General features: G+C 40.1%; 1 protein-coding gene, 3 long non-coding RNA genes and 1 other non-coding gene across 8 annotated transcripts; 4 read left to right on the top strand and 1 right to left on the bottom strand.

The window, feature by feature from the left end:
• The first annotated feature begins 97,188 nt into the window (after positions 1-97,188).
• On the top strand, positions 97,189-338,136 carry LOC129531901 (uncharacterized). 3 transcript variants are annotated; one of them, XR_010134519.1, is made up of 5 exons: positions 97,189-97,362; positions 103,367-103,631; positions 243,715-243,823; positions 244,389-244,485; positions 338,067-338,136. It is a non-coding gene; the product is annotated as an uncharacterized lncRNA (long non-coding RNA). The 3 variants fall into 3 exon arrangements; XR_008677350.2 differs by lacking the exons at positions 243,715-243,823; positions 244,389-244,485; positions 338,067-338,136 and adding exons at positions 102,896-103,039; positions 150,612-151,215; XR_010134521.1 differs by lacking the exons at positions 243,715-243,823; positions 244,389-244,485; positions 338,067-338,136 and adding an exon at positions 150,612-154,084.
• Positions 190,036-195,690, bottom strand: LOC134758861 (uncharacterized). The gene is made up of 3 exons (XR_010134523.1): positions 195,460-195,690; positions 193,445-193,722; positions 190,036-190,402 (listed from the first exon to the last, which is right to left on the bottom strand). It is a non-coding gene; the product is annotated as an uncharacterized lncRNA (long non-coding RNA).
• On the top strand, positions 317,451-317,794 carry LOC134758857 (uncharacterized). Its single transcript, XR_010134516.1, has 2 exons — positions 317,451-317,612; positions 317,695-317,794. It is a non-coding gene; the product is annotated as an uncharacterized lncRNA (long non-coding RNA).
• LOC115932160 (U6 spliceosomal RNA) lies at positions 320,715-320,820 on the top strand. Its single transcript, XR_004068482.1, has one exon. It is a non-coding gene; the product is annotated as a U6 spliceosomal RNA (small nuclear RNA).
• A 73,974-nt stretch (positions 338,137-412,110) lies between the features above and the next one.
• On the top strand, positions 412,111-453,720 carry DUSP10 (dual specificity phosphatase 10). Of its 2 annotated transcripts, none has more exons than XM_031004318.3 (4): positions 412,111-413,177; positions 415,375-416,228; positions 448,662-449,033; positions 452,466-453,720. In XM_031004318.3, exons 2-4 carry the CDS (start codon positions 415,418-415,420, stop codon positions 452,729-452,731), a joined length of 1,449 nt encoding a protein of 482 aa, XP_030860178.2. In that variant the 5' UTR covers positions 412,111-413,177; positions 415,375-415,417; the 3' UTR covers positions 452,732-453,720. The 2 variants fall into 2 exon arrangements, with proteins under 2 accessions (XP_030860178.2, XP_063564362.1); XM_063708292.1 differs by lacking the exon at positions 412,111-413,177 and adding an exon at positions 413,557-413,988.
• Positions 453,721-576,716: the final 122,996 nt, after the last annotated feature.

Raw genomic sequence — 576,716 nt, 5'->3', positions numbered from 1 at the left:
CACTGTGTGTTAGGACAGTGTGTCTTAGACTAGGCCTGAACTCTGATGAGATTAAGTTTTCTGGGCAGGTCCTGGTTACAGTGGAAACTGACCCCTGTGCTAATAGCACATGTTATCCACACCACCAGAAACAGCAAGAGTATTCCAGATACAGTTTACTAGCTTCAATTTTGGCAGCCCCTGTCCTCCAATTATGTTCATATAGAGTCTGAATATGTTCATCTATCTTGACTCTAATTCCCAAGTGGAGCTTTGAAAATGGAGAAACACTGTTCATTTGATGGTGGATTTAAGATGAGTCATCCCCATTTTCGCTGGTTTTCACTTGCGAACAGGCAGTGGTTAGGGCATAATTTGATCCTCTTATGTTTCAGCATGTTCACAGTATTCATTTTACATAACAACTAAGCACTCTTTGTGGGTAATCACAAAATCCAGCCTTCTGTGCCTATATATGTTTCACACAGTGATGTTGAGAGCAATAATTAATAATGTTTATTAGGAACTCACTATGTGTCCAGCCTTGAGGTAGGTGCTTTAGGGGAATAGAGAATAAAGGTTTAGGATAAACTTTGTCTTCTTTCCTAAGGCTTTTATCATGGTATGAGCTGGGCAGATAAGGTAAGAGTCTAAACTAGTTATCAAGCATTTCTTGATGAAAAACATCAAATTGTCTAAAATATTTAAAGAGGTTTATTCTGAGCCAATATAAGTAACCATGCCCTGGAATATGGTCTCAAAATGTCCTGGAAAGTGTGCCCAAACTGGTCAGGTTACAACTTGATTTTATACATTTTAGGAAGATAGAAATTACAGGCAAAGACATATTAATAAATCAATACATGCAAGATATACATTTGTTCAGCCCACAAAGGTGGGACATCTCCAAGTGAGGCCTTACAGATCATATATAGATTCAAAGATTTTCTGATTGGCAATTGATTGAAATAGTTAAGCTTTGCCTAAAGAGTTGGAGACAGTAGAAAGAAATGCTTGAGTTAAGATAAGGGGGGTTGTGGAAGCTGAGGTTCTTGCTATATAGATGAAGCCTCTAAGTAGCAGGTTTCAGACAGATAGATGATAAGTGTCTCTTTTTGTATCTTAAAAGGTGTCAGACTGTTAGTCTGATCTCTCCTGGATCCAGAAAGACCTATAAATGGGGAGAGATTCTCTACAGATGCAAATTTTCCCCACAAGAGGTGGCTTTGCAGGACCGTTTCAAAATATGTCAAAGAAATATATTTTGGGTTAAAAAATTTTGATTTCCTTCACAGCCTGCTATCTGTCATATGATGCTATACCAGAATCATACTGAAATTTTGTATCTTATTGTCACAAAGAGTCTTTATCAGTCTTGTGATCTCTATTTTAATATTAGTTATTGTCAATTGTGCCTAAACTCCAAAAGGCAGGAGAGCATATATCAAGGTATGTCTGACCTCTCTTCTTGTCATGGATGGGAATTCAATTTTTCAGGTTTCCCATGGCCCAGAAGAAGTCTGTTCAGTCAGTTGGGGGCTTAGGATTTTATTTTAGGTTTACACATTGAATTATTCAATTATTTTTTCCAAACCTCAGCCTGGAATGCTATTTCCTTCCCTTCGATTATCCAAATTCTACATGTATTTTAAATCCTGCCTCAACTTCCATCTCCTGTGAAAAGGCTTTCCCAAAATTTCTCTATAATGGGAAACAGGAAACTCAGGAGCTGGCCTCAAATGGTCTTTCATAGGGCCACCTTGTTTTGATCTTGTCCGATGTGGGCAAATTCATGTCAGGGTCTTGGAAAACTTCCTCGGTCCAGTGGTCCAAGCATTTCCATCACATCTTATTGATTTCGAATTCAACCGTGAAGCAAAAAGACAAATGCTAAGCCTCCAAGGTTGAGGGTGCAGATGACTGGAGGATTAACATGCCATGGCCTAAGTCCACCTTGAGATGTGGGTTGCAAGCTCCAGGGTTCAGTCTTCCAGGAGAGCCAGGAGCAGAGCCAGCTAGGGTGGAGCCTCTCAACCTTCTTCGCTCCCCATGCATGTGGTGGGGCTACCCACAAAATGCAGCACCTTGGTTTTCTAACCATTTGAAATACATAACTTAGATGATTATATAATAAAGCTGTGAAAATAGAAATGAAAATATATGTGTGTGCTTATATGCACATGTTAGACAAATGGGACATCAAAGAAAACTTCTGTTGCCATTGGGGATATCTGTCTATGTAAATATAAGTTTCCCATAAGAATATGTAACAAGAATATTATTAGTGTTGGAAGCTAAAGTTATGAAGGCTCAAATAAAACAATCCTTTCCTACTTATCTGGGTCACAATAAAATAAATTCAATAAAATTTTTCACCCACCACTTTTCTCTTAAATGTATACTATTATATAAAATAAATGAGAATAATGCGGAATAACTGGAACATAAAATCCCTGGGAAATCTGTGAACTTGCCCACAGACTGATATGTGTAAATTGATGGTGCCAGAGAGCCTGCCAGTATCTATGTGATATGCTCCAGGGTCGTCTCTGGAAGGCCTCCAACCACACACTCCAGAAGGTGGTCACCACCAGGAAGAAGGAGCTGAGTCAATTAACATCTTCTGGATATCTGTGGGGATATGCTAAGTTCTTAACTATGCTAAGTTCTTTGATATATATTCTTAAAACAGCCCTGTAAAACAATATTATTCCCATCTTATAGCTGAGGAAGCTAAGGCCTAGAAAAGTTAAATAACTAGTAACAAGTAGAGACAGAATTCTGCTTGCTGTGAGGATTCCCAGAGTATAAGGGTAGAAATAGATACATAAGAAGGTGTCTCCCTTTTAGTGATGACACAAAGGTAAGTTCCTGCAAACCGAACTCTAGACACAGTCCAAATATTCAGAAAGGATGAAATTGCGGACAGTTTTCAGAAGGAAAAGCCAGTAAGAGAGAAGGAATTTCTGGTACAGAAGGAGGATCCTAAGCTCCTGGGTAAAGTGCTCAACAGTAGATGGTCGAGGATATCACACAGAACAAACAGTGACCTGGAGGTGACCCAACACTTGTATCAGCAAAGGGGGATGCTGCAGATGGGACCCAAAGGCCTATTGAGGCAGAGCCCAGTGGCCCTTGCTGATGTGTCCTACAGGGAGTACCCCCTTGAGTGCCCCCTGGCCAGTCGCAGTGAGTGGAGAATAGGCTTGGTCTGGAACTCTGGCCTGAGCCTCTTTCTTTCCCCTGGTCCTTTCACTGTCTGACTTTCACTGTCCTTGCTTTGGCACACCAAAGCCAAGGCAAGAATCAAACCCTTCTCCTCTTGCCCATTGAGCCAGAGGCCCCACAGTTTCAGGGGAAGAAATCTTTGTAGCCTCTGTGCTCAGGCCATGGTCCAGTGCACACTCCCCTGAACTGTCCTTTTTGCCTCCTATTCCCAGGTTTCCGGATCTACCAGAGGCTTCATACTCTGCAGGGCTTTCAAGGGAACATGCTGGGGAATTGTTTGGTAAAACTTCTTGCCCTATAAGATAATGGAATTCATCCTGTAGCATGTGATGGCTCTACCCTGGAGAAGGGGGACAGTGCCAGGGGCAGAGACAGCAACCCCACAGATGCCACATCTTTTACCATCCATATTCCATCCCTAGCTCCACCTTCTGTCCCCCTTCCCTTGGCCCCTTGGGAGAATAAAAAAAATGGGGGACTTTTTGAAGAAGGAAGAGAGTTACTGGAGTGGTGAATTTTTGGATATTTGGATTTTTCCTCAGGAAAAAGCAAAAGGCTTTAAGACATGGGAGAGCTGGATGTCTACACTGTATGGTTGTGAGGGCCACCAATTATAAAAATAACAAGAATCCTTTGCTTCATAGTGTACAAAGCACTGCCACTGAGTTACTTCGGATGTTAATAGCTGCTACAACAAGTAAGTTCTGTAGTCAAACTTCTGACTTTTGGGTTGAGGCAGTAACATTCAAGATTATGATGTAAAGGTGTGAAGGGGAAGAAACAATTTCTAACTTTATTCTGGGTTCTTCTATTGAATTGTTCTGTTTCCTCCTGAAACTGGGTTGATTTGGGAACAGAACAGTACATTGGACTGGGGATCCCTGAACATCCTCAACCACAATAGAGTGGCACAGGATGGAGCAGGGAATGTAAACACACAGCACCTGGCTTTGCCCCCCAAGTAGCTAGGCAGAGGCGGTGCACTCTGTAGAAGGGGGGTCCTCCTGACTCAGGTGGGAGCCACCCGTTTTTCTTCTGTGTCTTCAAGACTGACCTGAGGGCCTGGCAGGCAAAGGGAAGGCAGCATTAAAGAGCAATTATTCAGATGCTTTATAAAAATGGCAAGGAAGACTTTATGCAAGGCTATTGCAATAGGGAGAGAGATTGAACTCAACTCTGAATACAACAGGGACAAGTGGAAATTTATAGCAAAATGGTAGGATGAGGAAGTGGATGGAAAATTGCTAAGAGGAACTTGGCTAGGAATTAAGGGTTGGGGATATGTGGGAGGAAAGGAACTTGATTAGATATTAAGGATGGAGGAAGAAGAGCTTGATTGGATGTCAAGGTATCAAGGGTGAAGGAGATTCTCCATACACTGGCTTAGCGAGATTCTTTGCTACAACTTGGCTCAGCAGGCCAAGGACAAGTCCTGCCAAGGAGCTCAGATGAGCCTGACTAAAGTTTGATCAAGGAGGGAGTCCTTGTTAGTGGTTGATCTGCATTTGTGGGTGAATCAAGGAGACAAACTTTAGGGAGACTCATGGCTTTAGTGGGAAGGTGCTGTAGACACACCTTGAGTTGCTCCTCTCAAGACTTATCTTAATCCTGTTCTGATTTGTAGAATTTGAGAGCCAAGCACACACAAATGAACATGTATTTGTAATTTCAATTGGCATCAAGCCAGGAAGGCTTCCTGATGGTGGTAGTGGAGTGTTTGTGTGTGTGTGTGTGTGTGTGGAGGGGGGTGGGTGGGGTAGGGGATGGTAGTCAAGCCCTGAGAGAGGAGAGGGACAGGAGAGGGTGAGAGCCATCCTGTATCACTCCCAGTCTCCTAAGATGCCTTAAAAGCTGTGTGTCCAGGTGCTCATTATTTTATTCCCCACACCTAGCTCAGGGCCTGACACAAATTACCTAAGTTAAAAAAAATTAAAAACTTTGGCTGAATGAATAAAATAACAAATTATAAGCCTGTTCTAACATGCCTAGCTCCATGTAGGGTTTTAGAAACACAGTGAAGAAGATTCTAAGCCTTGACCTTCAGGAACTCACAAATGAGTGCCAGGCACACACCCAGGACACCAACAGTGCTATCTAACCAGGTAAGTGTGCAGAGAGACAGATACAGAAGTTCCATCCTGGGGGCACCATGGAGCAGGCAGCAGCCACCAGCCTGGCCGGCACTAATATTGTCCTGCATTTTACTGTCTCCTTTTCCGTCTTCCTCCTAAAGTTCCAAATTTTAGTCATTTGTGTTGACTGTTAAAGAGACACATTTCAAACATCAAAATTTTGCTTTCATTCAAAGTTGAGAATATTTTCTGAAGATGACTTCAGTTTGATCTTCTCCTTGGGAAAAGCTATAGTTAGCATTCATCTGAGCACTTATGAGCCAGGTACTGTTCTAAGATTCTTCTTTAATCCTTAAGACAAACTGGTAAAGGAGGTGCTGTTACTGACGCCATTTACGAGTGAAGAAAATGAGGCAAAAATAATGTGGCTAAGTTACTTGCCTAAGGCCACCAGCCAGAAAGTAGCAGGCTGGGGCTTTCAACCTGTCAATCAGGTTCGGCGCCCACCCTTTTCAGCCCGTCTGTTGGATGTGTCTGTAAGACATTCTCCTAACTCTTAAGAGACTGTTTCCCCACCTTCCTGCCATCTGGAAAAAGCTCAGAACTCTTTCAGGTCAGCATGTGGATAATTTTTGTTCTTTCCATGAACAGGCTAAACTCCAAAATTAAAAGAATGAATGCAATTTGGGACACCTGAGCATTGAGACAGTTCATACCCACAAATATATATGGAGCATCAGCAGTGTCCCAGGCACTGTGCCAGGCTTTAGGAATTCAAAAACAATAGACAGGTTTTCTCTCCCCCTGGAGCCAGCAGGAGGCGGTTTGGGAAAAGACCCTTGGGTAACATGAATTCACTCCATGTATACTACTACCTTCTTAGGTACACAGGAAGGCCCTGTCTATACCTTTTGGAGTGTGTTAAATTATTTATAAGAGCATAAGTTTTATTTTTCTCAAGGAATTTTGAAACTTGAAGGAAAGTAAAAAATATTCCCAAGTGGTTTCTTTCTTTCCAGCAGGCACAGGCATGAAGTGTTAGGATTGCAGTAAGAACCGTGGGGGTCTAGGGATGTGCCATAGCGCTCTCCTGGCACCAGACCCTATTTGACCCACTCTATAAAATGCACCCAGGACTTTTTTTTCTGAAATAAAACTTTTCCTAAACAAGAACATGATGTCTTTATTTTCCAAACAAGAAGGCAGATCTCAGAGTTTCAGGAAAGGTACAGAGATGTGAAAGGAGAGGGGATAGTGGAAAGTCAGCGGTAACCCAGGGATGACTTTGGAGCTAGACGGAGTGGCTGGAAATTCTTGCCTCCATCACCTATTAGCTTTTTGAGCATAAATTACCTTGACATTAAGTATTTTGGGAGGTGTTTGAAATAATTTTTATTGAAGTGCTAGGACATAAGAGGGGTTTAGTGAATATCCAAATGAACTCAGTCTTTGATTTGACCCCATTTCTTCTTGTTCATTCCACCACTTTGGATAGGGAACAGCGATAAATATTTTCTTCCATGAGAAACCTGGAATTGGTAGTCAACTCCCAGTGTTAAGTTATTCTGGATACATTCCCAGAAGTTCTCCCCCAGGTAGGGTTGCTGGGTAAAACACAAGATACCCTGTGGAACATACTGACAAAACAAAAATTTTTTAAAAAATTTATCTGACATTCAAGTTTATCTAGCCATCTCATATTTTTACTTGCTGAATCTGGTAACCCTACCACCAAGGCCTTAGTTTTCTAACTTCCCACTTTTAAAAGAGCTCATGGCCCATGGCTTCTCTTCTTGAGAACTTCTAATACCAAAACAATACTCTCTGGATTCCTGCCTATTTCCAGGTCTCCTTTCAGACTTCTTCCTTGGTGGATCAAAGTACCTCTGTTGACTTTGTATGTTTCTTTCCATTTCTAAGGTCAATTTTCTTTCTTTTCTCTCTCTCTGTTTTTTTTTTTTTTTTTTTTTTGAGACGGAGTCTTGCTCTGTTGTCCAAGCTGGAGTGCAGTGGCGTGATCTCGGCTCACTGCAGCCTCTTGGTTCCCAGGTTCAAGCAATTCTCCTGCTTCAGTCCCCTGAGTAGCTGGGACAAGTGCATGCCACCACACTGCCCAGCTAATTTTTGTATTTTTAGTAGAGACTGGGATTCAGCATGTTGGCCAGGTTGCTCTCGAACTCCTGACCTCAAGTGAGCCACTCACCTCAGGTTCCCAAAGTGCTGGGATTATAGGCATGAGCCACTACCCCCGGCCACTAAAATCAATTTTTAACAGCTTTGATCTCTTAGAGCTCTCAGTCGTATCCCACTTGTGCATTAGAGACATATGCTGGGATTTGTCAGCTTAAAAAGAGGGCAAATCCTTACCCCAGAATTCTTGATATGGGAATGGTTTGCTTTGGGGAAAAGAAGGCACAGACAGTGCTTATTTGATATCCTCCAGACTGCATAATATATCCGTGCATTCTTAGACTTAAAGTTGTTCCACCAACTCTTTCCTTGAGCAGTTCAGTTCATCATAATTGAGTGTAATCATATGCCAGGTACTCTGCCAATATCTGTGGAGACAAAGAGTAAGACACTGCACCACTCTCAAGGATCTCACTGAGGAGGAGAGGAGACAAAGAAGCGAACAGAGGATGCGATGCTGTGTGTGGTGCAGGCTCTGGCAGAGGAAGGCTGAGGACAGTGCAGGAGCACGGGGTGGCACCAGGCCTGACAGGGAGCGCCGTGGAGGAGCAGACTCTGTTGACTAACTGGTGAGATACCAGGTGAAAAAATGTGGTAAAGGCATTCTAGAAAAATGAAACCACATAAAGGCATGGCTACACCAACAACCAGACGTAAGCCAGGGAACTTTGTTTTTCACACTGAGATCCATGACTAGCTGCTCCGAGTCAGGTTTCCCACAAGTCGTACTATTGTTATTATTATTTTTACTTTTATTACCTGCTCCCAAAACAGAGACAAAAAGAAGAGAAGAAAAACTATTGAAATTGTATATCCTTATATCCTTTTTGTCTAGCACACCAGTTATCTTACACTATAAGTTCTTAGAAGATGAGAAACGAAGAATGTGTATTTTAAAAGTACCTGAGGGTCAGAGAGAGACCTGTTTAAGGGAAATACAGGGAACAACATGACAGATAACTAGCTTACTTAAAGTTTCCTTGGGTCACAGCATTGTGATGTCATATCAAATCAGAGTGACATAAGCATTACTATGACCAGCTCCTGCCCTTGTCACTTGCTTGAACTCTAGTTTCTTGGGAGTTGGTGGTGTTAGGCTGTTCCTCAATGTATACATCCATCCCAGGTCTGTGCCTCTTTCTCAAATATTTGAAAGAATTGAAATCTCAAACCAACACTTAGTCAATCCCCTTATATCCAGCATGGATCATCACAGAGGATTTGTAGCATCTCTCTTTTTCTCTCTAAATAGATAGTCTCACTCTGTCACCGAGGCTGGAGTGCGGCACAATCATAGCTCACTGCAGCCTCAAACTCCTGGGCTCAAGTGATCCTTTTACCTCAGCTTCTTGAGTAGCTGAGACTACAGGTGTGGACCACTACACCTGGCTAATTTTAAAGTATTTTGTGGAGACAAGATCTTGCTATATTGCCCAAACTGATCTCAAATTCCTGGGCTCCAGCAATCCTCCTGCCTTAGCACATCCCAGCACGTCTCAAAGTGCTGGGATAACATGCTTGAGCGACTGTGCTCAGCCACATCATTCTTTAAGCCTATGTGTGGAGGGCTGCTGATGTGCAGGACACAATGATCGAATGGAGTTATAGTGACAAGTGTGACATTCCAAGATCTGTGACCTTGCATGGTCTGCTTCTTAGGAAAAGAATAGATGAAGACATGGAAAAGAAGGTACTTTATGGAATGATCCAAACTCATTAGCAGAACATCCTGCAGCTGGAGTAGGCCCTGGAAGGGCAGAGTGCTGAAGTGGAGTTGTATGGGATTGGGCAAACTAACGTTTCTGAGCCTCAGTTTCCTCCTGTGTGCAATGGAGACTATAGTGCTTATCTCTGAGGAAGAGTTGTGAGGATCAAAGGGGGTAAAAATGCTTGCTCAATGCTTAGCAATATGTCTGGAACAGAGTTAGAACATAATTCATGTTAGAGTGCTTTATTAGAATAGTCTAAGGTTGCATATTCTTGAGCCTGTGGGAATCCCAGGTTCTGCACCCGTACTGAACTATCCCCTTTCTATTACTTAAGCCAGCCATCTGCCCTCCCTTTACCCCTGTCTTAGTCTGTTTTTTTGCTGCTATAACAGAATACCTGAAACTAGATAATTTATAAAGAACAGAGACTTATTTCTTACAGTTCTGGAGACTGGGAAGTCCAAGATTGAAGGATCGCATCTGATAGGATGCCCTTCTTGCTGTGTCACTCCATGGTGGAAGGTGAGAGGGCAAGAGAGAGCAAGAGTAGGCCGACCTAACTTTTATAACAAACCCATTCCCATGATAGTAGTGACATTAATCCATTCATGAGGGCTCTGCCCTCATGACCCAGTCACCTTTTAAAGGTCCTACCTCTTAACACTGTTGCACTGGGGATTAAGTTTCCTGTGAATGAACTTTGGGCACGCATTCAAACCATAGCAACCCCAAACACATGCACCCCCAATCTAATGCCGCATTCAACATGTCCTCAAAGTCTCAAACTCCGAATCAGAGTAGTCTTCTCTTGAGGCCCAGGTTATTTAATTTGACACTTCAATGTCCAGGAATAGAAGAGTGCCTCATACAAGATGTCTTTGTGGAATGTCTTCTGGAAGGTAATTCAGCTGATTGATTGCAAGCACTGTTGTACATTTCATGTCTGTCGTGTCAAAAATATAGGGTCAGAATACATTTACACTAATTAATTGCACTAATTTTTAAATATGTGAAGTTAGGGCCACTTGAATGTATTATTTAGATTTATGTGCAATAGATTAAAATGGCATAATTATCATACTTTTAATTACAATTATGTATATATTTTATACTTTAAGTTCTGGAATACATGTGCAGAAAGTGCAGGTTTGTTACATAGGTGTGAAAGTGCCATGGTGGTTTGCTGCACCCATCAACTCGTCATCTACATTAGGTATTTCTCTTAACGCTATCCGTCCCCTAGCCCCCCACCCCCCGACAGTCCCCGGTGTGTGATATTCCCCTCCCTGTGTCCATGTGTTCTCATTGATCAACTCCCACTTATGAGTGAGAACATGCAGTGTTTGGTTTTCTGTTCTTGTGTTAGTTTGCTGAGAATGATGGTTTCTAGCTTCATCCATGTTCCTGCAAAGGACATGAAATCATCCTTCTTTTCGGCTGCATAGTATTCCATGGTGCATATGTGCCACGTTTTCTTAATCCAGTCTATCATTGATGGGCATTTAGGCTGGTTCCAAGTCTTTGCTATTGTGAACAGTGCCACAATAAACATACACGTGCTTGTGTCTTTATAGCAGAATGATTTATAATCCTTTGGGTATATACCCAGTAATGGGATTGCTGGGTCAAATGGTATTTCCAGTTCTAGATCCTTGAGGAATCACCACACTGTCTTCCACAATGGTTGAACTAATTTACGCTCCCACCAACAGTGTAAAATAATTCCTATTTCCCCACATCCTCTCCATCATCTGTTTCCTGACTTTTTAATGATTGCCATTCTAACTGGTGTGAGATGGTATCTCATTGTGGTTTTGATTTGCATTTCTCTAATGACCAGTGATGATGAGCTTTTTTTATATGTTTGTTGGCTGACTAAATGTCTTTTTTTGAAGTTTCTGTTCATATCCTTCACCCACTTTTTGATGGGGTTATTTGTTTTTTTTCTTGTAAATTTGTTTAAGTTCCTTGTATATTCTGGATATTAGCCCTTTGTCAGATGGATAGATTGCAAAACTTTTCTCCCATTCTGTACATTGCCTGTTCACTCTGGTCATAGTTTCTTTTGCTGTGCAGAAGCTCTTTAGTTTAATTAAATTCCATTTGTCTATTTTGGCTTTTGTTGCCATTGCTTTTGGTGTTTTAGTCATTAAGTCTTTGCCCATGCCTATGTCCTGAATGGTAATGCCTAGGTTTTCTTCCAGGGTTTTTATGGTTTTAGGTCTTATGTTTAAATCTTTAAACCATTTTGAGTTAATTTTTGTATAAGGTTTAAGGAAGGGGTCCAGTTTCAGTTTTCTGCATATGGCTAGCCAGTTTTCTCAACACCAATTGTTAAATAGGAAATCCTTTCCCCATTGCTTGTTTTTGTTAGGTTCTTCAAAGATCAGATGGCTGTAGATGTGTGGTGTTATTTCTGAGGCCTCTGTTCTGTTCCATTGGTCTATATATCTGTTTTAATACCAGTACCATGCTGTTTTGGTTACTGTAGACTTGTATACAGTTTGAAGTCAGGTAGCGTGATGCCTCCAGCTTTGTTCTTTTTGCTTAGGATCGTCTTGGCAATATGGGCTCTTTTTTGGTTCCATATGAACTTTAAAGTAGTTTTTTTCCAATTCTTTGAAGAAAGTCATTGGTAGCTTGATGGGGATGGCATTGAATCTATAAATTACCTTAGGCAGTATGGCCATTTTCACGATATTGATTCTTCCTATCCGTGAGCCTGGAATGTTCTTCCATTTGTTTGTCTCCTCTTTTATTTTGTTGAGCAGTGGTTTGTAGTTCTCTTTGAAGAGGTCCTTCACATCCCTTGTAATTTGGATTCTTAGGTATTTTATTCTCTTTGTAGCAATTGTGAATAGAAGCTCACTCATGATTTCGCTGTTTGTCTATTATTGGTGTATAGGAATGCTTTGATTTTTGCACATTGATTTTATATCCTGAGACTTTGCTGAAGTTATTTATCAGCTTAAGGAGTTTTGGGGCTGAGACGATGGGGTTTTCTAAATATACAATCATGTCATCTGCTAACAGAGATAATTTGACTTCCTCTCTTCCTATTTGAATACACTTTATTTCTTTCTCTTGCCTGATTGCCCTGGCCAGAACTTCCAATACTATGTTGAATAGGAGTGGTGAGAGACAGCATCCTAGTCTTGTGCTGGTTTTCAAAGGGAATGCTTCCAGCTTTTGCCAATTCAGTATAATATTGGCTGTGGGTTGGTCATAAATAGCTCTTACTATTTTGAGATATGTTCCATCAATACCTAGTTTATTGAGTGTTTTTAGCATGAAGTGGTGTTGAATTTTATCGAAGGCCTTTTCTGCATCTATCGAGATAATCATCTGGTTTTTGTCATTGGTTCTGTTTATTGATTTGCGTATGTTTAACCAACTTTGCATCCCAGAGATGAAGCCGACTTGATCATGGTAGATTAGCTTTTTAATGTGCTACTGGATTCAGTTTGCCAGTATTTTATTGCGGATTTTCACATTGGTGTTCATCAGGGATATTGGCCTGAATTTTTCCTTTTTTGTCACGTCTCTGCCAGGTTTTGGTATCAGGATGATGCTGGCCTCATAAAATGAGTTAGGGAGAAGTCCCTTTTTTTCTGTTGTTTGGAGTAGTTTTAGATGGAATGATACCAGCTCCTCTTTGTACCTCTGGTAGAATTCGGCTGTGAATCCATCTGTTCCTGGTCTTTTTTGGGTTGGTGGGCTATTAGTTACTGCCTCAATTTCAGAACTTGTTATTGGTCTATTCAGGGATTTGACTTCTTCCTGGTTTAGTCTTGGGAGGGTGTATATGTCCAGGAATTTATCCATTTCTTCTAGATTTTCTAGTTGATTTGCGTAGAGGTGTTCATAGTATGCTTTGATGATAGTTTGTATATCTGTGGGATCAGTGGTGGTATTCCCTTTATCATTTTTTATTGTGTCTATTTGATTCTTCTCTCTTTTCTTCTTTATTAGTCTGGCTAGTGGTCTATGTATTTTGTTAATCTTTTCAAAAAACCAGCTCCTGGATTCAATGATTTTTTTGAAGGGTTTTTCGTGTCTCTATCTCCTTCATTTCAGCTCTAATCTTAGTTATTTGTTGTCTTCTGCTAGCTTTTGAATGTGTTTGCTCTTGCTTCTCTAGTTCTTTTAATTGTGATTTTAGGATGTCAATTTTAGATCTTTCCTGCTTCCTGCTGTGGGCATTTAGTGCTATAAATTTCCCTCTAACCGTAGCTTTAGCTGTGTCCCAGAGATTCTGGTACATTGTGTCTTTGTTCTCATTGGTTTCAAAGAACTTATTTATTTCTTCCTTAATTTCATTATTTACCCAGTAGTAATTTGGGAGCAGGTTGTTCAGTTTCCATGTAGTAGTGCAGTTTTGAGTGAGTTTTTTAATCCCAAGTTCTAATTTGATTGCACTGTGGTCTGAGAGACTGTTATGATTTCCATTCCTTTACATTTGCTGAGAAGTGTTTTACTTCCAATTATGTGGCCAATTTTAGAATAAGTGTGATGTGGTGCTGACAAGAATGTGTATTCTGTTGATTTGGGGTGGAGAGTTCTGTAGATTTCCATTAGGCTCACTCGGTGCAGAGCTGAGTTCAAGTCCTGGATATCCTTGTTAACCTTCTGTCTCGTTGATCTGTCTAATATTGACAGTGGGGTGTTAAAGGCTCCCATTATTATTGTGTGGATGTCTAAGTCTCTTTGTAGGTCCCCAAGGACTTGCTTTACGAACCTGGGTGCTCCTGTATTGGGTGCATACACATTTAAGATAGTTAGCTCTTCTTGTTGCATTGATCCCTTTACCATTATGGAATGCCCTTCTTTGTCTTTTTGGATCTTTGTTGGCTTAGTCTGTTTTATCAGAGAGTAGGATTGCAACCTATGCTTTTTTGTTTTTGGCTTTCCATTTGTTTGGTAAATATTTCTCCATCCCTTTATTTTGAGCCTATGTGTGTCTTTGCATGTGAGCTAGGTCTCCTGAATACAGCACAGTGATGGGTCTTGACTCTATCCAATTTGTCAGTCTGTGTCTTTTAATTGAGGCATTTGGCCCATTTACATTTAAGGTTAATATTTTTATGTGTGAATTTGATCCAGTCATTATGATGCTAGCTGGTTATCTTGCCCATTAGTTGATGCAGTTTCTTCATAGTGCCAATGGTCTTTACATTTTGGTAAGTTTTTGCAGTGGCTGGTACCGTTTTTTCCTTTCCATATTTAATGCTTCCTTCAGGAGCTCTTGTAAGGCAGGCCTGGTGGTGACAAAAATCTCTCAGCATTTGCTTGTCTGTAAAGGATTTTATTTCTCCTTTGCTTATGAAGCTGAGTATGGCTGGATATGAAATTCTGGGTTGAAAATTTTTTCTTTAAGAATGTTGAATAATGGCCCCCACACTCTTCTGGCTTGTAGGGTTTCTGCAGAGAGATCCACTGTTAGTCTGACGGGCTTCCCTTTGTGGGTAACCCAACCTTTCTCTCTGGCTGCCCTTAACATTTTTTCCTTCATTTCAACCATGGTGAATCTGATGATTATGTGTCTTGGGGTTGCTCTTCTCAGGGAGTATCTTTATGGTGTTCTCTGTATTTCATGAATTTGAATGCTGGCCTGTCTTGCTAGGTTGAGGTAGGTCTCCTTGATAATATCCTGAAGTGTGTTTTCCAGCTTGGTTCCATACTCCCTGTCACTTTCAGGTACACCAATCAAACGTAGGTTTGGTATTTTCACATAGTCCTACATGTCTTGGAGGGTTTGTTCATTCCTTTTCATTCTTTTTTCTTAATATTGTCTTCATGCTTTATTTCATAAGTTGATCTTCAATCTCTGGTATGCTTTCTTCTGCTCAATTAATTTAGCTATTGATACTTGCTTATGCCTCACGAAGTTCTTCTGCTATGTTTTTCAGCTCCATCAGGTCATTTATGTTCTTCTCTAAACTGGTTATTCTAGTTAGCAGTTCATGTAACCTTTTATCAAGGTTCTCAGCTTCCTTGCATTGGGTTAGAACATGCTCCTTTAGCTCAGAGTAGTTTGTTGTTACCCACCTTCTGAAGCCTACTTCTGTCAATTCATCAAACTCCTTCTCCATCCATTTTTGTTCCCTTGCTGGTGAGGAGTTGTGATCCTTTGGAGGAGAAGAGGCTTTATGGTTTTTGGAATTTTCAGCCTTTTTGCACTGGTTTTTCTCATGTTCATGGATTTATCTACCTTTGGTCTTTCATGTTGGTGACCTTCAGATGGGGTTTTTGCTTGGTCTTCCTTTTTGATGTTGATGCTATTGCTTTCTGTTTGTTAGTTTTCTTTCTAACAGTCAGGTCTCACTTCTGCAGGTCTGCTGGAGTTTGCTCGATGTCCACTCCAGACCCTTTTTCCTGGGTATCACCAGCGGAGGCTGGAGGACAGCAAATATTGCTGCCTGCTCCTTCCTCTGGAAGCTTCATCCCAGAGGGGCACCCACCAGATGCCAGCCAGAGCTCTCCTGTATGAGGTGTCTGTCAACTCCTGCTGGGAGGTGTCTTCCTGTCAGCAGGCATGGGGGTTAGGAACCCGCTTGAGAAGGCAGTCTGTACCTTAGCAGGGCTCGAGTGCTGTGCTGGGAGATCCACAGCTCTCTTCAGAGCTGGCAGGCAGGAAAGTTTAAGTCTGCTGAAGCTGCGCCCACAGCCACCCCTTTCCCAATGTGCTCTGTCCCAGGGAGATGGGAATTTTATCTATAAGCCCCTGACTGGGGGCTGCTGACTTTCCTTCAGAAATACCCTGCCTAGAGAGGAGGAATCTAGAGAGGCAGTCTGGCTACAGCGGCTATGCAGTGCTGCTGTGGGCTCTGCCCAGTTCAAACTTCCCCACAGCTTTGTTTACACTGTGAGGGGAAAATCGCCCACTCAAGCCTCAGTAATGGTGGATGCTCCTCCCTCCACTAAGCTCGAGTGTCCCAGGTCGACTTCAGACTGCTGTGCTGGCAGCAAGAATTTCAAGCTAGTGGATCTTAGTTTGTTGGGCTCTGTGGGGGTGGGATCCACTGAGCAAGACCACTTGGTTCCATGGCTTCTGCCCCCTTTCCAGGGGAGTGAATGTTTCTGTCTCGCTGGCATTCCAGGCGCCACTGGGATATGAAACTCCTGCAGCTAGCTTGGTGTCTGTCCAAATGGCCACCCAGTTTTGTGGTGGTATAGGCACCCGAGGGAATCTCCTGGTCTGCGGGTTGTGAAGATCATGGGAAAATCATATTATCTGGGCCGGATAGCACCATCCCTTATGACACAGTCCGTCATGGCTTCCCTTGGCTAGGGGAGGGAGTTCCCCAACACTTTGAGCTCCCCAGGTGAGGTGACACCCCACCCTGCTTCTGCTCACCCTCCATGGGCTGCACTCACTGTCTAACCAGTCCCAGTGAGATGAACCGGGTACCTAAGTTGGAAATGCAGAAATCACCTGCCTTCTGTGTTGGTCTCGTTGGGAGTTGCATACCGGAGCTGTTTCTATTTGGCCATCTTGCCTGGGAATTATTGCCCAGGCATTATTCAGATTTATGTAAAATAAATTAAAGTGGCATAATTATCATTCTTTTAATTACAATTATAATACTGGCTCTCACCCAAGAAATGTGGTTTGAAGACTAAATTATAATTCTCTTAAAGCTTGGCTTTTATCAACAGAGACATAGCTTAAACCTTTCCAATCATCTGTTCAACTGATTTCTATGTAGGCCTAGTATTTGAAAGGCAAGTGACAGTTTCAGTCACCTTTCTAGTAACCTTTCAGATCAAAGAGAGACACAGATGTATAACACAGCATAAGGAAGGTGAGAAGAAAGCACTAGGGTAAAGAATTAAAGTGAATATGCTTTATCCTCTGGGTATAATATTCAAATAGCTGAGAAAATCTACAGATAGGTCATGTTTTAAGCAAATATGATAAAAATTTAATGTAATAAAACAGACAGATTAGGGAACGAATAATTATATTAAAGATGAATGCTTTGCTTTACAAAACAATTCACCATAGGATACACAAATACCACTTTTCTTGGTATATTTAAAATGTGACTACTATTTAGAAAGTAATTAATACACAGATTTGCAGAAAATTATATAAAATCAAGTAAAGTAAAGAAAAATACGAACTTGGCATTGCCTAGATGGTAAGAATAGGAAGTTAGTATTGTTATTTTTGTGTCTTAAAAAATATGTGCAACAAACAAACATCACTCAATAACTGAGGAAGCTGAGATATTTGAGAGAAGCTGTTGTGATTCAGTTTGCAGAAGAAAAGACTGAGAAAACCTTTGTGAGATTCGGGTCAATGAGGGCTTAATGCAGAGAAAGGCTACCAGCTGGGCCCCTTACTATAGTGCTCCGGTAATGATGACGGTCATGGCTGGAAGTGGTGGTGACATATATCAAGAACTTACAGTGTTCTAGGAACTGCGTTGGGTATTTTAAATAAATGATTTCTTTCAGCTCCCGCAGCAACCATTGAGTTGGGATAATATTATTACCCTTTTCTACGGCTGAGGAAACTGAGGCTTAGGAAAGTTTTCCAAGACATCATCAGCAAGCCCAGATGTGTTGACTCCAAAACCTAGTGCTTTCAAACATTGTATAGAGAGTGTAGACATTTTATTGTGAGACCCAAGGAAGACTGTCCCAACAGTGAGAGATTCAAAATTCTAACACACCGCTAAATATTCATGGTAATATTTGTTGACAGACAAAGCATACTTAAAAAGAGATTGGCTCTTAGTTGCCTTGGGTAATCTAGATGAGGATCAGGGTAGACATAAAAGGATTTTGCAACCTTCACATGTGGTGATTCTGTAGCAATTAGTGGCTGCACCTCTATAGTAATTTTTTTATTCTTTATAAAATTTATTATTTTTTATTTTTGTGGATACATAGTAGATATATAGATTTATGGATTTATTCTGATACAGGGATACAGTGCATAATAATCACATTTGGGTAAATGAGGTAGCCATCACCTCAAGCATTTATCCTTTGTGTTACAAACAATCCAATTATACTCTTAGTTATTTTTAAATGTACAACAAATTATTGTTGACTATAGTCACTCTGTTGTGCTATCAAATACTAGATCTTATTCATTCTGTATAATTATTTTTTGTACCCATTAAACATCCCCACTTCACCTCTCCCCAACTACTCTTCCCAGCCTCTGGTAAACCATCCTTCCACTCCCTATCTCCATGAGTTCAATTGTTTTAGTTTTTAGCTCCCAGAAATAAATGAGAACATGCAAAGTTTGTCTTTCTGTGCCTGGCTTATTTCACTTAACATAATGATCTCCAGTTCTAGCCATATGGTTGCAAATGACAGAATCTCATTCTTCTTTTTGTGGCTGAATAGTATTCCATTGTGTACTATTTATGTATGACATTTTCCTTGTCCATTTGTCTGCTGATGGCCACATAGGTTGCTTCCAAATCTTGGTTATTGTGAATAGTGCTGCAATAAGCATGGAAGTGCAGATATCTCATTATTATATTGATTACTTTTCTTTGGGGTAGAAACCCCCCTAGTAGTAGGATTGCTGGATCTTATGGTAGCTCTATTTTTTTAGGAACTTTAAAAATATTCTCCATAGTGGTTGTACTAATTTACATTACCACCAGCAGTGTGTGAGGTTCCCTTTTCTCCACATCCTCGCCAGCATTTGCTTTTGCCTGTCTTTTGGATAAAAGCCATTTTAACTGGGGTGAGATATCTCATTGCAGTTTAAATTTGCATTTCTCTGCTGATCAATGATATTGAACACCTTTTCATATACCTATTTTCCATTTGTATGTCTTCTTTTGAGAAATGTCTATGCAGATATTTTTTCCCATTTTTAAATTGGATTATTACATTTTTTCCTATAGAGCTGTTTGAATTCCTTGTATACTCTAGTTATTAATCTCTTGTCAGATAAATTGTTTGTAAATATTTTTTCTCATTCTGTGGGTTGTCTTTTCAACTTTGTTGTTGTCAATTAACTTTGTTGATTGTTTCCTTTGAGGTGCAGATGATTTTTAACTTGATGTGATGCTGTTTGTCCATTTTTGCTTTGGCTGCTTGTGCTTGTGGGATATTATTCAATAAATCTTTGGCCAGTCCAATGTCCCGGAAAGTTTCTGTGATGGTTTCTTTTAGTAGTTTTATACTTCGAAGTCATATAGTTTAGTTTTTACTCCATTTTGATTTGATTTTTGAATGTGGTGAGAGATGGGGGTCTAGTTTTATTCTGCATGTGTATATCCAATTTTCTCAGCACCATATATTGAAGAGACTATCCTTTTCCCAATGTGTGTTCTTGTCACCTTTGTTGAAAATGAGTTTGCTGCAGATGTATGGATTTATTTCTGGGTTCTTTATTTTGTTCCTTTGGTCCATGTGTCTGTTCTTGTGCCAGTTACCATGCTGTTTTGGTTATTATAGCTCTGTAGTATAATTTGAAGTCAGGTATTGTGATTCCTCCAGTTTGTTTTATTTTTGCTCAGGATAGCTTTGGCTATTCTGGGTCTTTTGTGGTTCCGTATACATTTTTTGATTGTTTTTTCTATTTCTTTGAAGAATGTCGTTGGCTTTTGATATGGATTGTGTTGAATATGTAGATTGCTTTGGGTAGTATGAACATTTTAACAGTATTAATTGTTCCAAACCATGAATATGAAATATCTTTTCATATTTTTGTGTCTTCAGTTTCTTTTGCCAAAGTTTTATAGTTTTCATTGTAGAGATCTTTCAGTTCTTTGGTTAATTCATAGGTATTTAATTTTATTTATAGCTATTGTAAGTGGAATTACTTTTTAAATTTCTCTTTCAGATTGTTCACTGTTGGCATATAGAAATGCTGCAGATATTTGTGTGTTGACTTTGTATCCTGAAATGTTTATATTCAGTTTATTCAGTTAATAAACTCAATTTGTTCATTAGTTCTAACAGTTTTTTTGGTGAAATCTTTAGGTTTTTCCAAATATAAGTTCATATCATCTTCAGACAAGGATAACTTGACTTCTTCCTTTACAATTTGGATGCCCTTTATTTCTTTCTCTTGACTCATTGCTCTAGCTAGGACTTCTCTCTATTGAGCAACAGTGGTGAAAGTGGGCATCCTTGTTGTGTCCCAGATCTTAGAGAAAAGGCTTTCAGTTTTCCCCCATTCACTATGATACTAGCTGAGAATTCTGTCATGCATGGCTATATAGTGTTGAGGCATGTTTCTTGTATACATAGTTTTTTGAGGGGTTTTAATCATGAAGGGATGTTGAATTATTGAATGCTTTTTCAGCATCAATGCAAACGATCATATGGTTTTTGTCCTTCATTCTGGTGGTGTGATGTATCATATTGATTGATTTTCATATTTTGAACCATCCTTGCATCCCTGGGATATATCCCACTTGGTTATGATGAATGATCTTTTTAATGTGTTGTTGAATTCAGTTTGACAGTATTTTGTTGAGGATTTTTGCATCAATGTGTATCAGGGATATTGGCCTGCAGTTTCTTTTTTGTTTTTTTAATTTGTCGTTGTTTGGTTTTGGTATCAGGGTAATACTGGCCTCATAAAATGAGTTTGGAAGTATTCCTTCCTTCTCTATTTTTCAGAATGGTTTGAGTAGGGTTGGTATTAGTTCTTCATTAAATTTTTGGTAAAATTCAGTAGTGAAGCCATCAGATCCCAGGCATTTCTTTGCTGGCAGACTTTTTATTACAGGTTCAATATTGTTATTTGTTATTGATTTGTTCAGATTTTGGATTTCTTTATGGTTAAATCAGGTAGGTTTTATGTATCTAAGCATTTATCCATTTCTTCTAGGTTTTCCAATTTTTTGGCATATAGTTGTTCATAGTATCCTTTAATGATCCTTTGAATTTCTGCAGCATTGGTGGTACTGTCTCCTTTTTCATCTTTGATTTTATTTATTTGACTATTCTCTCTTTTTTCTTAATCTGGCTAAAGGTTTGTCAATTACATTTATTTTTTTAAAAAACAACTTTTTGTTTTGTTGATCATTTGTATTGTTTTCTTCATTTCAATCTTGTTCATTGATTTTTATTATTTCTTTTCTTCAACTAATTTTGGGTTTAGTGTGCTCTTGTTTTTCTAGTTCTTTAGCGTATATCATTAGTTTTCTTATTTGACATTTTTCTACTTTCTTGATGTAGGTGCTTATAGTTATAAACTTCCCTCTTAGTACTGCTTTCACTCTATCCCATAGGTTTTAGTATGTTGTGGTTCTATTATTATTTGTTCCAAGATATTTTTCAATTTATTTCTTATTTTTTTCATTGACCCACTGGTCACTCAGAAGCATATTGTTTAATTTCCATGTGTTTGAATAGTTTCCAAATTTCTTCTTTTTATTGATTAGTAGTTTTATTCCACTGTGGTCACAGAACATACCTCATATTATTGCAATTTCTTGAATGTTTTATTACTTGTTTTGTGGCCTAAGACATGATCTATCCTTGAGAATAATCCATGTGCTGAAGAGAAGAATGTGTTTTCTGCAGCTGTTGAATGAAATGTTCTGTAAATATCTATTAGGCCCATTTGTTCTGTAGTGCAGATTAAGTCTGATGTTTCTTTGTTGATTTTGTGTCTAGATGATCTGTCCAACACTGGAAGTGGGCTGTCTCCAGGTATTACTGTATTAGAGTCTGTCTTTCTCTTTCTCTTTAATAATATTTGCTTTATATATCTGGGTGTTCCAGGGTTGGGTGCACATATGCTTATGACTATTATATCCCTTTGCTGAAATGACCCCTTTATCATTATTGTCTCTTTTTATAGTTTTTGTTTTGAAATATATTTTGTCTGATGTAAGTATGCTACTCTTCATCATTTTTGCTTTCTATTTGTGTGGAATGTCTTTTTCTATGCTTTTACTTTCAGTCTTTATGTATGTGTTTCTTTACAAGTGAATTTTTTTTGCAAACAACAGATTGTTGTGTCTTGTTTTTTAATCCATGCATTCATGTCTTTTGATTAGAGAATTTAGTCAATTTATACTGACTATATTATTACTGATAAGTAAGGACTTACTCCTGCCATTTTGTTGTTTGTTTTCTCATTGTTTTGTGGCCTTCTCCTCCTTCTTTCCTTCCTTCTTGTCTTCCTATTAGTGAAGATAATTTTCCCTGCTGGTATGTTTTAATTTGCTGCTTTTTATTTTTTGTATATCTGTTTTATGTTTTCTGATTTGAGGTTACCATGAGGCTTTCCAATAACATCTTATAACCCATTATTTCAAACTGATGACAACTTAACGTTGATTGCAAAAACAATCTAACAAGCAATGAGAAAATCAGTAAAAACTACACTTTAACTTTATCCCACCATTTTTTAACTTTTTGTTGTTTTTATTTATATCTTATACTGTCTATGTCTTGAAAAGTTGTTGTAGTTATTAGTTTTGGTATGTTCATCTTTTAATCTTTCTATTCAGGATATGAATGATTTACACACTACAATTACAATGTTATAATATTCTGTGTTTTTTGTGTACTCACTATTACCAGTGAGTTTTATACCTCAGGTGATTTCATATTGCTCATTAATGTTGTTTTCTTTCAGATTGAAAAATTCCCTTTAACATTCTTATAGGACAGTTCTGGGTTGATGAAATTCTTGAGCTTTCATTTGTCTGGGAAAGTCTTATTTCTCCTTCATGTTTGAATGTTATATATTATTTATTTAAATTTATTGATTTTTATTGATTTTCTCATTGCTTGTTTATTAGATTCTCCCTGTAGCCACTTCAGCTGGGAGTGTGTTGGGTCACACCTGAAGCCAGTATGTCTGAGCCTCACCAAAGTGCCATGGCAAGACCTTCCTGGCTACTGCTGCTGCTGCTTATTTGGAGTCCAAGACTTTTTAGTCAGCAGGTGATGAATCCTGCCAGGACTATGTTCTTCCTTTCAAGGCAGTGGGTTCCTTTGTAGCCCAGGGTGTGTCTCGAAATGGCATCCATGAGTTAGGGCCTGGAATGGAGACTCTGTCTGGTGCCCTATCCTATCGTGGTTGTGTTGGTATCCACGTTGTGAGACAAAGTTCTCTTCACTCTTTCCTCTCCTCTCTTCAGATGGAGGGAAGGAATCTCCCCTGGAGCTGAAAGCTGTACTTCCTGGGGTTGGGGGAGGTGTGGTATAAGTAGTACCTTTTTATCTCACTAGGTCACACGCCTCCCCCAACCAAGTCTACTGGCTCTGAGCCCAGAAAAGCATCAGGACTTGACTAGGAATTGCAGTCCTTTTGGCTTAGTCTTTTGAGTTTATTTAGAATCCCAGAGCACTTTAGCCCATGGTGGTAAGGCATGCCAGAACTCAGGTTCCAACCACTGGGATGGGTGATTCTTCTCTGGTTAGGACTGGTCTAAATGCTGTCTCTGTGGGTGCTGGGTTAGTTTTGCCTGGTGTTGCTTCCCACTGTGACAGGGCATCACTGATTTCCAATGCAAAGTCCCCCATCACTGCATTCTCCTTCCCACAAGTGCACAGATTCTCTCTCCTCTCCACCCAGCTGCTGCTAGAGGGTAGGTGAGAGGTGGCATCAGCAATTCAAGACTTTCTTTCCTTTACTCTCTTCAGAGCCTCTTTCAGTGATATGAAGTTAAAACTAGGTCCTGTGATTGCTCACCTGATTTTTTGTTCTTGTGAAGGTGCTTTTCTTATGTGGATAGTTGCTAAATCTGGTGTTCCTGTGGGGAGGACAATCAGTGGAGGCTTCTATTCAGCCATCTTGCTCTGCCTCCTCCTCTACAGTAACATTGCCAATAATCCAAATTTTCAGATGTGTCACCATAGCTGTTTACTATGATTTAAAGTGACCACATTTTAAAATAAAATATAGATGCTGTGGTTGGCCAAAGTTTGATTTGATTTGATTTTTTCTGATTTGTGAATTTTTAAAGAAAAGGTCTCACCAAACTATAAAAATGATATCAAGTTTAGTTACATGTTCAAGGAATCTCATTTGTTTAAAATACACGTAATTCATAAATCCAGGTTGTCTGGAAATTCTCCTGGGTGTAGATGTGGGAGCTCTCTGGAAGCTCCATGTTGACTAGTGAGTGAGTGTCCCTCTGAAGCCTTTTCTAGCTGGAGTTGCCAGGCAGCACTTCTCATTTCAGATCTCACTGAACTCTCTTTTGACCATCCATCTGCCTTGAAGCTCTGCCTCTCTGTCTTTCTTATCAGTCTCATGATTGAGTGGTTTAATATAGTATTTGTGAAATGTCTTCCCACTAAACCAGTAGCTTTTGGTAATTTGTACCACATGCTGTCATCTATTTTGGAAATTTTAATTTGGTAAAATCCTCTGTGATGGAGTGCATATGAAAAAGCCATACAAAAGAAGATTATACTGTATTGATTTCTCTGGATCTAATTGTTCTCTTGAGTGCTGGTGAATATGACCTTTTCTTTTCCTCATATATACTTGTAAAAATGCATAGAATTTTTAATAACATTTTATATGTAAATAATGCTTCTTTTTGTCTGACTGAAGACATTATCAGCTTGAAATGCTAATTTTTTTGTATCACAGCAATTCAGTAACTAGAAGATTTCTTATCTGAAAGCAGTTTTTAGCCTCTCAAGAAAGAAACAGGTTAGTAGAAGAAACAGGCTATGCTTATTTTCTCCACTAGAAGAGCATTTTCCGTTTGTATTAAGATTACATAAAACTAACCATTAAAAGTAGCTTATTTAAAAAGCAATTTATCTAAAAAGACAGTTAGTGTAGTCTGTGCCAACATAAGCTCAAATAATTGATTCAGTTAACTGAGGCAAAATTTAATAGTGTTTAGCCTGAAAAACTTGTTTGGGAGTGGCCTAACTTTGGAGAAGGGGAGGAGTAATGTTAAATCCCTTTTTATGACTAGAAGTTTTAATTCATTTTGAAGTAACCTGGTTTGTAACAATGATGCTTTCTGTCTTGAAGACATTAGCTCCCCGACTTCCTTTAGGTCACAATAATCCTAATATATCTTTTTCTATCCTTTCAAATTTTCTCTGTCCTTCTGTTTTTGGTTGGTCTCTTATTTATTTTTTATACAGTTTAACAGTACAGGGTTGTCTCATTTTATTTTATGTTGATATATTGCACTTCTCAAATATTGCTTGTTTTACAAATTGAAGGTTTGTGGCAATTCTGCACTGACAAGTCTCTTGGTACCTTTTCCCCAGCAGTATGTGCTCACTTGTCTCTTGCCACATGTTGGTAGCTCTTGCAATATTCCAAACTTTTTCATTATTATTATATCTGTTATGGGTATCTGTGATCACTGATCTTAGATGTTACTATTGTCATTGTTTTAGAGCATCATGAACCTTGCCCATATAAGATGGTGAACTTAATAAATGTTGTGTGAATTCTGACTGTTCCACAACTGGCTGTTCTCTCATCTCTCTCCTTCTTCTTGGGCCTATTTCCTGAGATACAACATATTGAAATTAGTCCAATTAATAACCCTACAATGGCCTCTAAGTATTCAAATGAAAGGAAGAGTTGCACCTCAGTAACTTTAAATCAAAAGTTAGAAATGATTAAACTTAGTGAGGAAGGCATATTCAGAGTTGAGATAGGCCAAAAGCTAGGCCTCTTGTGCCAAACAGTTAGCCTAGTTGTAAATGCAAAGAAAAGATCCTTTTATATATATATATACTTTAAGTTCTAGGGTACATATGCACAATGTGCAGCTTTGTTACATATGTATACATGTGCCATGTTGGTGTGCTGCACCCATTAACTCATCATTTACATTAGGTATATCTCCTAATGCTATCCCTCCACACTCCCCCCACCCCACGACAGGCCCCAGTGTGTGATGCTCCCCACCCTGTGTCCAAGTGTTCTCGTTATTCAATTCCCACCTATGAGTGAGAACATGCAGTGTTTGGTTTTCTGTCCTTGCGATAGTTTGCTCAGAATGATGGTTTCCAGCTTCATCCATGTCCCTGCAAAGGACATGAACTCATCCTTTTTTATGGCTGCATAGTATTCCGTTGTGTATATGTGCCACATTTTCTTAACCCAGTCTATCACTGATGGACATTTGGGTTGGTTCCAAGTCTTTTCTACTGTGAATAGTGCCACAATAAACATACATGTGCATGTGTCTTTATAACAGCATGATTTATAACCCTCTGGGTATATGCCCAGTAATGGGATGGCTGGGTCAAATGGTATTTCTAGTTCTAGATCCTCGAGGAATCACCACACTGTCTTCCACAATGGTTGAACTAGTTTACAGTCCCACCAACAGTGCAAAAGTGTTCCTTTTTCTCCACATCCTCTCCAGCACCTGTTGTTTCCTGATTTTTTAATGATCACCATTCTAACTGGTGTGAGATGGTATCTCATTATGGTTTTGATTTGCATTTCTCTGATGACCAGTGATGATGAGCATTTTTTCATGTGTCTTTTGGCTGCATAAATGTCTTCTTTTGAGAAGTGTCTATCCTTTGCCCACTTTTTGATGAGGTTGTTTGATTTCTTCTTGTAAATTCTTTTAAGTTCTTTGTAGATTCTGGATATTAGCCCTTTGTCATTTGGGTAGATTGCAACTCAGGATTAAGAAACTCACTCAAAACCACTCAATTACATGGAAACTGAACAACCTGCTCCTGAATGACTACTGGGTACATAACGAAATGAAGGCAGAAATAAAGATGTTCTTTGAAACCAATGAGAACAAAGACACAACATACCAGAATCTCTGGGACACATTTAAAGCAGTGTGTAGAGGGAAATTTATAGCACTAAATGCCCACAAGAGAAAACAGGAAAGATCTAAAATTGACACTCTAACATCACAATTAAAACAACTAGAGAAGCAAGAGCAAGCACATTCAAAAGCTAGCAGAAGGCAAGAAATAACTAAGATCAAACCAGAACTGAAGGAGAGAGAGACGCAAAAACCCCTTCAAAAAAAATCAATGAATCCAGGAGCTGGTTTTTTTGAAAAGATCAACAAAATTGGAAAAGGTTCTTGAAGGAAATTGAAGTGCTACTCCAGTGAATACACAGATGATAAGAAAGTGAAGCAGCCTTATTGCTGATATGGAGAAAGTTTTAATGGTCTATAGAAGATGAAATCAGCCACAATATTCCCTTAAGCTGAAACCTACTCCAGAGCAAGGCTCTAACTTGCTTAAATTTTATGAAGGCTGAGAGAGAAGAAGTTGCAGAAGAAAAATGTGAAGCTAGCAGACGATGGTTTATGAAGTTTAAGGAAAGAAACCATCTTGATAACAAAAGTGCAAGGTAAAGCAACAAGTGCTGATGGGGAAGGTGCTGCAAGTGTGTTTCAGAAGGTCTAGATAAGATAATTGATGAAGGTGGCTACACTAAACAACAGATTTTTTTTCAATGTGGAGGAAATAGCCTTATATTGGGAGACAATGACATCCTGGACTTTTATAACTAAAGAGGAGACGCCAATGCCTGGCCTCAAAGTTTCAAAGGATAGGATGACTCTCTTGTTAGGGGCTAATGCAGCTGATGACTTCTAATGAAGTCAGTGCTCATTTACCATTCAAAAAATCGCAGGACATTTAAGAATTATGCTACATCTACTCTTCCTGTGTTCTCTAAATGGAACAACAAAGTCTAATGACAGTATATCTGTTTACGGTATGATTTACTGAATATTTTAAGCCTGCTGTTGAGACCTACTGCTCAGAAAAAAAGATTTCTTTCAAAATATTACTGCTCAACAATGCACCTCATCACCCAAGAGCTCTGATGGAGATGTACAAGGAGGTAAATATCGTTTTCATGCCCACTAACACAACATCCATTCTGCAGCCCATGGTCAAGGAGTAATTATGACTTTCAAGTCTTATTATTTAAGAAATGCATTTTGTAAGGCTATCACTGCCATAGATAATGATTCCTCTGATGCATCTGGCAAGTCAATTAAAAACATTCTGGAAAGGATTTACCATTCTAAATGCTATTAAGAACATTTTTGATTCATGGGCGGAGGTCAAATTATCAACATTAACAGGAGTTTGGAAGAAGCTGATTCCAACTGTCATGCACAAATTTGAGGAATTAAAAACTTCAGTGAATGAAGTAACTATAGACATGGTGGAAATAGCAAGAAAACTAGAATTAGAAGTGGAGTCTGAAGATGTGACTGAATTGCTGCAATCTCATGGTAAAACTTGAATGAGAAGTTTCTTCTTATGGATGAGTAAAGAAAGTGGTTTCTTGAGATAGAATCTACTCCTGGTGAAGATGCTGTGAATATTGTTGAAATGACAACAAAAGATTTGAATATTATATAAACTTAGCTGATAAAGCAGCAGCAGGGTTTGAGAGGATTGACTCCAATTGGAAAGAATTTCTACTGTAGATAAAATGCTCTCAGTCAGCATTGTCAATCAGCATTGCATGCTACAGAGAAATCTTTAGTGAAGGGAAGAATGAGCCAATGTAGCAAACTTCATCATCTTCTTTCAAGAAATTGCTACAGTCACTCCAACCTTCATCAACCACCATCCTGATCAGTCAGTAACCACTGATATCAAGGCAAGACCCTCCACCAGCAAAGAAGCTTATGACTCACTGAAGGCTCACATGATTGTTTGTAATTTTTTAATCAAAAAAGTATTCTAAAAATTAAAGATATGTACTTTGTTTACATAATGCTATTAGATACTTAGTAGACTATAGTACAGTATAAATATAACTTTTATATGTGCTAGGAAACCAAAATGTTCACGTGACTTGCTTTATTGCAATATTTGCTTTATTGTGATGGTCTGGATATAATCTGCGATATCTCTGAGGTATGCCTGTATTGTTCTTATAACTTGAGAATTTAGTTCCTTTATAATTAATGTGAGTATTAGTATATATGGATTTATATGTACCATTTTATTTTGTGCTTTCTTCTTATCCCACTTTTTTTGGTCTCTCATCACCAGCCTTCCTTCTTGCCTTTCTTTAGATCAATTGAAATCTGTCTTTAAATCGATCTAAATATTTTTTCTTACTGTTTTTCCTTCTTTATATTTTGAAGTTACATATGCCATGCTATGTTTTTTTAATGGTTACTCTAGCCATTTTAAAATATATGCTTAACAGAATCTGAGCTTATCTTTACTTACCTTGTGATACACAAGACATTTTCATGCTGATAGCTTCCTATCAATATATTTGTTTTTCTAGCTCAGTACTTTAGTTTGGTTCCTATTTTGTTAACCTTTCACATTAGACCTTATTATTTTGTTTAATATAGTTAATTTTTTGGATAAACCACTTATTTACCAATATTTTTACTTACTATCCACTTTTACATCACATAGCTTCTATATAGATAGTTTGCCTTCTATCTGAAATACATCCTTTAACATTTATTTTACTGATGTTCTATTGGTTATAAATTCTCTAATTTTTTCTCTAAATGACTTAATTTTGTGCTTCTTGAAAAATCAGTCTTCCATGAGTATGCATTTGGTTAGCAGTTATATTCTTTCAGTGCTTTGAAGCTATTGATTTTCTAAATTGCAGTTGACAAGTCTTATTAGTCTAATTGTTACTCTTTTGTAAGTGATCTGTCTTTTCTCTCAGGATACTTTTATAAATTTTTTCTTCTAATGTTCTGAAGTTTTTTTATTGTAAATTTACAGAACTCTGGGAAAGTTAGACTTCCTGAATCTAAGAATTGATATCCTTTAACAGTCTTGGTCATTATCCCTTTGAATGTTGCCTTCTACTCAGTATCTTCTGTATTCATGTCTTTGGAAACTCCAATTAGACTTTAGTAGACTTTATCACTCAGTTCTTTGTATATCTTCTTCATATTCTTCATCTTCTTTTCTCTCTGTTCTACATTATGAGGAATATTTTTCAATCTCTCTTCCAGTTCACCAATTCTGTCTTCAACTGTGAAAAATCTCAGATCTAGTCTATCTAATAGGTTTTTAGTAACAGATTAATATATTTTTATTTCTTGACACTTTTGGTTTCCTTTCAAATTTGCTTCATTGTTCTATATAGTCTCTGTTTATTGCCCCTATTTTAAAAGGACCATTTAATTAAAAATATTAAACACAATTATTTTGTACTCTATGTCTAGTTATGCCCAATTTAAAAAGTTCTGGTAGTTTGACTTTGCTGATTATTTTTCCTGTTGGGTGTCAACCCCGGGCCTTATTTACTTGTGTGTTTTGACTATACAATATTTATCTTTTTTTGGAATTTCATCTGTGGCTATTTTTTGAGGCCTGGATTAGAGGTTATTCCTCAGGAGAAAAATTACAACTGCTTTAGACATATCCCTGGACTCCCTTCTCTCCCAGGGCACTTTGAATTAAATTTCACTAGAAGTTTTTTGAATAACATATAATGCATGACTTTGGATAGAAAGACATTAAGAAATTTTTGTTTATAAATTCCTAGGTAAGACTTTTTTTTTCTTTTTCTACCCAATGCTAGTTTTAAAACAGATGTGTCTCTTATTTGCATGCCAACTTTATTGCTCATTAACCTTTACACTCAGGGATAACCGTTTGAAATTATACCCCCTGTTTTTTGGCCCTCTCATTAAACTTCCCTCTTCATCAGCCTCTAGGCTTATATTCTATTCCCACTTCTCTCTCTATAGTTCCCCAAGCAGAAGCTCAAAGGCTCTATATTTTAGCAAAGATAGTAAGGACAAGAGATGACCCTAGTGCTCACTTACCTCCTTATGTGTTTGCTCAATTTTTCTTACTAGTACTGTAAGCTTAACAATGTGTTTCTAAAGTGCATTTTTATTGTTTTTATTGAGAGAATCATTTGAGGCATCTTGTCTGCCATGCTGCCAGAAACAGACACTTCTAACTTCTCTGCCAGCATCATGAAGAGAGTAAAGGAAACATTATTATCTTAGTGATATTCCACTTAGAGTTTATCCTTCTGTTTCAGTCCATTTTGTATTGCTATAAAAGAATATCTGGAATGACACAAACTGGGGCCTATCAGAGGGTAGAGGGTGGGAGGAGAGAGATCAGGAAAGATAACTATTAAGCCCAAGTATTAACTGGGCTTAATACCTGGGTGATAAAATAATCTGTTCAACAAACCACCATGAGATAAGTTTACCTGTGTAACAAACCTTCACATGTACTCCGAACTTAAAATAAAAGTAACCAAAAAAAAAAAAAAAAAAAGAAAAAGAAAAAGAAAAAGAGATTTATTTAGATCATGGTTTTGAAGGCTGAGAAGTTCAAGGGCATGGCCCTGGCTTCTGGAGGGAGCTTTTGTGCTGGCTCACTACATAGTGGAGAATGTGAAAAAGACATGTGAAGAGAGGGAAATCTGGGGGCCGTGGCAGCTTTGTAACAATCCACACTTGCAGGAACTAATCCTTGCTTGCGAGAGCTAATCCAGTCTTGGGAGAGCAAGAACTCACTCACTACTGTGAGAAAAGCACCAGGCCATTCCTGAGGGATCTGCCATCATTACTCAAACGCCTCCCACTTGGCCCCATCTCCCATTACCACCACTATATGGTGCTCAAATTTCAACATGAGTTTTGGTGGAGACAGACAAATCATATCAAAGCCATAGCACCTTTTCCTAATCAGTTCTCCACACACTGCCAGGTCATGTCTGTGAGGGGAGGCCCAGAATGATGCTTTTCAGCTGGTGAATAAATTGTAAAATTTCAATGGTTAAGCTCTTGACTAAATAATACTTTGTGATGACTTCCGTTTTCATTAAACTTTCTTCCTGTGTGATCTCTAGGCAAAACACATTTGTCTGACATTTAGGAAACAATGAATAAATAAAAGAATGACTACCTTTTAAAAAATTATATTTGTTTTTAGTTACATATTACACTTTAGTCATTTTAACTTAACAAATAGAAATTGTATGTATTTATGGTATCAACATGTTTTGATGTGTGGATACATTTTGGAATAATTAAATGAGGCTAATTAACATGTTCATCACCTTAATACTTATCAATTTTGGGGGGTGAGAACAATTAAAATGTATTCTCTAAGGAATTTTTAAGTACCCACTACACTATCATTAGCTATAGTCACCATGCAGTACAGTATATCTCCAGAATATGTTCCTGCTATCCAACTAAAACTTTGTATCTTTTGACCAGCAAACATCTCCCATCCTGTCTCCACCCCCAACTCCTGGAAACCACCATTCTACCCTTTACTTCAATGAGTTTGACTTTTTCAACTTTTACAGATAAGTGAGATCATGCACCACTTTTCTTTCTGTGTCTGGCTCATTTCCTTCACTATCATGTCCTACTTGTCCATCCATGTTGTTGAAAATGACAGAATTTCCTCCTTTTTAAAGGCTGAAGAGTATTTCATTTTGTATATATAGAGAACCAAATTATTTTTAATCCATTCAATTGTTGATGGACATTTAAGTTGATTCCATATGTTGGCTACTGTGAATAATATTGCAGTGAACATGGGAGTGCAGACATCTTTAACATACTGATTTCATTTCCTTTGGATCTATACAAAAAGGGGAATTGCTAGATCATATGATAGTTCTATTTAGAATTTTTTGATAGACCTTCATACTGCTTTATGTAAGGGCTGTGCTAATTTGCAATCCCACCAACAATGTGTGAGGTTTTCTCTTTCTCCACATCCTTGCCAACACTTGTTATCTTTTGCCTTTTTGATGAAAGCTTTTCTAACAGATATGAGGTGACAAAACCACATCTTATTGTGGTTTAACTTGCATTTCCCTGTTGATTAGTGGTATTGGGCATTTTTTTCATATACCTATTGGCCATTGTTATCTCTTTTTTTGAGCAATGTCTATTTAGGTCCTTTGCCCATTTTTAAGTTGGATTATTGTTTTCTTGCTATTGAGTTATTTGAACTCCTTATATAGTTTGGATATTAGCCCCTTATCAGACATATAAATTGCAAATATTTTCTTCTATTCTATAAGCTATGTATTCGCTCTGTTGATTGTTTTCTTTGCTATGCAGAAGATTTTTAGTTTGGTGCTATTCCATTTGTCTATTTTCGCTTTTGTTGCTTGTGCTTTTGAGGTCATATCTAAGAAAATCTTTGCCAAGATCAGTGTCAAGAAACTTTTTAAAAGTAGAGAAAGAAATGCGAATTCCACTCCAAAGCTTTATTTGCCAAGTTTTCTTAGAATGACTTTTACCAATTTATGAATTATTGTAAACAGAATCTATAATGGAAATATTGAAAGACTTTTGCCTAAAGTGGCATTATTGAATGCTGCTGTGATGCTACTGTAATGTAATAAATTATTAAATTGTTGCAAAAAAACCCCAAAAACAAACAAAACATTTTTTTCTAGTTACAACTACCTTTTAAAAAAGCAGTTTCAAGGTGTCAGGCAGTAGACATTTAACAGGTTGCAGGTTGCCAGAGAAGTCCAGAAAACACACACACACACACACACACACACACACACGCGCACACGTGCGTATATATTTTGCTATATGGATGTGATTGCTATTACAGAAGCAAATACTTCATAGTGCATCTAAGTATAGTTGAAATCTTAATGATTAAAACTTTTTCAAACTTCTCCATTTCATTTCCACTTTTCTTTCCAAACATACTTTTCTCTAAGTGAGATTATCATAGCAGCCTCTTGATGGCTGCCAGTATGTTAGGTCTCCATTGTAATGAACAACATTGCCAAAAGTTGCTCAGTGCTTTAACTCCCTACCACCTTATGAAAAGTTTTTGCCTCTACCTGGTACCCCTGGTAGCTTTTTGACTCTTACTTATCCCTATACTGTTTAACTGCTTGCTGTCTTGACATTCCTTTATTTGTGTAGCCCGGATCCTGGCCTTGGCTCTCTGTCCAGCGCCTTTGAGTAATGCCTATTCCATCTGTGGGTCTCTTTAGTCTCTGTGCATCATCCCTGGGTGTTGCTTTTTGTCTTCCTGTCTGTGTTTTGAAAGGCCAGATCTTCCTCCAGCCTCGGTGGCTCAGCACTGGCCACCAGAACTAAGGCTGAATACATCTGCCTCCTTCCCTGTAGGATCTGGGTGATTCAGAAAAGGAGAGAGGACAGTTTGGGGAGATGAACACATTTGCCTTGTTCACTTCTCTCATTCTCATTCCTGTCTCTCCTTCTAGGAACAGCAGTCTTTCCTGGGATGTGCCAAGGGATTCCAAAATCTCAAAGCTGAGTTCCTTTCATTTCACCCTGCTGATAAAGCTTTAAAGACTCAACCAGAATTGAGGAAGCTCAAGCTTAAATAAACAGAGGATTATCTTGTCTCTACCCCCTGCCCCCTTTTTTTTTTAAGCTGGAAACCTTCTCTGACATTTTATGTCCTTATCTTAAATCTCTGAAGGTATTTTAAAAAGCTGTGCTCCATACTGACGCTTTGTGATAGACAGAGATTTTTTTTTCTATTCGTGAATTCATCAAATGTTTACTGAATGCACAACACCCTGTAGGCACTGTTCTGAGAAGAACAGTGTGAATAGAACCAAGAAAACAAGCAAACAAATAAACAATACCTTGGCTCTCCAGGAGCTCACATTCTTGTGAGACAGAAAAAAATCAATAAATACACCTATAAAGTGATTAATTATTAATTATTTGTTAATTGTTAGTAATTTTTAATTACTAATGATTGCTATGAAGAATAGAGCAGGATAATGGGCTAGAGAGTGGTGAGTGTGCATTAGTGTGTGTGCATATTGGCATATAAAGTAGCTAGAGAAAGGGTCCCTCATAAGGTGACATTGGAGGGGAGATCTGAAATAGGTGAGGGACATGCAGATGGCCGGGGAGGAGTGTCCTTGGCAGAAGGAGCAGCAAGGCTGAAGGCCCGGGGAGGAAGTGTTTGGAGTAGAACAAGCAGGCCAGTGTGGCTGCATGTGGTAAGCAAGGGGGAGAGTGGGAGGACTGTGGTGACTGAGGTAGCAAAGGGTCAGATTGCCTGGGTCTGGAGGTCCAGGAAGCCTAGGGCCATTTGTTTCACAGGATTTACATAATTTTTATATTTAATTGATAGAAACATCTGTATACTGCCAGAACATTTTGACCTCATTGTACCCATCAGAGTTAGCTGAGAAGTTCATTGAAATAAAAAGTCATGGGCTTCACTCCATGTCTTAACTAAAAATCTCCAGTGGACTTGGGAATCCATATTTTTAGCAAGCTCTTCAGGTGATTCTTAGGAAGGCGCATCAGCACTGCTCTGTAGACTGGTATTTGAAGATCACTGCAGATGATGAGAGTTTAAAAATGGCCTTTTGAGAATACCAGCTTTGAATGAAATCCATTGCAGGGAATATAAATGTATCCACATTCTGCCCTTTTAGATAATGGCTGTAATGATTTATTGTGGGGCTTGGGTTGGTATAGTAGAAGAGGTATGTGGATCAGAAGAGCACTGGAGCAAGAAGCTCAAAGTTGCAAACGTTTGAGCTAAGGTTAAGGTTTAACGGCTTCTTCCCATGATGCCAGTGGACATTATGAACTTAACAAGGTATCACAAATTTCTCTGAGCCAGAGGGCCAACCATCTTCAACATATTACCAGGGCCCCTGGGAGGCCCTGGCTATAGGGAGCTTGCCAGCAATAAAATATTTGCCATTCGTCTTTCTCATCCATTGACAGAAACGAAACAGTGCGAAGTCCAATATAGCTTAAACCAAGATAACAAAATAGAGGAAGTGAATTGTTCCTGTAGTAGGTTGAATGGTAATTCCCAAAGAGGTATTTCTATGTCCTAACCCCTGGGGCCTGTGAGTAGACCTCATTTGGAAAAAAGGCTCCTTACAGATGTAATTCAGTTAAGGATCTTGAGATGAGCTCATCCTGAATTATGCAGGTGGGCCCTAAATCCCATGACGAATGTGCTTATAAGATACAGAGAGGAGAAGGCACAGACACAGTGGAGGAGGCCAGGTGAAGAGTGAGGCAAAGATTACAGTGATGCAGCCACTGACCAAGGAATGCGTGGAGCTACCAGAAGCTGGAAGAGCCAAGGAACATGTCTCCCCTCGAGGCTTCTGAGGGAGCATGGCCCTGCTGACACCTTGATTTCAGACTCCTGGTCTCTAGAACCCTGAGAGAATACATTTCTGTTGTTTTAAGCCACCAAATTTGCAGTAATTTTTTATGGCAGTCACAGGAATCTAATACATTTTCCTCTACCTTCTAACATTAATCTCATGGCAATAGTGGTACCTTTACCCTGGCCTGTTTCAACCTTTACACAATTGTGGTCATACATTTTTTCCTTTTGTCTTTGAGCAGTCAATATCTTTTTATATGCAATTTGAATTTGTAATGTTTTCCTTCTTATATATCCAGAGTTCTTTCTTCCAGTTTCTTTCTTAGGATTTTCTTTCTTGTTTCATTTTGTCCAAAGACATGCTTCTACTAGTTTATTTCTAGAAATATACCTTTTATCAATTTCCCTCGTGGTTTTACACGGTGGCTAATGTCTCCCATAGAACCCTTAGGAAAGGGACTGGATTGCCTTTGACTATAGGGTTATGGTTCTTTAATCCCTGGAGGACTAGGGACTCCAATAGTTCTCTGAAGCCACCTACCTTTTCCTGGAAATATTGCCAAATTATCAGTGGAAGAACAGAAACATCTGCAGAAATGCAGATGGTGACAGTGTTTGGACTTGTTTGGGGCCTAGTTTGGCCATAGTTAGCACACACCTCTGTCCTAATTTCGCAGACTGACATTCAAGGTGGCCAGGTTTGGGCTGCAGCCACTCTTCCAACTTTCCAGACTCCTCTCCTGCAGCTCCCCTCTGCGGGTGCCTTGGCTCCATTGCTTCTCATATCTAGACTACCCCTTCCCTCCTGTCTACTCACCAAAGTCCTATTTATCCTAAACAGCCCATTGCAAATCTCATTTTCTCTTGGGAGATGATCTTGACTTCCCTTGGATCCAGTGATCTCTTACTGCTCTGGACTGGCTCATAACTATACAAACTTGGTTGGCATTGATATGGTCCCTTGGGTTGTTAATGTCCTTCTCACTCTAGATAGACTGAACTTTAGAGGTCAGAGCCATACCTTGCCCTTTGTATCTCTCCTGCACCATCCCACATTTAGTTGGAGCTCCTCCTTGTGGATTGAGCCAACCCCTGCAATGACTCTTTTCTCTCTTGCTTGGAAAAGGGCTAATCATAAAGACAGATGGCAGCCCCACTTTCTAGTTGGATTCCAAACCTTGGTGCTCTTCTGGGAATGCCTAATTGTTCTTCACAGGTAGTTAAAGCCTGCTTTATTTGTTTTAGCACTAAATAACATCTCTGATTTGTAGGAGTTCAGTCAGGCAGCCAGCCATCGGGTAGACTGGGTAACTGGCAGTGGCAGCTCTCCACCACAGCCTGGACCAACAGCAGCCCCATGGCCTAGACTTTCTTACCTGTCCTCCTGCCAGCAAGGGTGCTGTGGGTGCACCTACAATGACAGCTAGGTACTGACCTTCCACCAGACTGGATGCTGGGGAAATAGAAAACACCAACACATTGTCCTTGCCCTGGAAGGCTTTGCTGTGTTGTCAGTCTCAACCCAAAGATTCAGGCTGATTGCCCCTGGACCGTCCTCTGCTTGGGGAAGATTGTGGATGCTCCCTGTCAGGTGGGGGTGGGGTGGGACAGCATGGAGGCCTGAGTCACATCATGGCATGGGCTGCGGAGTTAGAGGGACTGACTTCCACACTAGCTATTTGACTTCTGTGATGTGGATGTTCCTTACCTGTAGAATATAGAATTATAATAGCTGCTTACTGTAATGATGAGGAATAAATGAGATCATGGATTTAAAGCACTGGAAAGAAATGTAGACAATGGCAAGCCTTCAATAAATGGCCACATTAAAATCATGGTGTTCTCACATCATAGCCTCTTGGTCTGTGCCTGCCCCTACTCCCATCTGTCTGGCCTTTTGTACATTTTGTCTGTTATTCTCTCTGACTCCCACCCTTCCCCACGGCTTGCCAGCTCAGATATTTGAACCCCTTCTCTCTTTCCCTCTCTCTCTCTCTTTTTTTTTTTTTTTTAAGAGACGGAGTCTTGCTATGTTGCCCATGCTGGACTCAAACTTCTGGGTTTGAGGGATCTTCTCACATCAGCCTCCTGAGTAGGTGGTACTACAGGTACATGCCACTGTGCACAGCTCTTAACCCTGTTCTTACCTCTCATAGCTGCATGCTCTTGTCCTAACTTCCGCAACTACCTTTTCCAGTTGGCATTATCTTGGTGACCCCTGCTTCTCTTCTGTCCAGAGGCCTGTCATCAAAAGGAAATTGTGACGTCTTTCTTCCATTCCACTCCTTCAAGAGTCTTGCCATTATGAGAAAGGTGCATCCACTTTAAACTGGGAGAGCTTTGACTTAGGGTTTGGATTCCTTGTCAATATTCAGCCACGTCATCTCACAGCATCCTTAGAAAGGGAACAATTTTTGTCCATTCTGCCCTAAAAAATTACAGCTTAATACAATTTATTTAATGTGTGTCAGCCAGTGATAAAAGTTCTAATCTCTGCAAAGCATGAGAAGAAGTGTTAATACAGCTTGGGAAAATACCCACACATCCTCAATTTCCTGGCACAATTCTGTCCCTTGCCAGCGCAGAGCTTATCTCCAGAAGGCAGTGGGGGCCAGAATGACACTTTTTAGACCAAGAAATGGAATATATTTTCTCTTTACCTGCAGTTTCCTTTCAGTACTTTGGGGAAGCAATGGGACTCTCAGAGGGGAGAAACTTGATTGGTTTGGCTATCTCCTCCTTCCATGTCCTTTCCTGCTTGCATTTCTTGCAGTTTTACTAGTCGTTGGCATCCTATAGGATTCTAATTTTGAGAGAAAAAAGGAAAATGCTTGAAAAGACCTTCCTGGAAGGAAACTAAAGTATGTAGCTGGTGAGCTGGACTCTTTAGTACCCAATTATTATGGTCACTCTCTACTTGTATGTCCTATTAGGTTACTTAATAGGACTTACTTATACACGGGTTCAGTAAGAGCAGGGGCCATGTCTTATTTATTTATGTGACCTCAGCACCTAGTCTATTTATTGGGGAGGCATGTTGAGAGAATGAATAAATTATTGAATTAGAAATAGGTCCAAGAACAAGCTCGTCTTTAGCTTTAATTGGCTTTCCCATGTAATTAGGTGTTTAGGTAGGTTTTTATTCACTTACTAGACAATCTTTGAGCATCTCCTGTGTGATAAACACTTTGCCAAATGCAGAGGAATCAAAGGTAAGACAAGGCCCTTGTCCTGGAAGAACTTGTTATGAATTCTCCTGCTTTCCTCAAAACTATTCCAGATCTGTAGTGTTTTCCTTTAAAATGTTTTTCTATTAAAAAAAAGAATTAAAAATTCAAAGTAATGTAAAAATCCATGTACCCTGGTAACATTTGGTCATACAGTATATGCTTTAATTTCCTAAAAATAAAGTATTATCTATAATACCGAAGTTGCCTATGTTCTCCTTAATCCAGTTTCTCTCCCTTGCAGATCAACTACTGTAATGAATTTGTGGTATATTCAGTTCACAATTTTTATGCTTTTATTACTTAGCAAGTGAGTATATAATAAATTATATCGGAGATAAATATTTTTGTAAATATTAAGCCAAGGTCTTTAATTTTCATCTTTTAAATCTTAAATACTTGAAGCTGGCTGTTGTATTCAGGGTTCACAGTTATTTCTTCTCAGCACTTTGAAAGGCTTGCTGTGTTCTTTCCATCAGCCAGCCCCTGCCTTTCTTCAGTTACGGAAAATTCTCAGCCTGTGTCTTTTTGAATATTGCTTCTCACCACTCCTCATATTCTCTCCATCTGGAATTCACATCAGGTATATTTTGAAAACTCTCATTCTAGTATCAAGGCTTATTAAGTTCCCCCTTTCCTTCACATTTTTATACTTTTATCTCTGTGTTTGATATACAGGACAAATTCCTTAGTTGTATCTTCAAATTCACTACATCTCTTTCTGACTGTATCCAGCCTAGAGTTTATACCATCTCTTGCACTTTAATTCTAATTACTACATTTTTCCAATTTCTGGATTTAAAAATTGGTTCTATTTTATACCCATTTGTTCTTGATTCATATCTCCCTCTTCAAATGTTTATTTTAAAATTATTTTGATATTGCTTTATTTTTTATTTAACTGGGCATGATTTTGTTTTCCAATTGATGAGTGAATTGATTATTTTTCTTAATACTCATTTTCTTCATGTACTTTGGAATTATTGACTGTAGGGCTCATCTTGAGTGGGAGACTCTCTTTTTCTCTGCTTATTACTCTGCTTACTTCTGCCTGTGGTGAAACTGGGCCTAGGGTCCAGATCTCAAAATATCCATCCTACCAAATGTTTACTCAGCACTAACAAATATCTGCAGGCGTTTTATTCCTTTCTGCGGTGCCTTTGGTTGATACACAACTAACATTTCCATTGATAACTCCTTCAAACATATAGCATAACAACACATTAAATTTTCTGAATAGAAGCCATCCCACCTACAGACTTGTAAACAGGTCATTTAGAAAGGATGAATAGCCCGAACTTTAAAAAAAATTTTAAAAATTTTAAAAAATCACAAAGCAAGAACTAACCTAGATGAGACAAAGGATTTATTGTTTGGCATACTTTAGGATTTAGAATCTATTAATGTTGTTGTTGATGAGGTTGAAACTAACTTCCAAAACCAGGGTGAAAGAAGCAGGACATGTGGCCCAGGCTTAGGTATTTGACTCCTGGATAGAGGTTGCCCTGGCCAGCCTGGCCTTTCCTCTCCAGTTTCTTCACTATCAAGGCAACTCTCTGGCATTCATTTGGCCAGCTTTTTTTTGTTTTGTTTTGTTATGCGTTTTATGTTACTATGTTTACTCTAATGTTACTATATATTATGCCTTAAATACAGACTGTTTAGACTAAGGCAGATACATTAAGACTAAGGCAGATACATTAAACATAACATATAGGAACAAAGCATCATAGATTGGATAGCTTATGAAGCAAATGAAATTTGTTTCCTACAGTTTTGAGTCTGGGAAGTCCAAGGTCAAGGTGCTGGCAGATTTGGTGTCCGATGAGGGCCTGTTTCCTTTGCAGATGGACCTCTTCTCAAGGTAACCACACATGGCAGCTAGCTTTCTGTGGTCTCTTTTTTTTTTGAGACGGAGTCTCACTCTGTTGCCCAGGCTGGAGTGCAGTGGTGCGATCTTGGCTCACTGCAAGCTCCACCTCCCAGGTTCACACCATTCTCCTGCCTCAGCCTCCCAACTAGCTGGGACTACAGCCGCCCGCCACCAGGCCCTCTGTGGTCTCTTTTATGAGGGCACTAATCACAACCATGAGGTCATGAGGGCAGGGTCCCATGATCTAATCATCTCCCAAAGTCCCCAGCTCCTAATACCGTCACCTTGAGGGGTTAAGATTTCAACATATGAATTTTGAGAGTCACAGACATTCAGTCCATAGCAGTATTACTTGCCCACAGTAAAATTCGCCTATGTTAAATGTATATTTGATAAATTTTGGAATTGTGTGCATTTTTGTAACCAGCAGCAAAGTCAAGATATAGACTATCTCTCTCACTCTGAAAAGTTCTTTTGAGTGTGTTAGGAATTAATCCCTCTCTCCATGCCTGGCCCCAAGAAACCACTGACTTGCCTTCTGTTACTTGAGCTTTGCCTTTTCTAGAAATTCATATAAAAGGAATCATAGCTTATATAGTTTATTGTGTTTGCTTTATATCACTTAGCATAACGGCTTGGAGATTCTTCCATGTTGTTGTGTGTGTTAATATTTTGTTCCTTTTTACTGTTAAAAAGTATTCTATAGTATAAATATACTACAATTTCAGATAATCTATTCTCCAGTGGAGAAACATTTAGGTTGCTTCCAATTTAGGGCAACTACAAACTATACTGCTATGAACATTAGCATATACATCTTTGAACACGTTTTTATTTCTCTTCTGTGAATTCCTGGGTCATACAGTAAGTGTGTGTTAAGTGTATTAAGACACTGACATTTTGTTTTCCAAGTGGCCATAGCATTTTGCATTTCCACCAGCAATGTATGAAAACTCTAATTGTTCATATCCTTGCAAATATTTGGTATTATTAGTCTTTTTAACTTTAGCCACTCTAGTGGGTTGTGGAATGGTAATTTAGAGTGGTTTTAGTTTTTGTTTTTCTGATTAGTGATGTTGAGCTTTCTTCATGTGCTTATTGGCTATTCATATATTTTCTTTGTAAAGTGTTCAAATCATATGTACATTTTAATGGGTTGCTTGTTTTCCTATTACAGAGTTGTAAAAGTTCTTTATGTATTCTGAATACAACTATTTAAAATTATGTCCTGTAAAAGTTTTCTCCTGGTCTGTAGATTGCCTTTTCATTTTTTAAACTCTGATTTGAAGAGCAAAAGGTTTTAAACTGGATGGAGTTCATTTTATCATTTTTTCATAGTTTATGTATTTGTCCTGGTTAAAAAATTTTGCTTAATCCAATGTCAAAGATCTTTTTCCTTTGTTTTATTCTAAAAGTTTAATAGTTTTAGCTATTGATTTTACAAACTTTAAAGGAGAAAATGAGAAAACAGTTTATACTCACAAGGATGGCTATAGTTGAAAAAATGCTAAATAACAAGCATTGGTGAGATATGGAAAAACTGGAACCCTCAGACATTGTTGATAGGAACGTAAAATAATTAGCTCTTATGGAAATAGCTTCGCAGCTCCTCAAGAAGTTAAACACAGAATTACCATATGATCTAGCAATTCCACCTCTAGATATATGCCCAAAGAAATGAAACCAGAGACTCAAACAGTTACTTGTGCACCAGTGTTCATTGCAGCATTATTCATAATAGCCAAAAGGTGGGAACAACCAAAGCGTCCATCAAACGATGAATGAACAAACAAAATGTGGTATATACATACAATGTAACAGTATTCAGCAGTAAAAATGAAGTTCTGATGAATGCTCTTACGTGGATGAAGTTTAAAAACATTAACCAAATGAAATAATCCAGACACAAAAAGACAAATATTATATGATCCACTTATATGAGACACCTAGAATAGTCAAATTCATAGAAACAGAAAGTAGAGTAGAATTTATCAGGGGGTGGGGGGAGGAAGGAATAGGAAGTTATTACTTAATAGTTATAGAATTTATCTTTGGGGTGATAAAAAAAGTTAGGGGAATAGATGTTGATAAAGGTTACATGACATTGTGAGTATAATTAATGCCACTGAATAGTATTCTTAAAAATGGTTAAAATGGCAAATTGTATGTTATGTATGTTTTAGCACAACTGGAAAAAAAGTAATATACCAAACAACATGAGTTTAGTACAAATTAAATGGGTATACTTTTACAATTTGGTACTTTTCAATGGATGAATTATATGGTATGTGAATATATCTCAGCAAAGCTTTTCTTTCGTTTTTTTTTCAAAGCAAACCTACCTGGGCTGTACTTTTAGACACAGAATGTATAAGCTGAGGGACAAGGTGGATCTCCTTGACCATTTACCAGGCACAACAGACTTGGGGAATTCTTCTTTCTCCAAGGCCCCTAGTTTAAGAGGAATGCTGTTAAGCTCAAGTGTGTTTGGGGGAGAGGGTCTTGGTAGAGTATCACATGACAAAGGTGAAAAGAACTAGAGATGGTTACCGTGGCTGGTAAGAGAAAGAGGAAGGGACACATGAGCTTTTCTTAAATGTCACATGGAAGAGGATTTAGAAAACTTATAGCAGAGAGAGAACCAATACACATGGGCGGGATTGTAAGGAGGCAGATTTCAATGTAATGAGAGAAAGAACACCCCTGAGAAGTGGAGGGAGGCACTAACCCTGTGGGGCAACAGGGGACGTTCTTGGGATTCCTACTAATCAGTCCACAGCTGAGCATGATTCTAGTCAGAGGTATGTCATATAGATAGAAGAGTGGAGTCTAGTCCTTCAGGGGCATTTGTTGAAAGCTGTGAGAGCCCCCATCAAACAGGCTAATGTATGGGACAGGGATCTGGTGAAGGAGGAAAACTAAGGTAGAATCCTATTTGCACTGGAGCAGCAGTGGTGGGGTTTAGAGGAAGACAGTGCCTGAAGTGTACTCCAGTCCCAGGAGGGACTTGGATTTTGCCGTAAGTCACTCCTACCCTCACAATCCACCACTTATGAAGGAGGGGCTGCTAGGAGGGGATGATGGGTCTCATCCCATCTTGTCCAACTAAATTTCCTTTTATTTACCAAAGATTCTTAGAAGATGCCCTCCCTCTGCCTTTATTCATGGCCTCAGGCAAATTACTTTCCCTTTCTGGGCCTTTCTTTCTTTCTTTCTGTAAATTTGGGCTATTATTTCTCATCACTGTTGCTTCATGCCTGATGTTCCAGACCTACCAAATGTGTTGTTGTCCTGGATTTTTCTATTAGATTCTGACCTTGAGGTCAGAGATCTTAGCCTCTTCTTTGGGAGGTCACAGTGTCCAATACATGTCATGTTCATGGAGGCTCTCAGGATCACTGATAACCTCCAACAAGCTCATTTACTCCAAGGGAGAGGAGAAAGGTCTTTGACGTCACCCAATCCTACTAGTCTTCTTGTGCCTTAGATTTCCTCATAAAGAAACATCAACAGGCTGACTATCTTCAGCTTGAACACTTCCAGTGAGAGGAAGCCCAGTCCCTCCAGAGACAGATGTTTTATATTTGAAAGCACTTCATAAGCTTAAATAAGGACACCTCAGGTTGCAATTGCACTGATATTAGGATAACCATATCATTTCTCACTAAACAGGACATTTTGATAGCCAAAGGGGATACTACTAATAATTACAGTAGGACAACAGATGTAAACTAGGGCTGTTCCAGGAAAACTGGGATATACAGTTATTCTCACCATTAGAAAAGGGAAACTTTCCTATATTCAGCCAAAGGGTTTTTTAAGAGTCAGGAAACTTTTGAAGAGGGTGATCCTTAGCCCTGGATATCCTGGATTTTCTCTTTATGTTAGTGTGTGTGGTGGGGTGGGGGCATGAGGCGCAGGAGTAATGGAAGACTGCAATTGGGGCAGGAACTGACAGCCCACAGGAATATTCCTCCCACAACCCCCAGAGCAACCAGGCAGACACCCCCATTTCCTATAATGAAAATAACCCCATCATGGTGCCCCCTTCTCTACTGTCATTGATGAAGGAGGTTCCTTCTGTAAGCAGCCAATTCTGAGCTGCCCCACGGCAGCTGTATGTCACCAGCAGAGGGATAGACAGTGGAATTATTATATCCACACAGATCTCCCGAGAACATCTGTCTCCTCCTCTGTCCACCACAGCCTTCCAACTCCCCTTTCCGTAAATTCAGGGGCTTGCAGAAACATAGAACTTTCTAGGAGGGCTGAACAGTGTTGTATAGTGCTACTGCTTTTGCTAACGCTTCTTCAAGGAATTCTTGGTTTTACATTGTTTACACTTTTCCCCTGTCATTTTTCCTGTACCCTCCTGAGAGTTGGCCTGACAACTTTGGAGAATAGAGATTTTTCCAAAAGGAAACACCTTCTGTGCATTGCTTTCCCAGGGCTCCAACTGCTGTGTATTTACTCAGCCAGATGTGAAAGCCAAGTCCTCTTTCTTTCTCTCCCACCACCTGGGTCCTTTCAGAGTTTCGGGGTGGATGGGGTGACACTCCCAAAAAGTCTTGGAAGACTTCTTTGTTGGTAGCATCAAACAAAGTTTCCTTGGGGAACTGAGAAGCTGCAGTGAGTTTACAAAGCATTCACATTACCTAATGTGGTGCGTCCCATGACCTGGAGTGAGCAGTAGGTGAAATGATATGGACCCAGCTGACAGACGAAGAAGGTCACATGAGTTTTCTAGACAGCAGTATAGAAAAGTTCACAACTAGGATTTCAACCTCTGTCTTTTGAGTCAAAGGCCACCACATCATACTAGTCTGTAAAATATTAATATCCTTTTCCATGTGTCTAGAAATTTGAAATCTCCCTAAAAGTCCTGAGTTGTAACAAAATTATACTTGTGCCCCATAAATTTATACACATAAAATAAATAAGTAGCTTTAAAAACAAAAACAAAACAAAAGAAATTGGCAATTTAAAATCTCTACATCTTTTATTCACAAATGCTCTGTGAAGCAGGCAGGGAGAACGCATATTATATGTTACTCCATCTAAGAACGATGTCTGGTGAAAATACCCATTACTTCCCGGTACATGGCCATTAACTCTAAATGAGCTTAAGTGGACACCACAGGTTGCAGTTGCACCAATATTAGGATAGCCACATCATTTGTCACTAAACAGGATGCTTGATAGAAAAAGGGGCAGTACTAATAATTACGCTAGGACAACAGGTATAAACTAGGGCTGTTCCAGGAAAATTGGGATGTACATTGTGTCTCACCATTAGAAAAGGGAAAGGAAGGGCTGGACATGGTGGCTGACACCTGTTATCCCAGCATTTTGGAAGGCTGAGGCAGGAGGATTGCTTGAGGCCCGGAGTTTGAGACCAGCCAGCGCAAAATGACGAGACCCCATCTGTACAAAAAGTAAAACTAGCTGGGTGTGGTGACAAGCACTTGTAGTCCTAGCTACTCAGGAGGCTGAGGTGGGGAGGATGGCTTGAGCCCAGGTGTTTAAGGATGCGGTGAGTCATGATTGCACCACTGCACTCCAGCCTGGGTGACAGAGCAACACCCTGTCTCAAAAAAACAAAATAAAATAAAAAGGGAAAGGAAGGAAGAAGGGGAGAAAATTAACGTATTTAATACCCTACTACGTGTTAGATGTTGTGCTGAGTATTTAACATAGTTTAGGTTATGAGATAGGTTTGGTTAGGTGTGCTGTACAGATTTGGAAAAATAAAAAAAATTCTGGCAGACAGTATAGGTTAGTGATTAAGAGCATAGTCAGAAGGAGAGTTTCTAGTACATCGTTCATCAAATAAATATTTACTGAGCACATATATTCCATGCACGGTTCTAGTTGCTGGGGATAAAGCAGCAAGAGACAAAGCCTATATTAGGGGGAGACTAAAAGCAAATAGGCAAATAAAATCTATCATCTATCTATCTATCTATCTATCTATCTATCTATCTATCTATCTATCTATCATCTATCATCTATCTATCTATCTATCTATCTATCTATCTATCTATCTATCTATCATCTATCAGCTATCATCTCTGTGATTTCATAACCAGGTGGTGATGAATGTGATTAAAAAAAAGAATAAAGCAAGATAAGGGGATAGAGAGTGAGGCAGTGCTATTTTCAGACTGACCAGGAAAGGGCATTTGAACAAGTCATTTGAACAGAGATCTGCTGGAAAGAAGAGACTGAGCCTTGTGGGCAGTTGAGGGAAGAGTGTCCAGGCAGAAGGAAAAGCAAATGCAATAGCTCTGAGACAGGAGTTTGCTTGGTGCATATGAGGGCCACAAGGAGGCCAGTGGTGGAATGAAGGAAAGAGGCAGAAGGGCGAGGGTGGCACATGCTGAGATTTGGGATGTAATGAGGGGCTTGAAGACCATTGTAGGGACTCAGGATTTTAAACTGAGATGGGAAGTCACTGGGTGTTTTTTGAGAGGAGTAATATGATCTTTTTGCATTTTTCAAAAACAACTTTGTTGCTGTGCAGAGGTTTGGAGCTGGATGATAGAGGTTGGGGTGGTGAGCAGTGGTTAGGTTTTGGATATATTTTGATTTTAGAGCCAATATGTTTTGTTAATGGATTGGGTGTTAAAGATGAGAGAGGCTGGGCACAGTGGCTCATGCCTGTAATCCCTTTGGGAGGCCGAGGCGGGCAGACCACGAGGTCAGAAGATCGAGACCATCCTGGCTAACACGGTGAAACCCCATCTCTACTGAAAATACAAAAAAAAAAAAAAAAAAAATTAGCCGGGTGTGGTGGCAGGTGCCTGTAGTCCCAGCTACTCAGGAGGCTGAGGCAGGAGAATGGCGTGGAACCCGGGAGGCAGAGCTTGCAGTGAGTGGAGATTGCGCCACTGCACTCCAGCCTCAGTGACAGAGCAAGACTCTATCTCAAAAAAAAAAAAAAAAAAAAAAAGATGAGAGAAACATAGGAATCAATGATGACTCCAAGATGTTTAACTTGAATAACTTGAAGGTTGGAATTTCTATTCCTGAGATAAGAGGAAAACTGTAGGAAGAACAGATATAGGGGCCAAAACTAAACAGTTCTGCTCTGGGCATGATAGGTCCAAGATGCATGTTAAACTCCGAAATGGAGATGTTGAGTAGTGTTTACTTCCTATTTATTTCTTAAACTGTGCTTATACAACATATTCAGTCTTCCTTATGTAAAATATAGCTCCAGTAAGACAAACAAAACTTTGGAACAAACTGAAGATGACTATAGACGGTGGTTTCAAGAGTTTTGCTATAAGGCAAAGCAGAAACTTGCATGGTTAATTGGAAGGGCTTGTAGGTGTCAAGAAGGTTTTTTTGTTGTTGTTTTCCTTTTTTTTTTTTTTTTTTTAAGATGGGAAGTGTGTTTGGGTATTGTTGGGAATTACTGAGCACACAAGGAATAACTGTTGATGCAGAAGCAGGAGAGGAAAATTGCTGGACCTGTGCCCTTGGATAGGTGAGAAGGACTGGGTCCAAAGGGCACAAAAGAAAAAATTGGCCTGTGTCAAAAAAGCTTGGGAAAGTTAATCCTTAGCAACAATGGGAAAGGGAAAGTTTATGGGCATAGATGCAGGTAGGTGAGTAGATAGTATAGGGGACACTTCCTGAAATTATATTCTGATTGCTTCAGTTGTCACAGTGAAATAAGCAAGATTATCATCTGTCTATGAAGAGCAGAGGGAAGATAGGAGTTACAGGAGAGTAGAAGGTAAGGAAGAGTAATTTAGGAGAGTAGAAAAACAAATGGACTAGGACTACATATGAGCCCAACTGACGTTAAAGCAAGACCATTCAGTATGCCTATGTATTTTTCTCTAGCTATGTGCTGACTGAAGGAACACAAAATAAAGAGTTTAATTTAACCAAACTTGAGATTTTGCCAGTTTAGAGAGAGGCCAGAGATTTGAGAGTATATGCATGTCTGTATTTTGTGTTGCCATAATATAATACCACAGACTGGGTAATTTATAAACAACAAAAGCTTTTTTTGGTTCATAGTTCTAGATGCTGGGAAGTCCAAGAGCATGGTGGCAGCATCTGGTGAGGATCTTCTTGCTGCAGCATCTCATGGAAGAAGGCTGAAGGGCAAGAGTGTGCTTGTGAGAGAGGGAGAGAGCTCTGGGGGTCAAGCTTGCTTTTGAAATATGCCTACTTTCTTGATAATAAAACCACTTCCTTAGTAATGACAATAAGGATATTAATCTACCACCTTTTGAAGGCCCTACTTCTCAACACTGTTGCATTGGGGATTAAATTTTCAGCACAGGAACTTTAGGGGACACATTCAAACCATAGCAATTCAACAGAATGATTATAATTTTAGGTTAAGGAGGGAAGCAAACACATGAGATAGGTGTGGGGTGGTGGTGGGGGTAAGAAAAATGTTATACATGTAGTGGATTAGGACTTTCAGCGAGTCACAGCACTGTTGAAGCACGGAATTCATGGGAGGGAGCAGGTATAGTGAGTGTGGGGCATGTGAAATTAAGATCATGGTAGGGCTATAGTTGCTGCTAATGACAAGGTTTATGGTGTAACCAAGAAAGCTGGTAAATGAGGTGAGGTAGAAAATAAGATAATTGGCCGGGCGTGGTGGCTCACACCTGTAATCCCAACACTTTGGGAGGCTGAGGCAGGCAGATCACCTGAAGTCAGAAGTTCAAGATCAGAGCCTTGCCAACATGGTGAAACCTCATCTCTACAAAAATACAAAACAAAACAAAAAATTAGCCAGGCATGAGGAAAAAAAAATTAGCCACATGCCTGTAATCCCAGCTTCTCAGGAGGCTGAGGCAGAATTGCTTGAACCCAGGAGGCAGAGGTTGCAGTGAGCCAAGATCATGCCACTGCACTCCAGCCTGGGCAAAAGAGCGAGACTCCATCTCAAAAAAAAAAAAAAAAAAAGAAGATAATTAAAGATAAAACCAAATTGAGAGGCCAGGGTTTTGGATGGATTGTTTATGTTTATTTTTGTTAAAATAACGAAGAATGATGACAGGAGCAGTGTTGAAAGACACTGATCACTGTTAAAGACAGTGATCCAGGTAATAAAATTATCAAGAAATGAGGAAGAGTGATTCAGAAACCTGCAGATCTTTGCTACTGGTACAATGGGAGGTCCCTGGACCAGCAGCACCTGCACCACAGGGAGCTGGTTAAACTGCAGAATCTCAGGCCTCCCCCAACATCTACTAAAGCAGAATCTGCAGTTTAACAAGCTCCCCAGGTGATTCACATGTGCATTTTTAAATTTGAAAAGCACCTCTGTAGATGAGTCCAACAATGAGAGGTAGCAGCAAGTCTGATGGCCTCAGCTTCAGAACAGCTGAAAATTTTAGGAAGGAGACAGAGACTATTGTCTAAAAGCAACAATAAGGAACAAGGACAGCTGCCCCACATCCAGAACCAGAATTTAAAGGGGTGTGGGGGCCAGGCATGGTGGCGTACACCTGTAATCCCAGCACACTGGAAGGCTGAGGTGGGCGGATCATGAGGTCAGGAGCTCGAGATCATTCTGGCCAACATGGTGAAATCCCGCCTGTACTAAAAATACAAAAATTAGCTGGTGTGGTGGCACATGCCTGTAATCCCAGCTACTTGGGAGGCTGAGGCACAAGAATCGCTTGAACCCAGGAGGCGGAGGTTGAAGTGAGCTGAGATCGCGCCACTGCACTCCACCCTGGAGACAGAGGGAGACTCCATCTCAAAAAAAGAAAAAAAAAGGGGGGGGCCTGTAGGAAAGAAAATAGCTGCTACTTTAGAGGTTTGTGGGAGAATTAGCGTCTTCAGTGGAGAGAGTTGTGTTTTAATTGGTGCAGGAGTAGATGTTGGGTCTGTGGGAGATCTTGCTAATGATTGACCATGAGTTTCAGATGGAAGGTTTAACGGTTGAAGAGAAAAGGGTAATGGGGTGAGATTTGGTGACATATAGAATATATGGGTATAGAGGCCAGGAATTAGAAACGACCTGTGGTTTTGGGCTTTGCATGGTGACTGAGGGAAGCATGAATATTGGGCAAGACTGGATTAAGCCTGATGATTTCTTAGGCAGCTGTGGGTGTTAGGGTGGAAAGGCACTTGTGAAAAGCCTTGCCAGGACAAATGTGGAGGTCAGTGGGTTCCCCCACATGTTCAGAACTTGCTCTCTCTCTCTCTCTATATATATATATATAAATTTCACACCACACACATACACACACATACACATACACAGTTGGCCCTCTATACCTGTGGGTTCCACATCCGTGGATTCAACTAACCTCAGATCAAAAATATTTTGAGAGAAAACAATAACAATAACAATACAATAGTAAAAATAATACAAGTAAAACAACTAATACAATATAACAACTATTTACACAGCATTTTCATTGTATTAGATATTGTAAGTAATTTAGAGATGAGTTAAAGTATACGAGAGGGTGTGTGTAGCTTATGTGTAAATACTACACCATTTTATAACAGGGACTTGAGCATCTGTGGATTTTGGGATCCATGGGTGTCCTGAAGCCAATCCTCTGGTGATACCAAGGGATGACTGTATTCTGTTTCTTCTTACTGCCGGGCAACTCGCCAAGTAAATACTGGAGTTGGGCTTCCAGGGCAGATGTATCTAACCAGTAAGTTGGTGCCCTACCCACCACACTGGTGGTTTTAAAACTTTAGTCTTCATCAGACACTTGATAAAACACAGATTGTTGAGCTTTGTCCCTAGAGTTTCAGATTCAGTAGGTCTGGGGCGGCATGGAGATTTGTGTTTCTAACAAGTTGCCAGGTGATGATGACACTGTTGGCTCAGGGACCATATACTGAGAACCACTGCACTTCCCCAAGCTGTTTTCCAGAATCCTTTATATTTCTTTCAAGGCAAGGCCATATCAAAGAGCAGGTGTTCACTTCCCAAAGGGGAAACTGAGGACATCAAGGTATCCATGGGTTTAGAACCTTTCTTCTGTGGAAATTCCTTCAATGTTGTTCATACGCCTGCCAGTTGGTAATTGGGCCTGTCACCACGGGACACAGTACTTAATCTATTGATAGAGGGGTAGCCCATTCAATGGCCTATTCTTCCCATCACTGCCACAACCATCATTATCCACAGTCATTTTTTAAGTACACAATTCAGATTTGCTCCTCTGTATTTGTTTCTTGTCTAAGCTAAGCTACAGGACCAGACAAGGGGGTGTGTTCCTTGGCTGTGGTCAGGTCTATTGGTGCTTCTCACTCCTGTGTCCCAGGGTTTAGAAACCTTCATATTCCTGAAAAACAGGGTCAAGACTAATGTGAGGCTATGGGCAGACCTGGGAAAGGACTGATGAGAGGAATGAGAGGAGAGGAGTCTGGAAATCACGCCAGACTTAGAAGATCTGGGTTCTAGTCTTGCCCTTTCCTTTCAATTGGCTGTATAATCTTAGGCAATGCCACTTTGCCTCACCTGGCCTCAGTTTTATCAACTTTAAAATGGTGATGATAATAATAATAAAATCATGCTATAGCAATCTTATAATTCAATAGACACTAAGTACTCACTTCATGTTAGATGTTGTGCAACATGGCAGGGATGTAACTGTGAATAGGACCTAGACCCTTTCTTTCCAAGTAAGATGGATGAGCACTGGCCTCACAGAGCTGGTAAAATATTCATATGAACATGATTTGTTTTGCACCGTGTAATTGTAAGGTGCAATAATTAATAAAAAGATTGGAACAAAGTAATGCATAGGCTGAGATTAGCAGAATGAACTGAAGAGTTGATATGTCAGCAGGAAACTACCTATCCATTATAATTACCTGGAGAGTTTTTAAAAAATAAGAATACATGGACTTAAACCCCTAACGTTCTAATTTAATTGGTGGTGGTGGGAGAAGGGTCTAGATAGTGATTTTTAAAAACACACCATGTGATTCTAATGAGTATCTAGGGTTGAGAACACTGCTTAAAGATTTGCCCACCTGAAGGGGGAGGAGGTTTTTGCTCCCGAGTACTGACACCAGATTTAACCAAGAGGTCACCTGTTCCCTGATTACCTGGGCTTAGATCTCTGCCCTCAACCTTAGGGCTCTGTGTCTCTGGGAGAGGTGAGAATTTCCATTGCACCTTTGAATTAAAAGGAAATTGCTTGAGACTGGAGGGTGATGAGAATGCCTGAGGAGCCAGCCTGTCAGTTGCCACGAATCCAAGGCAGACGGAGAGCTTCAAAGCAGTTCTTACAGGAGCTGGGTTGCCAAGAAAGGAAAGTGAGCAAAATTCATCCTCAGTAGCTAGGGAAATGATGTCCTGGAGAGGCGAAGTGGTTGGAGTCATGTTCCAGATAAAGAGATGGAGGCTCTCAGACCAGCACCGGGACAATCGAGGAGTCTGCAGCTCTGGCCAGCAGCTCTGTCTCTCACTGGGATGTGGGGAGTCCAGGAGTCCAAGAGCCTCAGCAGGCAGAGACAGAAGGCATGTCCTGAGTGATTCCCTGCAGCACCCTGCAGCAAGAGGCACTGTTGCCCTCCTAGCAGGGCCCCTCAGCTGTGTTCCAGATTACCCAGACAAGGGCAGGGAGGAGAGAGGAGAACTTTGGTGAGACCAGACCGGCCACAATGGCAGGTCACCTGGCCCATCTCCTCCTGCTCCCTGTCACCCCACTTTATAGACCCTGGTGTCTACTCTGATGTCTTTCTTGCCTACCTGTTCCCTGCTTGGACTACAGTCCTCCTCTGATGTTGGCTCTGACACTCTGCCCAGCTTATGCTTGTCCCTTCTCTGTCGGTGGGAGTGATGCACTGCCCCGTTCTCCAGACCCTGGCAGGGGAGCAGTCCCATTGACAATGTAAGATCACCCTCAACTTTGATGGCCACACCTACCTGTCCTCTCTCAGGCCAACACAACCACTTTGAATGTCCTGGGTGGTAAAATTATCTGAGCTCCCTGTTCGCTGAAGCCTAGAGAGCAAAGGTTTGAAACAGGCTGGCTAGAGGTGTCTGGGGCTAAGCCTCAGGCTCTGAGGATGTGGATCAACAAGAGGTGGGCCATATTCACTGGATCCCCACCTCCCGGAGCAGGGGCTAGACCTTGTAGCCCGGTGAGTGTCCTGTCTGGACCAAATGCCCTGTCCTACAGAGTTGCCAAGAATGTGTCCTGTGTCATTCACAGACTAAGTTATGCCGTTACTCCAGGATAACATCATCCCTGCCCAGGGCACCAGTGAGCCTCTGAATACAGATGAGATCCTGCATATGAAAGTGCTTTGTAAACAGCATAGTGCTGTGTGCATGCAAATTGTCCTTACAAATTGCACATATTTACTTAATTACAGTGAACTTTCCTCTTTGGTCCAGCCTGTCTTGAAATCCATCAACCTGATACCCAAAGTGGGATGATTCACTTGTTTGAAATATGGTAGACTGGGCAGGGGGGTGGGGGGGTGCATTGAGTTTATCTTCCTCCCGAACCCTGCCCTTTGGTTACATTTTGTCTCCCATTTCTCCTTCGTTAAGTGAGAAAACTTGGGGAGCGATTTTTACGATTTCTTTTTGCATATGCATTTATCTGACCATTTCATCCTGATTTTCTCTCAGTAGCTCTTCCTTCCCCTTCCCTGGATCTCTGTTGTAGAAACAAGGGCTGTGGATCTGGGATTGGAATTTTAGCTGTGAGACCCCAAGCCAGTCTTGGATCTTATTTTTTTTTATTTTTATTTTTTTAAACCTGTGGCTCCTGTGACTCTTTACCTAGAAGATATAAACTATGTAGAGTGCTAGTCTATAGGCTGTAATGCACTCAGTCAATGTAATGCAAGGCTCATTCATCTAATAAGCCTTATTTGTTGTGATAAACATTATTAAGCTCATCAGGACATACATCAGTATTTCTGGCTCCCCTCCCTTTCCTGGCACATGGGTGTCTACATTTCCCAGCTCCCCTGCATGAGCTGGAATGGGAAGTGACATGTGTCATTTCTGAGTGGAAGCACTTAAAAGCAGGGACACAAGTCTCTCGCTGTGCCCATCGTGGAGGCAAGTGTTGGAACAGAGGTGCTGCAAGAACACCAGGGGCGCTGAGCCACTCCATGTGACGGCTGCCTCAAGAGCTACCCAGATCCACAGTTGGCTTCGTGTGGATGAGCAAAAAGCTTTTGTTGTGTTAAGCAATTGCCTTTTGTTGGTGTTTGTTGCCACAGCTACCTAATTCATTTATTTCTTGTCTTCACTGTGACAGGAGTTTTCAGTCTACCCCAGAGCCTTCTGGGTCCCTGGGGGTGTTGTAGAGTTGCCACGAAGGAGGGAATGAGGTGGCCAAGGGAAAATGAGATGCAGGTTCTTCTCCAACCAGACTTCCACTTTTATCTCATCTATATATTGGGGTTCCCAGGAAGAATGCTTTTGAAAGCAAAGCTCAATTTCTAAAAAGTTATTTGAGAGTCACTGCTTTATTACAATAATTTCTTCTTAACTCTGCCTTTCTGAAGCCACTAGAATTTTCTTCCGTCCTTGACTTTATGACCCATGTTGCATCCATGTTCTTATTAGAAGCAAGACTTTAACCCTTTAGGCTTTAAAGCCTCCCCTTCCCCTGCTCCCGATGCCACACTGACCATCCTCATCTCATCTTCTATTCTCTGCCCTGGCTTCTTGGTCCAGTGCTTCCTGTGTAATTGCAGGGCAGTGGGACTGGAAGCAGAGAGGAGTGGAGATCAGGGATCATCAGGAGATATCTGGGATCAAGACTTGGATTTGAGGTGGGAGATCAGTGGAATGGTGTCTTTGGTATAAAGTGATAGAATTTGGGAGTTGCCTACAGAGAGTAGCACATTGAACACAGGGTGCCTGGAGGGCACTCTCATATGTCATACTTCATGCAATGAAGTGTGGCTCTGTAGGAAACCCCATGTGACAGTTCCTCTCTGGACTACACACCTTCTGCTTGGAGGTGTGGGTTTGGGAGAGTGGAAGGGAAGGGATGGGTAGTGGCTCTAACCAGCTCTGGGTCACAACAAGCCACAGCCCTGCCTCTTTTCAAGGGAACAATAACCAGAACCAGAGGACAATGGGACTTTGTCGTGTCCTGAGGTGGAGGAGGTAGCTGTGCTCTCCTTTGCTCCCTGGGTGGCGGTAATGTCATCAATGACTCAGAGCTAGCACTGTCACTGAAGGCACCTGTAATACAGCAGGAGCAGCTCTCTCCTTCCCCTAATCTTCTGTTTAGCATTTGCTGGATATCATTAGGTCCTTCAGATGAACAAAGCAAGTATTGGTAGGGGGGACAAAATGGGACAAGACTGGGTTTCTGGCATGAATCCCACAATGCAGTCTTCACACAGGCTGAGAATAACACGACATGGAGGCTTTTACGGAAGTGTCACTTGTGTATTGCACTGCAAGCTGCAACCCCACCTCCTGATCCGGCGTGGCAGCAAGTGCATTGTGTACATCTTAGAATAATCTCCCAGTGCAAGCAAAGAGTCTGGCTGCAGAAAGAAGCTATGATGAACATTAACGTAAATAATTGAGCAAAAACCTCACTGTTGGACTGTTTAAATCTTTTTTTTTTCTGCTTACAGGTCAGCTGTTGGGCCCAGCCTCACATACAGACACAGACCTTTGAGACTAAAATAGCCATGACTAGGCAATGTCACTGGTTGTCTTAATAACTGCCTTCAGTCATTAAGATGCCTGAAATGGATTTATCACCAACAATCAGATCAATTACTTGGTGCTCAACTGCAATCTAAGTCTTTAAGTCTTTCTGTACCTCCACTTCAGTTATTTCATTAAGATGGATGGGCTGGTAATGCCACCCCCGGGGGAGGTCAGGCTAGAGAGTTCTGCCTGAATGGAGCCTTAGGGATGAAAATAAACTCAACATACAGGGGCAAAGAAGCAGAGAAACACGATTCTTTGTTCACCTCCCCTGCTGCACGGGGAGCCACTTGGTCTGCAGCTGGTGGTGACAGATCACACAGAGGGGCTACAGGCACTCACGCAAGACTCCCCCTCACAGGGTGTGCATTTGCTCAGCATGAACATGGCTTCATGGAGGGCATGGAGATCTTTAGAGCTGTTTGTCCCAGACCTGGCCTTCTTAAACTTCATCTTTGTTGCAATTTGGGTCTCTGTCAGTCCTAGTAGGTCCATCTCTGCTGTGATTGGGAACAGACTTCAGTGGAGAAACTAAAATGTTCTTCAGGTCAGTGGCCTGTGCCTGTGGGTCCTGGTGGACCTCCTGGAGTAATTATAACAAAACAGTGCAGGGAATAAACAGCTCCTGACCTCTTCTGTTTTGTAATGATTGGCATCCGCCAGCCTGGTGTTCTAGCAAAGGTCCTTGCCGGCTGCTGGCCTTGCAACACTCTGACTCATCCTCAGCCCACCTACCTCTGCTGGGGCACCCTATGGACCCTTGCTGTGCAGCTAATTCATGACACTGTTGCTCCTGCCCTGTAGGATGCTGGGACCCCAAGAGGCTCCATGCTCCCCAGTCAAACACAGTCCCGCCCTTGCATGCATTTGTGTTGCATTGAGTGTCCCCTTCACTCTAACTTACTTTACGATTCCCTTTGGCAGTCTGGGGAGATAGCTTTTGGGGCCTTGGCCACCCCAAGAAGACACTACCTGTATCTCCAGGGATTTAAGTAGAACAAACATTTCCAGCTTCTTCTTTGCAGAACTGCTTCACTCAAGAGTAGCCCTGGGGTCCAGGGCTCTATTCAGGACATTTACTCCCAAATGGCTGGCCTAACCCACCCTGAGCCTTCCATGGTGACATGCTCCTGGGCACCTTTTGATGTTAGAGGTAGGCTTTTCTTCACAGTATAATTTAAAACTTTCTGTGGATATCATAGTTCTCATCGTTCCTTTACTGGAATCCATAATGGGGAAACTCTGGATGAATAACCTGCTTGGACCTGCCTGGCCCCCGGGCCCCCTCCCTCAGCACAGGGTTCTGCGGGTAGCAGACAGGCCAGGCCAGTGTGCTGGACCTTTCTTGGGAAGTAGAACCTGGCTACTCCCACCTGTGTTCCTTGTCTCATCAGTTCTTTCTATTCAGTTATAGACAGATTTCTTTTATTTTTTAAGGAAGAAAGTGTTTAATCTTTATGATTCTAATTCTTTCACTCCAGAGCCTGAAAATATTGATTGCAGAAAGCCATTTGATGCTCTTGAAACCTACGGAACTTTTTAATGAGCTGCTGAAAGTTTTTTTTTTTAAATCACATAGATTGTGTTTTATTGAATCTGAACAGCCAGCCTTCTTTGAGAAAGGTCGGAAGGTTGTTTGAACTGAGGTTTTCCTCAGGCTGAGGAGGGAGATGGTTGCTTTACATGGGAAGAAGCAGGAGAAATCCTCTGTGTCTCTGGGCCAAGGGGCTGGTAATAATTAGGGCAGATTCCTGTATCTGCTACCTGCCGACACTGGTCTAGTGTATTACGTGTATGTCATCTCATAGACCCTCCTGACACCACCACCAACCAGGACGAGGGAAAGTGTCACCAGATGGAGACTTGGCACAGTCTCTGACCCCCATACGTGCAATTTCAATTTCTCTGATTGAAGTGATATAGAAATTCAGTTCCTCTTGTCTCACTGTTCCAGTCCTATAAATAGCTACTTTTTTTTTCTAAAAAATAGTAAGTTTAGTTTTAGAGAAGGTAGGCCACAAAGAAGGCTTGTGTTTAAGTACCAGCCCTGACAGTTTCCATCCAGGTGACCTTGGACAAGGCAGTTTTTGTTTCTGAGGCTTGTTTATTTACAACACAATTCCTGAGTGTCTACCACTGTAGGAACTGTGCCGTATTCTGTACAGCCGCTTGACAATAGTGATGGTCATGACAGTTCTAATGGCAGCTACCACTTATTGAGCTTGTCATATATGTTAGGCACTGGACTGTTTTATGTGCAGCTTTTCATTTGGTTCTTCCATAAATCATTAAGATAGGCAGTATCAACATGGGAAACTAAGGCTAAGAGAATTGAATTAACTTGTTTAACAGTCACACAGCTTATAAATGACACAGCAGAGACAAACTCAGTTCTGTTAGACTTCAAAGCCCATGTTATAACCACCAAGTCACCAAGATGACTCGTGGTAATCCTTTGTTCACAGGTTTAGAGCTTAGAGGAGCGATTAAACCTCTATGTAACTATGATTGGTGTCCTTTGAAAAATATTAAGTTATCAGACAAAAGATACTAAGAGACCAAGAATTCAGACTACAGAGCAATTGTTTCCAGCTGTGGGGATCAAGGAAGACTCTGTAGAGAAGTTATTATTTAACTTGGAAACCTGGCTATGATTTGTGAATGAGATATGTGTGCAGGTAGTGGTTAGGAAGGGGCCCCTTTCTTTCTGGGTGCTCTAGCAAGTGCTATGCTAGAAATTGGTATGGGGCAGAATAGAGGTATGGGGGAAGAAGGGGTTGGTTCTGTGTGGCATCTGGCATAATACATTCTTAGTCAAGGTAAGCATATGAATTTAAACATCTATGTTTGCCATCTACATCTATCTATACCTACATTCCTGTATCTATAGCTCATTCATCTTATAGGGCTTAATTTCACCCTTGGGAATATGCCTCTCATATGAAGATATGAATATATACTGTGATGTTTCCCACAGCATTGTCTGTGTGTTTGTCAGGGGCTGGGAAGGCAGAGAGCATGATACACAGATGCACACTGTGGCTGACCATGCTGCAGATAGAAGCCCACAGAACGATATGCATGCACCTTAAAAGCATAGTGCTGAATGGGGGGAAGAAGATAAATAATTCAATACTGTCTATGTAAGTGAAAAATATATGTACCCCAAATAATAATGCATATTTTATAAGGGCATTTACAGATAAAAAGGTAAACATTAAACACATAGATATGACTGCCTATGGATGGGGCATGGGAATGAAGAATGGGAATAAAAGTGATAGCTAATTAAATCAAAGATTAACCCAAATCAAAGATGATGATATATCATGAACTAAGGCTCATAACTTATTCAACCCTCTGAGATTCATCCCTTCCACTCACACCTGGCTCGGGTGGGAGGGGCATCAGGAAAGCCTACACCCTGATGGCAGGTCAGGTGTCCACTCTGTGTGCGAAGAATTCCATGATCTTTGGACATGGCTCTGCTCCCAAGATCTAGACAATATGAGTAACAAATAGGCCCAGGATCTTAGAGACCGAATACAACAAAGAAGGGTCTGACCAGTAAGTTATCTGCATATGTGTTGAGTCAGAGAGAAAAATAAAGTCCTCACCTGAAGGAGAGGAGTGGAGGTGGGAAGTTCTCAGAGAGGGAAGGTGGGACAGGGACAGAGCCTTGGGGAGAGTCTGGAGAGCACATGCACTACACAGGAGGATGGGGGAGAAGAGAAACATGACACCAAGGGGGCTGGGTAGCAAGCTAGAGAATGTTACCTATCTACGAAGCTTCCAGCGTGTTGCTCAAGCAGAGGTGGCCCCTTAAGGAGGCTGCTCCAGGACAAACACTGCATGCACTGCCCCAGGATCCAGATAATAAAATTGTCCAGGGATCATGAATGTATCGTCATTTGGCCTGAAATTCGTTTCCATGCTTTGCTAACCTAAAGGAAGTCAAAGATTCACTGATGTCATGCAGGGTGGAAGTGTATAGTGGGGGCAGTGTTCTTTAGTCACGTCTTTCTCTGCCGTATGAATGGTCAAGTTTTCCCTCTAGGTAGTCAAGCCACCCAGCCAGCTGGGTGGTTCACCTCAAATAGCAACACCAGCTCATCGGACAGCTCCCTCAAAAAGCAGTCTGACTGGCAAGTTCTTAACTTGACTTCTGAGTTTTCTTTTTCCACAATTGAAATTATAATTGCTTTTTGCATTTCCTCATAGAGCTCATCTCTTTTCCTGAAAGAAAAATGCATTCATTAACAAAGGCAGGAGGATCCTGGCATATTCAGTATCAGCAACAGAGAGAGTAGTATGTGATGAGGTCAGTGAGGAAGGGCCGAGGAGATCAGGTGGGAGCCGGTGACCACTGCAAGGATGTTGGCTTTCGTCTGAGTGAGATGGAGCAACAATGCAGGGTTTAGATCAGAGGAGTGACATGATTTGAGCTGGGATTTAAACAAATTTTGGAAAATAGGGACCATGTCTTAGTCACTTTTGTAATGCTAGTGTCAGAAAATTCTTTGGAACCTGAGAAATGCTTAACAAATTTGAGCAGAGTTGCAGTACATTACTAAAAACAAGCAAAAAAAAAAAAAAAGGCACTGTCCCAGGTCATTGATAAGAGCACTAGTTGTGTTTGAGGTAGAAGATAAAAAGATTCGTTTGGGGCATATTGTATTTATTATTTTAAAGTCTTAATATTTACATTCTGTCTAGGACTTCAATGCCCACATGCCAATAGCTCATCCCTCAGAGGGTATCTGTCATATTGATAAAATCTCCTACAGCTCAAGAGTCTCTGTGTCTACCTTGCACCTCTACCTGGCCAGGACTGATTGGCTTTCAACAATTTAGTTTCCAATCTTCAGGTTTTGAGAAATGTGAAGCACATTCAGATGTGAATTGTATCGATAATCCAGGCCATTATTATTATAATCCCTAGGAAATCATGGAGCCAAAAGAGCTTTTTCATTCAGCAACAAAAAAGCTTTTATCCTCTATCCCCAGCTGACATACTTTCATAGAGGACTTGTTTTTGATCTGCCCTCTTTATTTTTTGTTTGTTTGAGATGGGTTTGTTTCTTCATTCATCAAGGCTGTGAGCTCACTAAAGACAAACTTCAGGAAGGAAAGCAAATGAAGTTCTGATTGTGAATTCCTGGTCTCTTATGGCAATTCCGGAACTGCCCCTTTTCAAAAGGATCCTAAGTACTTTGGTGGGAGCCTAGGTAGAGTTTGCAAGAGGGGCAGCCTGTTTTAGGGCTGTAGCTTGGAGTTTCAGGTTTAAACATTAAAGTTTCTGCCTTGTCTTTGCTATGCATAAGCTGATGACCTGGGCAAGGCAACTCATCTCTTAGCACAAAGGGAGGCAGAAGAAGCATTCACTGAATTCCATTTATGGGCTCACACTAGGCCAGGTGCTAATGATGCATGATAGTCTAACCCTTATAACAACACTATGAATTGAATATATCTCCTTCTTACAGGAAAGGCAACAGAGGCTCAAAGAGCTTCAATAAGTGGCTCAAAGACATATGGCTGATGAGTATTGAAACTAGAATCAGCATGTTTCCAAAGACCACACACTTGCCCTGCCTCCTTCTGAACCTGGGCTTATTCCTCTCTAAGATGAGTTCCTTAGTTTTCCTTCAAGGTCTTTCCAGCTTCAAAAATTTGTGATTGAGTGAGGTTGGATTCTAACAGCACAGGAATTCATTATATAGTGCTGGAACTCAATTGGGTTCATAGCAACCCTCCTCCTTCTTCTAACTAAGACTTTCCATTCATAAAGGTTGGTTCCCACCTCCAACGTGACACCCCAGTCTCACTCCTCATCACTCTTCTTTGCACTGCACTAGAAATTCTTGCTTTCATCTCCCAAACTTGCTCATTTGCCTCTTCTCCTTCTGCAGAAACCTCTTTCTCTTTTTCTCCTCACGTAGTTTTTCCCTCCTCCAACGTAGCTCTCTGAAAAACTTACCTTCTCTTTTTCCAGGCATATCTTATTTCTATCTGAAAGGTTTCCTGGTTAAATAAACAGTTCGAATGGCTTTGGAAAAGTCACTTCACTCTGCATTTAGTTCTCATTTGTGAAATGAGACTGCTGTATTACATGGTCTCTGTAGGCTCTTCCAGTGCCAAAATTCTCATTACAAATAAATCTCGAATCTCTTTCTTTCCCTAGCAGCTTTGGGCTTTGTTTCTACATTAGGTCAATGTGCAGTCTCTACCATACTTCTTTGTTTTTATTCCTGGGTTTTTGCCACATGCAGCATTTAGGTGGTTCTAACTGAACTGTAAACTCTTGAAAAGAGGGGACCTTGTGACTTCCTTCTTCCTAACCCCTCCACTCCTATCCCTGGTCCACAAGACGAATCCACAAACTCAGGGGTTATTCAAATAATGCCATCAACTGTTGGACAGATGACATTTGGCAAGTGCCATCCACAGCCTTGTTTTTCTGGTGTCCCTGTCATATTGTCGACATTCAGCTTTTTCAAAAATATCTTTAGTTACTCATTAGTCTGAGAATTAGGCCTTAGCTGTTGGCTATTCTATGAATGGCTCTTTCAGTACAAACTAACTGAATCTGTGTCTATGCCCTTAATTGGAAAGAGAAATTTAAATGGAACTGTCTCCTTGTGATGTCCTCTGAATTTCAGAAATGAAATTTGGGTCCTCTCAGTCTGATGGAATGCATAACACTTCCAGAGTTATCAGAATCATTATGGTTAGATATAAGTGTTTTTCTAAATGCTGCTATCCATGGAGTCTGACGTTTGAATTGCAGTGGTGGAAGACAGTATTTATGCAGTCATTCATTCAAACATCATTTTATTGAGCACTGACTATGTGTCAGACACTGGGGTAAAAGGATAAGTAAAACTTGGTTCTTGCCCTTAAGAGGTATTTGGCCAAAAAGGAAAGGGGTACTAAAACAGTTACTATAATGCACGGAGATACACTGTTATAAAGTATATAAGAGTATAAACAGGCAGGGAGGGTCTCCAGGGATGATAGGAATCTAATCAAGTTGAGCAGTCAGTCTGGTCAGTCTGTTTTACAGCCTCCTGCCCTGCAGCCTGTGTGGAATGCAGTCACCTTGTTGGTTTAAACCAGGTCCTGACTGATCCTGGCAACTTCTAGATGAACTCCAGTGAACTTTCCTCATTACCATGCCAAAGTCTCCACCCTGGGAGGAGCTATACCTGCATTACCATGACATGCAACCCATATGCTGGCATGATGACTCATCATGTCTGTGCAACTGGGACCCCTCCTCTACCTGCCATGATGCACCCTCTCCCTTCTCCATTGCCGCATAAAACCCTCCTGTCCCCTTCCCTCCGGGAGACACTGCTTTGGAGAACACTCCCAGTATCCTCCTTACTTGCACCAAGTAATAAAACTCTTATTGATCAAAACCTGTGTTCTTGTGGAGTTACTCACCAGCTGAACAAATCCTGTTTTATTGAGGGTAACAGAGGTCCTGAAGAGGTAGGAATTGGATATAACCAGAGGCATTACAGACGATGCCACAGAGTATGTGAATTTAGGGCTAAGCTTTAGTAAGATCTGGCAGCAAAAGGCAGAGGGCATTTCAGGGAGAGAAACACCCAAAGGCACAGGGTAAGTATGGAGAATGAGGGCATGGGTGAAGGGAATGGCGAAAATCAGATTAAAAGGTAAGCAGGGGCCAGATAGTGAAAGGCTTTAAATGCCCTACAGAGGAAGCTCTATGCCAGTGGCTCTCCTGCTGTAGTGGGCTGAAGGCTTATAAAGGGACTTGGCTGAACATGTAGATTTCTGGGACCTACTGATTTGATTCAGCTGGCTTGAAGTGGACCTGAGAAATCTGCATTGTAAGCCAGCTTCCTGGATGATTCAGATGTAGGCAGTCTGCTGGTAATCTTGTGCAGATATTGTTGTCAGCAGTGGAAAATACAAAGAGTGACATACAGCCTCATACTGGGCTTAGAAAGACAAGTCTAGCAGGTGAGTATGGCAGCTGAGTTGAGGGAGAAAAGTTCATCGTGGTGTGGTCAGTTAGCATTTCACTGTGACAGTTCACATGAGAAACGCCCAATGCCTGAACTGTGGCAGTAGGCAGTGGTAATGCAGAGACGGAGGTGAGAACTCTTGCAGAGGGAGAATCCTCAGAATTCAGCAAATGAATGAAAGTTGAGGGGAGAGAGAGATGGGAGAATCACAAGTACATTTAGTAGTTCTCACAGGAGTAATTAGGGTCTAGTGTCATTAATGCAAAGTAAAATATATTTGAGGGAGAAGATAAAAAGGTTGGGTTGGGGCATATTGAGACTTCAGTGTCAGTGGAACCTACAACTAGAGATTTAATTCAGGTCTTCTCCAGGTTTGCTTTTGGGGAATGTGAATATATGTAGGGGATAGTTGAAGCCATGGGATTCTATGAGACAAAGTGATAACTTTGGGATAGAGACCAGAGAAAGTCAAAGACAGCGTCTGAGGCACCTCTGTCTTTAAGGGAAGAGAAGATGGGGCGGGACCTATAACTAACTTAGGTGAGTGAATCTCACCTAGATTAAGAGGAGGGGAGAATTTAACTGAGGACTTTTTCAACATCAGGCTGAGACTGAGGCACAGTTTGCCCCCTAGAGGCAAGGAGGGGAATTGCGGGGAAGAGCCAGATGTGCTGAAAGGCAGAGGGGGGAAGTCCACACACACAGATGAGGGCTAAGAAGTGAGCTAATGGACGTGTCAATATATGTTTGTATGCACACGCATATACCTGTGCATGCATGTGTGCACCTGGGTGTATGTGTGGGCATGAAATTTGTGTTCATTATGTGCTACATATGTAAGAGCCTTCTTTGTGACAGGGATGGGACAATCCTGTGAGTGAGGTGGGGGAATAGTAGCCAAAGTGTGCAGGACACCAAGAGGTCAGAAATCAAAGAGCAAGGGAAAGTAAGAGCCAGGAGCTGTGGGGCAGGGCTGGAGGAACTCCAGGGAGGGGCGCTGACACATATTGGCAGGCCGGGGGAAATTGAACATTGCCAGAATGAGACTCAGCAGAAGACAACAGTGCCAAATGCAGCAGAGGGATTTACAAAACTGAGAAATGTCCTGGAGATTGCCACTTGGAAGGTCATTGTGACCTTTGACAGCGTGGTTTCTGTGGGGTCTGAATGAAGAGTGAACAGACGGTGAGAAGGTTGTTCGAGCAAAAGGAAGGAGAGAGCTAGTGACTCTGAAGTTAGAATCAGTGATGATACGAGATGAGGCAATTTTGCCCATTAAGCATATTGGTGCATCTTGGGGACTTAAAAAGATTTGTTTTGGACGACTTGCACTTCAAAAATTAGTCTTTTTCCTAAGAGGATAATGAAACTTAAAAGTACCACAACATGTTTTTCTGCAATATTTAAATAGCTTTTGATCCTGTCTGTTGTTAACAGTTGCTTCTCCAGGAATTTTAGGCCATTGGCAATAAACCAAGTAAATATTCTAACATAGAAAATAAAATGGCCCTTTACTACTGAAGTGTTGTTTATAAATAGCTCTCTCATGTTAACTCAGACTCAGTGGGCGTATGTGTGTGTGTCTGTTCACACACAAGTGTAGATGTGGGATGTCTGTGTGCTCATTTAATCAACTAATATTTTTCACCTTCTATATGTTAGGCAGTGTAGGTGCTGAGCATATACCAGTGAATAGAAAAGCCATGATTAAGCTAATTATTACAGTGAGTTGAGATATGTATGTGCATGGGCAAATCCTTTCATGTTGTGTTGGCAAGGGAAGAAGACTAATCAGGAAAATAGGGCAACTCAATGGGCCAAAAAATTTAAAAAAAATTCAAGATGCCATATATTTCTACATAAAGATGATCTTATGCAGTGGTGTGCTGGTAAACTGGCACTCTAAGAGGTGCAGGGAGAAGCCCTGATATGTAGCATTTACCAATTATCATGGTGGAAATATTTTCACTGGGGCTGATTTCAAACCTCCGACTTGATGTCACTGAATGAAGCTAAAGCAAGACATGTACACAGTTGGCTTTGGCAAGCCAGCATAAGCCAGCTCCAGCACCCCACTAACCCTTTGTGCAGGCAGAATAATAATAATGCTTTCTTTCATTTATGGAGCTGTTTGAAATTAACAAGGTGCTTTGACATATTTTCCTTTACCTGCACCTCACCCTGAGTGTGATGTTAGAGGATATGATTTGAAGAATATGGAAAATCTCTTTGGCTAGCCACAAAGCCTTACATTACCACTGAGGTAACTCTCTTTGGTATAGCATTCATGAATGAAGACCATGCCTTTTAAATAGTAAAATACAAGATATATAAATGTTGTTAATCCAGGGTAAGACAAGAAAGATCTCAATTACAGGATACCATTGGAGAAAGAATTCCCAAAAGAAGCCATGGAGAAGGAGGATGGGTAGATATGTAAGGAAAATGGTCAAAAGAGAGATCCAAGGATATTAAAGACATTTTTTCTATGTCATAATTTTGCTTAGGGTATGACCTACTCCTAGATCATAGATGTTACCAAATATAGTTCATGCTCCATTATCTGCTCTAATGGAGGAAAATTGGACAATATAATTCAAAACAATGAACAACCTTGAAAGATATATACAATTGGACTTGCAGAGAAGATAATGACTGTTTCCTGGTATCTGTAGCATCCTGTGAATGGTTTACCTATTCTACCTCTGAGCTTAAAGAATCTACTCATGACGAGGCATATTGCAAGGAATTGACAAGTGTCACATAATTAGTACCAATCTAGACTTTGTTGTACAAATGAGTGCAGGATTGGGATGGTTATACTTCCTTTTAAATGATTTAATGAAGTATCATTTTAGAGTTAGTTCTAATTAAAAGACTTTTAAAAAAACTCTTACCGTGTTGTCCTAGAAATAAAAATACCTTTTCTGACAGAAACATAATTAATTTGATTATAAGGTTTAAAGTGTATTCTGTGTGTGTGTGTGTGTCTGTGTGTGTGTGCACACATATGCATAACTTCAACTGCTGCTGAATACAAGAGAAATCAATATCTGGCCACTGGTGTTCATAGGCTGTAATCACTTGGCAACAGTTGATATATTGGTGGCCGGCAATGAGGAGAATGGTGGGTGTGCATCCTATCAATTTTAAAAGCATATTTTTCCTCTACCAGTAGCAGTGGCTCAGCATTCTATTTGTCATTTCTGGCCTTGAAAGTAGGAGTTAATAAATGACAATAACTTTTAGCACACCAAGCCACATGCTTTTTCCTGTCCTGCATTTTAGCTTCAGTGTGGAGGGAGAGAAAGAAAATTTTGAATCGATAATGGAAGTGGGGGACGGGGTATTGGAATGTAAACTTGGATATAAAATGCAAGCCAAGTGGTGGCTTCAGTGAAAAAGGCTGCCATTTGATGGCTGCAAACCATATGCTGAAGTTTCTTTCTTTTGTTTGTCATTAATGAAAAAAAATTTTTTTTATTCTTAGCTCTGTGGTCCCAGCCACCACCAATCCAATCAATGACCAACTTTGACTTTTTCTCTTCAGTGTATTTTTCCTGTTTCCTCTTGTCAATGTTTTTTTGCCTCCACTGCATTCCAGGATTTTATTACCTCACATAGGGATAAATGCAAAACCTTTCTAATGGTAATAATAATAATCACAGTAACTAGAACCTAAAATCTGGGTAATGTTCACATTTGGCTGAGGATGTCCACCTACCTTGTCTCGTTTAATCCCTATAGCACTCCTGGGATATTGGAAACTGAAGCTCAGAGTGGCTGAGTGATGTGCCTAGGCTTACAGAGGTAGCATGTGTGGGTGAACCTTTACCTTTTGACTCCAAATTAAGTGCACTAGCCCCTACTCAGACTGTCCCAGCCTCTCTTTGTGCTCTTACTTTCCCCTTGTTCTGAGAAAATATATACACAGTTGCTGGAACATTCATCCATAAACTACTTTCTGTGAGAATCCTTTTCCCAACAGATCCAGCTCAACTCCCTTTGCCTCTTTCCTGAGGTTCCCCTGAGCACTCAGCGGTGTGCTAAACAACCATTGGCCACTGGTTTCTTCCTACACTGAACATCAAACTTTTCTAGCCTATGTCGAGGCTGAGAGCAATTAAAATCCCCACATCTTTTTCATGAGAGCTTATACATCTTTTGGTCATGTAACAGTAGGTGCTGATAGTACTGATAGGAAAGTTGTTCATCAGAAAAGTCCTGTAATCTCTATTTAAAAATATTCTTCTTTCGTTCATCTCTATGATGAAAATCTACTCATCCTTCAAGGCTTATATCAAAAGCTATTTTTTTTCCCATGGGATATTTTCCTGATTCTCCAATCAAACACAATTGCCCTATCATTTGACTTCTTTCTTACTTGCTGTGTTGCAATTGTTTTCATTGTCTTATGCCCTTTAGCAATCTGTGTAATCCTTATAGTCAGGAAGAAAGTTCACAAATAGAAGATGCTCAGTAAATATTTGTTGAATTCAATTAAAATTAATTAGTTTAAAAGCACTCAAATTACAATAGATGCTCTTTTATCCAATGTTACTGTTACAGTATTTGTTAGTTAATCAAAAATGTTATGTTAACATGGACAATCATTTTACAAAAAATTAAAATTAAAAAGCCCTATATATACCATAAACCCATTTAACTTAAAACCTACATTAATTTGTCAGATTTTTGAATGCAGAGTCAAGGATCCTCTTTGAATTTGCATTCATTGACTCAAGTTCCTGGTTTCCTTTCTTGTTTCAGTCATGTCCACAATGAATAATTTGACATTTCCAATTTGAGTTTCTTTATTGTGGAAAGACAGCTTACAGACACTTGCAATGCAATCTGAGTATAGTAACTATTAAAAAGTTCTACCAGGTTAGGCAACATAGGAAAACACTGTATCTACAAAAAAAAGTATTAGTTGAGTATGGTGTCATTCACCTGTGGTTCCAGCTACTCAGGAGGCTAAGGTGGGAGGATCCCTTTAGCCTAGGAGGTTGAGGCTGCAGTGAGCCATGATTGTTCCATTGCTTTCCAGCCTCGGGGATAGAAAGAGACCTTGTCTCAAAAAAAAAAAAAAAAAAAAAAAAAAGATTCCCCCAGTTCATAATAGTTGTCTCTATTAACTAAATGGCAGTTCTGTAAAGTTGCTCTGTCCAATATAGTAGACATGTACCACATGCATTTACTGTGCATTTGAAATGGAGCTAGTCAAAAGCAAGGGATGGCAGAAATGTAAAACACCCACTGGATTTCCAAGATTTAGTACAGAAAAAGAACATAAAAGATCTCAATTTATATGATTATATGTTGAAATAATGGTTTGAATATGCTGAGTAAAATACAATAGATTATTAAAATTAATTTTATCTGGTCCTTTGTACTTTTTTTTGAGATAGGGTCTTGCTCTGTTGCCCAGACTGGAGTGCAGTGGCACAATCATAGCTTACTGTAACCTTGAATTCCTGAGCTCAAGTGATCCTCCCACCTCAGCCTCCTGAGTAGCTGGGACTACAGGCACATGTCACATGTCTGTCTCCTCTTTTTACTTTCTAAATGTGACTACTAGAGAATGTAAATTTACATAAGTGGTTTGGATTTCATTTCTCTTGGATAGCACTGCTTTAGAGAGTTATCGTTATTGATTCTTCACAAAACACCCATTGTCACTTTCACAGAGATGACTACTCCTTCCTTTTTATACTAAAATTTCTTTTTTCTTTTTTTTTTTTTGAGACGGAGTCTCTCTCTGTCGCCCAGGCTGGAGGGCAATGGCACAATCTCGGCTCACTGCAAGCTCCGCCTCCCGGGTTCACGCCATTCTCCTGCCTCAGCCTCCCGAGTAGCTGGGAATACAGGTGCCCACCACCACGCTTGGCTAATTTTTTTTTTTTTTGTATTTTTAGTAGAGACGGGGTTTCACTGTGTTAGCCAGGATGGTCTCGATCTCCTGACCTCGTGATCCGCCCGCCTTGGCCTCCCAAAGTCCTGGGATTACAGGCATGAGCCACCATGCCTGGCCCTAAAATTTCTTAATTATATTTAATATTACATTAAATTACATAATGATAGTAAGAAGAACAACTATTATAATCAGGTTTGGAAGCAAGTGCAACTGAATTTTGGCATGCTTACTTTTCAACTTATGGGAGCAGAAGTCCATGGGAATTCAGAGAGTCACATGTGCCTTTAGGTGCTTCCACCTCAGTTAGTGTGATGTTGAACAGAGCAGAAGGGGAGTGTAGTTTATTTACCGAAGCCATTAAGTGGAAATTGGTTAAGAGAGCTTCTTCTGGACTCCGTCATCCTAATATATAAAAGAGCAGCAGCTTGGAGATGTTCCCTTTTTGTTATGCTGTTTTAGAATGACAATATCACAGCTCACTTCCCTGACATGCTCAGAATTGTAGATGTGAGAAATGAATTTCAGGACTAGCCTGACTAAATTGAACACAGATTAATTCTATTATGGGAAATCAAGCAAATAATGGTTGTCTTAATGACGACATATAGCTGATATATTGAGGGTAAGAAGTTGTCCATATCCCACTAGCAAGTTAGTCCTTAAGAGGCTGTTGGGGTTTGGGTTTGCTTTCAAGCTGCAAGGATAAGGAAAGAGGCATGAGGGCGCTCAGAGAGGAATTTGCTTTTGGTCAGGATCTGGCCTGCAGCATAAAGTCACCCCTCATCCCTCTGACTCCATCGTGGTCTGCTGGAGTCATGAGGAAGCACTGACTTTCGTATAAGAAGACAGCTCTCCTCACCCACATCCTCTTCTGACTAGAAGGGGTGAATAGTTTGTCTGTTATGTTATGTCTGCAAGAAACGTGAGAGAGGATTGTGGAATCTGCTTTCACATCCCAGCTGTGACTAGGACAAGCCATGTAAGTGTCTTTACTGTACTGGCGATGTGCATGAATTGGGTGGGGGATGGAGAGCAGGGAGGTGCATATGCACTGATCCATCCGTACCTTACTTCTCTGTGTCTGGCAGCCTCTCACTGTGGTTGAGGGCCTATCCGTGAAGCATCGCAGTTCTACTGTCTCCGCAGGCTAGCATGTTAAATCTGAGTTCACCAGCAATAATGGCAAAGAAAAGACAATGGTTATTTCCTCAGCAACTCTCTTACTTTCTCCCCGAGTATCCAGTTCTATGGGAATGAATGTTTTAAAACTAGATGAGGTGGGTGTCATGCAAATCTAAACTTGATCTAAGCAAATGTCAAGCCCGAACTACTGGACTCATTCAGGCCACTAAATTGAACAGTTTTAGCAGCATGTACCCAAAACTGATTTCAGGGAAAGAACATTTGTTAGAACATGCTTTTTGTTGAGCACTGTTGGTTTGCTTGCAAATGACAACAAAGAAAATGATAACCAGAGGAGAAAAGAGTATAAATGCAGTTCTCTCTGTCCTACTCCATTTTGTAATAAATAAATGAACCAAGCATATTGAATCTCTCTGGTACTGTTTATTTTATAGTTGTTCCACTCCATAAGTTCCCTCCTGGAGGCTGTGTGAGACACCAGGCTGCATGTCAGAAACGGCTGTGCTCCAGAAGGCTACCAGGGTCATCGTGAGGGCCTTGCAGATTTCAGAAATGAAGTGACCTGCCTTGAGTCTTCCCTCAGCCTCCTCACTCCACTGTAGTCTCCAGAGAGTGAGGACAACAAAACTCTCTTCTCCCCACATTACCACTTCAGCGCTGACCTGTGGCTTGAGAATCTAATCTGTGTGCACGGTGGCAAAATCTTGGTTTTACAGGTCTCACCTGACAGCTAGTCCTGATTTTTCCATGATGTGTGGGTAAAAAGTGGGTTCTTGAAGGGAAACCTCAATGTAGCTTAGCTCTTGAGAAAACAGTATGTGCATCTGCTTCCTGGATAGAAAAAGAAAAAGGAATGAGAGAGGAAAATGAAGTCTTATAGAAAAACCTGGCCGGATGCGGTGGCTCACACCTGTAATCCCAACACTTTAGGAGGCCAAGGTGGGCAGATCATGAGGTCAAGAGATTGAGACCATCCTGGCCAACATGGTGAAACCCCGTCTCTACTAAAAATACAAAAAGTAGCTGGGTGTGGTGGCGTGCACCTGTAGTCCCAGCTACTTGGGAGGCTGAGGCAGGAGAATCACTTAAACCTGGGGGCAGAGGTTGCAGTGAGCCGAGATCACGCCACTCCACTCCAGCCTGGCGACACAGCAAGGCTCCATCTCAAAAAAAAAAAAAAAAAAAAAAAAAAAAAAGAAAAAAGAAAAACCTGCGAAACATTAAGAAGTGATCATTAATACTGAGACAAACTGCTTTCTTCTATATTAAGTATATGAGAATAATTTTGTGATTTGTGATTTGTTTCTCCATTCCAAACCTGAGAAAGGGGAGGCAAATTATTTTTATGTTGCTATTCATATATAGGCTGTTATCTGTATAAAGTTTAAATATATAATTCTGATACTGTGGTTAAATGAGATTCTAAGACCAGTGAGTAGGGGCAGGTGTTAGGAATGGTCAAATCAATAATGTAGACATTGAAATGTTCACAAATGATAGACTGTGATATTTACTCTTATACTCATGATTTTTTAGTGGCTGTGGAATTTGGGGCAGTGTTTCCAGTCCCATTCTGTCCATTTTATTCGTTAAGGTAATCATCCAAGACCATACCTGATGGGGGAAAGTGTATATGGAGGGATGTAACTTTCTAAGAGATTGTCTTAAAAGGAGGACTGATGACATTCCTTCTCCTTAATTTATATACTGTGTGTTTACTGTTCTCAACTTAGAGCTCAGGTTACTCCAGTCAAGACCACAGCAAATTTGGGAAGAGAAGACCTCTAAGAAATTGCCTAGCATGATTGTTAATAAAAGTACTGCTAGTAATTTTATTATTATTACAGACATTTCTTATGTTCCAGGACTGGCTAAACACTTTATATACAAAATTTTATCTCATTTAATCCTTACAACAGTCCAGAAAAAGGCATTGTAATCCTTGTTATACAGATGAGGAGATTAAGGTTTACAGAGGTAAGGTCATTTGCCCAAGTCACTGAGCTTGGAAATAATGAGACTAGGATTTTAATCCAAATACTTGTGTTCTTAAGAATTACACTGCTTTTACATTAAAGCTGCTAGAAACATTTTTTTTTAAACCTATATTTCAAACAAGAGTCAAAACAAAACCAGAAAAGTCCAAAGCCGATTTACAGCCTGATTTCTTCTTGGCCTTGTAATGCTGAGTGAAAATTGCTGAGCCTTTGGTTTGGAAGAAGCATTTGAAATGCAATACAGGAGAAAATCTTGATGCCAGGAGTTGCCTCATGTTTGCCTTTAAACCATAATGGCCCCGAGCTCCAGTACTAGAGTCAGATTTATTAATCACCCATTATGTGCCAGGTCTGCAGTTCCTTTGGGTGATGGAAAGTGTCGGCTTTACAGTTGACAGAGCACACTTGCCGACATAAATTCCCACACCGCGCCCTGGAGCCAATTCAGTGTACACGCCAAAGAAGGAAACTGAGGCTTGGAAAAAATAAGGTCCAGGCTTAGAAAGTGTGAAAGAAAGGACTCAAATGAGGTCATTTGCTCCCTGTCCGAGGGCTAACTGTACTGCTTCAGGCTCCATTATGAAGAACGCACACAGAGTTCACCCATACCTCATGCCCTGTCCCTCCCATTTTCAACCTGTCATCTGTGACAAACCTGCTTTTTCTTCTGTTGCTTTCTGATACTTCTTTTGAATTTGCTTTCTCAGCATCAGTAGGGTCAATGTGAACTGCTTTACTTTGTAAGTTGTGAATAAATGTTCATTTTTTTTCTAAAAAATACAGTGCAATGAGAATGATGGTCTATGCTTTTCTATTTCTTTTTGATTCTTGCTGTAGAATCTAACAGAGCTTAAAACTGTTTAACTAATTGCCTCCCGGAATATAATCTTTATCCAATTTTCCTTCTCTTTTAGACACAGTCTCTAAGAGACCAAGAAATCAGTTAGCATCCCAAGGAGCCCTGAGTTGTGTGCGTGGCTTTCTGTGTGATGCCTGTGCTTGTGTCTCTTTTCTTCCTGCTTCTTTGAAAATGTGCATCTCCCTCAATTGATGTAGCCTTCTGCCTTTTAACCTCTTTAAATATCTGTTCAGTTAGATATCTCCTTTTTATTTTTTATCATAGAAAAATTTGAACATATACAGAAATAGAGAAACTAGTATAATGAAGCCAGTGTACCTGACTTCAACAATGATCATTATTACATGGATAATATTCCGTTATCTGTATTCCCACCCATCCCCAGCACCTGCCTCATTTTGAAGTAAATCCAAAATGTCATCTCATTTCTTCTATAAATATTTCATATGCGTCTCTAGAAAATGAGGACTATTTAAAAAAGCATAACCACAATATTGTGACACCTAAGTTAATAGTAATTCTTTAGTATAATTAAGTATCCACTCATTGCTCATATTTTACTGGCTTTTTAATTGTTTTAATTTACTTGAGTTGGTATCCAACAAGGTCTCAACTGTGTCATTGGTTGATATGTATCTTTAAATGTCTTTTACTTTACAGATTTCCTCTCCATCTCATTTTTTTTCTTATGGTTGATACAGAAGAAAATGGCTGCTTTTGCTGTAGAGTTTCCACAAGGGATTGGATTCTGCCGAAATCTCTTCTAGTTAACAACTGCCCACCATGCTTCTGCTTTCCAGTGGGTACCTGTGAATGGTTTTGAGTTCTGTTTCCAGGGCTGTCTAAAGCACAGTTGCCTTCCCTCCACTCCCTCTTGCACAAGTGCTGATACTATGAGGGTTTTGTACCTATCAGTGGTTAATCTCCATGTTGACATAAATCCTTTTATTTCAGGATTTGAGGGGAACCCTTTTCACCTAGTTTTGTTGTAGCAGTTTTCAAATGTATCTCTGATTTTTTCAAATGAATCTATTCTAGTTGCTCTACTTTTTATATGTCAAATTGAACATTTTCAATAACGCATAACAATAAAACCCATTCAGGTTTAGGTGAAATGATGCCATGTCATTCAATGGAGTGATTCAAAGGTATAATATAAAGACCCTTTTGCTACTACTCAGAATGTTTGAAAAGTGCCTGCTAACATGCACTGGAACCAAACTGATCAGTACTATTCCTTTACTGTTTTATGGCATGTTTTCTGATAGACAACTTCCAGCTGTTAGGTCAACAGGCAACAGCTCAGATGTGAATGCACATATGCATGTGTGTGTTTGCATGTGTTTGTGTATTTAAGAAACTGGTGTTAATATTGGCTCTAGATTTTTCTGTGTTGTGCTCTAAGCTCATGGAACTGTTGGTTTCTGTGGCTTATGTACAGAAGATAGTAGACACTCATGCAATTGCCCCCCTTAACCTATTTATGTGCTAGTCTCTGTGTAAAGAAATTGTAAACATAATCTAGAACTGAAATGCACATTCCATAGATATTTATTGTTATGGCATAGGTTCTTTGTGCAGGTCAAAATACATATGTACAAACAGAGGCATTCTGGGAAGATGGAGGTGCCTGCAAAGTTGTTAAATGTCTTTGAATATCCTCTTTAACACAGTCAGAGAAAATAGATAGCAGAACACAAATCCCATGGATAACATTTACAATAAAACTAATAGGATAGACTCCTGAACCCCAAAATGCAAGTGGGCAGGAAGAAATTGCCAAAAGCCCCAAGACTTACATGAGAGCATTGTATCAGTGTCTGTGTAGGAGGAAGCAGAAGAAAGCAATGGAGCATTTAATGAATCAGAGAAGAGGAGAAAGCCAACAAATATTCACTGGAAAGCAGAGGTGCCCAATTGGAGAACAAGAAATAAAACTTGGACAGGTTTTATCATTCCCAAATAGTGGACTCATCATGAGGTCTCCAGGGTGTGGAACAGTTTAGGTCCTGTGACCTCTTAGAATTTACCAGCTGTTTCAGGACAGTGCCTTGTACGGAGGAGAAATTGTCAGAAGTGGAATTAAAATGAATCACCACCAAGGCAGTAGAAACAATAGGAAAAGAATTTACAGATAAAATTGTGGGAGGGAAATGGAGTGAGAAAATCTCAAAAAGCAAGCTGTCACACTGTTTAACATTACCCCAAAACAACAGAAAGGAAGGCTTTCTTAAGTTAGAAAAGCTATTTGAACCATGCCTCTTTTTACACTTCAAGAACCTAATTTCACATAAAAGTGAGTGACAGTAATGAAACACGTTAAGAAACTATCATGACAGAGCAACACAAATCAGAATTAGAGAATTCAGAAAGATGATGACAGATCTTGAAAAATAATTTGAAATAGAAGAAAAATAATTTTTTTTCAGGGCCAGACGCGGTGGCTCACGCCTGTAATCCCAGCACTTTGGGAGGCTGAGGCAGGCGGATCACGAGGTCAGGAGATCGAGACCATCCTGGCTAACACGGTGAAACCCTGTCTCTACTAAAAATACAAAAAATTAGCCAGGTGTGATGGTGGGCACCTGTAGTCCCAGCTACTTCAGAGGCTGAGGCAGGAGAATGGCATGAACCCAGGAGGCGGAGCTTGCAGTGAACCAAGATCCTGCCACTGCACTGCAGCCTGGGTGACAGAGTGAGACTCCATCTCAAAAAATAATAATAATAATTTCAGAAAAAGAGGACTAAAAGGATAAACACAAGAGAAGAAACACAGCAGATTATACCTTAAGATAAATGGAACCTTAAAAAGAGAAAAATTTTAATAATTAAAAAGAAATGGCAACTGTAATATAAAGGATTTTATGAAAGTGACAAATAATGAAGCTAGACAAAGAAGGTCCAACATTCAGAGCATCCAAAAAAATAAAAATAAAGAAAACAGCAAATATTAAACCACCAGTGGAGAAAACATGCCTGAAATTAAGAAAAAATGTTTTGGACTACATGTTGAAAAAACATATTGCATACTTAAGGATATAATCTCAGAATGACAAACACCAACACATATTCTCCTAAAATTACTTGAGGTTAAAGTGAGACAAACTAAAAATTTTCTTTAGGCATCTTAACAAAAAAAGAAAGTGATTTATAGGAAAAAATAATAGATTCTTATCATATTTTTTCAACATCAGCACTTTGTGCTAGAAGAAAATGAAATAACATAGTTAATATAATCAAAAAAGAAAATGTGAGCCCAACGCTTTGTATCTATCCAAACTTATTTTCGAGTATAAAGGGCATAGAAAAAATGTTATCAACATGCAAAAATTCAGGGAGTATTGTTCTTGTCTGGCATTCTTGGAGTACCTGCTAGAGAGCAGATTTCAGACAATCAAAATGTCTAGAAAAACATTAACATAATTAATGGTGGTGAGCATTAAATATGTATTTACTTATAGAATTTAGACTTAAGAAGGACTGAAAAGGGAGAGAGTATAATATGTAATGACTATATGCTCCTATAATGTAGAGATAGTAAAATATAAAAAATCAGGAGAAGATTGGAAGATGGTAATGTAGAAGATGTTTTGATTGTTTTAGTATTAGACTTGTTTTATTGGGACTTGTGAGTATTTAAAATGGGATGAAGCACATGAGTAACTATAGGCTAAGTTTATCACTCCATGTATTTATGAAAACCAGGAGTCTTGATCTGGAAGAAAGGAGACACAGATGTTTTATCACAGAAGGAGTTAAAACAAAAGCCTACAGATATGTGCTTGTATATAGATAAATATATACACACATGTATATATCTGTATATATTTATTAGTATATAAATATAAATATGAAATATCAGTATGGGTTCGTGAAGCACTTTATTTCTAAAAATGTAAGTATAAATGTAAACTTTCTAGCTTTGTCTACTGCAAAGGTCTAGAAACAATGACTAACCAAATGACACTGATCTCCCTTTGTGAAAGACTATAATCTTGATAGAAATCAGCGATTCTTGGAGATTCCATTTCTGGTGCAAGAAATGTACCAGATGAGCTCAAAACATCTTGTCATGCCAGATCACAGAGAAACTGTTAAAAACTAATGGAGTTTGTGTTAAAAACACATAGGAGGTAATTTTATGAAGCTTCCATTAGCTAAAATGAGAAAACTTGAATGACAGTAAGAATGATAATGTCAATTGATTAAGACTCAACAGTTATGTTTGAGTTCATGAATTCATAGTAAAAATTTAACTCGTCATTTTTGAAGGATGATATAGGACAAATTTATCATCTTGAAAACTGCAGAGAAAAGGATGAAGCATTTTTCATGCTTTCCCTGCATGAAATATAACCTACTGGGAAACCAAAGAGTAGATGACAGGAAGGGTTTTATTATTATTAGAGTGTTACAGCTAATAAATGGAAAAATTAATGATAGAATTAGGATATCACAATTTATGGATGTAGTCATTGAACATCAAAGGCTTCTAACATCAGAAAAAAAAACAACCAGAGAAAATGGGGCTTCCTGTTAAAAAACATACCACCACCACATACATATTTGCCCAGAGAATTGAACACGAGTCTGACCCATTTTCCAGATCCAGCTGCCCATTTATATAAAATACAGAAGACAAAGGAACATAGTGAACTGCACCATGGGTTATCAAAGAAAACAAGAGCTAGTCACTAGTTAAAGCAGTAAAATTGATTTATTCAGAAACTACTACAATAGGAAAACAAGACTGGTGTTGAGCTGAACTCAATTCTGAATACCAGAAGGAAAAGTGAGAATTTAAGCTCAAAGAGCAGGGTGAGGGGCCAGTGGACAAAAAATAACTAAGAGGAGTTCTCAAGAGTAGGAGGAGTCTAATGACTTCACAAGATTCTTGCTGAAGATAGGCAAGAGTGATTAGGTATTGTTACGGATTGAGTGTGTCCCCTTCAAAACTCATGATGAAATTTGATTCCCAATATGGTAGTGTTGGGAGTTGGGGCCTAGTGGAAGGTGTTTAGATGATGGAGGCCTTGCTCTCATGAGTCACAGAAGTGAGTAGTTCTCACTCTCACAGGAATGGATTAGTTCCCATGAAAGCAGGCTGTTATTAGCAAGCCCAGCCTCTCGTGCATGTCTCTTTGCACACACCCATTTGTCTTTCTGCTTCTGTGCCATATTGACACAGCATGAGGCCCTTATCAGAAGTGGAGCATATGTTAGTGTCATGCTTTTGGACTTTTCAGCCACAAGAATCAAGAGATAAAGACACGTCTTTTCTTTATAAATTATCCAGTCTCAGGTATTCTGTTATAGCAACACAAAACAGGCTTAAACAGATATCAAGGATGGGGGATATGGAATTTAATCAGATATCAAAAGTGATCAAATATCAAGGATGGGGGAATTTTTGCTAAACTGATTCATCAGGACTCTTGCTGCAATTTGGACTGGCCAGGCCAAAGACAGGGCCCACGAACAAGGCCTAGTCAAAAAGAGGGCTCAGAGGCGCCTATCTAAAGTTTGGTCAAGGAAGGAGTCTTAGCGTATGCAAGCAGCTGTATCAAGGTGGTGGGAAACTACAGGTTAAAGGGCTTAGCCCTTTTAATAAGTTGTTACAAAGCACTAATTTGTAACATGAGAGTCTTAGAACAGCTTGTTTCCTTTTCTGAATGTAATTGCTCATCTCACCTCTAGTTTTATTATTCTCTCTAGACTACCAATGTATTGCAATGAAAGTGGTTTGTAGAGACCCTTAATAAATCAATACCAACAGATTTTCTTTAATAAAGAAAAGAAAGGGATGGAGGGAGACCTGTAGGTTAAGAGAGTTAAATCATATAACACATTAAAAATAATAAATAGGCACTATTGAACTATTGAGACTAAGGATATACACATGGTCTAATGGTTGGGTAATATTTCCTAAAAAATATATCCAAGTCCTCACCCCCTAGTACCCGTAGATGTGAAATTATGTAAAAATAGGGTCTTTGCAGATGTAATTAAGTTAAAGATCTTAGGATGGTATCATCCTGGATTTAGGCTGAGCCTTTAATCCAATTATAAGAGAAAGGAGAGTGAGATTTTAGACACATAAACACAAAGGAAAAGACCATGTAAAGTCAGAGACAGAGATTGGAGGTAGAGACAGCTACACATCAAGAAATGCCAAAGATTGCCAGCACTCACCAGAGGCTGGGAAGTAGGCATGAACTGAATCTTCTCTTAGAGCCCCTAGAGGAACCAACTCTGCCAATGCCTTCATTTTGAATTTCTGGCCTCTAAAACTGAGGGGGAAAAATTTTCTGTAGTTTTAAGCCACCTACTTTATGATAAATCTGTTATTATAGCCCTAGAAAACCAACAGACATGGATATAACAAAAAATACGAGGAAGTGATTACCATGCAAATAATAATAATTCCCTGTCCAAAGAGGAGGCTGAGATTAGAATGAGGTACATGAAGGTCTTCTGCGGAGGCTGAAAATTTCTGTTCTTGACCTGGATGGTGAAGGCAATGGTGTTCACTGTATGATTCTTGAGTTCCACAATTGTTTTATGTGATTTGCTGTTTCTGGGTCTTATTTTCCATACAAATGTTTTTAAAGTCCACATATAATCCTATGGCTCCACCCCATACAAAATTCCCAGCATTTTTTTCTAGAAGAAAATTACATTTGTCTGATAATTTGTTCTTGACAAATCCATGTTAATTGCATCTTCTACCCTTTCTTTCCATTTTTGCCAATCAATATTTTGTCTTTTTAAAAATCCTCCCATTATCAAAAGCATCGTTACTGATTTTGTTTACCAGTTGTATATCCTCATCTACCTTCTTTAAAGAAGTGCCTTTTTACTGCTGGGTTTGATTGAAGCAATCAGCCTAGCAATGGGTATCATTGCTCTTTACTGATTTGAACACACTACTTTAAAAAGCAATCTTGAACCACTTCCCTCCCAAGTCCAATTTAGTTTTTTACCTTCCATCATAAATGATGCATACTCTATATCACAATTGACCTTTTAAAATACGCTATGAAAAGAGAGCCTAAAAATAGCATTAAGCATTTCCCCTTGGGTTTTTAATATTTTCTATTATTTGTTTTTCATTTTTCTACCTGTTGAGTGTGGAAAATCCCTTTTGGTCCCCCCAGTCTCTTCTTTTGGGTAAAGAAGAAAGCAAAGGTTTCTCCATTGTCTTTGTGTATCTGATTAGCTATACCGCTTATTGTTTGTCTATACCATAGCACTGAATCACAGTAAAAATCATATTCCATTTCCCAGGAACCCTACTGAACCTTTACAAGTAATTTTCCAGCTCATGACTTATTTGTTGGGCTTCTGAAATAAAAAATCTCTATGTATCATGGAGCTTCCTGTGCTTACTTACTAATATGCTGTACTTTTTTTCCCTTGGGAGGACTTTTGAGTATTGACTTAAATTGAAATGGAAAAGAGTAAGTAAAAACACAAATAATTCCAGGGCTAGATATATTACACAGGCTTGTAAACTGGCTTACCTTTGATTCCTGAAGCACCTTTCCTTGCCCACTTTCTATCCTCCTGCCCCTATCTCCTATTGCCATCAGTATTGGAGAGACACCAGATTGGGTTTGTTCTAAATTCTTGCTCTGAATTTCCTTTACTTGGCTGTGTAAAACTGAACAATTTGCTTCAACACTCTTGATCTCTGCTTTCTTGAATAAGTTTTTGTCAAAAAACTCTTTGTTCAAATTAACCTTCTTCAGAAAAGTCCTACAACTAAAATAGGTAAAAGCAGAAATATTCTCTCTCTCTCCCTCTCTCCCTCTGTGTGTGTGTGTGTGTGTGTGTGTGTGTGTGTGTGTGTGTGTGTGTGTGTTTATCATTTGAAAGTGGTGGGGAAAAGAGGCAAGGCCTGGCCAATAGCTTTTTTGGCCCATGGCCCTGGCACAGTATAGAGCCATTGCTTGGGCTGACTAATTTCTTGAGTTCCTGCTATTTGAGGACATCCATTTGTAAATTAGTTTTCAGGCTTAGTCATGGATATGAGTAGTGAAATACTAACTTAGAAAAATACTAGTGTGTTTTGGTTTTAAATATATTATTTTAGTATCTTAGAGTAATGTGTCATAAATACAGGAGCTAGGTGTATAGATAAGATGGAAGATCTTAATGTATTAAAAATATGTATCTATATATGTTCCATATAATGCCAATTTACAGACAACTTTTCAGAATGTGATGGTACAATTATGTGGTCCAAACTTCACCAGGAGGATCTCTTTGGCAGGGACACCATGCTTCATTGGCCAATCCCCAGCATTCCAGGATCAAAATTTGATTCTATCTTTGTACCCAGAACTAGGCTGAGGATTGTGAAGCCACCCTTTTAAGGGAGCACTGTAGAGCAAGAATGCAGATTTACTGATTTACAATGAGAAATATAACTTCCAGTCTAATTAGGCAGTCAAGCCAACTGGTCAACATATTCTCTTCTCTTTTGGAAAGTAATTTTTGATGAAGCCAAATTACCTTCACAAGATTGATTATCAAGCAGAGAATCTGAGTTGGATTTCTTTAAGAACTGGTGACATCAATTTATGATTGCTTGGCAAGCCCATCTCTCTATAAATGTATGTCTATAAGAGAACTGGTTCCAAACACTTTTAGTTATTAGACAAGATAGGACTGCCCATTATATAAGCAGGTAAAGACAGAGCTACTCTTGATTGAGGTTGGGGACCTGGAGTTCTGCTTGTTGGGCCCCTATCACATGAAGCATCCCCTGAGGCACCCCCAAAGAATTGCCTGAAATCTGAAGAGCCTTAGTTTGCCTTTGTTCCCTAGTCAGGGCTCTTGGGCTTTCATTTCTCACACTACATGGCGATAATCTCTTAGTTAATGCATTTTTCTTCAGATTCATTAGGTTAGTTATAAGTTGTTTAAATGTTAATATTGCTAGACTTTTCTGATCCTTTGGATTTGGGTATTATTATACAGCCTCTATCTCATATTCACTATTTTTTTAGGATTAGATTCTACTTTTTAAGGAAAGTTTCAGGTACCTAATATTATCCATTGCCTAGATATTCCTCTTCCTTACTTTGCTTTCAAAATATCATTTTGTGCTCATAAGGGTGGTACCATATTCCATCCTTATGTAATGAAATACAAGGTAGACTATACCATCTGATTTCACAAATTCTTTTTCCTGGGACCTGATATTTACAGATACCATTTGCCAATTTTTCTATTTAGTTACTGGTACCTTCCCACCCTGTTATGTAAAAGATCTGAATGATATCCCATATGAGGGATATTAAATTTTTTTTGATATGTGGGATTACGGAAATAATTGACAAAACAAAAACAGAATATAACAAAACAGTGGAATAGAAGTCAAGAAACAAAATGTTAATCCTAACTTTGCCACTATTTTTGCTTTGTATCATGACAGTCTTAGAACTGCTTGTTTCCTTTTCTGAATGTAATTGCTCATCTCACCTCCAGTTTTATTATTCTCTCTAGACTACCAGTGTATTGCAATGAAAGTGGTTTGTAGAGACCCTTAATAAATCAATACCAACAGATTATAATTTTTTTGTTAAACAAGTACTTGAATTTCTTTCTTATGCCAGGCTGTAGGCTAGGTGCTATGTTGGTACTTAATTAGTCAGCTTAATTGTAATAACAACCCCCAAATCTCAGTGGCTTCCAACAACAAGCATTTATTTCTCATTCATATTATGTGGCAGCAGCAGGAGGTTGGCTGCTGTATCTGTGCTCCATATGCGTCCTCATTCCAGGACTCAGGTTAAAGGAGCTGGCCTTATTTGCCATACTTTTGGCAGAAAAAAATGAGCAAGAGGGACAGAAAAAAGAATCCAGTGCTGGTTCAATGATGGTTAATATGAGATAAATTGAACGTCCTTGATCCAAACTATTAACCACACAATGGATGGGTTTGATCACTTGGCAGGTGACAGTCCAATGACCACAACCAAGCAGGATTTAACCAGGGGATTTTGTTACTTGCAACAATTAATAAGAGTAAAGAGGACTTAAATATTGAAAATACCTTTTAAAGCTTTGGCTTGGATGTGATATATATCATGTTATCTTATAGTCCATTGGCTAAAACTTATCACTTAGCCCACCCACCGTCACTGGAATGGGAAAATATGTCTCCTCCTTGTGGGAAGCATTGTGAATTCTATGGCAATGGCCGGGATATAAATTCCTCTTATAATGAAGGGATATAAATTCCTCTTATAATGAAGGGTAAAGGTGAATAATTGGGAAAAATAATATCATATTTCCCAACTGCAAAATTATTCAGACAGCAATCCTGTCTGCTAGGTGCTTCTAGTCTAGTAGGGGGACTATGTAGGTCATATGGGATCTCTCTCTCTCTAGGCAATTCAATGGTAACTTACTTCTATCCAGAATCTAGTGGCTGTTTTGAAAACAATTGTTTCTATGCATTTATATAACCCATGCCTTTTCCAGATGTCTTCATGCTTTTCCGATAATTTAAAAAAAATTTTAGTGCTGCTGGGCAGAGAAATAATAATTGTGACCCAATGTTGTCAGTGAGAAACAAGGTAGAGGGGATTTTGAAGTTGCTCAGAATTGCTTGAGACTGATGCTGATATGAGAAGCTTCTTCTCTAGAGGTTTGCTGCTTGATCAGATATAATCCAAGGGGATTTAAGCATTGCTACATCTCAGAAAGAATAGTGATTTTGGTGTTGAGTATATTTGGGTTGAAATTCCAACTATGCTACTTAATAGCTATGTAACCTTGAGCAAATTATTTAACCTTGTTGTGCATCAGTTTGCTTATGTATAGAATAAGAATAAGAAGGCTGGGTGCTGTGGCTCACGCCTGTAATCCCAGCACTTTGGGAGGCTGAGGCGGGCAGATCATGAGGTCAGGAGATCGAGACCATCCTGGCCAACATAGTGAAACCCCATCTCTACTAAAAATACAAAAATTAGCCAGGCATGGTGGTGCATGGCTATAATCCCAGCTACTCAGGAGGCCAAGGCAGGAGAATCCCTTGAACCTGGGAGGCGGAGGTTGCAGTGAGCCGAGATCGCGCCACAGCACTCTAGCCTGGCGACAGAGTGAGACTCCGTCTCAAAAAAAAAAAAAAAAAAAAAAAAAAAAAGAATAAGAATAAGAAATACTTCGCTATAAGATTATTGTGATGAACAGAGGAAATGATGGGAAACGATGTATATACAGTGTCTAGTTTAGTGCTTTGCTGTGGTGGACACATTTCATAATACTAATTACCTTTTCTTTTAGCAAAGACCTGCTATATGTAAGCAACTGGTTCTATGAGAGTTTCCTTCCCAGGATACAAAAAAAGGTGTTTTTCTTTCTGACTACACATTGTTTTTATGTCAGTGGAATTATTTGCTTTATAGAAACTGTGATTGATTATTCATTCCTTAAGGGCAGAGACCAATTCCGTTTTATGACACAGTTTTTAAATGCCTGTAAGTATAATCAGTTTAGTGGATCTGGGAGTAAAGATCACAAATAACTGGTTGAATGTTTTCAATATGTGGAGGCTCTCCAGTTTACAGAAGTCATATTGAGAAATAAATAGTCAATGTGGTTTCAGATCCAGGGCTGCTGCACCAAGTCTAGGGGTACCTTCATGTACACTAGAATGAGAGAGCTGCCCTCAGGAGTATGCAGCACAGGAGATCCATCCAGACCTAGCTCACTCCATACCCTAATACCTTACTGGGTCTGTTTCTTACCTGCAAACTGGCAGTAGTAATAACTCTTTTGCCTACTTCCTTGGGTGATTAATCATGATAATACAGTCCATCCTCATTGTTTGTGGATTCTGTATTTGCAAATTTGCCTACTCACTAAAATGTGTTTGTAGCCCCAAATCAAGACTCACTGTGCTTTCTTGGTTGTTCGCAGATATGTGCAGAGCTCTGAAAAATTGGAATTCCTGATGTGCACATTTCAGCTGAGGTCCCAACAAGGAGACCGTGTTTTCTTGTTTCAGCTCTCACACTATAAGCAAGTGTCCTTTCCAGGGTCTATTTAGTGCCACGATTTTCATATTTTGGTGCTTTTTTATTGGTGATTTCACTGTTAAAATAGCCTCCAAGTGTACCGCTGAAGTGTAGTCTAGCATTCCTGAGCAATAGAAGTCTGTGATGTGCCTTATGGGAAAGATATCTGTGTCAGATAAGCTACTCTTGTAGCACTCTTGGGCTGTGAGTTCAGTGTTAGTGAATGAGCAATGTTTGTAAGTGGAAAAACACATAAGATAAGGTTATGTATTGACCAATTGATGAAAATACTGTTAACAGAGGCTCACAGGAACCTACCCTGTATTTCCCCTAGGAGTGATGGTTCAGTATTCACTAATTCAGTTTTTGTGGCAACTTTCTAGAACATAAACACCTACTGTGAATAACAAGAATCAACTGTATATATACCATCTTTATTGAGCAGTGTGTTTGAGAACTTTACATACCTTTTTCTCTTTTAACTATGAAAACAACCCAATGAGGTAGGTACAATAATTATTTCCATTTTACAGGTGAGAAAACTAGTTCAAAGAGGTTAAAAATCCTGACCTAATGTTATTCAGCAGACCAGGGAGCCAGGGCAAGGACACAGGTCATTTTGTAACCCAGAGTCCCTGGGTTTTTTTAATATTTACCCTGTGAAAAATTACCCACTTGTAACTTTTGCACCTTCAGTTGTTGTTTCAAAAAGTTCCAGAAAAAAGAGATGCCAGAGCTAGAGATAAACTTTGGCAAACTCTCCTCATTACCATTGCTAAAAACCTCTTCTGGGGGAAGCTTATTCACCATTTTTTATACCTGCAACACATAGAGAAGCACGATCAGAGACTGCCCGTTCTGCCCTCACCCCACGTCTGCATATAGAAGCCTCGTGTTCACCGGTGTTCAGAGAGGCAGCACTCTGGAGAACTATCCCCAGTGTCTTCCTTACTTCTTATTAATTGTTGCAAGTAATAAAATCCCCTAGTTAAATCCTCCTTGGTTGTGGTCATTGGACTGTCACCTCCTAAGCAATCGAACCCATCCATGGTGTGGGTAACAGTTTTGCTCAAGGATGTTTAAGATATTTCATATTAACTGGCATTGAAAAAATCCCCAAACAATGCATAGTGGCTGTGAAGGTCCACCCAGCTTGGCCATCAGGATGATGGTGTTGCGATTCTATGACTAGAGTCATCTAGACCAGACAGACACTCGGGACTCAAATCATCTCTTAGTCCTTGAGTTGGAGAAGTTGAAATGCCAATGGCATGAGAGTCAGTCTGAGATCCAGTTGTAAAATGGCTGCCTTGTGAGGAAAAGGAATAAAGATAGGAAAGCACTCCTAATCCTGGCTTCAAGGGTTACTCACTTCCAGAGAATGTCCCTCCCTCCCACTTCCACCAGAGGCCTACCCATCCCAAGCTTTTCAAAAGCCACATGTTGTCAGCAATTTATAAATGTGAATAATGTGATTTATACTCCTTTGATTTAATATAATGATTAAGCTTCTTTGTACTCTGTTCCAATTCACTGAGAATGAAACAATACATTTGCTTTAAAATCCTTTGCCCTTTATTAGTAATTTTCTCCTTCCAAATTTGCTCAACTTTGGCAAATGAAAGAAAGTTAAATTTTGCTTTGATTTGGTAGCACAGAGTGCAAAGGGGAATTAAAACATTACTTTAAAACTCAAGGGAATTGAACAGGGAACAGAAATTAAGTTAGTTGAAGCAAATTACCTTATGGTTGTAAATCAACAGAGGTTCAAATAGATGCAAGGAATTTATTTCTGCTTCCAAATAATTATTTTTTCTTTTCAACGATAGTGCTCAGCTGTATTCCTATGGGCATTTAGGCGCTCCATAGACAACCTTTAATTAAATGGAGGGGCTCCTCTGACTCTAAGCATAACTTGATCAGTTTATGATGGGCTGGGATTTGGGGATAATCACAACGTTTTCCTCTTCCTCCTAACCTGTGAGTGACCCAGGATTCACCCCCTAGTGAACATCTTGTTTAAGAAAATATTAAAGCAAAATGATGTAAAGAGAGGCTTTAGAAAAGCCCAATAAAAAGACTCAAAAAGTTTTATTACAATGGATGCTTTGAAATGGAGACTGGGAGGATTTAATTGGTACCTGGAAAAGAAGACATTGGAATAGTCCTCCAGAAGTAAGGCTTCCTGTACTGTAGCTTTTTGGCTCTAGGAGAAAGGGGAATGAAAGGATGGAAGGAGAGGGAGGGATTCTTCAGGGCTTGTACACCTGTGCACAGTGAGGGTGCAGGACTGGATTTGCCCAAAGAGGTGGAACACTTCTCCTTCTCTCTGTTCATTCCAGCCAGATATACCAGAGAGAAGCTGGACACAGCTACAGAAGATCTAGGTCTAGTCCCAGTTTTGTGAATCTGGGCAAAGCATGTTAACTCTCTGACGTCCATTCCCTCACCTGCAAGATGGGATTCGTGTTTTGTGCTTTGAATCTTTCAAAGGATTTTGGTGAGGATCAATTAAGACAACATGTGTAAAATACTTTGTGAAAATGTAAGATGTTTAAAAATGCAAGAATATCAAATATCCTAGGGAATTCCTGAACCTAGCTTTGTATCAGATTCATTCAGAATGAGCTTTAAATAAAAAATACATCTCATTTCACAGACTCCAGCCTCAAATCACAAGGGAGAGGGCCTGAAATCATAAAAACAAAAACAAAACCAGAGCTATAGAAATAAAAGAATAATAACATAGATGTGTGGCATGATGATGAAGATGATGATAAATTTAACCACTAAGATGCACTTTGAGTGAGAAATAGGCAAGGTCTCATTTTTGCTAATCCAGTGGAGTATGAATGGAACCTTGTCTATCTCGGGTTCTGAGTGGCAAGAAACCGTAGGTGATGCACTTTTTTGGGGGGGGTCTGGGGGGACAGATCCTGGATATTGATGCTAGTTCTTCTTTCATGAAAGGGCAAGATGAGAAAATAAATGTTTTTAAGGACCTTCTGTGTACCAGAAATGGTGCTGGGTAATTTTCAAGCATTGAAGAGGCCCCCATGGACTCCCAGGCCACTGAACTAATGCCTGGTTGGTCCCAGAGGGTGAGAGAAGCCTGGCTGGAATAGGGAATCTTTCTTTTTGAGCAGAGCTGGAGGTTCTATTAGGCAACAGCAGCTTTTTTTTTTTAGTCAGGCCCCCTTCCCACACTTCTGTATTGAGCTGGTATGTCTGCCATCTTGCAAGGGCAGCTTAAATACTCCTCCTTCAGGGGAGTAACATGGTGCTTAATCAACTAATTCTGTTAAGAACTTGGAAGAGGAGACGAGGTATTGTATAGAAGTTTCTACAATCCCAGGAGAAAAGGAAACAGAAACGTGTGGCCTCTGCTTTAGTGTGCAGATCAATGCCGAATTAGCATGAGTGGCCTTGCCAAGCACACCATCACAGCATGCAGAGCTGTGCTTGCAAATCGGCTTCCACTTAAATCTAAAGATCACAGCAGCTTAGAAATTTTTGATTTCTACTTCTGCTCACTTATTCCTTAAGGATCACAGCTGACTGTTTCAAAGGAGCCGCAAACAACTGCCTATTCATTTGCTTATTCGGTCTGTGATAAGCTCATATTAGGCATCTCTCCAAAACCACTTCTATAGGGATCACATGGGTCACAGCAGGACACTTCAAAACAGTTCTCCAAGAACATTTAGAAACAGGTTGCAAATGCACATCGATTATTTCCAGTTGCTTTAAAAAACCAACGGGATTTTACACTCATTACCTTTTTTTTTTCCTTTTAATAAAGTAACTGCTGGTTGAAAAACATCCCTTGGTTAAAAAAAACAGACTCAAAGTAAATTGCATATCCTTTCTTCAAGTCATAAACACATAGGAAATGCACCAATTGTAATGGTCAAATTTGAAAAGCTAGGAGCTCCCGTGAGGGTATGAAAATCAAGGAACTATTTTAATGCAAAAGACAGTGATGGTATAATGAACTATAAGGTCTTGCTTTGTGTCTTTGTAATCTCCCTGAGTCTCTCATAATTACCAGTATTCAAATATATGTAAACCTTAATGATGTGTCCCTTTTTATAATCTATCATTAGGTTAACATAGTTAATGATATATGGATTATGCTATGTAGGCCAATATATTCATTTTGTGATATTCACTGTCCAATTCAATTTTCTCCATTTGCTGTTTTTTTCTAACTGCCAGATATCCTCTGAATTCATTCCTGTCCCTCCATTCCCACCAATGCCTTCAATTCTCATTTCTCACTTGGAGTGTGGTTGCAGCCTCATAACTACTTTCTCCTTGTCTATTTTGCCTTGCCTTGAATCACCTCTTCATTTCTTACTACTCTTCTGGGCCTCTCCCCGCTGCTTGTAAGACTCTGATATTTCAGCTGTGCAGACAAGGTGGTGCGTGAACAAATCACTATCTGCATCTTAATTTTCAACCCCCAATTCTCTCCTTAAACAATAAACTACTTATAATTCTTACGTTTTTCATCCCTGCATTAAAGCTCTTTTCCTAAATCATCCATTCTCTCATGTTTTCATCCAGTTTTATAGGAAGAGTTTTCAGACCTTCCCTTTAGGACAACCACTCCACCAGTGTCCTGTCCTTCCCTTAAACCTTGATAGGTTTTGCTCTTGCGCATATTTCCCTTCTCTCCAGTGGTTTGCTCTTTATGTTGACTTATTCTGTTGCCAAGTAGGCACACAGTATCCTTACTCTTGGAGGCAATGGGTATCACTTCATTTAGCTTGCTGGCCTCTCTAGCCATTGTCCTTTGGTCTTTCTTGCACAGCCATCATCTCAAATGAGCGGTGTGTAGTGGTGTAGAGCTCGCCACCTAGTGTGTCTTGGCACCCTGATGTCTTACCAGTCAAGGTTTCAGAAGTCCCAAGATATTGGCACCTTCAGCCCTCAAGGTGACTAGAGAGCCACCAGGTTTGTCACATCTGGCCACAGATGTGCTTATCTACCCTGGTGTGCCATATAAAAATGATAATCTCCTATGCGTGCCATGAATGTGAAAAACTTAGGGAAGCCCATACAAATCCTTCCTCACTACTCACTTCATTCATAACCCTATTCCCTATCCTATTGAAAGGTGTTGGAACAACCTCCTAATGGAAGAATCCAAGGAACTATTTTGTCCTTCTTGAACTTTCTTCATCATTTCCTACATTGAAGTTATTCATCTTTTCTCTTGTCTTGGTGGCTGTGACTTTCTATTAAGTAGCTCCCTCATCTTCCTCCTCGACTATTCTAGCACATTATAGTTCATTGAGTTCCCCTTTGGTTCCTCTTCTGCGAGTGTGCTGTCTTTAAGTTCTCTTGCTATCACCTTTCTGTTCACTTTATTTCAGATATTTAATCTACCTTTCCTGGCTTCCATTATTTTCTCAGGTTGGTAACTGTCAAATCTATATTTCTAGTCCTGTCCTGTCTAAACTCCTCCTGGCTCTGCAATATTCCCCTTGTATTTCCAACATGATGACCACCATCACTGCATACTCAGTATATTCAATGCTTAACCCAGTATTTAACCAGCTTCTCTTTCTGTCGCTTGCACCATGGCTTCTTAGACATTTAACATTTTCCCCCTCTTGGATTGTGTAGACTTTATAAAACATGACTGACCATAACTCTTTCCTATGGGGCCCCATGTTGGCAATAAGACATTTCAACTCTCTCCACACGGCATTTAGTCCCACCATAAAGTGATTCTAATTTGTCTCCAGGCTCCTTTTCTGCCATTCCTCAACATGTACCCTTGCCCTATCCATACTGGACCATCAAATTTCTTTGAACATTTCCCACTTCTATGCCTTTGCTCATGATTCATCCTCTTTCTGGTATGCTCTACTCATCATGCTTTTTACTTCCTTTTGTAGCTGGAGTGGGTGCTGTGATGTGTTTCCTCTCTCAGGACTCAATTACTTATTCCCCCAGCTACAGGGAGTGTTGATGGCAGAAAAGTGGGAGATAAGCCATACTGTTAATGATTGACATGGGTTACAGAGAGCTCCAAGCCTAAGGCCACACTCCCCTTCCTGGAGGTAGCCCACATCCTATGACTGGTTGATTCTGGGTTACATAAGCCTGGCCTCCCTTACCCAGTTAAAGACAACTGGGCCATTCCAGTTTCATAACTCACCCAAGGGTGAGTAGAGACCTTTATTGTGTCTGCACCTGAGCCCAAATTTCCATTCTACCAAATACTTCTTCCTTCACTCTCCTACAGGTATTGATCCTAAGAGCACTCCCCATTGAAGTTCCTGCATGCAAATGTCTATTTCAGAGTCTACTTCTTGGGAAACTCAGTCTGTAACAGCTGCCTTCCTTTAATTTTCTTGTACGTCTGACCTCAAGTAATCCACCCTCCTCGGCCTCCCAAAGTACTGGGATTACAGGCATGAGCCACTGCACCTGGCCCTTGTATTTTCTAATATGAATTATTGAGGTCTATTCTGAGCTGCTATAGTATTTTGTTTGTATGAGTAGACTAGGATTCATCCCATTAAAATAGAGTTTATTTTGGACTTCTGTCTTTGCACTTGATTACCATCTCCAGGAAGATACACCTTCCCAATATTCTCAACAATACTGGCTGAATTGGCATTTTCTCAGCAATGGACCCCTGACTGTTGTTGGCTGAGGAGAAACATCCTTTGCAACAACTCCACTTTAGAAACAGGTTGCTTCTGTGCCCTACCCATAATCTTATTTATCTCATATATTAATCTGGTAGGCTGGATTACATGGTGATGACAACTCAAAAATTCAGTGTCCTCAGACAACAAAGGTTTATTTCTGACTCATACTACGTGCCTCCTGCGATTGAGCTAGGCATTTTGTTTGCTTTAGTCTCCTTCCGGGGTCAGGTGGAGAGAAAAGTCACTGTCTAAAACATTGCTAGAGTCTGCGGCTGAGGAAGAGGAACCTCTTAAGGGTCTCACCGCATCGATTAAATGCTCTGGCTCAGAGTGGTCACTTGGCCCTTTTGTTCACAAGTCATTGTTTGGAAGTAATCACCTGGTCCCACCAAGTCATAAGAGGGCTGGAAGTGTAGTCCGTGTGCCTAGAAGATGGAGAGCTGAAATGATTCAGTTAATAGCTCCAAGACCACCTCAAGCTGCTAGAAAACTGTGCCCTCACACCAAGTGTGCTGGTTTCTGTGTCTTCCCTTGGTACTGAGAGCCTGATCATACAATGTGAGAGTTGCTACATCCACAGACATAGTTCCTGACTCCAGTCAGCCCTGGGGTCATCAAGAAGCCCAGAGCAGAAGTTCAGGAAGCAAATCCCTGGAGGAGGGTTGCTTTGCACACTTTCGAAGGGAGAATCTGCCCTGAGTATAGACGTCTTCCTCTTGAAGAAAGGTAATGAGAATAGAATGAGTAAAGTAATCTGATTCTGAATGAAAATTTTGTTTCATCAAGGGATAAACCACTCTGTGAAAAGTCAGAATTTTGATGCATGTACATATCCACACATACGCACACATACGTATACATGAAGCACTTCTAAAATAGTATTTTTGAGTACAGAGTCAACTCATAGTGACCTAAGTAATCCAGCAAGGCCCTACAGAGAGCTATGTCAATGATAGACAATTAGCACAGCAATTTTTAAAAGAATTAATTGTCCTTTTAAAGTAGTTGAAATTGGATTTTTAAAATTTTCCTCTTCAGACTAATTTATGTGTGCAAATTGCATTACTTCTAAAGAAAGGGCTTGTTAGCCAAAATTTTGTAGGGTTGCATGCTTGAGTACTAAACCTGGTGTGTGGGTTTCCTTGATTTTTTCCACGCAAAATGTAATTTGCTGTATAAAAGGAATAAGACATTTTTTTCCTTATTTCCTAAAATATTTCTAGGCTGGGTGCAGAGGAAGAACAAATCCTGTATAATTGCTTTAAATAATTGTTTGAAAACCTGAATGGGGTTTCAGTTTGGAAATAGCTCCCATAAAGAATCAGAGAATTCCTGGGCATTTATGTATATTTGTATGTTTTAGACCAGCTCCATCCAATATAACTTTTGTGATGTGGAATTGTTCTATATCTACACTGTCCAATGTGGTAGCCACTAGCTTCATGTGTTTATTGAACACTTGAAATGTGCCTAGTACAACAGAAGAGCTAAATTTTCAAATTTCATTTCATCTTAACTTATTTAAATTCAAATTTAAATGGCCACATGTGGTTAGTGACTACTGTATTGGACAGTGTATCTTCAGACACTTGACCCAGAGCAATCTTGAGCCTGAGTGATCTGACAGCCTGGGAACCTTGCTTCCTGGCCTGGCTGTGGAGATGTTTGCCTGTCTGTGGTGTAGACCTCATTCTACCCTGCTGTACCTCTCTTGCCTCTGCACACATGAAGGATCAGAAGTCCAAAAACAGCATGTGGCTTGTAAACATTTTTAGATTAGGTAACTTTGTGCAATTCCTTTAGGATTCCTTGGATTCCTAAAATTTGCTGGGCCCTGGGGTAGTGCACCTCAGTGTGAGGTGGTTTCACAGACAGAAAAGTCTTGCCAGGGATCCTAAGATCTCTCCTTGGACCTCCCTGACCCCTACTTTTCCTGCCTTCCCAGGTCACAATCTCATTTCCTTTGGCTGTGATATTAGTTCTTTGCACCCTGGGAGATCTATTTTATTTAGGTTTCTTGACTAGACATTTTGGATGTATTTTAGGAAGGCAAATGGTCTTCTCCCCCTTGTCACATTTGTTGAAAATTAAAAGAACAGAAAATCGTCAGGACTCTTAGAAAACATGAAAAGAGGTTAGATTCCATACTAACCTTAATACTCCTTAATTTGGAGTCCTTAATACTCCAAATCACCCCAACTCCAGGTAGCAAAACTGAGACTTGATGTTCTCCAATCCCCAGTGAGCTAGAGTTTAACCCACACAAATCTAGAAGACTCTTTTCCAGCAGATGGATCCTCAGCACATTTGCACCAAAGTCACTACACACAGAGTCAAAAGGTTTAAGTAATTCCAGGTGCTGGGAGAAGAAGATTAAAGACAAAGTCAGAGTTGGAAACATCCCACTCCTCACTGGCACCTCAGCACAGAGTGAATGTAATTTAATGTTGTGTTTAGTTTAATTCGGTTCATGACTTTGAAATAATGTGCCTCATATTTAAAAATAAAAGTCATTACTACATAGTAATGTTACTGACTTTTATATAACTGTGTAAGAACATAAACATCAAAATGAATTTTCCTCTTCTAAATGGACAACTCAGGAGGGGAGCTGCTTATTTCAACAATAGTGCCCTTGCTAAGCCACTCTTAGATCTATCTTCTGGGTGTATAGTAAACACATCTTTTCAATACTCTTCAAAATATTAAATCAACTTCACTATTCGATGGTGGATTCTATCTGGAGGAGTGGCAGGTGGTTATAAAGATTACATGGAATTACAAATAGATTTAACTTATTTTCTTTTTTTTATTTTTGAATACCCAAGATTCATTCAGAGTCACCTAGGTAAGAAAAGCTGGATGATAAAACTGGGTAGCACAACTTAGGCCAAAATCTTCATGTCATTTAGTCTTCCCAGCAACCACACAACATAAGTGTAAAGGTGTTTCTGAAACACAAGGGGTTCTGTCTAGGAACTGCTGCTCATTGTAAGGAAAGCCAATCACTGAGACAACAAGTATTGCCAAGGAAGAAGGCTTTAATCAGGTGCTGCAGCTGAGGAGATGGGAGATCAGTCTCAAATCCATCTCCCTGACTGACTAAATCAATGCATTTTGATGTTTATATTCTTACATGGTTATATAAATATATAAATGTTACTATGTAGCGCCTGATTGAAGCCTTCTTTAATACCTATTGCCTCAGCTTATATAGCAGGGAAGAAATGTCACCATGTGTGGGAAAACAGGAATTAGAGATGGGTAAGGAAGAGGAGTTGGTCAACAGAGAGCAAGTCCTTGGTTAGTCAACCATGACGGGTAGGAGGTCTGATGACTCATTGTCCAGATGCAGTGATCTGGTGAGTTTCAGCTCCTTAATACTGTCTGGGAACACTGATGGTTGGTTTCCTGAGAAATGAACTCAAATAAGGCAAATATAACCTCAAGTTTTAAAACTGGGAGGATCAATTTCTATGTTTATTCAAAGAAACCATAAACATCAACTCTATGGGACTGATATGGTTTGGCTGTATCCCCACCCATATCTCATCTTGAATTCCCATGTGTTGTGGGAGGCACATGACGGGAGGTAATTGAATCATGGGGGCAGGTCTTTCCTGTGCTGTGCTCATGATAGTGAGTAAGCCTCACATGGTCTGATGGCTTTATAAGGCTAAGTTTCCTAGCACAAGTTCTCTTTGCCTGCTGCAATCCATTTAAGATGTGACTTGTTCCTCCTTGCCTTCTGCCATGATTGTGAGGCCTCCACAGCCATGCGGAACTGTAAGTCCATTAAACTCTTTGTCCTGTATAATTTACCCAGTCTCATGTATGTCTTTATCAGCAGCATGAAAATGGACTAATACAGTGAATTGGTACTGGGAGTGGGGTGCTTCTGAAAAGATATCCCAAAATGTGGAAGTGACTTTGGAATTGGATAACACACAAGGTTCGAACAGTTTGGAGGGCTCAGAAGACAGGAAAATATAGAAAAGTGTGGAATTCTCTAGAGACTTGTTGAATGTCTTTGACCAAAATGCTGATAATGATATGGACAAAGAAATCCAGGCTGAGGTGGTCTTAGATGGAGATGAGAAACTTGTTGGGAACTGAAGCAATGGTGACTCTTGTTATGTTTTAGAAAAGAGGCTGGCAGCATTTTGCCCCTGCCCTGGAGAACTGTGGAACTTTGAACTTGAGAGAGATGATTTAGGGTATCTGGTGGAAGAAATTTAAGCAGCAAAACATTCAAGAGTTTACTTGGGTGCTGTTAAAGGCACTCAGTTTTAAAAGGGACATAGAGCATAAAAGTTCAGAAAATTTGCAGCCTGACAATGTGATAGAAAAGAAAATTCCATTTTCTGGGGAGAGATTCAAACAGGCTGCAGAAGTTTGCATAAGTAACGAAGAGCCAAATGTTAATCACCAAGACAATGGGGAAAATGTCTCCAGGGCATGTCAGGGACCTTTGCAGCAGCCCCTGTCATTACAGGCACAGAGGTTTAGGAGGAAGAAATGGTTTTGTTGGCTGGGCCCAGGGTCCTTCTGCTGTGTGCAGTCTAGGGACTTGATGCCCTGCATCCCAGCTGCTCCAGCTGTGACTAAAAGGGGCCAAGGTACAGCTCAGGCTGTCACTTCAGAGGGTGGAAACCCCAAGTCTTGGCAGCTTCCATGTGGTGTTGAGCCTGTGAGTGCACAGAAGTCAAGAATTGAGGTTTGGGAATGTCTGCTTAGATTTCAGAGGATGTATGGAAATGCCTGGATGCCCGGGCAGAAGTTTGCTGCAGGGGTGGGCCTTCATGGAGAACCTCTGCTAGGCAGTGCAGAAGGGAAATGTGGGGTCAGAGCCCCCACACAGAGTCCCTACTGGGGCACTGACTAGTGGGTCTGTGAGAAGAGGGCCACTGTCCTCCAGACCCCAGAATGGTAAATCCACTGGCAGCTTGCACTGTGGACCTGGAAAAGCCACATACACCCCCACTGTATCTAGGAAGTAACTAACCTGCTTTTAATTTTACAGGCTCATAGGTGGAAGGGACTTGCCTTGTCTCTGATGAGACTTTGGACTGTGGATTTTTAAATTAGTGCTGAAATGAGTTAAGACTTTGGGGGACTTTGGGGAAGGTATGATTGGTTTTGAAATGTGAGGACATGAGATTTGGGAGGGGTCAGGGGTAGAATGATATGATTTGGCTGTGTCCCCACCCAGATCTCATCTTGAATTCCCATGTGTTGTGGGAGGGACATGGTGGGAGGTAATTGAATCATGGGGGCAGGTCCCCAGCCATGTGGAGCTATAAGTCCATTAAACCCTTTTTCCTTTAAAATCACCAAGTCTCATGTATGTCTTTATCAGCAGTGTGAAAGTGGACTAATACAAGGACAACTGGGTCAGTTTTAAAGGCAGAGAATCCACTCTCCCAGGTGCTAACCTAAGCAAGCTGAATGCTGATTGGGCCATGGTGCCAGCAGATGAGTCCCTGCATATGGAAACGGTTATTAAACATAGTGGTGCTGCTCTGCTTCTCCCTATAGGTGACAGGAAGGGTAAGAGGGCCTGGCACTTTTTTGCTGAGTTGGAAGCTTGGCTGCCTTGCTTTTCTCTTGTCTCTCTCTTGCACTCATACTGCTAAACCAGTTTCTGTCTTGCTACCTTAGGGCAGGCCTAGTTCAACCTGACCTGCAGACATCCTCTTCTGTTCAGTCTCTTTTCTTCATCTGGTTGGTAGAGGGTGAACAGATCCTGGGATGTGGCTTTGGACTTGGAATAGCAGAACAGGATGGGATAGTTCCCCCCTTAGGATGCCAACCTTGACTACATGATACAACTCGCCTTATCAGATTCTTCTGGTTGAATTCAGAGGCATAGGTTGTGTTTACAGTAAAGCGTTCATTTGCTTCCCTTTGATGCTTTGTATGTGCAGCTGTCTTGGGAAGTGGGGAGAAATTATCTTCTTCTCCTGTTAATAGCCCTTTAATCATGACATTGTTTCTAGTGGCATTGTCTTTGAGATTTTATAGAAGTATAAATGGATACTTAGAAAGGCTATGTGGCTTGCCTCAAGTCTTAGATTATGAACTGGGATTAGAATAGGGTCTATTGGAAGTGGTGGGCTAGAGCTGGCTGGCATCAGCTTCTGAGAACTTATTATCATCATTTCTTACAACTCCATGTGCAGTGACGTCATATTGATTTCTTAAGATGAGCCATGATTGGAGTATCTACACTGTGGAAATGGGAAAATGCTATAAATCAGAGCTCTCTTCTCCCCACTGGAGAGCTGGTTGTTAAACATTTATCAGAAAAACAAAACAAAACAAATACTTACCAGCACACCACTGGGTCTATGTGACTCCAAAGTCCATATTATTTTCACTGTTTTGTGGTTGTTTATATGATTAACAACACTGGTATTGAAAGAGTTGGGTTTCTACCACTTAGCACATTTGGATTGCATGTGTTATTTGTGAGGTTAGGGATTTGTTCCAGGGTAGGCCAGGTAACTGACTTTGGTACAAAGACCAGGACCCAAAAGAAAAACACCTTAGTGTACACTGCCCTTTCGCACCCAGCCTCCCTGGCTCCATACACATATGCTGCCTGTGAAGGGGATTAGATAAGTGTGGATAGCTCTGTGTGAACACATCCCCAACTTGTGCTACACTAATGGAGAGGTATGGGCAGTTAGAATTGCTCATTTCACATTAGTAAAACAATAGAACTCATTGTTGTACAGGAGGCAGATAGAGAGTATGAAAAGTATGAGAAGCAATCCAAGTTCAGGCCCTGCTTGCTAGTTAACTTAACTTTTCTGAGCTTCAGTGTCTGTATCTGAAATATGAAGACATTATCATCCTAGAAGTAAAGAACTGAAGTTAGTTTTATGAATTAAAAATACCTATCACAGTGGTTTTATTAGACACATAGTAAATGTTCAATTAACAATGGCTTTTAAATGCAGACTTGTCACCAAATAAATTCTCCTGTAGCTGATGCCTGAAGTTTATATATCTTGGCAGTTTGTAATATATCTGTGTTTATCTGTTCTCCTGATTAGAAAACCCACTTCCAACAAGAACCACATCTGAGTGAAATTCTAACCCAGAACTTCATGTTATTTGTATTGGATAGCAGTAGGGTGGTGGGGACAAGGGGCTCTGGATTTCCATTCAAATTCCATCTGTGCTACAAGCTTATTATCTTTGGGTTTCTAAGTTTATTTTCTCCTATGTAAAATGGAAATAAATAACATCCTCTACCTCATAAACTACGAGGATTAGCTGAGACTTTTGTGAAAGTGCTCAGCACATTTCTTGATATATAGCTCAGTACAATGAATGTTTGCAGTTTTTGCTACCACTGTTATCACAGACTTTTAAAAGTCTGATGTGGTGATCCACACATGTGTCGAGACAGTCATATTTTAGAGGTCAGCCTGGCTGAAAGGAGAGCATTGAGAAGCGGGTCCAGGGAGGTCCTACTGCTCTGAGAACTCAAGAATTGTGCAGGTGAGCTGGTGTGAATGAAGACCCCAGCTTCCGACTTAATGACAAAGTTGGTTTATATGCAGTAATTTCATAAAATAAAGGAAGAAAAGCAAGTTTGACTCCATGTGGTGCAGGGAAGGGCTAGGATAAACAATGTGAAAATGCTGGGCCATTTGTTACTATTGATTTATGTTTTGGGTTATGGTGTGGTAATTGCTCTTGCTTTGTGTGCCTGTTTCCTAGAAGCTGTGATGCTAACAGGAGGTGGGAGAGTTCAATACGGATCAAGATAATTGAAAGCGAGTTTTGCACAGAGAGCCAAGTGGTATAGAGCAGCCTCCTTTGTGCTGTTTTCAGGGTGGGAATGTGCATTTGCTTATAATTTAATGAAAATGCCCATGAGGACAAATGATGCAGTGCCAAATTTTTAGCCTCTTTGAAGAATTTCCTAAGTGTTAGAGACTTTGAAATTAGACTGAAAGGCTTACATAATCACTAATTTGGTTGCAAGGTTCTGCCCATTCCTGTAAAGCAGGCTACTGCTTTCTTTGACCCCTCTGTGACTTTAGCTGAAGGCAGATTTATCTGAATTTTTACTGGACAACTTCGATTGTCCAGTAAAAATGCCAAATGGCCAATCCACAGATGTGACCAACCTTTCACACAGGCTTCAAACACTTCCTAAAAATAGCGATGCTATTGAGACTATACTGGAAATGAGAATATGACAGTTTAGTCAAAACTCTGCAACTATTTTATGATAAATTTACATTTATAAGTGTCCATTTCTTCATTCACAAACTGAAAGCATTGAGCACTAGGCCAATGGCAAGCCCCCTTCAAGTTCTGATTAAATATATGATTTGTCTCCCATAACAAAACACATATGCACATGTATTTAATTTCAAGGGTTCTGAGTCTTTTAGAACCTTTGGTTAAATTATCATAAGAGTTTCTTGTAATTCTGAGATCAAGGGCCAATATATTTTCTTAGGAAAAATTTAATGATTCTTTTCATTTTCCCTAAGTTAGACAATCAAACAAATTAATTTCATTTTCTTGTTCTCACATCCTGCAAAATCTATTCCAATGGATGTTTGCTTTTATCTTCGAACATTTTCTCTGAAATTATTACTACTAAAGAATGAAGCATTGTACATTCTAATAGTGTTGTAAGTCTTGCCTCATAAAACAGTGAATTTTGAGCGAAGATGACATGTTGCATAATTTTGCTATGTCTATGCAAATGAATGGTATAAAACTTTTGGCTTGGGTAGAGGGTATTGTGCAGTACAGTCTGAATTGTAAATGTTGTTTAATACAGGGAACTTTGTATCTGCTTTGGGTGTTCTCCTCAGGGGACAAAAATGTAAATTTTCCTTTTTAGAAAGGAATCATTTGGAGAAAATGATGTTTGTGAAAGTAAGATCCACTCATCACTGTCCTAGATTCATGTCCCTTTTAGACACAGATAGACCCTGGGCAGAATAACAGTGATTGGGCTGTTTCCTAATGCCCATGCTGCAGAATCCCTGTGTGATGGCTCCCCAGCACTTGGTCTCCCCGTTACTTGCAACGAAACTGCTCAGCTGTTCAGAGGATTTCTGCTGGGCCTTGTCACTCTCCTTGACCTCAGCTCACAGTAAACTGCCTTCTAAGGAGCTTGCTTCAATGCAGGGGCACTGCTAGTTTTGTCAGGTCAGGTGTTAACACCTGGGAAAGGTCAGGCTACCATGAGGCTTTGTGTTTTAGTCTGAGGGATCTTACCACATGGTGGAATGCCGTGGGTGTTGGCTTAGGTGTGACCGACTCTTCCCTCTGGCCCCAGGCAGAAGGCCACATGCTTGGAGCAGAGCAGAGGACATTTCCCACTTCTACACTCCACATGGTTTTGGCCTTGCCGGAAGAGGTCACAAAGTGGCTTTGGAATTCACTCACACAACATGAGGGCACTTTACACAGGTAGAGAATGGTAAGTATATTGCAGCTGAACTGGAACTGGAGTCAAGCCCCTAATGTCTTGTCACAACTTTATCTGGTCTTGCATTTTAGAATATTTGTGTTCGCATTGAGTCAAGGACAAAAACTGAAAATTAACAACTGCTTGAGGGTCTGGCTTCGGTTTGAGAAAGTGCAAAGCTTGGTGGCGCAGTCCTTTCAATCTCACATTTGTTAAACTGACGAACTGGTATCCTGTCTAGGATTCTATATTTTCCTACATAAGTTAGGTGTATTTTCAGAGGAATCTGGAGCCTTTGTTGAAACTAGCAGTTTTCTTTTTTGTTTGTTTGTTTTTTAGGTTGAAATATACACTACCTGAGGCTGGATAACGCATGAACTCTGTTGACAATTATATTTTTTGTCTTTTTAATTAACTCATTTGGAGACAGTGTCCTGAGGACCTAAGCCTAAGAATCTTCAAGATGGAAGAGTAGAGTGAGCAAGGAATGAGCCAGAAGGCTCTTGTCCTCTGTGTGCAGCTCTGGGCAGCCAGCAGGTGGATATGGGACTTGGCCTGCTGGAGGGGCCCTGGCAAGAGGAGCTGGCAGGAGCAGATGGCAAAGGTCAGTGACTCCACAGTCCTTTTCCCCTACTGCGTAAGAACCACACTAATATAAAAACGAGAGTAAAAAAATCAAACAAAAAAGATTTCTGGAGGATATCAGAAAAAATATACAAGACAATAATAAGTTATCAATTAAAACAAATTGAGGCAAAAAAAATTAAATATTGAAAAAGTAGGTCAGGTCCTGGGGTACAGGCTGGGGATCTTATTGCAGAAATTCAGATTATAAGGTAATTAAACCAGAGTACTATGATTGAGCCGACAGATTTGAGGACAGAAAATACAGACCTGGGCAAATGATTACCTCATTCCTTTTGCCTCTAGGGAGAAAATACACCAATTATTTAGAGGAAGCCAATCTCTTCCTGTTACTTGGCTCCTACAGAAGGTCTCCGCTGGGCTTCATGCACTGGGCATAGAGAGACGTAGTGGAAGGTGTTCCCTGTGGCATCTGCACATAAAAAAGAAGTGGGTTTATTAAGGCAATTAAAGAGTCCCTCTTGGAGGCCACAGCCCTGATGTGTTCCTGAATGACAATAAATTCTGTCAGGAGCACAGCAACATGGTCTCAGGGTGTAGGTCTCTGATGGCTTATCCAGTGCTAAAGAGAGTGTTAATGACACACTTCAGCCAATAACACTATCGTGTAAGTCTTAGAAACATTTACCTTCAAATTCAAATCTCATCTCTGCTGGCTTCTACCTTTGTGATTTGGGGGCTCTCTGTGATTGTCTAACCTCTCTGAGCCTGTTTCCTCATCTGAAAAATGGGATGATTGCCTCATGGGTTTGATTTGAAGATTACGAGAAACATGGACCCAAAGTTCTGTACATGGCGCCTGTCACATAAGACACAAGACACAAGACACACTACATCCCAATAAAAGCCTCTCATCCCACAAGAAGCCTGCTCCAGAAAAAGATGTAGCATGGTGATTTCCAACCTTGTTGAGTACAAGAAATCTTTTTGTCATCACGTTTCTCAGACTCACACATGACAGGAGTTTTACTTTCAGTACCACTCAGGGAGAAAATGCATGACTGTCACACTTCAAACTGAGTTTGTAATTGGTTAATCCTAAGAACATGCCCACGCACTTGCAAAGGCGTAACACTGTGTGAGGGAGGTGTGTGATCCTCAGGCTTCTCAGCATCACCCAGGGCCCCACCAGGGCTCTGGGGCCCATGGCTCTACCAGGACCAGATGTGGTCCTTGTGGGTCATGTTGTTGGTCTATACCCCTTGCTTCTGCACTGGCCCCACTCCTCATCCAGAGCAGAGATTGAGGAGGAGGTGGGCCACATGCTCCTGGGAGCTGAAGCTCTACTTTCAGGAATTAAGGCTTAATAGGGTCAATGGGCATCTGAATATCCCCAGGGGGGATTCATCTACTTTATAAGCATATGTACTGGATTGAATAGTGTTTCCCCATCCCCAAAATTATGTCCACCCAGAACCTCAGAATATGACCTGATTTGGAAATAGGGTCTCTGCAGATGTAAGTTAGTGAAATTCAGACGAGGTCATACTGGATTGGGGTGGGCCTTATAAGAAAACCATATAAAGACACAGAGAGACACAGAATGCCCTGTGAGGAGTGAGGCAGAGACTGGAAGGATGCATCTATCGGCCAAGAAACACCAAGGCTTGCCTGCAGCCACCACAAGTTAGAAGGGATGCACAGAATAGATTTTCTCTCAGAGGATCTAGAACAAACAACTTTGCCAATACCTTAATTTCAAACTTATGGCTCTCAGGACTGTGAGAGAAAAATGTCTGCTCTTTTAAGCCACTCTGTTTGTAGTATTTAGTTATGGCAGACCTAGCAGACTAATATACCATATATTCTCATTCTTTCGTAGTCTTTATTGGTTGCTTTCCCCCTTATGACTAAAGTAATAAATATCAATCATAGAACTTTTATAAAATACAACTATGCAAAAAATATATATATATTATCTCTTACTCCACTGCCTGAAGGTAAGTGTTCTAAACATGTTGATCTTTCTTTGCCTGGCCTTCTGTGTACAAATGTGTGTGTGAATTATCATTTTTTAAAAATTTAGATGATCAATATGTGTGCTCCTGCATTTCACTTCTGAGAAGGTAAGAGCAGAAAACACAAACACGTGTAACTCATTTCTTTTTAATATCTGCAGGTAACATTCATAACAACTTTGAATCTTTCCCTATACCAGAGAGAGTGGTCCACTTGGCAGGGAGGCCCTCGCATTTGTGATGGACGGATGCTGGCAGATGTCTAGTGAGTTTAGCACTTAGCTCTAGCTTCTGTTCAACTCCACAGTGCCCGGGAGATAAGACAAAATTGGTAGAATGTAAAATCCTTGACAGCCTCTGGGTTTTAGGACTTAGCATGTCTTTATCATCAAGTCTGTTCACAAAGAAAAGTCTTCTGAAGGTTTTCCCCATGGAACAGAGTTATTTCAAAACGGCATGTGGTGAAAAGTTACATGAGCTTCCAGCAGCCTTGTCCGCTCCTGACAGGTTACAGGGAGAAATTGTTCTTGGCAGCCCAGGTTAGCCCCTTGACGTAAGCCTGTTAGGTCCCTGGCTCTGTCGCAGTGTTAGCTGTGTCTGCCACTGATGGCAGAGACAGCAGGAGCGAGACACTGAAGCAGAGTGCAAGTCCTTGGATGATGAGACCGGCAAGGCTCAGCACCCGCCTTTCCTTGGACATGAAGGGGTCTGTGTCCTTCCCTTAACATGGAGCCAAATGTCTAGTGTTGGCCTGAAGGAGCTCAAACTAGTGCAATAAAGGGGTATAGAGTCTCCAACTGTGAACCTGAAAACCCAGACAGGTCTTAGTTAATTTAGCAAGTTTATTTTGCCAAAGTTAAGGACATACACGCCTGTGACACAGCCTCAGGAGGTCCTGATGACATGTGCCCAAGGTGGTCGGGGCACAGCTCAGTTTTATACATTGTAGGGAAACACGAGACACCAGTCAATATGTGTAAGAGGTACATTGGTTCAGTCCAAAAAGGTAGGACAACTTGAGGCAAAAGCGGGACAACTCCAAGCGGTGCAGGGGCGCCCAGGTCACAGGTAGGTAAGAGAGAAATGGTTGCATTCTTTTGAGCTTCTGATGAGCCTCTCCAAATGAAGCAATCAGATATGCATTTATCTCAGTGAGCAGAGGGGCGACTTTGAATAGAACGGGAGGCAGATTTGCCCTAAGCAGTTGGGCTTGAGTGATTTTGGGGCCTGAGATTTATTTGCCTTTAACACAACTTTCCACTACCTAAGGAGACCTCACTACCTGGTGATGTAGGAGCTGCGGACTAAACCTGTGTTTGTCTGGTAGCTAATTATCAGCACAGAGGTGGTGAGGCTGCAGTGCCTGGCCATACCCAGCAAGCAGAGGCGGTGGGCCTAGGGGTTTTCTTTCTCTCTCCCCCTACTCCCTGCTTCCCTCTTTCCCTCCCTTCCTTCTTGCTTCTGTTCAAGTAATTTGAATTATTTGCCAAAATATAAAACTCTGGAGATTTTGTGCCAAAGAAGGAGATGGATTCTTTGGTTTGTCTAGAAAAAGCAGAAAACTTGGCATCACTTGCCTGCTTTCCTGCATAGCAACTATGGGTCAAAGCTGAGTGGTGGCTCTGTCTAGCCTGGACCTGTGCTGTCCACCTCTCCATAGCCTCAGGCTCAGCCTCCCTCTTTCTATTATTGCCTGGGCCCCGGGGACATGCTGAGGGTGCCCTGCCTGCATGAACAGAACCTGCTGTGTTCCAAGTCATGTGATCACGTGCCTCCCCGGCACGCAGAGAGAGGCCTGAAGGCCCTTGCTCTGGTTTCCTTCTGTGAATGCATCTCACCCTGGGAGTCACACAAGCCGCCTGACCTCAGGTTCCTCACGTGGGCAAGAGGACTGGGCTAGATGGAGGTTTTCCGACTTTTCGTGCCCAGGGCAATGCTGAGGACACCTTACTTAGAACTGGTGGCATAGCACCTGCTGAGCACTGGCAGCCTTCTCCCCTAGATTCAGGCAAGAAGGGGGATGCATTGTCGGTAGGAAATTCAAAACTCTCCTAAAACTCACTGAAAGTCTGCCTGTTACTTTTGATCACTCAGTGACAAAATACCCTACCAAAAAATATTTTGCTGGTCTGAGTTCTCAACAATTTCTGTGGCTGCTGCTGAGTTGTCATAATATATAAACTTAAACATAGCATGGCTTATTAATTATCCTTTAAAAGACGTTATAATTTACATAGAGGTTTATTTGAAAAGCTCACAGTTAGGCAGCCACCCCGTCACATATGAATATTTCCCTGAACATGTTTGCTTGTCAATGAGTTTGTAATTGTTTAGAATCCTTCGCGTGCTCCTAGTGCAGCTCCTGTCTCCAGGTACTGCAGAACTACATTTTCCTGCACTTAAACAGTAGTTTCAAAATAAATAATAATTGCGCAATGGACAGAGAGAAGAAATAGAACTATGTTTGCATAAGTTGCCATTCTTTGTGACCACTTGGAATTTTTATTTGTTTAAAATTTTAAAACATTGAAACACTATAGACTGTAAGGTGTAATATCTATATATGTGTCTGTAACTGTCTACAGATATTCATGTGAGTTTAAACTATGAAATAACTTACTAAAATGGAATAGTATCTGCAAAACTTAAATTTATTCTTTTTAAAATATTACTGTTTTAAAACTGAAGAGCAAAGCTAGAAAACATAAACAGCATTACATCAGCAGTACAATTAGTCATCTAAATTGTGCTCTTTATAGACACTTCTGTTTTATTGAAATGTACTTATTAGTTACTAGAGAGTCATTTATATGACATATTATTATATTCCACTGCAAGCAAAGAATCACATTTCAAAACTGTTAGGTAAGTATAAAACTCTTGAATAAATAGCTGTGCTTTTTCTCCCTTTTTGTACTGTAATATTTATTTTCTGTCATATTTTAATTTTATTTTCTTATTTAAGAGCATGATTTTCTATATATGAAATTGAATGAAAGCAAATTTTCTCTGTTTCCTCCTAAGTTATTATTAGTATTCTTTTCATTCATGATTGTTACTAAAAATGATGTGGCATAGAAGGGCAGGGTGTTAACAAATGACGTGTCAACAGAGCCAAATGCATGGGGTAGGGCTGCTGGGAAGCCCCGTGGTGAGGCAGGTGAGGCTGAACTGTTTGGGTAGGAACCAGGTGCTGGTGACCCCTGGACCTTCCCTTCCACACCTCCTTTGCAGCCCCAAGCTCTTCCTAGGAGCACAGGAAAGCATCCCGGCCCTTGGAGATATTCTGCAAATATTAGAGTCCCCTTCCAGATATGACCTGACTGCATCTGAGTCTTGCTACCTCCACCCGCATCAAAACCACCATCACTCCTCTCCACAAAAATGTCCAGACTGGTTTTCTGCTTCCACTTTGTTCCCCATGGCAGTTAGAGTAATGTTAAAAGTGCGTCACATTTGTTCACCTCCTGCCTCAACACCCTCAGATGGCTGCATCCCTTCACTCTGGGAGTAAACTCTAGCATCTTATCTTGGCTGCCAGCCTTCCTGCCTGTCTTGGGCATCTCACCTCTGCCCTGGGTTCTGTACTGTCACTGTAATGCACCAAGCTCACTTCTGTCTTAGAGCATGGCACTTCTCTTCCTTCTACCTGGACTGTTTTAACCCTAAGTCACAGTGTGACCCAGTCCTCAGCCCACTCAGATTGTGCTCCAATGTTCCCCTTCCCAGAGACATTACTGGCTAAACCAACCTGCGTTCCCCAACTCTCAGCTCTTGACTCTGCTGCAGTTTGCTTCACAACCCTTAGCATTACCCAGTGCTTCATTTATTTATGATTTCTTTACTGATTTATAGATTGACTCTCTCACCCACTAGAAACTGAGCATCAGACGGCAGGGGTCAGCTTTTTTCTTGGTCGCCCCCTTAATCTCAGATCCTAGAAAAGTGTCTGGTGCATTGTGGACACTCAATAAAAACTTGTTAAACTATTGAATGAATGGATCTCAGAGGCTTCTTCTAGCTTCATGTTTCTAGAATCACCTATTAATCATCCACCATTCATGGGATATTATGTTAGGGGCTGGCAGTTTTCTGAAGTATTAAGAACGTGGTCTTCATTTCCAGGGAGCTTACAATATGAAGTGGGAGAGGCTCAGGATGGATGAGTGATCACAGCAGATTTAGCCATCATTAAATTACTAAACAGAACAACAAACCAAAGTAGCCTGAGGGTTAGGGTGAAGGAGGCCAAAAAGTGATCAACAGCTAAAGGAATAATTTGGTTGGTCCCCAGCCCAGTCCCTCTAAGGCTTACATTAATTGTCACCTGAAGTCCTGCTTATGTGTTATCTTGGTGAATGCTTTAAGGGCTCATGTCTGCTGATAGACCTTTTAATTGCTCCTTTTTTTTCTGGGATTCCTGTGTATGCCTATATAATTTGTATAAACATGAGAGTACTGGTATAAATAATAAGAGTAATACTTTCTGTTTACCCTGCTGTTATAATTTTCAAAACCTTTCATTATCTTTTTTTTGAAATCCTCATTTGGTAGTTCTTATTATCCTTATTTTACAAATGGGGACGGTGAAGTTCAGAGAGGTAAACTTGTCATACAGCAGACAATCTTGGTTTCATTGTTGTTGAGACAGGGTCTGGCTCCATTGCCCAGGATGGAGTGCAGTGGCGCTCCAGATCACAGCTCACCACAGCCTTGATCTCCTGGGCTCAAGCAATCCTCCTGCCTTAGCCTCCTGAGTAGCTGGGACTACTGGTACACACCACCATGCCTGGCTAATTTTTTATTTTACTGTTTTTGGAGAGGTGGGGTTTCACCATGTTGCCCTGGCTAGTCTCGAACTCCTGAGCTCAGTCAACCCACCTGCCTTGGCCTCCCAAAGTGCTGAGATCACAGGCATGAGCCATCATGCCTAGCTCAGAACTGACAACCTTTTGAAGGTAAGGGAACTTTATTAGTCAGGGTTCTCTAGAGGAACACAGCTAATAGGATAGATATACATATAAAGGGGAGTTTATTAAGCATTAACTCACATAATCACAAGGTCCCACAATAGGCCATCTGCAAGCTGAGGAGCAAGGAGAGCCAGTCCGAGTCCTAAAACTGAAGAATTGGAGTCTGATGTTTGAGGGCAGGAAGCATCCACCACGGGAGAAAGATGTAGGCTGGGAAACTAGGCCAGTCTAGTCTTTTCATGTTCTTCTGCCTGCTTTATATTTTAGCCATGCTGGCAGCTGATTAGATGGTGCCCACCCAGATTGAGGGTGGGTCTGCCTTTCCCAGTTCACTGACTCAAGTGTTAATCTCCTTTGGCAACACCCTCACAGACACACCCAGGAACAATACTTTGCATCCTTCAATTCAATCAAGTTGACACAATATTAACCATCACAGGATCTAATGCAAGAAAAGTGTGTCTGGAATTGGTGGGTTCTTGGTCTCACTGACTTTAAGAATGAAGCCGCCGACCCTCGCGGTGAGTGTTACAGCTCTTAAGGTGGCACGTCTGGAGTTTGTTCCTTCTGATGTTCGTATGTGTTCAGAGTTTCTTCCTTCTGGTGGGTTCGTGGTCTCGCTGGCTCAGGAGTGAAGCTGCAGATCTTCGCGGTGAGTGTTACAGCTCTTAAGGCGGCGCCTCTGGAGTTCGTTCCTCTCGGTGGGCTCGTGGTCTCACTGGCTTCAGGAGTGAAGCTGCAGACCTTCGCGGTGAGTGTTACAGCTCATAAAAGCAGTGTGGACCCAAAGAGTGAGCAGTAGCAAGATTTATTGCAAAGAGCGAAAGAACAAAACTTCCACAGTGTGGAAGGGAACCCTAGCGGGTTGCCACTGCTGGCTCCGGCAGCCTGCTTTTATTCTCTTATCTGGCCCCACCCACATCCTGCTGACTGGTAGAGCCCAGTGGTCTGTTTTGACAGGGCGCTGATTGGTGCGTTTACAATCCCTGAGCTAGACACAAAGGTTCTCCACATCCCCACCAGATTAGCTAGATACAGAGTGTCCACACAAAGGTTCTCCAAGGCCCCACCAGAGTAGCTAGATACAGAGTGTTGATTGGTGCATTCACAAACCCTGAGCTAGACATAAAGGTTCTCCACCTCCCCAGAAGACTCAGGAACCCAGCTGGCTTCACCCAGTGGATCCCGCACAGGGGCTGCAGGTGGAGCTGCCTGCCAGTCCCGTGCAGTGCGCCTGCACTCCTCAGCCCTTGGGTGGTCGATGGGACTGGGCACCATGGAGCTGGGGGCGGCGCTCATCAGGGAGGCTCCAGCCGCACGGGAGCCCACGAAGGCGGGGGAAGGCTCAGGCATGGCGGGCTGCAGGTCCCGAGCCCTGCCCCGCGGGAAGGCAGCTAAGGCCCGGCGAGAAATCGAGCGCAGCACAGGTGGGCTGGCACTGCTGGGGGACCCAGTACACCCTCCGCAGCCGCTGGCCTGGGTGCTAAGCCCCTCATTGCCTGGGCCAGCAGGGCCGGACTGCTGCTCCGAGTGCGGGGCCCGCCAAGCCTACGCCCACCCGGAACTCCAGCTGGCCCTCAAGCGCTGTGCGCAGCCCCGGTTCCCGCTCGCGCCTCTTCCTCCGCACCTCCCTGCAAGCTGAGGGAGCCGGCTCCGGTCTTGGCCAGCCCAGTAATGGGCTCCCACAATGCAGCGGTGGGCTGAAGGGCTCCTCAAGTGCCGCCAAAGTGGGAGCCCAGGCAGAGGAGGTGCCGAGAGCGAGCGAGGGCTGTGAGGACTGCCAGCACGCTGTCACCTCTCAAAAGCACCCAGAAGGCAGTCGTAGACACTCCCTTATCACTAACCACTTGCTGATCCCTGGTGAGGAATTTACTTTGTTGAATCTTACTGACCTGGACTCTGAAAGAAGGAGTTTAACTAGAATCACTGATTCTCAAATGTGGGTGACATCAGAATCACAGGGCCTTGGCCTTACCCTGCAGGTTCTGCTTCAGTAGGCCTGTGGTCAGGCACAGTAGTAAATATTTTTAGGAGATCCCGGGTGATTTGCTCAGCATCCAAGTCTATGCCTGTTGTCCTGGTGCTATCTCCGAAGAAAGCCCCCTTTCCTTCTGAAATGCTTCCGGGTTCATTTTCCTCAAGGTCCCTTTCCAATCTGACTTCTGCTCCTCTGAGAAGCCGAGAATTTCCCCAAGGTATGAGTAGTAGGAGGTGCATTTCTCTTCTCCTCCCAGGTGTGGTGGAATCTTTAGTGAATGGCAAGCAGCCAGCCACCGTCCGTTTAAGTAAAAACTCATTCTGTCACAGATAAGCCCCTCTGAGCAGGAGTTAGACTAGTAAAGAGAACCATAAAGGCTATTACAAACCTTTGGGATTCCTCACTTTCACTTAAGCTAAACAGGATAAATCACTCCCTCCCCAGTAAGAACTCTTTCAGCCACTTTCCTGGCTGAAAATCACAAAATCAACATTTCCAAGTATCCTTTAATGTACTTCATTTTTCATTATTCTTGTTAGCTTGTCTGGTAGTAATATATTTGCATGACAATTAGTCTCATTTCAATTAAACATTTGGGTAATTTTTCTGGGGCCATATGGCCACCAATATTGTTACAATTTTAAAAATAAAGGTCTCAAAATACATGAGTATACACACAACATACAGATAAACAGCATTTGACTTCACCTTTTCTCCTGCTTTTCAATATAACATTTAAAAAAAAAATGAACAACAAATTGCATTTTACCATTCAGCAGTTTCAATTAAGGCCATCACTGCAATATATTTTTCAGGAAGGAAAAAAAAATAACCTTCACTTCGACGGGCCCATAGTTCATTAGGATGAGTCAGAGAAACCACAGTACGAGCTTGTGATGGAAACGCTGCTGCTATTTGTTAATTATAACCATCACTCAATGCAGACAGTCAGGCAGAAAGACCACAGCAAATAGCCCCAGTTAGAAAATGACATGTTTGGTGAAAATTCCCCAAACAAGAGCCTTCCTCAGTGACCCAACTTCCTTATACCCCTTACTCTCTCAAAAACCAACTGGCTGGACAAAAATGTGGGAAAAAATAACAAAAGGCTTGGTTTGCTTTCCAGAAGCCCATCCAGGGACCAATTATCTTGAAGGCCCACGTTGTCCAGCAGTGGTATGTGTGCCCCACTTCTTACAAAGGAGGACCTATGTGCATCCTGGAGGGAAACACTTTGTTCAGGCTGGTCTCCTAAGTGGAGCTCAGGGAATGAGCTATTTGTGTGTGTTCCTTTGGGAAATGGGGAAGGGGAGGTGAGGTGGGTGTGAAGGAGCTTGAAAAAAGTCTTTTTCATCTCTTCTCTTTCCCCGTGACAAGCAAGGAGATAATGATCTACTTCTTGTCTTTTTCTGTTATGAAAACTATCTTCCTAGCCCCCGTGGTAGTAGGAAATGAAGCGGGATTTTTGATATCAGTTTGAGAGTGAAAGCATTAGTTATAAACTTGAGCTTCAGATATGTCAAAATCCTAGGTTTCATCAAGACAAGGAAGCTCAAGAGTACAAAAATTTCATCATCTTTCATAGAAAATCTCCGTGCTTTGGTAAAAATCAATAGTAATAAAAATAAAATTAAAATAATATAAATAACGATGATGAGGAAGAGGATGATAATATTGTCTCAGTGTTACCAGTAGGTTGAGTGGGAGGACTCACAAGCATATAATTATAAAAATAACTTTGCTTTTGTTTCTCCTAGTCCCTTTAAACTTGCTTGTTTGCAGACAGGCCTTCCCTTGTCCTCATATGAAAATGCAGAAAGACTTTCAGACCGTTCTGATCACTCTTAGGCAATTGCAAGCCCTCAAGCACTTATGTCATACACAAGCTCAATTCAGTAACTAACAATATCCAGTGCTAGCTAAAATGAACAAGACAGAAAATACCAAGCATTAACAAGGGTCTAAAGCAACTAGAACTCTCATCACTGCTGGTGGGGTTATAAATGTTACAGCCACGTTTGAAAAGTGTTGGGCAGTATTTACTAATATACACACACATGCACACACACACATATAAATAAGTGTCTATGATCCTATTAACTCCAAGGTGCCTATGAGTCTATTAATCCCAGGGCCTATATACAGAAATGTGTACACAGATTTACCACATGCCATGTATTAACATTTTCACACTATATGTGATAACTCTAAACTGCAAACGACTAAAATTTCTATCAACAGTGGAATGGATAAATAAATTTATGTACAGTCATTCAAATGAATACTATACAGAGAAAGTGTAATATACAAGAACATGCAAAAATATGGATGACTCTCATAAACATAATGTTGAAAGAAGCCAGACACGGAAGTGTACATATTATAAGATTCCATTTATATAAAAACTAAAAACAGGCAAAATGAATCTGTGCTGTTAGACAATTACTCTAGTAGTTATCACGTGGCAGAGGTGAGAGGAGAGTGACAGGAAGGGAGTGTGAAGGCAACTCGGTTGCTGGTGAGTTTCTCTTTATTGATGGTGGGGATTGTCACATGGGTGTGGTCTGCGAGCACTTGTGCTGTATGCTTGTGATATGTGTCCTTTTCTATATGTATATAATATTAAAGTAAAACATTAAAAATGTTCATTCCTATGTGATAGTCAAAGCATTCAATTTCATTCAAAGTTAAGACTTATACCCTAACTCTAGCTAGGCCTATTATAGCGTATGGGCACTGTTTCTGACCCTCAGGGAGTTGGGAAGAGTTGGGAGCAAGGAAATGTAAGGAGAACTATTTTTTTTTTTGAAACAGAGTCCTGCTCTGTCACCCAGGCTGGAGTGCAGTGGCGCGATCTCGGCTCACTGCAAGCTCTGCCTTCCGGGTTCACGCCATTCTCCTGCCTCAGCCTCCCGAGTAGCTGGGACTACAAGCGCCCACCAACATGCCCGGCTAATTTTTTGTATTTTTAGTAGAGACAGGGTTTCACCATGTTAGTCAGGATGGTCTCGATCTCCTGACCTCGTGATCTGCCCGCCTCGGCCTCCCAAAGTGCTGGGATTACAGGCATGAGCCACCATGCCCGGCCAGGAGAACTATTAATAAAAAGCTCAACAGGCATGAAGCTGTTACAGCAAATTGTTGATGTTCCTCCTAGGTCTCCACCCATTGAGTGCTATGACTATTGGCTGCTAATGGCTTATAGTTCTCCCCCTCTTGGGAGAATTTGCTTTTGACCAAATGGAAGCCACCTTTTCTAAGTCATGGCCCTTCCCCTCCCTATTTAATTCCCCAACTTTCTCCCCAGCTGCTTCCTCGCCTTCCCCCACATTGCACTCAGCAGCCAATGACAAACTGACAGGGAGGTAAAAGCCTGGCCTCATTTCTCCAGGACAGACCAGAGCTTGCTGTGGGACGAGTCAGGGGCTAGCCTTGAACAGAGACCACATCCTTATTTTGCATCTCTCCTTTTTATTCTGCTTTGCCGAGAGCACTCCCCCAGTAAACCACTTCACAAGAATCCCTATTTCAGACAATGCTCCCAGGAAGCCCAACCAAAGACAGCTGGCTCAGACCTCAACAAGCTTGGGAACAGTTACAGTCTGGTGCTTTCTCCTGGTTTTCTTATAAGGCTTCTCTGCTCCCTGGTGGCCTTTTACCTTCAGACCCTTGGATGCTGTGATGCTTTCTGCTCTAGTGGTCACATATCTTCTCGTTAGCCCCTGGAAACCTCTGCCGACCATCCCAGTGCCAGCTCCCCAACGTGGCCTGCATCTGGTCCTTGAACACTCTGAGTACATCATCTTAACAAACTCCAGGGGAGTAAGCTGCCTAACACCATCATCTCCCCCTTAGCAGGCAATCCCTCACGCTGTAAGGGTGAGAGAAGGGCACCAGTCCGCATCACTCCTCTACCTGCAAGGGGACATATCATAGACTCCTGAGTCATCCCCTGAGCCTTCTCCTAAGGGACTTGAGGGGAGGAACAGATACCCTCCCATGCCACACTCTTTGAGGGTTGTGAGGTATTCATAGTGCAGGCTTCTCCAAAGAGAGGATCATGAAATGTGAAATCATTATTGGGTGGCTTTTTGGATATTTCTGTATCTGATATTTATTAAATCATGATACTTCAATTAAAACTTCCAACTTAGAATCCTGTTACATTGAAATATTGGAAGAGTGCATTAGCGTCCACCAGAAAAGGTATGTTTCCTCTGCATTACTCATTAGTCCCTGGATTATCTTGCTATTTTGCCTCTAGGTTTGAGACGGAGTCTTGCTCTGTCTCCAGGCTGGAGTGCAGTGGTGTGATCTCGGCTTACTAAAACCTTCACCTCCCAGGTTCAAGTGATTCTCCTGCCTCAGCCTCCAGAGTAGCTGGGAGTACAGGCGCCCGCCACCATGCCCAGCTGATTTTTGTATTTTTAGTAGAGATGGGGTTTCACCGTGTTGGCCAGGATGCTCTCTATCTCTTGACCTTGTGATCTGCCCGCCTCAGCCTCCCAAAGTGCTGGGATTACAGGCGTGAGCCACCGGGCCCCATCTCCTCTATAGTTTTTTTTGTGGGGCCCATCAGAGACTGAATTCTCCACATGGTCTATGGGTGAAACAAAATCTGGAGGCTACTTCTCTAATTTGAGAGGACACCTGTAGATATGAGAGCCCACAATACTGTTCTTCCCATCTATGGCACCCGGGTTTTCCTCTCTCCCATTGTGTTACACATTTATCTGGTTCGACATGAAGCTCCTGAACCAGACTCTATTTCAAGATGCCAGGGAGCTTTCGGGTATGTGTAGTCTACTGGAAAGAGCCCTAATAATTCTGCCTTCAAGTCCCAGTCTAGCAAAGTCATTGGTCCTTACTTTCCTCAGCTTCAAATGAAGGAGTCATGCCTTGTAACTCCCAAGATCCTCTTCTATTCTGATATTCTGGCTTTCATTATCTTGAATTCCATTGTTAGATTGAATTGACCTGTCAGCTTAGAAACAATGATTGGCACAACATCCATATTCAGAGACAGCCTCAATCTGACTGTCTGGTCTTTGTCGGGACAATGTGGTAGGCAAATCTCAACCTGTGAGTCTTCTTTTAGAGACCTTAAAATAATCTTGAAAAAAAAATAGCAATGATGTAAGTCCGAGAAGTAGGGCCCCTTTACAAATAGCAACGCTGTGGGCTCGTACAAACAGATCTGATGTAGCTCCTATTTTAATTGAATCACCCACTTGGCAACTGAACAACAACAATAAACTGCTTGTTGCTGGCTTATGTCTCTGTCAGAAAAAAACAGTGTTCACTCTCAAAGGCTTCTGGGCCTTTGCTTTATTAAGAAACTTGATAAATATAGTTCAGTAAGTATGTGGTCCATCCCAGATTTATAGCCAGCTTTCTAATCTAACCAGATAGGATCTCAGGGCAGAAAACCATATGCCTGGTTTTTGTTTTGATGAGACAAAACCCCCAAAATGGGAAGTCCATGGTCTCCCGACTCAGTCTCCCAGGTCTGAGTGCCTGCCTTGCTGTAGCTGGGCTGCCACCCCAGGCCTTCCCCCTCCTGCCCAGCCTGCGGCTGCTTCTGTCCTTCCTGCAGCTGCCCAGACCTTTGCTCATGTGTGCAACCTTTTCAGAGGCCTGTTGACAGGTTTGAAAATAAAGCAGGCGATGTAAAGAACACGCTAGTCATAGATATATGAAAATCAAGCAGTTTGGCTCTACGGAGCGGGATTAGTGAGGATCAGCTGTGCAGCCAGGCTGCTCCTGGGAGGGAGGCCTCCTTCTGCCTGAGGCTAGGGCGCTGGGGCACTCTCTGCCTCAGCTGTGCAGCTGCAGCTCTGGGCCATCTCTGTCTATTCTCAGACACTCCTAAGCTGTCCCAGAATGCCAGGGCACATAGGCTGCCAAATTGCCCAGGTGGGTCCAATAGTAGTTGATAATGTGGTGCTTGGGAAGGGACCTTTCCTGTCCCCACACAGTGAGGGGCAGAGCTTCTGCTGAGGCAAGAGACCTGAGACTGGAAGCTGAAGTGGGAAGGGCAGAGAGAAGACCCATTAGGGGCAAACAACCCTCAGGGGACACTGGTAGCTTTGCACAGTGTCAGACTGTACTTGTAGATATTGGGGGAAAGAGTAAAATAACTATGATCTGAGAGTGATACTCAGGAACTCTGACGTAAACATGAGATGATGATACTCACACCCTGGAGATGGGGCATCTGCTTCTCTTTCTATTTTCCTACTTTTTTTCTGCTCTTTATTCATATTGTTTTGCAAAATAATTATTCTGCATCCAAAAGTCCATGAGACAGCAACTTCTATATCTTTATGCAAATACGTCAATACCTCTCTGGGAAAAATAAATAAAATAAAAGGTTCTGAGTATTGGGAACCATGCTCTGAAAAGTATCCCAATGATATGATAGGAACAGCGTGAGTACCCTGCAGTAACAGCTGATTCACATGGGGGACTCACAGGCATCTCATTTTAAAAATGAACTGACTCTTCTGTAGACCATGCAGCCTACCCACAACTTGGTGTCCCCACCTCCATCCCTGTCCCCATGCTGTTGAGCTTGTTCCCTCCAGGTTCAGGGTGGCTGTCTGGTCCAGTCTGACCAAGCCCCCTTCTAGAATAGGCACTGGAATTTGAGAGATTACAGAAATGAGCTTGGGACCTTTAGACTTTTCACCAGATGGAAAATTTGCAAACATGTTTTTCTCTATAACCAGGTTGAGTGATCACACTGTCATTACTAAACTGCCAACTTCATCAAAATATTAATAATTGTCTTAAAGAGCTGATGAAACCAGAATAGTCTGAAAATAGGGATGGAAGATGATTCTCATGGAAAAGAGAAGGCTGAGTGGTCTGAGTGGTTACAATGCGAGCTCCAGTCTTAGAGAGTCCAGGAACTAGAGAGAGACACGGAATGTACACTGATGGAATCAAGAAAATGTCGCAAGTGAATGCAAAGACTAACCCAGAGAGGTTACTTGAGGACCTGCCTTTTCTCCCATAATATGCGCTATGATTCAGTCAAACTAAGCCACAAGATATTCCTTTAATTATCCTGTGCATTCCTCTCTTTGCTCAAATGTTCCCTTTTCCAGGAATAAAATTCCCACAGTACCATTAACCTCCAACATTTCTTGAGGAATTTCTTTGTGACAATGTACTGAAGGCTTGTGCATCACATCAACTGTCTCATTTAATCCTCGTAACCACGTTATGAAGTAGGTGTTAACATGAGCTCTGTCTTGCAGCTGCAGAAATTATGATGTAAAAGCTTAAGTAATTTGCCCAAGGTTAGGTTGGTAATAAGAGGCAGAGCTGGGGTTCCATCTTAGGCAGCCTATTCCTAGATGGTACATCTTTAACATCTATGTGCACCAGTAGAGAGAATGCTACTGTTCTAAGGATCCTTGAAGGACCAGCTTGAATTCATGAGACTTTCTTCCCCCAGGATAAAGTGCTCCCTTGTTGGTGTCCCCACAGTCCAGGCTGGTGCTGATGCCGTCCTGCATCAGAGCCACTCATGCCCGTGTGCGCACTCTTTGTCAGGGTCTGACACTGTTGCATCGTATGTCACCTGTGTTGTCATGGTCAGTACTCAACAAATGCCCCTACTGATTCAAGTATATGAGCAAGTCAAATAAAAAAATAATATGGCCGGGCGCGGTGGCTCAAGCCTGTAATTCCAGCACTTTGTTAGGCCGAGGCGGGCGGATCACAAGGTCAGGAGATTGAGACCTTCCTGGCTAACATGGTGAAACCCTGTCTCTACTAAAAATACAAAAAATTAGCCAGGCATGTTGGCGGGCGCCTGTAGTCCCAGCTACTTGGGAGGCTGAGGCAGGAGAATGGCCTGAACCCAGGAGGCAGAGCTTGCAGTGAGCTGAGATCGTGCCACTGCACTCCAGCCTGAGCGACAGAGTGAGACTCCATCTCAAAATAAATAAATAAATAAATAATGTAATAATTTATTAGGCTTCTGCTGTAATAATTTATTAGGCTTCTGCATAAATTATTGCATCTTATCCATACAACATTTATGATTCTTATTTTTCAATGAGGAACCAGACTTAGGAAGATTAATAACTTGCCTGAAGTCACAGAGGTAGAGGGGCAGCATAAAGATTCAGTTGCCAATTTGTCAGATTCCAAAGCTCTTTTACTGCACCATCTCTCCTTCCAAGTGTGGGAGAGTGGGGAGGGAATTATGTGTAAGTGTTGGGTGAGAATGGCTTGGTAGAACTTGGAGGTGAGCTTCTCATGAACAGGGCTTCCTGGGACCTCTGATCCTGTCTTACATGAGTCACACCAAATTATTAGAAATCAAAGCATCAATTGAGGAAAACCACACCAGCCCCCAGAAAGCTAATTGAGCCCCGTAGTCTCAAAGCAAGTCTAGTCACTGCTCTTGAAAAATGCAATTTAGCCATTCCTCCTTACTCCTTACAGCTGATCTCAAACACATGAAACATCATATGTAATTAGAGTCCATGAACATTCGTGTCACTTTGCACAATTAAAACTGTGTTCTGCTATTCCTGGGAAACATATTTTTAGTTTAAGCTGGGGTGTAATGAGATCTCTAAAAATAACACCGTGAAAGGTGAGGCTAAGTGTAGGGGTTGAATTCACCCCAGTGCCGAGGCTATAAAACATTATTCATGGTCCATTTAAAGCTCTTGAGCCCTGGGCCAACTTTTTTGCTCAGACAGAAGTTTGGTTCATCCTATTTGGACCCAACTCACTTTCCATTGAAATGGCGGTGGCCTGAGTGAGAAGGACTTAGACTAGGCCATTAGAGGAATTTTACAGCAGCTGAGGCAGCTCAGGGCCACTTTCTCTCCGAGGGGCTCTGGTTACACTCAGGCTGAAAGGCTTGGATATCGAGTGTTGAGACCACCCCACAGCTCACCGGCTTGCTGCCCTCTGGCATGATGGCTCTTTTCAGAATCAAGCTCCCCAGGTTTTGGCAAGCCTATGGCTACAGAAATAACAAATGATCTCCCAGCTTGGCAGTGGGAGGGTTCTGGCATGCATGTAACCTCAGACACAGAATATGGCACCCAATAGCGTGCAGAAATGGTGATACAAGGCTCGTAACAGATGTGAGAAACTTCAAGATTTCAATAATTCAGGGCTTTGGAGGGGATATGATTTTCTTGGACAGAAAAGGGCCGTATTAAGTGCACCACCCACAGTACTTTAAACACACATACACACACACTCTCACACCACACGGAACACATCCGCGTGTGTGCCCGTTGCCAGGGCTTCTGCTCCCTTGCTTAAGGTAGACCTGACATCAGCAGCAGATGGTCATTATCAAGTTTCTTATCTCATCCTTGTTGCCCCAAAACATAATTTCTTCTGCCCTTGGGGCTGTGCTAATGAGGCTGATGTTACAGGCTGGATTCTGTGGATACTCTAGTTGATTTCACTCTCTTTCCTGATCATGAATGTTGTTTGCTTCCTTGTTCTTCTGGTTCATCTGTTTATTTACATTCAGCTTCCACCAAATACAGATTTGGGGTGAGGTCAGAGATTCCATTCTATTTGCTAATTTATAAATATCTTTCTTTCTTTCTTTCTTTCTTTCTTTCTTTCTTTCTTTCTTTCTTTCTTTCTGTCTTTGTCTCTCTCTCTTTCTTTCTTTCTTCTTTCTTTCGTGTGTGTGTGTGTGTGTGTGTGTGTGTGTTAGCTTGTTTTTGATACAGGGTCTCACTCTGTCACCCAGGCTGGAGTGCAGTGGTGCAAACATGGCTCACTGCAGCTTCTACCTCCTGGGCTCAAGCAATCCTCCTATCTCAGTCTCCTGAGTAGCTAGGACTACAGGTACATGCCACTATGCCTTGCTAATTTTTGTCTTTGTTGTTGTTGTTGTTGTTGTTTTGCCATGTTGCCCAGGCTGGTCTCGAACTCCTGGGCTCAAGCAATCCACCCACCTTGGCCTCCCACAGTGCTGGCCTTACAGGCATGAGCCACTGTGCCTGGCCACAAATATCATCTTTCTTTAAGTGTAAACATGGTCCAGTACAAGCTAGTCCACTACAGGGAGAAGTGCCCAGACCCAAGTCTTTGTTGTTGATGCTAGCAGGGTTATTTTGGGGAGGTTAGCAGCAGAGACTGAACTAATCCTAATTCTGTGTATGCAGTCTCAGGCCAAAGGACGATACTGAAGACAGGCTCTGTGACCTTTGTCATGCACAGGGCACGTGACCACACTTACAGTGCCTTGTTCAGAGGCAGGCAAGAGCCATTTTAAATTTTTGTTGTAACTTGAATAAACGTAAAAAATTATTGTTATCATTATTATTTTGCTGTGCCAAGAGAATTGGGTAGTCCTTCTTGGGACTGAAGTGACCGACCACATATTTGGAAATGTGTGACTATTTGCTTCATCTTTCATTCCTAGGCTAAAAAAGACTGTCTTCCCTTCCCTACCTAATTAGAGAAATCATTCCCTAGTCACTGAATCCTTGACTTTAAAGGCAGCAGAGCATTTTTAGATGATCAAGTACATCTTCACCAATTTTATAATTGAGATCAAAACCCTGGTTGGAGAAATGACTTACTCAACATCTCCTGAGATTCAGTTCGGATTTGGAGATACTTAAAGACACAAGTTAACATTTCTTGAACCTTTCCTTTCAATTCCATCAAATAAGACCTGCCCTATATAGACTTTCAGTAGTTTATCTCTAGTGGTTTTTTTTTTGTACCCCTTTCCTCCCTGGACAGCTCACTGAGTATACTCTACTCTCTTTCTTTCTCAACAGGCCCTTATCTAAAACAGTTATTAGGAAAGGACCAGACAAATGTACTCACATTCTGGCACAAATGACTGATCATAGTTGCTTCCTAATTTGTGTGTCTCATGGGGATTAGATTGTACTGAAAAGTGTTAAAATCTAGTGACAGAATTCAAGGCAGCCTCAGGCCAATGGTAGGCATTTTGGGGAGGCGGAAACTACAATTACACCATGGCTTGGAAATTAGAAGGTCTGACTTAGACCTGTTGAAGACTTGTGGGATGCAAGATCTGGTAGAGGCCATTAACTCGTGCAGTTTGCTAATAGATGAGGAAACTGAAATCCAGGGGAAGGAAACTGAAGTTTTCCCATGGGCAAGCAGCTAGTTAGTTAAGGGCAGGGCAGAGATGTGTCTCTAGGATTTACATTTTAAAAGTGGGCTTAACAAAATGATTTAGCATTTGGCTGTTCATTTATTCATTCTTTTAAGAAATATATTTTTGTATGCCTACTCTATGTCCAGCAGGGTTTGGCATTAAATGATGAACAAAGAGATACTGGTTCTGCCCTGTTGGGGCTTATAATCAATGGGGTGGTGACACAGAGGAAGAAAGACACACTCACCAGAAATGGATAATTACAAATTGTGATAAGCCCCTGTCTAGCTGAACTTATCAGCAACATTTGACACAGTTGATTAGTCCCTCCCTCCTGAGATGCTTTATTTAGCTCCTGTGACACCACTCTCTTGATTTTCCTCCCACAGAGCAGGCTTCTCCTTGTCCTGCTTTTTAGCTGTTTCATTCTCATATCCTTAGCTTCTAAATATTGGAATGCCCCAGAAGCCACCCCAGTCTTCTCCTGTGAACTCCTAATTTGTATATCAAGCTGTATACCTGACTTCTCTACTAGGCTGTCTAATAGATACATGTTACGTAACACATTCAAAATCACACTCCTCTTTTCCCATTCTCATCTCCAACCTTCTCCTCCCCCAGCCTGTTCATCTTAGGAAATATAAATGTACTCTTTCAGTGACTCATATCAAAATCTTGGAGTCATCTTTGATTATTTTCTTTCTCTGATACTCCATTTCCAGTACATATCTATAAGTCCTGTAGCTCTTACCTTCAAAATAGATCCTGAACACAACCATTTGTCAACCACTTTATAACCTCTATCACTCTGGTCCAAGATATCATCACTTCTCACCAGGAGTATTGGAAAAACCTGACTAATCTTCCTCTATTTGCACCAGCCTGAGTGGCCCCTTCCAAATGTTAGTTGGATTATTTTGCTGAAAACACTCATCTCACTCAGAATAGAAGCTCAAGTCCTGGCAGTGGCTGGTAAGACCCTACAAGACCCAGACCCCTGCCATCTGTTTCCAACTCCCATCACTCCCTCCCTCCCTCACTGGTCTTCCCACTTTTCCTCAACCCTGTGGAGTCCACTTAGGCTCAGGGTCTTCTCGCTCACTGCTTCTTCCACAAACGCCCACACAGCTTGTTCCCACTCTCCCTGCAGGTCTCTGCTCATCCATTATGCTCTCAGTGTGGCCTTTTGAGTCCTCCTGTGAAATGACATTCCACCCAGGAATGCCCATCTCGCCTCGCTTTATTTGCTTTATTTTTCTCTTTAGCACATTTCATCATGTAACATTGTCTGTATTTATTGGTTTGTTTCTTCCTTGTCTGCCTTACTCCCAGCCAGAATGTAGACTCCAGGTACGCAGGAATTTTTGTCTACTTCCTTCTCCTTATGCCTAGAACAGTGCTCAGTAAATATTTGTTAAATGAATGAATGAACTGAAGCTGAGATCTGAAAAGTCTCAGTTAAAAGGCTAGTGGGAGCTGTCTGTAGAGAACCACCCCAGCAGAAATTACTATAGGTATAAAGAAAATAAGGGATAAAGCTGGGTCCTGAGAACCTAAAAAGAAGGGAGACAAATGGCCTGAAAGGAAGCAGAAGTTGGCAGAGACCAGCTTGTGCGGAATCTTGGAGCCATGATGGGGACTTTGGGTTTGAGTCTGGGTGAGAAGGAAGGCTATAGACAGGCTTTAAGCAGGGAGTCCTTTTAATGTGGAGGTTCCCGTAGGTGCAACGTCGCAGTTCTTGACCTCAAGAAAATCAGTGTCTATGAGGGGAGCCCACACAAACACACAGTTAACAGCATGAAGTGCCTGGGTGACCTGGGAATATATCCCTCTTCCTTGAGGGTGAGGAGAGGAATCAGAAATATTTTCTAGAGTTTTAATATTTTTAAAGACATTATGTAAGAAAACAGTTTTAGGCTCATTGCAAAATTGTGAAGGTGGTTCAGAGAATTCTCATATACCTGCTTCCCCTACACATGCACAGTTCCCCTATTATCAACATCCTCCATGAGAATGGTGCATTTGTTACAAGTGATGAACCTACATTGATTCATCATTATTACCCAAAGTCCATAGCTTACACTGGGGTTCATGCTTGGTGTTGTACTATTTGGTGGGTTTAGACAAATGTATAATGGCATGTGTCTACCTTTATAGTATCATACAGAGTAGTTTCACTGTCCTAAGATTCCTCTGTGCTCTGCCTATTCATCCCTCCCTCCCCTATTGGCTGCCACTTATCTTTTACTGTCCCCGTAGTTTTCCCTTTTTGAGATTGTCATATAGGTGGACTCACATAATATATAATCCGTTTAGATTGACTTCTTTCATTTAGTAATATGCATTTAAATTTTCTCCATGTCTTTTCATGGCTTGAGAGCTCATTTCCTTTTAGCACTGAATAATATTCCATTTTTCTCCTATACCACAATTTATTTACTTATTCACCTGCAGAAATGGCATCTTAGTTGCTTCCAAGTTTTGTCAGTTATGAATAAAACTGTTATAAGCATCCATGTGCAGGTCCAACTTATGGGTGAATATAAGTTTTCATCTCCTTGGGGTAAATACTAAGGAGCATTATTGCTGGATCGTACAGTAAGAGTATGTAGTTTTGTAAGAAACTGACAAATTGTCTTCCAAAGTAGCTGTAGCATTTTGCATTCCCACCAGCAATAAATTAGAGTTCCTGTTGCTCCACATCCTTGTCAGCATTTGGTGTTGTCAGTGTTCTGGATTCTGGCCATTCTAATAGGTATGTAATGGTGTCTCAGTGATGTTTTAGTTTGCATTTCTCCAGTGACTTATGATGTTGAGCATCTTTTCATATCCTTGTTTGTCATCTTAATATCGTCTTTGGTGAGGTGTCTGTTCAGGTCTTTGATTCATTTTGTAATCAGTTTTTTTTTGTTTTCTTATTGTTGATTTCTTTGCATAGTTTGGAAAACAGTCCTTTATCAGATATGTCATTTGCAAATATTTTCTCCTAGTCTATGATTTCTGTTTTCATTCTGAGATTTTAATTTCCTGACCTGAATCTGTAAGGAGAAATAGAAGATCAGGCGTGTGGTGCACGAGACAGAGAGAAAGCCAGAGAGAACCATATGTACAACAGTGCAAGCGTCTGCCATCTCAGAGAGTGGTGTGAGGCTTGAACTGCTAAATAAAAATGTGCTTTTCAAGGTTGAATCTAAGTCTGGCTGACTGCCAAGTCCATGTCTTTTCACTACACCATGCTGAGAAGTGGTTTTGAGGCTAAATGGAAGGAGGCAGCCGGGGTAGGCTGGAGGACTTTCAGAGATCACAGGCTTGCTGGCTCCTGTCAGAACAGGAAAAGAGCATCCATGCTGACAGCTACATTTCACAGAAGAAGGAAATATGGCTCAGGGAGAGGAAGCCACTTGTTCAAGATCACACAGCTTGTGAGAGGCAGGCTCCTCATCCAGTTTTGCAGGGGTGGTATAAAAAAGCAAAAGAAAATGTCATTTTACATTGAACTGAATTGAGAAAATACTCATGAACTTCTTAGGGATGGAAAACATTTTGCAGTTAGTACCTATTTTTCCTACATTGTGTGTGTGTGTGTGAGTGCCCACACACATATCATGCTTTTCCAAAGGAACTCATAAATGCCTCATCTTAGTTCTGCTTCTCTGGTTTGATCAATAAGAATTTTAAAGCAATTAATGTTTAATTCTCCTAACAACTAGTTTTTATTTTATCCAAAGTAAAACTTCAAAAAAAAATCTGTTTTATTAATAATAGAAATCATAGCAATAATATTAATCACTGTTACGATGTGACAGCAGAAACCTGTCATCTTTTTATGCCCAATCCAAATGGCAACTGGAATAGAGTTAACATGAGTACTAGCACCACCCTAAATTCCCTGGTAGGTGGAATTTACTCTCCCCTGCAACCTCCACCACAGTTAAGTTGTGTTTACTGGTAGTCTGCAATGCAATTTGGGAAACTTCTGTCAGCTACATACATTTTAAATACAATTCAGGCAATGCATAGACGTAGCCAAAGCGGAGCTTGAAGTCAGCTGAAAGAAGTGTGAAGGAGGGGCTCTTCCATTAGGAATAGGCCTGTTTTGACCACCACAGAAATATACCTCTTCGGTCCTAGAGCTGAAAAGAATATTAAAGTTTCAATTAGACCATTCTGCGACTTCAGAGAGAACCATACTCAAGCCAACCCAAGCAAAATGCATCCTGATATTCTAGATCAAAGATCAACAAATATTTTCTGTAAAGCACCAGATAGTAAGTATTTTAGGCTTTCTGAGCCATAGGGTCTCTGTCATAACTACTCAATTCTATCCCTTGTAGAAGAAAGCAGGCATAGACATTAGGCAAATGAATGGGCATGACAGTTTTCCAGTAAAACTTTATTTGCAAAAACAGGTAGTAGGGCTGAATTTCACTTACAGGCAGTGGTTTGCCAACTCATGTTCTAAATCTCTAGAAGAGAAATTGCCTAAGCTTCTCTAGGAAGTGTTCAGCTTTTATGGCTGGACATTCTTCACTATGTCTAATTCATATCCCTTTGCATATCCTTTTGTATAATACAGATCCTCCTACTATAACCCGGGGAGATGGAGAACATCTGTTTGGGGCATCCTTTTGTTGGAAGGACTAACTCTGCCGTAAGGAAAAGGATGAAAGATTAGCATAAAGTTTGCTAATCAGAGGACAGGCATTCATATCCTGGCTTCACTACTTGTTGTGTGATCTTAGACAAGTTGCTAAACCATTCTCTCTGCCTCAGATTTTTCATCTGCAAAATGGTTCTACTCATGATACTAAAATCATGGTGCCATTGTGAGCATTAAGTAAGATGATGCATTGCAAAGCACTTTAACCTAGTTCTTCAATAAATGTGAGATGGAAAGAAAAGGAGAAGTAGAGAAAGATAAAAAGTTAGATTACTCTGACATTGAAAAATGCAATTATTTGAGAACAGATAAACTGGGAGACCCTATTTGGAGATTTTAGCAAAGAGAGCAAAGATAGTCATACATGTTGGGTTGAATAATAATGTATCTATCACACTATCTTTCACTACGTGTCATAGTCTATATCATTCTAAAATTATCTTGCCCATTTGTTACTTCCTTATTGCCTGTCTTTCTCCACTAGAATGTAAAATCCTAGAGGGATGGGCCGTATCTGTGTCATTCATTACTATACCCTCAGTACCTAGAAGAATCTTTGGCACATAGTAAGTATTCAATAAATAATTGTTCAATGGAAGAAAAAATGAATGGGAAGATTGTCTCTTCTGTGCAGTACCCAGCTTCAAGAAGAATCCAGTATAGTGACAAAGGAACCTGCTTCCAGCCAGCCATCATCATCAGAATGGATATCACCCTGATGGCAGACATCACCACCAGACCCTTGTTGTGTGGCTTCTGGACTTACCAAGGATTTCTGACAACTGTTACACTGAATTTTATCCCAGCTCCCTTATTTTTTGACTCAGTCCATACTCCCAGATGCATAAAAGGAGGATAAAAAGTAGATCTTCTTTACAAGAACAAGTGGTGGCTTGTTAAATATAAAAAAACAAGAAGGCATCACCTTTGTGAAATCCCCATATCCACCTAAGGGCTGGATGGAAAAACAGACAAACACCTATTTCTTTCTCTGTGGTTCATGGCTTCTCTATGTTTCCCAGACTTCTGTTTGTATCCCATTGGAGGATAATGGTCAAAAGGGAATCATGTTATTCATCTAATCTGGCCATAACCCTGTATCTACCAGCAGTGTATATTATGCATGAAATACTCCCTAAACTACCTTTCTTACTTTCTTTGCTCTTTCTTCTTCCCTCTCTACATTCCATTTTTAATGCATATTTACTGAGCAAATGATTATATACATAGCATAGTTCTAGGCATTTATCCTTCTTTAATAGGAAAAGAACAGTTATTATCTATAAGGCAATTTGAGAACATGTGTAAAGCAGCCCATCAGTAGTATAAACACTGAGAGGATGTTTGACAAATGTGGAGGGGGAGGCCACAGACAGTGTGGTCAGTTTCAGATGGGTTTCTAGCCAGTTCTTGGAAGGATGCCTTAGAAATCATTTAGTGAGAGAAGGAGGTAAGTGGGAGAAGAAGGGTGGGAGGTTAGATGAGAGGCAGCTACCAAAGTACACACAATGCAAATTGAACTCAGAGAGAAGAATAACATTCCAAAAATGTTTATTAAGTAGGGACTCTGTCTGTCAACACCATCCCAGGGCTCTAAAATAAATTAGGAGACCTGATTCCTTTCCTTAAATTGCTGATAATATGGTGTGGGTAGTTAAGCACACTTTTGCTAACAAACTTGAAACTCCACATGTTCTCCACAGTACATTTAACAAAAATGTTAGAAAGTGTTAAGATTTCTCCAGTGAACCATCATCTCCAAATTACTGACTTGAATTGCTTAAATACTAGTTTCTAATTTTGACACCTCAGCACCAAGCTTCTGATGCACAGTATTTTTCTTTAATGTGGATGGCTAATAGCAAGAGAGGGGTTGAAGGGGTTAACCTACTTCTAGCAACCCCATTAGTGAACTTGAAAAATGACAGTAGAGGATATTTTGGTTTTAGTTTATGGAGACGGTTTCCATAATGGCTTCCTAAATGCCACTCCCAGTATGTGGCCTCAGATGCATCCGGACAACTAATGAAAGGACTTGATGAGACATAAGACCTGTCACACAGCTCTTAGCATCACTCTGAGCTGGGCTATCTCCAAGCCCAGCTGCAGAGCTTGTCTGCTCAGCTTTTGGACCCCCTGCATGTGTCTAATCTTGAGCAAGATATATTTATCTCAATTGCTAAGAGATCTGGCTCAGAGACAGAGCAAAGACCCAACATGTAGAGTTCAAGTGTTAATCCAAAGAGGTCAACTTTCTCACCCATACATTCTTAGAACTGCAGAGACATGTGTCCTTTTCCTTCCATCAGGCTGAGGTTTTTCACAAGTACATCAACTTGAAATTAGTAATATAGAATAAGTGAAACATTAAAAATAAGTTTTTTTTTCTTTGACCAGATTCCAAGAGGTGGTGGTGGTAGTGGGGACAGAATAACATTTAATAAGGGCCTACTCCTCTCTGCCAGGGTATTATCCATACTATCAAACTAATTTCTCAAAGCATACATTTCAAAACAAAAAAGAAGAAAGCCCCTTCATTTTTATGTAAGAAAACAGAATCAGAAGGACTACCTTGACCAAGATCACAGCTAAAAAGAGGCAATACAAGTATCTGAAATCTTTATAAGAGAGTATGAATTCTCAAAATAAGAGAGAATATTTATAAAGAGAATAGTAAGTATGTTTTCTCTGTATAAAATTCAATCTTTTCCCACTATATCACTCTGCTTTTCATCCATATTATCGAGTTATCATTAGAACAGATATAACACTTATTTTACATTGTGCTTAACAGGTTGATTTTCCTGTTTTACTAACATTCAAGGTAATTTAAATATTATTCAAATTCTTTCAGATAATAGCAAAACAGGACACACTCCTCAACTCATTTTATAATTCCTGAACCAGACAATGATCGTACAAAAAAGAGAAGTTACCATACAATCTAAATCATGTAGATGTAGAAATTCTTGACAAAGTATTTTAGCAAATGATGTATAAGAAAATAATGTAACAAATAGCATAATTTATTATCTTATTGAATTATTCCAAAGAAAGCAAGTTTGCTCTAATATTAAGACTGTATGCTTATCTTATTAGATGAAGAAAATTCATTCAATAAAATTTAACATCCATTCATGAAAAGAAACTCTTAGCAAACTAAAAAGAAAAGGACAATTATTTTATCTCATGAAAGATAGCCAACCAAAAACCTTCTACAAACACATACTTGTGGGTTAAATATTAGAAGCATTTCCCTTAAAATCAGAAACAAGACAAGGATGCTTATGGAACAAAACTGTCATTAGTTGATAATAATATTTTTGTCCTACAAAAAATAGCCTCAGATGATCTAAAGACAAATTATTAGAATTAATAAAGGAGTGTAGCAGAGTTGCTGAATTTAAACTTGGTATTTTAAAAATTGAATTTGTAAATGCCATCAATAGCATTTAGAAAATGCAATGATAAAAAAAAGATACCATTCACATTGAAAAGCAAATAACCAAGAATAGCCAAAAAAACACTCTTGAAAAGAACAGGGTGGAGAAACATGCCCTATGTGTTATTTTTAAAGCCATGCTAATTCAGTCAGTGTACCTGCTGTACAGAGAGAAAAATAGACTGCTAGGCTAAACAACTGGGAAACCTACCCCTGCATATATGAAACGTGGTATAAGATAGAGTCTGCACATTCGAGGAGAAATGGACCATGGTGATGGGACAATTGATTATCCCTATCAAAGAAATGAAATTAGATGCCTACCTCACACCATACATAAAAAAAGTTCCACGATGACTAAGACTTAAGTGTAAGATGCTTAAATATTTAGAGGTATAGAGGCAGAAAAGGTGAAAGACAGGTTAATAAGAGAAAAATATAACAAAATTATTTAATCAAAGTTTTATGTGACACGAGCCTTCAGAATTGAAGACCCAAAGACTTAGGGAAAACTGTTTTTATGCTTAGGTTGAATGAAGAATGGACAGCTATGTAGACATCTGAACAAAAAAATATGATCTAATCTTAATAAACTGGGGGTGGGGACCCAGCAAAGCCTGTCTGTACTGATTCTTCTTGGTCTCTCTGTGCAGCATTCCTTCTTTCTGGATATGGGGCAGGAGAAGACAGAACTGGCTGCAGTGTTCACATTAGTTTCCAGGGCCATTTATACTTCCTTACACCCTTCCCTAGGAAGAGTGAGGTGTAAGTGAGGCCTGCATATCACAAATGGTATAAGAGATTGTAAGAGTTAGTTTGCAATGATGTGAAAATGAATTTTTATTTTACTAGTCTTGTTTTACTTCAATATATGTTAAAAAAATATTAGTAGCATATCAAACTACTGATTCACAATAATGATATAAATTTCTTTAAAAATCTTAGGAAATTTTGCCATTGTTCCAAAAGTTGTGGCTTTGAGGAGATAGCTAAAGATTGGGACAAAGTTTTATCCATGTTTCCATCTCTAGAGCAAGAGTGGCAAATTCAAATGCCCAAAGGGAGCAGACAAATCACTTTGGGAAGTGAGGTGGTTGGGGGAAGGACTGGACAACCTGCCCAGCCTGTGCCCTGTCTGCATGAGGTAGAGCTATTCATCTCAAGCTGGGAGTGACCCTTGGACAATTCAAGACTGGTGCCAACCAGATGAATCTCTTCCCAGAAAAGTTAAAACTCAGATTTTATGTGAAACCTCACAGTTTTGAAACACTGGCAATGAATGCAAATATTTAAATGTAAACACTGCAGATCTGCTGACCCATGTCTGCAAGCTGCTGAGGCCTGTGGCCCACGCATTTGCAGTTGCACTGTAGGGCCCAGCATGGCACCCTGCACTTCATCGTGGACACCTCATTTGTCTTTGCTGAGACAATGAATGATGTCTTCTTAATCTCTCTGCCAATATCTGAAGAGACAGTCTGGGAAATTCATTAAAAAATGGCTGCAAATTCTTTTTTGTTCTTTCCGTAGAGATACAGGGCCTATGTCCTCTCCCTTGTACTAGGTAAGCTCTGACTGCTTGACCAATTAACTGTGGCGGAAGTGACACTGTGCTGCCTAAAGAGAATGGAAGCTTCCACTTCCTGTCTTTTAGAATACTTGTTGTGAGGGGAACTAGCTCCGTGAAAAGTCCAACTTTCCTGACAATGCCTTCCTGGAAAGACCAGGTGCAGGTGCTCTAACTGGTAATCTCAGCTTAGCTCAGCCTCCCGGCTACCCCTGCCAAGGTGCCAGACATATGAATGATGCTGCCTTCGACTATCCAGAACAGCCCATCTGCCAGCTGAGGACTGCCATATGCACTTCATGCCTTGAAGAACAAAAGAATTGCCCAGCTGAGCTCTGTGTGAATTCCTGACTCACACAATTGTGAGGTATAATAAACCATTCGTTGTATTAAATGAGTGTTGAAGGGGTTTGTTATGCATTCATAGATAACTAAATACTCTAAACTTCTTCATTTAGCTTCTAATTTATCTAACTATGAATCACTATCAGCTAATGAACTTCATTATGGTTTGCTTTGAAGAAGGAAACAGAAGATGTCTTATAAATTCCGTATGCATTATCTGCAGGAAAAAGCGATCTGGATAAATGTTGAAGAAAAAAACTGTCACCCAAAGGTACAATGTTTGAGACTGAATTGAGAAACCAAAGCCCAAACCTTATATAGGATTGCTGTGTTAATAATTTGACCATGAAGAACATATTTAAGAAACTATGAGGTTATTTAATTACTTTTTAAAATTTATCCTCTCTAGAATAACCAGGGAGCTTGTCTGAACGAAAACACTTGGCTGTGGACTATAAGGTCTTCAGACACATGCATGGTCTGTGAGTGAGGAAAATCCAGATTTTGTGCAATAGGTCTAAAGTCACTATATAATCTGACTGTCATCCATCAAGAATATGGGTGTACACTGGCGGCAGAGCTGGGAATAATGCTTTAGGGGCATCACAGTTCAGGATAGGCTCTGGTCCCCCTGGAAAGGGTCAGATTCTTTATTCAAATAGAAGAGGCCATTTCTAGAAAAAGAATGTGAGAGGTTAGAAAATGGAGAAATCCCCCAGAAAGAAGAATAGGATGCCCAAGATAGATGTCTGGAGGAATCTTGTTTGTGTAAAAATCAGTGGAGCTCTGAGAAAAACAATGGTTGGCATTTTAAGGTACCAGTATTAAGAGGCCTGGAAGAATGAGGTTAAGACTTTGTACATGGTGTTTAAGCACTGGCATAAACTACAATGATAAAATCCAGCTCTATCATCTCAGTACTGTTCCAGATGGCCAGGATGGGCACTCACCTGGAAAATGAAGTAGCCAACTCCTGGACTCACTGAGGGACAAGTGTTGATCAGTGGTAAGAAGGGTTTTCTATAGGCACTGGAGGATGCCATTTACACTGTCTTTCACATCAATTTTCAGGGAACTCTTCCCAAGTCTGGACTGTAGAGAGCTGAGATTATGAGTGTAGCAAGATACTTTAAAAATATAATTAGGACTATAAGGAAGAGAAATGCAAAGTCCCTCTGGTAGGGAGCCTTGGGACAGATGTAGCAGCAGTAGAAAGAATACTTTAAAAAGCAAAAGCAACACTCAGTCACCTGCCAGGATCTACTGCCATGTTATCTACATCAGCAGGGACAGCAGCAGCTGCAGAAGAGGGCTGCCTGGAGGTGAGCAGAGACTGTGCTGTTGGTGGAGAGGGGAACTCAAAGCCTTCCAAGAACACGTTAGATGCTCTGATTTCCAAGACCGCTTTCACAGACCTGCATCATCTCCTATGTGAAAGCCGCTGTCCTCAGTACCTAAGATGTAGCATAAATGAGCAATACCGTTACCCTCAAGAGGCTGATAGTTTCATTTAAGGAAAGGTCACGTGTGTTATTTTGATGTTGCACAGTAAATATTGTGAGAAAGAAATATTCTGGAAGCTACTGGGACACAAAGGAGAGACACGTAACCCAGCTTGGGGTTTAGGTCAGGAGAGGATGGAAGGGAGAATGATCGGACTGAATTTCGAAAGACATTAGTAGGAGCTGGCTAAGCAATAGAGTCGCTAAGAGTGTTTCTGGCAGAGAACACAGTATTAGCAAAGCTACTGAGGTGTGAAATAGTGCCGCATGGGAGATGGAATACAAACTGTTTTCAGAGTGTAAAGTTCAAGGTGAGTGGAAGAAGCACAGTGGGAGAGGAGACGGTGATTCTGGGAGCATTTGGCTCCCAGGACCAGTAGGGAGTTCATTGCAGGTAGATCAGTAACATGGATGGATTTGTATTTTAGAGAAAACATTCTGATGATAACGTGCATTGATTTGTGGGTGCAGAGTAGGCAAAACTAAAAGAGAGAGACAAATAAGGAAGCTATTTTTCTGTCCCAGCAAGATTTTAAAAGACCCAAACAGGGACAAGTTAGTATGGGTAGAAAGAAAAAAAAGATTAAAAACAGAATCAGAAGGTCAAGCTGGCCAGACTCATAATGGATTCAATTTATAGGAAAGGGGGAAGTCCGGTGAGACTCTTGGGTTTCTGAACTGGGCAACTGTGTGGATTGTGGTGCCATTCTTTGAGCTTGGAGATACAGGAGGAGGAGTAGTCCTGGAGAAGCTTGGCAAAGTGTAGTTTTGTGTCAGCAATTACACTGGCGGAAGCTCAGAAATTTTTTAAAAAGATACCATTTTACATGTTATTTTTAACCTTATTCATTTTTGCTCGTTCAGGAAAGGCCTGCTAAAGCAAGGATTACACAATGTTATAATATATTTTAAAGGAGTAATAGATCTCTCTTTTAGGAACTTAGCCATACGTCCCAATGCCACGTACCTGAAACACACTAAGTTATGTGTCATATCTAGCAGAGGACCTGGAACACTACTCAGTGACAATAAATGCATTTTTTCTCTAGCCTGGGCATAACAAAATACTTCTGAAGAGTAACGCCATAAAATCCAAGTATTAGAGCTCACAGGTTTGGAAATTATGAAGTACTCATAAAATTTCCTCACTCAGTGTCTCTATTCACCTTTACTTTAGCCTAATAGGAAAAAAGAAAACATAGAAACAAAACCACAAAAAAGTATAAATTTGAAAGAAAAAGAGGCAAGCACATGCCCAGCAGTGAGAAATGACAACTAAAAGAAAGGGAACAGTTTAAATCTAGAAAAAGCCACCCAGAAATGGGAATTCCAGGGCAGGGGCTAACAGCTGGAGGCCACAGTAAGCCTTGAACACAGAACCAAAATGGACATAGTGATGACCCTGTATTATGAAGACATGGCAAATTGTGTTTCACATCCTTCTCCTGTTAAGACGGTGATTCCATCTTTACTTAAGACAGATTTTCATTAAAAACTGGGAGCTGGACACACCTATCTATCATGGCACCCAATAATCCCATCTGTGTGAAGCTGCTTCATTCAACTGCTTGGGTGGAAAGTAGGGTTGCCAGATAAAATATAGGACAGCCAGTTCATTTGAATTTCAGATAAACAAGTAATTTTTAAATAAAAAGATGTCCCAAATATTGCATCCTGCATTTTTATTTGTTGAATCTGGCAATCCTGAGGGACAGCAGCCTAATGTAAGTATTTTCTGAACCACAGGATCTTGCCCCTTTCCATCAGGAGGCAAAACACCACCAGGAAACAAAGCAAAACAAAACAGAACAATGAAAAAGCTGACTGGACTACAGTGACTTGATATAAAAAGTGATCTGGTATGAAAAACACTTAAGCAGTGACAATAGTGATTTGTTAGGTCCCTGAAATTTGACTTGGGAATCAGAAATCAGAAGGAGGTAAGAAGCAGCAAACACACACACACGTACACACACACACACACACACACACACACACAGGTCACAAAGCAGCAACAGTCACAATGGGCTCTGAGTAAGTCAAAACTATGAACAAGGCAACGTGATGATGGACTAGAAACTATGAGCATTTATTCATTTCCTTATCCATTCACTCAAAAATTTATTGAGGTAGAGAAAGAATGCTGAGTACCAGGAAAAAGCATAAAATAGATGATGAATAGAGGCAGGGACAGAAGAAGCAGCCTCAAAAGGCTGACTACTCTCAGTGAAAGGAGATTATGCAGGAACTCCTGTCAAGGGAGTGAGGGAACGGGTTCTGTTCTCTGTACTCACTAAGTTTCTTGCCTGCCTTAATATCTCTATGCCTTAATGTAAACCCTTTGCTTGAGGTGGGTGGGTTACTGTCTATTTCTTACAACAAAAGAGACTCATGGATGCCTAAGGATGAAACAAAACCAGTTTTAGTTCTGGAGGGAGCAAACCCTCCACAGTTGGAAAACAATTTCCCAGGGACAAATACAAGTCCTTCCTGAAGAGTGTGAGATAGCAAGGACTTCGATATGCTAGATTTTACGATTTGTTTGATGTTTAAAAAAATATTTGTAAGGCCAACCTTCTCCAGAAATGAGGCAAGAAACTGAAGTGCTATCTTCTTAATCAGATTCATTGAATCCACCCCCAGTGTGGGTCTTCAGATTGGCAATGTTTACTAGATGTGAGACTGGGCCCAGGGCATGCTGGAGTCCAACAGTTGGCCCAAAAGAATTCCGTGTGCTAGGGCCGGGCATGGTGGCTCACGCCTGTAATCCCAGCGCTTTGGGAGGCTGAGGCAGGCAGCTCACGAGGTCAGGAGATCGAGACTATCCTGGCTAACATGGTGAAACCCCGTCTCTACCGAAAATACAAAAAATTAGCCGGGCGTGGTGGTGGGCATCTGTAGTCCCAACTACTGGGAAGGCTGAGGCAGGAGAATGGCGTGAACCCGGGAGGCGGAGCTTGCAGTGAGCCGAGACTGCACCACTGCACTCCAGCCTGGGCGACAGAACAAGACTCCATCTCCAAAAAAAAAAAAAAGGGAATTCAGTGTGCTCGGACTTCTTTCTTATCTTCCTGCCCTCCTCCTTTGTCTGAGGGATTTTATAATTAGGAAATCGAGGCTACATTAGGATGCAGTGATGTTTTCTTTGTGCTTTCATCAGCAACATTTTAATCTCTTAAATCTTATTTTGTTAGAGACACGACTATGAGGAAGGATGTTGAACTTTCCTGTTTTGGGTCTAAAGCTATCTAAGGGGCTTCTTTCATCTCTTTCATCTCCCACCTCCCTCCAAGAACTTGGCCATTCCAACCCAGATACAGGCAGCAGTGGTGAAAAAAGATCAAGAGGTTTTGATAAAGGAAAAAGCCCATCGCCCTTCTGCTTGGAAGATATAAACACACACCCAGGGAAGTCAAGGACAGACACTGTTGTAGTATACTGGCTTCTAAACATATCCTGCAGTTGCTTAGCGTGTGAAGAATAACCTCTTGAATGCATGAAGAATGCAAAGTAACTCATGAAAACTCAAATCAGGAAAAACTTTGGGTTTGCTTCATTTATGAAAATAATCGAATCGTGGAAACCACTTCCAGGTCGTTATGCCAAGGTTGCTATTTTACAATAGCAGCTGTAGTATCCCCCTATCGTTATCATTCTTCTCCCATCCCGGATGACATGGCCACTGCCTGTGGATGCCCAGTGGGCTGAGAAGCCAAGTGTGTTTGGCTTGTCTGCACACAGAGTCCTCACAAGGGGCATCTTACCTTCATCATCATCTTTTTTTTTTTTTGAGAAGGAGTTTCACTCTTGTCACCCAGGCTGGAGTGCAATGGTGCGATCTCAGCTCACTGCAACCTCTGCCTCCCGGGTTCAAGCGATTCTCCTGCCTCAACATCCCGAGTAGCTGGGATGCAAGATCTTTGAAGGTGTTTCTGTTAAAATTTCACCATGGCAATGTAAATTGATAGCTTATCTTCAGAGGTGCAGTCACCTCCTGGCCCACCAGACACGAATGCATATCTGATTGTTCCCTTGCCCCATTTTTCCATGTTATCTTATGTAAAATTCAGGTTCCCCGCATTTTTCCTCTGCCCCATTTGTCTATGTCACCTTATGTAAAGAAATGCAGATTCACTGAGCCAGACAAAGGCATGAATGACTATTTTTCCCTACCCCACCTCTTACATAAAAATTGTGTACTTTTCAATATCCCACTCTTTCCCCTTTAAATTTGGAGCCCTCAAAATCATCTTCAGAGAAAGGCACAGGTACAAGTCCTTAACTTTGCCTCCCAGACACACATCCTTAACTTTGGCAAATATACCTCCTAAAATGATTGAGACTTGTCTTGACATTTTTCTCGATTGGCACATTTCATCCATTGATGGACTCTTAAGTTGATTCCATATGTTTGCCACTGTGAATAGTGGGCAGCCTCACTGCTGATCTTCCAGGACAGGCGAGGAGAAGGACAGCAACTCTTAGAAAAAACACAACAGACATTCACACTTAGAGAAGTTCAAAAGAAACTTTTTCCCAGGAAGGGAAAGCAGGAGAGTCTTTGGTTTATATGTTTACTTGGAATCAGAAGATACAGCTGTTCTGGCTGGGTGCGGTGGCTCATGCCTGTAATCCCAGCACTGTAGGAGGCTGAGATGGGCAGATCACCTGAGGTCAGGAGTTTGAGACCAGCCTGGCCAACATGGTGAAACCTGGTTTCTACTAAAAATACAAAAATCAGCCGGGTGTGGTGGCCCACACCTGTAGTTCCAGCTACTCGGGAGGCTGAGGCACCAGAATCGCGTGAACCTGGGAGGTGGAGGTTGCAGGGAGCCAAGATCGCACCACTACACTCCAGCCTGAGCAACAGAGTGAGATACTGTCTCAAAATAAATAAAAAAAAAAAAAAAAAGGAAGAAAGAAAGAAAAAGAAGAAAAAAGAAGAAATAGCTGTTCTTAGGGAAGAAATACTGTGCTAAGTAAACTACCAGAAAGCAGAGGAGAGCTGAGGCCTCCATTCAATCATTGTCCCTCACACGGGAACCTGTGACAGCATCATGGGCCTCTTTGTGGGTGTGACTTTCTCCATAAGTGTTTGTTATTGTTGTGGATTTTGAGCTGGAAACTCCTGCCCTTTCCCCTCAAAGTGGTTCTATGTCATTAGTCTGTCTCCTACTGATGAAAAAGCTTGCCAGTATCATAGGCGAGTTGTATTTGATTTAAACATTATTAGGCTACTTTTTTTTAATTTGGTAAAGTGACATTTTCCCATTTAGAGTGTTGGAAGTTTGAGTACTGAGTCAAGATCCCACAATTACTCAATCCTGTCTCTTCCCAGCCATTCAAATTCATTTTGGTGGTCCTGGAATCTACCACTACGGTGAAAACCACCCAGCTTCCTGACATCCTGATGGAGCTGATGTCATGAGTTTAGGAGACGGATGGAGCCAACTCTGGTCATGTCCAGTCAACCCTTTAATGACCCAATGCTGTGAACCCAAGGTACAAACTAATCCAAAAATTTTATCTAAAAAAATAGAGAGACTCTGAAAAAGAAACCAAACTAAGAAGTTTATTTGCATTGTTTTGAAGTACAAACAAAAAATATAACTTCAATGATCTTAATTAATAAAACCAAAATTCCTAATCCTGGCTATAGGAGGTTAAAGGAGGCCTGGACTGATTGTGTGAGTTGGGCAGTAGAGCTTAGAGACATCATCTCTGCTCAAGGAGGAGATTATGTCTCCTGCATCCTCCCAGACATGGAATAAGGAAAGTGAAGTCTGTTAGACAACAAACAAAAAAATGCCCTGACTCAAACTGTAATATACCCCCTCTACTAATCAAGAAATAATCTCTAGTCTCCTTGGCAAGGCCTCCAGGAGTTGAACTGAGGGAGGATGGTGTCATGAAAAGCCCCAGAACTCAGCTGGTCAGAATAGGTATGAATCCTGCCTCTTCCACTAACAGGACTTTGCCCCTGAGCAAATCACTTAACCCCTTTGTCCCTCTTTCTGTCATCTGTAAAATGAGGAGACTACTGAAAGGATTTACTTTACAGATTGTCAGAATTTAATGACCATTATACTATTGGATAAGAAAAATAAAGTCAAAACCATACTGTTTGTAAGGCAATGTGCTAAAAGCTCCATTGTTTTTCCTATTTACTACTAAAGGAATGAAAGATCAGAGAAGTTAAGTGACATTTCCAAAGTCCCACAGCTAACAAGAGGCTTCGCTGGGATTCAAACTTAGCTCTGTAGGATGAAAAGCTCTAGCTTTAACAAACCTTGCACAGAACCCAGTACAAAATAGGTGCTCACTCCAGACTAGTCCATTCATCTTTTTGTCCATTTGCTCATTCAATTTTGTTCGACACCTATTTTGTGCCAGATTCTCATATGAACTGACAATGCAATAATGAATAATGTATAGTTTGTGCCTTAAAATCATAGTCTAAGTGGGCTTCAGGCTGTGTGTTCTAGTGCAGAGAACACTGTGTTGGGGGTCAGGAATCAAGGTTATGGACATTAGTCACTAGGAGATGGAAGTGGCACAAAGGTGACCTTGCAAAACTTGGAGATAGAGATAGCTCACTGGGTTAGCAGGGAATCACTGATCTAGTCATTTGTGCCGGTGGAAGACTTGGCCAGGACTCTTGAAGGGTGCTTGCTTCTGTCCCTCTTGTTCCTTAGTCCTGGTGTGACAACAGCTGGCCAAACCTGGATAGCGATGGCAGTTTGTCTGCATCTGTTCATAAATCAACACCCTACCCCAGCCTTCAGTTTTACAAATTAAGTCTGTCTCTGGAGTCCCACCATTTGTAATATGCATTTAGATTTCCTTGGTAGTTCTCAACTAGAAGATGTTTTGGCAATGGCTGAGGATGTCTTTGATTATCGAGAGTGGTAGAAGGTAGAGAGGGTGCCACTGGCATACAGAAGGTAGACACCAGGGATGCTGCTAAACATGCTACAGTGCACAGAACAACCTCTTATAATAAATAATTATCTGTCCTCAAATATCAATGGTGTGAAGTTGAGAAAGTCTCACCTGCCTTTTCCTGTTTCTGGTCCTGGAGATCTGTAGGTGGCTTCTATGTCCATTTATCTCTGGGCTTTTTCCTTCTGCTTTGGGTCTGTTGATATGCTTGTCTTGCCATTGAGCATGCTATGTCTTTCAGATTTAGATCTAAACTGTCATACTGTGTGTTAGGCAGTAATAATGGTATTACTTGATGTGAATAAATTTACACTCTGGTTTATATTTTTTCAACCTGTGAATTTGGTTAACGTGGTCCTACCCTTTAGAGATGGATCCCCTTTCTCAAGCTGAACAATAAATAGGAGTTCCTGAGTCTGTAATGTTGAAGGCCATGCCCTGGATAATTGTGAATTCAGCAAGATCAATTCCATTCAAGAATTAACCTCCTGGAGAATCAAGCCAACTTTTTTCAAGGGACGACCTACTTTCAACTCACTGCTGAGCACCATGTGCCTTAATGTGAAAAACCGCAGCTGGTTCTAAACCATGTTTACCAACAGCCCTTCCTTTGACCTTCAACAAGTAACATGTTTTTTGAGTTTTTAAAATCTTGTTACATGCAAAATAAAGGAATTGGGGACTAGATAATATCTGAACTCTAATATTCTGAATTCCAGGTCTAAGTTGTGATTTATTTAATGCAGGTGCTAGTTATTTACAGTTTATTCCAGAATAACACAATTAATATCTAAGTATTTATGATAGAAGAACTTCCTATAGATTACTCTTGCCTTATCACGGTTTGCTTTTTAATGGACTGCGACCAAGAATAGGGTGGCAACATGGCATGTTTAATTTTGTAACCTCTAGCTCCTTATATAACTTATCTGAAAAATAGGAGTAATAAATAGCAGCCCCACTTCTTATGATTCTCTTAAGGATTGAATGAACACAAACACACAGTAAGTGGTCAACTGATGTTAGTGTGTAAGACTTCCAAAGTTATCCAGTGAATCTGTGAAAATATAGTTGGGCTGTTAGCCATCATGTAGATCAAAAAAGAATTCTGTGAATACCTTTTCGAATTTCCATTCAGTGTGGCTCACCAAAAAAAAGTCCAGAAAACAAAAACTACCCCCCCGCCCCACAACAATAACAACAACAGCAAATCTGAAAGACAAAAGGCAAAACAACCATGAAGGTTTGGGGCTAATAAATGTCCAGGAAAGCAGAACAATTACAAATAAGAATCTCCGATTTTCCACAACTGGGATATATCAACGCAAACCCTTACCTTGACTTGAAAAGAGTTTGCCATTTCTGCTTAGTGTGTGTTCCCGTGCATAAATGGGAGTGCAATGTTTTGGCTGGGTTTAAGAACAAGAGCTTTAAGTTAATTCGCAAAGGGAAGTTTTAGTCCAATCTAAATCCAAATCCAAACACACAAACCCTATTTGCAAATTGGAATCTGAGTCAAATCCCTTTGAGGCTTGCATATCTCTAATTAGCAGAGATTTAGTCCCTGTGCCCAGCTACAAACAGCCAGAGTGAAGCATGCCATTGGCACGATAAGGATTTGTCTGGAAAAAAATGAATTTTCTCTTGCAAGAAATGTATGTCTTCCCCCATTGCAGTTCAGTTACTTTGGAGAATATGGGAGGAAGAGAAGATATTTTAAATGGTGGAATAGGAATCTGAGAGAGGGGATGTGCCTTTCATTAAGAGGATAATAAAAAAAAGAGATATTAGTTTAGTCAACTGTAGCTTCTCCTAAAAATTACTGATGCAAAATTAGGTAGATTCTCACTAAAGGAGCCTAAGACAGTGAGGGAAGGAAAAGGTATTGCCCTTAAAAACAACAACAGCAACAACAACAACAACAACAAAACACACACACACTCACACACACACACACACACAAGGAAGACTGGCACTTTTAAGAAGTTAAAGATACAGGACTTTCATGTTCAATGTGGGTTAGGTTCTGGGGTAAGTTTATATCTGCAGAGAAATACCCTCTTTATACCAAATAGCCTTTGCATTATAACAAAACTCCACAAAATATAATGGCTTAAGACAATGGTTTATTATTTCTCCTGATTCTTTGAGTTGCTGGGGTTAGCTGGGTGGTTCTTCTGCTGTTGTCTGAGGTTGTCTGTGTGACTGTAATCATCTGGCATTTAATTGGGCCTGAGGGAGTTAAGATGGCCTCATTCGAATGTTTGGAGCTTAGGTACTGGTTGGCAGCTTGACTCTCTCTACATGGTTTTCATCATGTGGTAGTCTCTCTCAGGCTTCCTTACATAGTGATGGGAATTCCAAGAGGGAGAAAATGGAAGCTTCAAGGCCTCATATGTCTTATCCTCAAATGTCGTACAATATCACATCTGCCACTTTCTATTGGTCAAAGCAAGTCATAAGGTCAACCCACATTCAAAGGGTCAGAAAATCAATTTCATCTCTTGATGGGAGGAGTGACAAAAATCACAATGCAAAGACGTATGGACACAACGGGACATGATATATTGTGGGCCATTATGAAAGCAATCTGCACACTCTCAACTCCAGGGTATAAAGCCAGGGGAAATTGTGTACATATTGTGGCATTACCACAGTGGAAAATGTTAGCCACATGACCCTAGCCAAGAAGGACAGACTTGGCCATGGCAGTAACTGGCCTTTTGAAGTGTAGTAACCCCATTCCTTCTGCCAAACACCAAAGCTCTGGATTGAATGATCAGCTCTTCCTTGAGATTCACGGTTCTTTCAGACTTACCTCTAGAACTACCCATGATTCTTTGGGGTAAACAAACTTAATGATCCCTTTTTGGCTTGAAAGTACATGACACAAATGCAGAAAGAAGCTTTGCCTTCTTCTTCCCCCAGTGACATTTCTTTTATTTCTTTATTACACACAATCTTCTGAAATATAACTTAGTCTGTCTCATTTTCCCCGAGGATATACTTTTGAGTAAAAACCAAAGAGCCCCACTGAATGGCATTCAGGCTGGGTGGGGCAGGCTGCACCAAGACAAACACTTACTCAGAAAAGACATACAGAATGGAGATACTGAGACCTCCTCTTCCCAGAAGGAAAATATGGGGAGATGAGCTATGTACATACAAGTTATTCTTTGCAAATTTAACAATCAGATAGTTTAGTCTCACTCTACCAGAGAAGAATAAATAACACTGGCAGAGAGGACCAGACGTTTCACATGAGTTGCATTCCCTCCACCTGGAAGGAAACATTAAAAAAGGAGACAGATTCTTTCAAACTTTGGCTCACTGAAGCTGTCTTGGAAACTATTGAATCATGTCACTATGATTAGCTTGTTCAAAACAAGGAAACTTGAAGAAGGTGCTCTAAATCAAGGGCAGATGGCAAAGACCTTGCACACCATTTAGGATGCACTAGTAGTGCTCTTTGAAACACCATTAATAAAGATTCTGAGACCATATATTGGTTGAACATTACATTCATTTAGCAATGTCTGCCCTGGGTGCAGTAATGGGAATGGTGCCAAGTGTACCCATATTTACCAGCCATGGTACAGATTATAGAATACGTCCCCGTGTTGGCCTGGTACACTTGCCTACTAACTTTTCAAGGCTTAGCTCAACTGTTTGCCTACCCTCCAATCTAACTTTTCAGGATCACCATTCATACCTTTCCCCCCGATATCCATATACTTCATGTCTATTATACCACATTACTTACATTATGTCATTATTTGTTTAAGCTGTATTCTTACTTAGTTTGGTATCCCCAGTGCCTAGCACCATGTTGGCACAATTGAGAACACAATACCAGCTTTTTGAATTTAATTGGGCCTCTTCCACAAAATTTGCATAATTCCATTTGGCTGGTGCATTTTGCAGACAGCTCTGGCAAGGCCATGAACATTAGCTTCAGTTTTTTCTGCAACAAAGTAGGTTCTTCTGGGAAGAATCACAAGTAAAATAGGATTAGAGGGGGTTCAGTCCATAGAGTTTGATGTGATACACAGAATACCATGAGCCACAGTTCCAAAACTGAATAAAAAATAAAAACAGGATAGTTAAACCTAACCCTGAAGACCTGAGGAAGTTCCAGCTTAAACAGGAAGCAAGAAGATGTGGAGAAACTAGAACCTTGTATACTGTTGGTGGAAACGCAAAATGTTACAGCCACTTTGCTGAATTTTTTGTTGTTTTTTTCACTGGCGAGAGTCATAATGTCTCAGCAGGTGCAGCCACTTTGGAAGACAGCATGGAGGTGCCTTTAAAAACTAAAAATACAGCCAAGCGTGGTGGCTCATACCTGTAATCTCAGCACTTTGGGAGGCTGAAGTGGGAGGATTGCTTGAGCCCAATAGGTCAAGACCAGTGTGAGCAACACAGAAACACTCTGTCTGTTTAAAAAAAAAAAAAAAAAAAGAATTACCATAGGATCTATGATCCAGCAATCCCATTTCTGGTTATTTACCCAAAGGAATTAAAGTCAGAACCTTAGAAAGATATTAGCACTCATGTTCATTGCAACACTAGTCTAGTCACAATACCTAAGATGTGGAAACAACCTAAATGTCCGTTGATAGGTGAATGGATAAATACAATGTTGTACATACATTAAATGGCATATATATTCAGCCTTAAAAAAGAAGGAAATTCTGTAATATGCCACAATGCAGATGAACCTTGAGGACATGATGTTAAGTGAAATAAGCCAGTCACAGAAAAATGAATAGTGCATGATTCCACTTATAAGAGGTGTCTAAAATAGTCAAATTCATAGAATCAAAAAGTAAAATAGTGGTTGCCAGGGGCTAGGGGGAGGGAAAATGGGAGTTACTAATTGACAGGCATGAAGTTTCAGTCAAGCAAGATAAATAAGCTCTATAGATCTGCTTTATAACATTGTACCAATGATTAATCACAGTATATTGTATACAATTTGTTAAGAGGGTAGATCTCATTTTAAGTGTTCTTATCACAAAAATAAAACAAAAGAAAATGGATGGACGCATCTTTTGGGCAGTAACATAGTGATGGGGCTATATTGACTGTAGTTTCCAAACCACTATGCAATTTTATCACATGGCATAGTCTCATATGATTAGCATTCAGCAGTCTTTCAAAGTGCAAAGTGACAATTTCCTATAGTCAAACCATGTGTAGAGGAGAAAACAACGTTGTGTTGGAATCATGGAGCCTGGCTGTAGTTATAGTTTTGCCCCTTGATAGCTGTCACAATGGAAGGCTTGTCACAAAGGTGAGCAGCACAGGGCCTTTCTCCTTACCTGTAAAATGGAGAGGGTGATAATACCCCAGGTATCTCACAGGCTTTGTGGCAGTCATGGAACATTGTATAAGAAAGGAAGAGTCTCCAGGTCTACTGAGAACTATATGAAATTTGTATTTTTTTCTCATGAGCCAGTAATTATGGTGTTTTTTTTTTCAAATATTTGAGTGTTAAGAGTGTTTGCTATTTTTGGTTGTGAGCATATGACTCTGAAAGCAATTCAGTTCCAAATGGAGTATTTCGGTTTTGGAACAGCAGTATTGTCGTTTTCTCCTGTTCAGTATTGAAGCACTGGCTCTTCGCGCATATATTTGTAAGTTGTCATCCTGATCATGTATAACTCAATGAAGAGAAAGAAAGCTGAGTAAGCCCGGGAAAGCTAACAGGGCTAAATATGTGTAAATTGGGCCCCCTCTTTCTACACCTTGATTTACCTTAGACCTTGTGCATTTCCCTCCAACCAGGATTAGTCTGTGTGAATGATTTTATTTGCAAACCTCTGCTAGGAAGCCTTACCTGAACACTGGACCTGCTGGTTCTGATGGCCTGGTGAGATAGCTCAAGTTCCTGTGCACATGGAAATTAGCTACAAGGAGGTGAACATTTGGCATCCAGCAATTTTCTTCTGCAGTCTGAGTCTAGGGTGAGATTTGTAGTGTAACCGGATGAGGGGAAAACAGTGGATAGGACTAGCTTCTGTGTAAAGCTTTCTTGTTTATCCAGAATGCAAATATTTTTGGCTTGAGTTCTGCAGAGCAGTGCTTACCAAACTTAAATACACAGAGGAATCATCCAGGGGTCACCTTAAAAAGCACTGATTCTGATTCCATAGGTCTGTGACGCCACCTGAGACTTCTGTCTACATGATTCACAACCTCCATGACCATACTTGAAAGAGCAAGGCTATCTAGACAACAAGCTTTTTAAAAGAGCCTCTTCCATTCACAAAATTTTCTACCACCACACAACTCCAAACACCACAGCCTTCTTCTTCCCTGGTAGATGCTAAGTCTGCTTGTAAGTTGGGGTAGAAACCTGTCCAAAGCAAAATATGTACCAGTATCTGCAATACATTTTGTTTATTTGAATAGGAGGCAAATAAGAAGCGCAGATGGGAGAACTGTCACTCACTGCTGAAATACAGAGTTCTCTAGCTAGACAGCTCAAGAACGGATAGATAAATGGCCCCATCAAGAAACAAATGCCAGAATGCAACCTTTAAAGATGTCAGCCACGATTTACTCTGTTTTCTCATTCTTTATTTAATTAAGCACACCCAATCACTTGTTAGAATGAGAAATATTTATTTGGAAAGTTTATATACAAGCCTCTGCTTCTCTATCAGTGGAACTTAACAATATTAGGTTGGTGCAAAAGTAATTGAGGTTTTTGCAATTAAAAGTAATGGCAAAAACCGCAATTACTTTTGCACCAACCTAAATTTAATTGCAAAAACCTCAATTACTTTTGCACCAACCTAAATAGTTTGTTTCATAAGTGTAAATGTTATTGACTCTGTCAGAAAACCTTTTACATTTTGGGGGGAATGGGGAAGTTGCAATATTTGTGTGATGCTGAAATAAACTGTTGGAAATGAAAAAAATAAAATTACACAAATAAGTTGGTTATTTGCCTCTATGCCAGTAAAGTAGTCTGACTGATTTTTTACTTTTTTACTTTCAGCAAGAATTAACTTTTGGTTTTGGTATATGAATATCAAGCTTCACTCTCTCCCTTCTACCCTCAACACACAATAAAAATGGCACAATCATTGCCACTCGTTTTATTCCAAGAGTTGTTGTAAAATTTGGCAAAATCATGGAAGTACTTCCAAAAAAATTACTGTAGTCACCTAAGAATCACTTCAATTTATTTATCTTCTTTACCATCAGGTGGGTTAGAAGCATTAACATTTTCATTAGCATCTATGTTTATCATCTTTGTTTATTTAATCTTTGACTTCCTTGCATCTTCACAGCAGAGAAATTCCAAAGCCAGTTTCTTGTATACTTCAGATGTGTTCCTGAAAATCTCTATGAATTAAACCATTTTCCACATTACTTTACAAGATCATGACAGATATCTGTAATTTGTTAAGAGATATCTGTAATGTTAAGTACTCCTTCTTTCTGACATTTAGATTAAAGATCCTCTGATTCTAATCTTATTATCAAGTAATTAATGATCTGTAAACCAATACTTATGCGTGTTGTGCCACTGCTGAAGGAGTGAAGGACACGCTATCCCAAAATATGCTGAATTGGTATATTGATTATTTTGAGTTAAAAACATTGAAGAAATTGTAGTTTCAGAAAGGGCAAGCTGACCTATCTCTTCCAGCAGACAGCAAGTCACAGAGATTCCTCTGGAAGGGGCCCCCTCCCTGTACTAGGGTGACAAAATAGTCCTTATCACAGAGATTGGGAACTGGGGGCTGCAATGAACTATAATAAACATATTTACCAAGGTAGCCCTTATCTTTCACTACTTCTCCACCCCTCATATATCTCCTAGTGAACCCCGAAGAAATTTACTGCCCTTAGCCAGATCCTCTTTGTCCTCTCAAGTATATTGGTTTTTGTCTAAAAAGTATAAAAGCATCTTGCTCTGGCCACTTCTTCGATTTTCACTCTTGTGAAGATCCCCATGTACATGTAAAACTAATAAAGTTTATACGATTTTTTCTTATTAATCTACCTGATGTCAATTTGGCTCCTAGGTCAAGCCAAAGAGCCCACTAAGAGTTAAAAAGGGTTTGGAGGTGACCTCTGGCTCGCCTACACTGCAAAGCAACAAAATCCTGCAGAAAATGTTTTGACATTTGAATCGTTACCTTGCAATACTTTTTCAAAGTTTCCATTTTCAGATTCTGGGCCATCCTAAGATTTGTTGGTTTTAAAATGTGTCTGCAAATTCTTTGGTGTGTCTTCCCTAAAACATGTGGAGTCTAATTCCCTTCCCCTTAAGCATGGGTTCAGCTTTAGTGGCTCACTTCTGATAAATAGAATATACAAGGAGTGATGATGTGTGATTTATGAGACTAGGTCATCAACATCATAAGGCATCCTTCTCGTTCTCTCTCTCTCTCTCTCTGTCTCTCTCTCAGATCACTCACTCTGGGAGACACTGGCTTCCCTGTTGTGAGGACACTCAAGCAGCCCTAATCAGAGGTCCATGTGGTAAGGTACGAAGGCCTCCTGTCAATTCTAGTGAGAAACCTAGGTTTCTTGCTAACAGCTATGTGAGTGAGCCATCTTGGAAGCAGATTCTCCCACCCCAGATGAGCCTTCAGATGACTGGAGTTCCGGCTAAATGCAATCTCATCAGAGACCTCAAGCCAAAATTACCCCGCTTCCAAATTCCTGACCCTACAGAAACTGTGTGAGATAATATATGCTTATTGTTTAAGCCACTAAGTTGTTCTTTTGGTGGGGGGGATGGGTGATTTGTTATGCAACAACAGAAAACTAATACAGAAATTATACCTGCCATTATCAAACAGGCCTCCAGTGAGGGTTGATGGTATCCTTGAATATTTAGGGAAACTAAGCATGTTAAGTGTAAATACAGAAACTGTCTTTGTCAAAACTAAATAAAGCAAGGGAAATGGAACTTGAGTGGCTGAAAATAAAGATTGAATGAAAACTCTCTAATCCCTTGATCAGAAGCCACGCATAATAAATGACCCACCATGTATTTATGTCAGTGGCTCTTTCTATCACTAACTATTACACATTTTTCTGCATTTCCCAGAACTGAGTGGGAGATGAGAAGGGAAGGAGGTTTGGAGATCACGTTTAGAAGAAGAGTATGTGGGGCGGCTGTGACCACTCCTGCCATGTGGACTATAGTGCTTTTGTGATCCGTTACCGTCACAAAATAGAAATGACACTATACACTTAATCACCATCTGTTCCTCATTTATACACTCAGGTCCACTGTGGTTTGAGTACATTGCTTTATTTGATTTAGATTAGTTCACAAAGCAACAAACACGAGAAACCTGTTATGAGGACAGAGGGTTCCTGCTAAGCATTTTTTCTCTCCAGTGTCAGAAATGTCCAGTAGTGCAAATGGATCCTGCAGAGTTCAAGGAGAAGAGCTTTCATTTGGAAAGTCCTCTTGTGTACTCCATCTCTTTTCATTTGATGGGGCTCTGTGTTCCCCACGTGTACTTTTTCAGAGGGGAGGCTGAAGCCCTGGCAAAGATTCAGAAATACTAACCAGCTCCTGTTTGAGTTCATTACAGCGAAGTCAATTTTTCTTTTTTCATTATTTTCTTTTTCTCTTCTTCCAGTGATGCAACTTGGACCAATTTCCACAGAGCTAAACCTCAGGGACATATTATATAGATGGAGACATAGGGTTCTGTTTTTTTTTTTTTTTTAATATTTTCAATGTTGAATCATAGGCTATTAGAGCTAGAGAATGTCTTTGGAATCCCTTGATCTAGCAGTTTGGAAACTGAGTCCCACAGAGCCCTGGGGTTCCTTAGGATTGCTCTGGGGTCAATCCAGTTTTATCTCTTTTCATATACTTGTGTTCTATCCATATTAAACAAGAAGTTTTGAGGCCTCTGATTTAGTCTACTGCACTCACATTTAAGATGTTTGAACTGAAGTTAAGAGAGAGAAATTGATTTGTGCAGTCATATAATTTGTGATGGTTGGTTTGAGCTGAGCCTCCAGTCTGGAGTTTCAGACTGCCTGGAGGGTGGTCTTCAAACACACCATACCATTTTCCAAATAACAGGATAAATGTTACATATAGGGGTCTCAGCAGTAGAGCTGATTCTGAATGTGAAATGGAAGGATATGGCCCATTTTGGATGGCTTTCATCTCCTCCTTCTCCCCAGTGCATTGACTTACAAAATCATTGAAAAGATACTTTATCTTGGCTAGATTTTTAGTTACTAGTGCCTTCTGGCATTTTACATATCTAGTCAAATCATTTTTCTTAGAAATTATACTGCAGATAGAAAGAACCCCTTTCTTAAAGTCATGGACACATTTAATATTCTAAGAATTTTGAATTATTAAAAATATCATACCCCTAGCTCCCCCAAAAAGCCTATCTTCACCTGGGTTGGATCTGGACAATGTAAAAGTGACACAGTAGGTGGCTCCCTTGAGCAAAAGTGAAACCATTTTAATTCACTATGCTCCTGCAGTTTCTCTAGAATAGATGAGAACACCTGTGGCTTTAGGAACTGGAGATCACTCAGCTGGCCTGCAGGGGCTGCTTATCAAAGGGAAACAGCATAAGGCATTAAAATCCCTCCAGTCCTGCCTATGGGAAACTCATCTGTAGAGGTCCTTTCTCTCTTTCTTTCTTTCTTTCTTTCTTTCTTTCTTTCTTTCTTTCTTTCTTTCTTTCTTTCTTTCTTTCTTTTTTCTTTTTTTTTTTTCTTTTTTGGAGACGAAGTCTCACTCTGTCGCCCAGGCTGGAGCGCAATGGCGCGATCTCGGGTCACTGCAACCTCCGCCTCCCAGGTTCAAGCTATTCTCCTGCCTCAGCCCCCCGAGTAGCTGGGATTACAAGCACCCGCCACCATGCCCAGCTAATTTTTGTATTTTTAGTAGAGATGGGTTTCACCATGTTGGCAAGGCTGGTGTGGAACTCCTGACCTCGTGATCTGCCTGCCTCGGCCTCCCAAAGTGCTGGGATTACAGGCCTGAGCTACCGCACCCAGTTTTCTTTTTCTTTTTTTCTTTCTTTTTTTTTTTTGAGAAGGAGTCCTGCTCTGTTGCTCAGGCTGTAGAGCAGTGGTGCAATCTCAGCTCACTGCAACCTCTGCCTCCCTCCCGGGTTTAAGCCATTCTCGTGCCTCAGCCTCTGAGTAGCTGGGGCTACAGGTGCCCACCACCACGCCCGGCTATTTTTTTGTATTTTTAGTAGAGACGGGGTTTTGCCATGTTGGCCAGACTGGTCTCGAACTCCTGGCTTCGAATGATCCGCTCGTCTCGGGCTCCCAAAATGCTGGGATTATAGGCGTGAGCCACTGCACCCGGCAGAGATTTTCAATGTAAAACTTTCCACAAAGTTGTAAAGGAATCAATTTAATTACAAAGCAAACAATAATTAAAATTATTTCTAATTTTTCCATGTGAAAAAACATTTCAAACTTTGGTTGTAGCTTGGGTCGTTTATGTTGTGAACTAGACAGATAAAAGCAAGTGGTGTTTTCTGAATTTTTCTCAGTCCCCCCTGTCTCTGGTTCCCTATTTCCCTGCCAGCAGATGACAATTCATTTTGATATTTGTAACCAACTGAAAACATTCCTTCTGTGAACCTAAGTTGGATAAATATGTCCACAGTGAAAGTATTTTTCACCTGATGAAAATGAAACCAAATTCCAGATATTTTCGTCTTTCTTAGTCTGTGAAAAGACTTTATCATGAAACTCTTGAATTACTTATCAGTATGTAAAATTGAGTCAAACTTATATTTTGACTGAGTAAAACCCACAGTTCTTGAAATACTTCAGGATTCTTGTTTACTTGATCGAATTGATCGATGGCTAGCAACAGACCTGTAATCATGTATTTTAATGTGAATAAAGCTAATTAAATGTTTTTAAAAGTGGAATGGTATTTATTTAGAAATTTTATTACTAGGTACTCCAAATAAATTATTACAGATGATTTGCTTAGAAAGAAAAAGGGGCTAATCCCAACAGTTTGCAAAGCCAAGGCAGGCAGATTGCTTGAGCCCAGGAGCTTGAGACAAGACTGGGCAACATGGTGAAATCCTTTCTCTACAAAAAATACAAAAATTAGGTGGGCATGGTGGTATGCGCCTGTAGTCCCAGCAACTTGGGAGGGTGAGGTGAGAGGATCAGTTGAGCCTGGGAAACGGAGGCTGCAGTGAGCTGAGATCATGCCACTACACTCTAGCCTGAGCAACAGAGTGAGACCCCGTCTAAAAAAAAAAAAAAAAAAAAAAAAGGAGAGAAAAGAAAATGAAAAGGAATGGAAAACAGCAGATTTTACAAAATATTATGCAACTAAGAAAATATTTATAGTTGCTACTATTTATTGAATACTTGTCATGTATTAGATTCTGTATTAACAATACCTAACATGTTAGTGATATGTTGCATATAATATATAGGATATTATTTAATTTTCCCGGTAGCTCTGTGAGGTAGATATTATTAGTGCCATTCTGTGCACGAGGAAACTGAGATTCACAGATGTGGGTCTCCTGAGGTCACACTGTGGAAAGGTACCCAACTCATCTTCAAACCTATATTTTTAACCATACTACTGTATTGCTTCTCTACTGCATGCATGTTGAGTATAATGTACCAGTAATCAAACTTCCTCATTTATTTTTAAAATCACTATCAGATGCATTTGAAATCCATGCAGTTCATGAAATAGGAAGTATCCCTCTTTTAGTAAAAGAAAAGGCAGCATTTCTTGTTAGGATGGCAGTAAGAAATCTGTACCTGATTAACTTCATTCTACTTTTCCACTGAAGCAGCCATGATAACTCAGATGCCAAGTGACAACAGCCACTTAAAGCTATCAGTCAATTATTTGCTAATTTCTGGAAAGAATAACACATTAAGAAATACTCAATGGCAAAACAGGTCCTCAATTCAACTCAAATTACTCAAGGATGAGCAAACAGAAAGATAACAACATGAAACCAATAAAAATAGTCTGGTATTTCAACTGCCTGTATTGTCCAAGAGAAATGCCAAGCAGACAACCTACAGAATGGGAGAAAATATTTGCAAACTATGCATATGACAAAGGTCTAATCACCAGAATCTATAAGGAACTTAAATAAATCAACAAAAATTATTTTAAAATGGCAGAAGATATGAACAGACACTTCTCAAAAGAAGACATATACACAGCCAACAAGCATATGAAAAAATGCTCAACATCAATACTCATTAGAGAAATTCAAATCAAAACAGTAAGATACTATCTCACACCAGTCAGAATGGCTATGATTAAAAAGTTAAAAACAAACAAACAAACAAACAACTGGCTGGGCACAGTGGCTCACCCCTCTAATCCCAGCATTTTGGGAGGCCAAGGCAGGAGGATTAGTTGAGCCCAGAAGTTTGAGAGCAGCCTGGGCAACACAGGGACTACATCGCTAGAAAAAAATAAAAAAATATTAGATGGGTGTGGTGGTATGCGCCTATTGTCCTAGCTACTTGGGAGGCTGAGACAGGAAGATTGCTGGAGCCCAAGAGGTTGAGGCTGCAATGAGCCATGATCAGGCCACTGCATGGCAGTCTGGGGGACAAAGTGAGACCCTGACTCAGAAAAACAAAACAAAACAAAAACAGATGTTTGAAAAGTTGTGGAGAAAAGGGAACACATACACATCCTGCTGGGAATGTAAATTAGTTCAGCCACTGTGGAAATCAGTTTGTAGATTTCTCAAAGAACTTAAGACAGAACTACCATTTGACCCAGCAGTGTCATTCCAGATATATACCCAAAGGAATATAAATTGTTCTACTATAAAGACACATGCATGCATATGTTCTTTGTAGCACAATTCACAACAGCAAAGACATGGAATCAACCTAGATACTCGTCAATGGTGGACTGGATAAAGAAAAGGTAGTACATATATACCATGGAATACTACACAGCCATAAACAATAACAAAATTATGTCCTTTGCAACAACATGGAAGAAGCTAGAGGCCATGATCTAAGTGAATTAACACAGGAACAGAAAACCAAATACTGCATGTTCTCACTTATAAGTGGGAGCTAAACATTGAGTACACATGGACATGAAGATGGCAACAATAGACACTGTAGCCTACTTGAAGGTGGAGGGTAGGTGGAACGTGAGGATTGAAAAACTGCCTATTGGCTCAATACCTGGGTGACAAAATCATTTGTACATCAAAGCCCAGCGACATGCAAATTACTCATGTAACAAACCTGCATAGGTACTCCTTGAATCCAAAACAAAAGTTAGAAGAAAAAAAAAAAAACTAAAATAACATTTTCAGAAAAAAACAAAACAAATGAAGAAAAATAAACTAGATGATGTTCTTTGTGTATTTCTCAATAAATATGAGGAAGCACGGACTTACCGGACAAGAGTGGAGAGATGAGATAATAGTGGCTCTCTGGAATGCCAGTAGATATTTAAAAGGATTTTATGGGCACAATAAGAGAATTCTGGTAACTTATAAACAGAATTAAACAGAATTAAAATGTACCTTGAAGGTAATAAATAGGAGAATAGATACTACAGAAAACCAAGTCAATGACGTAGAAGGCAAACTACATCTTTCTATGAATGGTAAGGTAATAGGTTTAAAAACAGAGAGAGAAAGTTGATACAGAGAACAGAAACCAATTTTAAACAGGCAATATTCAGAAGAAATAAACCAAGAGAAAAGAAGGAATAAGAAAAGATATACAGAAGAAAACTTTCCTGAGCTAAAATCGTCATCATCGTCATCACCATTACTGCCATTGTTACTCCCAATGTCATCATCACCATCACCATCCATCATCATGATCATTTGAGCTGTGATCCAATGGGCTTAACATCTTCCAGGATAAATTGCTGATAGAGTATCACATTCTTACACTTCTTCAGAAAGAATTTTAAAAGTGTACTTTAGCAAGGAAAAAAACTATGCTGCTCATAGGCTTCTCTTTATAATACTACATAAAAACTTCATAAGATAGCTTTTGAAATCTGGAGTTTTTATGGAATATGTTAACTCAAGAATTCTACAGTTTTAACAAGATGTTGTTGTCTTACATGTTATTCATGTTTAAAGGCAAAAGAAAGGCGTTTTTAATTAGGGAAGGATTTAAAAGAGAAATAGCATTCTTGTATCCTTTAGGAAAAATGCCTGAAGATAACTGTCAGCTGCCCAAAAGATGGGTGAAAAGCTTTTATCCAAGAGTGAACAAATTGAACTCTTAAAAAACTTAATGTAAACTGATAATATTGGACACAAAATGTTAATTCTAAATAATTGTTGTAATACGGTTTATAACTTGAATGGAAAGTAACATGATATGAAAAAGATACTTAACGTAAAAATTCAATCAAAATAAAATTTTGATTTTACAAATGTTATAAAAATTGGAAAATGGGAAGGAAGGCAGTAGAGTGTAAAGCACTCTAATTTATTTTATTACCTACGGAGTTATTGCAGGATACTTGATTTTTATATTAAAAAAAGTAATGGCAAAACTGCATTAAAATAGCAAAAACCGCAATTACTTTTGCACCAACCTAATAATTAAAAATGTGTAGTTTCAAATATATTTTTGAAAATTTGAGGTACAGAAGTAAAGACATAGATTAATTTAAAATGTCTTCAGTTGCAAGTACACAATAGCCAACTAACAGCTTCAACCAATAGAAATTTATTTTTCTCTGATAAGAGGAATTCTAGAGGTAGATACTTGTTTATGTTGTTTCGGTAAGTAAATAATGGTGGAAGGTATAACTACAAGTCTTGGTCCTTCCTTCATGCTTACAAAGTAACTGCTATAGCTCCAGCAAGCTGACTGCATCCGGTAAGAAGAGAGAAAGGGCCGGCGCGGTAGCTCACACCTGTAATCCCAGCACTTTGGAAGGCTGAGGCAGGCAGATCACTTGAGGTCAGGAGTTCAAGACCAGCCTGGCCAACATGGTGAAACCCCATCTCTACTAAAATACAAAAATTAGCCGGGCATGTGGTGGGCACCTGTAATCCCAGCTACTAGGGAGGCTGAGGCAGAGGAATTGCTTGAACTCTGGAGACGGGTTGCAGTGAGCCAAGATCGCACCACTGCGCTCTAGCCTGGGCGACAGAGCCAAACTCCTTCTCAAAAATAAATAAATACATAAATAAATAAATAAATAAATAAATAAATAATAAGGAAGCGGTCACTCCAGTGGACTTCTGCCTATACCTTACTGGCCAGAACTCTAGCACATGGCTCTGCCAGCTGATACTGATAGAGTGAGTATTGAATATTTGCTAAATGACTACGTGAATAAAACAAGGTGCCTAAAGTAAACCCAAGCATGTATTTTAATAAGTTAAAGCCTCTAAAATCTACCTGAAAAACAAGAGACACCTAAGATTAGAGAACATAGAGAGGACATGGAAATGAATTGAAGTAAAACTGTTGTAGGAAAATTTACCACACCCCTCTTATACTTTGAAACATTAGATAGCCAAAAATCAAAGACAAAGACAGATTGACAATATAACTTAACAGAATTAAACTAATAAATACTATTTGACAAGAATGAGTTAATACATATCTATTAATAAATAGAATATACATTTAAAATACATACAGATTAAGTATGTGAAGAAAACCAAGAAATTTCAAAACACAGATGTAGCATAATTATATTTTCTAAAACTTTACATTTTCATCAGATATTAATAATTAAAATTTAAACAAAAACATTAAATCACATGATAGTTTCTTCTTTCAGTTTTAAGAGGCAGTGTTTTGCTCTGTGTCCTAGAATGGAGCATAGCAGCATGATCAAAGCTCACTGCAGCCTCAAACTCTGGGTTGGGGCTCAAGTGATCTCACATCAGCCTCTGGAGTAGCTGGGACCACAGGCATACATGCCACTATACCTGGCTAATTTTTTTTTTTTTTTTTTTTTTTTTTATGTAGAGATGAGATGAGAGTCTCTCTTTGTTGCTCAGGCTGGTCTTGAGCTTCTGGCTTCAAGTGATTTTTTGTACTGGACTCCAAAAGTGCTGGCGTTATAGGTATGAGCCACAGTTACATGGAACGGTTACATGACAATTCTTTAAAATGTGTTAACCACTATGTTAAAGGAAAAGTAAAATTATTGCTAAAGACGATGAAGTCATATTAAGAGACTTACTTAGAAAATTATGATAAGTGGCTAGGATTATACTTACAGTAACACATAGTACTTCATATGCTTTTATAATTAAGTAGAGAAGGGTGAAAATGACTGTTTTAAGTTGCAAAAAACAATAAAACTCATTTAATTAAAATAGAAATGGAAAGAAATAATAAAGATAAAAGCAGATATTAAATAGAGAACAGGGACAGAATAATTAGTGCTAATCAAAAAGTTCAAGGGCTAGCTTCTTTAGAAATACTTACAAAATAGAGGGTAATAAAGGAAAAATGAAAGGGATATTCATAAATAAAACTGAGAAATCAGAAAGGGGTTATATAATGGATATGGTAGAGAAGAAAATTTTAGAGATTTATTTGTCTCACTATGGCAATAAGTTTGAAAATCTCTGTACTTTGGGATGAAAACATAATTGACTCTATGTGATTCAAAAAAATAAGTAGAAGACTATAAAATTAGCTTTTGAAGAAAATAAGTTAAGATATCAATGCATTATTTCTACAAAGCTTCTTATTTTATTGGTATTTTTTCCATATTTTCAAGACATTGATAATTCATATGCTATGTAACTTTTCCAGATCATAGAAAATCATGGACAGGTATTATGCTGGCTTCATCTTGGTATTCATATTTGAATGAGATAAAGCAAAATAGCATAGCTACAGAACTGAGATTTTCAGTGTGTTTCCCAACCACCTACCTTGAATTTTCTGGGAATATTTGTAAAAATGTCAGGTTCCTGGGTTCCACATCTCACCTTTTGAATCATTAAGGATGGAACCTGGGAATATGATATTAAATTCTTATTATCAATTTAATATTAAAAAGTACTTAGAAGCAAACAAACTTTAAAAATGTCAGAAAACCTTTGCTGATATTACATTTTAGTGGAGGTAATATAGAAGATTCAGACAGTGCAGAGAGTACACAATAAAATGTGTCCTTGATCTCCTTCCTTCTCACAATCTTATTATTATTTTATTTTTGAGACAGAGTCTCTCTCTTGTTGCCCAGGATGGAGTGCAATGGCATGATCTTGGCTCACTGCAACCTCCGACTCCTGAGTTCAGGCAATTCTCTCCTGCCTCAGCCTCCTGAGTAGCTGGGATTAGAGGCACCCACCACCACACCTGGCTAATGTTTTTGTATTTTTAGTACAGGCGGGGTTTCACCATATTGGCCAGGCTGGTCTCAAACTCCTGACCCTAGGTGATCCGCCCGCCTTGGCCTCCCAAAGTGCTGGGATTACATGGTAGCGTGAGCCACCGTGCCCGGCTTTACTACCTTATTCTTATACCTATTTCCTAGGTAACAGTGTAGTATGAAGAATAAAAAAGATGCACATACTAGCATCTATATTTGTCCAACATTCAACATATCTACAAAAAGGGTCAGAATATGCTTACTCTTCTGCAATTTGCTTTCCTTCACTTAATAATTTATATTCGAAATTTTTCATATCAGTACACACAGATCTATCTATTCTTTTTCATAGCAACATACTATCTATCAAATAAATATGCCTTAATTTATTCAATCGGTTTTCTATTAGTGGATATAACAGTTGTTTTGACTTAGTTTTGTACTTTCTATGTATATTTGGTGAATAAATCCATACTGTAAATTATTAGCTGCGGAATTGCTGGATCTAATGGACATATATTTTAATTTGATAACTATTGCCAAACCCTTCTCTGGAAACAAGGAATAGGAATTCCCATTTCCCCATACTCTTGCCAGGACTGGGTATCATTGTCAAATGTTGGGAACTTTGCTATTTTTGATAGGCATAAAACAATACCTATTAGAGTTTTAATTGTAGGTCTTCAATTAACAAAGAGGTTGGGCATTGTTTCAAATTATATTGCTCATTTATAATTTTGTTTCTGTAAAATGCCTGTTCATAACCACTGTTCACTTTACTATTAGATTGTTTCTCTTTTCATAATTGATTTCTTGAGCACTTTGAAGAATATGAAATTGATCTCCTGTCAATTTGTTAACACATGACTATTTTTCTTTTAACTATAGAGCATTACTTTCTATTAGAAAATTAAAATTGTTTGAGAATCAAATTCATCTTTCTCTTCCGTCATGGCTACTGGATTATGTAATCTTCGTTTTAAAATTGCTCCCCAGATGATAACATCTGCTTTCACATTTGAGAGGAGTTAATCACTATAGACTGGTCTCAATTATAAATATGTACGTAAAAATCCATATTTTTATAAAGAATAAGTGAAACTTACCCACTACAATGAAATAAGGGATGTCGTAAAGTTTAAGAATGTTTTTAATATTAGGGAATCTATTAATATATTGCATCATAGCAATATTTCAAAGGAGACAAACATATGGTAATTTCAACAAATGTCAAAAAATATAGGATACGATGCAACATATTTCTTACAGATGAAAAAGAAACCCTTAGAAAACTAAGAATAGAATATTTCTATAGATGATTAAAAATAAGCATCATAAAACACCAGCCAGCATAATGCTTAATAGTGGAGCACTAGGGACAATCCCAATTAAAACTGGGAAGCTGACCAGAATTTCTGCCACTGCCATCATTATTTCACGTTCTTACCAATGAACATACTGTCCAGCACAATGTGGTATAAAATGGAAAGAGGATGCATGAATATTTTAAAAGAGGACAAAATTATCATTATTTGCAGATGACATAATTAAATACAAAGAAAAATCAAGATAATTCAACTGAAAAGCTCTTAGAATTAATGTAATTTCAGAAGCGAGGCAATAAAAAGTAAAATTATGAAAGGATTTTTTTTTCTACAAGCAAATAATTAGGATAATTAGTAGGAAAAAAACTTTCATAGTTTCTTTCAGAATAACAACAAAAATCTAGGTCATTGCAATAACTCTAATGAAATACATGTGGAGCTTTTCTGAAGAAGTTTTAAAACTTACCTAGAGCTGTAAAAGTCAACATCAACAAAGAGATAGACTTATCATATTCTTAGATGAGATAAATACTTTGAAGATATTAAGGGTCCCTGGATTAACTTTTAGGCATAGTATTATTTCAAGGGAAATCTCAATTTGGGGAGATAATTTGGTAAAATGATTCTGAAGTTCATCTCAAAGGGTAAACAGGTAGGAATAACAAAAAGTATTTTGCAAAAGAATAGTAATACTAAGGGAGAAGACTTAACTTACGAGATTTTTAAATGCTTAATGATGATTTTGCCATCAAAACAGCATATACATCAAGGTAAATTTCAAAATACATCCCATATAGGCCCACTGTCCTTTGTCTTAAATTCTTGGGGTTACATATGTTTGTGAATTTAATATTTGAATTTCAGAAAGGTAATTTGGTTATATCCTAAATATTACTGAATACTTCATAGACCTCAGAACCCAGTGGGGTTGGGACCAGTACTACATAAACAAACATATTGATATTTCTGTAATGAAACCCAGTAGGATACATAAAAACTACAAACAGCCTCCAACTGATTCACGTCATATTTTGTTCCCAAGTGAACGTTGGCACAAAACTCATGAAAAAGAAAAAAAAACTTTTGCTTTTTAGAACTTTACTAATTTTGAAATTCTGGATTGCAGATCATGGGCCTTTATGTATGTCATAGGCTGTACTCCCTGGAAGCTGACTCTGATATGGAGATTAGGTTGTAGGACTTTGTATTAGTCAGTTCTCATGCGGCTATGAAGAAATATCCGAGACTGGGTAATTTATAAAGAAAAGAGGTTTAATTGACTCACAGTTCTGCCTGGCTGGGGAGGCCTCAGGAAACTTACAATCATGGCAGAAGGCACCTCTTCACAGGGTGGCAGGAGAGAGAATGAGTGAAGAGTGAAGTGGGGGAAAAGCCCTTTATAAAACCATCGGATAACATGAGAACTTACTCACTATCATGAGGACAGCATGGGGGAACTGCCCCCATGATCTAATCACTTCCTATGAAGTCCCTCCCTCAACATATAGGGATTATAATTTGGATTACAATGCAAGATGAGATTTGAGTTGGGACACACAGCCAGACCATATCAGACATTCATTAGGGAGTGTGCTTGGGGTGAGCATGGAAGGAGAGGACAGAAGTGAAACTGAGCACAGGGAGAAGTTGAGCTGTGATTCAGTCCCAAGAAAGGCTACAGCCACACACCACATAGGGAGCTGTGGGGCTTAGAAGGTCATTTAGATTCTTTTTCAGGCAGATTTTTTGTTTTTTTTTTTTTCTGCAGAGTCAATCCCCAAAGAACTGGCAGCTGAGAGCTGTCTTCTAGCTGCTGGAGAAACAAGTCCTTCATTCCTGAAAGGGAGTCTGGGGTATAGGCCGAGGCACCCATGGTGTGTGTGGGGATCTAATACATGTTAAGGAAAACCACACACAAATGGATTAGTCAGCAAACAGTTTGGGGAATGATCTCCAGTTAAATCTTCACCTCGTGCTACATGTAAAATAAACACAAGATGAATTATCAAGTTAATTACAAAAAATAAAACATCTCGAAATACAAATAAATATTCTCCTGTCTTCAAAGTGGAGAAGGAATTATAAACAAAAAGCATGGAAGAAATTACAAGGTAAAAGCAAAGATTTGAATACAAGTAAATTTAAGGGGTTCTTTTTTGTTTTTTGTTTTTGTTTTTGTTTTTTCAGATGGAGTCCCACTCTGTTGCCCAGGCTGGAGTACAGTGGTGAGATCTTGGCTCACTGCAACCTCTGCTTCCCGGGTTCAAGCAATTCTCCTGCTTCAGACTCCCGAGTATCTGGTATTACAGGCACACATACCATGCCTGGTTAATTTTTTTGTACTTCTAGGACAGACGGGGTTTCGCTATGTTGGTCAGGCTGGTCTTGAACTCCTGACCTCAAGTGATGTGCCTGCCTTGGCCTCCCAAAGTGCTGGGCTTACAGGCGTGAGCCACCGTGCCCAGCCTAAAACTTTTTAATGTTGAAATCATTAGCAAAATTAAAAGACAGAAAACATGTAGAAAAAATTTGCAGCATAGATAGCAAAGGATTAATATACATATGCATGTATATATATATCTCATATAAACCTCATGAAAGCTCATATAAATAAATAAGAATATTTCACTAGGAAAGAAAAATGGGCAAAGATTATAAATAGAGCATTCTATAAACATACACAGAGTTTTCAACCACACAAAATAAACTCAAGAAAATTTCAATAAAACTTTGTTATCACTTTTTTTTTGCATATATAAAGTTCCAAACATTATAAAACATGACAGGTTTTGGCCAGGTGCAGTGGCTCACTCCTGTAATGCCAGCACTTTGGGAGGCCAGGGTGGGTGGATCACTTGAACTCAGGAGTTGGAGGCCAGCCTGGGCAACATGGCAATACTCTGTCTCTATGAAAAATACAAAAATTAGCTGGGTGTGTTGGCAAGCGCCTGTAGTCCCAGCTACTTGGGAGGCAGAGGTGGGAGTATGGCTTGAGCCCAAGAGGTAGAGGCTGCAGTGAGTCATGATTGCTCCACTGTACTCCAGCCTGGGTGACACAGTGAGACTGTCTCAAAAATAAATAAATAAATAAAATAAAACATGACAGTTCTTACTGTTGTGACAGCCAGTAGAAGTATAAATTGTTGCCACTTATCTAGAAAACTATTTGACAATTTATTTAAGAGACTTAAAAATCTTTGTATACCTTTATCCTGAAATTCTTTTTGTAAGGAATCTGCTGAGGAAAAACTCAGCAGTTCAAAGAACTATTCACGCAAGAGGGTTTTCATTGCTACATTATATAAGATAAGCAAAGGGTTAGAAACACACTCTCAATAACCAAGAAATGCTTAATAAATTGTTGTACACAGATGTCATTAAATTATTATGGAGACATTAACATATAACATTAAAAAAACTAAATGAGAAGAACATGCTTACAAAATTGTTAGAAAATGTAAGATATGAAACTATATACAATGACAACTATCTTATCTCTATCTCTCTATCTATCATCTATTTATCTGTTTATCAGAAAGACAATACAAATAATATGCCAAAGCATTAATAGTGCTTATCTCTGAGTGTTACAGTATAACAAGTCTACATTTTCTTTTGTATACTTCTACTATATTTTCCAAATACATGGTGAACATGTTACCTTTATAATAAAAGAGAAATCAAAGTTTATCTAGGCCAGGAGTGGTGGCTCATGCCTATAATCCCAGCGTTTTGGGAGGCTGATGTGGGAGGATCACTTGAGGCCAGGAGTTCAAGGCCAGCTTCGGCAAAATAGTGAGATCCTTCCGCTACCAAAAATAAAAATAAAATATTATAAAATAAAACATGCAGAATTGTGTGATCTGTAGTCTTATCCAGTAATGTTCAACCTTTTATGAACAGAACAAGCTTTGTATAATATCTTTTTTTTTTTTTTTGAGACCAAGTCTCTGTCACCCAGGCTGGAGTGCAATGGCACGATCTAGGCTCACTGCAACCTTCGCCTCCTGGGTTCAAGTGATTCTCTGGCTTCAGCCTCTCAAGTAGCTGGGAATACAGGTGCCCCCCCGCCACCACACCTGGCTAATTTTTGTATTTTTAGTAGAGACAGGGTTTTACCATGTTGGCCAGGCTGGTCTCGGACTCTCCTGATCTCAAGTGATCTGCCCACTTCAGCCTCCCACAAGCTTTGTATAATATATTGACTCAGGTCAAATTTACATTTAAACTCACCTGAGACACCCATGCCACATGTCTCCACCAACTGATAAGGGGTAATTGAGCATGAGGGGCTTGTTAGAGACCAGATTGCTAGTGGAGTGGGCAGGGAGCATAGCAGGACATGAGTCCTAGGGAAACAGTCACAAATAGCCCTGAAACATCCTCTTACCCATTTTCATTCCAGAAAAGCTGGCCTGGCCAGGCTGCAGAATCAGAGGTGCATATGGGCACACAGTGGCTCCCCTATCTGTGAGGTCTAATTCCATCTGGTAAATGTCCAAGGGGGTTTCCTTAGTGCAGAGCCACCTGTAGGGTGAATCAAGGTGACAGCAGAGCCCAGAGGAGGGGCCATGCCCTCGTCACTGCTGGCTGAGCCACTCTTGACCCAAGGTACTGTGACCCTTCTTGGTTCTGAGTCCCTCGGTCTCCTAAAATCTCTAGCAATTATCTTTTCTTTTCTTACTGCAGCCTCCACTCCTGTCCCTGGGCATGTCCTAAACACTGGCCATTGTAGTATTAATCACACAAACCAAGCAAGTCTAATTTACAAAACAAGCCATTGCTTAGTGGAGGAGACTCGGCCAATGTGCACATCCCAGCATCAGTCCCTATTTTTCACAAACTAACCCAGTTAACCCAGTTAACTTCTCTCTGCCCATCCTGCTAACTAGATAATGGATACTCAGTGAGTGCAGCCCTAACTAAACATTAGATTGTTAGTCAGACTGGAATGTTCCTCCGTCACATACTTGAACAGTGTTTTCAGTTTGGGGTTATCCACATGATCCATTTCTCATTATCACAGACGACAAAGACCCAACTGTGTTCATCAGCATATGAACATTACTCACACACACTCATTTCATAAGCAAGAAAACACAGAGAAAGGAGAAAAAAAAAGATTAAAATAAGTGCAGTAAGGAGTGGGAGGCTTGGAGAATGAAACAAATAAGAGATTGTTATAACTGGAAGAGACCTTAAAGGGAAGTCTGTTCTTCTAAACCCATCATTTTATAGTTTCTTTGTTTTTGTAATAAAAAGACAAAGCAAATGAGGCTAAGCCAGAGATCTAGTAAGTGGCAGAGAAGGAACCAGAACTCTTCTGACTCTTCTAGGTTATCTAACTCTTAGTGAGCTGTGCATTAACCCTGTTGCCCATCTAAGTAATGGGAGGAAGAATAGGTACTGGGTGAGAGTCAAGTTGAGAAGTGAGTTCTTTGATAGAGGTGAAGATGAGGCCAGTTACTTGGGTCTCAAAATGAACAGGAAACACCATCATTTCCATTTTCTGATCACTTTAGAGTCAGTGCAACTCTAAAAGTCAGTGCAACTCTAGGAAGTGGGTGTACCATCTCACGCTTTCCACATCCTCTTGGCCTCCCTTTGGACTCCATGGGGCTGTAGGATGGTGCTGTGTTGATCTGCACCTCAGTGAAAACACTTCTCTGCCATCAACTTCCAGTTTGTCCCTACAGCTTTCCTGACTCCACAGTGGGCTACCTGGATTTAAGCCCTGCCTTCCCTGAGGTCTGCTGTGCTGGAAACTCTCCTGAGCATCATGACTCAAACCATGCAGCCTAAAAGGACCAGTATATGAGTCAGCTGATTCTCTTCCCCTTTCAGGCAAGCAGTTGATGTCTTAGAACCCTGTTCTTTTTCTAACTAGCGTTAGAGGCCTGGTTAGGCGAGAACAGCTTTTTCTTCTGTTAAGAGGATATATATCCGGGAGGGTCCGGAGACATTTGAATCAAGATTCCCTAGTTCCTTCCCAAAGGAGATTAGAATCCCCAGTGGGCCTTGAAGCTTTGAGGACCAGGTCTGTTTCTGAAGCATTCTCGTAAAAATGTACAAACCTTCAGGTCTAGTTTAAATTCATTTCTATTATGTAGCCCCAAAGATCTTGGCTCAGGGGTCACTTTAGATCTTCCGATAGCTCTCAGAATTCCAAGCATATGCCCTATGGGCTTTCCTAGGTCTTCTCCATGTACTGAAATGTCAAAGACAGGGAAGCAAGAGCTTGGCTCATGTCCTCATCATCTCTCTTGTGGGCTACTGCTGTCATTTTTTCACTGGTCTCCTTTCCCCAGTATAATTTCATGAGTGCCTGCAAATGAGTAAATGAATGAACACAATCTCACTCTTTTCTAATTCATCCTTTCCACCAGGGGTCTCCAATCCCTGGGCCATGGACCAGTATCAGTCTATGGCCTGTTAGGAACCAGGCCTCACAGTAGCAGGTGAGAGGCAGGCAATCAAGCAAAATTTCCTCTGTATTTACAGCTGCTCCTCATCACTGGCATTACCACCTGAGCTCCACCTCCTGTGAGATCAGTGTTGGCACTGGATTCTAATAGAAGCATGAACCCTATTGTGAACTGTGCATGCAAGGGATCTAGGTTGTGTGCTCCTTATGAGACTCTAATGACTGAGGATCTGTCACTGTCTCCCATCACCCCTAGATGGGACCTTGTAGTGCAGAAAAACAGGCTCAGGGCTCCCACTGATTATACATTATGATGAGTTGTGAAATTATTTCATTATATATTACAAGGTAATAATAATAGAAATAAAGTGCACAATAAATGTAATACACTTCATTCATCCCTCCAATCCGATCTGTGGAAAAATTGTCTTCCACAAACCTGTCCCTGATGTCAAAAATGTTGGGGACCACTGCTTTACACTGTTGTTAAAGAAGCAGCTTTAAAGGGCAAAAATCAAGTCAAGTTGTTCCCATTTCCATAGCTCCTCATCTAGAACATTTGGAGTTACCTGTCTTCCAACCTTATCTCCTGAGACTGCCTGTGTCTGCCTTTACGTTGTGACCACTAGTGTAATCCAAACTCTCTGATTTTGTTCTTTTAGCTCCTCCTACCCGGAGAAACTTCCCCTTCTCTAATGGGAGACACCTTTGTGATTGTTTAGGGTCCAGGTACAGTTTCACATCTCGAAGAGGGAATGCTATATAATCCAATACACCTCGGCCTGATCACTGCCCCATCATGTGCTAACTCTGTGGACACAAGGGAATGTATTACTCTCTTCATGCCCAATTTTGCTTAGCTTTACATTGTGGAAAACAATATCTACCTCTTAAGATTAATGTAAGGATTGTTAAAAAATGAACTTAGGCATATTAACATTCTAATGAGTTTGAGCATTCAGCATTTCATGACCTGGGCAGCATTAGACCACAAGTGGTTTGGCACTCCACTGAAGGGGTGCGAAGGGGATACTTTTATATGGTGTTTGTGAAAGAAAGACAGAGGAAGCATTTGATTGGTTAAAATGGAAAGTCCCTAGTTAGAGATTAGTTGGTGGTTTCTGATTGGTAAAGTCCCTAGTTAGAAGCTACTTGGTGATTTCTGATAGGATAAGCTTAAGCTTTGTTTCACTGTTTACACTGAGTTGGGTTTTGGTTTGCTTAGGAAGAGACCCAGGGTGCTGGAGTTTCTGCAGCCTACTGGCCTCCCAATTAAGCATTTTCATAGGATAAATACATTTATGTACGTAAAGCAACTAGCTTTGTACTTGGCAAAATAGGTGAATAAGCCATTTAATTTTTTATCCCAATAAGCCATAGTTTCCTTTTTCTTCCTTTTTATTCTTTGAAGCCCTTTTCAAACTCTCAGTGGGGGTTAACTCTCCTCTGTGCTGCCATTCTCCAAGGAGCCGTTTCTCTTGCTAGATGGTATGCTTCACAGGCCGGGACCTTGTCTTATCTTTTGTATTCCCAGTTCTAGCTCAGTCTCTAGCCCAAGGCAAGTAAGAACTCCATTAAAAAACTGAAATAGTAAATAGCTGATGCATGGGAGCCTCTCCATGGGAAGGTGGAAAAGACAGTGCAGGTGGAATTGTGATCTCCTAGTAGGAAACAAAAGCTATTTTCTATTTACTTCCAAAAGACTTCACTACTCAGCACTATAGAACCTTGGGGTGTCAAAGAACTGGCAGCAGAGTCAGAGATAATCAGAGCTTTAAACTCAGAGTGGGGCAGGCTCTGGCCCAAGACCTCAAGATGGTAACAGCCAGGCCGAGACTGCTTATATTCAGACACCTGGGCCATGACTCTCCTGCACCTGCCTTCTCCTTACCCCACATCTCAGGGGAGATGAGAGGTAGGCCCAGCAGGAATGCTTAAAATTTTTTTATTTTCCCAAATGTTACCAATCTCTAAGCCTCCAGATGGGTCAGGATGGGATCTTGACCTGCCTAACTGGCTGGACAGAATCATTGTATAAAGCTTGTGAGAAGGTGGAGAAAGAATGTGCATCTCCAGATTCCATATTTATATGATCAGATAGCTCCCCACCTCCAAGTGCTTCTCAAACACTAAGTTCTCTGTCCTCAGAAGCACCCTGCTAAGAAGGGGTTATCTGTCCTTTTTTTAACAAGAGGAAACCCAAGTCTCAGAAAAGTTAAGCCATTTCCCTAGATGCCTCTGTGAGTCAGTAGGGAGGCTTTAAATAGAACCTACCATTCCTTCCACACCCACTTCCTACCCATTAGACCACACTCTCTTTTGAGCACAGGAATGTAAGCCCTGCACATACCTTCTAAGGACAAAATATGCCCTTTAGAATTAGCTACATGATTCCAGAATGAAAGGCATGAATAAGGGAGGAAGGGGAGTGAGAACCAGGAAGATGAAAGTGACTTTTTTCCCTTCTCTACTTAAACTATATATTTATAGGAAGCCTAAGTGTCAGGGGAAGGTGAGAGAATCCTGGGATTGTATATTTAAGTGGTTTCCCACATAAGCCAAGGCCACACATTTGCAGTCGCCATATGACATTGGTATTGGTGGCCAGTAATGCCTGCATAACTAGCAATTGCTGATAAGGTGAGCTCAGTGTTTCTGATCCTATTGAATAACTTCTGATTCTCACAGAGAAGACCAGAAAGACAATGTCCTATTTAATAACAGTACTGGAAGGTTATTGTCAACATATTTTTACAACTGAGAAAACCAAGCCTCTCAGGGGGGCAAATAAATTGCTTGGGTCACTCAGCTGATCAGCGGCTAAACTAGAAATGAAAGTTAGCAGAGGTTGGCCCCCATGTCCATTCTTTCCTCACCATCAGTGGTTCTCAAAGTGTGGTCTCTGGACCAGCAGCCTTTATATCACCTGGGAATTTGTTAGAAAAGCAAAGTCGTGGGCTCTAACTCAGATTTAGAAATAGAACCTTGAGGATTGGGGTTCAGCGATCAGTTTCAACAAGCCTTCCAAAGGCTTCTGGTGCAAGCTTAAGGTGGAGAAGCACTGCTCTCCACCATGGTGTCTTGGGAAGCAGGAACATCAGAATGGAGGTTAGCATGGATGAGGGTGGCAGGAAGAGGGGCAGGGATCAGCCTGGGCAGAACAGTGTGTCACCAGCAAAGAGAGGGCAGGTGCAGATGAGCCCCTTCCCTGCTATACTGTGGGAAACAGCAGCAACTAAAGAGCATCACAATGAAGGTGCAATGGAGGGCCCCTGAGGGAGCCCTGGTGGGAGGGCATTAAAATAGAGCAGTGGCAAAAACAACTTCCTTAATATTATGCTGACCAGCCCTGCAAATATCATAGAGGCTAATAGGAAGCAGAGAAAGGGGAAAGAATAAAAAAACAGAGGGAGGATTAAAGCAAAGCAGGGAAAGAAGAAAGAAAACACGGTATTGAGAGTAGCAAAATATTAATGGGTAACATAATGGGTAATCTGGAAGCCTCTTGTGGATCGAATGCTCCTGCCCTGCATGGAAGAGTTCTGGATTACTTTAACTTTCTGCTTCTAAACAAACTGGGGGTAGGCAGAGATGGCTTTGCTGATATTCTTTTACTGGTTCTCTCTGCTGCCTGGGGGGTCTCATGAATCAAAGTCTCAAAGAATTGAACTCTTTTTCCAAAGACTTACGTCCAGACCTCTCAACAGAATTATTGAATTAGAACCTTCGTGTTTTAGGAACGGGTAGAGGAAAGGTCAACTATGTTTAGTTTAGCAAAGCTTTCAAAGTGATTCAACACCATCTTTCACTACCATTACACACAAATACACACCCTATATACATATATCACTACTATTTTTATCTTTAAAAACTAAACAAACCACAACTAGAAGCTCCCTGCCAAAAACCCAAGAAGGCCTCTCACCCTTCAATTTATACTTCTGTAGAATCCCAGACCTGTGGGGGTAAGAGGGAAGAGAAGCACCACCATGCACCCTGGTGCTGAGCACCTGCAGACCCGATTCTCCACAGCATACCCAGGGCTTGGCTATCCCCTTTGGTCTGGAGGTGCTGCCTGGTGCTTTGTAGCCTCCCAGACTTTTTTCTACAATTGCTCTGAAACTCAGATATTTTTCACCAAAATTGGCTGGACCAATTTTTGTTTTCATTTTTGGGGGGCTTTTGGATGTTTTGTCCTGGGTTTCCAAGCTGGTGTGTGTGCATGTTTGTGTGTGTGTGAACATCTCTGACAGAGCCCCTCCCCACACCCACCTGTTCATTGTCACAGTGACGGTGGAATCTGTGCTCTCTAGGAGTGCTATTGCCAGATGAGGTGGAGGGCAGGTGGTAGGTGTTTAGAATGGGCTTCTCTGTTACCAAGACAAGAGCAAGACCTCTAAAACTGTTTTGTTCCTCTACCTTCCCTTTAACTTTCCCTATTACTTCTGGGAGGAAGGAGTAGAATTAGATCATAACCAAGATAGTTAAAATGTGGATCTTCTAGCTAACAGCTTTTGAGTACATGCTACTACATGATAAAAACCTTGTTGAGCACGTTATACACATTCTTTGATTGAAACTTTTCATTGACCACCATCTGAGATAGGGGCTGTTATCCCATTGTACAGAGGAGAAAACTGAGGCTAGGTACATTAATTACCAACAGTCACACATCCAATAAATCGTGAAGTGTAGACTTGAACCCAACCTGGGCCTACTGGCAGCTTAGGCACTTTTTAATTAGCATGACACAATGATATAGTTTATAATTTCCAGGGCATTTTCTAATGCATTGTCTTTTTGGGTTTGAGGCAGATTTTAACACTCAAATAGGCTTCTCTCTTACTGAAGAAGGGAAGACAGGAGGAAGGGAAAGAAATCAATATTTGCTGAGCCTGGGTCAGAAGATTTCATTTAAGTCTGTTCATTTAATTATCATGACAATCCTTTAAATTGAGTAATATTATTTCTATTTTTACAAAAGATGGTCCAGAATTTCAGGGGAGGTAAAGTCTTAGCTTAAGTTTTCAAGGCAGATCTGTGGCAGAGTTGATCCTGAAACCCTGATCGGCCTCATCCAAAGCCCAGCAGCCCACGTTTCACTTTCATGTGATAAAGGTTCTTATGTAAGCACCGGACATTGATCATTTATCCCTTTGATGTGACATTTCCTGTGGTCCCAGACACTTCTTTGGGATTCTATAGGATGTCAATTCCCGGACCTAGGGAACTAAAATGTATGCCAAGGCAAAGTAAACAGAGGGTATTGTATTTTTGTTTTAAACTGTGAAGATACCACCAGGTATCCACTTGAAGCACTGCTGTGGGCCTCAGTAAGAGTTCAGAGGATGGCTCAGGAATCAGGTTGTATTAATATCTCTTTTTTATCAAGACAAAAATGAAAGTCAAATCTGAGCATTCAGTCTCATCTGGAATGTTTTCTTCTTCTCTAAATATTTTAAATCAGAAACTTTCAAATTCTCTAATTCATGATGCTATAGTCTCACACACACGTACATACACACACACCCCTACACACAGGGCCCTAAAAAGCAAGGTCATCTCAACGCAAATCCATACCGTCTTTAGAGATCCAATGTGACAGATGTCACGGTGACTCATACCCATGAATCACTTATCTCAGCTCATTGAGGAATGGCATGACACAGCCCACATGACAGGGCCCATTTGTTCTTTTTGGTAAATCCCTAAAATTCTGAACAGCTGCTTTATTCCTTACATGTTCAATCATGATAATAGGAAGAAAAAAAAAAGTGACTAGTATGTATTTTGGCTGGTGGTTAAATAGTGCATCGTAGTCCTTTAGCCGTCTGTCCACTCTTAGAACATATCTTGCTTTTCCAGGTTCAGGGCTTGTTCCTCATCACCTCTTGCCTTTCCCTTGGGCAACATCAATGTCTGTGTGCATAACCCATCTAACACTGGGTTTCACAGGTATTTAAACTCTTCAACTCTGAAGTTCTTCAGCTCCATTTGTACCAGATAAGCAAACCCATAGCTACACCCTCAAAGCTGTCATGAACCAGAATGACTTAACTTCTGAGAGCTTAAATCTTTGATAATTTTCTGTTCATACAGCTCTCACATTCCCTTATTCCCTAAAATTATTCTTTGATTGAATCAAGACCTCCATTTTCTCGCTCAAAATAACCCAGCCCTTTTCTGGTTTCTTCCTCTATGGTAGATACTATGCCCCATTAGCAATCAAAACTGCTCTTGTCAAGGCCATCTATGACCTCCATGTATCCAAACCCAAGGGTCGCTTTTTAGTTGTGACCATACTTGACTTTTACTAGCATTTGTCACTACTGATCTCTCTCTCCTCTTGGAAATATTTTCTTGGTTTCACTTCTAAGACACCACACCTTCTTGATTATTTTCCTATTTACTCGTCAACATCTTTAGTCCCCTTTGCTGGATTTTCTTCTTCTCTCAACCTCTTAATGTCAGAGTGTCCTAGAACGCAGAGCCAGTCCCTCTTCTCTTCATTATCTGTACCCATTCCCTAGATGACAGCATCCAATCTGATGGCTTTAAAATCCATCTATATTCTGAGAACCCCTCAAGTGCAGCTATAGCCTGGATCTCAACCGTGAACTCCAGACTCTAACATCCAACTGCTTAGCCCACATCTCCAATTGGATGTCTAATAAACATCTTTAACTTAGTAAGTCCAGACTCTAATTCAAGACTTTTGCTAGTCAAAACAGACTCTAAAAAATAAATAGGCCACACTCTCAAGCCACAGATTGAGAAATATATTCGTAACACATATATCTGACAAATGATGTGCATTTAGAATACATAAATCACTCATAACTCAGTAATAAAAAGATTAAAATCCAATTAAAATGGCAGGCATTCACAAAAGAAAAAAACATGGCCAATAAGTAATGAAAAGTGCTCTACATCATTAATAATGAGGGAAATGCAAATATTTTCCCACAGCTGGTGTCTTGTCTCTTCATTTTTTAAATAAGTGTTTCACACAGAGCAAGTTTTAAATTTTGATAAACTCTTGTTTATCTTTTTCAATGTTTTAACTATTTGGTTAGTACTTTTTGTATTCACCATTACACCTAAGAACCCACTTGCAGAATTTTTTGCTTCTTTTTCTGCTATTTGTGAGATCTGCTTGTTTGGAAGTTTTAGGACCTAGAGAGAAAACATTTCCACCAGGGGATACAACAATAATTCCAATAAATTGGAAGATGAGGTTGCCACGTGGCCACTTTAGGATCCTTGTGCCACTGAACCAACAGGCAGAAAAAGAGGTCATCCTACTGGCTGAAAGAACTGGTCCAAATTTACCAAGGGAAACAGGCCACTGCTCACAGCAGAGGCAAGGAGAATTCTCCTGGGTACCTTTTAATACCATTATGCACAGTAGTAAAGGTTAATGAAAAGCTATAGCAAAAAAAAAACAAAAAACAAAAAAACAAAAAAAAAAGGCAGAAAAAGCAGAACAACAAGTGAGCCCTTAAAGAATGAAGGTTTGGATCGCTCTACCAGGTAAAGAACCCCAAACAGCTGAAGTTCTGACTGAGAAAGGTGAAAATATAAAATGGATTATGGAAAAAGAAAATCATAGATATCAATTGTGAATAGCATTTTAACCATAGATGTCAATTATGAATAGCATCTTAACCAATTATAGAAATGAAGACCGTGGTCACTTTGCATATTTATCTTATTGTATGTACAAGGGACTTCCAAATTTGTGGAAAAATAAAATTAACAAGTAAAAATATAAAATAGAAACTTTACTTTTCAATATGAGTTCCATTAAGTTCAAGTCACTTTTATAAACAATGACACCAGCCATTTGGTTCATTCATAAAGAACTGAGAGTCTTGGGAATTTAACTATGTCAGTGCAATCTTTTTCATATTATCAACTGAAGAAAAATTTTTTTAAGATTAGGAAATCTTAAATAGCTATATACTTTAACTTAAGATAAAAAGTTTCTTAAGATTAGGAAACAAAAAGAAGTTAGAAGGAACCAAACCAGGACTATAAGGTGGATGCCTAATGATTTCTCATGGAAAATCTCACAGAATTGCCCTTGTTTGATGAGAAAAATGAGTAGGAACATTGTCATGGTGAAGAAGGACTCTCTGGTGAAACTTTCCTGGGTGTTTTTCTGCTAAAGCTTTGACGGACTTTCTCAAAATACTCTCATAATTAGTAGATGTTATTGTTTTTTGGCCCTCCAGAAAGTCAACAAGTAAAACACCTTGAACATCACCAAAAAACTTTGCCATGACCTTTGCTCATTGCTCATCTGCTTTTGCTGTGACTTGACCATTTCCACCTCTTGGCAGTCATTGCTTTGATTATGCTTTGATTATGTCTTCGGGATCATATTGTAAAGTCATGTTTCATCTCCTGTTACAATTCTTCAAGGAGATGCTACAGGATCTTGATCCCACTTGTTTAAATTTCAATTGAAAGTTCTGCTGTTACTTGCAGCTAAACTGGGTACAACAGTTTTGGCACTCATTGAGTGGAAAGTTTGCTCAATTTTAATTTTTCACTCAGAATTGTGTAAGGTGAACCAGCTGTCTACATTGTTGGCTATTGTCAGTGCTGTTAATTGTCAGTCTTCCTCCGTTAGGGCATGAACAAGATTAATTTTTTCCTTCCAAACTGATGTAGATGGTCTGCCGTTGCAGGCTTCATCTTCAACATCATCTTGTTTCTTCTTAAAATAAGTTATCCATTTTTAAACTGCTGATTCATTTGGGGTATTGTCCCAATAAACTTTTTATAAAGCGTCACTAATTTCATCATTCTTCTACCCAAACTTCATCATAAATTTGATGTTTGTTCTTGCTTCAATTTTAGCAGAATTCATGTTGCAATATAGGACTCCTTTTCAAATGGATGCCTTATCCTTCTCAGTGCTTCAAATTAGATTCTGTTCAGGCATGTTATAACAAGTTAGCATGAGTTTACTTTTGTGCCGAAAATGTTTGAAATCCACACATCTATTTATATATATATATAAAATACACATTTTCCGTGAACTTTTTGAAGACCCCTCATATAAGCTAACATTTTCTTATTATGTTTATTTTACATATAAGTTCTTAGGGGTTAATTTTACAAATTTATTTTTAGGTAACAGAGACTGTGACAGGATTTTAGAAATATTTAATATATAGCCAATGATGGAAATAATGACAACGGAGACTGTGCATCTCCTCATTGTAAAGCAAAGCTGAGGACTTCTTTACATTTTAAGACAGCTGTATCTTTTTAGGTGAAATATAGAGTTGTTTCATTGTTGCACAGAAGTGTAAATATGTATAGAAGGGTGTACGTAGAGACTGTGGAGCCAAATACTTTACTGTGCCAGTTGTCAGCTTATTTTCTTTCAGCTCCGACTCCATCCTTCATTCGCTATTCTGTGGATAACGCAGCTGGACCCTGCAAATATTTCTTCTAAGTCAGCTGACATAATGTTAAGCTTTGTCAGTAGAAGGTATTGGTGGAATACTGCAGGAGGAAGGGGATTCCCTTTCTGATTCCAGTGTGTTTGTTTCATCAACCTCCTTCAGCATACCTGGTTTCTCCAGCACCCAGTTCTAGCAGCCCAGGAGCTTCTCCAGAACTTGGTTCCTACAATACAGGTAGCTTTTCTAGTATACAGATTTCACTGCAAATGGCAGCCAGCAGCACCTAGCAGCCAGCAGCACCTAGCAGCCAGCAGCTTTCCTTGACACCTCTTCAGGCAGCTTTGTAGCAAAGTATTGCCAGCAAGATGCATCCTGCAGACAGTTTCCTGAGTTTGGAATTCCCTACTCTTTACCTCCAAACATTCCTATCCTTTAATTCCCACCACAAAAGTCACTCCACAAAGTCTTTCCTGATCCTTCCAGTTAGAGTTCATTGCCTTCTTTTCTGAATGGCCACAGCTTTTTCATGTATGTTCACTTTCTAGTCTATGTCGTACTTATCTGTGTACTTATCTGCTTGAGCTCAGTAAACACTGAGAATTTAGCAGAATTATTTGGAAATGGCTGGCAACCACTAAATATTGGTTAATGAATGAATCAGTTAATATGGAATCATGCTGTGTTGGCACAATAAAGGAGTAGCTCTGAACACAGAGGGACTTTTTCGAAATAGTGAGATATATGAGGACTGGAATAATACAAGAAGTTTTTCTGGCAGAAGGATATATATGGGATTTGGAGAGGCAGAGGGGAGGGAGGGAGGGCTGGGATATGATCCCTGGTGTAGACACAGCATGAGCAAAGGCATGGAGGTGGTGTGGTAGAGAGTTGTCATGTGTTCCAGGGACAAGGAGGAGACTGGCTTAGCTGGAGTGAATGTTGGGGATAGTGAAAGTTTAGATATGGAGGAAGTGTACACCTTGGAGGATGATGTGGAATGTTTTATGAGCTGAATAATCCAAACCTTCCCTAGCTGCTCACATATTTTACCTGAAGTGTGCATTCTTTACATCACACACACACACACACACACACACACACACACACACACACACACGGAAGGAAAAGGAAGAAGGGATTGCCACTACTTTACCTACCATTCTCCCATTTCAGGGTAGGGAAAATTTCATAAAATGGATTATCTCTCAGGTTCTTCCAGATGGATGTGGTCAAAGGCAGATGCTGTGTTTACAGGTCTCGCTGAATGATGATGCAAATGTCTTGGACCCTCTTGCAAAGGTCTTTATTCAGGGAGAGAGTTCAAGAATATTGGTTGTGGTCTTCAAACAAAATCTGTAAAATTTTTGCTTATTGTATGAGAAAAATATAACTGTAAAGCCATCCAAGCCAGTAACTGGGGTCACCTTTTTCCACGCATGCATGCAAAGCTGGCTCAAGACTGACCCACCTTGTCCTATGCTATGACATCAGGACGGTGGGGTCATCAGTTGGCTCATTCCCTAGTATCAGCAGATGGATAGGGGATGGAAGGTAATAACATTGTCTCATTTGCTTTACCTTATGTGAGATACACACAAATTGAAACAGATGTCTCCTAGGATCTTACAGGCCATAACAGACCCTTCTCCAATTGGTCATACATTGTTTGTAAAATTATATTCAATATCTAACCCTGAACATAATGCCTGTGACTTCCTTTTATTTTCCAAGGGCAGATTCTTGTAAGAAAATTCTGCGGAAAATCATCTCCCAACATTGGCAATACCTGCTTCCCCCCTTTCCTCACCCTCTCAAAATGTGAAAATCATAAACATCTTTAGGATATCCCTTTAGGGAGACTGCCTTTAGAAGTTGAGGAGTCCAGAATCAATTATTGGATCACTGGTTTTCAAATCTGTCAGATGACAGAGAACCTGAGAGTCGTGTTAGTATTAGGGATTACTAATGTAGATACTTTTAGTTCCTTATGAAGTGTAAAAATTTTCTCAGCTGAAAATATGACTATAGTATTCATATATTTATCTAGTAGGAAACTATACACATATTTTTATTAACAAAATAAATAGCTATGATGACAGTGGCAAAAATCCCAAGCTGCCCAACTAGATATGATTAATGACTTCCGAGCTTTTCAATTAATTTCAAATATATATGTATATATTTTTTCTTATAATGTTATCTGCCAGGACCTGCCACCAATCAAACAATGGCAAGTGTAGAAGGCTAAATAAATAAAAGTAGGAGAAGAGCCTAAAATTGAAAAGAAATTAGCCGTCAATTTAATTTTTCTATGATTTAGAAAAAGGCTACCATTACTTAATTTTATCAACAGAATACTTCCGCTTTGGGGAAGACAAACATTCCATGGGAGACAAATCTAAGAACCTCTGGAGTATGCAGTAGTTATCACAATTTCTTCATTACACTAATTTCAGAATAAATGTGGTATATTAAAGACAGATTAATTTGGCAGCAGTGTTCAAGATGAATAGGAGTTGGTGGAGAAAAATAAGTCATGGTGCATAGGAAGCCATTGCAGTGCCTAAGTGTGAGGAAATAGCTTCTGGATGAGGTAGGTGACAGCCCAAGTGGGGGAAAATGTGTGTAAGAATCGTCACAAAAACAGAAATGTGAGGACTTCAAGAGTCATTCAGTATAATAGATGATGAAAATGATGGTCAAGTTTCTAGTCTGAGTAAGCAAGAAATGAACTAAAAATAAGTAATTTGGGAGAGGAAATTTGAGGAATTAAAGTGAATGCATTCAAAAATACTTTTTATTTGAAGTGATGGTGTTAAAACTAAATATAAAACTATAAAAATATAGTAATGTTTAACAACCGCATAAAAAGATGCTCAACATCACTAAGCATTAGGGAAATGCAAATCAAAACCACAGTGAGACTGCTTCATACTCATTAGGATTGCTACTATTAAAAAAAAAAAAAAGAAAGAAAGAAAGAAAAAGAAAACAAGTGCTGGCAGGGATGTAGAAAATAGGAACCCTTGCGCACTGTTGGTGGAAATGCAAAATGGCACAGCTTCTACAGGAAAGAGTATGACCATTCCCCAAAACATTAAATGTTGAATTACAATATAATTCAGCAATTCCACTTCTGGGTATATACCCAAAATAATTGAAAGTAGGGTCTCAAAGAGATTAGTTTTATTTTTATTTTTTCAGTTAGGGTCTCATTGTGTCACCCAGGCTGGAGTGTAGTGGTGTGACCTCTTCCGGTCAAACTATCCTCCCACCTCAGCCTTCCTAGTAATTGCGATATGCCAACATGCCAAGCTATTTATTATTATTATTATTATTATTTGTAGAGATAGGGTCTCACTTTGTTGCCTAGGCTGGTCTGAAACTCCTGTGCTCAAGGAATCCTTCTGCCTCCCAAATTGCTAGGATTGCAGGTGTGAGCCACTGCACCTGGCTCTCAAAAGGTTTGTACACCTGTGTTCATAACAGCATTATTCGCAACAGTCAAAAGATGGAAGCAACCCAAATATCCAATAAGGATGAATGGATAAACAAAATGTGGTCTATGCATACAGATAGAATATTATTCAGCCTTAAAAAGGAAGGAAATTCTGACACATGCTACAACAAGGATCAACCTTAAGGACATTATGCTTAGTGAAATATGTCAGTTACAAAAAGACAAAAGTTATGTAAATTGGCTTACATGAGGTACCTAGAGTAGTCAAATTCATAGAAACAGAAAGTAGAATGGTGGTTGCCAAAGGCTTGGAGTTGGAGGGGGAGAATAGGAAATTGTTATTTTCTTAGTATGGAGTTTCAGATTTGCAACATGAAAAAGTTCTGGAGCTTGGTTGCTCACCAATGTAAATATACTTAACACTACTGAACTGTACACTTAAAAATGGTTAAGATGGGCCAGGCATGGTGACTCATGCCTGTAATCCCAGCACTTTGGGAGGCCGAGGCAGGAGGATCGTGAGGTCAAGAGATCGAGACCATCCTGGCCAACATGGTGAAACCCCATCTCTACTAAAAAATACAAACATTAGCTGGGCATGGTGGCACGTGCCTATAGTCCCAGCTACTCGGGAGACTGAGGCAGGAGAATCGCTTGAACCTAGGAGGCAGAGGTTGCAGGAGCTGAGATCACACCACTGCACTCCAGCCTGGTGACAGAGTGAGACTCCGTCTCAAAAAAAAAAAGGTTAAGATGGTAAATTTTATGTTATGTGTAGTTTATCACAGTTAAAAAAGTAAAAATACAATACTGTAGTGTTGTGAAAGGAAGGAAAAATTATACTTAAGGTTAGTAAAGGGTTTTAGATGAAGGGATTGAAGGCTTATTGATACCTAGGGCTCTATTTTATGAAGCAGCCATCTGGCGGCAGGAATTTTAGAAGGAATATCTCTAAACTTCATTAAAACCTTTTAAGGTAGGTATTATTTTACTCATTTTAAAAGATGGGACAGGTGACACTCAGAGAGACTAAATAACTTGACTAGAACCCACAGCTGGCCAATGATAACACCAAGCTTTGGGCTCCATAGGATATGGTGTCTCAGGGTACCATGTTGTCTCTACTGAAGGAAAAAAAGAGCTGAAGCCTGAGCTCAGAAAAGCTACAAAAATGTATAGGCACAGGAGGGAGACAAAAGTCAGAAAATGTTTAGCAGAAAAGTTAGGTTAGGGAGAGAGAGAGGCTTGGGAGCAGAAAAGTGCAAGGTAATAGGAGTCTGAGAAAGAATTCTGGGGAAGCAATGTTGGTCTGTATCTGCCTATTTTCATGTAATTTCTTATCATACTACCTTTGTACTTAATTACTCCAATTTTGTTGAGAAAAGCAAGCTAGATGAGCCTCATTTGCTTTAATTCTGCTTTGCTATGTTGTTGACTGTTTCAAAGGCATGTTTTAAAAAATCACTCTGTGCTGCTTTCTATTTAATTCTTTATTTGATTGTTTGATCCCACTGCAAATACTCACTGTAGGTGTCACTCAAAATATGTTCTCACTGAATTATCTGCTGGACTACCTTAGAAAAAAACATATTTACCCAAGTTGGATTCTGCATCTCCCCTTCCCATGACCTGTCCCTTCCATTACCCAATAAGCGCATGCGCATATACTTAACCACCCACACTCTCAACCCCCCTCCCCCCACACACACACGCCATGATGTATCAGATGTCTCCATGTCTACTACTCCTTAGTAATAAAGGACACCAATTCTTCCAAACCCTTGGCTTTCATTTAGAGATTTCAATTATTATATAGTAGATATTGAATAAAATGCCATCATCATCATAGGTGTCAGGCCTCTGAGCCCAAGCCAAGCCATCACATCCCCTGTGACTTGCACTTATACGCCCAGATGGCCTGAAGTAACTGAAGAATCACAAAAGAAGTGAATACGCCCTGCCCCCACCTTAACTGATGACATTCCACCACAAAAGAAGTGTAAATGGCCAGTCCTTGCCTTAACTGATGACATTACCTTGAAGTCCTTTTCCTGGCTCATCCTGGCTCAAAAAGCACCCCCACTGAGCACCTTGCGACCCCCACTCCTGCCCGCCAGAGAACAAACCCCCTTTGACTATAATTTTCCTTTACCTACCCAAATCCTATAAAACGGCCCCACCCTTATCTCCCTTCGCTGACTCTCTTTTCGGACTCAGCCCGCCTGCCCCCAGGTGAAATAAACAGCCATGTTGCTCACAGAAAGCCTGTTTGGTGGTCTCTTCACACGGACGCACATGAAATTTGGTGCCGTGACTCGGATTGGAGGACCTCTGTTGGGAGATCAATCCCCTGTACTCCAGTTCTTTGCTCTGTGAGAAAGATCCACCTATGACCCTCAGGTCCTCAGACCGACTAGCCCAAGGAACATCTCACCAATTTTAAATCAGGTAAGCAGCCTTTTCTTACTCTCTTCTCCAACCTCTCTCGCTGTCCCTCAACCACTTTATCCTTTCCACTCTTCAATCTCTCCCTTCTCTTAATTTCAATTCCTTTCATTTTCTGGGAGAGACAAAGGAGACACGTTTTATCCGTGGACCCAAAACTCCGGCGTGGGTCACGGACTGGGAAGGCAGCCTTCCCTTGGTGTTTAATCATTGCAGAGATGCCTCTCTGATTATACACCCACGTTTCAAGGGTGTCAAACCATGCAGGGACGCCTGCCTTGGTCCTTCACCCTTAGCGGCAAGTCCCACTTTTCTGGGGAAGGGGCAAGTACCCCAGCCCCTTCTCTCCATGTCTCTACCCCTTCTCTGCTTTTCTGGGAGAGGGGCAAATACCCCTCAACCCCTTCTCCTTCACCCTTACTGGCAAGTCCCACTTTTCTAGGAGAGGGGCAAGTACCCCTCAACCCCTTCTCCTTCACCCTTAGCGGCAAGTCCCGCTTTTCTATGGGACAAGAACCACCAATCCCTTATTTCCATGCCCCAACCTCTTATCTCTGTGCCCCAATCCCTTATTCCCATGCCCCAACCTATCTCTGCACCCCAATCCCTTATTTCTGCACCCCAACCTCTTATATCTTTGCACCCCAATCCCTTACTTCCGCACCCTGACCTCTTATCTCTGCACCCTAACCCCTTTTCCCACTTTTCTGGAAGGTAAGAACCCCCAAACCCCTTCCCTCCATTTCTCTACTCTCTCTTTTCTCTAGGCTTGCTTCCTTCACTATGGGCAGCCTTCCACCCTCCATTCCTCTTTCTACTCCCTTGGCCTGTGTTCTCAAAAACTTAAAACCTCTTCAACTCACACCTGACCTAAAACCTAAATGCCTTATTTTCTTCTGCAATGCCGCTTGACCGCAATACAAACTCGACAGTAGTTCCAAATAGCCAGAAAATGGCACTTTGAATTTTTCCATCCTGCAAAATCTAAATAATTCTTGTAAAACAGGCAAACGGTCTGAGGTGCCTGACGTCCAGGCATTCTTTTACACATCAGTCCCTTCCTAGTCTCTGTGCCCAGTGCAACTCGTCCCAAACCTTCCTTCTTTCCCTCCCGCCTGTCCCCTCAGTACCAACCACAAGCGTCGCTGAGTCTTTCTAATCTTCCTTTTCTACAGACCCATCTGACCTCTCCCTTCCTCCCCAGGCTGCTCCTCACCAGGCCGAGCTAGGTCCCAATTCTTCCTCAGCCTCTGCTCCTCCACCCTATAATCTTTGTATCACTTCCCCTCCTCACACCTGGTCTGGCTTACAGATTTTTTTCCGTGACTAGCCCTCCCCCACCTGCCCAGCAATTTACTCTTAAAAAGGTGACTGGAGCCAAAGGCATAGTCAAGGTTAATGCTCCTTTTTGTTTATCCCAAATCAGAAGCATTTAGGCTCTTTTTCATCAAATATAAAAATCCAGCCCAGTTCATGGCTCGTTTGGCAGCAACCCTGAGACGCTTTACAGCCCTAGACCCTAAAAGGTCAAAAGGCTGTCTTATTCTCAATATACATTTTATTACCCAATCTGCTCCCGACAAAACTCCAAAAATTGGAATCTGGCCCTCAAACCCCACAACAGGACTTAATTAACCTCACCTTCAAGGTGTACAATAATAGAAAAAAGTTGCAATTCCTTGCCTCCACTGTGAGACAAACCCCAGCCACATCTCCAGCACACAAGAACTTCCAAACGCCTGAACCACAGCGGCCAGGTGTTCCTCCAGAACCTCCTCCCCTAGGAGCTTGCTACACGTGCCGGAAATCTGGCCACTGGGCCAAGGAATGCCCGCAGCCCAGGATTCCTCCTAAGCCATGTCCCATCTGTGCGGGACCCCACTGGAAATCGAACTGTTCAACTTACCTGGCAGCCACTCCCAGAGCCTCTGGAACTCTGGCCCAAGGCTCTCTGACTGACTCCTTCCCAGATCTTCTCGGCTTAGCGGCTGAAGACTGACACTGCACGATCACCTTGGAAGCCCCCTAGACCATCACGGACGCCGAGCTTCGGGTAACTCTCACAGTGGAAGGTAAGCCCGTCCCCTTCTTAATCAATACGGAGGCTACCCACTCCACATTACCTTCTTTCCAAGGGCCTGTTTCCTTTGCCTTCATAACTGTTGTGGGTGTTGACGGCCAGGCTTCTAAACCTCTTAAAACTCCCCAACTCTGGTGCCAACTTAGACAATACTCCTTTAAGCACTCCTTTTTAGTTATCCCCCCACCTGCCCAGTTCCCTTATTAGGCTGAGACACTTTAACTAAATTATCTGCTTCCCTGACTATTCCTGGACTACAGCTATATCTCATTGCCGCCCTTCTTCCCAATCCAAAGCCTCCTTTGCGTCCTCCTCTTGTATCCCCCCACCTTAACCCACAAGTATAAGATACCTCCACTCCCTCCTTGGCGACCGATCGTGCACCCCTTACCATCTCATTAAAACCTAATCACCCTTACCCCACTCAACGCCAATATCCCATCCTGCAGCACGCTTTAAAAAGATTAAAGCCTGTTATCACTCGCCTGCTACAGCATGGCCTTTTAAACCCTATAAACTCTCCTTACAATTCCCCCATTTTACTTGTCCTAAAACCAGAGAAGCCTTACAAGTTAGTTCAGGATCTGCGCCTTATCAACCAAATTGTTTTGCCTATCCCTCCTGTGGTGCCCAACCCGTACACTCTTTTGTCCTCAATACCTTCCTCCACAACTCACTATTCCGTGCTTGATCTTAAAGATGCTTTTTCACTATTCCCCTGCACCCCTCGTCCCAGCCTCTCTTTGCTTTCACTTAGACTGACTCTGAAACCCATTAGGCTCAGCAAATTACCTAGGCTGTACTGCCGCAAGGCTTCACAGACAGACCGCATTACTTCAGTCAAGCCCAAATTTCATCCTCATCTGTTACCTATTTTGGCATAATTCTCATAAAAACATACATGCTTTCCCTGCTGATCGTGTCCGATTAATCTCCCAAACCTCAATCCCTTACAAAACAACAAGTCCTTTCCTTCCTAGGCATAGTTAGTGCGTTCAGAATTCTTACACACGAGCCAGGACCACACCCTGTAGCCTTTCTGTCCAAACAACTTGACCTTACTGTTTTAGCCTAGCCCTCATGTCTGCGTGCAGCAGCTGCCACTGCTTTAATACTTTTAGAGGCCCTCAAAATCACAAACTATGCTCAACTCACTCTCTACAGTTCACATAACTTCCAAAATCTATTTTCTTCCTCATACCTGATGCATATACTTTCTGCTTCCCGGCTCCTTCAGCTATACTCACTCTTTGTTGAGTCTCCCACAATTACCATTGTTCCTGGCCCGGACTTCAATCTGGCCTCCCACATTATTCCTGGTACCACACCTGACCCCCATGACTGTATCTCTCTGATCCACCTGACATTCACCCCATTTCCCCAAATTTCCTTCTTTCTTGTTCCTCACCCTGATCACGCTTGATTTATTGATGGCGGTTCCACCAGGCCTAATCGCCACACACCAGCAAAGGCAGGTTATACTATAGTACAAGCCACTAGCCCGCCTCTTAGAACCTCTCATTTCCTTTCCATCATGGAAATCTATCCTCAAGGAAATAACTTCTCAGTGTTCCATCTGCTATTCTACTACTCCTCAGGGATTATTCAGGCCCCCTCCCTTCCCTACACATCAATCTCAAGGATTTGCCCCCACCCAGGACTGGCAAATTAGCTTTACTCAACATGCCCGAGTCAGGAAACTAAAATACCTCTTAGTCTAAATAGACACTTTCACTGAATAAGTAAAGGCCTTTCCTACAGGGTCTGAGAAGGCCACCACAGTCATTTCTTCCCTTCTGTCAGACATAATTCCTCAGGTTAGCCTTCCCACCTCAATACAGTCTGCTAACAGATGAGCCTTTATTAGTCAAATCAGCCAAGCACTTTTTCAGGCTCTTAGTATTCAGTGAAACCTTTATATCCCTTATGGTCCTCCTTCTTCAAGAAAAGTAGAATGGACTAAAGGTCTTTTAAAAACACACCTCACCAAGCTCAGCCACCAACTTAAAAAGGACTGGACAATACTTTTGCCACTTTCCCTTCTCAGAATTCAGGCCTGTCCTTGGAATGCTACAGGGTACAGCCCATTTAAGCTCCTGTATAGATGCTCCTTTTTATTAGGCCCCAGTCTCATTCCAGACACCAGACCAACTTAGACTGTGCCCCCCCACAAAAAAAACTTGTCATCCCTACTATTTTCTGTCTAGTCATACTCCTATTCACCATTCTCAGCTACTCATACATGCCCTGCTCTTGTTTACACTGCCGGTTTACACTGTTTTTCCAAGCCATCACAGCTCATATCTCCTCCTGCTATCCCCAAACTGCCACTCTTAACTCTTGAAGTAAATAAATAATCTTTGCTGGCAGGACTATGCCGAATCTCCTTAAGCACCCTCTAATCAGATATCCTGAGTCATCCCAATTCTTAGACATTTTATACCTGTTTTTCTCCTTCTCTTATTCCATTTAGTTTTTCAATTCATACAAAACCATATCCAGGCCATCACCAATCATTCTATATGACAAATGTTTCTTCTAACATCCCCACAATATCACCCCTTACCACAAGACCTCCCTTCAGCTTAATCTCTCCCACTCTAGGTTCCTACGCCGCCCCTAATCCCGCTTGAAGCAGGCCTGAGAAACATCGCCCATTCTCTCTTCATACCACCCCCCAAAAATTTTCGCCCCCCCAACACTTCAACACTATTTTGTTTTATTTTTCTTATTAATATAAGAAGGCAGGAATGTCAGGCCTCTGAATCCAAGCCAGGCCATCACATCCCCTGTGACTTGCACGTATAAGCCCAGATGGCCTGAAGTAACTGAAGAATCACAAAAGAAGTGAATATGCCCTGCCCCACCTTAACTGGTGACATTCCACCACAAAAGAAGTGTAAATGGCCGATCCTTGCCCTAACTGATGACATTACCTTGTGAAAGTCCTTTTCCTGGCTCATCCTGGCTCAAAAAGCACCCCCACTGAGCACCTTGGGACCCCCACTCCTGCCCGCCAGAGAACAAACCCCCTTTGACTGTAATTTTCCTTTACCTACCCAAATCCTATAAAACGGCCCCACCCTTATCTCCCTTCACTGACTCTCTTTTCGGACTCAGCCCGCCTGCCCCCAGGTGAAATAAACAGCCATGTTGCTCACACAAAGCCTGTTTGGTGGTCTCTTCACACAGACGCGCATGAAAATAGGTACTAGTAAAAATGAAAAGATGCTGCCAATTATAATTATGACATCATCAAGAGATGTTAAAATATAAGCACTTCGTATGTAAAGTCAGTGAAATATGCTTGTATAAAACTTTACTGTAATAACAAATATATTAAAATACGTTCACCAAGTGCTTAATATAGATTCACAGATGGACTAAAAGATCCAACACTGTATTTTGCATTCAAAGAGAGGAGCTCCAGTTTTGCTCTATGCCACAAACCACCCCCTCTCTGCTCTCCTCTCCTCTCCAACCAATGCTTCCTGGCCCTCCACAAAAACTGGGAGAGGCCAGCTCTAGGTGGGAGAGGATTTACAGGGTGTTGATGAAAACAGTAGAACTCTGTAAAGTATTTGAAGAGGTTTCTTCTGAGCCAAATATGAATGACCATGGACTGTGACACAGCCCTCAGGAGGTCCTGAGAACCTGTGCCCAAGGTAGTCTGGGCGCAGCTTAGTTGTATACATTTTAGAGAGGCATGAGACATCAATCAAATACATTTAAGAAATGCATTGGTTTGGTTCATCAAGGTGGAAGAGCTCAAAGGTGGGGGGCCTCCAGGCTATAGGTGAATTTAAATATTTTCTGGTTGATGATTGAGTTTGTCTAAAGACCTGGGATAGACAGAAAGGGAATGTTCTGGTTAAGATAAAGACTGTAGAGACCAAAGTCTTTTTGAAGTGTTATAGTGGCTGTCCTTAGAGACAATAGGTGACAAATGTTTCCTATTCAGATTTTAGTTAATCTCTTTAGGATTGGGAGAGTCTGGAAGAAAAAGATGTAGATATGTCAACAGAGATTCTTTACAGATGCAAATTTTCCCCTACAAAGAAAAGTTTTGCAGGGCCATTTCAAAATATGGCAAAGAAACATGTTTTGGGGTAAAATATTTTGATTTTATCTTTGTCTCCTAATGTTATGCCAGAGTCAGGTTGGAAAGTAAATCATTATATATAGGGTTAAATAAAACTCATCTAATGAGAATTTATGATATGTAGGGCATGACTTCCCAGACCCCTTAGATAGGAATTTGGGCAAGATAAAAAGAAATCAGAGTTTAGTCCCCAAGGGCTAGAGATCACTTACCTTACTCTCACCATCCTGGTTTAGATCAGTGATTTCCAGCTACCCACGTGGATTTCCAGAAACATTTACTTAATTCTTCCATAGCACCCTGAACATTTTAGCTCTTTTCTTGCCTGATCATAAACATTTCTGACCCCCTCATCCATGTTAATTTGTGTTGTTAATTTATTTTTCACTTAAGAAGATAAATTTTACTTTAGATTCAGATGTTTAATGGAGGCACAGAGCCCTGATACTCCTGTTATAAGCCTTTTCTCATTTACAAATGACCTCATTTACAAGTTTCATTTATAAATTACAAGTTTTTATTTATAAATTTCCTCCTTTATAAGTTTCATGCGCATCCGTGTGAGGAGACCACCAAACAGGCTTTGTGTGAGCAACATGGCTGTTTATTTCCCCCGGGTGCAGATGGGCTGAGTCTGAAAAGAGTCAGTGAAGGGAGATAGGGGTGAGGCCATTTTATAGGATTTGGGAAGGTACTGGAAAATTACAGTCAAAGGGGCTTGTTCTCTGGTGGGCAGGGGCGGGGGTCACAAGGTGCTCAGTGGGGGAGCTTCTGAGCCAGGAGAAGGAAATTCACAGGGTTAATCACTCAGTTAAGGTGGGGCAGGAACAAATCACAATGGTGGAATGTCATCAGTTAATGAGGGGCAGGGCCTTTTCACTTCTTTTGTGATTCTTCAGTTACTTCAGGCCATCTGGGTGCATATGTGCAAGTCACAGGGGATGTGATGGCTTGGCTTGGGTTCAGAGGCCTGACATTCCTGCCTTCTTATATTAATAAGAAAAATAAAACAAAATAGTGTTGAAGTGTTGGGGGGGCAAAAATTTTTGGGGGGTGGTATGGAGAGAGAATGGGCGATGTTTCTCAGGCCTGCTTCAAGCGGGATTAGGGGCGGCGTGGGAACCTACAGTGGGAGAGATTACGCTGAAGGGAGGTCTTGTGGTAAGGGGTGATATTGTGGGGTTGTTAGAAGAAACATTTGTCATATAGAGTGATTGGTGATGGCCTGGATACGGTTTTGTATGAATTGAAAAACTAAATGGAATAAGAGAAGGAGAAAAACAGGTATAAAAGGACTAAGAATTGGGAGGACCTAGGACATCTAATTAGAGAGTGCCTAAGGAGATTCAGCATAGTCCTGCCAGCAAAGACTATTTATTTACTTCAAGAGTTTAGAGTGGCAGTTTGGGGATACCACCAGGAGATATCAGCTGTGATGGCTTGGAAAAACAGTGTAAACCGGCAGTGTAAACAAGAGCAGGGCATGTATGAGTAGTTGAGAATGGTGAATAGGAGTATGACTAGACAGAAGATAGCAGGGATGACAAGTTTTTTTGGGGCACAGTCTAAGTTGGTCTGGTGTCTGGAATGAGACTGGGGCCTAATAAAAAGGAGTGTCTATACAGGAGCTCAAATGGGCTGTACCTTGTAACATTCTGAGGACAGGCCTGAATTCTGAGAAGCGAAAGTGGTAAAAGTATTGTCCAGTCCTTTTTCAGTTGGTGGCTGAGCTTGGTGAGGTGTGTTTTTAATAGACAATTAGTCTGTCACTGAATACTAAGAGCCTGAGAAAATGCTTGGCTGATTTGACTAATAAAGACTGGTATGTTATCAGACTGTATAGAGGTGGGAAGGCTAAACTGAGGAATTATGTCTGACAGAAGGGAAGAAATGACTGTGGTGGCCTTCTCAGACCCTGTAGGAAAGGCCTCTACCTAACTAGTGAAAGTGTCTACTTAGACTAAGAGGTATTTTAGTTTTTGTGACTTGGGTCATGTTGAGTAAAGCTAATTTGCCAGTCCTGGGTGGGGGCAAATCCTCTAGCTTGATGTGTAGAGAAGGTACTGGGCCTGAATAATCATTGAGGAGTAGTAGAATAGCAGATGGAACACTGAGAAGTTATTTCCTTGAGGATAGATTTCTACAATGGAAAGGAAATGAAAGGTTCTAAGAGGCGGGCTAGTGGCTTGTACTATAGCATAGCCTGCCTTTGCTGGTGTGTGGTGATTAGGCCTGGTGGAACTGCCATCAATAAATCAAGTGTGATCAGGGTGAGAAACAGGGAAGAAGGAAATGTGGGGAAATGGGATGAACATCAGGTGGATCAGAGAGATGCAGTCATGAGGGCCAGGTGTGGTATCTGGAATAATGTGGGAGGCCGGATTGAAGTCTGGGCCAGGAACAATGGTAATTGTGGGACTTAACAAAATGTGAGTACAGCTGAAGGAGCCAGGGAGCAGAAAGTATATGCATCAGGTATGAGGAAGAAAATAGATTTTGGAAGTTATGAGAACTGTAGAGAGTGAGTTGAGCATAATCTGTGATTTTGAGGGCCTCTAAAAGTATTAAAGCAGTGGCAGCTGCTGCACACAGACATGAGGGCTAGGATAAAACAGTAAGGTCAAGTTGTTTGGACAGAAAGGCTACAGGGTGTGGTCCTGGCTCATGTGTAAGAATTCTGACCGCACTAACCATGCCTAGGAAGGAAAGGAGTTGCTGTTTTTAAGGGATTGAGGTTTGGGAGATTAATCGGACATGATCAGCAGGGAGAGCACGTGTCTTTTTACGAGAATTATGCCGAGATAGGTAACAGATGAGGATGAAATTTGGGCTTGACTGAAATGGGGTCTGTCTGTGAAGCCTTGCGGCAGTACAGCCCAGGTAATTGCTGAGCCTAATGGGTGTCAGGGTCAGTCTAAGTGAAAGCAAAGAGAGGCTGGGATGAAGGGTGCAAAGGAATAGTAAAGAAAGCATGTTTGAGATCCAGAACAGAATAATGGGTAGTAGAGGGAGGTATTGGGGATAGGAGAGTATATGGGTTTGGCACCATGAGGTGGATAGGCAAAACAATTTGGTTGATAAGGTGCAGATCCTGAACTAACTTGTAAGGCTTGTCTGGTTTTAGGACAGGTAAAATGAGGGAATGGTAAGGAGAGTTTATAGGCTTTAAAAGGTCATGCTGTAGCAGGTGAGTGATAACAGGCTTTAATCCTTTTAAAGCGTGCTGTGGGATGGGATCTTGACATTGAGGGGGTAAGAGTGATTAGGTTTTAATGAGATGGTAAGGGGTGCATGATCGGTCGCCAAGGAGGGAGTAGAGGTGTCTTATACTTGTGGGTTAAGGTGGGGGATAGAAGAGGAGGACGCAAAGGAGGCTTTGGATTGGGCAGAAGGGCGGCAATGAGATGTAGCTGTAGTCCAGGAATAGTCAGGGAAGCAGATAATTTAGTTAAGGTGTCTCAGCCTAATAAGGGAACTGGGCAGGTGGGGATAACTAAAAAGGAGTGCTTAAAAGAGTATTGTCTAAGTTGGCACCAGAGTTGGGGAGTTTTAAGAGGTTTAGAAGCCTGGCTGTCAATACCCACAACAGTTATGGAAGCAAAGGAAACAGGCCCTTGAAAAGAAGGTAATGTGGAGTGGGTAGCCTCCGTATTGATTAAGAAGGGGACAGACTTACCCTCCACTGTGAGAGTTACCTAAAACTCGGTGTCCGTGATGGTCTAGGGGGCTTCCAAGGCGATCGGGCAGTGTCAGTCTTCAGCCTCTAAGCCAAGAAGAAGTCAGTCAGAGAGCCTTGGGCCAGAGTTCCACGGGCTCTGGGAGTGGCTGCCAGGTGAGATGAACAGTCCGATTTCCAGTGGGGTCCCGTACAGATGGGACACGGCTTAGGAAGAATCCTGGGCTGCAGGCATTCCTTGGCCTGGTGGTCAGATTTCTGGCACTTGTAGCAAACTCCTGGGGGAGGAGGTTTTGGAGGAACACCTGGCCACTGCGGTTCAGGCGTTTGGAAGGTCTTGTGTGCTGGAGATGTGGCTGGGGTTTGTCTCACAGTGGAGGCAAGGAATTGCAACTTATTTCTGTTATTGTACACCTTGAAAGTGAGGTTAATTAAGTCCTGTTGTGGGATTTGAGGGCCAGATTCTAATTTTTGGAGTTTTATTTAATGTCGGGAGAAGATTGGGTAATAAAATGTATATTGAGAATAAGACAGTCTTTTGACCTTTTAGGGTCTAGGACTGTAAAGCGTCTAAGGGTTGCTGCCGAATGAGCCATGAACTGGGCTCGGTTTTTATATTTGATGAAAAAAAGCCTAAATGCTTCTGATTTGGGATAAAGAAAAAGGAGCATTAACCTTGACTATGCCTTTGGCTCCAGTCACCTTTTTAAGAGTAAATTGCTGGGCAGGTGGGGGAGGGGTAGTCACTGAATGAAACTGTAAGCTGGAGCAGGTGTGAGGAGGGGAGGTGACAAAAAGATTATAGGGTGGAGGAGCAGAGGCTGAGGAAGAATTGGGACCTAGCTCGGCCTGGCGAGGAGGGGAGAGGTCTGATGGTTCTGTAGAAAAGGAAGATTAGAAAGACTCAGTGACGCTTGGGGTTGGTACTGAGGGGACAGGCGGGAGGGAAAGAAGGAAGATTTGGGACGAGTTGCACTGGGCACAGAGACTAAGAAGGGACTGATGTGTAAAAGAATGCCTGGACGTAGGCACCTCAGACCATTTGCCCATTTTACAACAAGAATTATTTAGACCTTGTAGGATGGAAAAATTGAAAGTGCTGTTTTCCGGCTATTTGTAACTACTGTCAAGTTTGTATTGGGGTCAAGTGGCATTGCGGAAGAAAATAAGATGCTTAGATTTTAGGTCAGGTGAGAGTTGAAGAGGTTTTAAGTTCTTAAGAATACAGGCTAAGGGAGAAGAAGGAGGAATGGAAGGTGGAAGCTTGCCCATAGTGAAGGAGGCAAGCCCAGAGAAAAGAGTAGAGACACAGAGAAGGGGTAGGGGTTTCTTGCCCTCCAGAAAAGCAGAGAAAGGGTTGGGGCATGGAAATAAGGGATTGGGGCACAGAGATAAGAGGTCAGGGTGTGGAAAGAAGGGATTGGGGGTTCTTGCCCCTTAGAAAAGTGGGACTTACCGCTAAGGATGAAGGAGAAGGGGTTGACGGGTACGTGCCCCTCCCCCAGAAAAGCGAGACTTGCTGCTAAGGGTGAAGGAGAAGGGGTTGACAGGTACTTGCCCCTCCCCCAGAAAAGCGAGACTTGCTGCTAAGGGTGAAGGAGAAGGGGTTGAGGGGTTCTTGCCCCTGCCCCAGAAAATCAGAGAAGGGGTAGAGACATGGAGAGAAGGGGTTGGGGTACTTGCCCTTCCCCCAGAAAAGCGGGACTTGCCGCTAAGGGTGAAGGACCAAGGCGGGCATCCCTACATGGTCTGACACCTTTGAAACGTGGGTGAACAATCAGAGAGGCGTCCCTGCAATGATTAAACACCAAGGGAAGGCTGCCTTCCCAGTCCATGACTGGCGCCGGAGTTTTGGGTCCACGGATAAAATGTGTCTCCTTTGTCTCTACCAGAAAATGAAAGGAATTGAAATTAACAGAAGGGAGAAATTGAAGTGTGGCACCAAGATTGAAAGGAGAAAGAGGTTGAGGGATAGTGAGGGAAGTTGGAGAAGAGAGTAAAAAGAGGCCACTTACCGGATTTGAAATAGGTGAGATGTTTCTTGGGCTAGTCGGTCTAAGGACCTGAGGTCGTAGGTGGATCTTTCTCATGGAGCAAAGAGCAGGAGGACAGGGTATTGATCTCCTAAGGGAGGTTCCCCGATCCGAGTCACTGCACCAAATTTCATGCGCGTCCGTGTGAAGAGACCACCAAACAGGCTTTGTGTGAGCAGCATGGCTGTTTATTTCACCTGGGTGCAGGCGGGCTGAGTCTGAAAAGAGAGTCAACGAAGGGAGATAGGGGTGGGGCCGTTTTATAGGATTTGGGAAGGTAATGGAAAATTACATTCAAAGGGGGTTGTTCTCTGGTGGGCAGGGGCGGGGGAGGGGGGGCACAAGCTGCTCAGTAGGGGAGCTTCTGAGCCAGGAGAAGGAAATTCACAGGGTTAATCACTCAGTTAAGGTGGGGCAGGAACAAATCACAATGGTGGAATGTCATCAGTTAAGGTGGGGCAGGGTCTTTCACTTCTTTTGTGATTCTTCAGTTACTTCAGGCCATCTGGGCACAAGTCACAGGGGATGCGATGGCTTGGCTTGGGCTCAGAGGCCTGACAATAAGTTGTCTCATTGTAAAATAAGGTTAATAATAAATAATAACAATAAGTCACATTGTAATTACAAGCATTCAATGAAATGGTGCATATAAAGCGCTTAGCACAGTGCCAGGTGCATGTGGCTAACACTCAATTAGTGGTAGATATGATTAATAATATTGTTACCCTGAAAGTAACAGAACTAAACAGAAAACTGGGGAAACATTTTCAGGGCATTCATGCTTGCGATATCTCCTTGACTTGTGTAAAATATGAAGACGTTTCCTCTGTGTTCCTGAACTGTTGGGGTTTTGTTTTCTGTGCCCCAATAGGAATATTGCCTATTTCTCAGTGTTGTGCAGATTTTAAAAGATAACACAGGCAAAGAGCCTGACAAAGAATAGGTGCTCAGAACACATTATTTTATCCTTATTTCCTCATTGGATTTACCCTTTGAGCTGCCTGCTCAAATCATGGTATTGACAAAATGAGTCAAACTCTGTAAAATATTTCAAGAGTTTTATTCTGAGCCAAATATGAGTTTCCATGGCCCATGAAAGAGCCGTAAGAGATCTTGAGAACATGTGCCAAAGGTAGTCAGGCTACAGCTTGGTTTTATACATTTTAGGGAGACACAATACATTAGATGTCGATCTAATGTATTAATTAATATACATTAGATGTCAATCACTACTTTTAAGATGACATGGGTTGCGTCTGGAAAGGTGGACAAATCAAAGGTGTGGGGGGACTTCCAGGTCTTAGGTGGATTCAAAGATTTTCTGATTAGCAATTGGTTGAGTTTATCAAAAGGCCTGAAATCAATAGAAGGGAGTGACTGAGTTAAGATAAGGGGTTGAGGAGACCAAGGTTTTTATTATGCAGATGAAACCTCTAGGTAGCAGGCTTCAGAGATAATAGTAAATGTTTCTTATAAGACTTAAAAAGGTGCCAGACTCTTAATTCTCTCCTGGATCAGGAAAAAGACCTGGAAAGGGAAGGGGATTCTCTACAGAATGTAGATTTTTCCCACAAGAAACAACTTTGCAGGGTCATTTCAAAATATGTGAAAGAAATATATTTTGGGGTAAAATACTTCTATTTATTTCAGGGCCTGCTATCTGTCATGTTGATATCTTACTGCTACAAACAGTCTGTTTTGTCAATCTTAAAGTTGCTGTTTGAATGTAAATGCTGGTCAGATGTGCCTGAATTCCACAGGGAGGAAAGTGTAATGTGACATGCCTGACCACCTATTCCCATCATGGCCTGAACTAGTGTTTCAGGTTTAGTGTTTTAGAAGGCCCTTGGCTGAGAGAAGGGGGTCCATTCAGTTGGTTGAGGGACTTAGAATTTTGTTTTTGGTTTAATGATGGCAATTTGATTTCTATGTCCTAATTTGTTCTCTGAGATGGGGTTTTCACTTGCCTTCTTAATAAGATTCATTTAGTAGTCTCTAATTTGGTTGGAGACATTTCTTTCATTTTAATTCTCAGGAGCATTCTTTCTAGACTATTGGGTATCTCAAATGGCTTAAAATGTCAGGTTTGGGCCACAGGAATGTATTCTCTGTTTCTTTTTTTATCAGAAAGTGGATGACACGTGTTTGCATGTCAGCAAACTCTCATTATTAAAAAGTTCCCTCTGTCCTTTAGTCTTTGACTGTCATGAGCAAGGAGACCTTTGGCCAGGGTAATAAAGATGACTAATGATGGGGCTCAGGACATACTACCCCAAAATATGCCTTTTTGGCCTAAGGATTATTTTGAGCTATTTTGGGAAATAGCAAACACAGAGAAGCTTTGAAAACAAATTAGTTTTGAAAACAGTTACGATTTCATAAGATAAATTTACATCTGTAAAGAAAACCTCCATTGTAAGGATGTCTCCTTTCTGCATCAGAAAGAAAAGAACTAATTCCCTAGAGAAGGCATCAACTTAAATCTAGTTATCAAATATTATGCTTCTTTAACGGTGGTTTTCCTGGCCAACTTTTCTTTTTCTTTTCTTTTCTTTTTTTTTTTTGAGACAGAGTCTTACTCTGTCACCCAGGTCAGAATGCAGTGGCATGATCTTGGCCCACTGCAACCTCTGCCTCCTGGGTTCAAGCAAATCTCCTGTCTCAGCCTCCTGAATAGCTGGGATTACAGGCAACCACCACCACGCCTGGCTAATTTTTGTATTTTTAGTAGAGATGGAGTTTCACCATGTTGGCCAGACTGGTCTTGAACTCCTGACCTTGTGATCTGCCTGCCTCAGCCTCTCAAAGTGCTGGGATTACAGGTGTGAGCCACCATGCCCAGCCATGGCCAACATTTCTTAATTGCATCATTCCCCTCAGCCTTCTCTCTTTGTTTCAGAGAAGGATAGTACTTAAGGATGAGGTCTAGGATAATTCTTTGAGATGTGCTGCAGAGATTTACTCATTTATCTGGGTTGTCTCCCATAGGTACACATTTTATCAGAATTCTGTTTGTTTTTCTCTTGTTAATTTGTCTTTTTTACAGAGAAGCTCAGAAAAAACTCATCGAGGTGAAAGAGAAAATTTATTGTTTTCTCCCCTACACTTTCTGGAACTTGGGCTCTGAGGCTGCTCTGGCTTAATCGGTCAAGCATCTGGGTGCTGGGTCTGAGTTCAAATCCTGATCCTTCCTGCTGTGCAAGCTTGGGAGAATGATCTCACCAACCTTGCACAGGTACTGCCCATTTAAGATGTAGACCATAGTCCCTTTATTACAGGACCTTGTATGGATTAAATGAGTTACTGGGTGAAAAGTGCTGAGAAGAGTGCCTGTCACAGAGTAACTGCTGTTATTGTAAGTAAAGAATCAGAACAATGCTAAATTCACAGTCAGCCTGGGAAAAATGTCAAAAGGAGTGCACATGAACGGTCAATGGACCAAAGACCCTTAGATTTGATAAAGATGTGAGCTTTGTGTCTTATTTCCTAATGTTAAGTAAAAATTATGAAAGGCTATTGTTTTGTATTAGGCCCCAACAGACCAGACTAAAAATCAAAATGGAGTCACCCATGCCAAAGTTCCATATCACCAAACTGAAAATAAGTTGTTATTTCATCTTCCCCAAAATCAGGACAGAGCAATAACAGCCAATGTTCCAAGTAGACCAGTTTCCGTCTTTAATGAGCAGGATAACGAAGTTCCCTCTGTTTTAATCCTTATAACAAAAGTAACCCGATGTAACCTGATGCTAACAAATCTGTTATTTCTCTATTGTTCTGTTTCCTTGTTCTCACCTTGTAAGGGAGGTAACTTTCAAAGGACCAGTCCACATTTTGTTCTTTGCTTCTGGTTTCTTCAACCCCCTCTGTCTATAAAATGAATCCCCTCTGCTCAACTCTTTGGGACACTTATTGTATTTTATGGAATGAGACATTGCCCAATCCTAGAATTGCAATAAAGCTAGTCAAGATCTTCAAACTAAACGTGTAATTTTGTCCTTTGGCAAATCTGGTGACCACAAAGGAAACTGAAGGAGACTGCTGAAAACCCTGAGACCTTCTGAGAAACATAGGAAAAATGCTGTAGTCCCTTTTGGAGGGGCAGGGGTGAAGGGGTTCCTCTGTCTTTCTCATGGAGCTCCAGGAGTCATAAGTAAGTTCCTCTCAGGTTGGAGCTCTGTTGTCTTTTGCATTTGAGCTCCCTAATATCTTTGGCCTTTGGGGTACAAAGGGTTAGTTTATATAGTGAAAGAGCACTTGACTGTGTGTTACCAAGGGTTGCTTTGTGCTGTGGCAGGGCACATGACCTTTCGGTTTGTGGTGACTGATGAGTCACTGGCAAAAAAGCTGCAGTTTTTAAGGTAACTGATGGCAGTTACAATAAGTAGTTATTACTGAAGGGGGGCTCTTTATTTTTTTCTCTTCTTATATGCTGAGGTCTTATAGCCAAAGCCATGTCAGCTCTAAGAGACCCAAGATCATACATAAAAATGGGATCCTTAATTTATAAATATCTGAGTACTTCACCTTCTGGTGTACTTGCCTTTTTCATGTCTAGGAGCTATGACCTTGGAAGCTGCAAAATATTTACAAAAGTGGCAAAATCTTACTAAAGATAATTCAGAATTACAGGGCCATTATACGGAACATTCCAGATGAATAAGGCTGTTCATTTAACAAGCATACTTGAATCTCAAGTCTCTCAAATTTAGCAGAGAGAATGTCATTCTAATTATTAATAGCATTCAGAAGCCTCAAAGAGATAGAATTCTAACATTTTTTTAAATTAATTGTGAAGAACTAATAAAAAGCTAAAAAGGCTGGGTGCAGTGGCTCATGCCTGTAATCCCAGCACTTTGGGAGGCCAAGGTGGGCGGATCACGAGGTCAGGAGTTTGAGACAAGCCTGGCCAATATGGTGAAACCCTGTCTCTACTAAAAATACAAAAATTAGCTGGGCATAGTGACATGCGCCTGTAGTCCCTGCTACTCAGGAGGCTGAGGCAGGAGAATCACTTGAACCCGGGAGGCAGAGGTTGCAGTGAGCCAAGATCGCACCACTTCACTCCGGCCTGGGCGACAGAGCGAGACGCCATCACACACATACAAAAAAGCTAAAAATGCAAGATATCATCCACATCAAGAACAGTAAAACTGACAGAATTCCTACTGCTCCTCTCTATCCCACTTTGCCTGAGTATTTAGTCTACTAACTCTCAGTCTGACTTGGCTTTCTTCTCTGAAAACAAAACAAAACAAAACAAAATGAAACCACAATTAAACAGTTTGCTTAAAGCCACTCAAAAATTCAGGAAATAATCCCAGAGTGACTTACACTCCCTAGGTGATAATAGAACTCAGTGCCATAGTTAAAAATTTTGCTAAATCTAGGGAAGGCCTTCAAAAGGTTTCTGAAGAATTCAAGGTCTTAACTGAAATTTATGACCTCAAGATATTTGATCTTTACCAATTAATTCACATACTGGTGAAAACTGGTGAAGCCCAGAAATGGATAAAAGAGGCAGAATGGTATTACTGGACAAGCTCCTACCTGGTCCATGTATAGGCCTAACAAAACCTGAAAAATCACAATTGAGCATTTGAAAGCCATTTCCAATGTGTTTCAGCTCCATGCCAACCAACAACCTAGAATGGCCTTTGGGTCTACCCCAGAGCACTTCTTCAACAAGCAACCCCTAAAACAGCAGTTGCTATTGGTGCAAACAACCAGGACATTGGAAAAGAGGCTACTCCCAAAATTTCAAGGAAAGTCCCTAAAAACAGCGTTTTCACTCCCTGATAATTTCCATGTTAACTATCAGGATTGATGGGCCTTAGAGGGAGCTGCTCTAACCTTCTACCAGTTGTTATCCAATCTAGGTAGACACCAGAGCCACTATTTCCATTTTCAACCCCACTATTATAGGACAACCACTCCTTTGGATAAAGAAGAGAATTTATATTGTAGGGAATATGAAATCAAGTTCTATTCTTGAATCCAGGCATAGAAAATGCCTTTTTGCCATGTTAGTTACAGGGCTTCATCCTGAAGTCAGTAATCTAACTAACAAGTAAGATAAACTGAAAAGACTACCTATCAACTATATGGTCCAAAAAATTCAACTTTTGACATTTGACTGGCTATTTTGAAACTTTTTGTAAAAGAGATTTATCTCTATAATGAAAACCTCCATTTGTAAGGGCCTGTCCCTCTATTCACCTAAACCCCTAAAAACTTTACAATGGTGAAGACATGGGTATAAAGTTTACATAATAAACCTTACCTTTAAGGTGCTTTTCCTGGCCATTTTGTCTCAACTGGACCTATATCTATGCTGTTCTTTGTCTGGGGAAGTAATGGTGTTGAGATCTAAGTTCTGTGCCTTTGAGATGTAAATTTTCTACTTTGTTTTACCTAAGAGTCGTGTCTTCGAAAGTGCAAATTTAGGGTTGTCTTATTATTATTTAGGGCAATGAAACAGATGATTGGGAGATTTATAGTATAAAATGGAGAGAGAAACTGTTTTAACATTGAGAAATAAATAATCTTATAAAAGCTATAAGACCTGCTTCTATCTGTGTGTCTATATGTTCATATGGGTTATGTGTATGTGATATTTCTCTCTGAAAATATATTAACGAGCTGTAATTAATAGCTTAAAGGAAAAAGTAAGCACTTTAAAATATTTTATCAGAAAAGTAGAAATTAACTCAGATGCCTTTTAGTGCATGTGACTTGGGTAAATCTGACTAGTTTAATATTTTTGCTTTAACAAAAACAGCTGTGTCTTCTGATCAACAAAATAGCCATGTATTTAACTTTAGGGTACTTGCTTAGGTGGCTACTGCCTAACATTTGCGCACTGTAAAAATAGTTAACAGGGAAATAACTTGAGAGGATGGCTAGTTTTCTTCAATGTCTCCTACAATTTTTATAAACAGTTCAAACATAAGTTTTAAAGATGAGTAAATTAGATGAATGTGAATGAGGTAAAAGTTTGCATATAAGCTTTTTCAATGATTATGGGTGGGGTGTGATTGCACTTTAGGAGACCATAGCAGGAAGATTGCTTGAGCCCAGGAGTTTGAGACCAGCCTGGGCAACATAGTGAGACCATTCTCTACAAAAAAATTAAAAATTATTTGGGCATGGTGGTGAACATCTGTGGTCCTAGTTACTTGAGAGGCTGAGATGGGGGGATCACTTAGGCCTGGGAGTTTGAGGCTGCAGTGAGTTGTGATCACCCCACTGAACTCCAGCCTGGGTAACATAGCAAGACCCCATCTCAGATTAAAAAAAAATGGTCATGTTTTATAAAACTTCTCTCTTTAAAAATCGTCTTAAGAATCCCTTTTGTGGATAAATGAAATATTAAATGTATGTTATATTGAATTAAGTAGTAAATATTCATTAAATGTCTGAGTCATTTCCAAAATAAGGTTAAATACTGAAACATTAATTGTTAACAGAAGTTTATTTTTGGTTCCTTAAATTTATAAAACGACAAATTATATTTGAGCCTGATAGTAAATGTCACACGTCTGTATAGAAGACCACCTAAAACACGCTTTGTGTGAGCAACAAGGCTGTTTATCCACTTGAGTGCAAATGGGCTGAGTCTGAAAAGAGAGTCAGCGAAGGGAGATACCAGAGGGACAGCTTTATAGGACTTGGGTAGGCAGTGGAAAGTTACAGTTGAAGGTGGTTATCTGTAGTCAGCAGGGGAGGGGGTCACAAGGTGTATGGGGGGGAGATCATGAAACCCATTGTCCAGGAGAAGAATGTCATAACGTCGATTCATCAGTTAGGGTAGAGCAGGAACAAGTCATAATGGTGGAATGTTGTAGGGTTGGTTAATCAGCAAAGGCAGAAACTGGCTGTTTCACTTCTTTTGTGGTTTTTTGGCTGCTCCAGACTTCTTGGCTCCTGCAGGCCATCTGGATGTATATGTGTAGGTCACAGGGGTTACAGTGGCTTAACTCCGGCTCAAAGGGTTGACATTCTTGTCTTGTATTTATAAAATAAAAAGTCATAAGGAAAGATAAATAATATAAGTTCCTTCTGGGTTTTTTTGGAGGGGGGTAGAGGCGATGTTTCTCAGGGCTGCTTCAGGCACGACCAGGGACTGCTTGTGGACACCTTAAAGAAAATTTAATTTTATAATGAGTTAGTCCAGTAAGTTTTAGGTCTAGAGCACATTTTTATGTGGCTACCAAGGTGTCAGTTAGCATATTTTTGAGGCTGGAACTGCCCTAATAAAATAAGTTCGCTAAAAACAGTAATCAGGCATATTAGCTTTAATGTAGGTGGTGATAAGTTTTTAGGCCAGGGGAGGAAAAAGGTTTTTTTCTTTTTTTTATATATATATTGTACTTTAAGTTCTAGGGTACATGTGCACAATGTGCACGTTCATTACATAGGTATACATGCGCCATGTTGGTTTGCTGTGCCATGTTGGTTTGCTGCACCCTGGGTCCAAGTGTTCTCATTGTTCAATTCCCACCTATGAGTGAGAACATGCGGTGTTTGGTTTTCTGTCCTTGTGATAGTTTGCTGAGAATGATGGTTTCCAGCTTCATCCATGTCCCTGCAAAGGACATGAACTCATCCTTTTTTATGGCTGCATAGTATTCCATGGTGTGTATATGTGCCACATTTTCTTAATCCAGTCTATCATTGATGGACATTTGGGTTGGTTCCAAATTTTTGCTATTGTGAATAGTTCTGCAATAAACATGTGTGTGTATGTATCTTTACAGTAGCATGATTTATAATACTTCGTGCATATCCCCAGTAATGGGATTGCTGGGTCAAATGGTATTTCTAGTTCTAGATCCTTCAGGAATTGCCACACTGTCTTCCACAATGGTTGAACTAGTTTACACTCCCACCAACAGTGTAAAAGCGTTCCTATTTCTTCACATCCTCTCCACCATCTGTTGTTTCCTGATTTTTTAATGATTGCCATTCTAACCGGTGTGAGATGGTATCTCATTGTGGTTTTGATTTGCATTTCTTTGACCAGTGATGATGAGCATTTTTTCATGTGTCTGTTGGCTGCATAAATGTCTTCTTTTGAGAAGTGTCTGCTCGTATCCTTTGCCCACTTTTTGATGGGGTTGTTTTTTTTTTTTTTCTGGTAAATTTTTTTAAGTTCTTTGTAGATTCTGGATATTAGCCCTTTGTCAGATGGGTAGATTGCAATTTTTTTCTCCCATTCTGTAGGTTTCCTGTTCACTCTGATGGTAGTTTCTTTCGCTGTGCAGAAGCTCTTTAGTTTAATTAGATTCCATTTGTCTATTTTGGCTTTTGTTGCCATTGCTTTTGGTTTTTCAGTCACGAAGTCCTTGCCCATGTCTGTGTCCTGATTGGTATCGCCTAGGTTTTCTTCTAGGGTTTTTATGGTTTTAGGTCTAACATTTAAGTCTTTAATCCATCTTGAATTAATTTTTGTATAAGGTGTAGGGAAGAGATCCAGTTTCAGCTTTCTACATATGGCTAGCCAGTTTTCCCAGCACCATTTATTAAATAGGGAATCCTTTCCTCATTTCTTGTTTTTGTCAGGTTTGTCAAAGATCAGATGGTGGTAGATGTGTAGTGTTATTTCTGAGGCCTCTCTTCTGTTCCATTGGTCTATCTCTCTGTTTTGGTACAAGTACCATGCTGTTTTGGTTACTGTAGCCTTGTAGTATAGTTTGAAGTCAGGTAGTGTGATGCCTCCAGCTTTGTTCTTTTTGCTGAGGATTATCTTGGCAATGTGGGCTCTTTTTTGGTTCCATATGAACTTTAAAGTAGTTTTTTCCAATTCTGTGAAGAAAGTCGTTGGTAGCTTGATGGGGATGGCATTAAACCTATAAATTACCTTGGGCAGTATGGCCATTTTCATGATATTGATTCTTCCTATCCATGAGGATGGAATGTTTTTCCATTTGTTTTTGTTTTCTTTTATTTCATCGAGCAGGGGTTTGTAGTTCTCCTTGAAGAGGTCCTTCACATCCCTTGTAAGTTGGATTCCTAGGTATTTTATTCTCTTTGTAGCAACTGTGAATGGGAGTTCTCTCATGATTTGGCTCTCTGTTTGTCTGTTATTGGTGTATAAGAATGCTTGTGATTTTTGCACATTGATTTTGTATCCTGAGACTTTGCTGAAGTTGCTTATCAGCTTAAGGAGATTTCAGATTGAGACAATCGGGTTTTCTAAGTATACAATCACATCATCTGCAAGCAGGGACAATTTAACTTCCTCTTTTCCTAATTGAATACCCTTTATTTCTTTCTCTTGTCTGATCGCCCTGGCCAGAACTTCCAACACTATAGAAGTGGTGAGAGAGGGCATCCCTGTCTTGTGCCAGTTTTCAAAGGGAATGCTTCCAGTTTTTGCCCATTCAGTATGATACTGGCTGTGGGTTTGTCATAAGTAGCTCTTATTATTTTGAGATATGTTCCATCAATACCTAGTTTATTGAGAATGTTTAGCATGAAGAGCTGTTGAATTTTGTCAAAGGCCTTTTCTGCATCTATTGAGAATCATGTGTTTTTTTGTCATTGACTCTGTTTATGTGATGGATTAGGTTTATTGATGTGCATATGTTGAACCAGCCTTGCATCCCAGGGATGAAGCCAACTTGATCATGGTAGATAAGCTTTTTGATGTGCTGCTGGATTCGTTTGGCCAGTATTTTATTGGGGATTTTTGCATCGATGTTCGTCAGGGCTATTGGTCTAAAATCCTCTTTTTTTGTTGTGTCTCTGCCAGGCTTTGGTATCAGGATGATGCTGGCCTCATAAAATGAGTTAGGGAGGATTCCCTCTTATTCTATTGATTGGAATAGTTTCAGAAGGAATGGTACCAGCTCCTTTTTTCACCTCTGGTAGAATTCGGCTCTGAATCCGTCTGGTCCTGGACTTTTTTTGGTTGGTAGGCTGTTAATTATTGCCTCAATTTCAGAACATGTTATTGGTCTATTCAGAGATTCAACTTCTTCCTGGTTTAGTCTTAGGAGGTTGTATGTGTCCAGGAATTTATCCATTTCTTCTAGGTTTTCCAGTTTATTTGCATAGAGGTGTTTAAAGTATTCTCTGATGGTAGTTTGTATTTCTGTGGGATTGGTGGTGATATCCCCTTTATCATTTTTTATTGCATCTATTTGATTCTTCTCTCTTTTCTTCTTTATTAGTCTGGCTAGTGGTCTATCAATTTTGTTGATCTTTAAAAAAAAAACAGCTCCTGGATTCATTGATTTTTTGAAGGTTTTTTTGTGTGTCTATCTCCTTCAGTTCTGCTCTGCTCTTCAGTTCTCCTTGCGTTCTGCTAGCTTTTGAATTTGTTTGCTCTTGCTTCTCTAGTTGTTTTAGTTGTGATGTTAGGGCGTCAGCTTTAGATATTTCCTGCTTTCTCTTGTGGGCATTTAGTGCTATAAATTTCCCTCTACACACTGCTTTAAATGTGTCCCAGAAATTCTGGTACATTGTGTCTTTGTTCTCATTGGTTTCAAATAACTTATTTATTGCTGCCTTCATTTCATTATTTACCCAGTAGTCATTCAGGAGCAGGTTGTTCAGTTTCCATGCAGTTGTGTGGTTTTGAGTGAGTTTCTTAATCCTGAGTTCCAATTTGATTGCACTGTGGCCTGAGAGACAGTTTGTTGTGATTTTTGTTCTTTTACATTTGCTGAGGAGTACTTTACTTCCAACTGTGTGGTCGATTTTGGAATAAGTGTGATGTGGTCCTGGGAAGAATGTATATTCTGTTGATTTGGGATGGAGAGTTCTGTAGATGTCTATTAGGTCTGCTTGGTGCAGAGCTGAGTTCAAGTTCTGGATATCCTTGTTAACCTTCTGTCTTGTTGATCTGTCTAATATTGACTGCGGGGTGTTAAAGTCTCCCATTATTACTGTGTGGGAGTCTAAGTCTCTTTGTAGGTCTCTGAGGACTTGCTTTATGAATCTGGGTGCTCCTGTATTGGATGCATGTATATTTAGGTAGTTAGCTCTTCTTGTTGAATTGATCCTTTTACTGTTATGTAATGTCCTTGTCTCTTTTGATCTTTGTTGGTTTAAAGTATGTTTTATCAGAGACTAGGATTGCAACTCCTACTTTTTTATGCTTTCCATTTGCTTTGTAGATCTTCCTCCATCCCTTTATTTTGAGCCTATGTGTGTCTCTGAACGTGAAATCGGTCTCCTGAATACAGCACACTGATGGGTCTTGACTCTTTATCCAATTTGCCAGTTTGTGTCTTTTAATTGGAGCATTTAGCCCATTTACATTTAAGGTTAATATTGTTATGTGTGAATTCGATCCTGTCATTATGGTGTTAGCTGGTTATTTTGCTTGTTAGCTGATGCAGTTTCTTCCTAGCATAGATGGTCTTTACAATTTGGCATGTGTTTGCAGTGGCTGGTACTGGTTGTTCCTTTCCATGTTTAGTGCTTCCTTCAGGAGCTCCTGTAAGGCAGGCCTGGTGGTGACAAAATCTCTTAGCATGTGCTTGTCTGTAAAGGATTTTATTTCTCCTTCACTTATGAAGCTTAGTTTGGCTGGATATGAAATTCTGGGTTGAAAATTCTTTTCTTTAGCAATGTTGAATATTGACCCTCTCTCTCTTCTGGCTTGTAGAGTTTCTGCCGAGAGATCAGCTGTTAGTCTGATGGGCTTCCCTTTGTGGGTAACCCAACCTTTCTCTCTGGCTGCCCTTAACATTTTTTTCCTCCATTTCAACTTTGGTGAATCTGACAATTATGTGTCTTGGGGTTGTTCTTCTCGAGGAGTATCTTTGTGGGGTTCTCTGTATTTCCTGAATTTGAATGTTGGCCTGCCTTGCTAGGTTGGGGAAGTCCCCCTGGATAATATCCTAAAGAGTGTTTTCCAACTTGGTTCCATTCTCCCTGTCACTTTCAGGTACACCAATCAAATGCAGATTTGGTCTTTTCACATAGTCCCACATTTCTTGGAGGCTTTGTTCATTTCTTTTTACTCTTTTTTCTCTAAACTTCTCCTCTGGCTTTATTTCATTCGTTTGCTCTTCCATCACTGATACCCTTTCTTCCACTTGATCGAATCAGCTATTGAAGCTTGTGCATGTATGACATAGTTCTCGTGCCATGGTTTTCAGCTCTATCAGTTCATTTAAGGTCTTTTCTATGCTGTTTATTCTAGTTAGCCATTCATCTAATCTTTTTTCAAGGTTTTTAACCTCCTTATGATGGGTTCAAGCAAAACAGGAAGTTTGTTATTACCGATCTTCTGAAGCCTACTTCTGTCAGCTTGTCAAAGTCATTCTCTGTCCAGCTTTGTTCCATTGTTGGCAAGAAGGTGCAATCCTTTGGAGGAGAAGAGGCGCTCTGATTTTTAGAATTTTCAGCATTTCTGCTCTGGTTTCTACCCATCTTTGTGGTTTTATCTACCTTTGGTCTTCGATGTTGGTGACCTACAGAAGGGATTTTGGTGTGGAAGTCCTTTTTGTTGATGTTGATGCTATTCCTTTCTGTTTGTTAGTTTTCCTTCTAAGAGTCAGGTCCCTCAGCTGCAGGTCTGTTGGAGTTTGCTGGAGGTCCACTCCAGACTCTGTTTGCCTGGGTATCACCAGTGGAGGCTCAGTTGGAAATGCAGAAATCACTGTCTTCTGCGTTGATTATGCTGGGAGCTGCAGATCGGAGCTGTTCCTGTTCAGCCATTTTAGGAATAATGTTTTACGTACCAAAGCTTTTTGTCCCCATTTCCCTTCATATGAATAGGATTTCCTGTTGTCAAGCCAATGATCTATTATATCACCCTCTTCCCATAGGTGTGAGTGGCGGTCTGAATGGAGAAGTTCAATAGCTCTGATTGCAGATCCTATACAGGAGAGATAATAAGTAAAATAATCTTTGTCTCCTGGATTAAGCTGCGGCTGGCAAAGGGAGAAATGTCCCAAGCCTTCTAACAACCAACGGCATACTCTATGTTGTCCTGGATGCTGGTCTGGTGGCTGAATAAGTGGAACTGGCCCCGTATACCCATACTGTTGTCTATTTCTATAAGTATAGGCTTGAGGACACCATGGGCAATAGTTACTGTTGGGGTTTCAATAAAGAGTGAATAGAGCTGGAGGAGTCAATGGGTAGAAAATAAGTGTGAAAGGTGCATGGAGGATATTAACACTTGAAGGTTTTGAGAACTGTAGAGGGTAAGTGGAGCATAGCTTGTGATTTTGAAGGCCTCTAGAAGTATTAAAGTGGCGGCTACCACCACTTATAGATATGAGGGCCAGTCTAGAACTGTGAGGTCAAGTTGTTTGGATAGAAAGGCTATAGGTTTTGGGCCTGGCTCCTGTGTGAGAACTCCAGCAGCACAACCTTGTATTTCAGCTGTGTGTAAGGAAAAAGGTTGGGATGAGCTGGGGGAGCTGTTTCTAAGGCCTTTTTGACAGAATGAATGAAAGAATGAGGAAAGGACTTAGGGTCTTTGGGATCAGCTAAATTGCCTTTAGTGAGCTTGTAAAGTGGTTTGGTTAGGATGGCAAAGCCTGGTATCCAGAGTTGGAAGTATCCAACAATGCCTAAGAAGGAAAGGAGTTGTTGCTTGGTGGTAGGGATTGGGGTCTGGGAGATTAACTGAACGTGGTCTGCAGGAAGAACACATGTATGTTGATGGAGGACTATGCCAAGATATGTAACACTAGGGGAAGAAATTTGGGCCTTAGAGATGGATACTCCGTACCTCTTCAAGTAGAGATGCTGAAGAAGTAGGATAGTGTCCTGCTGGGAGGATTGGTAAGAGGGGCTGCAAAGAAGAAGGTCATCAACATATTGAATAAGGTGGGAGGTAGATGGGCAAAAAGAAAGTAAGTCATGAGAGAGAGCCTGACCAAAGTGGTATGGGCTGTCCCTAAAACCTCGGGGTAGGACAGTCCAGGTGAGTTGCTGGGACTGGTGGGTGTCAGGGTCAGTCCAAGTAAAGATGAAAAAAGGTTGGGAGGAGGGATGTAAAGGAATAGTAAAGAAGGTGTCTTAGAGGTCAATAACTGAATAATGAGTTGTGGAAGCAGGTATTGAAGACAGGAGAGTGTAAGGGTTTAGCACTATAGGATGGATGGGAATGACGATTTGATTAATAAGGTGAAGATCCTGAAACAACCTGTAAGACTTGTCTGGTTTTTGGACAGGTAGGATAGAGGAGTTGTAAGGAGAATTTGTAGGCTTTAAAAGGCCATGTTGTAACAGGTGAGTGATAATAGGCTTCAGTCCTCTTAGAGCCTGCTGTGGGATGGGACACTGGCAATGAGAAGGGTAAAGGTGATTAGGTTTTAATGGAATGGTAAGGGGTGCATAGTTGGTTGCCAAAGAAGGAGTAGAGGTATCCCATACTTGTAGATTAAGGTGGGGAGACACAAGGGGAGGATGCAAAAGAGGCCTTAAATTTGGCAAAAGGGCAGCAATGAAGTGTGGCTGTAGCCCAGGAATAGTCAGGGAAGCAGATAATTTGGTTAAAATGTCTCAGCCTAATAAGAGAAGTAGGCAGGTGGGGATAATTAAAAAAGAGTGTATAAAAGAATGTTATCCAAGTTGACACCAGAGTGGGGGAGCTTTAAGAGGTTTAGAAGACTGGCCGTCAATAACCAAAACAGTTATGGGGGCAAGGGAAACAGGCCCTTGAAAAGAAGGTAATGTGAAGTGGGTAGCTCCCATATCGATTAAAAAGGGTTACCCTCCACTGTAAGAGCTACCTGAAGCTCAGTGTCCGTGATAGTCCAGGGGGCTTCCGAGGTGATCAGGCAGTGTCAGTCTTCAGCCACTAAGCTGAGGAGATCTGGGAAGGAGTCAGCCAGAGAACCTGAGGTTTTTGTTCCAGCATGTCTAGGAGAGGCTGTAATCCTAGTTGGACAGTCTGACTTCTTCTGTGTGGGGTCCCACACAGAGAGGACAAGGCTTAGGAGGAATCCTGGGCTGCGGGCATTCCGAGGCCCTGTGGCTGAGTTTTTGGCATTTGAAGCAAGGTCCATGAGGAGATTTTAAAGAAGTGGCTGGAGGATGTGGTTTGGTTGTTCTGAAGTTTTTGTGTGCTGAAGGCATGGCTGGGGTTTGTCTTACAGTGGAGGCAAGCAGTTGCAGCTCTGAAATACATTGCTACTTTGCTGACTCTTCTCTATTGTTGAACACCTTGAAGGCATGGTTAATTAAGTCTTGTTATGGGGTTTGAGGGCTGGAATCTAGTTTTTGGAGTTTTTTCCTAATGTCGGGAGCAGACTGGATAATAAAATGCATATTAAGAATGAGACAGCCTTCTGGCCCTTCTGGATCCAGAGCTGTAAAACGTCTAAGGGTAGCTGCCAAGTGGGCCATGAACTGGGCTGGGTTTTCATCCTTACCTTGGGTGGCTTCTTTAAGCTTGTCATAATTAACAGCTTTGTATGCTGCCTTTTTGAGCCCTTCAACTAGGCGAGACACCATACAATCTCACCTAGCTGTACCTCTGGAGCCTGTTTGGCATTCCCATTGGGGATCCTCTCAGGGAACTGCCCTGGTGCCTTCTTGGAGGCCTGGCTCATGACTCCAGCAGTTGTCAGCATGAGATTGGGCTAGGTTATAAACTCTTTCTCACTCATCTGGGAAGAGGGTAGAGGTCAGAATTATGTTTAAGTCACTCCAGATTAAATTGTAGGACTGAGTTAAATATTGGAATTCCTGTATGTATTTAGTGGGGTCTGATGAGAAAGAGCCCAAATGCTGACTGATTTGGGAAAGGTCTGATAGAGAAAAAGGCACATGAACCCTTACTATGCCCTCAGCTCCAGCCACCTCTCTAAGAGGAAATTGTTGGGCAGGTGGGCGAGAGCTAGTCACGGAATGAAACTGTAAGCTGAACTGAGTGTGAGGAGGGGAGATGATAGAAGAATTATAAGGTGGGGGAGCAAAGGCTGAGGAAGAATTGGAACTTGATTCAGCATGCTGAGGAGTGGCCTGGGGAGGGGGAGAAAGGTCAGAGGGGTCTGAAGAAAAGAAGGATTCAGAGGACTCTGAGGTTGGGGTAGAGACTGAAGAAATGGACAGGAGATAAAGAAGAAAGATTTGGGGTGAGTTGCATTGGGGTCAGAGGCTAAGGAGGGAACAAAGTGTAAAAAATGCTTGGATGTAAGACATCCCAGACCATTTACCCAATTTTCGACAAAAATTATCTAGGTCTTATAGGATGGAGAAATCAAAAGTGCCATTTTCTGGCCATTTGAAACCATTGTTGAGTTTGTATTGGGGCCAAGCAGTATTGCAGAAGAAAAAAAGATGTTTGGGTTTTAGGTCAGGTGTTAGTTGAAGACGTTTTAAATTTTTAAGAACACAGGCTAAGGGGGAAGAGGGAGGAATGGTGGGTGGAAGTTTGCCCATAGTGAAGGAGGTAAATTTGAAGAGAAAGGTAAAGACAGAGAAGGGGAGGTGGGCAGCTACCAGGCTTTCAGTAGGCGTCTCTGACTGAGTCCTAGGCGGCAATGTGGGTGAGCAACCAAAGCAGCTGTCCCTGCAATCGGCTTGCCACCAGGGGAGTGTGGGTGAATGATCAAGGCAGGCGTCCCCACAGTGATCAGACACCAATGGAATGTGGGTCAATGATCAAAGCAGTTGTCCCTGCAATGATCAGACACCAAGGGAAGACTGTCTTCCCGGGTCCGTGACTGACATTGGAGTTTTTGAATCCACAGACAAAATGTGTCTCCCTTGTCTCTACTAGAGAGGAAAAAGAGCTGAAATTGAAAGGAGAGAGAAATTGAAGGGTAGCAAGAGAGGCTGGAGAAGAGAGTAAAAAGGACCAGTTACCTGATTTGAAATTGGTGAGATGTTCCTTGGGCTGGTCTGAGGACCCAAGGTCATAGGTGGATCTCCTCATGGAGAGAGGGCAAGGACATGGGACCGGTCTCCTGAAGGAGTCCCCCTGTCCTGGGTTTTGGCACCAAGTGTCATGCATGTCCATATAGAAGACCACCTAAACAGGCTTTTTTGTGAGCAACAAGGCTGTTTATTCACTTGGGTGCAAGTGGGCTGAGTCCAAAAAGAGAGTCAGCGAAGGGAAAATAGGAGAGGGACAGCTCTACAGGACTTGGGTAGGCAGTGGAAAGTTACAGTTGAAGGTGGTTATCTGTTGTCTAGCAGGGGAGGGGGTCATAAGGTGCATGGTGGGGAGATCATGAGACCCATTGTCCAGGAGAAGAATGTCATAATGTCGACTGATCAGTTAGGGTAGAGCAGGAACAAGTCATAATGGTGGAATGTTGTAGGTTTGGTTAATCAGTTAAGGCAGAAACTGGCTGTTTCACTTCTTTTGTGGTTTTTCGGCTGCTCCAGACTTGTTGCCTCCTGCAGGCCATCTGGATGTATACGTGCAGGTCACAGGGGTTACAATGGCTTAGCTCCGGCTTAGAGGCCTGACAGTAAATATTGCTGTTTTACATTAATTAATTTTTCTATGAGGAAGCATATATTACTAAAACCTACAAAATGTATTTTGCAAAATCTTGTAGATGACAGTTCAAAATCTTTTTAGATTTTCACTAAAAAGGCTACTAAGAGTTACAAATTTTAATTAATATGTGTAATTCTGTATGCAAAGTACACAAAAAAGTAAGATATGTTTTGGTGATAAAAAATTAAAAAAAAACTTAAAGATATATTTTCGTTGGAAAAAGTAATTTTGCTTAATTTTGAGGTTATTTAAAGGTTATTTCAAAATATAAATATAAGAAGGAAATAAAAAGGCACAAATAAACCAGTAAGTAGAAGAAAGAGATGCAAAAAGTTATGTGTGAGGGTGTATTTTAGGAAAAAAATGAAAAGTGAAAGAGGGTAATTTTTTTGTATGAGAGAAGTTTGTGTGGTCAAAATAATAAGAAAAAAAGAGAAGCAAATTTTTGTCCTAAGGTAGAATGATTTGTTGTCCCAATAGGATAAGAAAAAGAAATAGAGGACAAAACTGAAAGTCTAAGCAAATTGTAGAAGGTTTGTGAAGAATGAATCTTATAAAAAAAAATCTTGTGTGATTAAGTTGACTTAAATTAAGACAGATTCCCAAGGCCGAACAAGATGGCAAAGTAGAAGGCTCAACTGATTGTCCTTCCACAAGGACAAGTAAACAACTATCTATACAGAAAAAACACCTTCATTAGAATCAAAAGTCAAGTGAGCAGTATCACTGAAAGAGGCAACGAAGAGATAGAAGAAACAGTCGGTAATTGCCGACGTCACTCCCTTCCACCTGCAGCAGCAGCGTGGTGCGGAGAGCCTCTCAGGGTACTGGGAGAGGTAGGATACAACAATTGTGAGGCGTTGAACTCAGTTTCTGTCTTGTTAGAGCAGAAAGTACAACTGGGCCAAACCTAGCTGACACCTACCTCCCCATGGAGGGAACATTTAAGCCAGCTCTAGCCAAAGTGGAATCGTGGATCCCAGTGGTGAGAACTTGAGTGTCTGCAAACCTCACCACAGAGGGCTACAGCACTGGGTCTCCAAGTAAACTTGAAAGGCAACCTAGGCCATAGGGAATGTAACTCTTAGGCAAGCCCTAGTGCTAAACTAGGCCCGGAGACAATGGACAAGGGGTGCACATGACATACTGAGACACCAGTTGGGGCAATCTAGGGACTGCTGGCCTCATCCCTCCCCTCCCCAATGCTGCACAGCTCAAGGCTTCAAAAGAGACCCCTTCCTTTCACCTGAGGAGAGAAGAGGAAAGAGACGGGGAGGACTTTGCCTTACATCTTGGAAACCAGTTCAACCACAGCAGGGTAGGGCGCCAGATAGAGTCATGAGGCCCCTGTTTTAGGGCCTTGCTCCAAGATGACATTTCTAGACACAACCTGGCCAGAAGGGGACCTGCTGCCTTGAAGGAAAGTATCTAGTCCTGGCAGCAGCATTCATCACCTGCTAACTGAAGAGCCCTTGAGCCCTGAATAACCAGCAGCAATACCCAGGTACTACACCAAAAGCCTTAAGTGAGCCTCTGAGACTTGCTGGCTTCAGGTGAGACTCAGCACATTCCCAGCTTTGGTGACTACAGGGAAAAAACCCTTCTGCTTGAGAAAAGCAAAGGAAAATATAAAGGGGACTTTGTCTTGCACCTTAGGTACCGTGATGGCCATGGGGGCAGAAAACCAAGCAAGCTCTTAGGGTCCCCGATTCCAGAACTGGACTCTTGGATGGCATTTCTGGACCTGCTCTGGGATAGAAGGGAGACAACTGCCCTGAAGAATGAGTCCCATGCCAGGCAGCATTCACCACAAGCTGGCTGAAGAGACCTTGGGCCTTACAGGAACATTGGCTGGTAGTCTGGTAGTACTCCTTGTGGCCTGGGGTGGCACTGGTTACAGGGTGCAGCTCCTCTGCCTTCGGAAAGAAGCAGGAAGAGTGGGAAGGACTGCATCTTTTAGTTTGAGTGCTGGCTCAGCCATAATAAAATAGAGCACCAGGTAGATTTCTAAGGTATTTGACTCTTGTCTCTGACTCTCAGACAGCACCTGTGAAACTACCTTGGGCCTGGGGGAACTTGCTGCCCTGAAGGGGAGGATACAGGCATGGCTGACATTGTCGCCTGCTTATAGTAGGGCCTCAGGGCTTTGAGCAAACATAGGCAGTAGCCAGGGAATGGTTATGGCAGGCCTTGGGTTTCAGGTCTGACCTATTGCAGTCATAGCGGTGGTGGCCACAGGGGTGCTTGTGACACTTCACTCCCAGCTTTATGTGGCTCAGAATAGAGAGAAGACTCCATTTGTTTGGGAGAAAGTAGGAGAAGAGAACAAGAGTCTCTATCTGGTAATACAGAGAATTCTTCCAGATCTGGTCTAAGACCATCAAGATGGTACCTCTACAAGCCTGGAAGAACCACAGTGATACTGGGCTTGGGTGCCCCATTAAGCAGACACAGCTTAGATCACAATACCAAAGTCCTTTCAAATATCTGGAAAACCTTTGTAAGAAGGATGGCTACAAACAAGTGTAGATAGTAAGACTACAATAAATACCTAATTCCTGAATGCCCAGACACTAAAGAACATCTTTTAGCATCAACATCATCCATGAAAACATGACCTTACCAAATGAACTAAATAAGACACCAGGGACCAATCCTGGAGAAACAGATATGTGACCTTTTAGGTAGAGATTTCAAAATAGCTATGTCAAGGTAATGCAAAGAAATTCAAGATCACACAAAGGAGTTCAGAATTCTATCAGATACATTTAACAAAGAGATTGAAATAATTAGAACCAGGCCAAAATTCTGGAGCTGAAAAATGCAATTGGCATACTGAAGAATACATCAGAATCCTTTTATAGGAGAATTGATCTAGGAGAAGAAAAGGATCCTAAAAGCAGCAAGAGAAAAAAACCAAATAATATACAGTGGAACTCCAATAGTCTGGCTGCCAAAAGTCTGACAGCAGATTTTTCAGTGGAAACCATACAGGCCAGGAGAGAATAGCCTGACATATTTAAAGTGCTAAAGAAAAAAACTTTTACCCTAGAATAATAGTGTATCCAGTGAAAATGTCCTTCAAACATGAAGGATAAATATTTTCCCAGACAAACAAAAGCTGAAGGATTTCATCAACACCAGACCTGTTCTATTTTTCTCTGATATAAATATAGTGACTTCTGCTCTTTTCTGGTTTCCATTGGCATGGAATATCTTTTTCCATCCCTTTATTTTCAGTCTATGTGTGTCTTTACAGGTGAAGTATGTTTCTTGTAGGCAACAAATCTATGGATCTTGTTTTATCATCCATTCAGCCTATGTCTTTTGATTAGAGTTTAGTGCATTTACATTCAATGTTATTATTGATAAGTAGGAACTCACTCCTGTGATTTTGTTATTTGTTTTCTGGTTATTTCGTGGTCTTCTCTTCCTTCTTTCTTTCCTTCCTGTCTTCCTCTAGAGAAGGTGATTTTCTCTGGTGATATGATTTAACTTCTTGCTTATTATTTTTTTTGTGTGTCCATTGTATGGTTTTTGGTTTGAGGTTGCCATGAGGCTTACAAATACTCTTATAACCCATTATTTTAATATGATAACAACTTTACATTATTTGCATAAACAAACAAGCAAAAAGAAAATGAATAAAAACTCTACACCTTACTTTTGTCCCGCTGCTTTTTAACTTTTTATTGTTTCTATTTGTATCTTGTTGTACTGATTAGGTCTTGACAAAATACACTGATGCAAAGTGACCAGTGATTGTATTTTAATCAAGCATTTTCAACCTTTGATATTTTTAACAAACTTCCCAAAATCAAATTCTAAAATTAAGAATTTTTGACCTCAAATTAACTATTAGACATTCTAGAAAAACCCCTAAATGTCCAAAAGAGAGACTTTAAGCCAATTAGGCTCCTTCAATTATGTTAAATTATATAGAAAACATTATCAAAGAAGAAATAACATTTATGCTTATTTGAGTTATATTTGTATGGCTGTTATTAATATGTTTTCCGAATTTGTATAATATTTGTAGATATCAATTATGTTATCAATCTTGTTTGGTTATTATGTTAACATGTTGTATGCCACAGAACTAAACAAATTCCTTTGTCAATTGCATTATTATTATAACAAATTCTTATCAGGCTGTTAACCATGGCCAGTTGAAGTTAAAGTTATGTTGTCCTTAATTAATTGCTTTATTCCAGTGGCTTTCTGAAAGCTTTTTGCAAGTAATTCTAATTCTCAGATGTGTGCCTTTAAGGAGGTTTATAGAAAGAATGGAAAGAACACTAACAAGTACAGGTGTCTGATTGCTTTGAGATACCACTGGACTGAGTAACAATTTTGAGAACTTTAATGAAGAAACCAATGAATTCGTGAAACTGTTAACGAAGATCAAACACAGCAAGAATTAATTACATGAGACTGAATGAACTGATGAGGAAGAATTATGGGTTTTTGCAACTTTTTAATTTAAAACATTGCTAGCTCTCTTAATGTTTTGCTTTACAGACTTAAGGAAAGTATTGTTTTTTTTCTTTTAAACTATCAGTGGCTTACAGCAGTTTGGTAAATAATACTTTTCCAAATAAAAATGAGACATTTGCTTTTCTTTCTTACCCAATCCCTCCAATGTGCAATGGCATGATCTTGGCTCATTTCAACCTCTGCCTCCCGGGTTAAAGCAATTCTCCTGACTCAGCCTCCCAAGTAGCTGGGATTACATGCATGCACCACCATGCCCAACTAATTTTTTGTTATCTTTAGTAGAGACGGAGTTTCACCATGTTGGCCAGACTGGTCTCAAACTTCTGACCTCATGATCTGCCCACTTCAGCCTCCCAAAGTGCTGGGATTACAGGCATGAGCCACCATGCCTGGCCCCCTCAAAATTTTTTTAAATTATTTGTGAATGTTCTTGTTATGATGGCAATATGGCTATTTATATAAGTTCACAAAAATTTCCTCTCTTTATAACAGGATGCAATTGGAAACATTGGTTATATCATAGAGGCTTTGACTGGAATGTCATATTTGAAAATGTACATAAAATGCTTAGCTTTAAGTGTTCCCACCATTACAGTGAGTGAACAAAAAGTTGTCACTTTCTGGCAGGCCCAGGAACCTCAAGATATTAGATACTTCAGGCAAGGTCTGATCTGCTTTGGTTTGGCTTCCTAGTGTCAAGAGATTTTTAAAAGTCTAATTTGAGATTCCTTGTCAAAATTTCCAGCAAAGAAAATTTAAAAGGAAACTATGTGATTATGCATGCTGCACTTAGGTGAATAAATAGGCCAAGTTTAATGAAACTAAACTTAATTTGCAAACAAATTAGTCTTACTCTGATTATCTTTTATAGAAATGGTAGTGACTATAGAGAGAAAAATTACATTTTAGAAGAAAACTGTATTACATCTGTTATTCAACTGTAGCCCAGTTCATTATTGCTTTCAAGTTTTTATTTTCTGCCTGTAGACTGAATTTGATTCTGAATTCTAGTTTCCTCTAATATCTGGCTGTGATTTTCCAACTAAGAACAAAAACTACTCTGTTCATAAAGCCCATAAGGCCAACTTAATAAATTTCAAGAGGCAAAGCTCATTCCTGATGTATGGGCCACACAGAGAATTCACCAAAATGCCTGATGCCATAATCAGAAACATACAAACTGCAAACCAGGAGAAGAAGTTGCTGACTTCATGCAGCGGAGAGCTTTTCCCAAGACTGTCAGAACAGGACTCCATGATATGAGACTTTTAACCCTCTTAATTTTCCCTTGTTTATGCTTATCTCTTTCAGTTGGCAGGATAATGCTGTAGTTAAACTTTGACAGGTAACCTGCAAATTGCCCCTCCCTACTTTAACCAAGTCATGCAATGCTAGATAAAAGAATTGATGCCTACTGGCTAGATAGGGAGAAATCTGTGCAATTGCTAACATTTCTTGTTGTACAGGAAAAAAATATATGGGGTAATTTTGAGACCCAATTACAAAAATTAACAAACAGGTTATTTGGTTAAAATGGGTCTACCCCTCGTATGGCTCATTCTTTGATCTATTCAATTTTAGTTGGTTTGATTTACTGGTACCCTAGCTAAGAAGCATATCTCAAAATCTTGATAGTATTCTCCAGATAGTCGTAATACTAGTCTCCCTGGTGCATTGTGTCCTCTAAAAAATTTTAAATGTTTGCACAGCCCATCAGTCAAACATCAAATGGCCTCTCTTCTATTGGAATGACAAAAACTCAAGGAAATACATGATCATGAGTACATCATAACCTATGAATGACATGTTGAGACCAGAAACCTTGAATGATAGTAACTGAGAGTAGCGCTAATGTCTTTAGTTTTGTTCACACTGTCACGTAGGTGAAAGCTCGACCAGAAGGGGGAAATTGTTTGACACTATGCAGCTGTAGACTAGCTGGCTGCCTCCATCCACTGGAACAGAGTCTCTGGGTTTCAAGAAAACGTGGCAGATAGGGATGATGTTTGGGAACTATCAGACAGGAATGACTTGCCTCAGGAGTGATTTGCTTCCTGAAGTTAGTGTTGCAGGTAAAACAGGGAGTGAATTGCCTCCTGACGTTAGTGTTGCAGGTAAAACAGGGATGGAGGTTGTGGGTTCTCACACGCGCTTGCTCGGTAGTATGTGGTGCCTTGGCTCCAGGCAGATGACTAAGAGTTCAAGGGGTAAGTTTGCCCATGCTCTGCTACTGAGGTCCTGATTTGCTCTTGGGTGGTGTTTTCTCTCATGGTTGACAAGATTGAGGGTCCCACTCCCTCTCTAATCAAGCCATTCATATTACATTACATTAATTAATTAATTAATTTTGAGACTTGGTCTTGCTCTGTCACCTAGGAGTGCAGTGGTACAATCACAGCTCACTGCAGCCTTGACCTCCTGAGCTCTTACCTCAGCCTCCTGAGTAGCTGGGGCAACGGGTGTGCAGCTGTGCTATGCCTGGCTAATTTTTGCATTTTTCATAGAGATGGGGTATTGCCATGTTGACTAGGCTGGTCTCAAACTCCTGGACTCAAGCAATTCTCCTGCCTTGGCCTCCCAAAGCATTGGGACCATGAGTATGAGCCACTGCACCTGGCTACCATTCCGATTTAATAAAGAGGGATAGCATTTTCACCGGAATGTTGCTCAGAATTGAACCACATGCTGAAATTCGTTTTGGGCTGGGCTTAGGGCCTGTGCTCAAAATATGTTTTAATTTAGGATGGGTCCTGCTCTGGAGAACCCCACATCTTCCAGCATCATGCTTCTAACTGTAGGAATGCCAACTTCAGAAATACTGAGAACATATTTTGATTTCTGGCTAAATGTCATGATACTGAGGACTTGTGAGGAGTAAACCAAATAAACCACAAGTAGAAAGCTTGACATACTTCACTCTTTCCTTGGCCTTGCCCTTATTAAGCAATTAAATGTGTGTTTATAAACCTAGTCTATCAACGGACAGTGGGGAGCAACTCCAGAAGCCTGGAGAAAAAAAATATCGTTCAACCAATATATTAACATGACTTATTGACATCAGTTATCTGTAATAAGGCATATGGGATTTTGTGAGGATTGAAGGAGAATTTTTGCTTGTTATCTTCTTTAATCCTGTATTTTCCCTTGTATTATGCAGTCCTTATTTATTAAAGACTGTAGGAAGAGACTATGAGGAAATGTCATTGTTGAGATGAAGGGGCAAGTGTGTATTTTATAGATGGCGATGTGGTAAAGGAGATCTACTCATAAATAAAAGCAGTATTTTATGAAAAGAAAGTCATAGCAGTGTGCTGGCAGGCAGACTGTACAGATGGGGAGGGGACTGGGAACTGGACCAAGGCTAAGTGGCAATCTGGTTGACAACAGAGAAGAGTCTGGGGGGAAGCAACTAGCTCTCGTAGTGGTTTATGACAACAGTCACCACCAGCAGGGGCTGCCAGCTGGTGCAATACCAGGGATCCCAGCAGGTGGGTGAAGCCAATAATGAGAAAGCATGCAGGAGACACTTGCAAATTCAGACCACAGGCTGGCAGCTCTTGGGTAGTGAAGCCTGGCCACTGGGCTGATATTCAGAACAAGAATTTAGAAGGTAGAATTAACACCTAAAACTGAAGCATGTGGAAGCATTTGGCGAAAGAATTGCTGTTTGAAAAGAGGCTAAACTGCAGCTGGAAACTTGGCATGGAAGCCCAAAAGCCCTGGGTCTCAAGTCTGTGCAACGTGGAGGTGGGCTGAGATGGTTTCAACACCTTCTGCTTCAAATTCCCATTTGCTGGTAACTAGGAAGGCTGTGCTATGGGAAGGTTGAAGAGGACAGCTGCAGGTGACAAGAGGTGGGGCCAGTACGGATTATGGTGGAAATCTATGTTTACCATTAAACAGAGGCTGGAACTAGTTAACTCTGAGGAAAAGTCAGGAAGTAACCACACACTTAGTCTGCATAGTTGCTGTGTTCAGATTGTTTTGGAGTGAACATAAGGCACCAAGATTTAGTGAATGAAAGATAAGACAAAGAGTCAAAATGCTGGAACTTAACAGACTCATTTCTATCAGTGGTCTTGGCATGGACAAGGCACTGAATCTCTCTAAGAGGCAGTGTCATTATCTATAAAAGTGTATCTGCCTTGTTGTCCTCAATTCCCCAAACATTAATCTGTGCCAAATGTGATGCTAGGGACAAAGATGAGGAATGAGTGGCCCCTACCTTGGGGAGGCCACAGTCTTCCAGTCTCCCAAGAGACAGCAGGAGAAATAGAGAAGGATGAGGCATTGACACGTACTGTGTTCCAGACTCGGTGCTTCACACATGTGATCTCATTTAAATATTTTATAAACTGATCGGGCAGGTATTATTATCTCCTCTCTCAAGGATGAAGTGATGAAGGCTCAAAGAAGGATTCCAAGGTCATCATTTGGGTAAATGGGGAAGCCATGTCTTGAGCCCAGGTATGTCATCCCTTAAATCCCAGGATTTTCCCAACATCCCCCACTGTTCAGGAGACAGAGAGCTGGGTAAAAAACTCACCTTATATGTTAAGGCCAGCATCGATTGGAACCCAGGGAGGAGGCAGAAATGTTTTTTTCTGAGTTTAAAAAATGTTGACATATGGGGGAAGATGAAAAAGGGCATTTAGGAAATTCAGGTAGTATGATTTGTGTGACAGTGGATTTTCTTCAGCTGCAGACAGAATCTGAGGGTGTGAAATTGCAAAGGTAACCTTCTCATCCTATATAGCCTTTCCCACTAAGGAGTCTGGGCACATGCAAGCTGTGTGCAAAAGCATCATCTATCCCTGGGGAGATGAAAGGGTGGCCTTAATGGGACAGGAGGAAAATCAATAATGTATCACTTTGGAGCAAGGAGCTGGGTGACCAAGCACAAAATGTCAGCAGCCTGACAAGGCAAAGGCAGCCTTGGCCTGGGGCAACTGATATTGATTGTAATAAGCCCAAAACAATTAGCTTATGAATCTGCCTCCCAACTACTTTGCCTTCCTTCTCAAAATATGTACTTTTAGATCCACAATGAACCATTGACCCCTGGAAGGCTGGCTCTGCTATTTGGAAGGACATGAAGAGTCATGCCACATGGCTGTTAGCTCCTCATCACACAGGGTTTGGCAAAAGGAAGAAGGGGTTTTAGAATGTCTGAGGCCTACAGGATCACAGGCAGGGTCATACAAATGACAAACAACATCGTACTGGCATTGAACTTAAATTCTAGAGTCCTGAGTGTTAGTTCTAGAGAAGTCATTAATTTGACGTGTAACTTTGAGAAAGTCACTTTACCTCTCTGGGCCTGTTTCCTTGCCTTTAAAATGAAAGGAATAAGCTAAAAATGTTCTTTATATGGCTTGTTTTGGTAGATGCATAATTTTGGGGTGTGTTTGTGTGTCTGTGTGTTTGCGTGTGTGTTCTCTCTGAGGGATCACAACTAAGAATCGTTGACTCTGTCCCTCCTTGGCTCATAGAATGTCCCTTGCACAATTTTGTGCGTAGGAATGTGCTGGATGCCTGAGATACAATATACACGTGATAGTTAATGTTATGTGTCAATTTGGTTGGGTGACAAGTGCGCAGATATTTGGTCAGACATTATTCTAAGTGTGTCTGTGAGGGTGTTTCTGGATGAGATTAGCACTGGAATCAGTAGATTGAGTGAAGTAGATGGGCTACCTGTGTGGGTGGGCCACATCCAATCACTTTAAGGCCTGATGAGAACATAAAAGTTGACCCCTTTTTGAGTAAAAGGGAACTCCTACTTGACTGCCTTCTGGCTGGGACGTTATTTTTTTTTTCAGCCTTCATACTGGCACTGCAACATTGAACATTCTAATTCTCAGACCTTCAAACTCAGACTGAAACTATACCATTGGCTTTTCTCCAGCTTGCTAACGGCAGATTTGGGGACTTTTCAGCCTCCAAAATCATGTGAGCCAACTCGTTATAGTAAATCACCTCTCTCTTTCTATGTGTATATAGATACACACACGTATATGCGTGTGTGTGTGTATGTGTCTGTATGTGCACATGTGTATTTTATTGGTTCTATTCCTCTGGAGAACCCTGATTAATACAATAAATAAGGCAACATGTCAAGAAGTGTGTTCCCTACTTGCTTCTTGGTCTGCTGCTGTCAGAACCTTCTGTGGAACAGGAGATGGAATTTTGCCATAAACAGTATTTCCTAAACTTTGTTGCACATAAGCGTCACCTGGGGAGTTTAAAAAATCTCAATGCCAAGATTACACCCCAGATCAACGCAGTCAGAATGTCTGGGGTGGGGCCCAGGCATCAGTATAGTTTAAAGATTCCCAGGTAATTCAAATGTTCAACAAAGCTTGGGCACCACTGCCTTGAAATAAAATTTGAAGGTCTGATGCAACTTTTAATGATTTCAGATATACAATTGAACTTTGACTAAAATATCACTGGAAAAGCTTCATCCTTCCATATGTTGAAGTGACTTTAAATAATGATAATTACCATGGATTGAGCACCTGTTACATGCCAGGCTTTAACGTAAGACTTTGAACACATTAGGCCCTTAGTACCATTTCATAGATGAGGTAACCGGGACTCAAGGAGATTAAATGACTTTTCTGAATCTACAAACATAGGAAGAATTGGGATTGGAACTAGGTCTGTCAGGAATAAAAGGGTATGACCATAATCACCCACTGTGTCATGGTGTGCTAACCCTCCAGGTCAGGGACCCAGGCTTCACTTCACAGTTTCAGGAATAGAAATGGGGTATTAGGATCAGCTTAGTCCAGTTCCTCCATGAAGCATTACTTGGTCATGATGGAATGATCTTTTTCATGTATTGCTGTATTCAGTTTGATAGTATTTTGTTGAGAATTTTTGCATCAATATTCATCAGAGATATTGACCTGTAGTTTTCTTTTTTTTTATGTTTTTATCTGGTTTTTGTATCAGGGCAATACTGAACTCGTAGAATGAGTTTGGAAGTATTCCCTCCTTCTTTTATTTTCAGAATAGTTCAAGTAGGATTGGTATTAGTTTTTCTTTAAATATTTGGTAAAATTCATCAGGTCCCCGGCTTTTCTTTTACTTATAATTGGCCTATTCAAGTTTTGGATTTCTTCATGGTTCATTCTTGGTAGTTTTACGTGTCTAGGAATTTATTCATTTCTTCTACAGGTTTTCCAGAGTCATGGCATATAGTTGTTCACATTAGCCTCTAATGAGCCTTTGAATTTCTTTAGTATCAGTTGTCGTGTCTTCTTTTTCATCTCTGATTTATTTGGGTCTTCTCTCTTTTTTCCTTAGACTTGCTAAAGATTTGTCAATTTTGCTTATCTTCTCAAAAACTAACTTTTCATTTTATTGATCTTTTGTATTTTTTGTTTCAGTCTCATTTCTGCTCTGATTTTTATTATTCCCTTTCATCTATTAATTTTGGATTTGGCTTGCTATTGCTTTTCTAGTTTTTTTAAGATGCATCATTAGGTTGTTTACTTTTTTATTGTAAAATATTGTTTTTACTTTTTTATTGTAGGCACTTATTGTTATAAACTTTCCTCTTAGTACTGCTTTTCCTGCATCCTATAGATTTTGGTATTATATATATTATATATTGTGTTTCCATTTCCATTTGATTCAATAAAATTTTCTTTAATTATGAAAATCTATTTTTGAAAATTGTGACTAGAAGGTAAGGTACAATTGGGGATTTAAAAAAATATATTTTACTTTAAGTTCCAGGATACATGTGCCGAATGTGCAGGTTTGTTACGTAAGTATACATGCGCCATGGTGGTTTGCTGTACCTATTGACCTGTCCTCTAAGTTCTGTCCCTTCGACCCCACCCCCCAACAAGTCCTGGTGTGTGTTGTTCCCCTCCCTGTGTCTATGTGTTCTCATCGTTCAACTCCCAATTATGGATGAGAACATGCAGTGTTTGGTTTTCTGTTCCTGAGTTAGTTTGCTGAGGATGATGGCTTCCAGTTTCATCCATGTCCCTCAAAGGACATGACCTCATTCCTTTTTATGTCTGCATAGTATTCCATGGTGTATATGTACCACATTTTCTTTATCCAGTCTATCATTGATGGGCATTGTTTCAATAAAATTTTCAATTTTTTTCTTAATGACTTCTTGACCCACTGGTCATTCAGGAACATATTGTGTAATTTCCATGTGTTACTATAGTTTCCAAAGTTTCTCTTGTTATTGATTTCTAGTTTTACTTCATTGTGGTCACAGAAAGTATTTAATATAATTATTTTTTTTGTTGTTTTAAGGCTAGTTTTGTGGCCTAACATATGGTTTATCCTTTGCAGTGATTCATGTGCTGAGGAGAAGAATGTGTATTCTGCAGCTCTTGGATGAAATGTTCTATAAATATCTGATAGGTCCATTTGGTCTATAGTACAGATTAAGTCTGATGTTTCTTTGTTGATTTTCTTTCAGAATGATCTGTCCAATACTGGAAGTAGAGTGTTGAAGTCTCCAGCTATTATTGTATTAGGGTCTATTTCTCTCTTTAGCTCTAATAACATTTGTTTTATATATCTGAGTGCTCCACTGTTGAGTGCATATATATTTACAATTATTATATCCTATTGCTGAATTGACCCTTTTACCACTATAAAATGACCTTTGTCTCTTTTTATGGGTTTTGTCTTGAAATATGTTTTGTCTGACATAAGCAGAGCTAGTCTTGTTCTTTTTTGGTTTTCCATGGAATATCTTTCTCTATCTTTTTATTTTCACTCTATGTGTGCCTTTATAGTTGAAGTGTGTTTCTTGTAATTAACAGATCATCAATCCATTCTATGTCTTTTTATTGGAGAGTTTAGTCCCTTTACATTCAATGTTATTATTGATAAGTAGGGATTTACTCCTGCCCTTTGTTATTTGTTTTCTCATTGTCTTTCTCTTCCTTCTTTTCTTTCTTCTTGTCTTTTTTTAGTGAAGGTAATTTTATCTGGTGCTAAGTTTTAATTTTTTGCTTTTCGTTTTTTATATATTTGTAACAGGTTTTTTTTAAATTTGAGTTTTCCATGAGGATGGCAAATAACATCTTATCTTGCAAATAACAACATTATTTCAAATTGATGACAAGTTAACACTGATTGCAAAAGTGAAATAAGAAGCAAAGGGAAAACTAACACAAACTCTACACTTTAATTTTTTCTCCCTGCTTTTTAACGTTTTGTTATTTCCATCTATATCTTGCTATACTGTCTATTCCTTGAAAATTTGTTGTAGTTATTATTTTCAATAGGTTCATCTTTTAGTTTTTCTACTCAAGATATAAGCACTTTGTACACCACAATTCTGGTGTTATAATAGTCTGTATTTGTCTCTGTACTTACTATTACCAATGAGTTTTGTACCTTCAGATAATTTCTTATTGGTCATTAATGTCCTTTCCTTTCAGACTGAAGAACTCCCTTTGGCATTTCCTGTAGGACAGGTCTGGTATTGATGAAATTCCTTGGTTTTTGTTTGTCTGGGAAAGCATTTTTCCTTGATGTTTGAAGAATATTTTTGCTGGATATACTATTCTAGGATAAAAGTTTTATTCTTTCAGCACTTTAAATGTGTCATGCCACTCTCTTCTGGCCTGTAAAATTTCCACTGAGAAGTCTGCTGTTAGATGTATTGGAGCTCCATTTTGTGTTGCTTTTTCTCTCTTGCTGCTTTTTCAGATCCTTTCTTTATTCTTGACCTTTGAGAGTTTGATTATTGGATGTCTTGAGGTAGTCCTATTTGGATTAAGTCTGCTTGGTTTTCTATAGCCTTCGTGTAGCTGGATATTGATATTTTTCTCTAGGTTTGGGAAGTTATCTGTTATTATCCCTCCAAATAAAATTTCTACCCTTACTTCTCTCTTTACTTCTTCTTTATTGCCAGTAACTCTTAGATTTGCCTTTCTGAGACTATTTTCTAGATCATGTAAGCATGCTTCATTCTTTGTTTTGCTTTTGTCTTCTCTGACTGTATTTTTTAATGGTGTGTCTTCATGTTCATTATTTCTTTTCTTTCATTAATTCTGCTGTTGAGAGACTCTGATGCATTCTTCCTCATGTCAATTGAATTTTTCAGCTCCACAATTTCTGATTAATTTTTAAAAATTGCTTCAATCTCTTTGTTAAATTTATCTCATAGGATTCTGAATTCCTTCTCTGTGGTATCTTGAATTTCTCTGAGCTTCCTCAAAACAGCTATTTTGAATTCCCTGTCTGAAAGGTCACATATTTCTGTCATTCTGGGATTGGTTGCTAGTGCCTTATTTAGTACATTTTTTGAGGTCATGTTTTCCTGGATGGTCTTGATGCTTGCGGATGTTTGTCCATGTCTAGGCATTGAAGAGTTGGGTTTTTATTGTAGTCTTTACACTTCAGGCTTGTTTGTATGTGTCCTTTTTGGTAAAGCTTCCTAGGTATTCAAGGGGAATTGAGTGTTGTGATCTAAATCTTTGGTCATTGCTGCCCTATCTGCATTATGAGGCACCCCAAGCCTAGCAATGCTGTGACTCTTGCACACTTGTAGAGGTACCACCTTGGTGGTCTTGAGTAAGATCTGGAATAATTCTCTGGATTACTAGGCAAAGACTCTTGTTCTCCTCTTTTACTTTCCCCCAAATCAACAGAGTCTCTGTCTCCATACTAAGCTGCCTGGAGATGGCAGGGAGGATAACCAAGCACTTGTGTGGCCATCACCACTGGGATTGTGCTGTGTCAAACCTGAAGTCAGCACAACACTGAGTCTCACCCAAGGCCTGTGGCAACCACTGCCTGGCTACTGCCAATGTTCATGCAAGGTCCAAGTGCTCTTCAGTCAGCAGGTGGCAAATCCATCCAATGTTGTGTCCTTCCCTTCAGGGTAGTATGCTCCCCTGTGGCCCAGGGCAGGTCCAGAAATGCTGTCCAGGAGCCTGGTCCTGGAGTGGGGAAACATGGGAGTCTATCTGGTGTCCTATTTTACTGTGACTTAGCTGGCACCCAAGACACAAGACAAAGTTGTTCCCACTCTTTCCTCACTTTCCTCATGCAGAAGGAGTCTTTCCCCCAGGCCACCACCACCTCAGGCCCATGGCAAGTACTGTTTGGCACTGCCAATATTCACTCAATACCCGTGGGCTCTTCAGTCAGCTTGTGGTGAATGCTGTAAGTCTTGGGTCTTTTCCATCAGGGCAATGTTCTCCCTTCTGTCCCAGAGAAGGTCCATAAATGCCATCTAAAATGCAAGTCTTGGAATCATGGACTCCAGGAGCCCACTTGGTGCACTACCTCACTGTAGCTGCACTGGCGCCCAAGCTGCAAGACAAAGTCCCCTTTACTCTTCCCTCTCCTTTTCTCAAGCAGAAGGAGTCTCTCCCTATGGCCACCACAGTGTAAAATGCACTGGATCACACCTGAAGCCTGCACGCCCCTGGGCCTCACCCAAGGCCTGACGCAAGTACTGCCTGGGTACCACTTATTCAAGGTACCCACTTATTCTTTAGTTAGCAGGTGATAAATCCTGCCAAAACTGGGTTCTTCCCTTCAATGCAGTGGGTTCCTTTCTGGCCCAGGGTGTGTCTACAGGTGTTGTCTAGTGCCTGGAATGGGGACCCCAGGACTCTGCCCGATACCCTATTCTGCTGTGGCTGAGCTGGCGTTCAAGTTACAAGACAAAGTCTTCTTTACCCTCTCCTCTCGTCAGCAGAAGGAAGGAGTCTCTCTGGGGCAGAAGCTCTGCTGCCTGGGGTTGGAGAAGGGGTGACAAAAGCACTCGCTTGGCCACTCCAGCTTGTGTTTCACTAGGTCATGTGCACCCCAAGTCCACTGCTTCCAGTCCAGCACAACACCAGGACTTGCCCAGAAATTGCAGTCCATGTGGCCTAGACTGCTTTTTAAGTTTATTTAGGACCCCAGAGTGCTTTAACACCCAGAGGTAGGGCTAGCCAGAACTCAGGTTCTTATCCCTGGGATGGATGATTCCTTTCTGGTTAGGGCTGGTCTAAATGCTCCCTCTTTGAGCTCTGGCTAAATTTTGCCCTGTGTTGCTTTCTGCTGTGACAGGGAAGCATGAAGTTCCAAAGCAAAATTCCATAATCACTGCATTCTCTCTCCCCTAAGTGCACAGATTATCTCACTGCACTGTGCAGCGGCTGCTGGGGGATGGGAAAGGAGGGGTGTCAGCAATTCAAGACTTTCTTTCCTATATCGTTCAGTGCCTCTTTCAGGGATATAAAGTTAAAACCATGTACTGTGATCACTCACCTGATTGTTGGTTCTTATGAAGGTGCTTCCTTGTGTGGATAGTTGTTCAATTTGGTGTTCCTGCGGTGGGGGATGATCACTGGAGGGTTCTATTTGCCCATCTTGCTCCACCTCCTCTATCGCATTCTCTTTTTTTATTGAGTGGCCCTTGGCTATATTCACAGTACCATTTGGCAAAAGGAGCCCCAGCACCTGGGAGACCAGAGGCCACTGCTCTTCTCTATCATCTGCATATGGCACTTGGCAGGGACCATTTTAGTGTTCACTGTCATAGCATCTGTACCTACAAAAGTCAAACAATCATGCTACATTGTATTAAGAAACCAACCAGTGTGAAATCCCTGATTTTTCCAAACACATGTGTTATAGAAATCAAAGATGACATTAATATCTCTGTCAGAACAAGGTTTAGTTGTGCAGGCAAAGAAAGTGATCATCCTGGAGCAAGTGAATGCAAACCTGCTGCCCACCCACCCAGTGCTGCAGCCTCCTTGGGGATCTTTTCCATTTTTGTTTCTATGAATCTTTAGGATGGTTGAGAAGATTTGCAGTAGAAAGAAAAAGGGTTTCAGGATTTGCAGTTCCAGCACTGAAACTCTTTCCCCACATTTAGATGTCTTCGATATTTCTTTTGTCAGGTAGGGAGTGTGTGAGGCTGTGTGTATTGGTGTGTATATGTGAATTGGTGTGTGAGTGTGTGTGATGTGACGATGTGCATGATTGGGTGTGTGTGTCTATGTCCTGTGTGTGTATGTGTTTGTGGATTTAGTTAAACATTCATGTCTCGTAACAAAGTGTCTCTTCCTTCACCTTCCACTTACTTGCTTCAGGCATGATGGGTTATTTAATAGATTAAATGATTTTACTTTGATTCTTATAAATGTATTCAATTATGTTTCAGCCCCCATGGGTTCAGAGTCCTTTCTTCATTCTAGTCATTTGCACCATTCCTGCATTTTTGGCTCACTTTACTGGAAAGAGCAGAGATATAATCATGGTAGTCAAATTTAACTGCAAATTCGTTTCCCCTTGTACTTTGAGAGGAAAAGAGAGATAAAGATCCCTTGAGAGTGAGGGTCGGATTTACTAATCTTCATCTGTACTCTGCCTGTTTCATGGAGAGCATCCATCTTGGCAGTAATAACGCATGCTGTTGTACTTATTTGTCTAAATGCTGATGGGCCCCAAGGAAACAAGAACTCTGTACCATTGGCTGGGCCAAGTTTAGCTGATACACGGTGAATACTCAGTAAATGTTGGCTAAATGAATGGAGTGGAGTGGAAGAGAGAGGGCTCCTTTGAAACAGTTTTATATATAATGTAAAAAATAAGCTCAAGAACCATTGTTTCATTCAACAAAAATGAAGACATTAAAACTAAAATATGGTCATTGTTATTTTTTCTAAAACTCCATTTTCTTTATATATTCCAAACTTCTTTAACAAAGAAGCTATAAAATAGCTTTGTCATGATACCATCATCTCATAAAAATAAAAACCTGATTGGGCTAAATGGCATTTTTTTCTTTTTTTTCTTTTATGTTTTAAGCAAAACAAATGGCCTGGGCTCTGAAGGAGGGGGAGCTGCTCAGTGTCCACACTGTGTTGACAAAGCTTCCTTCCTGGGCTTTGGAAACAGGAAGAGATGTGCTCTGTGCTCCTTCGGGTGCTGGGACTGGATCTTATACCAGCTTACCTAACCATCAGCTCTCAGTGCTAGAGAAAGGACAGTCAAGGAGAGATTTGAAATAGTAGCAACAAGCACTCTTTTTTTTTTTTTTTTTCGAGACAGGGTGACATCCTGTCACCCAGGATGGAATACAATGGCACAATCAGAGCTCACTGCTACCTCCAACTTCTGGGCTCAAGAGATTCTCCCACCTCAGCCTCCTGAGTAGCTAGACTACAGACATGTACCACCATGCCTGGATAATTTTTTAAACTTTTTGTAGAGATGAGGTCTCGCTATGTTGCTTAGGTTGGTCTTGGACTCCTGAACTCAAGCAATCCTTCTGTCTCAGCCTCTCAAAATGCTGGGATTACAGGAATGAGTCGCTTGCGCAGCCAATAACAAGCACTCTTGAGTGGGGCAGATCTATTCGCCCCAACTCAATTCATTGAGTGATTAATTTGTTGAATTAGGTCTTTGAGAGGAAATGAGAGATAAAGATTATTATTATTTATTGACTTACTGATTATGTTGTTTCTATTAACTACTTTATAATTCACAGTAGTTTTTTTGTTTTATCATCATACAGTATATTTTAGGTTTTCCTGTTCTTTGGGCCTATGCCTGCTGAGAATAACAATTTCCTGTGCCTTTTGAATTTTGAGCTGGATTCTATCATGAGATATATGATTAGGTGTTTTACAAATGGTAGAGTGGGTTTATTTCTTCTGTTGCATTTTCAACATACCTAACTGCCCTTTTAAATTTCCCTTAATTCGCATAACTGCTTTTTTGAATGGGAGAAGAAAGAATGAAGTCACAGAGAATTTGTGGGGAGTTGTGTTTGGTTTGGGCCACATGTAGGTGTCTGTTGCCCATGGTATGTGTTGTGGTTCTCTGCCCACCCCCACCATACCCATGTGTGCACACACACAAACACATATACTCGTATCCATGTATGTCAGTCCCTTCTCTATTCACATGTAAGTCCCTTCCAAAAAGCACATGGTTTTCTTTGTGAATCCTGGAAATCAAACAATCTCAGCTTCTGGTTGATTTTCATGTGACAACTTAAATTTTTTTTAAAAAAGAAAGCCCATATATCTGCTTATAAAACATGGAACATTCAAAAATGGCTCAGATGTTAAAATTAAAACAAAACATAAGTAAAATTGACCTTCAACTTGGCTAGACTGGCAAAAACATGAATAAAAAAGAAGTGGTAGCAAAGAGCTAACTGGACTGAGAATGGTGAGTGTATATTGGATTTGGTAGACAAGCCCTGAGATTCTTTATATACGACATTAATACCTCTGAATACTTGCATTTCCATTCTGAGGTTTTGAATGGATTTACCTTGTGCTGTAATTTAGATTTGAGGGGTACATGCCTAGAGCCTCACCATGTGCAAATGGCTAAGGTAAGCTAAGGTTGGAAATTGCTAAGCAGGTAGAAGTAGCAGCTTCTTCCTTCAGGGAGCCAGAAGCCAGTCACCTGCTTAAAGGGTGCAGTGGCTACTCTCATATTCAGAGTAAAAGTAACGCTGGCTTAGGAAGGTGTGCATGATCCACAGCCTGCACCAATTCCTCGGTCTCTTCCTGTATGACACTCCCTTCTGCCTTGCATTCTCTGGCTGCCTGGCTTTTTCTCATCTCTCCAACAGGCCAGGTTCTTCCTACCTCATGACCTTACACTGGCTATTTCCCCCACTTGGAAAGCACTCACCCCAGACCTCTGCCAGGCTGCTCTTTCTTATCCTTCTGGCCTTAGGTTAACAGTCGCCTCTTCAAAACGAACTTCTTTGACCTCCAGCTCCTCACCAGCCCCTAACACTCTCTTTATTTTCATCATAGTACTCCTCCATGACATTAAAAATGGTTTTTAAGCTCAGTGACATCAGGGACCTCATCTCCCTGCTTAGCTGTATCCTTGCCACGTAGAAGAGTTCCTGACTCAGAGCAGCTCAATAAATATTTCTTGCATGAATTATTGAAACCACACTTTATTCCTCAGAAGCATGGACATCTCATTTTTCTCAGCACTCTGTCAAAAGAGGCCGTGTTATATGTTTTATTAATTTATTTCTCTTTTAATTTGGGTTATAGTGAGTTTGCCACATAAACGTTTTGAATTCTTATGTATTCAAATTTATCCTTCATGGTTTCTTGTTTTGGTGGCATGATGAGAAAATATTTCCATTTCAGAATTATAAAAATATCCACTTAAATTTTCTTCTAGTGTTTTCCTGTGCTTGATTTATATTTAAATATTTAATCCATCTGAATTTATTTTAGAATAAGATACATGGTAAGAATCTAAATTACATTTTATTCAAACTGCTAGCCAGTTGACCCAACATGATTTATTGTATAATTTAGCATTTTCCTACTGATTTAAAATCACAACTTAACCATATGCTAAATTCTTCTATCTGTGTCTGTCTCATGGATCTGCCAGTCTCGTTCTGCTCCAGAACCAGATTTCAGTTATTGTAGCTTCATTGTAGCCCAGCTTCTTACGTGATAGAATAAGTGTCTCTTCTTCTAATCTCCACCATTATTGTCTTTTTATATATTTTTCCTGAGATTAACTTTAGAATTATTTTGTCAATTTAAAACAAAGTGTTAGTGAGATTTATTGGGATTGCCTTAATGGAATGTGTTATTATATATTATTATTTTTAGACTTGCTCATCTAAGAATTTGGCATGTTTCTTAATTTTTTTCAAACCTTTTGTGTGTTCATTACTTTATTTTTATTTTCTTCTTATATTTGATGATCTCTGGAGAATAAAACACCTTTAAAATTTTCCACTCAGTCCTAGTTCCATATGTTTTCCATGGTTTGCTTTAAAGTGTGTCTCTCTTTCTAGCCTACCCATTTTCTTTTGGAGTCAGGTAAAGTGAGAGTCACAGATAATGTTCTGAAGGTGTTGAGAGACTTCCTGTTTGAAAAAAATTACAAGAGTCTTCCATGATTGTCAAGGTTGTGGAAAGCAAAGATGAGCTTGCTGTGACCCAGCCCTCAGGTCAACAATAATCCACAGAAGGTCAAGTGTTTACCATCTCCTCTCATTTTATTTAAAAATTTTTTTTTTTTTTTTTATAGAGACAGGGTCTTGCTATGTTGCCTAGGCTGATCTTAAACTCCTGGCATCAAGTGATCCACCTTGGCCTCCCAAAGCATTGGGATTACAAGCTTATGTTAATTTTCTTGAAGCAGGTGATTTCTTTGTCACTCTCGAGTTTGCTAACATAAGAAAAACATTCATTTTGAACTCACCTTTCAGGCCAGGGCACGGTGGCTCATGCCTGTAATCCCAGCACTTTGGGAGGCAGAGGCAGGTGGATCACTTGAGGTCAGGAATTCAAGACCAGCCTGGCCAACATTTCTCTACTAAAAATACAAAACATAAAAAATAAAAATTAGCTGGGCCTGGTGGTATGCACCTATAATCTAAGCTACTCAGGAGACTGAGGCAGGAGAATCTCCTGAACCCGGGAGATGGAGGTTGCAGTGAGCTGAGATCGTGCCACTGCACTCCAGCCTGGGCTATAGAGTAAGACTCTGTCAAAAAAAAAAAAGAAAATTAATTCACTTTTCAGATGCACCAAAGACTTGACTCTGGGGGACATAAATGATGTTGACACCTCACCAGAAAAGAGACATTTAAGTGAAAATATGGCATGGGGATAAACAAAAGCAAATGAGGTTAAGCTCTGTGGGTAAGAGCTCAGGCTCTGGACTTGTGGCCTGTCTTGTTGTGATTTCTGGCTCTGTCATTTACCAGCTTGTCCTGGGCCAGGTGCTTTACCTTTCTATCCCTCAGTGGCTTCACCTGTCAAAGGGGAACAATAATTGTCCTTCCTGCATGGTGTGCTGGGAAGATTACACGGGATATTCCCTGTATGTGCTTAGAACCATGTCTCATTCCATACATGATGATCAGCATTTGAGTCACTCATTCAGTTGTTATGCTAGCCTGGGAGATCCTTATGATCAAGGAGTATTCTCCTGCGTCTTATCAATGCCAATTTGGTTGGTGAGAAAACAAAATTGGTTCCTAGCCAGGGCCACTGTTTGTGTGGAGTTTGCACATTTTCCTGTGGCTTTGTGAGTTTCTTTGGGTACTCTGATTTCCTCCCACATCTCAGCGCTGTGCCTGCTAAGTTCCTTGGGGTACCTCAATGGTCCCAGTGTGAGTGAGCGTGGTTGCGTGTGTGCCTGTGTTCTGTGATGGAATGGTGGCCTGGCCATGGTGGGTTTTTGCCTTGCATCCTGAGTGCTGGGATAGGCTCCAACCACCTGCAACCCTGAGCTGAAATAAGTGCGTAAATGATTATCTTGTTTTCATTAATCTCTCTTTAATGTATGTATAGCTCACATTTATTTCAATGTTTAATATTAGAAGTGTTTTGGCCTTTATTTAGAAGTTTGGTGATGTTTTTGTGACAAGAAATATGCCTTAAGAACTGAACTCTTGTTTATATTAATTCTCCTATGGTAAAATTGGTTTTATTTTATGTTGTTCTATTTAAAGTAGCAGTTTCTAGGAGCCTATCTATGACACTAGTTGAGGATTTATTGTATTTACTCATGCATTGTTTATCAGTGACAGATCACTTTGTATCTTCTTCCTATGGTCTTTAGTTTCTGTCTCTGCTGGCTCTTCCTACCTTCCTCCCTTGAATATTCTCCATAGCCATCACCCACTATGGACTGCACATTGTCCAGCTACCACCCTGTCTCATTACTGCCCAGCTCCATGGACTCATAAACCCACTCCTGTCTGCTGTTATCCCTCTACACCATTGAATTTCCTTTTACTGAAGTCCCCAATAATTAATAAATGGTCAAACCCAATGGATCACTTTCAGTCCTTTCTTGTCTTACTTTGTCTGTGTGAATTTATACTAGATCACAAACTCCATGAGGGAAAAGATATTGTCTTATTCACTGTTGAATTACCAGTGCTTAGAATAGTCTCTGCCTATAATAGATACTCAATAAATATTTGTTGAATGAACAAAATTATAAATATTATTTACACTCGGTCAGCCATTCCCTTCTTAAAACATTCTTTCTGTCTTTGTCCATAGAAACGTCATATTCTTACTTTCTTCTGGAAATTTCTTAGTTTCCTTCCTTTCTTTGTATATCCCTCAAATGTTAGTATTCTTCAGAGTTCAGCTCTTGCCCCCCTCTCTTCTCTTAAAAGCTTCCTGGGGGACTTCTTATATCTATGTCTTCAAACATCATATATATACATGTGTGTGTGTGTGTGTGTGTGTGTGTGCATTCTGATTACTTCCACATCTTCATCTCTACTCAAATTAATTTTAATATCTTTAGACAATGTAGTCAATTACCTGTAGAATGATTTGATATTTCTCTGGCGTTTAAAAATATATATCCAGGGCCGGGAGCGGTGGCTCACGCCTGTAATCCCAGCACTTGGGGAAGCCAAGGCAGGCAGATCACCTGAGGTTGGGAGTTCGAGACCAGCCTGACCAACATGGAGAAACCCCATCTCTACTAAAAATACAAAATTAGCTGGGCGTGGTGGTGCATACCTGTAGTCCCAGCTGCTCAGGAGGCTGAGGCAGAAGAATCGCTTGAACCCGGGAGGCAGAGGTTGTGGTGAGCCGAGATCACGCCATTGTACTCCAGCCTGGGCAACAAGAGCAAAACTCCGACTCAAAAAAAAAAAAAAATTTATATACATATATATATATATGTATCTCCAAAACAAAACTTTTATTTTTTTCAGAGCTTTATGTAGAAAATGTGAAATGAAAAATAATTAGTTGGAAGCCAAAATATCACCATAATTGCTTAGAAATGCTAAATTGGAGGGCACTATTTTGTGTGAGTGACAGATGAGCCCCAGAATTATACAGACCTACTTCTTCAGTTCTGAACCGAACAAGTTGAGCATGGAATATATTTAGTTGCAAAGAAACCACATTCTCTTTTTTACAGGTGTTATACAATCCTACACCAATATGACTGTGGAGTTGCTGAAGGTTAAGAAGCTGTCTCCATCGTACATTCTTAAGTAATCATGAACTAGCTTGAGAACATTTGGTGGTGGCTCATTCTTGAGTTTGAGAGCAAAACAACTAAACCCCAAGATTAGTTATGCCATCATTCTCTTCTTAAGGATATACAATGGAGTTTGGGGCAGCTAATACACTGTTGACAATTTTGACATTAACAATTTACTTCCCTAATTTTCTGAGATACACGTGGATCTCAACTCTTTTGAAGTTTAAAAACAGCAAATATTGTACCTTCCCTGAAGTCTAAAACAATGGCAGAAAGAAAATTTTATTTTTTCTATAATAGAATCCTTACCACAGCTGTGCTTACTAAGGACTCTGTGGCCTGCCAGCATCTGCTCAGTCTCTGCATGGGTCACACATGTGTACTTAGGCCATTTGCTAATTTAATGTCAAGCTATAGGCACCAGCACCTCAAAAATCCTCTCCTGAGATGCCCATGACTTTGCAGATACCCTGTTCTTCTACACCTGTCCCTAGGAGCAGCCTCTGCTAATGCAGACAGAGCTGGAGGCTGAGAATTGTCTTTATGAATGATAAAGAATAATTTGGATAATATGACTTGTTGTGTCAAAGGAGCTTGCAGGCACAACCTCAGAACTAGGAGAATTTACCTTGTGGATCAAGGCAGTGCCAGGCCACGGCAGGCCTTCCCACATGGAGGGGGTACCCAAGCGGAGAAGCACAGGTCCCTTGTTTACCACGTCAGGCTGGCTTTTTAAAGGAGAAGGATGGAGTTGCTGAGATGGACTTGCCTGGCTTATTTTCCCAAAACTATCCATAGGAAATTCACTCTACTTTTCTAGGCGAGGAGTAAAGGGTAAAGCAAGAGGCTTGGTATGTTTAGAATAAATCTCTCCGAAGCAAAATTAGGAGAGTGGGGAACAAGCATTTCCCTCTAACGCTGTGCTTCTTCTAAGACGTGGTTAAAGTATGACCATCCACTCAATCACCTGTGACCATCCACCTCAGCACTATACCTGTGTCACTAAGCACTATAGCCATTAGGCACATGTGGCTACTGAGGTCTTAAAGTGTGGCTACTACAAATTTAGCTATGTTATAATTGTAAAATATACCCTGGATTTTAATTACAAAAATGCAATATATCTCACATATATATATATATTTAAGTGGAGTCTCGCACTGTTGTCCCGGCTGGAATGCAGTGGTGCAAGCCGACTCACTGCAATCTCTGCCTCTTGGGTTCAAGTGATTCTCCTGCTTCAGCCTCCTGATTTGCTGGGATTGCAGGTACCCACCACCACGCTCGGCTAATTTTTTGTATTTTTAGTAGAGACTGGGTTTCACTCTGTTGGCTAGGCTGGTCTCGAACTCCTGATCTCATGATCTGGCTGTCTTGGCCTCCCAAAGTGTTGGGATTACAGGTGTGAGTCACTGCACCTGGCCTCATTAATATTTTTATATTGATCACATGTTGAAATGTGTATTAGCCAGGGTTCTCTAGAGGAACAGAACTGATAGGATACATGTACATATGAAATGGAGTTTATTAAGGTTTATTGACTCACATGGTCACAAGGTGAAGTCCCACAATAGGCTTCTGCAAGCTGAGGAGCAAGGAAGCCAGTCTGAGTCCCAAAACCTCGAAAGTAGGGAAGCCAACAGTGCAGCCTTCAGTCTGCAGCCGAAGGCCTGAGAGCCTCTGGCAAGCCACTTGTGTAAGTCCAAGAGTCCAAAAACTGAAGAACTTGGAGTCTGATGTTCAAGGGCAGGAAGCATCCAGCATGTGAGATAGATGAAGGCTGGAAGATTCAGTCAGTCTGGTCTTTCCACGTTCTTCTGCCTGCTTTTAGCCTACTGCACTGGCAGTTGATTATATTGTGCCCACCCAGTTGAAGGTGGATCTGCCTCTCCCAGCCCACTGACTCAAATGTTCATCTCCTTTGGCAACACCCTCACAGACACACCCAGGAACAATACTTTGCATCCTTCAATCCAATCAAGTTGACACTCAATATTAACCATCACAAAATGAAAATACTTTGGATATATAAGGTTAAATAAAAAATAATATTAACATAAATGTCACCTATTACATACGTGGCTTGCGTTGGACAGCACTGTTGTAAACCAATGGTTCTTCAACTAAAATGGGGAATCTATTGCAGATTGATACTTTCATAAAATTCAAATTAAAATATCTTTCTATAAAACATTGTAAACCTTTACTCTGGATCCTGTACTTATTTTATTGCCCGCTGTTAAAAAAGAGTTTGGTTCTGACTCTCATCTGAAGAGCGTACTAAGAAGTATGAGTAGAAATAGTTCTAGATGTCTCTTCCTTTCATAGGACCCATAAGTAATAAAGTCCTATCAGTTCTTCCTCCTGTGTATCCTATGTGCATCCTCTCCTCTTCATTCCCATTGCATCTTCCTTGGAGAGACCTTTATTTCCTTCCAGGATTATTGTGAGTGACTACTAAAAAGTCTCATTTCCTGCACTCTCATAATCCCTTTATTTAAAACCCTGCAACTCCTCCTCATGCCTCCTGGTCAAAGTACAAAATTCTCCTGGGACCCTCAAGCCACAGATGAATTGACCCCTGCCTGCTGGTTCAGGCGACCTTTCCCCGATTCCACACTAGAGTAGCAGCCAGCAATTCCTGATCTCAACCATGTCATCCTCTATAGAAAACACGATCTCATGTAATCCTTGGAAGAACCTGAAATGCGGGCAATATTTTTCCTATGTTACCGATTTTTAAAACCAAAGATCAGTCTAGCAGAGTAAATTGTTCAAATATACTCAGGTTGTAAGGAGCAGCGTTAGAATTTGAACTTGGGTCTGTCTAATTCAAAAGGCTATGTCCCTTCCACATGACGTGGTGCTGCTTGGAGTTCCTCTAGCCCCCTCTTGTTCCTGGCTTTAGCACATGCTATTCTCTCAGTTCTCCATCTTCTACTTCTGATCCATTTAGGCTTTTCTTATAATACCTGAGCTAATCTTCAACCACCACCTGGTGCGTTTCTTGAGACCTCCTGACCCCCAAAGCCTAGCTTCTTCTGGGACCCTTTCAGCTCCTTCATAACACTAAACACACCACTTGGTAGTTGAAGGTCTTATTTATTTCCCCTTGTGATTCCTCCTGATGCAGAAACCATCCTCTGTGCTTAGCACTATGTCTATTACGGGAGATGCTTAATAATTAATTCATTCATCTTTTCATGTATCCAACTAATAATTATTAAGACAGACAAAGGCCCTGTCTTCATGGAGCCTACCTTGTAGTGAAGGGAAATTGAAAGAATAAACTGAAAATTTAAAAATGCATGTGTGTGTGTGTGTGTGTGTGTGTCTGTGTGTGTGTGTGTGTGTTCTGCTTGCTTGTTCTTCCTCTAGGTGTTTTAGTGCACCGCTTACCCTAATGATATTCACCAAGGGTTCTCAATTTGTACTGCTCCAGCCAGCTGCTGTGTGCCAGCGCAGCCATCTGCTTTCTCCCGTTGCCATCCCCAGGCGGGCAGCCTGTCAGACGGGGCATGGTCGTTCCTTCTTTTCCCATTTGTTCAGTGTCTCTGGATTCAATTTTCTCCTTTTCATTTGGGGAATGTCTCAGGCGTGCCCAGGAAATGTCCTTCCAGCTCCTCTCCATCACCCTGTCATATGTCAGATGTGCTCAGCAAAATTGTCTATGCTCTTGAGGACAGGCTGCTCAGTGGACCATGGAGCCTCAGCCTCATTCTCTGCATCAGCCAGACTTGGCATAAGCCATGACCTGTTTCAGCCTCAGTTTTCTTGTCTGTAAAACGAGAAGATTAGACTATTCTAAAGTTGATGCTTGGCATGCTTTTCTCTTCCCAGGAGTCTTGTGTAAAAACTAAACAGATATAACAGATTTACTCATCCGTCAGCAATATTTACTGAACACCACTATGTTCCAGGCATTGTCTTGGGTGCTGATTATGAAGCAATGAACACAGCTGTCTTGATTCTCTTGAGGCTTATGCCCTGGCTGGAGGAAGCAGATGGACAAGTGAATGCATGGTTATGTCAGGTGGTGATGAGAATGTCAGAGTACTATACCCAAGGTAAAGTGGGTGGGGAGTGTCAATGGAGAAGTGGATGGAGGCTATTTCATGTAAAACAGATAAGGTGACCTTTGAGCAGAGACCTGAAGGAAATGAGCACTACTTGGAAATCTACCCCACTAGTCGTATAGAGTCCCCAACCATATGCCCTGCTACTCATGCCATACATCTCTCCCCCGTCAGTCTATTATTTCAAGCTTATGATATACATGGACATTCTTTTTCTCAGGAAAGCTTTCAAAATGACAGAAAAGTCCATCGGTTATGCTCAACACTCTTCAACATCCCCAACTCTACTGCACACCTGCTCTTTCTTTGTTCCTTGTCTTGCACAGAGAGGAGAATGACTGGTAACCAGGAGTAGCCCAAACTCACGTCACAGCCTGCTGGGACCAGGGGAAGGAGGTGCCTTCACACAGAACAACCCCTTCTTGTAAACATTCTCCCCCACCATGAAGAACATTTGAGCAGTTGTTTATAGGAGATAAATATTGACACAGAAGACTGCAGAGAAGATTTGCAACGTGTTTCATGGGGCAAATGGGTATGGTGGGCTGTCTGTCCCCTCAACCCTTCTCAGCTAAGCCCACCTACTCGGGGTGCTGTCTACTTCAGGAAAATCACTAAGTGACTCATGTGTCCTCATACTTACCTTTCAGACCATGTCCCACCCCTGAGGAGTTTTTCAGAGAAGGATGGTAAAGCGAATGGAACTTCTTATCATTGACTGTTTTCACTACTCCTTCTCATTAACCTATATGGAGCTTCACTGCCATTCATAATGTCCACGGTGATCTTAGCACAGCCTTTCATTTGGTAAGGCTACTAGATATAGTTACCTTTTAATTCCTCAGTAGTTCAATGGCAGAGAGTTAAGCTTTGACAGCTTCCCCATCTGCTTCCTCTGTGTGCCCCCACACTAAGAACCCCCCAAAAAACTGAGCAAGATAGAGCCATGTTAGGTAGAAAGAAACAGCCCGGAGTCTTTCATTCATTTTGACAACTCTTTGACTAAACTAGTACTAGATCAATTTATTAGTTTAGCCACTAGTGGGCTTGGGGCACACAATTTACCTGCATTGAAGAGAAGCCACAGACTTAAGGCCTCTTGGTCTCCCATAAGTAAAAAAAAAAACCACACACATACACACACACACACACACACACACACACACACACACACACATATTGAATGAGATTCTTTTGCCCACCCCCAACTCATTTTTCAGAGTAATTGTTTCAGGTCCATTTTATTTTCCTCTGCAGAGCAAACCAGTGAAAAAATGGCCTTCGCACTCCTGAGAGACCTTTCACCGGGCTTTCTACTTTTGAATTCTCTCCATAGCTGGTTTCCTCTTAGGCCCCGATAGAGCAGGTGAATATAAATGATTGTTCAGCTGAGGAGGGAGGGGGCATTTCATTTTCCTGTTGTAACTGAGGAGAGGAGAGGAGAAGAGGTGATGTGCAATGTAAAGAATCGGGTTTAAGCTGAGGTCCTTGAAAACAGTGGGAGCTAGAAATCAATTAAAGAAAGAAGCAAATAGTGACATTGGCTAATATTCGTTGGGTCCTTAGTGCATGCTGGGTATGCAGTAAGGATACTACATTTTAAATGTAAAATAGTGCACGTAAACCGTGACCCATTCACAGGATACTGTGAACACTGTGCATGCACTATTCAATTTGCCCTCATCACAATTCTCTGAAGTAAAGACAACTGTTACCCCCAGTTTATAGATGAAGAAATGGAGACAGCAAGAGATTAAACAACTTGCACACAGTCATGTGCTTAGCAAGCAGAGCAGCTGGGGAGGAACCTAGCTGGTTCCAGGGCTCCTGTACCTCACCTCTGTGTAGTACCTCTTTGCTGAATGATTTGCTATGTTTTGGGGATGCCTGCCAAAAAAGAACAGTTCCTGATGGCTCAATTTTCATTGCAGTCCCTGAATCACACAGGTATGCTGACTACGTCCTTTCCTGGTACAAACCATCATGTGGGAAACACACAGCAAGAAGCATCTTCAGGTCACAAGATAGGTAATACCATCTACCTGAATTTTTTCAAAAGCAGCAGAATATTTAGTTTTCTATTTCAGTGGCTTCTAACAGAGATCATTGTTTGCACAAGATTAAATGTCTGCAGTCGTCATCTTATCTCAGTGTGTGATATGGGAAGATGGTATATGTGGCAAGGTTTGCTTAGGTCACCCTTGTAGAAAGTGGCCTCAGTATGATTCAGAGGTGATTGGAATCTGGGAAGGATCTTAGAGTAGGAGATGGATTTGTCTCCCCAGGTTTTATGGCTACAATGAGGCAATAAGTATATTTTGTTGGGGAGAGAAATAAAACAAGAAAACTTCCGGATTTGTAGATTAAAGCTGTGGGTTTTCAAAAATTCACTGTAAGCTCTGACATGAGGTTGACAATTTCCTGTTCTCTGTCGTTGGCTTCTTCTGTGATAAAAATTCAGGATTGGAAAAGGTATTACTAAATATTGGAGAGAGATATTAAAGAAATATCTTTAATAAAGATATAATATCTTTAATAAAGAAACTGATACACGGTTGATACTTTCTGCAAGAATTGAAGAGATATTTTTTAAAAGCACAGATTTAACAAGAAGGTGAGCACCTAAGTACTGGGCATGTGTAGAAATAATGTGTGTCTTGGTTAAAAATCAAAGCCAGAGATTTCTGTAACCGTGATGGGTAAGAACTATAAAACCTACCATTTAAACTTAAAATCTATTTGATATATAACTAAAATTAAAAATGTTAATATTTATTTAGGGAAGATAGTCCCTTTGTTCTAGGACCAGTTGAAATACACCAGTTGGTTACCAATTGTTCCTCAAGTTTTGAGGCAAAGTTCAAGTGTCATTAATCTAAATCAAAATATTTAAGATTGAAAAATAAATGTCCTGCTTGGTAACATAGGTAGTGTAAATTGTTGTGCATGGCTGGGTCAAAACTGTATTGATTTTCTTTCATGTTCTAGAATTTTTAAGAGGAAAGGAAATGGGGAGCATACAGTTTTGGGAGACTCTATGTGAGTTTAGAGTACCCTGTGCTGAAAACTATGGTGTGTTCTTACAGAGTCAGTTCTTACAGGTATTTTGGCTCGAGTAGTTACTTACAGGAACTGGGTATTGACACAGAAGACTTTAGAAAGGACTCACCAACATGCTGTTCTCCATTCACTGGTGTAGAGAACTGTCCTGAGTTCATCCCAGCTATTCCCAATGGAACGGTTTTTGTCCTAATGGTAGGGTTATATCAGATAGAATGACCAAGCTTTTGGAAAGTGTACTGATGTTGTGATATCATATTCTGATAAGATTGTTCTTCTGAGGCCAAAGAATGAGGCCATGCTTCTTGGGGGATTCCCTAGAAGGGTGTGTGGGGGTGGGAGACTCATCATCACTCATCCTGGGTGGAGGCAGATATCAAGGAAATAAGAACTTGAATGATGAAAATTACACAGTGAAGTGGACATTTTTCCTGCCTGGTGTAGGGGGGTCTCAAGAGGTAATGTGAAGCTGAGACACAGATATATTTAGTGGCCCTGTAAAAAGAGGAAGATCTAGTCCTGCCATGCACTCATTTATCTTATTTTCAAGAGGTACATATGGAGTGATTACTACATGCCAGGTACAGGAAAACAACACTGAAAAAGTAGACACAGCTTCTATCCTTGGAAAGCTTATTGTCTAGGAGAGGGAGATAAGTATTCAATGGCTTTTTAAAAGTCAATTTTATTTGTCTATTTATTATTTCTAATTGTGGTCAAATACACATAAGTATTTACCATCTTAACCATTTTTACACGTCCATAGTGGCATTAAGTACATTCACATGGTTGTGCAATCATCACCACCATCCATCTCCAGAGCTCTTTTCAGCTTGCCGAACTGAAACTCCATACCTGTCAAACAAGAACCCCCATCTTCCCGTCTTCACAGCACCTGACAGCCAGCATTCTACTTCCTATCTCTATGAATTTGACTACTCTACATATCTCATACAAGTAGAATCTTCTATTTGTCCTTTTGTCATGAGCTTATTTCACTTAGCATAATGTCTTCAAAGTTAATCCAGGCTGTGCATGTGTCAAAATCCCCTTCCTTTCTAAGGCTGAGTAATATTCTGTTGTATGAATCCACCACATGTTATTTATTTGTTTATTTGTTGGTGGACACTTGGGTTGCTTCTACCTTCTGGCTATTGTGAATCATGCTGCTATGAACATACAGGTGTTCAAAGGTGTTTGAGTCCCTGATTCTACTTCTTTTGGGTGACAAATCGCTTTTTAAACATGAAAAATAAAAGCACAACTATGAAATGTGAAATGAAAGATCACTGAGCAGTGACATTAACACAGGGTGCCTTGACCTGATTAGGCAGTGAGAGGCTTATTGGGGTACATTCCTGGAGGAAATGACACTTGAGACAAGGCCAAGATTGGTGTCGCATGAACTAAGGGAAGGGGAAGAAGCAAGAGCCTTCTAGGTTTCTGCAGGAGCAAGCCAGAGACCTAAAAGAGCACACGACTCAGAACCTCGAGGAATTCTATGTGTGGATGGATCAGGAGGAAGGTTAAGACTCCTTAGGACCCGTGTCTGTGGGCTTTAGGAAAAGTAAAGAGTGCGAATATTTGTAAGTCTCAATTTGCCAGTCTATTTTCATTTCTTTATCTTTGACATTCAAAACAAAATCTTTTTTAAAAAGTGGACCTTGTCCCAGGTTTGCTGTGGAGAGCATTAAGGAAAGCACTTGCAGGGAGACAACAGCCTCCAAATGAGCAGAGATGGAGACCAGACCAGTGGCAGTCCCACAGGGATCTTGGTGATGGAGGGGTAATGTGGTGCTTGACCTTGATGAAGGGGCCACTGCAGAAGAATCCTGAGGTCCCTGGGGGCCTCTGAGAATAACTTGAGCAGCCCTGGAAAAGCACCCTCATTTTCCGTCATGGGTTGATAACACTTGGCGAGTTGGTACATATGCACATTGCATCCCTTTCCAGGTTTATTCATTTATTTTAGGGTGAGGTACATGCTTTCGTGGCCAACAGAAGGTGGAATTGCTCACATTCCATAATCTATAGCACTTAATACCAAAGGAAAAAATATGTAACAGTTTGCTTCTCTTGTTACAAATTTCAAGGCTATCAGTCCATATATTCTAAATAGTGGACATATTCTCTTGGTTCTTAGCCCCAAGCAATTGACTTTTGGACCAATATGTTTTAAAAATCATTGGTTTGCAGCCTTAAAACACTGTCTCAGTAACAAAGCATGAGCCCCTTTGGCTTTGGCCACTGAGAAATCAAATTCAGTGACCATTTGTGGAAATCAGCCCCTCTCAGTTACAGGGGCTTTCTTTGCTTCTGTTTCCTTTCGGTTTCAGCTCTAACTTACAACTAACTCCTTGGATTTACATACATTGTGGACGTTTCAAGTATTGTGGAAACAGATCAGGCTCACATAGCAAAATAACTCTTATTATCTGTACTAGTAGAAAATTTCAGCTACTGACACTCATTGGATAGCCTAATATTTTCCCTAAATGTTTCAATTCTTCTCTCTAATTGGAAGCAGAAAATCTTAGCTGAGCCCTGGATGCCTGCAGGATGTAGGTAGGACATTTTTAGTAAAATTGGTATGCTAAGATTATAAACATAGAGAGAGAACATTTCTAGATTACCTCAAGAATCACAAAAACCAAGTTAATAGTACACCACCTTATTGATGGGAAAACACGGATCATATTTAAGTTTGGGGCTGTCAGAGGAGTCAACTATAGTGGTAGATCTATGGGTTTAACAGTCACATATGTTCATAGGAATGATGAGCTTAATTTTCTGCTGTTGGTAGTGTGTGTGTGTGTTATAGGTGCACAACATGCTCACACCCACATAATCAGTTATCACTTAATCAATTAACTATTGGGGCAAGCTAGTCAAATTTAGTGGTATGCTGGAAGCAGCAGTAGTGGCAGCTGCATTTTGATCTGTGCATCCTCGCCCAAGGAAAGGAATTTACAGCCAATATTGGTGCATTAAAATCATCAGACACTCTAACATTAGTTGGCTTTGCGGTAACCTTATAAAGGAAAGGCAACCAGCACTAAAAAGGTTTTTAAAGTATCTATTTGCAGTCCCCCTCCACTTTCTTAACCATTACCTGGTAAAATCCCTTTTCCTGCCGACACTGTTTATCAGATTATGTATCCTATAAAAGTAAAACACTGCCCTTGCCTGGTGAGAATATATTCTGTTCATAATCCTGGTAAGTTTACATAAGTGGATGCATAAACTATGTTCTGCACACTACAAGTGATTTGAATGCATACGGGATGAGGCAAAGAAAGGCTTTGTTTTCCTACTTAACATACTGTTGGGAATCTTGGAGTGGAGAGCCATGAAGCAAATTATTACAACCATGAATCTCAGAGAGGTCATGGGGACTCAAGGGAGTGAATCATCTCATTTATTCAGCAGTGCGGAGTTACAAACATCTCGATATCGCGATTGTTCACGTCACTGAAGGTCGTTTCTGTGAATGCCAAAACTTTCAAATTTCTTCCCTTTCTGAAGTAATTTCTAAAGGTATGCATTGCAGACCTCCTTATCTTCTTAAGTGTTTGCAGACATTTGTGACATTTTAGAAACTTATGATTATTGTTTGGGGTAAATGCCTACTGATATCACTTTTACGTATAGCAGCTGCTTCAGGGGTGGACATGGGCTGCCGTATTTGCCCTGGGGTGCCATTCTCTCCAGTCACAACTGGTGGGACTAGAAATGTGTACCTGAATCAGTCCAATCCAACACATTTTTTTTTTTTTTGAGAATTCAGATTTGAGGTACAAAGACACTGAGGTAAGGAGATGCAAGGTGAAAAGTGTGTTAACTCTTTCAAGGCTGCAGTCACACCAGGGCCAGACAATGCCATATGCAAGCTGAACAGAAAGCACGGGGAAGCAGAAGAGCAGATTGTGTAGACAAGAGATGGTGCACAAACAAAGAGGCCGCCTTCAGGCAGGGTAACAGGGCCACATGACACAAAACTGAAGGACTTCTGTACAAAGAACTGCCTCTAGGGTTTTGTCTTGTTTTGTTTACCATCAAAGAGAATTGATGAAATTGTCAGGCACTTGGGAACTCCCTGACATCCAGTTCATCTGCTACTTTATTTCAGGCTCCTTTCCTTCCCTGAAACTATTCACTGGGTTCCTAACACAGTCCCCACGTTCTCTAACTTGGCCTTTGTGTATGCTTGCTATTCCTTCTGCCTGAAAATTTCTTTTCTTCCTCTTAGCATTTTCCCTGTGTGCAATTCTACTAATGCTTCAAGACCCAGATAAAATAACATTTTCTTCAACAAGTCTTCCTTGGGTCATCAAGCCAAAGGAAACGCTCCCTCTCTTGAAACAATAGCATTCTAGGTCAACCTCTGCCATCATCGCTGCCGCCCTCTATCTGGTATTAGAACAATCCACACACATTCATTTCCTCTGTTAATTCATTACACTCCTCTGTGAACAAGATCTCTTGCTGATTGTCAGTGGACTCTCCAATACTAGCGCCTTGCACAGAACACAGCACAAAGTAGCTGTCCATTAAATTATGTATTTTTTTAGGAGACAGGGCTCACTATATTGCCCACACTAGACTCAAACTCCTGGGCTCTGGGGACCCTCCTGCCTCAGCCTCCAAGGTAGCTGGCGCTATGGGCTCCTGCCACTATTTCTATTACAATGAATGAAAGAATGAAGATCTAATCGGCTACAAGAATTCAGGATCGGTGTTTTTGATTTATACTAAATCTTGCCATAATTGGATAAAATCATGTGCTCAGATGTTCCTCTCTTTCCCACAGCTACCCATCTTTGAAATAAACTATATGTGTTTGTCAAGCCATAGGGGTAACCATTTTCCCTTTAATCTTATAATAAAAAATGAAAAAATCCTAGCATCATCTGATTTTTGAGCTGGAGCTGTCTTGCTGTTTCCAGGGTAATCAAGTGGGTCCCGAAGGAGCTGAACACATGGTTTAGAAGCTCCCCAGGGCTGGGGCTGAGTCCAGAGTGGGAACAGGTAATGATGAAAATCTGTGCTGGGTGACTTAGCAGTTATTTCCCATTGACCATTCAGAGCTCTGTTGATGAAAGGAGCCAAATAAAACACTTTTGAAGTGGTAGCATTGCAAAGAGGGGGTGAAGACTGAATAACTTTGATTTGCCCCGTCTCTTATTTGATTAAAAAAGCTGGAAAGGAGGGAACAGGAAAAAAGGAAAAAAAATAATTATCCCAAGCTCCCGAGCCAGTGACGTCCTTGCTCTCCCTGTGCACTAAGTGCAGCAAAGTGCATAGCGAATGCATAAGCAGAAATTTTTAATATGCGTGATATAATTATGTGGTGTTGGTTCACTGATTTCCTAGCATTATTCTGCACATCTCTCTCAAAGGAGCTATCCCAGTGAAATGAGATTTTAATAAAAAGAATCTGTACGGTATATTGTTGAACATTCAGGACACTTCTGCCTTTCCCGGTGATGCTGGGCTGAGAACACAATCCTATTTGAAAATATGATGTTTACATACAAATATAATATGCCAGAGCAAAATAATATAATTTCTCCCCACAATCAACTGAACACATGTACTTTATTAAGCTGCCCTTTTGGAGGACGTTTTTTCCCCTAGATGGGCCCTGTTTATTTGTTTGGGTTATTTTCTCCAGCTGTTGCATCGGAGCTTTGTGTAATTACCTTGTGCCCCCCAAGGTGAATTGTTCTTGAAAACCTAGCATCAATAATTTAGTTGGTGCTATGGTTTGGATAGAGTTTGTATGGTCCCACCAAGTCTCATGTTGAAATTTATCCCCAGTGTTGGCGATGGGGCCTGGTGGGAGGTGTTTGGATCATGGGGGTAGATCCCTCATGACGGGCTTGGTGCTATCCTCAAGGTAATGAGTGAGTTCTCAGTCTATTCCCATGAGAGTGTTCCCTCAGTTGCTGGCTGTTAAAATGAGCCTGGCTCCTTTCCTCTCTCTTGCTTCCTCTCTTGTCATGTGATCTATACACACCAGCTTCTCTTTGCCTTCTGCCATGAATGGAAGCAGCCTGAGGCCCTTACCAGAAGCAGATGCTAGCACCATGGTTCTTGTACAGCCTGCAAAACAAATCTCTTTTCTTTTCTTTCTTTTTTTTTTTTTTTTGAGACAATGTCTTGCCCTGTAACCCAGGTTGGAGTGTAGTGGTGTGATCATGGCTCACTGCAGCCTCAAACTTCCAGCCTCAAGTTATCCTCCCACCCCAGCCAACTGAGGAGGTGGGACCACAGGTTTGTGCCATCACACCTGGCTAATTAATAAAAAATTTTTTTGTGGAGACAGAGTCTCACTATGTTGCCAAGGATGGTCTTGAGCTCCTGGGCTCAAGCAACCCTCCCACCTTGGTCCCTAAAAGCACTGGGATTACAGGTGCAAGTGACCACGCCCAGCTAAACCTCTTTTTTTCATAAATTACCCATCCTCAAGTAATCTCTTATAGTAACATAAGTGGACTAAGACAGCTGGATTCAGGGTAGTTCCCCGCAGCCTGCTCTTTGATGCTTGCAAATCTCCATGGATGCAGTTTTCACAAATTTAACTCACATACACTGCTATTGAAACCAATCTTATTCATTTGACATTAATATGGATCCTTACAGTGAGGCAGATATCAGAATGATTTTCAATTTCCACTCTCTTCCTTTCCTGACTAAAGGCCAAGACTAGAAATTCCTTGGCTGTAAGGGTGTAAGCTGTTGCTAGTCTCCTTGTTAAGTAACACTGTGCAGTGTAATGCTGGTCTTTGAATAGCTCAGCAGTCTTTGTAGATGTTATGTAGATTAATGCTCACCTAGATATTGGAGAGGGGCAAAAAAGTCAAATATCTTTCTGTTAAGCGAAAGTACACTTGCTCCTCCCTCCAGCAGCCTCACCAAGATATGGAGGCCTTTGATGCATCAACTTCCATACGCCCAGCCCTCCCCATCCTAAACCAAGTCAAGAGACTCTGTATCTCTCTCTCTCTGTCTCTCTCTCTCTCTCTCACTCTGTGTGGGTGTGTATTGAGAGAGAGATCGTAAAGACAAAAAGAGTGAATGACGTTTTTGCTTGAGAGCTCCAAAACAAGGAGGTTAGGTCACTGGTAAATTCTTACAAGCCATAAGCCATGTAGTCTACTAGAAAGAGCTCAGAGCCTGGAGATTTGAATTTTAGTCCTTTTCTGTTTTCAGTGCATTTAACTGTCAGGATTTTCCTTTACCTCTTTTTTACCTGTCCATGGGAATAAAGAGAGGATTTTTGTTGTTATATATGGTTGTGCTGGGTAGTAACAGGGAAAAGCTGGCTTAGGGAGAAAGAATACCTTCAGAGTGTGCTAAGCAGGGAAGTGGAAGCTTGGGAGGTGAGAGGGAGCACATCGGCGAGCACAGAGAGTGGGGCTAGGGGAGACACAGGAGACAAGAAGAATGAGGGTGGACTCTGACGAGGGTGGAAACTGAAGCCAAGCGATGCTGAGTGATGAAAGAACACTGCCCAATATGTGTAGTAGATTTCAAAATGGAATTGTTGGTCCTACCATGGAATTGTACATCCTTCCCTTGGGTTATGAATCTCCTTCTGAATGACTATTGTATTGGAGATGCTCCCGTCTCAGATCCCTAAAGCCTGATAGGATCCAGAACCAGACCAAAGAGGGAGTGGAGGAGGGAGCTGTGATTAGAGCTAGTCAGGCCCCCTGGACTTGATAGTAGCTATCTCTACTCACAGTGCAGGGAACAGCTAATGGGAGAGGATGATGGACATCCCAGCACAATTCCCAACATGTCTCATTGAGTGCATGGGTGAGGGATTTCACGTAACGAGATTCAGGGTAGGGCTCCAGCTGTCAGAAGTGGCTGAGGGTGATGGTGGCCAAAACACCAAGGCAGGCTCAGTGTTTGGAGGTGAGTGGTGAATATTAGAAATCAAGACCTGGGCAGAAATATAGTCTAGAAACTAGAGCCCCAGAGAGGCTTGAAGGTGTGATTTGGAGAAATATAGCAGGTGAGTTTATTTAAATATTTTAGTAGTATTATTATTGTGTTTATCATCTAAATCTCCCCACTAGAATATAAGTGCCACAAAGGCAGGGTTTTTTTTGTGTGTTGTTAATTGCTATATTCCCAGTGACGGTGGTGGTGGGCCATTTGGAGTGGCCACTGCCATTGCACCAGCTGCAGCAGGGAGGTGTGGGTGGTGGTGGCAGGAGTGACTGCAGGGGCAGCAATGACAGCAGTGGGTCCCCTATGCCCTGCATCCCTGAGGCAGCCAACTGTGCCACCTGCTAGCAGGGGAGCAGTGTGATTGGGCATGAAGGGGTGGGCAGAAAAGGGCCCAGCAAGGACCTAGAGCCCCCACTCCAGGCTATGAGGAAGTGTGGCCGGAGTGCACACTCCACAGAGCAGGTGGGACCCCTTCCCTCTCAGGTGCAGGACCCAGGCGCTCACTGCACTCTGCACCCTCAGGGACTGAGGAAGGCCCCCTCACTTGCCCAACAGACTCAGGGGTGTCTGCTTCCACTTCTTGGCCTCTCCCAGCTCCCAGCACCTGCTCTGATCTTGGAGCAGGGTTGGAGTTGAGCCTGGGTGCTGTCACAGCCTGGCCAGATATACACACACGTGGGGCAGCACTGACACACCAGCCCCCTGTCGCCTTGGTCCCCTCCAGATTTTGGGTGCTAACAAGCTCAGTGGGGAAGCTGAGGGGGTGCTGACCGCAGCTCAGCACTGGGCTGCAGGTGCCCCTTGGTACAAACAGCCTGGGCACCATGGGTGGTGGCAGGAGGCAGAGAGGCTCCTGGGCAGAAGGGGGAGGGTCCTCAGTGAGTCCCCACCTTCAGGCCACGGAGGGCCTGAAGGTTGGGGGCTGGGCTGCCAGTCCCATGGACCAGAGTGGGAACTTGTGGTGCCTTTTCCGGGCCCACCCATGGCTGCCTATTGACCAATCGGCACTCACTTCCTCCCCACTGAGGCCCATAAAAGCCCCAGGTTGAGCCAGAACTCTACAGAGGACAGGAAGACCAGCTTCAGAGAGGAGCCACCTTCTCTGCTGGGAGCTGAACACCTGATGGGACATCCTGGCTGCAGAAAGGAGCTGCCCCATGTGGGTCTTCTCTGAGCTGTTCTATCACTCAATAAAGCTCCTTTTCATCATGCTCACCCTCCTCTGTCTGCGTACCTCATTCTTCCTGGTCATAAGACAAGAATTTGGGACCTGCAAAATGGTGAGGCTAAAAGAGCTGTAACCCAAACAGGGCTGAAACATGCTCCTTGCTCACCACATTGAAGGTGAGGAGAAGGGGAGATGAGCTGTGGCCCTTCAGGAAGCCCAGACCTGGGAGCTCCCCAAGCCAGGGCTGTGACTCCCTCACTGGGGCCCTGTGGTTCCTGGCATCTCCAAGCTTCCAGGTGTCACTGCATTCCCCAGAGTCAGCCAAGGAAGCTGTTTGCAGTGCACCTGGTCTAGCCACAGCCTCACAGAGAGCCGGTGCCCATGCCGGCACCTGGAGCTGCCTGCCCCCAGCAGCAGCCAGCATGTGGGACTGTGCAGTGGCCAGACCCCACAGTTGCTCATACACCCCTCGCTGCTCCATGCCTGACTTGCAGTCTCCCTTGGAGGCATGGGACCCAGGCAGGTAGCATGAGCTGAGCACAGCCTGCCAGGCCAAGTAGATGGAATGAGCCCAGTGGGCCCGAGCAAAACTTGGGCAAAGGTACCATTGACCACAGGTTTCAGGCCAGAAAAGCAGCACCCCAAAGATCCCATAATACCAATACATGGAATGTGCCTGGCACCTAGGAGGTCCTCTATAAATATTTGTCGAATAACTGAATCCAGATTGTCCTGGGAGATGGGCATGGGTGTGTGATATGTGGCAGGGGGGTATCTGAGTGTTTTCATGAAGAACCATGGGCCTCAGTGGTGTGGGGTCCCTCAGTGGCTGGCACGCCATGTTGGGGTCATTCACACAACATTTTCAGCCATGGCGTTACCCTTCATTAAATCAGTATCATTGGCCAGACGGAGGGTTGATGCATGGTCACTGTGGCTTACAGACAGGCCTTTGAATCAGTAACTGCTAAGCAAAAGCAGCCAAAATTCAGGTTAGAGGTCAAAGGAGTAATTTAGGGCCAAAAAGTTTTCATTTTAGTTTGCTTCCAGTTTTCTATCAGTGAGTAACATGGTAGCTTAACGTCAATAACCAGGAGGGAGAAGGGAGAGATGTAACTACAGCCTGGTCGATTCCCACTCTGGATAATCTGCTTCTTAAATAGACCAGGAGATGAATGTGACGTACCCAGTTCCATTTTGTCTGTCTCCTCTTTAAGAGTGGGTGAAGGGTACTCATAGGGACAGCTTTGGGGCTAAGCTAATTAATTTTCTAGGTTCCAAAATCTTAAGACTCAAAAAGACCTTAGCAGACACTTAAGAGGAGGGTGGTTGCAGGAACCCTGGACCTAGACCCTGTCCTGACTCTTATTCCTAATCTACCCTGGGGGAGATCAGCTAAACTTTCCAGTCCTCCATTTTGTTGTCTTTAGAGTGGGGATAACTAGTTTCTCTTACAGTTTGTTGTGAGGATCAGAGGGGACAACTCCTGTGGAATTCTTATGGGATTGTGAAGGATTATCAATACTTATACATCCCAAGTTGAATTAATCAGCAGCAAATGTATTTAAATCAATATTTTTCTGGCTTTAGTATTGGGACTATGTATGCATGTGATGTAGATGAAGTAAACCCCCAAACTCTTTCACCTGAAACATTCAGATAATTGCATTATTAGCATTATTACTTGGTAGTGGGGTGAGGAAGGGGGAGGCGGTTTAGTGGACTGTATGTAGCCCCAGTGTGAGTACTGTATTCTGAGGCAGTGTCATGGATTCCTGAGGGAGGTTGGGGAATTGTTCCTGGCCATCTCTTAAAGTAAGAATAACAGTGACTGTCACCTTCACAATATCAGTAATTGTTATTTCTATTTACTATTAAAGGCACTTTATGACTTTATTTTTAGTTTTGAGACAGGGTCTTGCTGTGTCAGCCAGGCTGGAGTACCGTGGTACAATCATGGCTCACTGCAGCCTCAGCCTCCCAGGCTCAAGCCATCCTCCTCTCTTGGCCTCCTGGCCTGCCTTGACCTACCAATGAGTGCCACCACACCTGGCTAGTTTTTAACTTTTTTGTAGAGATGAGGTCTCACTGTGTTGCCCAGGTGGGTCTCAAACTTCTGGTCTCAACTCATCTTCCTGCCTCAGCCTCCCAAAGTGCTGGGATTGGGTATGAGCCACTGTGTTTGGCCCAGCACTTTATTATTTATTTATTTATTTGAGATGGAGTTTCACTCTTGTTGCCCAGGCTGGAGTGCAATGGCTTGATCTAGGCTCACCACAACATCCACCTCCTCGGTTCAAGCGATTCTCCTGCCTCAGCCTCCCGAGTAGCTGGGATTACAGCCGTGCACCACCACACCCAGCTAATTTTGTATTTTTAGTAGAGACGGGGTTTCTCCATGTTGGTCAGGCTGGTCTCAAACTCCTGACCTCAAGTGATCCACCTGCCTCGGCCTCCCAAAGTGCTGGGATTATGGGTGTGAACCACCGTGCCCGGCCCAACACTTTATTTTTTACAGCAAAACTTACACCCTGAAGTTACTTTGGTAGATTCCCCAGAGAGAGCTTTTCTCCTTACTGTGCAGCGAGACTCCCAAGGGGCCATGGAGCTCCCGCTTAATAGAAATCCACTTAATAGAGGCCCACAGTGATCAATTTATGAATGATCACCAACTCACCCTCCTCACACAAGAGGTTGGGCATGTCTCTGCTCCCAGCTGTTCTGCTGTGGCTATGAGCTGGAGTTCCCCACTCCTCCTGTGTCACACTATTTTTAAAGTTGTTACTATTTTGGATAAGACTGTTGATATTTTCTTAGAAAAGTTACCATTTTTTTTTTCTTTCCTTAAATAAGGAAATACAGTACTCACAGTAGGGGCACATACTGTCCACAAAACCACCTCCCCTTTCCTCACTCCACTACCAAGTAATAATGCTAATAATGCAATTATCTGAATGTTTCAGGTGAAAGAGTTTGGCGGCATAATTTCTTTCCTTAAATAAGTGCCATTTAATTACAGTCAGGGTCCAGAACTTTCCCCAGGGTAACCTCTCCCTGAGAGTCACAAAGGAAATCAGTGGGTAAACAAGATTTGTTTCTGTACTGTCCAAATCCCCCGAAGATGGATTCTTGCTTCTTTTCTCATCTCTGTCCTGTGGCACATATTTAAAACCTAAATCTCTCCCTCTGCTTTCCTGTCACACACAAACATGTATGATCTCATGGCAAGTTTTAGAGACAGGACAGGTATAGTCATAACCACTGGACACATGAGGGAACTGAGTCTCTAAGTGTCGAATGAACTTTTCCAAGTTACACAGCTAGTAAGCAAAGTGGGGGATTGAACTTCAGGTGTTAACGGTTTGGTGGTGGTCATTGTGGCCTTTGCAGTGTGTATTTTGACTGCACCACATGATATCAGGAGGCGGCATAGCTAAGAAGTTAAAACTGCAGGAATCTGGAGATGGCCTAGTTGTGACTTAGGGCATGTAATCAATCTCTCTGCCTCAGTTTCCTCACCTGTATGTGAGGATAATAATAGTCTAAAACAGGATACAACATGTAAAATGCCTAAAACAGGATAGAACACATTTAAAGCATGTAGCAATTATTAGTATTTCAATGTTTTCTCAATCTTTTCTCCCATTTAAATGTCTTTACTTTGAAATTAAATTTTTTATTTTATTTCATTTATATCTATTAAAGTTTTGATTTTGATTTTCTAAATTGTAATGGATTCATATGGATTGAAAATCCAGATTACCAAAATGTATACTCTGCAAATTTCCTCTTTTACTCCTGTTTTCTATCCTCCTAGTCTCAAAGCAGCAGCGACTGTTACTAATTTCTTTTTGTGTGTCCACCTAGGGATTTTCTTTGTATATACACAGGGAAATATGAATTCTTATTCTCCGGACCCACAAATTTTTATATGAACTGTAGCATTCTCTACATGTTGTTTTTTGTCTTTATTTTCTTTCTTAATACTAATCTTGAAGTTGTTTACATAGCCATATATGTAGAACTTCCTCATTCTTTTAAGTTTAATTTTACAACTATATTGTGTTCCATTGTATGAATGGAGTATAATTTAACCAGCGCCTTCCTGATGGACAGGTACACTATGCCAAATCTTTTACTATAACATACTCTGATGTAATTAATGAATTTGCACATGTGTCATGTTGCATGAGTGTATCTGTAAGACAAATTAAGTGTCATTTTCTTCAATGGCTAAGTTTGCTTCTAATTTTGATAGAAACCATTAACCAAATTGCCTTCTATAAGATTATATTAATTTATACTCCTGCCCACAATGAATAGAAGTACAAGAGTGGCTGTTCCCCATAGTTTCATCAATGCAGGGACAATTATGTATATTAGAATTTTAAATTAAATTAGGAAACCATACCTTGAATGGTGAGTTTTCTTAAAAACAAGGTTGAATACTCATTTTCATCTGTTTTTCTGTCACTAGGGAATGTTTTAAATGCCTTACATATACTTTACGTATGCTTTACATATACAAAGTGCTTACATGTTCCTTATATTTATTCCTAGAAACTTTACGACTTTTTGTTGCTAATGTAAATGGAATCTTCCATTATTTTCTCTAATTTGTTGGTGTTTGCATATACGAAAGCCATTGATTTCTACATCTTAATTTTGTCCTCTGTAACCTCACTGACTTCTCTCATGTGTATAATGCTTTTTCAGTTGAATCTCTTAGAATTTTTAGATATAGAGTTACGCCTGAAAATAGTGAGAATTTTACTTTCATCTTTCTATGTTTTACCCTTGTCTTGTGTACTTTCATTGACTAGTAATTTATTTTTATTCCTGCATTAAAGGAAATATTCTAGTATTTTCCATTAAGCATGATGCTGGCCTTTGGGCTCCCGCTCCGCCTCCTGCTCTATATAAATACACACACACACACTCATGTACATACATGTATACACACACACATTTTTCTGACACACGTGTATATGTATATGTCTTTTTCTGTTCCTATCTTGATGACTTTTATCAATTCAATTTTTTGTGTAGTGTTAATTATCTTTTCTGCATCTGAGATGATCATTTGGCTATTCTCTTTAAATCTATGCTTATGGTAACTTTTATTAAAATATTTCCTAATTTTAAACTATCCTGGAACAAATTCCACTTGGTCATAGTATATGATCCTTTAATGTGGCACTTATTTCAGTTGGTGGTATTGTTAATATTGATGATTTTTGTATCAAATTAATAGTTATCACTTTTTGTGTACTGTTGGTTTTTGTTGTCAATGTTATGCTCAATTCTTTTAACGAATTTGGAAAGTTTAAAATTTATGTCAAATTTATTTACATAGAATTGAACAGGTAACTCTTCTGTGATTCCTTCATTTTCATCAGTTTCTGCAATTATTTCCCACATACTAATTTTGTATTCTGTTTTTATGAGCTAATTTTTTTCTTGATTAAGCAATCTATTGATAACTAGTTTTTGATTTTTGCTTTTTTTGGTATGTTTATTTTTTTCTAAGATCCAGCTTTTGGATTTATTTCTTGGTTCTGCTTTCTATCTCATCAATTTCTGCTTTTATCTTTATTAATTCCTCCCTTCTGTTTCCCTTCAGGGTATTTTGTTTGTTCTTTTTCTAACTTCTTACGTTGAAGGTGACATTTATTTTCATTCTTGCTTGCTTTCTTATATATTTAAAGGTAATATTTTATAATTTAAGGGTATACATTACATTTTACACAATTTAAGGATAAAAACACCCTCACTTTGAAGGCATAGCATGTTACACCAAACGTCTGTCCCCTGACCCTTTTCTCCTTAGCATCTTCTGCAGTGCCTGTCATGGTAACAGGCACACGTACATTCTCAATAATTATATGAATTGATAAACACACAGTAAACAGATCCACGACAGAGGTGCTCCCTCTCCTTGCCCTTCTGCCCTGCAGTACAAGTGTTGTTGCATCATACTTATTAGTATGCCCATGGGCTTTTGCGTTAGCAGAGGCATGAGAGTGCTTTAGCCAAAACGATTCCCTCCTCGGCCAAGAGTCCTGAAGATTTTCTACTTGATTTTGCAAGGGAAATATATTTTGATAAATGATTTGAGTTGGCACCAGTGATTCCAGAGTCGTTGCTTAAGGCTACAGGGTTTAGATCCATCTGCAGATATGTGCAATCAAAACCACAGTGTGTGTTTACACAGGATCTATTTTGGTCCTTAGACAGACTATGTCTTTTGCTCTCTTATTCCAGAGAGGCAGTAGGAATAACATCAGGGACACAGGAAAAAACTGAAATTCAAAATTTCTTGCCAAAAGTTTTTTATCTTCTGTCAGTGATGGAAAGGACCAAGTTGTGTGTAATCTGTAATCTTTTCCACATTGAATGCTTTCATTTTAAATAATGTGTGTATCTATGCATGTGTATGTGTATGTATGTGTGTGTAAAATCACCTCTGAGCATAATTTACATAAAATTCACCAATTTTCAGTGTACAATTCAATGAGATTTGACAACTACATACAGTTATGTCAGTGCCATGAGTATCATGGTGCAAAACATTTCCATCACCCCAAAGAGATCTGTTATGACCTTTGGAATCATACAATTCCCCATACCCTGGCAACCATTGAAACATCTTCCTTCTATCACTAAGGTTTGACTTTTGCAAAGAATCCCATATAAATGGAATCATATAGTATGTAACATTTTGTGGCTCTCTTCTTTCACTTAGCATAATTTTTTCGAGACTCATCCATGTTGTTGTATCTATCAGTAGTTTATTTTCATTTTTTATTGCTAAGAAGTATTCCATTCTATGGAGATATCAGTTTATATAAACATTCACCAGTTGATGCATATTTGGAATCTTTATAGTTCTTGGAATTGAAAATAAAGCTACTATATAAATTCACATTAGATTCTTTTTGTGGACATATGTTTTAATTACTCTTGGGTAAATGTCTAGAAGTAGAGCTGTGGATCATATGTGTATATTAACGTCACAAAAAAATTATTTTCTAAAGTGGCTGTACCATTTTATGTTACCACTGGCAAACAAAGGGTGTTCCAGTTCTTCTACATCCTCAACAATACTTAATATTTGCCTTTCTAGTGGGAATAAAATGGTATCTCCTTGTGGATTTAATTTGCCTTTCTTTAATAAATAATGGTGATGGGGATCTTTTTACATGCTTGCCGTTTGTATATCTTCCTTGGTGTAGTACGTCTTCAAATCTTTTGCCAATTTTTAAATTGGGTTGTTTGCCATATTATTATTGAATTGTAGGAATCCTTTTACGTTCTGGGTATAAGCTTTTAATTAGATACATGTTTTGCAAATGTTTTCTCAATCTGTACCTTGCCTTTTCATTTCATTTTGTGTCTTTTAAAAAGCAAAAGATTTTGATTTTGACATAGTTCAATCTATGAATGTTTTATAGTGTACACTTTATGTATTTTATTTATGAAGTCTTTGACCAACCTAAGTACACGAAAATTTTCTCCTCTATTTTCTTCTAGAGGTTATATAGTTTCAACTTTATATTTAGGTTGTGATTCATTTTGAGTTAATTTTTGTATATTTTTGAGGTAAGGGTTAAGGTTCATCACTTCCATGTGTGGATATTTTAATTGTTCCAGCATCATTTGTTATAAAGAATATCCATTTGCACCCCTGTTGAAAATCAATAATTATATGTGTTGAATTTGTTTTGATTGCATAAATAATTATGTTGTCTACAATAGAGATACATTTTCTTCTTTATTTATAATCTTTATGTTTTTATTTATTTTTCTTGCCATATTAAACTGGCCAGGACTTCCAATACAAAGTTGCTTTTTGTTGACATCAGACGTTCTTGGCTTATTCCTAAATGTTAGGGGGAAACCTTCTTAACAAAGAATAAATTTGTTGTAAAACAATCACTACAGTGAAGCTAACTAACATATTAATTACCTTATCTAGATACTTTGTGTGTGTGTGTGTAGAACACTTGAGATCTCTCTCAGAAAATTTCGAGAGCACAATACGTTATTCTTAACCATAGTCACTCATGTCTTTTCTTATAAGTGTGCTAATCCCATCATAAGGGCTACTTCCTCATGGCCTAATCACCTCACAAAGGCCCCCATCTTCTAATACCATCATATTTGAGATTAGCGTTTCAACATATGAATTTTGGGGAAACACAACTAGTCCATAGCCCTTCCTGCCAATGTGGTGAGAGGTAGCTTCAAAGCTAAAATAGCTTTTCCCAAACATGCCTCAGCCTTGGTTTTCCTTTTACTTTATATTTTTCTTTAAATAATTTCAACTTTCATTTTAGATTCAGAGTCTACATGTGCAGGTTTATTACATGAGTAAATTGCATGATTCAGAGGTTTGGGGTACCATTGATCACATCACCCAGGTAGTGAGCATAGTACCCAATAGTAATTCAGGCCCCACTCCATTCCCTCCCTTCTCTCTCTAATAGTCCCCAGAGTCTGTTGTTGACATCTTTATGTCCATGAGTTTCCATTGTTCGGCTCCCGCTTATAAACGAGAACATGTGGTATTTGGTTTTCTGTTCCTGCATTCATTTGCTTAGGATAATGGCCTCCACCTGTACCCATGCTGCTGCAAAGGACATGATTTGCTTCTTTTTATGGCTGCACAGTATTCCATGGTGTATATGTACCACATTTTCTTTATGCAGTCCACCAGTGATGGACACCTAGATTGATTCCATGTCTTTGCTATGGTGAATAGTGCTTGCAATGTACATATAAGTGCATATGTGTTTTTGGTAGAATGATTTTTTTTTCTCTTGGATATATAGCCAGTAATGTGATTGCTGGGTTGAATGGTAGCTCTGTTTTAAGTTCTTTCAGAAATCTCCAAGTTGCTTTCCACGGTAGCTAAACTAGTTTATATTCTACCAACAGTGTACAAGCATTCTCTTTTCTTCTTAGTCCTGCCAGCATCTGTTGTTTTTGACTTTTTAATCATAGCCATTCTGACTGATATGAGATGAAATCTCATTGTGGATTTAATTTGTATTTCTCTGATAAGTGATGTTGAATATGTTTTCATATGCTTCTTGGCCACTTGTGTGTTTTCTTTTGAAAAATGTCTCTTCATGTCTTTTGCCCACTTTTTAATTTTTTTTTGCTTGTAGAATTGTTTAAGTTCTTTATAGATTCTGAATATTAGGTCTTTGTTGGATGCATAGTTTGTGAATATTTTCTCCCATTCCGTAGGTTGTCTGTTTACTCTGTTACTTCCTTTTGCTGTGCAGAATCTCCTTAATGTAATTAGTTCTCAGTTGTCAATTTTTGTTTTTGCTACAATTGCTTTTGAGGACTTAGCCATAAATTATTTCCCAAGATTGATGTCCAGAATGGTGTTTTCTAGGTTTTCTTCTAGGATGCTTATAGTTTGAGGTCTTATATTTAAGTCTTTAATCCATCTGGAGTTAATTTTTATATATGATGAAAGGTAGGGGTCCAGTTTTATTCTTCTGCCTATGGCTAGCCAGCTGTCATAGAACCATTTATTGAATAGGGGAGTCCTTTCCTCATTGCTTATTTTTGTTGATGTCATCAAAGATCAGGCAAAGGTGTGCTGCAGGTGTGCAACTTTATTTCTGGGTTCTCTATTCTGTTCCATTGGTCTATGTGTTTTTTGTTTGTTTGTTTTGTTGTTTTTGCTTTTTTGAGATGGAGTCTCACTCTGTTGCCCAGGCTGGAGTGCAGTGGCACCATCTCGGCTCACTGTAAGCTCCATCCCCTGGGTTCAAGCAATTCTCCTGCCTCAGCCTCCCCAATAGCTGGGATTACAAGTGCCCACCATAACGCCTGGCTAATTTTTGTGTTTTTGGTGGAGATGGGGTTTCATCACGTTGGCGGGGCTGGTCTTGAACTCCTGACCTCAAGCGATCTGCCCACCTTGGCCTCCCAAAGTGCTGGGATTAAAGGTGTGAGCCACCGCACCCAGCCTATAAGTTTGTTTTTGTACCAGTACCATGCTGTTTGGGTTATTATAGTCTTATAGGTTGAAATCAGATAATGTGATGCCTCCAGCTTTGTGTTTGTATAGGATTGCTTTGGCTATTTGGGCTCTTTTTCGGTTCCATATGAATTTTAGAATAGTTTTTTTTTTTCTAATTCTGTGGAAAATGCCATTGGTAGTTTGACAGGAATAGCATTGAATCTGTAGATTGCTTTAGACAGTATAGCCATTTAATGATACTGATTCTTCCAATCCATGAGCATGGAATATTTTTCCATTTGTTCATGTCACGTATGATTTCTTTCATCAGTGTTTTGTAGTTCTTCTTGTGGAGATCTTTCACCTCCTTGGTTAGAGGTATTCCTAGGTATTTTAATTTTTTGTGGGTATTGTAAATGGGATTGTGTCCTTGATTTGGCTCTCAACTTGGACATTATTGGTGTATAGAAATGCTACTGATTTTTGTACATTGATGTGTATCCTGAAACCTTCCTAAAGTTTATCAGTTCTAGGAGCCTTTTGGTGGTGTCTTTGGGGTTTTCTAGGTATAGAATCATATCAGCTGTGAAGAGAGAGAGTTTGACTCCCTGAAGAGGCATCCCTATTTGGATGCCTTTTATTTCTTTCTCTTGCCTGATTGCCCTGGCTAGCACTTCTAAATACTATGTTGAATAGGAGTGGTGAGAGTGGGCATCTGTGTCTTGCTTCAGTTCTCAAGAGAAATACTTTCAGCTTTTCCCATTCAGTATAATGTTGGCTGTAGGTTTGCCATAGACAGCTCTGATTATTTTGAGGTATGCTCCTTCAATGCCTAGTTTGTTGAGGGGATTTCCTTTCAGAAAACTCAGAAACAGGTCCTGAGGCTGAAATCTTTGTCCCAGAGGTTCCCCCCACCCCACCCCTTCCTAATATCTTGTGACCCAAAGCTTCCTCACAGCTGGAACTAATGCTGCTATAAATGCCTAACTTCTGAGGCAGTTTAGATATAAAGAAATAATTTCACAGAAGTTACTAATGTGGAGGTTGTCACACTCAAGTTGAGAAGTCTCACACAACTGGAAATGTGTAGCTGATTCCCAGAGGCTTTGATAACTGTTTGGGGCAGTCTCTAAGGCTAACCAGACCATTTGGATGTGCAGGAGAAAATACCTCCTAGCTTAACAGAATGGACAGAACCTTGTTAGATTTCAGCAGGTATTTGGTCCTTCAACATGAGGAGCTTTCTCAGTTGGGCAGTGTGATGGTTAATTAGGAAGGCAGAGGTAATTACAGAGCTGATTTATTGGAATAGCAGCTGCTAAATGACAGATTTCTTGTTCATCAAGCATCCTGAAGGTGGTGTCTTGGTATTTAGCTTCTTCTTATGTGGATAAACAGAGACTAATATCTGGGGACACTACCCTGCCCACAATCTTGTTCCATCCTTTTTGGGATCTTATTTAATGTACAATGTTCAGTGGTTTAAGGTGAGAGCAGATCCATTCACTGGGCCTCATATACTTGAAGTTGTATGATTGTCAAACTTTCTGTCTGCTGGCAAGGCAGAGAGGGATAAGAGAAAGCTGATGAAAATATCATAATTCTGATTCAATTAGTCAGTCAGCCTGGTCAACAGAAAGATGCCTACAGATTTTAATTGGCCTCGGGGGAGGAGAACAGAATGTTCTAAGATGTCCTTGTTCACCCTGATATTGCATTATCTGGGCCACAGGGCAGCTGCAATCTTTCCCCCAGGGCTCAGGATGTCTGCCTAGAAATAAACTTCAAATTTAGTGTTAACCTTTTTACCACCATGTTGCTTCAAAACAGATATTCTTCAGTGGAGTTAGCTTTAGAGATGTAAAATCTGTTCCATTTCTAAGTAGGTCAATATTATTCCTAGAATACTAACCCCAGAGGACACTGATGTTGGGGGATGAGCAGTTCTATCTAAGCAGGGGGGTCAGAAATTTGGGTCTGTGTTCTCCTGCTAATTTCACCCATAATTCCAGAAACCAGTGCTTTCACTTCTCCATGCCTTGGAATCTCTGTCAATAAAACAGGAATGGCTGTGCTCTCTTGAAAAAATAATCTGCTTTGAAGTCATAAAATCCAAAGTACCAACCCTCACTTGTGCTAGGGAATGAAGGTGAAAAGGTTTCATGATCAAATGACACTGTCATATTTTAAGAGCTTCTTTTCTACATACATTTTCAAATCATGAAATTCATATGCTGTGTTAGGGTAAGCTAAGTTTTGCTGTGGCAATAAACTCCCAAATCCCAAAGGCTATTCCTCACTTTCCGAACAGTCTGATGCAGGTCAGACTGCTCTCCTTGGTGGCTACCCTTCAACAGTGATGAGACATTTAGGCTGTTTCCATCTTGCACCTTTGCTGTTTCAGAGTTCTTTGTTTCCAGGCATAGTGGCAAGAGGGCATGTATGGAACTCACCACCCTTCTTTCCTACCTCAGACAGAAAGTGCCAAGCATTACTTTACTCACACACCTGCCTGTGAACCAGAGTTAGTCACATAACCCCATCATAAATACAAGGGAGGCTGAGAAGCATGAGGGAGCTTGTGGAATATTTGGGGAGTGCTGGTGTTTGTGCTACATATTCTAGGAGTGTTATTATTGTTTTATGTCCAACCCAGGCAAGGATTCAAAATGAAGAAACATTTATTCAACAAACTTACCAAGTACTACCAACTAGAGATATAAAGATAAACGAGACCCAGGTCCAGCCCAAATAATTCATAGCTGGGAGATGGACATGGGGAAAGATGCAAACAAGGAAATTATTGGGAAATTCGTAATTGCTTAGAGGTAAAAATGAAATGTGTGGGAAGACAGAGTAGGTAAGGGTCTACAAAAGAACTGACTTGAAAGATGGTCCTTAGGTTCTGGAAGGAGGACTAGGAGTTTACCAGGTGGTGATGTTGGGGTGGATGGATTCCATAAGAAGGAAAAAGGAGCTTAGGATCAGACTTCCTTTGTTTTCAAAGTCAACATGGGAGGCCCCTGCAGTCCACTGCACTAGGCCTGTGCTTCTTAAAAAAAAAGTAAAAGTGAGTAGATGCTGAAGCCTCAATTTTACAGTTTCCAAATGAATAGTAAGAATAAAAAGGCTTGAAAAAGAAAGTAGATAAAATAAAGACTTTGGAAACAGTAAAAGAAAGGCCTCGCAAATCATTCCCTGCCAGGCTGGCTCAATAAAATTTTGGGTGGCACAAGTGGCCCTATCTGCTATCAAATTCAATTATTTTGCCAGCAAAGCTGTAAGAATGGTGATAGCTGCTTTTGCTGGAGGGTTTCTCTTATTCATTATTTATAACCCCAGCATCCTGGAAAACTGATATTTTGGCCTAAAAAATTAGGATCCAAGGCCAAAAACATTATTTCCAGAAAATGACAGGACATATAGTAAAAACTTCTGGATGGTACAAGCTCCCCAAGGGCTTGGATGTCCACTTTTTGATATGGGGCCTTCTAGAAAAGGTTACTGGCCATAATACCTTACATTTGCATGGTATTTGAAAGATTGCAAAGCATTTTTAAGTATCCATTAAGTGAGTTAATTTAAAAAAAAAAAAGAGAGACCAGTATTGAGAAGGGCATGGGAAATTGGTAGTTTTTTGCATTATTAGGAGAATAATGCATTATTAGGAGAATTGCTGTCCCCTTTTTGGAGAACATTTTGGCAATGCCTACTTTTTAACCTAGCAATCACACTTCTAGGATTTATCCTTGAACTATGTTTGCACTAAATCAAAAGCCCAACATGAGTTCATTTGCAGTATTTGAAATTTAAAAAGGTAGGGAGAAAACTTACTATCTATGAAGTGGGAATATCCAAATAATTCATTATGTACTAGAACTATAAAATGCTATGCATCTTGAAAAATGAGAAAAATCTGATGCCTGGACATGGAAAGATGTCCATGAGGGTGCTTAATAAAAGTTCCAAGCACATGTGTGTGTGTGCTTGGCTTGCCCAAGCCCTGCACCTCCTAAATGACAGCACTAGATTCAAATCTAAATAATCTCAATTTAGGTCCTGGATGCTTTGCATTTTATTTCACTTCCAGCACCCATGGGGTAGGATCTGGACATGAATGAGACTTCCTACCAACCAGCTCCAGGAAGTTGGGAAAAAATAGAAAAATCCCGTGGAAATAACTCTTGGTTAAGAAGAACACGATTTGGGCTTCAAGCTCTGCTCTTTCACTGTCAGCTGTGTGACATGCCACAATCTCTTTGCCTCTCTGGAAACCACCTTTCTTCACCTTCCTCATCCCTACCTCCTCCACTTCCCTCTGTGCTGTTCTATATGGGGCAGCTGGAGCCACAGGTGGTTCCTGAACCCTTGAAATGTGTCCAGGGTGACTGAAAATCTGAAAGTTTAATTTGATTTTCATTTGAATGAATTTAAAGTTTATTTAGCCACAGAGGGCTATTGGGATGGTCCTGGGTAGTACAGGGCAGAGTGATTCTTAGGGGACACCCCAGCAACCCGAGAATCATTATGTAACAGGGAAGAGTTATTTGATCACACTGTGTGAAGGCAGATTTTTTAAACGTTGGTTGAGAAGCACTATGTGCAACATAAAGTTAAAACTATTCAGTGTGGCAATCACCAAGATGCCACATTTCTAGACCGGTTCCAGCTGTACCAACATATTCATCAGGCTCCTAAGCCCATCCTCCTTCTCACACTGTTCCCTCTGCATTGAATGCTGGCTCCCATCCTCCTTACCTGGATCCTACCCATCCTTCCAGGCACAGGTGAAGGTACCTTGTTGGTGAAACCCTCTTTGACCTCCACATTCACTCTTCAACTCGCCAGTGAGGTGAATCACCCTCTCCCAGCATGGGTAACATTCACCTCATTACAGCACGGTTGTGGATCCAGGTCTAACATGGAGACAGACAGTGTAACGCGGCATGCGGAATTCTCTGATGGAGACAGATCCAGGGTGCTCTGGAGACCCAGAGAAGGGGCTCTTCAAGCTAGGTTCGAGGGAGTGGGTTCTCAGAAAAACAGATGTGAAGATAGAATGTGTGCAAGAACATTTTGTTAGGGGAAACATCTGCGAGATAAAATAGCCCAGGAGCGTGGAGAGGCTGAAGGGGCCATCAGACCACATCACAAACGCATGGTGGATTTTAGAGCCCCGTCTGCGCTGAGTTAATTATGGTCCCTGATGTTGCTCCCCGATGTCGGAGATCTGAGAAGTGCAATTATAGCCGCCACAGAGGGTGATGCTCTAAGTAGAAATACCTGTGAAATCACTTTGTGTGTGATTAAGCCTCTACAAATAACCGTTGTTTTTATCGTAGACCTCTAGGAACAATTATAATAGTAACATCAGGGGAATGCCTCAGAGTTAGCTAGAAGGCCAGCAGATGGAAATTAACCAATTAAACTACAGATGTTGTTGGTGAAATGGTGTAAAATATGGTAACTTTAATTTTGCTATCAAAAACTCGATCTTGATGAATTTAGTTCTTGGATTTGGTGACTGGTGAGGTTGTGGAAATGCCTTTTCTTTCAGGTATTTAAGATTGAGAACAATCAAGTAACAAGTGTTAAGTATCCACATGTGCTTCTCAGAGAGTGCCGTGAGGAATTAGAACTATAAGGGAAGCGAGTGCTTTTGAGGAATGTATTATGCTCTTGGAGAGATGAGACCAGTGTTTATAAACAACAGAAACATCAACAAACAGTACTAGGTAGGTACAGCTTTGTAATCTGAAGAGATTATCCTGTTCAGGACAAAGGAAATAGAATCTTATTCTTGATGAGGAATCAGTCAGAACCCACCCTAAGACTCTGCTATATCACATCTCTATTCAGGGTTAAGTAATTGACCCACTCCAGAAATGATGAAAACAAAATAAAGGTGAGAGTGAAGTCAGAGAGATGAAATGAATGGAAATCTGAAATGAAAATGTTATCATTAGGTGGCTGAGTAGGATCTTCCTTGGGGTTCTGGAAGCAAAGCTCCACCTGTCACTCGAGCTTCTCAAATAAACTTATGTTTCACGCTGAGTTCCTGAGCCACTGATCTGAGCTTTACTCACTCTGTCCCTCATGTTTCCCAGGTGAGAGGTAGTTTCTATGCTCTCCCAACCATAGATGGGGCTAATCAACAGGCCCCATCTCCAGCCCCAGCCTCAGATTCCCTTTTTGGGCAGAGGGAGGCTTGGGCTGAGTCATCCCAGGGATAAACGCTGTAGTCACTCTAGGGAGGTGTCCCCGGCTGCCCCTGCTGGAGGGCAACCAAGTGAGTAACCCAGCCAGTGTCACATGGTCCTGGAATGGGGCTGGCTTGTGCCTCTGCCAGGTCCATGGCAATGAAGGAGTTTGCTCACAACACACACACACCCCCTGACCCCTCTCTTGAGCGGGAGTGAAAGTCTGTGTGGGGGCGAGAGGTGTTGTAGATTTAACAACTGAACGTGCATAAGGAAAGCTTATGACCCAGTGGACAGGCAATGGATGCTGATCTAAGAGAATTCCTAGAGAAGAAAGTTCCTAGAGGAACGCTGCCTAGGAATCTCCCCCCAACCTACCCCTTCCCACACATTTCCTGGCCCTTGTCAACACAGCTCCTGTGGCCGAAAGGAGATGCCAGCAGCTTGCTCACCCAGGACAGAGAAGGAGAGACAGAGCAATCCTTAAGATGCAGGATGATGCAAAGGCTAAAAGCCACAGTCAGAATCCAAGTCAGGAACTCAGGTGGCCAAAATTCTTCCCCTTGGGATGAGTCAGAGCGGCTAAAGTTTTGGGGAGCTGCACAGCAGATATAGCCTCCTGTGTGCAATCTTACCCCAAGGGAATTTTATTTCGGGCCCCTTGTACTAACAATGGTGAGATTTGGATATTTGTCGTGGGCTTTAGAATATTCCTTCAACTTGATCTTCCATGTCACTACTTTGAGTCTCAAATATGTATGTGAATCTCCTAAATTCTCATATTATTTTTATTCCTCCCTCCTTCCCTCTCTTTCACATCCCCCTTCTCCCCCTTTTTCTCTCCCCCTCTCTTTCCCTACCCCTTTTCCAAATTGACATCAGTCCCATTCATTCAGGCACTCCATTTCTTTAGGGTCATCATTTTAGGTGGTCTGTTTGTTCTTTCTCCCTCTGTCTACTCCACCTTCAGTGCACTGCTATTTTTCTTGGTCTGCTTAGGAGCTTGGGTCCAGGATGTGGGGTTGTCTAAGCAACAGCCCATCAGCAGTTGGTAGAAGGTGTGGAGGTTGCCTGTCTCAGTGGTCTGTGTGTAGAAGCATGCAGGTTGCCAGCTCCAATAGTAAGCCATTCTGTTGCCTAATGTTAGCTAGAAAGGCTAATGCTCTCCCAATCTTGGAGGTAGGGAGAACACTACCAGTAGCTTCTGAATCTGAGAATGGTGATCAATTCTAATAACTTGTGTATGTGTGAACTTTGACTTTCTGAACTCTCTCTTTCCTTTCTTTAGCCAATTTTTTTCAGCATTTTTTGTGTGCAAGACACTCCTATCTATTCTTTTAACAGCCTAGCAACATAGAACAACGCAGGGAATACTCTGTTCATTTTACAGTTGGGCAGACTGAGCTCTAGGCAGTTAATTACCTAGATTCTTGGTAATGGAATATAATTTACAGATTTGATCTTTTGGTCCATCACCACCAGAGACTCTTCTAGAACAGGTAAGATATACAAAAGTTTATATATAACAAGGTGCATATATATACATATACATATGCATATGTATATATATGTATATAAACTAGCACAGGGAATTCTGGTTTAGGTGCTAGAAAACCTGGGTTTCAAATTCAACTCAGCCCTAACTAATTCTAGGGCCTAACAATCATCTCATTTATGTGAGCATCAGCTTCGCAAAAAATAAAGTGATCAACTTAGATAATTCCCAGAGTGTCTCTAAACTCCATCTTTTCAAAAGTTAAAATTCCTAGAACTAAGAAAGTGGTTTCAGAAGGAAGGTTCTGGGCCTCTCCATCTGGCCTGACTGTGGTATGACTTGGAGCACTCTCCTGCACAGCTGCTGGCTGGTAGTCCTGGTAAAGTAGCAGGACTATTTTTCCAGGTTGATCTCTCCAGGTAGATACAACAGAAACATCCTGAAGTGTCCTACATTGAGCATGTCCATGGGTCCCCACATTTCCCACAAAACCTCTTCCCTGGCCTATAGAAGATCTTCTAGAGTGAAGAGGTCTTTTGGCATTGTGCTTGATGTTTTTACTACCTGGGATGTTGAGTTACTAGTGTTCCATGACTTGATGTTCACCTACCTGAGCAGGTCACTCATTAGCACTCATTAGAACATTGACACAGATCAATTAATGAAATTGGTGCAATGCCACCTATTTAAGTGAATACTTTTTCAGAGGAAATTGGACTCAAATAGTGGAGTGAAGAGGAAAAAGGCTAGAGGGGTGCGTAAAGAGACTCCGGCAAGCTGCGTGGAGTGGGGTGGCTAAAGATAACGTGGGCCAGCAGAAAGGCTTCACTGCACTCATGCTGCCTGCAGGAGTTTGGATTGTGTCCAAGCAGATCAGTTTCAGTAGTGGCTAAAATCTTGGGCCTGGAGGAGATTCTTGGAAATTTCTTAGCTCAGTGCTCTTGTCCTAGACAAGAAGTCGCCTGTGTCATCTAGAAGAGAAAATTATGTTATCTGTCACTTATTGAGTGTCCGCTATGGGCCAGATATTATTTCTAAACCTCACAAGTATCCTGAAAAATAGGCATAATGTATTTGTTTTATGTGAGAACCACAGGATCAGGAGGTGATACTTTCCCAAAGCCACTCAGCAGGGATGAAGGTTTCTCAGACCTTGAAGTTGGTGTCTTTTCTGCTCTGCCAGAAGCCCATGGGTAGCCATGTTAGCGTTACAGACCTCCAAGGAATGGTGGTAATGTTTCCCACTGACTCTTCAGACAGCCAGTAATACTGATATCAAGGAAGAACCTTGCACTAGATTGAAAGCTCCTTCCTACCCCACACAAGTTATTCCTTTTTCCTTTTTTTAAATTACGTCCACAGTAAAGATAAGGCCCAACTGATTAGCATTCTTTCTGTGATTCCACTTCAAAAAGATATTCTTCTAGGTCCTCGTTTTGTGGACATAGACCTTTGGCTTTAATTGATGGTAATTATGTTTCTGGTGCTGTTGTTGAACTGTGGGTTCTTGGGTGAATCTGGACAATGACAGTGAGTGGTCTCTCTTGGTGAAAGTCCAGCCCACCCATGGAGGCTCACCAGTGCCTCTACATTGTCTCCCCAATCTCTTCTGTCTCACGTGCTGTTTCGTACATATTTATTATAAGGCTTGCAATACTTTACTTTGTACCATAATGTGATGATTTATTTTGTGTCAATTTAAGTGGGCCATGAAGTACTCAGATTAAGCATTGTCTCTTGGTGCGTCTGTGAGGATGTGTCTAGATGAGATTTGCATTTCAATGAAAACATTTAGTAAAGTAGATGGATTTCCCAATGTGGTTGGGCATCGTGCAATTTGTTATGGACTTAAGTAGAACAAAATGTAGATGGAAGAGGAATTCACCCCTTTTATTCCTGCCTCTGTGTTTGAGCTGGGACATTTCATATCCTCTTCTTTCACCCTGGGACTGTGATTTACATCATTGGCTCTCCTGGTCCTCAGGCCTTCTAAGACTGAATTACATCACCAGGTTTCCTGGATCTCCAGCTTGCAGATGGCACACTGTGGGACTTCTTAGCCTGCAGAATCATGTAAGCCAATTCCCTAGTGCGTGCGTGCGTGCGTGCGTGCGTGTGTGTGTGTGTGTGTGTGTGTGTGTGTGTATGTCCTGTTGGTTCTGTTCCTCTGGAGAATCCTAATACATATAGTAATTTATCTACTAGACTAATTGCCATTATTAGGTAGAGAATGAGTCTTCCTAATGTAACAAGGTAATTTGCAGCAAGATTAATGGTCTGTGTTGTTCTTGCTGATGTATGTTTTCCCCGCTTTACATTCTAAGAAGAGACCCAAACCTTTGTATGCATTGTCTTGACTGAGTAGTTATTAGTGGCTTTTGTGGTAGAGGGCCCAAAGCAGATGTTGCCAGACTCCCAGAAGATGACCTCTAAGGAGTTTTCTGACAGCAAATCTCATCTGTACAAATTAGAGGAAAATTTTTCAGAGCACAGGGGATCTAACATTTGAAATGAATAGAATATTCTTGCATGACAAGGGAAGTGCTTTTCTTGAGAAGAGGTAGGGTTCTATAGTTTCTGTTAAGTAGTGGGACCTAGCACCTGGCTTCCATGAGAGATCCTGAAGGGAGGTCAGGCTCTCAGATGGAAATGGTTTCTTGGTCACTTTGGGAGGTTGGTCACTATCTGAGCAGACATTCCTGTTCCCTAATTTGGCAGATGACAGCAGAGCTATTCACCTTCAAAGGACAATAAGCAGGTCATCAATAACCAGTGTGGACTAAAGGCCAAAGGCCCTTTCTAGAAACCTGGACTAGGTAAGGCCTCCAAGATTCTTACATGGCTCTAAAAGAAAAAACAGCCTTCCTAAACATGTCATGGTAAACATTATGCTTTTGCAGTTACCTTGACCAGTGAGAGTTTAAAAGCAGATTGAATTTTTCTTAAAACAAATAAGAGTTTTACTCTACCTTAGATGAGAGTAATAAAGTACAGTATCATATCTAACACCCTCATCTTCCCTTATCCTACCTTGACCACCATACTGACTCTCTGGTTCATAATGGCTGCTTAATAGATCTTTTGGGTTACTGTTTCAGGGATCCCAAGACCAACTTGAGTTCCATGATTCACTAGAAGGACTCATTATATTCACAGCTAAGGTTTATTATAGGAGCAGGAGAAGGATATGCATTGGGTAGAGTCTACAGAGGTCAGACATAGGCTTCTGAATCCTTGACCATGTGGGGCTACACAAAACATGCTTTTTCTCTAGAAATAAATTACAGGTGCATGTGCAGAGTGTCTCTGTCTGGGGAAGTCCATTCTAGTTTCAGGGACTGAGGCTTTTAGTGGGGGCTGGTCATGTAGGCGCATACTTGTATGTGACCAGTCATAGTAATCAAAACTCAGGACCCAAGGTGAAACCAGGTCCATCATAAATCTTGGTAAACAACAATGACAAATCTTGACATGTACAGCATGCCCCCTTCTCCAGGCATACACAATATGAAAACGCCAGGGGCTAGCCAAGTGTGAATCATGGTTTTAGGCCCTCTAGGGACATGCAATGACTGAGCACCCAGTTCTTCTATGTTAATTCTTTCCTCATAGTTTCATAGTAAACATGTGAAATTTATAAAGATATATAAAGAGAATTATAAAATCACCAAATATTTAAATACCACAATCTCACTAGCTGTCTTTCTGTTCAAGGTCATTTTACATGCACAAACACATACACACATATACAATTTTTAAAATTACTTCATTGCATACCTATTAACCTTAGAGAACAACAGAGTTTCATTGAGATGTGTTCCTGACATCAAACATACCACCTCAGTCCCTAGGGGACCCTCACAGCTATATTTATTACCCTCCCAAGTGTGTTCTTGGAACTTTATACTTTTATCCTACATCTTAGCACTTTGCATAATCAGTGCCCACATATTGATGCTTCCCCTTATCCAGAAGGGGAGCTTCTTGACTACCTAGACTATATATTACTCGTAGATATAATCTCAGTGCCTGGCCTATGACCTGAGAGCTACTGGATAGTCAACAAATGATTTTCAACTGAATGAATGAGTGAATGAATAAATTTTCATCTGCCAACTTCCAACCTCCAATTAAGATTCCTTCCTCAGTAAAATGTCTTCTACCTATTATGCTACCTTTGCTTTTCAACCAGAACTGAATATTACATATAAAATCTCCAGGCTTTACCGCACTGTTATGTTGAAGCCTTCTCCCAGGCATTTTACAGTTGGTAGGAGAGATACTAGATCTTTGCATAGCATTAGGTCGGGAAGATTTAGTCTCAGCCACCTTTTCACATGCCTGGAATGTGATAAGTCTGCATAAAATTCAGCCCCCAATTTCAAGCATAGTTCCCCACCACCCTATCTCCCCAACATTTTATCCTCACTTCAGTGGGCAGGTGATGGCAAGGGTTTTGATACTTCCCTTCTCCCCACCCCATTTTTAATTTTTTTTGACTTTGGCTTTTTAAAACTTTGACTGTTTTCTAACATTCCTTTTTCCTGTTTCCTGTTTCCTGTTTTTCCTGTTTCCTATAATGTAAATATTTTTTATTTTTCAGTGAAGCACCCATTGATTGCCCCTTACTCTAGGGATTTACAGCTTTGTGCTTGTCGTGGCCACTGCTCCCAAAGTGACTATAATCCGGAGGATCCCCACGACCCTTCAGAGCAGGCAAGACACCAGCACCAGAAACTCTGAAAACCTAAAAGTCAAGAACAATGCTTTTGCATTTTCCTGTCCCTTCTAAAATTTCATTTTTAAGTGGTGAGATCTCTTTAAGAAGAGGTTTCAAAACTAATGTAAAAAGTATTGCTTGCAAGATTTGAAAATAAGCCAATTCAACAAATCCAAAATAAAAAGCTAAAAAAAGAACAAGTTTCTTTTCTGTTCATTTGGCATGAGGGGGAGATAAGGCAATATACTTTTAGTCTCAGAGTATCATGAACTTGGCCCTATTTCATAGGCCCTGACTAAAATATATTCAAAGTATGCTTACAATTCGCCCCTAAAGTTCAAGGCGGAATAGAACAGTCTGTGGGTCTATTTTCATTTTTTTTAATTTTTTTTTGAAAAAAAAAAAGGACAACAGATAATAGAATCCATATTAACTTAAGTTTATTTTGTAAATATGTCTCCCCACCATCACCATCTCACCACACCCAAACCCCTAATATATTCCAACAGATTGCATTCAAATCTCAGCCTTTCTAAACCAAGACCAGTTTTAATTGGGTAAACATATTTCTTTTTATTTTATCCAACATATAACCTTTCCTAAATGAAGATTCTTTACACATAATGATCTCATATTTTTTTCTGTCTAAATCTTGGACTTCCAAGAAATGGAATCACAAAGACTCCTCTTGCCTATTTTAACCTGCTCAATATACAGATATCCAGTGGAGTGGATCATAGTAGCCTTTCTTGCCAGAAAACTGCCTGAGTCATTATCATTTTATTATTTATGAAAAATTTACTTTGTGTCCAGCACGGGCGGGAGGCAGCATAATGGAGTAGGTGGATGGGCATTTGAATCCCACAGATCTGGGTTTGTGTTCCAGTTTTGCAATTTACTGGTATTCTTAAAGTTGGCCAAGATACTTATTTTCTATGAGCTCCAGCCTTTTTCTTTGTAAAATGGATACAATAATAATTATTTTACCAGTTGAGGTAAGAATTAAAATAAGAAAATGTATGTAAACCTCTTAGCCCAGTTCCTGGCTCCACTAAAATTTAGTCAATAATTGTTAGTACTATGATAAGGATGAAATGAATTTCAAGGGATGATGTGTGATTCCCACTTTGAAAACACTATTCTCATCTCATTCAGGAGTTGAGACCAACATTCACAAAGCATGAAGAACACTAAAGGATAATACTGAAACAAATGCTAAGTTATTTGGTTTGGTCTGTATGGATTAAAAGGTTTGTTAATAGGATTGGGGACTCAAGCATACCCATACTGAAGATTTTTGTGGACATGAAATACACAATTAGGCTAATTACATTAATTAAAAATAAACTTATTATAAACTACAAATTAAATACAAAGAGCTTTCATGTATTTTTTATTCTAGTTTGTGTATTTCTGAATTCTTGGACAGCTAACAAAAGGATGATAGCTTTGAAAGGGGATGTTATTGTAAACAATCAGGGTGTTTCCCTGACTGGTGAATGCTCACTGCATATTTTGAGGTTACGTGTTGGTTAGTGCTGAGGGCATTGGCAGGTTGATGGACTAAAAAGTTGCTTTTTTGAACAGTTTTCTTGCTGGTCTAAGTCAGTGTTACACTGTTGGTCATAGCTTCCAAGGAAGGATCACAGAGAAGAGGCAAAAGTGCAAGCCAGCCTGCAACCCGTAATCAAGACACGTTCCTAAATTCAGGCTCTCTTTTCAAAGTGAATTTTTGTTGGGTGAGGATTCAGGGAACATATTCATCAAATGTTCCAAGCACAATGTCACCCTCTCCATAATTTTAGAGTAAACAAAACCTCAGTGAGTGGCAGGTATGAAATATTGTAGACAGGGTCAAGACCATTTCAGAGGCTCTCGCAGCCCCTCATGTACTCACCACGATAAGAGGAATTGTGGCTGGCCCCTGCCTGACAGGGAGGTCACTGCCTTGAGACATGGGACCAAAGTTCAGGACAAGACTTAGTGATTGCAGCATGGTCAGGCACACAAGCTCTGCTCTCCTATCAGGCTTCGACTTGGACTTCAGTGGAGGGCTAAGCTGCTCTCCAACCCCCTACCCTATTATCTGACTATGAATTGGAACATAGATATTCACTGTCTCTGGGAAGAAATTTAGAGTTAGAGAATTTTGGGTTAGGAGACATCTTAAAGATGATCCAATCCAAGAAACTTTCTGAAGCTTGAGTTCCTTCTGTTCCATCTTCCCAAGCAGTTGATCAACCTTTGTGTGAGAACAGCTGCTCATGGGAAACGGACCCTTCTCCAGAGGCAGACATTTCTTTCTCAGGATTGTTCTTGTAGATATTGATTCACTTTCAGATTAGAAAGTTCTTGGAGAGTGACTGTGCCCTATTTACCTTTGTCAGCCCAACATCTAGTATAGAATCTGGCACATAGTAAGTGCTTATTGAATGACAATAGCTAACAGTTATTGTGTGCTTAGTATATGCCAAACCCTATACCAATAGCCATCCCTGCATTGACTCATTTAATTCTCAAAATAGCCCTTTGTGATAAGTATTATTTTTATCTCTATTTTAACAGAATTGAACAAAAAGAGACTCAGAGACTAAGCAAATTGCCTAAGATCACATGCTAGCTAATGACAATGTAGGGATTTAATGCAAGTGTGTAGATTTGAGCTTGCCTGCTTAATTGCTATTTTAGATAGATGAAAAAAATAAATTAATAAATGAGAAAAATCAGCACACTTGTAATTTCTGCCATTGATCTTTAGTTTCTCTTTGTGGCTAGCTGAGTCAAATTCTTCTTCCATATGACATGAGTCATGTTTAAAGACAGCCTCTGGTTATCTTTCCCTTCTTCCCTTTTTCAGGCTACACATCATTGTTCATATGTTCCTCATATGAATGGTTTCAGGTACCTTCATCCTCCAAATACCTTATATGGACTCAATAAATCAATTTCCTTAAAATTATTTTTTGGCTATTAATATTGCATCTTTTACTGGGGTAATAAAGTTCTGCCCTGATTACCTCCAGCACAAATGCCTGGCTTCTCTGCAGATGCTGTAGTAATGAGCCCCACTGCCCTCCCTCACCTCATGGCCCTGGACCCAGAATTCTGTCTGGTCAGCATGGATTCTCATAGACAATTACATCTCTAATAACTCTCATATACTTTGTATACTCTCCACGGTGCATTTATATGTAGGTATGTGTATTTATATGTATTAGATGCTAATAAGATATAGATAGATAGATAGATAGATATATCAGTGTATAATTGATATATCTCTCTCTATATATATATGTATATATAGCCCAACATCTCTCTGTCTCTCTCTCTATATATATATATAGATAACTCTAATAAGATAACTGTATATATACTTATTATATATTATAATATATCTTATTAGAGTTATCTTATTACAGCCTCTCGTAAGGTAGGTGGATGTAAACACCCTAACTCATGCTACATGACTTACAATGGAGACACAACCAATCCATGACAGATCAGGAGCCTGAATGAGGACTGGCTCCCAGTTTCTGGCCCCTTGTTTAGGGCTCTTTCTGTTGCACCACACAGCTTTGTAATCTAGATGTCTAGAAAGCTACTTTCCACTCTTAGCCCTGCAGGCTACTCAGTTACTGATTTAACATGAAGGGACTCAGAGCTAAGTTATAAATAAGACTCATGTTGGCCCCAGGAAGGAAGGAAGGAAGGAAGGAGATAAAGTGGTCTGCCAAACTGCCGTTCCTCACGAGACCCCAGCCAGCACACCGCATCTTAACAGCCCCTGGTTTCTCAGGGTAGAGCTCTTCTTTCCCTTGCCCTCCTCTCTTCTTTCCTAATGGGTGCTGCAGTCAGGTACTTTTATATTTACATGGATGCATTTCTATTACTTTTATATTTACATTGATGCATCTATACTGCCACATCTTTCTCATGCCGCCTAAATCTCCTATGAAGCTAAAAGGAGAAAGATGTCTGGAGAAAGCATGCTCTGCATATCCACAGCAGAGGCAAACATTTCAGTGAGCATTCACCAGTCAGGGAAACACCCTGATTGTTTACAATAACATCCCCCTATAAAGCTATCATCCATACAGCAGGCCCTGCAAGCTTCCATGCCGACAGAGTGGGTTAACGAATGGAGCAGTCCAGGTGTAAGCAATGGATGGAGGAATGTGGTGACTGTGCCACATTGAAAGATTCATGTCCCATCCCAGAGGCAGCTGTTCACTCCAGCTAGGTGTTGCTGCCAGACCTTCTGACTTGTCAAAAGCAGCCAGAAATCTAGGTTTCATAGAAAATTTCCCAAATGTTAAATGTCTGTCATGAATTCAATTAAACACAATAAATGCACCATGTGAGACGTGTGAGTCTCCCAGCTCTCAGTCTGTAGCCTCTGCAATACAAAGAGACTCTTACTGACACAACAGAGGCTGCCATTCCATTGTACAGATGAAGAACTAAAGCCACAAGAGTTTAAGTGTGTTGCCCACTGGCACAATTGGTACGTGGCAGAACCAGGTTTTGTCTCACTGGAGATCCCAGCTCTTTCCACCAGGTTGTATTGATTCCCTCACAAAGAAGGGCATCAGAGGCCGGGCGCGGTGGCTCACACCTGTAATCCCAGCACTTTGGGAGGTCGAGGTGGGTGGATTGCAAGGTTAGGAGATCGAGACCATCCTGGCCAACATGGTGAACCCCCATCTGAACTACAAATACCAAAATTAGCTGGGCATGCTAGTGCGTGCCTGTAATCCCAGGTACTCGGGAGGCTGAGGCAAGAGAATCCCTTGAACCAGGGAGTCGGAGGTTGCAGCGAGTCGATGTCACGCCACTGCACTCAAGCCTGGTGACAGAGGGAGACTCAGTCTCAAAAAAAAAAAAAAAAAAAGGAGGGCATTGGAACAAGACACTCAACAAACCAAATGAGGTCTTGACACACGAGTCCTAAAAATAAGCGACATGTCCACAAGTAACTGCCTCCCAGAAATGCCTTGTTTTGGTTGGGCCTTGGTGTCCTCATTTGCTAAGCAAGGTAGCAGGAATATAGAATGGCAAAGACTTTTAGAACCAGATAGCAAGTCTTGGAGCAGAGGCTTTGCCTACTTTGTGAGGTACAGTGTCCCTGGAACCCAGCACAGTGTGTGGTATATAAAAGACCCTCAGAAAATACTTCCTGTCTGAATGACAATTTTATAAAATACATTATAAAGTACCCCCAATGTTGAAAAGAGGTTCCTCCATTCCTTCATTTAAATCACAGGGAGGTATTGAGTACCTTATATGGATGTAGTAATGTTCTGTTGGCTCCATGAAACTGCTTAAATGAATCATACCTATGTAAAGAGGAGAATAATAATAAGAGCTAAGCTTTGTGATGCTTATTTTGCATAACCCAGTACTATTCCAAGCAGGTTGCATACAGTAATTTAGTTAATCCTTATAACACCCTATTGAAGTAGGTGTGATTCTTATCCCCATTTTATAGAGGAGAAGGCTGAGGTGAACAGAAGTTAAGAAATGAATGTAAGGTCACATAGCTATAGTAGTTTAGCAGAGCTGGATTTTAACCTAGACTGTCTCACTCCAGAGTCCACACTCCTAACCACAGTGCTACACACTAGTGAAGAAAGAAATAGTATTTATTAAATCCTCTGTGCACCAGGTACTGACCTAGCTAGGCTCATCTGTAAAACAGTAGCTATTTATTCCTTATAATAATCCAGTAGGTTAATACTTTTATCCTCATCTTCTTATCAAACAATATAAGCAACTTACTCAGAGTCACCGAGCTAGCAAACTGTAATAAGAGCTGGAAATGATGGCAGAGCACTTCCAGAAAAAAAAAAAAAAAAAAAAAAAAAAAAAAGCCGGGGGCGGGGAGGGGGACAGCAGAGCAGAGGGGCAAGGGCAGAGAGAGTTTCAGGAGGGAGATGGTGCTTCCAGATGGGAGAGAGAAAAGCCCTTTCTCTGCTCCCATTGTCACCTTCAGCTTCCTGTGGCTTCAGCCCATGGGCAGGGTCATTGTTGAAGGCTCGACCCTCTCTCTGTGGCCCAGAGGGCAGCAGTGGCCAGTTCTGTGTCCTGCACCTCAAGCCCCTTACTTGTTTGTGCTTCTAGTAGATTATCTGGGTCAGATTCAACATGGCTTATCAAAGGCTCATTTCAGAATTATCTGGCATTTCAGTGACAACACTGATGAGCTTGAATTCCTAACACAAGGGTGGATTTTCTGTGAGACACACTTCCATAGAACTTGAGGACTGCTGCTTCCTCAAGGGGGAGGAGGTGCCACAGAAGTCTGGTCTTTGAAGTCCTGCTGACTGCAGGTCTGGGGCAGAGAGGAAATGGAGTTCACCATCTTTGTGGCAGAGGAGCACATGGCCCAGGAGCCTGGCCTGGGCTTGTGCAGTCTTCGGTGTGGATGGTAAGTGGCAGTGGCAGGGCTGTCTCTCAGAATTAAGCTGTGTGAGTGCCCCAGAGGCTGTGGCTTGGGATGGGGTGCCCTTGGTCAATAAATGAAACAGAAAGCATTGCTCTCTGTGTCCCTCTGACGCTATGACTTGGTTGATTTTTCCAGAAACAAATCCAAACCACTACCAAAACCTACATGCAGATGGTTATCTCAATCCTAATACTAAATGCAAAAGTCATTTTGTCTAAATACTGACCAGATGTGTGACAAACTTATTTTAATGAAGGGCCTTGTGACTCACAAAGCAATAATGCATGGGTTCTGCTGTTTTAAATTACCTTTTGATGGTTTGAAAAATCCATGTGTTGTTCTAGTGGGAAGCCCACAGTGGAACATTGGAATCTCAGTTCATGGTATGATTTTTCAGACAGAGCTCTTCTGCGCTTAGAGACCACCACTCAGGGGCTTAGCAAGGCGACACTCTGCCCTACATTCTGTCCTTTTTTTTTTCTTTTTCCTTTTCTTTTTTTTTTTTTGCAGTCCTCCTCATGTCCTATGCTTTCTGTCCACTCTTCCTACCACGAAACTGGTCCAGGCCTTGTCCTCGTGTACCTGCACCCTCAGGTTAACCTCCTAACGAGATTCCCTGCTCTCCATTTCACTGTCACTCCAAGAACTGCTGCCACGCAGCTCCTCCCTGCCTGCCTTCCTACCCTGCCTATGTCCTTCCATTCTGCCTTCCTGTTTCTTGTTTTTATTTTTCTTTCTTCCTGATGGATGCCCCAAACTCTGTGCCAGATATTCTGTTGGGGTTTTCAAAATGAAGAAGAGTGAGTTTCTGCGTCCAAAAGGCTTACAGAGAAAAGGGGAAGAAGGGCATGTAAACCACTAAGTGTGATGTAAACGCTGAAAATTCTGCTATATGCCAGAAATGTATACAAGGTTAAGGTGGCAAACTCAAAGAAGAGAGTGGCTAGTTATATTAGGGCAGATGGTCATGAGAGACTTTATGGTGGAGGTAGTATTTGAGTTGAGTCTTTACAAAGCTATATGGGTAAGAGAGAAGGCAGAAAAGGACATTCCATGCAGAGGAGGGCCTGAGATTTATAGGGACTTTTCACCTAACAGGACTTGAGGATAAGATGGTGAGAGATAGGACCAGAGAGTTAGAACAGGGCTAGATGATGTAGGATCTTATATGACATACTAAAGGCCTTTAGGCTTAAGCCTCGGGGTGCCAGAAAAGGATTTTATGAGGGGAAAGTATATGTCAGTTTTTATTTTGATAGATTACTACACCTGTAGGTTGGAAGGTACCTGAAAAGAATAAGGCAGACAGTGGATTTAAGACTATTAGTCCTGTACCCCAGTGGTCCATGTGAGAAATGACCAAGTCCTGAGTCAAGAAGGTAGCTGTGGATTTCGAGAGAAGGGACTGGATAAGGGAGGTGAAGAAAAGCAGAATCAGGCTGGGCATGGTGGCTCATGCTTATAATCCCAGCATTTTGGGAGGTCGAGGTGGGCGGATCACCTGAGGTCAGGAGTTCAAGACCAGGTCAACATGGGGAAACCCCGTCTCTACTAAAAATACAAAAATTAGCCAGGCATGGTGGTGCAAGCCTGTAGTCCCAGCTACTCGGGAGGCTGAGGCAGGAAAATTGCTTGACCCCAGGAGGCGGAGGTTGCAGTGAGCCAAGATCACGCCACTGCACTCCTGCCTGGGTGACAGAGCAAGACTCTGTCTCCAAAAAAAAAAAACAAAAAAACACCAGAATCAACAGATCCCAGGCTGTGATTGGCATTAATACATAAAACAAAGAAAAGAGAGGCACTGAGGTCAACTTCAAGGTTTCTGGTTTAATAAATGCCACCAGCATCCACTCAGCCATGGGAGGTAAACAAACAAGAGAGGAAAAACAGATTGAAGGAAAGAGAGTCATGGATGGATAGAACCCGAGGGCCTCAGCAGACACTGAGGCAGACATGTCCAGCAGGCAATTAGCAAAACAGAAAAGATACTCTGGTGAGCTCTGACCTCTAGCCATAGATTGAGAATCCTGGTCCAAAAGTTGTGTTGAAACAAGGAGAATGATTGAGATCCCCAATGAAGAGCATAAAGAAAAGGTGAAAAGGGCCAAAGAAAACCTAGGGAATGCCACCCTTTAAAGAGGTAGTAGAGAAAGAGAAATCTGCAAATAAGACTGGGAGGAAAACCCAGAATGAATTCTGGCGTGCAAGCAAACAGAGAGTTTTAATAATAATTGATGAAATGATCAAAAAATGTCACAAAACTGAGAAATCATGGAAAATGAAGGCAGATTTTTTTACACCCTCTGCTCTTATTTTCAAAGTTCTTAGAACACTTAGAACATCAGTCAAGGTCAATTATGATTGATACCGATTATATTGCCCAAAAGTATTCTTCAGTTTTTTCTTCGGCTGTTTTTCACAATGGTGCCTGACTCTTGGGGTCCTTACTCACCCTCCTCTCTTCTGATGAAATCCCAATCTTCTTTCAAAGTCCACTCAAAAATTATCTTTCTTGAAGTCACCCATGACTGAGACGTCTCCCCGTCAGATCTTCAGTGACTCTTTTCAGAAATTGCCATTAGGCAAAGAACTGCCAGGATCTTTACTAGCAATGGTAGTTCTTCCTCCCAAAAATGTGGAAAGGCTTTGAGATAAAAGCACTTATCTTTACACCTGCAATGACTAGGACAAGAAAATGTCACTGCCAGCAGTTGATGCTTCACCAGCGTGTTGTAATATATGATGTGCGTTTTACATGTGGACTCTCATTTAAATTCTTAAAACATATCCGTTAGGTCAGATAACATCATCTCACTTTGCACTGGAGGAAACCAAGTTCAGATAAGATATATACCATTGAATGACAAGAGGTTAATATATATTGATGATGATAAAGAAAAATTATTTCTCAGCAGCAAGTACTAAAACTTTTTAACTGAGAAGATGTATTCCTTTTCTATTGCTGCTATAAAAAAATTGTTGGGCTGGGTGTGGTGGCTCATGCCTGTAATCCCAGCACTTTGGGAGGCTGAGGTGGGTGGATCACGTGAGGTCAGGAGATCAAGACCAGCCTGGCCAACATGGTGAAACCCCGTCTCCACTAAAAATACAAAAAATTGGCCAGGAATGGTGGTGTGTGCCTGTAGTCCCAGCTACTCCAGAGGCTGAGGCAGGAGAATTGCTTGAACCCTGGAGGTGGAGGTTGCAGTGAGCCGAGTTCACACCACTGTGCTCCAGCCTGGGCAACAAGAGCGAAACTCCAGCTCAAAAAAAAAAAAAAAAAATATATATATATATATATATTAGTGCAGACGCGGTGGTTTAAAACATGTATGGTAGATACATCTGACAGCAATCAGTTAACTTAGGCATCTCCTGTATGGCAGGCACACCTGGTGGATGACAGACACACCTGATAGCAATAACTTAAGAAATGAGGGTTGCCACGTGGAGGTGGCCAGGGGAGGGTGCTAACTGAAAGTGCTATATAAACCGCATTCTTTTTTGTAAGCAGCTTTGGTTCTACCATTCAGTTTGCTACCACTGGACTGTCCCTGTATGTAGGTTCCCCTAAATAAAACCCTATGTCTCGTTTGCTGGCTCCAGGTCTCTTCCTCAGCCTCTTGAAACTGTTGCCATCTCTATTAAAGTTAACAGGGATCTGGCCTGACAAACAACACAAATTTATCTTACAGTTGTTAGGTTAGAGGCCTGACACAGGTCTAGGTGGCAAACATCAAGTCGTCACAGGGCTGTGCCCCTTTCTGGAGGCTCTAGTGAAGAATCTGTCTCCTTACCTTTTCTGGCTCCTAGAGGCCACCTATATTCCTTGGCTCATGACTTTCTTCCTTCATCTTCAAGGCCAGCATTGTCACTGTTCTTTGAGCATTCCTCTGTAGTCATATCTGCCTGTGACCACAGCTGGGAAAGATTCTTTTTTTTTTTTTTTTTTTTTGAGACAGAGTCTCACTCTGTTGCCAGGCTGGAGTGCAGTGGCGAGATCTGGGCTTACTGCAACCTCCGCCTCCCGGGTTCAAGCATTTCTCCTGCCTCAGCCTCCCAAGTAGCTGGGACTATAGGCACGCACCACCATGCCCAGCTAATTTTTGTATTTGTAGTAGAGACGGGGTTTCACCATGTTGGCCAGGATGGTCTCGATCTCCTGACCTCATGATCCACCCGCCTCGGCCTCCGTAAGTGCTGGGATTACAGGCGTGAGCCACTACACCTGGCCATTTCTCTTCTTTTAAGGACCAGTGTGATTAGACTGTGCCGACCCAGGTAATCAAGTATAATCTCCTCATCTCCAGGTCTTTAACTCAATCACAATTCTAAAGTCCCTTTTCCTATGTAAGGAAATGTATTCACTGGTTCCAGAGATGAGGATATGGACATCTTTGGGAGGCTGTTATTCTGCCTACCACAGAAGACTTTTCCTGGGCTTTATTTAATTCTTAAGATTGAGAAACAATGCAGGACAAAATAGTGTCACTTTTTCCAGATCTCAGGTACCTTATATTAAGAAGTGAAATATTTTTATATTTTATATAGTTGTTTAGATACTTTTTAATGAAAGCTGGGAACCAGTGAGGACATTGTAACATTGTGCTCAAATGTCTCCCAAGTCTACAGGCCAGATGTGACATATGGCTTAAGTGCCAGACCCATATTTCCAAATGTCTTCATCTGACTATGAGCTTGCGAATCCAAACTATGTTTAAAGAGCTGCATGTAAATCTCAAACACAGCAGGTCCAAAACCGAATGCATCATTCCTCGGTCCTATTCTCTTTCCCCATTTCCAAATCCCAGTTAGCAGTGTCACCATTCCCTCAGTCCTCTAAACATTATGATTAACCTTAGCTCCTCTTCATCTCACACAGCTCATGGACCAATAAACCCTACCATTTCTACTTTAGGTCTGTATCTGGAATTTGGTGTTTCTCCCATTCCTAGTTATTATTAAAGATCTTCATTTTATACCTGAATTTTTTCAGTAGGATCCTAACTTATTTCTCTTCTCCAGTTTATTCTTTTTAGCCATGCCTTCCCTGTGCTACCAGCATTAACTTTCCAGAAAGATAAGTCTTATCATATCTCCTGTCTTCTGAAGAACCTTCTGCAAGCCCTCATAACTTACACAAAAGTATATACAGAAAACAATTAAAAAGCATACTCCAAAGAAAATAGGGGAGGGGGAGAAAATGCTGCTCTTCTTTCCAACCCATGTATCTGTCACAAGTGCAGTGTGACTATAATCCCTGCAGATCTTTATGTCCTTGCCCAGAAAAAGACAAACTGTCTCATAATGATAAGTCTGAAACTCAGACAAATGTGTCATTTTCTACTGGCTCTTCTACAGGCACAGAGCCACACAGAATTGCAGACCCATAAACACCCCAGATTTATGGATTACAAAAACAGCAAATATATGTAAATGAGCAGTACCAAATTTCTACAGAGGGAATAACTCTCCCCTAGCCCTTACTTATGAGCCCACACAAGAAAAAGGAGGGCATCCCAGGGCTTGTTTATCCTGGCTCCCACATGCAAAGGAAGTATGCAAAGCCAATAATGACTAATGTCCTCAAATATTACTTATTACTCATATAGCATAATCACAATAAATACTCAGAGGCCCACACACTATTTGTTTGTTTTGCTGTTTGAACCACAATTTAATGTCTACTCAGTGTGGCATCTCCATAAAAGAACTATTAGCTTACTGAGCTAAACTATATTTAAAGAACAGTCAATTCTATGGATTCTTCGCTCTTAATTTGCAGCTAAGTTCCAATTAAACCTGTGTTGTATTTAATCAAGTTAAATTGCAGAGACTGTTGAGTTAGAAATAAATTTAAAATGACTGTCTGGAAGCAGACGGTGACTTCACCGATCCTGATTAGCGAAGGATGTAGAGATACTTGTAATTATAGGGCATAAATCAATACTCTTTCTATGAGAAGGTACCACTATGTATGTCTAGACAACATGTATTTATTGAAGGCTCACTGCCTGGGCATTGTGGAAATCTCTAAAAATATATACGACATAGTTGATGCCAATAAGAATTGAGACTGAAGAGAGTACCCTTGCTGAGGGATATACCAATGATGCCAGAGACAGCTTAGGTAATTCCCATTGCCATAACGATCAGTTGCCTAAGAGTAAACCAGGTTGCTTGATAATTGATCTTATTTCCGTCATATAAGAGATAACAATACTTGCCCCTTTTCACCTTTATAAGTCAGTTATACAATGGCTAACACCCATAGAATGCCAAATGTGTTCCAGCACTGTTTGAAAGAATATATACATATAAATGTATTTAGTCTTCACAACATCCCTCGAAAGTAGCTATTGTTATTCTCATTTTGCAGATGAAGAAACCAAGGTACAGATAGTTTAAGGTATATGTTTAAGGTCACACAGCACTTCCATTGGTGGAGATAGCTTTATGAACTGCCCATATCTTGTTATACAATGCCGATTATTAGAGAATTCTTCCTATGTTGAGTTCAAGTCTCCCTTTAACTTCTACCCAGCTGGTCATGGTTCTGTCCTCTAGATACAAACAAAATAGATGTAACTGTTTCTCTCTATGTCAGCCCTTCTATATTTGAAGACAGTGGTCGTATCTCCTCTCTAGTCTTCTTTATTCTAGACTAAGAAACCCCAATTATTGAAACCATTTCAAATCTATCTAGTTTGGAGAGATCCTCACTCTGCTATTATCTGAGTGATGGATACTTGGCTCTCATTGTGCAAACAACGAGAAAGTAGCCCTAGTTAGCATTAAACAGACCATTCCCCAGCTATAAAATGGAGGGGGAAAGGGTCATTTTTATAGATAACATTTCTTTCCCTACTTACCCCATAGTTGAATTAGCAAGACCCATAAACACATTATCATATTTAATAAAAATAGTGTATATTATGGCTTATTACCTACCAGTCACTACTCTATGATTTATGTTTGAATTTACCTAATTATCACAACAAATATACGAATTAGATACAATTTTTATTTCTGTTCTGATGAAGAAACAGGGCATGGAGAAGTTATGATTTGATACTATATTTTACCCCATATGACACCACAATGAATAGCTATTCATAAGGGATAATACCAGAGAATTACCATAGTGACTTGAATAAGGACATATTTAAGGAACTAATAGAGTATGGTCTTTAATAGGCTCTTAAACTTTGCCTTCTGTGTCAAAGCGACATCTTGCTTCATGAATATCTCACAGTTCTCGGATTTTAAGTTGTGCATAGCAAGAATGAAGCACCTCCTCAGACTCAGATGAGACCAACCACTCATGAGCCACTTGTCAATTTCCACTATCCTGGCTGATCAGAATCTGCCCCAGTGATGGGCCATGGTTCAGCTAGAGAATGAGCCCTAGGTCAGTGGGGAACAAGCTGTCAGCCAGGAACAGTATTGTAATGTGGGTATGAAATGTTTGCCTTTGCCTCTAGGCTTCCTCAAGTCTGTTTCACGATAGCAACAGTGGCATTTTGTTGCTGCAAGACATTCAATATCCTGGAAACAGTATGTATATATGTGTGTGCGTGTGTGTTTAAAGTCTGGCCTTTGTAGTTACAGCGTCTATTTCACCCACAATGATAGGCTTTTAAAGTGAAAACATTCCTGTAAGTTGGCACAATTCTGACCTCATAACATGACAGTACAGGGAGAAAGAGGGAGACTAGAATTCTAAAGACAAGTCCTTGGAATAAAAAGTGAGCCAGGAGAGTTTTGGAGGTGATTAAGAAAATGAAGTTAAGGGTAGGAGGAGTATGGAGAGAGAGAAGAAAAGGAGACAAAATTGGACAATCCTAGAACCATAGAAAAGGGTGGTTAAATAAAACCCAGGTCCTAAAAACACAAAATGTCAGGGTCCTAAACACACAGCAAAACTCCAGTGCCGGCCGGGCGTGGTGGCTCACGCCTGTAATCCCAGCACTTTGGGAGGCCGAGGTGGGCGGATCACGAGGTCAGGAGATCGAGACCACGGTGAAACCCCATCTCTACTAAAAAATACAAAAAATTAGCCGGGCGCAGTGGCGGGAGCCTGTAGTCCCAGCTACTCGGGAGGCTGAGGCAGGAGAATGGCGTGAACCCGGGAGGCGGAGCTTGCAGTGAGCCGAGATTGCACCACTGCACTCCAGCCTGGGCGACAGAGCGAGACTCCGTCTCAAAAAAAAAAAAAAAAAAAACTCCAGTGCCCACAAGGCATATGGCATGATCATGGGGTGGGTTAGATAAAAACTACAGATGATGGCAAACATACAACGTGGCTGAAAGAGGATGCAGAGATGACTCCCCTGACAGTAGAATGGTAAGCCCAGGATTCCAGCCTATTATCTCTATTGGTTTTAGGTGAAAGCCTGCTATTTAAACTAGTGGGGAAAGAAGTTTTCACATGGTATCAAGGAAGTGCCTGCCAGGCGACATGATGGGTTTTTTCAGGCAAGGTAGAACAGTAGTAACCATGTGTCCCAATGATTCCACTCCAATATGGCCTTTACCCCCAGGTGCATGCATCTTCCCATTTTCCTTTTTCTGTGGCTCTCATTGTTCTCTTCCCTGTCACCCAAGAAGAGATGCTCCTCGTGGGGATGTCACATCATAGACATTTTCATTGTCTACCAAAAATGGGAAAGCCACCCTTTCCTCCTGAACTGTGCCTCTTAGCATTATCTCCGTTGCTTATTCTAGATGGATGCCATTGGTGTTGGGTGACTCCAAATGCCATGGCAATACATTTCCAGGCAAGACAAGCATATCCCACTTTGCCTGGAGGCATCTGATCTTTCCATGCATTGAGCACTCAGCAGAGCCTCACTATGCAAGAGGGAATTGCATCTATTTCTTTTCATGGCCACACAAAGCCAGGCAATCATTCCATCTCAGGGCCCAAGCTGGCCAGCTGATAGGAGAATTGAGAATGAGCTGGGATCTGCTCCCTGAATCATCCTTCAGCTGTCTGCACAACCTCAGAGGCACACCTGACCTGTTTTCATGACAAACCATGATGTTAGAAGGGAAATCCAGCTGGGTGAGTCAGTCCCAGGTGGGCTCCTTAGCAGCATCTGGAGGCTTCATCCTCCGGGCTGCACATGGAGCACGCTCGCTCTGGAAGTCATTAGGAGAACATAAGCCCAGAAAACTCTGATGTCATCTTTAAAAGTGCGAAAAGCTGACTCTAACACAACTCTCCCGAACTATACGCTTCTGGTTGACCCGAATTTTCCAGCCTATGCACTAATCTTTTCACCATGGCCGTATTTGGAATCGTCTGTGTGGCGCCAAACACACTAATGAGATGCTGCTAAGCTCAACTCCATCCCTATCCAGCTGTTTGTTGTAGCCTCCAGGTAACCTTTACCAGCTTATTTCTATGTAAGCTGGGGTTACAGGGCCAGCTCTTTTCTACATCCTTGACACAAAATGGATGCTAACTATGGGCATCAAGAGAGGCCTCTGGGATGTGGTCAGCAGGTCCCCTCTATGTGTGGGCAGGAGCTACCGAGCATGTGCCCACACCTGAGTTCAGACTGCTGCATGTTCCATCCATCTGCTGGCTCTTCCTTTTGGTAGGAGACTCACTGGAGCCTCAGCACTCTCCATGGGAGGCCCACTGGCCCATCTGCCTTGGTGACATTGACCTTGCTGTATTGACCATCCCAGGGCTGAGGGACAAATAGAACCTGGAAATCATCTTTTCAAAGTTGGCAATTTGAAGTTACCGAGTAAATTCAAAGCAATGCTAGCAAGTTTGCTGCAAAGGGAAAGGGAAATCTGCTTTTTCTTTTCTTTTCTTTTCTTTTCTTCCTTCCTTTTGTTTAATACAGATTTTCAGGCTCTGTCTTTGCCCTATTGATTTAGTTTTAATAAATTCTTAACTATTTAGTTTTAATAAACAGATTAGTAACCACTGGTCTAAAATGGTCTGGAATGTTTTTCTTAGTTTTGATCTAGTTGTAAGCTTATGAATATGATTGCAGGTACAAACTTGGGTCTATAATTCTCTGATTGCTTTATTCCCTTGGCTGGGTCGACATTCTTCTTTCCATTTGCCTCTTTGTAATGATTCAGGCGTGAGAAAAAGTTGTGCTTTCATTGCTGTTGCACTTTTGCAGGCTAAGCATGCATAGAGGAGGTGACCAGGTGTCTGCACTTGTGCTTTCTCATTTGTAAAAGCAAGCTCCTAGAGCTCACCTCAGACCATGATGTATCCACAGAAGTTTTCACTGAAACAGTGTAAGAGAAAATATTGGTGATCAGTAAGTTCCAGAAATTGAGAATTCATTAAGAATATTATGGCACATCCCTCAATGCAATACTTTGCAGCTTTAAAATTATATTTGTAAATTTTGCATACATAAGCTCTTTGCATGGTAAACATCTATAGTAGAATATTAGCTGAAAAATGGTGTACAACATTTTATGCATCATATCTAAACTACTTAAAATATGCATGAAAATATATTGAAAATAGACTCACTAAAATATTAACAGTGGTTTTCTGTGAGCAGAAGGGATTTTTTTATATTTTAATATAATTTTTTAGATTAAAAAATTCTATAATGACTGTATTAGTAACTGATATTAAAGTGTCAAAGGCTATCCAACAAGTTTTACATGGATATTATGGGAACAAAATGAGATAAATGGAAAGCAGCTCAAAATATGTGGGTGAGCATTGTTGTTTTTGTGGCAATTCAACTTTAGGGAAAACAGTAAGGAAGTTTTAATTGAAAAGTTATCCAACAACAGATTACACTTTCTTCATTGATGGGTGATAGTTGCATGCCAAGTTTGCACATCACCCAGCTCTTCTTCAAACAATGATGTCAGTTCTTAGAGCACTTTAATATAGAATAATAATCTGTACCTCAGAGGTGAGGTATGCTGTATCTCAAGGCCCTGACATCCATCGGTTTATTTCACATTGTCCAAAATCTCTCCTAGGTAAGTGCACAGGTATTTTGCCCCATGAATGTGTACCATGGCCTGACTCACTCTCCCTCCTAGGTGCAGCCCTGACTTTGGTTATCACCCCTCAGCTCTTTGGGCAGTAGAGAAACTGGGTGTTGGATAAGCTGTGAGTGTCGCACAGTCCTCAGAGCTCTCCTCAGCACTGGTGTGAACCTGTCATGGGCACGGCCACTTTGGGAGACGACATTTGCCCAGGCCAGATGCTCAGGTCTAATCTCGCTTCCTCTTCTTTCATGTCTCTCAAGGAGTGTAATCCCACTCGCTAAATATAAACTGTATCATCTTAAAATACATATCCTCTTTAGCCAGCATTTTTATTTTTCTCCCAGATGATATTAGCAAAGTTTCTATTAATAAAGATAAGGCCAAGTGGCTGAACAAGGCTCTCTACCTCTCTACCAAAGGAGGCACCAGGCCTCAATGTGGGTAGATGTGAGCTGCCCCTTTACTTTTCTCTGGGAATGGCCCACGAGACTCTGTCAGGTGGCCCTAGCCATCTAAGACCACACATGCCTGCTGCTTCTTCTTCTTGTATTGCAACCAGCCTTGACCCTCAGCACTGCACCTGGAGAGAAGAATCCTTGAAAGACGTACTGAGCAAGGTGGGATGAGTAGGAACACCACAAACCTGGCTAGACCCCAGCTATCTAGCATAGCTGTTGGCTACAATTTCTGGTCTTTACCATCAAATGTCACACTAACCCTTCCTAACACCAAAAAATGCTGGAGCAACCTAATGGCCCATACTACCCTGTGTCCTCACTCTGGCAGTGGCCTAGGGAACACCAGGAAGAACTTGATACTCATCCTCACTGATCTCTGCCGACACCATCTAAGAACGTCTAATAAACGCTACTTACTCCAATCCTAATAATAGCCACATCACATTGAGAGCTTACTATGGGCCAGGCACTTCCAACACATATGGACTAATTTTTCACAACAACCCATTAAGGCAGCCATTATTCTTTTTAACAGATTCAGAGACCAAGGCTCAGAGAGATGAAGTAACTAGCCCAAGTCTGTCGCTCAACAAGGTGGAATATGGATTCAAACACAAACCCACTAGAATCTAATTTTCCTAAGCCATTTCACTTTTTCCAAATTCCAGTGTACTGTTTGCAAGCATTTTAAAGACAATTTGATAACTTTCCATGTTCCAAGGGCAGAGGAGGCAGATCAAGGATGTGCTACACTTACTCAACCCAGGCTCACTCTACACGACCTTAGTGAGCAGGACTCAATTTGCAGTCATCCCTTACGAAATTGAGACGGAGCACAATGTTACCTGAGCTTCCCCAGTGAGGATTACCCTTTTTGGGACTTAGAATATTAAGCATATTTCTTATAAGGGGAATTGAGGCTGTCTAGTATCATTCTATACCAAGGTTTATGAAGTTTGAAGGAATTTGGTTCTAATATTAACGGCTTGAGGTACCTCTGGCCAGAAAGGATGACAAATACACAAATATCTTTCCTAAGATAACACATGGCCAAAGCATGTAAGTCTATAGAAATAAAAGCCTCTACCAAAAGACTGAATAGTTGATGGCTCACAAAAACTGCACAAGAAATGATAGAGCTGATTGTTATTCCAGGACTCGGGCCGCAGTTTGTCACTGCACTTCCGTTGCCCAAAAACGAAGTTTAATGGATGTGGAATTATCTTAGTCTAGTTACATAAAGTATGGGGGTCGGGGAAGCAATTGAGGTGACTTTGAGGGTATCAGTGTTGCACCGAGCTCCCTCAGGACTCTGCCTGGTATCCTAACTGGTACTGCCATTTAGATTCAAATGGAAAGGCTGGAGTAGGAGGATCAAGTTAAGTGTGACGGGAGGGCTAGGAAGGGCTCAGGGTCATAGGTTCTCCTGGGTCCCTGTTTGTTCAGGACAATCTGATAAAGGCAGGTCTCTCTAGAAGCCCAAAGATGGTACTCCAAGCTGTTCTGCAGATCAGCAGCCAAGGAACTCAACTAGCAGCCTTGACTCTGCTTTCAGGAAAAGCAGTTTTTACAACACCTGTCTTTCCCTTCCTCTATCCTTGTATGTTTTGATGTATGTTGTCTGAATACAACTCAAACAACATACTGTGAGTTGAGGCCTAAATATCAGGATAAAAATAAAAGGATTCAAAAGGATATAGTCCCTAAGCCCTGGAAAAGGTTACAATCTCAGGGCATAAGACAATTTTTTAGAGAAATAAAACAAAGTATGTGATGCGGCAAGGTTTCAAAAGAGGAAGAAGTAATGTTCTTGCAGAAGTCTGATTCTTATATATAATAACTCAATATATGGTTAAAAAAATTACAGTTCAATGGAAAAATGTGAGATTCTCCACTCTCCATATACAGTAGCATAAAAACTGTAAGCATTTTGGAAAAAAAATAGTACAGACATACAAAAAGTAAATTAGAACTGGACAAAAGTGAATTAACTATTAAAAAGAAAACCACAGAAAAATGAGAAGATAATAGTAGAAATAAGTCATCTAAAACCTCGAGAGGTAAGAACTTTTTCAGAATAGAAGCAATGAAAGAAGTCTCAAAGCAATCTGGTCAATCACAGATTTGAGTCCTTTAACATTGAAAATTACTGTGTGCTTAAAATCTCCACTAAAACATAACCCAAATGAAAAGGGTTTCTCCAACTTCTTCAGAAAAAAACTGCAGCAAGGCAGACTGGCGAAGATTAATATCTTTATTCATCTACACAGCAATTTTACAGTCAAACCCTTTGAGGAGGGCTGGAATCACCGCAAGTAAGGAATTTGGCATAGAGTAGCAAAGTAACTCACCAAGGAGAGAAAAGAGTTCATGGGAGGGTAGGGGCCAGACTCACGGACTCCTTGCTCAGGCACTGGACTTTTCCTGCTTTTTCTACTTTTAATCATCTACCAGTAGCCCCACATGAGTTTCTTTCAGCTGGGAATGATAAACTATTCACCTTCTCCATATAAGAAGGAAGAACCATAGCTCAGGTGGAATTAAGTCTGAGAAAAACGTGAACATATTTTTAGAAAAGACTCGAATTTTAAAGAAGTGGTTATTTGTCCCGAAGAAAGTAGATCTCATTTATCAAGAAGAATTGAAAGAAGAAGCATAGACTGAAAAAATCCACATACAGCTATTCTTTTCCATGTAGGTATTCTAAAATACAATACTTAAAAACAGGTAAATCAATGACTGATTAAAATCAGAGTGCTAATAATTGTAAAGCAGGAACTTTTATTTAAATCCTCAAAATGTGTTAGCATTTAGTTTTGATAATAAGAAAATGATTATAAAATTGTTTATTTATTTATTTATTTATTCATTTTTGAGACAGAGTCTTGCCCTGTCGCCCAGGCTGGAGTGCCCTGGCATGATCTTGGCTCACTGCAACCTCCGCCTCCCAGGTGCAAGCAATTCTCCTGTCTCAGCCTCCCGAGTAGCTGGGACTACAGGTACCCGCCACCAAGCCCAGATAATTTTTGTATTTTTAGTAGAGACAGGTTTTCACCGTATCAGTCAGGCTGGTCTCAAACTCCTGACCTCAGGTGATCCAGCTACCTCGGCCTCCCAAAGTGCAGGGATTACAGGAGTGAGCCACTGCAACTGGCCTATAGAAATATTTTGAAGTATTTCGAAGAAAGATACAATATATTCAAGGCATTATTATTTTTGTACATACACACATCTATATATAAATTTTGAGATAGAGTCTAGCTTTGTTACCCAAGCTGTAGTGCAGTGGCACAATCTCGGCTCACTGCAGCCTCCACCTCCCAGGTTCAAGTGACTCTCCTTCCTCAGCCTCCTGAGTAGCTGGGACTACAGGCACGTGCCACCACACCTGGCTAATTTTTGTATTTTTTGTAGAGATGGGGTTTTGCCATGTTGCCCTGGCTGGTCTATGAACTCCTGACCTCAGGTGAGCCACACCCCCTCAGCCTCCCGAAGTGCTGGGATTACAGGCATGAGCCACTGCGGCGGGCCTACATACATATATGTGTGTGTGTGTGTGTGTGTGTGTGTGTGTATGTGTATGTATATATTTGTATATGTATCTATAAGTGTGTGTGTATGTATGCATGTGTGTGTGTGTGTACATATATATATATATATATGTAACCTTAGTGCTAATGTTTTCCTATTCTGTGATTACTTTCAAGTTCCTAAACATTGGACCGAGGTTATTTGTGTTTTTAATGCCTGGGCTACATGTAGACACACGTAGGTCATAATAGTCTGTGATGTATGCATTATCCTGGGGGAAGAGTGCAGGGTAACGAGATGAGTTATACAATTCACAGTCTGGTAGATAATGACTGTCAGACAGAGAAAAAAATGTAGCATTCAAAATCAATAATTAGATCATTTCATATTTTTAGAGGGGTCATCTTTTACAGAAAAACAATATAAATTGTTTTCCAACTCACAAAGGACAAAAAAATGAGACCCTTGGGAAATGAATTCTTCACAATGCAGCTCTCTAATTGATCTGTTTGGAATTCTTTCTTGTACCATGTTGATGCATGCTAATTGGAAGGTGTTTTTAAGTAGAATCAGCTTGGATCACAATTGATTGGATGCGGTATAGCTGGCCTGCCAGATCTGGGAGGAAAGTGTGTAGGAAAGCTCTAGCTTTACAAGTCCCACTAAGAGAGCGTTCATTTGGATGAGGCAGAACACAAATCTAGAGCTCCAGGGATGACACAGCCCTTGGCAACAATTCAGAAGTGACACACCATGTCTTCACTTACTCCCTCCTTACATCCTTACAGAATGGGGCAATGGATAGTGGTAGAACTTTGCCCACAAGCACTGCCCATCAGGAAGTGGCTTTTCTCAGCCCTATTTTCCATGTTCAAAATATGCCTTATAGAAAGGTGGACTGAATAACCACTGATTTAACACACTAACTCCAGACAGCTGATGGTACACCTACACCATTCTAGCTTTGTCCTGCTGGGCCATGATTTCTTTTTTCTTTTCTTCTCTTCCTTCTTTCCTTCCCTCCTTTTTAAAATTTGTAAAATTGTATTGATTTATGTATTTATTTTTTATAGAGACAGGGTCTTGCCATGTTGCCCAGGCTACTCTCAAACTCCTGGGCTCAAGCAATCTGCCTGCCTCAGCTTCCCAAAGTGCTGAGCTTACAGGCATGCACCACCATGCCCAGCCCCTTCTTTCTTTCCTTCTTCTTCCTCCCTCTCTTTTCGCTCCCTCCCTCCCTCCCTCCCTCCCTCCCTTCCTTCCTTCCTTTTCTCCCTTCTCTCTTTCTTTCTTTCCCATTTTAAGAAGTATGTAAAATTCAAAATGTTTCAGGAGGAGGGATTAGATGTACTGCACTTAAATTTATTTTATACCTTACAACAGTATTGCTAATTTGTAAGTACAAACATCCAGTTAAAAAAAAGAATGTTTCTCAGGCCAGGCACCTGAAAATAGAGACTAATAAGATCATCATAAAGGAGAAAAAGGAAAAAAGAGGAAAATGACCAGCCAGGCCACATTTTATAGGTCTTGTCTTTTCTCTTGGATAAAACAAAGTGCCAACCCCTGATTTGGAGGTACTAAGTGCTTTCTCTATTAGACTAACTATGCACCGTTGTTGTCTACCATCTATATTTATTAACTGCAAACTAGATGTGCCATGAGGATAATTTTGTGTCCCCAGAAATTTGCTGAATTTGGTAGCATCGTAGCCTCATATTAAACAGGCAGTATAGTGCACACCCTCTGCCCCCACCCCAACTCCCTTCTTTATCGGGTATTTTCTTCCAAAAACTATTATTTGGTAATATCCAAACGACATGTCTTGATATTAAATGTAAATAAGTACTTTCAGAAGCATATAGTGTATTTAATGACATTTAATAAGTTCTGGAATAGAACATTTCTTTGGCATTGTGGCATCATTGAAATGAATGAATGGTGACAAACCGTGACTCTGTGTATAACTGGGTAATTCAGTGTAGAATTGTCTATTTTTTTCCCCAGAGGAATGTGTCGCTTTTGAATCTAAAATTGACTTTAAATTTCCAGTTACTGAGAGTTTTGCTGAGAGACTAGGGTTATGCAGAGATTGTGCAAAACAAGTTTACTATATAAAAAAGATAATTACCTGTTTACCAAGACCCAATTTTGGATTATTTTCATGGGAATTCACTGATTCTTGGGTAGGGGAAGGTGAGATTGTTATAGTTTTAATTAAACTACACATTTACTTTTTTCAACAGTTGTTTTTAACTGAACACCTACTATGTGCTGTACAAAGCACTGGAATTGTAGCATAAGTAGCAGAGGAATTTTCCCTCAAAGAACTTGCAAACTAGCAGGTGGCAGACAGTAATAAAAGCTAATACAGAGAAACAAGCAAAGCAGAAGGAGCAATTGCGTAAAGCTGAGTCCTGGAAGGCTGCCTGTAGGGGGCAGTATGTGGTCTGGCCTTAAGGACAAACGGAATTTTCACCTGAGAAGACTGTGGTGGGGGCTTTTCAGGAAGAACGAATAGGAAGAGGACAGGAGGCTGTATAGCAGCAGGTGGCTTTGTTTGGTTGGAAAACACTACAAGTGAAAAGGCATTGTGAAGAATGGAAGAGCTACTGAGGAACCAGCCTATGGAGTTTGGCTGTCTCTCCTAGTCACAAATAAGGAGCTGTTATTGGTTTTTGTCAAAAGAACAGGATGATCACATCTGTGCCTTAGGACACTTTAGATGGGGCAGAACAGGTACAGGGGATGTGGTGGGGGAAGAAATGACTCGATTTCAAATAAATCAAATAAATTACTTTGATGTTTATATGGTGTCTTAGTTCATTTTTTGCTACTTGATACCTGATACTAGGTAACTTATAATGAAAAGAAATATATGGTCTCACAATTCTGGAGGCTGGGAAGTCCAAGTTTAAGGGGTCATCTTCTTGCTGTGTCATCCCATGATTGAAATTGTCATCCCATGATGGAAGGCAAATGGGCAAGAGGGAGCAGGATGGGGTGAAACTTGCCCTTTCATACAGCACCAGTCCCACCTCTGAGAGTGCAGCTCTCAGGGCTTAATCACCTCTTAAAGGTCCCACCTCTTAATACTGGTGCAATAGCAACTAAATTTCCACATGAGTTTTGGAGGAGACAAACATTCAAACCATAGTAGATGGATTCAATTCCAGCTTATTAAAGAGTACTGTATGGTGAAGAAATGCAAAAAAAATAAAATAAATTAAGAGGTCTGAGGTCTACTCCTAGCTTTGCTACTAATTCATTTTGTGTCAGGATGAGTCACTTTACGTCACTGATCCTTAATGTTCTCATCTGTTTAGGAGAGGGAGGTGTGTGGGTTACTCTATTACTAAGGTGATTTGAATGATCATGTATCATAACTACATCCATCATATCCTTCTTTGGTATTTTTATCTCAAAATTTCCAAACTGATTTGAACAGGATATTTAGGGTTATTTATTTTTTTTTTTGGCCACATTCAAAAACAATCTGTCTTTCTTGAGATGGCTACAGAGCATTTACCTGTCAGATTTCCTCTCATTCCATCTTAAAATTTGTCACTTAAATATTTTATCAAGGAAAAAGAGAAGGCAATGATCTACTGCCATCATGTCTCTATAATTTATACTCTCTAAACTTTAGAGTCTATATAAATCTATGTGCTGGGAAAGTGTTCTTAAGAATAACTAGTAGCTTTGGAAAGTGGAGAGGTGTGGCATGAGGGACACCTGGTCAAAAGTAGAAGAGTGAGATAACTTGTTTTTTTGTCCATGCCTTGCTTGGATAAGCCTCTGCCTACAATTTGATTTAATCATGGCTGTACTGTTAAAGGGCAATGCGCATTTTCTAAAAGAAGCCTTCAAGGACGCCTTTGATTGCTTTTTCAAGATGGAGAAATGTTACCACGATGAAAATTATGCAGGGCAAATATACATGAATAAAAGTGTTATAATGGAAGTGACTTCTATAAAATACTCAGTGCTTAGAAAGAAAGAAATGAGAATTCTGTCAATCAACCAAGTGACTACATATTTGGAAATGTCTGTAGGAGATTCCGTGTTTGTTTTTTTTAAAACTTTTGGTCCAGATGTTTATGTATGGTTTCTACATTTTATTATTTGATCTTCATTTTATGTTTATTTTATATAGAGATCTTTTTTCACCAACTCATATAGTCTACTAAGAAAGGCAATCCTTTCTGGACTAGCGGGAATTTGACACAAAGACAGAACCATTGAATGCAGTGATTCTCAACTTTTTATACGCTACCATCTTAACCAAGAGCTTGTCAGTGCAGTCTGCAACCATGCTTTTTCACAGTCAGATGTTTTCAATTTATCTTCCAATATGATGTTGACTCAAACATTTGGCAGATTTATAATTTCTCCATTCTCCCCTGCCACTCATTCTCAAGATTTAGATTTTCTCATTTAGCAGTTGTAACAGCGCTTCACCCTTTCTATAAATCTTCATGAAGTTTCTAAACCCAGTGCCATGCAAATTGAGAATTACTACCTAACATTATCTTTTGAAGAACTGAGCATTACATTTTATAGTTCTGTGTTAATTAAGCCTCTGCCTGAGGGAATGAGCAGGTATGTTTCCACTTTTTTAACTTACAATGCACACAGACTAATTCTCCCCACTGAGGAACTTAGTTGGGACAAGCAAGGTCTCCTCATCCCAAGTCTTGCCTGGGATCCCTGACTTTGGCCTGAAGGCAGGAGCAATAGCTCCCTGACATTCCATTTTTGCCTTCTTCCCATTCCTGTGGCTGTGGTATGGGTAGAACCCATTTCTGCGTCTGCCTCTGTGAGGGTAGAAGCTTCCTGGCCTGCCATCCTTACCCCTTCCATGACTTCTTCTCCATCCCCATTCAGCCACTGGGAACCTCACCTACCTCTGAGCTCCTCTAGCACAGATCAGTTCCTGTGCCCAACATTTAATCATACTCTGCATTGTCCCTGCTTCATGAATGTGGGGTCTGATGTTGAGTATTAAACTATCAAACTCCCAAAGATGGAGAGTATGTCCATATTATATTAGAGTTATTCCGTTACGTATCTCAGCACTTTTTACAATGATGGTCACAGATAGATAAACCCTAAATACATGAATGTAGAATTGCTCAACAAATTTAAAAAAAAAGAAAACAGGAATAACTTCACTATTCACACACCTGCTGCCAAATCCACCCTCTCTGGAACTGTTCCTAACACACCGAAATGGAGGGGTTTGGAGCTGTGTTCAAGTTCCTTGGAAGAGGCTCGTAATGTATGTGCGTGTGTCTGTGTGTGTGTATGTGTGTGCGCACGTGTGTGTGTCTGTGTGTGTGTGTGTGTGTGTGTGCATGTTTGAGGTTTTAGGGGTGTCTTTGCATAAGGTACATGCTTAGAAAAATGATCTGTGATTATCTGGCACATTATGTCTATATTTAGGGGAAGTAGACTCCTTATGAGTCTTTTTGTAAAGAGAGGCCTGACAACCCTACAGCATCTCTCAAAGCAAAAGCATCCCTGTGGTTGGTCACCGACTATTATGTGACCTTGAGCACATTTCTGTCTTTTCATCTATGAAGAGACAAGTTCTCATCTGAAAGTTTAAAAAGTGGACCGAGTGACTCCATGTTTCCTTCTAAATTTGGTTCCTGAGTACTAGGTTGTTGCTACTGTTGTCTCCACCCTTCTTCAGAAATTTAGCAAAATGCACATGTCATGTTGGCAGCATCGCCCAAGTTCCACTCTGATGTCCAAGGGCAGAGTGGAGCAGCACACCCTGGAGCTGCCTAGGTGTTCTTGGCTGCCGCTTCCCCCTTTTTCCCTCCTTCTTCCTGCAGATAGAAGATGATAGTGCCGTTCTCTGTGTTCACACATTGCTTGTTGACCTCTGCTCCTCCTGTGTCATAAACATAAGCTTTAAAGCTGAACAGCCCTTACCCCATCTTGTCTCCTCGGGAACATGTAGTGTCCAAGGAGGTGATGCAGGAGAGGCTTGTGTGTCCTGGTGGAATGGCAGGACCAGCTATGATCCTGAACCACAAGCACCTGGATGGGACCTTGGGTCTTGTTTCTGCCTTTCCTAAGCAGAAATTCAACTAACATTTAATGACGATCCTCAAATGTCGAAAGTTATACTTGGCAAGCACAGGAATATATGAGAAGCAAATCTATCTTACAGAAACCCACAACATGGTTACAGAGTGAGACAAGGCAATGTGAAAATGTGGGGTACATGGAGGTCTACACCGGACACTCACCTCTGGAGAACTGGCATCATGTTTGACAGACTCTGTGGGAGACCACAACATAGACTTTGAGACCAAAAATCAGGCCTATGAAAATGGGACTCAGATCCTCGAAAGAAGAAGATAGAAGATGACACTAATCTCAGATAATCACTAGGTAAGACAACTCACCTTGAAGCTGTCTCTGTGTAGGACCTGACATGGCTTTCAGCAGACTGAAAGACTGGTTTTGGTTGGGACCCTGGTTGGTGCCATATGAATTATGAATTTAACCCATTTAACCCAGTCTAGAAAGCTTGTCCTGAGATCCTGAAGACAGATTTCTAAGAAGATGAGAGTGTGGCCACACTCTGGTGAACCTTTTACCTGAATTATAACCTAGTCGGTAAATAGCCCTCTCCTGCATCAGCTATAATTTTGCAGGAGTGGAACTCAAGCAGAAGTCATTAATGCAGCTCATGATCACTGAGATAGGCAGTGGAGCAGAAATGGGTTTCACCAGTGAAAACTTCCCATGGTGTGGCAGAAACTCCAGTGCCCCAGGCTACATCCCTTACCCTTCCCACTTTCCCACTTTAGTGAATAAGGGACACTTTCCAACCATCAACCCTTGCCTGAGAGCTTTGTTTGTTTGTTCGTTTGTTTGTTTTGAGACAGAGTCTTGTTCTGTCACCCAGGCTAGAATGCAGTGGTACAGTCTCAGCTCACTGCAACCTACGCCTCCCAGGTTCAAGCAATTCTTGTGCCTCAGCCTCCAGAGTGGCTGGGATTACAGGCATGTGCCACCACACCCAGCTAATTTTTGTATTTTCAGTAGAGACAGGATTTCACCACGTTGGCCAGGCTGGTCATGAATTCCTGACCTCAGGTGATCTGCCTGCCTCAGCCTCCCAAAGTTCTGGGGTTACAGGCATAAGCCACCATGCCCAGCCTGTTTGAGAGCTTTTGACTGGTTTGTCCACTGGTGCAGCAGGCCAGAAATGCCAGGGAATTAATTTCTATTTCACAAGAGCTCTCAACCCATACTGATGGGGTTAGGGTGTCAATACCCTCCTTTCCCGCCTCTCTGGTTGTGTCCTCTGAAATGGACATTTCATGGAGTTCTCCTAGATTTCCCCAGAAGGACTAAACTTCAGTTGCACACAATGGTAATTTGCTTCTTGGTAATATATCTTTACTGACTGCCTTAGTTTCCTTGTCTCACATTCCGTGCCCCCAACACCAGCATTTCCTGTGATTGTCTCCCAACTAAACTACTTGTACCCTGATCTTTGTCTCAGCATCTCCTTCTGCAGCGAGTGGAAGAAACTCAAGACAAATCCTCAGTAAAAATTGTGAGATACCTGGAAGCAGGTGGGCACAAGAACGGATCATACCTTAAAGCCATGGGATGCTCAGTGATTGTGGGTTGGAGACTCTGCGCTGTAAATGACTTCTGTTACCGCCATGATTTTCACCTTTGTCACTGCTTCCCCTTCCATTGGAAGGCGTGACCTGGAGAAGCAAGGGTGCCAGAAAGTGTACATAGGTTATTATGGAACTGTCAGAGGGGATGAGGTAGGACAGGAAGAAGCAGCTATCTTGGTTGTATGCCTGCTGCATGCTTGGCTGGACTGGCTGGGGAGAGGAAGTGAGGTGGATTCTTAGTACAGTAGAATTTCTCTACTAGTATGTCCCTGTCACAGCTGTGATTTTTTTTTTACCTGTACGGCAAGCCTGTTTACAGGACAGGGTTGGCAGTTTCTTCCACCCCAGACTTTCCTAAAGCTTCCACATCCCTTTAGCTTGGAGGCTTCTGTCTGGGGATGTGGGTCCTCAGAGCCATGAACCCCCCTAGATAAAAATCTCGGCATTTGGCTTTCTCAGCTCTTCCTCTCCCAGTGTTCTCCTCTTGGGACTTTCAGTTCTGTACTTGGCTTGGATATTTCTTATATGAGTTATGCTATAAAAATAAACTGGTGATGAAAACAATAAGAAACGCAGACTAAAAACATGGCAAAATCAAATTGGTCCACTTTTTCTGTTCAGAATTCTCCTAAATCTTATGTAAGGAAAATTGTTAATAACCTTCTGTTCAGTAGCTTCCATGATGCCACACCCCCAGGTCTCCTCACCAGCTGTGGGTAACCTCTCCTTCAGTTGGTTACTCTTTCATTCCTATAGGTCTTTGCTTTTCTTTCTAAGGCAGAAAACCCTGACAAGTGTGTTTGGGCAACTCCCCCCTGCCCCAGTCTGCTGGGGCTCTCGATTCCGCATGGCCTGCGTGCCGCTCCTAAACCTGGTTGATTGTAGGCAGGATGTCTGAGATCCAGTCATCACTCTGTGCTACCACCCTGGAAGGTTGGGCCTCATGTTCCACGTCAAATTACTGCCCTCACTGCCTGGCTACTGAGGACACAGCTTTCATATTCTGGTTAATTAGGGTTGAACGGAATTCATAAAACAGCAGGTACGGGGGCTGAAATCCAAGAAAAGCAAGGGAGGTCAGTCAAAATTGATGTATTAACACTGCTGCTTCCAAACAAAATAGGTTTCATCAGTACTACTTCCTAGATCTGCAGCCTTCAACAACAACTTGAGGTGGAAGGGTTAGCTGGCATTCTGCACCTGGCTTACCAACTGAAAATTGAACATAACTTTGTTTAAAAAAAATAGAGGGAAAAAAATGTTTATTTTTGAGCATTATCATTATCCTTAAAGATGTCAGAAATGTGGGCTTATCTAGCTATTTTGTCTGCGACACCCTAGGGTCATAACAACAGATAAGATCTCATGTTTTCTCATTCTGTCCCAAGGGAGGCAAAGAACTGTCTGATTAGGGTATTTTATAGGTGTGTTGCCAGTGGTGCAGAACAACCAAGCCACTCACCAATGTCACATAGCCAAGTTAGTAGTTCCACTGAGGGAAAATATAAACAAAGAATATTGTGAGACTTTTACATTTCCATGACTTAGATTCTTTGAGTACCATGCTTTTAGGGTCATTGAACTGGATTCTTCAGTTGTGAATAACAATTATTTTCTAGAGCAATGATAACCAATTAGAAATTTATATAGAGATTTAAAAATATTTTTACTGTCAATATTAATCCATTATTTTAAATAATATGTTATTTCTGGATTATGGTTATTAGTAAATTGCTGTTGTTTGAATGTTTGTGTCCCGCCTCCAGATTCATATGTTAAAATACTAACTTCTAAGGTGATGATATCAGGAAGTGGAGCCTTAGGAAGTAATTAGCTCATGAGGGGAGAGCCCTTGTAGATGGGATTGTGCTCTTACAAAAAAAAGACCCCAGAGAGACCCTTGTTACTTCCACCATGTGCAGACATAGCAAGATGACGTCATCTCTGAGGAATCAGGGCTCACCAGGCATTGACTCTGCCAGCATCTTGAATTTGGACTTCCAGCCTTTAGCACTGAGTGAAATAATTTTCTGTTGTTTATAAGCCACCCAATTTATGGTATTTTGTTATAGCAGCCCAAATGGACTAAGACAGTGATTATAAATATGTAAGAACATATTTGAACTTTTACAAGTGTATGTGAATTTCACTGACCTGGAATTGTATACCAAGGACCTAGGGCATTAATATAACAGTATCTTATGACTATAGAATTTTTTCAAATGACAAAGTGCTTTTGCATACATTTCACATTCAAATACATTGTATTATTTTAATTGTGTAAAGACAAATAGTAAAGGATAGAGTGATAAAGCCAACCTGTTGGTAACAGGTAAAACCAGGTCTCTTTCCGTATCCCTCCTTCTGTATCTCATCACCCCCTCTAGTACTTGACGTTAAGAAATTTCTCATTCAACCAACCTGAGGATTCTTCACACTCATAGAAACTGGATTCCTGTTATTTGCAATTGTTTCTAGGACCAGAAATCAGTACATATTTTAGTTGTTAAAGTTGGTCCAAATGTCTACCACTTATGCCTGGTTTACTTGTCTCCATACTAGTAAGGCTCATACAGAACTTGATAACTGTTAACAGCACTGTCTCCCAGCTTGGCAGTACTCTCTGAAATAATAAGGAAAAGAAATGTATTAAGGCTTTAGTTATCAAGCACCTGAAATCAGGCCCCAAACCAAACCAGCTGGTTTTTTCAGTCAAAACATGATCACACCTGTCAGCAATTTTCAACACTTCATATTTTCAAGGGTAAGAAAAATATATTTTCAACTCTCAGTCCAATAGTCACAGAGGTAGGCTGATGGAAGTATAGCAACAAAATTAAACACTTGTGGTAGATGAGGTTAAAAATAGTCATTCATAATTTTTAGAACCTGACTCAAAATTCACACTCATTTATGACATCCTTCCGGATTAACTGTGTACATTCAGAACACATGTGTTTAGCCCTCTACTCTTGACTGGTGCTTTAATCCACATTATATTCCTTTGCCCTGGCTCATGATCTACTTCCAATTGTTCCAGAGTTATTTCACTCTCAGTCATCTCTTGGAAAGCTAGAATTACATCTTTAAATTTTTTTCAGTCTTCCCTCCTCCCAGAAAAAGGAAATACTGAAAATGGATAAGCAGAATCTGCAGTTAGAAAATGTGGGTTAAAGTCCCAAGTTGACCATTCACTAGCAGAGAGAAGGTGGGCTCTTGTTATTTAGCTTTTCTTTAAAGAGCCTTGTCTTTAAAATAAAAATAATAATAATATATTCCTCCCTTACAGCCTAGTTGTAAAGATTAAATGAGATGGTGTATGTAAAACACTCAATCTCATGCCCAGAACCTTACAGATCTCGTGTAAGGGTCATTTGTTTGTTGCAAGACTACTCATGTACCCTGCACTTGGTAGACACTTGGCACATAAATGTTCACCCTACATGTGCACCCTGGGCTTAGGCATCTGCAGACATGGTTTCTTGGTCACTTATGGCCTTTCTCTTAACTAAGGAGAACTGCTTTGAACCACTTCAGAATAAGAGCCATCTTCCTTCTTGTAATTCAGTTGCTTTACAAGTGGGTCATCTATCTACCGGCTTCTGAAGGCATTTGATCTTCTCAAGAGAATGTGATCATGTCAATGAAGTAAGAAAGAAGCCACTGCTGCCCAAATGGCAGCCCACCCAAGACTCCATCTTTTTAATTACTAGGTGGTTTGCTGGTATAATTGCCCAGTAATTGCCTGAGCTTGTGTAGCAACAAAGTGTGTCTATAAGTTATCAGCCATGCAATAAATGCCCCACTCATTCACATTGGCCAGGGTTTTGAAGGTTTGAATGCCACTTGCCTTGATATGGGGCTAAAAGTGCTTGACACATTTACCTTCAGTGCCTCCTTGAAATATGTTTCTTCTTGTATTCTTTCTGTGGGCATTCTAATCATGGCCTAAAGTCATTTACTTGCTTCTCTGTTCTATAAATCCCAAGTAAGCTTTACTTCAGCAAGTATGTAAAACAGTTCGCTAACATACTGAGGTTTATTCATCTATTTCTTAATAGTGTATTCATTAGAATAGACCAAAGCTAAACAGAAAGAAGAGTAGACAGTGCTGAGTAGGCAATGCCTGCTTGTGTTTCTCTGACTTTAACATGACTGTATGTTAGAGACATTGTCGGGATGTATCATTAGGGCTAGACATAAGAAAGTTGTTAAGTAAAGACTAGTCAGAATGAAACATGTCAGAATTTTTCACTCTTTATGCACTTAAGTATGGTTGTTAGAATGACTTATTTCTGATAATAAATTGTTTTTCGCCAGTAGAAGCCATTGACGTTGGGGGCATCAAAATGTGTGTTTGAAATTGAACATTAACAGCACCTAGTCCTTATGATCAAGTTAAACTTTTGGGGATGTTAAATGTATAATGTAGTAGAAAGTTTGGAGAAATATTTTGAGTCTAGGCTCTCCCATTTGCAATTTCTGTGACAATTTACTTCAATTAATTATGTCCTAGCTTCTTCATCTAGGAAATGATGAGTTTGGAAAAGATTGGTGATTTCCATAGAAAAATATCTGTGAAGCCCTGGAGCTCACACTGGGCAAAGTTCTGGTCCCTCCCTATGGGTCTCAATAAGTAGAAAGGGACCTACTTTTATCTGTCTGGCATACTGGCTTTCAAATTCATTTTTTGTAAAGTATCTGCTAAGTTGTACTGAAATACCACTGGACTAGATGATCACATTGTCACTCTGAGTTCTCACCTTCTTCAGAACTAAACTTTCACTCTAGAATGTTTAAGACTGTGAGACTCTTGGTTTGCTCCCTATATGCACCCTGAGAGAAGGCAGATTCATCCTTCCCTGGGTGCAGCTCCATCAAGGTCAGCTTGGGCATACTGCATGGTCTGGTTGCTGGAAGCCTTGAAGCTTAGCTTTCTGGTTGCTACCCTTGGTTCCTATATATCATGGTCAGGACCTAAAAACAGTCCTCAGGGGCTGAGTAACTTCAGCCTAATGCATGTGCACAAATGGCAGCAGAGTGGGCAACCACTGGGTTGTCTAGGAACCGAAGAAGCTGGAGGACCCACATGGTAGCACATTTACTTAGATACCAATTCTAACAATACCACCTCCCTCCCTGGAAGGGAGGAAGAAGGCAGAGGTATCTGAAAGCCCAGCATTTGCCGTCGGCTAAACATTCATTAAAGAGGCTGTATAAATGATGAGATGCAACTAGGCTTGAAATTGGTGGGGCTCTAAATTATTCCCCCACTCCAATCAGTCAGTGAACCCTCAGGAAAGAACCCACCATTTTTACAGACAAAACAAAGAGTGTGTCTCATGTGTGTGCACATTTGAGTCATGTTGAGAATTAAATTTGTGAGCTCACTGTATTTAGAAACTGTTAGAGCATTTTGCTGACGACCATCTATTCTCTGGAGTTTGAAGGACTCCTTTGAGTTGTTCAGGCCTATGCTTCCTGTGTGTCTTCACCTCCATAGCAGAAAGCACTTTCTCTTGCTTTTTCCCACTCTAGGAGTGAGATTGATTTTCAGCATGTATGTTTTATTTGGGCCCCTAAAGGGTAACATTACCCGAGAGGCTCCTTTTGCATGGATGTCGTTGTGCCTCCCTTACGCATGTGTATTGGCTGCATGGGGGATTTGCTCACTCTGGCCCGTGAACAAGACAGCAATGGGTCATTCTCCTCCAAGCAACAGCACAAACTAGACTGAGCATGACGGGTCATTCTCCTTCTTTGGGAACTGGATGTCCTGCCAAGAGCGGAAGAGAGCTCCCCACACACAGGTATCCCACCACACTGTGCCTGGCTCCCTGCCCCCTCCCCTCTCCTCTTCCCAAGAACATGTCCACACTTACCTTGGTGCCAGCAGGGGCCTTGTTCTTCGACACAGCCACGGCGTTCCTCACAGGTTAATGCGATTGTAAACATTGAGTCACTGCCAGAGAGCTTAAATGCTGAAGGAACAGCAAGTGGTGAAAAGATGACCTCACAGCCTGTGGCTGCCAAGTGGAGGCATCAGACATTGCTTCTGGCAGGCAACACGGCAGAGAGACAAACGGTACAGAGGGACTTTTGAACAATGATCTCCCCAAGAAAGAGCCACCCTCTCCTGTGTGCCCCAAATGGTTAGGCTGCAGGTGGTGGTCATGATGAAAGCCACAAGGGCCAGATCTCCACCCCAGGCAGGATGACTGCAGGGAGAACTGAATCCCCTCCTTGTCCTCTCTGAGTGTTTATACTTGGAGAGAAATTGCATTTGCTAAGTTGTGTTGCATTGGTGGGTGAGGGTGGGCAGGGAGCAAACTTTTGTAAAATGTACTCAGGGATTTCTTTGAAGTATCCTAAAGGACTGCCTTTAAAAAGATGCATGTGGTAAAACTAAATAAATAAATAAATAAATAAAGAGGTAGTAAAAGATCTTGTCATGGAGTTTGCCTACTATCAGAGGAAGATAAAGCTTAGTGGTGATGTCTCTATTATTGTCTGTACAATTACAAAGCGACTACATTATACACTAGGTGCTCAACCTGTGTCATGATGAGTAGAGGGCAGTAGACAGAAAGGCGAGACAGGGAGTACAAAGGGATTTTTGCCTTCAAGGTGCTCAGAATCTATAATAGTTCCAGAGAAGTAACTAGCTCATAAACAACCAAGTAACATGGTACGGTTCTCATTATCACACAGGCTGAAAACCCAGGAAGTGTTCAAAAAGGATGTGGAGGGATAAGAGCTGGATTTCAAAGAATGGCTGGATGTATGTGTGTGTACATATGTACATGTGTGTATGTGTGTGTGTGTCTGTGTATGCATGGTGTGTAATGCTTTCAGTGTGAACATGGTTAGCTATTTAGGATTGCTGGGGACACTGGCTCTGATCGGCTACAATCTAGCATAACTGGAAGAAAGTATAATAAACCAAATGTCATAAACAAAGTATAATTTAAAAGCTCTGTTTTTCAAATAAACAAAGTTCTCCAATCAAAGTTTTGAAAGTGGAAATACTTTCTTCCCATAACCTCTAAGTGCTTTGTTTTTATTATTATACTTACCTGGTTTATGATGAAGGGAAGATTTCTGCATTTGGGTCATGTCTTACATATTAGTAACTATAGCTTGGGCTTTTTTTTCCTGCAACCGGACTTAGAAAAAAATAAACAGGGGGAAAATATATACATCTGCTGGTTGGGAGGTTTTTCTCTTTCTTCTCCTTCTTCCTGAGCCCCAGGCTTCTCTCTCTACTCTCTCTTCCTCTGGAGGAGTTAGTGTGCAATTTAAAAAATCATCTGAACTACCTTCCTTTCTTCATTGGCTGGCTTTTCTTCCAGTGTCTCTGATCTCCCTGCCTTTCAGTCCCCAGGCCCCTCCAAGCTGCATGGCTGGGGGTTCCTGGAGTGCTCTACAGCCCAGGATCTATGCACAGTCTTTGTACTTACGCGGAAAAAAAGAAAAAGAATTGAGACCCACTGTCTTATGAGGTAGATGTGGTTAGGGATGGAGATGGGCAGAATCAAGGACCATGCTTTGTGTGTGTGTGTGTGTGTGTGTGTGTGTGTGTGTGTGTGTAAATCTCCATTTCCTTTTCTCCCTCATCTCAAATCCAGAATTATTTCTTGCCCTTACTGAACCATATAATCCTAATTTTACAATAAAACTATTTGCCTTAAATAGTTGTCTCTTACTCTAGACTTAATCCAATCCCCAAAGTAGGGGAAAGTAGGGAAAATTGCTTTTCTTGCATAATTTGTAACTAGGAGCACACACACACACACACACTTTTTCAGATGTTTTAATACAGTGAATGCCACTGCCTATTGAGAATTCAGGGAATTTTTTTTTATAATATCAGTCTAAAAGTAAAGTATTTTATTGGGTGATGAACTTAATTCTTAGGTCCAGCTTCCTTTATTCTCATTACCCTGTTCACTATCTCTTTCTCACTTTTTCCAGAATCATTGACATTGCAAGGAAGTAACGGTATGTGGAATCCCCCAAAGAGCATACTCTTTTTTTTTTTTGAGACAGAGTCTTGCTCTGTCACCCAGGCTGGAGTGCAGTGGTGTGATCTCGGCTCACTGCAAGCTCCACCTCCCAGGTTCACACCATTCTCCTGCCTCAGCCTCCCGAGTAGCTAGAACTACAGGCGCCTGCCACCACACACAGCTAATTTTTTTTGTATTTTTAGTAGAGATGGAGTTTCACCATGTTAGCCAGCATGGTCTTAATTTCATGACCTCGTGATCTGCCTGCCTCTGCCTCCCAAAGTGCTGGGATTACAGGCGTGAGCCACTGCACCTGGCCGAGTACACTCTTATGACTGCAGAAACCCCTTACTTTTTATCTAACATAGAGTAAAATTAACAGAGGCATGAAACTAAGACTTGAAAGTAAAGAGTATTCTAAAAATCAATGTCTAATTTACTTTATGGATTGGTGTGTCTTTTACGCTCCTCAGTTTTTTTCTTCTTATAGTTGGATTGTGCATGTCAGCTTGTCTCTCCAATACTATCACTTCAGTCATTGCCTAGAGTCTTTTATCGATTGTTGGTGTTGCTATGGGTATCGGTGTTGCTATGGGTATTGGTGTTGCTATTGTTATTAGTGTTGCTATTATTACTATTGTTATTATTATCCATTTAAAGATGGGAAGAACCAAGACTCAAACTTTAATTATTTTTTTACAACTTTTCTCACCTCAAATGGTATTAAGAGGAAAAATGCCAGTGTAAGACAGAGAAAGAGAAAAAGACTAGATTAAGTCTAAAAAATATGGCAAGTAAATATATCCAGAATTATAGTACAAACACCAGGAATTCTGCTGTTGCGATTTTGCAGTTTGCAAAGTGTGCTGTAGCCCAGGAGCTTCTTGCCAGTGATATTTAGCAGTGACCTTCTCTGCTTGGGGGAAAGAGACAGGGGTCTCCTAGAATTTTACCTGCTGTTAATCCTGGGAAGCATTAACGTGTCTCTAAAAATATTTTATTTTCTATGAAAACTGTTTTGCAATGTTTGCACACACTTTTTATTTAAATTTTTTCTTATGCAGACACACTGGTAACTGATACCAAGTATGGGTAATCTACAGCAAAGAAAGGAGAGACAGGTAACACCAGGAAAGGCACACTGTCTGGAGGGGGCTGGGGCAAACTTTATTTGCTAAAAAGATTTAAAAATGTTTTACATTAGTTTTCAAGCTATCAGAAAATTAAATGCAAATATAGATTTCAATGCATGCTTAATTGTTATATACAAACTTTTATGCGATAAAATGTTTTTCTTCTGAATTAGTTCTGGCAGGATTTGGAGAGCACAGGTTTCTAGCTTGACTTATAGTGACGGATGTGTAAAAGACAGCAGAGGAGGTAACGATGTAGGGACAAGAGGCGCCAGATGCAGGGAGCACTTCAGTGCCTGAGTAAAGAGATGGGACCTACGGGCTGCCTTTATGGAACATATAACTAAACAGCAGCAGGTCAAGTGTCATCAATAGAGATCCCTATATCAGGGTCCTGTCTATACCACCAAGTCATTTCTGCAGAGCCAGACATCAATGGAACCTTTAGAGATGAAATATTTTAAGTACAAGAACACAATTCACTATTGAAAAGATTCCCTTGATAGAGAAAAGAATCCTTACTAAAACAATACTATCTCATTCAATGTACTGGCCCAAGAGGCTCAGATTTGTGAGTGTATCAGTGGAAGGCCCTTGTAGTCTTGAATAGACTTTCTAGAAACCATAAAACTGAGCTTGTGGGCTGGTGATTGACCATCATAATCAATCCATCAATCTTCATGGTGCCAGCACTGTGCTCTGGGTGCTGAAGTTTCCTCAAATATGCCAGGCATCTGCCTGCCTTAGGCCTTGACTCTGACTTTCCTTTCTGCCTGGAACACTCTGCTTCTGGGTATTCACTCCTCACTCCCTTGACCCCCAACTTAAATCTTTTCCCTAGTCTGGTTGACTTGGATTAACTTATTTTAAATTGCAACCACCCTGTGGCCTGCAATCCAGATCCTTCTTACTCTGCTCTACTCCTTCCTCTTCCCAAAGCACTTAACACCCTCTAAAATACGACACACTTTACTCACTTACTATGCTTATTGTTTACTGTTGTCTCTTAGGAATCCGGGCTTTGTTTAGTTGGTTCATTGACATATCCTCAGCATTGGGATCAGTGCCCAGCACATTGTAGATCCTCAATAAATATTTCTGGAGTGCAGGAATCAATGCCTGGTTTCTAGAGTTTCTGCAGTTAACACAAAATCTTTATAATGTTTCATTTTCGAGCTCATCCTTTGGGTGCCACACCCATGATGCTGCATGATGGACGTGTGTTCATGACTTGCAGCTCCTCCCTCATGGTGTAGCATAAAGATGCATAGGACTTAGGGTCCAGTTCCAGCCTTGCCGACTGTGTGGTCTTGGGCCTCAGTTTCCTCATCACTACAATAAATTCCTTAGAGGGTTTCTGAGAGGAAGAATGAGGTGACATAAGTGAAAGTGTTTGTACACCATAAAATAGGATACAGCTGTTTTCCTGTTGAGAAATACACAGAACTTTGGGCTGCAGTTTTCACTGTTCATAAAATTTTCTGGCCTGGCTTGCTCATTCACTTCTCAGCTAGTTGTCAGTCATCATTGGAGTGGACCTCCACTGATGATCTGCTATGTGACTAGAACTCTCCTAGGCAATTACACATATTATCTCCTCACTTTACAAATCTACCTTTGTTACCCCACTTTACAGGTGAAAGAGAGAAGACTCATGAATTGTCAAAGCCACCTGGGTAGTGAATGTCAGGGCTGAGACCCAGATCCTCGACTGTCTGACATGATCGTATTCTTTCGTACTGCCTGTTTCACTGCTCTCTCTCCATAGCAACATGTCCCATCCCTCTCCCTACTCCAGTCTCCCACCCAGTCCCCACTCTCTCACACTCACACACATGTGTACATATACACCCTGTCCCATGACCTGGAGCAATGTGTATCTTGAAGAATCAGCAACCCTCAGCACTCAGATCACTGCCCAGCCTCAGCATCTCAGCTCATCTTGTCTTTTGTTTGTTTGTTTGTTTTGTTTTTTCACTTTAACCTCATTAAGGGTCAGCAAAGGATCACTTAAATTTTGAGTTATGCTCTGTCACACATTATGGGGTAAAGGTTGCATCATAATAATATTTTGGAGAGTCTTAGAGACCTCTGGACTATCCCATGTGAATTATGAGGTCATAGTACATATCCTGCAGGCTTTCAACCTTGACCAGAGGTTTTCATAATGAACGCAGCATCCCTGGGGAGTGATCTGAAGCTGGCGAGGCAATGAGGACACCCTGGCAGGGCAGCTGAACTGGGTGGATCCTTGTTCTGTCACCAAGCCTTTAAGTCATATGCTGACATGTTACAGTCCTGCCTGGGACCCTGCCCACAAATACTTAAGATACACGGTGAGCTCACAGTCCGCTTGTCTGAGGTGGGAGAAATCATCTGTTCCATTCTTAAATTCCTCCTTTCTCTTTCTTTCCCCAGACTTTGGGAATCACCCAACTGATGGAAAGAACCAGGAAAGGGGTCAGGATCTGCACCTTGGCAAACTTTGAAGAACACCCAATTTGATGAATGAAAACTCCTCACTTGTGCTCTGGTGGTGTTTTAGGACAATGGGCCCCTCCTGGGTAATAGTTATTGATGCAGTCCCTATCAGTAACCACCCCAAGTTTGAGATCCTTTACAAGGCAAGGTCATATTTCCAAAACTGAAACCTTGACCAAGTATCCCAGAGAGATAGGAAGGAGATACCACTCAAGTGTGTCATGGGCCTGTCCCAGGGCCTGGGAGTCAGCAGTTGGTGGCCTGGGATCCAAGGGTTAACAGCATGACCTATTCTGGCTGGCACCAGTCACATGGTGTGCCCAACCTCACTGTTATTATCTGTTTCGGGTGAGTCACTGAGAACACAGACAGGAAAGACCCATGAACTTAGCTAGTTTCGCCCCAGGGTCTGAGACTCCACACAACTGAGTCTGGGCCACTGGCAGTGACTCATGGCGGGCCTCATGGGATTGCTGATGCAAGGTTGGAAGGGCACGTGGTTCTTCCCCCCACCGCTGGGTAGAATCCCCGCCAAAACATCCAGGCTGGAAATCCATCTTGGTCCTTGGGGAGAGAGAAAATAAAACAAAAAAGAATCATTTCTGATACTATAGCAAAGTATACAGGTGGATTTGGCAGGTCCTACTGACGAGTCTTCCACATTCTGAAAGAATTGGCTTTCTCACAATGTTAGAGTCTCTAGGAGTACTGGGGAGTGCAAATTCAACTGTTATAACTGGCATATGCAGAGAAAACGGCCCTCCTATCTCTGTTCTATGACTTGTGAGGTCTTCCTCCTACTCCTGACCATCCTCTTTGGGCCCCTGGGGGTTCCTGGCTGATTTAGCCTCACCTGAGCTCTTGGTGTCACTAGAGACAATCAGTGTGGCTGTGAGTCCCATTCATTCACTTCCTGACCAGCCTATCACTCTGCCCTGTTCTACCCTTGCTGTTGGAGTTCAGGACAGGCTGCTCCAAAATATGGCCCCTTGGCATTTTAGAAAACAGCAGAAGCAGTAAGGACACTCTCTGACCTCCTCTTGTCCTTCTCCCCTAAAGCAGACTATGAAACCTAGACAGAATTTTCTGACCACCTGAAAGAGGCCATAAGATCCTCATTCAAGGGGTGCCTTCAGGCCGGGTGCAGTGGCTCATGCCTGTAATCCCAGCACTTTGGGAGGCCAAGGTGGGCAGATCATGAGGTCAGGAGATCGTGACCATCCTGGCTAACAAGGTGAAACCCCTGTCTCTACTAAAAACACAAAAAATTAGCCAGGCGTGGTGGCACACACCTGTAGTCCCAGCTACTTGGGAGGCTGAGGCAGGAGAATCACTTGAACCTGGGAGGCAGAGGTTGAAGTGAGCTGAGATCACACCACTGCACTCCAGCCTGGGTGACAGACAGAGACTCAGTCTCAAAAAAAAAAAAAAAAGTGCCATCTCTATACCTAGAGGAAAGGAACATCCTTATCCTCAAAGACACAGAGGCCAGGAAGAATCTGAACAAGGAGGTCTTGCTAAGTTCCCCCAAGGTTGTTACCATCAGATCACACCTTTTTGTCCTCCAATCATATTTCTCCATGACTATCCACTCTTCATCAACCCAAGCATAAAAATAAACAAGCTTCTCTCTTTCTTTGGGTCTTCGTTTCCAAAGGCTTCCATCCACATAAAACTTATATTAATACATTTGTATACCTTTCTCTTGTAAATCTGTCTTTTGTAAGGGGCACCTTACCCATGAACCTAGCGATGGATGTGCAAAGAAAAGGAACCTTTCCTTCCCTCCACTGGTGAGCTGGACTCTCAGCCACATTTAGGTCCTGACTCAGGCACACAGGGACCCAGGGCACCTCACGAGAGTTAAATCTCAAGAACTCCCATTCCGCTGCCCACCTGCTATACACAAATGGGGTCTCAAAATGGGGAACAAAGTCAAGAGCCACTATCTGCCCTTGGTGTTTCTTTTATTTATCATCATTTTCTCTTCTTGATGAATTTCTATGGCCATTCATTCAAAAGACCTATTAAGTACCTGCTATTTGACAGGCTTAACTGTGACCTCATCCAGGAAGTTTTCCAAAAACTTCCTGAAATGTCTCTTCCTGCTCTGTCTTTCCAGGGCACTTTATTCCTACCTCCTATTCTGCCTCTCACATATATTGCAGGGATCTGTCACTCTCCTGTTCTGTAGACCTCCCATGTTCCTGCTCGAAAGGAGAACCAGTCTTATTCAGCTTCTCGCCACCAGCGCTTGACACTCTGAATGTCTGTTGATAAAAAATGAATAACGAAAGGAAACAGAGAGGCAAACTTAAGTACAGAAATTCTTCATACTCAGAGAGGCAGCATGGTTTTGTGGTTCAGGGCACAGGCTCTGAAGTCAGACCGCCTTGGTTTTAATCCTGGCTGTAAGATTTAGCAGGAGTATGAGCCTAGGCAAGTTATTTAACTGCCGTGTGCCTCAACTTCCGCATTTGAAAAGTGGCAATAATAAGTACCTGCCTCATAGTGTGCTTGTGAGGATTAAATAAAATAATCTATAGTAAGCATTCAGAATAATGACAGGTATGTAGTAAATGCTCAATAAATGTAAACTATTACTGTTTGTTTTTCCCCAGTGGATTTGAGTCTTTATGGTGAAATGCGTATGCACTTAGATGAACAAATGGATGGATTTAGGGTGTGATTTAAATTCCATTTTCAGTTAAAAACAGAGAGGAAAAGTCAGTGGATTTTATGCTTTGCCGTCAGACTTCCCCAGGTAGATGGGAGATACATCTAATTTTTATTCTCTTTGCTTTACATGGAATCTGATGCAACAAGAAGGATGCAGGGGCATAGCAAAGTGTAGCTGTGTGTAACAAAGAAAATATAGTTGGAGGGCAAATTTTGTCATCAAAGAAGGAAAAAAGTATGCATTTTTCTTACTGAAAAAAATGCATAGTTTTTTCGTTGTTTGCTTCAGCAGTACATATGCTAAAATGGGAACAATACAGAGAAGATTAGCATTGGCCCCTGTGCAAGAATGACATGCAAATTATTGAAGTGTTCCGTATTTTAAAAAAATCATGAAGGTAGGATTTGGGACCGGTTCCACAATATGAACTGCTAAAAACCCATAAGATAAATGGTTACTTTTAGGGAGCTGGCAGCAATCCCTGGTCTGAAAACATATAATTTGAGACAATTTAGTTAATCTTGAATTTGAACAAGCTCCTCAATAAACTCTTTAAAAAATATCAAATGAGCTTTCTCTAAGGATTCCCCCAACACTCACCTTTGGTCTGGTAGCTCACTGGTGTCTCACCTCTCTGTTCAATGTCACAGCTTTGCTAGAAAGTATAGTGGTCCCCCCTTATCCATGGGGAATATATTCTAAGACACCCCAGTGGATGCCTAAAACTGCTGATAGTACCAAACTCTTTATGTGCTATGTGTTTTCCTATACATGTATATATATGATAAAGTTTAATTTATAAATTAGGTGTACTAAGAGATTAACAACAATAAACTAGAATAGTTGTAACAATATACTGCAATAAAAGCTATGTAAATGTGGTCTTCCTCTCTCTCTCTTTCAAAATATCTTGTTGTACTGTTCTGCAGGGTAGTTAAAACTGCAGAAAGCAAAACTGTGGATAAGGGAGGACTGCTGTAGTCACAGACTCTTCCAGAAACAGTCAGATGAAGTCTTGAAAAAGTGCCCATGAACATGGGAACCACTTGTAGCAGATCGTGGAGACCACAGAAAGAGTTAAAACACACAAAATGCTGCCTCCAGTTCCCAGAGCACTGAAAAGAAGAGTCTCATGCTAGGTTGGGGAGTTAGGGAAAACGTGCTAAGCAAAAGGAGGCAGGAAAACACACACACACACACACACACACACACACACACACACACACGGGAAGGTGACCAAAAGTGCAGGGCAGCATGAGGGGAATTTGGAGCACACCAGGGAAGTGAAGTATAGACTTGCTCACACTCGTGCAACTCCCTCACCCTCTTTTCCTGGATCTCTGGCTTTCCCTGGATTTCCCGTAATAGGATCTTCCATTTTCACCTCTTCTTTTCCTCCCCTTCACCCTCTGTCTCATTTACTTATGAGCTGAAACTGGCCTTAATCGGCTGGGGACAAGAAAAATGTTTAGCCCAGTGGTTCTCAAGGTTTGCTGTGGGTGAGTCAGAGGCTGGGCAGTCTCGATTTGTCCTGCAGAGCCACTCACTGTCCTTCTCACCGTGCCCCATGCCCTAGGGGGCTGCCTCCTGTGTAGCAAAACAACAGGCTCTCTTGCCTCTGGCTTCTGGTTTGCAGAAGATTGGCAAAGTGAGGTTGGTGTGCTTATACCCCTATTGGGCCATCAAGCACTGGCTGAGTCCCTCCATGGCAAAATTCCAAGCACGTCCTATCTTATGGCCCTTCCCACAGTCCCTCTGCTCCAGATTCCAGTAACCCATTTGCCGCGCGTGCCCCTGCATAGCTGCACCTAGGCTGTTAACAGCGCACAGCACTTGTGACTTCTCCTTACCCCGACTACCTCTCTGAAATGGTCCCTTTATTAAACCCTCCTAACATTATCCTAATTTGAGTGTGTCATCAGTTTCTTTCAGGGGCACTGACACAACAGGGAGCTTGTCTAAAATTCAGATTCCTGGGTATTGACTGCAGAAATTCTGAATAAATAGGAGGTCCTGAGGGGATCTACATTTTTAGCAAGTGCCTAATTCTGATGCTGGTGGTCCAGGGATGATTTTGAGAGAGATTTGCCTACACCTTAACTGTTACAGTGGACACAGTTCAGACTGAGTCAAATAGTGAGAATAACACAGCCCTCATAGTTCCCATTGTTCCATTGTCTCTCCTGAGAAGTCCAAATTTTTGGGTGGGATCATTGTAAGCCAAGTTGGGAAAGGCAGGGAGATTTCTGAACCAAGCCCTGGAATCTGTGGGAGGGCTCTCGTAGCCAGAAAAATAGAATTACAGAGCATCTGAGTATGTGACATAGAGTTTCTCAACACCTCATCGATTTATGCTGGCACAGTTTACCTATAGCCGAGGGCCCTTGAAGTTTATTTGTATTGATTGCAACATCACTCACAGGATGGGGAGATGTAATAGATGGCATATGCTCAAACATGAAGTTGAAGAGTGGGATCTATGCAAGCCAGCCATGCTTGCCACTGGTCTCCCCAATGGTTGTTACTAACACAGTGTGAAAAGGAGGCACTTGGCCAAAGAGAAAAGAATCAGAAAATGAACTGGTGTTAGGGAAACAACAAGCACCAATCAGGCATGCAGAGAAAACCCAAAACCTACTTGCATCTTGAAGTCCTATGGACAGAAGCCTGTCCTGTTTTGCAAGTATCAGGTGTATTCCTGGAAGATGACTCTTTCAGGTATTTGGAGTAATACTTGTTTAGGTAACAGGGCAGACAGCAGAGGTGGTAGAAGAAGAACAATGCCTCTTCTGGGAACTGCAACCTCCTGCTGTTTGTCTGTTTCCCTTCTTAGCATAGTAACTCAGAAGGTAGAGGGGCCAGCTCAGATTCTCCTTCACAAGGACATGCTGCAGATGTCAGGCCCCACCACTAGTGCCTGCCTTGAATGTCTTCGAGCAAGAATCTGGTCATAGACATCCCCTTAAAGAAAATCTAATTTAAATCCTCTGCTATTGCTAAATGATGTGCCAGAAGAGATTACCCAAATAAACTAATTTGCAATGACATGAATGAAGTACACGTTCCCCTGGCATTCTGCTTCCCACCATAGCACGCCTAGGTGTGATGTGCTATTAATCCCTTGGTAGCTCTAGAAAAAGAAGATGGGCTGCAGTATCTAAACCCTGGATTCAAATCTTGGCTCTGTCACCTGCTTTGGAAGAGTTATTTAATGATTCTGATTACCTGTTTCTTAACAAAACTGAAAAAGTCTGGGAACCTCATAAGAAGATAAAATATTTAATCGTGTTGATGTATCTAATCACAACACAGCAGCTGTTATAGAGGTGTCAAATGAGAGTGGTCATTCTTCTTATTCTTCTAGATGCTCTAGTGAAGCCCCATATCACCTTTTTCCTTCCTGTTTGCCATAGCTCCAGGTAAGAGACACTGTAGTCAAAATGACAATTTTGATTTCAATCTTGAAATGTGCAGCCTAAATATAAAGCTCATCTATTTGGTTTGAGGTTCAGAGACCCGAGCAATTCATTCTGAGAGATCCAGGTTCTAAAGTAACTTGATCCCTGCACAGGAAACAGTCTCAACAATGACCTTGTCGTCTCCCATTCATTCTAATTTCCTGGGCACCAAAGACTTCTACTACCTCAGTGGAGAGTCAGATCAGAAGCTATAGACTCCATCCACTAAAACTCAATGGCCCTCTCCCAGCCTGCCCCCTGTCTCAGGTGAATCCAGGCAGCCTGTGAGAAGATGAAACTCCCCTGCATGAATTTTTTTGGTGAGAAGTTTTAAAATCACTAATTCAATCTATTTACTTGGGTGTTGTGCCATGTGTAACACTTAGAATCATCCCTGGTGCCCTCCTCTTATGTATTTCCTGCATGAATGTGAAAACATCCTGAATCTACTGAACTTAATCCCTCAAACCTGCCATTTTACCAATGACCTACCCTAAATCACTAGCTGGGCCCATTGGACACTCATGAGCCTAGATTATTTTTCACCTAACTATACTAGCAAAGAACTTGTGTCCTGTGACTATCTATTGGCATTGACATTCCTCCATCCATCCATAGTAATATACATATTATTGGGTTCACTAACACTACATGTTAGTGCCCTCTTAAATCTGGAAGTACTTGGGTGAGTATGAGGAAATTTGGTCTATTGGAAGAAGCATCAAAGTGTTGGATTGAGGATTAAGCACTTGACCTTGGTAGCCTATATCTGTTCCCAAATAGCCAATGTCCCTGTGGAAGGTAGACTCCATCCAACTCCAAACAAAGCCCCTGGAAATGCATCCCTTGTTCTTATTGGTGGTAACAGGCACCTCCTTGAACCTCTCCCCAGCCTGGCCTCTCAAAGCACCAAACAAACCTGAAATTGTCTCAGGGGAGCCCCTGTCTCTCTGACACCAGGGTATTAAGAAATTGGACAGAAGCCCCACTAAGCAGAGTCAAATGTAACTCTCAGCCTAAACCTGATAGTTTCTTTCTCCCCACCCAGATACAAGGTACCTTGACAACAATCCTTTAAAAATCAAATAAAGTCCCCCTTGTTCTGTGTTGACTTTTAAATTTTCATAGATTTCTCCTTTTGCTAAAGCCAAATGTAGCTGCACAACTGCTTTTACATTCTTTGCAAAAAAAGCTATTGCATTCAAAAGAAAATGAGAACTCTAGGCTGTGCTGCCCAGTGGCTCCTAATGTCTGCATTACACAGACAGAAAACTGGGATTGGATCCTGCCCATTTTTCTTAAGGGGATGATGGTATAGAATCTGTTTAGTCAAGAGCAGAGGGTAAGAGAGGATAACATTTTTCTCCAAACAAAGGAAGGGCATGTATCCCCCAAAGTTTCCTGCAGCCAGGCCTAGGAATATCACCAGTGACCTGGCTTGCTTCCAGTGGGCCTGTTTGGTTTTGTCCTAGCATAGAACATAAACAGCATCCCATAGTCTAGGACAGCCAGAGGCTAAAGTGCCTGAGAGATTCTCAACCCTTTCTGTAACTATACATTTATTATAAGTTCACTCCATGGACCTCCTCTAAACCCACAATTTTAACCTGAGTATCTTTTCTACTCGTTCTGTAGCTTTATATGTCACTGCTGTTTTATGCTACAAAGTTAATTTTCCTTTAACTCTGCTTATGTCATGATGAATTACTTACATTTAGGATCACTGTGTTTTTCTTTCTTTAGACAGAGACAGAACACCTTAAGTAGTTATTCATAACATTGGGACCTAACTTTGGTAGTTTTCCTTTCTGACATCACAACTTGGTTCAGATTAACAAAGCAGTGGTCCCTGCCTCAGAAAGATGATTAAATTCCCAATGACAATGAAGTTCACACAAAGCAGGTCTAACAAGAAGCCACAGTGTCTAGCAGCAGCCTGCAGAGTTATATGTGACAGGAAGCAAGGAGAGGGCTGGAAACTCCAACTGGAGCAGTGCCTGACATGCCTTTACAGCCAGAAGTCTTTCATGTTTATTGATGCTAAGGAAACAATTATAATTAGTTATGGCTAACTAGGCAACATGAAATACCTTTCCATTTATTCTTAATTCTGTTTCTGCTCTTACTACCACCACCACTACCATTGATAGAAACTCTATGGAAAGAGGAAGAAGGGAGAGTCTGTGGATAGAGGGAGGGATGGAGGAGGATATTGGGCAGGTTGGAGCTAATGAAGGTAGTCTGAGGAACATCACACTATCAACAGTCTGTTCAGAAGGGAAAGTGATGACAACAGTGAGGACCTTTGTGGAGTGCTTGCTCTATGCTGGGCACTGTTGTAGGTTCATTACCTGTATTATTTCACTGAATCTTCACTACAACACTATCAGGTAGGAACTGTTATAATCCCTTAGAGTAAATGGATTGCTGCCACGTTGCATGTAAAAGGGTGATGTTACATATACAAAGTAATATTGCACACAGATTGAAATCACATGTAAATTAAGATTGATATTGCATGTATGCAGATCATAGGTAGAAGGATGCATTGGAATCAAGGCCGTTTGTCAAGATGGCAGCACCCATTGGAAACTGTTCTTTCCTAGGGGTTACTATTTAAACCAGTGGCCTAGTTTAGAAAGTAACTTTGTGCCTCTTGGAAAAGGAGTTGGGAACAAAAGAAACTAGTTGCTCATAGGAAAAAAGCAAACACAGAGAGGTTCTGAGATCTGCTCAGAAGGGGATCCGAAATCAAGACTAAGCGTGTGGTCCTTCACGAAGCAGCAGGCAAGGCTCATCTTAGGAGGAAGAAGAGGAAGCCATCATCTATGTGTCACAGGAGACCCCAACCCTCCAATCATCTTCCCTATTTAATTTGCTAATAATGCGTCAACATAGTAGACCCTGGCACACATTAGGAACTCAATAAATGTTACTTTTCTTATTTATTTGGTAAGATCCAAGTGCTTTATCAGTGAAGTACACCTTTCTGTAAATTTAGTTATACTGTCCATTCTCAAGAATTGATTTTAGGGCTGTGCACGGTGGCTCATGCCTCTAATAACGGCATTTTGGGAAGCCAAGGCTAGGAGTTTGGGACTAGCCTGGGCAACATAGTGACACCTCATCTCTAAAAATGTTTAAAAAGTAGCTGGGTGTGGTGGTGGGTGCCCATAGTCCTAGCTACTAGGGAGGCTGAGATGGGAGGATCCCTTGAACCCAAGAGCTTGAGGCTGCAGTGAGTTATAATTGCAAAACTGCACTGCAGCCTGAGTGACAGAATAAGACTCCAACTCACACACACACAACAAAGTTTTTGCTGAACAGAAGAGAGATTTTGGGGATATCTGGCAATAAAAGGAGAAAATACTCCAGGGGAGATGGATATGGGAAGGACAGAGTGGGACACCTAAGAGAAGCCTGCATGATTTTCCCAATATTGCCTGGGCAGCCCTAGGAGCTGAGGGATGGGACAAGGAGATATCAGCAGCCTGCCGAAAGCTGCAGAGCTGAACTTGCACACACACCACCCACGGACACCTGAACGCAGCCCATGTTTATGCCATAGCATGTGCTCTCTCTTATAAGCCTCATGCACCCGCTATGTTCCTTTAGCAGGAAAGCCATAGATTATTTTTCCAATGAGTGGCCATTTGGAGGGAGATGTGCAGGTATTCGGTTTACAACCTCTCCCTGCTTGTTGCACAGCATAGGAAGGTGTGGAATGTATGATGGCACAAATAGTAGAACCTCCTCAAAATACTCTGAAACCTTTATCCTTTGCAAACCCAGAGGCTCCTTCCATCCTCCACTATCCTCTTTCAGAAGTCAATCATTTTAATCATAGCAAAGCTTTCTTGACCCCATATGTGTCCCAAGAACCAAATGACAGTCTCAACAACATTTACCTGTTAGCTATGGATTCTAGTCTAAAAGGACTCATGTTGCTTTCATCTTCCTAGATCCAGTGCCTGGCACAGTGAAATAATTAAAAAATGTTTGTTGAACCCTTAAGTGATTTTACTATGTGCAGAAATGTATATCAAAATATTCATTGAAACATCTCAGCCCTGGATCTAACAGTGGGTTAGGTGTAGGAAGAAAGGGTAGTGTACCAAAAAAAAAAAAAAAAAAAAAAAGTAATATATGGTTTCTGTCTTCTAGAAGTTAAAAGCACATATTCAAAAGACAGGTAAGTAGCAACAGGCATGGTATGGTTAAACACTAAAATTAGTCATTTACATATTATCTGTTTTTCTCATACCCTCGCTGTGCATTAGAAGCTTTGTAAAACTATAGATGCCTGCAGTTCACACACAGAGATTCTGATTAGGTCTGTCTAGTCAGAGTCTACATTTTTAAACAGTCCACAGGTGATTCACATGCGTATCCAGGATATGAATCACTGTAACAAGTGCTAGAGAACAGAATTAAAACAGCTACCAGCAAGAACCAGAGTGGGGGGAGGAGTCTCATGGCATGATTGGAACCTCTTTTGAACCCTGAATCATACAGAGAATTTGGATGGTAGGGATGGAGAGGGGAGAGCCTTCTGGTTGGGAGGAAGAATTGAAGACATTGTGAACAAAGGAGGTTGAAAATTAGGGAGAATTAGGGAGCTATTGTTCAAAGGATACTAAATTCCAGATAGGAGGAATAAGTTTAAGAGATCTATTGTACAACATGGTGGCTAACCACAATGTATTGTGTACTTGAAAATTACTGAGTAGGTTTTAAGTGTTTTCGCCGCAGGAAATGATGTGTGTGAGGTAAAATGTATGTTAATTAGCTTCATTTCACCGTTCTATAATGTATATATGTTTTACCCCATACATGTATATTGTTTTTTATTTGTCAATGAAAAAAGCAAGTTAAAAATGCCAATGTTAATTTAAAAAAAAGAGTTGAAAGTCAAATGGATACCTATTTGCTTAGTGGCAACCACATCTCAGAGTAAGGTGCAGAAGTGCCCATGTGAAGATGGGCACTGGTTGAGGTAGCACCACCTGCCTACCTGATGGCAGAAAGAATATCCTTAATGACCAAAGGAAAGCCACAGAGGGAAGGTAGGCTTTGGCCATGTAAAACCAAAGAAAATGGCTGAGGTGACTCAATCAATCTAGAGATTTATTCTGCCAAGGTTGAGGACGCACCCAGGAAAAAGGAACACCTGTGATTTGTGCTTTTTCCAAAGAGGGTTTGGGGTCTTCAACGTTTAAAGGGGAAAGAGTAAGCAGTTGGGGAAAGAGGAAAGAAAAAATAAAAAGGGAAGATTAGATAAAAGAGGCAAGCAATGGCATTCTTTTGAAGCTAGATCGGTGTTCACTGAATCCACATTTTAAATGTGAAAAGAGGGGACAGAGGAATAGTCAACTATGCATTGGCTCCAGCTCAATGAATCTGCATTTTTAGGTAAAATAAAGTAAACATAGAGTAAAGGAAGCATTCAAATATGTATTTGTCTCAGGTGAGCAGAGGGATGACTTCTAATCCTGTCTTTGTTCTGTACCTATGAAGATAAGCTGTTGATTTACATTATCAGGGTGAAATTCAACAGAACTGTGTTTTAGGGTAAAGATCTTGGGGTGCACAGAGAATTTTCCTGTGAGTGAATTGTGAGGGAGGCCCCCTGGGGAGGCCTGTAACCTTCTACCTTTGTAGCTATCTATTTAGGAACAAAATGAAAGTCAGTTTTGAGTGACTCAAGCTTTTTTTTTTCCCCTTTGGCATAGTGAGTTTGGGGTCCTGAAATTTTATCTTCTTTTCACAGCCATAGCCTGGGAAGTAGGGCCCCTTTCTTTGTACCTGCAAAACAGCTGTGGATGGCTACAAAAATGGTCTTGAAAAAATGTTGAGATAGACAAAGAAACACATGCATTCCCAATCCCAGATTTCATTATTAAGACTCTATCTCAAGAAAGGTGCTTGAGTTTGAGGTCCCACATTCTTGGAATGGTGACTACTGGGAGCTTCACCTTAAGGGTTGAGGATGTGTTTCCTTGGCTTCCCTCAATTCCCAGATTATCAAGTTTCTTTCTTTCAGTGACTCAGTGGCAAAAGTCTTTTGCCTTTCTACTTCCTTTCTAGGGAGTAATAAAGAAGAGGGGTATGAGTGGGACTCAGGGATAAATGGAGGTAGAGAGGAGGTTCAAGAGATGAACCAAAAATATCTTAAATAAAAAATGCTCCCAGCAGAGGGTCAGGTGTGGATGTGCCTGATTCTGAATGCAAGTCAAATATGCATTTGTCTCAGGTGAGCAGACGGATGACTTCTAGTTCTGTCTTTGTTCTGCACCTATGAAGATAAACTGTTGAATATAAGATGTTCCTACCTGTTCTAGGGCAAGACAAGATAGTTAAAAAAAAAGAGGTAATGGTAGATGCTACCCCAAATGGAAAGGTGAGGGGTTATTGATGGCACACACCAAATTTAGTAAGCTCACTTATGACACCCAGTAAGGACTGTTTCATTGCATGAAGCACTTTTTGTGCAGGTGTAGGGACAGATCAGAAGATTCTGGAAAAGGCAGATCACCAAAGAACTCAAGATGTACTGATATTTTGCCAGTTTCCTTCATCAACAACTTGTCTTCTTTACCAACTAAGGGCAAACAAAGAGAACAAACTAAAAAAAGAAAAGAAAAGAAAAGAAAAGAATTAAATAATTAAACAAAGAAATTAAATAAGAAGGTAAGACCCCCCCAAATCTCCCAAGATAGTGAGAAATGTATTTGCGTCATGTCTGCCTAACAATGAGCTATTATTAGGATGGTAGAAAATAGCAGCAAGTAAGGACTACAGATTTCACCCAGAGGCAGAGCAGACAAAAGACACAACAGTTTCCTGGGAAAGGAAGATGATTCCAGTTTAATCCATCCAACAAAACTCTTCCAAGAATGAGACCAGAAACCCTAACTGCATCTTGGAGGGAGCTGGAGGCTTTCCCATCACAATGAGGCCAACTGCTACCATGGGTGCCAGTGCCAGAGCCACTGTCTGCAGGCACTATCATGTCTGCGTGGGCCAAAGAGCAATCTAAATTAAGATGATCGTCTGGGTCCTCAGGCCCTCAGGGTGAGTACATATTGCAGCAGTTTCAGCCTGTTTCATGCCCTCCATCTGCAGATCTACAATGTCTATAGCCAGATTCACTGACCCCCAACCCCTCAACTTCAGATCTCAATCCCCAGAACAATGTGGGCTTAAGACAGGGAATATTGAAGCGGGTTTAGCACTTCCTCCTCCTCCCCCAACAGCAGTGGCATCCTGGTGTTGAGTCATTCTCCAGATTAGGTTGAACTAGCTGACCACTGGGCTCCCTGTTTGTCACCTGAGTCACCCTCACTCTTGATTTGGCCTAGGGGTCCTTAGTGGGCTTCCGCCCTCACCCCTGGGTTGCAACTCTCTAGTTGAATAACATTCCCACTGTAATTACAAAACTCCTATACCCAAACTTCTTCCTGGGAAACAGTGAAGAGTGTTGCACTTTTCCTTCTTTCTTTCTCACTTTCTTCCTTCCTCCCTCCCTCCTTCTCTTTTCTTTCTTCCTTCTTTCTTTCTTTCTTTCTTTCTTTCTTTCTTTCTTTCTTTCTTTCTTTCTTTCTTTCTCTTTCTTTCTTTATTCCTTCCTTCCTTCCTTTCTTTCTTTCTCTTTCTTTCTTCTTTCTTTCTTTCCTTCACTCTGTCACCCAGGCTTGAGTGCAATGGCGCCATCTCGGCTCACTGCAACCTCTGCCTCCCAGGTTGAAGCGATTCTCCTGCCTCAGCCTCCTGAGTAGCTGGGATTACAGGCGTACGCCACCATGCCCAGCTAATTTTTGTATTTTTAGTAGAGACAGGGTTTCACCATGTTGGTCAGTCTGGTCTCGAACTCTTGGCCTCGTGATCCACCCGCCTCAGCCTCCCAAAGTGCTGGGATTACAGGCATGAGCCACCACGCCCAGCCATGTGTTGCACTTTTTGACCTTGGTTCTCATCTCATCCTTGGTTCAACCATCTTGTCTTGCTCTTGATTGTCCTGAAATGGGAGAGTTCCCTGATCCCCCTCACGGAACATGCAACAGGGGTGTGGCTTGTCTGTTCAGCTGCCTTACCTCCCTTATAGGAGTGGGAGCATGCAGACGGGCAGGTGCAAGAGCCAGGACAAGCACTTTTGGGCTCAGGCTCCATGGTAGCATCTAGGGGTGGGTGCCTGCAACTCCCAAAGCCCAAGTGGGTGTGTTACAGTGCTCTTTTAGCTCTGCTGTCTGCAGATGGCTTAAGTGTTAACCAGCTCAGTGCCCTCTTGGTACCTGAGTCCTTGTTCAGTATCCAGGAAGAATTAGGTCACATGGACGAATTGAAGGATGGCAAATGCAGGGGACTTTGTTGTCAGATGGAGATGGCTCTCAGCTGGAGGGATGGGGAGCTGAAGAGGGGATGAAGTAGGAAGAATGATCTTCACCTGGAGTTTGGCTGTCCTGCAGCCAATCTCCTCTCCAACCATCTCCAGATGAACTCCTCTTGATGTTCAGATATTCCTTCTTTTCTCTCCTTCTCTGCCAGGCCCACTTTTCTGCCTCTGCTCATCTACTTGTGGAGCATGGGATTTGGGGTTTATATGGGTATGAGATAGTGGGGCATGGTGGGCCAGAAGGCAACATTTGGGTGCAAAAAGATAAATGCCTGTTTCTATTTAGGTCCATGGGTTTCCAGGCTTGAGGGTGGGGCCTTTGCCAGGGAACTGCCTTCTTCTACCCAGTATTTCCCTGTCTCTTGTCCATATCAGTACCTCTCTCCTTATCTGAGGTTAAGATCAGGGGAGTCTTTAGCTCTGTATCTTAGTTTAGTGTTGGGGTCTGCATTTCTGGGGACAAATCTGCCAGAGGCTGGCAACCTGCCCTGAATTCCAAAAATTACCTGCCCCCAATTTTCAGTGGGCCCTGCTCATGTTTTGGCATAATTTGCAATTCCACTTGGAGCACCTGGTGCCAGCTACTTAGCTGAATCGCTATGTGGAAGGCTGAACTCCTTGCACCTGTGCCTTCTCCAACCTCTCCTGTTAGCTTGGCCTGTCCCACTCTGAAGGGCATGTCTAGTGCCAAGTCTCAGTCCCTTTCCTGCCTACACTGTCCTGCTCCCAACAAACCTCCACGCCTCCTGATAAATCCTGGCACAAGAGAAGCATGTATGGGAAAGTGTCAGCCTCAGAACTTCTTGGGAATTGAGAGTGAGGGAGTTGCTGGGGAGGAGGGCTGGTCCCAGATCCTAATGCCCACCTTGCTTCTCCTTGAGGATTCTGGTTGATAAAAGATACACATATTGTTAAATGAGGATTGCAACATCAGTTCTGTTTGACTTTCTGTAACAATTAGAAGACTAGAGAATATAGCTGGGTTTCTGACCTCCCACTCAGAATTATAGAGAGCCAAGTCTTCCCTACAAGGTGGACTTATCCACCCAGTCCCAGGCTGAGAAGCTGGAGATCAGTCCTCCCTGCTCTGAGGTGGTCCCACCAAGGGCTTGACCCACAGAGACTGACCCATTGCTCTGAAATAAAGGCTAGTTCAAGAAGAATCAGGAAATGGGGGAGCATGTAGGAGAAGTGAGTGACCTTGAGTTTTTACCCTGCCCAGTAGAGGAATAGCCAGTGATTATCAAGCTCTCATCAATGTGTCTGATAACCAAAGTCATTCTTCCCTCTTTGGAGTGGGAAAAGTATAGGAATGAGGTAGGTCCTGAAAATTCCCACTCCATCCCTTCCCCCAAATGAAGAAGGTGTTGATGGAAGCACCTTCCTTTCTGAGTTGTGGAGGAGATGATTCAGCTGAGCCAAATGACATGTGAACATTAGAAACAGTTCTACCTCCCATGAACTGTTGGCTTGCTGTCTTCCTTATGAGTCAGTTTTAGCAGAACGTGGCCAAGAAAATCCACATGATGGAGACTGGGTAAACAGTCAACCTCTGTGGGTCACCTCCCTTCCATCCTCTACTCAGTGCAAGTCAAAGCTGCCCATCACTGGGCACTGGGCAGTCAGGGGACTCCTGATGACTGACTCAGAGCAGAGTGATGTAGTGACAATCAGGCACAGAAAATCAAGTTCCACAGAAGCCTGACAAATGAGAGCTTTTCTCTGCTCTCAAATCCTTTTCAGTGAGGAAGCTTTCTCCAGCATTCAGGTGGCACCTAATGCTCCATCCTGAGACCACAGAGATAACTAAGATGTGCCGAAGTTTTTGAGGAGAAGGTGACATCGATGCTCTGTATCTCAGTTCAGAGGCTAACTGTATGTGTCACAAGTAGCATCTGTGGATAAGTGGTGGAGAACTTGGGAAAAGACAAACATCTTGGGAAAAGAAAACCCTTCCCTTGCAGCCACACACCAGAGACTATTCACAAGAGTCATCTTCAGTAGTGGGCAATTTCTCACACATCTGCACAGTTTATGGCTAACCTTGGAAATAAGCAACCAGGCTGGCTGAGTTCCAGTTCAAGAGCAATCAGATAGGGCATACAGCCTCAAAGACAATTTCCTTTATGATCCCTGTCTTGATTCTTGATGAAATGGGAACTTTAAAAAAGCTACTATAGGTGTAAGGAGATCTGACTTCATTTCTTACCTTTGAGAAGTTATTTCCTGTAATCATCCAAAGCTTGCCTGGTATCTCTCATTCCTGGATGCCAGTTTCAGCTTTATGCAGTGGAGTGCTTCTTTCTACTTTCTGCCTCCTTCCTGTGGTGTAGTCTTCAAAATGAATCTCTACTCTTCAGTGGTTTCTCTCGTCCCGTGGTTCTCACTCGAAGCGTGGTCCCTGGACCAGCAGCATCAGCATCACCTGAAAGTTTGCTAGAAATGCAAATTCTCAAGCCAACCCAAGACCTACTGAATCAGAAACTCTCGGGGTAGAGTTCAATAATCTGTGTTAACAAGCCCTCCAGGGGGATTCCAATGCATGCTAAATTTGAAAGCCACTTTTCTGGGGCAAATGATCCTTTTGATTAACTCCTACCACTGATATGCTGGGCCGGAGACCAAATGATGATCCAATTCTGTTAAATATTTAATCAATAAACAATTAATATTTAAGTTATTTTTGGAGGCTGCTCTGATCACTGGAATCCATGGCTAAAGCCAAGTTGTCTGAAAACTCATTTGTCACAAGCCCTCACAGTTACATTTTATCTTCTTCATGTACTCTAGATTCTATAAAGTAATTTGGTATCCTTGGCATAGTTTTCTTTGTCAAATAACTCTCTACTGCTATAATAAGATCTATTGAGAGAGGCATCAAATGCTTTGTTAACGATCTATTCCATTCACACTAATGAAACCTCCATTGTCCACCAAAATTGGAATGGTGTCAAAGAGTCATCAAGTTTTCCTGAAAGGTTTTTTTGTTCCCCTTACGTGCTACCCAGGGCTTACCTATTTATACCCTATGAGCTCAGTTTGATTAGCTTTCAATGCATTGTCTCACAAGTGATAGTAGATGAATGAAAGGGTTGTTTCCTTTAGGCTCCATCATCAATGAGTTTCTTCCTGTGTTAGAGACCTCAAGTAACTTTAATGTGTCTTCAGGCAAAAGATGTCAGGAAAAACCTGGCAGGAAGGGGAAAACTGTGCCTTGTCCCACACTTTTGTGTATCTTCCTACCTATACCTTCTGGTTCCTGACTTGGCTTGACTTGGAATTGCACTCCTTTTCCAAATGAAAACCGGTTATTAAAGCCCTTTTGCATGAATTTCTGTTAGCAGCCCACTTCCCAGGGTTGTCTCTCTCTCTCTGCCTCCAAATCTCAGATAAAATCTGATACCGTACTCACCTCATGATTCTACTTCAGCAAAATTTGATTAATCTGGCTTAGCTTTCTCAAACTTCAGTGTATATCTGAATCAACTGGAGGCCTTGCTACTACACAGATTGCTGGGCTCCACTCCCAGAGTTTCTAATTCAGTAGATGTTAGATGGGCCCAAGAATTTGCATTTCTAAAAAGTTCGCAGGTCAGGCTAATGCTGCTGGTCCAAGGACCACAATTTGAGAACCCCTGCTGTACACTGGCACACGGCAATACCTGCATTCTTTCTGATTATTGCAGTCCTGATGCCCTTCCGTTCTTATTGCAGTGTTTCATGTCTTCCTCTGTTTCATTCATTCCCTTTACAGCATTGTATTTCTTGCAGGTTGCCAGGCAACTGTGATCTATTGCTTGGGCAAGAAAAGGTGATATAAACCTCACCATTTTCCCATAACTTTTATTTGGTACAGTGGAGTGACCTGGCTCCAGGAAAACAACTTACTTCTTTGCTAAAAGTAAAGTCCTTGGAGGGTGTTAAAGCCACACAGTATCTTTTAGAAACTTAATGCAACCCACGGTATTTACTGATAGACACCCAGACACATGTAATAGGATTATAGATCAGCCTCATTTAAGATAAAGTTTGCTGGGGGAGATCAAAATTACTCCCTGTGGGACCTAAATTAGGTACAAAGCAATTAACTTTAAGCAACCAAAAAATTGGTTCTATAAAAATTCCATTTCAAATCAGCTCTAAACTACAAGCTCATTACCGGGTACCTTCACTACAGAAGAGACAAACAAGTCTCTGGAGATGGAAAATGCGAACTAAATTTTGAGACACCTCATTGAATATAAAAATTGATGAAGTCTTAGATCTAATCTCTTATAAGGGTCAGCTATTTCTACAGACTTTCTGACCTTTCAAATCACTTCCACACCCAGAAAGACAAATCTTCTCATTCCTGAAAACAAATACGTTTATGTTTCAATTCCATTGATGGTTCAGTTGGTGCAATATTAAATACACTTGATTTCATTCCATTTCTTTTTGAGTGTGAGAATTTTAAACAACTTTTATTGAAAGCCAACACATCAGCTCAATAGACCTTTATTTTCACAAAGTGTGTTTCTTTGCTTGGCATATGGTAAGAACTTTATAAGTGTTTGTCAATTAAACATTAATAGATAATTAATTGTTGAATGAATAAATTAATGAAGGTTGTTGACTTAATATATGATTATGAAATTAATGTAAGTGCTTTAAAAATTAGAAAATACAGAAAAATAAAAAGAAATAAAATAATCATCCATAATCTCACAAGCTGAAGCTAACTACTATTAATTTTTGAAACATTTTTCCTATCACATGTGCCTATGTGTGTATGTAGGTATATATAATTATTACCATATTGTATATAAAATGCCACATTTTGTGAAATTTACTTTTATACTAGAAATTTGTAGCAACATAGATGGAGCTGGAGGCCATTACTCTAAGAGACTTAATACAAGAACAGAAAACCAAATACTGCATGTTCTCACTTATAAGTGAAAGCTAAACATTGAGTGCACATGAACATAAAGAAGGGAACAACAGACACTGGGAATGGGACCATTAGTTGGGGGAGGGAGGAAGGGAGTCATAGGCTGGAGAACCACCTGTGGGTACTATGCTTACTACCGGGGTAATGGGATCGTCGAGACCCCAAGCCTCACCATCATGCTATTTATCCATGTAACAAACCTGCATGGATATCCTTTAATCTACAATAAAAATGGAAAAAATGTTTAAGTCACATTTTGTTAATTTACTTTTTTTTTGAGGCAGAGATTTGCTCTTGTTGCCCAGACTGGAGTGCAATGGCACGATCTTGGGTCACTGCAACCTTTGCCTCCTGGGTTCAAGCAATTCTCCTGCCTCAGCCTCCCAAGTAGCTGGGATTACAGGTGCCCACTACCATGCCCAGCTAATTTTTGTATTTTTAGTAGAGATGGGGCTTCACCATGATGACCAGGCTGGTCTCAAACTCTTGACCTCAGGCGATCCACCCACTTCGGCCTCCCAAAGTGCTGGGATTACAGGCGTGAGCTACCATGCCCAGCCTTGTTAATTTACTTTGATAATGAAAATTTCCTGAAATCATTAGCAATTCACTGAAAACATCATTTTGATGGTCATGTAATATTCCAGTGAGTGAATATTCTCAATTTAATACTTCTACTATTACTGGATATTAGGGTATATCTAATATTATTTCTATGTGCCTAGATAAATATGTTTCTAGAAAAATATTTTATGATTAGAATTTATTTCTTAAAATAAAATCATTGGATGAGAAGATAGAAATATTTTTAAAGCTCTTGATACCTATTGCCAAATTGTTTTTCAGAAAGGTTGTACCTGCCTACAAGATTATCAACACCATGTGAGGACATCCACTTTGCTGAACTCTTTCTCACATATCACCTTTAGAGATGTTATGTGGTATGTTTTTAATTATCATTTAATCCTTTGCTAGTTAGATTAAACATGGCAAGTTTCACTAACCATTAGTACTTCCTTTTTATGTGAAATGTCTGTTCATGTTCTTTGTCCATTTTTCAATAGCATCTTAGAATATTTATTGTTCACTTGCATATGCTCTTTATACATTAAAGATATCAACCCATCATATATCATCTCCTATTCTGTCGATTGACTTTTAACGTTGTTAATGATTTTTTAAATATATAAATAAATTTTGTTCTATATGTTTTTGCCATAGCTTTTAAACCTAGAATGTATTTTCTCAGCCATAGACTAGCTAATGAAACTCTGTTTTTAAATAAAGATTTCTAAATTGGTTTACATGTTAAAATTAGCATTTTAATTTTTCTAAGAAAATATTTGGCATAAGAAGTAAAAACTTTGCTTTCCCAAAGAGACTAAATAAAACAAACCACACTTCTCCATTTATGATTAATATATATTAAGTGTATATATGTATGTAATTTATATACAGATATATATATATATAAATATGTGTGAATATGTGTACATATATACATGCATATATTCATATAATTGTACATCTATACACAATGTATGTATATATACACACATACATACATACATATGTGTACATATTTATACACACACACATACTTCTAGTACGATGTTATCCCTTTTCACTGAATTATTTATCAGCTTCTGCAATTGTATTACAGTTTTAATTATTATAGCTTTACAGTATGTTTTAATAACTAAAGCAAACACCCTCATTATATCACTTTCTAAAGTATTCTTGGCTATGCTTATCTATTCATGTTTTCTCAGCTATTTTCAGACTGATTTAGTTGTTTTTCCTCAAAAATTTCAATAGAATTGCATTAAAATATGTTTTAAATATTCACATTTCATATTGGGGTATACAATAAATCTGTCCATTTATTTAGAACTTCTTTTATATTTCTCAGTAAAGTTTCACAGCTTTTTAATATATATCTTATCTATTTTAGGAAATGTGTATCCCTTGTTGCCTTATATTTTTATCCTTATTGAGAATAGCATCTTTTCTCCTTGTAACCATTTAGTTGATTTTCAATGGCATACCAAAAAAACCGTATTAATATTAATGTATTTACTTGGTATTCAGTGACTCCACTGAAGTTCTTTCTTAATTACACTTTTATCCAATGATTTTCTTGCATTTTCTTTGCAAACATAGAAAAAAATGATATAATTAACACCATTATGCTCGCCAGCAAACTTTAGCAAGTCTTAACTTTTTTCTGTATTTGCGTCTAATGCTTTTTTTAATAAAACCATAGATGAAACATTATTGACATATTTGAAAACTCTGCATACCCCTCCCTAACAGTAGTCCCTTCTCCTTTTTTCTCAGAGATGTCTATGAGCCCAAAGTTACTTTCTAGGCTCATACCCCTCCCTTTTATGGTTTTATACTTATTACTTACATGTTAGTAAAAACTATCTGATTATTATGTTTTAAAATATTATGAAATTATATTATAGCTTATATATTATTTGCAGTTTTTCTCAATAAAATACTGTAATATTTATTCATGTTGTGATATAGTAGTTCTCTTTTAGTGATTTTCATAGTTGTATTGCATTTGATGTGTGAATATGCAACAATGTGTTTATCCATTTTTCTTCTGATAGGCCTTTGCTATTGACAGTGCTTCCATTCCCAAATGTGTGGCCTTATGCAAATGTGCAAGGGTTTCTTTAAGACGTATGTGGGTATGCTCACCTTCCACATTATTAAATATTGCCAACCTGCTCTCTGCAGTCTTTGTACCAATGCAAGCACCCTCCAGATAGCTATCTGAGCAAGCTCTCCTTCCATATCAAACCCTGCATGAGGTACAATAAGACTTTTATTTGTCAATCTGAAGAGTGTGGAGTGATATCTTATTTTGTTTTAATATGCTTTTACAACAGGCTTTTTTGGTTAAGGGCCAGGTTTGTTCTTTGAGTTTCTTTGGATTTGTTGTTGTGTGTTTTTCAACCAACCATTCAAGAATGTAAAAACACGTTCCTTGCTCTCTGGCTCTGCCAAAACAACTTGTGGGTTAGATTTGGCCTGCAGGCCATAGTTTGCACACCCCTTTCTTTGTGAAAACCAGTGAAGTTAAGCATCTTTTCAGAGGATTATTGACCATTTTCCTCTTTTTAATTGAAACACAAATTTTGCCCATTTTTGTATTGGTGATTTGTCTTTTCTTATGGATTTGTGGGAGGTCTTGGCAAATTCTGAATATGAGTCTTTTCTCAGTTATATGTATTGTCAATATCTCTTCCATCCTTTGGCTTGGTTTTTCAATTACAGCACAATCTTCACTAGAAGTCATTTCTTGGGGTTTCTAAGTAGAATTTTGACCCTCTACAAATAATATATCCTTTCCTTTTACCTACACAGTCATTCCTCTTATTTTTATTTCAAGCCTCATTACATTGGCCACAATGTTCACAGCAATTTAAAATAGTGATGATTATCTATGGTTACCATGTTTTATTTTTGATATTTTAAAGTATATGTTGATCATGTGAGTTAATATGGTTGTTTCTGAGTAAGAACAGAATCAGGCTTTTTGTGCCTTCCATTACAGTAGTCCTCAATCCTTTCAAGCCATGGACTCTCTCTCCGTAGCAAAAGACATTTTTGCATTTTCTGCTAAGCCAATGGGCATTTGCCATTATGTAAATAAAATCCCTGTGCTTTATACTGGATGGTTAGCTTATCTTCAAGCTCAGTGGTGATGAGTCACTAGTAGAAAATGCAGTTTCTAAAGAAACACATTCTTGTAGGTCATGAGTGAATGAGTGAATGCATTAACGCATGAAATGAATAACAAGAAGACCTCAAACAGAGAACAGAGCATAGGCATACCTGGGAGATATTGCAGGCTCAGTTCCAGGACACAGCAATAAACTGAATCACAGAGATTTGGTTTCCCAGTGCATATAAAAGTTATGTTTACACTATAGTGTAGTCTGTTAAGTGTGCAAAAGCATTATGTCTAAAAACAACTCACATGATATAACTAAAAATACTTATTGCTGAACAATACTAACAATTATCTCAGCCTTCAGCCAGTCATAACCTTTTTGCTGGTGGAGAGTATTGCCTCAATGTTGATGGATAGTGACAGATCAAAATGGTAGTTACTAAAAGTTGAAGTGGCTGCGGCAAATTATTAAAATAAAGCAACAATGAAGTTTGGTATATTGATTGACTCTTCCTTTCAGGAAAAAACTTTCTGTAGCAGGTGATGCTGTTTAATAGCATTTTACTTACAGTGGAACTTCATTCAAAATTGGAGTCAATCCTCTCACACCCTGCTGCTGCTGCTTTAATAACCAAGTTAATTTAATATTCTAAATCCTTTATTGTCATTTTAACAATGTTCACAATGTCTTCTCTAGAAGTAGATTCCATATCAGGAGACCACTTTCTTTTGCTCATCCATAAGAAGCAACTCCTCATCTGTTCAAGTTTGAGTTGAGATTGCAGCAATTCAATCTCCTCTTCAGGCTCTAGTTCTTCTAACTCTAGTTCTCTTGGTATTTCTACCATACCTATAGTCATTTTTCCATTAAAATCTTGGACTCCTTAAAGTCATTCATGAAGATTGGAATCAAATTTTTCCAAACTCCTGTTAATCTATATATTTTTACCTCTTCCCATGAATTATGAATGTTCTTAATGGCATGTAGAATGGTGAATTCTTTCCAGAAGATTTTCAACTTACATTACCAGAGCCATCAGAGAAATCACTATCTATGGCAGCTATAGCCTTACAAAAATGTATTTCTTAAATAATAAGACTTGAAAGTCAAAATTACCCCTTGATCCATTGGCAGCAGATAGATGTTGTGTTAGCAGGCACGAAAACATTAAACTCCTTGTATATTTCCATCAGAACTCTTGCATGACTAGGTGCTTTGTTAGTGAACAGTAATATTTTGAAAGGAATCTTTTTTTGTTCTGAGCAGTAGGTCTCAACAATAGGCTTAAATATTGAGTAAGCCATGCTATAAATACATATGCTGTCGTCCAGCCTTTGTTGTTCTACTTATAGAGCACAGGCAGAGTAGACTTACCATAATTCTTAGGGCCCTACAATTTTTGGAGTGGTAAGTGAGCATTGGTTTCAAATTAAAATCATCAGCTGCATTAGCCTCTAATAAGAGAGCCAGCCTGTCCTTTGAAGCCAGGCATTGACTTTTCCTCTGTAGCTATGAAAGTCCTTGATGTCATCTTCTTCCAAAATAAGGCTGTTTTGTCCACACTGAAAATCTATTCTTTGGTGTAGCCACCTTCATCAATGATCTTAGCTGATCTGAATAACTTGCTGCAGCTTCTCCATCAGCACTTGCTGATTCACCTTGCACTTTTTTTGTTTTGTTTTGTTTTGTTTTGTTTTGTTTTTGAGATGGAATCTTGCTCAGTCTCCCAGGCTGGCGTGTGATGGCATGACACCTTGCACTTTATGTTATGGAGATGGCTTCTTTCCTTAAACCTCAGGAAGCAAACTCTGCTAGCTTCCAACTTCTCTTTTCCAACCTCCGTCACCTCTCTCATAGAATTAAAGAGAGTTAGGGCTCATAGAATTGAAGGGAGTTAGGACTTTGCTCTGGAATAGGCTTTGGCTTAAGGAAATGTAGTAGCTGGTTTGCTCTATTCAGATTGCTTAAACTTTCTCCATATCAGCAATAAGGCTGTTTTGCTTTCTTATTTTCTTTGTGTGTTCACTGAAATAACACTTTTCATTTCCTTCAAGAACTTTTCTTTGCATTCACAACTTGGCTAACTGGCAAGGGCCTACCTTCAGGACTCTCTCAGCTTTTGACATGCCTTTCTCACTAAGCTTAATCATTTGTAGCTTTTCATTTAAAGTGAGGGACATGCCACTCTTCCTTCCACTTCTTTCCCTTTGCTTCCTTTCACTTTTCCTTTCACCTAGAGACCATTGTAGGGCTATTAATTACCCTAATTTCAATATTGTAGTCTGTGGGAATGGAGAGGCCAGAGGAGAAGGAATGACCAGTCAGTGGATAAGCAAGTATACATACAACATTTATGGATTAAGTTTGCCATCTTATTTGGACTCACTTCATGGTGTCCTGAAACAGTCAATAGTAACATGAAAGATCACTGATTACAGATCACTATAACAACAGACATAATAATGAAAAAGCTTGAAATATTGTAAGAATTACCAATATGTAACACATAGACACAAAGTGAGCATATACTGTTGGAAAAATGGCACGAATAGATGTGCTTAACTCAGGATTGCTACTAGCCTTCAATCTGTAAAAAAAAAAAAAAAAAAGCAATATCTACAAAGCACAATAAAGCAAAGCACAATGAATCAAAGCACAAACAAGGTACTACATTTAGAAGGAGGCTTATAGGGCTGAGGTTCATAAAACATGAAAGAATATTTTATAAAACCAAATAAATGATATACAATGATAAGTTATTATTTAAGTTAGCAGCAACGATGATCACCATACTGTCAATATCTCCATGGGAAACTTCTAGCTGCCAGGTATTTTAAAGCTCTCTTGAACTTCTCCATGGGTACAACCGTGAGAAAAATTGGGATCAGGTTGTTTATTGTTTTGCATGTGGCAGGTTTTCCAAAACTACTTGAGTCTGAGAACCATGTTATTCATCTTTATGTTTTTCATGTGAATTATATAAGAATGACCCGTGGTACTAGCTTGACAAATGTTTAGAAATTGAAATCATTGAAGTGGGAGAATTTCTAAAGAATCCTGGGCTCAAAAATGATTCACTCAGACAGGGAAATACAAAGGGAATCATGTTACTTCTTCAAACAGATAAGAGAGGCTCTACCAACAGATGCACTGTGCTACCTGTGTTTCCAGAATCTGTTGGTAAAGCCTCTCTTATCTGGGACCTAGAAAGAGTGAAGAAGGGGATAGTAGAACTCAAGTTGCAATTCCCAAAAATATACTTTGCAAATCACAAACTGAAGAAGCAGACACCACTACTTACCGTATGGGGGCAGGTGGGGAAAAGTGTCCTTGTTTTTGAAAGGTGACTTCATTCCAGCTTTATTACTTCTTGTAACTCTACTGTTTAATAAGAAATAATACAATGAATTATAATAGCTCTCTCTGGAGACTATCTTCAGCCTAAATATATTGCTACATTCTAATGACAGTCACTTGAGATCCATTCTGGAAAGACAAGACACACATCCAGTGCTCCTGTTCCTACTCCTGCTCCCACCCCCACCCTCACCCCCATCACCTCATGAACACCTTTCCTAGAATCTACACAGAGACCTCATCAAGATTTAACCACCTCAAACACCTTTCCCCGGACATTTTTTACCCCCTAAATGTTCCCAGAATGCTCTTTGAGTAGGCTTTCTCTGTCCTTTGTCTCTGCTTCTACCCTGATATTGATGAAAGGGACCACCTCGTAAGATGCATGTTGGCTGGACAGCTCCAGCTCCCTGGGAACCTCACAATGAAAAGAGGGTTTGACTCCATAATATTATTACAACTGTTATTCACCTGCAGGGCACAGAAGCCAGGGAGGTGTGCTGGGACCTCAGGAGCTGGTGACAAGTAGGTAATCATGTCATTAGTTTCAGTTTCAAAAGCCTGAAGACACAAATATACTGCCTATCTGGTGGCTCAGGCCATCAGTGTCATAGCAGGCCTGTTAGAGATAAAAGAAACTCGTGACACCATGTCTGTCAAGCTGGAGAAAATGGGTATAGAGAGACAGCTACACCAGATAAGGAAGCACGTGGAGGGGGGCACATAGCAATTTTTCTCCAGGGGGAGACTTTCCTAAGAAATACGGCCATAAGAGGAGAGAATATTGGAAAAGTGTGACATACAAAGCACCTGAAATGATTCCCAAAATATGGGACAAGTGATAATGAAAAAAGAACAGAGTCATTATTCTCTGACCCTGGGCCATAAAGCCCTGTGATTTTCCAACTCTCTCTGCTTTGGGAACCAGAAACTGGAGAGGTGATAGATTATACTGCGACATTGACCTCTTTCAAATATTCAAAACAAAATCCCCGCTTTTTCTTTCAGAGAACAGGCTGGGTCAGGGCATCTGTATTTAATTGTGTCCACCCTCTTCTCTGTTTAGGTGACCAATTGTCATTAACTTTAGATGTTTTTCCTGGAGGAGGAGAGTGTGCAGGAATGAGAAGAAAATACCATCAGAATCATGTGGACCCACATTCATCCCTTACTTCACCCCTTCTGGGAAGGAACCCAGCAGGCTCAAAGATATGGAAAAAGCCACCAGAAAAACAGTACCTGGGACAGAGGGTAGAAATTCCTATGGCAGGAATGAGACTACTTTTAATCTTTCTTCCGTCATCTCAGCTTTTAAATTTCTCCCTAGAGAACATTTGGGTAGTAAGATTCAGAGGTGCATGTTAGGGTGTCAGGTGCACCCTGTGTCCCAGAGGTAGATGGTACAGGCTCCTTTGTCTGGAGGCAAAGCGGGGCCAGAGCGGGCAGGGTCAGTTTCAAGGCTTTGGGAAAGCAGTGGTCTGGCAGTACTCTTCTGGCTCTTGGAAGCAGGAATGCAAACTTGATTCAGGCTGGGAGCAAACCCCTGTTTCATCTTTCAGGAATATCAGGAGTGTAGCAGCAGGTGACAGGGTACTTTGCAGAACCAGCAGAGGGGTGTGCACCTCAGGGCACACCCCAGGGAGCCATAGTGTCCCAGTGTGGAGGCAGAAAGGTAGAAAGGGGTCACTGGAGTAGCTTAGAGTAACCTTGTGAGCTTTAGGCTTAAATCAGCTGACTGAGCAGGGTCTTCTCTTCCACTGTTCAGGATGAGGCTATGCCTGGGGTCAAAAAGAAAAAGCCTCCAACTATTTTACATTGGCAGCTATGAGGATGGAAAAAATAGTAGTGGTGGTGTTTGTTTTTTCATTAACAGGTTAACCTGACCATTTTGGGAATGTCATTAAATATTTTTCTAAGATATAATTTTTACTGACTAATGTTTGTGCCATTACTTAAACCATTACCTTAAATTGTTTTCTAATATAAATAATTCTGAGATGAGCACCTATGAATATATATTTTCTCCCATCACTGAAGTGAGATTGCTGAATCAAATGATGGAAGGTTTTGAAGACTCTGGATAGTTTTCTAAGTTCCTTTCTAGAAAATTGTGTTAACAAACGCTCCCAAGAGCAAGGCAGAAGAAGACTGATAAATTTGTTCTTGTGACTTTCTCAGGAGGTGGACTTTGGAGAAGTAATACCTGCTGATCCTGGACTTCTGAGAATGGGTGTTTATGGGATAATATGGGAAGGTTTTCCAGCCTCCTTTAGGGAGGTCATTACCTTCAAATGAAAAATTGAGGTCTCACTAGATGTACATACACATAGAAAGTACAATGAGGAAATGAAATTCAAGTAGGAAATCAAGCAGGAAATAAGCCAATGATGGACTAATCTCTCAAAGTAAGTTGTTCTAGGAGCTCTGAGAGAAGGCATAGGGGGTGTGTATCCAGCACCTGATGCCAAGACAAGCTTTGCTCAGATGAAGACAGCACACAGCCTTTCCACTCCTTTTGGGTTGATTGTGTCCCATTTCTTCATTATTCTTTTCTTCATTTAACATTACTTGAGCACATGGTGTCAAGCACTGTAAAACAAAAGGGGGTGCAAAAGTGAGGAGTTCTCAGTTCAGTGTGTCTTTGAGTAAAGACGGGACTAGGAGTAGATCCCAGATGTGCTAACAACAGTTCCAGTATGATACCGTATCTCTGGAGATCAGAGCAATTATCCCAGCATAAATTTAGGAAAGACTTCTGAGATGAGGACACTTGAAAGCAGTGGAGGCCAAATCATCTTTGTTCACAAGGAGAAAAAGAGAGAGGGCATTCCAGAAAAGCACGTGCTAAAGCATGGAGAAGTCAATGAGTCCCACATGTTTGGGATTGTGGCAGCATAGATCATGGTAAAGGTGGGGGCAAGAGGACAAAAAAGGTCAGAGGCACAGTGACAAGAAGTGAGGCTGTAAAATGAGTCAGTTTCTATTGCAAAGTCTTTGTATTCCATTCAAAGGGCTTCAGCCTGTCGTACAGGAATGAGGAAGCCAGGGAATGTCTTAATAGATGCCATTTATATAAACCCATATTTCTGGTACAACTGGTGGCAGAGGAAATGGGCTGGAAAAGATGAGAGCCTGGAATGGGAAATGACTAAAGTCATGACATAAAGACATCGACATGCATAGATTTTGTGGTTAAACACATTTTTTAAACAGAGGCAGAAAGAAGAAAGTATATGGCAGAAATGACCAGAGACCGCAGATGAGCTCATGGTGGACAGTGATGAAGTTTGAAGCCAGGGTAGCTGTCATTGCAGAGAATGAAGCATGGCCAAGAACTTCCTAAATATTAGACTAATGTCATTATTGTTTCCTTACCTATGACAGCTGATGAGCCAGTGTGATCTATGATCTTTCTGGGTATTTTATTAAGTTTTCATCACTGTGCTGCCTTTGCAATCCACTTGCCTCAGGGAACATTTGAGACTTGAATTTGAAAATGACATTCACAAAATTAGATATTCTTCATGTGTGTGTGGTGTGTGTGTGTGTGTGTGCATGTGTGTGTGTGTGTATGTCCTTTTTTTTTCTTTTCCTAGCTCCAAACTGTCTTCAAAGGGTTATAAAGAATGGGGTCTTTGAGTCCTTTAACCTTTAGTTATGAGATAGCTAATTTTTGTTCCCCAAGCAAACATGTCAGAAATGACTCCCTGTTTCTTTATTATTTGCAAATATATGTTCTTTTATTCCACCCCCTTTCCCCTTGGGAATGAAGAGCCTCCTTGGATGGGCCTTAGGCCCAGGCTCTCAGAAAGTTAAGAAGGCTTTGGAGGGTGTTCTGAGGGCAGATAAATGGACAAAATAATGGTGCAAGGAGACCGTGTTGGAGAAAATTCAGTTAGGCAAGAAGCACCGAGGAGTTTGACCCGGGAGGAAGCCCAGTGAGAGCTCTGGCAATGTGAAACCAGGAAGTGACCTTTAGTTAATCAAGTACCGAAGATGAGAGGGCAGACATAAGACTCAGACAAAAAAAAGTGATAAAAATCATTCTGAAAAGGGAAATTCTAGTTCTTTGTTCTCTCTTCTTATCATATGATTTCTCAGGCCATTCCTCTGTATCACCGGAGGAACATGAAAAATGTAATTAATGACTCGAACATTTTCATGTAGGCAGAGGTTTGGTTTCCTGTAGATAGGACATCTGGTTAATTAAGTGAACTTTCTCCTTTTCATCCATGTTATGACACTTGTATATTATGTGGCCACATGGTATTTACTAGCTCACTTCCATCTCTATAATTTGCTTTGCTCCGTGTTATTTGATCTGGACCAGCAACTTTAAGACATCATGTCTACCTCATCAGCTATGTCTGCTCCCAACCAAAACCAACTGTGGGCCTCTGACACCTTCATATTGTTCATAGCTTGATTCTCTAGCCCCTCCCTCTAGCCAGCCTTATGCTTTCTTCCTGCTTTAAATTCCTGCTTTCAACCTTGCCCACAATTGGGATTTTGCTGTAGGTCACACTAAGACCACAACTCATGATGTGCTGTTCAATGAGCAGAGTTTCCTGTGGTCTCCCAGATGACACTTGAGCGTGTCTCACCATGCCATGGATGATTTCCCAAATCCAAGTTGGGGACATTTCTAGAACCTCATGACATAGGCAGATCCCCTACTGCTGGCTCTTCCAATTGTAAACATGTAAGTCCTGCCACAACCCACTTAGCAAATATCTCAGTGGCTTCAGGGCTGTGCCCTTGAATGGATTACACTGCTCTTGGATGTTCCATAGGATAAAAAAATCACAAGAGAAAAAGAAAAAGTCTGGAGACTTGGAGAACAAAATGCCATAGAAACAAGAGTCTCTTCACATCAGGAGCTCTGTAGCTGAAATCTGCTTCCTTCAACTCCCAACCCAATGCCCTATCCTCAGCTGCCAATCCAGCAAGAACACATTTGTACAAATGTGATGTGGGCTCACTCCTTGGGTGGAACTTGCTAGAAATCTCAAGCAATGAACAGTTTCTGAAAGCTTAAGAATACCCATTTTAACTTTACCACAAAATGGTTAAATGATAGAGTAACACGGACAGAGAACAGCCTCTAGGAAATGTGCAAGAAGTAAGCTCTCTTTCTGTTTTATTCAGATATGAGTTTTCATTTCACCAGCCCCCAGTGGATCTGATCCAATGACCTAGAGATTCATGAGGCTGAAATTACCTTGGTGAACAACATGATCTTTCTAGGATTCCAGGCATTCCTGGTACTAAAAAGCCTCCTAAGCTATTGACAATTTTTTTTTTAATTGTGGGTAAAATACACACAACATACAACTCAACAATTTAACTATTTTTAAGTGTACAGTTCTGTGGCATTAAGTAATTTCACACTGTTGTGTGACCATCACTGTCATTCATTTCCAGAACTTTTCTATCTTCCCTCTAATTCTCCATTTCCTTCTCACCTCTCAGCCCCTGCCCACCATCCTGCTTTCTGTCTCTATCAGTTTGACTACTCTGGGTACCTCACAGAAATGGAATCATATAGAATTTGTCCTTTTGTGACTGGTTGATTTCACTGATAATTCTTAACTATTATAACACTTTCCTCAGTCAACTTGTTTTCATGTTACATAGATCCAGATATACTCTTGGTGTTACTGAGGGGCCAAACATCCCTTTTCAACAATGCAGTACATCAGTAAATAATCAAGTATTTATTGAATTCCTACTATATGTTTAGCCATAAAAAAATAAGAATTTTGAAGAATAGTCATTATCCCTCCCCTTAAGAAAATTCTAATTTTGTAGATGTGGAGGCAAAGTGAATGCAATAAAATAGTAGTAAACAGCATATATGCACATGTATGCAGACAAACACACACCTATTCACATGTAGACATCTGACCTCATTACTTTTATGTGGTCATGATGATGATACAGAATTATCTCTGTACAGGCGATCCAGAGATAATTCTAAAAAATCTAATCTATCTTGGGTAAGTCCAAGAGCATCTTGGGACACAATACTTAGCAAATTGGCTTTTAGGAATTCTTTACTTGGGTCAGTGGTTTGGGGGAAACCTTTCACTTATTTTGTAGGAGGTTAGTGGTCTCGCTGTATTATCCAAGTTGGTCTTAAACTCCTGGCCTCAAGCAATCCTCCCACCTCAGCCTCCCAAAGCTCTGGGATCACAGGCATGAACCATCATGCCTGGAAAGTTTTCATTAAAAAAAATCTAAATAAATATTAACTATCCAGGGATTTTTTTTGAAACAAATGGGAAGTAGGAACTTAGCTCACACATCTCTTTCTCGATGTGCCTATTCACTTTAGATATTTCACTGAATCCTGCTAAAAAGCAGTCAGCTATTTGCCATCTGTACAGAACAGCTGCAATTTCCTTCCTATCCAAGCACAACATTTTATTATAGAGAAATTGGCATATTGTTTTTGCCATGTACTTTTTGCATATTCCTCCCCATGGCTAGACTAATCAGGGAAGAAGTATCTTCATGTCCCAGCTCCTAGCTAGGTCAGGTGAATACAAGTGACATCATGTGTATCCTCTTCACCAAGTTAGCATTAAGTTGCCTTGCCAAACCCTTGAAGCTTCTTATGTGAGACATCTGTGCCCAATGTTATTTATGAATAGGAGCAAAATGTATAAATATCCATGGGACTTCCTGTTAAATGTACCACATTGAATGCAAATATTTATCTCTGCTGCTTCTGAAATTTTATTAAAATGAGAGTAGAAAAAAATAGAAGGATACAAATCAACGAGGAGGAAGAGAACAAGAAAGATGATCCCACCAAATAAGAAATGCCAACAAAATTTTGGAATCTGGAAATAGACGAATGACTGGTAATTATTATCAGAGCCCAGAAAGAATATTGAGGAGGGAGGCACAAGAAATGAGTTAATGTGAATTTCAGAACCCTGTAAACATTTAGAAATTTGGAGGCAGTAGGTACTCTGAAGTTAGAGGAAGTATGGGGCTTAAAATAGGAGGATTCGTTAAAAAATCTGTGTAAAGAAGATTTAGATTTCCAATCCTCTTTCTATCTCTGACCACCAGTCAATTAACCCTTCTTCACCTAGGCAGGAGAGTGGAGGCTCTTCTTCAGGGAAATTTAACCTGGAAGGCTCTACTTGAGCACCTAGTCACGGAAGATAGTGGGGGAAATGCCAGGCTGGAAATAGGGACAATTAAGTGACAATTATGGTGAGCCCCCTGGTTCCCAGAATACTCACTGCCAATCTTATACTCCCCCAGAAAATGATTAGAAGATTGCTCCTTGTAGAAAGAGATACATGGGCCCAGCATGCTTGCAGATACTGGTATGTGTGGTTCTCTCATAAAATGACTGTATCTATCTTGTCACTCTATGATAAAGCCAGCTGAACCAAAAATTCCCAACTCCCACCCTATAAACATTCTTAGAGATCTTAAATCCATGTTTACTCTCTGTCTCTCCTCAGAATTTGTTTTATTATACACACAGTATTATGTTTATTTTAAGTAATCTGAAAATTATATAAAATCATGAAGAAGAAAATATCAACTGTATTTCCATCTTTTATAAACAATAATGGTCACATATATCATCTAGGTGTTTTCTATATATGTATATTTCATAAATATTTTCAATAGATCTCTATTTTGATACAATCTTCTATCACATTTTTTGACTTAATAATGTATCATTAACATCTTTACTTGTCACTAAATATATTGCAATAACAGTTTTCCCTATAGCTGAAGAGTATTTCTTAGGTGGGTATAACTATAATTTATCTTGTTAGTCCCTTGCTGTTAGACATTTGTATTGTGTCCATTCTTCAGTATCCTAAACAACACTGAAATAAACATAGATCTCTGCAAACACGATTATTTCTTTAAGATTATTAGAAGTAGAATTGCTGGCTCCAAAGGCACACTATTTTTCAAAGCTTCACTGAATTTAGCTTAATTGTTCTCCTGAACATCTTTCTCAATTTATAGTTCTATCAGCAATGTATAAGAGTATCCTTTTCCCATCCTTGCCAATATTTGGAATCATCACTAAAGAACACCCCCAAAAAACAGACAAACAAAAATCCTTAACAATTTGATGCTAAATATGACATCCTATTGTTTACATGTATATTTTATCACTATTTTAACATTTTGAAATGTTGCTAACTACTGATATTTTGAAAATTGGTTATCTATAGCATTTATTTATTTTTATTGGGACAGTTGTCCGTTCTTATTGATGTCTTCATGACTTTTAGATATATAAACATGGACCATTATTGTATCATATATAAGAAATATTTTCTCTGTTTGGTAATTTTTCTTTTTAACTTTGTTTCTGGTTCTAATCTTATTTTTAGTGACTCACTCTTGAATATAAAGAGAGAACCAAGAATCATCAGACATGTGGAGAAATGATGTAACATGAAAAGTAATATCAAAACAAAGAAACAAAAAAAAGGAAGAAATTGAGAAATGCAATGGACTGAACGTTTATCTCTCCCCAAATTCATATGTCAAAATCCTAACCCCAATATGATGGTGTTAGGAGGCGGGGCCTTTGGGAAGTAATTAGATCATGAGGGTAGATCCTTCATAAGTGGAATTAGTGCCCTTATAAAAGAAACCCCAGAGAGCTCTCTCCTCCTTTTTCTGCTATGTGAGGATACAAGAAGATGGCATTCTCCAACCCAGAAGAGGGTTCTTGCCAGAACCTGGCCATGCTGACAGATTGATCTAGGACTTTCACCTCCAGAACTATGAGAAATTAATTTCTGTTGTTTGTAAGCCACTTAGTGTATGCTACTTTGCTATAGCAGCCTGAACAAAGACAGAAAGAAACTAAGAAGATGAAAGACAGGAATAAAATCTCATGAAATTATGAAATTATGGGTCTCAGAGTGAAAAGATAGTGTATTAATGAAGAAAGAGATGCTATAAAAAACAGAAAATATGATATAGAGAAGATAAGAACATGAAAAATTCTATACCATACATTCAAGAGAGCAGTTGAAAGATTATGCTAATAAAAGCATACCAGGAAGTGGAAGAAAAAGAAAAATAGAAGAGAAAAAGCAGAAAATTTAACTAACAGGAGTTCCAGAAAGAGAGAACAGAGAAGGCAGAGGGGAGTTAATTATCAAAGAAACACACACACACAGAAATTTCATGAGATTGAAAGGCTTTGCCAAGAACTCTGACATAAGAAGCACACCTGTTTTTTGATTAACTACATATTATCAGCTTTAAGACAAGTCAGTAGATAAGTAATTGCTTTGCAATGGAAAAAATATCACTTTAGGCTAACGCCTGTTGAACTAACTACACTATTCCAGAGGCTGAGACAAGACGATTGCTTGAGTCCAGGAGTTCGAGGCTACAGTTAGCCATGAAAGTACTCTACAAATGTTATTACCATTATTATGGTTATATTTATTACCTTCTTTGCTGGGGGTGAGACTGCACACATTATAGAATAGATGACTATTCTGAATCACCAGTCCCCAGTGAAGCACAGTTAAGGTTGTGGTGAGCCACCTCTCAGCAGAACAGAGATACACTCCACAGTGCACAGTACAATTTCTTGAAGGTTAAGTGTGAGCTTTGTGTAAACCAGCAGGAACCAGTTTTGTGGCAGACAATTTTTCCCTGGTGGGGATGGTTTTGGATGAAACTGTTTTCACCTCAGATCATCAGTCACTAGTTAGACTCTCTTAAGGAGTGTGCAACCTAGGTCCCTCATGTGTGCAGTTCATAATAGGGTCCATGCTCCTATGAGAATCTAATGCCTCCGCTGATCTGACAAGAGGCAGAGCTCAGGCAGTAATGCTCTTGCTAGCCCTCAGTTCGCCTCCTGGTGTGCAGCTGGGTGCCTAACAGACCACAGACAGGTACTAGTCCACTAGCCTGGTGGTTGGGAACCCCGATGTAAACCACAATACTTATCTTTATCTCCTGCATCTTTGATTTTCTCTTCTGTCTCTTAGTTACAGGAGGGCCAGTGAATTTGATTCATAGTCTAGAGTAATTCATCAGCTTGAGGGCTGAGTGCCATCAAAGTATATGATAGTTTATGGTAAAATATTATTTTAAAAGTTTAATATTTTTAATCTAAAAGCAGCTTTTAAGTATCATTAAGAAAAATGAAACCATCTTAATAGATATATGATTCAATAAATCAGTGTGGTGCTGTATACTATGAAACGCGTATGTGCAGACACCAAAAATTATTCAGGATTTATTGACAAGTGGAAAAAATCTAACTGCAAAATTAAAAGTGTAGTATGATTTTATTATCATACTTTACAAATGTGAGTCTACAAATATGTTAAAAAAGGTGACTGGAAAGATGCACAGCACATTTTTAGGTATGGTTACCTTAGGAAGGGAGTAGAAATATAGGGAGAGAAAAGAAATACAACCTTTTCACTATATTTCTGTATGTTTGAGTCATGCACAAGATCAATAAATGTATTATTTGTAAAATAAAATATCAGCAGTGAATTAAGTCGTACTGTGATTAGTTTTCAAAAATCTAATTAAAATAGATGCTGTTTTATTGTGAAAATTGGCAAAACATTTGCAAACAGAAGGAACTATATTATAAAAGAAACAATTTTGTTTAAAAAGTCCATAACTGGATGTGAGATTTTATAATAAAAATTTCCAAGCACCTAGCTTGAATGAATAAACAAATAAATAAATAAATAAAATGCTTGAAGGCAGATCATAATGAAATTTCAAATTAACACCACCAACAAAGGGAAAATTCTAAAGCTTTCAGAGAGAGAAAAAGAAAACGATAACACATGTGAAACCTGGAATTAAAATGGCATTGAACTACTTAAAGCAACACTAGAAGTTAAAAGACAGTGCAGCAATATCTTCAAAGTTCTAAAGGATTTCAACCTAAAATATTATACCCAGCCAAACTATACATCAACTGTGATGGTGATGGAAAAATAAAGACATTTTTAAGACGTGCCAAGCCTCAAAATTCTACTTCTCATTCTCCTTTCTTCATGAAGCTTTTGAAGAATGTGCTTCATTTAATGAAAGAGTGAACCAAAAGAGAGCAGGGCATGACAACTGGAAAAATAGGGGACACAGAACACAAGAGAGGTGAGGAGACTATCCAAGATTATTGCAATCATAAGTATCTGGACAATAGACGTAACCTGGTCCAGAAAGCAACCGATGAAACTAGAACAGGATAATAAAAGGGCTCCAAGAAGGATGTCTTTATTAAAGTAAAATGTTGCATATGCAAAAAATTAAATTTAGTCATAGCATACTACTTGTCTCAGCAGTAAAGAATATTTTTATAATCATGGTGCCAGTGTTGATTTTACCAAAAATTATAATTTTATTCTGGTGAGAGAATTGTGAGAGGGTATATGGAAGTTGTTGGGATAGGCATGCTAAATCCTCATCCCCCATCATATGAAGTCACTAACTTTGGTGACAAAACTGACAAAAATGAGAGTAAGTATATAAGCACATAATTTTGAAATATGGAAGCAAAGAGATAAACAAAGAGTTAAAAAATATCTGTCATTAGAAGTTGGGCCCTGAAGAAAAGAAGGAAGGGCAAGTATCTCCTGTCTTATCTCAAGAGTTTTGTAGCTATCTTTTAACTTTTAAAATATGTACTAGCATTAGTTTGGTAAAAATAAATGTTTAAAATCAACTAGAATTGCAAACAAACAAAGATGTCTAACAATGAACTTTATCTCTTTGAATACAATAGGATATTAAATCAGCTTTTAAAAAATCAGTGTTTAAATCATTTTTAATGACAAAAAATCCTCATGAGAATATAAATTTTTAAAAATTAGGCTACAAAATATATTTGGCACATAATCCTATGCTAAAAAAACTAGAAAGAAATGCATATATAAGCTGTTATTAGCTCTTGGGGTGGAATTATAAGTGGTTATTATTTTATTTTCTATACTTTTCTATATTTCTAAGTTTTTACACAGTAAATATATATTACTTTTATGAAAGAAAAAGAGTTAACTATTTGTTTTAAGCACATGGTGTTTCGTCATCAAGAAAATGCCTCTTCTTCTATAATTCTGCCAAGGACCAAACTAAAGAAATTAGTTTTAAGTGCAGGAGGGGAGATTCCAATTAAGTACACGTATACAAGTGTGTTATTAAATTGTGAAACTGACTACCTGGGGAAGTCACAGAAAATATTTTAAATCAAGATTAACCACCATCTTGGAATATTAGTACTTGAAGGAAACACCAAGATGACCAATTCCAAGGCAATTCTCCACAGATGAGAAAATTGAACCTTGAAGAGTTTAGATAGCTGGCCTAAGGTCATAAAGCTATTAAGAGGCAGAGGCATGGTTGGAATGCCAGTCTCTTAATAGCTTTGTGACTAGTGCCATGTTTTTCCCACTCTTATGATGTGTCTGAACTCCATAAAGTGCTCAATGTAATTTAAAGGTCTGGGGTGGATTTACATAAACCCCAGTTCCTCAGGTCTGTTTCTTCTCTTGTTTCTACGCTAGTTCTTTTTATTCTTTCTCTTATGGTCTCTCTACAGAATATTATAAAATAAAATCATAAGATATCATATAAGGTGTGCATATTTGCCTTATTGTATACCTATGTTTTGCAGAAATATATCTTCTCTTTGGTTAACATCTTTCCCAAACAACCACTGCAAACTTCTGCAAGCAGATGGTCCTCAGAAAATACAGTTGACCAAGGTTCTCTTTATATGTACATCTCATGCTTCTTTGAAAAATCAAATTCAACTAAGCCAGTTTTAATTTTGTTTTGCTTTATTCTGTTTAGATAACTACATGTAAGCAAAATTTATACTGAGGTGTTTTCTATGTAACCTGTTATTTTGGTGGAACACAATCAGGTTTTTAGGTTTGGAAACTGGCTTGGGTTTGGAAAAGAATGTTAAAACTGGTGACTGATAAAATGACATTTGATCCAACCAATGGTTGGGAGAATTCATGAACAAAGTGCCACATAAATGAATTTTCTTGATTTCAATCCATTAGTTTGATCTCTGGGAGTCCTACTCAAAGATCTGGACTGATGTGGAAGTAGAAGAAGCAAGAGTTTCCTTAATGGTGGCAGAGTAACATCACATTAAAAGATAAATGCATTGGTTCCTGAAAAGCACACACCAAAAACTGCATGGCCCTTCCTCTTTCTCCCACTCCATCCTCCCTGTCTTCATTCATTAGTAAACAGCCATTTAGTTAATGTCTGCTATGCCAGACACAGTGATGGATTTTGGCAACAACAAAGCAAACACTGTATGCAGGAGGATGACTCCCTTGTTCCCAAGGTACCTACATTTCTTTAGTTCATGCCTACCTATAGTTGGTGCACAACAATGGTAAATTGTGATAATGGTTTCCTGCTTTTTAAATATATATGTATCTCTATATGCACAAGGGATCTTCAAAATGTTCATGGGAAATGTGTATTATGAAGAAACTATGCATGGATTTTAAGATTTTTTGTACCAAAGTGAACCTGTACGAACTTGTTATAACATGTCTGAATAGAATCCAATTTGAGGCACTAACAAGAATAAAACCTCAATTTGAAAAGAGCCCCTAACAGAGCAGCATGAATTCTGCTAAAATTTAAGTAAGAAAAAAAGATCAAATTGATGTTAAAACTTGGGTGGAAAAATAGTAAAATCACTGATGCTTTACAAAAAGCTTACAGAGACATAAGTAGTTTACAAATAAATAACTTGTTTTAATAAAGTATGAGACAATGTTGAAGATAAAGCCCATAGCAGCAGACCATCCACATTGATTTGTGAGAAAAACATTAATCTTATTTGTGCCCTAATTGAAAAGGACCAATGATTAATAGCACAAATAGACAACACCATAGATATCTCAATTGGTTCAGCTCACAGAATTTTGACTTAAAAATTAAAGTTGAGCAATCATTTTACTTGATGGGTGCCAAAGCTCTTGCACCAAGATCAGCTGCAGACAAGAGCAGAGCTTTGGATGCAAATTTTAAACAAGTGGGATCAAGATCCTGAAGCATTTCTTTGAAGAATTGTAACTGGAGATAGAACATGGCTTTATCAGTACGAGCCAGATGAGAAAGCACAATGAAAGCAATGGCTACCAAGCGGTAGAAGTGATCCAGTCAAAAGCTGACCAGTCAAGAGCAAAGCTTATAGCAAAAGTTTTGGGGGATGCTCGAGGCATTTTGCTTGTTGACTTTCTGGTGGGACAAAGAATGACAACATCTGCTTATTATGAGAGTGTTTTGAGAAGCCAGCCAAAGCTTTAGCAGAAAAATGCCCAGGAAAGTTTACTAGAGAGTCCTTCTTCACCACAACAATATTCCTGCTTGTTTCTCTCATCAAACAAGGACAATTTTGTGAAAGTTTCAACGGAAAATCATTAGGCATCCCACTTTCAGTTCTGATTTGGTTCCTTCTGACATCTTTTTGTTTCCTAACCTTAAAAAATCTTTAAAGGGCACCCATTTTTCTCCAGTTAATAATGTAAAAAATACTGCATTGACATGATTAAATTCCCAGGGCCCTCAGTTCTCTAGGGGTGGACTAAATGGCTGGTATCATCACTTACAATTGTGTCTTGAATTTGATAGAGTTTATGTTGAGAAATAAAGATCATATATTTTATATTTTAATTCCATTTTCCATGAACTTTTTCAAGTTCTCTCGTATGTATATATATACATATGTATATGTGACTACACATATATATAACTTTATATATATGTATGTATGTATAACTATTCTATTAAAACACAAGCAAAAAGCCATACATATAAGAATAAAGTCATAACAATCAGGTGAACAGAGTGCAGTTGACAAGGCTTTTGGGAAGAAGGTTGGGGTCATAGAGTTAGTGGCAGGGAAGGGAGCAAGGGGGAGAGAGGGGTGTTTAAAGTGTCTTAATAATATTTTGACAAGGCAAAGGTGACTTAATAAAACATGATTTTTTTCCGGGAAGTACAAAGAACCAAAATACAGTTTGTATAACTTTATTCTAAAAATGAATTTCTTTCTACTTTAACTTCTATAACAATGACAGTAGTTTTGATACGACAGACATCTTACATCAGGGACAATATGTTAGGGGAAAGATAGTACTGTGCAGTGCAGAGAATATGGGCTTGGGGTCTGGGAGCTTGGGTTTGGGTCCCGACTCTGCCTTTCCAGCTGTGTGGCCCTAGGCAGGTTCCTCACATGTAACATGGGGTGGTTGTGAGGATTGAATGAGAGATGTGTGGTAAGGCAGCCAGCACACCACTTAGCACAGAAAAGTTCCCACATAGTCACAATCTTCCTCTGGTCTCAAAGACTTCACCCACACTGTCTCTATACCCTTTTGCTTCCATCCATAAGCTTCTAACAACTTCTTGGCGTTGGTTTAGTCTCACAATGGACTGTCAGATTGGTTGTATATGTAATTTATACATTTTTTTCTGTCCTTGTGTTTTATTTCCTTGCCATCCATTTCAACTTACGAGCCCCATTGTATTTAAACTTGTTCAATAGATAAAAATCATTTATTTATTCAGTTTTTACTCTGTGTAAGACACTGTGGGAGATAAAAGATGGATTAAATATAAACTAACTCTGCCTTCAATGAGCTATTAGTATAGACCATTGTGTCCTCATTGGACCACTTTACAGGAATAAAACCTATCTGAATGCTCTAAAGATTCAGGGGAGGGAGACATCATTTCTGAACCATTAATCATAAAGAGGCTTCAGAGTCCAGACCATAGATGAGTGGGTCTGGAAGATTAGGTAAACAGGAGTATCAGATATTGCAGCTGAATTTTTTTAAAGTTTCAATGATAATTAACATGAGACATGTTTAGAGAACATTCAAGGTCCACCATGGCCAGAATCTAGGATCCATATACGAGGATAGTGGGAGATGCACTGGGAGCCACAAATGTGGCAAGAGAATGAGCTGTTTTCTATAGGTGAGTGGGAAGCTTATATGAGAGATTTTTCTTTACAACAATCAATTTACCCTTAGCAGGCAATTTGGGTTGAAAAGGGAAGCTCCAGGAGGGGTGGAAAGTATTTGGAAGACTACGCTAATAGTCTGGGATTACAGCAACAGGAGCTGAACTGGGGCACTAGCGGTGAAATGGAAAGGAAACAAAGGGATGGAGAATCCCAGACATCACTCAGGATGAACCAACAGAACTTGGCAACTGATTCATTTTGTAGAGCATGTATTTGTATCATCCATGTAAGGACACCCATTAACTTCCCCAGCAAAAGTCCCTTTAGCCTAGCCTGTGATTACTGACAGGGCCTCAATTCAAGTCATCCTCTTCTCTCTCCACCAATATAATTGCATGTAATTAAAACTTGATGTAACATGGTTAGCCCAGAGCAGATGGGTTATTTCCCTGCCGCCAGCATGACATCAGAATTTGGTTATGATAGTTTGGAACTCCCCACAAAGGAATCAGGTTAAACATTCTGAACAATGGCATTGTTCCCTTGAGCCAGGAGACTACAGTCTCCTGTGTAGGAGAGCATTTGAATTGGTAGGCATGTTGTTGGGGTGTGTGTGTGTGTGTGTGTGTGTGTGTGTGTGTATGTGTGTGTGTGTGTGTGTGTAGAGGAAAGTTCAGTCACTTTTCTCAGGGGCAGGATAGAGCCAGTGCTCCAGCCTGGTACTTTCAGACATGGTTCCATGACAATTCCAATAGAAAGCAGCCTCTTTTCACTGCTTTTGAGCTCTCTCCCCAAGAGGCAAGATCCTTTCTGGATCAAGTTAACACTGGAAAGGAGGCATCGGAAATAGGGCAAGAAGAGTAGTGAGAGAGAGGAAAAAAGGAGGAGAATAGAGGCTAAGGCAGGCAGGAGGAGGGATAGAGAACTACAGAGAAAAAGATGAAAGGAAAAAGAGAAGAGGGAGAGAGCACAGAGGTGGGAAAGGCAGAAAATGCCAGCTTGATCGGTAGAGGAACTGATACAGGCTTGAAGTGGAGAGAAGCTGCCCAGGAAATGCCTGAGACCTTATGAATGACAAGTGGTCACAGTCTACCACCTCTGCTCATGTGATCTCACCCCCTTGCTTTTATTTTTATTTCTTCACCCTGACTGCTTTGATCTCTTCTTATTTCTCCCTCTTTCCCCATGCATTTTTCTTGTCTTATCTTCCTCCTTACCCATGATTTAGTCCTAGAAAATCCAGGCTCTTTCTGCTTGGTCTATGACTTGAGGTTTGGGCTAAAATTGCTGCTGAATACTGAGCCAATGACTGAGCCCAAAGAAACCTCCAAGTCCTAGTGTCCCTCCCTCCTCACCACATTGACCTTCTCCAAAGGCTGGCTCTGCTCTGTGCAGCATGAGTCACGTGGCTCAGAGGTAACCTTCCTGTCAGCAGAGCTGCCTTGGCCTTACCAAGTGTACACAGGTGCACTCTCACCTGTCTCTGACGTCCAGGCAGCCCTAGGCATGGCTTTTCCCTTAGACATTCCAATATAGTCTCCCTTATTTCTATACCTTCTTCTGATATAGGGACTAATGCTCACAGTCTTTCAGGAAAAATAAATTATTCTGCCACCTTCATGGATCAGGCCAGTGGGCAGAAGTTACGTGCCTCAGCCAGTGATGCCTGGGCTAGTGAGCAGCAGACTTGCAGACAGAGCATGTTCATCAATTTCATGTTCATTGCTAAGCCCATGTTTGTCCCACATAAAAAGGACTCTTGTCAGATAATGTTAATGGGAGTGGGAGATAGGGAGGGTCATCCCAAGGAGAGCATGTGCTTTACTAATGGAAGCACCAATGTACACATGGCATGCATTTCTCTATTGGCCCATTCATTTGTCAAATAAACATCTACTGAGTATCTACCATGCACCAAAATGTGTGTCGGACACATTGAATATAAAAATCAATTGACAGAGTTCCCCGCCTTCAAGAAATAACACAGTTTTATAGGATAGGCAGATGTGAAAACAAGTTATTAAAACACAGTGGAGAAGAAAAGCGATGAATTATGAAGGCTAGATGATAGGTTAGCTCTTAGAGAAAGAGTGGCTTATTGCCTAGCATGAAGAAAGTGGACTCCAGGCAGAGAACATAACGTATAACATACCGGAAGATATAAGAGCATGGGCTATTTACACGTGAAGGACAAACTTATTGTGGTTCTATCACAAGGGTATGTGTGTGGTTGATGGAAAATGTGTGTGGCTGATGGAGAAGAGGATAGAAATCTAGATAGGAGCCAAGTTATGAAAGGCCTTGTATGCTGAATTCATTTGGGATTTGTACTGGAGACAATGGGTGTCACTGAAGAATTATGAAATATTAGATGATCACATAAGAAATCTCAAATCTGGAAATCACAACATTCCAAGCAATGGAAATAGAAAATAAAGTAAGTTAGAGCATGAGTTGGTGATCTTTTTCTGTAAAGAGTCAGATAGTAAATATTCTAGACTTCTTAGACCATTTGTTCCCTGTTATGACTATTCATCTCTGCCATTGTAGCATGAAGACAGCCAGAAGTAACACATTTTTAAAAAGTGAGCTGGTTGTGTTCCAATAAAACTTTATTTATGAAAGCAGAGTGCAGGCTGGATTTGGTTTAAAGACCATAGTTTGCTGACTCCTGAGTTAGAAGAATGTATCAGAATAGAAAAAAAAAAAAAAAAAAGACTTATAGGTGTTTCCCTGTGCTGGTGAAGATGGCAGTACAGTGATTGAAGTTCTCCCCCGCACTAGGATGTGAGGTTATGCTATCATTTCATATGGAAGCCTGCCTTGCCAGGGCGAAAGGAACACATTTACTAGTGTTATGATCAAAGTTCCATGACCATGAAGCAGGCTGAAAACAATGGGCTGGAGTTGATTCAGGAAATAATTGAACTCATCAGCCAAAGCAATGGGACCAGCAACATGGTCTGCCCACAGAAAGAAACAAACTCGAATGAAAAACTGAGTTTCTAAAGAAGAGAGTTAAGGCTGCCACTCAATGACTGGGTCTTTTGCAAGCATTCGGAATGATATTTCTATACAGCCATGGTTTCTGAAAAGCATCTTTTTTGTTAAATTATTTTTTGTCTTTATTATAGAGATGGGGTTTTGTCATGTTGCCCAGGTTGGTCTCAAACTCCTGGGCTCATGCAATCCACCCTCTTCAGCCTCCCAAAGTGATGGGATCACAGGCATGAGCCACCTCACCCAGCCTGGAAAGCACATCCCATAGTGCAGAGGAAACAGGAGGCAGGGCAATGTCTTATGTGTGCCTTATAGCTAGTCATAGCTTTTCACTGTAGCAACAATCCCAGGTCACCAGAGCATTCCTTTGCCAATACAAGTCCTGGGACTTTCAAGGCTGTTGATATCCCCAGGGCTGTCTGAGTGAGGCCAGCCCCATTGCTGGTGGGGAAGACTTCCGAGACCTATTGCTGTCCAGCTAGATCCTTCTGTGGTCGAGACCTCAGAGAAACAAGTAGGCAGCAAGTAGATAGCACAGGCTCCTGGGTCAAAAGGGTGCTTGTTTGGATCAAGTGAGGACTTAATGAGAGTTAACCCCTCTGGTCTTCAGGTACCTCATCTGTAAATTGAGGATTTTTTAAAGTGCCTTCCTTACATGGTGTACAGATTAAATGAGATCATATCCGAAAAACATTTAACACAGAATCTTGTATATATTAAATGTTTAATAAATGTTAAGTAAGTAATTTGCATTCCTTTTTTTCTTTTTTTACTTCCATACCTCGTTTAAGAGATCCTTGGGCCATGAAGATAGAATGGGTTTTTTTCTTTTTTCTCTTTCAAGGACCATAAATGATTTCAGAGAGACACTGCATAGTTCACAGGGCCCAATATCAACATCAGGAAACTACCTGATTGGGTCAGTGCAGGGACCAGGTGCTTTCCGTATCATTTAATATGCAACAAAATCTGGAAAAAAATGAGTTTTTTTTTCTCTTAATTTTGACTTACGGGAAACCAAGGTTGAGAAAGTTTGGGGAACTCTCTGGCAGAGACACAGCTCATCAAAGCTAGCCTAGGACCCAAACCTGGGTTGACACAGAACAAGTTCATTCTTTCTTCCTACCACATAATGCAGGTGTGCTTACTTATGTATATGGCTTAATACCACTACCTCCTATGGGTATTAAGCTACTTCCAATAGATTGTAAGTTCCTCGTGGGCAGCGACCTTGTCATCATTCTGTATCTCTTATGATAGCTGATACAGTGTCTTGCACATGGTGGAGATTCCTATATTTTTTGAACGAATAAATTTGCATCACACCCATTTCTTCTTAGGCTCTTCCTCCCTCCACACAGGATATTCCCCCAGCTATGGGGATCCCTGAGGGGCCCACAGCATGGTCTGCTGAAGCATGGCAGCTAGAGCCTCCACGAGTCCATAAAGGTAGGGGGAGGGGCCCCTGCATGGTGGGGAGGCAGAGGAGTGAGGACTCACATCCAGGCCTCAGTCTCTGCCCCTGCATTCCCCTAGGCTGGGGGAGCAAAGTCCTAGTACCCAGCATAATTTGCTCTACTAATTGGGAGAAAGGCTTTCTGGAATTGCCAGAATTCCTTTTGCTCTAATTCCCTGACCTGACTTGAAGTGGGTGAATGGCTATCACTGAAGAAAAATAGTATTTGTAGCAATGAGTGTCTGATGCCCTGTTCCTCATGACACAACCCCCAACGACGTCACGTGGTGTCCTAATTAGGCCGTCAGATACAATTTGGACAAGCTCTGAACTTTTTTGTATGTTTATCCAGACCTCTGAACTATTAGATCTTTTCTCATTGCAACTTACAATGAAAAAAGCAATATAAGAATGTATAAGAAAGATATTTTAGCTGAAAAAATAAATTTGAATTAAATAGCTGTGACCTCCCTGAGCTCATCCTTCTAATTTTAAACTACCTTTGCTTGAATATTAAGGAAACCATGTGCAGATTCCACCCCCTTACCCTCCTCCCCACATTTCCTCTGGTCATGTTGGGTCAGCTACCATCCAAGTGTCCTGGACAGAGCTCAAAAGATCAAAGATGAATGGACCTCCAATGATTCACCTCACAGTTTATCTGAGTCTGTGGTGACAGCCTCTCCACAACATAGGAGATACACAGGGTATTTTCAGAGACTTTGAAGATGAGGCCTTAAATACTGACTTTACAACTAGGACTTCCTTTAGTTACAATATTTAGAGGTGCAAGGAGCCTTGGGGGTTCCCTCTATATATGTATGTCTAGTAGGCTGGGGCTACCACAAAGCAGCAGTGAAGGTACCATTAGGGTGTGAAGAGCTGAGCTCCTGGTGAGGCCTCTTACAAGCAGGTTGAAAGTCGAGGATCAACTACAGAGCCCAAAGATACTCTTCTGCAAAACACAGATATGAGGACAACTTTCACTACAACAGTTAACATTTTTTATTTTTGAGACAGGGTCTCACTCTGTCACCCAGGCTGGAGAGCAGTAGCACAATCATTGCTCACTGCAGCCTCACCCTCCCAGGCTCAAGCAATCCTCTTGCTTCAGCCTCCTGAGTAGCTGGGACCATAGGTTAGCTGGGACTGCAGGCATGCATCACCATGCCTGGCTATTTTTTAATTTTTTTTGTAGAGATGAGGTCTCACTATGTTGCCCGGGCTGATCTCTAACTTCTGGGCTTAAGCAATCCTCCCACCTCCGCCTCGCAAAATGCTGGGATTACAGGCAGGCATGAGCCACCGTGCCCAGCCAGTTAACATTTTAACATGAGGAAAGTTGGGGCTTTCGTTTGTTCATTTGTTGTTTTTTGAGAGTAGTCCTGAGGGCTGGTTTGGGGTGCAAGGCAGGAGCTGGAGAGGGCAGTTGTGGGGTTGGAAGGCACAAGTTGGCTGTGCATCTGGGTCTGGAGGAATTTTTAATTTTCTCAACATGTAAACAATGAGCAACAGCTCATTTCACTCTCATTTCTGTGTTGTTGTTATTTGTTTGTTTTTTGCCTTGTCAACTATTCTGGAGGCTTTTTGGGTTTTGATTCCTAGACCTCATACACAAGGAAGAAAATATAGCCACTGCTGCTGTCCCCTTGGTGTGTGCATAGATCCTTATAAATAAGTCTCAATTAACTCTCCTTTCCATGACCCAAAGAAGCCCCTGCTGATCCTGGCTCTGTTAATAAAGCGTGTGCCTGTACTGGAAGTAATTAAATGGGTTGAGTACAATTGTCAGAGCTCCAAGGGCTGAAGTACTGTCTTTTGCCAGGACAAGAGTAATAGTGGACCTCCTTTGTTGGGAACATAATGAAAGAGACAGGCGGGAAGAAAGCCCATTGTCGGCAACACAGATAACTTTGGTGTACCTGGGATTTGTTATAAATGTATTTTGATGGCTTATTATGTCAGGAAGAATGTTTCCTTATCTTCAGGACTACTGAGCAGAACAGAGGAAATAATCCAAGTGTGACATTTATTTAGCTATATATGAGTCTCTAATAGAGACGATGGGGAGATTCTATGTAGACCAGGATGCGGAATTTACACCGTCTTCTTTATTAATCTCCTAGTCCTGCCTAAACAACCTATGCAGGTGGATAAATGGGCTGGCCACTATTGGATGTTTTGCAGAGAGATAGACCTGAGAACAATTATCATAGACTAATTCTTTTCAGGACTGGGGCTTTTAAAATGATATTTCCTTCCATACAAAAGCAATTTTTCCTTTCTGCTTGACAGTCGATGGCAGGTAAGTGGGGAGTAACTCTCATAATCAACAAAACGTCTGTGAAATCGTGTGTTTAACAAAGCTGAGAAGACTTTCTTGCTCTAGACCAGCTCGGAGCCCTTGTATGCTGATGCGTGCTATCATTCTGCAAGGGGGTGACTGTGTGCATTAGGGAGGTTTTCCCAAATGTACTGGACCGTAGGCAGTTTTTAAGAGGAAGCTACTTGTAGGACTAGTGTTTTACAGGCTATCCTTTGAGAAATGATGTTTTCATAGCAACCTATTTTTTTCCACGGGTCTTTACAACTCTTTATCTTGGCCACAATTCTTTAAAAATTCATTTTAGGCCAAGTGCGGTGGCTCACGTCTGTAATCCCAGCACTTTGTGAGGCCCAGGCAGGCAGATCACGAGGTCAGGAGTTCGAGACCAGCCTGGCCAACATGGTGAAACCTCATCTCTACTAAAAATACAAAAATTAGCCAGGCGTGGTGGCAGATGCCTGTAATCCCAGCTACTTGGGAGGCTGAGGCAGGAGAATCGCTTGAACCCAGGAGGCAAAGGTTGCAGTGAGCCAAGATAGCACCATTGCACTCCAGCCTGAATGACAGAGCAAGACTCCATCTCAAAAAAAAAAAAAAAAAGTTTTAGAACTATTCACACATGGCCAGATTGGTTATATTCCCATCTTCAAAAGATAACACCGTGGCTGTTGGCTAAAAATCAATGACAGGATCATGTCAATCTCTGATCTCATCTTTCTTTCCTTACAACCCACCCAGGCTGTCAGATGATAGACCTGGCTTCACCCTGTGCATGTTATCATAGCTGGGCACTAGGGTCTCAGGATTCCTGTAACTGCCACTCTCAGAATGCTGGGAGATGCTCTTTATCACACTGGTTTGGGCTGGAAAGATAACAGACTTGGGGAAAACTTTCTCCCAGTCCCATTCTCTTTTTTCTTTTCCAATTTTTCCTTTTAAATATTTCTCCCTCTCTCCTTACATCAGGACAAGTATCATCCTTAATATCCAAAACTGTGGCCTATGTTTACTTTACTGCCACTCTAGGAAAAATGCTCTCTTTAGGAATTTCGGCTCCTTGAATTTTTTTCTTTTTGTTACATCCATGTGGGTTACATTTGCATTTTAAAAGAAGACGAAAGGGAAAAGATAATGGTGTGCCCAATGGAATCAGTCCCTGATGTTGCCATATTAAGCACAGTAACAATCTGGTTAAGAGTCTCTGAGGAAATTCTTATCTCCTGATCATTTGTCAATTGAGGTGGATGGGCCCTTCCTCTGTCACTTGCGCATAAGGCAAATCCTGCATGTTTTACATCACTAAGCATCCGGACTACGTGACTATTTATGGCTGCATAATTAACCACCCCCAAACTCCATAGCCTCACTTGATAATAATGTATTATTTCTATTGATTCTGTGGGTTTCTTGGCTCAGCTAGGTAGTGCTGCTCTGCATGGTGCTAGCTGGGGCACTCACGTGGCTGTACTTAGCTGGGAACTTGGCTGGGGCTGGAACATCCAAGATGGCCTCATTCATGCGGCTACAGTTGATGCTGGCCATTAACGTAGATGTTTCAATTCCCCTCACATGCCCAGTAGTCTAGACTGACTTCCTAAGAGCACCAAGGATGGGTTCCAAGAGGATAACAATTGAATTGCTTGCATCCCATTTTATCAGCCAAACAATTCACAAGGCCAGCACAGATTCAAAGGGAGCAGAAATCGATTTCACGCTTTGATGAAAGGAGCGGTGTGGCCAGAGGTGGGAGATGCATCTTTCAGGGTCTACCATGATGACTATCCTCGAACACTTGAGATAACCCAGAGACTAGCTCAGTAGAACAGTTCACATCTACCTACTGCTCCAACTTTGCAGAACTTCAGAGAAAAGATGCCAGGGCCGGGGTTTCATCGTGTTAGCCAGGATGGTCTCGATCTCCTCACCTCGCTATCCGCCCACCTCGGCCTCCCAAAGTGCCGAGATTACAGGCGTGAGTGGGCATGGTGGTGCATGCCTGTAGTCCCAGCTACTAGGAAGGCTGAGGCAGGAGAATTGCTTGAACTCGGGAGGTGGAGGTTGCAGTGAGCCAAGGTCGCACCACTGCACTCCAGCCTGGGAGACAGAGTGAGACTCTGTCAAAAAAAAAAAAAAAGAAAGAAAAAAGAAAAAAGCAGGAAGGAAGGAAAGAAGGAAGGAAGGAAGGAAGAAAAGGAAAAGACTCCAGAGCTCAGATTCACAATTGTATTCTTTTATGAGAGTCCTGGCCTGTGGATATCTCTGAATGAGATTGATATTGCTCTAATTTTCATATCACAGAAAATGAAAAGGAGGCTCTCTGATATTGGGGCTAGGTCTACAGTTTACCATCCCCAAACTTTGTTCTGCAAAAGGAAAATGTGGCAACAAGCCCTGGTACCCAACATCGGAAAGCTCAGGGAATACTGACATTTGACAGATTTCCTCAATTACTCCCCAGATGTTCAGAGTATAGTAAGTCCTAGCCTCTAGCTCACTTTTGGCTTCTGTGGACAGACACAGGGAGCTTCCTAGCATTTTCCTGAAGACTTAGTGTAAATCGAAGTTTAGAAATCCTGATTAAAGGTATTAAGAACACCTTGGTTACAGGTATTGAGGCTTCCCTCTGCAAAAGCCTTACTCGCTCAAATGCTACTCATTTACTTACAAAGCATTGTGGATTTTAAAATGACAATATGAGTAAAAGAATGAATTCTAGTATTACGGCCCCCAAGCCCATCCTTTTTGTATATCAGATGGCTCACCAACTATCACAAAAAGGTAGATATGTGGCTAAGTGTTCAGAAATCAACAACAGCCATGATCCACTATCACTATGCTGTCACATGCACCATAAATACAGCAAGAAAATCTATCCCAGTTATTGAAAAGGAGAATGCAGGTAGATACCAGGAAGACTGTTCCAGCTGTTAAGCTTTGGGACAGATGACCAAGGGCTATTTGACTCATTTATCAGAGCTTGAAGGATACATTAAGTAATAGCTACACAAGCTGTCTTGGTTGATGCCCTGGCAGAAGTTGAGGGAAAGTATTTTATGACCTTCTCAAATCATTTTTCACTCTCTGGGACTGTTTCTGCTCATAATTGTCATATGTTTTCTTCCCACGACATTCATTAATCTGTAAGATACAAAGATGTTCATATTTATTTGCATTTAAATTGCTTTCCCCTTTGAATCTAGATAACACCTGAGGCTTTATTAGTGTGCTCATTAGGAGTCATTACCACACAGAGATGAGGCTGGAATGAGAGGCAGGTCGCTCTGTGCACATGCAAAGCCTGCCCAAACTGTAGCCTGGAAGAGAGGACAGAATGGGTTCTGGGTCGCTTTCTTCCCTGGAGTTTTCTCTGAGATAAGCCTGCTTGTCAAGCAATACGTCTGTGCCTGACCATGAAGGCTGCCTTGACGCTGAATGAGAATACTCAAAAAAGAAGAACATTCTGAATACTCAGTTCACTGAATTATCAAAGCTTCCTTGCAAACGAGAGCTTGGCTTCTACTTTTTCTGGCCAATTTAATCAAAATAGCTCCACTCATTTCTGCTTAATGATTTGGCTTGCAGGATGGCAGTTGTGAAGTTTGAATGGGCTTTTCAGCTCACCCATTTTTGTCAGGATTCAGGGCTGGCAAAGCCTACAAGTTGGTTGATTTGGGCAATCCACGTATATCTGGCTTTTAGAATACCTAGTCATTACTGCATGCTGGAGGACACGGGGACTTGTGAGGGTGCTATGGGTTGATTCTGGGTCTGGGCTTCTGCATGGTTGATGATGCCGCTGCACTTCTGACCCTGGTTTGTGATCATTGCAACCCTACCACATCCACAGGGAAGCCTCTATTCAGCTTAGGTCACCGCAGTCCAAGGGAAAACCAGCCTGGCTTTGCCACAGCTGCTACCATAATAAAGGCCAAGTTCCTTGCTTCCCAGGCCTTTCTACGTGGCCCAGATGGGACTATACAGGCAGTTCTCGGTTTTAAATGTTGAATAAAACCACATCCCTCTCAGACTCCTCCCTCTGCCTCTCCCCCTTCAAACCTGGGTGACCAAGTTCTCAAATTAAACTCATTCTGTTTTAAATATTTAGAGTGAATTATCTTTCCCTGGTTGGACCCTGGCTTCTCTAGGTACCCTGGAAAGCTACCTACCTAGACTTGATCCCTGCCCCATGCTGTTCACCACTCTCCCTTTTGAATAGCTTTGCACAGATTATGCAGGTGAAGTTGGATAGTAGCTCTAATTCAGTCCAGGGATCAATGGCCAATTCAGCTGTGTGAACTTATAAAGTTTTTGCATCTATCTCTCCTGAGTCCACTTTTCATCCTAGATTGGATAATTCATTCATCATTCACTCATTCATTCTGCACATTTTAGAGAATCCCTCTGTCTGCAGAAATCATTTCCAGAGACCCAATTACAGAGAAGCAGGATGTGGGCTATGAAAAGCACAGAAGCCTCTTTGGAGTCTAATGTCAAAATTTCCCACCCCAGCTGTGTAGAGAGATGTGAGGTCTGCAGGACCTGGGTGCGGGGAGAGCATAACTAGAGCTCTCCTCTCCTCACCAGAGCTCCCATGCAATTGACTACAGGGGTCAATCGCTCTGCTTAGGGGCCTGGTAGATTGTTTAAAAAAAAAATGCGCTCTAGCACAGGGTAGGGAAAAAATAGCATTCCACATTCTGTCTGTTGCAAAATGATTCCACACTGTTATCAATGCAGGCAAAGCCCTCTTAAATCAATCAGTGTGACCTCCCTATACCTCTGCATAAAATAGGCAGAGGGAAAGTAAATTGTGGTACACAACCAAAATCCACATTTCTAAAAATGAAATGGAAAGGAAAAAAAAGTACACTTCCCCACAGAAGTAGAATCTTCTTCATTTAACACTTAACAGTTGCTGCTATTCATCAAATACTCATCGTAAAGCCAGAACCACACACGTGGTTTCACTGCATCCCTGACAGCACAACAACCCTACACAGTAGGCTTTTGTTAATCCCCATTTTACAGATGAGGAGTTTAAGCCCAGGTACATTTCTGTATTTCACCAAGAACATGTAGCTCGTAAGTGGCAGAGCCGGGAGCCACACCTAAGCCCATTGATTTCTCAAGCTCAAGGTCTTCCCGTGATTCCTCACCAGCCTACAATTTTCATGTTAGCGTCCTGGGTTTCTGGGTCACTTACCCATAATGGGTCTAGAAAGCAGGCTAGTTTCCTATCATGGTGCCAGAGACAAAAAGAAAAAAAAATGAGGAAAGGAAAAATCCATGCTGAGAAAAAAACAAAACAAAACAAAACAAGCCACAAGCAAAAGGACAATGCCATGGGGTTCTTAATGGTACAGGAGCCACCTGACTTTGCTCCCTTCCTTTTGCAGGGATAATGACACTGTTTTTCAAAGAGGAGTGGCTTGTGTGGCCTCTCAGAGGTTTCCTGGAATGTAGCTCCACATTTCTGGTGAGCCTGTGCTGCTGGAAATCCTGAGTAACGGAGAGAACATGGGCACTGGAGAGGAAGAGCTGGGCTGAACACCAACTCTGTTGCTTACTAGCCAGGTGAATCTAGGTCAGTTACTGAAACTCTTGGAGCCTCAGTTTCCTTGCTTGTAAATGAGGATATCAGTCATTCTTCCATCATCAATTTGTTGTGAGAACTAAATGAGATAATAATCGTACTTTACTTAGAACATTGTTTGCACCGTTAGTGCTATCTAAGTATTAGCTGCTACTCTTAACATTGTTTATCATGCTCTCAGGTGGTCAGAGAGCACAGATGCCCTCTCTTGTAGACAAGATATGTTTCTTTCAAAAACGCCAGTGAATCAGTGTTGTGGCCAAGGTATGTTTGACACCTGGACAGTGCTGCAGGACCTCAACAAATACTGGCCCCCACCAGAGAAAGTGTCCCCAAAGCTTTTTTCCTGCAAAGTGGAATGGCCTTCAGGCCCAGCACCATATTGAGGACCACGTTGTCCTCAGGGCAGTTTCCAACTCTGAACTCAAAAATGGTATGTCATATATTCTTGAGGTTTCATGGATATACTTGACACCTCACATTTCTCATTCAAATTCAGGGGGAGAAAGGAAAACCGGTTCTGGAGAAGAGGCTAGAGGTGGGGCAGGTTGGTGAGTACTCATGGTTCTCCCACCACTTACCCCGACTTCCACCCCCCAGGACAGCCACTGCCACACACAGGTCTCCTAGGCTTGCCCATGTCCATCTTGAATGGTCATCTTCCTTCCTTTCTGTGACTTGCCATCTTTTTGCAATAGCAGGCTATATCTAGACCTTTCTCTGCTTCAATTTACCTCTTGCCTTACTATTATTTAACTACAGATTTCAGTCAGCTCAAGAGAGCATTTTTGCAGGAGGGAGAGAGAAGGAGCCCAAATGAGAAAGTGTCTTGTTACAAAATCCATTTTTCTGTAACGTTTGAGGCTTGGAGCTTCCATTTCAGGTTGACATTTTAAAATGTATCTGTGAGAACACCAGTAAGGGAACTGATGATGACACTGCATTTCTGAAGCCCTTTCACAAGATGGCTGGGGAGATGATTTATCATATTTATTTATTCCAATTTGGCAGCTAATGGTGGGGCCTGTATCAGGGCTGCACGCACTGGTGCTTGGCTCTGGTTTCAATGCCTCTGCCTTACTTGCCTTTACCCCCGGCTTCTCCTCCTTTCCCAGAGGGTCCAGCTGCATCAGGTGACAATCCTTCTGCAACTGTGCAACCTGGAGGGACAGGGCAGTTTGCAGTTGGGCAGTGGCCAGATGATATCACGCAGTTTCACTTCAGTTTCCCCAAAGTGAACTGGGTCAAGTGTATTGAGGCAAAAAGGCCATAAGTGGCTCAATACCAGACTGCATGCCTGGAAGCAGAAAGCATGACTCATGGGTAAGACAGAGACCCCACAGCAGGCTGGTCAACCAGTGTGCTGAGCCCTCACATACACCAAGCCTAGCAAGGCTCTGCATAAGTCCCAGTTTCCTCATCTGTGAAATGGACACAGGCCCTTTTGGAAAAGGCATTTGCCTTCTTACCTACAGAAAGTATCTGCAAAGGGATTAACACTTAGAGCAAGCCTAGTCTATAGGGTTGTCTGTGTCCTGGGAACTTTACCCTTCTGAGTATCTTCTTAGTGCTAGTTTGAATTTGCCTAGTTACACTGTTATTTCAGAACTCATAGAAAAGCCTGGCTTTTGTACTCACAGCAAGACGGAGTAATAGGAATGGAATAGAATTAGCAAGTACTAGCACAGTGATCACTAGCACATGATCGGGTGAGAGGTGATAGGGTTTGGGGGTCATTCTCCCTGAGTATAATGGGGTGTTCAATGGGTAGGTGGAGCACTGCCTTAAGGAAACTAGAGAAGCAGGTGTATTGGTTATCTATTCTCTGGTTCTGTTATCTGTTTGACAAGTAGCCCCTAAATTTTGTAACTTAAAATAATTATTCTCTCACGGTTTCTGTGAATTGGGAATTCAGGAGCAGCTTTGTTGGTGGTTCTGGCCCAAAGTCTCACATGAGGTCACAATCAGATGTCGGCCAGATACAGTCTTATGAAGGTTTGCCTGGACCCTGGGATCTGCTTCCAAGGTGGCTCCTGACCCTTCGTGGACAGCTCTGGTTCTTCCCCAGGGAACCTCCCACAAGGCTGCTGGGGCTGATGGCAAGGTGGCTGGCTTCCTCAGGGGGATGGGTCCAAGGGCACAAGACAGAAGCTGCGACATCTCCCATGACCTCACCTCAGAGGTTGTACATTGTCAAGTCAGCTGCATGCTACTGTGGTCACACAGGTCACCCCGAGTGAATGGGAGAGCAAACTGCTCAAGGGTATGGCTTCAAGGTGAGGATGAGTGGGGACTACCTTGAAGCTATCTACCATAGTGGAGAAGGTGCTATTTGGAAATGCAGGAAAACTGGATTTGAGGATGGGATTATTGCAGGGGAAGGACAGGGAATAGCAGACAGATATCAAAACAGAAGCTTGGGGATGAAAGCCTAAACCATGGGCCAACTTACTCAAACTGGATCATGGATTATGAATCCATGCACAGGAGACTCATGACCTTAAGGAAACCTGCAAGGGAGGTGACATGACTCAGGCTGCAATACTAGCTTGACTCCTGTCACTTCACTGCAGAGGAATTTGTGAGCCAGGCAGGATCCTAATGTGCATCTCTGGGCCTGCTTTCTCCAGGCTGACGGATAGAAGCTGTGGCTTGATGCTGAGTTCACCATCAGGGCTGAGGCTGCTCAGGAGCTTCCTTTTCTAAGCCCAGATAGGTCTTAGAGGTAGGTAGAGTGGCCGTCCATGCAGGGAGAGCCCAGAGGCTGGAGAGCTAGCTAGGCTCTGGTTGAGTCTGTTTTGTGGCTAGGTGGTTGGTTTCGCCTTGTGTCCTTAGGAGGTCCAGGGCTGCCCACGGCCACCTTTGGTTTTCAACTGTGTGAACAGACAAAATGCCCCAGACCAGGGAAAAGAATACTGGGAGTGTGCAAGCAAACTCATAACCAGCACCCCAATGTGCCTTTGTTTGCCCTCTCCCCCTTGGCACATAGAACCAATCTAAAAAATTGCTCCCTTACACTTCTATCAAAATCTCAAATTTTCAAAGTCCTATCAAGAACATTATCCCATAAGCCAAGGCTAGAGATGAGTTTTCGTAATAACTTCACCAGACAAAAGAGAAAACTGAAGCTACAAGAGGCAAGACCTACCCAGAACCATTTGGCTGAGCCCAGCACTCTGCCCATGGTCCATGCACCCCTTGACCCTGACATCAGCAAAGCAGTCCCCATCACCAAAGTGCTATGTGCCATGTGCCCCTGGGAAGAAGAACCAATCTGAGATTGCAAACAATGGGAAAGGACCTCAACTCTTGTGAGGCAGCTCTAAGAACTTTCAGCCCTAGACCTGTACATTTTTTGTGATTTTTTAAAAATGTAACTCACCATGCTATACACATCCTTAGCACACATCCCGTACACAAGCTCACTCTGCTCCTGGCATTGAGCACCCAGGGTCTCTTTAGGGGACTCCCTTTTTGTCCCCTGAATGGGCCACTCTTTACCATCAAAATGAATTGCCTATCATCTGTACTCAGCTTTTTAGCAGTCACAAATACAAGGTGGGGAATTTATTGGATACCAGGTGTCCTATTAGCCAAAGTCCTTTCCAGCTCATGCTGCTGAATGAGCCAGGTCATGACCCCAACCAGGCACTCTGGTTAGAGCTCAGTGTAGACAGATGGGCACACACTGCTGGGCACAGAAGGTTTGGGAGTGTAGACAGAGGAAGTGAGTCCTGTCAACTGGGGCGGCTCCTGCACTGAGCAGTGAGGGCTGAGAGTGAGAACTCTCTGATGCTTCCTCTCTATGTAAGGCCCGTGAGCTTTATGACTTCCTTCTGGCTTGGTTGTAAGCGAAAATCACCTCAAAGGGGCGTGGGTAAGAGCTACTAGCCTTCTTGGAATGTCCACTATGTGCCAGACATGAAAGCAGATGCTTTTTTCAAATACTTCTGTCGGATGAACTTTCTTATTATTGTGGTACAGATGAGGAGGCAAAATCATTTGTCTAAGACCCCACTGTTTCAGTTGCAAGCTTTCGTGGCTCCTCAGTTTGCATTTTTTCCTCACTGCAGTATCACTTTGTGAAGGAGGTCTGAAGTCTTCAAATGAAAATAGAGTTTTCTCCTTATGTAAGTATAGCAATCAAATGTTCTGGAAAGAACACTTTGCCCAGCCAAATTGCTCTAGATGTTCAGGGCAGGAGAGGGGCGGATGTCCTGGTGGTGAGGACCACATAACAAGAAGAGACAATGTTTGCTTAAGGTACCAGCATCTCAGGGTGGTCTAGTATTTCTCAGAGAATGGTCTGAGAGTTGGCCTCTCGTGGTATAGGTAAATTTTTAAGTATTTATGAAAATGCTTATATGTCTGGTTTCAGCCTGATTTAGTAATTTGCTTGTATAATCTCTATGTCTATTCTTGGTGGTCCAAAGGGCCCAGATTAAGAATTTTATGAACATCCTGCTGTGTTTAGTGTGTTATACCTTGGAGTATCTATTTCGCTAACCCAGATGGTGCCGTTACCACACACATATCCTGCAAGGGGAGGGAAGTGTATTAACAAGTATAACCAGCAAAACCACAGCATTTCACTTTAGCAAAAGGGGCCGAAACAGGAAGCAGGTAAATTCCCTGCTCCCACACATCTACCATTCTCTCCTCCCTTCTATGAACTTAGAGTCTCTGGTTTTGTGGCCACTGAACTCATCTCTACCTCTAGGGGCCAAATTGGGCACTGGGGGGAATTCACAAGCTTTATATTTAGCTCAGAATCACCTGGTCTATATGTGGGCTCATCACTTCCTTAAAGGTGGAAGAAGTTATAATTTCTTTTTTCTCTCTTCTCTTTCTCTCTCTCCATCTTTTCTCTTCTTTTCCTCTGTCATTTTCCCCTTCTCCTTCCAAGCATTATAGTCTTCCTTGGACCACTTTTTCCGAATTGGCTTCCACTGGCCCATTCCAGAGTACAATTACTAGTACTGTGCTACATTTCCAATAGTCAATAAGAAAGCGGAAGTGGCCACATTGGCTTCCCCTAAAAGCAGCATCAAATTTCAAGTACTTTCTTATATTACCCCCGCTCATTCCACCACCCTCTATAAGCACACAACTCACTGCTGAGCACATCATAAATGCCAAAAAATAGTGAACAAATCAATGAATTAAATAATTCTTTTATTCTAATTTTTTTTGTACAGCAAGCCATTGTGAATAAGATGGTTCTTTTATCCCCAAAGAGGTTGCCTATTGACTGAAAGCCTAAGCACGGCTTCTGAGAGTCACAGTGAGATCACATCTCTACTGTACTGAAAATCTTTTCAGGCACCAGAGAGAAAGGCGTGAGTGTGATTCTCCTTCCCTGGTTCTGAGTGAGAAGGTCATTAGCTCACTAGGTACTGGCAATTTCAAGAATTGCCAAAATGACAGTGATGTGATAAGAACAACTATCCTGTTGGGTCTTTGTGTAGTATTTTTCCTTTGAAAACAGCTTTATGCTAATTATCCCATATGAAACACAAAAAAAGAAAGTGTGAGTTCAGTGTGGCTAAGATTTATGTCCATTTTGCAGATGTGGATCTGAGATATCTCGTGATTTGCTGGTGGTTGCACAGGTAGTGGAAGAGCTGGGGTGGAAGGGTTTCTTCCTGAGCAGGTTGCTGTTCCTCCCAGAAGTACTGCCTACCTGCCTTTCTCTTGCTGACAGCCATATCACCCACTTTGTTTAAGGGTCAAAACTGTCTCAGGTTGTTCTCACTGCTACACTCCGACTAGCGCCATGACAAATTACAGATGCCACGGCAACATCAGGAAGTTACCCTGTATGATCTAAAATGGGGAGGAACCCTCAGTTCTGGGAATTGTCCACCTCTTTCCTGGAAGACTTGTGAATAATCCATTCCTTGTTTAGCCTATAATCAAGAAACAACCATAAAAGTGGGCAACCAGAAGCCCTCAGGGCTACTCTGCCTATGGAGTAGCCATAGTTTATTCCTTTACTTTCTTAACAAACTTGCTTTCACTTAAGAAAAAAAAAAAAAATTCTCCAGTAAAAATTTATGTTCACACCTAAAATTTGTAAACCAATGTGCATAGCATCTTTATTCATGATGGTTAAAAACTGGAAACAATCCAGATGTCCATCAATAGACGAGTGGATAAGCAAAATGTATAACCCGTGCAATGGAATATTATCGGGCTGTCAAAAGGTATGAAGAGCTGACACATGCTGCAACATGGCAAAACCCTGAAAACATTATGTTAAGTGAAAGAAGCCAGTCACAAAAGCCCACATTATGTATTATTCCATTTAGACGAAAAGCCAGATTAGGCAAATGTATATAGATGCAAAGTAGATTACTGGTTGCCCAGCGTGGGGAGTTGATGAGGGTATTGGAAACTGATGGCTAATGGGTATGGATTTCTTTTAGGGATGATAATAATGTTTTAAAATTTTTGATGGTGGCACAACTCTGTGAATATACAAAATCTCACTGGGTTGTATAATATAAAAGAGTGAATCATATATGTAAACTATATCTCAAGAAAGCTGTTATTTTTTTTTTTAAAGACTGACTCTCGGCTGTGGCTTTCATAATCTTCTTTGGCCATGGCTTTCCTGAGGGCTCCAAAGCTAGGCAGTGCCCAAAACTGTCTCCTCTAACTTTGTTTTACAGGGAGACATTCCTCCAACTCTGCCTGCTCAAATTTATGGGGTGAAATCTGGTGCCTCCATATTTCCAAATACAAAGCGCTAGAGGTTAAGTTGTGTGCTTCTCAAATGTCAGTGTACATTCTGAACCCCTGGAGATCTTGCTAAAATGCAGATTCTTAACCTTTGGGTCTGGGACACAGACTGAGATTCTGCATTCTAAGAAGCTCCCAAGCAATATCAGTGTAGCTGCCGTCCTCATTTTGGGAAGCCAAGGTGTCGACCACAGACCCAGAAGATGCAGCCTTTGACTCCTCAATGCCACCAATACAATTCAATCAAATATCAAGATTTTCAAAACATAGTCAATCGAATGTCTTTTTCCCACTCTCTATCCAATTATTAGGTGCATTTATAATGGAAGATTGTTAAACACGGTTACCAACTTGGTGAAATCCTATGGTACACAGTAATGTTTATGGAAAGCACCTAACAACTTGGTGGAGTATTTTTTCTTTGAACTAACTGAATTGGCCGTTTTTGGTTTGCATCATAGGGAAAACCCTGAGTTGTGCTAAGTCTGAGCTTCCTTAATCATTAACTATACATTTTAAAAGCACAAGATTAATTTCTGTGTTCCAAACACCAAACATGTTGTCATTTTGAGGAGTGGGCAGGTTCAGAGGACCTCCTTAGAAGGAGATAAAAGCCAAGAGATGATGAAGTTTTTATTTTTATTTCATTTTATTTTATTTTATTTTATGGTAGAGATGGGGGTCTCACTATGTTGCCCAGGCTGGTCTTGAACTCCTGACCTCAAGCAATCCTCCCACCTTGGCCTCCCCAAGTTCTGAGATTACAGGTGTGAGCCACCACGCCCAGCCTGGATGGTGAACTTAACTTAGTTTTATAGCATCAGTGGATTGTGATAAGAGTTATGTACACAACTTAATTTTTGTTTAATAAGCATGTGGTGTGTATCTGTAACATAAAGAACACTATGCCTGTATCTCAGGAAGAGATATATAAAGATGAATAAGATGCTGTCTGTGCCCAAAAAGAGGCCTTTATTCCTAGTCAAGGAGAGAAACAAGCTCACCAAGAAAAGCAAGAAATAAAAGGGAGAAGGAGAGAGCTTTTGGCTTGTTCTTGCTGTTTGATTGGCTTAAATTTTATCTCCACAGATTTTGCTTTCTCCAGCTGCAAAGCTGAAGGCAAAGCTGAAGAATCCTGGACACTCTCCTTTGTTCAAATAAAACTTCTATTTACACAGGATTTGCTAAAGGAGTACAAGGAAATGGCAGAGATAGCATTAAGCTCACACAGCAGTTCCGGAAAGTGCCCCTTCATTGTTCTCAGGCTTGTACCTGCAGTAACAGGGCCTACAGGCTTTGAACACAAGACAACTGAGTTCGGAACCTCAGAAGAATTCTGGATATGGTACAAAAAAATTCAGGTTCAAATTCCTGTTGTGCTCAAGTTTAGATATACGATGATCATTGCTTTTTAAACCTGCTGGGGCTTATTTTTTCATCTGCGATATAAAGATGATTATACTAATTTCTTCAAAGGATGACATGAGCAGGAAATGAGCTAATGTATGGAGACAGTTTCATGAACTGTCCAGCACTCTACAGATATAAAAGGTAATGACTGTTTTTCCTAGCCCATGTACTTCAGGCCTCGGCTGTCCCTCTCCTGCCCTCAGGTCTGGCAAACCCCACCTATCAACTAGCCATGGCTCCTGTGCTGTTTCAGGGCCCTGCTTGATGATCCAAGCGGATGTGGGGTCTTCCTAAAGACAATGCATTGTGATTGTGACCAGAAGGAAACTTAAATCCAAGTCCTCAGTGAATTATCTGGGACTCAGTGTCTTCAGCTGTAAAATAAAGTTATTGACTACATTTTGAAATTCCGTTATAGAAATGCCTGCCCCATAAGCAGGCATGATTTATATTGGGGCACTGTATCTGTCTCCCATATAAAGAAAAAAGCTTATAGTTCATTCTTTTTCTTCCCTGGGTTTTTGAGTCTAAGCCCTTATTTTCCACAAGCTGGGAAACTGGAAGAAGGGAAACACCGCAATAAATCTGCTGAATTAGCCACCACCCCTTTTTCCTCATCCCCACCAGGCTTGGGAGCCTGAACCACCTACAGGCCTCCCCACCCTTCCTAAGGAGAACAGGAGCCACTTATCAGCTCCAGCTTTGGAGCTTTGCAAGCTAATCAACTGCAGATTTCCTAATTCCTGTTATCTCCATCTAAGTGATAAGCCAAACATGGAACAAACTCTTATAGGAAAAATACTACTTTTAAATATGATTGATAAAATAATAGCTGAGCCAGCAGAACATTTACTGATAAAGGCTAGTGAAGATTTCTATCAGAACTACTGTTGAAGAGGGTTTTTTTTTAACTCAACCATAATTAATTCCATCCAAAACTTGCTACATAAATTCTTACCTCCAGAAGGTAAGATAAAATGCATTATACAATATGCATGCATGTGTGTGTGTGTGTATACATATCTATATATCTATATCTATATATACATATATATACATGTATATATATATATATATATACACACACATGTTAGGTAAGTTCTTTCCAAGGCTCACTTGATGGATATAGGGCATAAATCCAAACTCTGGAGAATGAGATATTAATAATTACTTCTGTAGTGTTTGATATTTGCAAAGTGACTTGCAGTTATTTGTTACATAGTTATTTTACATTGAACAGTGTTCTTTCTGAGTAAGTAAGAGCAGGGAATGAAGAATGGCCTGCTATAAAGGTCTAGAAAGATGTCTTTGCCATCTTTTATGGTAGATGTCCTGGGGGAGCCCAGGTTCTCCCTCTGAAGAAGCAGACCACTGTGTCCAGCCACTTCTCCCTTTGTGTCTCTGGCCAAATATCCATGGAACAGATAGAACAGGTGAAGGCTAAGTTTTCACTGTGTAGTTGTGATCAAAGTCCTCTTTCTTGACATAAAGCTGTAACTACTCCCCCAACCCCTTCTTTTCTATGAGGATGTCCTTAGTTTTGTTGGGAGAAGGCAGATAACAAAGGTTCAGCAGTGAGAGGGCCTAGGTTCTGGTCCCACTCCCTTTCTAACTAGCTGTGTGATTTTTTGTTAAACAAATTCACTATTTGTGGTCTCTGCATTCTTCATTTGTCATACTGGAATGACAGCATCTCATCTATTGGGTATAAAAAGGTTTGTTTGTTGTGAGAGTAAAATAATGAGAACAATGGCACTTTGAAGATATTCAAAGTTCTATAAGGTTAGAATGATGTTATTATTACTGCTATTCACACAAACAGCTTCTATCCATCCCATCCAATCTGAAAATTGATATACCTTGGTCAACAGCCCCAATCTAGATTTTAACCATGCACTTTGCCTTGCTCCTAATTTATTTATGGTTGCAACTTTGTTTTCTTTACACTGAGAGGCCTGATAGCATAGTGATTAAGATGACTAATTCTGGTTTCAGATGGACAGGATTTAAATCCTGGCTTCATCAAGACGTCTATCTCTGGCCATGATGAAGCAACTATTACTGGACTAGCCTTCCTGCCATAAACAAATATAAAACTGTTACAACATGCGTGAGGCACTTTTTTAGTTATTGAACAATAGATTGCCCCTGACTATGATCCTTGAGAGAAGGAAAACACACAAGATGAAACTCACATTTGCTCCAGCTCTCTTCTCATGGAAAACAGATCCACATTATAGCAGAGAGAATTGGACGGAGCAAAGCAGAGCACAGGGGTGTCCCTTAGCCAAGGATTAGCATTGAGGCGGATAAAGGGGCTGGAATCTGTGGAGTAGGACATAGGAGAGAAGGGAGATGTGAAGAGAGGGCCACAAATCTATTTAGGGGTTCTCCAAGAGTTCTTGAATAGGACATAGTCTGTGTGTGCAGAGGAAGAAACAAGGAGTCTTATCAAGTAGCAGCTGCTATGGGATTACAAGTGGAACAGAGATACTGGAGGTCAAGCAGTGCTGGGGATGTTGGAAAACCAGTGTAGGGTCTTGTTAGGGCCCCCAAATCCTGAGATCTGAGGAAAGTCATATACTAGACCTAAGGGGCATGCCCTAGAGTAAGACCTGTTCTATAATCACCTTATCAAGCCCTCATACCAAGCTTTGACAAGATCTGCATGGAAAACAGAGTTAGGAATTTGAAACCCACCAAAATAAAAAGCCTTGGGCAACATCTTGGGCTTTTTGCAAATCTTCCCTGACTAAACCTAACATAAAGTCTAAACAAGTTCAAAGTGATTGGCCAGTAATTGAACTGTCTGCTAGAATATAGCCCAATGCACTTAAGAGACTGATAACAAAGTCCAGTGTCTCTAAAATGTATAATTTACAGTGTCCAGTGTACAATAGAAAATACTAATCACACACACACAAACACACTCATGAAAATATAATTTCTGGTCAAGCAAAAGAAGTCAATAGAATTTGACCTCAGGGTGGCCCAGATGTTGAACTGTGCTGACAAATACTTTAAGGCATCTACCTAAAATATATCCAAGAATTAAAGAAAACAAGATCTTAATGAACATATTTTAATGGTCAACATATTTTAACAAAAATCTTAGCAGAGGGAACAAAACTGTAAAATAGAACCAAATGGATGTTTTAGAACTAAAAAGTAAAATAATTAAAGTAAAAAATTTACTAGGAGGTCTTAACGGAAAATTTGAGCTAGAAGAATAAAAGGACTTAATGAGATTTTAAAGGGGCTTAAAGAAATATAGATATAAATTATCCAATTAGCAGAACAAAGGGGAAAAGGTGAAAGAAAAATAAATAGGGAGCCTCAGAAACATTAGAGTAATTACATGCATTTAATTGGATTTTCAGGAGAGGAGTGTGAGAATGGAGAAGAAAAAAAAAATGTGTTGAGAAACAATGGTGGGCCAGGTATTGTGGCTCATGCCTGTAGTCCAAACACTTTGAGAGGCTGAAGTGGGAGAATGGCTTGAGTCCAGGAGTTCAAGGCCAGTCTGGGCAACACGGTGAAACCCTATCTTCATAAAAAATAACAGAAATTAGCCGGGCATGGTGGCACATGCCTGTAATCCCAACCACTCAGAGGGCTGAGGCATGAGAATCGCTTGAGCTCAGGAGACAGAGGTTGCAGTGAGCTGAGATTACACACTGCCCTCCAACCTGAGTGACAGAATGAGACTGTCTCAAAAAAACAAAAACAAACAAACAAACAAAAAACACAAAGAAATAGTGGCTGAAAAATTTCCAAATTTGAAGGAAAACATCACTTAAAAATCTAAGAATTTTGGGAAATCTTAAGCAAAATTAATACAATGAAAACCACACCAGCCATATCGTAGTCAAACTGTTGCAAGCCAGAACTAAACAGAAAAAGCTTTAAAAAGAAGAGGGGAATAACATAAAATAAAATAAATAGCTATCAAGCCATAAAACATATGGAGGAATCTTCAATGCATATTGCTTTGAGAAAGTAGCCATTGTGAAAAAGGTACATACAAGTTATATGACTTAAACAATATGACATTCTGGAAAAGACAAAGCTACAGAGACAGTGCACAGGAAAAGACAAAGCTACAGAGACAGCTAAAAGATCAGTGGTTGCCAGGGGTTTGAGGGGAGAAGGAGAGAAATAAATAGGCAAAACACAGGGGTTTTAAAGGCAGTAAAACGATTCTCTATGATACTATAATGGTGGATACATGACATGATTGTGCATTTCTAGAGCTGAACAACACAAAGAGTGAATCCTAATGTACACTGTGGACTTAGCTGAAAATCATGTATCAATATTGATTCATCAATTATAATAAATGTATCACACCAATGCGGGATGTTTAGGGGAAACTTAGTGGGGGTGAGACGGGGAATATGGAAGCTCTCTGTACTATCTCTTCAATTTTCTGTAAACCTAAAACTGCTCTAAATAATAATCTATCAATTATTTATCTATCATTTTTAAAAAGGCTATATACAAGAGGAAATGATAAGAGATTTTGACTACTTATCACTGAAAACAATGGAGGCCAGAAGACACTGAAGCAATGCCTTTAAAGTGATAAATGGGACAAAAACCTGCCAACCAAGCTTTCTACATCCCAAGGAAAAATGTCCTTCAACAATGAAGATAAAATAAATACCTTTTCAGTGAACAAAAGCTGAGAGATGCAACTAAGAAGACAATATAAGCAATAAAACACAATACTAGTATTATTCAATTAACTCAAAATAGGTTTTAAAAAAGAGCAGCAGAGAAACAAAAACATGAGGGACAAATGTAAAATAGACAGCAAGATGGTAGGTAAAATTCAACTACATAAATAATTTCATTATATGTAAATGAACTGAACACTACAATTAAAAGGAAGTAATTGTCAGACTGAATAAATAAAGCAATACTCAATTATGCTGTCTAAAAGAAGCACAATATAAATAGAAAGTAAAAGATGGAAAGAAGTATAAAGTATGAACAATATGCACTTTAAAAATTGTGTGTTTATATTAATCAGACAAAGTAGACTTAAGTATTAACTACTAAGAGAAATATTGCATAATAATAAAAGGGAAAATCATCAGGAAGATAAAACAATCTAAATGTGAATGTAATTAATAACAGAACTTAAAGATATGTGAAGCAGAAAGTGACAGAACTGAAGGAAATAGACAAATCCATCCTAAAGGAGATTTTAACACCCCAAGTCTGTGAGGGATCTCCAAAGAAATAGAATATATATTTTATATATAATCTACAGATTACATATTAAATATGTTATATATGCATATATTTATAGATGACTACATATCATATATGTAATCTCTAGGATATATATATATAAAATCATAATAGATTCAGATATACACATAGAGGGAGATTTATTTCAAAAAATTGGCTCATGCTACTGTGGGGCTGTCAAGTCTGAAATCTGTAGGGCAGGCCAGCATGAAAGGAAGTGACAAAAGGAAAACTCAGACAGGAATTGATGTTGCAGTCTTTCTCTTTGGTCTTTGAACTAATTGAATGAGGCCCACCCACAGAATTAAGGTGAATTTCTTTCACTATAGTCAACTGATCGTTGATGTTAACCACTTTTACAAAATAAATACCTTCACAGCAACACTTAGATTAGTGTTTGTTTAAGTAGCTGAATATATCAGATGTTAGAGAGATTATGGAGAAAAGCGAATGCTTATACACTAGTGGTGGGAATGTGAATTAGTTCAACCAGTCTGGAAAGCAGTTTGAACATTTCTCAGAGAACTGAAAACAGAACTACCATTCAACCCAGCAATCCCGTTACTAGGTAAATGCCCAAAGGAAAATAAATAATTCTACCAAAAAGACGACTGTACCCGTATATGTATCACAGTTCTATTCCCAAGAGCAAAGACGTGGAATCAATCTAGATGCCCATGAAAAGCAGACTGAATAAGGAAAATGTGGTATATATACACCTTGGAATACTATGCAGCCGTAACAAAGAATAAAATCCTATTTTCTGGAGCAACGTAGATGCAAAGTGAATTAATGCAGAACCAGAAAATCAAATACCATGTGTTCCCACTTACAAGTGGGAGCTAAACAGTGGGTACACCTGGACGTAAAGATGGGAACAGTAGACACTGGGGATGCCAAAAGTGAAGAGGGAAGAAAGGGGGCAAGGGTTGAAAACCTATGGGTACTATATTCACCATTTGGTGACAGAATCATTAGAAGCCCAAACTTCAGAATCACACAATATACCCATGTAAGAAATCTGCACATGTGCCCCCGAATCTAAAATTAAAAACAAACAAACAAACAAAAAAACTGGATGCTAAAGTCTATGCAAGTTGACACATAAAACTAACCACTCTCAGTAATTGATAGAATATATATATAGACATTCAGTGAAGATATAAAAGATGTGAAGACACCATCAATCAACTTGACCTAATTGACATCTGTAGAAACTACAGCAAATAACTTCAGAGTACACATTATTATTATTTATTATTATTATTATTACTATTTTGAGACAGAGTCTTGTTCTGTCACCAGGCTGAAGTGCAGTGGCGTGATCTCAGCTCACTGCAACCTCTGTCTTCCAGGTTCAAGTGATTCTCCTGCCTCAGCCTCCCAAGTAGCTGGGACTGCAGGCATGCACCACACGCCTAGCTAATTTTGGTATTTTTAATAGAGACAGGGTTTCACTATGTTGGCCAGGATGGTCTCGATCTCTTGACCTCGTGATCCGCCCGCTTCGGCCTCCCAAAGTGCTGGGATTACCGGCGTGAGCCACGGTGCCTGGCCAGAGTACACATTATTTTTAAGTTAACATGGAGCACTTATAAGACAGACCACATGCTGGGCCATAAAATAAATCTCAGTAAATTCCAAAAGACCAAAGTTTGGCTTAACTGGTACCTAACGTATGATCATGGGCAAGTCAATAACTTTCTATAACTCAGTTTTCCTCATGTGAAAAATGGAAATGGTAATAAACTGCCATTGTTGTTGTGTTGAGATTTTTGTGAGAATTCATTGAGTTAACTTATGAAAATCCCTTTGCAGAATGTCTAGTAAATATTCCATAATTACAGCATGATGATGATGGTGATGATGATGATGATGATGATGGAAGAAGAGGAAGAGAAGGAAGAAATAAAAGGGGAGGAGAAAAAGGAGGGCTGTGAGTGCTGAAACAGGAGTAGGAGAGGCAGGAGGGGAAGGAAACGCGGAGACAGAGGGAGAAGACCTGGCCCAAAATAAGCATAAAATCAGTGAAGTCCAACACATAATCATTTGTTAGTGGTAGTAAACATTCATTCATTCAACAAATACTGTTGAAACTTTAGCACATGCTAAGCTCTCTGCAGGAGAAAAACACTAGTGACAAAAACAGCTACTGTCCCTGCTTTCATGAAGTTTATCACCTGGTGGGGGAAACATATTAATCAGATAATCACTTTGAGATTAGTGATGTGAGGGAAAGCTTATTATTCTATGACAGCATCTAAAAGGGAACCTGACACAGGTTGGGGAGAAGAGGGCTCCAGAGAGAGCAAAGAATGTGCAAAGGCCCATTTGATGTGTGGAGAGACCAACGTGGCTAGATGGAACAGAGAGACTAGAGTACAGCGCATGAGGAAGCCACACTCCTGGACTGTGGACTGTGCCAGACACTGTGCAGAGCATCTCACAGACAGTATCTCATTTGCAACCATTCTGGAGTAAATAACTGACTAAAACGAATGGTTTGACTTATTGTTTTCAGTTATAGCTAATAATTTTTCTATAGTTAGGTTTAATTAATCATCTAATTTTTGTTGATCTTTTGGCACCAGTAATATCTTGAGAATCTCAAAGGTAGCAATTATTTCACACACACACACACACACACACACATGAACTTTAACAGGATGTTTGGTAATTGGATACCCATCTTGCCTTCCTAAAATGAAAACATCTGTTTGACCACTGTTCTAAGTTCAGAGTCTGCAACAAATGCTTCCATCTGAAATAAAACAACCAAAACTAGAACAATTTCCCAGTTTACACCTTAAATAATATTTCCACTATCCTCCCAGCGCAATTTGATTTTTTATCCTTATGAGAAGTGCAGAAAATGGAAGTGGACATTTCTTTTTCAACAAGGATGCTAGAAGTGCTATATGTATATATATACACACATACACAGACACCCACACAAACACAGACACACACTCCTACCAAGATTGGGGAGAAATACTATTGGTTAAAAAAAAAAGCATATTGCAGTTGGCAAATGAGGGGTTTCATAAGGTCCCCAAGCATCTGGTCTGGGGCTCAAGGTATGGCCATTGACCTAGCATTGAGGTCAGCTCTGGAGTTGGAGGGGGGTTTTGTGGGGCTTGAAGCTTATACAATTTGGGGGAGTCCAATGTAAGGAAAACAGTACCAAATTACATATACCAAATTTGATCCAAAAGTGTTATTCATTTAGAATGAGAAGTCACAAAAAATTACATATGTGGCAAAGCTAGTGGTTCACAAATTCTACAAAATACAGAAAAATAGTGTAACAACACAACTTAATTACTCAACTTAATTTATGGCCTCCAGAACACAACTGCATGACTCACCTCTAAAGTATTTTTTTTCTTGTATATATTCACCACATATTCTTTGACCACCTTTTCATATATCACTGGTTTTGGAATATCATTTTCTGTACAGAGAGTATAAAGATAAATTGTCTTTTCTCTAACAAATCTTATTGAAAGTTTTTAAATAAACTTTATTTTTTAGAATAACTTTAGATTTACCAAAAAAATTTGTAAAGTTAGTATAAACAGGCCCCATACACTCCATACCTAGTGTTTCCTGTAGATTCTCATATTAGTATGATACATTATAATTAATAAAGCAATATTGATATTTTATTATTAAGGAAAGTTCATACTTTAGGTAGATTTTCTTAGTTGTAAACAAATATCTTTTTATTTTTGCCACTCCAGGATTCATAAAAGATACCACATTACACTCAGTTGTAGTGTCTTCTTAGTCCCCTCTTGGCTGGTAGTTTCTCAGACTTTCCTTGTTTTTGAGAACCAGTTTGGAGGAATATTGGTCAGGTATTCTGTAGAAAGTCTTTCAATCAGTGTTTGTCTGATGTTTTTCTGATTAGACTGAAGTTACAGTCTTGGGGAGGAAGAAAACACAGAAGTAAAATACCGTTTTCATCACATCATATCAAGGGTCTATGTTGCCAACATGACTTATTATTAATATCGATGTTGACCTTGGTCACCTGGCTGAGGTGGTGCTTCTTAGGTTTCTGTGCTGAACAGTTATTCTCTGCACCTTTCCCCTGCTGTACTCCTTTGCATGCTGTATTCCTTCAAAGGAAGTCATTCTGCACAACCTATACTCAAGGAGTGGTGAGTTATAGTCCACCTCCTTGAGAAAGAAATTCTACATAAATTAGTTGGAATGCTTCAGCATGAGAAATTTGTCTCTTCTCACCCACTTACCTATGTATTCAATCACTTATGTATATCACTATGGACTCGTGAATATTTATGTTGTATGTTGGGTTGTAATTAAATATTATTTATTTTTTGCTCAAATTATTCCTGCTTTAACCATTGGGAGCTCTTTCAGTTGGCTCTTGTGCCCCTTTAACATACCCCTGTACTTTTTTTAAATCTTTTCTTACTTTCTGACACTATAGGATGCTCCAGATTCATCTTGTATGTTTCCTCTCCCAGTTCAGAATCAATTATTTCTCCAAAGTGCTCTGTTTCCTTTTATTGGAGAATGGTATTAAAAACGAAGTTGTAAGTACTAGGTGTGCTCATTACTGCTACAGTGTTATTGCTTGTGGGCCCTTGCCACTGACAAACCAAGGAAAAATAGGTGTATATACTAACTTGTGTATACATACATATCAGTAAATATTTCCATATGTAACTATCCATATCTATATGAAGCTAAACATCAGTTCATACTGATGTCTCTAACTCCAGTCCATTATCTTATGGCTCATTCTAGCTTCTTCCTTTTGCTTTTCTGTAACCTCCTACTCCAATAGTGAGAAACCTGGCTCTCACCATCCACCATCTATTTACTTAATTATTTAATTTCAGTATACATGCTACTATGGTTTGAATGTGTCCTCCAAAATTCATGTCAAAACTTAATCCCCATTTTGATGGCATTAAGAGGTGGGACCGGGCCAGGCACGATGGCTTGTGCCTGTAATCCCAGCACTTTGGGAGGCTGACGCGGGTGGATCACCTGAGGTCAGCAGTTTAAGACCAGCCTGGCCAACATGGTGGAACCCCATTTCTACTAAAAATACAACATTAGCCAGGTGTGGTGGTGCGCACCTCTAATCCCAGCTACACGGGAGGCTGAGGCAGAAGAATCACTTGAACCTGGGAGGTGGAGGTTGGTTGCAGTGAGCCGAGATTGCACCATTGCACTCCAGCCTGGGCAAAAAGAGCAAAATTCCATCTCAAAAAAAAAAAAAAAAAAGAGTTGGGACCTTTGGGGAAGTAATTAAGTCATGAGGGCTCTACTGGAGAGAATTAGCTTAGGCCCTTCTTTGCTCTTACACTCTTCTGCCATGTGAGGACACAGTGTTCACTCCCTCTGGAGGATACAGCAACAAGGTGCCATCTTGGAAGGAGAGACTGGGCCCCTCACCAGAAACTGAATTTGCTGGCACCTTGACCTTGGACTTCCCAGACTCCAGAACTTTCAGTTCTTCATAAATTCCCCAGTCTTAGGTGTTTCGTTATAGCAGCACAAAATAACTAAGACACCTGGATAGTGATTTTGGAATTATTAACCCTTATGCCTGTGGGACACAACTTTATCAGATAGGGTATAGTGCTTGTGCAGTGTCTGTTGCCTTGAGTCTTACAGATGCCACTCATTTCCAAAGGCTCTTCTCCTTCTCCCCCATCCACTTCAGTAAGCTTGTTTCATAAATTTTTAATTCAGTTAGATTTTTGTATCACACTCTGCATTCCATCCTAGGATCTCCTGACTTCCTAAATTTTTAAAAATTTGCATATATTAAGGTTCATCTAGTGTCATAAATCCACAATTACAGGAAATTTTTGTTTTCATTTTTTTTTAACTAATGATATTGAGTTGGTGCAGAAGTAGTGGCAAAAACCGGAATTGCTTTTGCACCAACCCAATAATTTAGAGAAGTTTCTTTCAGATTTGTTATTCATTATTACCAATGCCAAATACATTTTCAGAATTGTTATTAAAGTTGGAAAAACTGTTGAAGTTTCATAAATGAGCTATAAGAGTTGGAAGAATTTTCTGTAAACTAGCACCTGTTGCCAAACATTTCAAACCTTGTTTCTCCTCCACAATCCACATATAATCCACATACTTCTGATGCCATGTCCCTGCATCTTTGTGTCACAACAGCAAGTGAGGTCATGCAATGAACAGTGGAAGTATTCCTGAAAATCAGTCTTGCTTGAGAATAGCCAGTAGCAACTTAACTATACATGGAAGTGTCTGAGAAGTACATAAAACCCCCAATGATTTTAACCAATTGCAATTTAAATATGTCAGTTTTGACAATTTTTCAAAAATATGTGACCATGTGGACACATTGCTAGGGCCATTAGCAAGTAATAGACTCTTAAGCTTAAGTTTGTCAGCTTCATGGCAAATCTACCCCTGAGTTAGAGAGATCATTCTTTCATGCACCCAACAAATATGTACTGAGCACCTACATATGCAAAGGACTAAGTGTTCAATGATAAGTGAGATGAAGTCCCTGCCTTCAGGCCCTCATCAAAAACTCATTCTAACAGAAAGAAAAAAATACAGATTATCAGCCAGTAAACAAGTAATTTCAAAATGTTATCTGCTATGATGAAAATAAACAGGGTGCTATGACACAGAATAAGAAGAGGACTCAATTTAGAAAAATTCTTAGGGAAGTGGCATTTAAGCTCAGAACTGAAGGAAAAATGGAGCCAGATATGCAAAGAGCTGAGATAAGAGCCTTCCGGAGGGGAAATGGCATACTCATATATGTTAAGGCTGGAAAGGAGTCCATTTACTCCAGGAACTGAGCAAGGCTGGAATTTAGTGAGGGAAGAAGAAAGGATATGAGATGAAACTGGGGGTAGAAGTAGAGGCCAGACCCTCCAGGGCCTCCCAATACAAAGTGATTTTATTCTAAAAGCGGAGAGATAACAGTGTAGTGTTTCAAGCAGGACACTGACCAATTCAGATTTTCCTCTTTTAAAGAATTATTCTGTAAGAGGAACAGATTAGAGAGATGTAATAAAGAAGCAGAAAGACCAATTATCTGGATTGAGGGCTAGCTTTGACATTTCCAGGCTATGTGGCCTTGAGTCAGTTACATAACCTCTTTTAGCGTCCTCATCTGTGAAATGAAATAAATAGTTCTGATACTTCACAGGATGATTGTGAAGGTCGAATGAGGCTATGCAAATAAAATGTTTCCCACCATATCTGGCACACCACTAACGCTCAAACAATGTTAGCTATTATTACTGTTGTTACTATTGTTAGGACCAAAGCAACGTGTGGTCTTAAGAGAGAAGGGAGAGTTAGAGCAAGGACTCAGAGATAAGCGGTCAAAGCCCAGTTTGAAGATTGTAACCTCTATGGGGAAAGGACTGGAGAATGAAACCTGGAACCACATTCTAAGCAGCACAGAGGACCTGGGGCATGGACACTGGGATGCAGTCCCTCTCACCTATGGTCAGAATTGTGCTGGAACCTAGGGGCAGAGCTCAGAAGCTGAGCTGGGGTGGAACAGAAAGCTGGGCCTCTCCACCCACCTGCCATTTGTCTGCCCTGAGAGGCTCCCTGATGAGACCTAGACCACCTACGCGTATAAAAAAGCAACTGAAACTTGTAAAATAGATCAGGGTCCTGATCATCCACAACTGTTTTCTCTTACTGAGCAAAGCACACTGTTGAGTGAATACAAAACAGGAGGCTAAATCACAAAATGAACTGAAGTTAAGGAGAATAAACACTTAACTTTTATTGATTTATCTTTGTTGTTGTGTTCATAGCAAGAGCAGGCAGGAAGGGGATTAACCACTTGTATATCTTCAATCATTATTTTAAAATCCAATGAATTTGAAGCCCGTGCTTTCTGAAAAGACAGGAAGAGACCTGGGCTGCTTCCTATGCAGTCAGATATCTGGTCCAAAAGATTAAGCTAGACGCTGGGATACATGAGTGAGTAAAACTGGAGGAGTTGTTACTGTTCAGAGATTATAGTCTAGTGGTAAGAATTTATAAAATTATAAAATAAAAGAAAGACTGTAGGTTCTTGTAGTCAGAGGGAGCGAGCACACACTACTGTGGGGGTGAGGAGAACCGGTTGGCAAAGTCTTTCCCTAAAATTCTCTGTCCTTAAAAGCTTAGAATATACCTTCTTCCTTTGACTCTTTCTTTATCTCCAATTTCTGCTTCTCCCTCCCTACAAACCTGTTCCAACATTATTTATCCTTCCTTTGCCTACATTTCCTCTAGTCCAACCTCGTCCCTAATCTCTCCCTTGGAGCCTGTTTTCTTCTGATATCTGGCTTTCTCTTCACTTTTATTTGACTTGCCATCCACTGAAAATAATCATTTGTTTTTCTCCTGTCATATATATAAAAGATTTATTGAGCATTTGTAATAGGTACCAGGCTGTGAGCAACTTTTCACGTTTAATGTTCACTTTTACCCTCCAAGAAAGGTTCTGGTATTTTCCCAATTTTACAAATAAGAAAACTGAGTTGTAGAAAAATTAAATTACTTGCCCAAGGTTATACAAGAAGTAGAAGTTGCCAGACTTAACCTCCAGTCAGTTGATTCCAAAGCTCACACCATTAACCGTAACGCTATCCTGTCTCCAAATGATGTTGATATACCTTACAACTGTGGATGACCTTTACACAGAGGGCATTTACAACTCAACAATGGTATGGAAACTAAGCTGCACCTGTCTATAAAGTGGGCAGCAACAGTGGCAGCAGCAGCAGCAGCGTTGTTGCCTAGTGGGAAGCAGAGTGCTGGGTTGTTAGCAGGAGCAGGGCCATAAGGTCTCCAATGTGGTCTCCACCCAGTATTGGATGGGGATGTACTTTCCAAGATGAGCGATCGAGGAAACTCCAACAGTGGGTAGACCTAAGTGGGGCCGCTTCTAGCGTGAGGACAAACCATACTCTGAGGAAGCTTAGAAGATAGTCCCATGAAGAATGATGGAAGATGGAGAGCCATGGTAGGAAGGATCTGATGCATCGGGCTGGAGGCCTGCTTGTTCATACTCCGCAAGAAGGAGATGGCAAAGTCCAGGCTGTCCTAGGTGGCAGCGGCCACCTGTGCCGGTGAGGCAGGGATGGGATGGTTTGCAGCTGTGCAGCCACGCCCTTCACAGGAAGCAGCCCCAAGCAGGAGGAGCATCTGTGAAGGTGGACACAAGTGAGGTGAGACAAGGTCAGGAATTCTCTTCTTAAACATCAATTTATTTATTCAGTCAGTAAATACTTACTGTGCACCTCCTATGTTCCAAGCCCTTGTCTAAGTATCAGACATTCAGGGTTGAACAAAACAGGCAAATATCCCTGCCCTTATGGAGGTTTAATCTATACACTTCTTGCAGCAAAGTGAATTAATCAGCAACCAAAACAAACCAGATGACGATGCGATATGGGTATGCCAGCCTGAAGATAAGCACAGTTAGAGCTGTCAAAAGAATTAATCAGGCAGCAAATATTTCCTGTAACAAGCTTCTTTGCTTCATACACAAAAAAAGTTTATTCTGGAGTCTTTTCAGAGATGCACCACAGAGATCCCTGAATACGTGCAAAACAGAATCTAAATAATCAAAAGTGAATTTATGCCAAACTTTTCAGAAATCCTCCTCATATAGAGGGCAGGATGTTCTAGTGAGCAGGTACTAATAAGGTGGCCTAATTCTGTGACTGACATTATAATACCTAGTGGAGTTACTAGTTCCACAAGTCTTTTCATAGTAAGATTATTTCAAACATGGAAATCACATGAAATAAGAAAGGCCTAGTAACAATAACCATAAATTAGAGTTGCTAGTATTAATTTTGTAACCAACCTCTCTTGTCACCTTGAAGAAGTCATTTCACTTTTGTAAGTTTCAGTTGCCTTTCCTACAAAAAGAGGGAGAAGGTGCATTAAACAATTTGTAAATTCTCTTTCCATTATGACATAGTCTTTCTGTATGCTTCCATGGAGGAAATCTTTCTAGGGGAGTAGAATGGATGGAATGTGGCTAAATGCATGCTAGATACAGAGGAAAAGCTGTCAAATTAACCAGGGATCCCAGCTCTTAAAACCTAGATCTGGGTATCCTCCTGTATCAGAAGCACTGGACAAATTATTATATAAACACTAGGTATCATTCCCTCAGGAGATATTTTGTTTTCTTCCCTGTGCCCTACCTGCATGTTGTATGTGGCCCTGTACACAAAGACTTGAGGTGTTTTAAAGGCAGCCATATGTGTATGTGGCCCCTTAGAGAACATGGTGCTCTACATGAGTAAATTCCCAGAAAATCTGGGCTTATTTCTGGAAACATTAGCACTCCTTTCAGCAGCTTCTAACCTATTTTACTCAGAGCCAGTATGAGGAGCACCAACATTGTTCTGTGCTGAGCTACTGTGACTTGCTACAGCTTGTTCAGGAGTGTAGATCTGAACCCAGATAATGGAACACTTTTTATTTTTAAAGTTTTGTTTGTTGTTTGTTTGCTTGCTTATTTTTTGTCTTTGTTTTTTCCTCTGCAGTCAACTCTCTCATTGCCCTTGCCTTTTTGTTTTGTTTTGTATTTTTTTGTTTTATACCTCACTGCCTAGAAGAGGGCTTAAAGGCAACTCCATGCTTCCCCAAATGTACATCAACTGAGCCCTGTGACTCTTTGTTTCTCAGAATGAGGCTTGTTAAACTTCCTATCAGGATGATGGGGCTAAAAGGCTAATCTTCATAGGGTTATTTGGGTATGAAAATCTGTATTTAGAAATCAATAATTAATTCAAAAAATAATTATTTGCATTAATAAATGTGCTGTTTTAAATAGGGAAAGCCATGGGCACTGTGGGGTGAGCACTAAAGGGGAGATAAAACGTTGACAAATCAGGGCACATTCTTGCTCTACGAAATGTGAAAGACTGCCTCTCTCCTTGAACTTCATGTTTTTTTAATCTGCAAAATGAGAATAGGAACATGCATCACAGAGTTGCTGTGGAGTTCAAATGAGGTAAAATGTATAAAAGCACTTTGCAAAGACGATTGTTATGACATAGCATTGAATTATAGTTATTTGTAAGCATACCTCATCATCTAAACTATAAGCTATTTCATAACAGGAAGTTTGCCTTACCAGGTGATATTCAAAATTATTAGATTCAAAATATTTAACAACTGGTAGGGCATCAACCAATCAGACTGGACATTGGCCTAATCAAAGCAGACACTGGCTATGAACACCCAGAATGCCTAAGCCCATGCTCACAACAGCCCTGTGCATGCCCATGTGAATATTCCAAAGGGACTAGTACAGTGCCTTGCATATAAGGGATGCTCAGTGAATTAATTCAAAACATTATCTGCTTTGTGAAACTTTATTTTGCTCACAACATTTTTAGAAGAACTTCCAGTATAAAATGAGCTACATCGCTCTCTATTTCCCTAAGATTTCTTAGGGGCATGTGATCTATTCTTGCCCTACTTGACTCCCCAACAGAATATTTTTTTTCCCAAGCTCAGTTCCAGGTACTAGTCCCTGAACACTTGAAGCCTCTTTTCTTTTACCTAAGTTACAGATTCATTAACCCAGACTTTTAAAAAATGTTATTATTAGAAGTTTAATCACCCATGTCCTCCTTTTAAGTTCTTTCTAAAATTACTTTCTGGCAATAATAATTATGTCAATCAGGGGCCAGCCAAATATAGCTGTGGCCCTTGGGCCAAATCAAGACGGGAGTTTCCAGCCATAATCTATTATTTAGCTCCAAATGGTTGTGCTAGTTTCCCCACCCCCACTCCCTCTCTGTCCTACCTACCATTCTTTTGGCATAAAGTGACAGCCTAGCAGGTGAAGTCCTAAAGACCAGGATAGAATGTCAGAACTGGGCCTGTTTTACTCTCTTTGCTACATTGGTGTCTGTGGCCAAATTTTGCAAGTTGTGTCTTATAGGAGTGCAAAGACAAAAATTAAATGGTAAGTCAAGGACAGAAGCCAAAATGGTGGTGGTGTTTGTGGTGATGGGGGAGGGGGATGGTAGTATTAGGGATGGAAGAGAGAGAAGCCAGGGAAACCTAGAAATGAAGAGTAGCAGACAAAGTGTGTGGATGGTAAGATTCTCATTTTGAAAGATGATCTCAGCCACAGCTGATTTTGATGTAATCCAGGAATGCTTTCATGAATGTACCAGATTCAGTGAAGGAAGCCATAACCAATAGATGCATTTCAGTAGTGGCTCTCCTGCCTTTCAGCCTCCACAGCACTCCACATCCATTGTTGGGGTTCTATGGCTTTCTCCATAGGCTCTGGGATCTGAGACCACCTTGACCATAATTAGGCAGCATTTAATGACACCACTTTCATCAGCTCTGCTCAGTATGAGATCAACTAAGTTATCCCTTGGCTTCATGTATTCATTCAACAAACATGTACTGGATGCCTACTATTTTCCAGGCACTGTTCTGGGTGATTGGAATGACAAAATGTCTATTCTTAGTGGTAAGGAACTAAGAGGCAACAGAAATATAGGCCAAAAATCTTACATGAAGGAAACAACATGCATAAAACCTCAGAGACCCAGGAAAGGGCAGATTCCAGTTGTTCAAAATGCCAGGCTTGTGGAGAGTTAACTGTGCCATGCCTGGTGTTTACGTGGGCTATAAGGAACAAGTGAAGGGCCAACCAGTGGAGTAAAGTGTTTAGATTTGGACTTTTGACAGCTCACTGGAGCAGCAGAGTAGAGAAAGGCTTGCTTGGATTTGCCTGGCAATATCCAGGCAAAATTTCAAGGTGGCCTAGACTAGATTGGTGGTAATGAGGATAGAGAGAAGAGGGTGGATTTGAGAGCTATGTAGGGGAGAATATCAACTAGGCTGGTGAATGATTAGTCAAGGCAGGTGAAGAAGAATACTCCTCCATATTTCTGGCTTGATGCCTTGGCGATGGAAGGCACCAACTCACCGAGGAAGAGTAAACAAACAGAAGAAAGTATAGGAAGTAAGGTGATGAGTTCAGGTTGGTTAGAGATGTCTCTGGAGTATTGAGATTGATATGTCAGTAGGAAATTGTGTGGATCAGTGTTTCCCGAAAGTACCTGCTCTGAACACTGTGATGAGAAACAGAGTGCTGCCAGAAGGTAAATTAATGCTGTGCTTCTTTCAAAGAGAAGAAGAAAATCAGTTGTTTGCTTGCATTCCAACACAAGCTGCTTCTCTGAATTTGAGCCAGCAACAAATAATCTGTAGCCCAGCACTGGCCCAAGGGACCCCGACTTTGAGAAACTCAGGTCTAGGGTAGGAGCTCAGGAAAGTTGGGACTAGATGTTCAGGTAGACCATCCCCATATGATGCCATCTTCACTCTCCATAGCTGGTCTTGTCTCCTTCTTCACCTCTTCAACTGACCTTCTCTCCTCTCAACATATAGCTAAATATTTATTCATATTTCCATTTCATGTCAGAAGCAAAGGTGCCTCCTCAATTTTGAAGGCTAATAAATGCCCCTGGCCGGGTGTGGTGGCTCACGCCTGTAATCCCAGCACTTTGAGAAGCCAAAGCAGGTGGATCACTTGAGATCAGGAGTTTGAGACCAGCCTGGCCAACATGGTGAAACCTGTCTCTACTAAAAATACAAAATTAGCCAGGTGTGGTGGCATGCGCCTGTAATCCCAACCACTCGGGAGACTGGGGCAGAAGAATTACTCGAACCTGGGAGGCAAATGTTGCAGTGAGCTGAGATTGAGCCACTGCACTCCAGCCTGGGTGACAGAGCAAGACTCCATCTCAAAAAATAAAAATAAAAAATAGAATAACTGCCCCCGGTCCTGCTGACCCATTCATTCATTCTCCTTCATTCAGGACATGGTGCTGACAACTGTCTCCCCCTTGTACTTTTCACGTCTTGAAAGGAGTTCATTTCCATGAACTCCTCAACACAGACTCCAATACACTCAAATCCTCCATTCCGAAAAAAATAAACAGGAAATCTCCTGGGCACCCCTGGCTACTGCATCTAGCTCCTTAGCTTTCTCTTTACCTTTATCAGACACCGTTTTGGAAGAGGAGTCTTTGTCAGTCTGTTTCTACTTCCTCACCTCCACTGTCCCTCACGGGACAACTCCCTCCCTTTCTGCAACCTGCTTTCGGCGAGATTCTCAGTTGTTATGGCCACATCTTTTTTCCATCTTCCACCTACTAAAATTCTTCACAATGTTTGACATTTAGTCAAACATCAGTTACTCTTCTTGAAACTTCCTCATTTCTAAGGTCCTCGTTCTCCCAGTTCTTCCCTCACTTATTGTTTTTTTGTTTTGTTTTGTTTTGTTTTTGAGACGGAGTCTCGCTCTGTCACCCAGGCTGGAGTGCAGTGGCACGATCTTGGCTCACTGCAAGCTCTGCCTCCCAGGTTCACACCATTCTCCTGCCTCAGCCTCCTGTGTAGCTAGGACTACAGGCGCCTGCCACCTCGCCCGGCTAATTTTTTGTATTTTTTATTAGAGACGGGGTTTCACCGTGTTAGCCAGGATGGTCTCGATCTCCTGACCTCGTGATCCGCCCGCCTCGGCCTCCCAAAGTGCTGGGATTACATGCGTAAGCCACCGCGCCCGGCCTCTTCCCTCACTTCTTTGACCACTTGGCCACAAATTCTTCTCCTTCCACAAATGCCTAGGAGATATGACTAATTTCTGAAATAGTTTTTGAAAGTAGTTTGAAAATAGTTTCTTTTCTGGAACTATTATTGAAAGTACGTTCCTGCATAAGTTTCTTATGCAAATAGAAACTATTAATGAAAGTATGTTCCTGGAATAGTTTCTTTTGAAAATAGTTTCTTTCCTGAAACTACTATTGAAAGTATGTTTCTGGGTAAGTCACTCCAACTTTGTCTTTTTTCTTCCACAAAATGAGCAGGGTTGTGTTGTGACACTTCCAAAGTCTATTCCAGGTAGAGTTTGATTCAAGAAACATTTATTGCATGTTTTATATGTGCCAAGAATAGATTTAGAAAATATACTCAAGAAGTGTGAGTTACATCAGGAGTCAAAATTCACCTACAATCTGCCATGCAACAATAACCTAACCAGCTACTGTAAATATGATTAGGGTGCTCGTTGTTTTAGCCATCCAAAAACCATCCATTGAGCACCTGGTCTCTGTGTCAGTCATTATGCTAAGTACACAAATAGAATCATTATTTCTAATCCTCACAATACTCAGGAAGGCAGTGTTATTATTCCCATTTTACCAAAAAATAAACTGAGGCTCAGAAAGAGTAAGGAATTTTTATACAAGACAAAAGAGAAGTTGGGGTTGTGTTCTTTAATTATATATTTATTAATGTGCCTTCTGGTTTAATGTCCATTTTCTCTTCTAAACATTAGGCTCTTTAAAGCAGAGAAAATGTTCATTTTGTTCATTACTGAATCCCTAGCACTTAAGAGGTAGGTACAGAGTAGGTTACTGAATGATCTAATCAATCAGTTGATCAAATTAAACTCCAGGGTCACTTGATTCTAAAGCCCATGCCATGTTTCCTAGGAGACTTGGTCCTTTATAAATGCAATGTTTGTGTCACAAAGTTTTTTGGGAACAAAGGAGAGCCCCATTAATGAATGTTTGAGAGATCTTTCATGTCATTTTTGGCTATATCTTGCTAGAAGGTGTATATCCTGACAGATAGCACCCTAGATGGCCAAGTAGTGTTGGGAGCAACCGTGAAGGGGCCTAGAGGAGGAATGCAGAAATAAATCATTCCACAGCAGCTCTGAAGAGCAGAGGAGATAGATTAAGAGATGGATCGAGTACCTGGTGAAAAGTGACCAAAGGAACAGAGAAGTTACTCTCCCTCACAGTCTTTCCAAGTCCAGCTCTGTTGATCTAGAGGAGCACTATCCAAAAGAAATATAATGTAAGTGGCAATTGCAAACAACATAAGTAATTTGAAATCTTCTAGTAACTGCATGTTTAAACATAACAAGAAACAGGTGAAATTAATTTTAGTAGTTTTATTTAACCTAATATATCTAAAATGTTATTTTAACATGTAATCAATAAAAAATTATGAATGAAATATTTTGTCCATTTTTTCCTACTGAATCTTGGAAATCTGGTATGCATTTTATACTTAGATTAGATCTTAATTCAGACAAGCCACAATTCAAGGGCTCAAATAGCCACATGTGGCTAGTGGCTACTGTATTGGAGGGTGTGGATTTAGACAAGCATAGTGTGATATGTAGTCCAGTTGCTTCAGAATTGCTGGAAAGCATGCAAGGAAATGTACAATTTCCAGTCCCATCCCAAACCTACTGAACCAAGCCCCCCAGGGATCTGTGTGCCTTTGGAGTTGGAGCAATGCTGGTCTGGCTAACAGGCAGGGGGCTTCCAGTCTACTAGAAATGAGGGAGAATGAAATGGAGAACTATATATTCACAGTCAAGCGCTCTACATATCTCTGATAAAGAGCCAGGGAAACAAAAAACATAAGGCAGCTGCAAAAATGGCATGCATTTTTATCTCTGATTTGCTTTCGTGAACTGTGAACTCTTCTTGAGAAATCCACTCCTTGGGCTCTTAGCTGAGATTTTATAATTCAACCACATGTCGATTAACTTGGGAAAGCAGAAGTAACAAATAAATAACCTCAACAAGATGTCAACATTAATACTGAGATTTAAAATGGCTTTCTTAATAAATGCTATAAAATTGGGAAATCAATCTGTTCTTACTATGGAAACTCCTGACAGTCTCAAAATTCAGGATGTTTAGAAAAAGATTAAATATGCATTTGGGGGAAAGTAAAAATATTCATATATTTCTTCCTTCAGGCTGAATGGACATAAATCAGAGGCTCAGAAACTGTATCTTAGGTTTATTTTTATCATTCCAATCTCCAGATTTCTTTAGAATCCCAAAGCCAGAAACTTCAACTGGGATTTTCTATTTTTCCCTAATAAATTGTAGGGGGGAAATTTGTTTTTCTTTGGCATCAATAATTCTATCTTATATCTATTAAGTGTATCCTCATCACCTTTTTAGGGTAGTTTTAAACTCATGGAAATTATGTTACTCAAAGATGAAGATGAACCCAATTCAGTACATTTTTAGTAATACAGGACAGGATTGCAGGACACTTGGTACAATTCTCATCTTTTAGGCTATGCTTTGCTCTGTCCACCAAAGGGGAAAAAGGGTGTATTAGGATTCTCTAGAGAAACAGAACCAACAGGATGTGTATGTGTATATATGGAGATTTATTCTAAGGAATTGGCTCATGCAATATGGAGGCTGGCAAGTTCAAAATCTGCAGGGTGGGCAAATGGGCTAGAGAGCCAGGAAAGATCCAATGTTGCAGTTAAAGTCTGAAGGCTGACTGGCAGAATTCCCCTTGCTCAGGGGAAGTCAGTCTTTTGTTCCATTCAGGCCTTCCACTGACTGGATGAGGCCCACCCAAATTATGGAGGGTAATCTGCTTTACTTAAAGTCCACCGCTTTACATGTTAATCTCATTCAAAAACAGCCTCGTAGAAACAAACACCTTCACAGAAACAAGCAGAATAACACTTGACCACATATCCCATGATCCAGTCAAGTTGGCCACAGAATTAACCATCAGAAAGGAAGATTGCACTAGCTTAAACATACAAAGGGGAAGTTCTGCATCCACACAGAGAGAGACACAAACTACTCCTTATACCATGGGACTAGCGGAACTTGTCTTTGAGGCTCTCCTGGGTTTAAAGAGAGGGGCCCCAGGTGTGTGCTTGACATCCCTCAACTGTGCAAAAGCAGTTGGCGCCTGTCTAAGCCAGTGCAGCCTTCCTTAACATGTACCAACACAGACAGCCCTATTCTTTCTTTTCTATCCCAGGAGGTGGTGGGGCCCAGTGTCTGCTGAAGTCAATCAGAATGAGTTTTAGTAATATCACATTTTTTTTTTTTTTGCCAGCGAACATTCAACAACCCCTCTGTAACCAGATCCTATTCTATTTAATAGCTTGTGAAATTGTAAATTTCTGGAAATAGCAAAATACCCTCTACTTGTCTGCTCCTTGCCTTCTTTCTGCCCAAAGTTACCCTTCCCAACTCTGGAGTCAAAATACAAACTAAATTTTAAAACAAAAGCAAACAAAACAAAACAAAAAACCCAGTCAGCCCACTGTTCTTTTTGCCTGCCTGCCTGCCTTACTTCTTTCAGTCCTTCTTTAACATGCTGGGCAAGTTTGATGAGTTAAAATGTCTGCCTTTAACTCCTCTAATCCATATTCGGGAGGACTCATGTATTACATGAAGATTAGGACTGTGTTGAAAAGGGAGTTCAAATCTATTGGCATTTCTATTCTGCAGAATATAGAAAAGACACTTCATTGGACTGTTTGCTATTATTAATCCAATTTAAGGTTTAGAATGGCGGTTCATAGAGTTGCTTCAGTTTTCCTAATTACTGGGAATAGGAATTGCAAACTGAAGCATGAAGGAGCTAAGAGTCCTTGTGAAATATACATCTTAGTTTACTACTGTAGAAAAATGACACAGTTTTTCTGTCACCATACCTGCGATGGTGAGCACTGGCAGATGAATGAAGCACAGCGCCAGCTCCCTGGCTACTTTCTGATCCAATCTATTTATCTTTCTTGCATTCTAAATTTTTGTGACCTGCAAGTTAATGGCAAAAATAACATTTGCTTCTTTTCTAACATTTCTACTTGAACTAAAATTTTAGCCAGTTCCAATAAGGATTTTTCTCTTACCTGTTGAATAACTCGAATTGACTAGACCTGACCTGATTTGGATTAATTTGAATACCCCTACTATATGCCTGAGTGGTTCTGTGGGCTCAGTATTTAGCATAGCATAGACACTTAAATTCACCCAGAAAGGTCTTCATCCACCATGTTTGTACATTGTTGGCCCTTGCTGGTCATGAGTATAATTACAAAGTGTTTGCTTTATTTACCAGCTAGACCAGGGAAAACACTGAACCCTCCCCCTGGGTGTGAAATCCAGGTGGACTTGGGCCCATTCACAGAGCATTAGAAACAGGACTTCTCGGGGTGCTGCTCCCCACCTAACCCAGAATCAGTAGTGGCATTTCCTTTCAGAGCACAACCACCAGGAAGACGAAGAACTCACTGATGTCCAGGCTCAGGTCCTTGATTAAATGCCTTTCTGAAGAAAGCTATTTATTGGCATCAGTCACATGCTAGAGAAAATAAACACTGGACAATCCGTCTGTCAGGGAGATAAACACCAGGAAATGCATGCCTTTGAGAATTACAAGAAGGAAGATGTTGAACGAGAAAAGGAAGATACCTTCACCCTCCTGAAACTCAGTGAACAAGAAGAGGAATTTTTTCTAAGCATTGAAGACAATCATAATTGCAAAGAGCATTGACCAAAACAAAAATCAAGTACGGTATGGAGTATAATGAGATGGATTATAATGAGAAAGATGTTGATATTTTCTAAATTCTATGGGAAATAAATGGAGTTAAACTGTAAAGAGGGAAATATGATCACAACAAAACAAAACAAGTGATGTGTAAACAATGTAGCTCCCCAGAGATAGACACTTGGTTAATATCTGCATAAATAATTCAAAAGAGTAGTGAATTTAGGGACTTTGGAGGTTTCTAAGTTTCCAGCTATTACAGAAGGCCAACCAGTAGCTAGAAAGCTATCATCAGATGGACCAGGGTATGCCTCTAGAAAAATGAATAATTCAAAGGTACGTTCTTGCTACAACCTGAATATTTGTGTCCCCCCAAAATTCATATGTTGAAATCCTGAGGCCCAAGGTGATAATGGGGGCAGAACCCTCATGAATGGGATTAGTGCTCTTATAAAAGGGGCCCTAGAGAGAACCCTCACAATTTCCACCATGTGAGGACACAGCCAGAAGTTAGTAGTCTGTAACCCACAAGAGAGTCCTTACCAGAACCCGATCATGCTGGCACCTTGATCTTGGACTTTCAGCCTCCAGAACTGTGAGAAATAAATTTCTGTTGTTTGTAAGCCATTCAGTTTATGATATTTTGTTATAGCAGTCTGAATGGACAAAGACAGTATGTTTAAAAAACATTCTCAGTTCATTCATTCATTCAGTCACTCACTCACTGAACCAAAGCTTAATGAGTTCAAACTATGTGCTAGCTCCTGGGCCACCTGCTAGGGATGGGACGGCAAACAAGACATGGTTTTGCTAATAGAAGTGTCATAGGCTCTTCCTTGAATTTACCAGTCCAATCTGCAGTAGCAACCAAGCCATTGACACAATTTAGGGCAATATTTGGGACTGTTCTGGAAATAAAGTGGAGGTCTAGATCCATTCCCCAATGTGGAGGCTGTGGTTGTAAGAGTGAGACCACATGGAGATTCACGTCATAATGGACTTAGAAAAGTTCAGAAGAAAACAAAAGAAAAAAACAGCAAATTCTTATGAAGAGGCCATTAAAAATATACTGCAGTCTGGAGACAGAGGGGGACATGATAGAAGTTTATAAAATCACAACAAGAGTGAATGAAATCACACAAAATGGTTAAAAGCAGATGCTCTGGTGCCAGATTGTCTGGGTTTAAGTGTTGACTCTGCTGCTTTCTAGTTTTGTGACCTTGGGCAAATTATTTACCCCATCTGTATTTCTGTTTTCTCATCTTTAAATTAAGCTAATAAAAAAGTACTTACTTATAGATCGATGTGGCTGTGAGGATTTAAGTGAGTTAATGCATGTAAATCACTTACAGCAGTGCTTAGCACAGAACAAAACACTTAGTAATGTGTTACCTATGATTATTTTTTCCCCAAATTCTAGATCTTTACAATCAGTTCAGTTAATATTCAATTGTAAAGATAAAGTACATTATGATGCACTTTGTTGTCTAAAGGAACTTCTTATATGTAGAAGTGGTACAGTCTGAACCTACTAGGAGATGCTGAGAACGTTAGATTAATTCTTTAGTGTTAGACCTGAAACAAGTCTTGAGGGGGTTTATGAATGCTTTGCGTGCATGTTTACCTTATAACTTTGCATCCCTCAGTAACACAGTTGGACCCAGCCTCGTGGGGTTGAGAAACTGGCGCTGACAGCATATCGTAATGATAAAACGTGATTGCTCAGTTTAGTGAAGGGGAAAATGTTAACAGTCTTTGATGTAGCAACACATAATAATAACAGGCCATCCGCCACAGAGGAGGGCATTGTTGGAGACCCAAGGCCAGTGAATGTTTTGTGTGTGTTATTTTCATAAAGAAAATAAGTTTACATCCATGGTCCACACACTTGGGCTGAGGCAAAATCCTCTTCTGAGAAAGAGCAGCAGATGTTTGTGGCGTTACAAATAGGGAAGCAGTGAAGGGGAAGAAAAAACTGAAAGGGATCTGCTTGCCTAAATGAAGACAGGGAGCATATTAATTCCCCTAACCAGCCAGTCACCTCTGTGTGATCAGTAGAGGCCAGAGTGAACCTTGAAAAGAGGTCTGAGGTCAATCATGCTTTGGCCACGCCATCCAGTGAAATTGCTTTACGGGCAAAAAAAAAAAAAAAAAAAAAGAGAAACAGGATTAAAAAACAAAACAGAGGATGGGCGTGGTGGCTCACGCCTGTAATCCCAGCACTTTGGGAGGCCGAGGTGGGTGGATCATGGGGTCAGGAGTTCAAGACTAGCCTGACCAACATGGTGAAACCCCGTCTCTACTAAAAATACAAAAGTTAGCCAGGTGTGGTGGTGCATGCCTTCTAGTCCCAGCTACTCAGGAGGCTAAGGCAGGAGAATTGCTTGATCTCAGGAGGCGTGGGTTGCAGTGAGCCAAGATCATGCCACTGCACTCCAGCCTGGGCGGCAGAGTAAGACTCCATCTCAAAAACAAAAAAACAAAAAACAAACAAACAAAAAAACCAGAACCACCACAACAAAAAAATCCCAACCAGGATCCTTTCTTTAACTGAAATTTTACTTTGGAAGCCCATGAATAAGACATATATCTATGCGTAGCTATATCTGCATCTGTCAAGTGTGAAGGTGTGGAGGACAAGATTGTGGTCACAGAGGCTCCACCAGTTCACCCCTGCTCCCCTTTCTATTGCCCCCACTTGCACTGATGTCTTTTACGCTTTGTATATAAAGTTTTCAAAATCCAATGTGTATTTTAATCTTATGGCACATCTTGGTTCAGACTAGCCACACTTCGAGTGGCCAACACATGTGTCAAATGACCACCACACTGGAAAATACAGATATAGAGCCTTAAATGGCTCAGAGCCTTTTCCTGAGTCACAAGCACACCTGCCCATGAATTTTGTAGGAAAGAACTGCAGGCCTCTTGTGTCCAAACTCATAGATAGTGGGACAAGCCCATGGCCCTGCCTCTGTTTCCATCATTACAGTAGCCACTGTCTTAGTCCAGTTGTGCCGCTATAACAAAATACCTGAGACTGGGGAAGTTGTAAGGAACAGAAATGTATTGCTCACATGAGTTCTGGAGGCTGGGAAGTCCAAGATCAGGGTACCATCTGCAGGTTCACTGCCTGGTGAGGGTCCAATCTCTGATTTCAAGATAGCACCTTGTTGCTGTGTCCCCACAGGGGAATGGAAGGGAACTAACTCACTCCCTGAAGCCCTTTTGTAATGGCCCTAATCCCTTCCATGAGGCCTCTGCCCTCATGACTTAACCACCTCCAAAAGGCCTCATCTCTTAATACTGTCACACTGGCGATTAAGTTTCAACATGTATTTTGGGGGAACATTCAAACCATAGCAGCTCCTTCCTTCAGGGAACACTTCTTATCAGCCCTTCCCTAGGCCTGGAGAGTGTTGCTGGATGTTTTGCCAGGCTGGTCTCAATGACCTCAAACACTTACCATGCCACTTTCCTATTCCTCAGCTTATTCCCCACTCCTTCTGGTATAATATCATCTTTATCCTGGATTATTTTTAAGTTTTCTGCAAGCCATTCTCTGCCTTAATTCTAGTACCTCCAGAAATCTACCTTGACCTTGAGGATTATTTTGAAGGCCCCACCTTCTGCCATTACCCCACACACTTAACCATTTAAGTGCACAAAAAAGAAGTAATTTAATTAATACATTTGCTAAATACTATCCATATTATATCTTATATGTTGGCCTAAGTTATTGTCATCTTTTGACTTTAATACATAGCACTTTGGCTGAAACAGTCAATATTTTTCTTATGATGTTTGTGGGAACAAAGATATGCTCAATACAATCATGTTACAACATCCAGACTGAATGAAGATGCTTCACTCTTTCTTTGGGACTGAAACTAACATTAAGGCTCTGCTGCTGGTTATTGAAATACAGATCAGATTTGTAGCCATTGGCTGACTAGCATTACGAATTTAAGTCTCAGGGCATTGTATTTCAGTGTAGTATTTTCACATTTATCACTCAAAAACAGGAACAAAATCACTTCTTCTTGTCCAAAAGATGTTCTGAAGAGTAGTGAATGGAAAAAAATTCCATCTATAATCTGATTTTTTTCACCAGTCTTATGACTTGAATATAAACTTAGAGATGCCTAACTTAAAAAATAACTACAACTTTGCTTATACTCATAATCTGGTAATTATTCCACGTTTCAGGCTTGATACATGATAAGGAATTTTGCCATCTTTCCCAATGTTTCAGCCTGGATGGCTTAGATTCTTAGTCAACTAAATTATAATAATCTACTACTTTGAAACTATAATAAAACAATCATCTCATTACAAGAGTTACATTTCTTTTTGAAATTACTTTTCCTTTTTGGGCCTTGTGGGAAAAGCTGTTAAGAACTCTTCTGCAATTGTATAAATCTATACTTTGGGCTTAGATATTGAGGCATTAAAAATGAATTCATCATTTATAGATCATATATACCTTTAAAGATAGACACCTTATTTCCTAAAGCAAGTAAATTAATTTTTTTTTTCCACTGAATGCCTTTTATCAGCAGGGGATCTTTTTTCCCCCCTGAGCGCTTGAATGAGTTCCCTTTTTCTTCTGAGTTGGGGTATTACCATTCTATGGATAAATGAAGACAGAGACTGGATGAACTGATATAACAGATAGAGTCAGAATCAGAACTTAGAACTCTCAAACTCTGAGTTAATGAAAAATTTTCCCATAATTGTCTATGTTTAGGGAAAGGTAAGCTTTCAGCCTTCCAGCTCCAGATAGATCAAGGGTAGAACCTCTGGGAAGTTCTTTTCTGATTTCTATAGAAATTACCCAGAACCCAAGTTTCTTGACCATAACCTGTTGATCTTCAAACATTTAGGAACCAAATGGTGTGCCCTAAGCACTCTGCTATTATCAGGAGGGTGAATTGACGTGTGTGTTGGTGTGTGGATGGAGAGAGGTGTAAACCAAAAATAAAATTCTAAGCCACCCCCCTCCCCACCCCTCCTTCCCAGGCAACCCTCTGAACCGACTAATTTGTCAACCAGGGGTCTTGTAAAATTTATCCTGAAAGACTGGTTCAGGCCATGAACGGAAGTGAGGGTGGGACGTGCCCCATTCATTATATATCAACCAACGGACTAATTTCTCAACCCAGGCTCCTGTAAAATTTATCCTGAAAGACTGGTTCAGGCCATGAGGGGAAGTGAGGGTGGGATGAGCCCTATTATATATCAACATGGAGTTCAAGTCTGATAAGAAACATTTTACAACCTATTCTCTCTGAACCTGCTGCCTGGAGACTTCATCTGCATAATAAAACTTTGGTCCCCACAAGCTCTTATCTTAACCCATACATTCCTTTCTTTGATCTCAGGTCTTTAGACAAACTCAACCAATTGTCAACCAGAAAATGTTTAAACTTACCTATAGCCTGAAAGCCCACCCGCTCCTTAGAGTTGTCCAGCCTTTCTGGACCAAACCAATGTATTTCTTAAATGTATTTGATTGATGTCTCATGCCTCCCTAAAATGTATAAAACCAAGCTGGACCCCAACCACCTTGGGCACGTGCTCAGGACCTCCTGAGGGCTGTGTCACAGGCCGTGGTCACTCATATTTGGCTCAGAGTAAATCTCTTCAAATATTTTACAGAGTTTGACTCTTTTCGTCGACAGACGTTACACAAAATCCTCTGCTATGTAAGACTATCGGACGTGTACGTGATGCCCGTCGTAACACTGGTGTGAAAAGCTGGACTGGGGGGTATGCGCCTGCATGTAAGTGGAGGTGCCCAAGGGGATTTCTCTTCACAGCTCATTGAGCATAGCTGACTTGCTAGCTATGGTCTGACACCTCTTGATTTCAGATCTGCCCTGAAAACAATTACGTGAATATGCCCCTGCTACTCAGTATACTACTAGGCTTGGAGTCTGAAGTAGACCTCCAAACCCCATCCAATCAGGTAAGGGAGAAAAACGATAGCCCAACATTCCCTAGTGCTCATAATGTATTATTCCATTATTTCATTTTTTATCCCTTCTCTCACAGATAAGAAAAGAAAAAGCTCTACTTCTTTAGGGTTCTTGGACGTAGACTCTCCACAGTTCATCTGGGGTTGTTCATCTCCACTTATTTTTGTATCCCAGGGCAACTTTCCTGCAGTTTCCCTAATGAGAATATTTTCCGGACTAGGCATGGGGCGGCTTGCCCCGCCCCCTACTCTTCTCCCGGGACGGGAGCTGCGGCCAGCTACCTGGGGCCGGCCAAAGTCAGGGGAGAGGGAAGAGGCGGCGTCACCTCCTCCACGCTCCTCCGGCCCCATTCAATCTAGCTATTTGCACTCGGCTGTGGCTCTTTTCCGCCAGCTGCGGCTGTTCCAGAAGCGCCGGGCTGCCGGTCCTGGCCTCGGCAGGGGCCGTGCGGGACCGAGGGGTGGCGGCCGAGGCATGTGGGGCGGGTGGGTTGCGCGCTGCTGGCACGGCGCGGGGACCCAGCGCGCCAGGCGGGAAAGGGGGGCGGCGGCGGGCGGGGACCCAGCCCCGCAGGGGCAGCGGGCGCGTAGCGGGCCCCAGGACGCCCGGCCAGGGGATTGGCCTCTGCACCGCTGCTCAGGGCGCGTCCCTTGCCGCCTCTGGCGTCGACTCAAGCCTCCTCCTCCGAGCAGCCCTCAGTGGCGCCGCCTTAGTGCTCTGGGTCGAGCCCCGGGAGGGTTAGCCTGGGGACTGCAGGGGCGTGACCGGGGCGCGGAAGTAGGTGAGCAGCAGGGCGGCGCGCGGCGGTCAGGCCGGGACCGCCAGAGGGGCAGCGACATCTGCGGGCGGGCGGGCGGCGGACGCTTCCCGGGCGGAGCAGGGCCCTCCGGAGGACGCAGGCCGCGTCGAGGCTGAAGGGCCTCCCTGTCCCGGACGGTCAGCTGCCAAGTTCGGGCCCTTAGCGCGTGGCCCCGGGCCGCGGCTCGGAGCGGAAGCGTCGCCCCTGGCTGCGCGCTCATGCTGGTCCTAGCGCAGAAGACCCGGCGAGGTCCTCGAATTTTGGCTTAGCGTTTGTCAAGTCACCTCGAGCGACTCGGAGAGAACCCGGCTTTCCCACTAGGGACGGTGATCGCAGTCTCTTTCCTTTAGAAAGTTACTCCGATACTTTTGATCATCTGTCCATAGTAAGGAGGAAAAATAGCGTGGTTTGTCCCCGGGTGAGGGAGTGTTGGAGGATCCCGTCTAGTGGGAAGAGCCAGTTTTAGCGGAGCAGCGCGTCCAGCCCGCTGACGCTTCAGCCTGGTAAAGGGTTAACTGCATCCTGCCGGTTCGGTTTACATGTAAATAGAGAGCAGCTGCTCCGCGCGGCCCGGGCTGGCTCTTTTAAGTTTTTGATTGGTTGCCAATGACATCACCGCCCGTGTTTTAACACCGAGGACTCAGAGCAGCTTCGGATAAACCCTCCTTAAAGAGATGAGGCCACGCCTTCTTACCCGCCCCCTAGGCTGCCCATTGGTCGCGGGGCTCTGTGAGGTAGCGGTCGGCTTTCTCCGGATTCTTATTGGTCCAACCCGCCGTCGGTCGGCGGCGAATCCGCCCCCTCAGAACCTTACATTTACAGTGTAGCAAAAGAGAAAGTAACTATGTTGCTGCTGGAGATCAATGAAGCCGAGTGAATGGGGCTGAATGTGCAAGTCCATAGCTGAAGCGGAGCGCCAGATGGTGGAGGAATACACTTATTTATGAAGTAAGTGGAAGTCACCGCGACTACTCCTGAGAGCCCGGGACTGGAGGTGGAGGATTGTAAGGCGGTGCTTGTGTGAGTGTGAGTGTGTGTGTTTGTGTGTGTGTATCTGTGTGTGTGTGAGAGAGAGACAGAGACAGAAAGATAGAGATGCGATGCTGACGGAGGAGCTACAGCAGGTAGGGTTATAAGGTTCCGGCTGTTGGCTCCTGCTACCCTGTGCGTTTACTCCCTGCAGTCTACTTGGATTTGGGGCGAAGAAAAAATGAGGTTTGTTGGGATGCTTTGCGGCAGTTTTAAATGCCCGGGGCTCATTAGTGCGCTGTGTGCCGAGGAGTGAAGGGGGGGGGGGGCGGGGGGATGTTAAATGCTCCAGGAGTGGGGAAGAAGCATCCTCTAACCACTTAATTTTCTCTCCAGCTCTTGCCTAGTGGTGGAAGGGAGAGGGGATAGCTCAGTATTTCTCTGGGAGATTTTCTGGGCCAGACTGGATGGTTTCACGGGCAGTCTGTACGCCCGACCCTCTGCTGCAGGGATGCAGGTCTCTCTATACACTCCGTGTGTGTGTGTGTGAGCCTTGAACTCTGTGTGGAGGTGGGGGTCCCAGCGCGTGTCTCTGTGAACACGCTTATGCGTCCCTCTCAAAAGAAATGGTATGTTGATCCTGGACGTATCCTACCAGGTAACACAATAGCAAAGACTTTCACCGCTTGGTCCAACCGGGAAACAGTTATAGCTTCTGGAATAGTACTCGCTCTTCCGAAAAAATACTACGCAAGGGAAGGGAGGTTGACTCCTTCGCTCCCATCCAAAGGTGGGTGAGAGAAACCCGAGTCGTTGGAGATCTGCCGACGTGATGGGTGCGTGCCCCGTGTGCGCGCGTGAGTGTGGATTCCGCGTGTGACTCTTTGGTTCTGTGTAAGAGAATGGTGACGGTCGTGTGTAGACGGATGAGAATGGTGACGGTCGTGTGTAGACCGATGATAGATGGCATTATTCCTCATAGCTCTTAAAGTTCGTTTAGTTGAGCGTCTCTTGGCGTGGGGTTTGGTGTCTTTGCTATGTGCATGTCTAATAGAAGAAGAAGAGTTAGCAAGCCTGAGTTGTAGAGTGCCCCTGTGCCTGCAGGAGGAAGGAGCTGTCTTTTTGCAGACACTCTGAAATCAGAGATAGATCCGGTGGGCAACAATTCACTGTCCCTTTCAACGAGTACAGGCTAATTGGGAGGTCCTCTTTACGGAATCAGTACTCTTGAAGGGGGGATATCTGTATGGGATTGAAACCTTATACAACGTGGCTGCCTCCCATTAAGAGAAGCTCTAGGATGCAAAGTCTGTGCCAGCCAGGGAGATGAAGAGGGGAGGAGAGCCCAAGTTGTCCTTTCCAGGCAGGAATGAGGGTGGGAGCAGGTGAGAGAGCAAAGGGTGATGGATTTGCCGGGGTTGGGGTTTCCAGGTTTCCAGATCTGGCTCCATGGCTTGAGATTTCGTTTTAGGACACCAGTTAGTAGTGAAAAGGGGAAATGCAGATTAATTTATAAGAGGCCAAAAGACAACATGTGAGGTTTTAATATGACTATGTTGTGCTTTTCAAAGGACCCCAATAGAGAATGGAAGGCAAGAATAGCTCCAAGTTAAAGAGATTCACTTAAGGGGATTTGCAGAAAGTTGACATCCACCCTGATGTATATTTAGCTGCTGTACCTTTCTGTGAACCATGCCAGTGCTCTTGGTTACCCCTTTGCCTTTGCAGCGAGTGAGGGAATTAAACGGCAAGCATGCAAGGGTGGACAAATGGGTCTTTCTCAGATGTTTGCAGTGTACTTCTGCCCGAGAGCTGAGGTTCAGAATAGATGCCTCTTAAGAGCCTCCCTTCTGTCTTCAGCTTTTCTAATTATTTGTGCTTATACCTTCTCTACAGCTGAACTTTTATGTAGGTCCAGGAAAGGTTGTTCATTAACATTTACAGCATTACATCGAAATTTAACCTTAGACTTAGCAACCAAATTGATTGGAGCCCTCAGGTTTGCATCCTCTTTGAATACATAAAAATGAATTTCAAGTTTTGATAATGGTATGATAAAGGGCAATTAGGATGACTTTGCTCAGAGGGATGCAAAGGTCTTTCCCAGGGATTGGATGAGACTGCCTTTTGTGTCACGTGACTTTATTCTTTCTTTCCCCCTTCCCCTTCTTTACAGACTGTCTTGAGTTCTTCTTGAATTGCCAGTTTTCAGCCTCCTCATGCCTCCGTCTCCTTTAGACGACAGGGTAGTAGTGGCACTATCTAGGCCCGTCCGACCTCAGGATCTCAACCTTTGTTTAGACTCTAGCTACCTTGGCTCTGCCACCCCAGGCAGTAACAGCCACCCTCCTGTCATCGCCACCACCGTTGTGTCCCTCAAGGCTGCGAATCTGACGTATATGCCCTCATCCAGCGGCTCTGCCCGCTCGCTGAATTGTGGATGCAGCAGTGCCAGCTGCTGCACTGTGGCAACCTACGACAAGGACAATCAGGCCCAAACCCAAGCCATTGCCGCTGGCACCACCACCACTGCCATCGGAACCTCTACCACCTGCCCTGCTAACCAGATGGTCAACAATAATGAGAATACAGGCTCTCTAAGTCCATCAAGTGGGGTGGGCAGCCCTGTGTCAGGGACCCCCAAGCAGCTAGCCAGCATCAAAATAATCTACCCCAATGACTTGGCAAAGAAGATGACCAAATGCAGCAAGAGTCACCTGCCGAGTCAGGGCCCTGTCATCATTGACTGCAGGCCCTTCATGGAGTACAACAAGAGTCACATCCAAGGAGCTGTCCACATTAACTGTGCCGATAAGATCAGCCGGCGGAGACTGCAGCAGGGCAAGATCACTGTCCTAGACTTGATTTCCTGTAGGGAAGGCAAGGACTCTTTCAAGAGGATCTTTTCCAAAGAAATTATAGTTTATGATGAGAATACCAATGAGCCAAGCCGAGTGATGCCCTCCCAGCCACTTCACATAGTCCTCGAGTCCCTGAAGAGAGAAGGCAAAGAACCTCTGGTGTTGAAAGGTAATGCCCCTGCTCCCTTCCCAAGCACGGTCCTGATTAGCCGGGTTCACTTTGGGTTTTCTCGTAGAAGTGACAGCATTCTCCTTACCCTGGCTACCAAAGACCAAAATAGACTTTATTCTTTTCTTCCCTTCTATGCTCTTTATTGTTTTGGTTTAGTAAGAAAAACCCAGCAGCACTGAACTGGAAGCCAGAAGATCTGGGTTCTACCCTTAATTCGGGTTCTAATTTGCATTGTGCAAGTCATTTCACCTCTCTGGGACTGTTTTCTCATCTTTCTAAAAAGGGGCTTTATACACACCAGATGGTATCTCAAGTCATGCCTGGTCTGCTAGCTCTATTCCAATCAATCACTAGTTGGAAAGTTATTGTCTCTCAGACTTAACCAATGTTGATGGAACAGAGGAAGGAGCAACTATGGTGAACTACAAGTAAACCTACAGGTACCAGTTCTTATTGTGGGAAATTCTTTCTCTTTCTCACCTTTCTGACCAGCTTGACTTTTATGTGGTTTATAAAGTGACCTTGAAGAAGGGCAGAGCTTCTTATTCTAAGGCCCCATATAAAGTATAAGTTCACCAATTACATCCATTCCTCTGCCAAGGCTCCAAGGGAACAGAGACGTTTTTATGAAACACTCCCCAACCCATTGTTTTTTCTGGCCTCACCTGACAACGGTTGGCATCATGGCTCCTCCCAAGATGGAGTAATGGGTCACTTGCCCCAGTATACTGAATGCAGAATAACTGAGATTAGCGGAACTGAGCTCTGGCAGAAGGAATTATTCACCCACTCTTCTCGGAGCACCTTCCATACCGTGTTGCCTAACCTTTCCAAGTAGCCTGCATCCTGTGCCCAGCCTAGCTGCACCTCTTTGCCCTCAGATACTGACTTTTGGGGCACTGTACATCACTCTCATTCGGCATCTTTTACCTGGTGGTGGTAGTGAGAGATAGTCGTCTTCTCTCTTCTCTCCTCTTGTGTTTTGAGCCAAGGTACAGTTTCTGGGTCACATCTCCAACCAGTCTCCTAAAGTGTGTTGACCAAAGGTGTTGCTGAGTTTGAACACATTGCGTATTTAAATTGCAAGGGGACATGTGGGTGAGCAAGTTATTTTGTCTCTATGGGACAGCTTTGCCATTCTCCTTCTTGTCTTCCCAGTGAGGCATTCTGCCTTTTGTTAAGCAGTGTTCTGGGAATTATAGTTCTGAATTCCGCTGACACAATCTCCTCTTCCCACCCTACGCTCTCCTCAAACTTGCCCTCATGGGGCTACACTACCACAAAGGCACATCTCTCCTTAGGGCTGGTGGGCTTTGCTGGGAAGGAGAACATGAAAGAATTGCATGTAGAGAGTTCCAGAAGCTTCTAGGCATTTCCTGGTGGTGGTGGTTGTGGTGGTGGGTTTTCTTGAGGTCACAAATGTGTTCAGATTTCCTCCATATAGCTCTGTATTTTATTGTTTCTGTATTCTTGTTTGGTTGACTTTGAGTGATTCCCAGGATATTTACCCTGCTATTGTCTTACCATAATCTTGATGTGTCTGGCCTCTTACAAATGAGAAAATCCTACCGAGGAATTTCCCATTTGTAATAGTTTGTCTTGGGGAGCAAAGAGGAGGATAGCCAATGATCATTATGATCTCCTCTTTTCTCACGCAGAGCAGGTGTTCATGATAAAAAGCAAGTCTTTTGTGTCTTCATGATCTGAAGAGAGGAAACAACACGGATCAAGATGACCCTAGACCTCCTAATCATGGGGATGATTACAAGGAGTTGCAGACCCTACTCTCTATTTTGCAGTGGGTGGAGTTGTGGATAGGGGTGACCCATCAGTCATTGAGAAATGAATCTCCTGGGTGCTACTTGTGAAAGTGAGGTTCCTCTCTCCCTTTCCTGTGGATGCAGCTGAGATTCTGGACAGCCCAGCCTTGTTCCTCAGTGTCAGAGTAAGATTGCCTCAATGGGGCGGGGCAGGACACACTGCTGACCTCACCACTGGGCGCCCTGGGCAGCCACTGCGAGGCCTCGTCATTTTCGAGTTGGTGAGACACCGCGGCAGTCGACTTGGAAGATGCTCTGGTGGTAGAGGTTAGATTATTTGTAGTTTTGGGGGCCTTTTCTTCAAATATCTGGGAATTTCATTGAAAATATGTAGTTCAGGAGTGAAGGGGTCTATATTCTGCTTTATAATTATCATTATCATTTTGGTATCTTTTGGGAGAATGGCCTAAAATTGGGACCAAGATGGAAAAGAAGGGAAAGGAATGGGTCAATATTAGAATGCCCTTCATTATCCTTTCATTTGGTAAACCAGAGATTAATACCATAGCACCGTTGTGGTGAAAGACGGGGTGGGCATTCCCCAAAGGCATGACCAGCAGACCTCTCTCAGATTCTTGAGTGGGTCAAGCAGACCATTCTGGTCTGGCTTCTCCTCTCAGATTTATTTGAGTAATCCCCTCCCTTGGTGATAAGATTGTGTTTCAGCAAGAGTGGTAGTGGTACCATTTCGGAAGGAGTAATTTTTGCAGGGAAGTTGGTGGGAGGGGGGCATAGTTAGAACATAAGGAGGAAACTTCTAAAGGCTTGTTAGTTTATTTTCAGAGATTTCAGTACAATCTTGGGTAATTTATGGCTGGCCCATCTGATGCTCTGGTTTATGTTTGTAAACACTGGTTGCTACCCTCCCTGTCCAAGATCCTTGTCCCCCTGTCTCCATGCCATACTCTCCATTTTTGGTGCTGTCTGTCAAGTAGAGCGGCTGCTAACTTGCCATTTTAGTAATGCTGTGTCAGGTTGGGAAGAAACCGATCAGAGGCATGGCAGCCCCTGGGATTAAGTTACTGTTCTAATTTACAGTGCCCTCCCTGTTGTGACCTATGCTAGAATCTATGTTTTAGTCTCGTCTTCTGAAGAATAAATGGCATCAGACCTGTGCTTCTTTTCGACCTGGTGAAAATGATCCAAATGAATAAATATTTAGGGATTTGTGAAGTCTTTGAAAGAATTATATTGTTTTACTCAAAGCTGATTTTTAATCAACTAAAACTTGCTTTCTAGTCAAACTGAGTAAGAAAGCTGAACAATTCTAGACCATCCATAACGAGAGCTACCGTTTTTGCTATAAAGTTTTTCAGGCTCCCTTTCTTTTCAGTAAAGCTGGGTCCAGGGAAATAATTTGTCATTTACTTAGGTAGGAAGAAATAGTCTACTGCCCCTTTTTCTTAAAGACAGTATATGCCTTCAAAAATGGTATTATAAACATTTTCAAGCATATAGAAAAGCAGAAAAGTGTGTAATGAACATCCATACACCTATCAACCAGATTAAACAATTATATTTTTCCTATTTGCTTTCTCTTTTCTGTTGAAATATTTAAAAATATAATATAGATAATGTTTTAATGTATTTAAGTATGTTTAGTGTGTAACTTAATGTTTCAAATTCAATAAAGCTGGAAATATTTTATAGTATACTATGAACATTTTCACTCATAAACACTTGAGTGTCATGTACTCAATTTTAAGTGCTTTTCAACTTCGAATCCCTCTGTGACTGACTGGCAGTCAGGTCTACAGAGGAGCTTCCCTCCCTGGGAGTAGGAGGGCTCCAGGTGCCTCCTTGGGGTCTGTGTGTCCCCCTTCCTCCCTGGTATGTCAGAGCCCATGCCTGTACTTGCTCTATGCTGTTGTAAAACAAAGAATGACCAACTGCTACAATCTTTATAGGACTGCTCTGTACCAAAGGCCTTTACTGGGGGAATGTGAGAAGAAGAGGGAAATGGTTTAAAAGGATGATCCATGGGGAGGATTTGATCATGCAGGCAGTTAGGCCTTTATACTATAAAACTTCATCACTCCTTAGAATTGAGCACCATACATTGCACACTTTTCCCTAGTTGAAAAGAATTCTGAAATATACTCTTATTGGCAATGTAGAGTTCTATGACAAAGTGGATGGCTAGGCTCAGAAATCAGAGACCTGTGAAAAACATTCTGTTTCTGCCCTTTTTTGGGGGGTGGGGTGGGGAAGGGAACAAAAGTCTCCCCTTTTCTCTCAGAGATGTTATGAGGATTTTTAAAAATACCTGAAATAAAGACATATCTACATTCATAAACGTGCTGTTGTTATTCTGAGCCCCTGGTTAACATCCAAGGCTAAAATGTCAAACATTAGCCTTGTAGCAAATGATGGAGAAATCAAGGCAGAACTTTGGATCTAGTCAGCCTGAATGCTAGCCTTGGCTCCCCTCTAACTAGGTATGTGCCCTTGGGGAAGGAACTGAATCCTTCAGTTCCTTAGTTACCTCATTAACAAAAAGAGGATATAACAATAGCTATCTCAAAGTGTTAGTTTCTGAAATAAATGAATTAATGTGTGTAAAGTGTTCAGAACTTTACACACATACATGGTAAGCACTCCATAAATATGGTAGAATGTTTTTATTGATATTGATTGAAAGGAAATGATAGTGCCAGTACAAAGGCAAATTTTGTTCCTAAGGAGTACAAATAACAAGCTAGGTATAGTAGAGTGTGTGTGTTGCTATGGCCTAAAAATAACTTGGTGACTGTTAACTAATTTAAGTAGCATAGAGTTGGAGTGCCAAGTAATTGCAAAAACATATTGGGCCAGGAGGCTGGAGTAATTTGGGTATATCCAGAATTATTTGTTTTAGGGAAATTTGTAAAAACATGATAATAATTCTGTCCAAATAATGTCCCATAACAAAAGCATAAAACTTTTTAGCTTTGTTTTTTGTTGCCTCTCATCATCTCATCAGGAGGATTTATTTTTGGAATAAGGATTGTGGACTGACTATAAAAGGGTAGATGGAAGGAGGGGTGCACTGGTTCCTGAGCCTAGGGTTGTGTTGAGTTAGAATGTGAAGGAAAAAGGAGGGAAGGAGTTGAATGGCCTGCTCCTGTCTTTCAGGAAGTCCTGAAACTTCTTTCTGAACTGCTGCACAGTTAGTTGGCTGTCCTCTCTCTGAGCTTTGGGGTACACTCTCCTGCTTCCTAATTTAAGTGTAGGTGAACAGATAATAGAAATGAACTCTCTCTCCCAGCCATGTTCTTGCTTCATCTGTTCCTCATTCACAATGTGCTCAGCAGAGTGAAATTTTGCTCACTTACACCTGGGTTCAAATCTAGGCATTTCCATTGACCAACTGTATGCCTTTAGGCAAATCAGGGGGTCTCTCAGAGGCCAGGTTTTCTTCATTGTAAAACAGGGACAGCTCCAGCATCCTAGGTTGAAACAAGGTGATACAAAGTACCAGGCATTTGATGGCTGTCAATAAATCAAGCCTCTGGACCCTGCTCTCCTACTCTCATGCCCTAATGGAAGAACCTCTTACATTGCAGGGGCAGGGGTATTGGGGAGGATGGGCAAGTCGTTCTAAGCACAGTACTGTGGGAGCCTGTTAAGTATGAATACTCTTGCCCTTACCAATTCAGAACAGTTAATTAACTTAATCATCCAGCTTGTCATGGACAAGTTCAAGAAACTCCTCTCCTGGCAATAGTAGACATGATTTCACATTAGAAAAGCAAAGCAGGGGAAGGAAACTGAATAGGTAAAGCACTTTGCCTATTTCTGTTTTCAAAACACGTGTGTATAGGAGAAAGGAGAAGGGAGAATGGTGAATATGTACACTTTTCTACTTGGTCCTTTGGGCAAACCCACCTGAAGGTCTGACAAAATTACAGGAGCAGAAAAACTTTCCGTCACATACTCCTGGTGCATACACCCTCAGGGACTAAGTGGGAGCTTTTGACCAGTAGCAAAAATCTAGTTCCTTAAACCCTGCATTATCAGAAGCCAGAACCTCCAAGCCCCAGCATTGCTGAAGAGCAGTTTGGGCATGAATGTGTGATATATCGGAGTGCTTAGGCAGTTTAATCCAAGTTGGTTGAAAAAAATAGACTACATATTAAGGAGAGAAATTCTAGTTCCAGGAGAGGTCATCTCACCTTTTTGGAACTAAAGAATCCCAGCTTTGAGAAGAGCAAGGAACTTTAGAGGGCCCCTAATCCAGTAGTTTTCACTGCAGGCTGTTCATTGGTATCACCTGAAGGTGATTTATAACCTATGATGCCCAGTTCGTGTGTCCAGAAAGCCTGATTAAATTGGCCTGGGATGCAGCCTGCACATCAAGATTTTTTTAAAGCTCCCAAAGTGATTCTAACAGGCAGCAAAGTTTGAGAACCATTGATCTAGTCCAGTATTCTCATTATGCCACTACAGGAATGGGGCTTGTCCAAGGTCACATGCATGATTAATTTTAGAGATTTAGTCCTTAATCTTAAAGTAGGTCTTGCCAGGTTCAACAGATTCAATAGATATCAACAGACTGAGGTATTCGTATGTATTATTATTTAATAACAACACAATCTAATATATAGCATAAAATATAAGATTTTTTGAGTACTGATGCCTTTTTTCTTGAATTTTGAGATTTCAGTTCAGAACTAAAAAGACCAAAGTCTGAGGACTTTCAAAACCAGCAGTTCATGGTCTATATATTTACCTGGATATTAGAATATGGACCAAATATTAACGTTGATTTAATCTCTTCATCTGGGGAACCTAGTGGTTTAAGCTGTTAACCTAGTGGTCTCAGCTGTTAACAGCTATCAAAACAGGTATCAAAGAAGCCCAACCATCTTAGGCTTCTAGGGACTTTTTGGTAGGTGGTCTCCACAGCTGTACAAACTTGTGGGCAGAGGAGATTCATTTGTTTGTTCAACAAATATTGTTGAATGCCTTTGGTGTGCTAGGCACTAATCTGCAGGCTGGGCAATCTGCATCACAATGCTTATCATTCAAATGCAAGAAAGACAACATATATGGATGGGACCAGTCTTCCAGATCCTTTCCATCTTGGAAATTGTGTTCGTGTTTCTATTCTTCATCTTCTTCCGCCACACAATCTTATTTAGGGAGTGTTTCATCTTCACGAAATTTTGTTCTCCTGTGAAGCACATGTTTGTACTTTTTTTTCTTTTTCTTTTTTAAGAAATAGCCAGCCGGGTGTGGTGGCTCATGCCTGTAATCCCAGCACTTTAGGAGGCCGAGGCAGATGGATCATGAGGTCAAGAGATTGAGACCATCCTGGCCAACATGGTGAAACCCCGTCTCTACTAAAAATACAAAAATTAGCTGGGCATGGTGGTGCGCACCTGTAGTCCCAGCTACTCGGGAGGCTGAGGCAGGAGAATTGCTTGAACCCGGGAGGCAGAGCTTGCAGTGAGTCGAGATCGCACCACTGCACTCCAGCCTGGGCGACAGAGCGAAACTCCGTCTCAAAAAAAAAAAAAAAAAAAAAGAAATAGCCTAGCCTTTTCTAAATATGTCGTGGGCCAATAGGATTTCTTTCCAATGTCTTGATCTGAAAAGAAATGATTCATTGGTTTTTAATGAAAAAATAAATATATATGCCCTCTGTGCCTCAAAAGCTCAGGGCTGACAAGTCTCCTCTGTGTGGGAGAGTGAAACTTTGTAATTTGGACCCCCCTAATTTTGTACATGTTGATGATAGGAATAAGGGCTTCGTTTGTTTTCACTGCATGCTCTCTATGGAAAGAGGATGTGCTAAGCAAACAAGCATTGTAAACAATATTTCAAAGGCAAGGTTTTGGCCTGCTTTAAAAAAAAAATGTTTGCAAGTACAATTAAAAACCAGTATAAGGGACAGGGGTGGGATGAAAATCTGTCTCTAAGATTACGAAGCCTGCGTTATTTCCCCTAAATCCCCTTCGAGGAAGATTTGAATCCCTCATCAACAAATTTTCATTGATTATGTTTCTATTATATATACTGTAGACTCTATATTCACGAATGTAATCATACTCATTCACAAAAATATAGGAAGAGAAAATGAGTATGACCTGTAGCCTGAATTTCATTATAAAAGATTTAAAAATATACATCTTATATTAAAATTGATGTAATCTTTTAATTATGAAGTCTTTGATTCTTTAGATGTTTTCATCCATAACCCAAGAGCAAGATCTTGGCATCAGTTTTTTCCAGGTTATGTCTATATCATCTATTATTACTTAAAAGTTGGAGTTACATATAGATATATAGAGAGTTATATGTAATTTTTTTTCATTCCAGTCCCCCACCCGAGCAAGACCCATATTTTATGTAACTTAAAAGTAAAGAAAAGAAACTTTGAGCATATGTTTTTGGATAAGGAAATGAGCTGTGCAGGCCTAGTACTTTCATATAAGATAAAGGCTATTACCTGTGCTCTGAATCTGGCAAAGTAGAGAATCACTTACAGAAAGAAAAGGATTTGTGGATGCATCAAATTATCTGCATTGCCCTTAATGTTTTATGTGTGGTAAAGGCCTACTCAAGCCGCCGCCCCCAACCCTGGCCCCCTGACTTGAATTTCATAGAACACAAAACAAAGCGCAACTCTTCCTGAGTGCTTCCACAACGGGATTTTGCTTTCTTGCCTTACCACTTCAGAATGGACCACCCTCAGGCATCTGTTGTCCATTGCACACATCAAGTAAACAGATTAAACTGCCCGAGCCAGGGGTTCGCATCAGGCCTGTCCTCCCTTTGAGGAGCTTAAACCTCTCGTGTTATAATGCGAACTCGACTGATCTTATTTTGTGTCCTGAGGTAAGGGGGTAGTCACCGTTTTGCATCAGAACATCACTATCCGGTTCCTTAATATCTTATATTTATTTTATGGAAGAAATAATCTCACATTCTTTGTATCACAGCCCTGAGCTTCACTACCATTGAGCTAAATATTACCAGCTGTTGCTACTGGCAAGAGAGAAGCAAAAAACAAATTGAAAGGAGAAAGAGGAGGGGTGGGGGAGTGGACAGAAAAGAATAACATGAGGGTTGAGGGTCTTAGGGTGACAGCAACATATCTTCTAGCTCCCAGACCTGAGTTCTGGGCTCCAGTATTGAAGACTGCGAGTCATTTTCTTCAATCATTACAGTGTTTCTTCCTGTCTTAAAAGAATAAGACTAGACACAAACTTCTAAGAGGGCCTTCCCTGAAGAGATAGGGGACATTTTCTATTGTTTCTTTTAATTTCTATTTGTATTAAAATGCTATGTTTTTATGATAAGACTTTAAAGGAATGGGTCTTATGGTTCTCATGTGGTGATAGTTTAATCTGCCAGGAGAACATCAGTTAATCACATAGAACTACTCTGGCTCTGTGACCAACCTATCATCCCTGAAATTAGAAAATTATTTTCCAGATAGTTTGGAAGAAAAACAAGTTAAAAGCTATTGAATGCTTTCTAGATGTTGGGCATTGGGCTGTCATATATGTGTCTTATTTAGTTCTCAGAGAAGCTCTGTGAACGTCATTTTATATCCTGACTTTTATAGCTAAGGAATCTGAGGAACAGATTAAATATTTTCTCCCTTGTTATTAACTAGTAAATGAGAGAATAAGGATTGAAATCCACTGGATTTCAAAGCCCAAATTCTTTTCAGGCTGGCCATATCTATTTGCAAGTCTCATTCCTTATGGTGGCTTTAGTTGTGCTTTACCTCTGTGGTGCCTTAGTTATAATGCCATCTTCCTTTCCCCATTTTTCTTGTATATCCTCAAATAAAAATTCCATTGCTAAGGTGAGTAGCTTATTCTGTGTCCTTAGTGTAGACTGGCTTCCCAGTAACCTTGCCTCAAATTATATCCCAGCTTTTGGATACTTTAAATTTTGGTCATGACAGTTTTTTAAGGAATAACAATTTGAGCAAAACAAACTTTTGAAAACTGTGATAATTCTAACATATATGAAGTATTTCTTACATGCCAGACTCTATGCTACAAGTGTTATGTCTCATGATCACATTCCAATTTACATACGAGGGGCTGAAACTCGGAGAGGTTCAGGCACTTGTCCAGTGTTACTCAGCTGGTGACTAGTGGATCCTGGGTGTAGCTCTGGTATACTTCTGCTCAGTGTGCTTTTGATATCTGGAACCTTAGAATTCATTCTCCTAGTAGCCTGTGGATAGAAGGATGATATTTCCTGCTTTTGCACACATTAATAAACCCGCTTTCTGGAGTAGGAAGTAGATGAGTAAAGGTAAAGAAAAGTACAAGTACAAAGTTACGTAAAAAGAACAAGAAAGAATCTGTGATGAGTATGATGACTACATCCTAAAGACTCTAATGCCAAAGGTATTTGATTGTTTATGCTTTATATTCATTATCTGTCCTATTAGTGTGGATGATAATGAAAACTATAGATTGTTTTCTCTCAAGTAGGTGAAGAAAGAATCTCTAGTAGGTTATGATTGCCCTTTGGGAAGGTTAGTTATCAGGGATAAGTGAACAGATACTATCAAACCATTTACTGTTTAGTTTCTCTCCTCTCCTTTCCTAATATTTCTTATCTCTGTTCTTTCTTTCTACAGTCTAAGCCTACAAATATAGCTCAGGTAATCTGGGGGTGTGGCAAGGACAGACCCTGGGAAAAATAATAATGAACACATTTGAAGGACAGCAGGATGGACTCCTTGGAATCCTGTGTTAGGGGCAGCATTCATAGAGGCAGAATCTGTCTTCTGACAGAGCACCCAGCTTCACACAGTGAAAGTATGTGACTGTCCTCTCAGATATCAACTATAAAGTTTCGTCACTAAGTTCATTTTATGCTGCTAAAACAGAATACCTGAGATTGAGTAATTTATAAAGAACCATAGGTTATTTATTTGGCTTATGGTTCTGGAAGCTGTGAAGTACAAGAGCAGGGTGCCAACATCTGGCAAGGTCAGCCCATGGTGGAGGGTATCACATGATGAGCAAGTGTGTAAGACAGTGAGAAAATGGAGGCTAAGAGTTCATCCTTTTTATTAGGACCCACCCCTGTGATAATCCACTCTATGGAATGGCCATGCAATTATGGTCTTAATCCACTCTTGAGAGTGGAGCCCTCATGACCTAATTGCCTCTTAAAGGCCCCATCTTTTAATACTGCTACAGTGACAATTAAGTTTCCAATACATGAACTTTGGGGGACATATTCAAACCATAGCAGTAAGATCACCCCAAACACTCAGGTCCTCCAGTGAGAGGGGAAGGGAGGGGGACATGGGTGATTAAGGTGGTAGAATTAGTGAATGGAGAACAAAATTTAAAAATCTGAGCATTTTTTATTCTGAAATATAAAAGTAATCAATTTTAAGAAAGCTTAAAATAAATTCAAGGAGATTAACTTCATCGATCATAAGTTCTCACATTTACATGGCAAGGTGAGTTTTCTGAACCACAACAACCCCAGGATGACTTTAGAAATGTTGAAAAACCACAGAATTATAGTCCATTGCACAGCAAGCATTCACTTACTCTATGTTGAATTAGAAAGGAAAGACATTTTTCAAAGAACATGGTGTTACAGAATTGTGAGAGATGTTATCAAGCATTTGATCTAACCGTCCCATTTTACAGACATAGAAACTGATTACTTATCCTAGAGGATATAAATAGCTATTAGCAGTACTGGCATAGGACTCATGTTTCGTAACTCTCAGTTTAGGGTGTTTAGAAGCCCAACCAGTATATAATCCTTTGGATTAGTATCTGAGTTGTTGTTAAATAAGCAAATCTTGTGGGTTCAAGTATTCAGCCAGGTCATTTCATAATTTTTCTCATTACCTTTCTTAGGAGCGTATATAGTGACTAATTGAATGAGCCAGCTGATGCTCCCTTATATTTGTATTCAGTTTATATATTTTCTTGCGAAGGGAGTATAGTTTGGAGGTTAAGGGCACAGATTCTGGAACCAGGCTGCTGAGTTTCAATTCTGATTTTGCCAATTATTATAATTTTGGACAAATTCACTTTTCTGTGCCTCTGTTTGCTTGTCTATAAAATGGGGAGGGTAATGGCTCTTTTCTCATGGGCTCAATTGAGAATTAGATGACATATGTAGAAGTGCTTTGAACAATAACTAATGCATACTAGCTAACATTTATTGAAAATCAACCATAATTATAATATTGAATCTCTACAATAATAATTCATAATCTGCTTATATTCAACTGATATATGAGTGGTATAGTTCAGTAAAATGCTTTGATGTCACCACTAATGCAGTACAAGTAGGAGATACTTTTCTGATGCTTGGTAGATCTTTTTGTTTAAAAGTTTGGAAAAACCGAGTGTTTCTTTTGGGGTAGATAGATAACTATGTAGGGTTTTTTTTTTTTTTTTCCTGAGATAGTGCTGTGCTGAAAAATTATATGCTATTTCTATGTAAGGAAATCTTATAAAAGTCTTAGCAGAAACACTTTATGTATACTTATTGTTAAGATATTAAGAACATTTTAGAAAGAAAAACATAATATTACTAATCCCGCCCTGACTGGCCTAGTTTCATTTTTACGTTTATTTTGTTCTCTACCCATATATGTGCATGTTTTTCAGGGTTTCTCACATAGTAACTGAAATTCATTTTCACTTTATATTGCATGTACTTTTGCTTCCTGTGTTGTGATCATAGATTTTCTTCTTTAATGCTGTAACCTGTCTTATTACCACATTTTACTTACTTGCCTATTAATATAAACTAAGATTGTTTCCAAGGTTTTGGTATGACAAGAGAAACCTCTCGAGGGAAACCCTTGTTTGGAATTTTCTCCACCTTCCCACCCAACTGCACTCCCCATTTAGAGAAATGGGTACTAGCTGCCATTTTGGGTGCTGGTTGCCAGTTCGAGTTTATTTCTCCCCCCAATACTCTTTCACTTTTTAACTTCTGCTTTTCTTTCCTGAGTGTAAGATCCAAATACCTACCAAAGTTGTGAGTTTTTAGGGACATCTTTATCCTTGACCACAGGTCTTGATACTGATCCTCAATGTGTGTGTTTACCACATGTCCGGTAAGGCACGTATTGCAGATCTTGGACCCCTTTGGTGGATAGAGTGAGGACATGAGGAAGCACCACTCAGCGCTATTAAAAATCAGAAGCTATTGTGGAAGTGAATGATCTGGCAAGGCTAACAACGGCTCCTTATTTCATAAATATGAGTCACTCCCAGTTTTACACTGTAGATAAAACACTCTGAAAGGGACAGTAAAAACAGCAAGAGGTAGATTTAGTGAGATGCTGAGTAGATGTGTTTGTGTCTCCCTTCCTCTCAACTTTTCTAAATCCTGAGGTTTTAGTGCAGTGCTGAAGTCTTCTAGGGGCTTAAGCAAACACAGGCGGCAAAAACACATCAGAATGGAAAGATAATTCCCATTAGTTCTTTTTGCCAAATTGAGGTAAAGTGCCCTTTAAATAGGAGATAATTCTTTGACAGATAATTAGCTTGTCTTTCTTGATAAAATATGTGAATTGGTTGAGTATATTATAATTAATTTTGCATATTATGTAAAAATCTATTCATGTACACTTACTAGGTGAATCTCTTAATTCCTACCTTGAGGATGGCTAGAAAGCCCCATTTCTGCTCCAGTGAATAGAAAGAACTGGAGGAATGCTGTGGTTATGGAGTCCAGGAAGCCCTCTCTTACAAAGATTGGGAGGAGCTGAATGTGGTATATCATTATTAAAATACACAGAGACTTCATATTAATATATGCATTTATTAAAACAAACTTTGAGAACACTTTTAGGCCTGAGAATGAGATGCTACAAAGTTGCCTAAATAATTACCTTGAAATCAGTCTCTTGCTAGTGACATTCTTCTGGCTTCCCAATGTGGAGCTTTTTCCAGGGAGTGGAGTGAGTGATTGGCTGGGTGCAGCTAGCTGTTGGCTGGGCGGTGGCCGCGGGAAGTAGCCTGAGAGGGCACAGAACAGTTGCTCAATGACTCAGTGAGTCAAAGCTCCTCTCTGCAGTTTTTCTTCCCCCTACTCCTTAAGCCATTCTGAGCTCCTTCAGGCATCCCCGTGTATCTGCGCACTGCTTTTGGGGTGTCTTTTCTCATTCAAAGCTATTGTCATGGCTACTTGATTTGGCTCATATTAAAACATGCACTGGGAGATGTTGGAGTGCTGAAATAAAAGAGCATGCTGTAGTTAATGGATCAGAGAGCCTCTCTTCTCCAAGTTGAAGTGTTTCTTTTCCTGAAAATAGAGTGGCTATTTGATGTTCCATGGGAGCCGAATGACTTCCTGGTGTAGTGTGGCTTATAGCACCATAGATTTTAGTCATTGGTCACTACCTCTCCATGTGCATGCACACACATTCACATGCAAACAAACACACATTTTAGTTAACATTTGTAGAATGGGAACAATTATGACACTGAGCATTAACTCATTTAATGGGGATAGCAATAGTATTAAATCTATCTGCAGTGTCCAATATAGTAGCCTTGCTGCAAGCCAAACGTGGCCATTGAGCACTTGAAGTGGGGCCAGTCCAAACAGAGATGTGCTGTAGGTGTAAAATATATACCAGATTTCAAGACTTTATATAGAAAATAATGTAAAATATTTCATTAGTAATTGTTTTAATATTGACTCTTGAAATGATAATATTTGCACATGTTAAGAAAAATATATTAGCAATATTTTACCTGTTTGTTTTTACTTTCTTGAATGCAGCTACTAGAAAAAAATGCTTGTTATTATAGTAGCCTGAATTCCATGTCTATCAAATGTTGCCGATCTCAATGTGGTAATAACAGTATTATTATCTCCACTTTTTAGATGAGGCAATTGAGGCTGAGAGAGGTTAGGTAAGTTGCCCAAGGTCTCACAGCACAATGCCAAATTCAGACCTGCCTGACTCCAGAGCCCACACTCGTCATCACTAAGAAACTGTTGCATAATAGGGAATTTGTCTGGCTATTGTCCTCAGTTCCTGGGAAATAATTTCTAAACCCTTGGAACTCCCCAAGTGTTAGGAGTGTCTTTGTTATGCATGATGAGCCCCTTGGATCACACCTGTGTTTATGCTAATGTGATGACTCAGGATAAGAGTTTATCATCAGAAAGACATCCACATGATTAGAAGGTCAGGGCTTTGTATTAGTTCATCTTCTTCAGCAGAGGAGAGTGGGACTGAAGATTGAGTTCAATCACAAGGCCAATAATTTAATTAATTATGCCTAAGTAATGGAACCCCAATAAAAACTCTGGACACCAAAGCTCAGTTAAACTTCCTAGTGAACACATTGCTGTGTCAGCAGGGCAATGTGTCCTGATCCCACAAGGAGAGGGCCTAGAAGCTCCATATGCAGGACCCTCCCAGATATTGCCCTGTATGTGTCTTTATCTGGCTCTTCCTGATTTGTAGCTTTTATAATAAAAACTATCATCATAAAGATAGGGCTTGTGTTCTGTGAGTCATTCTAGTGAATTATCAAGCCTGAAGCATTGTAGAAGCCACAGAATTTATAACCAGCTGGTTAGAAGTGTGGGTGGCCTGGGAACCCCTGGCTAGCATCTGGAAGTGAAGGCATTCTTATTTGAGACTGTGGCCTTAACTTGTGGAGTGTGCACTGACTCTGCTTAGTCAGTTTCAGAATTATATTGCAGTATTGCAAGAATAGACTGCCTTTTATTTGGATGTATGTATTAGGAGAACAGCAGCTGAGAGAGCTAAGTGCTGCAGCTTAACTTGCTTATCTCTGTAACACCATTTCCTTGGTGACAATGGCCATTTGCATTCTAGACTTGGAAAATGACTCAGTCTTTGAGCAACTGCTTTTGACCACTAGGATCAGTTGGGAGGCAGGCAGGCCTCTGAGACCTTCATACTCAAAACCCTTCAGGCTGTAATCTCTGGGGCCTATTTCCTCTCCCAGTTGGCATCATGTTAGCGGTGGTGACAAACATATGTGTTGGCCCCTCTTTGATACCAGGGATTCTTGAGTATTGGTTTTGGGATTGAGATCTTCATGGGAAGCTGACACAGGGTGATACTATGGGTAAGGAGTACTTCGATTTTTTGTTGTGTTTTTTAATCATTTGCCTTGTCTGGAATTACGCTTTTGTGGTATGTCCTATTACATTTCATAAACAAGGTATTTAGCTCAATTTTTGCTTTTTCTTTTGGGGCTTTTGTTTGGATTTTTAAGCCAAGATCCATGTGTTTTATTTATTTTGGTTTAGTTTCTTCATCCCTGCTTAAAATAGACACTGCCTCTTGTCTGTGGTCCTGGTAACCACTACTCTTCTGTTTCCTGCTCAGGCCTGGCCCATGTTCTGCAAGGCCCTCTTAGGTCACCAGCTCCTAGAAAGTTGACTCCTATGAGTATCTCTTGGGGCCACCTTAGAATGCAGATTTCTAAGAAAAGTCCAACATAAACTCTGCAGTTATTGGGAGGAAAGTTTCCTTCACCAGTGAAAACCAGGAATAAAACAAGATTTTGGAATGTGTAAAAGAGGCCTCTTTCAAAAAGAAATCAATATGACTTGTTTTTTCCTAACATGGGCCAGCCCTGGGCACTTTTCATCTGCCACCATACCAGGCCTGCTCTTCAGAGGTGTTCAGCTTTAAGACTAGGGACAGTTCACACCAGATAACTATGAGGCAGTGTTCTCTGCCACTCATTGACTGTGGAAGTCTCAGTCACAGTTTCTGAGAGGGGGAGAGCAAATTCATCAGAACCAACTGAAGAGGTACAGAACATGAGGCATTCACTTCTCACACAGTCCCTGAGCATCTCACCTTCCAGAATACCAGAGGCTTCAAGGCTCTTTTTCTACCTTTCAAGAGCATTATAGCGTGCTATTGCTCTTTGAGAGATCTAGGGCTGTAACAGCCCTTATTTTTAGAAAAGAGAGAACTCCTGTGTTTGAAGAAATAGCTCTTATGATATGATCGTGTGGTTTCACATGGTCTTAAGTTCAAGTAACTTGCCCAAAGGTGCACAGTTATTAAGAGGGATAAGAGGAACCCCAGATTACTGATTTCAGATCCAGTGTTGTATCCCTTCAAAAGGAGATAGAAGAAACAGGGCCACCCAGGGGTGGTGAAGATACTGTCAGAATCATCTGTTACTGCTTACCACATCTAAGTGAGAGGGTCAGTAAGCTCTTGAGAGGGCCCACCTAGATCTTAGCTTGTGTATACCCTATACTGAGCACTGTGACCCCATTTCATATTTAGTGCTTAATAAATGTATATTAAACTGAATTGAGGGCCCCTCCTGCTGCTCAGTGACATCCCTCAGGGTGAGTTTCCCTCCTGAGCCTTCTTTTCTCTTTTATGACTACCTTCCATCCATCTCTACCATTCATCACTCATATAGAATGTCCAAGAAGTAGGGGCGAGGAGAGAGGAGAAAGGGGTAAGAGGCCACCAAGTGTGATTTGCCTTGGATCTCAGCCCTCCCTGGAAGGTGCCCATTTGTCACATTTAAGGTAGGCCCAGCACCCCTGTAAATTGCCTCTTCCTCATAAGTCTAGTCAGCCCTCCTTCCCAGCCTTGGAATGCCAGGATTTCTAAATCCTCGTGCTGAATTCACCTGGCGAGTCCTGCACCTGACTGTGTGAGTTACAGCTGGATGGCATTGTTCAACTCAATCTTCAGTGTGTTCTGAAAATGTTTCTTCTGCCAGTCCTGTCACTGAATTTCCCTAAAGTTCCTTCCTCCTTTCCCTCATTAGATTTCTCTTTGGAGACTATTTTTTCAATCAAATCTCACAAATCTATAGCATAATGCTGAACAGCATATAATAGATGCTTTACAATAAACTGGTCCTATCTCATCTCATTCCAGTGTTCACTGAATCTAAAAATATTTAATGAGCACTTACTATATACAATTCAGATGCTAAACAGTGAATACTTAGAATTTCTATTAATAACTACAATGTAGTAGCTGATTTAATTCTTGCAATAACTATTGTTGCCTGTTAGTACTATTATTAGCTCCATTTCAGGGTACAAACAGGTTAAACAGCTTTGTCAATATCATACTGGAAAGTTGTGGAGACAGTCTGGCCCTAGTGCACCAAACCATTACACTCTATTTCCTCTAAGACAAAGAACATCTTGACTTTCCTGGGGTCCACATTTTAATAAGAACAATAAACAGAGAAGAAATAAATCGGTAACTTCAGATAGCGATAAGTGTTCTGAAGACAATGAAACTCTTAAAAACTTCATGATATGATAAAAGAGATTTGGAAGGGTAGCTGTAAATTGAATGTCAGGGAAGACTTTTCTGAGAACACATCTGGTCTGAGGTCTGAATCATCTATGTGAGTCTAAAGAAAAATAAATTTTTATCCTACCATACTTTCAGAACACCTCTGTGGATTTTTCCCCCCTACACACAGAGCAGTCTTCCAGCAGACACTAGCAGAATGTCTTGCAACTTAATTTTCACTCTACCTGGTGTTAGCTTCAGAAACCACAAGTTGAGGGCTCAGTCCTACAAGATTACCCCACCTTCCCCGCACTGTTTATAAATCAGTATTTCTGCAGCCCCCTCCCTGAGTCCAGTTAATTTTCTAGGACAGTTCGCAGAACTCAGAGAAATGTGTTTACACATTTATTATAAAAGATATTACAAAGAATATAGATGGACAGTCAGATGAAGGAGATGGATGGGGTTTATGGAGGCTTCATTACATAGGCATGATTAATTACATCATTGGTCATTGGTGATCAACTCAACCTTCAGTCCCTGTCTCCTCCCTGGAGGTTGGGGGATGCGGCTGAATGTCCCAATCCTCTAATTAAGCTGTTTTCTTTCTGGTGACCAGCTCCCTTCCTGGAGCTATTTAGGGGTCCCCAGCCACTAGTCATCTCATTGGCATTCAAAAAACACTCATAGCTTCAGAGATTCCAAGGGTTTTAGAAGCTATGCTACAGGAACCAGGGGCAGAGATCAAATATATATTTTTTCATATCACAGTATCACAGTGAGGATCTACAGGAAGGGAGTTTGCGGAAGAGGGAACAGCAAATGCAAAGGCCTGGAAGTGGGAAGCAGAGCACCCAGGCTTTACACACCCTCTGACAGCTGATTTTGTTCTTGCCATTGTTCATTCATGTCATATTGTACCATATCATATCATATATATGGTTTATCAAGGCTATATTGAAGTTATAGAACACCAGAGTTGGGAGAAACTTAAAGATTACCCTAAGTCCTGATTGTATAGGGGTGGCAAAAGAGGTCACAGAGCTAGAACCCAGTATCTTTTTAGTGTGGAAGGAAGGGCTGCCCTCTGAGTCCTTGCTGTCAGGGCTTCTGTTACCCTGTGCAAAGTTAGACATGGCTTCAGGGGAAATGGTCAAAAGTCTGATGGTGCCAGATATGGGATGCATCCCAGGTCAGCGCTTCGTTCCGCGTGCCCCAGGTTGAACTGACCATTACTTGGCTGGTCCTTCACTTAGCCTCAAGTCCATGTTGACAATATGTAATTCCAGCCCACCTCCTCAGAGACAAGCAGTGTTTTTAATTGTTTTGTTTTCCCCTTAATCTCAGAAGGTGGTCACCCAGGCAGGGACATGCTAGCTTTTTTTTTTAACCCAGTGTAATTTTGTATGTCTCTTAGTGCATGGAGACCTCACCTTGCTTTGGGTGGACCTGTCAAAGCTCAGCCCTCATGGTACGGTGTGATCATTGGACATGGCTGAGTCCATGTTTAAGGAAAGCCCATGCCTTTTCTTTCTGGAAGCTGATCCTTTAGTACTCAGCCTTGCTCATTATATTCACCAAATATAGAATCCAGCTCAGTGACTTAGGAAGTTGTTGCTATGCCTTTTGTGAAGTGAAAACATCGGTTCAGGAAAACAGTTCAAATTTTGATGCTGACATTTGATCCTTTCCCCTACCACTTCCTGAATTCCCTAAGCCAGAGCTCTTTGACCTCCAGATCCTACTGAAATACACAGTTATAAATACTGTTTGTTGGACATGGGGGTTTTATTCAAAGCAAACTCAGATGCAGCATTTTTGGCTGGACACTTCCATACATGATTTTAGCAATGGAACCCTATCCAGGCTTCACTTGTGTAACTTTGTCTTGCTTACTGCTTTCACCCACCCCTCCTGTCATGGATGTTTCTAGAGGACCTTTTGTGAATGTAACTTCCAATGGGAATGTTTCACAGTAGAAATATGCTCTCCTGTGAGGCTCGCACGTGACATTTCTGAAGATTTATTTAATTGGACTTTACTTAAATCCCATTGGGAAACATACTTTTGCTGTGAAGCTGTGATGTGTTTAATTTGGGGTCTAAGATAAATGTTGGTCCTCGGGGTGGATGGTTGAGCAATAGCTTTCCTTTTGTACAGTGGGCTTGTGTAATGAATAGCTTTACTGGGCTTTCCTCTGTTTGTTTGTTTAGCAATGCTTCATTATTTAAACTTCTGCACTGAAAGGCAAGAATGTTTTTAGACATTCTTTAGAGACTTAAATAATAATGCAGAATATCTGGTTGAGCTCTCGGGAGAAATATGGCTTTGTGTTTTATAGCACTCTCCTCCTGTTAACATTCCTCTCTCTGCAGCTTCCCAGGATGATCTCATGGATTTTTCCCCCTCCTTTAATCCGTCTTGATGGATTAACCAGTATTAAGTTTGAGACCAGTGAGCAAAAAAGGTGGAGCCCTAACATGGTATAGAGTAGCCTCCCCAGTACGCAGAATGTCTCCAGCTAAAATATTCTTCCGCCCAGAAGGATGCCACATGGAGGTCATGTGCCAGTGCTGATCTGAAAGGGGATATATCTAATGAGGAGGGAAGTGTCTTTGGGAGAGGAGTGGGCTTCTGTGCGTGCATGTAGCTGGTTCATGGAACTAAGGTTCTACAAGGCTTACTGCACTTGCCTTTTATAGGCATGCTGGTCCTTTCAGCACACCCCCAGCCCCTGCAGCCCCCGCCTCCACCCCCACCACCCTGCCACCCTCATTCTGACCTTGGACCATTTTTGACTTGGCTTTAAGGTATGACACCAAGTTGGGTTGGCTCTCAGGGGCTTTGTTCTCAGGCAGCCCACAAGTTTTAGTGTGGCTCTTCAAAAGTAAGTATTATACGTTGTATTTCTAAAAGTAAGCTACACTGGGAATTACAAGTGGCACTATATTCATTTGGGCTGCTTTAACCAAATGCCGTAGACTGGATAGCTTAAACAACAGAAAGTTATTCTCTTATAGTTCTGGAGGCTGTAAGTTCAAGATTGGGGTGCCAGCATGGTTGGGTTCTGGTGAAGCCTTTCTTCTTGGCTTGCAGACAGCTGTCTTCTTGCTGTGCCCTCACAAGGCAGAGAAAAAGAGACAGCAAGCTCTGTGTTGTCTCTTCTTATAAAGGTACTACTCCCATCACAGGAGCCCTACCCTCATGACCTCACGCTGGGGATTAGGGCTTCAGCATACGAATTTGTGTGTGTGTTTGAATATGGGGAGGAGAGATACAATCAGTCCGTAGCAGCCACAAAAAATGCATTCAGAAAAGGAAAGGGTGTGAATTTTGCCCAGGATTTGGAGTGTATGTAAATTACACCATTTGGTAAATCAGTGTGTTCTCTCTCTCTCTCTCTGTTTCTTTTCCCCTCCCCCCCACCCTTTTCTTTTCAAACACATATTGATCACCTGTTGTGGACTTTGGAACACTCAGGAGCTTCCCACTGAACTCAGAATAAAACCTGCCTAAGAGGCCCTGTGAGGAGGGTCCCTGCCTCCCTTCCTTCCCCTCTAGCCCTTCTCCTCACCTGCCTTTTGCCCAGTCATTGTGCCTCCCCACATTTGGCTCCCTTGAGTCACTCAGAGGCTCCCTGAGTTCCCTGCCTTTCCCAGTGTGGTGTTCCCTCCCTCTGTTCTCCTGGATTCCATCCCCTCTCATACCTCAGAGAGGCTGTCCATGAACCCCAATCTAATTAGTCCCCTCTCATAGCACCCAGGAACTGGAGAGCATCTTCCGTTATGACTTATCTTAATTTGTGACTGCCTTCTGGAATCTGTGTTTATGGTTGTCATCTGTGTCCTCCTGATGGAGTGGGGAGGGGCAGGGAAGGGGCCTCTGCAGTGTGTCACTCACCTCCTCAACTCCCAGAATGTTTGGGGAGGGTTTGATCTTAAATACAAGAGATTATAACAGTGAAAAATGTGTTAATGTAACTGGCATGTCTGTTAACAAATCCCAGACTTGATCTGAGTGTTTATGGTGTGCATTTCTCCCTGGGAACCAGTTGGTCTGTGCTAACATAGGTAAAGTTTAGACACGTACCAGAAAGAAAACTGAACTTGCAAGTTTTCAGGAACATGGGGGCTGGAACTTGGCTGTCTTTCTGTCGGCCCCTGACCCCTCACCCCCAGACTGGATCTTGGTAGGCACCCTTCTTAGCCATTCACTTGATTGAAGCCCAAAATCCTTTCTTGGAAAGCAAAAATACTTACTCTTATTTTCTTTAGTTGGCATTTTTGTTAGTGAGAATGGAGTTCAATAGAAGTAGACAAAATTCTGGTGGAAAAAAAAATGAGACTACACAGGCTGGGAGGAAGGTCTGTGGATGGAGGGGACAACTGGAACCACCAGAAACATCTGTTCTGACCCTTCTATTCCAGACTAGGATTAAGGGAGAGCAGAAGGCACTTCCCTGCCCCTCTGGCAGAGGGACTGACTTGAAGCCAACTATGCCCACACCCTGTCTTCAGGTGGTTCTTACTGAAATCTTTGTGAGACAGAATGGGGAGGGTGAGTTAAAGATGGTATTCTCTGCACTAGCACAGCCTTACTGTGTGTTTGGCTGGCAGGGATGAGTGCTCAATCACTCTTCCCAGCCCACCTTTGACTTTTTAAAAATAGGTCTAACAAATATTCTGTGGATTCGTTTGAAATTCAAGCATCAAAATGTATTCCAGGTAGAAGTCTGTCTTTCATGTTTTCTTCCCATCTACTGCTGATGGATTTATGAGAGACAGAGAAGGTGTAGGGAGAGGGAGAGAAGGGTAGAAGAGGGGAGATGGCGGGGACAGGGAGAGAAGAGGGAGAGGAGAGGGGAGGGGAGGGGAGGGAGGAGGGATCAGGGTAGAGGAGCAAGAGTGGGGGAGGAGAGGTGAGGGAGAGAAGAGTGGAGAAGGGGGCAAAGGGGATAGAGATAGAGACTAAACCCAAGGCCCTGGTGGGGAAGAAACCAGAGTCATAGAGTCTCACTGACTTCTGCAAAACCTGAGGGGCTTCCTGGCTCTGGGAACTCTTGAGATCTTAACAGTTCAAATCCTGCTCACATAAAAGTCATCTGCTCATTAAAATAACACAAAGCTGTTTAATTGTTGTCTTTGTGGAAAATTACATGACTGTCATCAGCTGTTGCTTCTGGCAGTGCTTTCTGTTCTAATGTAAATAAATGAGGTAACAGATTTAAAGAAACAGGCTGTATTTACATACTTCTGAGGTATCCTCTCAAAACAATCTGCCTGTGTTATTCAAATACACACAAATTAAACTTGTGATAGCTCAAACATTGGTTATTCATTAAAGCCTTAAAGTTGAAATGGTAGGAGGGGGGCAAGAGAACTGCACCTCCCTTCAGGGGGTAGGAACCAGAGGCTGACTTTTCTGTGTGGACTGAGCTACTCCAGCCGGCGGAAATCCAATCCCCAGCTCTTTTCTATACCAATTCTGCCCTGAGGCAACTTCTGAGCCAGGAGGGGAGGGTGGTGGGAGCAGAGGGGAATCTTTAAAGCTCTGACAAAAACTTTCCAGGGTCAGCATTTCTTGGAAGGCCTCCAATTAAACTTTATTTTCAATTTTCATAAATCACAATTCCTAAATCATTGGATGTTTCTGACTCAGTTTACTTTTTTGAGGTAAATATGTGGGCAATAATTTTTTAAAATTCTTCCTATTGAGGGCATGGCAAAGGTTTTATCAAACAAGGAAGGAAACAGTATATTCGAAAATATAAGAAAAATGACAAGAGACCCCCTCCAATAAACAAGTTAATGACTGGAAAATGTAGAAGTATATGGAACAAAAAATGGAGAAGAAAGCACACTGCTAATTATACAAAGATTAGGAAGTAGCGAAAGTGACTGTTTTAGTTCTTGGTAAGTGTCATTGTCAAGTATTAGCTTATTTCTGGAATGCTGGGTTTTTTTTAACGTTGGGGTGGGAGGGAATGGCACATCATCTGAGAGAAACAATAGTAACTATTGAAGTGGCTACCTTGTCTGGGTTAAATAACCAGGGTTCGTTGTCTCACACCAAGAAAATTGAGGACATAGACACACATGAGGAGTTTAGAAGCAGAGGTTTAATAGGCAAAAGAAAGGGAAAGGAAAACAGCTCGCTCTTAAGCGAGAGAGAGGTGACTTCCCAGAGGAAAAAGGCCGACTGGTGGTGGATGTGCCAGATTTTATAGTCTGGCTTGAGGAGGCAGTATCTGATTTACATAGAGCTCACAGATTGGTTTGATCAGGTGTGAGGTTTACACAGCACTCAGGGGAGGCTAGTCACCCCACCCTAATCTTATTATGCAAATGAACTCGCCCCTTGCCTGGCGCCATCTTGTCTGCTCCTTACTGTACACGTGGCCGGCAGAGAAGGGAAGATGGAGCTGCCATTTTGAACATGTCTAGTCGCAGGTAGTTCTTTCCTGCTGGTATCCACACGTGCGAGCTCTCAGTTTGCTTGTCTGCGTCTGCAGCTCAACTTTACAGGCTGCTCTCTGTTAGAAAATGATTTGGGGCTGCTTTTCATTAAAAGGAAAATGTTACGGAGGACTTCTGTACCCTCACTATCTGCCTAAGTAATTTCTTCTTAACTCCTGTATCACTATGATACCAAAGTTACTATAGGATGACAACTCAAGCAATGTCTATTTCATGTAAGCATCAGTATTCTATATTATGTTGTTTTGTCCAGACAATCCAAAGAAAAGACTATTGTTAACTCAAAATTCAGGCAAATTCTGGTATCAACTTTTCAGAATTTTTTTTTTCTCTTAAAACATTACTAAATACTACTTGGTTAGATGAACTAAGTAAAAATGAACAACTTTTATTATTGGAAGATAGTTTTGGGAGGGCTATTCTGGAAGTGATTTCAGCCTATCATTTATCACTAGGAAAACACCAGGAAGATCTTTTTATTTTATTAAGTTTTTGTAAATTATTTCCAAAAAGAAATTGACCACCTATCTCAATACCTCTTTCCCTATAGCTCCTATTGGTATCTAACATATCAGCAGTCACCTGTCTTCATGTGACTTGGGGCTAATTCCTGTGTACAAAGGGATTTAAATAAGACTAGTCCTGCTCTCCAAGGACCTAAATTCTATTAAAGCTCTTAATCTGGATATACACAGAAAGGAAAATACATTTTAAAAGAATATGTATTAATAATGCAGTTACAGTTGTAGAATGAGGCTGCATGTATACATATAATAAGTTGTTGAAACTAAGTTTTTATAGAATGACTCTGAGAAAAACTGTAAACACCTCAACTTATTGAGGAAATTGAGGTATGAAAAAGTTGTGTGTGTGATAACTTTTCTGTACGTCCATTTCAAAAATTTCTAGAAGTATGCATATATTTTTAGAAAATATACCAGAAATGTATTTTTGGCTATTTGATATGCCTAAAAAGTGTCTTTTTTTTCAAGGCTTCTGAAAATCGTAGACATAAAGAACTAAATATAATGAGGTTTTCAAGGGAGACCACACTAACCACCAGCCCCAACCCCCACTCTGCATGCCACTTCCTCCGGCAGTGATGGAGTGTAGACTAGGCTAACAGCACTGAGTACACTTTTAGCAGAGCAGAGCTACAGTGGGCTGTCCTCATGGCTCCTGCTTTGTCCTCCCTCTCTGGTGATGCCCTTGCATGGGGTTGCCTCTGCAGGATGGTCTCCTTTTCCTACTGCTCTGAAGCAACTGTACCAGCATCAAAAGTTCATCTCTTGCAACACTGACATTGACCCCTGTAGTCGCTGGTCATCTTCCTGCATCTGACTACCTCCAGTGCTAGTTAGCTTTGCTGCTCCATTTGACAATCATTCAAATAGCTGCAGGGTTTGAATGCCTTCTTAAAATACCAGGATGGCTATTGTACACACAAAATCATTGAATCATTACGACAGACCTAAGTAGTAGTATCCTATTTTATAGTTATGGAAAGATAGCCCAGAAGACTTCAATAACTTTCAAAAAGTCACACACTTGGCATGTGGCAGACCCACTATTCTAAATCCGAGGCAAAGCTCTTTTTTTTTTTTTTTTTTGCTGCTTTATATATCATCCACTGTCTTTTCTAGAGTTGGCTTTTAAGATATATCTGTAGATAACTGTGTCTCCTTCACACAGGAAAAACCCATGAATGGAGGGACTAACTTATTTTTAGATATATATTCCTAAAAGACTTAATAATATAGCAAGCCAAATAATGTGGATGGGTACTCAATGGGATTCAAAATCCCATTATGTTATATGAGTATATCTGAAGTTTTATGTATATGTGTGTATTTTAAGCTTGTGATACTTCCTTGTTTATGTCTTTTCAAACATAAGGCATCTCACATGTAAGCCAGACCACACTGGTTTGAGGGAAGCAGTCAAATGACGTGATCATAAGAAGACTTCTCTCTGACTCATAGTCAGCCTCCTAAATCTCTTTCTTCCCCTGAGTAAGATAAATACTTCTTTATCTCTTGTTTCATACCTTATACCTAGTGAGACAACACTCCCATTCAACTCTCTCTGCCTCTGTTTGATAGGGCCTCCCTTTACTCTTCTTGGGAAAGAAATACAAGTTCCCTGGGGGCAAGATCTTAAGACAATTTAAGTAACACTTCCTTGGGTATTTTACAGTAGGAATGATTTTCATCTTGAACTTGAAAATACCCTACTGTAAAATACCCAATTCCTACTGTAAAATACCCAATCACATCTATGGAGTATAAAGAACATTTCATAGAAAACAAGAAGTAGAAATAATCTTTGTGGATCGAGCTGGTACCCACCACCGCCCCACATGTTTCTCCTGTTAAGATAGGTGATATTCTGCCCTGAAACTTATGAAGTGACTCTGACCCTGTCTTTGAAGAAGATTTCAGCCTTGGCAGCCTGACATCAGCTCCAGTTCATCCAGGCTTTGTTCTTCCACAGATTCTTGTGCTTATAGAATCTTGAGTGGCTCTGATGTTCTGTTTCCATGGAGTATATCATAGCATCTATCTGTTCCTGGTATAAACAAAATAGTATGCAACTTACAGCAATGTCTCTCCCACTTATAATAAAACACCTAACTCTCATGTAGCATTTTATCCATATTGAGAGCTCTGTGAGATAGAAATTATTATATTACAAGTCACAGATATGTAAACTGAGATGCAGAGACATCAATAACTTGCTCAAGGTTACAAGGTAAGTGATAGGAATCAGGATTTTTAACTCAAGCAATCTGGCTCCAGTCTATGATCTTAACCACTATCATCAAGGTACTGTTTTACTTTAAAAGACTGGTTACTCAGTAAGAAAAACTAGGCAACAGAGAGGGGTGATCAATATGCTTATAGCAAACTGTAGAAGAGTCCAATTTTAGCCTACACCCCTCCCCCTGGTCTTTGGACATTACTTCTGTTTGCTGACCTTCAGTGAGAGTGTTCCTTAAATTTCTGGAAACAGCTCACTTGCTAGCTTAGCATAAGACCAAAAAGTGCTGTCCACCTTTAGAGTATAAAAATCTCTTGCTTATAGATTCTGCATTTGGATGTGGTTTCTTTAACTCACAACCCAGTACATTGCTTCTGAATCACATTACAGAGGACTCTTCTGTTTCCAGGACTGCAGTCGCCAAAACAGCAACAGGAGCTGAAATGCATCTATAAAGAGAAGTTTCCCACTAAAACTAGAATCCGTTGCTTCAGTAGGACTGTCACTGAACTGACCGTGTGTTAGAAGAAACTGGCAGGCAGTATTTCCACATATAGTTCTTTAGGGGTGCTAGGTATTCTTTGTTGCTGCCATTTAGAATCAGTGTACTGACCATACTCATTTTGGCAGAGAACCTACTTTTGAGATAAGCTTTGAAAATGTTTGCTGCCCCCCTACCCCGCCTTGCCTCACCCTACCCCAGCATTGTTGCTCATGGCTACAATATGTTCGCACTAATAACTGCAGGCTTTTGTGCACATAAGGAAGTTAGCCACCTTGGTAGAAATTAGAGGAAAGGAAGAAGGAGGGAAGAACAGTTTTATTTTCAAAATCCAATTCTGTGGAAAAACCAGAAATGCAAAGACAGTCTTTATTAGGAAAGCTAGGCCCAACAAAGTGAAATCAGATATATTTGTTTAGGAAAAATAGGGAGCTGTTGCTTTCTTTATGTTAAAAGTATGTTTTGCAAACTTTAAAACTGTTCGGATACCTTGGTTCCTAATTCTTTTTTGTTAAATAAAATTTTAAAAGTAAAAACTCAGGAACATTAGCTTACAGAGTCTTTATATTAAGCAGATTTTTTTTTTTAGACCTTTAAAATGGTAGTTTCCCAAAGTGATGAAAAGAAAAAGCACTTACAATGTGCTGGACATTGTTTTAAGATACTTTATTAACCACTTTAATCATTACAACAGTACAGTGAGGTAGGTACTATTATTATCCCTGTTTTGCATACAGGGAAACTGAGGAACAGACAGGTGAGAAACCTGCCCAGGGTCTCATAGCTAGTGTTTGGCTGTGCTGGGGATTCAAACCCAAGAAGTCCAGCCTCAATACTCCTGCTCTGAATCACTGCACTGCACTTAGGGCTCTCATGGACTATGCGTGTGCATAGATCAGTTGGAATTTAGAACAAAGGTGATGATATTGGGGGTAATAAGACATTATTTATCGAATACCTGGTTGTGTATCAAAACCTTTACATAGGCTTCCTGAACTATGACCCTGATGGGTAGATGATATTACATCCACTTAATCGATTGGTAAACTGAGGCTTAATGAGGGAACCTGACTTGCACAGGGTCTCACAGCTGCTAGGAGGCAGAATCATAACTGCAGCTAGGTGTGTTTGTCTCTGACCTTTGCTCTTAACCTCCGTGCTACACTGCTCCTGCTTTGTTTGTTAATTATCATGTTCTAATATTCTTAAATAGTAATAAACATAACATCATCAAGGTTCCTCATTAAGTGATCAGTCACTTTGGCCTCTGGTGATACTTGATGGGGTAGGGTCGGAGGAAAGTAACTGGAAAAGAAAAACCAGATTAGCTTTACTCTTCCCCCTCCCCTCCCCTCCAGATTTCAATTTCAACCCTTCCCCAAGAGAAGAAAACAATCCTTCCTGCAGACTTCTCTGGAAAAAGCCACCACTGTGAGCTTCCGCTGGTTTTTTTTACTTTAAGCACCGTCCACAGAGAGAGTTTTTAACTGCAGTACAGAGCTGTGCATAAGCCTTATGGAAAACTGATGCCCAAGTTGATTAGCAGAGTGGCAGTTGAACAGGAGACTATTTCTTCAGACCCCTCAAGGAGAATTTCCTTGTTTACCTTATATGTTTACATTGTAATATCTCCTTTTCTCTCCACCCCTCCCACCTCCAAATATTATATGAACAGAGTTCCTACATGGCTTAAACATACAATGCACCCATACTTTTGCACATAAGCATGCTCTGTGATTTGGAGCATTCTGTGTGTCTGTCTCAAATTCCCTCCTCCCCCCACTCCGCCACGGGTTTTTTCCCCCCATTAGGCAAATGGAAGGCCCATGCCACCTGTTAGCATTACATCATTGGCTCCCCAGAACACAGTTGCACCAAAGGCCTTAAACAAAGTAGTTCTTCTTGTATTGTTTGCACTCAAAGAGCTGATATCATGCCAACTGATGTCATTGTATGTCTTTGTGTAACTGCTATGGCAACTGGGCAGGTGGGGAGCCTCCAGCTGATGTCATTGAGAAAGGAGGTGTAGAGGCAGAATTTTAAAAAGCTGGACACTGCTTTTTTCTGTGTGTGGGTTTTTCTAGCATGTGTTGGGTTTTTTTTTTTTTTTAAACTAGCTGCTTTTAAGACAAATTACAGCTTGAGCACCCTAAATAAGAACAGAGAGGTTTTTCCCTGCTTTTAGAGCCTTCTTTTGAATTTGTTTTATTGTTCTTCCCTCTCATTTTATATGGAAAAATGTAACAACTGCCTTTTTTGAAGAAAAAAGTGAATTAAGTTCCCATCACAGAATCTGTGTGGAATTTGGGTTTTTGTGGAGGCGAAGCTGAGCGGATTTTAACTCTTCAGAATCCCTTTTGTGGAGGCTGTGATGATGACAATGGGTAGTTTTTATCTTATTTATTTTTTAAGTCTTCACTGGTGAAGTTATTTTCCATATTGTCTTTCTTCTACTTCAGAATTATCTCTTCAGGTTCAAACTTTATTGTCATAATTGCCTAGCAGAATAAACTATCATATGTAAGGGCAGAGGTTAATTCTAGAAATCAACTGAAATTTGTATATAGCTCTTGTTTTTCTTTTCAAAAAGCTGGGGTAGGTTTTGACTTCTTACTTTCAATGAGTAAAGTGAACATAATATTGCCCTTTGAGTTTTCTTTGGATCATAACCATACCTTAAGGAAAATATGATTTCTCTCTTTTACACAGCCAGCTCCGGGTCCATTGGTTGTGAAAAGTCATGAGACTCGGTCTAGGTTATGGTCTGGAGTTTCCTGCTGTGGTTTGTCAAAGATGAGACTTGAAATGGAGAAGAACATATGCCAGGCTCAGAGGCTAGTGGACAGATAGACTTCCTGTCCTTATTGCAACATAACCGTCTCTTGTTCATGCTTTGGGTTTTCTGCCTTATCTCCTGGAACTATCAAGACAGCCACAAGCCATCTGTCTTTGAGGGTAGATGTTGTGTTCTGGTGGCTTTCAGCTAATAGGACTTTTCCACTTCCCCCTCTTTTCAAAGGGAAAGCCAGAGTGTATCTAGTTCTGTTTGATTAGGGTTAGAGCTCAGTTGGCACTAATAATGTCGATCCAGATTTTATAGCACTTACATGTATATTATTATAATTTGAGCTTTGTAATAATCCTTTGGGTTTATCTGTGCATGCCATTGTGTGTAAAAATATTAGCAGAAAATTTAAACAGTAAACTATGATCCGTAAATTCCCTAATTTAAACAATTGTTCGTTTTTTGTAGTTCTTCAGCTTTTGGTGAATGTTTTTTACTTAGCTTTTAAAAAATTTAATATTAAACCAAAATGTTTTATTTATTTTCACATCCTTTTTGCAACTACTCTTTTAAAGGCTACATAATACTCCGTGGAATGAATGTAATAACTTTTTTCTTTTATTTTTGTGTTTTACTTGGCCTTTTTAAAATATATATAAAACAGATAACATTGTAGTGAACGTCTCCATATATCTAGCTAACTATCTTTGGTTAGATGATTTCCCTAAGATCCATTCCCAAAAGTGAGATTGCACTTGTTCAGGGGAAGGTTTGCATTTTAAAAATGGAGAAATAAGCACAGTTTATAAGCTTTTTATACTAGACCCATAACTCTTGGGAGGCAGAGCAGAGCCGTAAGCTCAAAAGTATGCATTCACACATCCGAAAGAGGTTTCTTGATGGGTTTATGTGCCCACAAGCCTTGGAAAGTCGAGGAGTAAGCAACCGCGCTGCTCTCACATTCTGTTCTACTGAAAGTCAGGGTTGATAAATGTCAGGGCCCTTCATGGAGAATATCAAAAAAGATTATAAGAGCAATCCTTCACACCCCACCCTGGCTTGTCTTTTCCAAGTACTTCTCTGCTGATTTCACCTGTGGGCAATCATTATAAATAATATAAATTAAAATAGTGAATGCCTGCTGAGTTCTACTGTGTGCCAGGAGATGTGCTAAGTATTTTACACTTATTCATTTATCTCAGGCTCACAATTGCACTCAAAGGGAGACACCATCACCCTCAGTTTACAGATGGTGGAACTGAAGCACAGAGATAAATGAACTTAAGTAATAGTGTCAGGAAATGATGGTACCCAGATTATAATCAAGATAACCTGTCTCTTCCAATGTTCCTGCTTGTAACCACTCTGCTGTATTGGGAGCAAACTTGTCCCTCTGGGTGAGGTGAGCTATGAAGGGTGCAAGACATGCTCCTGTGGTGCTGAGATTCCAGCCGAGGAGGTCATCTGTGCCTTTCTTGGCTCCCAAAGCGCAGGGTTCTATGTAGGCCACTGAGCATATGGCTCTTTGAGGCAGGTCACATTTGCAGCTGAGGAGATTGCCTGATGCCGCGTGGAACTCTTGCTAGGGGAACATGCCCTCATTTGTAGAAAGAGCACATTTCCAAAGTGCTCCATGCAGTGATACTCCCCGAAGCTTGTGTTGGGTCTCCAAATGGACTTTTAGTTTTTGTTTTGTTTTATTTTTATTTTTATTTTTTTTTTTTGCTTAAATACATATTTATATATGTATTTAAAATATGCATGAGCTACAATGCAAACTCATTCTAATGGGGAGGTGGCATTCTCTGCCAGCTGTGAAATCTTAGTCACTCTCACCTTCTGTGTTTGTGTTCTAGGTGGACTTAGTAGTTTTAAGCAGAACCATGAAAACCTCTGTGACAACTCCCTCCAGCTCCAAGAGTGCCGGGAGGTGGGGGGCGGCGCATCCGCGGCCTCGAGCTTGCTACCTCAGCCCATCCCCACCACCCCTGACATCGAGAACGCTGAGCTCACCCCCATCTTGCCCTTCCTGTTCCTTGGCAATGAGCAGGATGCTCAGGACCTGGACACCATGCAGCAGCTGAACATCGGCTACGTCATCAACGTCACCACTCATCTTCCCCTCTACCACTATGAGAAAGGCCTGTTCAACTACAAGCGGCTGCCAGCCACTGACAGCAACAAGCAGAACCTGCGGCAGTACTTTGAAGAGGCTTTTGAGTTCATTGGTAACTATCTCCCATAGGGAATTTTCATCCTCTGCCTTCCTTTTCCCTCCGGCTCTTGCTTTGATATCAAGTTCAAGGTTTATTCCTGTGTTGGAAAAGAAAAGCTGCCCTGGAGTTTTGGAGGGCTCTGCTACCTGAAACAGCCTAAGCATTCTCCTAAGTCATAGCCAGTCGAGTGTATCCAAGCCATCAGGATGGATATAAAAGGACAGTAATTGAATTTGTTGGGATCTGTTCAACTAGTAATCCTCATCCCTCAAGTTCTCAGTGAAATAGTGGTAGGGGTTAGCATTTATGTGCTCTGTAACCAGAAAAGTGGATGGAAAGTAAGGAATCGGAGGTCAGAGCTGGTGCTACTGCTACTTGATCTACTAGCGCCATTGAGCACCTTGGAAGCGATATCTAGTGAATATGACACCCCTTCCAAACATACCTATGCCTTCCGGTCACCCTACTAAGCCTTATTCATCCAGCATAAGGGGAGATGGTACTAGGTTTCCTTTGACAGTCTGCCCCAAACTCATTGAACTAGGAAAGATCAGGTTGTGTACACGGAGTAGTTCCCAAGGAGGAAGTTTTAGCAAAAGCACGCTTTAATCCCCAGAAGGAAGCAACTATTAGCCTAATCCTAATCTTAATTTCTGCAACTTCTATAGCCCCAAACTGCTATAAGACTCAAAATATCGCCAGGCGCGGTGGCTCATGCCTGTAATCCCAGCACATTGGGAGGCCGAGGCGGGTGGATCACCTGAGGTCAGGAGTTTGAGACCAGCCTGACCAACAGGGAGAAACTCCATCTCTACTAAAAAAATACAAAATTAGCCAGGCGTGGTGGTGCATGCCTGTAATCCCAGCTACTCAGGAGGCTGAGGCAGGAGAATCGCTTGAGCCTGGGAAGCGGAGGTTGCAGTGAGGTGAGATCACGCCACTGCACTCCAGCCTGGGCAACAACAGTGAAACTCTGTCTCAAAAAAAAAAAAAAAAAAAAAAAAAACACTCAAAATATCATTTTGGGAGCACCTGCAATATAGCAAAACTCAACATTTATTTTTTTTTACGTAACTTCAACTTTTATTACCATAAAGGGGTGGCCTAGTACTTTTCCTAAATATTACAGCAGGTTGTTATTCCAGGAAGAATACAGTTAAGTGGAGTGGGGTGTTCCTTTGTCAGAGAAAGAAAAAAACAGCCTCAGGTTTAACAGCCAGTGGGGTCTGGTGGATTTGCTGTGGTGTTGACATCTCTGGTCATTTTGCCAAGCTGTTTTACTTGCTAATTATGCCGTCAGCACAGGACCATGGAATATTGAGTCTGAAAGGAAATTCAGGGTGACCACTGAACTTAGAGAAGTAAAGTGACTTCTTCAAGGTCATAGGAATTCTAGTGTCCAAGAAGGGGCCAGAATCCAGGGTTTTTGACTCCCAAGCCTGAGGCCTTTTCACAACACACTAAGGCAATGTTTATGATGCCCTATTAAGTAATTCCCAACTGGCAACACTGAGGATGCAGAGATACTGCAGATTCTTTATTAATAAAATCTGAGCCAAACCTGGAGCGCTGAGGAAGAAAAATTTCTCAACAAGCATATGAGGAACTTCTGGTTGATACATGATGTGATGTTATGACTGAGATTCCATCTGACTTAACTCCAGTTGGAGGAAGTTAGGAAATTGTTTTCTATTTAATGAGTAGGGTAAGATATACTTGTTCTAAGAGGATTTCAACCAAAGCTCTTTCTCACTTTCCTTATAGATTATTCAGGCTTACCTGCCTGTTTTTTTTTTTTTTTTTTAAGGAAAACAAAACCAATAACAAATAGCATTCAGCCCGAAGAACAACTCCATATCACATCCTGCATACCCACAATTTTATTTTCATCGTTATATTATTGGATAAACTGAAATCTTACAGTCTTGCTTTAGGAAAAACACAGCAGGTTTTATAAACATAATAGCTTTCACTGAGAGTGTAATATAAGCTAAGCAGCATCTAAGTTTAGTGTTTATACCAGTTTATTTATTCCTGAATCAAGTGTGTGTAGTGGAACCGGTGGTCCAGCCAGGCACTCAGAAGCTCATTCTCTCACCACCATGCTTTCTGGTCTTGACTTGGAGCTAAATACCATGTGCTGAAGGGAAAAAGTTGAAAAAGAGAGATGCTTACTTTTCTTGAAATACTGTTGACTATGAGAAGTAAACTTCATCTGTAAATTTTTAAGATGAAAATTTACATCAGGTTTTTTTTTCCTTGGTCCACTGGTGGGTAGCCAGTAGATGTAGTTTAGGTGAAATCACTACTCTCTCTACCCCTTCTCCTTCCCTACCTGTTTATCTAATTGGTGTTCCTTCAAGGAAGCTTTCTTAGGGATGTGTTAGAGTCTAGAAATGTCATTAAGAATCTGTTCAGGTAGTGCCCACACGCTATTGTCCTGAGCTTTTAATATATCTGAAAACTTAGCAAGTCTCCCTCTTTCAATTGCTCTGGATTTTGAGCCATTGCTGGGATTCCTCCATCTTCTGCATTATTGCCACATTGGAATGTCATACATGGAAGCAAACGGGATTGAACGCTTGAGAGGTGACACCCTCGGCCTGTATACTACTAGCCTTTAGTTAACTTTGCAACAACTGGATTTTCTGGGGAGAAGCTGAACATAGTATCTTCCTAGTTAAGCTTTATTCCTTTAACCTTAATCAGGGTTTAGTAAGACTAAAACTCTTATCCATTTAATGCTCGTTCCTGTACAGAGCAATTCTATAGAATAAAGAAAGTGTTTTTTCTCTATTACAAGTGAGAGAGTTGTTACTAGCACTAGGTTTGTTAAGTCACACAACCGAAAATTGGAATTAACATCCTTAATCCAAAGAGGAACTGCATATATATACACACACACACACACACACACACACACACACACACACACATATACATATATATGTGTGAGTGTATATTTTCACGTGTGTATAATTTTTCCCCTCCCTCTCTCCTTTTCCTTCATTCTTTTTTTTTCTTTCAGTAGTGTAATTCCAGAAAAAAAGAGAACAAGACATTTGAGAGAAGGTTCAGTGACTGTTAGAGTCGACTTAATCAGTAGCTTGTTCAACGTGAAAGTTAACTGTGTTATAGGTCTGGCTTCCGGCCACTGCTGTCACCTGTGAAGCAAACTGTTCCTATGAGCAATTCTTTCATTTAATCCTCTCTTTAAATGTAGATGTATAGCTTCTTGTTCGTGCTGATATCAACTTTAGCCAGTTCTGGAAGTTGTGACATAAATATACATAATGAACTAGTGGATTATACTTGGCTTTAAAACTGTTTTAATTCATTATTTCTATACAAAATAAGGCATTGCAAAGTTGAGATGAAAGTTTCTCTCTCTGTGCCTCTCTCTTCCATCTTCCCTTCATCTCTTGTCTTTCTCCCTTTTTTCAGAGGAAGCTCACCAGTGTGGGAAGGGGCTTCTCATCCACTGCCAGGCTGGGGTGTCCCGCTCCGCCACCATCGTCATCGCTTACTTGATGAAGCACACTCGGATGACCATGACTGATGCTTATAAATTTGTCAAAGGCAAACGACCAATTATCTCCCCAAACCTTAACTTCATGGGGCAGTTGCTAGAGTTCGAGGAAGACCTAAACAACGGTGTGACACCAAGAATCCTTACACCAAAGCTGATGGGCGTGGAGACGGTTGTGTGACAATGGTCTGGATGGAAAGGATTGCTGCTCTCCATTAGGAGACAATGAGGAAGGAGGATGGATTCTGTTTTTTTCTTCTTTCTTTTTTTTTTTTTTAGTTGGGAGTAAGTTTGTGAATGGAAACAAACTTGTTTAAACACTTTATTTTTAACAAGTGTAAGACTATAACTTTTGATGCCATTGAGATTCACCTCCCACAAACTGAAAAATTAAGGAGGTTAAAGAAGTAATTTTTTTAAGCCAACAATAAAAATATAATACAACTTGTTTCTCCCCCTTTTCCTTTTAAGCTATTTGTAGAGTTTATGACTAAATAGTCTGTGCAGGTTCATAGACCGAAGATACTACACACTTTAAACCAATTAAAAAGAACCAAAAGTAAATAGAAAAGGCATTGAATCACCAAGGCCTGGGATCAACCTGGGCTGTCCACACAGAAAACAAAAACCCAACCAAACCAAGCCCTGTTATGCTCACTGGTGCAAAGAGAAGATCAGGGCAGCTTAAGTGGTCTAAGAATCCTTCAGGCATTCTTTAAAGAGAAAAAGGATACCTTTGATTTTGTGTGTTTCATGCTCTGGATTTTTTTTTTTTTTTCCTTCTCTGAGTTTAAGAGATTTTTTTTGAAATAGTGAGGAACTGACCATTATATGCCTTCACTGGCTTCTTGTGCAATAATATGATGTTTTAAGTGTGCAAACAAGTTAGAGCTGGCAGCTGAATGATAGACAGATAGTGCAAATTTGCCAGCTTGGAGATAGAAAGGAATTCAACAATATATCAATTACTTTCCTTCCCACCTTTTTCCTTTTTTTTTTTTTTTCTGATTTGATTCTGGTTACAGTGCCATAAACCTTGTTACATATGTATATCAGAATGTAAGAAAAAAAGAAAAATTTATTTAAAAATATTTTTCGCAAAAAAAAAAAATCTTGGTGTGTTTCTGTTGATTGTGTAAAAATTTATTTTCATTATATAAATGAAACTGGTTTGGGATGTGTCTTTTTTTCCCCTCTCTTTTACCTTAACTCAGGTTCAAGCCTTTCTTAGCTCTGGTAACTTGCATATATAACAAAGTTGAAATAAAACAGATTTTTATATAGGGAAAGAGAGATGAGGAAGGGAACATATCCAGTTTTCTCACTGTGAAACAGAGTTAGCAAGGAAGTGGAAGAGCTCCAGTATTGATCTGCCCAGTCACTGTCCCTTCTATTCTCACAATGCTGTCATCCTCTCCTGCAAATATCATTCCTTTTGCATTGGGGAAGGCTTGCATTAAGGGGATCCCATCTGCCTTTGCGCCTTGGTGACCAAATCCCTGCCAGATTGATTGGTGAGAATTCAGTGATCTCCCTAGTGGCTATTTGATAAATACTTAGGACAATCTTCCATTTAGGGATCTTGATGTTCCTCCCCCCACCCCCCCCCCCCCCCCACCCCATTGTCACTTGCTCACTTGACATCTTTGGTGACATTAACCATGTAATGCGTTGCAGCAAATTGCTATTGCCTACTCTTTTTCCCAGCGAACTGAAACTCAGCTCCATACATATGTACAGCTTCCTTATAACACTGGGTTAATGCATAGCTGGGTTCCCAATTCACTGTTGATGGAGGGCTGGGGGTATGGGAAAAACACAATGCAAATATTTTCTGTGTTTCGTTAAATTAAAAGTCTAGTGGGACTTGGCCATAAGGAAGAATTATGGCAAACTGAAATTTGCCTGGGGTGAATAAAAGAGTTAAGAATCTGGCATGTTGGATTCTATGTGACAACATGTGACATAAATAATTTTGTGTATGTTGGCTTGAAAATGTTAGGAAATATTTTTGACATTTAAAAAAATAGCTTTTCTACCAAAAATAATTTAAATTTTTCTTTTATAGAAAAGTGGAGACTGAATTTAACAGGAATTAACAGCTGTTTTAGATTATTTTAATAGAAAGTGTTAATCAGGTGAAAAGTAAATCTCTGCTTTGTGCTTTCTACTCCTCAGGCTAACAATTTCCTTGGTGTTAGAGTATTTAAGGAGTCAGGTTGATATATAATTAGTGATTTAAAATAGATGGTAATTTAGCAGACATTTCTTTTTGTTATTTTAAGTCTAAGTGTTAAATTTCTGATAGCATGTAAGGTATATTGCCTCCCTCTGTCCCTTCCTTCTTTCCTTCTGCTTTTTCTTTGTTCCCCTCCCTTCCTTTTCCTTCCCTCCCTCTTTCCTTCCCTCCCTCTTCCCTTCCCTCTCCCTTCCCTTCCCTCCCTCTTCCCTTCCCTCTCCCTTCCCTTCCCTCTCCCTTCCGTTCCCTCTCCCTTCCCTTCCCTTTCCCACTTTCCCACTGTGCCTCTTTCCCTTTGCTTCTTTCCCTCTTTCCCTCTCTCTTCTTTCTTTCTAACAAAACAAGAGTCAATACAGTTTCTCATGTTTATCCACATGGAAATGATTTATGTTTTTGGAAGTTTATGATTTTGAGAGAAAAGCCTATCCTGGGGCAAACAGTAATCCTGCCAGCCAGAATACCAAGGATTCTGAGATGGACTCAGGTCTTTTCTACTAATCTGCTGTGAGTCACTTAGCCTCCATTTCTTCATAAGGAATGTTAACCACTTCATGAAAATAATACAGATTAACCAAGCCATAGCTCTAGAAACCAGACTCCACATGTTGCTGGGCCTCACTAGCTGTCTGGGAGCTATAAGGCTGCCCTAGGAGATAATTGTGTCTCCCCAAGAAAGCCAAGTCCCTGACCAACGCATGAACCATTCTCAGAATCCAGCAACGGTTGTTTTATATTAAATGAATCTAATTACTTAGCAGAGTGAACCTGTAATTAATTTAAAGAAATACAGCAAGCATTGTTATCTTAGGTTGAACAAAACAGTAGCTTTAGGTTCTATATATATTACATTTATTTCAATAGTTAATACTTTTCCAATCAATGCATGTGAACCAGGATAGGGAGTTTTCATTTCTTGAAAGAGTTTGTGCCAGTGTCTTCTGGATAAGGAAAGGCATCATGGGACGTAGGGCAAGGAAGCTGACAAAAAACATGTACAAGGGGCAATATTCAAGAAGAAATGTACACAACCACACAATCACGTGCTGGCAGTAAAGGTGAAACATCGCCTTTTGTAATACGGGAAACAGGAGAAAATGGGAGGCTAAAATGAAAAGAAAAAAACCTATGTCAGAGTAAGGAACTAGGACCTGAATTACACTCCAGAAGCTGACTAAGATAGAATGCTAATAAATTGCTCAACTAGATATTCTGATGGTAAGAAGTCCAATGAGCCAAGTTAGAGACCAATCAATGATGGCCTTCACATTATTTGGGGACAGGCTCTTGTAAATAGGTCACAACACATTTTATTTTATGCTTTTTTCCCCAAACATGAAATATCAGGAAATATAGTTGCTGTTTGGTTTCAAGCTCTGATTGGAGACAGTTGTTGCATATGAATGGAGGTCAGATGAAGGGTGGTAGAAAATGACTATTTTAGCACTGGCACCCAGAAGGATGGGTCATAATTCAGAAGTGCCCCAAATCACACCTATCTGTAGAAGACTTCCTGCCTTTTTGAGGTGGTGGAATATGAACACCAGTGCTTTCTATGGTTCCTGATTTCTTCCTTCGTGACAACCTTTGTCAGTGTTTGATACAAGGTGCATGTATCGGTGTTTAATAAGAAGCAGAAACAGTGACATAGAATGAGGGGTTTATTCCAGGGATTAGACCTCAGGCAAGTGTGGGATCTGGTGAAGAAGTCAATGGGAGTGTGTTGCATCTGTCTGATAATGGGCTGAACCCTCCGGGTCAGCACAGCCACCAGTAACAAAAGCTGGCATGAAGTAGAGGAGAACAAAGAAGAATTGGAATTAGGAGGAAAAACTGGAACCCACATCAGCCTTTTACCAACCTCAATGGGGGTGACTTCCAGAAGGATCTAGTGCCCTCTGCCATGGAGCTGAACATGTACCTAGCATAGGACTTGGCAAAGCTGAAGACAGAGCTTTGGGAGCTTCAACTACAGCTGCTGAGCTAAGTCCAGGTGAGTCACCACATCAGGGTAAATGTGTGCTTGCCATCATAGAGTTTGGTGCCCCCTTCAAATGGTTGCTGCTTCAATTCTGCTTTTCCAACCTCATGCAAATTTCCCCTAAGGCTAACCTTAACTCAGTGTGAATCAGGAGAGGAAATTCTGGAAAATATAGCTCCTGATTTAGCTAAGTTGATACTGTAGAAAGCTACCAAAGTCCATCCCTTGCCAACTTGGCATCCATGTCCACTTCTCTTAACTAAATATAACTTCCAAATGAAGACATTAGCAAAATGATGCTTCTATCTAGTATGATGCAACTATCAGTTCTACAGATGAAAACACATTTAAAAGACGACTGGGTGCAGTGACTCACACCGGTAATCCCAGCACTTTAGGAGGCTGAGGTGGGTGGATCACTTGAGGTCAGGAGTTCGAGACCAGCCTGGCCAACATGGTGAAACCTGTCTCTACCAAAAATACAAAAATTAGGCATAGTGGTGCATGCCTGTAATCCCAGCTACTCTAATCACTTGAACCCAAGAGGCAGAGGTTGCAGTGAGCCGAGATTGCACCACTGCACCAGCCTGGGTGATAGAGTGAGACGAAGCCACAGAAAAAAAAAAAAGATACATAGCCTCATAGGTTACTTTGTCCATTTTGAGATGATATTCAGTCTTTTTTTAGCTAAGATCCACTTTCCCTTCGATGTCATGTCATTTAAATATACTGAGATATAATGATATTATGGGTTGAATTGTGTCTGTCAAAAAGCCATGTTGAAGTGCTAAACCCTGAACCTTGTAAATATGATCTTATTTGGAAATACGGTCTTTGCAGATATAATCAAGAAGAGGTCATATTCGATTAAGATGGGCTCTAATTCAGTGACTGGTGTACTTATAAGAGGAGGGGAATTTGAACACAGACACAAAGAATGTCACGTAACAATGGAGACAGAGATTGGACAAAGGAACTTCAAAGATTACCAGCAACCATCAGAGGCTACAAGAGACTTATTGAACTGATTCTCCCTCAGAGCTTCTAAAAAGGAAGTGACCCCCCTATCACATTGATTTAGGACTTTTCGCATACAGACTGCAGTAAAATAAATTTCTGTTGTTTTAAGCCACCCAATTTGTGGTACTTTGTTATAGCAGCCCTAGGGAACGAATACAAAGACTATTATTACCCCATTTTATATTAGATGGTGGGTGGGGTAGAAAAAGAATTGGTTAATATACAACCAAATATATTTATATCAAAAAATAAATATTCATAATTCTTACCATCCTAATTTCTATAACTGATCTTGTGGTCATAGCTCGTATTTATAACTTCCTTCTTTCACTACCCATTCCATGTACTTGTGTTCTCAGCAAGCACAACACCTAGTCATGGTTTCTTGCCTGTTGGGGTGATGTTAGTTTTCATTTTTGAGGGATCCAAGCTTTTGCAATTGAGCCTGCATTGGGTTATTTTCCACTTCTTTTGTTCGTTACAGCAACAAAAGTAATTACAAGACTTGAGAGTATAAGATATGATCTTGAATTCCAGGCACACTTTTTCTTACTCCTATAGTCTAGTAGTAATCCAATTTCCCCAGTCATCCCAGCCAATACACCAATATCTGACTTTGCTTGTTGATTCTTTAGCATAAGGAGCCCAAAGTCGGCAGCAGGGAGTATCAACTTCCATCTTAATGGAATCATTGCTGTATCTCCTAGTAGAAGCATCTCTCCCTTGTGGACCAGAACTTCTAGACCAGCAGAGTCTAAAGTTGAGAACAGAAAGAATAAATTTTGCTGTGGGTCACCATGGGTAACAGTAAGAGGAGCCCTTTCCATTTTTCCCCCTTGATTCCTGGATCTATGAAATCTGGATAAGAGAGAAACAGCAACATGCATTGATTGATCATTTAGAGAATTTACTGCATCTTTCAGGACATTATCCTAGCCCTGCAAAGTGTTTCCATCCATCTAGCACAGTAAATAGTTAAAAGAAGAATTCCATCTTTCTACTGCTTTAGAGTGATGAATAACAAGTTAAGACTAATGAATTCCATGAGCATGAGTCTGTTATTCTTCATTTGCTGCAAAGTAAGTTCCTTGGTCAAAAGCAAAGCATTGTGGAATAACATGAAGGGAAATAAGATATAAGAATTCTTTAAGTCCACAGATACTGATTTTGGCAAAGGTATTACAGGTAGGGAAGACAAATCCCTATAAAGAGTAAGTTTCTATGGAGCAAGAACAAAATACTGCCCTTTCAGGCCTTGTGAGTAGAAGTTCGTGTTGCTGAATTCATGCATACCCTCCATGTCTACCATCATGGCTATTTTGTTCACAAGCTCATTGGTCAAGAACAGAATAAACTGGAAAGAAAAACCTGATAGAGGTCTGCAGAATGTGTTCTCTTGTCCATTATTAAGATTCTTACATGCTGAGGTTGAGCTTTGATGAACATTCACATGGGCCCATTTAGGAAAGTCTATCCATTTACTTCTTCCCCAGATTTTCCTGTCACTAATTTTCCAGTCATGTTTCTTCTAAGTTCCTTATTATCCATCTAAACTGTTAGCTACTGCCCATGAAGCAATGTAGATTTATACCTCTGGCTGTCTTTCCTTTGAGGCAAAATGAACAATTAGGTACACTGCTGGAAGTTCTTATTACTGGGAAAATTTTTCTTCCCCACACCACCAGTATAGGGCCACAATGATGTAGTCATTCGGTTTTGGATGATACCAGAATATCACACAAAAATTTCTGTAAACAATGCCAAATATTTTTCAGTCCACTGGTCACTGAGTGCTTCCCATGAGGCCATGGGTGTAAGATTCTGAAGCTATTGTTGCACAAATAGACACCATGGGTAACTGGGTCACTTGCTTATTTAATATACTTGTGCTTGATCTCATATATTCTACTTCCATTTGATCATTGAATGAACAACTTAGAGGCTTCCATTTGATCATTCATGTACAACTTAGAGGCTTGATGGATCAACAACACTTAGTTCATCATGGGCTGTTCAGGTTGCATTATAACTTGATGGCCCATGATCAAGCTTCCAGTTTCAAACTGGTATTCTAAAGAAGAATTTTGAAGAGAAAAGAAGAATATCTGAATTAAAAGAAGAATTTTTCTTAAGAAGTTGTTATAGTTTTGCTCCAGAATTCTAAATGTCTGCTCTATGATGCGTCTATCAGGTTAATGGCTTCATGCAAGATTCCTGCCTAATAGAGACATTTTTAGCACCATGGAATCTACTGGATCTAGATGTAAGAGCAGTTTGCATGGCAGCCTTGTATTGTAGAGGCTTTTCTTGTTTTGGACCTCACACAAAACTAATGACCTTACATCTTACTTGGTAAATGGATTGTAGTAGCATGCCCAATGAAATATATATTCTCTTCAAAATCCACAAAGGCCCATTAGACATTATCCCTCTTTCTTAATAGTAGGAGAGGTCAGATATAGCAACCTGTTATCATGTTCATGAAAGGAATATCTTGGAATGCTCAAAACAAGTAGATCACTACAAATTTCAGTAACATTCAGTGGATATAAAGTGAATTTTGTGGAATTTATCACTCTGTGGTATGCAAGTATCTTAACATCATATCTAGAACTAGTTACTTTATCCTATTTACCAGGTACAGTAATCATGATATAATATCATTAATATAATGTGCCTGCATGGTATCTGATGGAATGGATAGACAATTATGGTCCCCGTGGACTAGATTACAACACAGGGCTGTAAAGTTGAAATAGCCCTGAAGTAGGACAGTGGAGGTACATTAGTAACCCTGTTGGCTGGAAGCAAATTGCTTCTGATGGTATATCCTGGAGGTTAGCAAACATTTTCTGTAAAAAGCTAGAAAATAAATATTTTAGAATTTGGAGAACATATGGTCTCTGCCATAATTACTGAAATCTGCTGTTGCAGCATAAGAGCAGCCATACCTAATATGTAAATAGATAAATGTAACTGTGTTCTAATAAAACTTTATTTATAAAAATCCAGTAGTCTGAATTTGGCCCATGAGCTATAATTTGCTAATTTCTGGACTTTATTAACAGGTATAGAGAAATAAGCATTTGCCAGCTCAGTGGCTCCTGACCAGGTGCCAGGAGCCCTATTGATTTGTTCCATCAATGAAACTACAGTTGGAACAACAGCTGCAATTGGAGCCAACATCTGATTGAGATATTAAAAATTCACTGTCATTCTTCAAAATTCATCTGTGTTCTGCATAGGATAAATCAGCAAAATAAATGGGGAATTTGGTAGGAATCACCATCCTTGCATTTTGTTTCAGTTCCTGTTGGTGGCTCTAATCTTCATACTCCTTTAAGAATTCAATATTCCTTTTGTTTACTATTTTGGCATGTTGCTTATTGCTGCATAATAAACTACTACACAACTTAGGGACTTAAAACAATAACAATTGTTTTGTTCACTAATCTGTTTTAGGCAGGTTCAATAGGGACAGTTCATCTCTGATAAACTCATGCAGATAAGAAATGTCTTCTGGGAAGGCTTGACTGGGGCTGGAGAACGTACTTCCAAGACAGCTTGCTCAAATGACTGGCAAGTGCTTCTTATAGTTGACTTGGAACTCATCCAGGGTTATCTACTGGATACCTTGGATCCTCTCCACATGGACCTCTCCATAGGGATGCTTGGGCTTCCAGAAAACATGGCAGCTAGTTTCCAAGAACAAGGATTCCAAAAGGCATGGATGAAAGTTGTAAGTCTTCTAAATCACTTAAATTCCAAAGTTCTGGATCACTTCCGCCAAATTCTATTTATTAAATGAATCAGTAATGCAAGCCCAGATCCAAGGGTTGGGTCTTCACTTCTCAATGCATAGAGTAGCAAAGAACTTGTGGCCATCTTTAATCCACGATAGTTCACTTTGCACAACAAAGCCAAACTAGGAGACTGACAAAGGTTACTACCCCCAGAGGAGAGTTTTTGTAAGAAAATAATATCGAATTTCACAGATCTACTAAACCACTGGGGGCTCCACTGAGCAGTATTTCAAATGGACTACACTCTACCAAGTCAGGAAGAGAAGTAAGAGAGGTAGAGAAAAAGGCCCAAAGAAAAGAACAGAACACAAGTATTTATTCATTAGTCCTTATTCCTTATATATGTCAATTTCAAGGAAGTCATCAGAAAGACATTTCCTTTCTCCTAATCTGGACATGAGTCTCTGGGATTCTCTTGAAAGTCATCTTCCCAATGCTAGGCAGCGCTGCACCTTAGCATTTATCCATTTATTTGTTCATTCAACAAACATGTGTTTCACTGATATCTTTCAGTGGCCCAAACCATGGCAAGTGTTTATTAAGAAGACTCTACCCTTGAGGGGCCCATAGCCTCCCATGTATCTATTTAGACTATAGGTTAAAGACACACTTGGTCTTCCCTATAACACTTAGGTCAGTGTCTTGGTTGTGGTATTGCTCAGTATTTTATTATTGACTCATCAGAGCATTTTTACTCCATTGGCTTTTGACATCTAAAACAGTTGTCAACTTACAAAACTCCAAAATATTTAACAATCAGCTCTCATAAGCTGGTGTGTGGGATGGTATCAAAAAGCTCTCCTCTACCTCGTAAGGTTGTCACTGCAGACCGTACTTCAAGGATATATATATATATTTTATCTTTAGCTAATTTAAAGCTGTCACTCCTTATTTTGGATGGGAAGGAGAAAATAGCTAATTAGAAGCAGAGGAAAAAATAGTTTCAGGATCAATGGTGGAAGTAGCAGCAAAATAATTATTATTATAGTTGTAATGCTCTGCATTTATATGGGGTTTTTTTCCAAAGGTCTCAGAACACTTTTCTGAATATCACCTATAAATTCAAAAACAATTATGAAGAAGTCAGAGTAAAGCATAATTATACCAGAAATTTACTCTGAAATGTAATTCAATACTCTAATACAATTTTACTCTCAAATATAATTCAGTGAAAAGTAGACTTATTGTAAACTGAATTATAGACATACATTTGGATTTTTTTTTTTTTTTTTTTTTTTTTTTTTTTAAGACGGAGTCTCGCTCTGTCGCCCAGGCTGGAGTGCAGTGGCGCGATCTCGGCTCACTGCAAGCTCCACCTCCCGGGTTCACGCCATTCTCCTGCGTCAGCCTCCCGGGTAGCTGGCACTACAGATGCCCACCACCAAGCCCGGCTAATTTTTTTTTTTTTTGTATTTTTAGTAGAGATGGAGTTTCACCGTGTTAGCCAGGATGGTCTCCATCTCTTGACCTCGTGATCCACCCACCTCAGCCTCCCAAGGTGCTGGGATTACAGGCGGTGAGCCACCATGCCCGGCCGAAGGGTCTGGTAATTTCCTTTTTTTGTCTTTTTTTCCACCCCCCTTTCTGTGGAGAACGGGGTCTCACTATATTGCCAAGGCAGGTCTTGAACTCCTGGGCTCAAGCCATCCTCCCACCTCTGCCTCTCTGAGAGTTGGGATTACAGGCGTGAGCCACCGCACCCGGCACATTTGGATTTTTATGGCATATTTTAACATAGGAAGTGCCAGGATATGGGTCTTCAAGCAAAGCACTAAATATAGGTGCTAACAAATTTCTGTGTTATGGTTAGGGAAACAGGGGAGAAAGTTGTCAGAGAGCAGGTTGAGATGAAAATCATTTCCTGACCATAGCCCAGCACTCTTGCTAGAGGTATTTTAAATGACATGGCCCCAGGGCTTCAGAGAAAGATGAAATCTTCTGTTCCTGGAAGCTTGCAAATTTCTTGTAAGATGGCAGAGAGCAAGAACTGAATCAACAAAAGTATCTAAGATAGAGATAGGAGGCAGGAGGCCAGCAGGAGGGGAAAATGCAGCCCACAGATTGCTTTTCTGCAATGTTTGGACTACTAAGGAGATTATAAATGGTCTAGGGTGTCTGTGAACCGTCAAAAAACATATGTAAATTTGTGTATGTGTTTGAACACATTCACTATGATGAGGCTGTCTACATTTTTCATCAGATTTTCCTATGGTCTCCTAACCAAATGGGTTAGGTAAGATCTGCTGGCCTAGAGCGATGCCTTGAGAAACGAATATGATATTGCTTGTAGAAAAACCCATTTTACTAGCTTTTGCATGGTTTGGGCCCTTGCCTACCATTTCCATTCTCAGCTGAAAGGCAGCACAAAGTGATAGCATGGCAGCCTCTAGAGAAAGATTGCCAAGATTCAGATCCACACCCTACCACTTTGCAGTTGTGTGACCTTGAGCTAGTTACTTGGTTATTCAGGCTGTCTGCAACTCAGTTTCCTTAAAAATGAGGATAATTATAATAGTATCTATTTCATCTGGTTTGGAGGCACACTAAGCTTCCCCACACTGATCTTCTCCCATTACAGAAAACACCATGTTCCTTCTTACCTCTTTTGTACAAGTTATTGTACAAGTTATTCCTTATGCATGTTATTCCTTATGCATTGTACAAGTTATTCCTTATGCATGAAAAGTCTTTTGCTCTCACTCCTTCCCTAGCAAATTACTGATGATCCCTCAAGGCTCACTTTAAATTTCACTTCATCAGAAAAGCTCTGACCCCCCATAGCTCAGTTTAGTCCTTCTCTATAATATCTGATGTGACGCAGTGGTCTGCTGAAGTTGGCTCATGCTGGCTAACCAGAGCTGATTGTTGAATATTCTAGAACTGTGTGAGCTGGCAACTGCAACTGCCCGTAGCTTGAAATTAACTGTGGATATATTTACACTGCAGAAATTGGCAGATGCTACAAATCAGGGCTTTTTTTGAAAGCTCGTTTACAAACAACCACTGTATACGGCATCCTGTATGTTTTCTTTGTCACACTTGTCACAATTTTAATTGCGCATTAATTCTCTGATTGCTTATTTAATGTCTGTGTATCTCACCAAGAAGTAGGTTTCATTAGGCAGGAAGCATATCTGCCTGTTCACTGCTATACTTGTAATACTTACATAGTCTGGCCTGGGCATTTAACTTTGCCAAAGAAACAAATCAAAAAAGAAGGTAATCTGCAAATGGCACTTCTGTTGCTTCCATGGGCAAGAGGAGAATTACTTAGGGATAAGGAAGTAGAACCAATGTGACATTCTTCTGAAACTCTCTCCCATGTGTCATGTGATAGCTAGTGGTGTAATACATTGTGTGGTTCTTAATATGGGGACATTAGAAGCTCCTGACAACCATAGAACTTGAGTTACCATGTGGGATGAAAATATGTTTCCTACTCAGGATTGGAGAAATGCAGCCTGTCACCTTATCATAACTGTTCTTCTCGGTCATCTGGGTAGCTTAGTACTCCTAGAGATGCCATCGTCTGTGTGCTTCTTTGCTGCCCATACTAGTCCACTTGAGTCAACTTCAGATGGGGCTAAGTGGATGCAAAATTGCCTGTGAAATAGTGTCTCCAGGGTAGTGCACTGTCCATCACCCCATGGTAGTTTGCAGCTGAAAGAGGATGTCATTGGGTGGTTGTGATTGCCTGAAGCCCATGAATTAGGAAAATATAAAGAACTCAGAAAAGACAGTCCAAATGGCTTGTCAGAGACGGAGAGTCTGGATCTGTCTCAACAGCTGGGCTGAGGGTCTACTTCCTGGGTCTTAGTGCCTTCAAACCCTGACAGCGACCTGCCTGGCCAGCAAGCCCTCCAAATACCTGGAAAAACAGCAATTTCCTTTTTTGTCTGGGGCAGTTGACCTCTACTGGAGCCAGCTTCCACCAAAAATTGATTCCAGTGGATCTGCTTAGGATACAGTGGCCCCTGCTACCACCCAAGAAGTTTTGTAAGGCCAGGCAAACTTAGCGTGAATAAAAAATGGGCTCCATGGAAACAAGGTATACAGCTACAGGAACACACCAAGCCACTTCCCCATCTTGAGGATGTTAGTCACTGAGCTATAGATCAGTGCAGGACAAGCCCCTTTGACATTTGGTAACCGTAAACACAACTGAATGTCCTAAATCAATTAGGAGACAGGCCTTCCCAGTCTAGAACCTTTGAATCCTCATCCCTTGTGAGATGGATGAAATGGAAAGGCTTAAGAATGATGGCTTGGCCTGAAATTTTACCTTAGGACCCTCAAATGCACCCATCCCGGAAGCCTGGGAGGTTGTAAGACTTTCTAATCATCAGACATCAGGAAACACAAACCAACCAACCACAAACAAGCAAACAACAAATACCTGGGGCATTGCAACAAATGGCCTCACACCCTTTCCCAGACACAAGGCAATGGGCCTCCTGGAAAATATTTCTTAAACTTTAATATTTCTCTTAGTTCATATGGATCACCAAGGGACCTTGTTAAAGGGCAGGTTCTGATTGAGTAGATGAGACCTGAGATTCTGCCTTTCTACCACACTTTAGGTGGAGACCAAAGCTGCCAATCCAAGGACCACACTTTGAGTAGCAGGCCCCAGAGGATGCATTTTGCAAAGAGGTAATTACCATGAAGACTAGTGGCCACAGGAACTCAGGATGGCTCTCTCTGGGACCTATTGTGGGCTCTACCTATGGGTTTGAGTTTACTCTCTCCCCCAACAACTTCTAGAAAATAAATCCGTAAAGTGAAACTAATATACTCAGCACCCCCTCCACCCCTGAGCAACATCATGAGAAAATAATGACTGTGCAGTATTATCCAATCTTGTGTGCTACGAGCTTATTACTTAGGAGTGTCTTTTCAGAAGGACAGAAAAGTCCTGCATAATGACCCAGTGTCCACACAACTGTTTGGAGTCAGAGGGTGTTGTAATTACATACTATAGCATCCTTCCTTACCCACTGTTTTTGTTTTTTTAGTTGTTCTTCTTCAAATATAAGGTTTACAGACACACTGCACTCCCTCCATGCCTTCATCCTAAGCTAAACTGTCCTTTTTAATGAGTTGGTGGCAACCCTGTGGCTTGGCAAATAGGGCCCATAAATGTCAGGTGCTTTCCTGGGGCTGATGTGGTTTTCACTCCTGAGTTTTATCTGACAGCTCATGTGGGGCTAAAAGGCCAGGGCATTTTTAGCTTGAGTTAAGCAACACCCAAATCCTCCAGGTTGAAGCTAAATCCCCCTTTACTGCTGTTGGAGTGCTAGCTGAGGGCACAGTGTATCCTCAGAACCCAAGGCGCCGGCACAGATGGGGCTGCTCTGGGTTGATTCTCCTATATTTAACACGGCCCTAATTACCCACAGGTCTCTGAGTGAGGAGGGCTGATGAGCAGTTCAAGTTCCCTGCATAGAAATAGCCTCAGAATAGTTCCAGTGTTGTTTCTAATTGCAATGGATGAGCAGACTGTCTCATTAATCCTCCCCTATCAGCGTGCAAACTGGCTGCCCCAGAATAGCCCTGATCTCAGCCAGCCCACTTGGGCTTAGGGACTGGTGGTTTTGTACATATTTGGAGAAGGAAGAAACTTCTCCCAGGGATGGTGGAGTGAGTGTGAGTGTGTGTATGGGTGGAGGGAGAGGGGAGCAGTCTATGGATTCTGGAATCTTAGATAAACCCAGGAAAGTGATATGGAAAAGTTTAGGATAGCATCTTGGGTCTCGGAAGGAATTGGTTCAGAAAAGTTAGGACGTAGCTGAAACATGTCCTTCCAATATCTTCAGCCTATTCTTTTGCCTTTTTACCTTTCTATGTGAATATTTTATTATTCTGTTTAATTCTTGCTCCGTTTTTTTTCTGTCATTACTCAGCGTAGGGTCTGATTTCAGCCATTTGCACCTTAGTGTGAATGTGCCACTGGTAGGTTTTTATACGTTTCTAGCTTTACAATTTACAAAGATCATTTACATGCTCATTCTTTTAGTACCTCACAGCAACCTTGTAAGGTTAGCAATGGCAGGCATGGCTCTCATTATGCAAGAAAGGAAAGTGAGTCTCAACAAATAAGTCTATGAGCACCTCAAGCTCATGCACTTAACAAATGATACATCTTGGACAAGAAACCAAATCTTTTCTCTGATAGTTCTGAGAGATAGTTGGTTCCATGTTAGAAGAACATAATATCTTAATTATGGTCAGGATGATACCATGGAAAGAAAAGACTCGTTGGAATCAAATAGACTGGGATTTCAATCTCTATGACTTTGGGCAAGTTTCTTAAACATTTCTGAGCCTCAGTTATGAGGATTAAATGAAATGATGTACATAGTGAACTTCTAGTGATTAAAGCAAACTAAGATATATGGCAACTAAATACAATGTGTAATACTGGATTTGATGCTTTATTAGGAATAGATAGCAATAAAAAACATTTTGGGAGATAGTTGGCAAAATTTGAATATGGACCCTGGATAAGATAACACTTTTATAATAATTTTTTTAAAAACATTGATAATTGCACTGTGACTATGTGTGAATGTTCCGAGGAAATACACATGGAAATATTTAGGAATAAAGAGGCGTGATATATATAACTACTCCCAGAAGGATGGTTACCAGACGCTAGGAAGGGTAATCGTGGGTGGGAGTGGGAGATGGTTAATGGGTACAATAAATAGTAAGAAAGAATAATTAAGACTAGTATTTGCTAGCACAACAAGGTGACTGTAATAAAAAATAATTTAATCCTTCATTTAAAAATAACTAAAATATTATAATTAGATTGCTTGAAACACAAAGGATAAATGCTTGAGGTGATGGCTATCCTATGCACCCTGATGGGATTATTATGCACTGCATCCTTGTATCAAAATATCTCAGGTAACCCATAAATATGGACACCTACTATGTACCCACAAAAATTAAAAATTAAAAAAATAAAGTTGTATCTGGCAAATTAAAAGTAAAATATATATTTGTTTACATATGAAACTACTCTCCAATGATTCAGAAAATAGTATGTATAAAATTTGAGGCAATAACATAATAAATATGGGCAAAATTTTAATATATAAGGAGACTGAGTAAGGAATATATGGAAGTACTTGTGATTCTTCTGTACATTTGATACTATATCATAATAAAGTTATAAAAGCAAAAAATAAAAGGGTCTTCTGTAAGGCAGAAATCTGTATGTTTTCTGATAATTCAAAGTAGTGTCAGGGTTGGAGAGGGTGGTGCCCTGCCATGGTGGTTCTTTACCTCCACCCTCTTGGCACACCCCAGTTGGCAGCCTTCACCTGGGCCTTCTCCCTCTGGGCTCTGGAAACATGCTCACTCAGCATGCTGCTTTACTCTGAACCTGAGCTGGGAAGCCACATCCTTCCAGTCCATTCCCCTGAGCCTTAGCTAAAACCCAAAATGTAATAAACGGCATGTTCAGGGAAATAAAGCACTTAGAAAAATAGTGTTACCTCATCACACTTGTCCAGTGCCGATTGCCTCTAATATGGGTGAGCAGCATTTCTGGGAAAGGCTGGGGCCATACCTTCAAACTCAGCTGGGTACACAGGGGCACATACCAGACTCCAGGTCAGGACTTGACAAGTTCCGAAAGCGGTGTCACTGCTGGAACCCTGATACCCACACTCGTGGTCTGGTCCCTGATTCCCCCTCCCGCTCTCCAGCTTCATCTCTTGTTCTCATCCTGTGATGGTTAATATTGAGTGTCAACTTGATTGGATTGAAGGATGCAAAGTATTGTTCCTGGGTGTGTCTGTGAGGGTGTTGCCAAAGGAGATTAACATTTGAGTCAGTGGGCTGGGAGAGGCAGACCCACCCTCAATCTGGGAGGGCACAGTCTAATCAGTTGCCAGCACAGCCAGAAGGAATGCAGGCAGGTGGCTAGAAAAAGGCAGGCAGAAGAAGGTGGAAGGAGCCGACTTGCTGAGTCTTCCAGCCTTTATCTTTCTCCTGTGCTGGATGCTTTCTGCCCTTGAACATCAGACTCCAAGTTCTTCAGCTTTTGGACTCTTGGACTTACACCAGTGCTTTACCAGGGGCTCTCGGGCCTTTGACCACAGACTGAAGGCAGCGCTGTTGGCTTCCCTACTTTTGAGGTTTTGGGACTCAGAATGACTTCCTTGCTCCTCAGCTTGCAGGTGCCCTACTGTGGGACTTCACCTTGTGATCATGTGAGTCAATTCTCCTTAATAAACCCCCGCACCAACCATATCTTTCAGTGCTTACCCTATACTAGCATGGACTTCCTCGCTTTTACCCAAGCTGCTTCCTCCAGTTGGAACCCTCTTCTTCATTCTCTCCTTGCCTTTCAGGCTTCAACTTAGATGTCTCTTCCTCCAGAAAGCCTTCCCTGGTCTTCTGAAATCTGTATTATAGCCCCTGTAACATGCCCTGTGCACCCTATTCTTATTTTAATCACCTTATTACTCTGCTTTCTAACAGCCTCTTTATTTGTCTGTATCCTCCAACAAATACAAGATCTGTGAGACTTACTCATGTTTTTCCCTAGTCCCTGGCACATTTCTATACATATAATAGATTGTCCATAAATATTTGTTGAATGAATTCAATAATTAGACTAGATTACCATATCTCTGAAGATAAAGGTATCTTTCTGTCATTGCTTGTTTCTTAATCCTCCTCAGAAGGACCCATCACTGCTAATAGAGATTGTATTACATATACTTAGGAGATCTGGAAGTGATTCATCCAGAAGATGCATTCACAGAATCCTAAAAAATCAAGACTGAGAGAGATCTGATTCCAAGCCTGCTTATCTCCAAATACTGGTCTGCATGAAGCCAGAATTCACTGGAAGGATTTTTAATGACATATATTACAAAGCCCCACCTCTGGAATTACTGATTTCATTATATTGGATGGGGCCCAATACCGTGCATGTAGGAGGGTCTGTAGGTAATCCTGTGGCACAGCCAGGGTTAGACAGTCACTAGAGAACCTTCCATTTCATTCAAGAGAAGCTGAAGGTGAAGTGATATGCTCAAGGCCACACAGCTTGAAGTGCTGAATGAGGGATGGGACTCAGGATTCTAATCCCCACCAAAGGGCTTTCCATTTCCTCATTTCCTCTACTGGGAATTCCCTCCCCAAATGCAGCAGATTTGTTTTTCAGTTCTCATCTGGCCACACAGGTGTGTGCTTGAATAGAGGTGATTTTTTTTTCCTTACTGAAATAGTTGCATTCATGACTGAGTGAAAGAATGTCTCAGGGTAATTCTAAAGATAATGCGCTTTAGAATAAAATGCACTGTGTAAAGGGAGGCTGGTATTACTATAAACCCTGGCTTTTGAGTTGAAAATATATGTGGTAAATAACCTGCTGATTTTTGGAGAAATATCATGAATGAAGCAGGAATTGTGTTTATATTTTTAATAACCACTGGCTATTTGGAAATAGCCATATTGCTTAAAAAATAACCCAATCAAAAATCTGCCTTATTGTTACTACATCTGCTAGAAGGTCACTAACACATCAGAGAATGTTCATACTGGGAGGGGCCTTAAAATGCCATCTAGTCAAAGCCTTTCAAACTTCAAATTACAGATTAGGAAACTGAAGTCTCAAAGGGAGAAGTGACTCACTCAAGGTATACAGCCAAGACTATGCCTATTAATTCCCAAGCTTGCATTCAGCAATAATAAATACTTGCTGCATCGATTGTCTTTTTTACAAGGAACTAAAAATATTTAAAGCTTTAGATTACTTAGATTACTTATATGACAAAAACCCTTAGAAGTCCAGGAAAGAGCTGTGGGTTATCTGCTTAGTAGTCCAGATCCCCATGGACTGCAGGACTAAAACTATTCTCCTGCCTGACTTTAGGAGTCTACATTGAGAGTTGCAGCAAGTGATCAATACTATAGTCTCAGCATTCTCATTTCTCTCCAGTCATTTACTTCTCTAACTACCCAACTAACTTTTGTAAGGGTCCTACTATGGGCTGGGTGTTGTTTGAGACTTTGGGGGAAAAAGAGCAGTGGTGCTGATTTTGCTGCTGAGTAAATAGTATAGTTTCTTCAGATAGGCAGCAACAAGGTCCATCAGTGAAATGTGTACGTATATATTTGTAGGATTATGCTCTCAAATGACCTCTGACTCCTGGCTATGGTCCTTGGAAGCAACACAGTAATGAGAAAACAGAAGACACTGTTTGATAATGAAGTCTGTTGAATACTTCATAGTAAACCTCTTTGGAAATGAGGTCCAAGACAGGCTATTTCTCTACCACCAACACCAGTAAATAGGCTATCTAATGCATAATTTCTTAGCTTATGAAGGTAACATTTTACATTTTTTCATGATACATGATTTATTGTATTACACCAAGGCAAAGCTGAGAAAAATACTTGAAATAAAGCCTAATAATTAATGCACTCTCATCTATTGGTAATAAAGTTGGGGATAAGGTTAAAGGCTATAAATTTTTTTTCCCCTAACACAGATAACTATCATTTTTATGTATTTATTTCATTTGTTTTTTCTCAGATTTAATAAGGTATAATTGACAAATAAAAATCATACCTACTTATAGTGTACATTATGTTTTGATATGTATATACATTTTTATAATGTATATAGTTTGATCTTGGGTTCAAGCAATTGATCTAATTTATTTATTTTGTCACGAAGAGGCAGAGAAGTTAGAATTTTTATGATAAATTTCCAGCAGACACACCAGCATTTCTTGACAAACATGACTGCACTTAGAAGTTTAAAGAATATTCTGGCTCTCTTTCAAGTCGGTAGACTAGGCAAATTCTGGAAGTGGCCTCATTAACTCACTATTCTCTACTCCAAACACATAAAAATACAAGATAGTGGATTAAATTATTTTAAAAAATACATTGCCAATTTTGAAAGCAAGAAGTGAATTCTTCAGGTATCAATGATAAAGAGGATCAAGAAATAACTAAGTAGGATTGGAGGCCATATGGCCCAGGTTACACAACCAGATGAAGGCTGCACGCTTTGAATACCAAAGACAGAGCAGGAGCCCAGCAGTAAGCTTTGTATCTGGAGGGAGATGAAAATGGATACTTTGCAAGAAAGGCTGCTTCCTAGTAAAACTCTAGCCCCTGTTCAAGGATACAAAGCGGAATTAGGGTTGTCTTACTAATATGATGAAAGCATACTCACCATTACTAATCAGAACATCAAGACTACATTATGCTTTGGTGCAAAGGTAAAACTCTTGGACAGTTGCCGCCCACATCCATGGATTTTTGCATCCATGGATTCAACCAACCAGAGATCAAAAATATTTTTAAAAAATTGCATCTCTGTTAAACATTTACAGACTTTTTTGCTTGCTATTATTCCCTAAACAATACAGTATAGCAACTATTTACATAGCATTTACATTGTATTACATATTGTAAGTAACCTAGAGGTGATTTAAAGTATAGAGGAAGATGTACATAGGTTATATGGAAATACCATACTGTTTTATATCACGGACTTGAGCATCTGTGCATTTTGGTATCTGATGGAAGTCCTTAAACAAATCTCTCATGAATACCAAAGGATGAGTATATTATCTATACAATAAGAAAATTAAGAGGACATAGCTCATCTAGAACCATGGCTTTACGGATAAGGAAAGGGTGGGAACTATTCAGAAAACTGGTCTGATAAATATTTAGTTCTTCTCAACCTTAAAAAATACTTTAAAATTAACATATTGAAGACATTCAAATTATAAGGGAAAATAATCAAGAACATAATAATAAGAAAATGAAGTAGAACAGATACATTTGAAAAAAAATAGAAATTCTTGAAAATAAAAAATAGCCATTAAAATATATATAAAATTGGTAGTTTACCAGAAGACAGATTAAAACATTGTTAGATAATTTTAAGGAAACCACTTAGAATGCACTAGATGATAATAAGTAAATGAATAATTTGGAGGAGAAATTGAAAGATATAGAAGACAGGAGAGGCTCCAACAAATGTCTAGTAAAAATTCCAGAAAAGGAGATTAGAGACAATGGGGACAGCCAGTGTTCAAAAAGACGATGGCAGAGAGTTCAAGAATTGAAAGGAGATATTGGATGCAAATTGAAAAAGAGCAATGAGTATCAAGCAGGATAAATACAAACAAATTGATTCTTATACACATCACAGACAAACCACAAAATATCAGGAAAATTAGAAAATCTTAGAAGCTACTTGGATGACTAGTAAATTGAACTAATTTTCTTACTGAAAATAATTAGCACATATGGACAAAATATAAACGACAAATGTTTGAAAACACCAGATTACTGCCATAATTCAGAATTAATTGTGAAGACAAAATTCAGGAAAAGGAAACTCAGAGAGATGAGCTCGGCATTTTGGGATGCTTTCCCTCTAATGCATTGTACAGTTGTGGTAGAGTCCATTGAGAAGCTGTAAACTTGAGCAAAGCTTCTGGAAGTCTGAAAGGACTAGGGAAAACACTGGTCTTCAGAAGCCCTCAAGGAGAGAAGGATACTGGTAAATCATCCAGGCTTTAGTTGCTGTCCCAAGAGATGACAGCCTCGGACTCAAGTTGTATAATGAATATACAAAGCTACATGGAGATTAAAACTCAGTGTTTAAGAATCTCAATTACTTATTGGATTAAGGTGAGTCTAGGATTCAGCATGCTCCTAGCACCAGCCTGGCTGAGAGATATATCATCCAGAGCTTCGAATTATCTCTATGAGTGTGTGTGTGTGTGTGTGTGTGTGTGTGTGTTTAAGAGAAAGAGAGATACAATGTGCATGCCTATGTGTGTACATGTGTGTATGTGACCATGTATAACCATGTATACATTAGGACACAAGAAAACAACATGACTGGAAAACAAGAAAATGACAGAAAATAGGAAGAGATTTACTGGTGGTCTAGAGAATAGACTTCCAGACATGGACTTTATATCTTCAATTAATGCATAAGACATGATAATCTGAGAATTTTGGAAGAGAACAAGAAACTTTAAAAAGGAACCAAGAGGGATATTCTAACACTGATAAAATATAGTAATTGAAATTAATGACTCAATGGATGGATTTAACAGATTAGACTAGACATAGCTGAAGAGAGAATTAGGGAGCTTGAAGATGAATTGTAAGAACATTTCTAGAATAAAGAATTAAAAACCAAAAAGATGAAAAATACTTATAGATAACATGAATTACATATGAGGAAATACATATGATTTGGTACATGGTCTTATTTATGTGTAATTAGAGTTCAAAGAGGAGAGAAATAGAACAGGATAGAAGCAATATTTGCCTAGATATTTTTCTAAAAATGATGTAAAGTCTCAAACCATAGATTTACAAAGCATTATGAATCCAAAGAAGAATACTTAAAAAGAAAATCACATCTAAACGTGATATTTAAGCAAAGATCAAGAGAAAATTGTAACAGTTGCCAAAGGCAAAAAAGACAATTACATTCAAAAGAGCAGCAATAACATGGACAGCTGATTTTTTAACAGAAATAATGAAAACCAAAAGACCAGTAACACTGACAGCTAATTTTTTAACAGAAATAATAAAAACCAGAAGACCAACAGCTTCAAAAAGCTGAAGGAAAATCACTACCACTATAAAATTCTATACAAAGTGAAAATACCTTTTGATAATGAAGGTGAAATAAAGACATTTTAAATCTAATCAAAACTGTTAGAATTAATCATCAGACTGTTCCTAAAGGAAATCTAAAAGTTGTTTTTCAGGCAGATGAAAAATTATCTCAGATGAAATCTTGAAGAAGTGGGAAAAAAATAAAGTACAAAAGAAAAAAAATATATAAATATAAACATATGGGTAAATCTAAACAAATATTATCTATATGCATGAACAATAATATCATATGAACTTACACACATGTATCATACAACAGCATTGGCATATATGTTCCGAGAAGCATAATGAAAGTTAAATTGTTCTCAGTTTCAGCATTATATGGAATGAAGTGAAAGTATTAAACTAAATTTTAATGTGTGCATGTTATAATTTTAAGTAAAAAATACATCTAATATGTAAATAGAGTTAAAAAGAGTCTAATTTTTAAAAATACTTGATTAAAAAAAGGAAAGAAAGGAAAAAGGAAAATAGAACAGATTGGATATATAGAAAACAAATAGAAACATACTAGATTTAAAGTCAAATATATTATACTGTATGCAAAATGTAAATGGACTAAATATTCCAAACAAAAGTTGACACTGTAGATAGAAAAAAGAAAATCCAAATGTGTATTGCTTATAAGTCACACCTGAAATGAAAGAATTTAGAAAGCCTGAAAGTAAAAGGATGAGCAAAGATACAAACACTAACCAAAGGAAAGCTGGTGCAGTCATATTAACATAGACAAGTAGATTTGAAGGCTAAATGCATTAATAACGACAAATGAAAGATGGCTGTAGCTGCAAAAGGAAGAAACATTTTAATGGCCTTTTTAGGAAAGTGTAAACATTCTTCTTTGATACTATACTCAACTTACATAAGTGACAATTTCTTAAAGGTAAGCTGCAACTTGGATTCTGAAACTGTATTATGAAACTTTCATAATTAGTGACATTAAAATCCATTAGTCTAGTTTGTCCATTTAATCATGCATGATTTTGTTGATCATGAGTTGGCCATTTGGAAACTATGGTTCACTGAATGTATTAGTTTTCTATTGCTGCTGCAACAAATTTCCAACAACCTAGGGGTTTAAAACAACACCCATTTTCCCCAAATTCCATGCGTCAAATGTCTGGACATACCATAAATGAATTAGGTTCTCTGCTTAGGCCTCAAAAGGCAAAAATCAATGTGTCAGGATGTGTCAGGAGTGCTGTATTGCTTATTGGAGGCTCTGGGGAAGGATCTACTCTCAAGTTAAGGATTTTGGCAGAATTCGTTTCCTTCCTGTGCTTTTCACGTGGCATCCTCTGTCTTCAAGCCAGCTAAAGCAAGCTGAGTCCTCCTCATGCTTCATATTTCTCTGGCTTTCTCTTCCATTGCCTCTCTCTCCTGTTGAGCATTTTTGCAGTTTGAATCCACTCAGATAATCCAGGGTAATCTCTCTATCTTAAAATCAACTGATTAGTCACCTTAATTATATCTGTCAACTCTTTTGCCATGTAAAATATCAAAACCATGGCACCAGGAGCCAAAAGTCAAAGGTCATGGGGTCAAAATTCTAGATGTTACATTGTCTTATGCAGCCCTTGCAAATATTGACATATTTCATTATACAATATTACAAATTACATTCATCAACATCAGCGCTGATCTCATCAGAAACAGCTTTAAATATTGGGAATTTATCAAGCTAAATGTCACTATAAAAAGCTATATGCCAAAATAAGATTTTGTCAAAATTCTAATTTTCACTTGAAATCTCAAGTTTTACCACTGACAACAAATACTCTCAGTTGCATTATTGTACTGACAGAATCATTTTATTTCTGAGAAAATGTCTGACAAATACCAAAGCTTGACTAACCACAGTTTGTCTGACAACCATTAAAGTAAATATAATGATCCATGAAATCAGTGGCAAGTTCAGCTTGCAACTCAGATGATCTCCAAGTGCTCTCCCTTGAGGCAAATCAGAATACTTTGGTGTGTAGCAGCATCGCTTTATGTTTACTTCCCAATTTGTAACATACTCAAAGGTTGAGATTTGATAACATTAATAGTTTTCACTGATTTATCAAAGGTTATTTTTAGGTGAAATGGGTACTTTTTTCTTATCTGGAAAGGTGCAGCAAGAATAGAACAATAACTACTACAGGTTGAATATCCCGAATTCCAAAACCCCAAATACAAAATGCTCCAAAATCTGAAACTTTTTGAGCCCCAACATTACACTCAAAGAAAATGCTCAATGGAGCATTTTGTATTTTTAGATTAGGAATGCTGAACCAATACAACGCAAATAGTACAAAATCCAAAGCAAAGTTGAAATCTGAAACTTTTGGTTCTAAATATTTTGGATAAGGGATATTTATTCTGTAATACAGTTGGTATTAGTGCCTTAATTTGTGCTAAATCACCAACAATTTTACGTGTCATTGATTTTGTACTATCAGTGCAAATGTCAATACAGTAAAAAAAGCATGTAGTGTCTTGGTGTTACTATAAAAATAGTTTGTACATATGGAGTCTTTTAAATGGTCTCAGAGACCCCTAGATTCCTTGGGCCATTTTGACAACCGCTTGTCTATGGCAACATTACTCAAAGGGTTAAGAGATGTATTTGAACCTTCACAAAACTAGTTTCAAAACTAAAATTTCAAAACTTATTTCCCCAAGAAGAGGTATAGTCAGAGAATATGCAGACTCTAAGGCCTTCAAGTATTCTGCTGGATAACATGAAGAATCCCTAAATATTTTTCACTGATGTCCTGGAGAAAAGCCACAGTATCCACTAAAGTTCTTTTGAAATATTCTCAGAGATGTAACACTGGTATTAATGAATTATGAATCAGACTCAGGGTACTAGTCATTTTATATTGCTATAAAACAAGGAGAACAGCTACCTTCTGCAACACAAATAAATTGAATAATATTTAGAATCTGTATATTTACGTATGTGAAGGAGTTAAGCTTATGTGTAGGATTGGTGGGAAGGAGAAATGAACATATCCTTTGGGACCAAAAGCAAAGAAGTGTGACACAGGCTGATAACATCCATCAACCATGCACTATAAGGGTAGAGAAAGCTGTCTAGAAAGGGAAGAGCTGGCATTGCCTCTGTTATTGGGTCACCTCCCAACATCAATATGATCTGGAGAAGGTAAAATTCTTTTGGAATGAACCAAGCTCAACTTATCAAACAACTTATAAATATGCCACCATCCACCCACCATGTGAACTACATCAGAGGCCTTTAGGCCTCAGACATTGACAGATGGAATGACGAAGAGCAAAATAAATGAATATTTGAGTGCAGGGCTATCCTACTTTGTAAGAGGACTGGCGTCTCCCACTGAGTGAAACTGACCCACAGTCATCCCTCCCCATGATAAAGGGCAAAGTGCAGGGCCCATCCCCAAAAACACCTCTGGAAAATATCTGGGGAAACCCAGCTGCCTGAATAGAGCTGTGCAGTTGGTTCAAGTAGAAGAGAGGGCTGTTTGCTGATGATGCTGAGTTTAAAGGTTCAAGGTTGAGCCTTACTCTGACCTGCCTGGCTCTCCCTTCCTACCACCTGTTACCCTGCTCCTATCTGCTGCTGCATTAGCATTTGGGCTGGATTCTCAGAGAGGGTGGCTGGGCTTCCCAATGACCCAGGAAAACATTGTTTATCATGCAATCTACCAGCATTTTCCTGGCTCTATTCAGGCTAACCTGAAGTTTTGGAGTGGGATAGCGAGGGCAGGTGAGGTCAGAGCCTCGAACCCTGCCCAGTGACCTGGGAAACTGAATGTTTTACTCAACCTGCTTTGTGGAAATTGCCCCACCCAGGAGTTGAAAATGTCAGTAAGTACAGATTGCAATCTATTGTGTTGTGGAAATAAAAGGGAAGGTGATTTGGCATTTTTCTCTAAAAAATGCTAGTTAGAATTTTTAAATTAGCAAGCCATTCAGGTGAATATATACTGAAAGAGAGTTGAATTCCGAAGAACAACATTCCCATGCTCTCATATCTGTTTGGGATAATTAATAAACTCCTTAATTATGAATGGTTTGAAAATCTCATTCATTCAACAAACATTTACTTAGTGGTCACTGTGTACCAGGCACTGCTCTAGGACTATGAAGTGACCCTAATATATTATAGTGACACTTAATTTGACTTATTTAAACTACTACATTTAATTTTCTTTTTTAAACTCTTGTTTTTTTATTTCTCTCCCTCTGTCTCCCTCATACAATAGAAATGTGAAAAGTGCACAAAGCATCTATGAGCCCACAAGACTTCTGTCAACATGGATTTCAAAGGCAATAGCCCTGTCTCAGAGAGAAGTCTTTCTTTCAAGTCGGAGCAGCCTTGTGGATTCTGTGCAGGGGATGAATTAGAGTAAAGAGCCTCAGCCATGTTTCCTGGAGCAATTAGAGCCCACTGTCCTCAAATGGACTTACATTTATTGGCAAAAGGTGGAGTTAATAAAGCCATCAGAAAGAAATGTACTAAGTTGCCTGTGTCCCTGGAGGGATATTTGGTTGAGTCATACTCGGCATCAAATTAGATCCTGAGTTTATTTTAAAATTTTTAGGTGTTCTTACTCTGAAAAGGAAAGAGATGGCGAATGTGATTTTACTTTTGTTTTTCGGAGTCTCCTATCAATCCTGCCTCCCACTTAATTGTACATCAGACATAAGAGATAACACCAGAAACATCTTACCAAGGAAGTGGAAGGATGGTTGTCAATTATTTTATCATTTGGAGTCCATACTTACCTATTTAACAACCCCTTGATAATATAGGATAGCAGTAACAAAGCATCTTTCCCTTGCAAGTAAACCCAACCTTTTCTACACTCATGACAATGGACAGACTTCATTGTAATCAACCTTAAAATACCAGTGATTTCCTACTGGTGGGGTGGAAAGTGGGCTGCAGAATTGGGGCAGTTATTTAATAAATAGCGTCTCCTAGCTGTTCCCAACGGGAAATTAGAAAGAGTGCTACAGACAACTGTTGGGATCCCAGACTAGGATACTACCATGCCAAGGTTTTGAATACCAAGCTCCCTTTGCCAAAGATCTTGAGATATTTTGGAAGAGGGATGTAAAAAACTATTTGGACATTCCAAAATTAAACAGCCCCATTTTCTCTTCCCTTTTGATTTAACTGTTTGGTGTTTGTGTAGGGAAGATGAAATGTATTGGCTGGATGAAGACAGATTGAAAAATAGGAGACTCAGAAAGGAAGGAGACAGATGATCCGGTACTCTTGTCTTCTGGCCAGTGAGCGTCCAAAGTGCTGTAATTGATGGGCATTCACCTATTACTTTATTGCCAGTGTGTTCTCTTAGCTTGGTGATATAAAGAACGTACAGGAGGAAACCTAAGTGTAGGCCACACATGAATAGGCAGTAAGTGATTACAGGGTAAACTATTAGGCTACTATAGACCAATGTGGGTGTGTGATAGAAGGATAGAGAAAGTTTCCAGGCTTTCATGTTTTTGCACAAAGGGAAGACCCAGATTTTACCAATCTGAGAGTTTCTCTTTTCATTATAGGGAATGCGATAAAACATCTTTGCTGACACCAGGCCATCAAAAGATGATTGAGGTAAACAGCTAAAAATCATAACATATTCCAACTACTCACCCATAAAGAAGAATGAAATCACGTCCTTTGCAGCAGTGTGGTTGGAACTGGAGGCCATTTTCCTAACTGAAATAATGCAGACATAGAAAGTCAAATACAGTATGTTTTCACTTATAAGTGGGAGCTAAACGACGGGAACACACAGACATACAATAGGCACTAGAGACTCCAAAAAGTGAAAAGGTAAGAGGGAGACGAGGGTTGAAAAATGACCTATTCACTGGGGGATTGAGCAAGCTGAGCTCTTTAGAGTGGTATCTCCAGGAATTTGGAATTAGAAATGAGAGGACAGGTCAATTTCTCTCTGGGTAGCTGGATGTGTACTATGTAAATTTGGAAGTTGTTGGTGTCTATGGCATGTGGGGGAAAAAAAGATGAAACATCTTCTGAAAGAACAGAGCTGAGAGGTGTACAGAGGTCTGCCTGGATTTCTTACAACTTTTCAGTTTCTGGTTGTCATCCCTTTCCTAAGAGCATGGTTATTTTTTCTTGTTTTCTCTAACCTGTTATTAAATCCTCACGATACTATTTTTTCCCTTTTATTGCTTAAGCTTGGCTAGAGCGGCTCTTGTTATTTGTACTTCCAAGAGGCCTAACTTAGAAAATGGCTCAAAAATATTGTTTGTAATCTCAAGAAACTTAAAAGTTAGACGTCTGAGAAACAGATCCACCATCCTAACAATGTTCCTTCATGTCTCTGTTGGATCATGTCAATGGTAGTCTTTGACTAAGTTTCTATAGACATTGCTGGTAATCATTACAAATAGTTAAGTCCAATTTTAGAGTGTAGAGGTTGAAGAAGAACTAATTAGCAATGATTCAACTTTAAACTGAAAATTTGTTCAAAGTTATTTTTATCATGAGACAGAAGGTGGAAGCATAATTGAACATGTATTACAAATGTATGTTGGGAGTGAGTTCTCAGACTCTTAAGTAAACAAGATACGATTATATGTGCTGCTTTGCTCATCTCAATTTACCCTGACAGCCAGGCAGTGAAGTTGTTATGAGTAAGCATCAAATTTCCCAAATGGAGAGATTGAAACCTAGAGAGAGGTTATGCTGGAGATCTTTTAGGAGAAGAATATTATGAGCAACCCACTCTCTTGAGCAGCCTGTGCTTCTCCAAAGTTTTTATTATAAATATAGTATGTGCCATTAAACATGATTTTGAAAAGAAAAACTTATTTCCAGTGTAAATATTTTGGTTTATTTCTTAACACATTTTTTCGAGGCATTTTTAATGTAGTTGTAGATGTACCATACGTACAACTTTGTAATTACTCTTGTTGCTTAACATGATATAAAAAGTTTCTTCTTAAGTCATTACTTAGTATTACTGATCATTTTAAATAATCACATAATATATCATCCTGTGAATGTACGTTCTGTTTGCTAAAATATATTACTGGATATTAAGAATGTTTGTTATCTTCACAACTGTGAATGAACATCCCCAGCAGTATCTTTCAAACAATATATGCCTATTAATTGCTGCTCTCTCCTCCAACTGCACAGCCTTGTCACTCTTTGGCACCAACCTACATCTACTACTTCCTTCAAGTTACTTTGACTGCACGTAGCCTGATTACTCTCAATGATTATATCAGTTTTGTTTCTTTTAAATTGACTGGACTCCATACCCCTCAGCTCATATCTAGAAAGTGGCTGTTACATTATCTGGCATTTGTCCATGTGTGGCTTTACTTGCTTGTTATTTTACCATGTTCTCTCCACCCAAGGACTTACTATGTTGTTGACCTCATATTAAAGATTAGTCATTTCTTATGGAAGGAGAAAGGAGGGAAATGCATGAGAAAGCAGGGAGAGAGTGAACTAGCACTGCTTTTTAAATCTTTGCTAAACTAAGTTACAGTTTTCTATTTCTTGAATGACTAACGCCAATTTTATTTTGAATCATGTTACCAGTTATTACTATACTTCTAGCCTAGCATGATACCTTTACTTATTAGGCTATAGCAAACTTTCATGGTTAGCTGCCTTCCCAATATATACCTTTTAGGTACATCTATTAGTGAGACAACACACTATGGAAGCTTACAAATACAGTGTCTTTATGATGGGGCACGTAGTGGGCATTTCAAGGCTCTTTATCCAAGAACAAGTAATTCAATACACATTTCTTGCCTCTAAGACTCTGAGATGGTACATTAATTTATGAAATAAGATTTTCCTTTGAGTGTTTTCTTCTTTTATTTGAGGCTTTATGCCTACTATGAAGTCATTTTAAAAAAGGCCACTAGACAGTTGGAAACATACCTCTAAAGTCTTGTGAAATTGGTTGGATTTTTAAGGAGAAGCTACTAGTCCAATTAGCAGAAATAGAGAGAGAAGACTGTTCCTGCACATTAAAGGATAATTCTGTTGACAATATTGCTGTAGGACTTGTGTTTTCAGCTTTTCTTTTTTAACAAAAATATTAAAACTTAGTGGGAAAGGAAAAGGGAAGCAGGGATTGAGGAAAAGTCTATTCCTTATGGTTTCTCTTTTGATGACATGAATTAATTTCTACCTTCTGAGCAAGCTTCCTGCTTCTGTGCCTTCTCGTCCAAGCTCAACGGGCAACACACCCAGAGACTGAGTCGTCTTGGGCCAAGCTTGCTCTGAGATGCACAATCTACACAGGTTAATCAAAGCCACATTTAAACATTTACCTAAGAATTATTGTAATTCACAGTAATTAGGCTGAATGTTGAGCAATTTATGTAAATAACTGTAATTAGTACTATTTATATACAGTCCAACCAAATTTTACATATTTTCTTTATTGTGTTAGTCTCCAATATTCCCAATTAGTATTAATATAAATTTGCCTAAATCCCTGTATATTTTAGTTCTTATTTTATTCATATTCTCTCTCTGAATGCCTTCCACTTTAGATGATAAATTACGTTATGTAAATACCTTAGTGTTCTGGTATTAACATCCCAGTAAATACTCAGGAAGGAAGAAGGTTAAAGCCTGGTTGAAGGAGGTTGTGGAAGAGTAAGGATGCTGGGGACGAGATAACCTACTGTTTCTGTTCAGATCGTCTTGCAGTTGGGGAGGGCAATTGATTTTGTCAGTCAAACCCATCCACTTTCAATACCAGCCTTGCTACTAACTAGTTGGGCTGATTGTACTCATCTCTCTGGTCCTGTTTCCTCACCTGTAAAATGGAGGTGATAAGACTTATTGCATAGAGTTCTTGTAATTAATAAATGAGATAGTTTGGAAAAAGTATTAGGGGCTCAGTAGGTATTAGCTCCATTGGGATCCCCCTACCCACATTTTCACTACGTTTATTCAATTTAACCACATTTACTGAGCACCTACCATGTTCAAGGCACTAATACCACACACTAGAAATATAAAGATATATAAGATTTGGTACCACCTTTCAAGCTGCGAATTGTATACGGGGAAAGCTTGGGTCATAACTGACTTAAAACAATGATAAGAAGTTAGGTCTTCTGTTTGAAAAATGGCATGTGAGGACTATAATGATTTAAATGGCCAGTGTCACATGCAGTGCACTGCAGATAGCAATAATCAAGGAGGCTCTACTCGATTGGAGCTTCTTATATTTTATTTGTTTTTCTGTCTTAACTATTAATGAGAGCAGATATGTTCAGGAATGAAATTTGGAGTCAATTATGAATCATCTGTGACTCTCCCATCATCTTTCCTTGGTGTAACTGCATTTTCTTTGCTTAAGCTGATATTAAAAGGAAATGAATATTCTCTCTTTTATTCCCTGGGTGGGAATTAGAAATGGGATGAATTTCACAATCTAGTCTTTCTCATGAAGCAGAACAAAAGACAATAGAATAGTTTAAAATTTCTCCAAGATGATCTCTTGCCCTCTCTTCACCCTTGTGGATCTGGTTAAATTCCAGAAGCTGTTCGTGTGGTCGATTTCCTCAGCATCAGGAATCCAGACTTGTCCAAAGGGATGCCCACATTTTTTTAACAGTTGCATAGGGTCATCAATTATCTGAAATAAGACAGAAAAATCAGAGAGGCTGACAAACAGAAGCCATCGAAATAAAAAAGGGGAAACACAGCAAAGAGGCTCAAGCAGAGTTTTGGAACCAACATTCCAAAGATCAAAGGGTCCCAGTGATTAGACAGTTCTCTACCTCCCATTCTCCAACTTTCCCTTTTATTTTTTAAAATAGAAAAGATATCCATATACCACCCTGAACTAGCATGCAGTTTTTTTTTTTCATATCAGTATTTGCCAATTTAATTGTCTATTTACTGATGCAAATGATGTTCCTGGGGCCATTTCAGGAACAGGTGATTCCACATTCTGTCTTCTGGAGCAGACTGACCTGGCTGATAGGCTCACATGTTTACAGTAAATCACTGTTTCCCACATGCTAGCATGGTTCTTATCACACAGAAAGTGCCAACAGGTGTGAGAAGCCAAAGACAGAGCTTTTGTTCTCCCAGTAATTCCCCTTCCATATGACTAACATTTATCTGTGTCTGATGAGAGTTTGGGCTTAGGAAGAGATATGTAAATATTTTTCTGGATTTGAGTCAGAGATGAGAGTAAATTAACCAATATCTCTGGTAATTGACCTCGAAGCTCTCCCTATGCTTCCTCTTACTGATCTATTACTCCTGCCATAATGTTGGGTCTAAAATTAGTGAGAATAGTGAGAACCATTGGCCGAAGCATGTCCAGTGTGCAGAAAGACCAGGGACAGCCTAGTCAATTGACCAAGGATCTGTCTACAAAATCTGAACTTGTAATCTTATGCAAGAGAGCGTCCCCAAATTATAAATCTTAAAGAAAAGTCCACTCGTTTTCAAACAGCATTTCTGGTGAGACTTTAATTCTGTATCCTTGTTATTAAGGCATATGGATCTTCACCTTGAATGTATAATTTTGATTAAATATTGTAGTTGAAAACAAAATAACAACAACAAAATAAGGAAACCAAGAAAACAAAGAAAATTTCTTTTTCTCCAAGAGTGCAAAATGTGCAAACTATTTGAATGGGGAGGGAGGTAGGTGCTCAGAGGTTCCTGCAGATTGTTGATAGCCAGGACAAGTCGGTTCATCCTTCTCTGTATGTTCTTGACATGCAAGTTTTGTCTGTTGGCTATCAAAAAGCAGGCAGAAGCTTCTCCTCAAAATAAAACAGAAGCCCATCTCAAAACCTGCCAAAGAATTTGGTCATATGAATGACATTTTTAACTCCTTAAGAAGTTCATTACATTTGACCTAAAATTTTCACCTGTGTGTTTGTATCTCAAGAATATGATTTAATCACAGATGTAGCTAAAAACTTACATGCAAGTCACATTCTTTATAATAAATGAGGCTTGAAATGACTTAAATGTCAAGTGATAGGTGAATATTTAAATAAACCAAAGGAGATCTAGTGAATAGAAGATTATTCAATTATTAAATGCCAGGTTTCAAAGAGTATTTAGCAACAGAGAAAATAGCTCACAATATAATGCTAAATTTAAAAAAACTATTAACACAATTTAAACATTTTCCCCTTTTTTTCTCATCTTCTCTTTGTTTTTCCTCCTCAGAAACATGTCAAAATGTTTACAGTGTTTTCTTTTCATAATTTTTGATTTTTCTTTTAAAGATTATAAATATGAACATGGATTAAGTTTACAATCATGAGAGACTTTAAAAGTCTTTAAAAAAATCTCCCTATATTTACTTATTTATTTTTTTCTAACAACACAGGTCTCTGGGTCAGAAACAGATCATTCACTCAGAGAATCTTAGCAGCACTAGTTCCCCATGTCCCAATTCTTGTTGTGGGGGTAACATAGTGGGAGCCAAATTTACCTACTTGTGCAGCGGTTGCTTCATAGGAGAGAAAACTAATGTTAGTTTTCTCTCCTACGAAGCAACCGCTGCACAAGTAGGCAAATTTGATATTGATTATTGATACTTGATTGATTATTTATGATACTTGAAGCTTCTATAAGATGGCTGGCACATGTGTCTTACCTGCCCTGAAGGGAGGGGAGAATGAAAGAGACCTTGCTGCTCTGAAATGTAAACAGATCCTCTCTGGGGAGAGGAAAGGAAAGTGTCTCTAGGTTTTTATCACTCTTAGGGTGTAAGCAAATAGTTCTGATGGAGATGGAACTTCAGATCTCTCCAGAGCAATTTACTATTTCTAATTTATAAAGCATGCTTACCATTCAATCCTTCCAACAAGGCTGTCAGTAATTTGTATGTCTGACAGTGCAGAGACATGAAACAATTCAAGAAGCACTGTTTCCAAAATCTTCCACTTATAGCCACTATGGAATAACTGATATTAGATTTGCTCTTTTGCTGTAAACAACTAGAATATGGGACAAAGCACATGACATATCATGTTCAGATCTTGAGCAATAGGAACTGCAGGACTGTGACTCATAAGATAAGGGAAACTAACAAGGCAAGTCCCATAATTACCTGAGGTTTCTGCATGGGAACCTTTTCTGAACTAGCATGCACAGTGGGGGAACAAGCAGAGCATAACACTCTCAGTGAGTGAGGAGACGTAAAACCAAATTCAGGGAGACTGAGGCAGCTCAAGTTGGAAGGGCCGGGTTGCAGAGAAGAGGGAATTTTCAAGAAAAATAACTCCAAACATTTGCCCAGGAATCCCCTTGAGTCTTTGCCTGAATAAGCTGAGCTTGCATCCAATAAAACTCTATGAGGCCAGGATAAGAAAAACTACTAAAGATCTGTAAGTTAAATAATTCACAGAGTTCATAGAGAGTAGGAGGATATTCCATTTCCAAATAGCCAGAGTGAAGACAGACATTATTGAATACCTGGAACATTTGTTAGAAACTCCAAAATGGTTGGCCTTGAGAGCAGGGCTTAAGCTAGCCATAGAATAAAGCCTCCTCTGTCCTGTCCTGATAGATCTTAAACACCAATATTGAAAAAAACCAAAGTACTTGCCACACAAAAATTACAGACTCTTTAAATAAAAGTAAATATAGACAAGCGGTTTTTGACAGAGGTACCAAAGTAATTCGATGGGGGAAAGGTAGTCTTTTCAATAAATTGTGTGGGAACAGCTGGATACTCATATTGGGAGTGAGTGTGGGAAGGAACTTTAACACTTATTGTAAATATATACAAAATTTAAGTCAAAACAGATTATAGACTTAAACATCAGAACTAAAATTATAACATTTCTAGAAGAAAACAGGACAAAATTGAAAAACTGAACTTCGTAAAAATTAAAAACTTGTTCTTTGGAAAACAGGAAAATAAAAAGGCAAATGTCAAACTGGGAGGCAAATGTCAACTTGAGAATATTCATCATTCTATAATGAATATAGTGAAATATCTCATAATGAATAATATCTCATGAGAATATCTCATAGTGAAAAAATGAATATCTCATATCCAAAATATATAAATAACTTTCAATGCATCAACAAGATAACTCAATATTTACCCAGTAAAAGATGTGAGTGCATATTTCAAAAAAGATATCATCCAAATGGGCAACATTAGCTGGGTGCAGTGGCTTACACCTGGAATCCCAGCACTTTGGGAGACCGAGGCAGGAGGATCACTTGATCCCTGGAGTTTGAGACCAGCATGGGCAACATAGGGAGACCCCATCTCTACAAAAAACACAAAAAGTAGCCAGGTTTACAGGCATGCACCTGTAGTCTCAGTTACTTGTGAGGCTGAGCTGGAAGAATCACATGAGTCCAGGGAGGTCGAGGCAGCAGTGAGCCATGATTGCGCCACTGTACTCCATCCTGGGGGACAGAGTGAGATCTTGGTCTCAAAACAAACAAACAAACAAACAATACAAATGGGCAATCAATCTTTACCTAAAGAGATGTTTTATATTATTTGTTACTCAGAAAAGGCAAATTCAAATCACATTGAAATACCTCTATAAATTCATTAAAATGACTAAAATTAAAAAGACTTACACTCTCAAGTGTTGACATGGATTTGGAACTATTTAGATGTCTCATATATTGCTGGTGAGAGTGTAAAATAGTGTAAATACTCTGGAAAAAGTTTGGCATTTTCTTATATGGTTAAATATATAGTTACCTTTTGACCTAGTAATTATATTCCTCAGCATTTATATAAGACAAATGAAAATAAATGTCCGCATGAAGACTCGTATATGAGCATTCATAGCAGATTCATTCACAACAGCCCCAAACTGCTAAAAAATAAAGTACTTATTAAATTATGAATGGTAAATAAACTGGGGTATAGTCATACAATGTAGTACTACTCTGCATCGAAAAATGATGAACTATTGATGCACACAAAAACCTGGAGGAATCTCAAAAGCAATATACTGAGAAAAACAGGCTGAATTAAAAAGAGTATATACTGCATGATTCCATTTGTTTGAAATTCTGAGAAAGGTAAAATGAATCTATGTTGACAGAAAGATCAACAATTGCCTGGAGTTGGAATTTGGGGTGGGTGGTTTGAATGTAAAGGGCCACAAGTGAACATTTCGAGGTGATAGAAAGTTCTGAAAGGGGAAGGTGGGGTGGTTACACAGGTCTGAATATTTGTCAAAAACTCATTAAACTGCATAATTGGATGTAACTTATACTGCAATAAATTTTGTTTAGAAATATTAATTAGAAACAAAGTGACATATCCTATAGGTCAAATTGTCTTGCAAGGGCTATAGGATTCTCTCATTTACCTTTCAGAGGAGGGATATTAAAGGATGAATTATTCTCTTTCTTCAGTAAAGAAAAAACAAAATCGGACAGCACAATATTTTCTAGTGTCTAATAATACAGGCAGCTGTCAAGCACATCCATTCCTGCCTGTTTGATTTCCCACCATGATCGGCCTTTACCTATGCAAGTTTCCCTAAAGTATTGAGCATCTACCTCTTAAAGAAAATTACCATTTGAGTTGGTCATATGACACATTAGGCTGTAAATGGAGACATTTCTAATGGTAAAACCAAATAGGGCTAAGAAGCTATTTGACCCTTTCACAGCACATTAATAACTATCCTGTTTCATCTATGGCCGGTTTTAAAATGAGATCACAAAAATATGCCTATTCTTGTCTCCCAACACTCATTTTTCTTTCCCCTGGGTCATGTTGTTTCCACTCATTCAATTATTTATACATTTATCTATGTCTGAGAGGAAGGTGAAGTAATGCATTTACAGTATCACTCCCCGTTATATGGGGAATAAAAACAAAAACAAAAACAAAAAGACTTTCACACATTTAAAGCACTTAGGGAATTATGGTTGAGGTAGTTGACTTTGTTTATGAATTATCAGAAATGACCATGTCTCATAAAAAAAAAATCAATCACTGGAGACAGCACTTCTGGAGTACTGAAATAAAGATCTCTTAAAATCTACTTCACAAGAGCAATGAGAACACTGGCAAAAATTCTCAAAATCAACTTTTTCAAAATTTGAAAATTAACCTAAAGATTTCAACAATCTGAGGAGCATCTATTCAAGGAAAACAGGTGAATCTTGTTAAGAAAAGTAAGCTTTGTGGTGCTTCAACCTACTCCATTTGCATTCCCTTCCCCTCAGTTCTGTAGTAGCCAGTTCTGTGATAATCACAGCAGCCATGAAATAGCAGCCTAGCAGCCACTAGATGGGCAGAACAGGTTTGGTTTTCCCAAAAAGCCCTGCCCCCATAGAGTATGTCATTATTCAACCTGTCTGGAAGTTTGCTGGAAACCCTACCTCTCATGACTTGTCATTATTTGACTAAACATTTCCCTGAGGCATTTGTCAAATATAATCAGAGGCAATTGTTTAACATGGCAGCTGTCTAAGTCAGGGATAATAGTTGGTACCAAAAAAATAATAATAATAAAAAATAAAAAATAAAAAGAATTGTTGCTGACCAAAAAAGGTTAAAAGAAAAGCTGGGGAATGAGGTTTTCGCAGGGGGTATGTTAGTTTCCTAGGGCGGCTGTAATAAAGGATCACAAACTAGGTGGCTTAAAATAATAGAAATGTATTGTCTCACAATTCTAGAGTCCAGACATCTGAAGTCAAGGTGTTGACAGGGTTTGTCACCTCTGAAGGCAATGAGGAATGATCTATTTAATGCTTGCTCCTTGCTTCTGGTGATTGCCATAATTCTTTTGGTGTTTCCTGGTTTGTGGCTGTATCACTCCAATCTCCACTTTTGTCATCAAATGGACTTCCTCTGTGTACTCCTGTGCTATCACATGGCTTCCTTATAATGAAACCATGACACCAGTCATTCAACGTAGGGTCCTCCCTAAGCTGTTGTGATATCATCTTAACTAATTACATCTGAGAAAATATATTCCCAAATAAGGTCACATTCTGAGATTCCATGTGGACAAATTTGGGGAGACCATTATTCAACCCAGTACAGAAAGCCTTAAAAGGCTCCTGTGAAAGTAGAAGTCCATGTGCATGTCCAGGACTTATCTTGCTTATCTTGAGGTTCTATACAAATGAGAAGTAAAGGCTATTGCAGAAATGTGATCTGCCTGCCAGATCATTGACAGAGTGCTATAATACACACACACAACATTCTGGAGAGGCCAATAGACTGATTGTTTCAAGGAATTTAAGGAAATCTCTGTCTAATCATTAGTTAGCCACAAAGCAAAACAATTAGTGATTCAGTGGCCATGCACAACAATGAATACAAACTTTATGTGATTAATTCAGAAAAGTTACTAAAGAGGACAACATCGGCAATGAACAACAAAACAAACCTTGGGAAGGGAGAGGAATCTAATTTCCTGGGTTGCCACATAATAGTTTTTACAATGTTCAGTTTAAGCAAAAATTGAAACATAAAAGGTATTAGAAAAATATGGACCATACACAAGAAAAGCTACCAATAGAAACTGTTTGATGTAGCAAACACATTGAACTTTAAGAAAAGAGCTTAAATCAGCTATCATAAATATGTCCAAAGGATTAAAGAAAATGACGTCTAAAAACTAAAGGAAAGTACAGGAATAATGTCTCACCAAATTGAGCTTATCCAGTCTGAAGAATGAAAATCAAAGAGAATTTGAAAAAGGAACAGAGCCTTGGATATTTGTGAGACATCACCAAGCATACCAACTAAAGAATAATGAAAATCCTAAGAGAGAAGAGAGAGAAAATGGATTAAAAAAAAATCTTTGAGGAAAGAATGGGTGAAATATCAAATTTGATGAAAAACATTAATCTACACACTCAAGAAGCTCAACAAACTCCAAGAATAAAAACTCAAAGAGATACACACTTAGATATATCATCAGATTGTTAAAAGATGGAGAATTTTAAAAGCAGCAAGGAAAATGAGACTCAGCATGTAAGGGATCTTCTATAAGGCTAACAAGCAATTTCTCCTTAAAACTGATGGAGACCAGAATAAAGTGGCATGATGTATTTGAATAACTGGAGGAAAAAGACTGCAACCAAAAATTCTATATCTAAAAAAAATAAATAAATAAACCTATCTTTCAAAAATGAATGAAGACATATCCATAGAAACAAAAACTGTAAGAATTCTTTACTAACAGATTTATCCTGTATAAAGAAACTAAAGGGAGTTCTGTAGGCTGAAATAAAAGGACACTAGACAGTAACTCAAATCCACATGAAGAAATAAAGAGAACTAGTAAAAATAACTTCTACCTGATTGAAAAGACAGCTACAGAAAGCAACAATTATAAAACTGTGTTGATAGGCTTATAATATATAAAATGTAATTCACATAATTCACATGACAATGATAGCACAATGAAGGGTAGAAGAGAATAGAGCTATATAGAAACCAATTTTTGTACACTACTGAAATTGAATTGCTATTAGATTTTAGTTCTGATTCCCAGGGAAACCACTAAAAAAAGGCTAAAAAATATAGTGAATGAAACAATGAAGAAATTAAAATGGTACACTAGAATATTTATTTAACACAAAAGAAGGCAATATTGGAGGAATAGAGAAACAAAAATGACATATAGAAAACAAATAGCAAAAAGACACATGTAAATTCTACTTTATCAGCAATTACATTAAATGAAGATTGATTAGACACTCCAATCAAAAGGCAACAATTGGCATAATGAATGAAAAAATATGATTTAATTATATAAAATCCACAAGAGATACATTTTAGATTTACAGACAAATAGGTTGAAAGTAAAAGGATGGAAACATATGTACCACATAAACTACAACAAAAATTTGTTAGGAATGGCTTTATGACTATCAGACAAAATAAAATGTAAGAAAAAATTGTTACTAAAGACAAGAATATTTTATAATGATAAAAGGGTATATTCAGCTAGAAGACACGATAATAACAAACAAAAAAAACCACAAAAAATTATATACACCTCTCAACAGAGCCCAAAATACATGCAGCAACAACTAGAAGTGAAGGGAGAAAGAGATAATTTCACCATAATCATTAGAGACTACAATACTCCACTTTCAAAATGGATACAATAACCAAGTAGAACATTGACAAGAATATAAAAGACTTGAATGGCACTATAAACCAATGAGATATGTTATCTATAAAACACCCACACAACAATAGAAGAATTCATCTTCCTCCCACATGTGCATATGAACTATTCTCCAGGATAGAGCATATGTTAAACCTAATACAAGTTTCAACAAATTTTAATGAATTGAAACAGTACAAAGTATGTTCTCCAACCACAATGGGAAAAATTAAATATTAATAACAAAAAAATTATGAAACCTATAAACACACAAATTAAGCAACAGTCAACTAATGACTGATGAGTCACAGAGGAAATCAGAAAGAAATTAGAAAATATTTAGACATGAATAAAAAAGAAAACAAAACATATTAAACCTTATGAAGTGTAGCTAAAGCAGTGATTTGAGGAAAAATTTTCATGGCTGTAAATGTTTATATAAATAAAAGAAGACCCCATATCAAAAAAAAAAAAAAAGAGAAAGAAATGTCAAATCAACAACCTAATGTTTACCTTGAAGAATTAGAAAAAAAAGAGCAAACTAAACCCAGAGCAAGTCAAAAGGAAATAACGAAGATTAGAATGGAAATAAATAAAATGAAGAATAGAAAATCGATAGAAAAAAAGGTTGGTTACTTGAAAAAATCAACAAATTTGATAAACTTTTAGATAGACTAACCACGGAAAAGAGAGAGGGTTCAAATTACTAAAATCAGGAATGAAAGGGGACAGCACCATCAACTTTCCAGTAATAGAAAGGATTGTACAAAATGCAATGAACAATCATATTCCAACAAACGAAATAACGTAGATGAAATTGACAAACTCTAGGAAGATACAAACTAATGAATCTGACTTAAGAAGAAACAGAAATCAGAATAGATGTAAATACCAAAAGAAGAGGTTGAAAAATTTACACACACATACACACACACACACACCAGGCCCAGATGGCTACACAGGTAAACTATATAATTATTTAAACAAAAATTAATACTGATATTTCACAAACTTTTCATAGTTTCATATTTCAAAATAGAAGAGGAAACATTTCTCAACCCATTCTATGAGGCCACTATTATGCTGATACCAAACCAGACAAAGACATCACAAGAAGATGATAGACTGAAAAAAATATTCCTTATAAATATAGATGCAAACATCATTAACAAAATACTAGCAAACATAATTCAGCAACATATCAAAAGGATTATACATCACAGCCATGTGAGATTTATATCAGGAATGTAACATGAAAATCAATCAATGTAATACACCATATTACTAGAATAAAGAACAAAAGCAATTGATTCTTTCAATAGACACAGAATAGGCACTTGACAAAATATAACAACCTTTTATGACAAAACCATTCAACAAACGAGGGATAGAACAGAACTTTATCAATTGAATAGAGAGTATCTATTAAAACCCACTGCTAATATCATACTCAACTGTGAAAGACTAAAAGCTTTTCTTCTAAGATAAGGAAGAAGACAAAGATGTCCACTGTGTGAGGTCATTCTTGTTGCTATGAAGAAATACCTGAGACTGGGCAATCTTTTTTAAAGAAAATAGGTCTAACTGGCTCACAGTTCTGCAGGCTGTACAGGAAGCATGGTGCTGGCATCTCTCAACTTCTGGGAAGCCTCAGGGAGTTTTACTTAAGGCAGAAGGTGAAATGGAAGCAAGAGGAAGGAGATGCCACACATTTTAGCAGCCAGCTCTCCGGAGAACCTACTATCATGAGAACAGCACCAAGCCATGACCCAAACACCTCTCACCAGGCCTTACCTCCAACACTGGGGATCACATTTCAACATGAGATTTGGGTGGGACAAATATCCAAACCATATCATCCATTTCTGTCACTTCTATTCACACTGTACTGGAGGCTGTCAGAGCAATTAGAAAAGTAAAAGAAAGAAAAGGCATCCAGTTTGGAAGGCAGAAATAAAACTATCTCTATTCCCAGATAGCATAATCTTGTATATAGAGTCCTTGGAAATTCACAAAATCATATTAGAACTAATAAACAAGTCCAGCAAGTCTTCAGGATACCCAATCGATATACAAGTATCAATTGCATTTTATGTATTAGCAAAAAAAATTTGAAAATGAAATTTAAAAAACAATAGCATGTATAAATGCACCAAAAAGAATAAAATGCTTAGAAATAAATTCAGTATAAAAGTAAAAATATATTTTGAAAACTACAAAACATTGTTGAAAGATTAAAAAAAATCTAAGTAAATGGAAAGGCATTTCATATTTATGGATTGGGAAACTTAGTATTGTTAATATAGTAAAACTTCCCAAAGTGAGCTATTGATTTATGAAATCCTTATCAAAATCCCAGCTGAACTCTTATAGAAATCAATAATCTGATCCTAAAATTTATAACAAAATTTTAAAAAAAACAGAAAAGCTGAAACAATCTTAAAAAAGAAGAACAAAGTTGGAGGATTCACACTTCCTGGTTTCAAAATTTACTACAAAACAGCAGTAATCAAGAGAGTATGAAATTGAATTGAAAGTTTAGAAACAAATCCCCACATTTATGGTCATTGATTTTTGACAAGGAGGGCAAGACAATTAAATGGAGGGAAATAATGGTCTTTTCAACATATGGTGCTGGGACAACTGTGTATCCACAGGCAAAAAAAAAAAAAAAAAAAAAAAAAGATTCAAAACCTAAATATAAGAGCTAAAACTACAAAATTCTTAGAAGAAAATCCCATCTAAAACCTTGAATTTGGCCATGTTTCCTTGCATATGACACCAAAAGCTCAAGCAACAACAACAACAACAACAACAAAATAAATTGGACTCTGTCAAAATTAAAAACTGTGTGTTTCAAAGGACAGTAATAAGAAAGTGAAAAGACAACTCACAGAATGAGAGAGAATGTTTGTAAATCATATATATGAAAAAGAACTGGTATTCAGAATATGTAAACAACTCTTGCAATGCAATAATAAAAAGATAAATAACTCAATAAAAAATTGAGCAACTATTTGAGTAGAGATTTCTCCCCAAAAGACATACAAATGGCCAGCAGCACATGAAAAGATCCTCAATTTATTAGTCACTAGGGAAATACAAACCCAAACCACAATGAGCTACTATTTTATATTCACTAAGATGGTATAATAAAAAAGATGGACAATAACAATCAAGAATATGAAGAATTTAGAATCATCATACATTGTTTAATTTTCTTTCTTTGTTTTGAGACAGGATCTTGTGCTTTCACCTAGGCTGGAGTGCAATAGTGTGAACATGGTTCACTGCAGCCTCAACCTCCTGAGTTCAAGTGACCCTCCTGCCTCAGCCTCCTGAGGAGCTGTGACCACAGGCAATGGCCACCACACCTGGCTAACATTTTTTTTCTTTTTTTATACAGACCGAGTCTCCCTGTGTTGCCCAGGCTGATTTCAAATTTCTGTGTTCAAGCAATCCTCCTGCCTCAGCCTCCCAAAGTGCTGGGATTATAAGCATGAGCCACTGTGCCCAGCCCTCTTACATTGTTTATGGAAATGTAAAATGGGGAATCTGCTTTGGAAAACATCTTTGCAGTTCCTCAAAAGGTTAACCACAGAGTTACCATTTGACCCTGAAATCCTACTACTAAATATATATTCAAAGGAGTTAGAAATAAATGTCTACAAAAAATTTTGGTTACAAATGTTCATAGCATTGTTATTCTTTTTTTTTTTTTTTTGAGACAGAGTCTTGCTCTGTTGCCCAGGCTGGAGTGCAGTGGCACAATCTTGGCTCACTGAAAGCTCCACCTCCTGGTTTCATGCCATTCTCCTGCCTCAGCCTCCCGAGTAGCTGGGACTACAGGCACCCGTCACCACGCCCAGCTAATTTTTTTTTTTTGGACTTTTTTTTAGTAGAGATGGGGTTTCACTGTGTTGGCCAGGATGGTCTCGATCTCCTGACCTTGTGATCCACCCGCCTTGGCCTCCCAAAGTGCTGGGATTACAGGCGCGAACCACTGCGCCTGGCCAGCATTGTTATTCTTAATAAGAAAAAAGTGGAAACGACGTACACGTCCATCAAATGATAATAGATAACCCAAATGTGGTATATCCATACAATGGGATTCAGTCATAAAAATGACTGACATAGTGATGCACGCTACAATGTGGATGAACCTTGAAAACATTAAGCCACATGTAAGAAACTACACACAAAAGATCACATAGTGTATGATTCCACTTATATGAAATACTCGGAATAGACAAATCCATAGAGGCAGAAAAGTAGGAGTGTTTGCCAGGGGGCAGGGGACAAGAGGAATATGGAGTGAATAATTGGTATGGGGTTTCTTTTTGCAATGATAGTAATTTTCTGAAATTAGGTATTGGTGATGGTTGCATGACTTTGTGAATATACTAAACCACTGAATTGTACATTTCAAAAGGATAGATTTTATGATATCTGAATTTATCTCAGTTTTTAAAATGCGAAACTCTGATCCTTCCTCCTGATCTGTGCATGAGAAGACTTTCTTTCTCTTCTAGGGCATATGGAAAAGCAAGATGTCTCCTGTCCTTTTTAGTGTCACCTGTACCTCAAAAAATGAGGAAAGAACAAAGCAAGAAGAAGCCACGTTTCAACTTGCTGCCATTTGAACCTGGAATGAACATGAGAAAATTTATAACAAAATTAGCTCTGCAGTTAACATCTACAAAAAGCAGCCCAGACCAAACACCAGGCCTGTGGTTTACATGGACGGCCGGTGGTCTTGCCCTCTCTCACTTGTGAGGTTTCAGTGAGTGATGGGAAAACACTTTAGTGAGCTCTTCATCACCTAGGGAGCTTGTTAAAATTCAGATTCTGTCTTAGTAGGCCTGGAACCGGGCCCGAGATTATGCCTTTCTTACAAGCTCCTGGATGGACGATGCTAATCAGCTTTGAGGAGTGAGGTTACAGGCATCATGTAAGCAGGCATTCTATCTATCAAGGAAGCCTCCTGTATTAGTTATTTTTTACATTGCTATAGAGAAATACCTGAGGCTAGGTAATTTATAAAAAAAGATGTTTATTTGGCTCACAGTTTTGCAGGCTATACAGGAAATGTGGTGCCAACATCTCCGTCTGGTGAGGGCCTCAGAAAGCTTGCAGTCACCGTGGAAGGCGAAGGGGGAGCAAGTGAATTACGTGGCAAGAGAGAGAGAAGGGGGAGATCCATCTCTTACACAACCAGATCTCCTATGAACTAACTGAGCAAGAATTCACTCATCACCAAGAAGATGGCACTAAACCATTCATAAGGGATCTGCGCCCGTGATCCAATCACCTCCCACCAGGCCCCACCTCCACCTAGCACTGGGAATCACATTTCAGCATGAGATTTAGACGGAACAAACATCCAAACCATATCAGCTCCCTAGGAGAGAAGTTTAGACCATGTTTTGAAGGAGGAAAGGACATATTGTTTACCACGGCGGGCCATATTTCCAGTGAAAGATTAAGAAGGTTGAAAGGTAGAAATAAGTAAGGCAGGTGCAAACAAATGATAAGCCGACTGGCTCAGCTCTGCTAGAGAGATGGAGACATAATGGTGGAAAGAAATAAATAGTCAAACAACCTCAGTGGCCCACCTATATCATCTGGCTGTGTCACACTCAGCCAGCAATTCTGAGGCTGTGTTCACTGGTGCACTGTTGGTCTGTAAACTGTTCGTAGGTGTCAATCTCGTTGTGCAGTCAAATTAAGAGGAAATTCTGAGGTTAAACACATTTACTTTTAAAATTTTTAAAAATGCTTATCTTTTTCTTCTCGATTCTGGGCACGTGTTTTCTGCTTTTTAAAAAATAGTTTCATGTCACCAGGTACAGGTTTTTTAGAAGTTGCCAAATGCCATCTCTTTTTTCTCTCCCTTTGACATGGTGATTTCCAATCCCGACTGTTCATTCAAGTGATCTGAGAGCTTCTTAGAAATATCGATGCCCAGGACTCACTGCTAGACACTTTGATTTAGGGAGCCTGAGTTGGGGCCTGGCAATCAGTGTTTTTAAAAAGCTCTTCGAGTGATTTAAATGAGCAACCGCTGCTCTCTGATCATTATCTCACCTGACTCTACCTGCAGTCGGCAGCCTACAGGAGTAAACACTGAGTGGCCATGGCTTACCTGGTAACAAGAGGCTGCTCAGAGTGTCAAAGGCTGGGACAGTGTCATAAATTATTTATAAACTATTACCTGTGCCTGAGGGATTGTATTTTTTATGTTAGAATTGTACAACAATAGTTAATGGTTGTCTGTGAGATCCCAAGTTAGGCCCCCTATTCATAATGAATGTCAGCTCAAGAAACTCACACTTGCAATTTTTAAAGACGGGCGTTGGCAGTTTATAAGATATGACTGGGAAGTAAATGTATCTAAGATTTTGGAGGAGTGGAGGAATCTCCTTTTAAAAAGATTGGATTGGGGGCCAGGCATGGTGGTTCACGCCTGTAATCCCAGCACTTTGGAAGAGTGAGATGGGCAGATCACATGAGACCAGGAGTTTGAGACCAGCCTGGCCAACATGGCAAAACCCGTCTCTACCAAAAATACAAAAATTAGCAGGGCGTGGTGGCATGTCTGTAGTCTCAGCTACTTGGGATATTGATATTGATATTTGGGAGGCTGAGGCATGAGAACCGCTTGAGCCCAGGAGGCGGAGGTTGCAGTGAACTGAGATCACATCACTGTACTTCAGCCTGGGTGACAGAGTGAGACCCTCCAATCCAGTCACCTCCCACCAGGCCCCACCTCCAACACTGGGAATCACATTTCAACATGAGATTTAGAGGGGACTAACATTCAAACCATGTCAGTTCCCTAGTAGAGAAGTTTAGAACATGTTTTGAAGGAGGAAGGGACATATTGTTTACCAGGGCAGGCCATAATATTCCCGGTGAAGGATTAAGAAGGTTGAAAGGTAGAAATCTGTAAGGCAGATGCAAACAAATGATAAGTCGACTGGCTCAGCGCTACTAGAGAGGTGGAGACATAATGGTGGAAAGAAATAAATAGCAAGTCAAAGAACTTCGGTGGCCCACCTATGTCTAAAAATAAATACATACATACGTAAAAATGTGTTAAAAAGATTGGATTGGTTGCTTTGAATCAACTTGGAGAGAAACTTAATCTTAATAGCGATGAGCAGTTTGGCAAGAATCAGATAAGCCAGACATCAATGCAGACCACAGATAGTTTTGATGGCAAAGAGCCTTCATCAGGAGCTTTATTTCATGTTTGTATTTTATTTTTTAAATTCAACTCTTCTTTTTTTAAAAAAAAGTTATTGAAGTGTAATTTACCTGTAATAAGAGAGGCTTGTTTTAAGAGTACAGTTCCGGCCGGGCGCGGTGGCTCACGCCTGTAATCCCAACACTTTGGGAGGCTGAGGCAGGCGGATCACGAGGTCAGGAGATCGAGACCATCCTGGCCAACACAGTGAAACCCTGTCTCTACTAAAAACACAAAAAAGTAGCTGGGCGTGGTGGCAGGCGCCTGTGGTCCCAGCTACTCGGGAGGCTGAGGCAGGAGAATGGCTTGAACCCGGGAGGCGGAGCTTGCTGTGAGCCAAGATTGCGCCACTGCACTCCAGCCTGGGTGACAGAGAGAGACTCCATCTCAAAATAAATAAATAAATAAATAAATAAATAAATAAATAAATAAAAGTACAGTTCCATAAGTGAGATGTGTCTCTCTGTGTAACCATCATCCCAGTCAAGATATAGAACATTTCCATCACCCCAAAACGTACCCCTGTGAACTCTGCAATGACTTCCTCCCCAGGCCTGCCCTAGGTAACTACACTGGTCTTATTTCATATAGATGAAACATAAAATATATACAAACATATATGTGGCTCCTTCACTCTGGATAATATTGTTGAGATTCATTCATGTTATTGCAGGAATTCAGTTCACTTTTTAAAAAAAGTTATTGAATAGAATTATGGCTGTACCACAGGTTTTTTTTTTTTTAATCCATTCACCTAGTGACCAACATTTGGGTTAATTTCAGTGGAGCTATTATCAATAAAGCTGTATGAAGATTTATTTACAAGTTGTTTCTTTCATGTAAATAATTGGAAGTGAAGTTGCTAGGACACATGCTAAGTGGGGCACATAGTAAATTTATAAGAAATTGTCAAATTGTTTCCCAAAGTGGTTGTAACATTTTATACTCCCACTAACAGTGGATAAGAGCTGCAGTTGTTAAATATCCTTGTCAACTCTTGTAATTGTCAGTCTTCTTAATTTTAGCCATTCTAGCTGATTTGCAGTGGTATCTCATAGTGATGAGATACCATTACAAATATGGTATTCATTTCCCTGATGGCTAAAAACTAAACAAATATCAGCCCCTATCTGAAATCTTATATAAAAATTAACTGTAAATGAAATATAGGTATAAACATAAAAGGAAAAACTATATAATACTATTACAAAAAACATAAGAAAATCTTTGTGACTTTTGGGAATAGGCAAATACTTCTTAGACAACTCCTAAATAGTACTTGAACATGAAAAAGAAAAAGTGATTATTTAAATTTTGATGAAATTTAAATAATCTGCCCTTCAAAAGGCAGCATTAATAAAATTAAAAGTCAAGTCACAGACCAGGAGACAATATTTTCAATGAGTACCTTTAATAAATAGTTGTGTCCAGAATATGCAAACAATTCATATAACTCTAAAACAAACCCACTTAACGAAAAAGGGGGCAAAAAATTTAATAGATACTTTAAATTTATTTTTATCATACATAATCTCACAAAGTGCATAAATGTGATCATACACACTTCTTCTTTTTTTTTTTTGAGACAGACTTTCGCTCTGTCACCCAGCCTGGAGTACAGTGACACGATCTCGGCTCACTGTAACCTCCACCTCCTGAGTTCAAGTGATTCTCCTGCCTCAGCCTCCCTAGTAGCTGGGATTACAGGCTCCCACCATTGCACCTGACTAATTTTTATATTTTTAGTAGAGATGGTGTTTCGCCATGTTGGCCAGACTGGTCTCGAACTCCTGACTTCAGATGATCCGCCTGCTTTGGCCTCCCAAAGTGCTAGGATTACAGGTATGAACCACCACAGCCGGCTGATCATATACACTTCTAAAAATAGTATTTATTTTTCCAATTTTTACTTGGTTTTCACTTTGTTTTCCTTATTCTACTTGCATCAGTACCCAGCCCAATCCCCTGGGTACCCATGGTAACAAGCTAGAAGTGTTTCTCTAGTAATTTAATCATATCAAGGCACATACTCACACACACACACACACACACACAGTTTTTGTCCATTTTTTTACCAAAATTAGAATATTATATTTATATTTCTGTCTGTTTGCATATTTAAAATTTTTTTAACAAGTTATCATTATTAACATTGATCCAAGTCAACTGTCGTGATTCTAATTTTTTATTTTCATAGCAGCATACTATTCTGTCATGTGTATTTACCACAAATTATTCAGCAATTTCCTTTTCTTTCACTTTTTTCCACTTCAAAAAATGGGGCAATAAGTGTCCTTGCACATATCTTTACTTCTTGGTAGTTTTCGGTTTTGGGAGTGGAATTCCTGCCAACTTGCTTTCCATATAAAGGTTGTGCTCTTTCCCATACCCCAACCAGTGATGTGGATAGGGGAAGAGGCAGTACATTCTTGTCCTTAGGTGCAGACAATCAGGTGCCAGACTGCCTGAATTCAATTCCTAGCTCCGTAACTTATTAGATGTGCCCCCTCGTGCCTCAAATTCCACATCTGCAAAATGGTAATAACAACCCTTACTTCATAGGGGCGTAGGGAAGGTCAAATGAATTCACCTGCAGAGCAATTCATGCTTGGCACATAAGTGCTGTGGAATTGTTACCTATATCCATTGTTCATTTCACAAATGTCGAGCAAGCACCTATTTTTTTCAGAATCTATTTTAGACTCCAGGGATACAGCACTGAATAAAAATATTACTCTCCCAGTGGAGCTTTCATTCTGGTGGGAAAATCTACTACAGCGTTTACAGTTTAAAAATAATTTGTTTTTCTGGTAGACATAAAGTGATATCTTATTATTTGTTTTGATTTGCATTTTCCTGACTAGACGTACATTTGATCATCTTTTCACTTATAAATATGATACCTCTTTTTTTGTTTTGTTTTGTTTTTGAGACAAGGTCTAGCTCTATGGGCCAGGCTGGAGTGCAGTGGCACCATCTCGGCTCAATGCAACATCTACCTCCTGGGCTCAAACCATCCTTCCACCTCAGCCTCTGGAGAAGCTGGGATTACAGGTGCACACCACCATGCCGGGCTAATTTTCATATTTTTCGAAGAGACAGGGTTTCACCATGTTGCCCAGGCTGGTCTCGAATTTGGGAGCTCAGGTAATCCTCCTGCCTCAGTCTCCCAAAGTGCTAGGATTGCAGGCATAAGCCACCCCACCTGGCCTAAATTTGACACTTCTATTTGCATCACTTGGATTATCTATTTATGTATTTTTGCCCACATTTAAATTTTTTAACCATTTTTGTTTAGTATAAAAATGAATACTTTTCTGTGTGTTACAAATCCTTCCTCAAATCTATAACTTGTCTATTGACTTTGTATATGGCATCGTTTATCATCTGATTGTTTTTCATTCTGATATAGTATTTAACTATTTCCATTATCATTTTATGGCTTTTAGACTATAAGATTAGGTTAGGTTCCATTGTACCTGTAGTTTCTGAAATATTTCTGGCAAAAATTTTATTGTTTAGGCTTCAATGTTGAAAGAAAAAATTTTAAAGAATTATTGTTTATCTTTTCACAGGTAAATCTTTATCTGAAATTGATGTTTGAATATGGTGTTACATGGGGTTTCATTTTTCCCTTCTAAATGAGGAGTCAATTATTCTGACCCTATTTCTTAAAAATTCCATTACTTTTCCATCTAAATAAAATGAATATTTAACATATATACCATATATCGCACTTCTGAATGATTTATTCTATTTATAAATCTGTGTCTTCCTACACCAATACCACTTTGACCTGATTATACTTACTTTTGGGGGTTGTTGATATCTAATGAGGCAAGTCGTGTTCCCTTGCTGTTCTTCACTTGCCTTGGTGCTCCTTGGAAATGTATTCTTCCATATTGACTTTAGAATAATTTTCTCTAATTTAGGCCAGGCATGGTGGCTCACACCTGTAATCCCAGCACTTTGGGAGCCTGAGGTAGGAGGATCATTTGAGCTCAGGAGTTCCAGATCAGCCTGGGCAACATGGTGAAATCCTGTCTCTACAAAAAATACAAAGAGTTAGCCAGGTGTGGTGGTGCATAACTGTAGCCTGTGGTCCCAGCTACTCAGGAGGCTAAGATGGGAGGATGGCTTGAGCCTGGGAGGTTGAGGCTGCAGTGAGCCAAACTTGTGCCATTGCACTCCATCCTGGGTAACAGAGTGAAACCCTATCCCCCCACCCCCCAAAAAAGAATAATATTCTCTAGTTTTAGAAAGCAGGAATTCTAATTGGAGTTGAATAAATTGATATATTAATTTTAATATAATTGATATTGTCTTTTTCTTTAAGAACATGGTATGCCCTTTCTTTTATTAAGATGTTATTTTTATATTTTTAATAACATTTTATAGCTCTTTCCATATGGGTACTGTGCCTTCCTTGTTAAATTTATTTCTAAGCATTTTATGGATTTTACAATGAACTAAATTTCACATTGCTGTTTCTAGATGTTACTGTTAAATGAAATAAAATTTCATAGTGTTTTGATTTCATCTTGTACCCAGTAACTTTTCCAAAATTGTTCTAGTATTTTTTATCATAGTATTTTGAGTTTTGATCGGTAAAAGGAGAAATAACTTTCTTCTTTCTCATGTGTTCATATCAGTTATTTTATGTTGTTGCGTTATTGTATGTGTGAAAACCTCCAAGGAAATATAAAAAATAATGATGATAACAACCACCTCTGTCCAGTTCCTTTTGTAAATTAAAACCACCCTACTATTTTGCTATTTATTATCATGCTATATCATTATCAAGTATATGGTATTTGTTATATTTAAATATTTCTTTTTATTCTTCATTTATATAATGTTTTAGTAAGAATGGCTCTGGCATTTCAAATTCCTTTTCAGAATCAATGAGTATGGTTTTTCTACCATAACATATTGGAGAGTGGTTTATACTTACACGTTTTTTGGTATTAATTTTTCTGGCTTTCCTGAGATAAATCCTGCCTAATCACAACACGGGATTTTTAGTTACAAGTCTAAGTAAGTTTCTTTACCAGAACTTCTCAGAAACTTTCATAAGCTAATTATCTTTCCACCCTTAAGAGGGAAATTGAGTAGAATTCCTCTTAAATAATTTAAAAACCACTTTATTGATGTGTGATTGACATGTAAAAAGCTGCATGTATTTAATATATTAACAAGTTGATGAGTTTGGGAATAAGAATATACCCATGAAATCAATCACCACCATCAAGGCTATGAACGTTATCTAACACCTTCCAAAGTTTCTTCCCATCCATTTTGTTATTGTGTGTGTGAGGAAAGTGTAAGAACACTTAACATAAGATCTACCCTCTTAGTAAAATTTAAGCACATATTACACTACTGTCACCTATAGGCACTATGCCATATAGTAGATCTTCAGAACATATTTATCTTCTATAACTAAAACTTCGCACGCTTTGACTGAAGTGAGTTTTATTTCAGATTCCCTTTCTTTCTCATGCAGAATCTGCTAACATCCCCAAGAGGTTCAGGAAATGCAACACTAAGAAATACTGTTGTTACTGGTAGTTGCATCGGTATGTAGTATAAATGACATCCTAGTCCTTAGCTTTTTCACAGGTAAACGATAATGATCTAGAGAGAATTTCTCATGTCCCATTCATAGTACAACCATTCCAGTCTCCCAGAGTTGTTTCTACAAATGTCTTTCTCTCTTAACTCAATAGGCTCTGGGTAGCAAAGTCAACTTAATTTCAATAAGAATAGATTATAATTATTCATCTTCTAGTAATACCTATAGAATAAACTGTATATCTTTTTAAGATTAATATTTTAGAGCACATTTTACAGAGGAAGCATAAGGTATTAAGTAACATTTTTTTTCCCGAGGTCACGTAGTTAAGAAACCAATGAGTCACACATTGAATCTGGTCCACACCTATGACACCTTACCACACGGCTTTCATACTATAGCTTAAAGGAAGGGAGACCCATCAATCCTAATAGGAAAAGCAGGGAAAAACTGGTAAGTAAATCCTCAAAGACTCATTTCATCTAACTGACTTGGTCATTACCACTCCCATGTGTCCCAACACCCACCTGCTTAAATCACCAAATGGTTGTTCCCACTGGATGGTTACCGGCTACCCCTTCTCACCCACCAGGGCCACACCAAACAGATAGTACTATGGGCTCTGGAGTTCAGTGCCAGCCATGGACAAGTTACTTAATCTTTACTTATTGTTTGACTATGCATAAGTCATTTAATCTTTTAATGACTTTGTTTCCTCATCTTCACCATGGGTGCAATAATAACACAATCCTCATAGATTTTGTATGGATTGAGTGACATAGCACTTAATAGCTTAAAACAGGGTCCATAACATAGTAATTCCTCAGTGTAAGTTAGTCATTGTCATTATCACTATATTTAGCTCTATTCTAATAGAGGAATGGCCAACAGTCAAATAGTGATAGTTAGGAATTAAGTTCTCCCTCCTCACACTGCACTCTTATCCAGGACTTTGTTTCTTCAATCATTTGTCATATAACAGGATTTTGAGTATTTTTTCTCCTTCCAGTTTTCCAGTAATTCTTTTAAAGTTACTGGATTCGATGTTGCCAGCCAAAAGACAGTAAAGCAAAATCAATATACTCCTCATTATAGAGCCTACCTTTCTAGAGGCTCAAGGAACACTAGTTTTCATGGCAACCACATCACTCTGCATATCAGTGATCCTCAACAGAGAAGTGAGAGAGACATGTCAGCATGTTGGTATGGCATGTGTAGTCTGAAATGGCATGAGAATATTAAACATTCTCAATATGGTAATTATGAAGAATTTTTAAATCTGCTATATAAACTTAGAATATAAAGCTCATTAGAAGCTTCCTGGCTGTGTAATATGCTGACTCTTCAACTATACCCAAAGGCAGATGCCTACTTCAGTTGTGCCTAAAAACAGTCTTGCTTTTGTTTCACATATTTGACTGCTAGCTAGCAAGCAAAAAGTTCAAAGTGGTGCAAAGGATAGAAATCTACTATTCATGACTGCCACAGTGTTGAATGTGCCCCCAAATTTCATGTGTTGAAAACTTAATCTCCAAATTCATATGCTGATGGTATTTGGAGGTGAGGCCTTTAGGAGGTAATTAGGATTAGAGTAGGTCATCAGGACAGGGCCCCCATGATGGGACTCATGGCTTTATAAGAGGAGGAAGTGAGACCTACACTGGTACACCGTTGCTGTCTTGCCATGTGATGCCCTCTGCCATGTTACGAGGCAGCAAGAAGGGCCTCCCCAGATGCTAGTGCCGTGCTCTTGGACTTCCCAGTCTTCAGAACTGTAAGAAATACATTTCTTTATAAAGTATCCAGTCTGTGGTATTCTATTATAACAACAGAAAACAGACTAAAACACCAGCCTTCATGATTTGACCACATACACATTTCTAATCTGATGTGAGGTGGTAATATTCAATTTGTTGGTAAATTAAAAATTCAGTTAATCCAGCTGGTTATTCCATTGAGGCAACTAGTTGGACAGATTTTTTTGTCCAATGTACTAAATTAACTGAGGTTATTAAGCCTTGGGTTTATATAAGCTGCATATCCTATATTTATTTGTTCTAAGTTTGGTTTCTTCATAGCCCTTTGGGATTATTGGAAAACATTTAAACTGTGAAGTTTAGGGATTAGTTTCAATAGTTGCTTGGATTCATTAGCATAAAAAAGAAAGATAATAGAAAATAAAATAAATTAAATTAAGAATTTTAATGTAATGCCCCTCCCCTGACTCCAACAAATAGAGTAAACTCTTAGATATTACAAATAGGAGAACTATAACAATAGTGCCCATTTATTGAATGACTGCCTTGTGCCAGGTATATTTTGGTATGTCATTTTACTTAATGGTCCATCGTTTCTATGAACAAATGTTGAATTCCACATTATTTTCTAGGAAATCAAGGCTCAGAAAATGTCAGTTTCTTCCTCAATGACTCATGACTGGTAATTAGCAGAGTTGGATTCATATCCACATCTGTCTCCCTCTAAAGTTCTTATGCTAATCTGTCTCTTCCATGATACAATAATATACCATTAAAGAGAAAAAATTCATAAATAACTAGAATAGCACGAACTCATGAGCTATAAAAATGTTATATTTAAAAATAATTCTGTGCAAAGTTAATTATTGCTTTTTGATAGAATTATAAGATTAATGCACAAGGGAGACAGTGGATACAATACATCTTTATATGGAAATGGTGATTTCTTTCATTTGTCATGTTGTACAATTTTTCAGCTGGTCTAGATTAGCTTTTTTAGCATCTCCAGGAAGCTCTTATTGTTGACAGAAGGAAAATCCAATTGCCTTAAGTGTCTTTTGCAGGAAGATAACTCCAGACTGCGCTAGCTGTTCTCTAGGCAGGTTTCTGTTGCTTCTGGCATCGAGGTCCAGGAGAGCATCTGAGCCATAGAAGGGAACCCTGCATAACCTCTGCTCCAGCCGAGTCCTCACCCTCTTTACATGCTCATTCCTGAGGGCCTGAAATCCCCACTCTCTCCTCTTCTTTGTATCCCCAGCTCACACTTTAAGATCGGGTTCAAGTGTATTTTTCCCCATAAGGCATTGCTGAAAAATAATCACATTAAGTCTCTTTTATCCAAATTATTCAAGCATATATTGCTAAAATCATTTAGTCATTTGCTATCCTCTATTGTCCTTAACATGATAAGTCTTGACTCTATAATAAGACCTAGAGGGTCCTAAGAGCAAACAATCTTCAGAAACCCACTGAGCTTGAGGAAAGTTCTTCATAAACACTGCAGTTATTTACTTGAACCCTTGCTTATTCAGAAATAAATTAAGACCTGGCCTGAAAGAAGCTCTGAAAGTTTGAGGAAATCAATGCCTCTTTTATTAACTAAAATGTGGTGAGGGTTATAGCCAAAGCACTGGGAGATTCTTGTAGTCCTTTCTGGAAATGCATCAGCGTCCCCAGTAGACCAGGGGTTTCAAATCAGACTACGTGGGTCTCCTGACCTCAGCTTTCCCCAAGGTTTTGATTCAGGTGCAGTGTGCTCTGCCTCTATTTAGAACCACAGTTCAGAATGCAGCAGATGGTCTCTCAGTTTTACAAACCTCCATTCATAGATGGGCTAGAATATTTCCAGAGGTCTTGTAGTGAAAGGATATGCCCTCTGAAAGAAACAGAGCAGTGCGATTGCCATCACACTGTGGTGAGGAAAGAAATGCAAGCAGTGTTAGGCCTTCCAGGAACAGGCGTGTTACTCATCTTTAAGTCAGTGAGATAAAGTGTGGCTGCTACACGCTTAGTAGGGGCTGCTATTTAACAAGGCTTCTGAAGGAAACCTTTTTCCTCCCTTCTTGTCACTGGAATCATGCAGTGATGTCTACTGCAAAGGGCAGGCTGTCTTGAAATCTGGAAAGCAGCTCACAGGAAATTGCTGTAATTAGGTGCTGTTTGGTAGAGAACTGTGCAAATCATAGCATGTCATTTTCAGGATTAGCATTGCAATGTCCTGGAAGATTGTGAGTGAAAAAAATATCCTAGTGTTGTAGACATCCCTTGCTTTGCTTTCAGCTTCTGTGAAAAAATGGTTGTATGACTTTGGTGAACTTGCCCTCCTTGTCTAAGAAGGAATCCTGCCCATCTCTGCATGAACAGAGAGGTAGAAGTCAGTGAGGAAAATCTTCAGCCTGTCCGAGCTATGATTTCTGCTGGGCTTATTTTTGACTTTCAATGTGTCAGATACTGTAGTTTCCCAATAAAGAGTTGCTGTTTGATATGCTGATTGACTTTCTGGCTTTTAAAATGGACTTGAAATACTGTAAACAATAGGCACTCCTCTCCTCAAAAGTCAATCTGGAAAGGCCTGCCTAATTTGGAGGTATCCTATGGCTTGGCAGCAAATAATGGAATAAGCATAGCTGGAGCAAGAACGGAACTGGGGAATCCGGGGTTCACGGGGACTCCCGGATGGAAAGGCAGGCCTGTGACCCACTGGGGAGGACAAGAAGCAAGGTTGTTGAGAACGTCCTCCTCCCTCGCATTTGGAAACAAGTTTGAAATCCATTTCCAACCCACTCAAATCACAGAAATAGGCTGGAAAGGACCAAATGAAATGAGATAATCAAATCCATCCTACAGCCAACAAAGGACACCATCCAACATGCAAGAACAAATAAAATAAAAACCTTCTGGCAGAGCTAAAAGAAAAAGAACTGCAATTCAAAAGGGAACTGAAATTACTTTTAATAGATCTTGGTAAAGCTGCTGAGAGACTTCAGTCTCTCAACTCTACATATTATTTATTGATTGGGCTAGAGCCCTTGCTGAATCTTGAGTGCTTTATAGATTTACACAAATTTTGGGTTGCAGAATGCAGCCCAGGAAAAAGAAACCTTTTCTTTGGAGTCATTTCTTCTGCAGCAAGATGGTTTTGTTGTTTTTCTCATGCCTCAATTTTCTCGTCTGAGAAATGGGGAGAAGCGCACAGCCATTTCTTGTCTCTTTCTCAGAACTACCTTTACTAGGCAGCCATGGTTCAGTAATTAGGACTTTTGATCTCTCAGGTTTAATTATCAATTCCTTTAAGCAAATTTTACCTTAATACATTTTATTTGTGGTTTATAAGTCCATAAATCTGCTAAAAGAGAGATTCTAAATATTCTTGAACTCTACTGAATTAGCCTATGTCTGCATAGACAACCCAGGTGTTTCTCAATTAGACTAGTTGGCCTGTTAAATGTCCTAGGCCAATTAATTATGTAAAATCAGAACTTGTGTTCTAGTCCTGGCTCTATCACTAGCTTGTTATAGTGTCTGTAACCAGTCAATGTATTTATTTATTTATTTATTTATTTATTTATTTCATCTGTAAACTGAGAGGATTGGATGAGGCACCTCTTTCTGTTCCTTCAAGTTCTTACAGTCTATATTATTATAATTTTGAGATTTGTGACATTGCTTCTCTTGCAAGAAGCATAAAATTTTGGCTTTAGAGACACACACAAAAAATGGTATATTTCTCTCACTCCATTAAGAAGAATTCCTTCTTGCCAAATTACTGACACAGTAAATTGAGGTTACAGCATTCAGTGCCTCTCCTTGGCCGGCACAAGATGGTAGTCAATCCTAGCTCTGTAAAATAGAACATTATCTTTTTCTTTTCTTTCCTTTTCTATTTTTTTTTTTTTTTTTTTTTAAGACGGAGTCTTGGTCTGTTGCCCAGGCTGGAGTGCAGTGGCGCGATCTCAGCTCACTGCAAGCTCTGCCTCCTGGGTTCACACCATTCTCCTGCCATAGCCTCCTGAGTAGCTGGGACTACAGGTGCATGCCACCACATCCAGCTAATTTTTTGTAATTTTAGTAGAGACGGGGTTTCACCATGTTGGCCAGGATGGTCTCGATCTCCTGACCTTGTGATCTGCCTGCCTCAGCCTCCCAAAGTGCTGGGATTACAGGCGTGAGCCACTGCGCCCAGCCAGAACATTCTCTTTAAAACAAAGATAACACCAGTAATCTAAATAATAAAATAAATTTTTAAAATATGAAAGTTTTTTGTTTACATCTATTGTTAAGTAAGCAAAATTTCTGTTTAAGGCTAAAGCAAGAATATATTTTACAAAGTAGCCAATGTCTGTCTGTCTGTCTGTCTATCTATCTGTGTCTCTTCACACCATGCCTCCTGCCTCTAATTATGGATCTTCAATCTTGTGTTGAATATACACATTTCCAACTTAAAAAATTAATCATCCACTCTTGAATATTTTTTAATGCACATCTCAAGTATTTCCTATTAATATAAGAGCTTCAATTTAACCCTGAACCAAAGACTGAGCTATATTTATTTTGTTTTCTCTTAATTTATTTAGTGATGATGGGGAGAAGGTATAATCTCTGGCATTTGTTTAAAAACAAGAAGACCTAAGATAAGATGTCACCGAATAATCATACTTCTTCATTTTGTATAGATGTTACAATTTTTTTTCCCAAAAATCTAGTTAAATGAGCTGATGCCCAAAGAGACCTTGCTGAGAAGAAATGCAATGCTACATTTGCCATTGCTATTTTAACTACTCACTATGGCACAGAATTGGAGGAAATGGCAGTGAGGGAGACAAGCGAGGTCTAGGCAGCATGGAATGTGGAGAAGGTCACAGCACTACAGAGGGGCTCTGAGGGAACACACCTGCATGATGGATAAAGCAAGCAATATGAAGAAAAAAATGTTTATGATTTTTGGCAGTGAATCCTGCCAACTAAGCTCATGAAAATTTTTGGCAAATCAAGCCGCCACTCAGTCTATGTATTGAGGTCTTCCACATGCTCAGCATTCTGCAGGACAATCTTGCAGCTACAAAACTCTTATTTTCAACTCAAAAATACTTCTTCAATGTCCAATAAGCACTATGCTCTGTACTCGCACAGGAGACAAAAAGAGGAATAAAATCAGAAGTAGGAAGACCCTCCAGCAGTGTGATTTAGGCCGTACTGCTATTGAGGGACTCTACTACCAAGAAGATCTCTGTACAGTTTCCAGCGTCTCACCCAGTCCTATTTAAAGGGTGTGGCCAAACTGACATATCCTTTGCCATGTAGAAGCACCTGTTCAAACAGAATTTTTTCTTTCTCCAAATGGGTTTATCATCTTCTATATTCTCCTATACTTTTGCTGTGCTGTTTGGCTTGTAATGCCTGTTCCTTATTTCTCCTCCTGAAACACTCCTACTTATCTACTTACTCTTTTTTTTTTTTCTTGACACAGCGTTTTGCTTTTGTTGCCCAAGCTGGAGTGCAACGGTGCGATCTCATCTCATTGCAACCTCTGCCTCCCGCGTTCAAGCAAGCAATTCTCCTGCCTCAGTCTCTCGAGTAGCTGGGATTACAGGTGTGTGCCACCATGTCCAGCTAATTTTTTGTATTTTTTTTAGTAGAAACAGGGTTTCACCATGTTAGCCAGGCTGGTCTCGAACTCCTGACCTCAGGTGATCTGCCTCCCTTGGCCTCCCAAAGTGCTGGGATTACAGGTGTGAGCCACCATGCCTGCCACTCCTACTTATCTTTAAGAAACCTGCCCATCTTTTCCAGATGACATTTAGTCAGTTCTCTGTCACTACTAAGTGATGGTTTATTTATTTATTTATTTATTTGTTTATTTTTGTGAATGCCTAATAACATCCTTCAGGAACATTTCGTTCTCAGGTATTGTCTTATGGCTTTTAACTAAGTATTATAGCAAATTTGGTTAATGACAGTTATGCAAAGCATTATAAAACAGTGATTGCTGCTTTGGTGTCCTGTGCTCATTATCTTAATCTCTTTATCACCTTTAGCATTTTCAGTATAATTTAAAGATGTCAAAGAATGCTGATGTTTTATCAGTATTTCTTATATGATCAAACTCATGATTTAATTTTTTTCTCTATTGAATAATTGTATATAACTAGATTTAAGCAGCCTCTGTTCAAAATCGGCTTGAATTTGTGGTCAAATTGATATGTGATGCTTCGACAATAGTCCTGCATTATGCATGGGTTAGACAAACCATTATTCCTTTGAAATTTCTTCTCTGTTCCAAGGGAGTTGGCATTTTCTTCTTCCTTCAGTTGCATTGCTTAGTATGTAATGGACAATCCTTTCTCATGCACTGCAGGAACAAAATGTAACACAACTTCATCTACTTGGTTATGTATTCTTTTCTTAGGTCAAGCAAAGCCTTTGGTAGCTGCTTTGCAAGAAAATATGAAACTGTAGTACCCTTTCTAAGGTGGAAGTGTACATCACTAGTACCTTTTCTAAGGGGGAAGTGTACATCACTAATATAAATGTGTGCCCTGCTGATCTATTTCCATGTATTTCTGCACCCACAATAACTTAATTTTGATGCCAAATTATAGAGAAAACTTTTTGAAGATATTTTAAATGGCAATTACCAACAATACTTGCACGTCAAGTGAAGCAAAAGTATGAACAGCAATAACCGAGTTTGTGCAATAGCAACTACATGACAATTACTTCCTGGCCACGGTGACAGTAAGATACAATTGATACTATTCTTTCAAAATTTCTATCTCAGAGATGTTAAAATGTGAAAAGGGCATCTTAGAATTGGTGAGATGTGGCAAAGATTTACGGAATACAAAGAGAGATTTTCTAACAGGAAAATTCGTAGCGTGAACATTGACATCACAGAACAATAAAGAAGAAAGTAATGTGACCCACTTAAGAAGTTTAAAAACCATAAAAAGAAAAGAAAATCTAAGGAAAGCCAAGGAAAAATATATGGAGAAATTAATAAATTAGAAACCAAAATAGAATTAATTGTTTTTAATAATTTTATATTTTCTTTTATCCTGTTATCATTTTTTTCTTGGACTTTCTGGACGTAAAATAAGATCATCTGAAAAAAAATTCTCTCCCTCTCTCTCTCTCTCTCTGTCACTCCAATATCTACGACTTTTATTTAGTTTTACCAACCAATTGCATTGGCTAGCATGCTGTAGACTTTTGGTTTAAGATGCATATATTTCAATCACGTTCATCTATCCTAGTTTGCTAAGAATTTGTTTAAAAATCTGGATTTGGAATTAAATCAAATGTTATTTTATTTAATCATTATTGAAATGATTACATTGTTCTTCCCTTTGATCTAGTCATATAACACATATAATTAACTTCCTAATAATGCAACATCCTTATATTCAGGAGCTTAACTGAATTTGTGATTTCTTATCAATTTAGCAAACCACAGCTGAAAACATTTCATTTATGAAGAAAACTATTCAACTTTAACAGAGTATCTCTGAACACATTCAACTTGCTTGTGCCTGGGATGGCTACGGTCTTGGGGCTCTGGGTTCTTGCATTTTTTCTACATCAATCTCAAAACTCCCACAACAGAGAGATTAGCTCTATTTTGTAGGAAAATATATGGTAAAGCTACAGTAGTGAAAATAATAAGGTACTGGCAGAAAACTAGACAGAGCAATAGGACAGTCTAGAAATAGATCCAAATAATTATGGCAATTTCATATCACTTTTTAAAATAACTATTTAAGTAAATAAGGTAAAGATGGAGATAATTTTAATTTATCTTCCAAGAAGTAGCATTTTCTATTTCTCTGAAATTTCCATTTACTTCTTCTGTGAACCTTGTCCCATGGTGCTGGCAGCATGGTTGACTATGGCAGACGGGATTTCCCAAGGCTATGGAACTATGAAGAGTGAGAGAGGGAAGGCAGTTTCCCTTGTTGTATGCATTCTTCATCTCTATTGTTATACATACCTCTTAGGAAACATCTCTTTTGGGGGACATCATGACAACATCAAAAGACAAGAATGTCTGATATGGTTTGGCTGTGTCCCCACTCAAATCACATCTTGAGTTGTAATTCCCACAATTCCCATGTGTCATGGAAGGGATTGAGTGGGAGGTAATTGAATCATGGGGCAGGGGTTTCTCATGTTGTTCTCATGATAGTGAATAAGTCTCACAAGATATGATGGTTTTATAAAGAGGAATTCCCCTTCACAAGCTGTCTCTTTGCCTACCGCCATCCATGTAAGACATGACTTGTTTCTCCTTACCTTCTGCCATGTTTGTGAGGCCTCTATAGCCATGTGGAACTGTAAGTCCATTAAGCCTCTTTTGCTTCCCAGTCTTGGGTATGTTTTTATCAGCAGTGTGAAAATGGACTAATACAATGTTCCTTTTCTTTTTCATGTAAAGATGAAAGAATGTATAGATTTTACGGCCATATGTTTACCATGTCAAGCATTTACTTGTGTTCCTTCCCAGGAGATACATTATGTCTTTTCAACAAGAGATTTAAAAATATGTAATACCTGCAAAATCCCTTTGAAAGGTTTTTTTTTTAATCTAAAAAGTTTGCTGTTTTGTAATGTTTCTATTAAAGTAGTTTTTAAAAAACACTTTCCCTTCAGAGTTCCAAATAAAAAACAGAGTTTTGGCTAGATATCCTTATTACTAAATCTCTTCAAAATAAGTTGATTTAAAATAATGGTCAGGACACTCCTCCATTCTTTGTGGCAGGGACTTTGCTGCAGGTAGCAGTCACCTCTCTCTGTTGTTAACCCCCAAAGATCAAGTGAACTACTCCAGTGAAGGGGATCTAAACTATTCAGATAAGCAGCTCCCTATCTTCAGGCAGAGGAGGGAAGCAGGGCCAGTAATGTCCAGATAATTCCACATGGCTCTGGCAATGTGTGGAAATAAGACTCTTTGGGAAGATATTTGTTTATTGGTACCAGAGATTCTGAACTCATTGAAATGAAGACAATGTAAGGTCTGTCCCATAGAGGGAGGCATGGTTAATTTTGAAAGAGTCTAGAATGTCTCAGAGGGGAGTGACAGAGCCAGCCTGGAAAAAGCCTGGTGAAGCTGCAGTCCCAGCACCAAGCTGGATGGAGGCTGCAGCAAAACATTCTTGGCAGAGCCTCAAGAAATAACGATGGGTGCCGTCTGCTCCAGAGAGCTGTGGGCAGGATGCTGGGAGTGGTGTGGGCCACATGTTGCTTAGTCTGCTGGCCTCTAGCCGGTCTACATGAATGAAAAACACACCCAAGCCTAGGGGGCGATGGGATAGCTAAAACTTCACCTGGCATGGTGCCTCTCCTGGGATCAAGCACCTGCTTTCTGAGAGATAGTCCATACAGGCAACTCCAGAGTATTTGTTTCTGGGAAAGATAAGGCTTATTGTTTTTAGAGTGAAATTTTGTTGTGAACAGATTCCCTGGAGAAATAGTAGGAAGTGGGAAGTAAATCGTTTTGGTTCTAGGCAACAGAAGGGACATTTTTAAAAGAAGCTGTATTGTCCAATTCTCCTGAGCAGGGTAGTTCTCAATTGAAAATCCTGGTCCTGAGTTCAGTTGCAGAGTCCCCAGACTTGGGATCATCGCCTTCTCCATTATCAAAATGACTCTGGCCCAAAACTTACTGAGCTTTCCTTCAAGTCCCAGAAATTCAGGCCATTGCAAGGGAGAGGGTGTCTGGGGTCGGCTGGTGGCCAGTACAGTGGATCAGAAGAAAAGGAGTCGTGTGGACTCATCAATGCCACTCAGGCCTGGTCACTGCCACTTGTCTAAGCAGACACAGAAACCTCAGGGTTAGACTGGCGTCTCAAAGCTGCTATCAGTTCCTTGGGTAAACATCTATTTTGAACAATTATAAGCAAATGACTTCATCTGTAACACACAAAGCCACTGTGGTCTGAGATTGTGTATCTCTCTTTCTCTCCCTCTCTCCCTCCCTCTCTTTCTCCTTCTAATTTCTCTCTCTCTCTCTCTCTCTCTCTCTCTCACTTTCTTTCTCTCTATCTCACATGTGCACACACACCCACACTTTCTATGTGCCCAAATAACACGTTTTTCTGTCTAAACTGGAATAGTTTAGAATTTTCATCTGCGTATAAAGCTTAAGTACTTACACGAACTGTCATGGAATTTTGGATATTTAATTAAAGACATTTGGGATTATAAAAAACAAAAGTCATCCAACTTCCTGTAGGATACTTTCTGTTTTATATAAGCTAGAATTGTTAAGATTAAATAGTAATACGGTTTGGCTCTGTGTCTCCACCCAAATGGGTTATGGGGCTGATTTCACCCATGCTGCTCTTGTGATAGTGAGTGAATTCTCACGAGATCTGAGTGAATTCTCACGAGATCTGATGGTTTTAAAAGTGGCAGATTTTTCCTGCACTCTGACTTTTCTCTCCTGCTGCCATGAGAAGAAGATCCTTGCTTCCCCTTCTGCCATGATTGTAAGTTTCCTGAGGCCTCCCCAGCCATGCAGAACTGTGAGTCAAATAAACCTCCTACGTTTATAAGTTACCCAGTCTCAGGTAGTATCTTTACAGTAGTGTGAGAATGGACTGATACAGATAGAATGCTAAGAAATGAGAATAAAGCCTGTCTGAGCTTTCGAAGGGAGTACACCAACCCTGAGGCCCCAGCCCCTTGGGGGCTTTGCACTGCTGCATGATGATGATGATGATGATGATGGAACCATCCTCCTCATCCTGCATCTCTGCATGGTTTGTTCTCCTGCTTCCTTCAGTTCGCTTCTTGAATGTCATCTCCTCATCCAGCTTCAATTGTAGTTCATAAGAATTGTTACCCACTGAAATTACCAAATGTGTTTGTTTACCAATTGATGATCCATGTCCCCTTCAATGTTGTGAGTTCTAGGAGGGCAGAGACCTTGCCTCTCCCATTCATTGTTCTGTCCCCAATGCCTGGCACATACTGAGTGTTCAAGACATACGTATTGGAAGAGTGAGATGGAGACTGTGAAACAAATTGCTTCACCCATTTCTGGCTTCACTGACACGTTTTAAGATCTCCATATTCTTGTCCATCTGAAAGCTATATGCAGGCCCATGCATGGTGTCTACACTGCGCTTGATGGAGTAGCTGTCTGTAGCAATCCAGCATTCAGGAAAGGCACAGGAATAACTGGAAGTTGTTCCTCCAGTGACAACCTACTCTGCAGTGTAAGCCTTCCCCAACACCTTTCTCCTTTAGGCTGTTTTGTCTTCTTTCTCTTCCTCTAATCGCCCCTATCCCACTCTCATTTCTTGCATAGATTGCCTAATAGACCACTAACTAGTCTCCTGCGTTCTTTATTGTCCTAGGTCTATCACCCTCACAGTGACCAGAGTAATGTTTTAAGAAAGCTCATATAATCTTATACTAGCCTTGTTCTTTCCACAGCACTTGCCCCATCTTGCCCGTCCCCGACTCTTATCACACTGGCTTTCTGACATTATCAGCATAATCCAGCTCCACTCTGCCTTGGAGCCCTTTTAGTTTTGTTCCCTATGACTATGATGTTCTTCCTAGGGCTTATGAGATGACCAATATCCTCTTTCTCATTTCTGAATTCAAAAGTTACCTTCCCTGAGTGGCCTTTTTTGACCACCTAATCTTAAGTAGCTCAGCTTTCCCTGTTATTTTCTAGTATAGCTCTCTGCTTATGTGCTTATGTTTTTTTTCTTAGCTGTCAAAAATTGTAGCTCTTTTGTTTATCTGTCTCCCCATCACAGGTGGTCAGTTTCATGAGGGTTGGGGCCATGGTTTGTCACAATAACTATTGTATCTTCAATGCCCAGCACAGTGCCTGGCACATAACACATACTTAGTAAACAATATTTTCTAAATGAATAAATGAAAAATACTGTTGAATAAGTGAATCTCTTAGACGGTGATGAAAGTTAGGGTCTCAGTTAAAAAGACAATCACTCAAGAAAATCTTGTTAAATAAATTTCTCCTTGAACAAACTTGAGCCAGGCTCCTCTGAGTCCTCTTTCTCACTAGGCCCCAATCTTGGGCTTAGTCTAGTTTTAGCAAGAATTCTGCTTAGTCAGTTTAGCAAAAATCCCCCATCTGTGTTATCTGGTCATCCTCAGTATCTGATCAAATTCCTCATCCCTCACCCTTGATATCACGTTGGCTTGCCTTGAAAAAGAAGTCTGTTGAGTTTGTTTAGCAAGACTTCCTCCAGCCTTGATGTTTCCTCTTAGGAATGTTCCACTGACCTTCACCCTTCTCCTTGGCTATAAATCCAGCCTTGTCCTTGTTCTATTCAAAGTTGAGCCGAACCTCTCGCTCCTACTGCACAATCCCCATTGCAGTAGTCCCTCCTGAATAAAGTCTTCCCTATCATCTTTAACAAATGTCGTGAAAAATGTTTGAATAGTTGTTCTCTTCCAACCTTTTCTTTATTTATACTTACATCTTCTCAGTCTCCTATGCATATATCAGCAGCTGGCAAACTTATGCCAAGGTGATTAAAAATTTATAGATGTGATACCTGGACCATCTCCTGGTCTGGCCATCTCTCACATATTGAGAATTCTGCTCACAGGCTTTGTGTTTCTAATGGAAACAGGTTAAGTTTCAGGGGCACGTTGCTTTATGTCATAACAACATAAAACGTCCCTTTCCTTAAAAGCTATGTCCCTAGAAAACTTAATATTATCATGTGCTAATGATAAATAATATTAATTATTTAATAATGATTATAATAATCATTAATAATTATATTAATAATCCTTTAATATTAATCATTTAGTAATTAATATTGCTAAAACAATTTAAATATACTGAAGGGGTGTAATCTTAGGGGACCCAATGAGTGACTTATCTTTCCTGCCCTGCTTATGAATGAATGGTGGCGGGGGGTGGTGAGGAGATAAGACGGAGGCCAAAATATCACCTTATTTGCTGAGAGAGGCTGAATAGGAGGACATGGTTTTAGGGCTGTTGGCTAAGCAGGCTTTATCATATGGGACCCAGAATTAGGGAAAGTGCTCACTAGTCAGAGACAATTCTCCAGGCTGGTTGGGGGAGGGATCACTGGAGCTGTAGGTGGATCTAATCCCAAGAGCAGTGTTGACTCAGGTACACCAGTTCTTTTTTGCCACCTTACCAATCAGTTACCCATTCTAATTCCCCAGGGCTGAGTGAGTAAAGGAAAGAAAAGATGCAAAGTGCATATTGAAAAAGAGGTTTTTTCCTTTGGAGTCCACTGTTTTTAAGAAAACTTGAAGTTGATATTTTGGTCTCCTAATTGGTTAAATGTATGAACAGGTTGACTCAAGAACTTGGTAGATGATATTCAAATGCTGTCAGGCTCATTTTCTTCAGTTACGAAATGAAGGGATTTTCACAGGTAATGTGCCTTTAATTGGAAAGATACTGTGAATATTTCCCCCCGACTGGAAAATGGCGTTTATTGTTAAAATCCTAACTGGAGAACAACAAGTTCAAACAAATAAGAATGGAAAGGCCGGGCACGGAGGCTCACGCCTGGACTCCCAGCACTTTGGGAGGCTGAGGCGGGTGGATCACTTGAGGTCAGGAGTTTGAGACCAGCCTGGCCAACATGGCGAAACCCCGTCTCTACTAAAAATACAAAAAATAGCCGGGCTAGTGGCACAAGCCTGTAATCCCAGCTACTGGGGAGGCTGAGGCAGGAGAATCACTTGAACCTGGGAAGCAGAGGCTGCAGTGAGCCAAGATTGCACCACTCTATCCGGCCTGGGCAACAGAGCGAGACTCTGTCTCAAGAAAAAAAAAAAAAAGACATATTTTTCATAAATGAACTATTATTTTCCTTACAAGTGTGTTTTTCCAACCCTTTTTTCATTTGTTTGTTTGTTTGTTTGTTTGTTTGTAGTGGGGGTGAAAGTGGGGTTGTTTTGGGGGAAGATGTCAGAGGCAGAGATGATGTCTGCTCACTTTGGAAATTGCATAAAGCAAGGTCATTACCAGGGAAGAACAATAAATATCACAGCAAATGGTCTGTTATTCAGGTTCTGAAACACAAAAGAGGATGAATAAACTAAGTACACATTTAGCTCCCAACTCAGTTGTACCAGTAGCCTTCTTGTTTATTAATTATTAAATCTTATTCCAAAGTTAAAACAAATTTGTGGGGGTTTTTGTTTGGTGGTTTTAAAGACCACATTAATTCTTTTTCTTGTCAAATACTCAATTTTGGTGGAAGTATGAACAAGGAGTTAGTTAAAAGCCAAGCAATAAAAAGGAACACAAGAGGAAGGTAAGTGCCACTGGCTAATGGCTAGAAGACAGTGGTAGGGATGGGGAGGAGTGAATGTACAAGTTTACACTGTGACATTGTTGTAACTTGACATAATTATTTGTAGGGTTAGAGAATTTTTGAAAGTAAGGTTTAAATATACATATAACATAGAATGCACTCCGCTTCCTTATGATAACAGATCCAAAAATGACAGTAGCATTTTTTATCTTCCCATATCTACCAAAATCCTGTTAGGGGCTTTATATGCTTTATCTCCTCTAGTCCTCACAATTGTTTGCATAGGATAGAATTAGTGCCCTCATTTTACAAAGGAGATAATGAGATTTAGAGAGCTTAAGTCGATTGTCCAAGGTCATACAACTGATAAATAGCAGGCCCACAGTACTTGAACCTAGGTCTGTCTGGTTCACATGATGCTGCCCATACAGATAGCTGGTGGTAGAGAATGTATCTTACTTCGTTTTACCAGAGAATGTATCTTACTTTGTTTTACCCTCTATGGACCCGGTCTCTGCTCCATGACAGTGGAGTCCACGTCTATCTCTGTTAACCATATATTTCCTGTGCTCAGCACAAAACCTAACAGATAGTAGAAACTTGACAAATATTTGTTGAACAAATCTTGGGAATTTTTTTCTCACTGGGAACTATCCCATTTATATATTCACAAGTAATAGTTCTTAGGGCGGGTCTTAAATTTAGAAACCTGAAGATACAAAAAAAGATTCATTGAGAATTATTTTAGCTATGCCTTGAAATGAAAATTATATAATTAAGTAATCTCACATATCTACAGATATTAAAAGCTAGACTATAATTTTTAACACACACATAAACACACAGAGAGAAGAAATGAAAGTACAAGAAAAATTGCTAGATATTCTTTATTGAAAACTATGAGAGTTAATCTCTATTCTGATCAATGTTCAAGTTCTTTTTTTGCTCAGAGTCTGTTGCTATCCCTCTGCTGGAGTGACAGTATAAAGTACTGTTAAGAGCACAGTGTCTGAAGCCTGATTGCCTGGGTTTAAAACTTTACATCTTAGCTCATCACTTTACCAATTACATTAATTCAGCTCCTTTAAGAAGCAGACATACAGACTGAGGGGAGGAAGCAGGAGTGTGAAGGGAGAAATTCAGATTGTGATGCAGATCTGACACATGTAAAAGAAAGGAAAGCAAAGGAGGATAGGATAGGAGGGTTCCAAGTTGCAGTGGAGTCCTAAGAAAGCTTCAGCTACAAAAGACCACAGGCCAAAGTTGCCTGCTAGGGGATTCCCTCCTGGAGGACTTCATTGTCCAGGTTCAGCCCTGGGGAAGTGTGGCCTTGGTACAAATGCAATGGTAGATCTAGAAAGGCAGCAGCAGCGGCTGCTCACCAACTATGGGCCCCACAGCAAGACATGTGAGTGTGCATTTTCCAGGCCACTACTTCAACTGTAACCTCAGCCAAAGAACTTACTTATTACCTCATCTAATTGTCTTTGCACCAAAACTCTTCTAAAGAGCAGTCCATACTCTCTGCCTCCTATTTCTGTTCTTTTATTTATTCTTGAACCACTCACATATTCATACTAATAAACTAACTGTTATTTCTACTAATAAACTGCTCTTCATTGAGATCACCAATGACCTTCACAGTGACCTATCCAATGGCTTGGCCTCAGTTCTCATCCTAGTGGATCTGTTAGAGTCCTTCATAGGGCTTGCCACTCTGTCCATCTTGAAACACTTTCTGCACTTGGCTTCTGGATTTCTCTTGGGCTTCTGACCTCAGTGCTCATTCCTTAGACTCCCTTGATGATTTGTCTTCATTCTTCTAAAATGTTGACCCAATCCAAAGTTTAGCCCACAGACCTCTTCTCTACCCACACCAAATCTTCAGGTAATCTTATTTAGCTGCATGCTTTTAGGTAGATTCTAAATTTTGGCATATCGTATCTCACATCAGTCTAGGCCTCTATTGAATTCCAAAAGTTGATTTGCCCAAAAAACAGAGTCTTCCTTCATTCTTTTTTTCATTCCCTATATTTAATCTATCAGAATATTCTGTCAACTCTGCCTTCAAAATACACCTAGAGGTCAACCAGTCTTTGCCTCATCTGCTGCTGCCACCCTGAGCCACAGATCTGTAATCTTTTGTCTGGGCCAAACCTCCACTATCTCTCCTCTGGATCATCACAGTAACATCCTAATGGGCCTCCCTGCTTCTGTCCTTCCTCCTCTACAGAATGTCCTCAACCTAGCAGCCAGATGAAGCTTTAAAAAACAAAGGTTACATTATGTCTTTCATGTGCTCAGAGCTCTTCTGTGGCTTTTCATCACATTCAGCTAATTCCTGATAATGGTCCACAAGAGCCCTTGTAATCTGACTTCTGCTTCTTCCAATCTCCCTTCTTCCCATCCCCCGACTTACTTGATTTCATCTGACAACACTGGCTTTGTTATTCCTTAAGCAGCAAACACATCCCTACCTCAGGATATTTGCACTTGCTTTTTCTTTGTTCTGAAACATTCTTCTCCCAGATGTCTACATATTTCACTTCATTAGGTACTTTGAGTCTCTTCAAAGGTTATATGAGTAATGAGGGATTCTATAATCACTGTATATAAAATAGCAGTCTCCACCACCGTACTTTCTGACCTACCTCACCTGATTTCTTTTTTAACTATAACACTCATTATCATTTGGAATGTTACATGTTTACCTACTTATTTATATATGTTCCCTCTCTTTCTAACACTCACAGTAGAATTGCTAGCTCAATGAAAGCAGAGATGTCGTCAGTTTTATTTATTCTAGTGTTTCACACAGAACAAATGAATGATAAAATGCACTGCTCTGTGTCCTATATTGTGCAGTCTAATTCCAATCCATGTAGAATGTTGCTTTTAAAAATTAGAGCCTTATTCTTTTTATAAACATTTATTCAACCTGAAAAACCTTCCCAAGAAGGACAGATGCAAGCCTAGACTGAGACGATGACAATAAATACCTAACTCTTCAATGCCCAGACACTGACAAATATCTACCAGCATCAAGATCATCTAGGAAATCATGATTTCACCAAACAAACAACATAAGGCACCAGGGACCAATACTGGAGAAACAGAGATATGTGACTTTTCAGATAGATAATTCAAAACAGCTGTTTTGAAGAAACCCAAAGAAATTTATGATAATGCAGAGCAGGAATTCAGAATTCCATCAGATGAATTTAACAAAGAAATTGAAATAATTAAAAAGCATTAAGCAGAAATCCTAGAGTTGAAAAATATAACTGACAAACTGAAGAATGCATCAGTCTCTTAATAGCAGAGTTATCAAGCAGAAGAATTAGTGAGCTTGAAACAGGCTATTTAAAAATACACAACAGGAGGAGACAAAAGAAAAAAGAATAAAAGTGAATGAAGAATGCCTACAAGATCTAGAAAACAGCCTCAAAAAGGCAAATCTTAAAGTTATTAGCCTTAAAAAGGAGGTAGAGAAAGAAATCAGGGTAGAAAGTTTTTTCAAAGGGATAATAACAGAGAACCTAGACAAAGATACCAACATTCAAGTACAAGAAGGTTCTAGAATACCAAGCAGATTTAGACCAAAGACTCCATCAAGACTTTTAATAATCAAACTCCCAAAGGTTGAAGATAAAGAAAGGATCCTAAAAGCATCAAGAGAAAAGAAACAGACAACACGTAATGGAGCTCCAATACATCCAGCCGCAGACTTTTCAGTGGAAACCTTACAGGCCAAGAGAGAATGGCATGCCATATTTAAAATGCTGAAGGAGTACATTCACTGAAAATATCCTTCAGATGTGAAGAAGAATAAAAACCTTCCCAGACAAATGAAAGCTGAGGGATTTCATCTACACAGACCTGTCCTATGAGAAATGCTAAAGCAAGTCCTTCAATCTGAAAGAAAAAGATGTTAATGAGCAAGAAGAAAGTATCTGAAGGTATAAAACTCACTGGTAATATAAGTACACAGAAAAACACAGACTATTACAGCACTGTAACTGTGGTGTGTAAATTACTTTTGTCTTAAGTAGAAAGACTAAATAATGAACCAATCAGAATTATTACTACAAAAACTTTTAAAGACATAGTACAATAAGACACAAAGAGAAACAACAAAAAGTTAAAAAGAGGGTAACAAAGTTGTATAGAGTTTTTATTAGTTTTCTTGTTACTTGATAGCTTCTTTGTTTATCAAGTAAGTGTTATCATCAGTTTAAAATAATGGGTTACAAGATGGTATTTGCAAGCCTTGTAGTAACCTCAGATAAAAAAACATAAAACAGATATACAAAAAATAAAATATCAAGATATTAAAACATACCACTAGAGAAGATCACCTTCACTAAAAGTAAGACAGGAAGGAAGGAAAGAAGGGAGAGACAACCAAAAACAATCAGAAAACAAATGACAAAATGGCAGAAGTAAGTCCTTATGAATCAATAATAACATTGCACGTAAATAAACTTAACTCTCCAATCAAAAGACATAGAGTGGCTGAATGGATGAAAAAACAAGACTGACTGATCTGTTGCCTACAAGAAACACACTTGACTTGTAAATATACACACAGACAGAGGCAGGAAAATTGCTTGAACCTGGGAGTCGGAGGTTGCAGTGAGCCAAGATTGCACCACTGCACTCCAGCCTGGGTGACAAAAGTGAACTCCATCTCAAAAAAATACATATTATATATATATATATATATACACACACACACACATATAGACTGAAAATAAAGAGGTGGAAAAAGATATTCCATGGCTATAAAAACCCAAAAAGAGCAAGAATACCTATACTTATATCAGACAAAATAGATTACAAGACAAAAACTGGAAGAAGAGATAAAAGAGGTCAGTATATAATGATAAAAGGATCAATTCAGCAAGAGGATATGATTGTAAATATATATGCACCTAACACTGTGGCACCAATATATAAAGCAAATATTATTAGAGCTAAAGAGAGAGACAGACTCAATACAATAATAGCTGGAGATTTCAAAACCCCACTTTCAGCATTGAACAAATCTTCCAGATGGAAAATCAACAAAAGAACATTGAAATTAATCTGTACTAGAGAATAAAGACACCTAATAGATTTTTACAGTGCCTTTTATACAATAGCTGCAGAATATACATTCTTCTGCTCAGCACATGGATCATTCTCAAGGAGAGCCATATGTTAGGCCACAAAGCAAGTCTTAAAACATTAAAAAAAAAATCAAGCATCTTCTCTGACAATAATAGAATAAAATTATAAATCAACAGCAATAGGAATTTTGGAAACTATAAAAGCACATGGAAATTAAACAATTTGCTCCTAAATGACCAGTGGGTCAGTGAACAGATTAAAAAGGAAATTGAAAAATTTCTTGAAACAAATGATAAGGGAAACACAACATACCAAAATCTATGAGATACAGCAAAAGTAGTATTAACAGGCAAATTTATAGGTGTAAGTGTCTACATCGAAAAGGAAGAAAAACTTTAAATAAATAACCCAACTATGCATCTTAAAGAACTAGAAAAGCAAGAACAAATTGATAGCAAAATTAGTAGAAAAGAATAAAGATCAGAGTAAAAATAAATGAATTTGAAATGAATCAAACAATACAAAAGATCAATGAAACAAAAAGTTGTTTTTTTGAAAAGATAAACAAAATCAACAAGTCTTTAGCCAGACTAATGAAGAAATAAAGGGAGAAGATCCAAATAAATAAAATCAGAGATAATAAAGAAGACATTACAACTGATATTTCAGAAATTTAAAGGCTCATTAGTGGCTATATAAGCAATTATATGCCAATACATTGGAAAATCTAGAGTCAATGGATAGATTCCTAGACACATACAGCCTACCAACACTGAGCCATGAACAAATCCAAAACTGGAATAGACCAATAACAAGTAACAAAATAGAAGGTACAATTAAAAGTCTCCCAATAAAGAAAAGCCTGGGACCTGACGGCTTCACTGCTGAATTCTACCAAGCATCTAAAGAAGGAATAACACAAATCCTACTCAAACTATTCAAAAAACAGAGGAGGAGTGGGTACTTCCAAATGCATTCTACAAGATCAATGTTACCCTGCTACCGAAACCAAAGACACATGGAAAAAAAGAAAACTATAGACCAATATCTCTGATGAGTATTGATGCAAAAATTCTCAAAAAAATACTAGCAAACCAAATTCAAAATTACATTAAAAAGATCATTCATCATGACCAAGTGGAATTTATCCTAGAGATGCAAGGATGGTTCAACATACACAAATCAATCAGTGTGATACATCATTTCAACCCAATGAAGGACAAAACCCATATGATCATTTCAATCCATCCTGAAAAAGCATTGGATAAAATTCCATTTCACTTCATAATAAAAACCCTCAAAAAACTGGGTATAGAAAGAACATACTTCAACATAATAAAAGCCATATATGACAGATCCACAGCTACTATCATACTGAATGGGGGAAACTTAAAGCCTTTTTTTAAAGACCTGGAACATGACAAGAATGCCGGCTTTCACCACTGTTATTCAACATAGTACTGAAGTCCTAGCTACAGCAATTAGGCAAGAGAAAGAAATAAAAGGCACCAAAATCAGAAAGGATAAAGTCAAATTATCCTTGTTTTCAGATGATATGATCTTATATTTGGAAAAAGCTAATGACTCCGCAAGAAAACTATTAGAACTGATAAACAAATGCAGTGAAGTTGAAGGATACAAAATCAACATATGAAAATCAGTAGCATTTCCATATGCCAACAGTGAAAAACATGAAAAGGAAATTTTAAAAATCCCATTTACAATAGCCACAAATAAAATTAAACACCTAGGAATTAATGTAACCAAAGAAGTGAACGATCTCCGCAATAAAAACTATAAAACACTGATGAAAGAAATTGAAGAGGACACACACACACACAAATGGAAAGATATTCCATGTTCATGGATTGGAAGAATCAATATTATTAAAATGTCCATACTACCCATAGCAACCTACAGAGTCAGTGCAATATCTATCAAAATAAAAGTGAAATTCTTCACAGAAATAGAAAAAAAATCTAAAATTTATATGGAGCAATAGAAAATCCAGAATAGCCAATGCTATTCTGAGCAAAAAATAACAAAACTAGAGGACTCACATTATCTGACTTCAAATTATGCTACAGAGTTATAATAACCAAAACAGTATAGTGCTGGCATAAAAGCAGACCCATAGACCAGTGGAACAGAATAGAGAACCCAGAAACAAATACACACTTACAGTGAACTCATTTTTGACAAAGGTGCCAAGAGCATGGGGAAAAGACAGTCTCTTCAATAAAGGTTCTGGGAAAACTAGATATCCATAAGCAGAAGAATGAAACTAGACCCCTATCTCACCACACACACAAATCACATAAAAATGGATTAAAGTCTTAAATCTAAGACCACAAATTATGAAACCACTCAAGAAAACATTGGGGAAATTCTTCAGAATATTGGTCTGGGCAAAGCTTTCTTGAGTAATACCTCAAAAGCACAGGCAACCAAAGCAAAAATGGACAACTGGGATCATATCTAGTTAAAAAGCTTCTGCATAGAAAAGAAAACAATCGACAAAGTGAAGAGACAACCCACAGAATGGGAGACAATATTTGCAAACTGTACATCTGACAGGGGCTTAATAACCAGAATAGATGAGGTGCTCAAACAACTCAACAGGAAAAAATCTAACAATTTGATTTTAAAATAGGCAAAAATATTTGAATATTTCTCAAAAGGTGACATACAAATGACAAGCAGGCATATGAAAAGGTGTTCAACATCAGTGACCATCAGAAAAATGCAAATGAAAACTACTATGAGATATCATCTCACTCCAGTTAAAATGGCTTTTATCCAAAAGACAAGCAATTACAAATGCTGGAGAGGTTACAGAGAAAAGAGAACCCTCATACACTGTTGGTGGGAATGTAAATTAGTAAAACTGCTATGCAGAATAGTTAAGGGGTTCCTCAAGAAACTAGAATAGAGCTACCATACGATCCAGCAATCCCATTGCTGGTTATATACCCAAAAGAAAGAAAATCAGTTTATTGAAGAGATAGCTGCACTCTGATGTTTGTTGCACCACTGTTAATGATAGCCAATATTTGGAAGCAATCTAAGTGTCCATCAACAGAAGAATGATTAAAAAACTATGATACTTATGCACAATGGAGTACTATTCAGCCATAAAAAGTGTGAGATCCTGTCACTTGCAACAACATAGATGAAGCAACAACATAGATGTTAAGTGAAATAAGCCAGGCACAGAAAGACAAACACTGAATGTTATCAATTTTTTGTAGGATCTAAAAACCAAAAGAATTGAGCTTATGGAGATAGAGAGTAGAAAAATGGTTACCAGAGGCTGGAAATGGTAGTGGACAGGTAGTGGGGAGGTGGGGATGGTTAATGGTTACAAAAAAAATAGCTGAAAAGAATGAATAAGACTTAACATTTGCTAACACAACAGGATGACTATAGTCAATAATTACTTAGTTGTACATTTTAAAATAACTGAAAGAGTATAAGTGAATCGTTTGTAACACAAAGGATAAATGCCTGAGGGGAGGGGATGGATACCCCATTTTCTATGATGTGATTATTACACATTGCATGCCTGTACCATGTATTCCATAAATATATATACATCCTAGTATGTATTCACAAAAATTAAAAATTAAAAAAAAAATAGGCCAGGCACAGTGGCTCACACCTGTAATCCCAGCAATTTGGGAGGCAGAGACGGGCAGGTCACCTGAGGTCAGGAGTTCGAGACCAGCCTGGCCAACATGGTGAAACCCTGTCAGCCTTGGGAAGCGGAGGCAGGAGAATCGCTTGAACATGGGAAGCAGAGATTGCAGTGAGCCAAGATCGCCCCGCTGCACTCCACTCCAGCCTGGGTGACAGAGCAAGACTCCATCTCAAAAAAAAAAAAAAAAAAAAAAATTATTCCAAGTTTAGTAGAGTTTATATCACTTGATTGCTAAAGAGAGTTTCTTTATCCATTAAGTGCTCCAGAATGCCAATTGTCTACCAGATTTCTCTTTCTTTGGCCTATGGCACTTTGTTCTCATCTGAGCTCTCTGTCCTTCCTCTTTTGTCTTTGCTGACACTCTGCAGTAAAGGGGAGATGATATTAATTTATTTTTGTGGAAAGACTCTTTTTCTGATTAGGATCTAAGCTGAAATTAGATCCAGAGATTCTTTGATTGGCTAGGAACTACCTACAGTGGGTCTCTGCTCCAAGCATATAATAGAGTATGATAAATGTATTTGCAGAATTTATTCAAATTGACTTGTGATGACATCTTTACAGGATTAACAACAATTCTTGACTGAAACGTAGCTACAATTAAGCATTAACTAGGCTGCACTTTGGTCCACTCCCTTGCAACAGAAAGTCACTCAGTGGTTGACACTGATCATTCGCGTCCCTATTGTTCTCATAGGTAGAATTTCTGATGTTAGAACCTTAGAATCTTAAGGCTTTTGTGTAAGAATTGCTTAAGATGTTTTTCAGATCCTGAATTTCAATGGAAAGGCTGATGCCACCAGTTTGAAGACCCCCAGAGAGGAACAGAATCAGCATGAGAATACAGTTTCTTCATCTCTTTGTCCCATGACTTCACCCTTCACTCTTCGACCAACAACTATCTCCATACTTTGGACCACTTCCAAAACACTAAAAAACTCTGGACACAAACTCCTTCGAGAGATGGATTTGAGGTTTCCTCCCATCTTCTCTTTCAACAGCTCTATGATTAAACCTCTTTTTCTGCTGCCACCCAGTGTCTCCATGTATTGACTTGCCACACACATTGAACTGGCAACGGATCTATTACGGTTATACTTGAATTTATAACTTTAATGATTCCCTTTGGGTAGTCCATTTCAGAGCACATATAATTGTTTAACCAATCCAGGCCCCATAGCAGTGAATTACATGTGTACTACCATTTTTTCCTCTTTTTCCTCTTGTTTTCCTCTAACTCTATTAAAAATTAAAGAGATTAAATTGAAAATAGAGATTCAAAGCAATCATATTACTGCCAGAATGTCCTTCTTAGTCAGCAATTTATACCAGAACACCTCCTTCCATTATTCCTTTTTTTTTTTTTTTTTGGCAAATTTGAGTGAGGTGTAACATACATGCAGAAAAGTGAGCAAACCATAAGTTACAGCTTGACAAAATTTTATTAAGTAAATGTACCTACGTAACCAGCACTCTTGTCTAGATGCAGAAACCTATAAGTCCCCCACAAATTCTCTTGTGCCTCTTATAGTCAGTAACCTCAGCAAGGATAGCCAGTCTCCACTCCCCAGATGCTTAATGACAAAGAATCATTTTACCTTTTAAAACTTTATATACAGGCATCATATTGTACATTTTTGTATCTGACTTCTTTTACTCCACATTGCATATGTGATATTCACTGGTGCTCTGAGTATCGTAGCTTAGAACGCTTCCCATTTTGTCCGCTTGGCAAGATCTAGACTCCTGTTCTCTCATCTTTAGACCCTCATGTGTTGACTTTGAACCAGGGTGATGCACCTTCTTAAATTTACTTTTGTGCTCTTAAGAACCCTGAAATAAAAAGCAGCGAAACCTTCTTAAATCTGCTTTTCAGGCTTTCTGTACTACTAATATGGAAAACTGAGAAGCTTCAAGAAGGGTGGTCTAGTTTATTGGCTAATAGTTAGATATGCAATCAGTGAAGTCAGGCTCACAGGACTAGTTAGCAAATTTTCCAGGAGAGGAGCCAATACCGTGAGGCTTCTCAGCAGCAGGTACAATGAATAAATTAAGGTATTCTTGAACTTGCAACTTCTTTCCAGCCACCGTGAGAGTTCCTGGCCCACTCATACTCCTGAAAGAGAGTGCCAGGAGTCTTACCTACCTAGTCTAGCTTGGAATAGGAATGCCATCAGTTGAAAGAAGTTGATATTGTGATATTTGATGAGTTAAAAGGTGGGCAGGATTTTCTATCTCAGAATACCAAGTTCCTACAAGCTGTGTACTTGGTAAATTTGGAGGAGATGGTACAACTACAGTGGAATCTGGAATTCTCTCTCAGTTTTGTCCCTAACTCACTGAAAATTTGGAGAAGCTACTTTGTCACTTGAATCTTAGTTTCATCCTGAAAAAAAAAGTAAGAATGTAACACTCTACAGTCTGTGAATGAAGCTCGTGTCATTCCTTGTGTGGTTGCGAATCCCCATTTCTGCACACTTCCTGGTATAAATTGAGCTTCCTGACCATTAACCCCCATCCAACAAGCTCTCTGCAAAGTCTGTCTCTTCCACCAAACCTTTAACAGTTATCATTACTCCATACTGTACACTCTCAAATGCAGAGCTGGCATCCAAGCTTGATGCGGCTTCACCCTTGGCTGACAATGTTATTTTGTAACACTCTCCTCCCCACTCAGGCACAGGGTTTTTCAGCGCCTGCTTTTAAACATTGAAAGTACAGTACATCTAGAGACTCTTTTGTAATCATCCATTATATCTCATATTACATGCTGAACAGATAGACTACAAAAGGTTTGTCCTTCTGCTCTCCAAAGATGCTTTCTGCCTTTAAAGAACAGATTGTGATTCACTCTATCCTGCCCCCAAAGGCATTTCACCTCCTTCCACTCCCCAAGCCCAGAAGATGGCAATTGTTCAAGATCTTTCTGCTGAGATTAACATAAGCAATTGGTAATTTGGGCAGCAGGAAAGACAGGGAATGAGGAGCCAGGCCAGAGGCAGACAATAATTACCTAATCTGGAAGAGGGCCAGGTGGATGGCTCTGATCCTCATGGCAGGAGAGCCTTTGCTCATCTGAAAAAAATCTGTTTTTCCTTAAACCTATTCAATGATCATGTTGTCCACTTAAAGACTTTAGCTAATATAATATAATCTGTTTTTTCTCAAAACAATGTAGCAATGAGTTGTTTCCCTTGCTTAGATCCAATACTTTTCATAGGATTGGAGGGTGATGAGGAAGAGGAAACAGGCTCCAAGCCATGACACCAAGGAATGGTGATTCTTCCAACTTAGGATGTTTGCGTTTATTTATTTTGAGTTTTTCTCTTAGAGTTCCTTGTGTAAATAATTAAGCAATGGGCGCACTGTGGCTAATAATTACTTGCATTTACTTAGTAATTAATATTTTATAAAGTGCTTATATGTGCATTCTGCTTTGACTCAGAAAAATCTTGTGGGTCAGGAAGTTAAGTATTGCCATCCCATTTACAGATGTAAATCCTAAATTAAATATTTTAAAATAAAATCTAAAATGCATGGCTGACTTGGCAAGACTTTAAGGAAAATCCTTAGGGAAGACAAATAAAACAGGAACAGGATTCCAATGATTCTCTTATTTCTAGTGACTTAGCGTTATAGTTTTAAGCTTTTGGTTTTCCAAGTAGGAAGTTCAGCCTAAATTACTTATATAAATCCGGGACCCCTGGGAGGGTTACCCCAGTAGTACATAAACCCATCAGAAACAACTCCCTTTTTTCAAAATTGTATAATGTCCCCTTTATTATTCTGAAATAAAATTCATAGTGTAAGTTGCATAATTTAAAAAATGCCATTGCCCCAACTAAAACATAAACAAGAAGTAAAAGTAAATTATAATAAATTAATAAGTATATAACTACAAAAATTATGAAGGTACTGGAAGGCATAAGGATCAGCTGCTTACTCTTATCTGTGGACTCACCATGAGTGGCAGCTATGGCTGCAGCTAATACAAATGCATGGTATCACAACTTTAGGTCTATGAGTAGCATTTTCATTGAGAATACTTTTCTAAAATGGTGCCCAACTCTTGGAAAAATTATGAGCAAAATATAGCAATAATTAATATGAAAGAAAGCTTCATTCCTGGAAATAAATCAGGATATTTTTAAAATAAAAAACTACTTTAGGTTTATATGTCTAATGACATTATCTACTAGGATCACATAATTCTAAATAATTTTTTCATCAATAAGAAAGATTTTTATTGCAGTGTGCAGTTCTGTATATTGTGAGCATCTAATATTTCTGAATTCTACCCAGTAAGTGCCAATCACATTTCTTAATTTAATGAGACAATCAAAAATGTTTGTACAACTATCCAAAACATTCTGTAAGGGTAGAAACATCCCTGTTGTAACCCACAGGGCAATATTCTCAGTGAATAAAGAAACCAGACAAAAGGGATATGGGAGAAAATGTGTCTATCTAGTATTCAGCTCTTAGCGAAGAGCTCTCCCTTGAAAAATCTTAACAATCACATTAGTTGGGGGCTTGGATTTACACTATGTCTATGGCACAAAAAAACTAAGCAAATTTTAGAATATTAAATATAGAAATAAAATAAGTATATTTAATTTATTTAAAATCAGAAAATGCAAAATCAAAAGTATGAGTAAAACCCAAGAGAAAATGACATGGCAGCTATGAAAATGATACTAACAAAATGTCTAGAGATATGATATATACAGATAGACTTTTGTATAGGTATAAATACATATCACTTTCATATATATATGTTAATATGTATGTGTATAAATTTAAGGCTTACTGACTGGAATAAATAGTTTAGATGTAGATGAAAGTCTAATTAGACCACAGAGAGACAAATAGTTGCAAAGTATGAATAACTGAGATAGTAATATAGACTTAATTGGACTTTAGGAGAGATAAACAGGGGGATACACAATATTCACAAAGATAAGGTTTGAGAATTTTTACAATTGGTCAGAAACGCGAACAAATGTGTATCTGAAAGACCCAGTCCTTCAAGATGGATTCCAAGTGGCTAACTAGGCCTAAATTTAAAATAGAACCACAGAATCATTCACTGACTAGATGTCACACACATACTCTGAGTTCCTTGAAAACCCAGACACCTCTATTTAACTTTGGGACCTTCAGAACTCACTTGAACCAACCAATCAGAGCTCACCTGCCTCAGCCCATCAACCAATCATGGCTCAGCTGTATCAACCAATCAAGACTAAGCAAGTTTCACTCCTTCATTTGCATAAATGAACCTGATTGGGAACTTGGGCAGGAATTTTCTCTGTAGAAGTCAAACCCTCCCTTTGTTCTCTGAAGTACTCCACTTTATACCTAAGGCTGCATTTCCCCAGTTTACAAACTGTTCCCTGGAATAAAGTCTTTTCTCCAAATGCCACTTCAGAAAACTGTTCACACAAGACACCAATTCTGTGGTTGAGCTAGTATAATGAAACTCAAACCAGACAAGAATGAGATACAACATAAAATTACAGAATGCACAAGACAGAGAAAATCTTAAATATGCACAGAGAAAGTTATAACTAAAAAATGAATGTCAACTATATTTACACCTCTAATAGTAACAAGATAAACCAGAAAAACCAGTGAAACAGAATCCTTGTCATAATGAGAGAAAACAAATTTAAACTTATAATTATTTACTCAGAAAAATTATCTTTCAAAAGCAATTGCAAAATAAAAATGGATTCTGACACACAATAGATAAGATTATCACTAACAAATCCCCAATTAAGAGATTTTTAAAGGTGCACTTCAAGAAGAAGAAAAATGATTTTAAGAAGAGCTAAGATGCAGAAAAGAAATGTTAAGAAAAATGGTAATAGATTGGTAAATGTAAAGATTAACTGTAAAATAAACTATTTTGTGGGTTGAAAAATCATCTTAGTTCTAAAATTATAGACAGTAATAAGTCTAGAGGAAGTAGCAAATGGAATTAATGAATTGCCATGTCCTTGTAGTGTTATGAGAGGATAAGGGTATTGATTAATTTTATATTTATTTCAATATGTTAAAATTATTCCAGGAGTACTATTAAAATTACAGAAATAGGGTATGTACCTTCCAAACCAGCAGAGGATTAGGAGTGGAATGAGAAAACAATAATCCCAACTCAAGCAATGCAAAAGAAGGTAAGAATAGAAGGTAAATTAAAAACAAAACAAAACAACAACAAAGAGAAAAAAGAATAAATAGAAAATACAAACTAAGATAATATTAATTGAAACCAGAAATTCAAGACCAGCCTGGGCAACAAAGTGAGACCATGTCCCAATAAAAAGTAATAATAATAAAAATAAATAAATATAAACATATCAGGAATAGTAGTCAATTTATATGGTCTGAACTCCACATTAAAAGCCAAAAATTATTATAGCAAAAACAAAAACAAGCTGGGTGCAATGGCACACACCTGTAGTCGCAGCTACTTGGAAGGCTGAGGTGAGAGGCTCCTTTGAGCCCAGGATTGCAAGGCTAATCCAGGCAACATAGTGAAATCTCGTTTTTAGAAAACAAACAAACAAACAAACAAAAACAAAACTGAGTTAAAAGATTTTTAAAATCCTGATATATGCTGTTAACAAGGAACAAGGAAATGCATAAACCCTAAGAACACAGAAAGATTGAATATAAAATGATGAGAAAAGATATGTCAGGTAAATTTTAACTTAAGTAAGCTTGGATGGCAAAACTAACATTGGAAAAATTAGACTTTGAGGCAAAAGGCATTATAAAGCAAAACATAAAGAGGGTAATATATACCTAATAAGAAAGCATAAAGTGTATAGAAAAATATAAAAATTTATAAACTATATATTTGCTAAGATAGTTTAAATATATGTAAAACAAAGATTGTCAAAACTACAAAGAGAAATTGAAAAATCCACATTATAGTAGAGAATTTACAAATCTTTAATATCTTTCTCCGTAACTGTTAGATGAGAGAGAAATAAATCAGCAAATGTATAAAGATTCAAGAAATTAAATTATCAAAGTTGATCTAATGGGCACATATAGAATATATACTAAACAAATGGAAAATAAATAATCTCTTTAAACATCGCCAGCACATTTACCAAATGTGGCCACTTAAAGTCTCAACACATTTCATTTAACCTGCTTAAGCTATACTGCTTTTCTGTCCCTAAATTAAAATAGGAATTTATAAGAAACTTACCACACCCCAACTTTGCAAATTAAAAAACACATATCATAAAAATGCATGTGTCCAAATTGTTTTGAAAAGTCACTGAAATTAGAAAATACATACCAAGAGAAACAAAAAATAGATAAAAAATTGCCTAATATGAGAAAAGTGGTTGGCTGAATAAAATGCACTGCTTTAAATACATATATTTGAAAAGGAGAGAGGCTGCAAATTAACTAAATAAGCATTTAATTTTAGAAGTTAGAAAAAGAATAAACTCAAAGAAAATAAAAAGAAGAAATTAATACTTAAAAAATTGAAATAGAAAATAAACATGCAATGGAGATCTACAAACCAATAACTTGTTTGCTCTAAAGAAGAACAGTATGATAATTCTGTGGAAAGACTGATCATGAAACAGAGAAGGTGCAGCTAAATAATATTATGAATCAAAAAGTAGGACGCAGCTTTGGATGGAGGAGAAATTAACATAACAAAATGTGAACCAACTTATATCAACACATTTTAAAACTTAGATAAGATAATTTCCAAAAAAATATGATTTGTCAAAGTATGCAATAAAACAATTGGAAAGCCTAATTGTACTATGACAGTTAATAAATGTTACTGGTAATAAAAAACCTACCCACAAAAAAATCAAGCCCAGAGGATTTACAGACATCTTCTACTAATGTTTACTGAACAGCTATTTCCAAATCTTACATAAAGTTTCTTAGAATACAGAAAAATAAGAAACACTTCTTAAATTATTTTATGTGGCCATTATAATTTAGAGATTACATCAAACAAGTAATAGGGAAAAGACCATTGATAAGGCAATCTCACACAGAGTTATGTATCTTAACTACTTGCAAACCATGTCTGGAAATATGTAAATATATCATTATCTGGGAATGTAGAGTTGATTTGAGATTAGAAAATCAATTATTATTGTATTAAGGCTGTTCTCACAGTGCTATAAAGAAATACCTGAGACTGGGTGATTTATAAGAAAATCAGTTTAACTGGCTTATGGTTCTGCAGGCTGTACAGGAAGCATGGTGCCATCTGCTTCTAGGGAGGCCTCAGAGAGCTTTTACTCATAATGGAAGGCAATGCAAGAGCAGACACTTCATATGACAAGAGCAAGAGCATGAAGGGGGAGCTACACACTTTCAAGTGACCATATCTCGCTCACTTTTGGGAGGACAGTATCAAGAGGGATGGAGCTAAGCCATTTGTGAGAAACCTGCCTCCACAATCCAGTCACCTCCCAGCAGGTCCCACCTCCAACACTGGGGATTACATTTCAATATGAGATTTGGGTGAGGACACACATCCAACTATATCAATTATCATCCATCACATTCACAGATTAAAAGAGGAAAATCCTAAAATTATTCAAAAAGATTCAGGAAAAATACATACCCAGTCATGACTTAAAAAAAAACTTTTTAACAAATAGGGATACATTATTATATCCTTAATTTGATAAAGGGATATGTTTTTAAATTTTAGCAAACATTACCCTTAATGGCAAAACATTAAAACTTTGCCTTTTAAATCAGAAAAAAGATAAGAACTTTTAGTACTGCCATTTCTATCCCACATTATTTAAGAGGTCCTAGCCAGAGGTCAGATGCAATGGCTCATGTCTATGATCCTAGAGCTTTGAGAGGCTGAAGTGGGAGGATTGCTTCAGTCCAGGAGTTTGAGACTAGCCTGGGGATCATAGTGAGACCCTGTCTCTACAAAAAATTTTAAAATTAGATGGGCACTGTGGCACGTGCCTGTAGTCCCAGCTACTTGGGAGGCTGAGGCCAAAACATGGCTTGAGTCCAGGAGTTAGTGCTCCTGCACTCCAGCCTGGGTGACACAGCAAGACTCTTGTCCTCCCCTGACCCCCAAAAGAGGTCCTAGCCAGAGTCATAAGACAAGCAAAAAAATAAACATATGCACACAAAAAACTAAGTAAAATAAAAAAATAATTGAATAAAAAGGAAAACCCAGCAGATTATTTATTGGTTACATAATTGTCTGCATAGAAAATCCAAAAGCTTTTTCAGGTATAGTGTCAGAATTAATAAAAGAGTTTAGTCATAGTGCATGAAATAAAATTGATACACTAAGTCAATTATGTTTCTAGACACCAAAAACTGAGGGCTGGAAATTCATGAGCACAAAAATTTATAGCATTTAAAAGTCAACTTGTGAAATGTGTAACCATACATTTATGAAAAAATATAAAATATTCTTGAAAGATGTTAATGCAAACAAAAGAAAAGATATATGAAATTTGTGTAAAGGAAAAAGACATTGCAAAGGTGACAATGCTTGCCAAAGTGATCTATAAGTTCAAACAAAATTCCAATCAAAATCACGACAACTTTCTCCATTGAACCAGACAGCCTGGTCTTACAATTTTTAATAAAGAAAATCAGAGCCAACAAAAATCCATGGCAATTTGGAGGGAAAATAATCATGGTGGGCACCTACCCTACCTGATATCCAGGGTTTTTCTTCATTATGCTAGATACATTGGCATAGGAATAGGCATATTGACTAATTGAACAGAATAGGGAGCACAGAAATAGATTCATACTTAGATGGAAAGTTGATACTTGACAGAGGTGGCACTGCAGTTCAGAGGAAAAACTGGGATTATCTATTAAATTAGATCAACCTCTGATTCAAGTAATTGAAGTATTAATCCAAGCTCTGCACCTGCACTATCTTACATAGGTCATTTTACTGGGGCTTATAGAATGAGGATTATAGAGGATCAGGGTGTCAAATACCTTCATAGATGCCATGGGCAGCGTGTAGGCATGGGCTTTTGGGAGCTGTCTGCCCAGAGGTAGGCAATAAGGGGGTGCACTGTCTATAGAAAATAATTTTTTAAAAAAAAGCTCACTAAAGTTGGCTTGTCTGTCTTCACAGGATGCAAGCAATTCTAAAAAAAAGTCAATCATAAAATATCTTCCTTGAAAAACATTGTTTCTTAAGCTCTAAATAATTAAAGTTACTAGTTTGTTCTAATAACATATAGGTAAGTTTCAAATTAGCTCATTTTTCTTATTGATGTTTTTAATAAACATTATATTCTTTTACAAACATTGTATTGTATTCCGAAGTAAGTTGGAGGAACTCTCCAGTATATAGTCAATAAGTAACAATGTGTGGACTCAACTACAGACATTTGTTTCGAGGGGAAGTTTGTGATGATTTAGAATGATTCCACCTTGCTTCCAGTGCAGTGCAGTTTATCTCCAAGCCCTGTGGTGCTACATAGTACCAAATCTGAACAGTAGATTGGAGACAAATATGATGGTTCAGTGATTATAAAGACAAAGAAAAAGAACTTGAGTTACTACCATTGTCACATTATGTGACCACTCTAGGATTTTATTTGTGTTTAAAATTTACAGTAGTGAACTTGAGAGCAGCCATTAGCAATGAATCCATCCATCATGACCACCTTTTTGCCTAAGCCCAAACACATCCATTCATCTCAACATGACGCAGATGGTCACCATAAACTGGTCACATCCGTAGGTGAAATACGAACTATTTGCTATCTCATTTGTAGGTTCTTTCTAATTATAAAATCTCATGTTTTTGAGATAGACCAAGTTCCAGTTTTATATATTTTAACTATTTATCTGCAAGAAGGAAAGGCTTCACTGCCACACAAAAAAAGAAATCAACATTTTTTCCAATTCTCAAATTTTAAGATATTTATCTTCAATTTCTCCCCATGTAGTGCCTAATAATATTCCTTCTCTAGCCCACCAATGTTTTATAAATTCAATCATCTGAGATGTTACACACCCACATTTGACTAATCTACACATCTGAGGATAGCAGAAATCTTGTCCATGAGATGAGCAACAACTGTGACTATAAATGAAAAAAGACAAACTTTGGTTTATCTTTCAAACCTGTGGGCACTGGTTAGAGGAATAGGACAGAGGAGGGAGAGGCTTCCTAGGCACAAAATAGGAAGCTGGCTTCATTCATGTCAGGGAGGAAACATGGCCCCTGGCCATAAAGGCCTCCCAAGATGACTCATCCTGCCCTAAAATGGGATTTGTTTATTCTGGGAACTCATTTTGTCATCCTAGCCCTGGAGTTATTTAAGATTCTAAAAGCTCGTAGGTAGTAGGTGGTTTGGGCTGCCAAGAAGAGTAATTGGATTAATGCATTTCTGTTTCAGATTACTGCCAAATTAGTCTGTGCTGTGTGGGCTTTTTATGTTAGTGAGTGTGGCATAACAGAACCAGCTGCTTCTGTGACTTTCTTATCCTCTTCACATCAGACCCATTCATCCAGTCCCTCTCTTATCTTGTCGCACATCAGACCCATTCATCCAGTCCCTCTCTTATCTTGTCACACCTCCAGATTCTTCTTTTAAAGTCCCTGGGCAGTGCTGTTCATCCTCTTCCCTTCCTAGTCACTTGCTCTTGCTTTCAGCTTCCCACTTCTTCTCAGGCTTCTTGGTGCAATTAAATAAAACAAAACACTCCAAAAATCTTTTCAATTATACCAAAGGTTTATCAATTGTGATTTCACTCAGTAGGAATGTATAATAATTCAATCCAGACCTGATAGCAGTGTATCTCTGCAGCTCCCATGTAAAAGGCAGTTAAGAAGAAGAAACGTAAAATAAATCAGAGGAAATGATTATATGGACTTCAGCCAATACATTGTTTATTGTCAATGATCTGCAATTAATTAGAACTGGAACAGAGTTTTGTGATGTGAAGAGTATTGGCTTTCGAGGCTGATAATCAAGGGTCAAGGTCTTGCTCTACCACATTTATATTCTTTGTGATGCTGGGAAATCTGCCGACATTAGAGTTTTTCTTAACTGCTTCACAGAATTGTAATTAAATAAGCAAATATGAAAATGCTCTATATGTTGGTAAATGTTATACAAATGTAAGGGCATTACTTCTTTTTTTTTACTCATTAATTCAGACCCTACTTGGGTCAACAGTTTACACAACTGCTGTTACTGTATGAAACAGTATTACAATCACAATTATTTTAGAATCTTCTGTAATTCAGAATTTTACTAACTGAGTTAATTTCCATCTGTGAAAATTGCCTGCAACACATAAAATATCTTTTCAAAGTTTAGTTTACATGTTGACTTTAGTAGTGGATAAAGCTGTGGGGTCTAAAGCAACTATTCTCTTGAAAAAAATTTTTTTTTTGGTCTGCTAATCTGACATTTCAGTATTATTTTGTAAATTTAAAAACTATATGTAGCTAGACATTCACAGGTGGAAGTGAGCAGCATGAATCCAGCTTTGATATTTTGGGTGCAAAATTTACTTGACCTGGATTCTAATCAATATATTGCTATAATTTACTGCCTTCTTTTCCTCAGTGACAATTTTTATGAGAGCAAGTACGTCTTTGATCTTTATAGTCTATTTACCAACTTCTTAGAACCTTCTAAGTGACTCTTCTAGGGCACATGGTTATTCAAAGAGACTTTTGTCCCTGTGACTTGATGGGCAAAAAAGTTATTATTATTATTATTTTTTAGATGGAGTCTTGCTCTGTCACCCTGGCTGGAGTGCAGTGGCAGGATCTCGGCAACCTCCACCTCCCGGGTTCAAGTGATTCTCCTGCCTCAGCCTCCCGAGTAGCTGGGATTACAGGCATGCACCACCATGCCTGGCTAATTTCTGTGTTTTTAGTATAGATGGGGTTTCGCCACGTTGGCCAGGCTGGTCTCCAGCTCCTGACCTCAAGTGATCCGCCTGCTTTGGCCTCCCGAAGTGCTGGATTACAGGTGTGAGCCACCATGCCCAGAGTAGCAAAAAGTTCTTGCAAATAACATTTTATTTTCCTTCACTGTAGACATATACACTCATTCTAAAAGTATGGAAAGTCTTAAGAAGCAAAAAGAAGAAAATATACAACTCCCTTTATACTATACCCAGAGATAAATAACTGCTGTTTGTTTTTGCTGTATATCTTCTCAAATTTTTCCTATGCCATCATATGCATTTTATTAAAATTTAATGAACTTTTATGGGCTTTTCTTATTACAAAAGTAATATGAGATTATTGCATAAAACTTAGAAATACATTCAAGTGAAAAGAAAATAAAACTAACCCACAATCCTATACTCAGAGATAATGGCTATTTAAATTTTGCTATATATTTTTCTAATATTTTCTTATGATGATATATATCTTTTATTAGAATTTAACTTTTACCACTCCTTCTTATTATAGAAGAAACATAAAATTACCCATAATCTTACTACCCAAAGATAAGCATTATAACACTGACATATATTCTTCTAGAACTTAGACTAGGCCTTTATGATGCCTATACATGACTTTTTTTCCTACAAAACAGGATGATACCAACAATACTGCTTTGCAATCTTCTTTTCTAAAACTTAATAATATACAGTAACGGTGTCCCTATGTCATTAAATATTTTCCTACAACATAAATGTTAATGACTCATAATATTTTATTGCAACATAGCCTGAATTATTGAACCAATTCCTATTTTGGGGGTATTTAGGATGTTTTAGTTTCTCACAATTATAAACAACTTATGAAGAACATTGTCCAACTATCTTTTGTGTACATCTTTTAGTATTTCCTGTGGATAAATACCTATAATTGAATTTGAAAGGTTTTTGGTCCATTTGATGAATTTTCATGAATCTTTTTATAATTGATACTCCCAGTAGAAAGAGTGCCTTTTTCCTGCAGCTTTGCCCAAATTGACCACTATTTTTCTTTTTTTGTCAACTTTGAACGTTAAAATGACAAATATTTATTTTCTGTTTTGTATTTAATTTGCATTTTTTCTATCGTGTTTTTCATTAAATCTCACGCTTACTAATATATCTGCTGAATCTGTAGAAAGTTACCTTGATAGTAAAAACAAAAACAGGAGAAAAATTATTCAGTCCTGAGTCTGCAGTTGCATGAAGAAACTAGTGAATGTTGCATTACGTGTTCATTAATTCATGTATCCATTTATTTATTTATCATTTGACAATTCTTATTGAACACCTTCTTTATGCTAGGTCTTTTTCTAAGAGCTGAACTAAAGAGGTGAACAATATTGATAGGGTCTTTTTTCTCTTGGAGACTTTTACAGTCTAGTTTACAACAGAGACATTAAATGAATAATAATTACATGTGACATAAGGATTATTTTTAAAAAGAAGATAAAAGGAATTATCCTGAGGTAATTATTCTTTGGTTGATCTAGTCTGTTCGATAAGGTGTAATTCACTGGAAATCCCCTACTTGGTACTGAGTTTCTTTTGTTATTGAGCAGTAGCGGAAGATGATAAATAGAAGGTACAAACAAGAAAAGATGAGAAGAATTGATTTGATAGAACTAGAAAAGTCTTGGGAATTGTAGATATTACATTCTTACTTCACCAAGAAATATTGTAAAGAAGGCGCTTCCCACCAGTCCTTGAATAATGTACAGGCATACTTTAGAGATATTGCAAGTTTTGTTTCATACCACTGCAATAAAGCAAATACACAATAAAGTGAGTCACACAAAATTTTTGGTTTCCCAGTGTACATAAAAGTTATGTTTACACTATATTATAGTCTATTAAGTGGGCAATAGTGTTATGTCTAAGAAAACAAAGTACATAATTTTAAAATACTGTTGAGTTGATGGGTGCAGGATGGCGGTTTCTGAAGGCTGGAGTGGCTGTGGCAATTCAATTTCTTCAAATAAGACAACAATGAAATCTGCTATGTAGATTGACTCTTACTTTCATTAAATAGTTCTCTGTAGCATGTGATGCTGTGTGATAGCATTTTACCCACAGTAGAGCTTCTTTCACAGTTGAAGTCAATCCTTTCAAATCCTGCTGCTTCTTTTCAACTAAGTTTTAGTAATATTCTTTTTTTTTTTTTGAGACGGAGACTCGCTCTGTCACCCAGGCTGGAGTGCAGGGACGCAATCTCGGCTCACTGCAAGCTCCGCCTCCCGGGTTCACACCATTCTCCTGCCTCAGCCTCCCCAGTAGCTGGGACTACAGGCACCCGCCACCACGCCTGGCTAATTTTTTGTACTTTTAGTAAAGACGGGGTTTCACTGTATTAGCCAGGATGGTCTCGATCTCCTGACCTCGTGATCCACCCGCCTCGGCCTCCCAAAGTGCTGGGATTACAGGTGTGAGCCACCGTGCCTGGCCAAGTTTTGGTAATATTCTTAATCCTTTGCTGTCATTTTCAGCAATGTTTACAGCATCTTCACTAGGAGTAGATTCCATGTCAAGAAATCACTTTCTTTGCCTATCCATAGAAACAAATCCTCAGCCATTAAAATGTCATGAGATTATAGCAATTTGGTCACATCTTCAGGCTCCACTTCCAGTTCTAGTTTCTTTTTCTTTTTCTTTTTTTTTTTACTTCTACTACATTTGTAGTTATTTCTCCACTCAAGTCTTAAACCCCTCAAAGTCATCCATGGGGGTTGGAACCAACTTCTTCCAAATTCCTGTTAATGTGAATATTTTGACCTCATTCCATGAATCATGAATGTTTTTAATGGCATCTAGAATGACAAATTCTTTTCAGAAAGTTTTCAATTTATTTTGCCCAAATCCAAAAGAGAAATCACTATCTATAACAACTATAGCCTTATGAAATGTATTTCTTAAATAACAAGACTTGAAAGTCAAAATTACTCCTTGTTCCATGGATAGCAGAATGGATGTGTTAGCAGTCATGAAAATAACAAAATAACATTCATCTTCTATACATCTCCTTAGGAGCTCTTGGATGACCAGGGGCCTTGTCAATTAACAGTAATATTTTAAAAGGAATCTTTTTTTTTTTTTTTTCTGAGGAGTAGGTCTCAACAGTTAGCTTAAAATATACAGTAAGCTAGCCAAGCATGGTGGCTCACACCTTTAATCCCATCACTTTGGGAGGCTGAAGTAGGCAGATTGCCTGACTTCAGGAGTTCCAGACCAGCCTGGCCAACATGGCAAAACCCTGTCTCTAATAAAAATGCAAAAATCTGCCAGGTGTGGTGGCACACTCCTGTAATCCCAGCTACTCGGGAGGCTGAGGCAGGAGAATCGCTTGAACCCTGGAGACGGAGTTTTCAGTGAACTGAGATCGAGTCACTGCACTCCAGCCAGGGTGACAGAGCAAGACTCCATCTCAAAAAAAAAAAAAATTTTCATTAAACCATGCTGTAAGCAGATGTGCTGTCAGGGAGGCTTTGTTTTTGCATTTGTGGAAGAAGGCAAAGTAGATTTAGCATTATTCTTAAGGGCTCTAGGATTTTGAAATGGTAAATAAGCATTGGTTTCAACTTAAAGTCACCAGCTGCATGAACTGCTAAAAAGGGAGTTGGCCTGTCTTCAGAAGCATTGAAGCCAGGCATTGACTTCACCTCTCTAGCTATGAAAGTTTTAGATGGCATCATCTTCTAATAGAAGGCAGTTTTGTCTACAATGGAAATGTATTTTTTTAGTGTAGCCAGCTTTGTCAATGATCTTAGCTACATCTTCTGGATAACTTGCTGCAGCTTCTGTATCAGTACTCGCTGTTTCACCTTACACTTTTATGTTATAAACTTGGCTTCTTTTTAAAAATCTCATAAACCAACTTCTGTTAGCTTTCAACTTTTCTTCCTTGGCTTCTTCACCTTTTTCAGCCTTCATATGATTGATGAGAGTTAGGGCCTTGCACTGGATTAGGCTTTGGCTTAAGGGAATGTTGTGGCTGGTTTGAGCTTCTATCCAGACCACTCAAACTCTCTCCACTTATGCAATAAAGCTGTTTTGCTTTCTTATAATTCACGTGTTCACTGAAGTAGCAAGTTTAATTTCCTTCAATAAATTTTCCTTTGCATTCACAACTTGGCTAACTGGTTGGTGCAAGAGGCCTAGCTTTTGTTCTAACTTGGCTTTCAACGTGCTTTCCTCACTAAGCTTAATCATTTCCAGCTTTTGATTTAAGGCGAGAGACATGCAACCCTTCCTTTCACTTGAACACTTAGAGACAATTGTAGGGTTATTAACTGGCCTCATTAAAATATTGTTGTGTTTCAGAAAATAGGGAGACCCAAGGAGAGGGAGGAAGACAGGGGAATGGCTGGTCAGTGCCACAGTCAGAACATACATTTATTAAGTTTGCTATCTTATATGGATGCAGCTCGTGGTCCCCCAAAACAATTACAATGGTAACATCAAAGATCTCTGATTGCAGATCACCATGACAGATATAATAATAATAATACAGTTTGAAGTATTTTGAGAATTGCCAAAATATGACACAGACACAAAGTGAGTACATGCTGTTGGAGAAATGGCACTGATGGACTTGCTCACTCCCTGGTTGCCACAAACCTTCAATTTGTAAAAAAAAAACGCACTATTTGTGAAGCACAATAAAATGAGGTGTGCCTATAAATGCCTTATTATGGCAGTAGCTTCATAATTGCTGTTCTGGCCCTTGATACCATCTCTTGACACCTTGTAATCAAAGGCTGTGACTGCAGAAAGCAAAGGTACCCAGATGATCCAGTCAAACAAGTATGAATTTGTGAGAAAACAAACAGGTAATTCGACTAAATGTCTCACATCTGAAACAATGCCTCTGCTATCAGATTACCCTAACTCTTAAGAAAGGGGCCAAAGACTTATCAATTTTAGCTTCCTGGGATGTTGTCATTCCTTTTTCTTTTTAATTTTGAAATATAGTCATGTGTCATATAACAAAGTTTCCAACAACAATGTACTGTATGTAAAATGGTGGTCTCATAAGATTAAAATGGAACTGAAAATTTCCTTTTGCCTAGTGACACCTTAATGATCCTGTCCCTGTGTAGGCCTAAGCTAATGTGTGTGTTTGTATCTTAGTTTTAAACAAAAAAGTTTAGAAAGTAGAAAAAAAGTTAATAAAAAAAGCTTATATAATAAGAATATAAAAATATTTTTGTACATCTCTACAATGTGAGGTTAAAGCTAAGTGTTATTACAAAAGTCAAAAAGTAAAAAAATAAAAAGTTTATAAAGTCAAAAATTATAATAAACTAAGGTTAATTTGTTATTGAATAAAAAAAGTTTTCTAAATTTAGTGTAACCTAAATGTATACAGTATATAGTCTATGATAGTGTACAGTCATGTCCTAGGCCTTCACACTCACTGACTCACCCAGAGCAACTTCCAGTCTTGTAAACTCCATTCATACTAAATGCCCTACATAGGTGTACATTTTTTTATCTATTTCATATTTTTACTGTACCTTTTCTATGTTTAGATATATTTAGATACATAAATACTTACCATTGTGTTACAATTACCTACAGTATTCAGGACAGTTAACATTCTGTATAGGCCTGTAGTCTAGAAACAATAGGCTGTACCATACAGCCTAGGTGTGAAGTAGGCTACACCATCTTGGTTTATGTAAGTACACTCTATGACGTTTGCACAATGACAAAATCTCCTAATGACACATTTCTTGGAATGTATCTGTATTAGTTCATTCTCATGCTGCTTTAAAACACTGCCTGAGACTGGGTAATTTATAAAGGAAAGAGGTTTAATTGACTCACAGCTCTGCATGGCTGGGGAAGCCTCAGGAAACTTACAGTCATGGTGGAAGGGGAAGCAAACATGTCCTTCTTCACATGATGGCATCTCCCATTTCTACCAAAAGGAGAAGTGCCTAGTCCCCTAGCAGAAAGGGAAAAAGCCCCTTATAAAACCATCAGATCCCCTGAGAATTCACTCACTATCATGAGAACAGCAGCACTCACTATCATGAGAACATAACCACCTCATGATTCAATTACCTCCCTCAGGGCCCCTCCCATGACATGTGGGGATTATGGAAACTACAATTCAAGATGAGATTTGGGTAGGGACACAGCCAAACCATATCACTATCCCACCTTAAGCAATGCATGATTGTATACTGTATATATCAAAGAGTATATAAAACATATTTACATTTTCAATAATAATATTAAAATGAGTATTTGTGTAAACTACCATCTAGGTTAAGAAAACATTGACAGAAGTTCCCTCTGACCCTCCAAGATGGTTTCTTTTTCATCCCCTTCCCCACAGATAGCTACTGTTCTGACTTTTTGATAGTCATTCGTTTGATTTTTTTTAAAAGACTACATATGTAATCCTTCCTCATATATGTAATTTATACTCGTGCTTATACAATTTATGCAAATAGAATGACCTTGAATATGTCTTTCCATTCCTTTTTTCTTTCATTTAATATTGCTTGTGATTTATTCATGTTTATATATATAACTATAGTTTTGTCTTTTTTAAAGAAAAAATCATGAATATACCACAAATTATTTATCTATTTTGCTACCAATGTACATTTTGGGTGTCTACAGCTTTTAGCAATTACCAAAAATAATATTATGAACATTCTTGCTAGGAATATAATTACTGGTAGCTGTGAATGTGCATGTACACATTCACTAAATGATTCCAAGCTGTTTTCCAAAATAGGTGAAGCAATTTCTACTTCCACAGTGGTAGATGAGAGCTCATCTTCACCAACACTTAGTATTGTCTAAAATAATATTTACATTTTTGCCAATATGGCATACTCTGGGTTTAATTTTCATTATTCTGACTAATAATGATGTTAAGCCTTTCTTCACGTTTACTTGTCATTAATGTTTCTTTGTAAAATATCTGCTTAATTCTTCTGCTTATTTTTCTATAAGTTTGCTTGTCTTATTAATTCATAGTTCCTTATATATTTGGGATAGTAGTCTTTTTGGATATATTTTTAGAAACTTTCCTACACTGCAGCTTGTATTTTTTCTCTTTTAATAATATCTGTGAATTAACACAAGTTCTTATTTAATGGTAGTCAAATGTATATTCTTTCTATATAGTTTATGTTTTTTACATCTTCTTTAAGAAATATTTTCCCTTCTGTGAGCTGTAAAGTATTCTCCTATGTTACATTCTGAAAACTTTATACTTTTGTTTTTTACAATTGTCTTTATTCCATCCAGATGTTTCAGTGTGGTGTGAGATTTCTAATTAGATATCCAATTGTCCCAATACCATTTGCTAAAAAGTCTGTTGTTAGTGATCTGCTACACTGTCTCTATCATAAATCAAGTGTCTGTATTTCTTGGTGATCTTTTATGATCCACAAATATACAAATATGTTTTATTTGTATATTGTTGTGCCAGAGGTGCACTGTCTTAGTAATGTTAGCTTAAAATAGGCTAGGAACAGTGACTCATACCTGTAATTCCAGCATTTTGGGAGGCCAAAGTGGGCGGATCTCCTGAGGTCAGGAGTTCAAGACCAGCCTGGCCAACATAGTAAAACCTTGTCTCTATCAAAAAATACAAAACTTAGCCATGAATGGTGGCACACGTCTGTAGTTCCAGCTACTGGCAGGCTGAGGTGGGAGAATCACTTGAATCCAGGAGATGGAGGTTGCAGTGAGCTGAGATCGGCCACTGCACTTCAGCCTGAGTTACAGAGCAAGAGCTTGTCTCAAAATAATAATTATAATAACAAAGTTAGTTTAAAATAAGTCTTGGTATCTGGTAGGACAAGGACTCATACCTTATCTCCTTTAGATTGTCTTGGCTATTCTTAACCCTCTATATTTTCATATCAGTTTTGATTTATCTTGACAAGTTCCTCAAAAACTATGGCTGGCAATTTAATTAGATTGCCATGTATTTGGGGGAGAATTAGCATCTCTACAATATCAATTTCATACCAACAAATTCAATTTAGTCCTTGAATAGCTTGGATAAGATTTTGCTTATCTGGTCCTTGAATATTTGATAGAATTATTTGGTGAAGTTATCTGGGGCAGGAGTTTTGCTATGTGGAAACATTTTAAAAAAAATAAGTGATTCCATTTCTTTTCTAATAGTTTTAGAAGCTCTAGGTTTTTTTATTTTTCATTTGGTTTGCTTTTATAAGTTATTAATTTTCTCATTTTATCTAAATTTTCAAATTGATTACTGTAAAATTGTTCATACTATCTCCTATCACTTTATAATAGTCCTTTTCATTGTTAATATCTATTATGCTAATTATTAAATAAATTTTGCTGTAGGTTTGTCAAATTTTATTGATCATCTCAAACAAAAATTTTCAGTTAGTATTAGCTACAAAAATCTTAATTGCATCTATGCTTCCTATTCTGTTCATTTTAGCTTCTGTTTGCAAATATTCTTCATCTACTGCATTTGGATTTATATTGCTGTTATTTTTTTCACATCATCCAATGGTTTCTCAACATTAATTTTTTTTATTTTTCTAATACACAAATTAAGGTTACAATTTTTCATTAAGAACTGCTTTACCTGTGTCTCATAAGTGTGCTATGTAGTATTTTTTATTACACTATAAAACAGTTTTTCTATAATGATTTTACATTTTACTACAGATATTTTAATCTGTATAGTCTATCATTTACCTAGGTAATTGTCAATTTGTCTATTCCTCTGTGTAGTTCTTCAGTTTCTTTTATTTCTTTTTATTTTATTTATTTATTCATTTTTGGATATGGAGTCTCCTTATGTTGACCATGCTGGTCCTGAACTGCTGGCTTCTAGTTATTCTCTCACCTCAGCCTCCCAAAGTGCTGGGATTACAGGTGTGAGCCATTCACCTGACCTCTTCAGTTTCTTTTAAATATATTTTCAGGCTATGCTTTGAGAGGTACAAAGACATTTTTAATTTTTCATCTTCCTATGGATTTGAAGCTTTTATGTTTTGACATGACCTTCTTTATCTTTAAAATGCATTTTTTCTACTTGAGGTCTATTTTGCATGACATAAATACAGTTATATCATCTGACCCTTGGTTGAAACTTGCATGACCATCTTTTTCATACTTTTGCCTCCAACTTGTCCTTGAGACAAGAATTATTGCCTTTCAGATGATTGGATCCCCCAATGACTAAGCAAATTTTCAACAGGAGGCAGAAAGCTGAGACTTGACTTTTTCATGACCTTTAATTTTAAATTTTTTGTAATAAATTTTTAAAGCACATGAGAAAATGCAAAACACTATGGCAAACTACTGAATACTATTAGGCACCTAGCTCTGTCAAGTTCTAACTTTTCAGTTACATACGCTTCATATTATTTTTATTTCTTATTAGTTTTTTACTGTATTGAAATACACCTATGGTGTAGTATGAAACCATCAGTGTGCAGCCAGACAACATTTTACAAAGTGAGTACAACCCATATCAAGACAGAGAATTACCAGAACCACAGAAGCTTGGTAGCTCCATACCTCCTAGCCATGACCTTCATGTTTCTCACAACACTAACAATTATCCTGACTTCGAATATTGCAAATTTGTTTTTTTGATTTCTGTGATTTTATGAGCACAATCGTACCACCGAAGGTACTCTTTGTGCCTGCCTTTTATGAAATTCATCCATGTTGTTGCATGTATCAGTGGCTCATTCATTTTTATTGCTGTTTTATATTTCATTAATTTATCCATTTTACTGTTTGTGGACATTTGAGTTGTTTTCAGTTGGGAGCTATAATAAATAGTGCTCCTTTATCATTCTCACCCATGCTTTTTGGTATGTATTTGTCTGGCTATTTATCTGGCAGTAGAGCTTCTGAGTTGTGGGTATGTACATGTTCATCTTTAATGAATACTGCTAAACAGTTTTCCAAAGTGGCTTTACCAATTTTAATATCCACTGGTGAATGAATTGGATATTTTTTAAGGCTTGCTATGTTCTTTGGTTTTCCTTTTTAAATTTAATCTCTCATTTCTATGTGTTCTGAGCAGAGGTGGAAAGAAGTGTGACCTTTAGATGATCCAGAAGCACTGTTCTTTTTTTTTTTTTGCATTTTTTTAAGTGAGATGCTGATTATTTCGTCTCTACATGCAACACAGTCAACAGAACATGAAGAAATAGAACTGAGCTTCTTTTTTCCAATTCAGGATGATGCTGACCTGAGTCCCTGTGCCAGAGAGGAGTTGCAAGGTGTTTCCATTCATGAAGTGTAAATCAAAAAGAAAAGCAAGTACTGTATTTCATCAAGTTCTAAGATACATATTTTTCTAGATTTTAACAACTCTGCAATGCAATGTGTATAAAGTGATGGACTTTTATGATTGGCTTTGTTGTTTTGTGTATGTTTCTTGGAGGTACACAAACCAATGGTGCATCTTACACTAGTAGCATTTGAAAGCAGAAGGGACGAAACAAATTCTTCAAAATTTTGTCTGGCTGTGGGTGTCTATGATTTTTTGGCATGTACAGAGATAGGCTGCACATATCCCACTTCAAGAAAAGACTTTCTTCCAAGCTACAAGGCATGTGGTTAGCTGGCTGCCTCCAGAAAAACCTTCAGTGTCTTTCTGAGCTTTCAAGCCAAGGTCACTTCTTTTGGGGTGATCCTCAGTCAAGGACAGAAAAAAGCAGTGACAGCTGAGATCATCCTTTTTTCAGGGCAGCCTTACGCCAACAAATTAATAACACAGATGTTCACCACAATGCAAAACTCCTTTAATGGGAAAGCTTTTCTCTGAAGTGCCTTGTTGGGCTGGCAGAGGCATTGTCAGGGCAGCATCAAGTTCTGGCAGCTTCCTCTACCCAACCCTGTCTCCTTCCTTTTCTTTTTATAGGTAATATTCCCCAATCGATCTCATTCCCAATTCTATCTCAGAAACTCCTTCTCAGAGAACCCAACTGGCACAGCTGGCACTGGGAGTGTTCTGAGAAAGCAGGTGGCAAGATGGGATTTATGCATTGGAACAATTACCTTGGAGCTAGTAAGGAGGACCCCATTTTGGGTGGCAGCTAGAGCACAGATGGGCTGGGCCAATGAGGTGGTCTAACTGTTAAAACTTTCACTGATGGTATCTTGAGAGAATGTGCTGGTAGAGGGATAGGCACGGGCTGGTGGGATGATTTTAAGTATTTGAAATGTAGAGGGGTGCTGCTGCTGGTGTTGATGGTGACAAATATAGGGATAATGATTTTGGATGATCGTTACTAAATTACATTGATGCCTTATTCTATTATGTGGATAATGGAATGCTGAGGGCAGTTAACAATGGAAAGAACTAAAACAAAGCATGAGAGCCAGAGTCTCTTTGGCAGGCTACACAAAGTCCTCCTCTCACGCAGTGGTGAGCGAAGTATGAAATCAAATCTAGAATCTAATAAACAGCAGCTGAACTTCAAAGATTGTTGGATGCCCAACCAAGGCAAGTCCGTTTTGACAAAGCCAAGGCCTTGGTTGGGAAAACCTGCATATCTGACACATGACTTGGGGACATATGCATAATACCTTCAATATTTTGACTCCATAAACTTCTTTCAATAATTTCAGCCTGTAGAAGTGAGTAGCCCTTTCCCAATAAAAGCAGGTGTTTTCCTGTATGGGAAGAAAATGAGAAGCATTTTTCTTCAAAAGGCAAAGATAATTCTTCCCTCAGGAACTTTCGTTGTTAACTGACCTCAGCATACCATTATCCATATCCAAGGCATCAATGCAATTTAGTAAAAATCATCCAAAATCATTATCCCTGTATTTATCACCGTCACCACCAGCAGCACCTCTGTATGTTTCAAATACTTAAAATCATCCCTCCAGCCCATGCCTATCCCTCTACTAGCACATTCTCCCAAGATACCATCTTATACCATCTGTACAAGATGGTAAGACACAAACAGAATCATATGTTCTGAAAGTGGGAGTTATTAGAGATTAATATCATGCTTAAATGTGGTAAGGTGGCGGCCACTATCTACTTGACTTGCTGGTTTGACCCTGAAAACATTGGATGGGCCCTGGAGAATAACTGTGTAGACTGTCGCAGCTTCAATCTGCGGCAGCCCTAATGATAGCTGCTATTTCAGATTGCCAGAGTGGATTGATGCGGCCACAAGAATATGATATGCAGCCAGTGACTTGGCAAATGTATTCTTCTCTATCTTAATGATGAAAGACTTTCAGAAATAGTTTGCATTCACGTGGAACAGAAAACAATGCATATTTACAATCTCACTCTCTGTTAATTGTTTTGTTAGCTCCTCTATCTGGACATCCTGCAGAACATCACATTGCGGGTGAGGAAAAGGTGGAGAGTGCACTGGAGGCCATGGTAAGATGCATGCACTCCAGACAGTGAGAAATAAATGCTATAATAATTAACAGGTCTGCCATCTCAGTAAAATATTTAGGGTCTACTGGCATGCTTAATTATCCTGTTCTAAGTAAAAGAGAAATTGTTGCATCTTGTATCTCCTTTTACAAAAAAGCATGCACAATGCCTGGTGGGACTTTTTGGCTTCTGGAAGAGCAACCCTAGCAGTTGGGTCACATAATCTGGCAGGCCCCATGGTGCTGGAGATAGGAGTGGTAGAAAATATGTAGTGTGGGCTTTATAGCAAGTTCTAGTGTAAGAATAGCAATAAACAAACCTGAATTTCTGGAGACAGGCCATACCATCTCTAGCAGAGAATTGCCCAGCACTGGAAAAAAGCTCTTAGGCTCTTATGCTATTCGACTGCAGTAGATATAAAACAATTGACCATGAGACACCAAATGACCATTTGTCTGGAACAGCTGGGTCCTACTGGACTCATCAAATAAAAAAGTTGGGAAGGTGACCGCAGCAGTTGATCATAAGATGGAAATGGTATATTCAAGGCCTACTATGAGCATGAGCAGAAAGTGTCATCATGGTGCATGAGCAAGTAGCCCAAATTCTCATTCATCCACCACATTTGCTCTAGTATTCTTTTCTTATCTCACTTATGGCTATATTGGGTTAGGCCAATTACAAAGGCCATTTTGTAAAGCCAAGACAGAAGGACAAAAAAATAGAGCTTGGTGTTGGAATGGGTCATCTTAGCGAGTGGGTACAAGCCAAAAATTCATGGAGACTACATGATAGCCTCACTCAGAGGATACCTTGAAAAATAACAGTGATGGGGAAAAAAACCTCCAAGGTCAGTGGCAAATAGCCTGGTCAGCTGGTTCAGAGCCTAGAAGGAAACAAATTGGAAGAATGGAGACAAAAACATTGAGAGTAGAGGTATGTGGTTGGATATATTAGAATGGGAACCAAGTTTGGAGGTTTTATTTTTTTTAATTCACATATTAAAGCTCATTAGAACTAGCATCTACCTTGAATGAGGCACTGAACAACCAAAGTGGAAAAAGTGGCATGGCCGATTGGTATTAACCAGTCTTTGTCAGCAGCCGCTCCAGTGTTGACAAAACAGACAGGTGAATCCTGTGAGCATGGAAGCAGAGATGAAAGCTACACATGGGATTAACAGGACCATCTCCCACTCACCAAGATCAGTTTAACCACTGCCATTGATGAATGTCTAGCCTATTAGCAACAGAGGCTAATTGGAAACCCCTTTGGGGCTTTTCCTTGAGGAAATCAACTGATCAGTTGGTGGCAATTTATTATATTGGATCCCTCAGGATCCAATTATTATATTGTATCCCTCAGGACAACTATTTCAGGTACAAGTTTGCATTCCTGCCTTCAGGACCTCAGCTAACACCTCTATCATGGGGCTTACAGAATGTTTGATTCAGTGAGACAGAATCCCAAACAGTATAGTGTAGTATCACCTAGCATACCATCCAGGAACAGCCAGGCTCAGAGCATTAAAAAGTTCAGTTTGAAGTCACAGTTGAAGTACAAGCCCAGAGGCAAAATTCTATAAAAATTGGGCATCATCCTTCAGGATGCCATATACCTATGGAGTCAGAGATGTTTCTATGGCACTGGGTCCATTGTAGAAAGAATACATGGGTTTGAGAACCAAGGCACGTATGTGGAGTAGAACCACTGACCACCACTACTGGAAACTGTGCTTCGTATTTCTGAAAGGTTACTGTAGAGATAAAGGTTCTCAACACCAAAAGGGAGCACTCTTGCCAGTGTACACAGCAAGGGTGTAACGGAACTATAAGCTGCAGCTACTACCGAGGTATCTCGGGCTCCTCATGCCTAGGGACTGGTAGGCAAGAAGAAGATTCACCGTCTTCTCAGGAGTAACTGATGCGATCAGCAGGAGGAGACAGGGCTGCTGTTACATCCCAGAGGCAAGGAGGAATCCACGCAGAACCCAGGCGATCCATTTTGGTGCTTCTTTGTCCTTCCTTGCCCAGTTGTGATTGAGAATGAACAAGGGTACAGCCCTGGCTGAGAAGGACCTCGGATCCCTCAGAAATGAGGTCTGATTGACACCATCAAGTAAGCCACTGAGACCAGTAGAAGTGGTAACTGAGGATGAGAACAAATTTGAATGAGGAGTGGAAGAGGAAACAATGAGCAGTAGTAGTGGTCCTTAGACCAAGGGCAGCCACAAGGGCCATAGTTTGTTTCACTAACTTCCCTCTTCTATATTTACCATTAGGAAGAAAGGAGGAGCTGTTCTCTCATGTGTGTAGACAAGTAGATCTCACAGCACAAGCTTCTCTGAAAGGCAGATGGATGCAATATATATGTGGAAGACAAAGAGACATGCCACCACTTTGTTTCCCCTTCAGAGGAAGAACTGCTACCCAGCTGCCAGAAGTATGGTAAGCTGGCAGTCTCCAGTGGTTAGCTCTTTCTGAGGTTCACCTTAATTTTTGAACTGAGGTCCTGATCCTCTTGAGGCGACTCTAAGCCAATGATTGAGTCAGATAGTGATACTAAGCCATAACCATTTTTGCCCAATGCAGGACTCTTTTAATGGGCAGTCATTGATCTGGAGCCCTGAGTTTGTCAGGACTGTGTCACAGCGTGATGACACCTCAGCCCAATTCTGTTTCCTCTTTTTTCTTTTCACGAGTCTTATTCCTCAAGAAACCCTTTGCACTCCCAACTCCATCTCAGCATCTTATTCTCAGAGAACCCAACCAGGACAATTTTATAAAATCATAACTAAAAGGAAATACCACTATGCCTCTCCAGTGTCCTCAGATACCATCCAAAGCCCTAGAATATTAGAATGGAAGTAGTCACAGCTGACTTAGCTGACAGTCTCAGCGATTTAAATTCATATAACCACTAGGAGTCAAAATAGGGATCAACAGACATTCAGCACATCAGAACTATTTATGTAACATCAGACAGGCCTGAATAAAAATAGGAAATAACAGTCAAGCTAATTATTGGTACCATGTAGTTCCAGACATTCAAACATATCTATTCAAAAACAAGCAAACAAACAAAGCCACAGGAATTTGGCCAAATGATTGAGGATATAGATAATCTCAATATGAAATGATTTTCAATCTTGAAATTATTTCCTCAAATGTCCACTTCAAGAGGAGGAGAGAAAAATGTTCTTATTAATAGTAAAATATTAAAATAAGCTGATGATAGAATTAAAACATTTAAAGAAAGATAATTTACTTCTTGAGTGCCAAAGAGACTGTATAAATGATGTCAGCTAAACAGACTGAGGTTCTCACTCAAATAGATGAAAGCCACATGTTACAAGCTGCAAGACATTATCCAATGGTCAAAATACGTTCTCCCTCCCAGCCCCAATGGAACCTCCACGATCCAAGCCCAAAAACTGCACAAGGCCTTGGACTGGCTCCCTGAAACACAAAAGGATACATTTTGTATGTGTGACCCAAACAGACCACTGCCTGGGTGGTCTGTGTAGTTCATAGGATGCAGCAGCCAGGTCCCCTGTGATGGCATTCCTATAATCTATCTTGCCTTGGTAACAATCTAATTTTATAGGGCATTCAGATAGAGCATTTGAAAAAGTAAATTGGATCACGTAACTGTCTTACTTCAAACCTTTCAATGACTTCACAGGGTTCATAAAATCAAATTTGAACTCCTACCATGCCCTCCGAGGCCCTGCGTAATCTGACCCGTGCCTTCATTGAAGGCCACTCATGTTCATTCACTAAGCCCAGATTCTACTGGACAGCCATTGTCCATTGTCTACTGGGGGCCATTACACAGACTTCCCCCTGTGTCTGAAGTGCTCCTCCTCTTCCTCTTTGGGAACTGGCTTCTTCCCCTCAATTCAGGCCTTAGGTCAAATGCTTTCTCCTCAGAGAAGCCTTTTCTGTGGCCAAACCCAAGCCCCTTTCCCCACTCCCCCTGCCACCAATACCCTTGCATTCTCTCCCTCGGTATCTTCTTTTTCCTTCACGTTTATATGATGATTTGCTTAAAAAATCTGTTTGCTTATTTTGCTTCCCCCCAATAGTTTACAAACTATTTGTTTCATATATGCTTATATTTCTAGCACCTTGCATAGTGTTTCGCATAATGTAGTTGCTTAATTACTATTTGTTGAATGTATAAAGAAATAATAAAAATAATAGATTACACTTACATAGCTCTGATAACATGCTCACTCTAAGCACTTTACATATATAACTCTATTAAGTCTATAGTGTAGGTTCTTTTGTGTATGTGTATGTGTTGATAAAACTAAGGCAAAGAGCAATTAAGAATTCACAGAAAGTAGGGCAGAGCTAGTATTGGAACCCATGCAATTTGATGGTAGTGAACACAAATCTCTTCTAACATGTTCCTTTCTTAACTCACTAAATATCAATCTTCTCAATAAAGCATTTACCATAACAGTTATTTCAGGATGTTAGATGGATGTGTTTGGGATCAGAAGGGTGCTCTGGGCCTCTGAAATCCATTGCTCACTCTGCCTGTAGCCCCACTGGCTAGACAGAGTACAATCCTGATTAATCTGGAAAAGCCCCCAATTCATGCATCAGGAGTTTTTGTTTGTTTTTGTTTGTTTTTTTACAGACTAGTTGATGTGTGTGTGCATGTGTGAGTATGAGTGGATGTATGTGTTGAGGGATCAGTGACTGTTTACCAGTGATGTGGTCTAGTGAGCTGAAAGTCTTATAAAAGACACAGAAAGGATCAGATAAAAGAGAATAGTGACCATGTTCATTAAAGAGTACAGCAATGGAAGAGGAGACTAAAATCTCGTCAGTTAAAGGGCTTTCTTAAAGAGATTTAAAACAATAACTAAAAGTTTGAAAAACTATATTTTATATACTTATAAACAATAACTAAAAGCACTTACTATTTTTTTGGGATAAGTGCTTTGTAGTATTAACTCAGCCAACCTTCCCAATGCAGTATTTATACCCTTACTGGTGAGGAAACTAAGACACAGAGGGTTAAGTAACTTCTCTATGGTCTTATAGCTAGTATGTGTTGGAGCCTGGTTAAAACTCAGAGTGACGGGCTAGCAGCCTGTCTTCTTCACCATTATCATAATTGTCATTAATTATTTGAGGAAACATTTTGTGATGCAGCAAAGAAGAGTCTCTCCGTTTCTGAAGCTCAGGCCTGGAGGCTGTGGGTGAAGATACCTGCGGTGTGCATGGACAACGCCCATGCTACCATGCTACCTTGACATTAGAAGCTCTTACTGTTGTGCTTCCCATAGCTTCCCCCTAGGAAGGGCTTACTGGAAAAGAAAAGACATTGAGAGTAATGTTCAGAGTCTGCCAATTCCAGAAAATCTGTTAAAGGCTAAAAATGCCCCTATCTGAAGGTGTGCTGGAGCCCTCAAGGACAGTTCAGGCACCTCACTGCACCTTGCAGGCCTTGTCAGCAAGGAAATGGCTTGGGAAAGACACCATCAGAAAGGATCCAAGAGCTTAGATGGGGACTTCTGCATTACTAAAATTTACAGAAGTCCTGAGCCTGCTCTGAGAGCTGTCCTCCGCTCTCTGATCCTGAGCCATTGTGAGGGGTCATATTTAGCCCACAATCAGCGAAAACCACACTAACTTCATCATATATACTGCCATGAAACTGCAGTTCCCCACCCAATATTGATGCACTGGTTTTTTTTTGACTGGTTAAATTTTATTTTGTTACATTCATTCCAACATTTAATATAGAGAATCAAAGTTTTTAAAATACTCTTTATTTTGAAATGATTTCAAATTAACAGAAAATTACAAGATTAAGAAAAGTAAAAAGAATTAAATACTTTTAATCTGGATTTTCCTATTGTTACCATTTTATCCCACTTGCATGCACATGCTCTCTCCCGCTCTCTCATCATACGTGTGTGTATATATATGTACATATATATATATATACATATTTCTGAACCATCTGAGAGTAAGCTGCACACATAATGGCCCTTTCCTCATCAGTACTTAAGTATTATGTATTAGCAAGCATTTTCCAAGAATAAGAAAATTCTCCCATGTAATCATAGCAGTTAACAACTTCAGTAAATTTAATACTGATGCATACTTTTATCTAACCTGTTATTTATATTTCAATTTTGTTAATGAACACAAAAATGTCCTTTATTAGTATTTATTTTCCCTCCAGTTCAGGAACCAGTTTATGATCAGATAATGCACGTAGTTGTCATGTCCGATTAGTCACCTTATAACTGGAATATTTATGTAGCCTTTGTCTTTTTTATTGCTATTTTTGGAGGATACAGTGCTTTTTAATTTTTTATTATATTTTAATTTCTGGGTTACATGTGCAGAACGTGCAGGTTTGTTACATAGGTATACACGTGCCATGGTGGTTAGCTGCATCCATCAACCAGTCATCTGCATTAGGTATTTCTTCTGATGCCATCCCTACCCTAGCCCCCAATCCCCTGACAGGCCCCAGTGTGTGATGTTCCCTTCCCTGTGTCCATATGTTCTCATTGTTCAACTCCCACTTATGAGTGAGAACATGCAATGTTTGGTGTTCTGTTCCTGTGTTAGTTTGCCGAGAATGATGGTTTCCAGCTTCGTCCATGTCCCTGCAAAGAACATAAACTCAACCTTTTTTATGGCTGCATAGTATTCCATGGTGTACATGTGCCACATTTTCTTTATCCAGTCTATCACTGATGGGCATTTGGGTTGGTTCCAATTTTTTAAATAGAATGTTCTTCATTTGGAATTTGGTTGATGGTTCCTTATGAATATATCCAGGCCCTATGTTCCTGGCCACAACACAATCATCAGGTATTGCATCTGGAGGGCCATGATGTCTGTATATCTGTTTACCTCTAAGTGATGATTGCTGTATTAGTCAGGGTTCTTTAGAAGGACAGAACTAATAGGATATATCTATATCTATATCTATATAAAAGGGAGTTTATTAAGTATTAACTTACATGATCACAAGGTCCCACAATAGGCTGTCTGCAAGCTGAGGAGCAAGGAGAGCCAGTCCGAGTCCCAAAACTGAAGAACGTGGAGTCTGATGTTCTAGGGCAGGAAGCATCTAGCACGGGAGAAAGATGTAGGCTGGGAGGCTAGGCCAGTGTCTCTTTTTCACATTTTTCTGCCTGCTTTATATTTGCTGGCAGCTGATTAGATTGTGCCCACCAGATTAAGAGTGGATCTGCCTTCCCTTGCCCACTGACTCAAATGTTAATCTCTTTTGGTAACACCCTCACAGACACACCCAGGATCAATACTTTGTATCCTTCAATCTGATCAAGTTGACATTCAGTATTAACCATCACAATTGCTGATTTTCATTACACAGTCAAGATGTTGCCTGATTTCTCTATTACAGTTACTATTTTTCTCCCTTGCAATAAGCAGTCTGTGAAGAAAATAAGCAGTCTGTGAAGAAAAGCTTTAAGACCATGCAAATATTCTATTCATCAACACTTCTCCTGCATTTGCCATCCACTGATGATTCTTGCCTGAACCTATCTTTACAACGATGGTTGCAAAAACATGATTCCAAATCCAGCACTCCTCATATTTGCCAGGTGGCATTTAGCATTCTACTGAGGGCAACAGCTATCTTTTCTCTCCTGTAAATTTATTTATTCACTCATCTATTTCTTTATTGGATCTATTATTATTTATGTATTTATTATCAGTACGAACTCCTGGGTTCCTTTTTATACTTATTATCCTTAGATTTTTAGTTGTTTTTATTGCTTAAATTGTCCCAGATAAGGCCAGTGGGAGTCTTGTAAAGGGTTTCTATATTGTTGAGACATGCACCACACATTTTTTTAGCACTTCTTATTTTTCTCAAGCAATAAGATGTTCCAAACCTATCTTTTATCTATCCTGGCCCAGCTCTGGAATCATCCATTTCTCTGAGGAGTCCTGGTTCCTTTTAGTGGCATTACAGACCAACACCTGAGTGGTAGGTGTGCTCACTGTTACTGAGGTATCTTTACTTCAAGGACCTTTCAAGGACAGTGCTGGAAAATACGTGGAATATAAGCCATTCCTTTTTTATTAACACATATTACATTATACACATTATACACATATTGACATATATATATATACACATTTACATATACATGCATATAGGCAATCATGTCCGTATTTTAGAAATCATGAGTCCATAACAATACTTCCTATTCTAATCCATGCCTACAGGGTTCTTCTTACTTTCTCCATTTCCTATTTATAGATCCTTCTATAGTTAAGAACCCTGGATCCCAACAACTTTGATGCATTTACTCTTTTGCTCAATCCTATAGTACATTTGAAAGATTTCTGAATTGCCTTGCCCATTATAAAAAACACCAAATCTACTAAAAATGGTTTTGGAGTTTTCAGTTTTCTTTATACCCTCCCCACAGTCACATATTGTGTTAATAAATGGCTTAACTTTTACAGTTTTCTTCTTCAGTAAGGTTATTTGAAACACACTGTGTTTATTTTTTTCCAGTTTGCTTTTAGTTTTAGCTTTTTATTTCCCTTCCTATCTTTGTTGATTTTTTTTAATATATAGAATATTAGCATGCTTCCAAAAGTCAACATCATTTAAAAAGGTGTGCTCAGAGACATGCCATCTATCCTATATTTCTTTCATTCTATACCATGCCCACCTGTTGTAAGTACCTGACTTTATTATCTTTTGTTTTTTCTTTCACATGGCTCTTTTTGTGAAAATAAGTAGATATATGTATCTTTTCTTATTTCTCCTTCTTTCTTACAAAAACATGGTATAGTATATGTGATATTTTGCATTTTTGCTTTCTTCATTTAATGTCTCTTCTAGAATCGCTCCATATCAGTGTAAAGAGACCTTCCTCATTATGTTTTACAGCTGCGTGCTACTCCATTCTGTGTGTATACCATAATTTATTCAACCAATTTCCCATCTTGGATACTTAGGCTATTTCTAACATTGTCCTATTACAAATAATGTTGTAATTAGTCACACTGTGCTTTTTTTTTTTTTCAAATTGTAAGTTATCTGTGTGTTAAATTCTGTTGAGATTGCTGGGTCAAGGAATAAATGTGTATGCAGTTTAGTTCAATATTGCCAAATTCTCCTCCATCTCATTGTGCAATCTTATTAGCAATGTATGTGAAGACTAGTTTTATATATTTAAGGGCCTTTTATTGCATCTTGTTTCAGAAATTACTAGTTTTGGTTTTGGGCCAATTTTCTGTAAGATTTTTAGTGTTTTCTTTCTCAATTTAAATTTATTTGTATGTTAATGATATCAGCTCTTCCTCCACGATATATGTTGCAATTATTTTCTTCCAGTTATTCATTTTATTTTTGACTCCATTTTTCTTTTTAACCAACCAAAGTTCTTTTTTAGTTTATATGTATTTAAGTTTTTCAACTTATCATCTTTCATTTTATTGAATCCACGTTAAGGAGGAATTCATCTATGTTTTATTATAGTCTTTACATATTTTCATTTTTTACAATTACACTTCTGATCCATTTGGACTTGCATTGGTGCATGGTATGGTATATATCTAATTTTATCATTTGCCACCATTTATTCAAAAGACTATCTTTGCTCCAATGATTATAATGCCACCTTTATAATACATCAGATTTTGATAGGCTTTTTGTCCATTTCTAAACTTCTCTTCTTGTGGTCTGTATTAGTCTGTTTTCATGCTGCTGATAAGACATGCTCCAGACTGGACTCTGATCCCACATTTCCCTTCTGCACTGCCCTAGCAGAGGTTCTCCATGAGAGCCCCACTCCTGCAGCAAACTTCTGCCTGGACATCCAGGCATTCCCATATATCCTCAGAAATCTAGGCAGAGGTTCCCAAACCTCAGTTCTTGATTTCTGTGCACCCACAGGCTCAACACCAAGTGGAAGCTGCCAAGGATTGGGGTTTGCACCTTCTGAAGCCACAGCCTGAGCTGTATCTTGGCCCCTTTTAGTTACAGCTGGAGCAGCTGAGACACAGAGCACCAAGTTCCTAGCCTGCATGCAGCACAGGACCCTGGGCCTGGCCCACAAAACCATTTTTTCCTCCTAGGTAGGCCTCTGGATCTGTGATGGAAGGGGCTGCCGTGAAGACCTCTGACATGCCCTGGAGACATTTTCTCCATTGTCTTGGGGATTAACATTTGGCTGCTTGTTACTTATGCAAATTTCTGCAGCTGGCTTGAATTTCTTCTCAGAAAATGGGATTTTCTTTTTCTATTGCATTGTCAGGCTGCAAATTTTTGAAATTTTATGCTCTGCTTCCCTTATAAAACTGAATGCCTTTAACAGCACTCAAGTCACCTCTTGACTGCCTTGCTGCTTAGAAATTTTTTCCACCAGATACCCTAACTCATCTTTTTTAAGTCCAAAATTCCACACATCTCTCGGTCAGGGGCAAAATGCTGCCAGTCTCTTTGCTAAAACATAGCAAGAATCACCTTTGCTCCAGTTTCCAACAAGTTCCTTATCTCCATCTGAGACCATCTCAGCCTGAACCTTATTGTTCATATCACTATCAGCATTTTTGTCAAAGCCATTTAAGTCTCTAGGAAGTTCCAAACTTCCCCATATTTTCTTGTATTTTCTTCTGAGCCCTCCAAACTGTTCCAACCTCTGCCTGTTACCCGGTTCCAAAGTTGCCTCCACATTTTTGGGTCTCTTTTCAACAATATCTCACTCTATTGGTACCAATATATTGTATTAGTCTGTTTTCATGCTGCTGCTAAGACATACCCGAGACTGGGCAATTTACAAAAGAAAGAGGTTTAATGGACTTACAGTTCCACATGGCTGGGGAGGCCTCACAATCATGGCAGAAGGCAAGGTGGAGCAAGTCACATCTTACATGGATGGCAGCAGGCAAAAAGAGAGCTTGTGCAGGGAAGCCCCCATTTTTGAAATCATCAGATTTTGTGAGACTTATTCACTATCATGAAAACAACATGGGAAAGACTTGCCTCTATGATTCAATGATTCAATTATCTCCCACCAAGTTCCTCCCACAAGCGTGGGAATTATGGGAGCTAAAAGATGAGATTTGGGTGAGGACACAGAGCCAAACCATATCACAGTCTGTCTACTCATGCATCAGTACCATACTGTTTTAATTATAGGAAATTTGTAGTATATTTTTCTGTCTGGTGGGGATAGTCTCCTGTCTTTTTTTCAGTGTTTTTCTAGATATTCTTATATGTTGATTTTTCCATATGTACTACAACAACTTGTTTATCTTCATAAAATAAATCTCATTGGCATTTTTACTGGAATCATGTTAAATTTGTAAGCTAACTTGTAAGAACTGACATCTTGTTAATGCTAAACTTTACTAATCAGCCGGAGGTATCCTTCATGTTATTCATAGCTACTTCGTGTTTCTCAGGAGAGTATTAGAGCTTTTTCTCGTATAGATTTTAAAAGTTTCCTGTTAAGTTTATTCTTATGATTTTTATCTTTTGTTCCTATGTAAATGGTTTTTCTAATCTATTGTTGATTATTGTACCATTTATCTTTGCATGTTAATTTTAATGAAATTGACGGTTTTGTTGAATTCTTTAATTGCTGTATTCATTTAGTCATTAATTCTCTAGGGTTTTCCAGATATATTATCTTGCTATCTCTAAATAGGGATTTTTTTTTCTCCTATTCTTATGCTCTTAGTTGTTTTATCTTATTTAATTGCCTTGGGCAGTAATTCCAGATTAATGTTAAATTTTACTAGAAATAGTGGGCATACTTTCCTGTTCCTGACTTAGTGGAAATGCCTCTAGAGTTATTTGTTAAGTAACTCTTTTATTCCCTTTTTTTCATATTAGAATACGTTTTACTGATACCATACTAAGTACCTGGTGATTTATGATATGCTATGACATCCATAACATCTGGTAATGCCCATCTACTCCAATTACTCAGCATTTTGAGACAATTCATTCTTTTTCCCTGAAAACTTTCTAAATGATCTGGTAAGTTTCTCTATATATGCATTTTTATGATTACTTAAAATTTTACTATGCATCTCAATTTTTAAAGTCTATAGTTAATCAAAATAGTTCCTTTTCAACAAACTAAAAGGCTTTGAAGAGTTTAAATCCAGGCATTCCTTCTTGGTGTTTAAGCTCCTCCTGTCTAATACTTGAATTCTGTCATTTTTTAAAAATCAACCCATAGATTAGACATTTTTGTTTTATTATGTTATAATTGCCTCTTTATATTTTTATAGTTATTTACTAGTCATTTTCTCATCATTCCTACTAGAATAATATTCCTTCTGAAGCCATTCCTTTTTTATTAACTATATTCTTTACACAGTCACCTAATTGATTTTTTCTAAGTATTTAACTTACATTGTCTCACTCTTAAAGGATAATTTTGTTCAGTATGTAATTCTAATTGACAGTCATTTTCTCTCAGCAGAAGAGACTCTTTGGCTTCTATTATTGCTATGGATATGTCTGCTATTAGGCTACCTGAAATTTTTGCGGGGGAAGCAATCTGTGCTTCTATTTTCTTCAGTGTTCTCTAGTTTCCCTACGATGTATTAGATACATTTCTTTTTTATGCTGCTTGTTATACATTGTGTTCATTCAGTCTGCTTATTCATGTATTTAATCAGTTTTGGATAATTCTCAGTCATCATCTCTTTCGCCTCTTCTTTATTCTTTGGGTTCCCTGTTTTTGATTAGATATATGTGATACCAGACCATCTTTGCTCCAGTAATTGAGATGCCACCTTTATAATACATCAGATTTTAATGTTTTTGGTTCATTTCTAAACTTCTATTATTTTGGTCTATTCATGCATCAGTACTAAACTCTTTTAATTATGGGAGATTTGTAGTACATTTTAATATCTGGTGGGGATATCCTCTCATTCTGTTCATACTTTCTGTCTCAGTATTTCTGTTTTATTTGGGGTAATTTATTCAGCTCTGTCTCACAGCTTACCAGATCTCTCTTTAGCTATATCTACTATGCTATTTACCTCATTCACTGACTTTTAAATTTCAAAGACAATATTTTTCTTTTCATAGAAATGTTCTTCTGGGAGGGTTCTTATTCAAATCTGCAGGATTGCATTTGATAGACTTTTGTTCTTTACTCATTTTTACAAAATGTAATAATTTATTTCATTTAACATTTTAAGCATAAATATTCTTTACCTGATAATTCTAATATATGAAGTACTTGGGGATCTAAATTGGTTATTGTTTTTGCTGTCATTTGTGGTGTCTTTTTCCTTGTTGTGTATGTGTGTGTGGGTATGTAAGCTCTTATTTTATTAAATTTGATCTATGAGAATCCTGAGGCCCTAAATTGGGGTTGATTTCCTCTAGAAACGATTTGAGTTTATATCTGCCAACCACTTTAGTCCCTTTTGAGGGCCACTAAATAAATAACAAAGAGGTCTTAGATTCATTTCAGGATTAAATTTTAAATTCCAGGAACAATTTTTGAAATAGGGCTTGAACATTTCTCTATTTTGTGAGTTCAGTCTTAAAAGGCTAGCTTTTCAGTTTATCCAGTTTTTAGTTAAATTATAGAAGAGTGACTTCAAATTTACCATACTCTGTATGGTGTATCTTTTCATTTCTTTAATTTAAATTTTGAGATGTTTCAGATTTATAGTAAAATGAAGAAAATAAGTAAAGCCTGTTATACGTATTACTGGTTTACATTAATAAGAAATAGCATTAATGTAGTTTTATTTGCATCAGACTCTGTTTGAGGAAAAAAGTCATAGATACTTTTGAAGCAGCTTCCCTGTGTCACACGTCTTCTTGGAGTTCTGCAGGCATCTCAAAGTGTTCAGAACTGAACCTATCCATTCAACTACTCTCCTCTTGTATTCTCACAACAGAAACCAAGAAATAACTCTCAAATTATCCATATTTCAAATCCCACATTCACTATCTCGGTTCAGGCTCCTATCACCCTTTAATTTGATGATTCATTGTTTAACTCTCCTAGCTGCACTTCCTACATCTAGTCTTGCCTTCAACCCTAGTCACTGAAGAGTGTTGTTGTTGTTGCTGTTTTTTTCTACAACATCTCACACACTTTATCCCTAATAACAACCCTTCTGTGCAGTCTATTACTCTTGGTGGCAGACAGAAACTCCTTAGGATGGCATGGGGTCTCTCATGATCTGACCTCTTTTACCTGCCCACACTCCCTGACACTCATTCTCTCAGTCATGTTGAATCACTGTATTCCCCCAGGTCCCATTCTCTCTTTTGCCTCTGATCATTTATACACATTGTTCCCTTTGCATGTAAATGACTCTCTAATCTCGCCAATAGTTGTCTGACTGACTCCATTAGCTCTCAGTTTAGAGTTTTCCATACTAGGAAGATGTTACTGACCTGCCAAGTTTGGCCAAAGCATTCCTTTCCTGTATTCCTCTATCAACTTTGCATGTATTTATCATACTTTTCTTTAACGCCATGCATAGTTCTTGACATAATTTGAGTTGAATAATAGCTCAGAGGATAGCCAATAAGGTAATGACAGTCCAGAGAGGTCTAATTCAGAAGTTACCAAAAGTTACTAATCATATGAATGTGTCACAGGAATAATTGTTTAATAATTTTGTTGAGCTGTAATTGACATATAATAAACTGAAATGTAAGTACACAGTCTAATACGCTTTTACAAATGAATACAGCTGTGAAACCAACATCATAATCAAGATAACAAACATCAATCACCCTCATTTGGGTTTTTCCACTTCTGTATTTCAAATAAAGCTATTATGAAACTTTGGTACAAGTATTATATGGATATGGATATTTAACTTAGGTAAATATCTAAGAGTGGAATAGTTGTATCATACATCTGATGTATGTTTAACTTTTTAATAAGCAAACTGTTTTCCAAACTCATTGTAGCCATTTACATACCTATAAACAGTGTAAGAGAGATCCAGTTCCTCCACATTCTCACCAATTTTGGACAATATAATAGGTGTGAAGCAATTTCTCATTGTGATTTTAATTAGCATTTTCCCAATGCCTATTCATGTTGAGCACCTTTTTGTGTGTTTATTTTCCATCCGTATATTTTGTCTAATGAAGTGTGGTTCAAATCTTTTTTCTTATTTGATTGCTAATTTTCTTGTTATAGAGTCTTGATATTTCTTTACAAACCTTGCAGCACAAGTCCTTTATCAGGTAGGTAATCAGAAAATATTTTCTCTTGGTCTGTGGCTTCACTCTTTTCTTGTTCTTTTTAACTTCATATAATGAAAAATTTCAAACTTACACATAGAATAATAACTGGGTGATAAAATAGTCTGTACAAGAAACCCTCATGACACTTCTTTACCTATGTCACAAACCTTCACATGTACCCCAGAACCTGAAAAAGTTAAAAAAAGAAAAATTTTGATATAACGAAAACCAGATTTAGCAATTACAAAAACAACAATATTTTTCAAAATGCAGGTTCCATAATCATTTTTATAGTATGGGGCTAGCTGTCTTTGTTAAAATAAATTAGGAAACCTCAGAGCACTTTGCACAAAGGAATATTCATTCATTAAACTTTTATTTCACATACAGAGTCAAATGGGTGGACTTGATCCCAATAAAGAAAACCGTACTTCTTACTATGGATTGCTGTCATACATTTAAAAGAGACTGCAAACCCTTTGCTTTGGCAACTATTAAGGACCGGAAAGCATACAACAAACTTTCAGAGAAGAGTTTTAGTTAAAGAAAGCTTAAAGTTGAGTTACAAAATAAAACCTATAGTATTAGAAATGCTTATGTAGAATAATGCCACAAATTGTTTTTTTAACAATTTAGAAGCCCTAACTTTCTTTGTTCACATTTGCATATGAAATCCCATCCCCTTAGAATCTAGGACAGCTCCCCATAATCAACCATTAATATATCAATCAGCAGTAAATTGTATACATATTAAGCATGAAAAATAAAGATTATGAAAAGCCTAGTGTTAGATCTTGCCACCAAATTTGAATAAAATACTTTTGGCTTTTCAGATTTTTGTACTCTGACTTGTGAATAAGAGACTGTGGCCTGGGGTATGTTAACAGTAGGTAGGGTGGAGGTGGGGTGAAAGAGGAAGGCAGGTGGGCCGGCACTTTGGCATATTTCCTTTTCATAAGCAGATAACAGTGACAGGAACACTGGCTACTGAGTGTCATCCAATATTCTTTTTCTTTTCTTTTTTTTTTTTTTAACACACTTGAAGAAGTCACAGGAACTTATTTTTAAAAGCTCTTTGGAAGAAAGCAAATCATTTTCTGGACACCCTTAAATCCAGAATGGGGGACAGGGATGAGGGAATAGTATCAGGGTCCTGTCCTGTTCTACACATTTTACATTTAATACTCCGAACCCCTCTTAACAATGTAATTCTCGTTTTACAGATGTTGAATCTGAGGCAGAGAAGAAACTAAGCTAGGCAGCAGGGCCTGAGAACTAATTTCTGCCCACATGATGGGGAAGGGGCAGGGCTTGTGATTTGAAAGCCAAGTCAAAAACTGAAGGTATGGCTCCTCTCTTAGCAGTATCTTTTAAAGAGCAAAAATTCCTAACTATGTTTATCAATTTTTAATTTTGTGGATTGTGCTACTGTTATTATATTTAAAAAACTGTTTTTGAACTCACAATCACAAATATTTATTCCTATGTTTTCTTCTAGAAGTCTTAAGTTTTAAGACTTTTACAGTTTTAAGTTGTACCTTTAAGTTTATTATCCTTTTTGGATTGATTTCTGTATGTGGTGCATGGTATGAACTGAAGTTCATATTTTTGCATATGGCTATTCCAATTTTTTCAGCACTATTTGTTAAAATGACTATCTTCTCTTCACAAGATTGCCTGTGGATCTTTGTCAAAAATGGATTGAAGATCAACGTGTAGGTCTATTTCATTGCATTAATCTGTCTATTTTGATGCCATTACCATACTGTTTTGATTTCTGTAGCTGTATAATAGATCATGAAATTAAAAACTGTTAGTCCTCCAACTTTGTTATTCTTTGTCAAATTTTGTTTATACTAGATCTCTTGCATTTTTATATGCATTTTAGAAACAGTTTATTAATTTCTGCAAAAGCTCATTTGGATTTTGACTGGATTGTGATGAATTCTAGAAAAATTTACAGTCTGATCTATAAGCATAGCATGGTATATCTTTCCATCTATTTAGGTCTTTTAAATTTCTCTCAATAATTTTATAGATTTCCATGTCATGTGCATGTATTTTATCAGATCATCCATAAGTATTCTGTATTTTATGATGTTGTAAACATATTATTTTATTAATTTCAGTTTTTGTTGCTACTATATTGAAATAGAATTGTTCTTTTTGTATATTGGTCTTATATCTTGCAACCTTATAAAACTCATATGTTACTTACTGTAACTTTTCCTGTAGATTCCATGAGATTTTCTATATATATATGATCATGTCTTCAAATAAAAACTTTTATTTTTTTCTCTCCTGTCCATCTACTTATTTTATTTTTTTATTTTTAATTTTTGTGGGTACATAGGGCATATATCTATATATTTATGAAGTACATGAGATGGTGTGACATAGGCATAAAAAGTGTAATAATTACATCAGGATTAATGGGGTATACATCCCCTCAAGCATTTATGCTTTCTTTGTGTTGCAAACTATCCAATTATACTCTTTTAGTTTTTTAAAAATATACTCTATGTACTTTTAATTTTTGCTATTTGCCTTACTATACCAGCTATCACCTCCAATGTAATATTAAACATAGATGGTGCTAGCAAACATCCTTGCTTTGTTTTCTTTCACCATTAGGTATGATTTCATTTCAGCCACACATTTTCATAGGGACCATTATCGGGTATCCCTTCAAGAACAGAAATTCCCTTCTATTCTCAGTTTGTTGAGAAGTTTTGTTTTTTTCTTTTTTAAATCATGAAAACATGTTAGATTTTGTCAAATACTTTTTCTGCATCTGTTGAGAGGATTATATTTTTTTCTTCTTTTAGTACTATTTATTTAATTTCCCCATATTTAGAGATCTACCTGATAGCCTTTCACTATTTGCTCATAATTTAATTTCATTATTGTTAAATAATACAATTTGCATGACTTGAATCTGTTTGTATTAGTTGTGACCTGATTTATTGACCAGGATAAAGTTTTCATATCATTTATAAAAATCTTCATGAATGTCTCACACGCACATGAAAAGATTGTGCATTCTGTTGTTGTTAGGTGGAGTAATCTATAAATACCAGTTCCGGCCGGGCGCGGTGGCTCATGCCTGTAATCCCAGCACTTTGGGAGGCCGAGGCGGGCGGATCACGAGGTCAGGAGATTGAGACCATCCTGGCTAACACGGTGAAACCCCGTTTCTACTAAAAAAAAAAAATACAAAAAATTAGCTGGGCATGGTGGCGGGCACCTGTAGTCTCAGCTACTCTGGAGGCTGAGACAGGAGAATGGCGGGAAACTGGGAGGCGGAGCTTGCAGTGATCCGAGTTCGCGCCACTGCACTCCAGCCTGGGCGACAGAGCGAGACTCTGTTTCAAAAAATAAAAATAAAAAAATAAAATAAATGAAAAAAATATATATATATGTATATACACACACACATATCAGTTCCATCAAGTTGACTTAAAGTGTTTTTCAAGTCTTCAGTATCTGTACTAATTTTCCATCTTGTTCAAACAATTATTGAGAGAGGAATGTTGAAATCTTCGACTGCAATTGTAAATTTGTCTACTTATTTTAATTCTATTAGCTTTTGTTTTATTTACTTTGATATTGTGTTAGCAGGTGTGTAAATATTTAGGATGTTGATGTCCTTCTCCTGAATTGATCCACTTTATCCCTGGTTTTATGCTTTACTCTGAAATCTACTTTTTCTGATATTAATATAGGAACTCTAGCTTTCTTTTGGATACTTTTTTTTTTTTTTTTTGAGATGGAGTCTAGCTGTGTTGCCCAGGCTGGGGTGCAGTGGCATGCTCTTGTCTCCCACAACCTCCACCTCTCAGGTTTAAGCAATTCTCCTGCCTCAGCCTCCCAAGTAGCTGGGATCATAGGTGTGAGCCACTACACTGGGCATTCTTTTAGTTATTTTTATCTTTTTTTAATCTTTATATTCAAAGTTGGTTTTTGTTGACAAAAATAAGGTTAGGTCTTGATTTTTATCTATTTTTACAATCATTTTTTAAAAATCCATATATTTAAATCATTCCTGTTAAATGTAGTTATTGATATGGTTGGCTTTAAATCTATTCCCTTCTATTTGTTTTCTATTTGTCCATTCAGTTTGGGTTGTTCTGTCCTCTTTTTCTGCCTTGTTTTGATTGAATATTTTTTATTATGGTAAAATATATGTAACATAAAATTTATCATTTTAACTATTTATTATATATTTTATATAGATAGATATAGTTCAGTGACATTAAGTATATTCACATCATTGTGCAATCATCACAATTATTGGTCCCTTGACCCTTCTTGCTTGTGTATTTTTATAATTAATTTTTTCTTATTTGTGGGTTCATTAGCTACAACTAATTGTTGTATTATGTTATTTTGGTGATTGCTTTAGGGTTTAAAGAATACATAATTTAACTTTTCATGATATACAATCAAATAATATCACATCATATAAAGTATAAAAACCTAAAATGGTATACTTTCATTTCTTCACTTGGAATTATGGTGGTCATCCAATCCACTCTACATGTGTTATAATCCCACAATATATTGTTATCGTTTTTCCTCTAAATATTTGATTCTCTTTTGAAGAAATTTAAATGACAAGAAAAATACCTTCTACTTTCCCATGTAGTTACCATTTTCAATGTTCTTAATTTCTTTGTGTAGCTCCAGATTTTCCTATGGTATCATTTTCATTCTGCCCCATGGACTTTCTTTAACATTTTTTTGCGGTGCAAGTTTGCTGGTGATTTATTCTTTCAGCTTGTCTATGCATGGAAAAGGTCTTTACCTTTATTTTGAAATGTATTTTTTTCTAGGTAAAAGTTCTAGTTTAACAAGATTGTTTCCCCTTAATAGTTAAAAAATGTTGTTCTGCCCTCGTTTGCATGACTACTGACAAAAATCGGCTGTCATCCTTATCCTTATTCTCCTGTTCATGTATCTTTTTTTCTCTAGCTGCTTTAGACTTTTTCACTTTATCACTTGTTTTAAGTAATTCAATAAAGATTTTCTTTTTTGTACCTTTTTCCTATTTCTTTACTCAAGGGTTGTTGAACTTTTAAGATATG

The sequence above is a fragment of the Gorilla gorilla genome, chromosome 1, assembly GCF_029281585.2.
Source record: "Gorilla gorilla gorilla isolate KB3781 chromosome 1, NHGRI_mGorGor1-v2.1_pri, whole genome shotgun sequence".
Classification (NCBI taxonomy): domain Eukaryota; kingdom Metazoa; phylum Chordata; class Mammalia; order Primates; family Hominidae; genus Gorilla; species Gorilla gorilla.
This window is presented reverse-complemented; position numbering and strand designations above follow the sequence as displayed.

Coding starts and splice junctions, on each gene's coding strand:
- DUSP10 (XM_031004318.3), top strand. CDS start 415,418: ATGCCTCCGTCTCCTTTAGACGACAGGGTAGTAGTGGCACTATCTAGG. Junction 416,229..448,661: donor AGAACCTCTGGTGTTGAAAG/GTAATGCCCCTG, acceptor TTTGTGTTCTAG/GTGGACTTAGTAGTTTTAAG. Junction 449,034..452,465: donor AGAGGCTTTTGAGTTCATTG/GTAACTATCTCC, acceptor CCCTTTTTTCAG/AGGAAGCTCACCAGTGTGGG.